The 557,563-nt window shown below is 47.1% G+C and overlaps 32 protein-coding genes and 1 gene segment (V, D, J or C); 20 read left to right on the forward strand and 13 right to left on the reverse strand.

Moving 5' to 3' along the window:
- Nucleotides 1-3,221: 3,221 nt before the first annotated feature.
- Nucleotides 3,222-8,846, forward strand: LOC104567401 (carbonic anhydrase 15-like). Its single transcript, XM_088532216.1, has 8 exons — nucleotides 3,222-3,409; nucleotides 4,956-4,991; nucleotides 6,248-6,418; nucleotides 6,625-6,785; nucleotides 7,127-7,219; nucleotides 7,798-7,864; nucleotides 7,966-8,132; nucleotides 8,631-8,846. The coding sequence occupies exons 1-8, from the start codon at nucleotides 3,343-3,345 to the stop codon at nucleotides 8,844-8,846; spliced, it is 978 nt and encodes a 325-aa protein (XP_088388342.1). The 5' UTR covers nucleotides 3,222-3,342.
- A 22,279-nt stretch (nucleotides 8,847-31,125) lies between these two features.
- On the reverse strand, nucleotides 31,126-37,486 carry LOC104577193 (immunoglobulin lambda-1 light chain-like). The gene is made up of 4 exons (XM_088532348.1): nucleotides 37,411-37,486; nucleotides 37,001-37,282; nucleotides 33,209-33,250; nucleotides 31,126-31,662 (listed from the first exon to the last, which is right to left on the reverse strand). The coding sequence occupies exons 1-4, from the start codon at nucleotides 37,454-37,456 to the stop codon at nucleotides 31,337-31,339; spliced, it is 696 nt and encodes a 231-aa protein (XP_088388474.1). The 5' UTR covers nucleotides 37,457-37,486; the 3' UTR covers nucleotides 31,126-31,336.
- Nucleotides 37,487-38,170: 684 nt separating this feature from the next.
- Nucleotides 38,171-40,289, reverse strand: LOC148593095 (uncharacterized). The gene is made up of 4 exons (XM_088532236.1): nucleotides 40,216-40,289; nucleotides 39,728-40,087; nucleotides 38,870-39,145; nucleotides 38,171-38,187 (listed from the first exon to the last, which is right to left on the reverse strand). Exons 1-4 carry the CDS (start codon nucleotides 40,259-40,261, stop codon nucleotides 38,171-38,173), a joined length of 699 nt encoding a protein of 232 aa, XP_088388362.1. The 5' UTR covers nucleotides 40,262-40,289.
- Nucleotides 40,290-59,906: 19,617 nt separating this feature from the next.
- On the reverse strand, nucleotides 59,907-60,987 carry LOC148593096 (Ig lambda chain V-1 region-like). The segment is given in 3 exon segments: nucleotides 59,907-59,920; nucleotides 60,223-60,787; nucleotides 60,916-60,987. Coding segments are annotated over 3 exon segments (625 nt in total).
- Nucleotides 60,988-67,866: 6,879 nt separating this feature from the next.
- LOC104570413 (vacuolar protein sorting-associated protein 29) lies at nucleotides 67,867-69,543 on the reverse strand (the record flags this gene model as incomplete). Its single annotated transcript, XM_010217415.2, has 3 exons — nucleotides 67,867-67,987; nucleotides 68,564-68,799; nucleotides 69,346-69,543. Coding segments are annotated over 3 exons (552 nt in total), but the record flags the coding sequence as incomplete, so codon positions are not given.
- Nucleotides 69,544-71,096: 1,553 nt separating this feature from the next.
- On the reverse strand, nucleotides 71,097-71,706 carry LOC104570385 (pre-B lymphocyte protein 3). The gene is made up of 2 exons (XM_010217389.2): nucleotides 71,658-71,706; nucleotides 71,097-71,425 (listed from the first exon to the last, which is right to left on the reverse strand). Exons 1-2 carry the CDS (start codon nucleotides 71,704-71,706, stop codon nucleotides 71,097-71,099), a joined length of 378 nt encoding a protein of 125 aa, XP_010215691.2.
- Nucleotides 71,707-73,723: 2,017 nt separating this feature from the next.
- Nucleotides 73,724-78,216, reverse strand: LOC148593097 (uncharacterized). The gene is made up of 6 exons (XM_088532265.1): nucleotides 78,156-78,216; nucleotides 76,796-77,143; nucleotides 75,500-75,853; nucleotides 74,611-74,685; nucleotides 73,919-74,127; nucleotides 73,724-73,759 (listed from the first exon to the last, which is right to left on the reverse strand). Exons 1-6 carry the CDS (start codon nucleotides 78,214-78,216, stop codon nucleotides 73,724-73,726), a joined length of 1,083 nt encoding a protein of 360 aa, XP_088388391.1.
- Nucleotides 78,217-80,572: 2,356 nt separating this feature from the next.
- CUNH22orf15 (chromosome unknown C22orf15 homolog) lies at nucleotides 80,573-83,242 on the forward strand. Its single transcript, XM_010217416.2, has 5 exons — nucleotides 80,573-80,597; nucleotides 81,710-81,796; nucleotides 82,045-82,170; nucleotides 82,524-82,598; nucleotides 83,088-83,242. The coding sequence occupies exons 1-5, from the start codon at nucleotides 80,573-80,575 to the stop codon at nucleotides 83,240-83,242; spliced, it is 468 nt and encodes a 155-aa protein (XP_010215718.2).
- Nucleotides 83,243-84,605: 1,363 nt separating this feature from the next.
- CHCHD10 (coiled-coil-helix-coiled-coil-helix domain containing 10) lies at nucleotides 84,606-85,689 on the reverse strand. The gene is made up of 4 exons (XM_088532217.1): nucleotides 85,631-85,689; nucleotides 85,370-85,553; nucleotides 85,112-85,259; nucleotides 84,606-84,864 (listed from the first exon to the last, which is right to left on the reverse strand). Exons 1-4 carry the CDS (start codon nucleotides 85,687-85,689, stop codon nucleotides 84,845-84,847), a joined length of 411 nt encoding a protein of 136 aa, XP_088388343.1. The 3' UTR covers nucleotides 84,606-84,844.
- A 21,527-nt stretch (nucleotides 85,690-107,216) lies between these two features.
- Nucleotides 107,217-117,325, forward strand: MMP11 (matrix metallopeptidase 11). The gene is made up of 8 exons (XM_010217418.2): nucleotides 107,217-107,262; nucleotides 107,608-107,902; nucleotides 109,490-109,633; nucleotides 110,617-110,750; nucleotides 113,023-113,270; nucleotides 113,934-114,147; nucleotides 116,182-116,439; nucleotides 116,925-117,325. The coding sequence occupies exons 1-8, from the start codon at nucleotides 107,217-107,219 to the stop codon at nucleotides 117,056-117,058; spliced, it is 1,473 nt and encodes a 490-aa protein (XP_010215720.1). The 3' UTR covers nucleotides 117,059-117,325.
- Nucleotides 117,326-118,312: 987 nt separating this feature from the next.
- Nucleotides 118,313-129,359, forward strand: SMARCB1 (SWI/SNF related BAF chromatin remodeling complex subunit B1). Its single transcript, XM_088532350.1, has 10 exons — nucleotides 118,313-118,420; nucleotides 119,443-119,554; nucleotides 120,191-120,220; nucleotides 121,231-121,360; nucleotides 122,049-122,186; nucleotides 122,837-122,964; nucleotides 123,542-123,708; nucleotides 124,124-124,314; nucleotides 127,950-128,081; nucleotides 128,998-129,359. The coding sequence occupies exons 1-10, from the start codon at nucleotides 118,328-118,330 to the stop codon at nucleotides 129,035-129,037; spliced, it is 1,161 nt and encodes a 386-aa protein (XP_088388476.1). The 5' UTR covers nucleotides 118,313-118,327; the 3' UTR covers nucleotides 129,038-129,359.
- Nucleotides 129,360-132,378: 3,019 nt separating this feature from the next.
- On the reverse strand, nucleotides 132,379-136,030 carry DERL3 (derlin 3). 3 transcript variants are annotated; one of them, XM_088532352.1, is made up of 7 exons: nucleotides 135,941-136,030; nucleotides 135,634-135,699; nucleotides 134,946-135,019; nucleotides 134,330-134,423; nucleotides 133,614-133,809; nucleotides 133,061-133,151; nucleotides 132,379-132,588 (listed from the first exon to the last, which is right to left on the reverse strand). In XM_088532352.1, exons 1-7 carry the CDS (start codon nucleotides 136,028-136,030, stop codon nucleotides 132,480-132,482), a joined length of 720 nt encoding a protein of 239 aa, XP_088388478.1. In that variant the 3' UTR covers nucleotides 132,379-132,479. The 3 variants fall into 3 exon arrangements, with proteins under 3 accessions (XP_088388478.1, XP_088388477.1, XP_088388479.1); XM_088532351.1 differs by having other exon boundaries at nucleotides 135,938-136,030; XM_088532353.1 differs by lacking the exon at nucleotides 132,379-132,588 and having other exon boundaries at nucleotides 133,057-133,151; nucleotides 135,938-136,030.
- A 165-nt stretch (nucleotides 136,031-136,195) lies between these two features.
- Nucleotides 136,196-151,655, forward strand: SLC2A11 (solute carrier family 2 member 11). The gene is made up of 12 exons (XM_088532266.1): nucleotides 136,196-136,276; nucleotides 144,750-144,848; nucleotides 145,418-145,578; nucleotides 146,047-146,171; nucleotides 146,864-146,993; nucleotides 147,174-147,322; nucleotides 148,250-148,437; nucleotides 148,873-148,983; nucleotides 149,439-149,540; nucleotides 149,664-149,739; nucleotides 150,565-150,692; nucleotides 151,321-151,655. The coding sequence occupies exons 1-12, from the start codon at nucleotides 136,196-136,198 to the stop codon at nucleotides 151,519-151,521; spliced, it is 1,551 nt and encodes a 516-aa protein (XP_088388392.1). The 3' UTR covers nucleotides 151,522-151,655.
- A 6,203-nt stretch (nucleotides 151,656-157,858) lies between these two features.
- On the forward strand, nucleotides 157,859-165,223 carry LOC104570388 (solute carrier family 2, facilitated glucose transporter member 11). Its single transcript, XM_010217391.2, has 10 exons — nucleotides 157,859-157,975; nucleotides 158,965-159,125; nucleotides 159,561-159,815; nucleotides 160,780-160,928; nucleotides 161,511-161,698; nucleotides 162,541-162,651; nucleotides 163,217-163,318; nucleotides 163,659-163,731; nucleotides 164,059-164,186; nucleotides 165,016-165,223. The coding sequence occupies exons 1-10, from the start codon at nucleotides 157,880-157,882 to the stop codon at nucleotides 165,220-165,222; spliced, it is 1,470 nt and encodes a 489-aa protein (XP_010215693.1). The 5' UTR covers nucleotides 157,859-157,879; the 3' UTR covers nucleotide 165,223.
- A 3,916-nt stretch (nucleotides 165,224-169,139) lies between these two features.
- Nucleotides 169,140-178,099, forward strand: LOC104570391 (solute carrier family 2, facilitated glucose transporter member 11). The gene is made up of 12 exons (XM_010217395.2): nucleotides 169,140-169,199; nucleotides 170,270-170,368; nucleotides 171,475-171,635; nucleotides 172,253-172,377; nucleotides 172,808-172,937; nucleotides 173,541-173,689; nucleotides 174,093-174,280; nucleotides 174,752-174,862; nucleotides 175,495-175,596; nucleotides 176,333-176,408; nucleotides 177,350-177,477; nucleotides 177,803-178,099. Exons 1-12 carry the CDS (start codon nucleotides 169,176-169,178, stop codon nucleotides 178,007-178,009), a joined length of 1,500 nt encoding a protein of 499 aa, XP_010215697.1. The 5' UTR covers nucleotides 169,140-169,175; the 3' UTR covers nucleotides 178,010-178,099.
- A 5,777-nt stretch (nucleotides 178,100-183,876) lies between these two features.
- On the forward strand, nucleotides 183,877-192,016 carry LOC104570390 (solute carrier family 2, facilitated glucose transporter member 11). The gene is made up of 12 exons (XM_010217393.2): nucleotides 183,877-183,906; nucleotides 184,222-184,320; nucleotides 185,214-185,374; nucleotides 185,940-186,064; nucleotides 187,077-187,206; nucleotides 187,351-187,499; nucleotides 187,864-188,051; nucleotides 189,175-189,285; nucleotides 189,383-189,484; nucleotides 190,183-190,258; nucleotides 191,144-191,271; nucleotides 191,563-192,016. Exons 1-12 carry the CDS (start codon nucleotides 183,877-183,879, stop codon nucleotides 191,767-191,769), a joined length of 1,506 nt encoding a protein of 501 aa, XP_010215695.2. The 3' UTR covers nucleotides 191,770-192,016.
- A 2,780-nt stretch (nucleotides 192,017-194,796) lies between these two features.
- On the forward strand, nucleotides 194,797-204,814 carry LOC104570392 (solute carrier family 2, facilitated glucose transporter member 11). Its single transcript, XM_010217396.2, has 12 exons — nucleotides 194,797-194,874; nucleotides 196,796-196,894; nucleotides 197,949-198,109; nucleotides 199,713-199,837; nucleotides 200,072-200,201; nucleotides 200,727-200,875; nucleotides 201,354-201,541; nucleotides 202,326-202,436; nucleotides 203,042-203,143; nucleotides 203,301-203,376; nucleotides 204,097-204,224; nucleotides 204,527-204,814. The coding sequence occupies exons 1-12, from the start codon at nucleotides 194,851-194,853 to the stop codon at nucleotides 204,731-204,733; spliced, it is 1,500 nt and encodes a 499-aa protein (XP_010215698.2). The 5' UTR covers nucleotides 194,797-194,850; the 3' UTR covers nucleotides 204,734-204,814.
- A 1,777-nt stretch (nucleotides 204,815-206,591) lies between these two features.
- On the forward strand, nucleotides 206,592-211,707 carry LOC104570393 (macrophage migration inhibitory factor-like). Its single transcript, XM_010217397.2, has 3 exons — nucleotides 206,592-206,702; nucleotides 210,624-210,796; nucleotides 211,534-211,707. Exons 1-3 carry the CDS (start codon nucleotides 206,595-206,597, stop codon nucleotides 211,598-211,600), a joined length of 348 nt encoding a protein of 115 aa, XP_010215699.2. The 5' UTR covers nucleotides 206,592-206,594; the 3' UTR covers nucleotides 211,601-211,707.
- A 2,636-nt stretch (nucleotides 211,708-214,343) lies between these two features.
- LOC104570418 (macrophage migration inhibitory factor) lies at nucleotides 214,344-216,251 on the forward strand. Its single transcript, XM_088532218.1, has 3 exons — nucleotides 214,344-214,510; nucleotides 214,966-215,138; nucleotides 215,991-216,251. Exons 1-3 carry the CDS (start codon nucleotides 214,403-214,405, stop codon nucleotides 216,055-216,057), a joined length of 348 nt encoding a protein of 115 aa, XP_088388344.1. The 5' UTR covers nucleotides 214,344-214,402; the 3' UTR covers nucleotides 216,058-216,251.
- A 708-nt stretch (nucleotides 216,252-216,959) lies between these two features.
- Nucleotides 216,960-225,887, forward strand: DDX51 (DEAD-box helicase 51). The gene is made up of 16 exons (XM_088532355.1): nucleotides 216,960-216,994; nucleotides 217,073-217,452; nucleotides 217,851-218,089; nucleotides 218,216-218,366; nucleotides 219,335-219,480; nucleotides 219,827-219,898; nucleotides 220,075-220,181; nucleotides 220,932-221,040; nucleotides 221,732-221,877; nucleotides 222,282-222,471; nucleotides 222,924-223,039; nucleotides 223,132-223,248; nucleotides 223,968-224,069; nucleotides 224,542-224,605; nucleotides 224,840-224,974; nucleotides 225,680-225,887. The coding sequence occupies exons 1-16, from the start codon at nucleotides 216,972-216,974 to the stop codon at nucleotides 225,704-225,706; spliced, it is 2,124 nt and encodes a 707-aa protein (XP_088388481.1). The 5' UTR covers nucleotides 216,960-216,971; the 3' UTR covers nucleotides 225,707-225,887.
- A 1,216-nt stretch (nucleotides 225,888-227,103) lies between these two features.
- On the forward strand, nucleotides 227,104-231,391 carry LOC104570421 (glutathione S-transferase theta-1). Its single transcript, XM_010217422.2, has 5 exons — nucleotides 227,104-227,231; nucleotides 229,086-229,173; nucleotides 229,540-229,690; nucleotides 229,903-230,079; nucleotides 230,895-231,391. The coding sequence occupies exons 1-5, from the start codon at nucleotides 227,120-227,122 to the stop codon at nucleotides 231,099-231,101; spliced, it is 735 nt and encodes a 244-aa protein (XP_010215724.2). The 5' UTR covers nucleotides 227,104-227,119; the 3' UTR covers nucleotides 231,102-231,391.
- Nucleotides 231,392-233,138: 1,747 nt separating this feature from the next.
- On the forward strand, nucleotides 233,139-241,017 carry LOC104570422 (glutathione S-transferase theta-1). Its single transcript, XM_088532219.1, has 6 exons — nucleotides 233,139-233,258; nucleotides 233,335-233,388; nucleotides 236,575-236,662; nucleotides 238,189-238,339; nucleotides 239,954-240,130; nucleotides 240,799-241,017. The coding sequence occupies exons 1-6, from the start codon at nucleotides 233,147-233,149 to the stop codon at nucleotides 240,997-240,999; spliced, it is 783 nt and encodes a 260-aa protein (XP_088388345.1). The 5' UTR covers nucleotides 233,139-233,146; the 3' UTR covers nucleotides 241,000-241,017.
- A 3,528-nt stretch (nucleotides 241,018-244,545) lies between these two features.
- Nucleotides 244,546-246,034, forward strand: LOC104570423 (D-dopachrome decarboxylase). The gene is made up of 3 exons (XM_088532220.1): nucleotides 244,546-244,671; nucleotides 244,743-244,918; nucleotides 245,762-246,034. The coding sequence occupies exons 1-3, from the start codon at nucleotides 244,564-244,566 to the stop codon at nucleotides 245,832-245,834; spliced, it is 357 nt and encodes a 118-aa protein (XP_088388346.1). The 5' UTR covers nucleotides 244,546-244,563; the 3' UTR covers nucleotides 245,835-246,034.
- A 5,505-nt stretch (nucleotides 246,035-251,539) lies between these two features.
- Nucleotides 251,540-348,114, forward strand: CABIN1 (calcineurin binding protein 1). Its single transcript, XM_088532373.1, has 36 exons — nucleotides 251,540-251,595; nucleotides 252,045-252,137; nucleotides 253,108-253,221; nucleotides 253,373-253,507; nucleotides 253,753-253,933; nucleotides 255,291-255,420; nucleotides 256,054-256,203; nucleotides 257,283-257,575; nucleotides 258,129-258,297; nucleotides 259,249-259,385; nucleotides 259,690-259,907; nucleotides 260,933-261,011; nucleotides 261,269-261,456; nucleotides 261,730-261,879; nucleotides 262,646-262,840; nucleotides 263,530-263,766; nucleotides 264,268-264,427; nucleotides 264,684-264,799; nucleotides 268,215-268,376; nucleotides 269,871-270,077; nucleotides 270,493-270,638; nucleotides 272,032-272,293; nucleotides 272,670-272,930; nucleotides 273,491-273,642; nucleotides 274,207-274,385; nucleotides 280,634-280,816; nucleotides 282,646-282,983; nucleotides 289,055-289,168; nucleotides 316,012-316,175; nucleotides 317,934-318,030; nucleotides 319,211-319,849; nucleotides 320,655-320,729; nucleotides 334,105-334,399; nucleotides 344,168-344,332; nucleotides 346,064-346,290; nucleotides 346,770-348,114. Exons 1-36 carry the CDS (start codon nucleotides 251,581-251,583, stop codon nucleotides 346,911-346,913), a joined length of 6,570 nt encoding a protein of 2,189 aa, XP_088388499.1. The 5' UTR covers nucleotides 251,540-251,580; the 3' UTR covers nucleotides 346,914-348,114.
- Nucleotides 348,115-366,432: 18,318 nt separating this feature from the next.
- LOC104570425 (T-box-containing protein TBX6L) lies at nucleotides 366,433-377,604 on the forward strand. The gene is made up of 10 exons (XM_088532221.1): nucleotides 366,433-366,502; nucleotides 368,342-368,668; nucleotides 371,973-372,117; nucleotides 373,074-373,176; nucleotides 373,748-373,912; nucleotides 374,183-374,329; nucleotides 374,793-374,863; nucleotides 375,934-376,025; nucleotides 376,495-376,687; nucleotides 377,177-377,604. Exons 2-10 carry the CDS (start codon nucleotides 368,653-368,655, stop codon nucleotides 377,598-377,600), a joined length of 1,356 nt encoding a protein of 451 aa, XP_088388347.1. The 5' UTR covers nucleotides 366,433-366,502; nucleotides 368,342-368,652; the 3' UTR covers nucleotides 377,601-377,604.
- An 8,554-nt stretch (nucleotides 377,605-386,158) lies between these two features.
- CRKL (CRK like proto-oncogene, adaptor protein) lies at nucleotides 386,159-399,438 on the reverse strand. Its single transcript, XM_010217399.2, has 3 exons — nucleotides 399,056-399,438; nucleotides 395,566-396,025; nucleotides 386,159-386,931 (listed from the first exon to the last, which is right to left on the reverse strand). The coding sequence occupies exons 1-3, from the start codon at nucleotides 399,367-399,369 to the stop codon at nucleotides 386,797-386,799; spliced, it is 909 nt and encodes a 302-aa protein (XP_010215701.2). The 5' UTR covers nucleotides 399,370-399,438; the 3' UTR covers nucleotides 386,159-386,796.
- A 5,403-nt stretch (nucleotides 399,439-404,841) lies between these two features.
- On the reverse strand, nucleotides 404,842-419,358 carry KLHL22 (kelch like family member 22). Of its 2 annotated transcripts, none has more exons than XM_088532369.1 (7): nucleotides 419,245-419,358; nucleotides 412,668-412,920; nucleotides 411,562-411,727; nucleotides 409,812-410,530; nucleotides 408,498-408,690; nucleotides 406,792-407,025; nucleotides 404,842-405,979 (listed from the first exon to the last, which is right to left on the reverse strand). In XM_088532369.1, the coding sequence occupies exons 2-7, from the start codon at nucleotides 412,892-412,894 to the stop codon at nucleotides 405,602-405,604; spliced, it is 1,917 nt and encodes a 638-aa protein (XP_088388495.1). In that variant the 5' UTR covers nucleotides 412,895-412,920; nucleotides 419,245-419,358; the 3' UTR covers nucleotides 404,842-405,601. The 2 variants fall into 2 exon arrangements, with proteins under 2 accessions (XP_088388495.1, XP_088388494.1); XM_088532368.1 differs by having other exon boundaries at nucleotides 412,668-412,937.
- GGT1 (gamma-glutamyltransferase 1) lies at nucleotides 409,377-522,202 on the reverse strand. Its single transcript, XM_010217402.2, has 13 exons — nucleotides 521,995-522,202; nucleotides 521,210-521,337; nucleotides 520,900-520,989; nucleotides 520,404-520,596; nucleotides 519,137-519,294; nucleotides 518,109-518,258; nucleotides 517,457-517,593; nucleotides 516,380-516,564; nucleotides 515,429-515,556; nucleotides 514,570-514,682; nucleotides 513,129-513,242; nucleotides 511,362-512,073; nucleotides 409,377-409,416 (listed from the first exon to the last, which is right to left on the reverse strand). Exons 1-12 carry the CDS (start codon nucleotides 522,156-522,158, stop codon nucleotides 511,930-511,932), a joined length of 1,704 nt encoding a protein of 567 aa, XP_010215704.1. The 5' UTR covers nucleotides 522,159-522,202; the 3' UTR covers nucleotides 409,377-409,416; nucleotides 511,362-511,929.
- On the forward strand, nucleotides 420,594-445,224 carry MED15 (mediator complex subunit 15). 4 transcript variants are annotated; one of them, XM_088532356.1, is made up of 18 exons: nucleotides 420,594-420,696; nucleotides 423,839-423,926; nucleotides 425,243-425,294; nucleotides 425,888-425,917; nucleotides 427,109-427,324; nucleotides 427,978-428,243; nucleotides 429,000-429,365; nucleotides 429,613-429,699; nucleotides 434,699-434,818; nucleotides 439,903-440,045; nucleotides 440,356-440,483; nucleotides 441,336-441,470; nucleotides 441,891-441,954; nucleotides 442,762-442,828; nucleotides 443,262-443,422; nucleotides 443,613-443,779; nucleotides 444,378-444,476; nucleotides 444,620-445,224. In XM_088532356.1, exons 1-18 carry the CDS (start codon nucleotides 420,629-420,631, stop codon nucleotides 444,754-444,756), a joined length of 2,394 nt encoding a protein of 797 aa, XP_088388482.1. In that variant the 5' UTR covers nucleotides 420,594-420,628; the 3' UTR covers nucleotides 444,757-445,224. The 4 variants fall into 4 exon arrangements, with proteins under 4 accessions (XP_088388482.1, XP_088388484.1, XP_088388483.1 ...); XM_088532358.1 differs by having other exon boundaries at nucleotides 444,623-445,224; XM_088532357.1 differs by having other exon boundaries at nucleotides 427,978-428,240.
- LOC148593098 (coiled-coil domain-containing protein 74B-like) lies at nucleotides 449,547-454,838 on the reverse strand. Its single transcript, XM_088532267.1, has 7 exons — nucleotides 454,715-454,838; nucleotides 454,590-454,625; nucleotides 452,891-453,122; nucleotides 452,228-452,438; nucleotides 452,022-452,104; nucleotides 451,029-451,085; nucleotides 449,547-449,796 (listed from the first exon to the last, which is right to left on the reverse strand). Exons 1-7 carry the CDS (start codon nucleotides 454,812-454,814, stop codon nucleotides 449,658-449,660), a joined length of 858 nt encoding a protein of 285 aa, XP_088388393.1. The 5' UTR covers nucleotides 454,815-454,838; the 3' UTR covers nucleotides 449,547-449,657.
- On the reverse strand, nucleotides 455,464-472,253 carry SMPD4 (sphingomyelin phosphodiesterase 4). Of its 2 annotated transcripts, XM_088532365.1 has the most exons (19): nucleotides 472,215-472,253; nucleotides 471,972-472,058; nucleotides 471,363-471,505; nucleotides 471,143-471,218; nucleotides 470,189-470,297; nucleotides 469,503-469,555; nucleotides 468,539-468,690; nucleotides 468,157-468,289; nucleotides 467,627-467,698; nucleotides 464,127-464,216; nucleotides 461,556-461,701; nucleotides 461,037-461,127; nucleotides 460,108-460,208; nucleotides 459,659-459,822; nucleotides 459,294-459,499; nucleotides 458,482-458,715; nucleotides 457,447-457,578; nucleotides 457,162-457,290; nucleotides 455,464-456,006 (listed from the first exon to the last, which is right to left on the reverse strand). In XM_088532365.1, the coding sequence occupies exons 1-19, from the start codon at nucleotides 472,251-472,253 to the stop codon at nucleotides 455,683-455,685; spliced, it is 2,481 nt and encodes an 826-aa protein (XP_088388491.1). In that variant the 3' UTR covers nucleotides 455,464-455,682. The 2 variants fall into 2 exon arrangements, with proteins under 2 accessions (XP_088388491.1, XP_088388492.1); XM_088532366.1 differs by lacking the exon at nucleotides 464,127-464,216.
- Nucleotides 493,556-507,741, forward strand: GGT5 (gamma-glutamyltransferase 5). Its single transcript, XM_088532360.1, has 12 exons — nucleotides 493,556-493,735; nucleotides 499,365-499,495; nucleotides 500,851-500,940; nucleotides 502,083-502,272; nucleotides 502,868-503,025; nucleotides 503,897-504,046; nucleotides 504,434-504,567; nucleotides 505,010-505,212; nucleotides 505,649-505,740; nucleotides 506,381-506,490; nucleotides 506,738-506,845; nucleotides 507,061-507,741. The coding sequence occupies exons 1-12, from the start codon at nucleotides 493,575-493,577 to the stop codon at nucleotides 507,205-507,207; spliced, it is 1,674 nt and encodes a 557-aa protein (XP_088388486.1). The 5' UTR covers nucleotides 493,556-493,574; the 3' UTR covers nucleotides 507,208-507,741.
- Nucleotides 522,203-540,275: 18,073 nt separating the features above from the next.
- LRRC75B (leucine rich repeat containing 75B) lies at nucleotides 540,276-553,487 on the forward strand. Its single transcript, XM_088532361.1, has 4 exons — nucleotides 540,276-540,551; nucleotides 543,816-543,944; nucleotides 545,933-546,045; nucleotides 552,431-553,487. Exons 1-4 carry the CDS (start codon nucleotides 540,309-540,311, stop codon nucleotides 552,951-552,953), a joined length of 1,008 nt encoding a protein of 335 aa, XP_088388487.1. The 5' UTR covers nucleotides 540,276-540,308; the 3' UTR covers nucleotides 552,954-553,487.
- Nucleotides 553,488-557,563: the final 4,076 nt, after the last annotated feature.

The following is a 557,563-nucleotide window of genomic DNA, read 5'->3' on the forward strand; positions in this document are numbered from 1 at the left end:
TGCCGGTCTCGCTGGGAGACAAGTGACCCCCTGCAGCAGCCGCGCGGAGAGAGCTGGGCTGCCCGGACACTCGGTCTGGCTGCGTCGGCCCCGCACAGCTCTGCTAGATGTGGCACAGACGTCAGCAATCCTTCCCTTCCTGTGGCCCCTTGGGGATGGGAGGTGATGCCGTGGTCCTCAAGAGGGTCTGGGCAGGTTGGGCTGGTCTGGGCATTCCTAGCGGAGCTGCAGCTGCCACTGTGGTCCCAGTGCAGCTCCCGTGGGATACGCGGGTGCTTGCAGCCATCAACACTGCGCTCAAACGAAGCAGCGATCAGCGCTTGTGCAGATACCGCACAGGAGCTTTGCCCAGCAGCCCTCTGTTTCGGATGGTTACCTGTTTAAAACACATCTTTCTAGGGGGGGAATCAGCAATTGTGCTCAGCATGGCCTGGGTGCCACGGCGGCCCTGGTGCGCACATGGGGTGTGCGTAAGGGCTGCGGTGACGCGGCCGGCACCGCGGGACCAGCTGCACCGCGAGCGGGCGACGTCGCTGACGGCCGGCGGCGCAGGGAGCCCGGCCGGGGCCACACTGCGGCCTTTGTGCGTGCGGCCGGGGGGGCCACGCGCCGCCCGCGGGGGCGTCTTCTGGATGCGCTGGTGACGGGCTTGGATGGGCACTCGGCGCAGGAGGGGCTGAGAAATGGGCAGATTTAGAGCTTTTTGGTGCTGCTGCCAATGGAGTCGCGGCAGAACTAACTGCTAATGCTGCTCCAAAGAGCTTGCTGTTATTTTTCTTATTACGGAGAGCAAAGACCAAGGAGAATTTGGAATGGCCAGAGCAGTTATTCTGCTTGAACTTCTCTCCATGCTGCCCGTGGGTCTCTGGACACCCGCAACCCTCTGTGCGCACTAGCCCAGGCTGTCCATGCTGCTCTGCTCCTCTCTGGCTGGCCAAGTCCTCGGGTGGCCCCAGTACTCAGATCCCCGGGGCTGCACCATGCACAGGTGATGCAGAACTTGCCTCCTGGAGCTGCTCTCGGTGCCTCCGACATGCGCTGCACCCACCAGCGCTTGCTGGCGGAACTTGTGGCGGGGCTTCCCGGCAGGGTGGCACCGTGCCTGCCCTGGGTCGATGGACCCAACTTAGGCAGCTATTTTTAATTTTCAGGGAGGTTGTCCTTTTTTTTTCCTTCTCTTTATTTTTTTTTAGCTTTAATGGCCCTTGCCCTTCCTGCCAGCGAACACTTTCACCGATGTGAACCTCGTCCTCCCTGGCTCCCTCGGGAGCCTCCCCTGTGGCCTCCCTCTGCAAGGATGACGCGGAGCCGCAGGACTCGCCGCGAGCTCTTCACCACGGTCATGGCAGCAGCAGCCTGGGAAGGACCCAGCAGCTCTTTAAAGGTTTGATCCAGACCTTCCAGAGACCTGAGGCCGGGTCACTCCTGCCACATGCCAGTGCGTTGGGTGCTCCTGGGTGGAGGGCAGAGCCAGGCACGGCGGGAGAGCCCTGGTCCAGGCAGGGTCCTGGGCCCCTCTTTTGTCCATGTGGGATCTCTTAGGTAGCATCTCTTGTCTTTGCCTCTTTGTCAAGAGTCTTTGCGTGCACATACAGAGCAGGTCAGAGAGCTTTTAGGGCTTGAAGGAAGCAGGTGCAGGTGCTATCTGTTCACGAGTGGGTGAGGGTGGCAAGTGGCACGTCTGTGCTGTTGGAGACCATAAACCTCCCTTTTGCTCTCCAGGTTGCTCTGGAGTGATGATTACAGTCCTCTGCAAACTGCATCATCCGCAGACCAGGTGCCAAACCGGACTGACGGCCCCGATCCAGAGCAGCTCCCGGGGGCTCTGCACCGTTGTCCTCCTCTCTGCCTGCCGCTGCTGCCGGACACGTCCCCTTGCTTCTGCCCGGCACCCGCTGGAGCCGCCCCATGCTGGGGAGCCCGAGGAGCCCCCGCCGGGGTGAGCTGGAGCCCCCGGGACGAAGCGTCCGCCAAGCCAGGGAGCTTCCCGGCCAAGCTGCCGGCAGGAGGCTCCTTCCTGTGGCCTTCTGCCAGCTCCGGGTTTATTCATCCTGGCAAGGTCTCCGCCACGCTCCGAGCCAGGAACTGAGCACCGACAGGAGCAGCAGAGGAGCGGGTCCTGTGGCCTCTTTTCTTATCCTTGCCTGCAAAAAGCAGGGATATTTTCGGATAACGCGACAACAGCACAATCCAGTGTTTTCGTGCCCCCTTTTTCCAGCCTACCTGCGGCAGGAGGAGAGCTGCTGCTCCGAGGTGAGGGCTCCCACGAGGTCTGCCCGGTTAGGGGATGTGAAGCAGCACTGCTTGGAGTGAAGGTCCATGGCGAGCAAGGAGCCCAGCAAGCACGTCCAAGGGCAGGAGATGCCCTGGGCTGAGCTCTTGCAGAGGCAGCGGTGCGAGCAGGGGGCATGGACGGGTGCTGACGTCCCCTTTGGATGGCTCATGCTTCCACAGGCCCTTCCCAGAGGCGCTCGGAGCCGATTTCAGCCCAGGGTGTGCATGGTGGCAAGGGCCCCTCTGTGGTTCCTGCTGCCCTCAGCATTCGGGCTGGCTCTTTCAATGCCATTCTTGAATCCCCACGTCACTTGTGCCACTTCACCCCACCGATCTGTGCCTTTCCGGGGGCACAGCTGCGGGATGCCGAGTGACCGGAGCGGGGCCGGCATTCTTCCTCTGTTCCTTCCTCACCGGTGCCTTCCTCTGTTTGGCTGGGAACTGCCTGGGCCCCAGCTGGGGACATCCCATGATGGCCATGGGGGATGCAGCCTGCCCGTGGGGCCAGCGGGGCGCTGATTGCGGGGACGGAGGGCAGAGTCACGGCGCTCCCTGTGGCTTTAGCTTTGGAGTTACACCCCGGCTGGGAGCTGTCAGGATCACGGGCTGGCCAGAGTCTGCTCCCCACGGCTGGGCTTGGCCATTATGGTGGGTGATGGTCACGACGAGCCGGGGTCACCGAGTCCCCCACTCAGCACTGCCTTCTGCTTCTGCCCCCGTCAGGCCTTGGAGCCCCCAGATTGATGAGTCTGGGGCACCGCGAGGGCCTGGCCCTGCTCACCAGGAGGGACCTGCTGTGACTCCTGGCCAGGATGGGCAGGAGCATCCTGGGACCTGCGTGCCCAGAGAGGGCGGCCGCGGTGCCAGCTCCAGGCAGGTGTCCCGGCGCGGGGAGGGGCTGGCTCCGGCGCTCCCCGCTAGCAGGCGAGGAGTTAAAAACTCAGCCTGTGTGATGAATATTTAACAGCAGCGCCCAGGCTGGAGCTGAGGATTTCTCCGGCTGGCGGCTGGCAGCGCGGCGCCCTCCCGGGCACGCTGCGCCGCGGGGCCGGCATCACGCCCGGCACCATGGGGGCACCGGGACTGGCAATAACTTTCCTGACGCTGCTGCTCGTGGTCCGTGCGGCCGCCGGAGGTGAGCGGGTGGGTTGGGGGGCGGCCAGGGGTCTGGCGGGTGCTGCGATGGAGGGGCCCCGGGGGCTGCGGCACGGGGATGGCGGCACCATCCCGGTTTGTTCCTTTGCTCTTCGGACGTGCTGTGCGCTGGCTGGGGTCTGTGGTCCAGCATGGACCCACAGGGCATTGCTGTCCTGCTGCACCACTGGGGTCCTCTGTGACCCTGCTCCACTCTCGGAGCTGAAGGGGCACGTCCGTGTCTGGGAGCTGAGTCTGGGCAGGAGATGCCTGGTCTGAGCTGGTGGGGATGCAGGTGCGCGGGGCTGTGGCCTGTCCTCACTGCCAGAGTCAGGGGCTGGAGAAGTTTGGGTGCTCCGGGCCAGGCTGTCAGCGCTGCCGTGGTTGGTGCTTCCCAGTACCTGGCTATGCCCAGGGATGCTCTTGTGCTGGGGGAGCAGTGCAAGAGGGCGATGGGCTTTCCCAGAGCTCTGCTTCCCCTGGCACAGTCAGAAAGCTGCCTCCAAGCCGGGTCTCCTCCAGCCGGGAGTGCGGCTGCTCCCCAGCTTGGGGCTGCGCTCCCTCCTAGGCGGCAGTGGGTGCGCGGAGGTGGCAGCAGCCGGACTCGGTGTCCCCGTGGGTGTTGGTGGGCTCTTGGGGACCACGACAGAGATGAGAGTTTGGGCCTTGCAGGGGGTCTGGGAGGGAGCCGCGTGCTGCAGCGCAGAGGGGGCGAGCGAAGGAGTGCAGTGAGGCCGTGAGTGTGGAGGAGAGGGCAGGACACGGGCTCCGGCCGCCTCAGCTTGCTGCCTGCGAGCCGGCGCTGGGCAAGCGCTGCTGGCGATGGAGCCGCTCCACAGCTCCCTGCCGGCGCGAGCGGCGACAGCAGCGTGGTGGGAGTGAGCCCCCGGCACCGGCCGGCCCCCAGCGTGGGCACCGCGCTGCCCACGGCCCCGCTCGCCGCCGCGCCGGCTGCGGCAGCCCCTGCCGGCCACGCAGCTGCCACGAGGGGAGAAGCCCCGCGGGAGGTTTGGCAGCCCTCGCACCCAGCGCGGGAGCTGGCGCAGGGGCCGGGAGCAAGGCCAGGGCTGTTTGCACTGAGCACGGTTTGATGAGTGCTGAGGAACGGCGCGGGGCAGTCGGGGAGGCAGAGCAGCAGCTGCTTGCGGAGTCCCGGCAGGTTTCCTTGGGGAGAGGCGGCCGAGGGTGGTGGGCAGGGTGCGAACGTGCTGAGCGGCAGCGCTGGGAGCAGCCGGGGCAGGAGCCAGCAGCAGGTCTGAGGTACCAGGGGCGTTTGGCACTAAGAGCAGGAACGGGCACCGTGGGACACAGTGCGGCCCTCACTGCGCGGTCCCAGCATGTGGCTTGGGCAGTTGTGAGCCCCTTGCTCAGGGTGTTTGCGCTGCTGGAGTGAGCGTGGGGCCATGGGGCCATTTGCAATGTCCCCCGTGGTGCTAGGTGCAAACGGGGCCCCCTTCCTCCTCCCACCCTGTGCAGGCAGGAGCAGGAGGCACTCGGGATCCTCCAGCGCAGACTGTCCTCTCACTGGAGCTCTCCTCTCCCCACAGGGCAGTGGTGCTATGATTCGCAGGACCCCAAGTGCGGTGAGTGCTGCGTTGCGGAGGCCCCATCCCTCAGGACCCCATGGACACAGCCTGCTCTGCCTCTGCGTCTCATGTGTGAATCCCTGAGCACTCCGCTTTTCCTGCAGGGAAGTGGCCCTGCAGAGGGGTGATGTGAGGCACAGGGAGCTGGAAGGGGCCAGGCCACGAGGGAAGCAGTCGGGCGGGTTGGTGGCAAAGGCACTGCAGGGACAAGGGCTTGGGGAGGGACAAGTTGGACTGTGTGGTGCAAAGGTGGCGATGGCCACAGCGCTGTGCAGCTGAAACCTCCGGCTCACGCACACACAAACTAAACCAAATCCCCAGAGCCCCTTGGAGGGGCTCAGGCTCAGCTCCCACCTCCAGCAAGGATCAGCTCCAGGATGCTACCGAGGGGGCAGGATTGGCCTCTCCGGATTTCACTGAAGCAGATGAAAATCTGCATTTAGCACTTGCCCTCAGCAACACCCACAATGTTGATGGGTAGGAGGGAGGCAGCGAGACCTCCCTGCGGCGTGAGGAAGGACGGTGCCATGTTGGGAGCCGGAAGGAGTTTTCTTGTTGCTGCTCAGAAAATAACCATCCGCCCCGCGATACGGCGGCTGGGTGCCGCTTGGTCTTGAAGTATGCAAATAGCTTGTAAAAGGTTAATTAAGGCTCAATGTGCAGGTAATTATCTGTGATGGTCCAACTGTTTTATAGCTCTTTGGTGCATGTACACCATGTCCAGTGCCCGGGGTGCATAACCTGTGTCTGGAGAGCATTAGCAGTTGGGCACGACTTACTGCTCCTTGATGAACAGCCGGACGGGGCTGGCAATTTAACCGAGGTCGGCTCACCAGCAAGGGCATGTTTGTGCCAGCACAGGGCTGGAAGAGGCAGAGCAGCCCTTAACGAAAGCAGCAGCTGGTTTGCAGGGCTGGGAGCGCTCTGTGCAGGATGGTCCTTGTGCCCTCCCTTTGCCCCACTGCGTCTTCTGGCCGTCCTCTCGTCACGGACGCTCAGTTCGGTCCAATTTGCTCCCCTTAGAGAAGCAGCCTCTCCACAGCGGCCGTTGTGGGGCCGGTGCAGCCCCTCCATCAGCCCGAGGTCGTGGAGCTGGCCGTGATGACCATTTAAGAAGGAGGCTTAAGGAAGTCTCTGTGTGTGGATGCTGCCGCTTGGCTGGGCGGGAAGTGGCTCCTCTGGGATGCCAGGAGTTCGGGAGAGGTGTCAGGGGAGCTCCAGACCCGCCAGTGCCGACCCCACGGCCTCCACAGGCCCCAGCCACTGGAAGGAGCTGAAGGCCACCTGCGGGGGCAGCCAGCAGTCACCCATTAACATCGACCGGCGCCGGCTCCGGAGGGACAGCCGCCTCGGCGACATCCTCTTCGAGGGCTACGACCAGGCCCCGCCGGGCAAGTGGAGGCTCACGAACGACGGGCACACAGGTGGGTCCCTGCCGAGGCTTCAACCCAGGGGCTGGCAGCTCCCGGGTGCTCCTTCCCGTAGCCTGCATGAATGGGATTTGCATGATCATGGGCATTAACCCGGGGAAAGGGGGAAACAGCCCTGGGGCTTGCCCGGCCATGGGGAGCTGCGGGGCGCAGCTCTCGGCGCGGCGTCCCCACGCTCCTCACCCGCGGCGCTCTCGCAGTGCTGCTGAGCCTGCAGGGCGACCCGGCGGCCGAGCACATCAACATCAGCGGCGGGGGCCTGCCCGGCACCTACCGGGCACTGCAGCTCCACTTCCACTGGGGCAGCCTGGTGGGCAACGGCTCCGAGCACACCCTCGACGGCCGCCAGTTCCCCATGGAGGTAGGTGGGAGCCTTGCAGCCGCGGGGCTACAAACGCACCCCGAACTGAGAGCAGTTTTTGGTAGCTCGTGGCATTTGTGCTTGCTGCAGCCACTCATCCGATGCTGCTTCCCAGCCCCACTCCCCTTCAAGGCAGCTCCCTTGCTTTGAAGAGCTTTGATCTTCCTAAACCTCCCACGGGAGCGGCAAATCCGCCCAGACTCATGGTTGGGATTTCCCAGGCGAGACTGGCTCCGTGCTGCCCGTCCCCGGGCTGCCTGGGGCAATGCGGGTGCCCCGACGTTGCCACCTCGCTGCGGGGCGGTGGGTGCCTGCGCTCAGCCCCCCTGTGCTCTCCCCAGCTCCACATCGTCCACATCAACATCAACTACCAGACCCTTGGGGAAGCCAAGGGGCACCCGAATGGGCTGGCCGTGCTCGGCTTCTTCTTCACGGTAGGTGCTGGGCGGGCTGGGAGCTCCAGGGCAGCCCCTCTCTGCCCACTGCACCCTGGAGCCAGCCGGGTCTGGGGTGGTGGGGCCACACGTGGTCAGCTCGGTGCAGGTCTGAATCTTCCTGCCCCGAGTGGAAACCTCCTGCTGGTCTAAACCAGCATGGGAAATGACCAGAGGATTTGGAGCAGAGCTGCCTGAGCTGCACTTGTCTTCCTGGGAAATGCTGGTTTCTGGGAGCTTCCCATGGGAACATGCTTGGTGCCAGTGCTGGGGAGGGGCTTCTTACAGCTGCTGGGAGAGAGTGAGAAAGTGTCGCGGCCAAGGGGGCCTCCTGCCCCTCAATGTCCACAAAGCTCTTGGGTTTGCCTCAGAAGAGGCTCTAATTTCTTGGGCTTTGCACAGTTGCACAGCGAGGAGGGCTGCTTAGGGCAGGAGATGGTGGTGGCCTTGGAGGGGAGCAGTGCTGGAAGTCCCTTGTATCCCTTGCATGTCCTGTCTGCTGGGACCCGGGGCTCAGGGACCTGCATGGTGTCAGCTGCTCCGTGTAAGCACTGACCGCTGGCTGCTCTCCCCCGCAGGTCTCAGAAACAGACAACTCCAACTACAACACCATCGTGGCTGGTCTGAGGAATGTGTCTCACCACGGTGAGGTGTCCTCACCTGGTCTGTGCTAGGACAGGGGAGAAATCCTGATCTGGGGGTGACGATGGTGGGACTCATGGTGCCGACTCCTGCTGTCTCTGCAGGGGACTCTGTGGATCTGGCCTCTACCTTCCGCCTCAGCAACCTGCTCCCGCGTGCTGGGCAGCTCTCCAAGTACTATCGCTACCTGGGCTCCCTGACCACCCCCGACTGCAGTGAAGTCGTCGTCTGGACCGTGTTTGAGGAGCCTGTGGCCATCAGCCAGGCGCAGGTAACGGTGCAGGGCACTCTGGCTCTGCTTCCCCTGGGGAAAAGCCCCGGCATTGGAAGCTTCTAGCTGCTGGGTTGGTGCTGTGGATGGGGCTGTGGATGGCCTCATCTGCCAAAGCGCTGCTCACCAGGCTGCTGGCGCATGGTCCGGTACCTCACACAGCCCCTTTCATGCCATTCTCCTCATATCTGAGCTGTAGTACATGGAAAACAGTCTCTGCCCTAAAGCTCTTGTCGCGCAGGCTGTTTCTGCAAGGGTTAGTGGTGGAAGCGCAAGCACCCACTGGCACCGTTGAGCTCCGCGCGGGTCCCCGGGTGATGTGCACGTGCCCCGGCACCCCACAGAAAGCACAGGGTCAAACCTGGGTGATGGCAGCACCCCGTAATGCTCCGAAATGCCTCTGTGCGCATGAGTGGGGGTTGGCAGCCATGATGCGGACTCGGGGCAGCTCCCTCAGCGTGGGGTGACTGTCCGCTCCTTCCTCTGCCTCCTCCACAGCTCAGGGCGTTCGTGAACACCGTGCACTTCCCGGCCGTCAGCTCTGCACCCCTCAAAATGACCAACAACTTCCGCCCGCCGCAGCCCCTGGGCCGCCGCCAGGTCCTGGCCTCCCGCCTCGCCACGGCCAGCAGCGCCGCCCCGCGCGCCCACCCGCTCCTCTGGGCCCTGCTGCTGCTGCCCCTGCTGGGCCCTGCTGCCGCGTGGCCCTCGTAGCGCGCCGGCTCCAGGCCCCGGGCAGCCATGCTGAGATGAAGATGGGCATCGGTGCAGGCCTCGAGCCGGGCAGGACATGGCTGGTGCAAGGCTTGAGCGTGGCCAGCACGAAGCGCTGGTGTGGGGCTGGAATAAACCCAAGGCCTTTGCGCTGTGCCTGGGTGTCACGGGCGTTTTGTTGACTTTCCCTTGGGCCTTGCGGGATTTGGCAGCAGTGGGGCAGAGGGAGGGGGGCAGTGGGTGCTGCAAGATGCTGCCAGGCTGAGGGAGGGGTCACTGTGTTCCTGCATTGGTGGCCTTTTCCCTAGAGCTCATTTTAGGCCTGGGTTGACTGAAACGTACTGATGTTGACAGAAATAATTAAGAGCAGAGTTTAACCTCCAGACATGAATATGGGGAAAGGTCAGAGGTGGCACCTGTGTGTCTTGGGGGCATGGCTGGCTCTGAGTGCCGACACGGGCACGAGTGGCCACCCAACCCCTTCGCTGTTGTGGGGGCGGCCTCCCATCCAGGCTGTACTCACAGCCTCCAGCCGGCGCTTGCTAGCAGCAGCGACCTTGCTGGGGGCCCTTGGGTGTGCGACCTTCCCGTAAGGGCTTCATTAGCACAAGTAATGGCCTCTGCCACCTCCCTGCTCCCAGCACGGCTCATTACTGCAAGGGCTCGTTACAGTGAGGGCTCATTACAGCAGGGGCAAGGCAGGAGCAAGACACAGCTGCGCTCCTCAAGGAGGCTGAGCCCATGTGCGCCAGCGGGAGGTGCTGGAGCCCCAGCCTGCGGGGACTGCAGTGCCCTAGGCCAGACATCGGCTCCGTTACGGGACCTGCACGGTGTTGGCTCTGCCACATGATGGCTGTGTCTGGTTTGTGGCACAATTTTTTCACCTGGGCTTTGCTTTTTGACTGCTCCACCATATCCATCGCTTCCTCCCTGCTTTGCACTGTGCTTTTGCCTGGAGTTTCCTCAGGGGCTCTGTCCCGGGCAACCCTGTATCCACAGTCCAACTGAAACCATGGTGTGGGATCGCTTCCCGTTCTGGGCCCGCAGGTGCCATGGGCACCAGCTGGGCAAAACCCACTGGCCTCCAAGCCCCTTGTCCATGACAGGGAAAGCATGGCCGTCACTGGCAGGCCCCAGCACAGGGCCTGGCTGGGCCTCGTGCGGGGCCTCTGTGGCCCTTAAGGTCCTTGGGCCCATCACCAGGGCAAGTCACTGGTGGGGGGGCACCCCAGGGCCTTGAGCATGGAGACCTCCAGGCTGGGCTGGGAAGGGCCATCACCTCAACCATCATGTTCCTCTGTCCCCACCATCCTACCTGGCTTCATTGCAGCACAGCTCGAGGTGGAGGCCATGTCCCTTCTAGTGCAGCCCGACGTAGGCATCAGCTTTGGGGCCCACGACACGGGGTCGGTAGCCCCTGTCGTCCCCTCTTAGCGCCAGCACACCTGGGAGTGCTGCGAGCACCGTTCGTGATGAGTGTGGGTGACCAGGAGGTGTCTCTGCAGCCTAAGAGTTGTTCTGGCCGAGCCTGGGGAGATGTTGGCCCGAGGTGCCACCACGTGGTGGCATCCCTGTCTCGGTTTGCTGTCTCCTCTCTCCTCTATAGAATCATAAAATAATTATGGTTAGAAAAGACCTTCAAGATCATCGATTCCAACCATTGGCCCTTCAACACCCTGTCTGCTAAACTATGTCTGTAAGTGCTTCATCTACACATTTCTTGAACACTGCCAGGGACGGTGACTCCACCGCCTCCCTGGGTAGCCTGTTCCAACGCTTCACCACTCTTTCCATGTAGAAATTTTTCCTAATATTCACCTCAACTTCCCTTGGCACAACTTGAGGCCATTTCCTTTTGTCCTATGGGTAGTTATTTTGGAGAAGAGATTGACCTCCGCCTCACTAAAAACTCCTTTCAGGTAGTTGTAGAGAGCGCTAAGCTCTCCCCTGAGCCTCCTCTTCTCCACACTAAATAATCCCAGCTCCCTCTGCCCCTCCTCATAAGGTCTGTGCTCCAGTCCCTGCACCAGTTTTGTCATCCTTCTCTGGACATGTTCCAGCACCTCAGTGGCTTTTTTGTGGTGGCAGGCCCAAAACTTCATGCCCATGTCCTATCTCCATGTCCATTTCTTCTCTCCACTTTCTCCTGGACTGGACCAGGGGGCACTCCCATCCTCAGAAATGATGCACTTCTAGGAGGAGCTGCCCAAGGCTCAGTTGCCACTGTAGCCCGACCTCATGCTTGCTGATGCCCCCGGGGCTGCACACCTTAGCCTAGGGCACTAGCAGGGTTGTGGAGATCGGGCCCCGCTCAGGATGGTGGGAGCCACAGGGGCCACAAGGGCTGCTGTCTGCGAGCACTTGGCAGCTGTTGCCAGCATCAGCATGAGCCGCAGGAAACCTCCTCCCGTGTTGCTGTCAACACCGGGTGTGTTTCCAGGCTGGGTGCCGGAGGGGAGCGAGGCCCTGGGCAGTGAAGCAGCCGCGCTCCCAAACCTCAAGCCTTGGTCGAGCACAGCAGGTCCTGGGCAGGATTTGGGAGTCGCGGGTGACCCTTCCTCCAGCTCCAGGGGACACTTGAGCCCCTCCAGCTCATGGCAGACAGGGCGGGCAGGCAGAGCATGTCATGGTGGCACCTCCGCTCCCCTGCACACACCTGGGTTGTGTTTCCTCAGCAGGGGGATGTGGAGGTGTCCTTGAGCCCCCTTCTGCTCCCGGCTCCACAGCACATACTGTGAGCATGGGGATGCCCTGCACTCCCTGGGTGTCCCACAGAAACAGGAAAACCCTCCCCTCTTTCCTGACCCACACTGCAAGGGCAGCACATGGCATGAGGTGTGCTGGCCCCAGCCCCTTAGCCTCAGCCCTGAGTGTTGCTGCCTCGAGCGCTCCCTGTGAGCTCAGCTGCTTTCCTTCTAGCTGGGGGAGGTGCTGGAGACCCTTGCTGTGCTACTGCCCCTCCATGAGCCTCTTCCAGGGCCGTTCTGGCCCTGGCTCCCGTGGCTGTCATGCAGCTGTGTGGCACCACCACCGGTCCAAGGGAAAAGAGACTCTGCAAAGTTGCCCAAAACAGGGCTGAAAAGCAGCCTTTGCTCCTTCCCTATGTGTGCCTGCAAGCGGGGCTGCTGACGGGGGGATGCTGTCTTTGTCACGTGCTGGAAATTTTTTGTTGGCGCGAAATGGGCTCTAGGGAAAGATGCCCATGGGCTATTTCGAGGCCCCAGCTGGTGTTTGTCCAAGCCGGCTGCCTGTTTGCCCTGGGATGTAATTTTAGCCAAGGTGCGCAGTTGTTTTGTCCTCCTCACGCTGCGGTTGGTGCATCTGGCCGGAGCCGGGCGCGAGGGCGGCAGCGCGGGAGCGGGATGGACAGCAATGACAGAGGTGCTGCTGCTCCGGGGCCACTGCTGGGCAAGCGGAGCCTGCAAAATCTGGGGAAATCCCTTTCTGCCGGTGCCATTGCTGCCCTGCTCTGGGTGCAAAAAACTCCCTCCATCGGTTAATACAGAGGTGCCCGGTCCAGCTGAGGAGCCCAGTGCAGCCCAAAGTACTTTGTGCCCTGCTCGCTGCTTCTGCCTTCAGTCTCCCTCACCTGCGCCCTCCCTGCCCAGCAGTTCCGCACCGTTTCCTCTTTAGATATTGCTTAATGCTGAAATTTAAAGCTTGTGAGTCCTGAGCAGTCATGAAACTTCAGCGTATTTTCAAGAAAATTAGTTCGAATACTGGTGTAAAACATGTCTCTTAGTGCAGTGCGTGTCATGCAAGCTGCTTTTTACACCAGATGTGAGTAGAAAGCAAGGGTTTTCTGCATTTCCTGGGCAAGCGTGAAGGTCTAGTGAGAGCTCTCTGTTTTCAATATTCTAAATTCAAGATAAAAAATATTTTTTGAGAGGTTCAAAGCTGCTTATTTTTTATTTGGTGCAGCTTGTTTACAGCTTGTTTATGACCCTGAGCTTTTATATTTGGCACTGTTTACCTCCACGCTGGCCCTGCGTGTGTTTTTATGCACGCATAAATAAAATATCATCACAAACAGTTTGTCCTGCAGCTCCGCTCATCCAGCAAGTTTCCGCCGTCCAGCTGTGAAATGTGGCAGTTGCTGTTTTGACACAGCTATGCAAATGCCTTTCGCTGTGCCAGCGTCCTGTATCAGTCGGGTAATGTTTTCAAGCAAAGCAGCATGAAACATTTATTTATTTCATTTAATTACCTCTCATGTACAGCATGATTAAAAAAAAACCCTGCCAGGCACTTTTTGCAGGTGCTGCTGAGCTTCCCGATGGTGCTTCCACCCCAAGCCATTCATGGGGATATTGAGAGCGGGAATGGGCACAACCTATATTTTTCCCCCCAAGATTCAGAGGTTTGGGTTCTCAGGCTTGCCCCGTCCAATACATTGCTTAGTTTTGGGCCCCTCACTACAAGAAAGACATGGAGGTGCTGGAGGAGCCTGAACAGGAGATTGTAGTGAGGCGAGCATTGGCCTCTTCTCCAGAATAACTACCTGTAGGGCAAGAGGAAATGGCCTCAAGCTGTGTCAGGGGAGGTTGAGGTTAGATAATAGAAAAAAAAATCTCTACCCAGAAGGAATAGTTAAGCATTGGAACAGGCTGCCGAAGGAAGTGCTGTAGTGACTGTCCCTGACAGTGTTCAAGAAACGTGTAGGTGAGGCACTTAGGGACATGGTTTAGCAGGAAGTGATGGTGGCGATGGGTTTATGGCTGGACTCGATGATCTTAAAAGTCTTTTCCAACCATAATGATTCTAGGATTCTATAACTGCACGTTGAGCAGTGCTGCATGACCCCACTGCGCTGGGACTTGCTCACCAGCTCCAGTGCCTCGAGGCTGTCACTGTTTTGCTGTGGTAAGGGGTGACAGTGGGTTGCCCACAGTGGGAGACTTCGGGTCCCGAGGTGATGGGCCAGTGGAGGCTTCAGGGAGCTTGGGGAGCCGATGGCCTAGGCCCCGCTGTGCGCCCGCTCCGGGCCACGTCAGCGCCTGCGGGAGAGGGTTTCACTTCCCTTTCTCAGGGCGCTTGGGGCCACGCGTGTTCAGCTCCGATTGGGCCAGCGCAGGGTAAATTTAGCCTGGGGACGCCCCAGCACAGAGGCCCAGCTGCGCAGGGCCCAGCTGGGAAGGGCTGGGCTTCGTTTTTCACCGTTTCAATGTGGTTCTCAATCAGGGAAACACTGCCCAGTGTGTTCCTGGAAGTCACGGGCCCAGAAATGGCCTTTGCTCCCTCCTACCCCTGCTGCAGCCTTAGCGCAGCCGTCGAGGCGCCCTACATGGCGGCAGACCCAGCTCCCCTTGCTGGCACTGCGGGGGCGATGCAGAGGGTGAGGCCAGGGCGGCAGCCCCACGCTGGGCTGAGGCCGGGAGCAAGGCCGGTGCCGGCAGCAGTGCAGACCTGCTCCTGCCAGGCTGTGCAGGAAGCCAGGGACACAGAGCCGCAGCCGCTCTGGACAGTGCAGGGCCAACACCTTCCCACTGCACCCCCAAAGCAAATGTGGGGCCTTGTCCCTGCAGGGACAAGGTGAGACAGTGCCAGGTCTCTGCGCTGCCAGACCTGGCTTCTCCACGTGCCCAGTCTCAGGGTCTGAGGACTCCAGTACCAACCTCCCTGTGGCCCTAATCTCTCCACTGCACAAATATCCTCACAGCACCAAGCTTCCCATTATACCAAGCTCCTCATGACACGGGTTCCCTGTGGCACCCAGCTCCCCACATGACCAGGCTTGCCATTGCACTGGGATCCCCCCAGTGCTGATGAGCTCCCTATGGCACTGAGCTCCCCACTGCACTGAGCTCTCCGCAGCACTGGGATCCCCACTCTGCCTAGTGCCTGACAGCAGCGGGCTGCCCATGGCCCAGGTCTCCCATTGCACTTGCCTCCTGTGGCCCTGGGATCCTCTCTGCACCAAGGTGCTGGGGAAGGCAGGGGGCTGCACGCTGTGGACTTGTGCTGCAGAGGGTCTGCAATGGCAGTGGAGCCAGGCCCCACTCCTGCCCTCCAGGGCTGGCAAGTGCTGATCGCATTTGGCTGTGACCTGGTGGCCACCATATTTCTGCAGTCCCTGCTGTGAGTACAGGAGTCTTGCTGGGGCAGGGCAGCATGGAGGCTGAACCTGGACACTTTGGGGTGAAAGTGCGGCTTTTGCATGACCTTTCCCAAAGCCTGTGGAGGAGGCAGCTCTCTGGACACGGGTATACAGGGACTGGATCATGCCTGGAGTTGGGCTGCATCCTACTGAGCCTCTGGCATTGCTCTAGCTCCCTGCCTGAGCCCAGGGGCCACAAGCAGCCTCCCGGAGCAGCCCCCCGGAGCAGCCCAGCCGCCAGCCCTGCTCTGGAGCGGGGCATCCCCTGTCCGGCTCCCTGCGTTCCCGCAGCCCTGGCTCCCGCCCGCTCGTCTGTGGGGCTATTCTTAGCACCCAGCTCTTGCTTTCGAGTTTCAGCCCCGCTGCGTGCAGGAAGCGCAGCTATTTGTGCGCCTCGCAGCTGCGCCCGCAGGCTGCCGGAAACCCCCTGCTCTGGCTGTGCCACGTCGCCTTGTGCTCTTCTGCTTGCACCGAGAAGCAAAACTTGAAAGGTTTCACCAGCCTCTGCAGAGCCTGCCCCGCTTTGGCTGGGCATACGTGGCTGCCGCTGCGAGTGTCCCTGTCACCACTGTGGGACCTGGCCCGTGGGGGTCACCTCTAAGGCAGAGACTGCCTGGATGAGCCTTGCACAGGCATGAGTGACTGCTCTGCAACGAGGGCTGGGATGGGCTTTGGTGTCACCACTGCAAAGGTGCCCATGTCCCCAAGCCTCAGTGTCCCACACTTGCTCCCTTCTTCCCCACGGCTCCAGGACATCATCTGCAGCCAGTTCCAGCCCTGAAGGGTGCTCCCTGCTCCAGAGATGCCCTGAAATTAATCTGAAATTAATGGCAAAATGGGGAAAAAAAATGGCTGTTTAATATTGCACCAGAGGACACTGCAGAGAGAGCGAGAGCTGCAGCTGGGAGAACACTCTTGAGGTTTTGCTGTTACTCAGAAGATTCAGTAATTGGAACATGCCTCTAAGACTGATGACAAGGACAGTGGTTTTACTCGCTCACAGGGGCACAGTGGCAGCATTCGGGGTGGTGAGGGCAGCGCGGTCCCTGCGGTGCCGAGGCTCAGTGCAGGAGCCTGGTGCTGTGAGTGCGGGAGCTCGTCTCACGGTGGGGAATTGCCTGGCCCGGCAACATGCAGCTACAAAGCACCGCTCACAGCATGACTTCCAGAGGCAGCTTTCAAGTTTTGCTTAAAAGACTCATTATAGGTAAAAATGAATGTGGCTGCAAGGCCTGAATCTCCCCCTCATTGTTGGAGGCCAGGGAATACATATCCTGGAGGAAATGGGGCCACTGATGTATAATTCAGCAGCTGCTCCTTGCCGGATTGCCGCTTATGGAGCTAGTTTAGCAGAATCTTTTAATCAATAATTAGTGAAGCTTCCTCCTCCTCAAGGAAGCCGGGATCCTGGGCACCGCTCGCCTAAACTGTGTCAAGGCTGTGAAGCTGCAGCGACTCACGCCGCTGCAAAGGCGCAGGCTGAGAGAGCGGGGCACCCCCAAACGGGTCACGGGGCGTCCCAGGGAGCGCTGACAGCATGAGCCCGGCTTGCACAGCGCTTTCCAGCTCGTGTGAGGGATGTCCAGGCCTTGTACCGGGCTGGCCTGGGCAGCCATCCTCATCCCCACTCCAAGACACGGCTCTGATGGGGGACGAAGAAGTGGTGCTGCCCGACACGGAGTTTTCCGTATTGTACATTGATTTATTTCAGTCCAAATTGCTACCTAAGGAGGCGTGTTGCCAAATGCTGTCATCAATAATTACGGAGGCTTCAGCACACTGAGCCAGCGGGGAACAAGAACAACCTCCACTTTTAAACGTGATCCGAGTGGTGCAGTTACTCTTCTCCGTGGCAGAGGAGCTCTGCTCCAGCAAAATCACATCAGCAGAGCTGGGAGCTTATTCAGGCTCTGTATTTCCTCCCATTTCTGTCCAGGTCTAAGGCTTAGGGACTGGGCCCTGAGCAAGGAATAATTTCCTTATGAAGAAGCAAAGAGCCTCTCTGAGGAACCTAAGCCCAAGTCTCTGAAAGAGGTCGGGAGTGTCAGGACTGGGGTCCATGTCCTGGCAAAGTAAAGTAAAAGTAAAGACCCAATAACCAAGAAAATACCCTGAAATGGTCCTGGGCACACGCCAGAGTCCTCCAAGTCCTCCGAGGACAACATAATACATACATATATGAGTTACTTTTATATAATATATTCCACATTATATACTGTTGTTCATAATACGTACAATATACAGCTTGTAATTTCTATAAGTCAAGATTTATTTGGTTGTTTTTTATGTCTACATATATAAATATATGCCTGCAACCAAACACACCATGTGGTCTAATTATTCCAGTATGGGCTGTCTGATTCTATAACACGACCCCTGTTCTTTCTTCCTTTCTTCTTCCTGTTCTGTTTTCTCTTGTCTCCAGACTTCAACCCTAGCCAGGCCTGTTTCCTGAGCTGTTCTGCTTTTAGGTACCAGCAGATCTAGCTCTTCAAATGCACAGCTAAAAGTATCAGGAGCAAAACTCATAAAGGACAAAGGCAAAGACATTGAAGAAGAAAGATCATTTTCATCACCTTTTCCTCAGATATAGCAAAATTTTCAACCTCCCTGAACACAGAATAAGAAAACTCAAAACATTCTCTCTGCCCCCACTGAAGAGCTCTGTCCAAGAGCACCGGGACAGGTCCTTCTGCTCTCCAAGGAGGTGAGCCTTTCACCCTATGGCCAAGAGCACTCTCTGTCCTTCAGCTGACCTCTGGCAACTGCTGTGACCCTTCCTGAGGAGCTTGGCTTGGAGTTGGAGGGAGAAAATATCTGGTCCTCGTTAAGGACGATAGACCTGCTCTTCATGTCTAAGGCTTAGGGATTTGGACCTGCACAGAGAATCATTTCCTTATGAAGAATCAGAGAGCCTGACTGAGGAACCTAAACCCAAGTCTTTAAAAGAGGCTGCTACAGCCAGGAGTGGGTTCTGCGCCCTGGGCAAAAGTAAAGACCCGATGATTGAGAAGATACCCTGAGGTGGTCCTGGGCATACGCCAGAGTCCTCCAAGTCCTCCGAGATGGGACAAAGTCCTCAATTCTGCTCTTAGTGCCTCTTCTGACACCGACAGCAGAGCCCAGCCCATCATCCAACCCACAAAGAAGTTCCCAAATTACCGAAAATTGATCTCAGAAATGCAGCTATTTCGCGGTAGGGAAGGAAAGATTGTGAGGAGTTGAGCGACTTACCCAGGAGGGTCAGCCGGGTCCCTCCGCCGAAAACAGGAGTACCAGTACTACCACCAGCACTAGCACCACCACCAGCAGCATTATCAGCATAATGGGTATCTTCAAAAACTCACAGCCTAGTTGCTGCAGTAGTGCCCAAGCTCTGGACCTCCAGAGATGTGGTGGGATGGACATAACGGGACATATCTGTGATGGACATGTCATGGGGGGGGATGCCTTGAGAGATGCTGTGGAATGAAAGGTTCCCTGGTCATCACCTTTTCCTCAGATATAGCAATATATTCAAACACCCTTAATGTCAAAAAAAAAAAAAAAGATACCCAAAACACTCTCTAAGCTCCCACTGATGAGCTCTGTCCAAGAGCACCAGGACAGGTTCTTCTGCTCTCCAAGGAGGTGAGCCTTTCAACCCATGCTCTAGAGCATTCTCTGTCCTTTGGCTGACCCCTGGCAACTGCTGCAGCCCTTTCTGAGGAGCTTGGCTTGGAGTTGGAGGGAGAAAAATGTCTGGTCCTCGTTAAGGACGACAGGCCTGCTCTTCATGTCTAAGACTTAGGGACTTGGACCTGCACAAGGACTAAATTCCTCAGGAAGAATCAAAGAGCCTGATTGAGGAACCTAAGTCCAAGTCTCCGAAAGAGGTCACAAGTGTCAGGACTGAGACTGATGTCCTGGACAAAAGTAAAAACTCAATAACTGAGAAGATGCCCTGAAGTGGTCCTGGGCACACGCCAGAGTCCTCCAGGTCACCCAAGATGGGACAAGGTCCTGAATGCTGCGCTTAGTGCCTGTCCCCACACCAACAGCAGCACCCAGCCCACCACTGAGCCCACAAAGAAGTCACCAAATTACCGAAAATCGATCTCAGAAATGCCCTATTTCACAGTGGGGAAGGAAAGATTGTGAGGAGTTGAGCGACTTACCCAGGACGTTCAGCTGGGTCCCCGCGCCAAATCCATCAGCAGCAGTACTACTACCAGCACTAGCAGCAGCACCAGCAGTATTATCAGTGCAATGAGTTTCTTCAAAAACCTCCAACCCTCTTTCTGCAGGAGCCCTCACACTATGGGCCTCCTAAGATGTGGTGGGATGGACATAGTGGGACTTAGGTGCCCTGCTATACATGTCACATGGAAGATGCCTTGGGAGATACTGTGGAATGGAAGGTTCGTTGGTCGATGTGGCAGGATGAAGGTGCCCCAAAGCATGAACCATGCTGGCAGTGCCCAATTGATGGAGCTAAATGGCTGCATTGAAATGCAGATGCCCTGATGGATGTGGTGGGGTGGAGGTGCCCAAGGCACATAGTGAGGTGGATCTATCAGGATAAGCGCAACTTGCAACTTCCACAGGGCCAGGGCATAAGTTACCCAACAGATAAATGATGTGCTTTGCTCTTTTCCATGATTTCACTGGAGAATGGCAGGGAGAGTCTTACACTGGGAGAGACCTTGACATGTCCCATGGGAGAGCATGATAGCAGGGTTAAAGAGGGAGACAGAATTAGAGAGAGGCATGAGGGCCTTTCAAATGGGCTCATGATAGTGACCTGGTGCATCTTTGCTGCTGCAGCAGCAGCGAGTGTGGGCAAAAAAAACCCTGTTAGCCCCTAATGCCGACGCAGGCGTCAGAGTGGCCTGTGGCACCACAGAGGCCTGACAGGGCCAGGCATCATCACCACGGTCGAGGCCACCCCGACAGGCACCCCCCTGGCCACTATCACCAGGAAACTCCTGCTTCTCCCGGGATTAACAGCTTATGATTTACAATTGCCACACACTGGCAAATAACATATATAATATATATGCAACATAATACATACATATATGAGTTATTTTTTATGTAATATATTCTACATTATATAATGTTATCCATAATATGCAAAATAGATAGCTTGTGTTTTCTATAAGTCTTATTTTCCTGGTTATATTTTTATGTCTACATATATACATGTATGTCTGCAACCAAGCACACAATTTGGTCTAATTATTCCAGGATTGGCTCTCTAATTCTCTGACATGAACCCTGTTCTTTCCACATTTATTCTTCCTCATCTATTTTCTCTTACCGCGAGAATTCAAGCCCAACCAGCCCTGTTTCCCAACCAGTTCTGCTCTTAGGCACCAGCAGATCTAGCTCATAAAATGCACAAACAAACTGCCAGGAGCAAGACTGATAAAGGACTTTTGTCCTTTCTCGCACACCTTGCCTGCCTCTGCAATGCCTAACCCTATACACCAGAAAACTGAGTGAACCTCCTCCCAAAAAGAAAGAGCTTTATGCTAAAGAAATTGGTCATCTACATAACCTCCTTCTTATTGCCCCTAGCCCCAATCCTTTGGTTCAGACTTCTTTGTGCCTCTCTCTTTTAAAGAGCATGGACATCAAAGCACAAAGATTAGTTTCATCACCTTTGCACAGCTAACATTTGCTAACTCATAGCTAAAACAGCTGAGAGCAAGACTTGTAAAGGACAAAGACAAAGATGTCAAAGGAGAAGGTTCATTTTCCTCACCTTTTCCTCAGATATAGCAACGTTTTCAACCACCCTTAATGTAGAAAGGAAACCCAAAACTACTCTCTGTGCCCCCATTGAAGAGCTCTGTCCAAGAGCACCAGGACAGGTCCTTCTGCTCTCCAAGGAGGTGAGGCTTTCACCCCATGGCCAAGAGCACTCTCTGTCCTTCAGCTGGCCTCTGGCAAGCGCTGTGGCCCTTCCTGAGGAGCTTGGCTTGGAGCTGGAGGGAGAAAATGTCTGTTCCTCGTTAAGGAAAACAGACCTGTTCCTCAGGTCTAAGGCTTAGGACCCGCACACAAATAAATTCCCTCATGAAGATTGAAAGAGCCTCTCTGAGGAACCTAAGCCCAAGTATCTGAAAGAGGTCGTGAGTGTTGAGACTAGTGTCCATGTCCTGGGCAAAAGTAAAAAACCTGATAATTGAGAAGATACCCTGAAGTGCTCTTGGGCACACGCTGGAGACCACCAAGTCCCCCGTGATTGGACAAGGCCCTGAATACTGCACCTTAGTGCCTGTCCCCACACTGACAGCAGAGCCCAGCCCACCACTGAGCGCACAAAGAAGTCCCCAAATTACCGAAAATCGATCTCAGAAATGCCCGAATTTCATGGTGGGGAAGGAAAGATTGTGAGGAGTTGAGCGACTTACCCAGGACGTTCAGCTGGGTCCCCGCGCCGAAAGCACCATAAGCAGCACTACTACCAGTATCAGCACCATCAGCATCTACATAACCTCCTCCTTTTTCCCCCTAGCCCAAATCCTTTGGTTCAGTCTTCTTTGTGCCTCTCTCTCTTTTAAAGAGCATGGACATCAAAGGACAAAGATTATTTTCATTACCTTGTCCACAGATCGAGCAACATTTTCAAATACCCTTAATTAAAAAAAAAAAAAAGAAGAACTGCTCTCTTGTCCCTCCTGAAAAACTCTGTCTAAGAGCACCGGGACAGGTCCTTCTGCTATCCAAGGAGGTGAGCCTTTCATCCCATGGCCAAGAGCACTCTCTGTCCTTCAGCTGGCCTCTGGCAACTGCTGTGACCCTCCCTGAGGAGCTTGGCTTGGAGTTGGAGGGAGAAATGGTCTGGTCCTCGTTAAGGATGACAAACCGGCTCCCCATGTCTAAGGCTTAGGGATTTGGACCTGCACAAGGACTCATTTCCTTATGAAGAATCAAATAACCTGACTGAGGAACCTAAACCCAAGTCTCTAAAATAGGCCACTAGTGCCAGTACTGGGGTCCGCGCCCTGGGAAAACGTAAAGACCCAGTGATTAAGAAGATACCGTGAAGTGGTCCTGGGCACAAGTCAGAGTCCTCCGAGATGGGACAAACTCCTCAATGCTGCGCTTAATGCCTGTCCCCACACCGACAGCAGCTGCCAGACCACCACTGAGTCCGCAAAGAAGTCCCCAAATTACCGAAAATCGATCGCAGAAATGCCCCAATTTCGTGGTGGGAAAGGAAAGATTGTGAGGAGTTGAGCGACTTACCCAGGACGTTCAACTGGGTCCCCGTGCCGAAAGCAGTAGCACCAGTAGTACCACCAGCACTAGCACCACCAGCAGCAGCATTATCAGCATAATGGGTATCTTCAAACACCTGCAGCCTAGTTGCTGCAGTAGTGCCCAAGCTCTGGACCTTCAGAGATGTGGTGGGATGGACAAGGTGGGATGGACACAATGGGACATAGATACTGTGATGGACATGTCACGGGGGGAGATGCCTTGAGAGATGCTGTGGAATGAAAGGTTCCCTGGTCATCACCTTTTCCTCAGATATAGCAATATATTCAAACACCCTTAATGTAAAAAAAAAAAAGATACCCAAAACACTCTCTAGGCTCCCACTGATGAGCTCTGTCCAAGAGCACCAGGACAGGTCCTTCTATTCTCCCTATGGCCTAGAGCATTCTTTGTCCTTCAGCTGATCTCTGGCAACTGCCACGGCCCTTTCTGAGGAGCTTGGCTTGGAGTTGGAGGGAGAAAATGTCTGGTCCTTGTTAAGGACGACAGCCCTCCTCATCAGGTCTAAGACTTAGGGTTTTGGACCTGCACAAGGACTCATTTCCTCAGGAAGAATCAGAGAGCCTGACTGAGGAACCTAAGCCCAAGTCTCTGAAAGAGGTCACAAGTGTCAGGACTGAGGTTGATGTCCTGGACAAAAGTAAAAACTCAATAACTGAGAAGATACCCTGAAGTGGTCCTGGGCACACGCCAGAGTCCTCCAAGTCCTCCGAGATGGGACAAGGTCCTGAATGCTGCGCTTAGTGCCTGTCCCCACACCAACAGCAGCACCCAGCCCACCACTGAGCCCACAAAGAAGTCACCAAATTACTGACAATCAATCACAGAAATACCCTAATTTCGTGGTGGGGAAGGAAAGATTGTGAGGAGCTGAGCGACTTAGGACGTTCAATTGGGTCCCTTCACCGAATACATCAGCAGCAGTACTACTACCAGCACTAGCAGCAGCACCAGCAGTATTATCAGTGCAATGAGTTTCTTCAAAAACCTTCAGCCCTCTTTCTGCAGGAGCCCTCACACTATGGGCCTCCAAAGATGTGGTGGGATGGACATAGTGGGACTTAGGTGCCCTGCTGTACATGTCACGTGGAAGATGCATTGGGAGATACTGTGGAGTGGAAGGTCCCCTGGTCAATGTGGCAGGATGAAGGTGCCCCAAAGCATCAACTGCGCTGGCAGTGCCCAATTGATGGAGCGAAATGGCTGCATTGAAATGCAGATGCCCTGATGGATGTGGTGGGGTGGAGGTGCCCAAGGCACATAGTGAGGTGGATCTATCAGGATAAGCGCAACTTGCAACTTCCACAGGGCCAGGGCATAAGTTACCCAACAGATAAATGATGTGCTTTGCTCTTTTCCATGATTTCACTGGAGAATGGCAGGGAGAGTCTTACACTGGGAGAGACCTTGACATGTCCCATGGGAGAGCATGATAGCAGGGTTAAAGAGGGAGACAGAATTAGAGAGAGGCATGAGGGCCTTTCAAATGGGCTCATGATAGTGACCTGGTGCATCTTTGCTGCTGCAGCAGCAGCGAGTGTGGGCAAAAAAAACCCTGTTAGCCCCTAATGCCGACGCAGGCATCAGAGTGGCCTGTGGCACCACAGAGGCCTGACAGGGCCAGGCATCATCACCACGGTCGAGGCCACCCCGACAGGCACCCCCCTGGCCACTATCACCAGGAAACTCCTGCTTCTCCCGGGATTAACAGCTTATGATTTACAATTGCCACACACTGGCAAATAACATATATAATATATATGCAACATAATACATACATATATGAGTTATTTTTTATGTAATATATTCTACATTATATAATGTTATCCATAATATGCAAAATAGATAGCTTGTGTTTTCTATAAGTCTTATTTTCCTGGTTATATTTTTATGTCTACATATATACATGTATGTCTGCAACCAAGCACACAATTTGGTCTAATTATTCCAGGATTGGCTCTCTAATTCTCTGACATGAACCCTGTTCTTTCCACATTTATTCTTCCTCATCTATTTTCTCTTACCGCGAGAATTCAAGCCCAACCAGCCCTGTTTCCCAACCAGTTCTGCTCTTAGGCACCAGCAGATCTAGCTCATAAAATGCACAAACAAACTGCCAGGAGCAAGACTGATAAAGGACTTTTGTCCTTTCTCGCACACCTTGCCTGCCTCTGCAATGCCTAACCCTATACACCAGAAAACTGAGTGAACCTCCTCCCAAAAAGAAAGAGCTTTATGCTAAAGAAATTGGTCATCTACATAACCTCCTTCTTATTGCCCCTAGCCCCAATCCTTTGGTTCAGACTTCTTTGTGCCTCTCTCTTTTAAAGAGCATGGACATCAAAGCACAAAGATTAGTTTCATCACCTTTGCACAGCTAACATTTGCTAACTCATAGCTAAAACAGCTGAGAGCAAGACTTGTAAAGGACAAAGACAAAGATGTCAAAGGAGAAGGTTCATTTTCCTCACCTTTTCCTCAGATATAGCAACGTTTTCAACCACCCTTAATGTAGAAAGGAAACCCAAAACTACTCTCTGTGCCCCCATTGAAGAGCTCTGTCCAAGAGCACCAGGACAGGTCCTTCTGCTCTCCAAGGAGGTGAGGCTTTCACCCCATGGCCAAGAGCACTCTCTGTCCTTCAGCTGGCCTCTGGCAAGCGCTGTGGCCCTTCCTGAGGAGCTTGGCTTGGAGCTGGAGGGAGAAAATGTCTGTTCCTCGTTAAGGAAAACAGACCTGTTCCTCAGGTCTAAGGCTTAGGACCCGCACACAAATAAATTCCCTCATGAAGATTGAAAGAGCCTCTCTGAGGAACCTAAGCCCAAGTATCTGAAAGAGGTCGTGAGTGTTGAGACTAGTGTCCATGTCCTGGGCAAAAGTAAAAAACCTGATAATTGAGAAGATACCCTGAAGTGCTCTTGGGCACACGCTGGAGACCACCAAGTCCCCCGTGATTGGACAAGGCCCTGAATACTGCACCTTAGTGCCTGTCCCCACACTGACAGCAGAGCCCAGCCCACCACTGAGCGCACAAAGAAGTCCCCAAATTACCGAAAATCGATCTCAGAAATGCCCGAATTTCATGGTGGGGAAGGAAAGATTGTGAGGAGTTGAGCGACTTACCCAGGACGTTCAGCTGGGTCCCCGCGCCGAATTCACCATAAGCAGCACTACTACCAGTATCAGCACCAGCAGTATTATCAGTGCAATGAGTATCTTCAAAAACCTGCAGCCCAGTTGCTGCAGTAGTACCCGCACTATTAGCCGTCTGAGATGTGGTTGGATAGACAAGGTGAGATGGACGTAGTGGGACTTAAGTGCCCTGATTGGCATGTCGGGGATGGTATGTCTTGAGAGATGCTGTGGAATGGAAGTTTCCTTGGTCAATGTGGGACGATGGAGGTACCCAAAGCATGGATTGGGCTGGCAGTGCCCAATGGAAGGAGCGAGAAGGCTGCATTGAGATGCAGATGCCCAGATGGATGTAGCTGCCCAATACACATAGTGAGATGGATGCACCAGGGTAAATACAATCTGCACCTCCCACAGAGTCAGGGTAAAAGTCGCCTATTAGACAGAAAATGTGAGCTTTGCTCTTATCCATGAATTCACTGGGGGATGGTAGGAAGGACCTTACACTGGGGGTAGACCTCGAGTTGTCCTGTGGGAGAGCATGGTAGCAGGGTTAAAGAGGGAGATGGAACCAGAGCGAGGCATGAAGGCCTTTCAAATGTGCTCACGACAATGACCTGGTGCATCATTGCTGCTGCACCTATGTGTGTGTTGGCAAAAATGCTGTTAGCCCCTAATGCCGACGCAGGCGTCAGAGTGGCCTGTGGCACCACAGAGGCCTGACTGGGCCGGGCATCATTGCCAAGGTCAGGGCCACCCCAGCAGGTACTCCCTGGCCAGTGTCATCAGGAAATTCCTGCTTCTCCCGGGATTAACAGCTTATGATTTACAATTGCCATACACTTGCAAATAACATATATAATACATATGCAACATAATACATACATATATGAGTTATTTTTTATGTAATATATTCTACATCATATAATGTTATCCATAATATGCAAAATAGATAGCTTGTATTTTTTATAAGTCTAATTTTCCTGGTTATATTTTTATATCTACATATATACATGTATGTCTGCAACCAAGCACACAATTTGGTCTAATTATTCCAGGGTCGGCTCTCTCATTCTCTAACATGAAGCCTGTTCTTTCCACATTTATTCTTCCTCATCTGTGTTCTCTTACCTTCAGAACACAAGCCCAACCAGCCCTGTTTCCCAACCAGTTCTGCTCTTAGGCACCAGCAGATCTAGCTCATAAAATGCACAAACAAACTGCCAGGAGCAAGACTGATAAAGGACGTTTGTTCTTTCTCACACACCTTGGCTGCCTCTGCAATGCCTAACCCTACACACCAGAAAACTGAGTGAACCTCCTCCCAAAAAGAAAGAGCTTTATGCTAAAGAAATCGGTCATCTACATAACCTCCTTCTTATTCCCTATAGCCCCAGTCCTTTGGTTCAGACTTCTTTGTGCCTCTCTCTCTTTTAAAGAGCATGGACATCAAAGGACAAAGATTATTTTCATTACCTTGTCCACAGACCGAGCAACATTTTCAAACACTCCTGATTTAGGAAAAAAAAAAAAAAAAAAAAAGAACTGCTCTCTCTGTCACTGCTGAAAAGCTCTGTCTAAGAGCACCAGGACAGGTCCTTCTGGTATCCAAGGAGGTGAGCCTTTCACCCCATGGCCAAGAGCACACTCTGTCCTTCAGCTGGCCTCTGTCAACTGCTGTGACCCTCCCTGAGGAGCTTGGCTTGGAGTTGGAGGGAGAAATGGTCTGGTCCTCGTTAAGGATGACAAACCGGCTCCCCATGTCTAAGGCTTAGGGATTTGGACCTGCACAAGGACTCATTTCCTTATGAAGAATCAAAGAGCCTGACTGAGGAACCTAAAGCCAAGTCTCTGAAAGAGGTCGCAAGTGCCAGTACTGGGGTCCACGCCCTGGGAAAAAGTAAAGACCCAGTGATTAAGAAGATGCCCTGAAGTGGTCCTGGGCACAAGTCAGAGTCCTCCGAGATGGGACAAACTCCTCAATGCTGCGCTTAATGCCTGTCCCCACACCGACAGCACCGAGTCCGCAAAGAAGTCCCCAAATTACCAAAAATTGATGGCAGAAATGCCCCAATTTCGTGGTGGGAAAGGAAAGATTGTGAGGAGTTGAGCGACTTACCCAGGACGTTCAACTGGGTCCCCGCGCCGAAAGCAGCAGCACCAGTAGTACCACCAGCACTAGCACCACCAGCAGCAGCATTATCAGCATAATGGGTATCTTCAAACACCTGCAGCCTAGTTGCTGCAGTAGTGCCCAAGCTCTGGACCTTCAGAGATGTGGTGGGATGGACAAGGTGGGATGGACACAATGGGACATAGATACTGTGATGGACATGTCACGGGGGGAGATGCCTTGAGAGATGCTGTGGAATGAAAGGTTCCCTGGTCATCACCTTTTCCTCAGATATAGCAATATATTCAAACACCCTTAATGTAAAATAAAAAAGATACCCAAAACACTCTCTAGGCTCCCACTGATGAGCTCTGTCCAAGAGCACCAGGACAGGTTCTTCTGCTCTCCAAGGAGGTGAGCCTTTCACCTCATGCCCTAGAGCATTCTCTGTCCTTCGGCTGACCCCTGGCAACTGCCGTGGCCCTTTCTGAGGAGCTTGGCTTGGAGTTGGAGGGAGAAACTGTCTGGTCCTCGTTAAGGACGACAGGCCTGCTTCTCATGTCTAAGACTTAGGGACTTGGACCTTCACAAGGACTAAATTCCTCAGGAAGAATCAAAGAGCCTGATTGAGGAACCTAAGTCCAAGTCTCCGAAAGAGGTCACAAGTGTCAGGACTGAGACTGATGTCCTGGACAAAAGTAAAAACTCAATAACTGAGAAGATGCCCTGAAGTGGTCCTGGGCACACGCCAGAGTCCTCCAGGTCACCCAAGATGGGACAAGGTCCTGAATGCTGCGCTTAGTGCCTGTCCCCGCACCAACAGCAGCACCCAGCCCACCACTGAGCCCACAGAGAAGTCCGCAAATTACCGAAAATCGATCTCAGAAATGCCCTATTTCGCAGTGGGGAAAGAAAGATTGTGAGGAGTTGAGCGACTTACCCAGGACGTTCAGCTGGGTCCCCGCGCCAAAACCAGCACTAGCACTAGTAGCACTACCAGCAGCAGCACCAACAGCATTATCAGTACATTGAGTATCTTCAAAAACCTGCAGCCCAGTTGCTTCAGTAGCACCCACACTCTGGGCCTCCAGAGATGTGATGAGATGGACACGGAGGGATGCATGTAATGGGACTTAAGTGCCCTGATTGACATGTCGGGGGGAGATGCCTTGAGAGATGCTGTGGATTAAAAGGTTCCCTGGTCATCACCGTTTCATCCATTATAGCAACATTTACAAACACCCTTAAGATAGAAAAAGAAAACCTTGGAAGACTATGTCTCTGCTGAAGAGCTCTGTCCAAGAGCACCAGGACAGGTCCTTCTGCTCTCCAAGGAGGTGAGCCTTTCACCTCGTGACCAAGAGCACTCTCTGTCCTTCAGCTGATCTCTGGCAAATGCCATGAGCCTTCCTGAGGAGCTTGGCTTGGAGTTGGAGGGAGAAAATATCTGGTCCTTGTTAAGGACGGCAGGCCTGCTCCTTATGTCTAAGGCTTAGGGACTTGGACCTGTGCAAGGACTCATTTTCTCCTGAAGAATCAAAGAGCCTCTCTAAGGAACCTAAGCCCACGTCTCTAAAAGAGGCCGCTAATGCCAGGCCTGGGGTCCACGCCCTGGGCAAAAGTAAAGACCCGTTAATTGAGAAGATACCCTGAAGTTGTCCTGGGCACAGGCGAGAGTCTTCCAAGTCCTCCGAGATGGGACAAAGTGCCTCTTCCAACACTGACAGCAGAGCCCAGTCCGTCACCCAGCCCACAAAGAAGTCCCCAAATTACCGAAAATCAATCTCAGAAATGCCCCAGTTTCGTGGTGGGGAAGGAAAGATTGTGAGGAGTTGAGCGACTTAGGACGTTCAACTGGGTCCCCGCGCCGAATACATTAGTAGCTGAGTAAGGATCTCCAAAACCATCTGCCCAGTTGTTGGCACAGTGCTTACATGCTGTGTTCCAAAAAATATGGTGGGACATGGCTGGATAGATGCACAGGAATGGAGGGGCCCCAATAGACCTGGCTGGATTGAGGTGCCTCCATGGTTAGACGTGGTAGGACAGGCATGCTCTGATTTATGTGGTGAGCTGAAAGTACCCATGGAAGCAGCAAAATGGATGCATCAGCAAGGAGATGCCCTGATGACTGCAATGGACTGGAGATAACCCAATCTATGTAGTGGAGTGGTTGCATTGAGATTTAGGTGATGTAATTGATGTTTTAAGAGGCATGCAGTGGGATGAAGATGCCATAATGGGCATGGTGGAGTGGATGCATGGAGATGGAGAAGTCCAGGTGGCCGCAATGGCATCAAGGTGGCCAGATGGAAGTGGTAGGATGGCTGCAGCAGGAGAGCTGCAACAAGTTTGATATGTCCTCACAAACTCAGCATGGCAGAATGGTGCATGAGAGAGGGCTACACGTCCTTGCTGGAGAAGCCAGGGTAAAATTTAGGGCCTTGCCCTGACTATCCTGTGGGGAGAGCGTTAGTGTAGCACTACAGAGCTGCAACTGCATCACCTACCCTGTCACCACTGCCTTCTACTTGATAGGTGCCAACTTCCCTGCCTGCTGCAGAAGTAATGTTAACCCCAAGAAAAAAAGGGGTCTGGGGGAAAGCAGCTGACACAGGCGCAGAGGTGGCCTGCGTGGACTAGGCTTTGGCACAGTGCAGGGGTGCCATGATGCACTGGGACATGCTGTGCTCAGGGTCACATGGGAGGGGACAGCCAAGATGCCAGGCTCTGCTGGGCCCTGTTCAGAGAGGGCCCCTAGCCCTCTAATCACTGCTTGGTCAGCCCCGTGGGCCACTGGCAGTGACATGAGCCCATATGTGGTGGGGCCCATGGGCACCAGTGGCAGCTTCAGTGCAGCAGGAGGGGGTTTGGCTCCTGCCTGATGCCCAGGATGGAGAACGCAGGAGCCTCCAGCAAAGATCCTGCCTTCGGGCACATGGGCGCTGAGCTGTGCCGTGCACAGTCACTCACTTGCAGCAGGCCCAGGGCACCGAGGCGTTCTGCTGAGGGCAGATGAGCTTCCCCAACCAGCACCTGGTGTTTCAGCACCAGGGGAGGCCGAGCTCTGTGCTGGGGCCAGGGTGAGCACAGGGCCCCATCAGTCTCGGCTTTGTGGAGTGGCAACTGGTGGCCACATTCGCAAGAGGGTTTGGTTCCTGCTCTGGCAGAAGCTGTCACAGCCCAGCCTGCTGTGGAGGAGCCCCAAGGGGCTGCCAGCAGCAGTGCCGGCAGCCTGAAGGCCACGTGGGACAGCACCAGCCCTGCGGTCCCACCAGGAAGCCATGACAGGTTGGGAGCTGCTGGCACACTGGAGACCGGGGCACAAGTGGTGGCTGCTGCTACAGCCGTGCTGAGGTTGGCCCGACAGTGGGACACGGCACCTCAGGAGCAGCAAGCGCATTTGGCAACACCCTCCCTCTCTGCAGCAGCTCCCCTGGGGCCTCTCACACTTGGGTTGCCCATTGGGCGCTGCATGGCAGGAGGAGGAGAGGAACGGGATGGCCGGGCAGCCCCTGGCGGGGCCACAAGCCAAGCGACCATGTGAGCAGAGCCCTGGGGGGTCGCGCACAGGTGGCACTTGGCCCCTGGGCCACGCTGGCAGCAGGATCCGCACCCCGTGTTCAACCAGTGAGGCAGGACAGAGACACAGATACAGAGCCAGCGCTAGTTCAGTGTCTGTGTTTATTAGGATGACATCAGAGTAGGGGGACAAGTGAGGGGCGCAGGGAGAGGGCAGAGAGACTGAGCACAGGGGGACAGCAGGGACCTGTGCCGAGGGAGAGCTGCTTCCACCAGCAGCTGTGGGGATGGGCAGGCATGGAGGCATGAATGTGGAAGGGGACGAGGAGAGGGGATGGTGGAGCTCCTGAGGTGTTAGACGGAGCACTCAGATCTCTTGATGACCTTCTCGAATTTCTGGCCACTGTGCGTGACCTCACAGGTGTACGTCTCATGTCCCTTCCATTCGTCAGCAGTCAACGACAGGTAGCTGCTGCCCATGTACTTGGTGTTGCTCTGCCTCTGGGGCGTGGTGGTCTCCACGTTAGCGGTTCTGGTGATGCCATCAACCTTCCAGACAACAGGTGCAGTACCAGGGTAGAAGTCGGCTATCAGACACACCAAAGTGGCCTTTTGCTTTGAGCTGATCTCGTCCGCGGACGGAGGGAAGAGATACACACTGGGGGAGACCGTGGGCTGGCCTGTGGGAGAGAGAGGGAGTGACACCAGGGTTAAGAAGAGAGACAATATGGCGACAGAATGATCTACCGTGGTACATCACCACTGCCACAGCATCAAGCATCAGAAGACCCACTTGTCCCCAAATGCCAACAGGGGTGTCAGCTTGCTCCTCAATGCCCTGGTGACCTGGATGGGCTGGGCAGCAATGTCCCCAAGCACCCTAGGCCACCGTCACCAGGAAACTCTGCCTTCCCCGTGATTGACATCTTATACTTTATAATTGCCATACACTTGAAAATAACATATATAATATATATGCAACATAATACATACATATAAGCGCTACTTATAAACAATACATTCTACATTATGTAATGTTATCCATAATATGCACAATGTAGAATTCATATTTTCCATATGCCTAGCTTTCCATGATTGTATTTTCTGTCTACAGATGGACTGTTTGCTAAACATAAAATTTAGTCTAATGTTTCCATTTTTGGCTCTCTGATTCTCTGACACAAACCTTGTTCTTTCTTTCTTTTATGACTATCTTCTCTTACCTCCAGAACTCAACCCCAGCCAGCCTGTTTCCCAACCAGTTCTGCTTTTAGGCACCAGCAGATCTAGCTCATAAAATGCACAAACAAACTGCCAGGAGCAAGACTGATAAAGGACGTTTGTTCTTTCTCACACACCTTGGCTGTCTCCGCAATACCTAACCCTATACACCAGAAAACTGAGTGAATCTCCTCCCACAAAGAGCTTTATGCTAAAGAAATTGGACATCTACATGATTCCCCCTAGCCCCAGTCCTTTCGTTCAGACTTTTTGGTGCCTTTTTCTTTTAAAGAGCACGGACATCAAAGGACAAAGATTATTTTCATTACTTTCATGTCTACAGACCGAGCAACATTTTCAAACACCCTTGATTTAGAAAAACAAAAACAAACAAAAAAAAAGAACTGCTCTCTCTGTCACTGCTGAAAAGCTCTGTCTAAGAGCACCAGGACTGGTCCTTCTGCTATCCAAGGAGGTGAGCTTTTCAGCCCACGGCCAAGAGCACACTCTGTCCTTCAGCTGGCCTCTGGCAACTGCTGTGACCCTCCCTGAGGAGCTTGGCTTGGAGTTGGAGGGAGAAATGGTCTGGTCCTCGTTAAGGACAACAGACCTGCTCCTCAAGTCTAAGACTTAGAGAAGTGGACCTGCACAAGGACTCATTTCCTTACGAAGAAGCAGAAGGGAGCCTCTCTGAGGAACCTAAGCTCAAGTCTCTGAAAGAGGTCGCAAGTGCCAGGACTGAGGTCCATGCCCTGGGCAAAAGTAAAGATCCAATAATTGAGAAAATATCCTGAAGTGGTCCTGGGCACACGCCAGAGTCCTCCAAGTCTCCCAAGACGGGACAAGGTCCTGAATGCTGCACTTACAGCCTCTCCCCGCACCGACAGCAGCTGCCAGACCACCACTGAGTCCGCAAAGAAGTCCCCAAATTACCGAAAATCGATCGCAGAAATGCCCCAATTTCGTGGTGGGGAAGGAAAGATTGTGAGGAGGTGAGCGACTTACCCAGGACGTTCAGCTGGGTCCCCGCGCCGAAAACACCACACAGTGATTTGAGGCTGTACAAAAACTTCCAGTCCAGCTGCATGAGTAGTTCTTGTCCCCCTTGTCCCCAGGGATGGAGATGGTAGGATGGGGGTTTCTCGATGGGTACAACAGGATGGACGCATCAGCACGGAGGTACCTCAGTGCATGCAGTGGTATGGAGCTGCCCCAATATATGCATCTGAATGGATGCAATTTCCAGAGTTGCTGGGGGCAACATGAGCGCAGTTATCTCCTGCCGCTGATCAGCAGGCGATGGATAACCAAGGAGTCTCCACCACACTCATGCCTGAAGGCAAGAAAGCTCTGAGCTCTGTTAGTGCTCACTCACTCACGGCGGGGCCAGAGCGCTGGAGCATCCTCCTGAGGACACACAAGCACTTCCCTTACTGGCTCCAGCATTTTGGCACTGTCAGAGGTCTGTGCTGGGGTGAGCAGAAGGGCTCTGTCAGCCACTGGGGACACCTGCTGAGGGCGAGGGGACATCCCTCCAGAGCAGGTAGCAGCTGGAGGCCAGAGCCACAGGACATTTTTACTTCTCCTGCGGCAGGAAACACCAGCAGACACAACTATTAAGGTGTCCTGCCCCTTGGAGATGGAGCTCCTGCTCCTGGCTCTCTGCCTTGGCACAGTGTGTGCCTCACAAGCAGCCAGAGACTCCTGTGCATACCAGGCACTTTCCACCGCCATCATGCTCACCTGGGCTTCCCTGTGCCACAATCATGAGGGGGATCTTCCTGCCAAGGGGCACAAGTGCAGACGGGAAGCCAGTGGGATGGACATAGTAGGAAGGAGGCGCTTAGCTCTTGAGGTGTTAAATTTAAATAGCTCCCATTTAAAACGAAGTCAAAAATATTTAGGCAGTGTGGTTTCTGCAAGTGGTTACAGAAAGATGCAGATCAGTTGGGTCTTGGAAAGTAACTAGAAATGGGCCTGTCCTTTGTGGGCTGTGCATGCATCAGGAAAGGCTCGTTACACCAAAAGCGTTTGCAGGAAATGGAGAGCATCAGTGAATCTTGCAAGTCATTAAAGGCAAATGATGCATAGAAAATGTTGTGGTTTGAGGAACTTTCAGTTTCAGAAGTTCGTTTTGCCCTGGGAAGGCTTAGGCACTGCTGCAAAAACTCATTGAAACCATTTATGCAAAAAACAAACAAACCAAAAAAAAAAAAACCCACAAACATGACTGTTACTGGCTAAAACCAGCACTGGCTGCTGAGGGGACCAGTGCTGCTCTCAGTTTGCCCACCCCAGGAGCTCTGGCTGCCTGCTCACCAACAAAGCTTTGCCACCAGCAGTGCAGGACAGCACGGGAAGGGCTGTGGTGGGAACTTGTGTGACCATCATGAAGGAGGCAGCAGTCACTGCTTGATGGTCCCTGAAATGGCAACAACAGGTTTGTGCCACACTTTCCCATTGCTTGGCATAAAGGCAGGAGCATCACTGCGGCCATCAGAGGTTACACAGTAAAAACGAGCCTCATTCTTAGCTTGGGTCTTAGGGATGAATAATGGGGCTGTGGAGCTGCTATGTGATGGTAACAGGCACAGCCCCAGGGAACTAGAGCAGGGCACAGCCTTGGGCACAGCGGGGCAGCATGGTGAGGGCTGCGGTCAGGACATGCACAACCATCGCAGGAGGAAGACAAGCACTGTTCAACAGCAATGGAGGGAGGTTTGTGTCACACTTCCCCTTTGCTTGGTGTCACCGTGGCAGCAGCACTGTTACCACAGTAATAGACGGCCTCGTCCTCGGCTTGCACCCCAGTGATGGTTAAGGTGTTTGTGGAGCCAGACTTGGAAGCAGAGAATCGCTCAGGGATGCCCGAGGGTCTCTGGTTGTTGTTATATATCACAGGGACCAGGGAACCACCAGGCTTCTGCTGCCACCAGCCATACCAGCTGCCACCAGCAGAGCAGGAGATCTTGGCGGTGCCTCCCGGGGACACGTCCACGGAGGCCGGCTGAGTCACTGCTGCCTGGACCAGGGAACCTGCAGAGGGAGAGGAGAGAGGGCAGAAAGCGGCGGGTCAGTCAGTGCCGCAGCAGCAAAGCCCCCCGCGCAGCGCGACGCCCCGGGGCCCCTGTGCCGGCCGCGCACAGCCAGGCTGCCCAGGGCACCTGAGCCGTGGGCGAGCACCGCGAGGAGGAGAGCGGCCCAGGCCATGGCGCGATGCCACCCGCTGTGTGTCCCCACGCCGACGGGCTCTGCCGCGGACCCCCTGCTCCCTCTTAAAGCCCCGCGCGCCCGCGGCTCGGCCCCTCCATGCAAATGTGCCCCGCGCTCAGCGCCAGAGCTGCGCGCGCCTCCTCCCCTCCGCCCGCCCCGCGCCCAGTCCAACACGGCCACGTTATCCACAGCGTGGCCTTTCCGTGGCTGGAGAGCAGAGACACATCCCACATACTTGCCAAAATCGAGGTACAAGTGGGACCCCCTAACCCCAGACCAACATGAGCAGAGCAGGGCCTAGGAGCATCATGCCAGAGTTCAGCTGCTGCGACACAGAGTTCCTGCATCCCGGCTGGGCTCTTGCTGGTTCCATGGCTCTGTGCTTGGGTTGCTGGGCAGAGCAGAGCTCCCGCTGCCTCCCAAGGAGGCCCCAGGGCTCCTGCCTTACAGCTGCCTGGAAAAACAACGCCAGGATGCGGGAGTTCACATACCTCAGGCATCACTCAACAACAGCACCTTGCAGCACCCAGTGCTCCCTGGGTGCACCACCACTCCTTGGGGCACTGCCAGGTTTCCGCTGGTACCAACCTTAATCTGGCTGCCCCTGGAGCTGGTTATCTGGGCAGTCTGCTCTGGCGACACGGACACCCAGGGCAGCTCAGTGAAATGAGTCAGCAAGCAGGGGGAGGAGGCAGGAGCTCCCACTGCCCACGTGCAGAGAGCAGAGCTCAGCGAGGGCTGCTAAACCTACAGGCTCTATCCACGTGCACCCACGTCAGCTCTGATGCTACAGCGCCAGCCCCAGAGGGGAGCTCAGCCTGGAGGAACAGGCACATGGCACGGTTTTCCCAAGAAAGTCTGCAGCTCCACACACTGCCCCACTGCAGCCTCTGCCCCTCGGATGGGCCTCAGAGGGTGTCGGGCTGTGCACGTGCCCCATCACTGCTGCACAGACTGCCTCACCCTGAGCATCTCCGACACACGAGGCCCTTTTCTCCTCTTGCCCAACCAGCACTGAGCTCCCTCCCTGCAGCTCAGCCCCACACAGGGCCCTTGGGCTTTGCAGCCAGGCTGGGCTCTCCTGCCTGTGCTCACACAGGAACGCAGCAGTTGGAGGCCTTGAAGCTGGGCCAGAGGCAGCCAGAGACCTCAGCACCTCGGCGGCAGCTCAGCACGAAGGTGCGAGGCTGACGGGCAGCAGATCCCTCGCCCCAGCGTGCTCCTGGCAGAGCTGCGTGGGCAGGAGGGCAGGGAGGGCACCCACAGGGCCCTGCGCACCAGCCTGGCCATGCAGAACAGCTCATCCGAGCAGCACAGGCAGGAGACAGGGCCCGGATGGGCCCCGCCAGCCTGGGGTCTCTTCCCTCCTCATGTGCAGCTGAAAGATGGTGTTGGTGTTGGCCACAGACAGGGCAACTAGAGTAGGACACAGATCTTTGCAGAGTGGGGGAGTGCGCGGAGGGCTGTGGTTGGGAGCCGGGCAACCATCAAATGGGGAAAAGAGACACTGTTCAATGGTCCATGCAATGACAGGAGGTTTATGTCACACTTCTCCTTTGCTCAGTGCCACTGTGTCACCAGTATAACTACCAGTATAACCACCACAGTAATAGACAGCCTCGTCCTCGGCTTGCACCCCAGTGATGGTTAAGGTGCCTGTGGAACCAGACTTGGAACCGGAGAATCGTTCAGGGATGCCCGAGGGTCTCTTGTCGTTGTAATAAATCACAGGGACCAGGGAACCACCAGGTTTCTGCTGGTACCAGCCATAGCTGCCGCTGCTACCAGAGCAGGATATCTTGGCGGTGCCTCCCGGGGACACGTCCACCGAGGCCGGTTGAGTCAGCGCTGCCTGGACCAGGGAACCTGCAGAGGGAGAGGAGAGAGGGCAGAAAGCGGCGGGTCAGCGAGTGCCGCAGCAGCAAAGCCCCCCGCGCAGCACGACGCCCCGGGACCCCTGTGCCGGCCGCGCACAGCCAGGCTGCCCAGGGCACCTGAGCCGTGGGCGAGCACCGCGAGGAGGAGAGCGGCCCAGGCCATGGCGCGATGCCACCCGCTGCGCGTCCCCACGCCGACGGGCTCTGCCGCGGACCCCCTGCTCCCTCTTAAAGCCCCGCGCGCCCGCGGCTCGGCCCCCTCCATGCAAATGTGCCCCGCGCTCAGCGCCAGAGCTGCGCGCGCCTCCTCCCCTCCGCCCGCCCCGCGCCCAGTCCAACACGGCCACGTTATCCACAGCATGGCCTTTCCCGGGTTGGAGAGCAGAGACATATCACACACTTGTCAAAACCCAGGCACAAGTGGGACCCCCATCCCCAGATGAACATGAGCAGAGCAGGGTCTAGGAGCCTGGGAGAGCTCCAACAACTCCAGTGTGGAGCCGGACAATGCTCAACAACAGGGCCATCTCCACATTCCACATCCCTCCTCTTGTTTCATGTGTTCCTGGCCCCACACAGGCCTTGGCCATTCCTGCCTCTGTGAAACACATTGTGCCCTGCATGGATGCAACTGTCCCCCACCCTTTCCCACCAAGGTAGGTGCCAAGTCTGTCACCCAGGCAAGAATGATACCCGAGTCCCTGCTGAGGTCACTTTGGAGCCCTACATCCACCTCTGGGCTCCCCAGCATAAGACAGGAGGGGTTCAACAAAGGGCAATAGGGTGCTGGGAGGCTTGGAGCCTCTCTCATCCTGGAGAGAGGCTGTGGAACCTGGGGCTGTTTAGCCTGCACAAGGGAAGATCAGGGAGAAGCTCATCAATGCTGGTAAATACCTGATGGGGGGCAAAAGACACAGATAGGCTCTTCCCAGAGGTGTCCCAAGACAGGACGAGAAGATGTGAGAGTAAACTGAAATTCAGGATGCTCCTTTTATAGGAAAGAAACAGATTCTTCTGCCCTGAAGGAACTCAAACTCTGGCCAAGATGGTCCAGAGTGGCTGTGCAGTGGTCTGCCCTGGAGACAGGCAAACCCCAAGGGGACACAACCTCCACCATGTTCACTGCTCAATCCTGCTATGGCCAGGGCAGTTGGAGGAGACGCCTGCCACTGAATAGCAAGTTGGATCCAATCTCAGTGACTCCAGGGCTTCCTTTGCCCAGCACCTGCATTGCCCTCTTGCTTTTTTGGTTCCTTCCCCTTCCTTCTTCCAGCCCTGGGCCAGATTTTCAAGGCCTTTTCTAATCTCCAGGCTACACCTACACAGTGGCTACCTGGCAACAGCCTCCAGGAACACCTCCAACACCCTCCCTGACACTGATCACAAGCCCAGCGGGACAGGGCAGGCCTGGATGTGGCAGGTACCTCTGTGGGCATCACAGACAGGCCCCGCTGCAGCAGCTCACACATCCCAAGGCAGCTCTGCCTCATAAGCACATTTGCTGCTCCACCATTAGGCTCCCCACTAGGAGTGAGGAACTGAGGGGCCCTGGCACTGCAGCATGTTGTCATCTTACTTCCCCTTTGCACGATGTCACGGTCACCAGTACTATCACTCCAGCCACCGCAGTAATACACGGCCTCGTCCTCAGCTTGCACCCCAGTGATGGTTAAGGTGGCCGTGGAGCCAGACAAGGAACCGGAGAATCGCTCAGGGATGCCCGAGGGTCTCTGGTCGTTAGCATATACCACAGGGACTGGGGGACCACCAGGTTTCTGCTGGTACCAGCCATAATCATAGCTGCTGCTACCCCCAGAGCAGGTGGTCTGAGCAGCTTGTCCTGAGGCACAGACTGAGTGCCTCAGACATGCTGAGTAAGAACTGCCTGGCTCAGGGAAGTAGGAAGAGGAAGACAAAGGAGGGAGAGAACAGGCTGTCAGCAGGTCCCGGAATAGCAAAGTCCCTCCACACACTAGGCCAAATGGGGCTCTGGTGCCTGTAGGGCTGGAGAATGGGACACCCAATATGCCCTGACCCATGGCACGCTCTTACAGGGTGGCTCTGTCAGTCCCTGGCCCCTGCCTGCTGCTGCCTCAGGGTCAGGCAGCTCCCCCTGGTTGAGGCCAGGTAGCCCCAAGGCTTTGCTGGCCTTGGACACCCAGAACTTGGCCCTCTGGGATCTGGGCCACATTGAAACAAAGGGGAAGCCAGTGGCTGATGAAGAGTACGGGGGACAATTTGTCACAGCCGCACAGCTAGGAGACAGGAGTCAGCATGGTCCCCAACAGCCTGGGGTCTATTCCCTCCTCACGAGCAGCTGAGAGATGAGGGTGGTCACAGACCAGTGTTCCTAATGGAGGGGGGAGCAGTGGTGAGACATGTGCAGAGAAGCATGGCAAGGGCTGTGGTTGAGGCTTGTGCCAAGACACCAGACACTGTTCAATGGTCCATGCGATGGCGGGAGATTTATGTCTCACTTCCCCATGGCTCGGTGTTTGTGTGGAAGCACTAATGCTGCTGTCCCAGCTACCACAGTAATACACGGCCTCATCCTCGGCTTGGGCCCCAGTGATGGTTAAGGTGCCCGTGGAGCCAGATTTGGAACCGGAGAATCGCGAAGGGATGCCCGAGGGTCTGCTGCTACTGCCATATATCACAGGGACCGGGGCACTGCCAGGCTTCTGCTGCCACCAGCCATAACTATAGCTGCTCCCAGAGCAGGAGATCTCGGCAGTGCCTCCCAGGGACACGTCCACTGAGGCCGGCTGAGTCAGCGCTGCCTGGACCAGGGAACCTGCAGAGGGAGAGGAGAGAGGGCAGAAAGCGGCGGGTCAGCGAGTGCCGCAGCAGCAAAGCCCCCCGCGCAGCGCGACGCCCCAGGGCCCCTGTGCCGGCCACGCACAGCCAGGCTGCCCAGGGCACCTGAGCCGTGGGCGAGCACCGCGAGGAGGAGAGCGGCCCAGGCCATGGCGCGATGCCACCCGCTGTGCGTCCCCACGCCGACGGGCTCTGCCGCGGACCCCCTGCTCCCTCTTAAAGCCCCGCGTGCCCGCGGCTCGGCCCCTCCATGTAAATGTGCCCTGTGGTCAGCGCCAAAGCCTTCCCAGTGCCACATTCACTGCAGAGGGCCGGGTCAGTGCCAGCTGCAGCCCAGCCTGGAGACTCAGCCTGGGGAGGTACCACGTCCTTTTGCTCCAGCCTGCCAAAACCCCCACTACCTCCCTCATCCTTTTCCAGTCCTCTCATGGCTGCACAGAAGGCTATGCCCATCCTAGGAATGATGGACAAGGTCCTGCCCAGGCACTTCTTTGGCCCTGTCACAACCTCCTTGGGACTCCCTACTGTGGCAATAGGGTCATGTGTCAAGGTGTGCTGCATCCAAGGGCTGTTGATGGCTCGGGACCACTGAGCTGCCTGTGGGGCCTGTGCAGACCAGGGGACTACAAAAAGGCAAGAGACAGGCCTTCCCCCTTCCGTATCTGAAAATGTTCTGGGTTGGAGGAGGTCAAAGACTTGAATGTGAGGATGAAGATGGTGATGGGTGCATGCTGTGGGGCTGGGGTCAGGTTGATAGAGGAGCGCAGACTCCATCACATCCCTCGTCACTAGAAGAGGCACAGGGTAACTATCCTGCACCACCGTCCCATACACAGCCCTTCATCAGCACACCAAGGCCCTGGGGAGAACACAGGGTCAAGGCCAGAGAAACCCCAGATCCCGGCAGGGCAACTCCTCACGTGAAGCACTTCAAGGCCAGAGCCCCACCAGCCCAGCACCTCCAACCACACCTGACCTTCCTGCATCCCACAGAGCCCATGTTCCTCTGCCCTGTCCCCCTGCCCAACTCGTGGCGACCTGGCAAATGCTACTACTGGAAACCATTCCCCAGAGCCCATGGGAGCCATCACCCTCAGCCCCAGCAGCACCCTGGGACAGGCAGGGGAGCTGGGCAGCCCCTGCCATCAGGGGGACATGGCTGGGCACAGGCATGTGCCTCCCAGCTGGCGCATGTGCCACAGGGTTCCTGTGCAAGTATCAGAGCCCTTGGATGCAGAGAGACTCTCCTGTGAGAGCCACAGGGGCCTGGCTCTGCCCAGGGCACCCAGCACCCAACCCCGCTCCAGCGAGGAGCGTTGGGCTCACTGCTCAAAGCTGCCTGCCCAAGGGGCTCCAATTCCTGGGGTCCCACCCCCCTGAGACTCCTGGCAAACAGTGAGTGGGGCACAGGTGAGAAGAGGAGAGCAGGAACTGTCCCTGAGGGCAGAGAGGGGTGGCTGAAAGGGTCCTCACACTCTCCAGCATTTCTGTGTCACTCCCCCATTGCTCAGGGCCGATGGGAACCTTGTAAGCAGCACCGTCCTAGGCAGCACGGTAATAGATGGCCTTGTCCTCGGCTTGTGCCCCAGTGATGGTTAAGGTTCCCGTGGAGCCAGACTGGGAACCAGACAATCGCGTAGGGATGCCCGAGGGTCTCTTGTCACTAGCATAGATCAGAGCGACTGGGGCATGGCCATGTTTCTGCTGCAACCAGCCATAAGCCCAGCTGCTGCTAGCCCCAGAGCACGTGATCCGAGTGTTTTTCCCTGGGGACACAGACCGAGAGGGAAGCTGAGTCAACCCACCTGATGGACCAGGCACTCTGGAGAGAGAAAGCAGAAAGAGCAACAAAAGGGGTATCACCAAGTGACAAAGCAGCAAAGATCCCCCAGGCAGTAGGACAGGAATAGGGTCACCGTGTCCCACAGGACCCTGTGGGACAGACGGACCAACAGCCATACATAGAGCACAAAGATAGATCTCCCCAGGCCCAGGAAGCAGAGGGAGCTGCAGGTATGGGGATCGCTGCTCCAGCAGCGGAAGGGACCTGAGGCAGGGACACAGCAGTGAGCAGAGCCCAGTCCAGCACGTCCCAGCATAGGAGGCAGCCCCAGGGGGAGCAGGAGGCACCAGCAACAACTGGGGTTGAGCCCTGGTAACAAGGTCACACGCTACCCTGTGTGAGGACAGAGACAAGATGGGACTCCAGGGCAGCAGAACAGAAAAGGTAGGATATTCACAGATATGGATTTACAGAAGGGACAGGAACCAGCACACACCCCACATCCATGGCATTGCCTCTTTCACTCTCGGCTGTGTCTCTCCCTTCCCTATTTCTTGGCATCACCATGGCTCTGGATGACAGTGTTCTCCCAGTCAGCATTGCAACAGCCAGGCTTCTCCTCACCTTGAGCTCCAGGGATCATGAAGGCATTTATGGAGCCAGAAGTGGAACCACAGAATCACACTGGCATGCTCAATCCTCTCCTGCCATTGTGGCAAACTGCAGTGACAGGAGCAGTGCAGAGTTCAGCTAGGACCGTGCAGAGCGGTAGCTGCAGTCATAGGAGATGTGTCTGGTTGGTCCAGGGACACAGACACTGAGAGCAGCCAGTAAAAGCAGTAGGAAAGCAAGGCACTGCTCGCCTCTGCCTGCCCGCCTGCAGACCTGCTGGGGGCCCAGCGAGGGCTAGCAAAGCTGCACACACGACCCAACGTCAACTTGGATGCTGCAACACTCAGCCTGAGGGAGCAGAAAAGGGACAAACCTCTCCCTAGGACACACAGGAGCTTGGAGATCCACACATGGTCCTGGCTGCTCCCTCTGCCCTCACATGGCCCTGGCCGGCAAGGGCAAGCCCAGGCAGGGCCTTTGCAGCACCAGGGCCCTGGTGCTTAGGACAGTGTGGCAGCCTGCAGGCACAAGGAACCACTCTGGCCATGAAAACAGGAGGCTCCGTAGCTGTGGACATTGCCTGGCATGGTTCAGAAGAAGGGGGACACAGTGCTTGCCTCTCTGACGCTCCCGAGTTTGAGTCTAACTTCCTCATTGCGCTGGGGCACGGTGGGAACAGTACCACTACCAGCATAGTTACTGCAGTAATAGACAGCCTCGTCCTCGGCTTGCACCCCAGTGATGGTTAAGGTGTTTGTGGAGCCAGAGGTGGAAGCGGAGAATCGCTCAGGGATGCCCGAGGGTCTCTTGTCGTTGCTATATATCACAGGGACTGGGGCACCACCAGGCTTCTGCTGCAACCAGCCAAAGTAGCTGCCGCTACCACCAGAGCAGGAGATCTTGGCGGTGCCTCCCGGGGACACGTCCAGTGAGGCCGGTTCCTGAGTCAGCGCTGCCTGGACCAGGGAACCTGCAGAGGGAGAGGAGAGAGGGCAGAAAGCGGCGGGTCAGCGAGTGCCACAGCAGCAAAGCCCCCCATGCAGCGCGACGCCCCAGGGCCCTCGTGCCGGCCGCGCACAGCCAGGCTGCCCAGGGCACCTGAGCCGTGGGCGAGCACCGCGAGGAGGAGAGCGGCCCAGGCCATGGCGCGATGCCACCCGCTGTGCGTCCCCACGCCGACGGGCTCTGCCGTGGACCCCCTGCTCCCTCTTAAAGCCCCGCGCGCCCGCGGCTCGGCCCCTCCATGCAAATGTGCCCCGCGCTCAGCGCCAGAGCTGCGCGCGCCTCCTCCCCTCTGCCCGCCCCGCGCCCAGCCTGGCTCCCTCACAGCTCCACCTGGACAAGAACACCTGGCTGCCCCCAGCTCAGAGCCACCAGCTGACCCTGCCCCAGCCCTGCCCAAACCCACGCGTCTCTTCAGCTCCCCACTGCTCACGAGTGCCCAGCAGGGCCTACGACTCGCGCCACCACACTAACGCTCAGGCCCATGCACAGCGCAGCCCTCAGTGATGGTTAAAGGCGCCCCTGGAGCCATACCTTGAACAGGAGATGCTGGCAGAGAGGCCTGGGGGCCTTCTGCTCCTACTGTATCTCACACACACAGGGCTGCAGCCAGGTTTTGGCCAGAACCAGGCCTAGCAGCTGCTGCTGATGACAGGGACAAGTGATGTGGGCAGCCTGTCCTGAGGACACTCTCACAGAGGGTGACTAAGTCACTGCCGCCTGCACCAGGGCAGAGAGTGGGTAAAATGGGGGTGTCCATGAGTGTGGCCTGCCCGGTCGCTCTTTACAATCGCATCCCACAGCCTCGGGCATCTCCCAGCCCGGGGCTGCCATGGCCCAACTGATGTCTGCAGCCAAGCCAGGAGCACAGCCATCCCCAGGACAACCTCCTGCCTTTCTTTCTGCCGTGATGCAGCAGCTGGGCCCTGGGCTCCCCAGGCCATCAGAGAGGAGATATCAGCCACCCTGTCTGGCAGCTCCACTCCCTGTTCCGAGAGGCATTTACCCATCATGAGGCGCCTGAGGGGGCCATGCGCTCCCCAAGCACCACTCAGCCCCAGCAGCAGCAGGGCTCACAGATATTAAGCCAACACATCCCCTGCCTCTTCCAGCCCATCCCTGCTCCAGTGATGGAGGAGCTCTGGAAAGCCACTAGCCGGATCTACTACATGTCCCCATTCAGAGAGGGGGTGGATCCCCTTCTCCCTCTTAAAAAGCCACGGGCCCAGGCCTCGACACCTCCAGACAAATCTCTCCTCAGGAGCTGCAGAATCACCTGGATGGTCCCATGCAGGGGCCCTAAAGAGGGACAAGCCAGGCCAACAGGGACGACAAGAAGCACAAGATAATGCTGGGAAGGCCTTGCTGGGTACATGAGAGTGTCGTATGAGAAAACCAGACACACTTCAATGGTCCGTGACATGGCGGGAGGTTTGTGTCACACTTCCCCATGGCTCGGTGTCACCATGTCACCATCATAACTACCAGCATTGCTACCACAGTAATAGACGGCCTCGTCCTCGGCTTGCACCCCAGTGATGGTTAAGGTGCCCGTGGAGCCAGATGCGGAACCAGAGAATCGCTCAGGGATGCCCGAGGGTCTCTGGTTGTTGTTATATATCACAAGGACCAGGGAACCACCAGGTTTCTGCTGCCACCAGCCATAGTTGCTGACGCCATAGTCAGCACTGCCACCACCAGAGCAGGAGATCTTGGCGGTGCCTCCCAGGGACACGTCCACCGAGGCCGGCTGAGTCACTGCTGCCTGGACCAGGGAACCTGCAGAGGGAGAGGAGAGAGGGCAGAAAGTGGCAGGTCAGAAAGTGCCGCAGCAGCAAAGCCCCCCATACAGGACAACGCGACGTCTGCCACTTCAGCTGCTGGTATCTCAGGAAAAAGGGCTGCTTGGGAGCGTTTCACTGTGGGGACAGCACCAGGAGCCAGACACGTGTCAAGAAGCTCCTGCAGCTCAGCCCTCTAAACACTCAGAAAGCAGAAGCTCACACACCAGGGCTGGGTCCTATCCAACACGTGGGCTAAAGAAACTCTTTCCAGCTGCCTTGCTCTGGCATCCCATGACTATCCAGCCACTGGGGTGCTGAGGACAGGCCCAAGGCCTTGCTGAACCATGGGGAGGACTCAAGGAAGGTCCCCCATGGAGCCACAGACAGGTCACATTAACAGAGCTGCCAGAGAAGCCCCAGGCCTGGAGCACCTCTCATTCACACAGACCGCAAGGCTCATCCCGTGCCTTGGTAAGCGGCCAGGAGCTTCTTCCTGCACCTCCACACTGCGCCCAGCCCCACTGCTCTTTCCAAGAAACACCACACAAGGGATCCAGGTGCATGAGCAGAGGGCTTTATTCCAGGTCACTTTTATACAACCCCTCCAATCCCAGCTGACCACCACTTGGGACAGTGGAGCCTCCAGTGACACCGCACGTCTCAGAAGCAGCTGCCTTTCCCACAAGTTTATTCTGCTCCTCAGCAGCTTCTCCTGCTTGAGCAGGACCAAAGCTGTCGGCCAGCTCACAAGCAGCCGCTGCGCCAATTCCAGTCCAAGGCGCTGCTGCAGCACCCTCTCGTGGCCTCCATCCCGCCAGGCCGCAGTGGAAGGAGGCACCCAGGAGGGCTGACAAGCTGAGAAGCTACAAGCAGATGCAAATACCCTTCACGGCTTTGTGAGCCCAAGACAGTCAGCCCTCCACTGGCTCAGAGAGCGGCACTTCACGTATCAGTGCTGCCCCACGGCGCCCAACACTCGGCCACAGCTCCCCGGCTCACGCGGTTCAACGCGGACCGTGTAAAGGCACCTCGGGCTGGAGGCCTCGGCAGGGCCCAGAGGGAAAAATTCTCAGGGAAAAAGGGCACAAGGAAAGGACACGTCTCTACGGCCCCCCAGGGAGGCCTTCCCTGGGCAATGCCAGGCACTAGGGACAGAGAGCAGCCAGGACAGGCAGTTATGGCCTCAGCTTCCCGCATGCCCCTACCAGCACGCAGGGCACCACGAGCCCACAGAGCACCTCAACGGGCAGCCTCATCATGCCCTGCGTGGGGAACGATCAGGAAGACCACACACCCCCAGGGCACTCCGAGAACTGTCTTGGGCCCCTAGAGAGCCACTCACTAGCAATGGGGCACACACTGCAGAGCAAAGGGCCACGTTCCCCTGCAGCCAGTCCACTCACTTGGCAGAGATGACCGGCCAGGCCTTGACTACAGGGCAGAGCAATGTGGACCCTGGAAGTCACCGAGGCCTCCGGGACCAGCAGAGCTGCAGCAGCCCCTGTAAGCTGCAGGACATGTGCGTTACTTGCCACTGAACAACAGCACTCAGCAGCACCAATGTCCCTCGGGTCCTGCAAGCAGAGAGGGAGCTGCAGGGATGGGGATCGACGCTCCAGCAGGAGAAGGGAACTGGCGCAGGGGCACAGCAGCGAGCAGAGCCCAGCTCAGCATGTCCCAGCACAGGGGCAGCTCCAGAGGGAACAGGAGGCACCAGCAGCAACAGGGATCAGGGCTGGGGACAAGGCCACACAGGGCCTTGTGTGAGCACAGAGACAAGATGGGCCAAGCCACAGAGTCACTTCCTGGGGCAGGTCAGGAAAGGCAGGACACACTCAGGCAGGGCCTTGAATGACTAGAGGGAAGGAGGTGGAAACACCTTCTTCAGCTTGTGGGTTTGCATCTCACTTCCCCAGGGCTCTGTGTTTCTGTGAGATCACCACTGCTGCTGTCAGAGCTACCACAGTAATAGGTGGCCTCATCCTTGGCTTGCACCCCAGTGACGGTTAAAATGTTCAAGGAGCCGGAGTCAGAAGCAGAGAATCACGCAGGGATGTCCGATGGTCTCTTATTGCTCTCATATATCAGAGCGGCCAGTAAACCACCAGGTTTCTGCTGATACCAACCATAGTAGCCGCTGCTATCACCAGAGCAGGAGATCTTGGCGGTGCCTCCCAGGGACACGTCCACCGAGGCCGGTTCCTGAGTCACTGCTGCCTGGACCAGGGAACCTGCAGAGGGAGAGGAGAGAGGGCAGAAAGCGGCGGGTCAGAAAGTGCCGCAGCAGCAAAGCCCCCCGTACAGGACAACATGACGTCTGCCACTTCAGCTGCTGGTATCTCAGGAAAAAGGGCTGCTTGGGAGCGTTTCACTGTGGGGACAGCACCAGGAGGCAGACACCAGTCAAGAAGCTCCTGCAGCTCAGCCCTCTAAATACCCAGAAAGCAGAAGCTCACACACCAGGGCTGGGTCCTATCCAACACTTGGGCTAGAGAAAGTCTTTCCAGTGCAAGCAGTCTCACTTGTTCATCTGTGAAGAAACAGAGCTGGTCTCCTACAAAACACACAGCAGTGGTGGCTGGACACTAGGGCGGGAGGTTTGTGTCACACTTCCCCATTGCTCAGTGCCACCGTGTCATCAGCAAAACTACCAGGATAACCACCACAGTAATAGACGGCCTCGTCCTCGGCTTGCACCCCAGTGATGGTTAAGGTGGCCGTGGAGCCAGACTTGGAACCGGAGAATCGCTCAGGGATGCCCGAGGGTCTCTCGTTGACGTTATAAATCACAGGGACTGGGGGACCACCAGGTTTCTGCTGGTACCAGGCATAGGAGCTGCCGCTGCTACTCCCAGAGCAGGAGATCTCGGCGGTGCCTCCCAGGGACACGTCCACTGAGGCTGGTTCCTGAGTCATTGCTGCCTGGACCAGGGAACCTGCAGAGGGAGAGGAGAGAGGGCAGAAAGCAGCAGGTCAGCGAGTGCTGCAGCAGCAAAGCCCCCCGCGCAGCGCGACGCCCCGGGGCCCCTGTGCCTGCAGGCCCTACCATGCAGGAACTCTACAAACCAGCGTCTGGACAACACAAGCCTGCAAGAACTGGGTTTCTCTCAAGTGTCACGGGATAACAGTCATCTGGAGCAAGATGCCTGGGGAAAGGAACCTCGATGCTTCTTTCCTGAAAAACAAAACTCAGTCAAAACACATTCCTAAAATTTCTCACACAGGCTCCGAGGTCCCATCCTCACAAGGAATCCACAGAAGCTGCCTTGCTCTGGCATCCCATGACCATCCAGCCATGGGACTGTGCTGAAGACATGCACATTTAAGGTAACGCGGACAGGTGCTCCCTGCACTGGCAATTCCAAGTCCCCTCAACGCGTTTCACTCACATCTCCAAGGCATTGGAGGCTCCTGGTGCTGACTCCAAGTTGAGGCGAAAATTGCTTTCACAGTGAGAGGCTTCAGATTTATGTGCATGGCCCAAGATGAGAATGTTCACAGCCAGCGGCTGATGTAGGAGAGCCAGGCTGGTCAGGACACTCACAGGGGGCCACAAGACTGCCCACCACCGCCAAATCCCATCAGTGCACAGTGTCTCCCACAACACAATCAAAGCTGTCACTACAGTAATACACGATCTCCTCCATGCCTGGCACCCCGGTGATGGTTAAGGTGCCCGTGGAGCCAGATTTGGAACCAGAGAATCGTGAAGGGATGCCTGAGGGTCTCTTGTCATTCAAATATATCACAGCAACCGGGGCACCACCAAGTTTCTGCTGGTACCAGCCATAGTAGCCATCACCACCAGAGCAGTCGATGCTAGCAGTGCCTCCCAGGGACACGTCCACCGAGGCCGGCTGAGTCAGCGCTGCCTGGACCAGGGAACCTGCAGAGGGAGAGGAGAGAGGGCAGAAAGCAGCGGGTCAGCGAGTGCCGCAGCAGCAAAGCCCCCCATGCAGCGCGACGCCCCGGGGCCCCTGTGCCGGCCGCGCACAGTCAGGCTGCCCAGGGCACCTGAGCCGTGGGCGAGCACCGCGAGGAGGAGAGCGGCCCAGGCCATGGCGCGATGCCACCCGCTGTGCGTCCCCACGCCGACGGGCTCTGCCGCGGACCCCCTGCTCCCTCTTAAAGCCCCGCGCGCCCGCGGCTCGGCCCCTCCATGCAAATGTGCCCCGCGCTCAGCGCCAGAGCTGCGCGCGCCTCCTCCCCTCCGCCCGCCCCGCGCCCAGCCTGGCTCCCTCACAGCTCCACCTGGACAAGGACACCTGGCTGCCCCCAGCTCAGAGCCACCAGCTGACCCTGCCCCAGCCCTGCCCAAACCCACGCGTCTCTTCAGCTCCCCACTGCTCACGAGTGCCCAGCAGGGTCTACCACCCACGCCACCACACTAACGCTCAGGCCCATGCACAGCGCAGCCCTCAGTGATGGTTAAAGGTGCCCCTGGAGCCATACCTTGAACAGGAGATGCCGGCAGAGAGGCCTGGGGGCCTTCTGCTCCTACTGTATCTCACACACACAGGGCTGCAGCCAGGTTTTGGCCAGAACCAGGCCTAGCAGCTGCTGATGATGACAGGGACAAGTGATGTGGGCAGCCTGTCCTGAGGACACTCTCACAGAGGGTGACTAAGTCACTGCCGCCTGCACCAGGGCAGAGGGTGGGTAAAATGGGGGTGTCCATGAGTGTGGCCTGCCCGGCCGCTCTTTACAATCGCATCCCACAGTCTCGGGCAGCTCCCAGCCCGGGGCTGCCATGGCCCAACTGATGTCTGCAGCCAAGCCAGGAGCACAGCCATCCCCAGGACAACCTCCTGCCTTTCTTTCTGCCATGATGCAGCAGCTGGGCCCTGGGCTCCCCAGGCCATCAGAGAGGTGATATCAGCCACCCTGTCTGGCAGCTCTACTCCCCGTTCCGAGAGGCATTTACCCATCACGAGACGCCTCAGGGGGCCATGCGCTCCCCAAGCACCACTCAGCCCCAGCAGCAGCAGGGCTCACAGACATGAAACCAACACATCCCCTGCCTCTTCCAGCCCATCCCTGCTCCAATGATGGAGGAGCTCTGGAAAGCCACTAGCCGGATCTACTACATGTCCCCATGAGGACAGGACTCTGATGTGGATTCCCTCCTCCCTCTTAAACACCCACGTGCCCAGGCCTCGACACCTCCAGACAAATCTCTTCTCTTCTCAGGACCTGCAGAATCACCTGGATGGTCCCACGCAGGAGCCCTAACAAAGGGACAAGCCAGGCCAACAAGGACGACAAGAAGCACAAGATAATGCTGGGAAGGCCTTGCTGGGGACATGAGGGTGTCGTATGGGGAAACCAGACACACTTCAATGGTCCATGCGATGGCGGGAGGTTTGTGTCACACTTCTTCTTTGCTCAGTGCCACCAGCATAACTACCAGCATAACCACCACAGTAATAGACGGCCTCGTCCTCGGCTTGCACCCCAGTGATGGTTAAGGTGGCCGTGGAGCCAGATGCAGAACCGGAGAATCGCTCAGGGATGCCCGAGGGTCTCTGATTGTTGCTATAAATCACAGGGACCAGGGAACCACCAGGTTTCTGCTGGTACCAGCCATAGTAATTGTTGCTACTCCCAGAGCAGGAGATCGTGGCGGTGCCTCCCAGGGACACGTCCACCGAGGCCGGTTCCTGAGTCAGCGCTGCCTGGACCAGGGAACCTGCAGAGGGAGAGGAGAGAGGGCAGAAAGCAGCAGGTCAGCGAGTGCCGCAGCAGCAAAGCCCCCCGCGCAGCGCGACGCCCTGGGATGCCTGTGCCCGCAGGTCCCACCACGCAGGAACTATGCAAACCAGCGTCTGGACAACACAAGCCTGCAAGAACTGGGTTTCTCTCAAGTGTCACGGGATAACAGTCATCTGGAGCAAGATGCCTGGGGAAAGGAACCTCGATGCTTCTTTCCTGAAAAAGAAAACTCAGCCAAAACAGATTCCTAAAACTTCTCACACAGGCTCCAAGGTCCCGTCCTCACAAGGCATCCAGAGAAGCTGCCTTGCTCTGGCATCCCATGACCATCCAGCCATGGGGCTGTGCTGAAGACGTGCACATGTTTAAGGTAACGCGGACAGGTGCTCCCTGCACTGGGCAATTCCAAGTCCCCTCAACGCATTTCACTCACATCTCCAAGGCATTGGAGGTTCCTGGTGCTGACTCCAAGTTGAGGCGGAAATTGCTTTCACGGTGAGAGGCTATAGATTTATGTGCACGGCCCAAGATGGGAATGGCCACATGCAGCAGCCTATGTAGGAGAGCCAGGCTGGCCAGGACACTCTCAGGGGGCTGTGGCACTGCCCAGCACCCCCAACACCACCAGTGCTCCCACAACACCACCAGAGCTGTTGCGACAATAGTACAGGGTGGCAGGCAGGAGACAAACCCCAGTATGGTCCCAAACAGCCTGGGGTCTATTCCCTCCCCGTGAGCAGCTTGAAGATGGGGACGGTCAGAGCCCTATGTTTCTGATGGAGGAGTTAGTAGGGCGATCGGGCACAGACATAGGCAACGCAGATCAGCGTGGCAAGGGCTATGGCTGGGGCTTGTGCGACCATCACACCAAGACACCAGACGCTGTTCAATGGTCCATGGAATGGCAGGAGGTTTGTGTCACACTTCCCCATTGCTCAGTGTCACCGTGTAAGCACTAATGCTGCTGTCTCAGTCACCACAGTAATACACGGCCTCATCCTCGGCTTGCACCCCAGTGATGGTTAAGGTGTTTGTGGAGCCAGAGGTGGAAGCGGAGAATCGCTCAGGGATGCCCGAGGGTCTCTCGTCGTTGTAATAAATCACAGGGACCAGGGAACCACCAGGTTTCTGCTAGTACCAGCCATAGTAGCTGCTACCAGAGCAGGAGATCGTGGCAGTGCCTCCCGGGGACACGTCCAGCGAGGCCGGTTCCTGAGTCACTGCTGCCTGGACCAGGGAACCTGCAGAGGGAGAGGAGAGAGGGCAGAAAGCGGCGGGTCAGCGAGTGCCGCAGCAGCAAAGCCCCCCGCGCAGTGCGACGCCCCGGGGTCCCTGTGCCGGCCGCGCACAGCCAGGCTGCCCAGGGCACTTCTCTAACGTCTTTTTCACCTGCATCCTCCTGGGCATGGCCCCTTCATGCAAATCTGCTCCACGGTCACTATCCAAGGCTGCCATGGCTGCACTCACTGCAGAGGCGCCAGGGCAGCACCAGCTGCAGCCAGCCCTGGCCATGCGGCACGGGACACCACCAAGGCCTTCCTGCCCCTGTGCTCCGCACACAGCGGGCAACCCTACCCGCCTGCTCCATCCCAGCTCCAGTCCTGCCACAGAGCAGGGCAAGAGGAGCCTCTGCCCAGTGCTGCAGCCTTGAGCTCCCCTGCCCTGCGCCCTCGCACAGGGGTGCAGCCCACGCCAGACACTCTCCAGGAGATATCGCTGTGCCCGTGGGGCAGCAAGAGCAGGAAGAGGGTCAGGGCTCCAAGTCTGCAGGCTATAGCCCCTCAGCAGTGCCAGCTGCCTGCATCTGCCTCCCAGCACGTCCTTCCTCTGCAAACTGGTGGATTTACAAGAGCCACTGAAGAGGCAGGGGTAGATCACGCTCCTTGGTGGAGGGCAGTTGCCCACCGTTTTGCACCGGGAATTGGATATCCAGCTAGTTGGTGTCCATCTGCAGGGATAGCCAACAGGAGGGGACAAATGGGGGCCGGGGCAGGGCCCGGAGCCAAAAAGATGGGGTGAGCCAGGAGGCCAGGCACAGCTGCAGAGGACAGCAGTGGGACCTGCATGACCATCACCCAGGGACACAGGACCAAAAGTTCCTGCAAGCAGGAGAGATTTGTGTCTCACTTCCCTGTTGCTGGTGTCACCGTAGCACCAGGATCACTGCTGTCAGCATTAACAGTAACACACGGCCGTGTCCTCAGCTTGCACCCCAGTGATGGTTAAGGCGCACGTGAAGCCAGAGTAGGAACCGGAGAATCGCTCAGGGATGCCCGAGGGTCTCTTGTCGTTCTGATATATCACAGGGACCAGGGCACCACCAGGTTTCTGCTGGTACCAGGCATAATCCCAGCCGCTGCCACTCCCAGAGCAAGTGACATGGGCACTTCCTCCTGGGGAAATGGATGCAGGGACCCACTGCAGCAGAGCGGCCCACTCCAGGAAACCTGCAGAGGGAGAAGAGAGAGAACAGAAAGCATCTGGTCAGCGATGACCAGAACAAGAGAGATGGGAAATACAGGAAGCTCCATATTCACATACAAAAAAGATTCCTGTGCCCTGAAAGAACTCAGGCCCTGGCCAAGGTGGCCCAAAGTGCCTGTGGAGTGCCCTTCCCTGGGGACAGGCAAGCCCCAAGGGGACATGACCTCCAGCACGTTCACTGCCCGACCCTGCTATGGCCAGGGCACTTGGAGGAGACACCTGTCACAGGTGCATCCAACCTCGGGGGCTCCAGGGCTTCCCTCACCCAGCACCTGCATCGCCCTCTTGCTCCACTGCCTTTTGCTCCTGGTTCCTTCTGCTTCCTTCCCTGTCTGTGGCTGCAGCTTTACAAGGACTTCACTTGTTCTCAGGCTGCAGCTACACAGAACCATAAGAGAGCAGAGGCAGCTCAGGGAGGGCTGTGGTGAGTCCTCTGCAACTAGAGCATGTGGACAGCAGACACTGCCCTATGGCTTCTACAGTCATAGGACATGTGTCACATTTCCCTATTCTTTGTTTCGATCAGGTCACCAGTAGCACTACCAGCATAACCACCACAGTAACAGACGGCCTCGTCCTCGGCTTGCACCCCAGTGATGGTTAAGGTGGCCGTGGAGCCAGACTTGGAACCGGAGAATCGCTCAGGGATGCCCGAGGGTCTCTTGTTGTTCTCATATATCAGAGCGACCAGGGAACCACCAGGTTTCTGCTGCAACCAGCCAAAGTAGCTGCTGCTAGCACCAGAGCAGGAGATCTCAGCGGTGCCTCCCAGGGACACGTCCACCGAGGCCGGCTGAGTCAGCGCTGCCTGGACCAGGGAACCTGCAGAGGGAGAGGAGAGAGGGCAGAAAGCGGCGGGTCAGCGAGTGCCGCAGCAGCAAAGCCCCCCGCGCAGCGCGACGCCCCGGGGTCCCTGTGCCGGCTGCGCACAACCAGGCTGCCCAGGGCACCTGAGCCGTGGGCGAGCACCGCGAGGAGGAGAGCGGTCCAGGCCATGGCGCGATGCCACCCGCTGCACATCCCCACACGCCTCTGCCTCGTGATCACTGCCAACGTCTGACAGAGTTCCCATCCCACCTGCCCTCCCGTCTCCGTCTTCCCTCCACCTTATGAAGGGCATCCTGCTCCCCTCAGCTCAGAGCAACCACCTGACAACGTCCCCACACTGCCCAAGGCGCAGGTTTCTTCACCTTCCCATTGCCCATGGGTGATGAGGGAGGTCCAAGACTTGCACCACATTCCAGCTGCAACAACAGAACCAAGGGACTTTGGGATCCAGAATGGGGAGCTGCCGCTGGTGACGGCTCTGTGCTCAGAGTGGTGGTGCCATTGGCTGTCATCACTGTGCATGCTCCGGGTTCTCCATCACCTGTAAGAGGACCCCTGGAAAAAGCAGTTCCTGCACATGAGTTATTGCTCAACAGGAGCATCCTGCACCACCCAATCGTCCTGGGACGCCCAGCACCACCCTACTGGGCATCCTGACAGTGCTCAGCTCAGCCATCACAGCCACCACAGCGATGCTCAGTGTTCCCACAACAGCATCCCTGCTGCAGTCAGAGCCACCACAGAAGTAAGCAGCACCTCCTTGGTTTGGACAACAGTGGTTGTTAATGTCTGTGAAACCAGAAGAGCATCTGCAGAATCAGGTAGAGATGACCAAGGGCTGCCTGCACATATCAGCAAACAGAGCACTGCCAGGTTTCTTCTGAATTCTGCCTCAGACAGCGTATCCTGGAGCAGGTGATCTAGGCAATTGCTGTTTGAGACACAGACACCAAGTCCAAGTCAGTGAGCCAGACCAAGGAACCCAGAGGAGAGGGTAGAAGATGTAGAATCAGCAAATGCCAGAAGAGCAGAGATCCCTGAGGCAGCAGAACAGGAACTTGGTCCGTGTGGCCACAGGACATTATGGGACACGTTGGCCAACAGCCACACAGACAGAGGACAAAGACAGAGCTCTCCAGGCACTGCAAGCAGAGAGGGAGCTGCAGGGATGGGGATCGACGCTCCAGCAGAAGGGACCTGGCCAGGGGCACAGTGGCGAGCAGAGCCCAGCCCAGCATGTCCCAGCACAGGGGCAGCTCCAGGAGGCACCAGCAGCAACAGGGATCCGGGCTGGGGACAAGGCCACACGGGGCCTTGTGTGAGCACAGAGACAAGATGGGCCAAGCCACAGAGTCACTTCCTGGGACAGGTCAGGAAAGGCAGGACACACTCAGGCAGGACCTTGAATGACTAGAGGGAAGGAGGTGGAAACACCTTTTTCAGCTTGTGGGTTTGCATCTCACTTCCCCAGGGCTCTGTGTTTCTGTGAGATCACCACTGCTGTCAGGGTTACCACAGTAATACACGGCCTCGTCCTTGGCTTGCAACCCACTGCTGGTTAAGGTGCCCGTGGAGGTGGAGTCGAAACCGGAGAATCGCACAGGGGTGCCCGAGGGTCTCTCGTCATCCCAATATATCACAGCGAACTAGGGCTCCACCACGTTTCTGCTGGTAGCAGCCATAGTAGTTGCCACTTGCTGAGCAAGTGATGCTGGCAGTTTCTCCTGGGGACAGAGACAGCCCCAGCACCTGCATTGCCCTCTTGCTCTGCTGCTTTCCACTCTTAGGTCCTTTCTCTTCCTTCTTTTACCCAAGGCGCAGCTTCAAGGCCTCTGCCCACCTCCAGGCTACACCAACACAGCAGCTACAGAGCATGGCGGATGCCTGACACCAGCATCCAGGAACCCCAAAGTCCCTGCACAAGCTCAGCACAAGCCAAGGGGTCGAGGGCTGCACAAAGGCAGCCAGTGCTGGAACCGCCCGTGCACTTCCTTGCTGCCTGCCCTGGGAGACTGGGTCAGTGAGGAGCCTTCCGCAGCCCCACGGCACTGGCTTCCCCAGACACTCCCAGAGGCCTTTGCACAGAAGCCGGGAGCTGGAAGGCTTGGGAGGAAAACTCCCTCTGAAACACTTCCCTTTCCCAGGCATCGGTCTCCCTGTGCTGAGGGCAGAATGAGCCTCCAACAGGGCTTACACTAGCAGGAAGGAGGCAGAAAAGTCTTCTTGAGCTTGCGGGTTTGCATCTCACTACCCCAGGGCTCGGTGTTCCCATGAGAACACCACTGCTACTGTCCCAGGTATCATAGTAATACATGGCCTCATCCTCGACTTGCACTCCAGTGATTGTTAAGGGGCCCGTGGAGCCCAAGGTGGAACCAGAGAATCAGGCAGGGATGCCCGAGGGTTTCTTATTGTTCTCATATATCACAGGGACCAGGGCACCACCAGGTTTCTGCTGGTACCAGGCATAATCCCAGCCGCCGCCACCCCCAGAGCAAGTGACATGGGCACTTCCTCCTGGGGAGATGGATGCAGGCACCCACTGCAGCAGAGCCACCAACACCAGGGAACCTGCAGAGGGAGAAGAGAGAGAACAGAAAGCATCTGGTCAGCGATGACCAGAACAAGAGAGATGGGAAACACAGGAAGTTCCATATTCACATACAAAAAAGATTCCTCTGCCCTGAAGGAACTCAGGCCCTGGCCAAGGTGGCCCAAAGTGCCTGTGGAGCGCCCTTCCCTGGGGACAGGCAAGCCCCAAGGGGACATGACCTCCAGCACGTTCACTGCCCGACCCTGCTATGGCCAGGGCACTTGGAGGAGACACCTGTCACAGGTGCATCCAACCTCGGGGGCTCCAGGGCTTCCCTCACCCAGCACCTGCATCGCCCTCTTGCTCCACTGCCTTTTGCTCCTGGTTCCTTCTGCTTCCTTCCCTGTCTGTGGCTGCAGCTTTACAAGGACTTCACTTGTTCTCAGGCAGCAGCTACACAGAACCATAAGAGAGCAGAGGCAGCTCAGGGAGGGCTGTGGTGAGTCCTCTGCAACTAGAGCATGTGGACAGCAGACACTGCCCTATGGCTTCTACAGTCATAGGACATGTGTCACATTTCCCTATTCTTTGTTTCGATCAGGTCACCAGCACCACTACCAGCATAAGCACCACAGTAATAGACGGCCTCGTCCTCGGCTTGCACCCCAGTGATGGTTAAGGTGCCCGTGGAGCCAGAGGTGGAACCGGAGAATCGCTCAGGGATGCCCGAGGGTCTCTTGTTGTCCTCGTATATCACAACGACCAGGGAACCACCAGGTTTCTGCTGGAACCAGCCAAAGTAGCCATAGCTGCTAGCACCAGAGCAGGAGATCTGTGCGGTGCCTCCCAGGGACACGTCCACTGAGGCCGGCTGAGTCAGCGCTGCCTGGACCAGGGAACCTGCAGAGGGAGAGGAGAGAGGGCAGAAAGCGGCAGGTCAGCGAGTGCCGCAGCAGCAAAGCCGCCCGTACAGGACAACGCGACGTCTGCCACTTCAGCTGCTGGTATCTCAGGAAGAAGGGCTGCTTGGGAGCGTTTCACTGTGGGGACAGCACCAGGAGCCAGACACAAGTCAAGAAGCTCCTGCAGCTCAGCCCTCCAAACACTCAGAAATGAGAAGGTCACACACCAGGGCTGGGTCCTATCCAATACTTTGGCTAAAGAAAGTCTCTCCAGTGCAAGAAGCCTCATTTGTTCATCTGTGAAGAGACAGGGCTAGTCTCTCACAAAACACACAGGAGTTCATGAGAGCTCTGAAGTGCAGTGGTGGGTGGGCACTAGGGGATGAACAGGAACATTTAAGGTAACAACTACAGGTGCTTGCTGTATTGGGCAGCTGCAAGTTCCCTCAACCCGTTTCACCCCCATCTCCAAGACAGTGTAGGCTCCTGGTGCTGATTCTGAGAGGAGGCAGAATTTGCTTTCTTGGTCAAATATTTCAGAATTTGGGCTATAGCCTGATATGAGAATGTCCACATTGAGTGGCCTATGTAGGAGTGCCAGGCTGGTCAGTACACTCACAGGGTTCACAAGACTGCCCACCACCCCCTAGTCCCACCAGTGCTCAGTGTCTCCCACAACACCATCATGGCTGTCACTACAGTAATACACAGCCACGACCTTACCTTGCGCGCCAGTGACGGTTAAGGTGCCCATGGAGCCAGACAAGGAACCGGAGAATCATTCAGGGATGCCCGAGGGTCTCTTGTCATTCCAATATATCACAGCAACCGGGGCACTTCCAGGTTTCTGTTGCCAACAGCCATGCCAGCTGCTATCACCAGAGCAGTCAAAGCTGGCGGTGCTTCCCAGGGACACGTCCACCGAGGTCGGTTCCTGAGTCAGCGCTGCCTGGACCAGGGAACCTGCAGAGGGAGAGGAGAGAGGGCAGAAAGCGGCGGGTCAGCGAGTGCCGCAGCAGCAGAGCCCCCCCGCGCAGCGCGACGCCCCGGGGTCCCTGTGCCGGCCGCGCACAGCCAGGCTGCCCAGGGCACTTCTCTAACGTCTTTTTCACCCGCATCCTCCTGGGTGTGGCCCCTTCATGCAAATCTGCCCCACGGTCACTACCCAAGGCTGCCATGGCTGCACTCACTGCAGAGGCGCCAGGGCAGCACCAGCTGCAGCCAGCCCTGGCCATGCGGCACGGGACACCACCAAGGCCTCCCTTCCTCTGTGCTCCGCACACAGCGGGCAACCCTACCCGCCTGCTCCATCCCAGCTCCAGTCCTGCCACAGAGCAGGGCAAGAGGAGCCTCTGCCCAGTGCTGCAGCCTTGAGCTCCCCTGCCCTGCGCCCTCGCACAGGGGTGCAGCCCACGCCAGACACTCTCCAGGAGATATCGCTGTGCCCGTGGGGCAGCATGAGCAGGAAGGGGGTCAGGGCTCCAAGTCTGCAGGCTATAGCCCCTCAGCAGTGCCAGCTGCCTGCATCTGCCTCCCAGCACGTCCTTCCTCTGCAAACTGGTGGATTTACAAGAGCCACTGAAGAGGCAGGGGTAGATCACGCTCCTTGGTGGAGGGCAGTTGCCCACCGTTTTGCACCAGGAATTGGATATCCAGCTAGTTGGTGTCCATCTGCAGGGATAGCCAACAGGAGGGGACACAGGGGGGCCCGGGCAGGGCCTGGAGCCAAAAAGATGGGGTGAGCCAGGAGGCCAGGCACAGCTGCAGAGGACAGCAGTGGGACCTGCATGACCATCACCCAGGGACACCGGACCAAAAGTTCCTGCAAACAAGGGAGATTTGTGTCTCACTTCCCTGTTGCTGGTGTCACCGTAGCACCAGGATCACTGCTGTCAGCATTAACGGTAACACACAGCCGTGTCCTCAGCTTGCACCCCAGTGATGGTTAAGGTGCACGTGAAGCCAGAGTAGGAACCGGAGAATCGCTCAGGGATGCCCGAGGGTCTCTTGTCATCCTCATATATCACAGGGACCAGGGCACCACCAGGTTTCTGCTGGTACCAGGCATAATCCCAGCCGCTGCCACCCCCAGAGCAAGTGACATGGGCACTTCCTCCTGGGGGGATGGATGCAGGGACCCACTGCAGCAGAGCTGCCTACTCCAGGAAACCTGCAGAGGGAGAAGATAGAGAACAGAAAGCATCTGGTATGCGATGACCAGAACAGGAGAGATGGGAAATATGGGAAGCTCCACATTCACATACAAAAAAGATTCCTCTCCCCTGAAGGAACCCAGGCCCTGGCCAAGGTGGCCCAAAGCGCCTGTGGAGTGCCCTTCCCTGGGGACAGGCAAGCCCCAAGGGGACATGACCTCCAGCACGTTCACTGCCCGACCCTGCTATGGCCAGGGCACTTGGAGGAGACACCTGTCACAGGTGCATCCAACCTCGGGGGCTCCAGGGCTTCCCTCACCCAGCACCTGCATCGCCCTCTTGCTCCACTGCCTTTTGCTCCTGGTTCCTGCTGCTTCCTTCCCTGTCTGTGGCTGCAGCTTTACAAGGACTTCACTTGTTCTCAGGCAGCAGCTACACAGAACCATAAGAGAGCAGAGGCAGCTCAGGGAGGGCTGTGGTGAGTCCTCTGCAACTAGAGCATGGGGTCAGCAGACACTGCCCTATTGCCCCTACAGTCATAGGACATTTGTGTCACATTTCCCTATTCTTTATTTCGATCAGGTCACCAGTATCACTACCAGTATAAGCACCACAGTAATACACGGCCTCGTCCTCGGCTTGCACCCCAGTGATGGTTAAGGTGTTGGTGGAGCCAGAGGTGGAAGCGGAGAATCGCTCAGGGATGCCCGAGGGTCTCTTGTTGTTCTCATATATCAGAGCGACCAGGGAACCACCAGGTTTCTGCTGCAACCAGCCAAAGTAGCCATAGCTGCTGCTAGCACCAGAGCAGGAGATCTGTGCGGTGCCTCCCAGGGACACGTCCACTGAGGCCGGCTGAGTCAGCGCTGCCTGGACCAGGGAACCTGCAGAGGGAGAGGAGAGAGGGCAGAAAGCAGCGGGTCAGTGAGTGCCGCAGCAGCAAAGCCCCCCGCGCAGCGCGACGCCCCGGGGCCCCTGTGCCGGTCGCGCACAGCCAGGCTGCCCAGGGCACCTGAGCCGTGGGCGAGCACCGCGAGGAGGAGAGCGGCCCAGGCCATGGCGCGATGCCACTCGCTGCACGTCCCCACGCGCCTCTGCCTCGTGATCACTGCCAACGTCTCACAGAGTTCCCATCCCACCTGCCCTCCCGTCTTCGTCTTCCCTCCACCTTATGAAGGGCATCCTGCTCCCCTCAGCTCAGAGCCACCACGTGACAACGTCCCCACACTGCCCAAGGCGCAGGTTTCTTCACCTTCCCATTGCCCATGGGTGACGAGGGAGGTCCAAGACTTGCACCACATTCCAGCTGCAACAACAGAACCAAGGGACTGTGGGATCCAGAATGGGGAGCTGCCGCTGGTGACGGCTCTGCTCAGAGTGGTGGTGCCATTGGCTGTCATCACTGTGCATGCTCCGGGTTCTCCATCACCTGTAAGAGGACCCCTGGAAAAAGCAGTTCCTGCACATGAGTTATTGCTCAACAGGAGCATCCTGTACCACCCAATCGTCCTGGGACGCCCAGCACCACCCTAACTGGGCATCCTGACAGTGCTCAGCTCAGCCATCACAGCCACCACAGCGATGCTCAGTGTTCCCACAACAGCATCCCTGCTGCAGTCAGAGCCACCACAGAAGTAAGCAGCACCTCCTTGGTTTGGACAACAGTGGTTGTTAATGTCTAAGAAACCAGAAGAGCATCTGCAGAATCAGGTAGAGATGACCAAGGGCTGCCTGCACATATCAGCAAACAGAGTGCTGCCAGGTTTCTTCTGGATTCTGCCTCAGACAGCGTATCCTGGAGCAGGTGATCTAGGCAATTGCTGTTTGAGACACAGACACCAAGTCCAAGTCAGTGAGCCAGACCAAGGAACCCAGAAGAGAGGGTAGAAGATGTAGAGTCAGCAAATGCCAGAAGAGCAGAGATCCCTGAGGCCACAGAACAGGAACTTGGTCCGTGTGGCCACAGGACATTATGGGACACGTTGGCCAACAGCCACACAGACAGAGGACAAAGACAGAGCTCTCCAGGCACTGCAAGGAGAGAGGGAGCTGCAGGGATGGGGATCGACGCCCCAGCAGAAGCGACCTGGCCAGGGGCACAATGGCGAGCAGAGCCCAGCCCAGCGTGTCCCAGCACAGGGGCAGCTCCAGGAGGCACCAGCAGCAACAGGGATCAGGGCTGAGGACAAGGCCACACAGGGCCTTGTGTGAGCACAGAGACAAGATGGGCCAAGCCACAGAGTCACTTCCTGGGGCAGGTCAGGAAAGGCAGGACACACTCAGGCAGGACCTTGAATGACTAGAGGGAAGGAGGTGGAAACACCTTCTTCAGCTTATGGATTTGCATCTCACTTCCCCAGGGCTCTGTGTTTCTGTGAGAGCACCACTGCTGCTGTCAGAGCTACCACAGTAACAGATGGCCTTGTCCTTGGCTTGCACCCCACTGCTGGTTAAGGTGCCCGTGGAGGAGGAGTCGAAACCGGAGAATCGCACAGGGGTGCCCGAGGGTCTCTCATCATCCCAATATATCACAGCGAACTAGGGCTCCACCACGTTTCTGCTGGTAGCAGCCATAGTAGTTGCCACTTGCTGAGCAAGTGATGCTGGCAGTTTCTCCTGGGGACAGAGACAGCCCCAGCACCTGCATTGCCCTCTTGCTCTGCTGCTTTCCACTCTTAGGTCCTTTCTCTTCCTTCTTTTACCCAAGGCGCAGCTTCAAGGCCTCTGCCCACCTCCAGGCCACACCAACACAGCAGCTACAGAGCATGGCGGATGCCTGACACCAGCCTCCAGGACCACCCCAAAGTCCCTGCACAAGCTCAGCACAAGCCAAGGGGTCGAGGGCTGCACAAAGGCAGCCAGTGCTGGAACCGCCCGTGCACTTCCTTGCTGCCTGCCCTGGGAGACTGGCTCAGTGAGGAGCCTTCTGCAGCCCCACGGCACTGGCCTCCCCAGACACTCCCAGAGGCCTTTGCACAGAAGCCGGGAGCTGGAAGGCTTGGGAGGAAAACTCCCTCTGAAACACTTCCCTTTCCCAGGCATCGGTCTCCCTGGGCTGAGGGCAGAATGAGCCTCCAACAGGGCTTACACTAGCAGGAAGGAGGCAGAAAAGTCTTCTTGAGCTTGTGGGTTTGCATCTCACTTCCCCAGGGCCCGGTGTTCCCATGAGAACACCACTGCTACTGTCCCAGGTATCATAGTAATACATGGCCTCATCCTCGACTTGCACCCCAGTGATTGTTAAGGGGCCCATGGAGCCCAAGGTGGAACCAGAGAATCAGGCAGGGATGCCCGAGGGTCTCTTGTTGTTCTCATATATCACGGGGACCAGGGCATCACCAGGTTTCTGCTGGTACCAGGCATAACCCCAGCCGCCGCCACCCCCAGAGCAAGTGACATGGGCACTTCCTCCTGGGGAGATGGATGCAGGGACCAGCTGCAGCAGAGCCACCAACACCAGGGAACCTGCAGAGGGAGAAGAGAGAGAACAGAAAGCATCTGGTCAGCGATGACCATCGCAAGAGAGATGTGAAATACAGGAAGCTCCATATTCACACACAAAAAAGATTCCTCTGCCCTGAAGGAACTCAGGCCCTGGCCAAGGTGGCCCAAAGTGCCTGTGGAGCGCCCTTCCCTGGGGACAGGCAAGCCCCAAGGGGACATGACATCCAGCACGTTCACTGCCCGACCCTGCTATGGCCAGGGCACTTGGAGGAGACACCTGTCACAGGTGCATCCAACCTCGGGGGCTCCAGGGCTTCCCTCACCCAGCACCTGCATCGCCCTCTTGCTCCACTGCCTTTTGCTCCTGGTTCCTTCTGCTTCCTTCCCTGTCTGTGGCTGCAGCTTTACAAGGACTTCACTTGTTCTCAGGCAGCAGCTACACAGAACCATAAGAGAGCAGAGGCAGCTCAGGGAGGGCTGTGGTGAGTCCTCTGCAACTAGAGCATGGGGACAGCAGACACTGCCCTATGGCTCCTACAGTCATAGGACATTTGTGCCACAGTTTCCTATTCTTTTTTTCCCCATCGAGTCACCAGCACCACTACCAGCATTACCACCACAGTAATAGACGGCCTCATCCTCGGCTTGCACCCCAGTGATGGTTAAGGTGGCCGTGGAGCCAGACTTGGAACCGGAGAATCGCTCAGGGATGCCCGAGGGTCTCTGGTTGTTGTTATAGATCACAAGGACCAGTGAACCACCAGGTTTCTGCTGCCACCAGCCATAGTTGCTAACGCCATAGCCATCACTGCTAGCACCAGAGCAGGAGATCTCGGCAGTGCCTCCCAGGGACACGTCCACCGAGGCCGGCTGAGTCACTGCTGCCTGGACCAGGGAACCTGCAGAGGGAGAGGAGAGAGGGCAGAAAGCAGCAGGTCAGCGAGTGCCGCAGCAGCAAAGCCCCCTGTGCAGCACAACACCCCTGTGCCATGAGCGAGCGCTGCAAGGAGGAGACGGCCCTAGTTCACAGTACAATCCCACCAGCTCCACAACCCCACCTCAACAGTACTGTGCCGCAGCCCCTTGACTCTCTTCAACCCCATCTGCTCTGGATACAGACCCTCCATGTAAATCTGGCCCACAGTTACTGCTAGCTCTAGACTACAGATGCTTGATCATGTACTGCACGTCAAATGTTTTGGGACACAGAGAGGTTTCTGCTGGATCCAGTCTGGATAGTTGCTGAGGGTGACCACAATATGGTCGGGTTGTAGGACCAGGCAATGGTTTCAAGAGGGGTCACCAACAGCAAAGGGCTCTGCAGAACCTGGGAAAACGCCTCACAAAGCCTTTCCCACACATTTATCGTCACTCAGTGACAGCACCCCAGGCACCATCCACCCCAGCCATGACTCCAGGCTGTGCTTGTGCCATGGCCAGCAGTGCCTCCCTGATACCACGGAAATGCTCAGCATCCTTTATGAATTAGGATCCCTTCAACCGTTGGGAGCCTTCACATGGTGGTGGAGCAAGAGGCAGTACTGGAGAAGGACACTTGAATGTCTGTTGCTGCAGGAAGGCACAGGGGCAATTTCTGGTTTCTTCTGGAACCAATTATAATTATTCATCCTGGAGCAGAGATTATGTGCATCCCACTTCCCCGTCTCTCTAGCACTATAACTGCTGCTGTCACAAACACCACAGTAATAGACGGCCTCGTCCTCGGCTTGCACCCCAGTGATGGTTAAGGTGGCCGTGGAGCCAGACTTGGAACCGGAGAATCGTGAAGGGATGCCCGAGGGTCTCTTGTTGTTCTGATAGATCACAGGGACCAGGGAACCACCAGGTTTCTGCTGGTACCAGCCATAGCTGCTGCTGCTACCAGAGCAGGAGATCTCGGCGGTGCCTCCCAGGGACACGTCCAGTGAGGCTGGCTGAGTCAGCGCTGCCTGGACCAAGGAACCTGCAGAGGGAGAGGAGAGAGGGCAGAAAGCGGCGGGTCAGCGAGTGCCGCAGCAGCAAAGCCCCCCGCGCAGCGCGACGCCCCGGGGCCCCTGTGCCGGCCGCGCACAGCCAGGCTGCCCAGGGCACCTGAGCCGTGGGCGAGCACCGCGAGGAGGAAAGCGGCCCAGGCCATGGCGCGATGCCACCCGCTGTGCGTCCCCACGCCGACGGGCTCTGCCGCGGACCCCCTGCTCCCTCTTAAAGCCCCGCGCGCCCGCGGCTCGGCCCCTCCATGCAAATGTGCCCCGCGCTCAGCGCCAGAGCTGCGCGCGCCTCCTCCCCTCCGCCCGCCCCGCGCCCAGCCTGGCTCCCTCACAGCTCCACCTGGACAAGGACACCCGGCTGCCCCCAGCTCAGAGCCCACATGTCACTTCACTTCCCACAAGTGCTGGGGCAGGGGCCTCGGCTCGTGCCAGTTCAGCTCTGCAATGGAGGGCCCAGTTTGCCCTGGCTCTAGCTTGGGTAGTTGCAGGTGACAATGTCTCTGTCCTCAGGCAATTGGTTGTCACCAACATTGACATCATCTGACTCACCCCCGCCTACCACACAGTTCCTGTGTCAGCCCAGTTGTTGCCACATGGTTGATAACTTTTAACAACAGCACCCACATTCACCCAGCCTTCCCAACAGCTACCACCAACCTTCCAACTATCTTGCCCATGGTCAACACTGCAGCCCCTGCTACCACAGTAAATGCACGGCCTTATCCTTGGCTCACAGCCCAGTAATAGCACCTAGCTCTGTAGAGGCAGAGGTAGAAGCAGAGAATGGTGCAGGGATGCCCAAGCATCTCTTGTTGTTCCAATACATCACAGTGACAGGAGCACTGCAAGCTACTCCTGGAGCAGAAGATTCCTGGCCAGAGCACCTCAGCCCTGGGCAAGCAGCTTGAGGAGCAGAGGGGCCCGGCCATGGTAGTTCCACCACCTCCCTCTCCCCACCCCAATGGGCTGGGCTGTTAGACCCCCAACTCCCTCCAACACCTCCTTGCCCCATGCACAGCCCATCTGTGCAAAACAGCTCAAATGTTTTCAGACAGGGCCAAGTTTCTACTGGATGCAATCTGAATAGATGCTGGTGGTGACCATACCATTCCCATGCGGGAGGCAAAGCAGGGACCCTGACTAGGATCACCAAGGAAAACTAGGGAGTGTAAGGAGAGAATGGGTCAGCCAGTGCAAAGGCAGCAGAGCTCCCCCAGGTAGCAAGGAGGAGACAGGCCCAGCTGGGGACAAAGCAGGGCCAGGGCACATGAGTGTTCCGTGGACACAGGGACCAGGCCCTACAGTCACCTCACAGAGCCCCAGGACAGGAATGGCAGGACACTCACAGACACATCAAGGCAGAGGGGCAGGAGGCAGCCCACACCCGCTGTCATTACCCTGCTTGTCCAGTACCTCAACAACAGCGTCTCTGGTGCCATCACAGCCTGCACAGTAGTGAAGAGCCTCCTCCTGAGCTTGGACACCAGTGATGGTCAATGTGCTCAGGGAGCCAGGAGCAGAGAGTCACACAGGGATGCCAAGGGCTGCTGTTGTTGCAAGGAAGAGGGAAGCTGCCAGGTTTCCACCAGTACCAGCAGCTTCCCAAGGTGGGCAATTTGAAGGAACAGAGAGAGGCCCAGGTCAGGGCTTCAGGCCCACATACACACCCCAAGCACCACTCAGCACCAGCAGGACTCACCCCATTGAAGCCAACACATCCTCTGCCTCTCCTAGCCCAGCTTTGGTGATAGAGCAGCCCTGGAAACCAACACCTGGACAACACAAGGATGCAAGAACTGGGTTTCTCCCAAGTGTCACAGGGCAACAGTCATCTGGAACACGATGCCTGGGGAAAGGCACCTCGATGCTTCTTTTCTCAAGAAGAAAACCCAGCCAAAACAGATTCCAAAAACTTCACACAGGCTCTGAGGTCCCATCCTCACAAGGCATCCAGAGAAGCTGCCTTTCTTTGGCATCCCATGACTATCCAGCCACTAGGGTGCTGAGGACAGGCCCAAGGCCCTGCTGAACCATGTGGAGGTCTCAGGATAGGTCCCCCATGGAGCCACAGACCGGTCACACTAACAGAGCTGCCATAGAAGCCCCAGTCCCAGGACACCTTTTGCTCACACAGGTCACAAGGTGCAGTCCACGCCTCGGGAAGCGGTCAGGAGCTTCCTCCCACACCTCCACACTGCACCCAGCCCCATTGCTCCTCCCAAGAAACATCACACAAGGGATCCAGGTGCACGAGCAGAGGGCTTTATTCCAGGTCACTTTTATACAACCCCACCAATCCCAATTGGCCACCACCTGGGACAGTGGAGCCCCCAATAACACCGCACATCTCAGGAATGGCTGCATTTCCCACAAGTTTGTGCTGCTCCTCGGCAGCTCCTCCTGCTCCAAGGGGTGCTCCTAGAGCCGCTCTAAGGCGCTGCTGCAGCACCCTCTTGTGGCCTCCATCCCACGAGGCCGCAGTGGAAGGAGGCTCCCAGGAGGGCTGACAAGCTGTGAGCGGATGCACATACACCTCAAGGTTTCGTGAACTCAATTCTCTCTACTTTCACATCTTCTTCAATTAGTTGATACACATAAACCACAACTGTAGATGCCTGGATATCCATCAGTACAAAGGAAGGGATGGTGTTTCTGGAAAGAGAGAGGTTTTCTTGAACTTTTGTAGCTTATGCTTCTTAAGAACACATTTTCAGACTAATACATTTGACTTGCAAGCACTGCAGCAAAAGAGAAAACACAGGACTTGGGAGACATGGACAACAGCATCTCAGATTTGAAGCTATTCTAAGTGATCCCTGAAGGCTAGCACCCTAAACCACATTAGAACCACACACTTTGGGTACTAGTACCTCAGAAAGTCTAACTTCTGGAAGTGCTAGCACATAGTGCAGGCTGGGCACCAGGTGGCAGACTTGAATAAAGCAGCTCCTGCAACTCAGCCCTCTAAAGGCTCAGAAATGAGAACCTAACAAGCCAGGGCTGTATCCTACCCAGCACTTAGGCTAAATAAAGTCTTTTCAGTGCAAGCTGCTGCATTTCTTGATCAGTGAAGAGACAGAGCTTGTCTCCTACAAGGCACACAGTTCATGAGAGCTCTAAAATGTAGCGCTGGGTGGACACTACAGAATGAATGTGCACATTTAAGTGATGCCTACAGGCGCTCCCTGCACTGCGCAGTTGCAGTTTCCCTTGACCCATTTCACTCACATCTCCAAAGCATTGTAAGCTCCTGTTGCTGATCCTGGATTGATGTAGAATTTGTTTTCATGTTCAAATGCTTCAAATTTGTGTGTATGTCCAGAGATGAGAATGTCCACATCTAGCTGCCTCTGTAGCAGAGCCAGGCTGGCCACATCACCCCAGGGAATAACTTGATGACCATGAATCAAACCAATTCTGAACTGCCCAACAGTTACAACCTTCTCTTCAGGATAATACAGGCTCTGAAAAAGAGATGCACAGGTTATACACATAGAGAAAAGATCCCTCACCTGTGAGGCTCAGATTTATACATCCACCCCTACATGAAGCCACTTAGCACGGTTACTCCTTCAACATGTACAAGGAGGCAGATGCACACACCATACCCCTGCAAGAGTAGCTACACTGCAGAGAACTGGGATTTTGCACTACACTGAAGCTTCAGAGTCCAGTAGCTTCAAGGATACCCTATGAGTTAGGGAACACTCAGCCAAGTCCCAATCCCTGCCACCATGAAGCAGCCTGGGAACCTCAACAGCCTTGCTTCAGTCCCAAGGAGACTTAGTCCACATGAATAAAGGGGCATGTGGCTTCACCCCTCAGCCTGTATCACCACCACAGCAAGAAGCATCTTGTCATTTGGATTGATTGGTGTCACTCACGTTACTCCCTACATCCAAAGCCTATGGTTCAGGAACCAAAGGACAACCGCAGCATACAACATGGGGAGCACAGGAATTTAAAGCAGTTAAACCCACTCAACCCACACACAACACATTATGCCTTACCTCAGAGTCCCCCCTGACAACATGAATATCTGAAGCCAGTGTCCGGAGATAGTCATAGCTCTCCTTAGTGCAGAGGTTCCCCGTGCACAGGATGTGCTGAATCTTTCCTGGAACTAGCAGCTTCTTGAACTTGGCGGGCAGACCGCTGCACCGGTGCGGGATGTGCAGGTCCCCCAGCACTAACACCAACTGCGCACGGGGCACCAAGGGAGAAGGACCGGCGAGTCAGAGCCGCTCAACACGGAGCAGCCGCCGGGCTGGGCCGGGCTTTGCCAGGCCGCCCGCCCGCCCGGAGCGCCCCGACAAGGAGGGCGGCCCCCGCCCGCCCGGCCCCGCTCTCACCATCCCGGCGCCCCCGCCCGCCCGCCCGCCCGGCCCGGCCCCGCTCTCACCATCCCGGCGGCTCCGCTCACGCTCGCGCCCGCTGCTCCCCGACGCCGCCGGCGGTAACCAGGAAGTGACGCCGCGCTTGTTTTCAAGGCGGACCGAGCCAATGGCAGCGCCATTAACGCCCCACGTGACCGCGCGGCCGCCGCTAGGCCCTGAGAGCGGCCGCGGCGGCCCGGAGCATGCGCAGTGCGGGGCGGCGGCCCTTGCTCCTCGCGCGCTTGGCGCCTTTTTTTTCGTTTTTTTTTCATTCTTCTTTTCTTCCTTTTTTCTTTTTCTTTCTTCTTTTTTCCTTTTTTATTTTTTCTTTCCCCTTTTTTTGTTTTTGTTATTACTCCATTTTCCTTTTTTCTTTCTTTCCTCCTTTTTATCTTTCACCTTTTTATTTTTTTTCTTTCTTTCCATTTTTCCTCCTTTTTTATCTTCCCGCTTTTTCAGTTTTTTTCCCTCCTTTCTCACCCAGCTTTTGCAGTAAAACCCGCTCAGCGTTGGGGAGGGTTCCCACACAAGGAGGCCGTGCTGCAAGCCCTTGACTCCCTCCTACACTGCCACAGTCAGCCCCACACGGAGCCCTGCTCTGGGAGTCACGATGACCTCGGTATCACCCGCTCCTTTCCAGACCCTGCACCCCTCCGCTCCCATCCACCCATCGCTGCGGTTGTGGGTCCCCTAGGGTCCGTCAGCCCCATGGACAGCCCCATGCAGTGATGCCCCAGCGCAGCGCCTGGCGCCGCAGCCCCAGCGCCGTGGGCAGCTCCACCAGCCCAGCTCTCCCATGGGGACACATGGAGGAGCGGGGGGCTCCTGGCGGGACGTTTCCTCAGGGCGCTTCCCTTGCACATGGCCTCACCGCAGGCCCTTCCCCACGCGGTCACTCCAGCACGGCCCCTCAGGGCTGCGACAGGCAGTGGAGCTGGGGAGCCCCCGGGGCTGGAAGACCCCACCAAATTCCCCAGCGGGGCTCCGTGGCTCCGCACACACGACACCAGCTGCACGGATAAGCTGTAGCCTTTATTATCAGCGGGACTGAAGGAGGAGAAGCCCTGGCCAGGATGCAGGCCGCTCTGTGCCGCGCGCTGCAGGAGCCTGCGGTCAAGCTCTGCAGCTGCCCCAGCACAGGGGACATCTCTGCTCCTGCACGTCCTGCGCCGAGCACCGGCGGGTCTCTCGCCCCGCACCAGCACTGCCCCTCGCGGCACTGGGGTGGAGAGGGTGTTGCTGCACGTTGCAGCCGATGAGCACAACGGTGTGCAGGGCTCACTCAAGCACGCAGGAGGCTTTTTCCACTCCTTCTAGGGCTCTGCCTGCGAAGGGTTCGGCCCGGGGGCCACAAGCGAGAGGCGGGAGGCTCTGGCTCCGTGTTTCTACAAAGACCTGATGAAGCGAGACAGCGCGCAGTAATAGTTGCCGTTGTCTTCATCCTGGACGTCCATAATAATAAGGATACAGGTGTTGCTGGCGAGGTCTTTAGTGGCAGAGAAGCGATTGGGAACCTCAGGGGACTTGTGTTTGTCCCACTCCGAGTTGTAATAGAGCAGGTACCTCAGGGAGTGCCCCGGGCGCTGCTGGTACCAGGAGATGCCGATCTGGCTGATGTTGTACTGTGGGTGCAGGGTGCAGGAGAGCCGGGCTGTCTGCCCTGGCCGCACTAACACAGCAGCCGGCTGGGTCAGCACAGGCCGCGTCCTGGAGGCTGCACAGGCCAAGGACACAGTTACTGACAGGCTGAGCCACCTCCCCCGGCCCCAAAACACCCCATTTTCCCCCGAGTCACCAACCTCCTCCCCGTGAAGCCACCCTCCATCCTGCTCATTGTGCAGCCCTGAGCAAGCGGCTCTGCTCAGCCAGCTCGCCCCATTCGGCCCCGTCCTGCCCACAGCCCCACAGCGCCTCTCCCGAACGCGGGGCGGCCGCACCGACCTTACCCGTCACCACGGTTGCTGCCAGGAGCAGGACAGCAAGGCCCAGGGCCATGGCAGGGACCAGGGAGGGAGGCAGAGGTGCTGCTCTGCAGGAGGACGGCTGTCCCGCGCAGACCCGGACGGCTGTGCCGCCACGCGTGGCCAGGGCTATGTAAATGACACCGGGGACTCGGGCGCCCCGTGTCACTTGGTTTGCTGCAGCCGGGCTCAGGGAGGGGGCTTGATGCAGGGGGGTGTGCACCGAACACCGCGGCCCAGCACTAGGCTTCACCAGGAGCCGGGCCGTTTCTGGGGGTGCCCCACTGCACCCAGAGCCTGCCCCTCTGGCCCGGGTCCCCAGGGTACTGCGTGGGGTCACTACTGCTCTCTGATGAGGTGAGAAGAGAGGTTTTCCTGTAGTCTTCAACGCAGTGGTTTCACCTCAGTCCACAGGAAGCCACAAAATATGTAGTAAAAGAGACCAGGAGCCTTAGCTGCCCCGCAGCAGCCGCCTGGCTGAGCCCAGGAGCTCCAGTGGCTCTGGGAGCGCTGCCTCTTTGCCGTGGCCTCCTCAAAAGCAGGACCTACGGGCGAACACCTGGCAGTCCCTGCCGGATCTGCCTGCGCGAGCAAGGGCAGGGAGACGTGGCCGCAGCGCAGCAGGTGCCCGTGCAGAGACAGCAGATCCTTAACGTAAAAGGCTGTCAGCTTCACAGACCATAAAGACCCTCCTGCAGGTAACGTGCTGTCACTGTCCCCCAGAGCAGCCCAGAGATGCTGCACGATGCAGCAGTCCAAGGTCGAGCACTGTGCATCCTCTTCGTGCATCCCTGCATCCCCAGCCACGAAGCTCCTGATAGGAAGCACTGGCCTTGCCAGAGATGCAGCAAGTGGGTCGCTCTGCTGCGATACGCTGCAGTGCTCTGAACAAGGGCTCATGTGCCCAATGGCTCATCGATTTTTTCCATCTTTACCAGTTGGTCTAACAAAAGCATGCCTCCCCATGCAACCTTGCCCAATTTACTGTGTCATAGCCTCCCCTGGGAGCACAGAGACCAAAAGGCAGCAGCAGAAGCTAATCAGAGCAGCTGTAATGCAAATGCTGCTGAGCAGGACACGTGCATGCAAACTAGGAGGCTGAGAGGTGCTAGTAAGACCTGATGCTATTGTATAGCACCTTGTCCCGCTGTGTTTGGGGAGCTGCTGAAGAATGTGAGCATGGCAAGGGTTGTCATACGTCTGCCAGGGAGACGTGGAGCAATTGTGTGTTACACACAGTCCCTGCACCCACGGTAAATCACTGCTTCCCATTTCCACCTGTGCAATGAGCAGCCCTTCAGGCACCTTCCAAAGCACCACACGAGGCATGACACCCTCAGCAAGCCGCACCAGTGGTCATTGCAGGACTCTGCTGTGTCCAGCACGAGACTAGTGGTCACCAGAGAGAGAAGCTCTGGATGGGAAAGGAAATTGAGGGTCCTTCCCACAAACCTACACAAACTTAGCAAAAACGACACCTTACGTAAAACCAGTGCAACCATCTTAGGGGTGACCACAGAGAGGTCTGATCAAGGCAACTGTGGCCACAACAGTACAAGCTGGTTTGGGGAGGCCTTCACTTCGCCTGTGTGGCCACATCGTCTGGGCCAGCAGGAGCCAAGTGCTGCACCAGCAGCCACCCAGGAGACCTCAGCTCTGGCAAGGCCAGTGAAAACCAGCGCTTTGCTCTCTGCTTTGCAATTCTTCACTTTCCCAAGGGGGAAGCACTAGGGACAGAGTCACAGCACCTCTGCTCACATCCCTGGTTCTGGAGGGGAAAGCTGTCCACACAGGCCTTGCTCCACCTGGTGAGGCTGAAGGACTTTTCCTTCACAGGAGGAAGATGTGGCTGTACCAGAGCAGCCATCATGGCTTATACTCACACGGTCCCTTCTCAGGTGTTTTAATTGATACAGCTGCTAATCACTTGAAATAAGAGCCGAAGGGGACAGAGGTTTGCTAGGGATCTTGAAAGGGAGAACATAGCACCTCAAGCACAGGACACAGCACTTCTCCCTGCCCCTCCTGGGATGTCCCATGTGTTCCTGGCTTCAGGTGTTGGGGTTCCGCCTGGACAAGGTGAGGAGCTGCCAACAGAGAGTGACCAGGTTACACCACAGCAGAGCGAGGGCTCCCACCGCTCACCCCGCTCATAGGGCTAGAGGGCGGCCACGGCCTCCTGCTTCCCGCTGCCCCGGGCACCAGCGCCAGAGAGCGGCTCCCCGCGGGGCTCGGCCCGCGCTTACACTGTACTCGCTGCTGAGGCTGGCGTAGGTGGCCTTGCTGCCCGCGTGCTCCTCAGTGGCCTCGGAGGGTGTTTCTGGTGGGGGTCCTGGCGTTTCAGTGGACTCCGAGGGGGGACCTGGCGTTTCTGGCGGGGTGTCCGGGCGCTGCGCACAGGCAGGCTGGTTGTTGGACACGCAGCAGAGGGGACGCACTGCTCTGTAGGAGCAACCTGTGGCAGCAGAGCGTGGCCCGTTGGAACGAGCCCCTGGCCTGCGAGTAGAGACGCTGCGCTCCTACAAGGAGACAAGCTGCCTTTTTCCTGGCAGCTTTTCCCCTCTGCAACAACTTGCCCCACGCCTCCTTGAGACCCAAGGGTGTTCCCTGTGGCTGAACCTCGTGTCACACTGTCTACTGAGGAGCGTCTTGCCAGGGTGTGGAGGAACCCCTGCTTGCTGTGCTCCCCACTCCTTCAGGGGATGACATGGGACAGCAGCAGCCTGACTGCAGCGCCGCTCACTTTAGACATGGCCACATGCGGCCCCACAGCTGTCCCCAGGGCCCACACCTGAGCAGGGGCACAGCGTGCGGGGAGGGGGCAGCACGAGGCAGGCACCGTGTCCTGGCCATGTCGCCGAAGGACAAACGTCCTCACGGACATGCAGAAGACACGCAGAGACATGGCTGCGATGAGGGGACATCCAGTATTACTTACACTGAAAGTACAGGCAGGAGGCGGCCAGAACAAACCCAGCGCTCCCCAAAGCCACCAGCAGCACAGTCAGGGAGCCTGGGAAGGACAGCAAAGGCCCAAGCGCTAAGAATTTCCTCTGAAATATGAATCTCGCAACAAATCAACCAGAACATGGCAAGTCCTATGCTTTAGAGCAGTGTCACATTTTACCATCAGATTATACAAGCCCCAGATGAGTCAGACCAAGCCCAAATTACTGCATAATTTCAATTAATCACACTCTGGATTAATTAACGAGGCTTTGTATGGTCACACAACAAGTGCAGTCAGGATTTCCACGGAGCAAGTCTGCTGGGTTTTGTTATGGGTCATGTTGGATAAAAGATGTCTTTGCATATGAAATTAAATGCATAAGGAATCATCATTGGACACAGACGAAAGTATGTTTCTTAAGGGACCAAATCACCAGCAAGCAACAGCTCTTACAGATTACCATCTGCAGCAGCCTGTGGCTTATCGCAGGTGACATTCTGTGTTTTTGTAACTGCTTTAAATTTATCTGTGTGACTTTTCTTGACCATGTTTGGTCCTGCAAAGCCCCATCATTGCAGCCCCACCACAGCTCGCTCCATACAGCCAGCACGAGCCTCTGCTGGAACAAGCTGCGGTCACAACTACAGCTGCCACGTACCAGCACATCCCAAACACTGCAAAGTGGCGGCACAACGAGTGTGAGTCACCCCTCATGTTTTAAAGATATATCCTAGATGAGAAGTGTCACACATTCACTGGTATACCAAGCCTGAGCAGGTCTAGGCCATGAATTAAGACAAAGAGACGGCAAAACATAAAGTCTCAGCAGGGCAAAAGGACTGAAACACAAAGCCAGGCTCCCTCTGAACGTGCTCACCCTTCACAGTGAGTTTGGTTCCCCTTCCTCTCTGCCAGCCCGAAAGCTCCCGCAGCCTCTCGCACTGGTACCAGCCACTGTCGCTCTTCTGCAGCCCAGAAATGGTGAGACGGCTCCGGTGATTTTCCAGATCTATCGCGCTGTGAAAGCGACGCCCAGTGCTGATCCCGCCTGGGCAGCTCGGCTCGTGGTGCCACGCAATGAGTCGCACTGGGCCCTCCTCTGGTTCGTGCAGCCAGAAGAGCTCAGTGAAGTTGTCGGTCACATTGGTGCTGAAATCGCAGTCCAGGATGACTTCACTGCCTTCAGGCGCAGCACGGAGGAGGCCCTTGGGGGCTGCCCTGGGTTGTTGTCCTGCAAAGAAGGGCACTTCGTGGAGGTGGCCGTGATGGACACCTGCTTTGACGCTGGCAGGCCGCCAGCCACAGGCAAAGATCCCTGCAAAACGCCAGGACAACGTGCTGAAGAGCAGGCCCTGGCATCAGGGCTGTGAAGAGCCTGGCAAGCAACTCTGCTGTGAGTGCTGCAGTGAGGGCTTCAACCTGCACTTTGCCCCCTTTTCTGCTGCTTAAAAACAAAACAGGGAACCTAGGCGCTTATCAGAAGGAAAGAGATTCCCTTTGTGGGAAATCTCTCCCCAGGACACAGTTGTGTGAGGGTGTGGACGGATATATAGATATAGCAATATGGCTTCGTGCTTGACATAAGCTGACTTGGCCAAATTTAGGCTTAGGGCCTGGTGCTCGGAAGATCTTGCGATGTTACGGAAAGCAAAGGGTCAGCAGAGATTAAGGAGAGTCAGCTGTCTTACTCTGAAGAATCAGCACATAGCCATACAAGGTAATATTGTTGCTAATTGGTGGCAGAGCAAGCTTCCGCATTTGAAAGGAGTATAACTGTAGTGAGCAGCAAACAATAAATCGCACTTCAACCATATTGGTGTTACGTGGTTTGTCCCTTAGCGGGGTAGGATGGCCCCGGAGAGCCCGACCTCCGGGTGAACATGTTACATTGCCGCGAGCTGAGACCAGAGACCGAGCGGCCGGAGACAGCGAACGGCAACATGAGGGATCTCCAGCCCCCTCCAGCTCTGGCAGCATTTCCAGGCAAGCAGAGCGAGGCAGCTACGTGCAGGAGAGCAGCACCTGGCTGTGCTGGGAAGGATTTTTAGGTCAGGCACAACCGGGTTCAAAACCCGGAACTTTTCCTTCTGTGACAAGAGGGGACTAAGGTGTCCCACAGAGGTGCACTGTTGAAGGGAGAGAAACACGAAAACAGAGGGAGAGACAAACTCACCTCCAACGAGTAGGTGAGTCACCTCTGTCGATGAATTGCTGTGCCCTACCTTCACGTAGCAGAGATAACGGCCAGTGTCATTCAAAAGCACTTCGGAGATGTTGAGAAAACTCACACACCTTCCAAAATCCAGCTCACCCCCGAAGTGACCTTTCTTGCGTAACACGGCGGAGGTGTCCTTGGGAGGTGCCTCCCTGAACTGCAGGATCCTTCTCGAATCCTTCTGGTAGCTCCAGATGATCTCATGGAAAGCATCTTTGCCGCAGTGCTCGTGGAAAGGACACACAATCGAGACGGGCTCCCCCTCGGTCACGAGAAGCACTTTGTTCTCATGACATCTGAGAGCCGCTGAACCCAAAACAAAAAGTGAGAACCAGAGGCAAACTGCTTTCTCAGACCTAAGCTCCGCTCCCAGGCAAGGAAGGGCCATGATTGCGTAAGTCCACACCACTGCTGACTCCAAACATTGAGTATGGAGTAAGTGTCACCCTGGTGAGAGGCAGACCAAGCCATTTGACTGAATTCATTTTCTGGGGGCTCCCAGGGCACACAGAAGCCTTCACTGGATTCCCCAGCAAGTGCCTAAGCCCTAAATCTCCTCTAGCCCCAGAGATCCCCTAAGGAAGTCTTGGGGCTCAGCTACGTGCCTGCCTCTCCTTAACCCGCTATGGGATTTCCTGATTATGGCAGTCTTTGCATCCCCAGCCAGAATCACAGCACGCAGCACCTTGTACCCGATCCCGGGTATGCTGTCTGGATGACAAGCAGCCCCACACGTTTTCGTTATACAAAAGCTGCCATGGGAGCATGGCGGGGTAAGTTTCATACCAGCAAGTGCTAAATGTTCTTGGGACTTTCTTATCTTTCTTTTACTCGTGGCTATCAGCACACTCCATCTTGATAAACAAACATATGCACTCAGCTCCTTACACTGCTCAGACAACATCTAGCACTGCTTAGCTGATATTTCTATCACCAGGTCGCATCCAGTTACTTTTGCAAAAATATGTCAGGAACTGTTTTTTGCTTTGTTCTGGCAACCTTCAAAGAGGCAGGGCACAAGTCAGGCGAGCAAACAGTGCGGGCTCAGCCCTGGAGATTAAAAAAAAAGCCCAGATATCAAGGAGGAACCCAGACCTGGTGGCAATCGGCCCTCAGCCCCGACTCCTCCAGCTCCTACAGCCGCAGGGCTGGCTTGGCCATCGCGCAGGGGACACCCGTGGCCGGGACAGGACCAAGGCGATGCTGAGCTCTGCTTGCACCACAGAGCCCGTGTCCCCCTTCCCACAGCCGTGCCGGCCCCCTGAGGCGGGTGCCCACTGCTCACACCCTCCCGAAGGGCCGCGGCACACGGACTTACCTTGCGGAAAAGCCAGCGGCAGCAGGAGCACGAGTGCGGCGCAGGAGGGGAGGAGACCCATGCTCGGCCCCGACGCACCGTGTCCGTGGGGCTCCCACAGCTGAAGCCACGTGGCTGCACGAGGGGGCAGGCCGAGGTCACCCCTCGAAATCCGGCATCTACCTCCCAAACCCGCCTCTAGAGACTTGAACTCTGCAGCACCAGGTTATCACACTCTGTTCTTCTACTAGCTCAAATGGGAACTGCTCTTGGCCACATCCTCTGTGCGCGCACAGCCAGTGCTGCTCGCTGCAGGCACGGGCAGGCACCAGCGCTGCCTTCGTGTGCCCAGCGCTCCTGCTGGCTGCAGAAGAAAAGCTTTCAGGCCCAGCAGCCAGCTCTCTGGTTAGAGCAAACAGAAATATGTTGGTAAGAATGGCTCTGGGTTTAAGTGGCTGGCTTTTCATGAGGCCATCTGTGAGAGCCTGCGCAGAGAGGGATCTTGGTGACAGGCGCCAGGGGGTGATTTCCCAGACAGGGAATTTTCTCCTTCTGCAACACGCTCTGGTTGAGTGCAGAGAGGGAAGAGGAGCTTCATGTGCCTTAAATCCACTATCTCTGTTGGCACCATGACTGGAGGAAAGAGAGTTCAGCCCAGGTTCCCACTAGACAAATCTGCCTCCTTCCTCATCCCTCTTTTCCATCTTTTTTCCAGGCGCTCATTCCTAGAACTGAATTTGCTGCAGCCTGGGGCAAAGCAAAGCACAAACGTTGCCTCCTTCACCTGGCAACCACCTGCCTGGGGTGGCCTCAAGCACCAGCGCTGCAACAGCTGCCAGAAACTCGGCCTTTGGGTGCTGGAAAAGCTTCGGAGATAACGCAGGTTGTGCATCACGGGTTGCCCCGCACACAACGCTGAACCTCCCAGACGGCAGCAGAGGAGGGACATGAAGGCTGGTGCTGAGTGACCAATTTTCTTCTTTTCATAAGAAGCCTTTTTACCACAGGAACGTGCTCCCCACAACCTGCTGAGCTCACCAGACTCATGCCATTCCCCGGGCTCTGTGTCAGCTTCTGGAGACCAGAAACATCAAATCCTGGCTTATAGCCCACCCTGGAGCCTGGGAACCTGGCCTGGAGTATCCAAAGAATCTGCCTGTCGGCACACATGCAGGGTCCAGAGACGTGTGGAACAACCGGATATGACTGGAAAGAGGAAAACACTCTCCCCTGTAAAGCAAACACAAACTTGTATTGCACTTTTTTAATCACGCCTGTGGGGTGCGAACCCACAGCCCCCACATTCAGACAGGAAACTGAGGTTGTCAAAGCACAAGCTGGTTTCAGGATCCCCACGGCGTGGAGAGCAGTGAGGGCTGCAGTCCGGCTGGTGCTGGAGGGACGGGTGAGAAGCAGCTTCCGGCTGAGGTTTCACACTTGCTGGAGGCGGGAGAGCAGGGCGGGCCTTGGCGCGGCGCTGCCTGCGCATCCGGGAGCGTGGGAGCTCCCACGGGCCCTGCTGCCCCCGCGCTGCGCAGAGCCCTTTCGCTGCGCGAGGAGGAGGGTGGCGAGACACGTGATGACGGGGAAGGTGTCCGTGGAGCCGCGGGCGACGGACGCGCAGCACCGCTCACAGCGCCCTGCAGGCCTCTCCTTGGGCTGCTCTGCACCTGCCGAGCGGCCTGGAACGGGGACTAGATCTGCACGTCTCAGCCTCGCGGGAGGAAAGGACACTGCTGCTGGACATCTATGCTTGGACACTAAGTGGGGGCTGCACAAGCTACACAAACCGCTTTGTGGGTGGGCAGGAAAGTGACTGGCTGTAGGAAATGCGAGAGCGGGTGTGAGCACAGCTTGTTGCTCACACTCTCCCCCCAGCATCACTCCGGCCTGCCTCAAGTACTAGATGTGCTCAGGAAACTCACCCCAATAAGGCAGGTTTTGTCCCAGTCCATAGCTATCCCCCCAAACCAGGCAAAGCCGCCCCGAGAGGTTACCATTTATATCTGCCCATCTCAGGAGACTGCAGCTGCTCCCGCTGCCCATCTGGCCGCGCTGGACTCAGCAGGGGACAGGATGGGCAGCTGGGCACCACCAGAGCCCAGGGAGGCTGGAGAACAAACACGAGTCCCAGGAAAGAGCAGAATCCAGACCGTGTGGGACAACCTCCCTTCTGCAGCCCTCCCCAAGGCCGTGTTTTGCTTGCGCAGCCTCTGCTACCGCCTCCCTCTCCCGTCCGCGGGAGCCTCAGGACTTGGCCGGAGCCGCTCTGCGTTGCTGGGAGATCTGGGTATGGAAGCCCAAACTGAGAGGTGCTGGTTGGAAACGCGGCTCCTCCCCTACGCGCTGCCGGGGCGGCCGCCTCGGCTGGAGTCGGTGTCGCAGCAACGGCCCCGAGGGGACGAGAGCGGCCCTGGGGAAGGGTGCGGAGAAGGGCAATGTTTGCTGTGGTGAGATACGGAGGTAGGTGGGTAAAGCTCTGGCTTTGACTCAGCCCTTGGGGTGGACCAGCCTCCTGCACCGCTCCCAGTGTCTCAGCACTGGGTTGTGGTGGCCCTATAGCAGCAGGGGAGGCAGCAACCAACAGGGCCTCAGGGCTTGGGTGCAGCTTCCCCTGCCTCATCCCTTTAGGAGATGCTTAACCCTTGCACAGCAGCCCAGAAAACCGGCCCCCGCAGGGCCGCTGGCAGCAGACAGGGAAGCCAGGGGCAGGCATGGGCAGGTTATGGGGCTGTGCTGCAGTACAGAACTGCCCACCCTGCTGCACGTCTCCAGCCTCAGCTCTGAACAGCCGCTTGGCAAGAAACGCGTGAGGTTTTGTGGTCTAGACACAGCCGAGGGGCACACAGGGCAGAATGGGCAGCACTTGGAGCTCCCGCATCCATGCTGTGCCCATGGTATGGGAAGGGCTCCCCTTGCTCAAATCCTGGTTCAGAGAGCAAAGCCTGCAGGGAGAGCGAGCAGACCCAAGCTGCTGGGAAGGTGCTGTCCGGGCCTTGCCCTCAGCTGGCCAAAATTCTGTGCCTGACCCCAGGGACTTGCTGCAGGAGCTGCCAGACACACGTAGTCCAAAGCCCTTGATCCCTCTGCTGTTTGAGTTGGAGCTGATGTTCATCGGCCCAGGGGACTTCTCACTTGTGCCAAATTTGGTGAGAGTTCACGGCCCAAATATTCCCCAGTGAGTCAGCCCAGAGCTCTGCTTCTTCCACATGTGACCCGGACAAGTTGATATCGGGGGAACACCAGGAGCTGGGGCTAAAGGATTTTCCTGCTTCTCCTATTTGAAGAAACTGTGTTAAAGGACAGTGATAGTTCATGAAGGAAAGTAAATTAACACCCAACCCAAATGCCCAGCCCCTGATGTAGAACATTGCCAGCACCAAGCCCCAGGGTACACGGCCTGCAGCACAGATCTTGAGATGACTGAGAAGCAGGTGTGGATCCCACCCCACTGGCCTGGCCAGAGGGGGTTCGCAGCTCCCAGCTGTGCTGAGCTGAACTGCAACAGTTGTAGCCCCCAGGACCTGGGGTGGCCCCACTCTTCTCCTAGCTGACACCTCTTTTCCTCTGTACAGCCAACTGCCAAGAGCTGGTGAACCTGCAGTGCGGGGTCCTCATCCTCATGGGGCACCTGAAGAGGAAGTGTCAGTGCAGACCAGAAGGTAACTGTGCTCCTGAGCCGCCTTCACCTCGGGGAAGGATGTTCTTCCTTAAGGAGATGCACAGCAGAGCGTGACAAAGGGCTTATGGGGAACTGCAGACCCCCAAAGTAAAGGGGACACAAACCTCACCTCTAGACCTCAGCATAACTCTTCATAGCATAACTCCAAGGAAAAGTCCTCTAAGCCCCAGGGTTGGCAAGGGCCATGCAGAGGTGCATAGGAACATCATCCCTCCTATCTCCTTTTAGATAACATTGATCTTCTGGATGAATCAGGGGCTCTGATGAACCTGAGCAAAGTAGAAAATTCTGCATCTGTATTTGCCAGTCAATACCTGCGGGAAAGACAGCGCTATATCCTCATCAAAGTCATCCGTAAGTTCCTCGGCAATTGGAAGGGTTTGCTTTGCGCATGAAACTTCACACAGCATTTCAAGAAACTGCCCCCCACCCCAGGGAAACCCTGTCACCACCTAGAAACAGAGCTGCAGCCTGGGGAGGGCTCTGTTCAGCGGCCACTCAGAGGTGGTGCAGGAGCTCTGAAAAAGGCAGGAATCAGCTCACAAGAAAAACTAGACCTCCACATTACAGTGTGGCATCCTGCAGTCTGAGGTGGCACCTGGGGGGAAGGGGAGCCTTTAGTGAGCAGAGCCACCCACCCCATTAAAAGTCTTTACTTCAGTTTCCTGACAGGAGAAATTAACCTAATTCTCCCATTCTGCTGGTAGGAGAAGAAAGCACTGAAGCCACCTGCTATGAATCCTTGCTGGAGAACCTGGGGAAACACTATCCTGACCTCGCAGGTAAGAGCCACGACCAGCTTCACCGCCGCAGAGGGGCTGGAGGTGCAGGCCCAAGTCCCCTCTGTGCCACAGCCCTCGTACAGAGGACAAGGGAAAGTCTAAGGATCAGGCTGCTTAAAGAAGCTTCCCCAGGGCTTCCCCGGACAGGAATGGTCACTGCTGGGGGCAATGGGAGAGTTCAGGAAGGCAGAGAAGGGGCAGCCAGAGGTGCTCTCCAGAACAGCTCCCTGGAGCACACGCTGGCACAGGCCACCATGCACTGCACTGTAGCAGGGCACAACGCTAGCCCCATGGCACAAAGGAGTCAGAAGAGGAGACGTTTTCCTGGCACAAACATGGAGAGAAGAACAGGCAAGATCAGGAAACTCAGAACTCCATCTCCTAGGCTGCAGCTGGGAGGTTGACACAGCCTCACTCCACATGCCAAGCAGCAAGTAAGTTGCTGAAGGAAGTTTGCTCTAACTGAGGTTCTCTGGCCTTGCTCCACAGATCTGCTGCAGAAGCTGTCAGCAAACCCCCAGCTGAGAGACCCGTGGAAGAGGGGCCCCATGCAGAGGAGGGCTCAGTCCCACTGCACCCCAGCCAGGCCCAGGCCCACCCCACAGAGCAAGAGGAGCTCAGAGCTGAGGGGCACCCCAAGGTGAGGGAGCAGCCTGACAGAGCAAGGCCTGTGGCTGCTGAGTGCACCGGTTCATCACAGCTCCAGGTTTCATGAGTGCTGCGCAGCACCCTCTGCTATTTGTTCTTCCCAGTCTCTTCCTTGCACCCCCACACTTCCTCATCCAGAGCTGCCCCCAACACAAGCACATACAAGCTGCACCCCAGCCAGGCACACGCAGCAGCGCCGTCTGCCTCGCGTTCCAAGGGGCCTTTTGTTTCAATGACATGGCCCGGAGTCCTGCGGGACACGAACCTGAGGGAAAAACACGGATCAAGCGACATCAGTTCAGCCAACGCCACCACGATGACAGTGCCCTGCTACAGACTCTTGTGTTCATCAGGTAAAGCTGGTCACGCCACATCCAGCATCTCCCCCCACCCAAGAGGAGCTCTGCTTAAACTTCACCAACATGGGGCAGAAGACACAAAGTCAGCTGCTACACATAACTCTGCATAGAATTAACAGCTATTTTGCACCTGGACCCGCTCACACATCAGCTCAACTATTATTTCTTGAAGGGAGTAAGTTGGAAGTAGTGCATTACCAGATCCAGTGCTCCAGTACCTGTTTTTTTTCCTCCCCTCAAGGTTATCAAGAACATGCAGGGCTCTTAGGACACCCAGACAAGGTTAGGCACCACTCAGGACATTACCAGCCACAGGGAATTCAAATCCTGACATTTACGAGGAGCAGGAATTTCATCAGCAGCCTCCAGTATCTGCTGCCAACTTTAAGCTTCTAAATCTGGACTTCCTCAAACTAAGGCAAGGGGCAGGGAACAAGTCCAATATTCAGCAGCTAAAAGTTGTTAGTTTTAAAGTTGCATATGTGCCAGGGAAATTCAGCTGTTAAAAGGGCCGAAATTCACTGCTGTGCTACTAAAACTCAAACTCAGGCCTGAGTAATTCCATTTCAACTAATACTTTGCTATGAACGTCCAAGTCTCCTGCTAGAAGAGTCTGCAGGCCAGTTCGGGATGAGACTGTTCTGCTGTAGTGAGTAATCAGCTAAGAACCTGCCTGACCCTGTTAACCTTGAGAATATTGCATAACTTAACAGGCTTTACATAAGATCAAAGCGTGTCCCAAGTCACAGACAGGTCATTTTCTCAGCTCCTGGCTCAGAGAACAGCTCTTCAGGAAGAGGATACTGCTGGAAAAAGAATCCAAGTTACTGAAAATACAGCAGGACACCTTAGCTGACCTCTGTTCAGCCCCCACCACAGGCACAATCCTCGCCGGGCTGCACTCTCTGCTTGCAGGAGAAATGCAGTTGTCTGTCCCATTGCACTTAATATTTCAGTGGCTCTTTGTAGCTTGAGGATAAATAAAGGAAACGCACAAGTCACAGGTTCAAACAGTCTCCTTTATTTCACTGTAGCAGATACTGGGCTATCCAAATTCCAGAATTTCATAGGTCCAACTATTCTTCCTTACTAGTCTAGAAGTGAGTTACCACTAGAAGACTCGTATTTGGTCACTCTGCACCCCCCCACATCATAACCTGTCCATCTGTCCTTCCTTCTACTCCCTGCTGCCAGCAGGGCTCTGTACCAGGCTCATTCTCCTTACAGGAGGGGCAGTCTTCACAGGAGAGAAGAAACACCTACAGGGGAAGAAAAAAAAAAAAGAAAAAGAAAAAAAGCACAAAATGAGCACTAAGTACCAGTACCAGAAGCTAGAGTTCAGTAACAGCTCTCTCTCGCCTGACTTCTTAGATCAAGCCATTTTGCCTGCTCTTCCCATTCCCTTCAGCATTCCAGGACACACCTGAGGTGATGACAGCTCCCTATTTCTTGCCCCAGAGGCCTGTCCTGACCCCTCGGGGGCTGCGCGCGCACTCGGGCACTCACCGTGGCTGAACTTGCACTGCTTGAGGGCCTCGTTGAAGCCCTCGCACAGCGTGAGGTCGCTCTGGTTGGTGGCGCATTCCAGGAACTGCTTCATCTCGTAGTGGCAGGGGCCGAAGGGCGACTGGGGCTGCACGGGCGGCCGCGGCTCCTGCGCGGGGACGCGCCAAGGTCAGGGGGGCCCGAGCAGGGTCCCGGCCGCCCCCGGCCCCTCCGTCCCGCCCGGCGGCCCCGCTCAGGGCCCCCCGCCCCGGCTCTCACCTGGGCGGCGCTGGGCGCGCGGGCGGGCTCGGAGCCGCCGCTGAAGGCGCCGGTGAGGGCGCTGCCCACGACGTGTCCCACGGCGGAGCCCACGGCCACCCCCGCCGCCGTGCTCGCCATCTGCGCCATGAGCCCGGGCTGCGCCGGCTGCGATACCGCGGGGGCCGGGGCCGGCGGGGCCGCGCTGCGGAGAGAGACACGTCAGGGAGCTGCTGCGGCGCCGCCGGGAGCCCCGGGGGCGGCGCCGGGAGCCGCCGGTACCTGGCGGGCGCCGGGGGTGCCGCGCGGGGCCGCGCCGCGCTCCTGCCGCCGCGCGCCATGTTCCGCAGTGCCCTTGAGCGCCCCGCGCGCCGCCTTAAGAGCCGCGCGCCGCGGGAGGCCGCGCGCATGCGCCGAGCGGCGGGGGGGCCCGCCCCGCGCATGCGCTGCCGCGGCGGGAGGATGGCGGCGGGGCCGGGCCGCGCTCGGCAGGGGGCGCCCGCGGGCCTCGGCGGGCGCGGGGAGGCCGCGCGGGGAGGCCGCGCGCGCGCAGGGCCCGGGGCGGCTCCGCCGGCAGCGCCTGCCCCGCCGCTCGCTCCGCTTTGTCCTTCCTGCCTGCGGCTTCGTGCCGTCCCTATCCGAAACGTGCTCCAAAAACAGGAGCGTTGCCCCCGTTCTGCTCTGTGAGGAAAGGGGTGACGTACCCAAACGCCTGCTGTCACCCCGGCCGCAGGGATGTCTCCCAAGGTCCTTAACAAGTGAAATACATTCCCGAGCTGCTGTTTCCCCTCAACTGTGTGACATTCCCAGCCCTCTGCAAGGGGAGAGAGCTGCTCTGGAAAAGGAGTCACCCATGGAAGCAGATTCCTTGCCCTGGCGGGAGGTGTTGGGAGAAGAGGTGTTTGAATCCAAGAGGAACCTGTGGGAAACCTCTCCACCTTCACCACGAAATTCCAGAGAGCTTGTTCACAGAGGCAGAGCCTCGGCGAGGCTGCGAGCGCAGCCGCAGGTTCCCAGCAGCATGTGCCGACAGACCCAGTGCAGACAGTCTGACTGCTCAGAAATCAGAGTTTCAGCCCATAACAGAGGGGTGAGAGACACCACATCTGCTGGAGGCTGCTTTCCTGCCCCTTCTCCCTGTTACTGTCTGGAAACCACCACGGCTTCCATCAGCCCATGTGTTATCACCAGAGGATCTTGCTGCTTCTTGCCCGCAAGCTGCCACTGTCTGGAGTGGGGTGGCTGAAGGAGCAGTTGGCTAGTAGGAACATCAGGCACCCGGAGGGCTAGTCAGGCTGGGTAACACTGTGGGATTTTCCAGGAAAGCCCCATGTTAGTGTCAGGTAATTCACTGGACTATGGTGCTCAGAGCCAAGATTTCAAGATGGGACACGGTGACTGGCAAAATCTGTGGGAGTTCTCAGTGTAGAAAGTTTGTTTGTCTGGAACACCATCCCCACGGGGTAGGATTCAGTTTGTCCCACTGTACTGCAGCCACATAGCAAAACATTCTTTGAAGGGCAGAAACGATACCTCGCTGTGCCTCAGATTCAGCACTTGGAGAAGAAGCATTATTTCACCTCTGGAGTCATTGGCCCAGACTTGGTTTGACCTGTTTTGGAGGAGCTAAAATGGCTGCAAGCATGTTCTGTCGAGTGCTGGAGAACCTCCAGGGAGTCCACACACAAGGGACAAGGTTCTCTGCAGTCCCAGCACGAGTCAACAAGAAAGCGCTGGGCACAGGCAGAGTGGAGAGCACAAAGGAGCCACGAGGCACTGCCAGCAGGGAAAGAGCAGCCACGCTGAAGGTTTCTGCAGATGTCATGGCAAAGAAGAGCTTACTGGGGTGATGAGATGGCTCTACAAATGCATAGAGGCGTAAGGAGTGAGTGGGGCAGGAGAGAGCATGAAGGAGCTTGTTGGGAATGGGTGATGGAGTCTGCCTTTGTTGCATGAGAGATGATGGGTGGAGGAGAGGTGGATAATGAAGGGCTTGGAAAGGGGAGATGAGCAGTCTACAATTGGGGCAGAGAAAAGAGGGAGCCAGGGAGGAGTGTGGGGAGGAATGATGTGGTCTACGCCATGGGCAAGCACAACAATTTTTGCAGCAGCCTTCTGGATACAAACCAGCAGATGAAGAAAAACTTTGCAAGGCGTGGACATTGTTGGGTGGTAGGAGCATACAGAGAGATGCAAGCGGAGTCCTCACATCACTAGAACAAGCTGCAAGATGCCAGTTTTATCTTCAAACCAGTGTCCTGAAAGGCATCTCTCCCCTGGCATCCCAGCTGGACTCCTGGGCCTTTGCAGGGCGATGTGCCTGCTCGGTGTCTCCCAGGGACAGGCCTTGTTGCTCACTCCATCTTCAGAGGCTCCTTCTGCCCAGTGAAATGAAGAGATTTCTAAAATTGACAAGGATCCGGAAGCTCCTCAGGGAAAACAAAAAAAAAAAAAAAAGGGAGAGAAGAGAAATCTGCTGTGTGATGGCTCCGGGGCTGTGTTCATATGTTCAGTAACTTATGAAAACCAGCTCTTTGGGCTGGTTCATTGACTGGCAGGAATTAGAGAGCTAAGCCACTGCAGGGCTGGTAATTAGCTGCTGTCTAAGTGTTTTTGTGGAATCAGGTTTCCAGTGCGAGGGGAAGAGGGAAGCATTTGTAAAGCGAGCTCCCCGGCAGCCGGGGAGCAGGCAGGGCTCGTGGGGCAGCGCTGCGGCCCGGCCGCCTCCGAGGACACGCGCTGTGCCTCCGACAGCGCAGCTTTGGCCTCTGTGCTGTGTCACAGGACACAACATCCCCAGTCCTTGCTGGCTCGGCCCCTGCACCTGCCCTGGGAGCTCTGCTCGGTGCTTGTGGCCATGGGGAGGAGCTGGGAATGCTCCGGGTGGGGGGAGATGAAGGAATCGCAGGGGACGCAGGGACCGCGAGACATCCAGCCGTAAGAAATGAAAGTTCATTAGTTCCACTGCTCCCAGACCGACTCGCTGAAAGAGGCTTCAAGCTGAGCACGTCCCTTTAAGCTGGGTCTGTGGGACCCTTTGATTTGGTTAATTAGAGGCAAAGTTTTGCAGTGCCGTGGGAGGAAGGGTATGCGCTGCAGAGCGCAGCTACCGCCGCTTTGCTAATGAGATGATTTATGGGGCTGCCTGAGACGCTCTGTGTACACAAGGGCACACGCACGCCCGCCACTTCCAGCCCTCTGCACCCACGTTCTGCTCCCGGCTGGGGAACTGCCAGCACCAGCCGTGGAAACGGTTTTCTAGGACACCCTGTTCAGTCCTCTGCCAAGGACTGATTTTCCCCTTTAGAGTAATTCATATACTGAGACCAGTTTACATCTAAGTATCCCTACAAGTTTCCACTACTCCCTGGCCAGATTTCCTAATTGCTCCTATTTTGCAGCCTAAATTTGATCTTTAATTCAATCAAGAAACTTCGTCCCTGCCTCTCTCTCTTCTGCTCCAGAAGATCCCTCCTTCTGTAACTCAAGTATTAGGGCTTGCCTGCACTTGAAAGTTCATTCTGGATTAGGGTAGGGAATAAATCTGAAATGCACTAACCGGTTTCTGAACAATTCTGGATAAGACTTATTTAGAAGTGGCCATTTCTGAATAACTTAATGCACAGGCAGGCCTATATGTTCCCTTCTGTTAGCAACAAGATCAGATAAAACATGATTTGTGCAAAGTGGGTCTATATTTTTTGCAACTACCCTCTCTCACTTAGTCTAAAAGCAGATAATAATCTTGCCCTTCAGTTTGCCTCACTTATATCCTCACACTGTCACAGCTAAAAGGTTACTACAAAGAGATCTAGGAATTCCCCAAATATTTGGATTTCAAGGGGTTATTTCATAGATAAGGAATGTCATATTCTCCCTTCACGCGTCTCTTGCATGTCTCTCCTCCATCCGGACAACAGAAGGAGTCTTTCTCCGCAGGCTGTAGTTCCCCCCGGCAGTTGCGGAGCGGTTCCACATGGCAGTGGCACAAGACCTTGTCCAGGTGGCAGCGCCACAGTCCCTGTGACATGTCACGGGGAGCAGGTCGCCCTTTGCGGGTGCTTGCAGAGCTCCCTGATCCCGAGCTACAGGTCTGCGCTTGGAGTGCCCTAATTGCTACATGCATGGGCAGATCTGGGCAGTGCTATGGGTGTACCTGAATTTCAGTTATTTAGGTTAGCAGCAAATTGCATGAGTTGGTTGCCCGGGGATCTGGGCAAACTACTCAAAGCAAAAGAAAGCCTCTGATGAATTAGCCAATATTTTTGTTTGTGGATGATGCCCCTGAAAAAGAAACAAAACCTCCCATTCTTAGCAGCATGTTTGTTACTCAGGATTACTCCATGAATCATTTGTGACTGAATTTATTGCAGCCAGTGGGTTTTTCCTGTCCTGCTTTTATTTTAATCTTTGGGCTCTGGCTATCCTAATTTTGTTTGTGCTGGGGGGGTGATTTCAGTCTCCCAAGTCCACATGGAGCTTTCAAGTTCGATGTAAATATGCAAGCACTACTTTTTTTTTTTTTTTACCCTTTAGAGGTGTTTGCAAGCAAAAGTTTGCAAATTGACACACGAAAAAAAAAAGTCAGGTAAACTGCTAGTACTAAAAGGAATTCACAGATTTCTGATGAACAAATGGGCACTTTTTGCAGTATTCCCTCAGCTCTCGTTTCTCCAAGGCATAACAAAGTGGTTATGTCTAATACAGACAGTATTAGATGGCATGGTCTTTGCTGTGTAACACATAGCTGTATCTCATACTAAACGCCATGGGCTTTGAACACACTCTCCCCACACAGACATTTCCCACCCTTTTTAGCCAAAATACAATGCTGCAAAATGAAATAATTGTAGTGCAAGGTTGATTCTACTGCAAGAGTCGGAGATGAGAAAAAGGCGAAAGAGGGAAAGAAAAACATCGTCTAACTGGAAGAGCTGCAGATGGTTAGATGTGATTGCGAGGGAACTGAAGGCAGCACTACAGAGCAGTCTCAGCTTTCAAGTATTGTGCTCCCAAGATCTACATGCCATTTCTTGGATGTGGTTTGCCCTGAGGGCAATCCTAACAGCTGTGAAGTTTCAGCAGATGAACAGTGTAGTTTTCAATAAATTTCATGAAGCAAATGAAAGGATTTTAACTCGTTCATGATAGGCTGCTGTCGGTCTGAAGGCTCTTCCTGACTTGAATCCATTCATGTCAGGAGCGTTTTCCATTTGAACCCCAGGGCCTGATTTTTGGAGCACATCTGAGCTACCAGCTAGCTCTGCTCTGGGTTTTGGAGAGTCCTTCCCCAGCAGAGGAGGTTTCTTTCTGTCGTGCTCGTGGATTCAGAGAGGTGGAAGTGCACTTGGCTACATAATTCCTCCACGTTGCTGTTCCACTGGTAGCTGGTTTCTGAAGAAAGGTACCAAGTGTGGGAGCTGGATTATTTTCTCCTGGAATCTGGAATCTTTTGCTTCCCAGGTGCTATACAGGCACCTGCTAGCCCAGGCTGTGGGGATAGTTCTTGACTCAAGAAAAGGAGACGCTTCTCAGTTTATTAGTTAACTGTTTATTCATGAGCACCAACCTTTGGAGGAGGGATTTGCCCTCATCCTCCAGTGAGGAAACAGGGGCAGCGGGATGAGCAGTTCCTCGAATGTCTTCTTCCCTAGTGACAGCTGCAGCTGAGAATAACAACTGTTTAGTCACACATCCAGAGCGGCGCTTGCATACTTGGTGGCATGTTCTGCTGCCAGCTGAGGGCTGCTGCCATTAGCTCTTGCTTAAAAAAAGGGCTTGCATGTCCTGAAGCTTCTCACATGACCCGATTCAAGCATTTTTTTTCTTCAAAAACATCTCCATTATCAACTCATGTGGACTGCAGTGCAAATAGTGTGAGCTCTGTGAATTCACCTACTAAATGCAAGACAAAATAGCAAAAACAGAGCCCAGAGTTTTTGTTTTCTTCATGGCAGCAGATTCCTTCTGTGAGTAGTGATGATTAAAAACCCAGTGCAGGTTGGCGTGGTGTGTACCTGAGTGACCTGAGCAACAAGGCGCTGCGTTTCCTGCCTCTTCTCTCCCAGATGGGATCTCCAGACCGTTTCATGGAGGCCCCGGAGGGCTCTCACACCTTGAGAGGGCTCCCTGGTTTATCTCTGCTGTCCCACTTGATCGGCTTGGGGCTGGCCTTTCCTTCTGACCCAGATGTCTACCCAGAGGCCATTTCCCTCCATTCTTCTGCAGCTGCTCCCTGGCTGGACTCACTTCCCTGCTCTCCATTGCAAACACACAGCAAACATCTCCAGAGCGCCGCTCTCGGCTGTTTTCCCAAGCAGAGCTCTGCGCCACGGCTTACAGCTCAGAGGAGTCTCCAGTAAAATGACACAGGAGCAAATAAGGAAGTGAGGAGGGAGTTTTGTGCAGGGCAGAGGCATCTCTGACCTTTCATGAGGCTCCTAGCACCAACTCGCATGAACAGCTACTGCTTTGAACTACAATAATACAGCCCATAACAGGCTACCTTCCCACAACCTCCCCTTCCCTAGCAGTGTTCAAGAAACGTGTAGGTGAGGCACTTAGGCACATGGTTTAGCAGGAGGTGATGGTGGTGATGGATTCACTGTTGGACTCCATGATCTTGAAGGTCTTTTCCAACCATAATGATTCTAGGAATCTAAGATACAGCTTGTATGGCAGCTCAAAAGATGTTGTGAGATAGTCCAGCCTCTATACAAACAGTTCGGAGCTTCCTATGATTTGGGTCCTTTGCTTCATAGCTCTCGTGTCTCATGAGTGTTAATGACCACATTGCTCTCTTCTGTCCTACGGACTACCCCTCAGCCCCTGCCCTCCTGTCGCTCTTCCTTCCCAGCTCACGTTCTCACCGCTTTCCCAGGGCTCGCTCAGCCAGAGCTCTCAGCACTGCCCCGGTGCAGGACGGGCGCCTATTGCTGCTCCTCTGGCATCGCAGCCCAAGTGCTCTGTGGTCCTGCAGGTGTGGGGAGGGCGCTGGGGCGTCCCACACATCCTGGGGCCGACTAGTCAAAGGCCAAATCCGGGGAAGCCGCCTGTGCAGCGCAGAGGGAGAGGAGGCTCTCGGCAGCGGCGAGGCACGGGGGGAGCCGTGCCTGGGTCGGGGAGGAGAGCAGCGGTGTTTGCAGAGGAGGGGGAGCGGAAGGGGGGTGAGGAGTTTGGTTGCTCTGAGCTGAAACGTGCGCAAGGAAAGCCTCAACCCACACCCTGAATTCCACAGCTCAGCTCCGGGGACAGGGGGAGGGAGAGAGGACAGGACGGGACATTTCCAGCAGACCCACGACTTGTTCATAAAAGCCTCATCTCACCAGCCCTGCCTGCCTCCCTCCCCCATTGCCTTCACATCTCGCAATGGATTTTATGAACCCAGTCCCCCTTAGGCTAGAGGGAATAATATCCCAGGAGACATTCCAATCTCAGCTTCACTTTGGAGGGGATCAGAGACAGGCAAGGGTGGGGGGCGTTCCACCGGGACGCTCCGTTTGCGGAAACCTGGCAGGTTGCGAGCCCTGCAAGACAGCACTAGCAGCCTCCTTATCAGAGCATGAGCCGCAGGCTGCCTCCCGGCTCCGCTCTCCTCTCGCACTCGCGCTCCGTATCTCCCGAGCTCGGGTATTTCTGCTGTGTCCAAACCGCTGTCTGAAATTCTGGGCTTGCTCGCCAGGCTCTGCCAGGGGTGGCAGGGCACAGGAGGCCGCAGGAGAGGTTTGCCCTTTTGCTGAGGGCAGGAACGTGGTTGCCTGCAGTGCGCAGCCAGGTCCACACTGCCACTGGCCTCAGCACATCCCCCTGCCACCCGCTCCATTCCTCCTGCCAGGAAGGGAGCTGCCTCCCGGGCGTCTGCTCCCGACGTGAGTCGTGTTGTGCCCCGTGCCCACGCCGGGGAACGCCAGCAGATGAAGCCCCATCTCGGGCCAAGAGCCATGAAGATGGATGTGTTTTCCCTGCCTGCCTTATCTCGCGGGCGGTGGGTCCTTCTCCGCGGAGCCCGGCGCTGTTTGTGTGCGCTCCGCTCCTGGCACGAGGTGGGGAGCTGGTTAGACAACAAACACTGCGGAGCCGGAGCTGGAGCCGGAGCCGGAGCCGGCCGTGCCCTGCGGAGACCCACGGCGGAGCAGGGAGCTCTTGGCTGCGGGATGCAGCTGCGCAGGGGCTGTGGGGAAGAGCTGCATAGTCCCGCAAAGGCCTCAGATCCAGATTTCCACTAATTCCAAGTTCTCTCCTCACCCCCTCGCCAAGCTCTGGGCTACCAGCTGAGGGGGGAACTAGGTAATCCAGGTCTGTTCAAGTGGGAAGCACCCCAGAGGTGGTGATGAGTTCCCATTTGTCACCCATTGAGTAGTGATGCTGGAGCAATCAATTCATGAGGCTGTCACCTACAGAGAGAAGAGCAAAGACATCAGAGAGCAGAAATCAAAAGGGATTTTTCTGTCCTGGGGCTTTGGCTTCTGGTCCTTCCAGCTGCTCAGAGAAATGCCCGGGAGGGGGCAAGGCTCCATGCTAACTTTGCAGGATGAAGAAAAAAAGGGAGCCCTGAGCGACAGTGAATAAAGCTGTGAAAATCACACCAGGGAAGTGGCAGGAAACAAAGGATTTTCGACAGACAGCCTTAATCCATTTAAATTCAGTTGGTTATCTCTCACCTCCCCCTCTCCCTCTTCATTCTCCCCAGCGACCTCATCTCCTGCCCCCTCTCTGTCCAACCTGCCACAGTGGTGTCTAGCGCAGCTTCCTGCTGGAATGGCTCCACTCACTGAAACAGTTACCCACCTCTCCGCTGTTCACAGCAGAGAAGAATCAGACCTGGCGTTTCCTACCTTCCCCGGCACAGGCGCCATCTACCCAGCACCTCTTTGGAAGAGGGGCTGGCAAGAGGAGTCTGTCCTGGCTGCTGGTTCCTACCAAAACTCGCAGCACGGTGCTGAAAAGGGAACACAGCTGGGTTGGTATTGAGTGAACGGAATGCTCTGGGATAACATCCAAAGGCTAGAAACTGGCAAACGATGTCTCAAACTTGGCTAAATGGGGATTATCCAGGAGCACTGGGGAAGGTGAGCGAGGTGGGTTGGCGGGTGGGTTGTGACTGGAAGGGCAGGGAATTCCCCAGCCATCCATGCAGTTTCTCCAAGACCACAGCCCTCACAGTACATGCAACACAACAGGTTTGAAGAGAGGTTTTTTTTATGTTTTTTTCCCCACTCACCTTGGTTTCTTCCTTAAGAGAGCAGGTAAGCCTCAGCAACCTCCTCAAAAAACGGGAGTTACAGAAACTAACTGCAAAACCATGCTGAGACATGAGTCATTTTGGTGTGGGATAGGAGTTAAAAATTCACCCTTCTATTTCAGTCCTTCCTCTCATCATCTACTTTCTTCTGTTTTGGATGAAGACAAGGAGATCAGAACATGCGCAGGACACCAGGGCAGGTATGTGTCCCTCCAGCCTGCTCCAGGTGTTGCTGGATGCCTCTCCCTGACCTCACAAAGGTCCCACCATCCTACTCCTTGTCGGGGAACAGCATCCGATCTCAGCAACAAAGACCATCCACAACTGATGATACTAAGGAACTAAACTTAGAATCCATCTGAACATGCTGCCCTGCACATGAGTCCACATTAATCATGCGCATATTGTGTTTCAATCTTTTCTGTTTCAAAAAACTTTCATAAAAAACAGTGCTATTCCTACTGTTTTGTACCCTAACGAAACCTTACTTACTCATGTTGTAGAAAACAGCCGTTAAAGGACCCCAGGGGACCCAAAATGATGACTTGGGACAGCAAAGTGATTGCTGAGCAAGGAGATCCATGCAGGTGGATGCTCCATCAGTAACATCAGCGACTGCCAGGACCAATCGCGAGGGCAAAGTTTCAAACTAATCTGCAATTGTCGTGAGATCCCTGAAGCCCCTCTTGGACGCAGAGGTGCCCAAGCACAGAGCCCCTGCACAGAGGAGTGCCGGGTTGTCAGCCAGGGCTGTGGGAAGCCCCTGGGCTCACTGCAAGCAGCCTCTGTAAATTCAGTGAGCTACAGGTGGAGGCGGCCGTGAGGGATGCACGGACAGCCCGTCTGGAGAGCTCCCAGGAGAGCATCATTAGCAAGAAGGGCTGCTGGCTGCACGCCGGGTCTCTGCAGACAGTGAGCATCCAGCCCACCAAAAGACCTTTGCTGCTGTTAAACGTGTGCTCGCTCTGCTGGGAAATGGCCCATCCGCTTTCTTTTGGGTTATGTGCCTTGGCAGGAGTCAGCAGTTCTTGGCACCGTCCCACCTCAGTGACATCCTTGTTTCCCACACGCCTCCCCTCAAAGCTCCCCGTTTCCTGAGAAGAGCCAACGCGCCCCGCGCGGCCCCCAGCCTGCTCGCATGTGTCTCCCCTCTTCCCCTGGCCTGAAAGGCGCCGAGCTCACCCAGACACCAGCTCCTCAACGGGAAGATGCTGAAGAGCGACAAAAAGGCAGGAAAACCCTCCTGGCTGGGAGCCAGCTGTGTGGCTCTGGGCAAGGCAAGGAAGGAGCAACTGCTCCGTATTCACGGGGCATGGCCAGAAGAGCAGCAGCACTGTAAATTCACAGTGTAAAGTCTGAGTCCTGTGAAAATTGACTCCTGGCTTCTTCCTTACTTCTTTCCTCACTCCTTACCTCTTTCTTTTACAAGAAAAGCCTCAGGGATACCCTGAAGACACCGCTCTGCAGGGGGGACCATCCCTGCCAGTCCTAGTGCCCATGGCTGCCCGGCATTTGGAGGGGCAAATGTGGAGAGATGCCTGGGACCAGGGGGCTTAGATCTGTAGCGAAAGCAGTGCCCACATTCAATATACCTATGGTGCTATCACCTGGGCCAGGTCAGGACACCCCTGCTGATTCCTCCGGCACCCACTGCTGTGCGACTGCTGGGCAGTCTTCCACTTTTCTGCCTCGGCTTCCCCCATTTAATGCACATTCCCACTCACTAAGCACTTGCAGCACCATCCAAGCATGACCATAGCCAGGCTCATTCCTCTTGCATCTGTTACACATACTCAGAATTTACATCCCAAATATGGTTCCCATAAAACAAAACACAAACAATCGATCACAGACAAATAAATTAGTAATACAACCCAGGATGTCAGGAAGCCTTGCCCACTCCCTGCATACCAGCCCAGGCAGCTGGAGATCAAAGTTTTCGTGTTTGCATACATTTCTTGAAACAATTTGCAGTTAAACTCAGGCCACTGGGGGGATGCTGACACAGTCCAGGATTTCTCCCACAGAAATATGCACTGAGAAAAGGGAGCTGTGCATTGCCTGCATCCACCTCCAAGCTGGGCGAATGGAGACTTTGGCATCTCCAGCATGAGAGGTGCTGCTCTCCTTCCCCTGTGAACACCCTGCACACGGAGGGTGAGAGCACTCGGGTGGCTCAGAAGAGCCTCTCACAGGCACAGCGGCCACGGAAATGCTTCTCCTGCGTTAAACCAGAGATCAGGTATCCCCCATGGGGACTCAGAGGGTCTAGGCAGGCAGCAGGGATCTAAGAGGATTTTATGTCTCCAATAGTCCTAGGTAGGAGAGCTAGACAACACCTTTTTTGTCCTTCTGTCCATTCTCCATGCCTGCAGGGCCAGTCCTTTTCTGAACTCCCACAAACAACAGCAAAGGGGGAACGTGAGTGATGGCACCTGGAACAATAGAGATGTCTGAACCATCCGTCCTAAACTGCTCCCAGGCAGCTCCAGAGCTTTCATGGTCCCACAAAACTGGAGATGAAGTGCATTGAATGTTTGGGGATTTCAGTATCACCTTTGAAAAAGTCTCTCCCAAACCCGCTCCCAAAAGCAGTACTAACTGCCTCCTTTAAAGCCATTCCAACACAGAGAAAACCCAGCTACCGGACTGCAAGCGTTTACACCATGTGCAGGCGATTCCAGTAAGTTGGGCACAGCAGAGAGGACAGAGGGAGAAAATACTACAGGCAGGTTCACTGTGGAGAACAGGGTTAGCCCCAAGGGTGAAAACACTCTTGGATGGGATTCAGAGCAGATGGGGCTAGACAGTAGCAGGAAGAAAAGGACCCGTGGGAGGTCAGCTGTGGAGACATCAAGTGACACCTAAACTTGCATCAGGACAAACAAAAGGGCCACATAACCCCGAAAGAGCAAGTGGATCCATGAAGCCAAGGAAATGGTTCTGGAAGTGCCTGGCGGGGACTGTTCCGCAGCAGCGCGAGGCACGAGCAGCCCGGCCAGCGCCCGAGGCCTCGAGCCGATGCCGCGCTGCCCACCGAGACTTGGTGCCAAAGCCGGGGCTGCCGCTGGGGCCTCGCGCCAAGGCCGGGAGGGCAGCGCAGCTCCTGCCGAGGCCAGGGGAGCCGCCGGGGCCGGCACCGCGGGGCGACGCGCCTGGGCGCGCGGCGGGGCAGCCCGCGGGCTCCGCAGGGCTCCGCAGGGCTCCGCAGGGCGCGGAGCGGCCGCCGCCGCCCGGGGCTCGGCCGGCCCGGCCGCGCGCGGCTCCCCAGCGCCGCCCGGCGACGCAGGGCCCCGGCGGGGCGGGGAGCCCGCGGGGCCGGGGCGCCCCCCCAACCCGGCCCAGCCCGGCGCGGCTCCGCCCGCGCTGCCGCCGGGCCGTGTCCCCCCAGCCCGCAAAGCTGTAACTCGACGAGGGGAGAACAAAAGGCAGGAGCGGGAGCGGGGGGGAGGCGCGCGGGGAGGGAGGGCAGGCGGCCGCGGGGGGATAAAAGGCGCGGCGGGACCCCCCCCGCGCCGTGCCCGAGCCCGGCGCGCTGCGGCATGGCCCGCCCGCCGCTGCCCGCCGCCGCGCTGCTCGCCGCCGCGCTGCTGCACTGCGCGCCCGCCGCGCCGGCCGCGCCCGCCCGCCGCCACAAGCCGGTGAGTCGCGGCGCCCCGCGCCCCGCTCCGCTGCTGCCGCCCCGCGCGCTGCCGCGTCCCGGGCTGCCCGCCGCCCCGGACCGGCTTCGTGCTCCGGGGGCATCTCGGTGCTCGGGGTAAGCGCCTTGTGCGGAGCAAGAGAGAGAACGGGAAAACAAACGAGCAGCGGGAGCAGCGGGACAAGGAGGGTTTACAAGAGGACAAGGGATCACCCCTTCCTTTAAAGGTAGCAGAGCACTCGCTGCCTGCTAATAACGCGTCCCACATGCTGTGCTGGCGATGCCACAGGAAAGCGAGAAGCGCTGCGCGCAGGGGAGACTAAATAGATGGATAAAACGCGCAGGCAGGAGGGGAGCAACCGGGCTTTCTCCCTGGACGTGCCTGCCAGACTCCAGCACCTGGATGGGGCTGCGAGCAGCAGGCGCTACCGCTGCCAGGGGAGAGCAGCTGTGCGCAAGACTGGGGCAACGGGAAAGACAGAGAGCTCCTTGTGCCGGACTGTGTGCGTGCGTAATTGGATTGTTATATCCATGCGCTTTGCTGGTGCGCCATAAAATAATGACAGAGCAAATGCCCAGTAGCAGCCCAAGGGGATTAGTTCAGGTTCAGTCGATGGTTTTATTATCGCCTCTGTCATCTGAGTACTTTATAACTTGGCTGCTAAATATGCCGTGGGCTGGGACTTGGCGTGGAGCAGCCTTGGCCCCCAGAGTGCTTGTGTTCTTCACAACGAAATGTGACGGCGCTCAGCTCTGCTGCCTTGGCAAGGGGAGGCCACGCGCTCCCGCGCGGCGCTCCGCACCCCGGCTGGGATGCCCAGAGGACAGCGCTGTGGCTGCAGGGCTGGAGCGTGCTCAGCCCCTGGTCCTCGTCGTGCTGCCAGCACAGACCTGTGTGACATCCTGAGGGAAGGGGGACCCCTGCCCTGGGCTTTCACACCCCCTGTGAACTTTGCTCTGGTCCAACCGAGATTTGCAATGTTCACATCCATGTGCCTGTGTCTGCAGCTGCCAACTGAACGCAGAGGTTGCTGAGGCTTATCTCTCTTGGCCATTGCTCCTTGGACAGAGAGGAACATTCCAAAATGTGGGAAGAGTGCAATTAATGCAGCAACTGAGCTCTGCTCAGACTCCTGCTCCATCTAATCCAAGACCACACTCCTGAAGGCCTTCCAGGTGGCAGCCTGCTGCCCAGGGATGGTTTTCCTTCATTGACCTCTGAGTGCTAATACTTTTCTCCTAGTTAAAGTGACTCTAGGTGATGTCCTTGCCACTGTTTTATTCAGAGACCTCTTCAGTGCTGGTGCCTTTGACCAGCCAGGTGCTCCTGTTTAAAAACGAAGTATTTCACTGACTCTCCAGAAAGAGCGGCTGCCTCGTGTTAGGGTTTGAAGGGGACCAATGTTTTTCCATCCCTTTGGAGATGTTTCTCTCCATCTCAAATAGATGCCTTTTGGGGTACCTGTTTCTGATCCCGTGTTTGTGGAGGCTGCTGAAGGTCAGCTGGCTGCCTCTGAGGTGACGCAGGCAGGCAGCGTCACAGCAGCTGCTCTCACGCCCAAGTGTGGCAGCCGACAGCACTGAGCCCCTCTCCTCTCCCCAGCCAGGGTGAGCAGCTCAGTGCAGTGGCCAAAATGGGATGGCCGAGCTGGCTGTGGCCCCTGGATTGTGGCTGCCCACGTAACCGGGTGCTGCTTCCCTCTCCCACAAGCTTCCTACCCTCTTAGTGAGAGACCTCTGCTGTGCCATCACTCGGACACTTCTGGTTATTTTTAGCCTCTCTGCACAAAGACATATTTCCGTATGTCTAACTCTGGCTGTTTTCGTTTCTGTGCACCTTGTGCGGCTAGGTGGTAAGGGAGAAAGGAGAAAGGCACTGAGCTGGGAAGAGAGACCCCCAGCTTACAGGCTTGAGGACAGGGACTTCCTCAAGCTCCGTGCGGGTAGATGGGGTGGGCATGGACTGCCCTAGACAGCGCGGAGCAGAGGGGTGTTGGACCATGCCGGGGCTATTAGGTGCTCCCGTAACAAATCACAAGAGCATTAGCTTGGGGGTGGGGAAGAGAATCGAGGGCTAAGATTTATTTTAAAGCCAGGCTACACAGAGGAAGCTACAGGACAAGCTGGAGCTCTTTGGAGTGAAACTCTTAGATCTCCATCACTTTTACATTAACACCTAAAGGAAAAAAAAAAAAGAGAGAGAGAGAAAACTGAGTGCAGAACACAATCTGTCTCTGGTGTCCACTATAAAACCTGAGAACAAAAGAGCTGCAGTCCTTGGGACAGTGCTCGCGCACACGCTGAATTCCTGCATTACTTTTGTCTCCCCTGGGAAATCAAAGTCAGTCTGTTTTGCTGGGAAACTCTCTCTCCATAGAGAGATGGCGTGCGCCTTCCCAGGTGCCAGCATAGTCCACGAGGAGCCCCATCCCGCAGCTCTCTGCAAACCCAGCAGGCTCCCACGTGGAAGGGGCTGCACTGCCCTTCCCCGCTGCCTCGCTCAGGCAGCTCTCGCAGGAAAGGTTTAATTTGTGCTGTTTGGTTTGGCTATTTCAATATTGCAATGATTGTCAAGGTACTTTTGGGCATGTTTATCCTTTGCTCTGGGAGAGACTCAACACAACACAAATAAGCACTTATTCTCTGGTGGGTTTTTTGTGTTTGTGTTTTCATATGCACACACTGCAGGGTGGCACTCGGAGGGTACAGCCAACAGAGAAGACTGGAAAGGGAGAAAAGAGGAGGGAGAAGTGAAGAGAAGTGTGTGCATCTCCCACAGCACTTCGCATGCTCCCCCCTGTGTATCCTGTCCTCGCATCATAACTCATGGGGCTCAGCAGAGGCAGGGTGCACTGTCTAGGTCTGTTGTTTGAAAAGCATCTTGTAGAAATTGTCCTGCAGAGATTTTTCACAGCAGAGACACTCAGCAGCTCGTCTGTATGAATCTCTAAGTACATCAGACAAGTGAGAAAGGGGCTCTGGGATGTTCTTACACTGAGGGCAGGCTCAACCTGTGATATGAATTGAAGCTGAGTCAGCCTGTGGCTGTCAGGCAAAATCCTCCACTGCAGGGACTCACTGAGGGGCCAGACACAATTTAGAGGTTCATGGAGACCCCGATGCAGATAGGACCCCCAAGGCAGACAGGAATAACCCTGGAGATCAAACTTCCTCCTGTTGGTGTGATTTGGGCAGAAGAGAGAAATTAGCATCTCACAGTAAGGCTTTTGCCCAGAGAAGAACAGTTCAGAAGGGTTATTTCTGTTCCAACAGCCCAAGAAGAGGATAGAAAGTGTAAAAAGTAGAAATGTTCCTCTTAGAGGTAGGTCCTGCCTGATTCTGGAGGTGTGCAGAAATATGAAGAATAAGCACGAGCTGTCAGAGCATTTGCAAGCTTTGGACGAGTTTCAGCTTGGGTTGGGTTCAAGTTTCAAGATGTTTGAAGTGGAAGCATTCCTAATGTGCTGTGAGCGCCGCAGCCACCCTGAAGGGAGGAACAGATGGGACAGGAGGCATCCAGAGGAGATTCCCTGGGAACCCAGGGGAGAGCTGCACTTTACCCAGGACAGATTGGAGATCAGGCTCAGACTGAGCAGCAGTTTCCACACTGATGCTCTACATATGGGCTGCTGGGCTTGTCAGTTAGGTTTTCTGCTCATGCTGATCCTGCCAGAGCAGTGTGTGCAGACAGGATCACTGATAGTTAGCTCAGAGATATGACATATTCTTGCTCTCCATGGTGCCCTGCACCTGAAAAGGCTACACAGGGGTGTAACCAATGTGTCTTTCAGGCCAAAGCTGTTAAAACTATTCCATATTGATAGCAAGGCTGAGCCACTGCAGTACAGTGCCTTGTTTTTCCCTCCTAACTTTCCAGCAGCCTGAGAGTCCTCACTGACTCTTCCCAGGGCATCTGCTACAGAACCTGCTTTGAAAACAAGGCAAACGCCACAGCCCAGGACCCTGGCCCAAGCAGACCTCTCCAGGTGACTGGGCAGGGGGAAGAGCTTGTCCTGTAGGTGTAGAGATTGCAGCATCGGAGAGGGTATAGTCCCTGGAGGTGGGACACCCTCTGGCAGCTTTGGAGAGGGCTGCGCTGTCCAGATAGCTGTACCCACCTGTTGTCCTGGCTGTTATCCCTCAGCTCGGTGCTCATAGCTTGTTCCTTGCTACACGTGGATGTAAACACACCATAAACCAAAGAATTCAACCCCTTTCCTCTTCTGGCTGGAGTGTGCTGAATCCCAGGGTGTTTTCTTGGTTTCAAGGGGATTTCTAGGTCATATAGATTAAGGGTTCTTGAACTTTTTGCTTTCTCAGGGACATATCCGGAGGTTTGTTTGCTTTCTAAGTACTCCTGTTTCTGGCAAACTGTTGCTTGGGTGACACCAGCAGCTTGGTTGTGGTGCCATTGATGGACTAGACTCACAAACTGTCACATAATTAAATTGTCTGATAATAAAAATAGTCCAGCAGTGTTTATTCATTTGCTTTCCCTTGTTGCAGCACAGCCTAGGCCTTTTCATTCTGTCTGCAGCCATAAACATTTGCAGTTCACAACGTTTCATGTTCCACGTTGCTTAGGAAAAATAAACATTTTCCTTTTTTTGTTGCCAATAACAACTACCACCAAATAATCTGGAAACAAAACGTCAAGCACCAGGAGGTAGTGCCTGATGGTGCACGGAATATAGGAAGTGCGTGGAAAGGAACGTCCAACTGTGCAACAGTTGCATACAACACCAGGCCCTGCAGCACCTCCCAGCTGGCCTCGCTTGGCCAAAGGTTGGTCTTGGCCTTCACCCCCTCTGGCTCTGAGTACAGTGGGACCAGACTCTAGCCCAGCAGAAAGGAGCCAGTCCTGTTGCAACAGCAGTTTGTGCAAGCAAAGTGTTCACAGAGGGATTGGGAAACTCTGCCCTGTTGAGGGTAGGGGTGGCAAGTAGGATCAATAAATCTGGTGACTTTCTCTATGCTGTTTTTTTTCCACTGAGTTTCCTGCTTCCAGTAATACTGCCTATTGATTAGGAGAATGCTCAGCCCAGTCCAATCAGACCAAAAACGTATCATCTCTGCCCTGACATGTCAGCTGGAGCATTAGCACCTTCCAAGTTCATGCAGCGCTGCGCTTCTGAGATGTGACCTGTCTCCACTCTCCCACAGTGGAGTGGAGCTGGTTCCAGGGTTATCGCTAACTAGAGGCTGTAGCCACATTGTAAATCCAAACCTGCAAATCTCTCCTGGGCTGAGGAGCAGAATCACCAATCAGGCACAGCACTTTGTGCATCAGGAAAACAGCTCTGATCTCAGGCAAGAACATTGCAATTTGCTAAGGGAGAAGGGGGTGCAGAGTTCCCAAGGGCAGAGCCACAAGGCAATGGCCAGGGATGGGGCGATGAAACTATCTTGAGAATTGCCAGGGAAGCATCTGTGCTCTCCTCCCCATTCACTGAGCTAAGAGAAATGAGGTGCCTGCAAACAGCTGGAAGCAAAAAAATGCTTCAGTAGTTTGTGGGTTCTTCTAACTAGGCAAACAGGCAGCAATTACCAGGGCCTCACCAAACACGTTAGGTAACAGAAGAAAAGAGCAGGGAGAAACGGAAAAGCAGCAGAAAAAAGGACAAGGAGGTGGGAAAGAAAACACATTAGTTCATCCCCTAGAAGGAGAAAAAGCAGTCCTGAATGAAAGGGGAGGTATTCGAGACTGATGGGATTCAGGTTACAGTAGGAAATTGTTTGGTTGCTCCCATCTGCCAGGGAATGGGATTTCCCTTCATGTCCATGCTGCAGGAGCAGGCTGAAGACCAGACGTGCGACACTGGAGACATATTTATGTGCAGAGCAGGCAACAGAGGATGGAGCCAGGCAGAGGAGCACAGGGACTGCCAGGCAGCAGCTTCGCTCCCTTCTGGCTGTGCTACTGCTTCTCCTGGGATGCTCTGGGGACTGAATGAGGCTGGAGATGCTCCTGGCTCCTCAGGATGGCTGCGACGCTTCCTGCGGAGCTTGGCCAGTGTTCATGTGGCCTCAGCAGACCCACAAGTGATGTCTGTTGTGTCACAGCACTTGAGGGCTGGTAAAGCTGGAGGAAACTGAGTGGGCAGCCGGCATCTCTGCTGTGGCTTCTGCTCTCCCACAGGATTTTTCTTTTCTCTCTGTTTTGCCATCAGCTTTTCGGTCACAAGACTGCTAGGAAGCATTGCTCTCTTTGCGAGGGGCTGTGGCCAGTCTGAAGTGCAGCGATACTTCTGCAGAGAGGCTGGCAGATTTCTGCAGTCCCTCCTTTCCCCCAGGCTGGCCACAGGGGGTTGCTGCAGGATGGAACAGGCTCTCTTGTTTTGTTTGTCCAATTCCCCTTCTCTCTTATAGGTGCTTTCCCTACGCACTAACCTAGCTCTGAGCTCAGCTGGTCTGAACTTCCCTTGGGTTTCAGGGATCTCTCTTTGATTTTTGTCTTTGCTAATCTTTTCCCCTCTAGTGTTGAGATTAAAGGAGTGGAGACACCCAGCAGCCACTGCCTTCCCAGTGCTGCTGCTGGAGTAGAGCAGGCGAGGGGCTGCTGCGGACTGCCACCTGCTACACAGGCAGTCAGGGTTCAGACCCCAGCTTGGCTCCAGAGGACAGAGCCAGATCTCCCCTACATATCCCCCCACAGCCCACAGAGTGGGTAGGAGGCAACCTAAGCGAGAGGATGGGTTATCTAAGCCTTGGGAAGGCACTGCAGCAAGGTGTGTCCTTTCAAGAAGGCTCAAATCTCCAGCCTGACAGGTCTCCAGAGCTTTGTTTGGCAAGTGGTTTCTGCCTGTCACATTTCCCTTTGTCGGCTGCGCCCATATTGGCCTTTTCCAGCCCTTTCCTGCTATCGAGCTAATGCCAGTTCAGTGACGACAGGGAGAGACTTGCTGCCCTACCAACTGTTTGTCCAGGGGCACAGCAAGCGCATGGAGCAGGCAGGCAGAGCTAATCTGCCTTCACCCGGAGCCATTCATAGGGCCACCCTGTGTCCTTCACAGGGCCACGGTCATGGCAGAGCACAGGAGCAGGGAGGGTCCTGCCCAACACAAAATGGGGTTTGGACAGATGAAAGTTGGGGTTCATGCCAGTGGCCTCCAGCTCACTAAGAAGAGAAACAAAACTTACCCCACTTCTGCTGCTGAACAATGGGCTCTCTCCAGGTAGAAAGGAAACAGGCCACTTTTCTCCTCTCTGCCCCAGCTCAGAGGAAGATGATGGTCCCAAACTTGTACCAGTATCCCCAGACATGAAGCCAATAATAGGCCTTTCTGGGAGACTGTCTGGACCTTCCAGCAGCCCAGGAATGTCCTTGACATGGCTGAGACAAAAAGCCAGCCAGCTGGCTCAGCTCCAGCCCCCTGCCTACCTAAGTGATTCCTTGAGGACTTCACAGCACTCCCAGCTCCACAACAAGGGCTTTCCCCATGATCCATCTCCGCTCCTGCTGCTTGTGTGACTTGGCGTGGCTGGCCAGCATCTCCTGCTCCTGGGAATCCAGACACATTCATTACCTGATGTGCCCAGAGTGGCAAGTCCTTCAGAGTGGCTTCAGGTGGTGGCAAGTGCTCTCAGAATTCATGGCAGTGAATGTGTAGTGAATACTAGAAAGTGCCTTCAGACCGGACTCCAGGGAAAAGCACCAGCAAGATCAGCTGCCATCATGCACTCAGCAGAAACTCACCAGGGCTGAGAACAAGATGCTGGCCAAGACATGGATCTTATCAGCTTCACGTGCCTCTTGCAGCCATGAGCTGCCGGCCCAGGCAGGGTGCCAGACAGCTCTCAAATTGCTCCTGATAGAAACACAGGTATCTCCAACTTGGCAGGGTTCCAGTATTCACCAGGAGCAGTGTGGCACTCACCTTGGACAGGCCACCCCTCACACCCTCCTTTGATTAAAGCATTAAATAGACTCAGTGCCATAGCTGGTGGGCTGGGTAAGTGTTGTTATACAACACTTAAAATGCCTTTTGCTCTTTGGAGGGCAGATGGTGCAATTCCTGTGGTGCATCAAAGTGCGCCACAGACACCCAGATTGGGCTGATGCAGGGCCTGGTTTCTGAGGCAAAGGATAGCAAGAGGTGAGAGCAGCCAAGTTATAGGGACTGGCTGGGAAGGACAAGCCAGCATGCTGGAGTGGTGACAGAAATAAGCCAGACACCTAAAATGCACCTTGCGTGACCTGCCCAGTTCTTGTGTCCATCCATGCATTGCTCAAAGGCACAGGGCCACTACAGAGATGGGAGTCCGACAGTGGAATTAATGCCATGTGCTTCACACTTCATTCCTGCCCGCATGAATGGGCTCATTGTAGGGGAACAGTGCGACGGCAACATGCGGATTACACGGCATCATGGCAGTGCTGGCATCACGCCAGCCTGACCTTCACATCCCTGGCAAAGCAGGAAGGAAAACTGCCCTGGAAGATAAAGCCCTTTCCAATGATAGGAAGGGGATCATCTCTCTGGAGCCCTGCTGGATGGCAGCCCATCTCTTGGGATAGAGATGCGTCACTGATTCCTCCTCATGCTCAAACATCTTTCAACTTAGCTGCACAGAATTAGGTGACAAATTCTGCACTTGGATGTTTGCATTGTGCAGCCTCGTACTTGTGGACTTACACACTCTCTCACCCTACATGCCTCACAGCAGACTGTAAATTTAGTTTGGGTCATGCGCTGTGGAGGCACTGTGCCCCATAACCCTGCTGTCAAGTGGGACCTGAGACAGTGCTCCATCACTGTCTTTGTGCCCCTCATCACTGTGTTTTCACAGGGGGAAGTCACCACTGCCCTGTGCCCCAGCTCCAAGCCAATCCTCAGTCCTGTGTGTCCTGCTCTCCGGCTTACACTGTGTCCTACCATGCTGAGGGACTGTTCAGCATGCCAGGACAACAAGGGGATATCATGGGAGGGAAAAGAGGGGGTGCAACTGTGTGCTGGGGGGCTAATGGCTTCCTCTCATTAGCAACTATGCCTACCCAGGGCCAGTGTGGAATAGAGGTTAAAAGCATGTGGGGTAAAGGGGGAGAGTTTACTCCCTAGTGAATTCTTTCTTTTTTGGAGGGTCTGGTTCTCATCCACAATTTGCAAAAGCATTTCCTGCCGGCCATCTGCCAAGGAAGAGTGAACCAAAATAGAGCAGTGCTCAGGGAATGCCATGGCCTTGCATACTGCCTCCCAGGTGAACACTGGCCTGGGTGCAGCAGAGCCCAGGGTCACCACGAGAGACAGGGAACAGCAGCTCTTTTTGGGGAGCAGATGTGCCCACAGCAGGGTGTGGTGGCCCTAGAGAGACATGGAACTCACCACTGCAGGACTGCCACCAGGATTCCCTGTCCAGGCACTTGCCACTTTGCACCAGGAGTCCCTGTCCAGGCACTGAAGTTCTTTCATTTTCTCTTTCAGGATGTGTCTCGAAAACACCACACCTGGAAGGAGCAGAGTCCCTGGCTTTCTTCCCTGGTCAGTGCTGTGGGGACTGGTGTGCCCACCAAGGGCTTCCCCACAGGTGCCGAGGAGCTGGCGGCCAGCTGGAACCCACCTCGCTGCGGCGTGCCCGACCTCCCCACGCCGCCTGACAGCCAGAACGGGCGCAATCGGCAGAAGCGGTTCGTCCTCTCAGGCGGGCGCTGGGACAAGACTGACCTCACCTACAAGTAAGAGAGGCCAGGACAGGGCATTAGGCTGGTGTGGTTACCCCTCTGCAAAGCTCTCAGTGCGAGGTCACTTGGAACACAGCAGGCTGTGCTTCCCTGTGACATGCCCATATACCTGGAGGGCAGCCGCAGCCTGGGAACGGGCGAGTCGCACATGGGCAAGTCAGGGGGATTGCACCAGTGCCACCGCACCCCCTCACCCACATCCCCTTAGCACTGCTGCTGCCCACCCTGTCCAGACACAGCCTGCCCAGCTCTTGCGTCGCCCCCAGGGAGCCCCACATCAGTGCCACCCATCACTCCTGCATGTTTACTTCCCTACACTGAACCCCTGGCACATGCAGGGCCTCCCCAGCCACTCCTGCTGCGTCTTGGCCCCACTGCCGCCAGTCTGGCAGCTCTCAGCTTGTTTTAAATAGCCCCTTTTATTCTGCTGTTCCTGACATTCCCATAAACACAACCTCAGGGTAAAGTTTTGCCCAAATCACCCCACACATTTTCACACACGAATGTGCAGGACACACTTAAGGAATGATGGGCCTCTGTCTCCCTAATTGCCCACAGAAACAGGAGTGGAGAAGTGAGCATCTTCATATGTTCTTTGACAGCACTTCAATCATGCTGTATTTAATCAAGTGCAGGAGAGTCTTTCCTCATAGCCTTGAGAGGCTGTAGGTAACAGAAAGGCTTTTTCCTCTGGTCAACAGTCTCAAAGAAAGAAACACAGCTGAGATGAACACATGCCGACATTGTTATCTGAAGGGAATAGAAACTCCCTCTGCAGCAGCCCTTACAGTCTGTTTATGTGACAGGAGCACATAAGAGCCATCAGCTGCTCGAAGCAAGCTCAGCTTTCCAGGGGCAAAAACAACGCCCTTAGAGCAGAATTTCAGAAGGAAAAAATCACACCACATCATTCCCATGTACCGCTGTGTTCATGGACTCATGAGGCACAGACCTGGGAAATGCTGCAGCATTTCAGAGAAACAGAGATCTTCCACAAAGTTATTCGGAAGTAACCATCACAAGGTTTCTAGTTGCACAAGAAGGTGGCAGCCCTGTCATGGTGGGAGCACTGTGGTCTCTCACAGTCACTATCTAGTTGGGTAATAACAGAGACAGCAGCTCTGTCTGTAAGAGACCACCAGATGGAATTATGAGTTGATATCAGAGCCACCAAAAGGGCAGGGTGACGATTTTGTCACAGACTCCCTGCTCCACTGCCCTCCACAGTGATGAGGATTTAGTTCCCAGAAAGGGGCCACCTTTCTGATCAGCACCTTTATGGGTCCTCTCAGCAGTGACAATAACTGCAGCGCTGCTGGGCACATCAGGCCAGGCCAGTGGCAGCTGTTCAGAGAATTGGTCTGGAGAAGTCCCCTCTGGGCCCACCAGCAAGAAGGGTCCAGCACTGATGAGATTTATCTGCTGCATACATTCCTTGGAAGAGGCTGCTGGAGCAGTGCACCTGTGCACTGGGGATATTTTGGCACTAACAGAGACTGGCTACCCTAATGTTACTGATCCTATGCCTAGTGTCCTCATGACAGCAGTGCCTGTCCTCATCCAGTGCCTGTTGCCTTTCAGAATTGTCAGGTTCCCATGGCAACTCGTAAAAGCTAAAGTGAGACGGACCATTGAGGAAGCTTTGAAAGTGTGGAGCGATGTGACCCCGCTGACCTTCAGCGAGGTGCAGGAGGGCCGGGCAGACATTGTCATTGACTTCACCAGGTGAGCATGGCAGGCAGCGATCCTTGCCCAGTGCAGCAGCAGCCCTGCCAGCAAGATCTCTAGGCTTTTACTAGAGCAAAATGAACTGTCAGCACACGATTGAGGTTCTTAAATGGAGGCTCATGTTGCCACTTTCAGACTTTGGGACTTTTTTGTCAGTTGAGGGCTGCTTGGTGAAAGTGCAGCAGCTCCATGAGAGCTGTGCACAGCACCACTACTAATTGCTCATTAGTTTTACTAGTATGTTTATGTTTCTCTGCCCTATGGTTGTTTTCCTAAGTCTTGTCCTGACTTAACATCTTCAGGTCCTTCATCCTGTCCCTTGACTGAACGAGCTAAATGTCTGGCCCAGGACAAATATAGTTTCTTAGTTAAATGAATTTTGGCTCCCAGCCTAAAATTCTGTTTTGGCAAAACAGCCATGGGGGCTATTTTCCCTCCGCTGCTGTTTGTACAAAGCTAATAAAAGCAGTGCAGATTGCCTGAGCAGTGGTGGGAATTGCATTCTCTATAGCTGTTTGTGCCCCCTCAGATCTCTGAAGTGGTCGCAGCTGCCATGGGTTTCCTTCACCATCAGCGGCAGGCTTGGCTTGTGTGTGGACCTGAGGATTTGGCCATGTTCTCAGCTGGCTGCGCCTCTACATCCCACTGCCGTTCAGCTATGCTGACTTAATCTTGGCTCGAGCAGTCACTTCCTTAATTATTTAGGCTCTGTGGTCAGCCTGAAAACTGAACGGGGGAGGAAAGAAACCTCCATGAGAAAAGCATAAATACTCCCCAGGGCTTCATGTGCCTGAGTTTTGCCTTCTCGGTCCCCCAGCACCGAACATGATGAGCAAAAATCAGTGCTGACTGTTGGGATTATCTTTTAACAGGAGCGAGATCTCCTGTCCCCTGATGGTGGTTTCAGACCTTGGGCCATAGGATGCTGTTCATCTGAGGTACAACACCGTTTGTCTGAGGTGCAATGTGTTTCCCTGCAGGTACTGGCATGGAGATAACCTGCCTTTTGATGGGCCTGGAGGGATCCTGGCACACGCATTCTTTCCCAAGACCCACCGCGAGGGAGACGTCCATTTTGACTATGATGAGACCTGGACTATTGGGAACAACCTGGGTACGGTACTGTTTCAGAGGGAGCTGAGGACTCTCCAGGATGGATATCAGTGCACTTAGAAATGATTTAACTGTGATGTGAGCAGGGCCCCTGTAAAACTCAAAGGCAACAGTCATATTTATGTGGTATGTGTCCCTCCCACTGCTTTCAAGTCCACCTGCAATTAGTCTTTCCTCATCACCTTTCAGCCACAGCAAAGCTTGTGTCCAGTATAAGGAGCCTGATTTCCCAGGGGGTCTATGCAGGGGAGAGGAGACTGCTCCTCTGCTCAGCACATGTCCCACCATTCAGGAATTGCACCCAGCACCAGTGGGAAACATCAGAAATAGAAGAGGGAAGAAGACTGAGGCTCAGGTGCCAGGTGATGCACCCATCTTCCAAAGGACAACAGAGCAGTGAGATCTCGGTCCTGTCCCTGCACACACTGCACATGCCTGCCTGCAAAGTCTTTTCTCCGTGAACAAGTCCATAAAGGGAAACTACCCAGGCTTCGGGTCTCTCACTGTAGCCTGGGAATGCTCTGACCATAAACAACGCCACATTGAATCAAAAATTACTTTTTATTTTTTCCCCCTGCTAATTATAGATCCTGGCTGGTGGCTTTCTGCTTTGGCACTGGGGGCCTGGCGTCACGCTATCTCATGAGATATTGCAGTACTGCCCGGAAACACCTGGATCAGTGCCCAAAGTACCCACTTCTGCAAAGACCCACCCAAATTCACTCAGGTCAAGCCCTCCTCCTCCTTCTCAGTTAATCTACAGGGAACGAGAAACAACCACAAAGCCTAAGATGAACCCTGTCCCTCTGGGGTTTCCCAAATATTTTGTCCATGCCAACATTCAAGGCTCAGATAGACCCACTGCTGCATCTCCATTTCCGTGCCAGCTCTATGCCCTCCAAGTCCTTTGCATGGAGGGACAGAAATGTCATATCTCCAACTCCCCTTACAGTGACTCAAAACAAGAATCATATGAAGCACCTGATCTTTCTGACCGTCTCCCACTTAGGGAGTTTTTCACCCTGTTGGGGCTGCCTCTGCTGTTGAAGAATTTATCCCACAAGGATAGTGTTGGTGGAAAACTGGGAACTGCCAAAACACACGCCAGCTCCCATCAAAATCTAGCCCTATTCTGCAGCCTTTACCCCTGCCTCTAAGTTTTCCACAAAGACATGTAGTAAAAGCTCTTTAAATGGCACCTAATTGCCATTTAATATGCTGAAAAGAGCTTTATAACATAAACACAGGTTAATCCTTGTCTCAGCACTCAGTAAGACAGAGAAATCCTTAGCCCCATTTCGCAGAGGGAAGACCAGAACTAGGAGTGCAGCGTGAGCCCTGGGGCCACCCCAGAGGCAGGCACGAAGCAGGACCCTGAGGGGGCCCTCCCAGTACCCTGTGCTTGCAGCCCTGCCGTTGTTCAGCTCCCTCCCACAAACCTGACAACAGCACCGCAGATCTGCCAACACTGGAAAGCATCAAGTGAGGAGCCTGCCAAGCTAAACAAGTGTCTTGAAAGTTTGTAATAAATCACTGATGTAGAAATCCCATATTCTCAGATAACCTAGATGTGGTCAATTTAATTGTGCCAGTGCCATGGAAATTTATCACTTTGATGTAACATTAATCAGCAGAGGAAGCCAGAAGCTCACCTTCCTCTTGGTCCTTTCCAGGCATTGTTCCCAACAGCTTCCCCACCATCCCTGTGCTGGGAAGTGACCTGCTTCCCAGGAGCCAGCAGAAATAGCCTGCTTGGAACAACAAGATGAGCTGACTTACATTCCAGCCTTTCTCATCACTTGGGCTGCAGCTTGGAGGATTTCTGGTTGAAGCCAAGTGAACGAATACGCTGAGACTTGTCAACAAACAACCTCTGGCCTCTGTTCACAAGCTTTGCTTCTTATTATGCCTCCTTTCCAGAATATAACAGTATCAAAAATGATCCACTGGAAGCTAAATAACATCTGCCAAACTACATATTTGCATAGTGAAATCTCCTTCTTCCCCCTTGCCTTTTGTAGATGCTTTCAGGTCATGTACTTCTAAAATATGAACTCCCATACATCTGCTTGAGAGGTGAAGAAAGGCCAGGCCTTGACTTTGGAGGAATTTTTATGGAGTTTTAAATGCCACCTTCCTGCTATAGTTCCTCACACAAGCCATAAATGAGCTCCCTCTGCTGTCTGTGTAGCAAGCGCTGACCTCTGTGTTCCCTCACCGATGCCCATCTCAGACAGGTAGGTAAAAACATCTCCCATCTTTTCCCTTTTTAGGCACTGACCTCCTCCAAGTGGCTGCTCACGAGTTTGGCCATGTGCTCGGCCTGCAGCACACAGCTGTCTCCAAGTCGCTGATGTCTCCTTTCTACATTTTCCGCTACCCACTCAGCCTGAGTGAGGATGATAAACAAGGTATCCAGTACCTCTACGGGAAACCCAAACTTGATCCCAATCCAACCCCGACCCAGCCAGCAGAGCCACCTCAGCCAGACCTTGAAACAAATGAGATCACCAACGTGGAGGTGAGTGAACAGCTTGTCCTCTCCTAGCACTATGAGCATGTTGGTTTGTTCCCAGCTCCTGCAACTGTGCTTACCTGAGACTACCAGCAGGCTCAAGTCTGTTAGGCCTGTATCTTCCACCCATGTTTTTGCCATGCTGTGTTCAGGTAGAGCAGAGCCCGGGTACTCCCCACATTCTGCCAGGCAGCCTGACCATGCCCAGGCCAGGCCCTATTGCCAACTATAGCTGGGATGTGCTGGGCAGGGGTCTTGAGAAACACTTGTCCAGCCAAAACCTGGTTGAAACCAGGACACCTGCCCTAGGGACCCATGGAGTATTGCAGCCATGGAGCTGCTTGACCACTCCTGTAGCGAGTGCTGTAAGTCACAGCGAATGGGGATCCTGCTGTTTAAACCTCCTTCTGCCAAGTCACACCTGAGATGTCTTCCTCCAAGCAGGGTCACTAAGAAACAGTTTAAGAAAAGCCACTGCTGCAAGGAGCAGAGAGTGTCAGCAGCTTTTGCTGATGAGATGCTGGCAGGATGCAGAGTCCTTCAGAGCTGGAGTGGTCAGAGAGGTGGGGAGGAGAGGCCTGGACACAGGGATGTGTGGTCAGTTGAACACAGCCGGGTGAGGGCAGGCTCCTGCGAGTTCAGATGCCTGACCAGGCTGTGCTTTGGCAGTCTGTACAGCCCGACGCCTGCAACACAGATTTCGATGCCGTGTCCACCATCCGGGGTGAGCTGTTCTTCTTCAAGTCCCGCTTTGTGTGGCGGCTGCGAGCTGGCAAACTGCAGGCTGGCTACCCGGCTCTGGCCTCTCGTCACTGGCAGGGGATCCCCAGCTCCGTTGATGCCACCTTTGAGGACCCTCAGGGCAATATCTGGTTTTTCCAAGGTAAGACTTGGATGGGGATCAGAGGGCTTGGAAAAGCATCTTCTTTATTGAGGGCTATTCAGGATCCAACAAGCTGCCATGAGAAGCTACCTCTGGACACCAACGATCCTTTGTAGTTTTTTCCTTCTCTGTTTTAGCATTTAGCAGATATTGAGGGAGAATAGAGGAGGAGGAAGCACTTTTATTTTAGACATAGCCAGGATATTTTCCTCCTTTGGAAAAAGGACAGTTGTTTTATTTGATCCTCTACCTCAGCAATGCTGCTGGCAGCAGAAGACAAAGGAAATGCTTGCTGTCCCTGGGGATGGAAGCATGAGGAAGAAAAAGGCAGGTTCATTGCCATCCTCAGTCACCAAGAATTAGTGATCAGCTCAGGTATCACAGAAGAGTGCTGCACCTCTCTTCATCCCAGGGCTCACCCAGGGCACGCAGTTCAAAATGCACTCTGATGTTTTACAGAATGCCTTTTCATTATGTTGTTGGTTCAGCTATGGGAATAGAAAGGTTTTTCTGCAACTGAGTCCTGTGCAAGAAACAGATGAGCATTGGCCACTGTACCTCCAGCAGCCCCAGCCTAAGGGAAGATGGGAACCAACATTACTATTAAACTTCTAAAGGCTCCACCAACTGCTCCCAGCTGCCCTGGAAAGCATTGTGCAAGAAAGAGGCTCAAGACATAATTTCACAGGTTGCCATATCTCCTGAGCCTGTGCCACACCATCTTTCCTGCTCAAGGGTCTGGACACATTGCTCTAAGGCTGAATTAGCCTACAAAGAGGCTGTGCACAGAGCCAGGCAATCCCCAGCCACTGCAGAGGTTGAAAAACAATCACTTACAGAGGAGTCAAACCTCCTCCTAGGCATTTCTGGAGCCCCAGAGCAGTAATAGCGCCTGTTCCAGCTTCACTGTTTTCTTTAATGCTACTTTTGTGGAAATTTAATAGAGAGGATGCAGGATTAAGTCGCTAGCAGCTGCCCTGTGCAGGCATGCTCCTCTGTACACCATGAGATCAAGTACCAGAAAATGCACCGAGCAGCTTGCAGGCATTGTTATTGCATAAGCAGATTACTTTGCACCTGACCTGCAGACAAGGTTTTACAGTGCTAAATTTGGCAGGCTCTTACCATGAGTTAAAACAAGATAAGGGAAAAGTATTACATGCTGTAGGGTAATTACAGAGATTCCCATTTTAATCTAAACTGGAAATAAGTTTCCAGTCTCTCTTTTAGTTTAGCAACCTCTTGTTGGTTGTAGATCGCTCCTTTAGATTCACGTGTCCTCATTATGCCTGTGCATGCCCACGGATGTTCTCCTCTAAGAGCAGGGCTTGTTAAGTGCAGGTCCGTCCCATCCTATCCCATGCACAGATATGGCATACAAGGGATGTGCCCGCTCTCCAGTCATAGCATGATCCATTTTTCCCTCTTCCTCCCACCTGGCAGTCCAACGCTTCACAGCATAGGTGTCACAGGAATCAACCTTCACCCTGTCAATCTCCACAGCTTTGTAAATCATTTTATCCAGCAACAGGTTCTGATCCTCCCTCCACATAACTAGAGCAAACTTAAAGCTCAGGGCTTTGATCCATTGCCCAAATGCCTACTTGAAAACTAAGACCAGACCCAGATGACTGGAGCATCTCGAGAGAAACACGTCCTTCCGCACGCGTGCGGGGCTCTCCACTGCGATAAACCAATGAGAAAACAGTCTGGGCAGCTGGACAGCTCAAATGCAAAGCCAAATTATTTTATAACAACTTCTACTAATAGAGAAAAGACACCTGGTAAAGCACTCTGCCTCATCCTACCCACTGACACCCTCTGGGTTGGACAGAGGTGGGAATTCAGCTTGTGCTCCTAGGGCTTCAAATGCCTGTTGGTGATAGGATCTGTGATAGTGGTGAATTTTCTCCCCTTTCCATGGGAGCTCTGCCAAGGCATCACAGGCATCACCTCCAGTTCCACAGATCAGTGTCAAGTTATCAGACACTAAAGATTTTCTGAGCTTTCCTCCCTTTTCTGTCTCCTCAACAGACTCGCAATACTGGATTTATGAAGGCGAAAGGCGGGTTTCTGGCCCCACCCCTATTGTGGAGCTGGGCCTTCCTGCTTCTCCTGTCCAGGCAGCTTTGGTGTGGGGGGCTGAGAAGAACAAGATCTACATCTTCAGTGGAGGCAACTACTGGCGCTTCAACCCTCATACCCGTCAGGTGGACAACATCTACCCTCGGACCATGGCTGACTGGCGTGGCGTCCCTCAGGAAATTGATGCTGCTTTTCAGGATGAGTTTGGTCAGTGCCAGCAGGGACAAGGCCTGCTCTGGGGTGGGTTTTCAGGCTGGCCCAGGTGGAAGAACTGAGCAGATTTAGATGCTCAATAACAAGGGACACTCTCCAGCCATTACTGGATATGGTGGAATAGCTCATCCGTGCTTCCAGCATTGACTTAAGCCCCAGAGAAATATCCCTGCGGTAACAGGTGCTCTTCAGTGGGTCCTCACAAGCTCCCTGCCATTGGTCCTGCTCAGGTTCTAAGTTCCCTCTGCCCTTCCAGGGCCAGGATACTGCACTGGAACACCATATTTAAAACCACGCAATATGCAAAATAAAATCCACCATTTGCTCTTCTACCAAAACTAAAGCAGGAGAGAACAGTGCAAGTCACAAATCCAGAAAAGACTGAAGATGCTGTGGAGCATCAGCAAAACAAAATGCTAGGAAAGAACTCTGAGCTGTATAGGTCTTGTCTTTCCTAACCCTTTCTCTCTCATCCACAGGTTTTGCCTACTTTCTGAGAGGCCAAAACTACTGGAAATTTGACCCGGTGCAAGTCAAAGTGCTGGACGGCTACCCACGTCAGATCAGCCAGGACTTCTTCAGCTGCACACCCGTCTCCAACTCCTTCAGATGAAAAAGGATGCCCATGTCCTCCACATTTCCCTCTTGTCTCCCTTATATCCAGCAGCCGCCCAGACACAGGGCTCCCACTGCCACTTCTGGCTCCCTTTAAGGCTCAGCATCTGACACAACTGGTGTTTGTCACAAGGGACAAAGGCTGCTCCTCTCCAGGTTCAGCAGCCCCAGCTTCAGTTGCTATCAAAGCAAAGTGGCCGGCATGTTCTCTACAGACAGAGCAGCCACTAAATCCCTAACGTGGCCAGGCTCTTCTAGCAATAGCATCCCCAGAGACCTTGAGTAATGCTGAAATGGGGTCAGGTTTTCCTAATTAACCCAGACCCTATCACATTAAACTGATCTGGTGGTATTTCCGATGTTTACATTGCTCACAGCAGCATCCCATCTGCTGTTCCAGCCCTCAGCGTTGGAGGGAGGATTCCACCAAGATGCCTTCCTCACCCTTAGCCAGGAAGTTCTCAGGTCACTGACTGCCCATGGAGAAACCCAGACGTGTGGCTATGTCGCGAGGGTAGCTTCACTGCGGTTGCAATGGTACCCTGGCACAGCCCTACTCCTGGTTTTATTTGTACCACTAGTATGCGTTATAATTTTATACGGTTTTGTAAATAGCCAATGTACCTCCTTCCTTGCAAGGTGCTAGGTTGCAGTGCTGGCCACTGCCCTTGTGCTCTGTACATTCTCCCTACCTTTGGCTCCTGATACTAGGCGACTGCACTGACTGCACTGTGCCACTCCCTACTTGCAGCAGACAGGTCCAGCCGGACACCACTCTGGCCGTGCACAAGCTCGGCTCCTTGCACATGCTACACCACGGCGTGCAAAAAAAAGAGAGAGAGAGACGAAGGGCTTGCAACTGGGACCTGCCTTGAAACTCGCCCTGCAGCCACACCGCTGACCCTCCCTGGGGCGAACTGAGGCCAGGCCCGAGCTCCTCCCTCCCGCGTTATACCTCTCTATATATACTATGTATATATTTATGTACTGTGCTCTACCAATAAACCGGCCTGTCGCCCGAGCCTGCCCTATCTCTCCGCCGTACCTCAGCGCGCGACCCTTGGCGGCCGTTAACGGCCGTTACGGGTGGCCCCGCCCCTCCTCAGGGGCCGCCCCCGGGGGGGCAGCGCGGGGTGGCGGGGGCGGGGCGCGCCGGCGCATGCGCGGGGCGGCGCCCGGACTAGGCCGCGGCGCTGCCTGTCGTTGCCGCCCTCGTTGCCCCTCGTTCTCGGTCTCGCCCCGCGCTGCGGGCGCCGCCGCCGTCACCATGATGATGATGGCGCTGAGCAAAACCTTCGGGCAGAAGCCCGTCAAGTTCCAGCTGGAGGAGGACGGCGAGTTCTACATGATCGGCTCCGAGGTGCGGCGCGGCCGCGCGCACAATGGGCCCGGGCGGAGCCGGGGGGGCTGCGGGCGGACCCGGCGGGCCTGGGGGTGCTCGGGGGAGCTGAGCTGGGGTGCGGGGGGACCGGGGGGGAGGGCAGGCTGCAGGGAGCAACAGGGGTCATGGTGCGGGGGGATGTGCTGGCTCGGGAGCTGTGGGGACCACAGGGGGCCCGTTGGGGCCTGTGGGAGGGGGCAGGTTCGGGGGGCTGCGCTTGGGGGGCGCAGGGAGCTGGGGGGGGGGGGGCAGCGTTCGGAGCCAGGCTCGGTGGGAACCCCCAGGCGGGAGCGGGGACGTCCCCCGTGGGTGCGGGGGACCCATGAGGGCGCCCCCTCCCCCCCTTTCCTCAGGGCGCCCCCGCTGCCCCAGCCCGGTCCCGGCTCCGCCAGCCTTCCCGCTCATCCCTTTTATAGTCGGGAAATTCTGTGCAGCAAGTCCTGGTGCAGCGTGCAGCATGGGCGAGCGTCCTCAAAGCGCGGAACTGCTTCGAGGGTTTTAGTTTGAGAGAGGATTGTTGGCAGTGCCCGTGTTCTGCGTGCTCAGGGAATTTCAAGTAAAAGCCCAGGCGGGTCTCCGGGCTACCCGAGCAATGTCTGGATGGCACAGAGGTGAAACACGATATAGGTGCAGAGCTGGGTGTCTGCTTTGATGTAATCCTGTGGAGCACTGTCCACTGAAACAGCAGCTGGAGTAGAGGAAACATGAGATTGTTCAAAAATGCATGAAAGTGAAGGGGTTTTCCTATTAAATGGATTGCTGTCAATGGATGGGAGTTTTTGCTTACCAGACTAGTGAAATAAATGCTGGTAAGAGCATTGCTCTCTATTGCTATAAAAATATGGTGTTATAAGAGTCTTTCAACAAAAGCAAAACAAACAAAAATCGTCTTTAGATATCCTATATGTCAATGCAGAGTCCTGAATCTGCTGCAGCTTCTCCTGAAGGTCTTTCCAGATGGAACATTTCTCCAGGCCACATCTCTCCATTTCTGCCTGCAGGTGGGAAATTATCTGCGTATGTTCCGGGGTTCCCTGTACAAGAGATACCCCTCACTGTGGAGGCGACTAGCCACAGTGGAAGAGAGGAAGAAGATAGTGGCATCTTCCCATGGTAAGGACATGAGTAAATACCCCAGCACTGAAGTCGGGAGAATTGCTTTGGAAAATGTGGTCTGGAGCTTCGGAAGCTCATATGTCCTTAGGGCTGCACAGATCCTCCTGGTGGCTTCAGTGATGGGGACTCTGCAGCAATGGCACTAGCAGCTTCTGGCCCTGTCTAGCAGGGAACCTGATGTGATCAAACATGTTCTAAAATCAAATGCACGTTGTGGCTTTTCTGGGGTCAACCATGTTTATCACAAAGCAAAGCCATCCCAGAAGAAAGTGTTATGCTGTGCTGTTGACAAAGGCAGGGATGTTTTTGTCCCTTTTGTCACACTGTCAGGGATGTTACCAAGATGTTCTGTTGAAAGTGTGAGTCTCTACTTAACCTTTCTTCTTGCAGAGAGTGAATATTTATGACTGCCAGAGTTTGGTGGTGCTGCTACTGATGTAGTTGTTGCAGTGAGAATTCTGCTGTGTCAGGGTTATTCTTTATCAGCAACTAATAACAAAAAGTTAAAATTCTTAGCAGAATAACCTGTTGTAAACTCTTCTGAGCATAATAAAAATGATTCATTATGGGCTTAATGTCTCCTTCCTGCAAGTATCCTGCTGACTTGTTGCTTTTTTCTTTTCTCTCCAACAGAGAATCAGCGATCTCACAGTCCCAGGAGATGTAAGTCTTATCTGTGTGTTATTCTTGGTTTTGCTACAGAAAGCAACCTTTGGTGCTTTTAAAATATGTACTAATGGCTAATCTTCATCTGATCTCTTTGTGGTTGCCCCAATTGTGCATCCTGATCATACACTTAACTTTTCTTTCCCAGAACACTATGGCCTTTCCAAGTACACACAGTCTCTGCAGTTCAGCCAGACCTGCCTCAAGATTTTTGCTCTTCCCCGAGTCTTCTCAGTTTCAGCTTCCTTTGCTGAAGAAGACTTAGCTTTCACTAATATCTGATGGGTCTGTTCAGCCACTCAGTTTTGTTTATTGTTGCCTCTCTATTTCAAACCCTTGGGCAAACTGAGGATCTTTTATTTCTTGGGCCTTTTCATCCTGAAAGGCCATGGAAGAGATTTAACCTCAGGTCCTAGGAGTGTAGAGCTAAATCATATGATTTCCCTCAGATAAAACCATATTAGATTTAATGTTTATCTAATACTTTATAAGGATCCAAGGACTTTTATTTCTGTAGTTTTTGTTTTTTTGCTAGCATTGCTTTCTAACTTAGGTAAATTACCCACACACAAAAAAAAGCCCCCTTTCCCGCCAAAGGAAGTCACACTTGTTTTTTCTGTTATGTCAATGTCAAAACGAGATTTTATTTGATAAGTGCCACAAACCACATCTGGCCTTTTAGTTACTGCAGTGCAATTAATCTCCAAGTAGCAGAGTATCCTGGAGTGAGGACTTCGGGCAATTCAGAAATGGCAGTAGAAAGTGATTTCCATTTATTCCACATGTTCAAAATGTCTTCTTAAAATCTCCCTCTAAAATTCAGCATCTACAAGAGGATGATTGAAATCCAGAGTACTTTTAAAAGGGGGATATATTCACTCCAGCTAAATTTATTTTAGTCCCATCTGCATGGCAGGGAGAGCCTATTACTATAAATCCGATTAATATTCTGTTGCTATATGATACTATTTTCCATGTTTAACTCTTGGCATCTTTCCTGGTGGTAGATCACGGCTATACCACTTTAGCTACTAGTGTGACACTGTTAAAAGCCTCTGAAGTGGAAGAGATCTTGGATGGCAATGATGAGAAGTATAAAGCAGTGTCTATCAGCACAGAACCTCCCACCTACCTCAGGTAACGAGCGGCAGTGAGGACTGAAACTGAACCAGAGTTGCTTGGAAGGTGTTGGGTTGGACAAGAAACGCTGTCCTGTCCTTGACAGGACATGTCACTGCATGAACCCATGGTGCAGAGTTTAGTATGTGCTTGCTGCTCTGTACTAAAAAAAAAGATTTGCAGTGTTGGATAAATGAAAATCTCCAGCTTGGGAAGACAAAGTTATTGCCTACATAAAACAAGAAGGAAAACATCAACATTTGATGGTACTGCTTTTTTTGAAATTACTCTTTTCAAGTCTAATGGCTGTTTTGCAGAATACTTTCTGCACTGGCCGTTTTTTTGTTGTTGTTTTGGGGTGTTTTTTGTTGTTTTTTGAGTAATCACAGTTCTTAGCAGTCACCTTATATAGACAGAAAAATTATATGTATATTGATATTTATAAAGATATACCTAGTTTTGCATGTAATGAGTGTGAACTGGAGGGTGGGCTTTCTGGGGGTGAGTATGGAACATGAGTTCTCTGTGGAACAATATTGGTTTAGGTTCCAGGATAAAATGTCAGAATTTCATAACAGGATTTAAATGGATTGCTGGATAAATGGATTTAATTTCATAAGGATTTAAAGATGAAAGCTATATTATTCCTTAAATAGTAGCAGTGATGTTCATGGTGTACATCTTAACACATAGTCCCCTTCATTAGGGAACAGAAGGCCAAGAGGAACAACCAGTGGGTGCCGACCTTACCCAACAGCTCTCATCACCTGGATGCGGTGCCGTGTTCAACAACGATCAACAGGAATCGCATGGGCAGGGATAAGAAGAGGACATTTCCGCTCTGGTAAGACAGCTGCTCGCTTCTGAAAACCAAAACCCATTACAGACACGAGGCACTGCCAGAAGAGTGCTGATGTGTTAGCATAATGCTCTGATTTGTCTCTAACAAGAGACTTACATGTATCTAATTTAGAGGTTTTCCGTTGAACTGTATGTCTGGAGGCTCTTCCATAAGCAGCCAGCCATGGTTCAGGCATCTCAAAACATAAGCTTTCATTTTTGTCAGTAAAACTGTCCATTCTTTTCCTGATGGGTTCCTTAGATTTTTTTCCATGATTTGCTGAACAGTTGGCATTTCACATACAGGATTTGCATGTATTTCAAGGACTGAGATTGCCTCTCACTGACACATTCCAGTGGCTTTGTATCTGATTTCCTTCATTGGAAGATGCTGCTGTAACTCATAACTACTGTTTTCTGGTGAACAGTTGAGGAGACTAAGATAAAAGCTAACCTTGGAAAGGCTCTTTTATTTGCAGAAATAGATTATGATGCATGTGATTAAAAAAAAAATCAGTGTTGGTTGCTACAGGCCTGTAAGTTTGCATTGAGGAGCCTACATAAGGACTAATGGGGATCTGGAGCTCCAAGTGCCAGATGTTTTTGTTTTGTTTTGTTTTTTGAGCTTCACACTGTTACTGCTTTTTGTATTAGCTTTGATGACCATGACCCAGCGGTGATCCATGAGAATGCGTCGCAGCCGGAGGTTCTGGTTCCAATCAGGCTCGATATGGAAATTGATGGGCAGAAACTCAGAGACGCGTTTACGTGGAACATGAACGGTAGGTAGGAAGGAGAGTTTCCTGAGGGTGGAGAGAGAGAGTGCGGTGTCCCCCACGGAATATGCAAAGAGAGGCAGCATGGTGATGCATGTCCTTATTCTCTATACAGAGAGTTAAAGCCCTCACAGTTGAGTGGGCTCTGTTCAGCTCTCGTGTCTCTTAGTGGATGCTGTGCCACCTTTATGGGTTGTAGTCACCCCTAGAGATGTATTAATTGAAGTGTTTTAACTGGCCCGTTCTTCTGACCCAGCTCAGCAGCCTAATGAGACCATTCTGTTAGATAAGGTACCTTAAACATTTAATGTGTATGGCTGCTTTATGCTTATTTGGATTATTAGGCTATAACTGTGTTGTCTCCAAGAGGAAATAAGGAAGGTGCTTAGTTCAGTTCCATGTGTCAGTGTGCATGTGTTCTTGCAAACCTGAAACTAAACATCCCTTTAACAGCAAAAGATGATGCACTTGGGATTCCCCTCTTTACGCTATCGCTATAGGCTTAACTTTGTGTATTCTGTACATGGAAGACATTGATTACCAAGAAAATTAATGATGTCTGTTCATTCTTGTTCTCTGTCAGAAAAGCTAATGACCCCAGAAATGTTTTCTGAGATTCTTTGTGATGACCTGGATTTGAATCCTCTGACCTTCGTCCCTGCTATTGCCTCCGCCATCCGACAACAGATAGAGTCATACCCAACAGACAGTATTCTAGAAGACCAGTCAGATCAACGAGTTATTATTAAGGTAATACATGAAAGCAAAGGTAGAAAAGGAGCCAAATCACTTGTCTGGTTATGGTATAGGGTAAGAAAAGTACAGAGTCTTCCTTCAGAACCAAGGAGCTCTTAATTCTAGTCCTTTGTCCAGGTTACTTTTGCTGATTGTGTGGAGGACAGCACCAAAGTGGCAGATTACTAAATGTCCATGAAATGGTGGAGGAGTTCAGTTAAAGCATGTGCTGTCCTTTTGGAAGAGCTGAACCTTGATTTACATTGCTGAGCTGTCTTCATCCTACTGGAATTAAAGAATTTGGTTCAGGAGCTCTGCAGATGCAATGAACTAGAGTTTGCCTCTGCTTCCCTTGTCCATGTTAAATTACCTTTGACCAACTGTTGGGACAGATGGAAACAACTGACTTGTGTTTCTTTCTTCTCTCTAGCTAAACATCCACGTAGGGAACATCTCCCTTGTAGACCAGTTTGAATGGGACATGTCAGAGAAGGAGAATTCACCAGAAAAGTTTGCCTTGAAGCTGTGCTCCGAGCTTGGCCTGGGTGGGGAGTTTGTCACCACTATAGCCTACAGTATCCGGGGACAGCTGAGCTGGCATCAGAAGACATACGCCTTCAGGTACAGAGCTCTCATGTTACTGGTGTGGGTGTGGATGCCTGTTCTTGCTTCATAGATTTTAGCATCAATGAATCTTTAAATGACATAGTGTTTCATTTGGATTCGGTCCTGATGATGGTTGCTTGCACCAGTTCTGTCTTCTTTAAAGAGGTCTTCTGTGGTAAAAGTCTCTCAGTTTTATGTGCTCACTAGCACCTAAAACCACCACCTTTGCAAGAGAGCTTATCAAGTAAGTAGGGGCAATTAAAGACCCTTTCTTACTTGGACATCCTTTCTTATCCTTCCTGGTGATTTTAAAAGGTAATTCCCATAGAGCTAGTATCATTTAAAGACAACTGTTTGGGCAACCCTAGCAGCTTTCAGAGCTTCCTTCTTTTCTCACTGTTCTTTGTTGCTGATTGCCCTGAAGTAGCAGGATGCTTAGATTAGATACACAAGACATGGTAGGGAGACAGAGCATGTGATTTGTATGAAATGGAGGGACTCTTATGGATTACAGGAGGTCTGGGGCTGGAACTAACCAAAGCATCCAGAATGCTGGTGACGCCTGTGCAGCTTAGGTTGCATCTCCCTGAGACACAGATCTGCTGTTGCTGGCTGCCTGACTAATGAACAAAAAAAGCAGTGTGATCTACTACTTAGTCTTTTGTTTTAAAGGAGAGCCTGGTATGAATCAGTCTGCTTGTGCTTGAGGATCTTTTTGTATGAGGTGTGTAATACATCACAGGGCTGGAATATTGATGATGAAATCTCAGCTTTGGCCACAGAATGAAAGACCAACATAATAAACAGTGACTTTGCCTTGTGCCTCCCTCTAATCTGTGATCAGCTCCAGACACATTTCTGTTTCCTCCGTTTTGCTCTGCTCAGGCCATGCCCTTGCTTAAGCTTTGGTGCTTTGAGCCCGGCCTGATTGGAGCCGTAGCTCGCTAGCCTGGCCGAGTTAAAGCTGGCTTGATCCTAGGCCCTCCTTGTAGCTGGAATGCAGCCATGTCAGGCTTGATGAGTCAGCTTGGTGACCTGTCTCGGTGGTAATCGCTTCCAGTTGTGCTGAGCAGTGCTCTGTGGCGGGTTGCTGTGCTGATGTTACCCTCTGTACGTTGCCGAGTGCACAGGCTCTCGGTGCCTGCTAACGTGCGAGTGTCTGTGCTGGCAGGCTGTCCGAGCGCCGAAGCCTGGGGGTTCAGCAAACGCTGTATTTGCACAGGAGGGGGAAGGTGGTCCTGTTGATGCCTGTTTTCTAGAAGTGCCAGGGTCCGTTCAGGAAAACGGGATGACCTGCCCAGACAGCAAGGGGGATTGTGTGCATGTACCCCCCAGGGAGAGACGGGGAGCAGCTGGAGTGGAGATGAGTGAGGAGGAGCTGTGGGGCAGCTGGCTGCCCTCCTCCCTCTGGGGCTTTCTTGTGTGGTCAGCCTGCTTGGAAAAGGGGTGCTTGTTTGCTCTGGGCCAGCTGCTCTGTTACCAGTCCTGCTCTGCTTCCTCCAGAGGTTATTTCCATTTAGAAAAAAGTAACTCCTTGATTCTGAAATGATGCCCGAAGTGGCTCATACTAGAGGATGGAAAGAGACTAGCTATCACGTAGACATTAAACCCTTCTAGTGAAGGTATTAAATGGTCCAGTCTGTATTCCTTATCTGTTTTGAGGGGCCTCTTGCTTCAGCTGATTGCTTCCTCATGAGGTTTTTCTAGCTTAGCAAGCAACATTTTATTCAAAACTGCCCAGGCTGTGAGCTATTTCAGATTAATAGCAGTCTTTTGGTAGTATTTATAAAGATGTATATCTGTCCCTGATTACTAAAGAGATCTTTCACTTAAGGCTAGTTAAATTAGGTGGATTTCGGACTTTCTTTAGACTGCTGCAATATTGCAATGGGGAGTCACAGAAGAGGAAGGGAACCTCAACAGAACTAACTGTGGACATGAGCTATTCATGGGTGGGGGGAAACAAGCTAATTAAAACCTAGTTCTGTGTCATGGCACAAACATGACCTCCTCTTCCCATTTTTCTTGTAGCAAAGGAGTACTTTGAAACATTCCCGTGATTAATGATATTTGGGTTCTGTGGTTGGTTAGTTCCTGAATTCCCAAACCACAGGAGTGGTTGTTGCTCCAGAGACATTCCACTGATGTAGAGAATGGTCTGCTTTAGCTGTATCAAAAGAACCTTAGTATCTCCAGGGACTGGGAGTTTGAGAAGTCATGTGGCTCTTAATCATCTGCGGGAGAGGTAAAGTTGTCTAACAGTTGAGGAAATCCAGGGCACTTCTTCCAGTTGGGCCACTCTGTGCAAAACAAAGGGAGCCTGAAAGCCCGGGAGAGGTGGCAGGACTGGAAGCAGGTGGCTGATGGGATTTTAAGGGGGATAGTGCTACAGTATCTCCCATGGTGATACTGTTCCTAGGGAGCCACATGCAGTGCTCTCTGGCGAGGTGGCATGTGCGCAGGGCTGAACATGGTAACTAAGAAATAAACCATACCAAAAAATGAGGGAGAGAAATCGAGCAGTTTGTCTGGACTTTGTAGCAAGTTGGACTTAGGATGAAATGCCTGGGTTTGAATGTTGCTTAGCAGTCATTGGAGATACTCGAAGTAGACTTGACTAACGTTTCCTCCCAACATCAGATACAGAAGGTTTTGGATGAATTTTTCATTGTAGGGTTATTGAGAAGCCTTGTTATTCTGTATTAATAGCTGTGATGCAGCTCTGGTCTGTTCCCAGGGCGCTGGGCAGTCGCGTTCCTCCCTGCGGGGGTGGCTGCGCAGCGCGGGGCCGCGCGGGCCGTCGCGGACGCGGGCGCGCACCTGCAGCGCCTTCCTCCCGCGCGGTTCCGGCTGAGCCACCTTCCAGAGCTCAAAGCAAACATTTACATTCTGACGGTCATCTGTATTTATGCTGGGCTTCCAGCTCTGCTGTCAATATTTGGGAAGCGACTCACGGTCGGTTCCTGTTGACCTTTGCTGTAAAGTGGCTAGTGAAGCAGTAAATATTTTTGTGCGTGTGATAATACAGCTGTTCAGGCCAGAGATCTCCAAGGAGCAGATCTTATGATCTGGGCCAGAGCCTGGCATTCCATTGCTGGTGCTGGGCCTAGCACCAGGGTAGTTTATCTCAGGGCCAGAGCCTTTAATTGAAACAGAAAGGGCAGTCTTTTAGGACCTACTATGAGTATTAGGAGAAACAAACGTGTTCTGCTGTCAAGCTCCCCTTTTCACAAAGCTAGACTTCTGCCAGGGAAAAGCTGCTAGAGATGTGCTAGGCAAATTATGTCTGGGAAGTCTGAGTTGCAGAATGACAAAGCTAGGTCAAGAGCCTGGTTAACATTCCCTGCTCAAAAACACTTTGGGAGAAGCTCCCAGCGTTAATAAACTGGTATAAGCTCTACCTATACTTACTCAGTTTGAGCACTGTCAGCCAGTAATGGGCCACTGCCAGAAGGGAACTGCTTCAGCTGCATTTGCTTTGTCAAATCCCCTCACAGTGCTGAAAGGATGTAGCAGTTAGTTAGCAGGACCAAAGACATTAAATGACATTCTGTTCTCCTTGTGTCCTGCCCCTGGGACAGTGGCCCAAGGGAGTGAACACTCAGAGCACTGATGACTGTTGCATTGTTGCCTCCTGCCCTGCCATGCAGCGAGAACCCTTTGCCGACAGTGGAAATTGCCATCCGCAACACAGGGGATGCTGACCAGTGGTGCCCTCTTCTGGAAACCCTCACAGATGCTGAGATGGAGAAGAAGATCAGAGACCAGGACAGAAATACAAGGTGCTGCCTCTTGTTCAGACAGTTCTGTTTCTGGCTTGTTTCTAAGACAGAAGTTAAAAGCTTTGATGTTTTGTCTTTTTCTGCTGAGAGCCAGCTGGCAGGATTTCAAACTCATACACCACAACAGAAAATCATATCCTTTTTGCCTCAGGATATTAAACTGCTATCACCTCACTCCCCAAACATTTAAATCTTCATTTTTAACTATCTCCTACTTGAAACAAAGGTTGTTTTGTTTTTGTTTTTCCTTTCTCTTGAGTTCCCTGTTTATGCACGGGGATCTGTTTCTATAGGAAGGCATTCATCAAAAACACCAGTGCTTTGTGCACTGTCATGCTAGCTAGAATACTGCCACAAGGGCTTTCTTTTATGTCGAGTAAAGTGCTGCTTGATGTAGGATGGGCAAGCTCCCAGCTGCAGCCTGACTGAGGGCTGCACTCTTGTGATTCCAAGAGCAGCTCTGCTGGCTCTGGAGAGCCACTGAGCACTATCCCCACAAGCTGCCATGAGCACTTGTGCTTGCTGGGTGAGATTGCTCCTGCCAGGCAGGAATGAACTGCTGAAGTCTTTCTGCCAGCAGTGTGGGAATAGTAAATATGCTGACTCAGCTCTTTCCTGAGAATTCTGTTACCGTAGATTAACAGATTCAGAATAATTTTGTTTCTCAGCGAATGCTGTTTGAATGGCTCACAGGAGGATTGATTCAGTCCAAGTTAATGACCACAATTCCCACAAAAGTAGTTGCAGAAATTCACTGTATCACAGCATTATCAACAGGGGACTCAAGTGACCCTGGACCCCTCTCTAGGCAATAAATAATAACTCTTAGAAGTGCAGTCTCCTCCCCAAAAGTGTCAATTTCTGCAAGACTTTACTAGACTGTTAACACAACACTAACTACACCTTTCTCTCCTAGGCGCATGAGACGTTTGGCCAATACTGCTCCAGCCTGGTAATCCTCCTCTTGTGACACTGGTGCTCTTCCTACAGACTCTGTCCCTATTCCTCTCCCTGATGGATCTAGGATTGGCAGGGGTCTCTGTCCCCAAGACGGGAGGACACATTCCACTTGCCAGGCAGTTCCCAGTACTGCTGCCTTCTGCCCCATCCCCTCCATCTAAATGCCACGTACCAGGAATGCTGTGTTAGCTCATGATCTGAGATTGTGGCAGCTGTTGGAGCCCTAACATGCCTGTGTGTGGACAGTGTAAAGATTCTTTTGTATAGGTGCAACATGCACTGTTAGGACAACTTTTTAAATAAAAGGAATGTATACTACTTTGGTTGAGTTCAGTAAGTTAAAAGGAGTATCAAATCTTACCCTGGTTCTTGCTCTTCTGGAAATTAAACAAGTCCCAGGGCCTAATGCTAATGGTTTTGGGTATCTGCCTGCATTCAGTTGTTCTAAGGCATGGTAGAAACTGAGCCCTAGCCTGGAGGGAGTAGAATGGGCAGCAAGCATTTTGTTGCAGGGGGCAAGTGGGAACAGTGAGACATAAGAGTAGAAAGGAACAAACTGTTCTCTGCAAACTATGGGTCTAGATTGTTGCCACAGTGCGTGCTGTAATTTAATGCAGTGAGGTGCTCAGCTGGATAACCTGAATGAGGTTAACAGCTCATGACTGGTTAAACTTGGTATTTACACATATCGAATGTGAACCTTCCACATGTCATGTTTGCAGGCTTTCTCTGAAAAAATGTGGCTAGGGAACAAAGTCTCCAAATTGGTACAAAAATTACTGCCTGCAATAACTTACTGAGACTGTTCTTCTGCAATAGCCTTGCTGGGGTCCTGGTCAGACCACAGGGTGTTAGAGAGCAGTCAGTTACAGGGCTCAGAACTAACCCTACCTGACCACAGCCTGTGGGCTTAAAGACCCCGAGTACAGCAATGTCAGCCTTTTGTGACTCTAGAAACAACCTGTCTTTCTCTGCTGAGTTTACAAACAGAAAAGTCACTGAAGGGCAATTAAAAAGTTTAAGCTTGCTTAAAAAAAATAATTAGAATGTACCCTGCTGCAGAGGTGCAATGGCTCTTTGATAGAGTTCCTACCTTTCCTGCCAGGAACTGGAGAGCGGTGCAAGCACGGCAGATTTTGCTGGCAGCCCAACAGTTGTGTTCAGGCCCTTATGATAAAGGCAATAGGTTTTACAGTCCTTGCTCAGCCACCCACACTGCTAGCACAGTCCAAAAAAAAAAAAAATCTGGTCTTAATTTATCATGTTTAGGCTTGAGTAATAGCAGAGCCCATCTGATTCCTGAGTGGGAGGGAACTTTCTTCCAGATGTTATTCTGCAGAAATCTAAAACTTTGCAATTTAGCAATAATATTACTGCAGTCTTTTCCTTAGGCTCCTGTGCTAGAGTGGTTCTCTAGTGGTTCTCTAACAAAGATTGAAAGATCATTTCAATACCTGAGCAACAAAAACCTAGGCTTCCTGCTGCATCTTAAGTCTCTGTTGCAGGACATGTTTTGTCTTGCGGCTATAAAGACTCCAGCTCTTCCCAAGAACACTTCAGGCTGTTTTTGTTATTGAGCAGGTGTTTTGCATGCAGCTTCTACAGGAAACATTATGAAAACATTAATGAAACTGCTTTTGACTTCCATCCATGCTGCTTTTCTTGAACTGCTGTGGAGGGTGCAGTTACTTAAAGTTCACAACAGGCATGATAAAGACACAGGAGGACTGCGCAGGCTTAGGATTATCTCCCTCAACTCTTGGGCCTCAGAGAAACTGTAGGAGTGGCCCCCTCCATGAAGCCAGAAGCAAAACAGGGACATCAAAGACTCCAAACTCCAGAAATATGAAGACTTCAGCTGGTTTCTCCAACTGCCAGAACTTACTTAATAGGAAATGGCTGGGGGTAGCTGTGCTGCCCCATATCCCCGCTTTTCAGCATGGGCTACCACCCTCCCACAAGGCATTCACAAGAGAATTAGGCACAGCTTTTGCATTTTCAAGCCATGCACTTCTCAAACAACTGAGAACAGATTCTGTGCAGACACAAAAGACAAACTCCTTTCAGGGCTTGAAACACCAGCTCTGCATTAGTAGGGCAGGAGCAAAGCACAGAGCAAGCACTTGAGTCTGAGGCTGCTTAGCCTCCAGTAGCACTGTATCTTCCAGAGTAAGATTAGCACCTATATTGTCCTTTCATCCTCGCCCTAGAGGGAAACATTAAGGGCAATAAAATAGCTTGTTCAGATGAACTCTGGTTTTTAATAAACAGTGCTTTCGTGGAAAGGCCCCAGGGGCTTTAGAAAGGGACAGCTGTGGTTTAATCTTCCTTTGACACAAGGTTCCACCAGCACTTTCTTATGGTGGTTCTGGTAGTGACATTTTGCAAATGACAGAACAACAATATATGAGTTACCCCCAAAGTACAGTGTTACTTCCCTAGCTTTGAAGCCTGGTGTAGACAGACACGCACCCCTCTAGCAAGAATGGTCAACTCCATTAAGTAGTGCTGTTCATGCTGGGGACAAGCTTGGTAAGCTTCCCTCGAAATTCAGAGGTTTAATTTTTTTTTTTTTTTTTTTTTTCTCAAAAAAAGGGAAATTCAAGAGTGGAACTACACTGCTTGTTTAGAGAGCTTTTATTACCAGCTCTAAGTGCTATTTCTGGTCATGGACTAGAACAAGCTTTCAGCTTTGCTCCAGTCTGAACAATGACCTTTCTCCAATCACCCTTTTGCTCACAGGAGCAGGGAGGACATCGTCTGGCTACTCTGCCTTTTTCTTTTGTCCCCTTCAAAGCCTGGCACTTTTGAGGAAAGCCCTGATCAGTACTGGTGACTTGGCCTACACAGAAAGTGGTAACTGCCCTTGGCAGAAATGGACACATAACTGAAAAATAAAGATTTTAATATAAAGACTCTTTGGAAACAAAAAGGAGAGGAAGTGGGGTTTAGAGGAAAGGGAGAGGCTGAACTTCATTCTACTACGGTAGGTTTTGTTGGGGAAATCCAGTTGTGCCTGTACCACGCCAGGACATACTACCTGATTGAAAGCCCACTGATGCCCCCCAGCACTGCAAAGGGAGCATTAGTCTGTGCACAAACAGCAGAATTGACGTGATATAGTGAGAGTCGGTAACAGCATGGAAAGGAGGAAGCAGTTTAAGGCCCCACTCGATACTTACTCCCTGCTGGGTAAGTGAGGAACATCACATAGCTTCCAGCCCTGTCTCTAGAACACCTCGCTAAACACTCATCAGTTTTCATGTGCAAAGCTCTGTGGAGCCACCTGGTACAAGAGGAAGATGGGTTACCCATACAGACAGTGAAACATCACACATTAGAATGGCAACTGGTGTTATTCCAGTAGGACCTCTGGGGCACCACGTAAGTCCAGTGGGAAGAGAAGAATCTGGTCACTTGGAAAAGTCCTTTGCATTATTATGGCCGCCGCTGGTTCTGGTCTTGGGCTCCAGGTTGGTTTTCTGGCTGATCCTCAGGGAGAGGGTTATAATTGGGATCCTCTTCAGGTGTGTCAAATACCATCTTCCTGGCGAGGGACATGCCCATTCCACCGGGCAGGAATGTTAACATAAGCCAAGGACACTGAAAGCCTCCCCAGCCCACCCAGGAGCATCCTAGCCCTTCACAGTGCTTGTGTGCACATTGTTGAACTGCTTGTTCTGCTTTCTTAAGCCACACAAGTGCATTGGAGAGAGAGAATAAATTCTATCTGCATCTAACATTTTCTTAAAAACTCCACATAGCAGACCTTAAAGTACTAGCAGCTACTTTCCGGGACTTACATACATATGTATATCACGTACCAAATGCCAACATTTTCCACCATAGAGGCACAAACAGCTGCTACGTGCACACAGCTGGGTCTTGGGGCTTAAGGGAGAAGGGAGTAGCAACAGCACAAGTAGCAGCCCAAGCAAGGTGACACAGCACAGTTTGCTGCAAGAGGGATCTGGTCTTGAAAGCAAGACAGCAAACCCCAGGGCAGTTGTTTTACTTACAGGAAGCCTGGGGTCAACAGCAACTTCTTTCCTCCCGGCTGGTTGGGGAAGACATCCTCCAGGAAGTAGTAGATGTGACCCACCGCAATCCCTGGGGAAGAGATGTCACCAAGGTCATACTTGACTCTGCCTCCTTTGCCTGATGAAGCCAAGTAGTTGGGAGCTTAAAGCACAGGGAAGCTCCAAGAATCCCTGAGCTATACCCATGTCCCAGCTCCCACCAGATCCACCAGTGCTGCAGAGCATTTGTAACCATGTTTTGCTCAGGTGCAGGAGCAGATACTGAGAATCTTTGGCCTCAAGGCAGGAGCAGGGGACAGCTATCAGGCAGGGCTCCCCATTCCCAACTTCTGCCCCCAGCAGAAAAAAAGCAGCAAAATGCAGTTCACAAGCAGAAGCTCAGCCAGGAGGCTGGTGACACAGCAGAGACTCTGCCAACTCACTTTAAAAACTTACTACCTTAAATAAAACGAAATCCAGCCACGGTGCTAATGGTCCTGTACAGCTGTGGCTGTGAAGCAGACATTCCCAAAACCCACTGGCTTCAACTTACCCAGTAAGTCGATTATGATGGAATTACCCAGGAGCAGGGAGAAGCCCATCAGGACCCAAGGCAAGAAAGGGGCCTGGAAGTTCAGGAGCCCAAAAAAGTTCATGCGGATATAGGGATTCCTACGGCTCCACACATACACCAGCATGATGGTGAAAGCCTGGCCCAAGAAAAACAGGCTGGCAAAGAGGCCGAAGAGCTGGGAGCTACCGAGTCAAGGGGAACAGCATGCACCACCTCACAAGCTCCAGGCTGCGCGCGAGGTATCGCAACTGGGAACCCGCAGCGACAAGGGCCTGGTGACACCCACGTGTGCTTGAGCCAAGATGCACTGACCTCCTCCAACACCCACTTCCCTCCCTGCCACCCCAGAACAAGGCACCCCTGAGCACCATGTGCGTGCAGGTTGCTCATTCAGGAGTTGCCTTATGCAGCATGACAAGACAAGGAGCATGAGCTGTTCCATGCAGCCCAGAGTCACCCACCCAGCCCCCCAGGTCAGCGCAGTGCTCACAGGCACACAGGGCACGAGCCTGGCAGGCTTAGGGGAGCTGCAAGGTTATCCCTAGCCCGGGGTTTGGCAGCCAGCTGCTCTGTTCACTGGCCAGGTGCTTGTTATAGACAAGGCAAGCTGCATAGAAAGACAAGAGACAAACCCCACACTATTCACAACATGTCAGAGAGGAGCCTAAAGGACGCCCAGCAGCTCCAAAGGATACTGTCATGAGAAATCCTCCAAAGAGGAACATGAAGACAAAGTCAGCTGTCCTTCCTCGGAAGGAGCCTTCTTCTAGCATGCGGCAGTACCTGTACCTGACAGCAGGAGAGAAGGAAGGGGTTGCAGTATAGGAAACTAACGGGCAGCTGCCCTGCGTCCCCAGCGTGGCTAGAGGGGCAATGAGCCATCTGCAAGCAATGCCACCACAGGAAGCTGCCAGGCAGGAGCCCCAGCCCCAGAGGAGACCAGTGTGAGTTTCACCTCGTACCACAAGCCCCAGAGAAAGAAGGAACCACCTGCTATGCTTCAGCTGGCCAGGGCTTAGCCCAAGGAACATGCTCTGCCCTCCAGCATGAGCCACGGTGGCACTGCCAGCTTCTTCCCCTTTTCATCAGGGGCTGCCCTGCTGCTAGCAGAGGCACAGGAGGTGGCTATAGGCATGGCCAGAGTCACCTGCAGACTGGCTTCAGTTCAGAACAAGAGACCCCAGGGGAAAAGCATGGACTGCTGCCAAGAGAAGCCAACTAGAGAGAGGAAGATGGCAGTGAGGAGTCATGCCTAAGTTGAAATAAAATTAAAAAAAAAAGAGCAGAGAGCTTTGCTGAGACAAAGGATACAGAAATATCATGTTGAAAAAGAAACTGAATCCCAGGGGCCCAAAAAAAAGGAAGTTGGTGATCAGCCTCCATATCTGAAAGAGAAGAAAGAGGAGAGAAGAGGAGGTGGACAGCCAGGTACCTTCCCATCGCATTTACAGCAGCCCATCACCTATTCACTAGGGACACTAACTCACTAACCCCTTCACTCACAGACACCCCAGATACCAGACAGCTGCATCACTTCACATGGCACCTCTCTGAGGAGGTACTCCCCACACCAGCATCACTTCTTGCGCTTGCAGGCGGGGAAGAAGTTTCCCTGCTTCTCTAGAAGGGGCTGACAGCCATGATTTGGCACCCAGAGTCCAGGTACACAACCTTTCACCGCTCTCCACAGCGGAGCCTTTCCCATGGCCAACACTTCACCCAGGGGCGCAAAGGAGGAAGGCACAGGTTGAGTGAAAGAGAAGAAGAAAGGTCTAGGTGGCCTATGGCCAGGCGAGGCTGGAGGAAGCCACCGCCACCCAGACTTCTGCAAAAGGGTCACGCTACGTCAGCACCTCAGCTCCATGGGAGATGAGGATGGAGCAGGCAGAAAGAGGGAACTCCTGGGTGCCAGATAGGACCACAGGAAGCAGCACACCCAGCCTGGCTCCTCACTGGGAAGGGGCAGAAGATGACAGCCCTGACCCAGGCAATGCCTCACCTGGAACTTCCTGAAGATGAGGTCAGGGTTGAAGTACAGCTGGAAGGGGGTGATGAACTCCAGTTGCTGCAAGAGACAGGCAGGACACTTGCCACCCACTGCAGCACACAGAGTGTCCCCTTGCCAAGGGGCCCCTGTGCTCAAAACCGACACAACCTGCCAAGGTCCCTAGCGACTCCCTCCCTCCCCTGCCTCTAAGAGGACCCCCAGGGCCTCCCCCTCCCGCCACACACCTGCCCCCCCAGAGGGGAGTCCCGGGACCTCCCATCCCCTCAGAGGGAGCCTCCGCCGCGCGGGCGCTCACCACGGCGGCGGTGGTGAGCACGCAGGCCGTGGTGTAGGCGCGCGTCACGGCGGGCATGCCCAGGTACTCCTGCGCCAGGCCCTGGTAGGCCATGGCGGCACCACAGCCGCCGCACGCCCCGCTGCCCCTTTAACGCCGCCCCGCCCTCCCCACCGCCCCCGCGGGCCGCGACTGGCCAATGGCGGCGCGCCAGGCGGCTGGCGCGGGCCAATGGGCGCGTGCCTCATGCCCTCGGCTTCCCTGCTCCGCCAATCCGCAATGGACCCGCTGCAGGGGGCAAGGGCACCAGGAAGGAGGAGCGCCGTCGAGGGGCGGGGCCAGGCGAGCGCGTGGCCAATGGTAGCGCGCGGCGTCTGCGGCAGGTAGGTGAGCGAGGGCGGGGTGCAGAAACAAAAGGAGTCACGTGGCGCCCGGCAGGTGGCCAATCCGCGGCGGAGCCGGCGCGGGACAATGGGTTCGGGTCCGGCCTGGCGGCGGCGCGTGCGCAGCACTGCCCGCGCTCCCGTGCGTCCTCTGGGCTGCCAGAGGTGCCCCCTGCAGCCGCCCAAGCCACGTCCCCTTCAGCACCACCCAGCGGGGCTTGGGCTTCTCGGTAACTCCCGCTAACCCCGCTGCTTCTCTTGTCCGGGACGAGGAGCGGCTCCCCTGAGGTGTGCGGCGCCGAAGCCGGCCGGGAGCTCCCCAAAACGAGCCCAGACCCGGCGGGTCGGGGAGGGCAGCAAGACTCGCCCAGGGCTCCCTAGGAGCCAGCAGAGCAGCTCTGCGCCCCACAGAACTGGCGCAAGAGCATCACAAAACACTCTGTGAAAGGATGGTCTGATAAAGCTCTAGATAAACCTCGTGGCTCTTGTGCTGATGAAGTTCTGCAGAGCCGCCGGCCTGCGCAGCTGTCAGGGCTGGCGGTGCCCTCAGCCCAACCCTGGTGTTGGGTTTCCACAGGAGAAGGTTGAACTGTCACCAGGCTCTTAATGAGCACTGCAATTTCTCCTTAAGCTTCAGTTAATGGGAACAGATGTCACTGCTGGGGGAAGGAGTCTGTCTGTCTGTCTCCTGCCACCTCCACCCTGTGACTGCTGCTGGACAAGGAACAAAACCCAGCTGGGGAAACACGGGATGGTTGAAGAGACGTAGCAGGGGGAAGAGTGAAGAGCAGCGGCCGCAGCCAGTGGGCACAGGGGAGGCTGAGACCAGGCTGACAGAGAGCTCGAGGAGAAGGAGAGTCCCAGGGCTGGGCCAGAGCTGCGCGAGGGGGCTGGGAGCGGAGCTAGGGGAGCTTGGCCCTCTGGACAGCCGTGGGAATCACCCTGGGTCTGTTGCCTTCAGCAGGAGGTGGGGCGGGCGCAAGAGCTCCAGCAAGTGACACCAACCAAGGTCACGGGCACAGAAGGGTTTTACCAGGGCTGGAGCTCTGTGAAGAGCTGCCCATGTTCACGTGGCTGTCCAGGCCCAAGGTCCCGTGGCTCTGCGCTGCCCTTGGTGAGGCACGGAGCTCTCCACCACCAGGAGAGGGACCAGCGGCCACCTGGAAGGACACGCGTGAGAGGTGTCCTGCTCCTCTGCGCAGGGATTCCTTCCTGTGTTCCCTGCACGGAGGCAAGGGCAGAGTCTGAGCTGGGCACAGGCACGATGACACGTGTCCCCTACCCGGCTTGAACCAAGGCTGCAGATGAACATTTGGACACTCTCGGAAGGAAGGAAGGAAGCAAGCAAGCAAGCAAGGAAGGAAGGAAGTCATCATGTCTCAGTTTCACTCACTCCACAGTAACGAGAATCCAAAGGGTTCAATCCCACTCGCTTCCTGTGGAGAAATATGTCCAGATCAGAGTGCGTGAAATGTAAAGACATGTCATCAGTTTGTCATTTTTTCTTCTTTTCCCTTGTTTGCCAGACAAAAATAGAGATGTACCAGCCCAGGCTTGTGCTTAAGGCTTTCATTTCTAGGATTCAGGGAGTGGGGAAGTGATGAAATGCATGGAGTAGCTCCCCATCCAGCCCTGGAAGAGACCAGGCAAATCTCAGTGACACCTCCAGTTCCCAGGCTGCTTCCCAGCCATGATCTCACAGCACTTGGAGCTCAGCCAAGGTGACTCAAGCCCAGGGGCAGCTTTTGCCTTTATTACAATCCTCATCACATTTTATGGGCTTTGGGAATTATGTTTTTCCACCACTTCACATAAGCCTAATTGCAGAGCGAGCTCTCATTGCACATTTTTATAGTGATACGGACATGATTTCATTTATAAAATCATGGAATACAATTAAAAACTCAAAAAAGCAAACCCGGACCCACTGCCTCAGCTGCAGGAAGATCCAGAGCAGCAACCCTGGCCAGGAGCTTCTTTGTGGGTCTCCTCCTGCCCTGTCCGATTGTCCCGTCCCTCCCCAGGGACCTACAGCAGATGGAGTAGGGTTCCTGGCAATGACTGACCCTTGTCTGCTAGCTGTTGGTTCTCTTAAGGAGTGGAGTTCACATCATTGTACAGCACCAGTTTCAAACCCCAAGACATCAGCAACTCTCAATTTCTATTAAAAATGCCCAGATTCAACTTGGGCCATCCATGACCGCTGTTGTAAAGGTTTTGAGGAAGGTTTCAGTTTGGGGACCCTTGGAACTGCCCAAGGAATTAAGTATCCCATCTGTTATCCCTCCTTCTCAGGAAGCGCTGAAACACTACGGCACTGGGACAGCTCTTTTCCATGCAGTTCCACATACCAGTTCTACATCTGCAGCTTAGCTGTAGCAACCTGATGCACCCTTCTCTTTCAAGAAACTAATATTTTTTTAAAATCAAAGCTAAATGAATTCACAGAGGCAAATATGCAATATGCACAGCTCCTCATTTGCAGGGCTTTCTGAGCTGAACTGGTTTGTGGATGGCAGTTTCCTGAAAGAGAAGGGTTTTGTGGATACCCTTTTGGGGATAAAATGTTAGACCATTGCTGGGCCCTCCTGTTTGCTCTGTTTTTGTTTCTTCATTTCTGGGGTGATTTTACGGAACATGTAAGTATCATGACCGAAACTCAACAGCTTCCTGTCTCAGTTTCTGCAAACTAAAATAGCAAAGAGCTACAAAACAAAGAAAAAAGCCATTAGCTCTCCCCAGGAGTTAAACAACATACGAACCTCAAGGAGGCACATGAACAAAGATAAATGGGCTGTTTCAGAGTTCACCTCTTTTGTTTGTAGTAAATTATTGTGTGTAATTCATGTTTCCTGTCCACAAACGCCAGAGGAACTCGACGGCATGGAATCCATTCTCATTTAGGCAAGACAAAAACAACCCCTCTCGAGCCTGTCTGGAACTTGTTTCTATCGTAACTGTTCTGGGCTCTGTAACGAGTTCAAGATCTGCTCTCACTAATTGCTTCAAGCATAAACAGATGCTTTGCTTAAAGGCAGCGGCTCCCACTTTGCCCAGCACGGCCTGCCCGGGTGGAAGGAGCTGCGAGCCAGGTCAGCGCGGCCAGCCCTGCGCCTGGGGAGCACCCGGCACCCTCCACCAGAGCCAGCGCTGCTCCCAGCTCCCGCGCCTGGGAAACGGGCCGGGGACGCGCTGGGAAGGTGTCCATCTGGTGACACGTGGCCATTTGTAACACGTGTCCTGCTGTGTCAAGTCACACCCGGCTTGAAGGCGCGCAGGCACCTACCTCCAGCAAGGGTATAAGGTACACGAGGGGACAAGGGACAGCCCTCGGCCACCCGACCACAAGCCTCTTGCCTAGACTGATGCTCCAGCCCAAAAGCAGAGCCCCGAAGTTTTTATTTTGTTTGCTTCTTACAAAGTAGCTAAAAACTACTTAGAGCTCAGCCCTCAGAGACCACCCAGTCTGTGCAGTGCCTGTTGTAAACTGAAGCTTACATAGTTTTATATTTCTTACATCTCATAGTTCAGAATATAGTGTACACAACCTTACTTCTGACATGGGAAAGGTTTCACCTAAATGTCCTTGACCAGAGCCCAGTGACCTACTGAAAGGAAGTGCCTCTTCCAAAACACCTTCTGGTCATCTGTCTCTTTGCATGGCTGCTTTTCTCGCAGTCAGGATGGGTCAGACACTCTGACACCCAGCAGTTATTTTTTTCTCCTCTGTCAGAAACATTCAGGAATATTTACTGCCATTTGGCAGAGTGTAAACACTCTTTGCATGCACTTACGAGCAGAAATTTTGTCTAGTGAAGCAGTTTTTATCTCTGGCCTCCAGTTTAAACTAAGACTTTGCATCAGTTTACGGTGGAAGAGATGAAGAAATAGCTCAGCCATTGCATGACCTATAGTTCACAGTGGTCTAGGAAAGCAGGTTTCAATCGTTTTTAGTATTTTAGACTTCCTGGGTTTTCCCAGAGAACCTCTATTGCTTATCAGGAGGATGGAAGCGTACGGTGCCGATTCAACAGAGGATAGAGCCATCCCTCTGACAGCCCAAAATCCTAGCTGGCAAGTGAAAGCAGCTACATTCCCTTGGCAGTATCAAGGCTGATGTGCTCAGAGGACTCAGCTCCCCAGCAATATTTCATGTGTCTCTTTACCATGGTCTGGACACCAACCCAGCGACTTTGGGTTGAGGCAGGAGCTCTGTCAGCACTGGGTCCCTGCCCCGAGGACCTCTGCAATGGAGCCCACTTCCCGAAGCTCTCACACAGTGTCTTGAATTCACATGAACTATAGGTTTGGGGTTTTGTTTGTTTTGTTTGTTTAGTTGTTTGTTTCCCTGATTAACATCCCTGAGCTGCTGGAAGTCAGAATAACAGTATCACAGCAGCTCATCCCGCAGTCCCAAGCCTCAGGGATAGACATGGAGCCCCTTTTCTCCTCTTGCAGCGTTCCTGCAGCTCGTCCAGGGGGTCCTGGGATGAAAACGCTCTAAAATGTAGGAACCTTTCAGTGCGTGGCAGATCAAGGAGCCTGTGTTCTCCTTCCTAATGGTGGGATTACCACTTATTCCTGCAGTCAGATAATTACAGGCGCAGAGACTGCTGTCACATTTTCCAGATAACTCCTTTCCCATCTAATGGCATCATATTTCACCTTCAGGATGACAAGGTTGTGTTCAGTGAAAAAGTGTCCGAGGGAAGAGGCTGGTAGGTCCCTGCAGTAGTGCTGCTGGATCTCTGCCCGTTTAATGTGAGGGCTTCCAAGCCTGGCAGACACAGGGTCAGCATGAGGTGCAAAGACTTCCCTTCACTTACAGGAACTGCAACCCTGGAAATGCGAAGACTTGTCAAAGGCAAAGCGATGGTCCAAACTGCGGGGCAGGACTTGCACGTGGTGGTGCCGTTGGTGCCAGCAGGCAGCGGTCTCTGCTTATGCAGTGCTAGCAGAATGGGAAGGTTCTTGCCCGACACAAAATAAATGTTTGGCTTCCTGAAAAAAGATCTACTCAAAATCCATCCCATTCAGAATAGGCAGTAGGAAGATGCTTTTAAAATGTCTTACAGTTCTTGACAAATGCTGCCTAAAACATGTATCAGCATGTGTTTTAACTTTTACCACTCTATACTTTATTTTCCCAGTGAACAAGTGGATGGCGGTTGGATTTGCGTCTCTAAATTATAGTTTGGGAACTTGCTAGAAGTCATCCCCTGCCCCTACCACACACCACGGGGAAGCAAACCCTGGCATGCTGGGTTCAGAGCTAATACAGATTCTTTGTGCTTCTCCTGCCACGCAGCGGCTGAAGCGGATGCGGCACTCTGTGAGCACCACCCTCCTGCGCATCCGCACACGCAGTCCTGGGATGCTGAACAGGGCTGTGTTTCTGCTCACGTGCAGTAAAACTTACTGCCTGCAATGATATTCCTCTCCCGCTGCTGGGTCCCCTCTCTGGAATTCGGGATATGCACCATGTCTCACTGCCAGGGATGTCTCTCAGAAAGGAAGAAGCAGCCAACCCCGCTCGGCTGCTCCTGCTGCCCTGCCACCTTCCGCAGCCCTTCGGCTGCCCCAGCAGCCAAACACGCTGCTCCAGGCCTGCAGCTACCGCATCCTGAGCACACGATGACAGTTAGGAAGTGTAAAACTCACACCCTGGTGAAAGATCAGCCAAAAGACGAAGATGAAAGGTCGCTGAAGAAGCCGCTATTGCTGTGGAATTAAACCTCTCCTACTCATTACAATTTAGCTGGAGCCTCTCGGCAGTTTCTACAGTATAAAGCTGCTTATTTTTTAACTAGAATTTTGAAACAGAACTGAGTTTTAAGGAAATTGGTTGTGAACTGCCACAGGGTGACATAAGTCTACCACATGAAGGCTCTTCCACCATGCCCCTAGGGACAAATATGACGGAGCTCAGTCAATACCTTGGTCAGCACTTTCCAGAGCACAGAGACATTTCCAGCCCTTGTAGCATCAGTCCCAGCTGCCTTCAGAAAGGAGCCACTTCTGGCGCTGCAGAGAGGACGATGCTTAGAGACAGCTGCGGTGTAGGACAACGCTGTGTGGGGGGTTGTTTGGGTTGGATATTCCTTCCTCCCGCAGCAGCCACCCTCCCACACACACCTCTGCACTAGACTTCCCTGCAACTGTACACTTCAAATGCTGATTTAGAAACAAAAAAGCCTCTCTGCCCAGGTAAAAGCAAAGTGCTGGCTGTGAAACTAAAGCCAGGGATGATCATTCAGGGACAAGACAGGGGCCTGTAAGTGGTGCTGGCTGCTCCGGGCCAGGCAAGGAGAGGGGACAGGACTGCAGCCCTCTGGGTGCCAGCGTCCTCTCCCTTGGCTGTATCACCTGCAGGCCGAATCACCAGCAGGATGTAGGCAGGGAAACAGTGAAGAGGGTTGGTGTCATGGGCATTTGGGCCCATTCCCGTTGCTGACAGGACAGAGGGAAATAACCTCTTCTGCCTTTCAGACCCTAGGCTGAGTTACAGGACAAACAGAGTCAGAAAAAGCTTTGGTGTCCTGCTTCAGTCACATTCAGTCAGACAAACACTACTGGGGATAGATGCTTCAAGAAGGAATTTATTGCTGTAAGCTTCACAGACCTTCAGCATTCAGGCAACTCTGGATATCATTTCCCTAAACTGTCGTATATTTACAACAAAGCTGAACTACCTCTTGCCTCTTGCTAATGATCATGCAGCCCAGTTTTGAGAATGTAAATCAGCTGGCAGGACGCCTGCCAAGTCAAGTGTCTTATCGTAACGTAATGGGTGACTAAATACACATTCCAGTGCTGGAGATTTAAATAATCCTTCAGAGCACTGCTGAAAGTACCAGAGAGCCTGGTAAACAGAGGAAAACCTACTGAAGAAGATGAACAAGCTACAGAGACTGGTAAAAAACCCACCTATTTTGCTATTATTATTGATGGATCAAATTCTTATTTTAATTTTTAGCAGGTTGTGTGAATACTAGCAGGTACTTACAGAGCTGATTGTCCAGATCATCACAGTCCGGGGATAAAGTTGATGGACTAATGGCCACAGTGGCTGGGACAATCCTGCAGATGTCAGGTATTGGGGAAGTTTCGGGGGGTAAAGCTGTAAATGCAGCATAGCTCTAAGCACAGACCTGCTTGTCGGCTCCTGAAGAGAGAAGCAAAGCGGCTTCCCTGAGCCCAGAGCCACGAAGGAGCTGTGTGAGGCAGGAGCTGGAGGGCGACGTCCTCTCTAAGGAAAGCAGGCAGGTGAGCAGGAGGCTGTCACGTCCACAGCCACGGCCATCAGACTGTTATAGAAACCTCGCCTAGCTGCACGCTTGGTGCAGAGGTCTCAGGAGCACAAGCCTTAGCTCAGTTCTGATCAACGAGACAGTGCAGGGCGCAGCCAGGGAAGTGGGAGCGAGTGACACCAGCTGCTTGTAAGGGGCACAGCCGGGGCTCGCTCCCTGCTGCAGAGCCCCCATGGCTGCGTCCTGCAGGGAGCCAGCGACTGGCTTGGAGCAGGGCCAGAGCCCTGCCAAGTGTCCCGGCACAGGGCAGGAGTGACCTGATGTTCGCCAAGCTGTCAGAGGAGGGAAGGTCGGCAAAATGTAGCTCTCTTGGTCCCCCAGAAAGCTGGCAAGGACGTCACTTTTATAACCCGCCCTGCTCCCAGGCCCCTTCCCTTGTGCACGCTTCTGAGGGCAAAATGCCAGGGTTTAACTGGCAATAAGAACAGTCGGCAGGACAGATGAGGAAGTAACATCGGGGAGTCCCAGACCGTGGCACAGGACCCACGGCTGGCCACCTATTTTGCTCATATCATAATACTGAAAAAGCAGACAATATTCTGGCTGGACAACAAATTACAGACTGATAAACCCAGGAACTTGTTCCACATACGTGGAATTTCAGGGAAGAGGTAGAAGAAATATCATACAATAAATCAGAATCACACAGGATATATATAGCCAGGAGAAAAGCCTCAATACAGTAAGGAAGCTTTGTTCAACAGAACTCAGACAGAAAAGGGCCAGAAGACATAAAACTTTGGCAATGCTCCTTGAACAACTCATCATGTCCATCCACACTTTTAAATAGTCTGTATTAATTGAAGCAATAACACAAGTCTCTACCAATATTTATTGTTGTCACACACTTTCTAAGTATGCAAATATTAAACAAAAGACACGTGCAGGCCCCTGTCCCAAAAGCTGTCCCAAATTCTTTGGCAATGAATTAAATGTATGATTTTGAAGTAATGGGATCCACAAAGTTTAAAAATCTGTGGGTTTTTTTCCATCTTTGATGCCTCCCTTCTTATAAAGATGTTTGTAGCCTCTTCTAATCTTCACTTCACATGACTCAGTGTGAATGGGCCTGTGGGAATTCCCGCTGGGCTATTTTATTCTACGCAAGAAAGCCATCCATTTTCTGTCCATCTTCTTCAGCTTCAGAACAAGATCCTGATCCTGATGGTTTGTGCTGCTGGGATTGGAGGCACTTTCCAGTATGGCTACAACATCTCCATCATCAACGCTCCCACTTCAGTAAGTGCTGCTAGTCCGAGAGCTTCCCCCGAGGCAGGAGCCAAGTTTCCTGCCAGCGGGTCCCTAATGCTGGGCCATGAAAAATGGCCTGTCACCAAATGTGCAGTCTGCTAAAACCAGGGATGAAAAAGAATGGATCTGTTGTTCCCTCTGGACAACTGTTCGCTGATGTTCAGCATCACGGTGTCACCAGACACCTCGAGCAGCATCAAATGTCACAGGATGTCACTCAGAAGCCTTGTTTCAATTGCTTTAGCAAATCTAATGCTGAAATTTTCTATCCTGCATCTCTTGAAATTGCGTTTGTCCCTTTGGACCCACGAAATACATTTTTAAAATATCCAGGATAGTCAATATACAAACTAATTCCAGTTTTTCAGCAGGTGCAATTTTACACCCTTAGCACCTGTTAAAAAGACATCTGAGAACTGGAGCTCATTTTCAACCAAAGGTTTGGAGTCACGGGCACGGAATAAATGGATGTATTAAGAAAAAAACCCCAAACTTTTACATTTCCAGGGTCCTTGCCCTCGGTGCCGCAGCTGAGCAGCACTGCCCTTCCCTTGCAGCACATCCAGAGGTTTATGAATGAAACGTGGCTGGAGCGCACGGGCGCTCCCCTTGACGGCAACGTGATCCTGCTCCTCTGGTCCTTCACGGTCTCCGCGTACCCTCTGGGAGGACTCACTGGGGCTATTGCGGCTGGTCCCATGGCAATCGTGTTGGGAAGGTAAGATTGCACTGAATTTTGCTTTAAGCCTTGCAGCTTCCTTTAATCCAAGAGGAATTAGGAGCTCTACAGTAAAATACCCACTGTAGCTAAAGAACATGAAAAGACCTTTCCATTGCAGATCAGTCTGTCACGAACCTGCACTGGCAGGGAGATGCTACCTTGTATGCCTTGTACGGCAGGATTTTGTGGCTCAACCCCCAACCTGGCACAGCTCTTGCCCCCTTCATATCTTCTGAAAATATTCTGGCCCAGCTGAACTATTAAAAGAAAGATTTCAGCTCAACTATTTCCAACCATAGCTACCAACAGAGTCACCATCAGTTTTCTGTCATTCATTCAACCAAGAAATTGCAACAGAACAGACCCAAGGACTTTGCAGGAATAGCAGCCTGAAAAGCAGAGCATCTTCTGTGATAACTAAACCTTGCCCATATCCAAGCTCACAGCTGTCTCTTCTCCCTGCAGGAAGACGTCCCTGCTCTTCAACAACATGTTTGTGATCATCGCTGCAGTCCTGTCAGGATTCAGTCGCATGGCAAAATCCTTTGAAATGATTATTGTCAGCAGATTCTTCACAGGCCTGAATGCAGGTATGGAAATGGTGAGAAACACAACAGGACAAGTGGGAGAGACGTATCAGTCAGAAATAGAAGAGATTAAAGTAGGAATCATCCAAGCCAGTCAAACAGTTTGTCCTCTAATCTGATCATATGTACATGAATGAAGAAGCTGCATATACACAGTTTACTTTTTGCTTCTATGGAATTCTTTAAGCAAACATACGAAGTTGCATCTGTGCAATACTCCTGTGACTCTGTGTGTGCAACGGGCCTGCTAGGAGGGGATCCCTGGAGAAACTGAGCTGACAGCCAATTCCTATTAGCTTGTAGGAATGTTATCAGCCACTCACCAACATTTAACTTTTCATAGAAGTTAATTCCAGGGAATAATGATTGGCGCCCCCAAAATGTGGGACTAGAGTGAAGAATTATCCATAGCCTTGTGTTTAGTGTTGAAAAGGCCTTGGTACTCAGGCACGGTCAGGTTTTACTTTTATTATCTATTACTACTTTTGAATATGGAAATGTATGTTTAGCATCTTATACAATGAACAAGAGGAAAATTAAATGTTTGGATAAATCATAAGCACTGCAACATCAGTCATTGTGTGGCAACAGACAAAAGAGTCCAGCTGGGGACCTCAAGAGGTGGTTGGTTGGCTGCACTTGTCCCCATCTCCTCCGTCTCCAAGCTGAGGCCAGCGTTTGTCTGCCTTGCCCAGGTATCAGCATGAACATTCAGCCCATGTACCTGGCAGAAAGTGCCCCGAAGAAGCTCCGAGGAGCTGTGGCCTTGACCTCTGCATCGTTCACTGCCCTGGGGTTGGTGCTGGGGCAGGTTGTTGGACTCAGGTAATGTACTGTTACAAGCCCAGTTCATACTCGCTCAGATTCTTCTCAGATTTTTGCTTTGCCACCCCTCTCTTCTCTTTCTCTTCCAGTGCCCACATGTTGCCGAGGATGCTGGGCTCTTGCCTTGACGTAAAATGTATTGTGCAAGGCAGGGTTGTTGTTGTTATTCTTTTTCTCCAGGGAGCTACTAGGAGCAGAAAATAGCTGGCCTCTTCTCTTAGCCAGCAATGTGGTGCCTGCCCTGATCCAGCTCGTGGCTCTGCCTTGGTTCCCCGAAAGTCCCAGATATCTCTTGATTGACCGAGGAGACAAAGACTCCTGTGTCTGTGGTGAGTCCGGGTGCCTCCCAGCCCCGCACTGAGCGCGAGATCCGCTCGCCGGGCAGCTCCAAGGTGCACTGCACAGCCTCAATACACAGCCCTGCGTGCTCAGCATTTGAAACCATGGCGTCTTTCCAGCACAGATGCTCTGGTAACTGTATCTGTATGAACAACCTCAGTAATTCCAAATGCTGATGAATGTGCCCATTTTTTTTGCACCTTACTTTCTTTTATTTTATCCTATTTTTCATCTTATATCTCTTGAGAAAGATTTTACACACACATTTTTTGTGTGTGTGATGGGTCACATCAAGCTCCAAACATGATTGCTTCCTCCTTCCAAACTAAGCAACATGTTAGAATCTTAAGGATTTTTGATGTATTGAGAAAACTGAAAGGCATCTTTTTGCAAAAGACTTTTTCCTACAAAGGTAGAGTCAAAAGGTGGAATTTATGTCCACAATGGGGTATAGGTCTCGTAACTATGAAGTGAAGCAACTGCTGGTTGAAGAGCTCATGACCAAATCTGAGCCAATTCATATTAAGGGATTTGCTTAGATTTGTAGCATGCAAATCCCCATATACAGAGAGGCTGGAATTAGTTTCCAAAGAACATGTGCTATGTACCAAGAATATTTAATTCCCTCAATTTCCCAGGAAAGTTACTTGAGAAGCAAGTCAGAAACATGGCTGCTGAAATGACACTGGTTGGAAATATTTCCTTGTGAGACAACAGTGAAGGATTCGCAGACCCTTTTCCCCCAGATTCCTCCAGCGGCTGCAGCACAACTTGCCCTCGTGGTGCACGAACACAGACCGCTCCACAGCTTCCTGCAGCCATCGCTTGCTGCTCGACCCCTCACCCTGCAGAGGGAAGCAAACGGAAGAGAAAGTCCTTTGGGTTCGGGGAAAAAGAGGTTTCTCCTGTCCTTGCAGCACTGCAGAAGCTCAGAGGCCACTGTGACCTGAGTGCGGAGCTGGAAGAGATGCTGGCCGAGCAGGCTGCCACCGAAGGTCAGAGGGCCAAAAAGCCTTGGGAGCTCTTCCAGGACCGCGCCGTGCGCTGGCAGCTGCTGAGCATCGTGGTGCTGAGCAGCGCCATGCAGCTCTGCGGCAACGACTCGGTAAGCGGCGGCGCGGCCGGTCCGACGTCCCTGCCCGGCGGGGACCAAGCGCTGCCTGCGGAGCTCTGCCTGCCCAAGGACACATGCACCGAGCAATGAAGTAGCTGCTCTTCCCAATGGGAGGAGTTAAACTGGAATATGTAAAGTGGTGGCATAATGAGCACAAATGCTAGAGCTGAGCTATGCTGCCTGTTTAGTATAAAGGATAAATCCCTTTGGCATCTAGCTCTGGATGAGGTGAGGAAAGTTAGATAAAAAAGTCAATAAATCATGGAAAACAAGCTCAAATCTATGCACGCAAACAGTCTTCTGAGAGATCAGGAAACGAGAGTCTCATTACTGCCCATTACTGCCCATTCCCTGTGTGGTCCTTCAGGAAAAGCAGGGTTTCGTGTTTCAGGTATCTTCCCTTACAGTTCTCTCTTTTCTCCTCAGATGTATTTTTATGCAGCTTATGTGTTCCAAGAGGCTGGAATCCCACAGGAAAAAATCCCCTATGTTGTAATCGGCACAGGAAGCTGCGAACTGATCACATCTGTTACTTGCGTGAGGCTCTTATTCACTCTGCTGCGCTGCAGGCTCTGCTGCCAGGCAGGAGGCTGTTCATAACAAATCCCAGGTTTACTTTGCCCTTCATCCCAAGGCAGCACTTCACACCCAGCAGTCAGGCAGCCTCTCAGCGTTCACGTCCGGGTTGATGTTGAAGCCCTGACTGTATCTCTGTAACGATCTGAAAGCCGCTGTCTGAAAGGGTTTCAAGGCCTTCTGCCCGTGCACATCACCCTTTGCCTGTATCCCCAACCCCTAAGGTTGTAACTCTACAATTAGAACTTAAAACAGACATTTCAGAAATAACCAGAGTGATTATTTATCGTAACAGTTGTGGGCACAACTCAGAGGCTGGCGAAGACATGAGTAGCAGAGGGTCTCGCGCCCAGGACCCCCAGGTGAGGCCTGGCCAGTAAATATTCGGTGTTGCTTTGCTGTGTTGCTTTGTGCAGAACATGATCATAGACTACGCCGGCCGGCGGCCGCTGCTGCTGGGGGGCTACAGCTTCATGGCAGGATGGGCCATTGTCTTCATGGTCGCTCTAAGCCAGCAGGTAACCAACTTCACTCGGGTTCGGAGGGGAAGAGGAGCCTGGGCTTTGCCTCTTGCGTGGCTGGGGGGTGCCAAAGAGCTGCAAGTGCCCTGGCTCATCTTGCCTTGCTCTCTGGGGCTGCAGGCTCGGGTTAGCTGGATGCCCTATCTCAGCATGGTCTGCATCTTCGCCTACATCCTGAGCTTTGGAATTGGGCCAGGTCAGTTCCCTGCGTGTCCCCACTGAGCTTTCGGGTACTGCTGGGGTTGGAGATGTGCGGAGACTGGCAAGCTCCATGTAGCCTCAGCACACCCAGAGGAACCCAGTAACTTTTGCCAGTGATTTCGGCAGTTTCCTGGGGTAGAGCTGTCAGGGACAGTCCATGCTGTTTCCATCATTACTCCTTACAGCCATGCTGAGATGGCATTTTGCAGATTATGTCTGAAAGGCAGCTTTAAATTAAATCATCAGTGCTGGATGCAATTCTCATCTTAAAGGGACAGTAAGGTGTTACACTCAGGTCACTAGGGCTGTGTGCCAGTTCTTCCTGTGCTTCATTTTAGTCCTGCAGTTGATGTCTCTCTCATTAGACTTTTTTTTTTTTTTTTTGCATACAATAGGAAGCACAATTTCCATGTTTATTTACTAGCCTATTAACATACAAGGGTCACATCCCACAGGAATTGGAAGTAATTTCTAGACCCAGTCTCTGCAGTATCGTAGGGCTGAATCAACTGTAATCCATTCTCCCAGTCTGACCCTGGTGAGAACCATGCGCATTACAAAACTTTTCCCAGAAGTTCATTCTGATAAGAGAGAGTTTGCACAAATAGCCATCTCCTAATATTAACTCAAAACTTCCCCATTGCAGTTAAGCTCTGTTACCACTTGTTCTGGCCTTGTTGTGTAGTGAGACTAACTCATTACAATCTGCTCCCTGTTCTCATATGCTTCGCATATGAGGTCTTGCTTGTCAGTTCCTATTCTCTTGTCTTTAACATAATATTGACAATATAATTGATTTCCTTGCCATTTCTGTTTCCAGCTGGTGTAACAGGAGTTCTGCCCACAGAAGTTTTTGATCAAATGTCCCGGCCAGCTGCTTACATGATCTGTGGCTCTCTGCTCTGGTTCAATCTGTTCCTGGTCGGCACAGCCTTTCCCTTCATCGTGGTGGGTTCTCAAGGCAACACAGTCACCTGAAGTCTTTAGTATTTTATATGATAAGAGACTATGGCACAACCAAGGAAAAGAGACAGGGCCTGGGAAGCTGCAGATGCAAAGCAAGGCAGCACTGCCCTGAAAATTACCTTTATGAGGAAAGTGGGCAGGATCTCCTCTAAACCAAACTTCCCCTGCATGCCCTATAGTGATTTCTGAGGTGAGGCTGGACTAGATTAATGTGGGGCTCTAATGGCCAATATTCCTGCTCTGTCCTCAGCTGAGGATGGCTGGGAGCAGAGCCAAGGCATAATCCCCCCAGCCAGACTCGCACTATTCCCTGAGGCATCTCCTGTAGTGAAAGGAAGCAGAACTCCACAATGCGCGCCTGCCTCATCTCCCATAGCGAGTCCCCTTTCTGTACAGCTACGTAGACAGAAAAAGACATTTTGAGATACTTTTCTTGCTATGTCAAAAGACAAGTTATGCTGGGGACCTGCTTCATCCAGGCACTCAGGGCCCTCACCAGTAAGCACAGAAATATTCCCCGGGTAAATTCATTCCATGCTGAAAAGAGGCTTAATGGCCTGTCTGTCATATTACAGAATGTCTCCAACACTCTGTTTTTCTTTCCCCTCAGAAAAGTCTAGCACATTTCTGCTACGTCCCATTCTTTCTGGTCTGCATCTGCACTGCACTCTACGTTGGGTTCTTCCTTCCTGAGACAAAGGGAAAATCCTTCCTGGAAATTTCAGAGGAGTTCAAGAAACGGAATTTCAAAACTCACACTCGTGCGTTTCCTTATAAAGGCCCCGAGGAGATCAAATCCACTGTGTTGTAGCAGGAGGTAGAAAGGACAAAGAAAGGAGGTGGCATCTGCAGGAAGTTTAGCAGTGGTTATAATCTCTTGTGTGGGCACAAAGAGGTGAGTAGGGTTAATGAGACCGTATTAATCCAGTTATATATATTACTACATATATAGAATAATATATAGGTATGTAGTAATATACAGAATACACATATTTTATGTATGTGTGTCTATAATATGTATTACTATATAGTAATATATAGAATATATCACTCTGGCTACACATTACATGTTTACTTCATTTGTTAAACTCCTCCTAAGCCACCTGTTCGTCCTGCCTGCCCGAAATGCTCACACAGGCTTGGCCGTCACCTGCCAGCTCTTGAGGACATTCTCAGTGACTTGCTTCCTGACAAATGGTTTGGAAGTTTTTTTTTTAAATCATGGCACATGTGACAAGATGGTCCCATTAAAATAATTTCAAACAGCCCAGTCAGGCTGCCAGAGGAGCCCCTGTTGGGGATGAAGATCACTCCCAACCATGACATTGGCAGGAAATATTATAAACGCTTGTGAGCCACCTTTTTGTCTGCTGAATTCTGTTACACTTCTTAAACCACCCATGTTCTTGGTACACAGCCACTGCTCAAAAGCTGGATTCAGTGCATTGAAATGTGAAGTGTCTGCCTCCCGCCAATACTGAGCGTCCAGGGGGCCGAGTAGCTGAATTCTGGTTTATGATCCTGGATTTAGGCACCAACATTTGAAATTCACTCCCAGACACTTAGATTTTTAAGGGCTTAAAAATAATAATAAAAAAAAGTATGAAAATTCCCTCTTCTGACTCTCAAACTAGAAAGTAGTTATGGATAAATGTGTGCACCCACTATAGGATCCAGAGTTAGCAGCCTAAATTTACTAACCTGTCAGAAAGTCACAGCCCACCAAGATTTTTGCAGGTACAGGAGCTGTGCTGTCACAGACGTACCAATGACTATAGACAAGAGACTTGTGATATATGTCAACTGATAAATCCCAACAAAAGTTTAACAACTTGTAATATTTGTAAAAAGTAACATATATCTATATTAGAATCCTTATTTAAAGAGTGACAGACTGATGCCTCATCTTAACTTTAAAACAACACCATGCACTCCTTTAGTAAATTTCTTCCACATTACTCCTCCACCCAAACAGTAATTCTCACTTCAGAAATCTTTCTTTCCTTGCCCTAAGTCTGGGCTCTCAAACACTGAAATTAATATGATTATGTTGTGTTTTCAGACACCACATGAAATTCTCAGTCTTAGTCTCAGTGCTCCTGTTGTTTCTGTTAACAAGTGATTTCAAATAAACTCCTACTTGTTGAGCAATATTGAGCAGTTAATTATTTTCAGCTATAAAAAACATGTGACAGAAGGATTAGGAAGAAAAGCTTTTGGTACTTGTTAAGTGGCTTATTATACAACTGACTTTTGGGCATTGTTTAGGGGACTATTCATTCTGAACTGGTTTTCTTCATGGCTTTTTAGTTGTGATCAGGGTCTGTGTGGTAAAGCACATGCTCTAGCCCTGCTGGTACTGCTCTCATGCACCCTGCTGCTGCATCTCGTAGGGACTAGCACCTCCTGTGCCCCTGTGCTCTGCTAAGGCTGGAGCAGGGAGAGGAGGGCATCGAGGGCCAGCGTGGCTTCTGGTCCTCCCCCACCTGTCCCCGTGCAAGTGGGGCTGGACGAGCAGCTTCCTCTTTCCTCATGGGCAGCAGGACCCTCAAGGGCAATCAGAAGCTGCTTTCCATCCCCGGGACTTCCAGCTGCCCCTTGCTCCCTTCTCCACCCCAGCCATCCCAGCCCACGGGAGCAGAGCACGGTGGCAGCAGGGCAGTGCTCACTGCTGTTGCTTTACAAATTGTCCCAGTTTGCGGGTCATTTTCCAGTACCAATCTTTGGCTTTAGATAAGCTGCACAAATTGGACTTGCTGGACCAGAAGGCTGCTCTCGCAGACTGTGGAGCTAACACTGAAATGATCCTAAATCAGATTATTTGGCCCACACCATTGATGTGCTCTTTGGGTCTTTTGACAGGTTTTAAGGCAATCTTTCCTTTGAAGTCTGCAGTGATGCTGTCTGTTCATCTTCTTTCTGTCCTGTCTAATGTACTCATCACTTTTCAGTGGTGCCAATTTTCACCATTTCATTGCTCTGGGCTGTTTCAGGAGAGCAGGGGCCCACAGGAGCACATTGCCTCCATTTCAAACCAATGTTTTGTTTGCTGAGTGCTGCATGGTTTTCAGTGTGGCTCCTCATTACTGCAACTCTGCCTGTTGTCCAGCTTTGAATCATTAGCTTGTGAGCACCAAGGTACCAAACACACTGGAATTCCAGATCTGCAGTTCTGGACACACACAGGTTCCTTCTTTACCTACCAGCACTGTCTCCTATCTGTAAGTGTGGAATAGGGGACAAAGAGACAAAGCATTTTCTGGTGATTTGTCTTCCTGAAGTGCTTTAAAAGGCCTTTCACAATAGTCCCTGGGCATCAAATTCCAGGTGCTGTGGCCAGAGTATTCCAAGTAAACCTGTTTTCCTTATAATGCATAAAATGTAAGCAGTAATGAAACAATCCCAGAGGCATGTCTTGCTGCCCATGTGCCAAAACTGTGCATGTCCTTATGCCAGCAGCTTATTTTAGATGTGCAGATTCAGATTCCAGTAGAATGCTCCTCTCTGCAACATGTTCCCAGTCGTCTTCATAAAACATATTGCAAAATGATACTGATCCTTTTTAGCCCATGTGGTAGAGAAGAGGGCAGAGCTCCTCATCTAATATTGCCTTTCACAGGTATTTTGAGACTACACAACCAAGAGCAAGGCTCCATGGAACTGGGAAGTGTAGAAATACTTGGAGAGGGCAGTGAGGGGCAGATACAAAGAGTAAAACACATGGGCAAAGAGAAAAGTGCTGGTATGATCACTATAATTCCTTCACTGAGGATCAGAGAGAGGATGGGAGACAGAAGTGAACTGATGAAGACAAGGCAATACAGAAGGTTCAGGATAAGAAGCTGGGCTGAAGGTTGAAGTCCTCCAGTGTCCAGAGGTCCTTATCCCGGCCACCTCTGTGGCAGCTCCTGGGAGACATCAGTTTTGTACCTTCCCCAGGACCCAGATGGAGGGAGACCCACTGCAGCTGGCAATATGAATATGAATACAAATATCCACGTTCCCGTCATGTTCTGGGCGTCAGACCCTGTCCTGCAGTGCACATGTCCAAAAACATTAATTCCAACTCCCATGACAATGGCCTGAAATCAGGTGCCTTTCAACTGATGAAACAAAGACAAACAGTGGTTACATTTTAATTGGCCTAACTGGTTACATTTTAATTTAAACTTTTAACAAGTTGGTTAATTGTTACAAAATTTTAAAAACTTCCAAACATCTTCAAAAACTGAAAAAAGTCACTTGTTTAGGTCATTTCTCTTAATCTGTGTTAGGCACCAATAGCTCTTAAAAAGAAAGGCGATTCTCTGACATTCATGCCTCATATTACTGCTTCCTAGTCCCTTACACTAACTGCACAGCTTGCACGGGCCCCTCTCCCTTCCAGCACAGCTCACACAACAGCTCGCTCCCAACGTCTCCGCTTAGGATGCCTTTGGACACTGAGGATGCAAGAAAGAGCCTGCTGAACTACCAACCAGTACCTGCCCCTAAACAACTTCCATAACTTGTAAACTCCTCTTAACAGCAATACCCTGGTGACTGCTGCATAGAGAGACCACTCTGAGAATTATAGATGGATGTAAAGATACAATTTAGTTATTTTACAATCAGCATCTACATTCTATTACAAGGATACAGACTTGAGCTTCATCGTCTGACCCCAAAATTCAAGAGCTGAATGGACAGGCTCAGCTTAGTCAAGTTTCTAAGAGAGTTCCTGAACATCCCAGCTTCTGTAATGTACAAGCTGTAAAATGTTTTAATGTGTCATTTGTGGTCTCACATCCACAGAACTTAACAGAGGTCTGCTCGCCTTTGAAGAACAATTTCATTTACTGCTCTATTCTACAACCTTTCAAGAATAATCAGTATATACATTAAATACATTTTGATTTATATGCAAGGGGAATACCTGATTTTTCTCTCAGCTGCCAGTTTTTCCTGCGTACCCCACAGCCCTCTCCCTTTCTGCTATTTCCTTCAAGAATACCAGGAGGACATTTCTTGAACAGTTCTCCAAACGCAGAAGGAAGCCCGTAATAACAATATATTTTCAATTGAAGAACATATCACTATCTCTTGCCTCTGTTATGCTCAGCAATGTGTAGTTTAAGCCTGGGCGCGTTTATGTATCCAGGCTTAAAGTGGGAGTCCAGCTCTTTTTCCTTACACGTGCTGATCACCAACTCGTGTCTTGGGGAGCCTGAGCCAGTCCACACCAGTATGAGCTAGGCCTTGGACTTCAGCTTCCATGAGTGCCCTTTTTCTTGTCCTTTACTCATTTCCCGCAGCTCTCGCTCTCCCTTGGCTGTTTCTAATAGCTTCTCATCCCTAGTGACCTGGCATGAATGTACAACCAACCAAAATTATCCACCGTTTCATCAGTAACCAACATCATAATGACAAACCAAACAGCGAGAGCTTCGTGACAAACCAATGAGAGCACGAACGCCGAGGGAGAAGGAAATGATGTGTTGAAATATTATCTCAGGCCCCTCTATATATAGCGCGACTTTTTCCAGAGTATCCCAAGGAAGCGTCATGAAAGACCTAACCTGCAAGCTGAGATGCCTGCCTTTCCATGCACGCCGGTATACATTTCTCTTTTTTCCTCTCCCAAATAGAAATTTTTGCAGTACATATTTTTCTCTTTTCTGATATTCTAAAAGACCTGCTGCATAAATTTTGTAGACAGAGAAAATCAAGCTGCATGAGATGTCATTAATAATGAGGCCAATCATACGTGGTCAAATAGTAAGAGGTGCAAGACAGATATCAAATATTTCAGAGAATTATTTTTAAAAAGCAGTGAAAATGGATGTAAGAGCACTTTTATATTTACTTTCTGATACATTGCAGAGGAAGACAAACCATGGGAGGTCAGAGCAGAGCCAAAAAAAAAAAAATAGGCCGCACAATTTGTGAAATGCTGAAAAAAAAATTAAAACTAAAAACTTGAGAGGAGTTCTGAATAAGTTAGTAGTTGAAAGCTGTAAACACCAAGAGACAGAAAACAAGGTTTCAGTCTAGGGAAGTATATGGAAAGACACACAGAAAGAACAAAACAATGATTTTTTAAAAGAAATTTTAGAAAGAATATTAAGCAAAAAAAAAAAATCTTCCTGAATTTAAAATCTATTAGACTGGAAAATTCACCCAAAAGTTGCAATGGAAAAATCAACGATGGCATCAAAGGACAGAGTAGGACAAGATAGTGCAGACATTCTAGTGCAGGGTAAGGAATTTTGCTGCAGGTGCAAACCACAGTTTGTGCTCAGAGGGAGGCTTGCTCACTCGCTTGCTGGAGGCGGGTGTCCTGCTGAGCTGTGCCATCTTTTGTAGCGTGAAGGATAGTAGGGGGTAGCTAACAGGATGGGCTGCAAATCTCATTTTTCCTTAGTGCTGTGACAAAAAGGAGTTCATCATCATTTACTATAAGAACATAGCAAACACCCAGTTCATTCACAGCTGACTCCTGTGGGGTCAGCAATGTTACAACACAGGTGAATTTGCCAGTCACTGCTCGGCGCTGGCTTGGACAAGACCTGTTGTTGCAGAGAGAAAAGCGCAGCCGGCGTCGCGGCACCGTCGCAGGATGCAGGATCACTAGGACACTCAGCAACAAGCGGGCTGAGGGGCAGGGATGCACTATACATGTCTGCGGAAAGTACATTTGGGGTAAAGTCTCCTGAGAGATACAATTCTAAGAAAGGGTGAATGACCTAGGAAACCAGGAATGCCCTTCAAACCCCAAATGTTTACCCAATCTCAGCCAAGCCACAGTGCAAAATACTCAGTTAAGCTAGACAGCAAGTGGGCGAGGAGGAGAAAGGATAAACAGATGGAGAGCTGCACATGATGCTTGCACATTGCACCATGCTCCCAGGCTAGTGACCTGGGATAGCCCAGGTTCCGATGCCCAAAGCCAAAGAGAGAAGCACTCAAATGTGTCACTGAGACAGTTTTGTCTCTCCTTCCCACAAATTTCTCTCTGTCCTGGGCTTTAGCAGCTGCACTTTGTACACTGCCTTCTCAGTCCTGGAGGAAGCAGGTGTGTGGTGGTGTTCAAGCTGCAGGAGCTCCCACAGGAAAACCAGGCGGACAGTTTGGGACGTGCCTGAATACCCGCCCTAGCTCCTTTGGTTGTTGTTTATTTCTGCCAGAAAATGAGCTGCAACCTCTTCCTCCTGGCTCTGGTCCTGGGCATTGGTGGAACTTTCCATTACGGATTACAGGTGTCCATTATCAATTCTCCGGCTGAGGTAAGCACGGACAACTCCTTAAAAGAGCTCCCAGCATGGATTTCAATGTCTTCCCAGTGTCTTCCTGCCTCTCTATGCACTCAGAAAGTTTCCTGCTTCTTCTCTCAGTACTAACTCTTTGTGCTTTCTTCATTCTCAGATTAACTCTTGTCACTCTGTGTTTCATTGGTTTTTAACTTCTATCTACCTATTGTCACAAAATTGGGAAAGGGGAGAATCTGCCAAGTCAGTCCCTTCCCCACCGCTGTGCTGTGTTGTTGGCAGGACATTCTCTTCTTTCCCATGCTGAGGATTCCCTTCATACCAAGTCCTTGGCTACACTCTCTCGGTCTGAGTGACTATCTAGAAGGCAAAAAAGGGCAGGGGTGGCTGTTGCCCCAGAGCTGAGGGCACTAACAACCACAGCAGGACAACCTTGGAGGTGCCTGTCATTACAGTGGTGACCTGGTGCCAAGGGTCCTGGTGAGCTCATTTTGGCATCTGAGACATCGTCGAGAAGGAGCAGCCCATGATGCTATGAACAGTAGGTCAGACAGACCCCAGAATGGTCCACACTGAGGAGCAAACCCCAACCCCGCAGAGGTCAACTGGAGTTCTGCCCTGTGGCTCAAGAGAGGCCTGCACTTCACCCAAGGCACCAGACAGGATACAGACGGTGGAGGAGAGAGATGGACGCATGGGAATGGAGGGGAAGATCAGGGTTCAGCAGATAAACGGAAGATCAAGTTGCCACTCATTTGCTGATACTGATACTCATAACTGATATTTAGTACTGATATTTGCTGTGGTCTACGGCACTTTGTTGTTAAAACATTGACTCCAGGAATGCAAGTGCCAAAATTTCTTTTGATTTCACTGGGGCTAAGATTTCAGTAAAGGTGTTGATAGAAATGTATCAAACAAGACGAGTAGGGAAGAAAAGTGAAAAAGATTGCAATTCTGAGAAAAGATGTTGACTAAGTCCACTGGTTTCTGTTTTTCTTTCAAAGTACATCAAAAGTTTCATCCACAAGACTTGGCTGAAAAGATATGGGTCTTCTCCCAGTGAAGAGATAATTACCTTGATGTGGTCCTTCATTGTGTCCATCTACAGCATTGGTGGGCTCCTGGGATCCATGTTTGCTGGATATTTCTTAGTCAGATTCGGAAGGTAGGAATAACCATCATATTGTTCTTTCTGCACCCGCAAAAGCAGTGTAAAGTGCTAGTGCCGGCAGCCCAGAGCTGTTTCAGGTCAAAGACGAAGAAATAGAGTAGTGAAGACTGCCAAAAATCAGAACAAAAATCAGGCCCTGACCCTTGTAAATTCCAAAGGGAAGACAGTCCAAAGAAATCATTGTCAGTTCACGTGCATTTTTAAGCGAATTTCAGACAACGGTTCACAAAGCTGGCTCTCCAGTGTAGTTAGCAGCTCCAGGGGAGTACACACAAGGGTACCGAAGACATAGAAAGCTCCAAGGAGCTTTTCAGTCCACAGCAGATTTCCCCACTCCCATTCCCCCTCTGCTTCACTGTGGCTGAACCTGAAATCTGGCGCAAAGTCCTCAAGCACCGTACGATCCGTGCCCTTCTGTTATGCTCACAGGAAGAAGGCGATGCTGCTCACCAACATCCCCGCTCTGCTGAGCTCCGTGCTGATGGGACTCAGCAGGGTGTGTGGATCCTTTGAGATGCTCATCATTGGAAGAATGGTTTCTGGAGTGACTGCAGGCTTAGCTCTGAACATCCACGTCCCGTACGTTGGGGAATGTTCCCCTCAGAGGCTGCGCGGGGCCATTGCCATAACAGCTTCCACTGCCATCGCCATTGGGAAGTTTGTAGGATTTGCTCTGGGTCTCAGGTAAGGCTAAACACAGGCATATCTCAATGTACATGCAACTCTGCAACCTTTTTTAGACATGTTTAAAGTGTTTGCAGAGTCTCCTAGGCACCCAAGCTGAATCAGCCAAGTCTAAATTCTTGGCTTAGCTATGTGGGAGACAGAAATTACATCAAACCTTTAATCCCAAAGACCTATATTGCTTCCCATCAAAGGCAGAACAAAATAGAGATGAAAACCTTTTCATAAGATTTGGTGGGTTTGAAACAAAACCAGCTTTTGAGAACTCAGCTTTACTTTTTACTTTTTGAAGAAATGGAGAATGCTGGATTCATCCTTTTTTTAATACACACAAATCAGCACACGCATCCATTAGACACACAGGCAAATACAAAACCGCATGGTGGATTCCTTCCCCTCAGCACATGCTCCTGCCTGCCCTTCACCACAGCCCCCCACCCCACAGTCCCTTCTTTTCCCAGGGACATTTCATTCCTGTCACAGCAAACGTAAAGTTGCAACACACGCAGCAGCTGCTATTCAGGTCAGTGGATAGCAAGCCGCTAACCCCTGGATCCCGTCCTCGCTGTAACTGGAGAAGTTCTGGATCAGAAGCAGGGAGATCAGCCGCTTCAGGTTCTTTCTTTAGCACGTGTGTCATGACTCTTGCTGTTCTCTGCTGGGCCCTCGGCTGTTACTGGAGGATGCAATTAGGCTGCTCCATTAGAGTGCTCTGCACTCCTCACTGAGCAACAGGGGAACATGGTGGAATCCCTGTGTAACTGCTGTGTTGCCAGCAGCAGCACTCGACTCGCTTTATCCTCCCTTCGGGATTTTTGATTTCTTGGGCTGAGAAATGCTGGACACTCGTAGGTGGCAGCTGCCAGACCACGCGGCAGGGCTGAGGGACCCCTCTGTTTGCACGTTCTGGCGCGCCCAGAGCTCACAGTTTCTCAGCTTCTCCTGCCTGCTGCTCTCGTTCCAGAGAAGCCCTCGGAGTAGACGCTCTCTGGCCTGTTCTCATGGCAGCCAATGCGCTCCCTGCCCTCATCCAGCTTCTCACGCTCCCGTTCTTCCCAGACTCCCCCCGCTACCTGCTCATTGACAAGAAGGACAAAGAGGGATGTATCAAAGGTAAGGAATGGGCCACATGGCACTTATTTCAGCAGACGTTTGCCAGAAACTGGAAAATAGCGTAATTAAGCCCTGTATAAGCCCTGCACAAGCAAGAGATGTGCAGTTGGGGAATCCTGGTCTTTCAGCTTGAAAGCACCTTCAGCTTTCCCAGGAGAAGGTCTCTCCTGCTTCAGTACTCATGTTCCCTCGGCACTAGTATTTCTCTTGTCTTCTGCCAGAATCGTCTAGCACACATGACCACACAGAGCTCGTATCTTCCTCAGTGCAGGCTGGATACAGTATATTCTGGCTGTAAGAAAGAGATGCTCTTTGTGGTCATGCCATATCACCACAAATTGCTACTGGCCATTGGTAATGCTACAATTAAGATTTATGGATAAAAATTGATAGGAATGAACTGGTCTACACTGAACAGGGCCTACACTGAAGCCTATGTTGACCCTCTGGGGAGGTTCACACGAGGAAGGAGTCTGAAGCTGCAAAGAGAAACACTCTTCCAGGCAGGACATCATCCTCCGAACTGGTGTCTGGCTGCCGTGCTGGGACTACAGATCATCTCTTTTTCTATCTCTCCTGCAGCTGTGAAGCAGCTCTGGGGAGATGGTGACCACACAGCAGAGATAGATGACATGATGGCAGAGCAAAAAGCCATCAACGGGGAGAAGGCTAAGAGCGTCTGTGATCTCTTCCGGGACAGAGCTGTCCGCTGGCAGCTCATCACCCTCTTCCTCGTCTCCTCATGCATGCAGCTAATTGGAGTCAACGTGGTAGGTGCACAGCTTCTCTCTGCTTTCTAAACTCTTGCAGCTTCTTGGCAGAAAGCAAGTTTTGCTGTCTCTGTAAAGAGGAGTGTAGCCTCCTTGAAGATGCCAAGAGATGGAAATTAGTTGGTATTTCAGCACAAACTGAGTCTGGTTTGCTGTGTGCAGTGACAGATTGTTTCTATACTCTCTTCCTGTTTTTGGTTTCTTAAAATATTCTCTAGCTTTGCATTTTTTCTCAGCTTACAATGCTTGGTCTGGAGAGAATTAAAACATCCCAGGAATGCTTTTCACAGTTACTCTCTAATATACCTTTTTTTCTGGGGAAAAAAAATCCATATATGTCTATATTGGAACAGTTATTGTATAAAATGGGCTTATACAAAAAGCATTATAATTTCAAATTCCAAATATATTTTGCCAATTCAGAAAGATTTGAAGATTTATAAAACTCCTTTTAATCCCTACTAGTGCAGCAGTATTATGTCAAGAAGGACCGGCAGAAATTTAGCATATTGACACCTTATGCTTTAGGTACTTATACCTGGAAAAATTAAGACCATCAAAACACTGGAGGATTTTGAAGATTTTAAGATTATTGCTTAGTGAGTGCTGTCTTATCTTTGCATGCTTCTTATCCTGAGCAAGGACAAGAGACATTAGTAAAAGCTCTTCTGCATATGAGCTTCATGAAGACACTGTGGATAGTTACTGGGACCAGGAGAAGCCTTTCTCATTTGTTAAGGTCTGAGTAGCTATTTCCTAGCAACAAAAGGCAAAGCTATTGTGAAAGCTCGTGCAAACATGACCACAGGGGTGCAACCTTCACACAATTCTGTTCTTTCCAGGTTTACTTTTATGCATACAATGTCTTCGTAAAGGCTGGAATCCCCCCTGCGCAAACCCGCTATGTCTCCCTGGGAGTTGGGATCACAGAGATCTTCACCACTGTTCTCTGTGTAAGTGACTTTTCAGCAGAGCTTCTTTCAGCTGTAATGCACGTTCCATTTCAATCTTTACAATCAAGCTTCAGGAATCAAACTTGCACAACAAAATAACAGCAGTACTTTGCACTTTTCACACAAAAATGTCTCCATGCACTTTGCAAACATGAGCATCTGTATCCAGTTGAAAGAACAGGAGGGCTTTTCCCTTAAAGTCAAGCAGCAAATTGACAGCCTGAGACCCCCTTGGGGGCCCCCTCCCTTGCTGTGCAGTCTGCTTGGCTGCAGGGTTCATGGCAATGGGGAGCGCAGGCCCTTCCACCTCGCTGGCCGCTCTCGCCCCGGGCTCCTCCTCATCCCTTGCCCATCTCAGACCCTTCTACCCGGGCAGTGCACCCGCTGCCCTGAGCCTCCCAGGCTCCCTGCAGCTCCTGGCCCTGCTCAGCCCTCTGGATACTCCACTATCCCCTCCAGCACTACCCCTGCCCCCAGCTCCTTGAGACCCCTCTGATGACGGGAGCAGCTCGGGAGCATCTTTCCAGCCTGTCCCGGGGCTGCCAACATGCACTCTTGGTTTCAGGGTTTCCTAATTGAACGTGCGGGGAGGAAGGCGCTGCTATGGAAAAGCTACACAGTTATGTCCTTGGCGTTAGGACTCCTCACTGTCACGCTTTCACTGCAGGTAAGACCCCACTTGTGCACGTGAACAGAGTGCCATATCTTCGTGTTTTATTCTGTGACTGATACCACTTCTAATCCCCCCTCCCCAAATCACCTTTTAGCTGGACCAGAAGTTTTATTTTTCTAACCATCATACTAAGAGGGGCGCTCCCAGCCACACACACCCAGACTAAAGCCAGAAGACATCAAATCTCCTTGTGAAGTTTTTGGAGATGGGTGATACAGATGCATATTTAGCATTTAAATGTTTAGCAATGCTGAAGACTGATCCTGTTTCTAATCAAACTGTATGAAAAAGGTTTTAATTTCTGATTTTATTTGCTTGTGATTTCCCACCATAGGACTCCTTCTCCTGGGTACCCTACTGCTCTGTTGCACTCATCTTTACCTTCATCATGAGCTTTGGCATTGTAGGTAGGTATTTCCTACATCCCTTTCTCCCTCACAGCAGCTTTTAGGAAAGATCCCAAGCACAGTTGTTCCACAGTCAGTGCAAATCCACACTCCTGTGTCAGTGCGGGGCAAATGTTCCTATTCGGAGACTACCCCAGACCGTGATAGGAGGTAAAACTCCATTTCGCACACATTCCTACCTGCCTTCATCCCTCAAAACCAAGCATCACCTCAAACATTTCTGGGGCAGCTAAAACCATCAGCTTCCATAGAAATATAAAACACTCAGATATAGAAGTTTCTTTCAAAATTTCTAAATTTTCCTTTTTTCTCTCCATTTTTTTTCAGCTGGGGTGATATGCCCTTTGCCCACAGAACTATTTATTCAGTCATACAGACCAGCTGCTTATGTTTTAAGTGGTGCCACAAACTGGATCCAACTCTTCTTTCTTGGACTTGTGTTCCCTTTTATTGTGGTAAGCAAAGCAGGCTGTTTTGTTTCAGTATGGGGAGGAACAAAGCCCCATCTTGAACCTTGAACCTGCCTCTTTCCCTGTTTCAGCATTTCATGTGAAGGACTGAGCCCAAATTAATTGCATTCAGTTCTGATGCCTTTCTTTTTCTTTCTATCTATCTAGATATCTAGCCAGAGTCTAGCAAAAAAAAATAAAATAATAAAATAAAATAAAATAAAATAAAATAAAATAAAATAAAATGCCACTAACTCTGCACAGTTAGAGAGTGACTGGGAAACTCGGAAGGGGTGACTCAGGCACCAACACTCCAGAAGTCATTTGAGCCTCATAAGGGGTTCCCTTCTTTTTCCTCCCTGGATCACCTTTGGGATTAATGTGGAAAATGGACAAGTTAGTACTTTTCCAGACACCTCGTCCATTGCTAGGAAGCAGAAGGGAAGCTGAAGTCCTTACAGTTGTGAGACTGTGCAAGGAGGGGCAGGGTTAACACTCTACACCCCTTCCCCATTGCAGCCCTGACTGAGGAGGACGGAGCAGAGAGGGAGAGCAACAGAAATGCAACTCGGAATGTCCCTGAACAGCTAAGCACTCACATGCAGTGTCTGCTGAGCACACAGCTTTCCTGCAGCTACTACAGGAAAGGAGAATTAGTCCAGCTTAACACTGAGTGCCATTCCCCAGGTGGTAGCAAGCAGGATTTACATCAGTTGAGTCTCTGGCCAGATTTTTCAGTAAATACAAAACCAGGAACTCCATAGCACAGAAAGAGAAAGAAGCACTATACAATTTATATGAAACATTTTTTTTCTTTCTGTTTCTTCTCCTGTAGGAAGGTCTTGGTAGTTTCTGCTTCATCATTTTCTTTGCATACTGCCTGTCCATGGCTGTCTTTGTCTACTTGGTGATGCCAGAGACCAAAGGCAAGACCATGCTGCAGATCATGGAGGACTTCAACCGCCTGAACTACCGCGGGAAGAGGAGCCCGTCAGCCCTATGGCAAAACGACAGCTCGGTGACAGTCGCCACAAGACTTTAATAAGGAACTCTCTGCTCTTGGACTCCTACACCTCTCTTTCCTTAAGACAGGGCCTAGAAGCCTCATTATGCAAAAAAGATTCTGTTGGCCCACACACGGCAAAGATATGTATTACAAAATATTGACTGTTGTGCAGGGCACAGAATGAGCTTGGGATCACTCTTCAACTTCTGAAATTTGAGCCACGTGAAATTCCTTGCAGAAATAAAAAGATACACAGTGTACAAAGAAACAAGATGTTTACCGGGCCCTGCAACTTAGCAGCTGTTTAGATAGAAAACACAGGACCTGCTGTTGTTATCAAGAAGACGACGACAAGTACTGTGCCTGTCAGCAGACGTGACCACTATGCAGTATTTCCCCCTCTCCCAACTAAACCTGTGGGCAAGCACGTGGTATTGGGGCAAACAGGAATTTCTTGGGCTGCTTGTGATCAGATTTCTACAAGTTGCAGCGTGGTCTTATCAAGTTGGTGCCATTCATCTCATGGAAGTCATTGCTACATCTGAAGAAAATGGGGTAAAGGAGGTATAAAGACCTATTAGAAAGGAGACGCACAAAGGAGACACTGTGACAGAGAAGCGTCCAAGCACAACCTGCTACTTCTAGCCAGGCCTCTTGCTTGGTAACCAGGTGCCTTGTCCAGATTTTTGAGATTCTTCCATTCAGTTCAGCAGGGCCCTGCCAGCCCTGAAAGCAGGCGCAGCCACGGGATTGCTGAGCAAGAGAGAGCTGCAGGAAAGCATGGCTGGGCTAATCCACAGTGGGTAGTTTTTCCTTCATCATTAACATGACTATTTAACATATCTCCCGCTATTTCCTATTTAATGTGGGAGACAAGGAACACTGAGCTCCTGTGGGGGTTGGTTCTCAGGACCTGCTGGTACTGATGAGACCAAAACACCTTGTGCCTTTCCTGGGGAACCCAGTCTGAACGGCTGAGTGTTGGCTGTCCCTCTGGTTCTTCAAATGCTCCATATATTTGGAGCCTCACTTTTTTGTCTACATTGCTTTACAGTGTGACACACTCTTTTTTGTCACACTTTGCAATTTGTTGAAAAGAAATAAAAAAGCAGTGACTAGAAAGACACACCTCAGTGAATCATGCCTGGATTGAAGAGTGAGGGACGGAGAGAAACCCAGTTTCTGGGAGTGCATTGTCCAGGCCAAGGAATCCTGCATCTGTCTTGTTCTGGAAATGAGACCTCAGCAACAAACCACTGTAGATGCTGCACATCGCAATAAAATTTGAAAAAAAGATGTGAATGTTGAGTGGCAGTTTCTTTGGCAGCCCCTGGGCTCCTTTTGTTTTGTCTTTACATCATCCTCTAACGATACTCATAGCAGTGCCAAGAGAGGCAATTCAAGGCTGGAGACCATGGCTTGCACAGCACACAGCAAGAACTAACATATATTCTTTTCCCTGTTAAAAAAAAAAAAAAAAAAAAAAAACAGGACAGGAGAGGGGTGGGGAAAGGGAGGGAAGAGAAGAACTGTGAAAGGTATTTTGAAAAGAAAGGATTAACTAAGGCTTTCTTTATTAAAACAGCCTTTGCTAGGAACCTCACTGGCTCCTAGTGATGAATTTTTGAAAGTCCTAAAATACACTCAAAAGCTGAGAAGGTTTCCTACGAGAGATCATTGCCTGTCTCTCTGATCCAGTGTCATTCCTTGTTGGCTCCCATGAAATGATGCATCAGTTTTTACGCTGACTCACATCCTTATCCCTGTGTTTCTACAGTGTGGTCTTGTTGAGCTTGCTTGACTTCTTGCCTGCTTCCCCCCTACCAGTAAATATTGCCTGGAAGTGGGAAAACACTATAAATCATTAACATTGCCACAAACTAGAATGGATTTGGAATACAAGTTAGACAAGGACTTGTGAATCTGCAATGTATCCATTTGCTGTCCCGGATTATACAAGTGCAATCCATGGCAGCTTTGAAAATTTAACCCTTCAATGCTGAGGACATCAGGGGAGCTATGTATTGGGTCTGGAATAAGCACATTTTTTGGCAGTGTTCATCTCCTCGGTGGGAAGACCCATTCTTTCCTTTTCCTTAGGAAAATCAATGAGAATTCTACTAAGCACTTCAGCTCTTGAGTGCCAGGACTGGGCATCACTGGAGCCTGGGGACACACAGAAGTGAAAGAACCACTGCACACTCATCCTGTTGTTATGTTTTTGCTTGCAACAGCGATTTGGCCCTGCTAGATCTGGGATACTCTGGTGGACAGAGCTCTGGCCTGATGCTGCCCAGCTGTGCCTGGCAGATGGGATCTGCATCCGCAAGAGGGGACTGAGGACAGCAGCACAGTCTGCCTGAGCTCGTCCCATTACAGCAAAATCTGTATCTGAGGGGAAGGCCCATGTTGAAGCAATTAGAGACTCGGAGGCAGATTTTGTAAGAAGCAAGAGAAAACCTAAATAAGGACAGGGTTTTTGCAGTAGTATTTGCCTAGAAAGGTGGATTTGGAGCTGTTTTAGAAGAAGATAGAATATTTGAGGAGACGTGCTGAGAGGGGAAGGAATGAAATATGTCACTACAAACAACATGGAGCTGATGAGAATTTTAGGGAGGATAAAAATACAACAGGTGGAAAGAAGAAAAAAACAGCTTTAGTTATTTTACTGTCCTGGCATGCAATGAGATAGCGAGGCAGGGAATTTGGAGAGTGAATATTACTGGGACAGGAGAAAGGTCAAGGTGTGACTCATCACGCTGCCGCCAGGCTAGCAGGGACACAGCTCAAGGGACAACATCTTGCTGGCCTCACAGCACCCGTCATGTGAGGTAGGAAGGGGCCAGCACCGTGTTCCTGAATCCTGCCAGGGAGCTCGGGAGCCAAGCTCCTGCCGACCTCAGGGCTGTAACCCCTCCTTCCCACTTCCCCCGCTGGAACTAAGCCTCAACAGCTAAATACTGGCAATATAGAGTGAAGTGCCTTGTATCTAATGCACTACAGAACGTTGTATGGTAAAAACATTTCTAAGAAAGTAAATATGTAAAATAAAGGAACTGAAAGGAAGCAAGAGTTAATGTACATCCTCTGCACCTCATCAGGCCTTGGTTGATTCAAAATCAATTTTTAAGGATGAAAAATTCAAAATGAAACCTCACACCAGAAGGGAATGACTTCGGCCCTGGCACACACTAGACCACGGCCAGGGATAAATGGTAACAGTGAGGCTCCTCGGTAGTGCAGTAAACAGTGTGACTCTCTGCAGGAACTGAGTGTTGTCAGGTCTAAGGCTCTTCCACAAGCTACCTGCTCATGTTCTGCATTTGGGAAAATGATAAATCATTCCAAGCAATGGGCAAATCGTAAAGCATGAAAATAAATAAGCAATAAAGCTCAACTACTAGATTAACTTTTGTGGTGGGCTGGACAGGAAGCAAACATCTGCTGCCCAAGAGGTGTGTCAGGTGAAAAAGGAGCCTGCTGCCCCTAAAGAAAGATGATAGTATCATCTGACTCTCCACTCCTGCTCTCCAGGGCGGGAAGGGACAGTACAGGGTTCTCCATGGACCTCTTCTAAAAAAAGATTGCCAGGTCTGTTGTAAGCTTGAACACCCAAGGCTCTCTGTCAATCAGGCAAAGCAACCCTGGAGCAATATCACATTGCTTATCTGAGCATCCAAATATGTCCCTGTAACAAGAAAACTCATTCACTTAGGCAGTGCAAATAAGTGGGAGCACTCCAGAGGCACAAAGGATAAACATTTACCTGCGGTGTAATAGCTTGGCAGATCTGGGCCTTAAAATAATTAAACCGCCAAGAAAAATCCCTGGCCAGTGCAGGGCAAAACCATAATTCACTAAAAGCCAAGTAGTTAAAATTTAACCTTTGTGCTATGATCCCAGCTTCTTATAATCAAAGCTTAGAAAACTGATCACCCACCTGACAGACTTGACAAGAGCTCCCAGAGCAGGCAGGTTTTCAAGAGGAAATGGCTGGTTTCCTCTCAGACCTGGTGAGTATCCAGCTTGTTGTTTTCTAGCCCTAGTCACTAAGAGCAGCACAGGGCACTTGGCCCTCTTTAAAGGCTACAGCAAGGGAAGCAATCTTTGCTTTTATCATAAATGGACAGGAAAGCACCTGCTGGGGACAACACTCATCCAGCAGTAAGAGGGAAGTGATGGATGAAAAGGGAGCCTAGCCCAGTGAGGGGACCGGCACACAGGGAGGGAGAACAGGGGAGCTGGGCATGGTGAGATGCCTCTCCATCAGCCTGGAAGGACAGACTGACTGCACAGTCTGTCTGCACAGACACTGCACAGTGTCTCCAGGAAATAGTCAGAAGTACAAAAGAGTGGACGCAGTTTAAGAGTGGACCTGGGGAACCAAGGAAGAAAAGGGATTTTGATCAGGACAGAGAATAACAGCATGAGAAAGTCAAAATATCCCATCCTACCACACTGCACCCGCAAGGATATTTGAGGATCCTCTTCTCTTCAGAGTGCGACTTGACGAAATGCCTGAAAATTTATGTGCTTGTGAAGAGTGCTCTGAACTTCAGTGTATGTTATGGGAGTACAGATGGTTTCCCTTCTAAATAGGGGTCATTCAAGCACCAGATCTGAATATACCATTTCTCATGGGGATAATAAAAGTGAAACCAAAAGATTTATATTTTTAAGAGGACAGACTTGATTTCTCTGTGAAAACAGGTAAACAGTCTCTGAAGAGGCAAGGCTGAAAGTAAAAAGGGAATCAGGAAAGTAACAGGTTCTTACTAGCGCAAAAGCAAACACAAATTATCTAAAAAGAGATTTTATGTTTTATAACTTCTGTGAGAAAACTAACAGAATTAGACCCTGGATCCTTCTGGTCTTTCAATAACTGGAAGAACACAAAATAAATATATAGCTGTACATCTCTGCCGTTTCCCAGCAATTTTATTTATTGAAGAATTCAAGAGGGGTTTTTGTATTATAAAGGTTTCTTAACCACAAAAGTGTAAAGACACAAACTCTCATGAACTTAACTTGTTTCTGATGAACTACTATGAACTGAAAGGATGTGTTTCATCATCTTTGGCAGGTTCAATACCGCAAGCTACTACCGATGATTTTGGTGCTAGGAATTGGGGGAACCCACCTAACAGGCTATCAAATGTCTGTGATGAATTATGCTTCTCCGGTAAGCGAAGTCTTCATAAAATCATATTTATAACTGCTTTTCATGGGGCCAGGCCTAACACTTTGAAGATGCTCTAGGAAACTTGGCAGGTGTTGCTCTGTGAGTTTATTCCCAGATCTTTCCAATCCCATATCATCCAGTGTCAAAGGGAGTCTGCGTGAGCATTAGGAGCTGTATTCCAAAGGCAACATTCCCTCAGATTATCAGAAAGGCTGAGAAAACCAGCAAATCACCCATATCCCTGCTGCGACCTATAACTGAATGAAGGAGTTTGTTCTTTAAGCTCTTTTTTTTAATTTATTTTCTAAAACATCTCTAACATGTTTTGTTAGAGAAGCATGTATTTTTAAGCATGTGTGGCAATGTACGAAAACAATATACTGAAGCACACGCCTTAAAGATTATGCCATGGAAAAAAAGGTTAGAGCTAGCTAACTGAAACTCAACCCTCAGTTCAGCCTTTCCTCTCTTTATCTCTCCAACATGCACTCAAAAACTTCACAAGAAGTGGTAAAAGTTCCTACCATTTTGGTGTGAGAAAGCCAGGATTCAAAGATTAAACAGCCCAATTATTTTTTTTTCAATAAGCTTATTTTGCTGTTTAAACTGTATGGGATGAAGTTTGGTGGCCTAATCTTAACTTTGCCTGTCCCCACTTAATAGAAAATCTCTACTTGGAAATAATGTATTCATTCCACTAAATTAATACTACATCTTGTCCAGACTGAAGTACAAAGGCAGGTACAATGCTGTGATACCTGTTTCCACAAGCAGTACATTTAATTGCACGTGGTACTAACGAGTGGCCATTGCTTCCAGCATTATCACTTCAGTGGGGTATACATAACAGCCTCCCCTCCTGGGCAGACTCCATTGCTCACCATGCTAGAGACCAGGAGTTGCTCAAAACTGACCTGTTGACACATTAACTGGTAATAAACCACATTTTGTGGAATCTGTGGCTAACACCAATCCTAATTTGCTAACAAGAGTCCCACAGTTGTGCTTTCAGTAATGACTATTGTTCTCCATTTTTTTTGTAAACGTAACAAAGAACTGCTGTGAGTGTGCCTTGGAGTAATTGAAAACCTCCTTTTCTGTCCTAGTATGTTCAGAAGTTTATCAATGAAACCTGGCTGGAGAGATACGGCTCCGCGCTGCACCAGGAGACACTCACGTTGCTATGGTCCTTCATTGTGTCTATGTACTGCGTGGGTGGCATGATAGGGTGTCTGTGTAGTGGGTACCTGACTGTAAAATATGGCAAGTAAGTACATTTCCCCACAGCTCATTAACCAAGGATGAAAAAAGGAAGGCAATTAAATAGGTATCATTCATCTAAAACAATGGATGTGGGAATTCTCATTGCCAACTATCTGTGCAGAACTAAGTCTACTCAGTGTCTTTAACTACACCCAGGTCTGTGAGAGAGATGAGAATTTGCACGTTTCTGATTCCCTCTTCACAATTTTAATGCCACCCTGCTTCTATGTTTTTGCTGCACTTGTAGTAAAGAACTGATCTCTGATCAGCCATAGTGCAGCACTGCAGCAGAGCAGAAGAATTCTGCAAGTTCAGTCCTCCATGAGGACAGTCAAAGTGTCAGCAAAGTTGAGCACCATGGTGTGTTCACATGGGCTTGGCAGAGAAAAGAGGAGTCGAGCTCTCACCTTTCCACTCTCCTGGAAAGATATCCCGCCTTTTCATAATCAGAAAAGGTTGTCCTATAAGCAGTGAATTTAAACAGGGCCATTAGAGGCTTGGCCTCTAATTCCAGAGGAACACACACAGATATTAGTTAGAGAAGAAAAAGCATCTCTAAAGATGAAAATTAGCTAGAGATGAAAAACCTGAAACATACCCATATGCTGTTTTCTCTTGCAGGAAAAAATGTCTGCTGTTCAATGATCTGATCCTCATAGTAGCCACACTGCACACTGGTTTCAGTAGGAGAGCCAAATCTTTTGAGATGATCCTGATCGGGCGCTTCCTCGAGGGCATCTGTGCTGGTAGGACTCCCCGCTACTCCATGGTAATGTGACTTCTTTGGGGTGGATACAGAAATCTTCCTGCTGGGAGGATGCACAGTAACCCCATGAAGCAAGGAACAGATTAGGAAAAGGTAAGATCATGCCTCACTTGGAGACAGCTGGCCACAGAAATCCATGACCTCGTTTGTCCTCCGGGCAGGAACAGCATAATAATGAGCCACCCTTTGCCTTCACTAGGTCTTGCTGAGAGGGGTATTTGGTGGACTAGCTAAACGTACTGTTTGCAGTAACAGATCATCTTTCAGTCTACTTCTTTTGGAGGATACACAGCACACAGTTCAGAGGAAACAGGAAAAAAACTATTTTTGGCTGAATGTGAAATGAGAAGCAGATCCCATCCCTTGCTTTCTACAGCTTAATGCTCTCTTGTGTCTTCTTCTCTTTCAAGGAATACATATGAATGCCCATGTGCAGTACGCAGGAGAGATCTCACCTAAGAAGTTGCGTGGATTTGTAAACGTGACCTCCTCTGTGTTTCTTGCACTAGGAAAAACTGTAGCAAGAATTCTTGGACTGCGGTACTTATACTGCTCCTTCTCACCCTATTTTCTATAGAGTTGTGTTCCTTACACTTCTGTGAGGAAAGTGCTGTCCTCCCCATCCTAGGGTGGAGCAAGGAGACAGACACACGCTAAGGGTAGGATTTTACTTTGCTTTTCCACACCTGTCAAAAAGGAAAGCCATGTTTCTGTTGCCACAGAGTTTCTGTTGTTAGTCACAGAAGGGATGAATCCATCTTTGGAGGTGCCTGTCTCTCTTTTGAAGTTAATAATTCTATATAAACATTCTTAGTAAGCATTTGGGATCTGCTATTGATAATAATTTCTTGATAGTCTCTTGATGCAGAATTGCCTTGTTGATTCGCAGAGCTCCTGTGAGACTATTCAAACTCCACTGATTTTTAGAAAACTTTCAAATTATGAGAAAAAAAATCTCAATTATGCAGTAGAACTAGGGTATTGGCATATTTTCTCTCCCTAGTTACAGAACTTTCTATTTCAGTTTATCCTTTCCAGGTCTCTCTTTCTATTTAGCTAGTCTGGAATCCAAAAAATTCCTCCAACTAGTTATAGAATATAATTGTATTGGACTATAAATAAACACTTATGAACTTTCTGTAGAGATCTATTAGGAACTGAAGACTTGTGGCATGTGCTCTTGTCCTTCTCCGGGCTGGTGGCATTGATTCAGCTGCTCATTTTGCCGTTCTTTCCTGAGTCCCCTCCCTATCTTCTGTTGCAAAAAGGAGACAAGAAGGGTTGCTTGAAAGGTAAAATAAAACTTCAGATGCTTGATTTGCTATACTCAACTCTTCAGACTTTGAACTTAATGGAAGAAATTATGGTTTGTGGTCAATTAAAGTTTTCTTGATAATTACATTATTAAAGATCTTGTAAAAATTGTAACACAGAATAATGTTACCCCAGATGAAGAAGACTTATCAGAAATATTCGATGCTATAGCCAGTAGGTGATAAAGCAAGTTGCAAGCTGTTTTCCAGGGCAGTCTCTGCATGTCCCAGCAAGTGACATTCTAACTCTTTCCTCAGTGACTGATGCATCAAAGCACAGACTAAATCGCAAATGATTAATAAGTCATTAAAAGCTGCAAAACACATAACTATGGGTGAATCAGATGCTACAGCAGCATGTTTCATTGCATCTCTTCCACAGCCATGAAGCAGCTCTGGGGAGAAGGGAATTATCACAGCGAGTTTGATGACATGTTGAAGGAAAGAGCTGCAACAAAAGGCACCAAAATCATGAATGTCCTAGAGGTGCTGAAAGACCCATCCGTGCGTCAGCAGCTGAGCATCTTGCTCCTCCTTCTACTGAGTATCCAGCTGTGTGGCTTGAGTGCAGTTGAGTACACCTCATTTCCATGCTTAGATTTACTTAGATCTAGTAACCAAAGGGCCATAATTCAGCACTGTGCTCTGTTATGACATGGAAATGGTGCCCACTTCATCATAGGCTTTTGGAATGAGAAGCTTTTGCTTGCTTTATGTGAAAAGGCTACAGAATTAGCTGTTGGGATAAGTGTGCACATTAGTAGCAGCTACTGATGAGGTATCATTTTCTTCACTCCTGTCTTGTCCTTTTCTCTTTCTCTTTGTCATAACTAGATCTTTCTGTCAGATCCTATTGGAATATGCTCCTTTAAACTCCTCGATGTTCAAAACCCTTTTGTCATCCCCATTAGCCTTTCAGCTCTTTGCATCTTGAGCCATTATATCAACTCCTCAAGTTCTAAGTGATGCTGGATGAGCACAAATCACATCTATTCACCAGTTTTTTTTAAAAATGTCTCTAAAATGTCTCATATTTCTCAGATCACCTTTTACACCTCTGAAATTTTCCGGACAGCCAACCTTCAGGAAAGCATAATCCCGTATGTATCTCTAGGTGTTGGGATCTCCGAGCTCTTCTCCATCACCTTCTGTGTAAGTCAGACCGCGCTGGGGCTTTAAGGGTTAAAGTAAACATGATTTCAGTTGTTCTTTCTTAAAATAAATGAATATTCTCTCTATGAACCAAAGAGTATTTTCTGTGGCACTGCACAAGTCTGTAAAGTGTTTTTTTACTGTTTTGATTTACTATTCCAAAATATTTCCTCTCTTCTACAGCTTCATTCTCCACCATTTCTTACAAGAACTTCTCTCATTTATGCAGCTATAAAATCAATGCCATTCAAACACATATACACAAACATATGTAAATATATCTGTGTACTTGTTCGTAAACATATACATATATACACACAAATATATGTATGCATACCTATATGTATTTGTGCATGTTTGTATATATCTCTATATATGTATATATGAATGGACTTATAACATACTTCTGTTGATTACAATGTTTATGAACAAGTAGCTGCAATGCTTGGGGAATAATGTACTTAACATTAGAAGTTGACTGCAAGGAGCTCCACAGAGTAACTGATTTGAGACCAATGCTTTAATTGTGTTCTCTAAATAAAAAGATCTGCAGAAGAGCCTGGTCAGTTGGAAAGCTGATGGCTGGACTTCACCGTGCTTCCAGTAATATGCCAGTATTTTCTACTTCTCAGAGCTCCATTATCGATCGTTTTGGACGTCGGATTCTCCTTTGCGGTGGTTATCTGCTGATGGCACTGATATTGGTGTTCTTGGAAATAAGTCTTCTACTGAGTGTAAGCAAATACTTCTCTTGGGGTGCCCTGTATCATGGGTCCTTGTTCAGTTCAGTGGAATGCCAGTCTCAGCTTTGACCTCCCACAACTGCAGGACTGAACGTCCAGTGAATACAAACTCACAGCCCCTTCTGCAAGGCCTTTTTCCTTTCTTTGCCCATCCTGCACTTCATCTTTCTTAGTTAGGCTTTTAAACAGTCAGTGAAAAACATTTTGTAAAGCCATTGACCTGGCACAGTCTTCCTCCAGCTCCCTGACTTCTTCAAACCACACTCGCATTTTGCTTCCCTGTCCTTAAAATCTCTAGATGGACATCCCTGCCACCCTATTTCCCGTTGGCTATCCCACGCCTCCTCCAGCAGGAACTGTGTGCATTGCACTTCCCACAGACACTGATTTCCTCCCTGTCCCAGACCTTGACACGATGTTGCATCCCCACAGCCCACCTCACAGTTTCCATAGAGCCACTGACTCACCTTGCACTGCAATTCTTTTCTCAGGCCATAAACTTCTAACTTCTCTCTGTTCCACAGATGTTTTCTGATTAATGAGGGTTTAAAACTTTTCTCTGAAGTTGTATAACTGAATAACATAACTAGGTTAAATCAGGAACAATTTTCAACATGCCATAATTAGCCTGGAGTTTGTTATTTGTTTACCAGACCCAGCTATGGTATCATCATGTATCAGCAACAAATTAATTATCATTCTCCTCCCTCCTTTTGCCTTTGTCTAGGATCAGTTCTTTTGGATGCGTTACTGCAGTGTTATTCTCATCTTTTTATTCATCATTGCCTATGGAATAGGACCAGGCAAGTAAAACAATATAAGAAGCAAAAGGAAACCTTTGGATCATTCAGGATAAGCACAGGCTGTGGATGTATGGAAACATAATTAAACTATGTGAATATACTGTGATAAATCAGCAGCATGGCTTTGACTGAGAAAAGCTCAAATTATCATGAATTAATGACCTGAGAAACATTTCCTTTAAGAAATGACTTCAAACAATTCAGATCCTGATATCCAAGCTCTGTTTTGGAAGGCATGAGTGCTGTTCTGTACATAGACTCATCTGCCTTAACTCTGTCTGTGCCCAAGGGCAGAGGTAGCCTCTTTGAAAACATTTGAGCTTTCTCAATTCATCTGAGAATTTTGGTTCCACTGAAGAGCAGTATCTGCCTGCATGCAGAGCTCTGTCTCTTAGTGTTGCTTCATCCCTTCTCTTCCTCTCTTAATGTCACTGAGTTACATGTGGTGAAATGCCAGAACCAAACTTACAGCTCACGATTATGGTTTTACTCAAAACCAATATTTACTCTGTTTTAAGTTATTAAACTAACATTAGATGGTGTCTGTAATTATTGTAAGGGTTTTTATACAAGGACCATGAATGTCTTCAAAACCTAACAATTTCCACAGCAGCAGGACAGAGTTACCTCTTACGGACAATAGAGAGAAACAGACCCTTAAAGCAAGATTCATCTCTGTATTTTAACTATATATCTTAGGTAACTGCACTTCAGGGATGTCTGTCTTTCTCTGCAGACCATAAAGGACACCTGGTAGGCTAGTTCACACGGGGATGGCTGTGCTGTTTACAGGTCTCCCCTATCCTGACTTACTGGGGCTGGGTTTGACCAATGACATCTGCTCAATCTTGCACTTGGAGGAAAAAGGTTAACTCAAACTCCCCAGGAGAACACAAACTGCACAACAATGTTTTTTCTCACTTGTTATGTTTTTTCCTCAGCTGGAGCCTTCGCATCTGTCATGAATGAAATCTTCACCCTCTCAGCAAGGTCTTCTGCTTTTGTAATTGGTGGAATCGTCATATGGCTAGGACTCACTTTCACTGGAATGATTTTCCCCTTTGCTGTCGTATGTAATTTAATTTAGATCTTCTCTTATATTGCCCTGTTTTAAAGTGGTTTTCTAAGCTGGCCCAGACAGGAAAATGCAATATTTTGTGGACGATCAATTCTGTAAATCCCTTATTGCTGGTGACACATGGAGGACGTACCTAGAACACTTCCTTAGTCCTCAGACATCCTCTGCCGCCAGTAGATTGAAAAGATAAACAAATGTTCCTTCTCTAAAATCACCTTGTTCCTCATTTCATAGAAGCAAGTCAACAACAATCAAGAATCTACAGGTGCAAGTGTCATTAGGGAAATCACTCATTATATTCTATTTTTCTCTCCAGATGGCTCTTGGTCCTTTCTGCTTCCTCATCTTTATTGCTGTCCTGATCATTTCATCGACTCTTCTGTATCTGTTCCTCCCAGAAACAAAAGGAAAGTCAAGCACAGAAATTGCAGAGGAATTCAAAGCACGCAAATTTAAGAAGAAACATCCTCAGACTGTGGAGAAGAATGCTACTGAGGAAAATACATTTTGCACCAAGCTCTGACGGATCACCACAGGCAACTTCCACTGACAAAAAGCTCTGTTTCAAGATCAGACTGAAGACTAAACCTTAATATGGACTCTTCTCAATAAAATAGAATTTAAAAAGCTATCAGCAGGGAGCTTGTCATTAATCCAAATAGTCCTCTGTTACACTTGTCTTCAATTTTATGATGAGGGATAATGGTTCTAGAACAGCTCTGCAGCAGAAGGACATTAGTCATTACAGACACTTCTCAGAACTAGCATGTAGAAACATTTTCAGGGATAACACATCAGTTTTACACCAAGTCATTTTCCTTTGCAATCATTTTAAATGAACAGGATTTGACTCAGTGTTATTTGTGACGAAATTCTGCTGAGGTTTAAAAGCAGGATGAACGGGATGAAATGCATACATAACTCTTGCAAACAATGTTATTGTCATCTCTTTACGCAACTGTACTGTAAAAGATCTAGAATTGATGATTAACATTGCAAATGAACAAATGTCAGGTAGAACAACACGGAAAACTCCATCTTGCTCCGTTTTCTTGAGTTGACATCAGGGCACCACATGTCCTCATTGCCTCAGCAGTGATGTGATGGGTCAGCCTCACAGATGCAAGTGACACCAGCTTGCAATGCAATCTGAATCACAATTCAGATGTCTGCAAAGGAAGCCATATGTCTCAAAAAGGCCCTGTAAAATTACCTATTAAGTAGGCCACTTTCTAATGGCAGATTGTGGGTTCCAGCGTTCTGCTCTCCCGCCAGCTTCAGCGTGAAGTTGAGGTCAGGATATAAGTCCTGAGTTTGAAAACCCTGCAGAGGACAGGAGGAACCCCAGAGAAGGATGGCACCCTATCACAGCCAAGTGAAGCATCTTAGACAAGGGAGAACAGAGCACTCTTTGCTCTCATGTACCCATGTTTTGATAATGGCATTGCGTTAAGCATCAAATACTAACAACTATGAGATAGGGCCTGATTTTCTGCAAGACTATGAAAACAGCTTTCATGCAAATAGACATGCGCCACTGCTATTCTCTGTGGGAAAGCTCCTATACAGCTTGCAGCTTTTTAAATAGTGCTTTTAAAGGAGAATTTCTAATGCTTGTTTTGCTGGTTTACAAATAAAAACTGCATTAGTGCTATGGAAACACATATATAACACTTATTTTCTCCCAAGCTGTTCTTCTCCCCAGCTTGCACAGACTTCACCATGTGATGCAACTGCAAGTGCTATCACTCCTGAACTGGCAGTGCTCAAAGCTGGCAGTGCCCTGTCACACAGTACTATGCCAGGCACAAGCCTTGGATCCCTCTGTCCCTCTTTTATTAAACTCAGGCAAGCTCACTCTGACTTAGCCCCAGAAGCTATTTCACCGTGGGGAGCCTTGCTAGGCACCTTCTCTAATTCACTGCTTCAGGAAACCTTCCATCTCAAGCATTTCTGCTCCCAGGTTGCAGCAGCCCTATGGGCTAAACCTGAGGAGGTCTTTCCCTTGCCTTTTCTTCCAAATACTTGCTATTGCTGCGTCTCCTGCAGTTACTGATAAACCAGATCGTATGCAATTAACTCAGCAATATTAATGTTTGCTTGTTGATTTAACCCCATGCTTTAACCCTATTCCTCCTACTTGTGTAAGCAACTCCTTAAACTATTTTTAACTATTCACCCCATCTATCCTTTTTTTTTAAAAAAAAAATGATGAAAGCAGCCTTTCTTCTTTCAACATTCTCCTCTGTGTCACCGCTTCTGATTTATTGCAGTGACTGTTCTGATCTACTTCAGTGACTGTTCTTGGACTGTCTCCAAGAAGCTGCCCATTTCAGTTTTTTATTTATTTCAGTATTGGCCCATATATCAGAGTCAATATCTCTATCAAGAGCTGGTAGTTGGCATCTAACAAAACAGAGTACAGAGTTCTAGCAGGGCTGGAATAGCTGTAGCAACAGTGAAAAGAGACAAAAAGGCTTCAGATGAATTCCTCATATTCCCCTCGAAAATCCATCCATCATTAAGATTTTCGCTTTTGTAGGTCCAGCTTCAGGTGTCCTTACGTTAAATGTGATGCCACACAGGCAATCTGCTATTTTCAGTGGGAGTTTCTGCCCCTGTTGTATTTTCCAGGTCTGCTTTTATACTTTGGAGATGCTTGCACAGCTGGGTTTGGGAAGGCCTTATTCCATACCTAGCACTAGGGCCTGGCTTCTGTGAATTCTTCCCCACTCTGCTCTGCGCAAGCTGCTCTGCTGCTGAGTTTGTACTCGGAGCTGTAGCTCGAGTGAAGTCGGTGCTTTTCCTGCTCTCCCAGACCATTTCTGCTGTGTGGTTTGGCAGGCAGGCGCTGCTGTGGAAGCGTCCCAATGGTCCTGGTGCCGCCCATCCTCACAGTTACTCTCTCCCTCCAGGGAAGGACGTGTTTTAACTCTTGTTCCTACCACTGTTTCACACCTAAAGCCTTGCGGGATTCATGTCACAGGGACAAAACAAACTGGGTTTAGACTGCCAGTAACTTGAATCTTGCCATCACTCGTGGCAAACTGTCAAGTCCTGCACCTTGGTCCCAGCAGCCTCATGTGCCCATGCAGATTATTGCTCAAGACCCTCTCCCTGTTCTCTGCCCGAGCCATCACTTCCACTTCCTTAGAACTTCCCCTATGGAAGCTGAGCTGTCCTAATGTCCTAGTCACACACCGTAGCCTTCTCCCAAATGCTCAGCCTTACACAGGCCTTTGCTTTACGTAAGATGCTCTGGTACTCTTGAAGTATTCTGAGTGGAGAAAAAGAAATCCAGGTCTGATTGAGTTAAGGGAAATAGACATGAGGAGTGAACTGTCTCCTTTTCCCCAGTCAGTCAGCTTTGCAGTTTGGGTAGAACAGAGCTGTTTTCCTTGCGTCACAAGGTATACAATTATTACTTTACTTCCTCAGTTACTTATTTGGTATTCTTAACTTTTAACCTCTTTGCTATCATTGTAAACTTTCCCAGGAACTGGAGGAAAGCCCAGGGCAACATAAGCACCACACTAAAGAGACCATTCCGAGGGAGCAGGAGGAGGAAAATGGCAGAATGTCGTTTCTCAGTTCTTTAAGGCCTTTTGATTTCTAATTACTAATAATTCCTTTACAAGAACCGCAACATAGTAAAGCTCTAGGGAAGTATGAATAGAAAGGACTACAGCAGAGTCCAAAGCAGGTGCTATGTGGTGGTTGGCTGTTGAATCAGTGCACAGGGCCCAACAAAAGGCTGTGAACCATTTTTCACTGCACTTGAAAGTTTCTCCATGTGCATAATTTCTCCTAAAATCGCTGATAAGTTGAAACAGTACCACACTATACAGTCAACTGCAGCTCTGAATCACAAGGGAGACCTCAAAATCTAACAGCAACTACACTGCAAGATGAGGAATTTGTGCTATTCGAAACCCTCAGTAATTATTTTGCAAGATGTACAGCAATTATTATCACATAAAAATCCCTGACACTCATACAATCTCATAAAAATCATTATGCAATGAAAAAGAAGCATTAAAATCTTAAGCCAATAGAGGAATGAGTTGATAGCTATGCAACCTGAACTTCTGTATGTCCAAAACGTTACTATTGTTTGAATTTAAGAGAAAACACAAAATGCTGAATCATTCCAAATGCCATTGCAAGCCAGAACAAACAGCATCTGCTCTGCAGCTATATAGACAATAGTTGGTATTACACAAGTAACCAAGGTTTTGTCATTAACATTTTTCTCCTCATTTCTTCAGACTCAAACAGGCACTAAACTCCTCTGTAAATAATTGTATTTAGTGCTTCCATGACCGAAAGTGTAAGTCCTAAGGATGAGCTTGGACATGAGGTTCATCCTCATCATCTGCCCTGACCCCAAGCCTTGGAGGGGGGCACGAGTAGGAGTAAAAGCTGGAATTCTGAAAGGTGGAATAGCTCTGGGCACCAGCCAACACACAAGAAGCCCCAGGCAAACCTCCTTCTTCCAGGCACTCTCTCTAAAACAGACTGCAGGGAACAGGAGCCTCCCTGACCAGATATTTTGCTCCAAAAGTCGCTGCCAGGGCACAGTCTCCCTTATCTTGTCGCACCTCCTGGCCTATGAACATCCCCTTCATGCCCAAACACTAAATACCCTTCCCTAATATCTACCTGATACACAAACTCAGAGCAGGCAAATCAAGCTTTGAAATTTTCTAAATGTACTTCAAGACCAACAGAGCCATGTGCCTGTTTTCCCAGCAATTAAATGATATTTGTTGTACTTGCCAAACTAAAACACAATAATACATTTTATTTCTTAATAAGCACAAGTATCTAAATCAGATACCAGGTACTTTTTGCTTTGTATAGATTACAGCATGAGATACCGCTCAGTTTGTATCACAGAAGTATTTTACTGTAGCTGGAAAACTGATTTCTTGCCTGAGCGATTCTCCTTTCCCTTTCCAAACCCTGCCTACCCTGTAGATGCAAAACTTCCTCTGCTTTGAAACCTCTCCACTTGCCGACTGGACTAGATGCAATTCTGTCCTGAAATATTTAATCCTGCAGTGTTAACTTTGTCCAGTTGCAGTAAATATAAGTCGGTTAGGATAAAATAGTAAAAATTTAACCCTCATCGCGGGAGCGGGCTGCCCACCGCCACGCGAGCGGCAGAGACAGAGCTCCCTGTGATGACAACGGCACCTCACGGGCTGCGACGGCCCCTGAGCCAGCGACGGCCGGCTGCCTCGCAGACATGGTGAGTGCCTGGGGGGATTTACTCCTGGGGTATTTTGGCACACCAGCAATGAAACAAAATCGTATCTTAGTGACTGTAACAAGGCTCCCGTTCTTTAAAAGCCTCACAGAAGCAGTCCTGCCTCACTGTTTTGAGGTATTACGGATGCCTGCACTGCACGTGTTCTGTCATCCCTCTTGGACATATTTTAACTTAAATGTTTTCCTCTACAGAAAAATACAGGTTTGCTAGGCCTACTTGCTGTAAAAATAGGCTTGAAAAATACGTTACTCATTATTTAGTGCCAGAAAAGGCAGGGAACAGGCAGCCCCTGGAAGCTGCGGCGTCTCGAGAGGGATGGCTGTGGGCACCTGCGGCAGCGAGGTCCCCGCGGCGGCTGCGCTCGACTGAGCCTCGGCTCAGCGCGGAGCTGCTGCCTCACACACGAGCAAGGTGCCTCCTGCTTGGACAGCACCTCTTGGAGGAAAAGCATCGTCCTGCTTCTACTGGGCACACCTACCTCTAATTTAGGGAAGAGTTATATGGCAAGGCACCTTTGAAAAGCTGCTAATTCTTCATTCACTCACATTATACACAGTGGGTTGTGTTGCAAAGGCTGTGGTAGTGTAGTAAGTCTTAAGAACAGTTTCAGCTGTGTGTTTTTGGCATCTGAAATAAACCAGGAAAAAAACAATGTGTGATGCTTGCTCTCAAAGTTCCCAAGAGATTAAGATGTCTTGTTGCTTGGGACAGACAGGAGGGGCAAGAGTTCAGAACTGACCACATAATAAGGGGTAGATCTGTTTGAAAAATACACTTTTCTGCTACAGCAGAGATGGTGCAAACTTGGTGCATAATGGAGCTTCTCTCCCAGAACTGTTCTGCTTACTCCTCTCCATCTAGGTAAAAATATGGATTGTCTCATTGGAGAAGCATGCTTCAGGTTTCAGATTTCTTTTTGATTTTTCAGCTGTTCTGAGCAACTTCCAGAGGCTCTGACACAAAACTTTGGTTGAGGGATCAGTGCCTACTACTCAAGACAATGATGGGTATCCAGCACGGCACCTGCCTCTCCGGTTAGATAGGAAAAGTTTTCCAGGTACAGATGGCCTGGTCACTATTGTTGCCACAGGTCTGAGTTGCAGATAACAGATAACATGGCCACAATCCAGGTCACAGAGAGGAAGGTAAGACCTCTCTTTCCAAAACATTCTCACACGTGTTGATCCTGGAGTGCGGAATGACCTTCAATTTACTGCTCTGTTGACCAGTGGTCAAGAAGGGGAGGGAAATGTAACCGTTTCCAAACAAGCCTGCGCTTCTTTGAGCTGCATGTAGGGAACTCACAGGGGGATGTACTCCTCACACCACAGCAAGCAGAGGGAACACACCTGTCTGAAAATTATTTCAACAAATGACACGTCTCTGGAGAATGAGAGACACACTTAAGGAAAAGCCTGATGTGGCTACAGCCTTCAGGAGATTTTGTTCTACCTCTGCAGGTACAGTACCATGGACTCTTCCAAATGATCCCTATCCTGGGGATTGGTGGAACATTCCAAATTGGTCTTCAAATTTCTACAATCACCTACATGTCTAAGGTAGGCAAAGACTCATGTGGCACATTGGTTACGGGGGCACTGAGCCTACATCCCTGCTTGAGGGTGCTCCTCTCTGTCAATCAGCAAAAGTTTAATTATGGTATTATCCTCTTATGATTCTTTCCCCTTATGATATTACTTCGTAAGGCAGAGCACAACAAAGTGTAGGAAAAAGAAGGGAAGTGAGAAACCTGCAGTCTGTTGTTTATAGATCTGTTCCTCAGAAGGGTACTGACTGCAGTGGAATCTGCCTCCCCTACATTAAGATCACAGCACATGTGTCTGCTTCAGTGTTACTGTTTGGTAGTCTTGCAGTTCTACCTATCTTCTCGTAAGGTAGACGAGCGCTCTAGGAAAATGTGTATTACCCTCCCGCCCTCGACCATCACAGGTAAAAATCCTAATATATTTCCACTAAGGACACTGGGGTTTTGTGAGAAGGCACTCTGATTAGGTAGAAATCCCCTTAGGGAAAAAGTGATACTTTCAGCCTCCAGCAATAAGTTCTGAGCAAGGAAGTATCCAGGGACTGGCACTGAAGAGGCACTGTGTAAGCTGGCATTACTGGTATGTTTCTGAGAGCAAAAATTCAGAGAGGGAAAAGGCAAAATGCATTTGGAGAGCTCCAAAGGGACATTCATGCTATTCTTCACTACAAATCCATGCCCTAATTTCTCATATTTAAAGAACAATAACACAAGAGATGAACTGCTTTTAATGGCAAAGTGAAAATGCCACATTCTGTTTCACTATGTCTATGAACAAATGGTCACTGCTAGTGTCGACCTGAAGTAGTACCTTTGCCTAAAGCAGTGAAACTATATTCTAAATATATATTAAAAATGCACTGGAGTCACAGTTATTCTTAATAAAAATTCTTTCTTCTTTCTCAGCATGTTAAGGCTTTCATTAATGAAACTTGGTTGGAGAGATACGGTTACCCCATCCACCAGGACAACCTCTTGTTTCTGTGGTCTTTAATCGTGTCCATCACTGGTATAGGAGGTCTCCTGGGTTCTTCAGGAAGCAGATACTTGACTGTCAAGTTTGGCAAGTATGTATGTTTAAAGACAATTTGTCAATCAAACCTTGACATAAGGAAATGACTCTTGGGATTTTTGAATGTGAGGCAGACTTTTAGGATTCCAAAATGTAAACTGTGTATTCCTGTGAAAGTATAGATCAGTCTTCAACTAGATATGGCAAAGTAAGAAATGAGAAAATAGTCACCTTTATAATAAAGAAATATGGTAGCACTTCCCTCAGACCATCTGTCTTCTCTTCTAGGACAGGTTACACTACACAGGGCAGGACCCAAACAACAGTGCATAAGTCCACAGCCCCATCAATAGCTGCAATATAGCCAGGTTGGCAGTGGTGCTCACAGATTCTGCTGCTTCTTCCCCCTGTCCTGTGGCACTGGATCATCAGCTGCACTGCCAGCCTGTCACACCGGATGCGGTACTGAGGCTGGGCTACTAGAAGAAGTAGAGGAGGGGGGTTCATAATTTGACAAAACTAGCGAGATTGTTTAACCCGGAATATCCCACATGCCAGGAGTTTAAGAACAACTTCCCTCCTGATTTACAAAAATTCCTCTTACTTTCTTGCACTTACAGAAGGAAATGTCTCCTGTGCAACAATCTGCTGATGATAACAGCAGCACTTATCATGGGCTGCAGTAAAATAGCCCGATCCTTTGAGATGATTCTAATCGGACGCTTCGTGTATGGCATAAGTACAGGTGAGTGATTCCTCCCACAAGACAGCAGGAATTTCCCATAATGTTATGTCTTTATTCAAAGTAAATAACTCTTCATCTTAAAATTGGTGATCCATTCTCAGATGATCTTTTATAATACATAACAATACATTTTATTCTGACTCTGTATGTATCTCACAAGAAGGGTATTGAACCTGCTTCAAGCACTACTTGTTGGGGATAATCCAAAGAGCAAGGCAGAATCGAGCAGATCCCTCCTGGCAGGTCGTACAGAGCTCACTGACACTCACACACGGGCCCTGTAATGTCCTCCCTCACACAAAGATCTATTTTTTGTTAATGAGATTGCTTACCTCCATCACTTTGTGTTCACACAAAGCTACAGGAAGAACATGTTGCTTTCAGATCAGACAAGAGGGGCCGTGACCACCATTGGAAAGAAAAGCTCTTGTTCCTGGACTAGTTTACAGGGAGTCTGGGTTTCTAAGTATTTCATTAATAGCTGCAAATATTGACTCTGCATAAAATAACCAAAATTGTTGATGGATGGCAGAAAGGACATACTCATGTCCCCCTCAAATCATGTAGAATCCAACTTCAAATCCCTAGAAATAGACACACTGCACTTTATATTTCAATCTACTATGAATGTTTCATAGCAGCTCTTCTGTAAAATCATGTCAGAAAAGACTGAGGTCATGCTTGTAACTGCAAAAAAAAAATAAATTTACCCCCTCCCTGCTGCTCTGTTTCTTTTAAAATACACTCAGGCTCACAAGATACGTGACGAGGAGGCTATATCCCAAACTCCACATTTCTTAAGAAAGGAAACTGTAGTGTGGAAAGAAGCCAGGAACTGAACAGTTTTGTAGAAAATCTGGTACTGAAAAACTTCCTACCTGGGTTTACATATGAGAAACCATTCAGTGCTTGAGACAGCTACACTCTGTATTGCTTAACTAATTGTATGCAATTTTATTTCAAATGGTTATAAATATTTTCTTCTCTCCTATAATTCCCTCCTCACCTCAAGGTCTATGTGTTCCTCTGCATCATCAATATCTTGGGGAAATTTCCCCTAAGAAGCTACGTGGATTTGCAAACTCTACTGCCTCTTTCTTTTGGTCACTGGGAAAAGCCGTAGGGCAAATTGTAGGACAAAGGTATAATAAATTTGATTTCCCACCCAATTCATTTCTGGGTCCCCTCTACCTTTTGCTTCATCCTCTCTGCTTTTCTATCTATTCCTTTTTGTCCTCAAACAACCCAAACTTTAATTCTACACACATATATTTTCTCTGCTCCAGGGAGCTGCTGGGCAGCCAGTCTCTGTGGCCCATCCTGATGGCCTTCTGTGCAGTTCCAGCACTGCTCCAGCTGGTCACTCTGCCCTTCTTCCCCGAGACCCCACCATACCTCCTCGTGCAAAAAGGAGATCAGGAAGGCTGCAAGAAAGGTAACAGAGGGCTCCAGATTCCTGTTCCTCACTTGATTTTCGATTGGTTTGTAACCTTTGGTCTCCTCATGGGAGAAAAAATGAGATAGTTTTCTCCCTGCTCACTTCTAAAATGACTCTGTGAGCACCTACTACATATTGCTATAGTCTCCTGTAGAACATAAACCACTAGGCCCCTCTGAACAGGCTGTGCAAGAGGGGACAGGCCCTGGGACACCCCATAGGACACTGCTGCCTCACACCACAGACACAGCCCATGCATGTCTGTGCTGACAGACTCATGCATGAACTGCTCAGTAAACTCCTTAGTCAACAAACAACAGAGATGAATTAACATGGCAGATCTCACTCTCCTTCTCCACAGCCATAAGGCAGCTTTGGGGTGAAGGATGTCACCAAGCAGAGATTGAAGACATCATGAAAGAGAAGGCAACAATGAAAAACACCAAGATCTTGAGTGTCCTGGAGCTAATAAAGGAACCATCTCTCCGCTGGCAGCTCTACATGTTAACTACTGTGACTGCCACAGTTCAGCTATGTGGCATCAGTGCAGTTGAGTGTTATCTCCCCCTTCAAGCCTCAAAACACTTTTTGATAATCTTAAATGAGATGTCATGGCTCCCAGGAGCCCTCTCTTCTTCCTCAGAGTTCTTCCAAGCACTGCCTTGTGTCAGGCAGCTCTCCTTTATAGCTGCAGCAGCAGCCTGCAGGCCTTGGCGGGGCTCCCGTGCGAGCCACCTTTGCCCTGCTCTGGGTCCTTGCTGGAACTGCCTTCCTCAGTAGTCAGGCTTGTGTAACAGCCATTTCTGGCAACTGCAGTAATGTAAAAGGAGCAGAACCCCCCGATACAGATGAGCCCTGCCTTCACCGGCAAAATCTACAGTACAGTTTGTTACTCATCCCAGCAGCTACTGCCTTTTGGCCTGTGTCTTTCAGCATCCTAAGGCACATGGTGCATCTGCTGGGATGCTCAGTCTACCCTTAAAGCCAAAGAAGGAGCAGCTTACTGTTCTGGCAGCTTCTGCACTTCTCTCCATCTTCCTCACCTCAGCACTTCCTTAGGATCTTTTTGGAGCCACAGCTTTATGACTGTCTGAAATATTCTTCCCTCTCTAACATCATGGTGAAGCAACATCTGTAAAAAAACACAGAGCTGAGTGTAACACAGTTTGGACTGGAATCTTTATCATTTCAGCACATCTCCAAAGAGTAGCAAGGACACTTGAAAAAGAAAGGATACCCATTTTACTCCCACATGACTCCATCAGCCATGCTCTTCTGTCTCGGGAAAGAGGAGTATACCTTACAGTCTTTTTTTTTTTTTTTTTTTTGGATGTGCTCCAAAAGTGATAATATACTTTGCTGTTTCTGAAAACACCTAAATCAATTCTCTATATACCTAATTTTTAGACAGCTGGAGTAATTTTAACATTATAGTAGCTGGAGATCCTTTTAGCATAGCATTTTATTTTTTAGTAAGGTAATTGAATAATATTGTTTTCTCAGTGTTTTTGTCTGCCAATAAAGTGAATGCTACAAAAAGGGTGCAGAAGTCTTGCTCACTCCAAAGCTGAGCATCATGCTCCTTGGTTAGGAGCTCCTATCCAGGGCAGTGTCACACAGGAATGGGCAAGGGATCATTTGCTGTCTCTCTTACTATTTTTTCTTTCCTCAGATCTATTTCTATACTATCGAAGTCCTCCAGGCAGCTGGATTTGATGAAAGAATGATCTCTTATATGTCCCTCTCTGTTGGACTCTCTGAACTCCTAGCTACTGTAGTTTGTGTAAGTAAGTCACTTTCTGTGGGAATGAATCAGATTTTGTTCTTCTGTCTCCATCTACGAACCTGACACGAGTATTTGTGTGACTTCTGTCCCTCAGAGCTCCCTCATTGAGCGACTGGGCAGGAAAACGCTCCTATCAGGAGGTTACCGGATCATGGCTTTACTGATGGCTGGTATCACAGTGACTCTCTCCCTACAGGCAAGGAAGCTCTTGTCATGGCAGATCCCTTTATCACTTCTATTTCCAGTCCTCTGCTCCCAGCTAGAACCATGCTACTAAGGAAAGAACGTAAGGCTTAGAAGTTCCAAAATTACTTTGGTGTTAATAGCTTATCCTCTGGGGCAGATAGAGGAGAATATTATGAAGGGCAAGTTTGTCTGTACATAGGCCTAGATCTCTCTCACCAAGTACCCTCTGCACTTCTGCCTCCCCTTTGACACGACCCAGGGAGCTCAGCAAGGAGGACAGAAAGCTCTGGCACCTGAGCATTGATTCCCGATTTCATCAGGCAGTGAGCACAAATGCAGTTCAGCACAGGTCAAAAGACAGTTGAAGGAAAACTTGTTCATTTGTGTAGTTCTTAGCATGATAGGTAACACAATAAAGAGAGCAGAATCCTTGAATCGATTAATTTGAAGTTTAATTTTGGTGCAGAAGACACTGGGAATGCACATGCTTGTCCAGAGACTAGAGACAGGCTACCAGTTCCTTTCTACAGTGTCATTTCTGTAGCCCACGTTTCCTTGCCAGTTCCTACACACTAGGTTTTTTCATGAGGTGACAAGGCTAAAAATACAAGAACAATTTCTCATCTACAGTCACTGTATAGCACCCAGCAGTTTGTTTGCATTGGTGTTTTTTGTTTGTTTATTTTTTGGTTTTCTTTTCTCCCCTAGGACTGGTATTTCTGGATGCCATACTGCAGCCTCTGCCTGATTATCTTGTTTGTAGTCGTCTTTGGCATTGGCCCGGGTGAGTACTTAGTTCAAAAGAATTAAAGGAATCAAGTCAAGTGATCTTATTAACATGGTGGGAAAATACTGCAAAATATTGAATAAACATATAGCATAAATAAATTAATGCAATCTAATCTTGTAGTCATTTAAACATTGTGGGATCCAGTCATCAGTGAGAAATGTCAATGTCATCAGATACTCACTGAAAATAATAAAGAAAAGAAGTAGAGCAAATGCAGATAGGAAAAAGATTTTTTAGAAATATCGAGGAAAAAAAAGAGAGATTTAAAAAAAAAGTGAGACTGTTTTAAATTCAGCACTGTATACCTTTACATCTTATCCCACATGGACAGTAGTGGAGAAGGCCTGCTTTGAAGTGGTTCTTTTCCTAATACAGCCTACCTGCTTCTCTTTAGCTTAAAAAGGCTATTTGTTTTAAAATGCTTCCTTCCCATATGGCAAGGTTGAAATTGATACCCTAACAAAGCTGTCATAAAAGTCCTGGGACTTCAAAACACACCTGAAATGCCCAGGAAGTGAATCCAGGAGAATCATTCACTGCTGACCTAACAGTACCACATAGGAAATTCTTATTAGTAATAAGATTTGTTATTCCATCCTTACGCAGCATTTATCATGACAAGATGTTAGACATTTACAAGTGCAAACTACTTAATTCTTGAACTACCACAGTAAATTTATTTGAATAAATTATTGTTTCTTATTGCTTAAAAGATGCTACTGGTATTTTCTCTTTTAAAATACAGCAACACATTCAAGCCTTTGAATGACAGCACATGATAGATGTATCTACTGTTGGCTGTGTAAAGGTAAAATGCAGTCCACACGGCCAATCAAGCACATCAACAAGTTAATATTTCTTACTCCTATTTCCTTTCAGCTGGTGCCACGGTGTCCATTAGGACTGAAATTTTTAAGCTGTCATGCAGACCAGCTGCCTTTGTGATTGGTGCAGCCATCAACTGGCTGGGGGTCTTTGTGATCGGCACAACCTTCCCGTTCATTGTGGTGAGTGACTTTTCCTGGGATGCTCCCGCTGCGCTAGCTCCGGAGGTGGCTGCAGGGGGGGAAGAAGAGCATGAGACAGCCACGCCACAGCAGCCTAGCGTGCCCCCGAGCCCACTCCTCAGGGCCCAAATTTGCAGTCAGATTCAGATATTTGTCGAAGTTCAAAATGCAACAAACTCTTTTCAAGTTCTAGCTACTTAGGGATGCAAAATACAATCCCCCTTCCCCCTAAAAGAAGTGGCAAGCCAAAGCTGTGCTCATCTCCTCCTCCTGTTTTGCTCTTCCTTGCAGGAGAGCCTGGGGCAGTTCTGCTTCCTCATCTTTATGGGGATACTTCTCACTTCAGGGATAATAATCCACCTGTTCCTCCCAGAAACAAAAGGAAAGTCAATCATGGAAATCACAGAAGATTTCAACAGGTTAAACTTTAAGAAGAAGTGTGTTCCAGCAGCTCCAAATCATGTCATGGAGGATCACACCTTCTGCACCAGGCTTTGATTGGCCATTAGGGGGAGTCCAACTTTCTTAAAAGGAAGAAAAAAAAAAAAAAGACATCCATAATTTAAAATGCAGACTGTCAGTTTTCGTATCTGTCACTTAAAAGGTTTCATTTCGCCAAAACAGCACATTTTTCTCAAGCACTCCACTCTGGATGATACAGAAGAAGGATCATGTCTGATATCAGAAGGAGAGATTTTCAACTCGTAAGCATTTGGGCTTACATTGCTAGGTGTAAATCTCTTTTCTAACACACTGCCATATTTAGATTTATTAACACTGTACTGGTTAGAGAGGAAGGGCAGACCCATGATCCTCTTTCGCTGTAATTTCCATGTGTTTGTACAAGACAGAGGTGGGAAGAGTGGAGTTCTTGCCTGCTCTCTATGTCTAGGATGATCCATTTTTCTTCAGTACATGATAAGTTCAAGAAAAAATTCAGTTCGTTCTGAAATTTAGTTGCTAATTCTTTCCACGCTTCTCAGTTAAAGGTGAAAATCGTTTGTGAGCCTTGCAAGATAGCATGATATGATAAAGTATCACAGGGATTTGTTGCACCAGATACTTTTTTTTGCTATACACAATCTCACAGGACATCACTGTTTTTCTTTAGAAAGCGTTTGATTTTCGGCATATTTCTCTCTGTTAATGGGAGGTTCATATTATCTGATAGCAAAGTCGGTGCTTTTATTACCAAGAACATGGCAAATACTAGGGCTCACTGCGCAGCTCAACATACAACATAAGAACTAAGCTCTAGACTTTCACAGTAAAATAAAATTTTTATCTCTGATATTTTTGTGACTGGCACTCTTACTTCAACTCACATGCGGCTATTCAAAGAATTAATCCAATTGTTTATCTTAACTTTTTTTTTTTTTTACTGGAAATATTAAACAGAATTAAAACGGCAGATTAACTTATCACAAAACTTCTGGCTTTCTCAAATGTTTGTTTCCCAGCATCAAAACCTTCCTCAGGGACACCTGCCTAGGAAAAATCACTCCCTCTTTGGTGCTCACGCCCTTCCGTTATTGGGGGTTTTCATTATTCCTACCTTCAGGACCGAGGGACACTTAAGACCTGCTAGTAAAAAATAACTGTAAAGTTAAAATAGTTTTTTTTTTTTTTTTTCTGAAGTGTTTCATATAACAATATGGTTAAAATTACTGGAGATTCATAGACAACTGCCAATATAGAAAGGAAATCTTATCATACAAAAAGGAAGTCTCAACTTCCACAAAACAGAATTGGCTTTTACTGATCAGTCACTCTGAAAATATCCTTATTGCCATTACACTAATACCCCGAGACTTTGGAAATAGGAAGAGAACGGCATCATGTAGCACTGCTTGAGTGACTCATGTCTCTCATCCCGGTTATTCATTAGATGTTACCAGGAAAGCCTTCCCGGTACGATGCTCACCAGCAAGCGGGCAGCTGCCCTGTGGAACATTAATGGGGCCACGAAGCAGAACAGCAGCTCTGCACACAGGGCAACCTTTGCCTGGGCCCAGTGGAGCAAGGCTTCATCTGGCAATTGTCTGTTCAGAGCATGGCTGCAGATCCAGGTCTCCCTTCCTATTTCTGGCTCATAAGGGATGGAAGTTGCCAAAAGCCACCTAAAAGTATCCCAGTCTTTTGAAAGGGACCAACAGTGACCACGGCCTATGAGTGGTACTTCAAAGCACTGTTTATGGCCAGGCCCTAGGGCCACAGACCTACAAACAATCCAGGAGGTGACAGCCACAAAGAGGGGGCCCTTGTTCAGAGGCTGTGGGAACTGCCCATGTTCACTTGTTTTCAGAGACACCAACTGATACGTAAGATATGCCTCAAATGCGAACTCCAGCTGAGACATAAACCCTTAAAACTGGGTCAGAGGCTGCTCCCAGCTGGGCACAAGAGCACAGCTCTGGGCTAGCTGGCCTGTACTAAGGAGAGCAGAGCACAGCCCTGCATATTTGCTCACATGTGACTTACGATACAAGAAAAATGACCAAATACCCAATGTCATAAGATTAACTGTCCCAATCACAATTATGACTAAAGAATATCTGCAAGAAACTAGTTACCTCTAATTAGGAATCTACAGAACTAATAAGAGGATGCTCACCACGGTGTAGGCAGTAAAAGCAAGGAAGCACTACAGCAATTAGTCAACATAACTGTAAAAACAGAATTACATGAGGAAGAGTATTAACCTTCCAGAGAGGAATTTTACAATTAAAGTACATAAGCAAAGAGGAAAAGTAACAATATGTGTAATGTGTAACAAGCAGCAGGGGTGAACAGAATGAAAGCAAACTTGTGTAGCAGGCAGAGGCTGAGGAGGAATGGCCAAGGAGACAGCAGTCCAGGAGCAGACAGCACTATGGAGGTTACAGCACTGTTCTGAAGCATCACTGTTTTTCTCACAGCCAAGAAAAGAAATAGATAGACTACTGTCAAATGTTAGAGAAAAAAATGTTCAATCTTACTTACTCAGGAAAGGAAAAGCATTGTTAAATATTTATCTGGTCAAGCCTGGTGTGCTGCTCTACAATGGTTAAGTTTATACCCCATTTCAAAATGATGGAGCATTTCAATTTCTTTCAGTAATGATTAAGTTCTGATGTGCTCCAGTTGCCATCCCATGAAAAGACAGTAACTCTCTCTCATTGTATTCAAAGTCCTATAGTTCACTGTCCAAACCCATGTAAGATTCCCATCAGACAACAGTGCCTCTCCATTTCTCAGCTCATGTTTAAACAAACTAAGGTTAATGGAATCCTGTCCAAAATAGCTATCTCAGGTCCTGATCCCCCTAGGACCACATAGAGTTCACAAAGTTCCCCCCAAAAGGAGACCACCTTGTTTACTTGGGCTGCACATAACTGTTGGTTGAAATATTTAATCCAACAATTCTAAACTTTGTACAACAGCTGAAATAGGTGTAATTAACTCAAAAACCTTTGAAGTAAAATTTAACTTGAGTAACATGGGACTAGCTCACTAACACTGCTATTGCATGATGTGAGCATTCGCTTCCTTTGGCAGGGACTAGCCAGTAAGCGACAGGAATCGACTCTTTCGTAGGAGATGGCAACCTTCTTCTCTGACCTGGTGAGTACCTGGTCACTTTTCCTTGTGGCCCTAGCTTATAGAAGACCCACCTAGCATAACAACAAAGAGTCAGGCTCCTTAAAGATTGTAAGCTAGTCTGGGAAGAGAAGAGCTTCTCTTCTGCATTTAAACATCACTAAGAAAGCGGGACCTGGGTCCAAGGAAAGGTCCTTTCAGGGCAACACAAGATTAAGCAAAAACTAATAGAAGTCCTGACAGTTCCATCATGGCCAAAGTTGTTGTCCTCTTGTGTTCTGAAATAATATACTGAAATATCATCAATTCGTAGGCATTCTGATTACTGTCTATGATTGTTTCCAAAGTAATGAATAAATTAACTACACTGCAAAAACCTAAGAAATATATGCCACAAACTTTATAAGAAATAAGCCTCCTTATTGCATCCAAAGACGGGTAAGAGCATCCATCAAGAGTTCCCATAGTCTTAAACAGGGAAGAAGTGATATGAATTTCTCACTCAATTTCTCAACTACTGGCAAGAAGCTAATTTGTTTTCCTTTGTTGATCTGCTGATTTTGAAAATTGTTGACTTGTGAGTTTATTGCAGAAATAAGAACAGCTGACCAGGTGAGTTATTAATTTGTGTTTCAATGCTTTTGCCAATTTACAAATGCACTGAATTTCAGTCAGGATTTTTAAGGGAATGCTGAGTCTTAAGATCCAGCAGCTTCTTGCTTCTTGTCTTGGGTAATTTGGAAAATCCAGCTGTGACCTAATTCACTAACAAGTCCTTGTCAGATGGGCCAAAGTAGCAGAGAAAACAAGAGGGGGAAGCTCTTCTAAGTACCTCCCAGTGCAGCACTATGAGCCCCTGCACTCCGTCGTTCCTGTCTGACTGCACTTTCCACCAGCTCCGCTGCAGCCAGGCACTGATCTCAAAAAGCCCCCAGGGAGCTGTGAGATGGTGAGTTCCCACGGGACACAGAAGAGATGCGAGCACAGTGTCCTCCATGCAGAGTCGCTGTTACCATCCTGCTGTGTAACACATCGCATAGAAAGCCTAAGCTATTTCAGGACGACTCCAGGCAGCCTTGCAGGCACTTGGAAGCGGGACAGATGGCCGGTGGTATCACATACCTCCAAATGGTGTGTGATAAGTAGTTTTTATTTATAGATAAAATTATTTAATGAATCAAAGCAGGTAGCCCTCTCTGTCCCTAGCCCTTGGCCAAGGCAATTTTAGACAGATAGCCTGGAAGATGCCAAGCCCTTCAGTACGCTAGCACCTGCTTTTATAAGGAGAAAAAATAAAATATTGAGCAAGGAGAAGTGAAATCACAAAGCAAATTTAGGAAAAACTTTGTATGAATGCAATTACAGGAGATATTCCAAATTACTAAATTGCAGAATATGACTTTCTGGAAAGAAAAAAAAAAAAGAGAGTAAAGAGATCTTTTCATTATTATGTCTAAAGCCAGGACACAGGCAGAAAACAGAGCAGAGAGTACAATAAAAAAATGTTGATTTTTAATGTATTGCTTTTGTGGCATAACACTGCCATTTGACGTAGGCACATTTTTGCAGGCTGCAGACAAGAAAACTTCTGCCCTCTTCCCCATCCTGGCTGACATGTTTATCCAGCCGACCTGTCAGATACCGCAGTTACCGGGAAAGCTGCACTACCAGGAACATTTTGTAAATCTTGTTCTCCTAATTTTAAGGAAAATGATAAACTATCATTCTTCTATTAGCAGTTAGTCTTGCTATGGCACTGGGGCCAACGATTGCATTTTAGCAGCATGTCAGAGGGCTTTTGGGAAAATGTTTACATGCAAGAGGATTTAAAGTGAACAATGAGGATTTCCAGAGGGGAAGGGCAAGTGTGGCTAAAAAGACTCACAGCCCTGTGTGAATGTAGATTTATGAGAAGCTGATGAGCAGTTGTGTCTGCTCTTTGCAGGTTCAGTTCCGAGGACTATTTCAAATGATCTTAGTGCTGGGAATCGGTGGTAGTTTCCCATATGGCTTCCATATTTCTGTGATCAACTATCCTTCTGTGGTAAGTAGCACCCTTCTGCTATCTCCCTGGAGCTAAAAACACAGAACAGAGAGCTTGAGCTAAAGATCCACCTCACACTTAGTGAGATGAAATCTCTATGCCTTCAAATAGCATTACATCAAATGCGTAGAGCACTGTCTCTCATTTGAACAACGGGGGATTGTAAAAGCATGGAAAATAAGGTCTGGGAGCCTGCTCCTTAATTCAGTGCCAAAATCACCTATCCCCTCGCCACCTTTGGAGAGTTATACAGAGTCCAGCTTCTAAAGCAAGCTAGGACTGTATGTCTACATCATGTCATACAGGTATTCAGGACTTGATATAAGAATCATATGTGGTCTTTTTCCTAAAATAGCCTCCTCTGAAAAGTCCTCATTTTACTGAAGTTTGAATTTCAGTTACAGAGGTTCTCACTCTCATACTCACAGAAAATTGAAAATTCAAATCCTTAATGTGGATTATAGCAGGAAGAAGATTACCCCAAACTGTAGAAGTATTTTCATTAAGATAACATGATTCAATAACAATCTTAAGATTCATGGGTCTTGATTCCTGATTTATTATAGGCAAAACAGGGCCACAGACATCAAAATCACAGATCAGCTTCACTATCAACACTATTTCCCAGATATAAAGAAAAGATTCTTCACACTCTTAGAGCCCATTCTGAGAGATAAAGTCTCTCTCTAAACACTTCCTGAATTGGATTGGTGATCTTCTCCTTTCTCACTGGTCTTTTTTGTTCCTTCTTATTTAATTATGAAAAAAATAGGCATTCTGCTAATGTGTGATCCAAGTTTTCTTGCAATTCCCAAATTTCAGCAGATATAAATTTCTAAAAGATCCTAAAAACACACCTTCTGTCTTTAGAATCCACCGACTGACACAAATGGGATGATTTTTCAATGTGATTTTAGCTAAGCTGTCTGACCAAGGGAAGCTAGTCTTTAAGGAAGACTAATGTTAGAATCACAGGTTAAACTGAACTACAACAACCAAACAATATGAAGGGAGCTGATACCATTACCCAGCCAATTCTCATTTTATTTTTCAGCACATTAGGAAGTTTATCAATGAGACATGGATAGAGCGAAAGGGCTCCCCCCTGCCTCCCAAGACCATCATGCTGCTCTGGTCCCTCATCGTGTCTGTCTACGGGATAGGAGGACTCCTGGGCAGCCTCTGCTGTGGCTACCTGACTACCAGATACAGGAAGTAAGTGCTCCTGGTAATAACTCAATAACCAGACTATATAGGAATAATTCAATAACCAGAGAACAGAAAGAACACGGAAATAACCAGGTGAATCAATAAACCTTTTCTTGTTGTTTGAAGCATTCTGGTCAAAGACTAAGATGGTTTTGTTTGCCAGCACATTCACTTTTTTCAAGTTGCAAGTAGTTTTTCATCTTGTTCATCTGAGCCCTTCCCTAGTGAACTGTATTTCTGGTAAGGCTGGATTCACCACCATAGGATCTGTGCCTCTGGGAGCACCAGGACAGTGTAACTATCTCTCATTCTGTTCAAGATCTCACGTGACTCCCATAAAGATCTTCCAAGCTCTGCAAACCCCCAAAAAGGAGTTGTGTGTCTTGAGTTGTAACATGTGCATGCAGCTCCTCTAACAATTTGGAATAGAATGTGTATAAGACTTCCTTAAGAGTCAAGAAAGAGTCAGATTTCCACTTAAATACACTCATTCTGGGGTGATGATCTTAAATATTCCCACCTAATCTAATAAAAATGTGAACAGAATAGACAAAATAATTTACCTATAACTGCTCTGTAAAGATACAATCTGCAAAAACACAAATTCTCAAAGAGACAACTCTCTTGTTGGCCATCTGTTTTACTGAACGTCAGTCCCAAAATTCCTTTCCCTGTGGACGGAGAAAGGATTCCCCATCAGTGTGGTCTTTCTCAGTGCCTTGTGTGTAACACCACTAATTTCATTTGCAGAGAAATTGGCAAACAGATCTGCTTGGTGTGACCCACTTAAAGATCTGCTCCGCCACCCACTGATCCAGAGACCCCCATATGGGTCTCAACAAACATCTTAGCCTGCCTGTTCTTTCCTATCAGGTAAGTGCCCCCAAGAAGTTTCTTGTGGGACACTGCCTCATCCCACACTCGGAGGGTCTCCTGAGACTGACTGGACAGCATCATATTCTTCTCCTGTGGGTTATTTAACACACGATAACCTTGTTGCTGAGTCACAGATTTCCAAACAGAGGATCTCTGTGAGTTCTTACCTTGTGCAAGACAACTCACAAGCACCATAGCAAAACAACTAGGTGCAAAAGACTTTGATATGAACGTGAGACATCAGGGTCATGAACACAACCAGCCCACAATTCACACAAAGGCTTTTTGAAACACGCTTGTGGAAAAAGCTTTTTGTCATCTCCCAACACCTCCAACTGTATCCATTTGGCAACAGTGCCATCAACATGAGCCGTTCTGAGAGTCATGGAGTCACATTATTCCTGGGGAGCAGCCTCATGTTTTATGAGGAGTTGCAGCCATTTAAATATTATGGTGATACCACGGGTCAGCACTCACTTTCCCCTCCTGGACTGTGTAGAAATGTGGATAAAGTGTTTCAAATGTTTACATTCTAAACCAAGACACATTAAGGAATTCCAACCTGTAATATCCTGAAATTTTAAAGAACTACTTTGACTCTCCAAAGTCAAAATTCTTCCAGACACTGCATAGCACAGTGGGAATGGCTGTACCCTGCTTCCTGCTCAGCAGGATGAGTCAAAGGGGTACAAGACACGCTCATTTCATAGTGTTTTGTCATATGTATTTGCAGAAAGAAGTGCCAAATATGCACCAACCTGATCATGCTAGTAGCTGCACTTCTCATGGCCTTCAGTAAAACTGCCAAATCCTTCGAGATGATTCTGGCTGGGCGCTTCCTCTACGGCGTGGGTTCAGGTAGGCACTCACCCTGCAGCTGCGCTGCCCGCCTTTGTCTCTGCACTCACCAGCACCCTTGAAGAAGGACCTCTAAAGCACTCAGTGGATGTATTAGACACTTAGGAAACTTGGAAGACATTATCCCTGTTGCAAGACTTCCAAATAGCAGGCAGTGAATGCAAACAGTGTAAGAGAGCACAGAGTGAGAAAGTTAAGAAGTCTAACAGTCATTTATCCTCTTCTCTGTTTAAGGGTTTTCTCTAAATATACATCCTCAGTATGCAGGGGAGATTTCACCCAAGAAACTGCGTGGATTTACCAACTCCACAGTTGCTGTTTTTCTGACACTAGGAAAACTCGCAGGACAGGTTATTGGACTACGGTAAATTCTGCAATCTCTCTAACAACTTATACTACAAAGTAGCAGATATCTCTTCACAAACCTACACTCTCACCAGATCAGTAACAAATCCCTTCATCTTCCTCAAAATAGGCATTAGCTTATGCCGGAAGAAAAACATTGACCGTATTTGAGGAAAATAAATGGTTTAAAATGCAGTACAAAGAAAAATGAATTGCTTATAAGTGGATTTCATTTTATTCCCACACACTTTCTGCTTACCTTTTTTTCCCTAGAAATTTACTACAGCAATCAAATTACTCTCATCAGCTCTCTGAACTTTATTATGGAGCCTACTGATCATTAGAAAGATTTTCAAGATACCAAAGAATTTCATAAAAATAATCACCAATAAAAACAACCAAATTTGCAAAATTTACCAACCAATTGAGGCTTTTGCTCCACTGCACCCAAGAGAAGAAATGAGCAAATCCTCAGCAATCATAAAGATTTTTGAACACGCTTTCCATTATTTTAGCATAATTTTATTTTGCCTATGCTTTACAGGGAGATTTTAGGAGGCGAAGCTTTGTGGCCATGGCTGTTAGCATCCAGTGGACTTTCAGCATTGGTTCAACTGGTTATTCTCCCATTTCTCCCTGATTCTCCATCCTACCTCCTGATACAGAAAAGCAACGAGGAAGCCTTCAGGAAGGGTACAGTGCCCACTTTCCTCACCTATTTCACTGCATTTGATAAGTTACAGTGGAAGCCTCTGTAGCAGACATGAAAACTGGGCAGATGGGCACAGCACATTGAATGCCATGCAGTAATAGCAGAGGTAGTTCTAAATAAAACATCTGAATTACCCAAAGCAATGTATCTGTATTAAGTTGGGAATTCACTCAGGCCGTTAGGCAGTTCATCTATTATCAAATAAAATGCACCTAAATTTTTTTTTTGTTTATAACTAATTCAAATCAACACTGGGAAAACATGCCATAGTGACAGTTGTAGAGACAAAGCTCTTCCAATTGCCCATTAAACCAAGGACCAACCGAGGAACAGAAGCAAACAACACACACCTGCCAGTGCATATGCAGACTAAAGGATTTAATTTAACCACTCAGGAAGGAGCAACAATACTGCTACAATATTGCTAAAATAATGTACCTCCCTCTTTCTCCTGAACAGCCATTAGGAAGCTCTGGGGGGAAGGAGACCACCAAGCAGAAATTGATGACATGATGAAGGAGAAGGCTGCGATGGCAAGCACCAAAAGCTTGCGGGTCCTCGAAATAATCAAAGAACGATCTTTGCGCTGGCAACTTTACATTTTGATGACTGTCATCACCACCTTGCAGCTCTGTGGAATCAATGCAGTTGAGTGCCGCCTTTATGTCCTCAACAAGAGACTTGAAACAGCATCACAAAAGCCAAATTACTGTTTGTTGCACCACTCAGAATTGGACTTACAGAATTATTTACATTGGAAGGGACCTTTGGCCATCTGGTTTATCTCTGCTGCTCAAAGCAGTGCTACCTTAAAAATTTGATCAAGTTGCTCAGGATTTTTTTGTCTGAGTTTTGACTATATCTAGGTATGGAGATTCCACAAACTTTCTAAGTGCCTTCTCCAGGGCTTTACTATTCTGGCTGTGAAGAATTTTTCTCCTTCTACACAGTCAGAATCTCCTTTGCTGCAACTTGTCTCCACTTGTCTCATCCTTTCACTGTACAGAGAAGAGGCTGGCTCTATCTTCTCTTTAATCACCTGCAGCTGGAGCCCATCTTTGCCTTTTCCAGGATAAACAAATCAGCTCCCTCAGCGTCTCCTCCATTGTTCCCAGCAAGGGGAACCACCTCTTATCTTGGTGGTTCTCTAACTCAATCCAGTTTTTCAGTGTCATTCCTGTACTGCAGGGCCCAAAACAGACCCAGACTCCTGAGTGGGATTTCACCAGTGTCACATGGAGGAAAATAACAGTTTCCCTCAAGCTCTTGGCTATGCTCTTACTAACATAGCTTGGCATGCAATTATCCTTCACTGCTGAAAGGGCACACTGCACTTTTGTGTCAGCTTCACCAAGAGCAATGGACAGGGATATGCATCAGGGCTGCCACGTGGATTTTTTCACAGGTGCATTTTCTCTCTGCATTTTCCAGATATACTTCTATTCATTTGAAGTATTCCACACAGCCAAGTTTGAAGAATCCCTCATCCCATACGTGTCCCTAGGAATTGGGTTGTGTGAATGCCTATCTTCTATGCTATGCGTAAGTCTCTTCTGACTAGAGTTTGGAGGAAAAAAATAATGTAGTTATCCATTGTACTTTTTCTTTTTTTGTAACTCTGATCAAAGAAGACTGATTTTTTGCATACCCAAAACCATCTCTTCTTGCTTCTGCAAAAGCATATGCAGGATGAAAGGCAACTGACTGGACATCTTTAGACTCATTTTTATTCCACAGAATTATCTTCTCACTCTGTTACCAACAATTCCTAGATCAACTGCTCTGTGAGAAGGCATCAGGAGACCAAGAAAATCAGGGACATAGCTCCAAAGGGACATGAGTCTTGGCTACGTGCAACAACTGATGCTGCTGGTTAGATGTGCGGGTCTGGGTGTATGTGTTTGCAATTCAATGCAGACAAGCATGCAAGAAAGGGAACTGTCTAAGAATAGAAAGGGAATGATTAGTAAATACAGCCTTGAAAAAACTAATAAAATCCATCAGGAGTTTAGAGGCACTCAAATGACATTGATTTTTGACTGTATTATTCAGATAAAGCGTCTGATAAGCACACAGAGGGAAGGATTTGTTTTGTACAAGAATAAGGATTTATGACATGTGAAGCATCTGTATTTTCTGCTTTTCAGAGCACCCTTATAGAGCGTTTTGGGAGGAAGGTGCTGCTGTTGGGAGGATACACACTGATGTGCTTCGTACTAGCGCTCCTGACCATGACCCTTTCGCTGCAGGTAAATAGAGCAACCTGCTGGCTATGCGCTCCACATCAGCCAGCCCTCCTGATCCTTTAGGATAAGCACAAAACTTTAGTCCACAGGAGAAAATTCCGCGCACTGCTACTCTGTCATGTATCTAACTGTTTTATATTACTTCATTTTTTCACATTAGCACCAGTTCTTTTGGATGCACTACTTCAGTGTTGTCTTGATCTTCCTCTTCGTTATCTTCTATGGAATTGGACCATGTGAGTTCATCAGCGGTCATGTTGGCAGGAAGTTTTTTAGCATATCAGTTGGTTACACAACCAACAGAAGAAGAAGGGGCTAGTCCCATGGTAAATAGGTTCTAGGAAGCAAGACAAAAGAGGTCGCAGCCCTGTGAATTCACTAACATCAGCAGACATGTACAAGAGGGAGAAAGGTAAAGGATACAGACACCTGTAACTTTATAGTTGATCACAGGACCTAAATACTTTGGTATCAAGTATCACCTTCTCCAGAGGGTTTGAAGAAAAATTTCAGAAGAATTTTTTAAATACTCAGAGCTTTCTTTTAAAAAAAAAAAAAAGGTGTGTGGGGGGCGGGATTCCAACCATTGCTAGGTCCATCATATTAATTCTGCCCTTCATTAACTTAGTGAATAAAACTCCACATCTAGCAACAAGCTCCAGGCAGAACTGACCACAGCGCCAGTAGGGCAGCTGGTTTTACAAACTACTGCATCAATAGTGCCTCCCAGTGCAGTAGGGAAGTGCACAGATGCACTGACACCAAGAAGAGGACTCTGGCATGTGCATCTGAAACATGAAGTCCTAAATTAACAGCTGTAGGAATCATGGTCTCTTAGTCTCATGACAAAGGCCACCTGCCAGCAGGCCAACCATTCTGCCTTTGGCAGGAGCAGGGGGCCCTGAAGAACCAAGGAAACAAGTACCTTGTGCCTGTGTTTTGCTTTTCTTTTTCAGCTGGAGCTACTATATCGATCATGGTTGAAATCTTCAGCCAGTCATTCAGACCATCTGCCTTTCTGATCGTCGGCTGCCTCAATTGGATGGGGCTGTTTGTACTTGGGATGATTTTTCCAGTGATTGTTGTAAGTGTCTCCAACTACACCGCTCCTTCCAGGCTCATCCGTTTCTGACGGAGCGAAACAACTGGACAGGGAACAAAACAAGAGTGATGTCCCCCAGCCCTGCTCAGGACCCTCTCTGCCACAAGCAGAGTCAGGCTATACTACACATAACCAGTGGAAACTACTGTTTTGGTACCTTTTCTGATTTGTTTCGTGAGCACATCTTTGAATTTTAATTATGAAGATACAGACTTGCACCCAAGGGCAGGAAAACAAAATGAGACTCTCATTTTCCTCACAGCATCTCTCATTTCTGTTTGCAGGATAGCCTTGGACCCTTCTGCTTCCTTATCTTTTTGGGAATCCTTGCTTCATCAGCAATTTTCATCTACATGTACCTCCCTGAGACCAAGGGGAAGTCGACCATGGAAATAAAAGCAGAGTTCAACAGGTTAAATTTTGGAAAAAAAGAAACCTCAGTCACAGAAAATAATTTTCCTAAGGAACAGCTGTTCTGCACCAGGCTCTGAATGTTCAGAGGAGAAATTTGCATCTCTTAGAAAAGACAGGAAACAGTGTTGCAAAAGAACTAAAAAAAGAAAAAATAAAAACAGACTGCAAGCTACACTGTGTCTTATTCCTATTGTTTTTAAAAACACACAGATATGAAATTCCTCTTGCTCAATTTTTATTTCTTCCTGACACTTAAACATTTTTCCAGGAAATTCCATCACTCACTTTTAAAATATACAGGATATAAATAAAATTCTAAGTATATATATATATCTTTTATGCTAATGTATTTTATGAAGCTTTAAAACATTTTGCACACAGTCCACAGACCTAATCCCCCTTGAAGAACTTTTGCACTGGCTGCCCTCAGCCTCCCGGCTGTGGATCACTACTGCAGGCCTCAGCTCATGGCCCTTCATTCCAGGACTGCTGCTCTGTGTCACCTTTACCCACAGGAGACCACACCACGACTAAGCACCTCAGTGTCAGGAAATGGTTGACAAACAGTTCACAGAAGAATATCTGAAATATGAGGGGATAAATGGGATAATATAAGGAGGCAGACTAAGGGAAGGGAGGATTTAACCAACTAAATAACCACCAGTCACAAAGAAGGTAAAAAATAGAAGTGGAAAATATCTGACTAGCAGGCTGATAGAGTAAAGGCTATATAAATGGTTTAGGGTGACCAAAGGAGATGCAGATAGAAAAGCCGGCAAAGAAAATCAGAGAAAAGGATTTCAGGGAAACAATGCAGGGATAAAAGGGAAAAAAAAAAAAAAAGAGAGAGAGAGAGAGAAAGAGAGAGAAAGAGAGAAAAAGAGAGAGAGAATATTGTTGACATCCTGCACAACAGTCTGGAAATGTAATGGAAAACTCAGTGCTGAACAAACAACTAACTCTCAGCAGCAAGAAGAACCTATCGAACTGCATCATTATTATATTCATTATAGTCAAAATGACTCCTACAAGATTAACCACTCCCAAGAGCCTCTGTGGTGTCTAAGGATCTGCTTTCCCAGCTGCTACATCAGCTTCCGGGAATTGCATCAGTTGTTTTGAGAAACGAGAAAGTTTTGGATTTTTTTTTATATAAATAAGTTGCAAATAACTAGGGACTACTGCACACTGTTACAATAACAGCTACCACACACACAGCAGAAAAGAAGTTGTGAAGTTGGTTAGAAATACGGTTTTGCTTTTCTGAAGTGGCAACTAATAACTACGGTATGATTTGTGACTAAATGCTTTGGATCATGTCACCTGCTTTCAGAAACTTACTGAAGGAGAAACTCACCAATACTGCAAACAGCAGTTCCTATCATTATCATTCTGGATGAAGCTTCATCACAGTCAAGCATTCACTTGCATCCACTGCATGTGCTACTGATGTTTTTTAGTATGCACTATCCCCCAGAAAGGGGGGGATCTCACAGTTGAAGAGTCCATCCACATTTTTTACATGTATGTTGAAAAAAGAAGCCTCCCATTCTCAAACATTTGAGAATGAAATACTTGTCTTGTTCTCTGAATACTTGTCTCTGAAACACTTGTTCGTTCACTGGTTTCCATGATTAGACTGTATCCAAAAACAAAGTACCAGTTTTATCAGTGTTGCATGTTTTGATTTCTGGAGTAACATTTCCCCCGGTGACAGCCCTAGGGTGACCGCACCGCAGCCAGCACCCTGCAGGTGGCACTTGCAGCCCCTTTCCTCACTCCTCCAGGTGCACCTGGGCAAGGTCAGACAACAGGGATATTTAAGGCTCCTGAGATGCTTTCCTTCATGTTGGGTGAGTAGCCTACAAGGGGAGATAGGAGCAGAGCTGTGAATGAGTTGAGTGGCAAGACTAAGGAGACTCCTCTCACAATCTGAAGATGCCTAAATTCATAGTTAACACAAATATAAGCAAGGATAAAGTTCCAGACCCTTTCCTAGGAGAGCTCACTCAGCAGCTATCAAAAGCACTGGGCAAGCCAGCACAGGTAAGTGTTAATGCTTGGATATTCTCTCCATTAATAGGCAACTGGCTCTGTGCTGTGACTTATTCTCAGTGATATCCTAGCTAAACTAAGGTGCCTACTGACTCACTAGCCCTAAGATTCTCCTCCCTGTATAAACATGTTGGGTGCTTGGGTTTTTTGTTCCTGAGTTAGGCTGGGATCTTAAATCATGCAGTCTTTGCAATAGCTTGGTATATGACTCTATCTCATGCAGGCTTGTGTCAAGTAACTGGTTATGTAAGTGCCTGGTACCTCTCAGCAATCCAGCTGTCTGAAAAAAATGCTCCTGGCTCTGCAGCTTGATTGGGTGCTGAATACACTGTGTTATCTCCCACTGTGCTATCTGCAGCCTTGTAATTACAGCTGAAGAAGAGCTCACTTCAGATCTAGCAAAAATAACTTTTTGCAAAGTCCTATTACTCATGGTCAAAATGCTAAAGTAGAAAACACCTCCTGGTTGCATTATCAGCCTGTGGGATTTTTTTTTAACCTGTTAAAACCTATGACTTTATACTTCTAAGATAAAGGGCTGAAATGCCACTTGAAAATGACTTTCCTTCCCAAGGCTCTTGTAAGGATTTTATTAATTATTCCAGAAAGGCTAGTAGGAGTTGTATCAGTTGTTTACTGAAAGCTGTTGATGAGTAGTTTTTACCCTGTTTTTTTATGCTTTACAGAGCTACAAGCTATTCCTCAGTTACTATGGCAGCAGTAACTTACGTGAACAGGAGGCCTCAGCAGAAGCATTCCTGCCATCCTCAGGCCCTTTGCTTTATGGAAGAGGTAGGCAGACTAAAAATGCACCCAAGGAGAAAAACACTAGAGAAATTAATGTAACGTGAGGCACAAATCTCTTCTCTAGTCTAGAAAAGAGAAGACTGAGATGAAATTCTGAGGAAGGATTTTATTCCCTTTGTCACTGGAGTGAGAAGCAGTCAGCCTATTTTAAAGCAATATTTGGGACCCTGGATGGAAGCTTGAAGAAGTTCAGTCACCAGCTGGGTTCCACATAACAGACTTAACAGTCACCAGTCTGTAAAGCTACAAAATATACCATAACAGACATTAAGCTCAGCAATGTGCTGTGTTATTCCTTGGGGCTAAGCAGAGCACCGCTAGCTCCTCATCTGACATAGTTAGCACTTCACTAACTGCCAAGGAAAGTTTTTTTTTTTTTTTTTTTTTTTTTTCCCAAAAACAAAATGACATACAGGAAAACAATATTAGATTGAAAGTACTGAGAGTTTGAAGTATCAATAAAGAGCATAAAAAAGTCATGGCCAGAGGTAGGATGGTTAATAGTACTGGCACTTTTCTGGCCAATAAAAACTGCTTAGCATTCTGATTACAAAATCTTTGTCGTGCAGCTGAGAGTCAAAAAGATCTTCCCATGGCTGGATATTCTCACCAAGCCAACTTGTTCAGAGCTGTTGGCTTTTTGGTTGTGCATCAACAGACCACAGGAGACCTGGTTTTACTATGTCTCTTCAAGGCAGATTCTCGGTCTAATGAAGAGATCTTTCTCTGGGGACAGTAGTAGAACTCTGTGATAATCCCCTAACATTGTATGTGTAGGAAACCAGTATCTCTACAAGCTTGTTTGGAGTTAGCTGACCTTGAGTATTCAGAAATGCTTTAGGTTGCATAAACCCTGTCCCTACAGAAATTGGGCTAAACTGTAGATAAAAGGTTTTAAAAGTGTTTTTTTCTTCTGTGCATGGAGAAATATAACAATTATTATGTGAAACAGTGAAATTTCTCTTCCTCCTTCTAAAAGCAAAGGTTTTTCCAATCTAGCCAATGAGTACTTTCTGGTTTTTTTTTTTTTTTTTTTGGGGGGGGGCGGGGGGGGAGGGGAAGGCTTGTCAGCTGGTGATTCTTGCCTAACAGCCCCTGAATAGGAATTAGAGGCCAGGCTGGGCTGCAGCTGGAACACGTTTGTGCAGCAGCGTGGAAGGGGTACTGAATGGGGCTTGGAGTTCTCCAGGGAACAACAAAGGGATTTTTTGGAGAGGACATGCAAGCCCTTCAGGACAAAGGAGGCAATGGGAGAGTCTTAGTTGTAACACAAAGAGGGAAAGGATTAGAGGGGGCTGGAATGCAGAGCTTTCACAGGAAAAGGTACCATTTGGAAAAATCCTGCTCTTTTGTTTTCATCAAACAGCTTTTTGTACTTGGAAAACTTTTTCAAAAAGCTTTCAAACTGCTCTCAGGAGAACAGTGCTGATTAACACTTCAGCTTGGTAAGTTTTTTATAATAACCTGCTTCTGAAGTAGGTGTTTAAAGACCTACATTTGTGCCTAAAATTTGTATACTTACATTTGGCCTAAACCTAGCTGAGAGAACGAGGTGTTCAGACAGAGAACAGGGCTGAGCAAGGGGTAATTTAGCCGGATCTTTACACACTCTGTATTGCTTTGTCAGATGCACCCTGCACCCAAACAAGCTGTAAACGATGGGCAAGGTTAATTACCCAGACAACTCCTGCTATCTCGGGCTAGCTTGTCCCAGCAGGAGGGTTAACTGCTGCTGAGTTCTAATGATGCGCTGCTAATAAACGTGGGTAAGAACAGAAGCCAGACAAACGCCAACAGAACTGATCCCCGTACTCCCCTGTGTGTGGATCTGACACTACGTATTAGTAGCAGGGAAAACTGCAGGCTGTTGATGAATATTAACATAGATACATTCTCCTACTTGTCCTGCCATCAAGGACAAAAGCGGGATTACGTTGTATTTTGTTTAATGAGAGGGATGTTGATCTAGACCTCAGCGGTGTCAGTTTGCATTTGCCCTTGTGGAGACGACTATGGCTGGAGGCAGCGAGGCACGAAATCTCCGCGGGAAGCGGGGGGAGCTGCGCGACCGCCAGCGGCTGCTGCTGCTCGCTCTGCCCCCGGGGCCAGGGAGCCCCGGGCTTGGGGAAGCTTCTCGAGGTGCTGCAGGTCAACAAGCCCTGGGAGCACCTGAGCTCTCTACCCAAAGCTTGTATTCAGTAAAGGATACTGCAGGGATCTCCTTCCAGCTGTGTGCCTGGGCAGGCCCCCAACTTTTATTTTATTTATTATTAATTGCAACCCACTAGTTTATGAACTGATCTACAGTGCTTACTCTCTGCTAGTAGACTGGTGATATTTGGCAAGCAATGAGCATTTGTCTCCCTTGGAGCAGATCTCTCTGCCTCCTGCCCTATTTTGGAGTTATTTCAGAAGGGTCTGCTTGGAGAGCTCAAGACTGCATCAGATTTATCTTAGGCTTAATGTGTGTTTGGGGTACAAGAGGAGGGCTGCCCTAGAGGGCAGCCCAGCACACAACATGTGGTAGTTTTCCCCACAACTGTCCTCTCTTGGCCTGAACTGTTAGCTACTTGGCCTCCCCAGCCTAAATAGCAGGATGTCTTTGAACCAGCCTTTAACAGCCAGGAATTTCACACAGTGCACTGCAAATCTAGACAGTTTCATGTCAACACATGAAAGCCTTGGACATTGTGAGGCATGGAGGAAAAAATTCAAGGAGATGGCAGAAGGCAGAGCAGGATCTGCTGCAGGGCTGCTGAGTGAGAACAAGCGTGAAACAAACCATTCACTTGCATTTTAGTTGTAAAAAGCAGCCCTAAGCGAATGGGACTTCAGGAGAACAGCCATTCCACAACAGATGGAGCTCTGGCACCAATGCCCATCTCCAAACAGAATACTGTGGAAATGGCTGTGGTGGTGTGTGACACCTCATCTTGGTGACTTGCAGGAAAACATTCAGGAGATCTGGAATTGCAGACACATACAGCAGAGAATTTTAAAAGCATAAATGATCAGTATATACGTATTCTTACTGCAGTTCTGTGATTTTCAAAAACTTGTTTTTTTGTATAATAACCAAAGATAAATTTCTTTCTTTTCCAACAGTATTTAGCAATACAGATCAACCCTAATCAGGTGATGTCATTTGGAGGATCTACAGAGCCCTGTGCTATGTGCTTTCTCTATAGCATTGGCAAGATAGGAGATGAAGAGAACAAGGCCTATTCCAAGTTGCTATGTGACCTGATGAACAAGCAGCTGAAAATACCAGCTGACAGGTAAACTCAGGCAACAGTTTCTGACGTGGCTTGCAAAAGATGCTGAGGCTACTAATGCTAAGCCTGTCCTCTGATGTTCTATTACCGATCTGCTGGAAGATGTTAAATGCCAAATTAATAAAGTAACCCTCAAAGAAGAAAGGAATGACTGCATTAGCTTCAGTGCTGAAAAGCTGTAAACTATTTTTCTTGATTTAAAATTATGAAGGATTCAGGCATTCTGTGTACCCACAGGTCTTGTACATAAACAGATAGTGTGCAAGCTTGGGTACAGCTGCAATAACTTGACTTCATTTAACTAGTGAATTACATGTGTCAACATTTTTACATTGTCTCTTGGTTGAAGGTTTACTATGAAACTTTCATTTAAATAGAAGTGTTTCTATTGCACATTCCTGAATGTATGCCAGTCTGTGCTGAAGTGACTTTGTCACTTTGGTTAAAATCCGGGATCCTAAGACCTTAAAACAAGAGGCAGCAGAACAATGCTAAGGACTCCAGAACACAATCACACACAGTATGAAAGGTGGGGAGGAGAATAAAACACTGACATTCAGTTGCCAGAATATATATATATATATATATATATGTAAAAAGAAACCTGTGACTTGCTGAGATGGTGCAGTATAGGGAAGCATAAAGATCTGGGCAAGAACCTAGAGCAAAAGTGCAGCAGGAATGTGGTGAGGCTGCAGCTCTCTGGTCTTGGTGCTAATGGTGTCTGTCTTCCTTTTCAGAATCTATGTCAGCTTCTTTGAGATCAGTGCTGGCAACGTAGGCTGGAACAGCACCACCTTTGCTTGAGGTGCCCTCAGGTGGTAACAGATTATTTCTGAACCTTCACCATGGTTTCTGAACACTGACGTTTTCGTGCTATTATCTGTGTTTGATACAAATGTAAGAGCTACTGGTGCCTCATTGGCTGCTACTCACTATTGCTTTAATGCCAAGTCTGCTACCAAAATAAAAGCAAAAATCCAGCAAGAGACTCATGATTTGGAGCCTCTGTGTGTTTTGTTTGTTTTTTTTAAAGGTTGTGGTTGCGATGGGAAAGTGCTTTCTCAAAATATTAAGGGTTTTTTTATGGTTTATTTTTTGTGGAGATTAATGCTTGATTTTTAGCTATACTTTTTGGTCAAATTTCAGAGCGCATTTTACGTCTAACTCAGTGGATATGATTGCCAGATATGGTATATGGGGCCTTCTTTGAAAAGAGGAAAGATGGGATTGTCCTTTAAAAGAAAGATTGCAGGGCAGACTCTCCCTACATCTGCCACCAGAGTATTCCCGGACATGCAGCTGTTTAGCAGAAAAACTGAGTCCTGGCAGACTCTTTCAGCAGGAATAGAGAATAGTGACAGAGTAAGTGGAAAAATCCACTGTTGTTTGGCCCTCCCCTTTTTCATCCACTGAACAACTTGCAGTTCCAATGAATATTGGAGCACAGCTCAGAAGAAGGGATGGGTCCAGTTAGCCCTTCTCAGAGGTTAAAGGGATGAGTTACCTATGAAAGGGAGATTTCCATATCAACATATATCACTAGAGCCGTGAGTCATATAAGACCATCTGTCTCTGAAGTTTTCTTTTTTTTTTTTTTTTCTTCTTTTAGAGAGAGAGGAGAAAAAAAACTTCAGATATTTCCTGCTCTGAAAATCAGGCATATCCTAAACCAATCTTGTTCCTACCCTGAGCTTTATTGTAAATATTCATATTCTGTTGCAATTGCATCTTTGGTTTGCAGCCACTTTAAATACCAAGACTGCATTTCAACCTGCAAAAGCACTTGTTGGGATAACAGCTGAAAGCTGTTTTAGTGATTCCAAGCAGTGCAAAGTAATGCTAAATAGATTATAAATAAAGTGATTATTTTTTAAATAACATTTAATCTTACTAAATGTTGTTTGTGCTCATGGGAAGACTTGCAGGGTTGTGTCCATTGAGGAAGATATCACACAAGGTAGGTAGATATTCCTTTGTCAGAATTACTCATGAAGAATGGTTACACAGCCCCTAAATGCAACAGGATCTCACCAGAGGAAGGTGTTTCCCTGGTACAGAAAGCAGCCTGCTTTCTTAACAGAGCCATCGTTCCAAGACTCTTACCTGTGTTTCCTCTTGGATCCACATTACTGGAATTTTGTTGAGATTCTCCTGGCTCTTCTTTCCCTATCCAGTTGCTCTCTGCTCTGTTTTTGACTGCAATATGCTCAGGCAGGAAAAGTTGCAGCCACTTAATGCCACAGCCCTGCCACTTGCACTCAGTTTCTGGAAAGTCTTCAACCTGCCCTGGACTTCTGCAGCCTTCCTGTGATAGATACCTTCAGAATTATTCTCAGAGCATCCAAACCTTGAAATGTGTGTATTCTTAAAGTACCCTAGGGCACAAGTGCAATGAGGACTTCCTATAAATCCTAGCAGTCCTGCCTTACGCTTCCTAATAGGATATGTAAAAGTTCCATCTGCCTTGGGCTCCCACCGATCATTAGAGTGCAGGTCATGAGGTATTTCTGTAAAACATCCAACCTTTTAACTACTTAGATATCTTCCCTTCTTCCTCTTTTTTTTTTAAGTAGCAATCAGTGATGTTCTAAACATCATCTGCTGTCCAGCCAGAAAACATTATCAATGTGGCATGTGAGTGTGCAACACACCAGTGACCCCACTGCAGTGCAGCATTTTTTCCCTGTGCTACGTGAATTCCCAACCACCTCTGTGAAACAAGTAGGAGGCAGAAAGGCAAAAAGCGGCTGAGGGCATCAGAAGGAAACATTTTCAGTTAGCAACAGTGCTAATCACAAACAAGTGTCCCACTCCTGTCAGTTCTTCCTGTCCTAGCAGTCCACTCTGAACCATGGCCATATGTTGCCATGCTCCCCTTTTGTGGGGAGCATGTGGTTGCAAGCTTTCCAGCAGCAGCACAATATTGAGTCTGCTAAAAATTACCATGTGCTTGATTCATGTGCCTAAAAATGTCTCTGGGCCTAGTTGTCTTTTGCCTTCCTGTGAGTCATTTCAAGCAGTGCAGGGAGCTGCCGCTGCACCCACAGCAGTGCTGTACCCTCTGCAGCCTACGTGCAGCCGCTCACACAGCCCTGCGGAAGGCTCAGCTCTCCAGCCGCCCTGCACCTCTGCATAGACTCACACCCTTTCATTTCTAAGCAAAAGAAAAGATCATGTCGTCTTTTCCTAGTTTTTTTTTAAAGTGTGATATGAAAACCAGGGTGCTGAGGAGGAATAGGTCATTTTCAACTTCATTGAAAAGCACTAGGGAATGATTAAAAAGGCAGCCAGTGGGGCACACTTCCACTTATGTGGCAAAGCCATGCACGCCGTTAAAACCAAACACACAAATGCGCCCTTGTTCTGCAAAAGGAAAACTGAAGGAAAAAAAAAGAAAAAAAAAAAAAAAAGAAAGCTTCCCGAGGCCAGGCCTGTGCCCCTCCTGGCCCCGCGCCTGCGCCTGCCCCCGCCCGCGCTGTCCGGGCCGGGGCGCGGCCCCTTTAAGGCCGGCCCCGCGCGCTGAAAGGCGCCGCCGCCGCCCCGCTCCATTGCGCCGCTCCCGCCGCCGCCACCGCAGCTCCTGCCGCCGCTCCCGCCGCCGCCACCATGCCCATGTTCGCCATCTACACCAACGTGTGCAGGGACGCCGTGCCCGAGAGCCTGCTGGGCGAGCTCACGCAGCAGCTGGCCAAGGCCACGGGCAAGCCTGCCCAGGTGAGCCGGGGCCCTTATCGCGGGCGCCCGCCCGCCGGATTTGCTGCCGCGGGGAATCACGGCGGAGCTGGCGCGGTTCCACGCAGGCCTGAGCGGGCCCGGCGGCGAGGGTCGCGGCGGGGAAAGGCGGTTTTCAGGCCGCGTTCTCCGGCTGCGCGGCGGGAAGCGCCCGCGTGGCCGTTGCTTCCTGCACGCACACGCCCGGTGCCCGCACCGCAGCGGGATGCGCCGCGTGGGCTCCGCGCCGCGCGGCTCCCGTGGCTCCGCGGGGACGCGCTAGGAGCAGCTGCGCTGCTTCCGAGCGCCGGGAACGGCATGGGGGGCCCTGCCGGCTGCCTGGCCTCAGCCCCGGGTACTACACGGTGTCCCGGTGTGTAGCAGCGTTACGGCACCAAAAGCAAACGCACATCCTGAGGGAGGCGAGCGGTGCCCTAACCCCGTGTCCCTTGTCACAGTACATAGCCGTGCACATCATACCTGACCAGATGATGTCCTTTGGCGGCTCCACGGACCCCTGCGCTCTCTGCAGTCTGCACAGCATTGGCAAAATAGGAGGGCAGCAGAACAAGAGCTACACCAAGCTCCTCTGTGACCTGATCTCCAAGCACTTGCATGTATCTGCAGACAGGTAAGGCTGGGAGAGGATGCTAACTTTGTCTCTCTCTCTCTCTCTGAAACTCCCTTGAAAAGTCCATTTAGAAAGAATAAAAAGCCATGATGTGTGTATGTTTCAAAAGATGTGCAGTGATCATGCATTTTTGTTCATGTCCAGTTAAGAATCTGCCTACACTTTCCCTTGAGAGTTCTCTATTGAATGGCTTCGTGATACTGGAGTAGGGAGAAATACCACACAAGCGACAGAGCAGGGTTTGGCCTTGGAGGCTTGATGTCTTGTCCTCTCATGATGGGAGACCAGAAGCAGAAGGGAAGAGTAACAGGCTGGAGTTGAAAGATGGAGAAACCAGAAAGGAGCCAGCGGGTTGTGGATGGCCCCTTGGCGGCCTGGCAGAGCTCAGGATGGGGCCTGCGAGCTGTGGGGAAGGACAGGAATAATCTGCTGTCGCTCACATCTGGAATGGGATGGAAGAACCGCAGAGCCGGCCCCAGGGCCTGCTTGAAATTCATGAGAAACTGCCCGACTGCTTGACACTTGTGAATCACTGCAGCACTCCGCAACCAGAGGTTGTGGTCTCCTGAAATTTGTGACTGCTCCTAACAACAGCTCTTCAGTGTCTGAATAGTTCATGACCAAAGAGGAGAGTTTATATTTCAGCAAACAAAGTGCAGTTTCAGGCACTCCAAAGAATCTTGGCTGTTGGAAACTCTGTCCAAAAAGTTAGCTAGATTTCACCAAAAACACTATCAAAAATGCATGTCTGAAGTTGCTTCTCCTGGGTATCAGGAAGCATTGTCCCTCACCCCAAACATCCCAAAGACTATTTAAAATAAACGGTTTAATAATTTCATTGTCTTTCTGCAGGGTGTACATCAACTACTATGACATGAATGCCGCCAATGTGGGCTGGAATGGTTCCACCTTTGCGTAGAGCTCTCACGTCTGACCAAAGAGGAAATTCCTGGACCTGCCCTTCTCCTGCCAGTTAGCAGAGACCTCTGCACAAACGGCCCCGTGTTTTGTGCACCCTCACTGATCGATGGCTCCTCGTTAGTGTGTCCACCACTTGCTGCTTCAACATTCCTGTTTTCTCTATGTAGAAAACAAATAAAGAATTAGAAGGAAGCTGTCTGGTGTGAGTTTTACCGGACAGGTAGGGGATGCAGTTGGGTTATCTTGGGTATCTGTTTCATTCTGGTTGGTTTCCTCCTTTCTCAGACATGCAATTTCACTCTAGAGGGCAGGTCCTTCATAGCACTCTGTGGACATGTCCCTGGTGCTGGGATCCAGAGGCTACAGTTGCCTTCAGGCCTCCACATTGCTCTGGCTGCCATTGTGCATCTTTTATGTCCTTCGTTTGTCTCTTCCTTCCCTGTGTTGGAAACAGCCCTGGGACCAGTCCTGTTCTTGCTGCTTCGGGGAGCCCTTCCATGAGCTGCCTGCCTGGGCAGGACCAGGACAGGAGGGATCCGCTGTCAGTCTGGGCGCAGAGCTGCTGCCCTGCGCCTGGCTCCCTCCAGGCGGGCGGTGTGTGGGGAGCGGCCACTGGCAGCTCCCGGGGTAGCTCTCTGAGGCAGCCATGCGGCAGCGAGGCCGGCAGTGGCCGAGGGGACAGGGGGACCCGCTGGGGCCCTTTGGGGCTCCCCCTTTGGGGCTCCCTCGGCTCCTCCCCGCGTGTCCCCCCGTCGCCATCTCGGCCGCTTCCCGCCCGTGCGCGTGCGCATGCGCCGCGCCCCTCCCCCACAGGCGGCGCGCGCCCGCTCGGCGCCTTCTCGATCCTTCCGCCGCGCGGCTGACGCCATCTTAGCGCGCCGCGCGGTGCGGTGACGCCATCTTAGCGCGGCCATGGCGCTCTTCTGCATCCACCGGTAACAGCGGGGCCGCCGCGCGGTGGGGGGGGGGGCTAGTCCGGCCCTGCCTGAGGGGCCTGTCCTTGCTCTCTGCAGGTACGGCGGAGAGGAGGAGGGCGAGAGGGAGGATCGCTCCCGCGCGCTGCTGCAGCGGCTGCAAGAGCAGGCGAAGGCCCGCGAGCTGCGGAAGCGGCAGCAGGAGGCGCCTCTGCTGGAGCCGGAGCGGGGAGAAAGCGAGCTCGGGGGACGCGCCGGGGACTCGACGTCTAAATCTGCGGACGAATCCCGGGGAGCGAGAAGAAAGAGGAAGGCGGAGCGCGAGGAGGATGCGGGCGCAGAAGGCTGCGGCTCCCCGGGGGGACGGGCACGCACAGAGGCGGCGGCGGTGGCGGGTGGCTGCCCCCCCTCAAAGAAGCGAAAGAAGCAAAATAGGAGAAAAGCAAGCGCGGCCCAAGAGAGGACTGAAGCAGGTAGTGGTAAGCTGGGTCTGTAGCACCTTGGTGCTTTGTGATGGGCACTTCTCCACAGAGAAGTGGACAAAAGTTGCCTTTTGATTAATTTGCTAAATTTAGCTGATAATAAATTGTATCTTCATCTGTTTAATGTGTTCCCAGAGCAGATCTTGTAGCAGTAGAAAGCCCCTTACTGTGAACTTTTGAAACCAGTTTAAATTAAGGGAAGGAGGGAATTATGTCACTTCTGTCTTCAGTTGTCTTAATGCGACCAAAGCAACATTGAGCTCTTGTGCTTGGATTTAGGAAGCAAGACACGCTCATGGATTGTTAATTACGTTTTGCATTGTGGTCTGTTCCATGTGCTTCTTGTTTAATGTATTCTCATCTCCAGCTTTATTTATTCATTACCCAAACTCCAGATTACCAAGAAGCTGCTGAGCAACAGGAGAACAGGAGTAACCTAGGAAATAAATATGGAAAAAGGAAGAAGGATGAGGAAACTGAAGGAGCTGAAAAACACAAAGATAACAGTGAAAACACTGAAGAAAATCAAAGTAGAAAGGAAGAGCTGTCCATAGCTGCCTTGGAGGAAGAGGCAAAACCACCACCTTCTAGTCTCGTGGTTCTTGGTGACTATGACAGAAAGCCAGTGCAGAAGGTAAATATCTTTACTGAATTCTGATGAAGTCAAAGAATGGAAGAGGCCATTTATCAGCTTATTTTAGGTACTGTATTGCCTGCCTCATACCAGAAGCACTTCTTACTTCTTGTCTTCCCACCTCAGGTTCATCCCTTCTTACCACAGTGGCTTGCTCAGCCTAAACTAGTGCAAAAACGTATCAAAGAAAATCTAGTTCCAATCAGAGATGTTCCAGGAATTCATCCTAAACTGTTGAAGAAGCTGCAAATGAATGGAATAGAGTCCTTTTTTCCAGGTACCTTAATCGTACCCTTGTCTTTTTCTAAATTGACTTAGTTTAATCTGTTTGCTTGTGTATCTCTTCCAATGAGATATGTATTTTGCTTAGTTAGCTGTGTGAAAAATAGACCAAAAGCAAATTTGATGTTTTTGCCTGATCACAGCAGTTCTAATCCTTCACTTTCAAAGACTTGCCTGGGCTAAGAAGTTGAGAGCATTTAACTAATCTTAAATGCAGCTGGAAAAGATAAGTGACCTAAAGTCATATCTTTCAGCTGCCAAAAGAGGGAGCTCTTACTCATGTTCTTTTTTTTCCCCCCTTTGCTCCCAGACATGTTTTATTTCCTTACTGTGCACAATCTCTGCTGCTAATTGGACCATAATGAGAACCTACTTAACTCATTGAAATAGCAGAAACGTATCCAAGCAAACAAACAAATAAATAGCTGTTTTTCTGTTATGTTACCTATTTTACAGATAGGTACTACTGTACTGGTGCTAGTGCCAGCACCTAAATATGTAGATGAAGCTTGTGTTTCCACAACTGGAAGCAGGGGTGACAAGAAGCAGCAGTGGGATAGGAGGGAGGGGAATTGGGAACTCCTGCCTTCAGCTGTAGTAAATTACTAGCTCAGATTGACAGCACCGAGCCTGCAGTCTTAGACTATCAGATTTACCCAGACTACTTGAGTGCATGAGGACAGCAGAACAGGTATGGTTATAAAAATATTTAACATGGTAACATGCAAGTTAAGAATTAGAAATGGTTAGATTCTAGGAGAGGAAAATGTCTTGTATTCAGTGCTAGGTTCACATAAGTGAAAAAGAAACAGATAAACCCAGATAGTCTTCTCTTTAGTTTTATGTTCCGAAGCACAACTACTGACATGGAAACAAGTTCATTGCTATTTTTTTGGGGATAGACTGAGTTTTATCTTAGTTCATTTACTTCTGTAGTTAATACTTACTTCTTTTTAATTCCAGTTCAGGCAGAGGTGATCCCTGCTATTCTCCAGAGTGCATCCAATGGGTATTTGATGGGGCAGGGAGGATACCGCCCCAAAGACATTTGTGTCTCAGCACCTACTGGCAGTGGTAAAACCCTGTCTTTTGTCATACCTGTAGTCCAGGTGAGTACCCACAGCAAATGTCTGTAGGGAAAAAAGTTAAAGCTGCGTTTCTTTCACAGCAAAATTTGGGAAGCTTTTAGAGGTAGTTCAAAAAGTCAAAGAATTTGTGGACATAAACCACCAGATTTTAACTCAGAGCTGTCTAAGAAAGCAGTACAAGCCCTTTCGTCTCTGCATCCCGTTCCCTTTCACAGATGAAAGGCACAGTGCAAAGGGTTGGGAGGATAGAGAGGAATAAAATGGAAACAGTTCTGGGGGATGCATTGCGCCCATCTCCTCAATGCCTCGGGTATGAGAATCCTCTTTCCACTGCTTTCAGGGGCTTATTTGGCCTTTGTTTTGGCAGGCTCTGCTAGATCGAGTGGTTTGCCAAGTACGAGCTCTGGCGGTTCTGCCCACAAAAGAACTGGCACAACAGGTATGTGGCTCTTCTCCCTCTCTCTGAGCAGAACTGGGATGAGGGAAAGGCTTCTGCTATGAACATTTCATCTGACTGCTCTGTGGCGACAAGCCTTTTAATGGGTTTGATGTTAGTAGTGTAATAGCCTTAACTGATTTCATTGTGACTAAAAAAAACCCACCTCTTCTTTACAGGTGAGTAAAGTATTCAACATTTACACTGATGGTACAGGTCTGAAGGTCGTTTCTCTTGCTGGCCAGAAATCTTTTGCAAAGGAGCAGGAGATGCTTGTCCAGAAAAAGTAGGTTAAATGGCCTTTAGATAAAGTTTATAGAGTTTGTCTATTAACTATTTAATCTCAATAAACAGAGATCAACGTAAAAACTATTGCATAACATCACCACATGATAGTGATTTTAGTGCATTTGTGCTAAACACATTGTTTAATCTTTGTCAGGATGCCTACTACTACCTCTTTGTGGTTTTTCTGGGGAGGTTGCCAAAGTATAAGTAATGCTTGTAAAAAGGAGAAATACCTGTTAGAAGTGTCTGCCATGTTCACTAGTCAAATAAAACAGGTCATAAGCAGAATGGCCCTTGTCATGAAATGCCCAGCACTGAGTTCTTTTTGTTGTCTTGGTTTTGTAAGGTGGTAACAGACTTTCAACCTTTATCCCAATGTACTGTTCCATCAGAGAACAGCGCTGAAACTTAAATATTATTGGAAAAAACTTACCCATAAAAAATTCCCCACTGCAAGGGGAGTCCTATTACCATGTGCTTGGTAACATTTGGTAAAATTAGGTTTTGCTTCAGTTAAACTTTCTTCTGTAAAACGAGGAATATTCCTTTCTGTTTCAAATGTAGTAGTGTAACAGAATAGAGTTTAGTCTGCAGCACTGCCTTGCATGCTCTTCAAGGTAAATAGAGGTAATAGTGTATTTGAATTTTATTATTTCTCTGTTAAGAGAAGGCTTAAGTTCTGCTCACCAAGGATCTCTGCTACATGGCTGCAGGGAGGAAGTTACTGACAGGCTGTTTGCTTTTTCAGAGTGACAGGCTACTGCAGCCTGGCTGATATTATTGTGGCTACACCTGGGCGCCTCGCAGATCACATCAGCCAGACCCCAGGGTTCAGCCTGACACAGCTTCGCTTCCTGGTGAGTCAGCTCCGGGGTCTCCCACCTCAGTGCAAGGTCTGTTACATCAGTAATTCCCTCTTTCTACTTGTGCAGCTTATAAACGTATTTGTGTTGGAAGTGCTGTGTGGTCTTCGTGCACATTCTGGATTGCTAAGGTTTTTTTCCCCAAGTCCTGACTCCCAAGTGGCCTCCTGCTTCCCCTTTTCTCTTTCCTCTTGCAAATGCATAGTAAAACCTTGGCAAATATTAATCAAAACTCAGGGTTTCAGGGTAAATTATCAGACTGTGGTAGTTTACAAAAGTATGGGAATCTGTACAGACACACAGTTGCTGTTCAGGATGTGGAGATTTTTCTCTTGCTTAAATGTATAGATTGAGTTTAAGTGCAAAAGAATTTGTGTGTAATTTGAGTGCCAGGTTGACTACTGAGCAATCAGAAAAAAAAAGTAAAAATTTTGTTTAGGAATAGAAAATGAGACACTTGTCCTTATTTGAGGAAGGAGGGGCAAAGAGCATAATTGTGTTGAGTGAAAGTTTCCACGCAGTCTGAAGACTGCAGTTGTCTTATACAAAATTATTTCTGTAGCCTATATTTTAGGCAACAGTATCTTACATTATGGAACAGCTCTTAAAGAAATAGAAGGAAAATAAAAGCTCTGTAGCACCAGACAGTATTTAACAGTTGTGTATTTTGTCCCTGTAAACTCAGATCATAGACGAAGCTGACCGTATGATTGATGACATGCACCAGAACTGGCTGAACCAAGTTGTCAAAGCTGCATTCCAAGCAGATGACAACTCTGGCTCCAACAGACTTTTTCATAGGACCCTACCAGGGCCTCTCACAGCAGCCAGGTGAGTTGCACTATGCACTTTGAGCTGGTAGAACAAACGACAGCACCGAGATGCCGTCATACTCTGCTACAGGCTCTGCCAAAGCCTGCTGGCTCAGTGAAGTGTCTGCCAAACTAAGGCAGCTACTTTTCCATAGCTTGAAAGGGGCTAAGGTGGGGGCAGGGGTGGCTAGGAGGCAAAGATGGGGGTTTGGACAGTGAATGCAGTTGTGTGGTAGGTTTCACAGTGTTGATCGGATTTGTCTGAACTGTCTGTCTCTAGAAAAGAAACAACAGGAAAGGCGCAGGCCTGGGAAAAGAGCTTCAAAAAGATATAATTGCTTCCCTCACATCATCATCTGAAAACCCTTCTAGAGGAATTCCTTTGCTGTGTCCTCAAAGCTCAGTTCCTGTGCTTTATTTCAGCTCCAGTCATCCTCAGATACCCTTACAGAAGCTGCTGTTTTCAGCCACACTAACCCAGGACCCAGAGAAGCTGCAGCAGCTGGGCTTATTCCAGCCACGCCTCTTCACATCTGTCTATTCTGAGAAAAAACTTGGAGCAGAGGCTGAACAGGATGCTGATGAGAAATACACCCTGCCTGAGGGGCTGTCGGTATGACATGGGCTTCATTTCATAGCTGCTTTAAAAAAAACACCTCTCCATGCAGAATTAGATTCACGAGCAATAGGAATGGAGATTGGAAGTAAGAATAATGTATGACACCTCAGAGGTCCTTCTCAAAGCCTGTGTACAACGTTGCTTCCCAAAGCCTGGGAACACAGGTCGCATTTGCTTCTCAACACAAGAACACAAGCATGTTCTTCCTTGCCATAGGCAACAGTGAGAACACTAGACCACAGGTCTGCAGCTCTACCTTGTATCTTCCCAGTACCTAACTGTGGCTTGTTCTAAAGGGGGTGACAGTGTGGGGTCTGGTTTTGTTGGTTTTGGTCACTAGCAAAATCTCCAAGCCTATGGAGGTCTTGGAAAAGCAGTAGGCTTTGGAGCAGGTAGCTTGGTAAGAAGTAGTCACTGTATTTGATTTTCTTCCCTGTCTGCTGCAGCAATGTTATGTGCCTTGTGACCTGAATTCCAAGCCTTTGATCCTCTTGCACTTCATGCTGAAAATGAAATTTAGCCGGGTGTTATGTTTTACCAACTCCAAGGAGGCTTCCCACAGGTGACTATATTAGTAAAATGACTGCAGTAGCTCTGCATTGGATAAGGTTAGTAAGTTGAGTAAGTGACAGTTTCTATTGCACCTACCTACAGGTTGTTCCTGCTGATTCGAGCCTTTGGTGGAGTCACTGTGGCTGAATTTTCTTCCCGGTTGCCTCCAAATGAGAGACATAGAACCATGAAGGAATTTGAACAAGGAAAAATACAATTGTGAGTATCCTAAATGAGTTTCTTTCGACACAGGCTGTTGCCAGTGTGAAAAGCACATTGGAACCAAAAACACATTTACACAGGCTGCCCTGTGAAGTTGAACATACAGCAACCAAATTGTGAAATAGATGGAAGACTTGAGCTTGCAATTTCTGAAGTATGTTAATACCTACATATAATCTGGTCTGTTTTAATCTAGCTGTAGTCTGTGTTTATATGTGTTATTTTATAACAAGCAATAAATGTAACTGCCTGTTGGTATTGCTGCCTGAAACACATGGAGTTCCAGAAATGTTAGATGTGATCAGGTGTTCAGTGGAATGAAAATGAATGTTACTGCCAGAACCATGTATAGCATTTATGCTTGCTGCCATAAATGCTACATATATTTCTGGCAGTAACATCAATTTTTATGCTTTCTACCATAAATGCTAGAAATGGGAGCTGCCAGGATCAGCATTCCGTGCTCGGAAAACCTGGAAGCAGCCAGTAGCTTTCAGTGTACAACAGTAGCTGAGTAGCCTGGAGTGATCCTTGAAGATCTGCAGGTGGCTAATGCTGTCAGTGACACTAGGGAGTGACTTACAGTGTTAGTCCTGTGCTCAGCAGACAGATTTTTAAAAAGAGGTGAGCAAACTTAGTGCTGTATTCACTTGTATCTATACTCTGTAGTGCAGAAGGCATTACTTGAAAATAACTATGTATACTTTTAAAAACAGGTTAATCAGCACAGATGCCACTGCTCGAGGAATCGACATTAAGGGAGTGAATTGTGTAATAAACTATGATACTCCTCAGTTCATCAGGACATATATTCACCGGTAAGATAATCAGCAACAGAAGGAATCAGTGTCAACTTAGTTTACTATTTTGAAATATTTGGTAATATTAACCCCCATTTAAAGGGGTTTTAGTACTGGCTTTTTTAATTTTTTTTTTCCTTTGATATGCAAATAGCTTTCCAAACAAAATTCAACATATCATTACCAGAATAAGATAGTTCTAGAATAGAGGATCAGCACCCTACTATATAAAATATATTTTTCAGAAGCTAGAAATATTTTTCTGGACAGTGTCAAGAATTGGCTTTCCAGACGCTCAGAAAACTCCAAAGGCTTTGCAGCTGTGAATGACTCCTAAAAAGTTCATCTTTTGTAACATATAGTAAGACCTGCTGCTGTGACCTCCAACTCAGAGTTCTCCACATCTAGAGAATTTGAGGTTCTCTTGGAGTTGATAATGGGAGTGACTGCAGGGCTAAACTCATTTACATGCTCCCTTTTCTGATTTCAGGGTTGGAAGAACGGCTCGTGCAGGAAAAACGGGCTTAGCTTTCAGCATGGTCCTTAGAATTCAGGTATGTCATCGATGAGGGATCTGTTCTGAAGAGAAGCAGGGAGGAGCAGGAGGAACACAGGGTTCCTATCTCCTGTCTTCTCCAGTCGGCTGAGCTTTGCATTTTGTTGTAACTTTCTATTCAGTTATTTCTCCACTGGGTAACACTGTTAGAAACGTGCTCATTTTCCAGCTCACAGGAGACTAGGCCTGGTCCTTGTCTCACCTCTTCCTCTGTGTCTGTTGTGTTGCGCAGGAGCGCAGGTTTCTGCGGATGCTGAAGGATGCCGGCATCACAGACATAAAGCAGCACTTGGTGAAGGGCAAGTTGTTAAAGCCGTTGGTGCAGCAATATGAAGAAGCTCTGTCTAAGCTTGAGAAAACGGTCAAGGTAATTGCAACAGGGAAGAAAGCAGAAAATGAAATTGCAACTTTAAACAGTTCATTGCAACCCTTGACCAACATAGGTTGGTTAGTGTCCAGAATCCTTTTATTTAACTGAAATACACTTCAGAGCCAATGCAGTATATCGGGGTGTATCATTATAAAATAATTGTAAAAGGGAAGAGAGAAGGAGGTTCTCCAATTAAACAAAAAGTAGGCAATATTTATATTCCACTTTCTATTCTGCCTCTCTCTCTACCTCTGGCATTAAGATTTTGGCATCTGAAGGAATGCAGACAAATACAGAGATTAAGCATTTTGCCATTACAGAGTTTTAACACTAATTTACAATCATGCTAACTAGAAGTTGTGTTTTCCCAAATGGGAAAGTATTTTCTGCTGATTCTCCCTTAAAGCTGAGAGGGCAGGTTTTGAGCTTTCTGGCAGAATTTGCCTGGTGAATAGACTAGGGATCCATGATAGACCTTATGTGCTCTGCGAGTTCGTGCAGAGTTCTGCTCTCTATTTACTCTTCTGAAATAAAAGCAAAGCTTTTAATGTCTGTCCCCGAAAAATATGATTTTGAGTTGCAGGTTAAGGGTGTTAGAGAACTTAGACAGGACAGAATTGTTACTAAATTGTTGCATGAGCTCTTTCTGTGTGACCCTGAGACAGTATCTTCAGTCACATTCTTGATTTTCATTTTGAACAGGGTGAACGAGCACAGAGACGAGCCTGAGTGAATGCAGGCAGAGGGGATCATGTGCTGTGGCACTGAAGCCAAGCTGGGTAGGTGACAGACTGCACTGCAGAGCACTGTGGCAATGAGAGGGTTCCCAAGCTGAAGGGTTGGCTCCTCCTTCGTCACGTGCCAAGTCTGCTGTTGTGAACTTTGCTCCCATTTCAAGCGTGGGGGAAGAGAGTTTGCTTTGGTGTACAAAAAAAAAGAAAGAAACTGCCTTCTGGAGAACTTGGCATCGTATCCTACCTCTCCTTCTGGTGTCTTCAACCAGTGAACAGAAGAGCCTTCTACAGCCCTGCAAGAGGGGCCTGATGGAACAGTCACTCGCCAAAGGCAACCACTGTCCCATTCCTGCCTCCAAACCTGGAGAAATAATGCTTGTCTTGCTGCACGAGCAATTGTATCTGCACATGCAGAAAGCTTATACAGTGCCTATAACAGACTGCTGTTTGAACAGCTTTTGTAGGGTGAACTGCAACTTTTAAATACTATATACATCTTTTAAAAATAAAAATTCACTATCTATTAAAGATTCCTATGTACAGAGGAAGAGAAGGGGGTGAGGAGAGTTTTGTGTTTCTGTTCTTTCCTCTTCTACCATAGGTATTTTAAAGTGTTAGGTTAGCGTTAATGCACACTAAACTAGTCCTGCACTCTGTGTCAGTGCAAGCCCTAACTATCTGTGTGGCACATGCCATGGGTATTTATAGCTGCTTCTGGCACAAGCCTTGCAGCTGTTAGGAGTCTTGCCTACAGCTTCCAACTGTGTCGAGGGGATACAGGGCAGTTATGCAAAGTCAGGCATACTTGCACAAAAGGCAAAAAAAAATGTATTTTTTCATTAGCACTACGTACCTGGAGCAGGATGAAGTAAGTAGGGAGAGGGGAAGGAAGTCTGGAAGGAAGCTGCGGGAAGAGATGGATGTGTGGAAGGGGAGGATAGAGAAACACCTGAAGTTACTCCTAACTGTGAAGCAAGTGTGTCTTGGTGTCTGCAATCACAGAACCAGAACTGGAAAGATGTCAGGCCATGTAACCTCCCCGGAGCAGGCAAAGCCTCAGGCTCTTGTGCACCCCTGTTCGTTGAGCACCCAGGGAACCATCCCCCTCCCTTTGCTTTTCCTTATCACCAAGCAATCAAGGGCCCCAGTGAGGGGCTCGGCCTGGCTGGAGTTTGCCCGGAGCCGAGCCGGGCGGCCGGGCCCGGGGCCGAGGCGAGCCGGGCGGACGGCTGCGGGGCTGGGGCCGAGGCCGAGCCGGGCGGCCGGGGCCGGGGCCGGGCAGCAGCGCGGGCCGCCCCGGTCCCGCCCCGCGCGCGGCACCGCCCCCGTCGCGGCGCGGGGGAGCTCGGGCAGCAGCACTAGCAGTACCAGCAGCACTAGCAGTACCAGCAGCACCGGCGGTCGCACCATGTCGCTGAAGCTCTACCTGGACCTGCTCTCGCAGCCCTGCCGGGCGCTCTACCTCTTCGCCAAGAGCAACAACATCCCCTTCGAGTTCAAGCGCGTGGAGCTCATGAAGGGTGAGTGGGGCCGGGCCCGCGGCCTCCGCCCGCGGCCCGCTGGGCTCCCGAGCCGGGCCAAACAGGGCTCTGCAAAGGCACGTGGCACCTTCGCCATGGGCTCAGTCTCAGCGGAAAAGGGGTCTGGGAAAGAATAACCACTTTTCCAAGAGGAAACTCTCCTCCAGTCTCTGCTGGAGCCAAGTCCGTGACTGTTTGAGAGATAAATAGGAGCTGGGAAGCTTGTGCACACGAGGGGACACCCAAGATGTGCGGGATCCCCAGCAACCTGCGTCCCCGTGAGCAGCTGCTGCTGGGACGGGCCTCTCTCCTCTCCCTAATCTACTGTTAACACCCCCGTGACAGCTCCTGGGCTGAGCTCGCTGCCCATCGTCTCCCGAGGCCGGGCTCTCAGCTCCCCTTGTACCAACTACAGTTAGCCAAAAACTACCCCTTGCCAATTAATTTAGACATTAAGATAATTTAGGGGACTTAAAAGCACCTGAGCAACTAAAACTTAAAATAGTAAAAGCTGAGAAGGCTTCTGGGGCTCAAATTGACAAACGAACAAGCGAGGTTGCCGTTTGCTACTTCAGAACTTCAAGCGCATTATGGTTTAAGCTCTAGGTTTCCCTTCATGCCTGAGCTGTTCCCTGGCTGCACGTTACAGTTTCTTTGCTCTTACTGATCTGTGTCTCAGTGTTTGCAGGACAGCTAGCTGGGATTAGCCCCCGCCTGCCCCCTTCCAGTAGATGGTTGTGATGACAGTGGTAACAACACGCAGGAGTGACTGGTAGTCAAACAAGGAGCATCACAGAGAACAGAAGAACTGGAATGAGTAGCAGGGATCAGACTGGAAGTGAGTTCAATCCCCGTTTCCTGATGCTTCATACCCACCAGCAGCAGTGTTTGCTCTGACCAGCACCCTAGGATTTGGTCAGTGGGTTTAAGAAAGGTAATTTGGCTTACAGGAATGCTAAAGGTGCATCTGATTCCTGCACCGTGTGTAACACTGTGTGGAGCTCCTCTCCCAGGATCTAGGTGCTGGACAGACGAGTATGAGCACACAGACCCCCAGATCAGCGCTTACCAAGACCTTGGGTATAAGAAAGCCCAGCTGGCCTTGCTGCAGTAGTGTGTGTCACTGTGCCAAGTAAGGGGACATGGACTGTAATTTATACTGCAGCTTTGTGAGGTTGGGCTCAAATACTCAGGAGCAGGTTGAGACTTAAAATGACAAAAAATGCCCTCCTATCAGCTTCATTCTCTGCCTCCCATGTTTTGGGCACCTAAAAGCTATCTTGAAAGCAAAATCATATCCATATTTACTCTACTATACAATCTGCATATGCCAAAACTTGCACGTGGAGCTAGATTCCTGGGTTTGTACTTATGCACCCACCACTTTGTATGGAATCATTTAACCTTGCCTTTACCTAAGGGCCAAAGGGAGAATCAAACATAGATTACCACCTTTTCCAGAAAAAAAAAAAAAAAAAAACACATTTCTCATTGTCTGTGTGGTTAAGCCACTTCATTTTGGATATTAATATCCCCCCCCAAGGAGCTCAGCATTCACTCTAGGAGTGTGTATTGCCTCATACAAGTGCCCTGGGGGGTACCTGCGAGCACAAGCTCAGGCTGTCACAGCCCAGGGCAGATCTGAATGGTGCCCTAACCAGTGTGACCTTCACAAGAGGCTCTCCTGGCATGCAGGCACCAAGGAGGCAGCTGACATCATTGGGCAAAGCCACGGCTTGCCCTGTGGCACCTTCTGATTGCTCGTGAATTTAAACAGGACGGTGTTTGTGCAAACGGGGCTGGGGCCTCGAGGCCCGCGGGGTTTGCTGAGCAGCTCTGCCTCCTCCCCTGCAGGGCAGCACAAGAGCAAGGAGTTCCGCAAGGTGAACCCCATGATGAAAGTGCCGGCCTTAGAGGATGGTTCCTTCCTCTTATCGGAAAGGTGAGGCTCAAATATTGCTTATCCCGACTGCTTGGCCTCTGCCAGCGTACGGCTGGATATCCTTACGGGTACCACATGCCTCCTTCCCATCTCTTGGTTCCGTTTTATGAGAGACACTTAGAAGTGACTCAAGCAGCACTGGCCACGAAAGCTCTGCGAGCTGCAGCTCGGGGCTCTCCCGCGGGCAGCGCTTCAGGCCCGCAAAACCCCGGTGTGTGCTGCACCTCGGGACCATTGTGCATCCTGCCCTGGCACCTGAGCTGGGCCAGTTTGTTCTGCTGCTGCTCCAGCAGCGCAGGATTCGGGATCGGGGAAGGACAAAGCATCTAATCTCATAATCTCACTGGCCTCTTGCTCTCCGTGTAGCATTGCCATCCTCCTCTACCTGGCCCGCAAATTCAAGACGCCCGATCACTGGTACCCATCTGACCTGCAGAAACGGGCCAGGGTGGATGAGTACCTGTCGTGGCAGCACGCCAACATCCGCGCCAAGGGCAGCGACGTGTTCGTATCTAAGGTAAGGCTCTTACCTAAGGTAAGGCTTTTACACTAAAAACTAAGTGCTAACAGCTGCGGCTTCGATGGTCCGAGAAGATATCCCTTGTGTGCAGGGATATCTCTAGGGCTTCTCTAAGGATCCTGGTGAGGGATCCTTAGAAGTCAGTGGCAGGGCTGAGTTAAGTTTGGATTGAAACATATAAAAAACAGCATTTCTTTTCTCCCTGGTAGTTCATGTTGCCTGTCCTTGTCGGCCAGCCTCTGCCTCCGAAGAAACTTGAAGAAATCGTTGAGGAGCTGAACACTGTCCTGAAGCAGTTTGAGGTGCAGTTTTTGCAGGACAAGCCCTTCATCGCAGGCAGCGAGGTGTCCCTGGCAGACCTGGTGGCACTGGTGGAGCTCATGCAGGTGAGGCTGGGGCAGGCCCTGGTGCAGCTGCAGCACTGGCACTTCTTATATGGCAGGTCTTCCCTCTGCAGCTTGTTGGAGTTTAAACTTGTTCCTTTTTGACTTTGACCACAACTGAGATTGTTTGTAAGGGAGCTTCTACTTTGATGAGAACTTGTTTTTATAGATTTATGGTCAAAAATTCTAGGTTTGACATTTTTTTCTATATAAAAAGAGAGGAATGACAAACTAGGCAGAGAGAGAGGAGGGGGAGGCTGAGGGAACAGCTCTTTTCTTTATAGCAGGACCTCGTGAGGGAAACTAACTCCATGTGTGTCTGAGGGTGCTTTTATATGGTCTTCATTTAGCCTTTTTTAATGGCACAGCAGGGGCTTCCCGTCGCCAAACTGAAGCACTGATGCGGTGCCATGGTTGTCTAGAGATGCAGAGAGCCCTCTTGTATTTTAGGTGGGAACAATCTATTTGATTACCTTAAACTCTACCATGAGCAATTTCATAAAGTGAACTACTGAAAGTACAGATATTTGGAAGAGACAGATTGGTCCACACGGACCTCTGTGTTCCTCCTGAGGACACTTTTTGGCTCAGCCAAGGGAAGGGTCTTTTGCTGTGAGTCCCACGGGACTGCAGCTGCTGAGCATGACAGCACAGGATTCCTCTTCCTACCTGCTAAGAACCAGAGATAAACCCAGGTGGGGACTATATCCTGGCTTGAACCAGAATCATCCATACTCTGGTCTGCTCCATCCTGCAAAGGGTTTGTCTGAGGCTTGCTGGAAACCCCGCTCTGAGGCTCTGTCGCTCTCTCTCTGCAGCCTGTAGGTGCTGGCCACAACCTCTTTGAGGAGAAGCCAAAATTAGCTGAGTGGCGCAGCCGGGTGGAAGCAGCGGTGGGGCCGAAGCTCTTCGAGGAAGCCCATCAGACAATCTTGAAAGCCAAGTACATGACTCCTGATAAAATTCCGCCTGTGGTGCTGGAGGTTATCAAGAGCCAGGCCCTAAAGCAGATTGGCCAGGCTTAGGGGGTTGCACTCTAAGTAAAGGGGGTTATTTTGTGTGGGCTTATTGTCATATTTCAGCATTTCTTCTACAATCATACTAAAATGCCACTCTGCCAAATGCCCTTCCATCACAGCCTTTCTGCAACTTAGAAGAAAAGGAAACCACATGTTAGACTACAGCGAGCTGCTTCCCCTCCTGTCCGCTGCAGCTCCACAGGCTTCTCTCCCTTGCTGCAGAGCCAGTGGAGCTGCTTGAGGACTGGGGCAACTCCGTCCAAGGGACCTGGAGCTGGTCAGAAGTGCCTTTTTTTTTGCCCCATTCCGAGTTTTTGCAGCAAAGCAACAAAGAAGAGGCAAAGATTTCCTGCAAGTATGACAGGCCAGGTCTCTCTGAACCTAGGTGAAAAAGGGGTGTAGAAGGTGGCCTCCCCATTGCAACAAGCCCCCTAGGAAGTTTTTTGCTCTTTCAATAAAGAGAGAGAAGCCAAAACCAGCCCCTGGATGGGGACCCTGCCCAGGATCATACTAGGTCTGGCTGCAGAGGTTCCTGCCTTAGCTGTTGGCACAAAAGGGGCTGTAGCCCATCAAGTGGGGTCACTCAGCACCCACAAGGATGCGAGTAGCAACAAAGCTCCTCGGGCCATAATCTGCAGAGCAGCCTGCAGAGCAGGGAAGAGCTGCTTTTTTAACTGCAGCCTCTGCTGACCGCGCTGCCTGTCCTCAAGCCGTGCTGGAGCTTCGCTCCCCATTGGAGCTGCTTTGGGAGCTTGGGATATGGCTCATTCAAGGTGCTGGTGTTGCTGGGGTGGGGGCAGCTGCGCTGCAGGTGAATCTAGTGCCTTAAATAAAGCTAATGTCCTGCTCCTTTGTTGTTGCCTTGGATTCTCCAGTAGGAAGGAAGCAGCTGCTGAGTGATGCTCTCCGCCAGTGCAGCACCTCTTGTATCCTTCTCTGTCTGTGTTTCTTTGTTCCCTTCTTGCCCATCCCGTCCTGTCCCTGCAAAGTCCCAGCACCAGGTAAGGGAGAGGAGGGGCTCTGGTGTGTGTGACCGTTTTCCTCCGTGAGCGGTTGCACCTGGAAGCCTGGCTGTCTCCGTGCCAGGGTCCACAGCCAGTTCTGCTGGCCGTGGAGACGGCCACGTGGCGCCGTGGGTGGCAGACCACGGTCATCCTAACCCAAGCCAAGGCAGGTCTTTGAAGTGCAGACAGGGCTCATTGATCATAGATCAACTGAGCCATAAATGAAGGAGCAACATGAACCTGCGCTGCTAATTGCACTGCCCACCAAGGTCACAAGCGCTCACAGTGATATCTCCAGCGTGGGGACCCGTGATTGTTCTGAAGTACAAAGGCTTTTCTGACTGCGCCACCTGCGTGGGGCAACTTCCCACTCCTCCTCCCTGCTCCCACAGGGGTTAAGGTTTCCTCACAGCCCTGGCGAGCAGCCAGGAGCTTCACGGCCGGCTGGGACCACGTCGCTGCAGAAGCGGTGTCCAAAATGAGAAGTGCCCCCATCATCTGTGGTGGGAGAGGCGCCCAGCTCGGCGGCTGGGCTCCTGCCCACTGCAGTGCAGCAGATCCAGGGCCAGGCTGAGCGCAGCGCGGGCGCCGTGCGGGGGGTGGCTGCTGTGCCAGTGCCCCCGGAGCCGCTGCAGCGTCAGCCGGGGCTGCGACAGCGCCCGGTCCAGTGCCAGCCTCTCTCCCGAGTCGGTCTCATCCGTACCCTGCTCTTCCTAAAGCGGGGCTGCTGCGGACCCCAGCACAGCCAGGACTGCCTGGTTTCGTGCAAGCAGCATAACCACCCTCCCGTGCCGGGAGGGAGGGCTCTCCCGAGGGCTCTCCGGCCTTCCCCCCGCTGGCTCCAGCGCCGCTTCGTCCCGGCAGAGCCCGCGACACCGCGAGCCGGTGCCGCCCCTCGCTCCTCCCGCGGCCGAGACCCAGCGGGGCGGCCCGGCCCGGCCCGGCCCGGCCCGGCCGGCGAGTGCGAGCGCTCCGGGGCGGCGCTGCCGCCGCCCCCTCCCCGCCCGGCGGCCCCGCAGAGCCGCGCAGGCTCCCGCCGGCGGCACCATGGGGCTGGAGCTCTACCTGGACCTGCTCTCGCAGCCCTGCCGCTCCATCTACATCTTCGCCCGCAGCAACAACATCCCCTTCGAGTTCAAGCACGTGGAGCTCTTCAAAGGTGGGGCCGGGCCGGGAGCGGGGCAGAGCCGCCGCGCGGGCCCCGCGCTCAGGGCGCCTCTCTTGGCTCTTGGCAGACTCGGTGCTGGGGAGGAGGCCGGCGGCGGGCGGCGCGGAGCAGCCCCGCACAGGTGAGGAGCGGGTGGCGGGACAGCGACCGCCGCGGGGACAGCGACCGCCCTGCTCGGGGCGGCGGGGGGGAGCCCGGCCCCGGCCCCGGCCCGGGGGAACCTGCCGCCCCTCTGGCAGGAGAGACCCGGTGCTCTGCCCGCTCCTGCCTCCTCCTGACTCTTCTGCCTCGGGTTGCTGTTTGCCTGGAAGGCGCTAAATCGGCGGGTGGTTTTCCAGCTCACTGTCGCCCTGTGTAGGTCAGTGGAATCGCAAAGCCACTCTCGCAGCTTAGAAGGGGCGAGTGCAGGTTTAGGGAGATTTGATCTCAGCAGGAAAAGAAAGCGCTTACCTGGAGGCTAACGCAATGCCGGAGCTGGTGTTCCCGAGCCTCCATGTTCCCGAGCCTTGAACATGGTACTTTTCCAGACAGGGGCTCATCCCTCTTGGGCACATATGAAAAAGGCCAGTTCGGCTGGAGCTGAGCTGGGGCTGCTGGCAGGAGAGGCACCCGCTCCTCAGGCAGCCCAAACAGTTTTAAATACCCGTCCCAGGAAGGGGCCGAGGTGCAGCGGTTTGACCATCGAGCTCTTATTCCCAGCGCTGTCCCACGGCTGTGCTGCAGCTATTTTTGTGGATCCCCAAGGAATGTTCCTCCAGCCATTTCTAGCAAGTCAGTCACAGTGACAAGCGAGGAGCGCTCTGGGAACTGTATGCTTGGCAGAAACATTCAGTTGTTCGGACTTGTCCATTTATGTGTTGTGTTTTCATGGTAAACTGTTACTTTTTTTGCCTAAGGCAGAAATCTAGAAATCCTTGGCTGAGGGGATGATAAGACAGAGATGTGACAGGCAAAGGGATTCATTTTTTTTTCTTCGACTTCTTTCTCCAAAACTTGCCCCTTTATTATTGCTCACCAGTAGATCTCCTTCCTTACACTGTAACTTGCCCATAAGAATCCTTCTGCTGGCAGCCTCCCTGCCCTGGGCCGAGGGAAGGGGCTCCTCGAAGCCCAGCACGGTACAGTGTGTGAGCACATCCCCGGGGGATGCAAAGAACTGGTTACAGCAGGTGCAGCCGGCGCTCAGCAGCTCTGCGAGTCACCGCAGCATCGCGGGTGGGATAGACCGGGCACCGAGGAGCAGCTCTGCCGCAGGCGCTGGCTCTGCCTGCTGGAAGAGAGGCAGAGCTGCCAGCTCTGCGAAACTCTGAACACGGCCGTCAATCTCCCGTTCGATGCAATAAACACGCACTCCCACCAGAGCCACCTGAAGCGAGTGTTGGTAGCGAGGCTTTTACCAGCTCGCAGATCAGCGGCAGTGCCTCCGCACGGCCCCTGTGTCTCCATGCAAAGCACAGCCGAGCCACAGCGAGCAGGGTGGCACCTCCTGGCCGCGGCGCCGGCAGCCCTTGTGCCAGCCCTGACCTGCTCTCCAGCCTGCTGGTCCTGTCGGGCAGGGTCTGAGCTTGGTGCCGCGCTTGGCTCCCCGTGTCCTCCTTGGGGACCGGCTGTGCTTCCCGGGCCATCTGAGGCTGGTTGTCCTGCCAGGCAGGTGGCCCAGAGGGCTCACGGCCCCCTGCCGTGGCGAGGGTCTTGGCAAGACCCATTGGTGTGGAGCGGCTTAGTGGATGCGGGCACCGCAGCCACAAACCAGGACTGGGCAGCGACATCTGCTCTGCGGGTTCGTTTTTGCCGCAGGGAATCGAATACATTATTGGGAGAGCGGTCAGAGGCTTTGCTGGTTTCTCTAACGTATAATGCAGCAAGCTGCCTTTCTCCTTCCACAGCCAACTGTAAACAAACTTGATGGTCCAAAGACTGTTTTTATTTCTCTGAGGCTGATTCCCACTGTGCTTTTGTCCAGTATCTCCTGCTTGGTGACAGAAGGTCTCAGGGTCTAGGCTGTGGTTTCTTAGCTAATGGCTCTTAATCTTTGTACAAAAGAGATTTTGGTGTAAGGCTCCCTGCTGGTCACGTTGCCCAGATCAGCCTTTGTGCCCTGGAAGGTAACGTCTCTGTACAGAGAGCTCTGCAAACAAGCAAAGCAAACAAACTCGGACCTTGTCTTTGTGCACGTTCCTGGACTCCCCCACGGGTCCGTGGCACAGAGTTGCTGACTTGCAAGTTCAGCACCTTCAGTGGAACCCGAAAGCGTGGTTAGATACCCTGCTGTCCTGCTTCCAAGTGGCCATGGCTGTGGAGTTTGAACTCCTTCATCGGCCACCATCTGCCTCTTGCGTTTCCCCATGGGGACACGCTGACCCAGAGCCGGGTTAGAGGTGCATGGGCGTCCCAGCCCCTCGCTGATTTTCTACTCTGGAAGCAATGAATGCTGTGCCCGATGCTGTATGGTGGTGTTCGTCGTTTTTTCCCATCCCAGCAAGAACTCTGGAAGCGTCTAAGTGTCTGCAAAGGTGCCAGCTCTGCTGACAGCATTTGCTTTCTTTGTGATTACTCAAATCCCTCTGCTCTTCAAGACAAGCAAAGAAGAGAAAGATTTTGCTCCATATGCCTATAAGCCAGCCAGGGTCCCTTTGGTAACTGACCCACTGCAATGATCTCAGTGGGCCCAAGGCTTCCAAGTGGAACCTAGCAGCAGGGCTCCATCCTAGCTGGTCAGCCAAGTTCGTGAAGCTGGAGGAAAGAAAATTCCTTTGTTTTGCTGTTGCCTGTGAGAACATGAGTGGGAACAGCAGTCGTCTGTCTTGTGAGGAGGCTCCACATGCTACTCAGCCCTTCCAGACCCTGTCTTTTTCACAAGTATCGGATATTTTGAGTTGCTCAGTTATCTTTATCCTAACTTCCCTCTTTTTCTCCCATCCCTATGGCTATTGGGCGCAGCCTTCCCTAGCCAGGCTAGCTCCTTCTGCTTGTCTGCAATACCATTTGCAACGCCTGCATGTTCAGTGCAGTACCTGAACTCCTCTTTGGGAGTGATTCTTCAGCAGGTTTTATACATGTTGCAGGTACTGGAGCAGCTGAATTTCCTATACAGTCTTGTGGTCTGATCCATGCAGTGATGGGCCTGAGCAGACTGCAGTGTCTGTAGATGGCTTTATTCAGACTTCTCAGTTTTCTTACCTTTTAATTATGGAATATGACTGTATGGGGAAAAACGTAACCCAGTTCTCTGACTGTGCAGCTATTTAATCGACCATTCCCTGGCAGATACTCTTGTAAGCTCTCGCTTCTCTGTTCTTGTCGCCAGGGCCATCAAACAGTGAAGGGGCTGCCAAGGTCAACCTCCTGAAGAGGGTCCCGGCGCTGAAGGATGGAGACTTCACCCTAGCAGAATGGTAAGAACCAAGTTTGCAAACAGCCCTGGCTCCCAGTAGTCCCATTCAGGAGACATCGTTCCCTCTGAACAACTAAAAATCGCAGGATTTGCCATGAGTTTTTAGGAAGTGGATGGTTTAATGATCTGCGTTGGCATTTCAGTTTCTGTGTTCCTGAAGAGAAAGGAGGTGAACAAGTCCATTGATCCGCATGGCACAGGGGAAGCTGTGGATGGTTCTCACAGGGAGGTGGTTTTAAGATGCTCCTTTGGCAGGAACTTCTTGCCATTATGTCCTTGAGTCTGGTTATGGAGAAGCAGGTCTTTTCTGCCTAAAACGATATTACAAGTGCTTATTTTCTCCATCGAATACCTTATCCCTCGGTTTGAAGAGGGTAATACATTATGAACTCATACCTAGGTCTTGACATAAACACATACTATTGCATATAATTCTTTTATTTTAGATCTCTTTACCTTACACGTAACACTGAAAAGTGAAAAAATCTGCATCATATGTCATACCTTGTAACATTATTTGTACATCAGTACAACATCAGTATTTGTAATAGTATAACCTCATTCATAATCTCATTTACTCTATTTCCATTTTCTTTGCTTGAATTATCTTTCACAGCCTAAATCAATTAGCTGGTTTAACTTCTTGATCCTCCCCCGGATGCAATTTCCTCAAAAACTGGATTATAAACACACCAGGGAAATGTTTAAAGCTTATCAAATCCCTTTGAGAAAGGTGGAACCACTTCTGTTTATATGAATCAGTCATAAAGGCCAAATGAAGCCCTGCAGAGACCAAAATTATGTTTTACATTCTAAATTTACTATGGAGATCTATGACCTAACTCGTTAATAGTATCTTAACACTGAAACAAGTGAATTACTGTTGCAGGAGGCCTTCATTTTCTTTCTTTTTGCCCACACAGGGTTTTCTGTGGCATGGCTTTATATTAACAGCCTACATGTTGCTGCAAATAACTAAGACATTTTTTTTGCCTGCTTTCTCCTGCCAGTTAGTGATGATACCAATGGATGGACCTAGCAAGCAGGAAAAAAAAAAAAAAAAAAAAAAAAAGTCTGTGGGCTCTCCTTGCTGGGATTTCCACTGGCTTCAGTGGAAGCTGCAGGCTGGAAGGACCTAGATGTGCTCCGAGGGCAGCATGACTCACTGGACAGTTTTGTTCTGTGCACAGGCACATAAACATCAGCAGGTCTCAGCAAGACGGCTCAGAGCAGCTGAGGACCAAACGGGCTTAACGATGCTGATAGATGATTGCAGAGATTTACTGTTTGTTTACGCAGTGTCTAGGCGCTGCCCAGCAGCAAAGCGGTGGTTTCCAGCAGGTTAGGGGAAGTGAGTGCCAGCAGGAGCTGGGTGCCTCTGCGTGTCCCTGGGCTCCAACGCAGACGCTGAGCTGAGCGCTGGCTCGTGGCAGCCGTGGGTGCAGACGGGGCAGGGAGGTGCCGGGGGAAGCTCTCGACATCGCAGCACCTGTCCTGACCCGTCCTGTCTCGTTACTGTGTGAGCAGCACCGCTATCCTCCTGTACCTGAGCCGAAAGTACAACACTCCTGACCACTGGTACCCGTCGGACATACAGAAGCGGGCCCAGGTAGATGAGTACCTCTCCTGGCATCACGCTAACATCCGGGCTAATGCTCCTAAGACCATGTGGATCAAGGTAAGGAGACCGAATACTGAAATGTGAGCAAAATGATGCTTTCCTGGCAGAATATTGAGCGCTTGAACAGGCCTGATGCACAGAATTGGTCACACTGAATTTGTCGCATTGCTATCGCTAGCTGAGAGGAACTTTCCTCACTGCTCAACATGGGGATCTGGCAAGAGCAGCTTTGGTCATTTTTGTTCTTGTATTTAAAGTCAGTGTGATAAAGAAAGTCTCAAAGCCCAACATGTTTTCATTGCCTGGGGTGGACAAATGTGTAACAGATTGGAGCGCTGCCGATGCTGGCCTCCCCCTCGTTACACAGGTGTGCACAGAGTTTTGCTGCCTCGGCGAGTGCGCACGTGGCTGCTGGAAGCTGAAAGCCCATGTTCCTCAAACACCAAATCCCTGCAGTCCCAGCAGGGTGGGAACCTGGAAGAACCTACGCACTCCTTTGGAAGTGGCTCCGGGACAAGCAGAATGGGGGGACCAAGAGAATGGCAGAATCTCTTGATTGAGTCCAGTCAGATCAATTTATGGCGAGGCAAAATTAACAAGAGGGCAGAAAGCCACTTATTGTCAGATGATTCTGCTGGCCACCAATCTCCAGCCAGCTCCTCTGAAAGTTAACATAAATGTCCTCAGAGAAACCCAAGGGCAGATATAACTCTACAAGTAGAGTGTGATATAGAATATCAGACAAAATAAGGCTTGTCAGTGAATGGGTAAGAACTTTGCCATTCCTATGTTGTTTGCCCCTGTCTGTGCTTAACAAAACATCAGGGTTCATTCAGTTTTTGATGTATTGACATTTGAATTTTTGACCAGAGAGCACAGAGAAGCAATACAAATTTGAGTCAGATTCATACAAAAGGCAGTTTTTTCTAGTCTCTGCAGGCTGACATTACAGTGCTTCGAGGCAAACAAATCCGGGTCATTCCTGCTGCTGCTAAGATACCCCAGCTACAGAAAAGATCCTCAGAATCACTGGAAATAGAAAACTGTATAAAGCCACCATGTAACATTAGCTAGACATGGGAGAAGACAAACAGACCCAAGAGCAAGGAGAGGAAGAGGATGTCGTTTCAGACCCAGAGGTCCCATCACGCGTAACTGGAACCGCTTTGGAAGAGAGCTGGCCATGAATTTTCCGATGAAATAGATTCCGTGTGTATTCGGCAAACATCCTGGCTGGGATTAAGCAATCACAACGTGACTTGCTGAATATACTAGCAGTGAGGACAAATTTACTCCACTCTCACCAGTGGAAATTTATATCTCTAATTCTGCTTATTAACTATACTTCTTTTGAAGCCATGGTTGGCAGAGGCACTGTAGCTGTGAGAGCTCCAGCAGTGGCACACGTCTTCATGAATCACTGCTGGAGCAGTAAACCTCTCAAACCATAAGTTTTTAATTTGAGATTTGCAGTGACTTCTTTCGTGGATACAATGCACACCAGAGACCCTGGCCTGAAGATGGAAGGGCCGACAAGGCCCACGCTCCCACGAGCGCTTTGGACACGTGTGCGCTCAGCAATCCCAAGCAGCTCATGGGCCGTAACTTAAAAGACTCAACTAGGTACAGGAGGAGGTGGCTGATGGCACTCCAGGTCCGTTCTCTCCTCAGGTGCTGATTCCCCTCTTCACTGGGCAGCCCCTGCCCACAGAGAAGCTCCAGGAGGTTATGGAGGGGCTGTCCACTTCGCTGAAGCAGTTTGAGGAGAGGTTCCTTCAGGACAAGGCTTTCATCATCGGCAGCGAGATCTCTCTTGCGGATCTCGTGGCCATTGTGGAGCTGATGCAGGTGAGTGCAGGAGCGCGGTGAGCAGGGCCCAGCACGGGGAATGCAGCGGGGCAGCGCGCGGGAAGGGGCTGTGAGGGCATCTCAGCAGGCAGCAGCCCTGGGATCAGCAGGAGAATAGGAGAGTAGCTTCAGAAAACTGGTTCAAAAAGGAAGGAAAAAAAATAGCTTCATCAGTTCTCTAATAATATTTCTCTAATAATACTTCTCTAATAATATTTCTCTTTCACTTCATCCCTTATCATTACTATTTTTAGTGTCTGGAGAAAGAGGCAGTATAAGAATATTTTTGTCACACAAGAATATTCTTCTTCAGATGGTACTTTCCCATGCCATGCCTGGAAGAGCAAAAGTGAATCTCAGCTAGATGCTATCAGATTAAGGTTGTCACAAACCAGGTGTGTTCTCCTAGGCCATCGGGGCTTGAATCTTGCAGTTCAGAGGTGCTTCCCGCTCATAACTGTGCCCTAGAGACTGAGAAATTGCAGTTCTGCTTCTCTACAGCATCATGTTTTGGAGAAAGGTACAGGCAGAGAGCAAAAGGGGAGTAGATCAATTAAGACATCAGTTCAGTCAAACATTAGCTTTTGCCTGCAATATTCTTGGGGTTGGCTGTCCTGGTTGCCAGCTGGCTGCCCCGTGTCTCACTGCTGCTCTCCCCATTTCTGCAGCCCGTCGGAGTCGGCTGCGACGTCTTTGAGGACAGGCCGAGGCTGATGCGGTGGCGCCAGCGGGTCGAGGAAGCTGTGGGGAAAGAGCTTTTCTTCCAAGCCCATGAGATGATCCTGAATATCAAAGAACTGAGCAACATTCAGATTGATCCACGGCTGAAGGAGCACCTGGCACCTGTGTTGATGAAGATGCTGAAATGAATTAACCTATGTTACCATTTTCCCTGCTCTTTTTTTTTTTTAAGCTTCTTCCTTGATCTCCAGATTTCTGTGTGACTGGAAAGAGCTGTGTAATTCTTACACAGAAATTGCAGGACCTCCCAACCTTTTCTTGCATCTTTGGGGGTAGAAGATGGGAAATTTTTGCGAGATGAAACATTAAATTTATACAAAAGGCTGAGGCCCTATGGGTCATTTAATATGTGCCTCTGGGTTTTATTTTAGAGTGTCAGTATTCTCAGAGTTGGCGGAGACATGAATGCTGTTTCCTGACAAAATCTGAGCCAGCCCATGAACTGGGAGCACCTGAGACCTGTAGAGGATGAGGATCATCCTGTCCTGTGTAACGTTTGCTGCTCAAAATTCTTTGCAGGCAGCAAGCACTGCACCGCGTGCCTCATCCTCACCTTCCCAGCAGCTCTCTGGGCTCAGATGACCCCAGAGCAAAACTACAGGCAATCACAAAAGTGGAAAAAAAAAAAAAAAAGAAGGATGTATTTTTTTTTTCCTTTAGAAACTTCCTTGCTGCTGGGGCATCTTGCTTGGCCGTCCACGTCCATTCCACACTTTGTTTGCCTCTAGGCTCCCGTGAAGTTTCCCCGTATCCATCTTCACTGTGAATCTTTCCTGTGTGATGATGCAGTTTAACCATGACTCTCCTCTGGTGAAAGCCTGGCGTTCGTGGGCGCTTGTCGACCAGCAGACACCTGACAGGGGCAACGCAGAGGGCAAAGACCAAAGCAAATACAAAAGCTGAGTGGCCACAGCCCGCCAGCAACTGCCTACTTAAAATATTCTTGTTGATATAGTTTAGGGAATACATGGAAAGAATACATTCACAAGGATTTCTTGAAAGAGAGTGTGACAGCTATCAAAATATACATATATGCTATTATTATCACAGGAAAAATATAACCCTCCTAGAAAATGAAGGAGAGAAAGCAAGCTAGACACCCTCCCCTGAGACTGTTTTGGATGGAAGTTCACCAAACCAGTCACCCTGTGCAGCTGAAGCAACACAGGGTCTTGTGGCATTGAGTAACGTGTGCCTCACAATAAAAGGGCTGAGGGCTGTCTTAGAGCTTTCTAGCTTTCTTTTTCTCCCTTGGCTATGCTTAGTTTTGTATTAGTTGTACCTCAGATACAAAACCCTTTTATACTGCAGCACAATTAATAAGGGAGACTGAAGGATTCCAGCCACTTCTAGTTTCTTCAGTTGAAAACTGCAAATGATAAAGGATACAAAAACTAGTGGAATGTGGCTTTTCTTTTGCACGCTTCCATTCATAATTAATTGTTGTTCTTGAATCTTTGCCCCAAAACTCTTCCTCTGAGAAATGAAGATAAAATGAGTAATAATTCAGGAATTCCTGCTCCCAGTAATTAAATAACATCTTTTCTTTCCAGTACTAACATATCTTGGCAGATTAAGTTACTGTTGTTAAATTCTAGACAGGCCGATTGTGTTTTTCACTGAGGTTTAGGTTCGTGAAACTCTTCAATTTAGTTCAGAAGAGAGATTTAGTTCCAGAGATTTTAAATTCGCTGTCTAGAAAGAGAATTCCAATAGAGACTTCATTAGCAGAAAAAAAAAAAAAAAGATTTGGTGATTGTATTCTCTAAGGACTGAAGGCTTTGTCATGAACTAAAATATTAGGAATAGGCCTATTTATTCCTATCCTTCCTCTTCTTCCCTTTCAAGTATTAGCTGAAAATCATGTTGTTATTGACATTTTTATTCACAAAAATGCTGTGCACAATTATGAGTTAAATTTTAAATGGAAAATGGTTGGTTTTATGAGAATTTTAAGAGTGAGTTGCTCAATGGCTAATGACATGTACAGATGTCTACAAACAAGAAAAAGCTACCAGGATTTTCCAAAGGCTGAGAGAGATGGAGACTAATTTAACTGCTGCAGCTCTGCCGTCTTCTATCTTGGTTGTTTGTGCATCCCCTAAAAGGATTTTCTATCCTTGTGCACGGAGGCTCTGGGGGCTGCACGAAGGCCCGTAGGGCCTTTGCATCCCCAAGATGGAAACAGAAACAATAAAACAAAGGTCATTGGTTTAACAGAAGCCCTTTGGGACACTGAGTTGTACCTGGAGGCCGCAGACAATCTGCCGTTCTCGGGTGGACTGTCCAGAGTGAAGCGCAAAGCACCTCATTGCACATGTTTGTGACTTAGCCCCACGTTCTGTGGTGATTGCCAGCATCTCATACTTCTATCTCTTTTGCCTCTTTTCCCTTTAGAGGCCTTCTGATGTGCTGGATGCCTGTCACTTGGCATTCTTTTGGCCTTGGTGTTTAAATGGAATGAGATTTCAAATATTTGAAAGAATGAGAAGCAGAAGAACAGATCCTAAATGGCATCTTACCTGGAGGAGAGAACAAAGTGGAAGACAGAGCAATCTTGGCAAATGAGCTAGACCTCGGCCCCTGTCTAAATTCACATCAATTTCTGCAAAGGTAAATGAGATGCCATGTTGAAAGTGCATTGATAGAGAAGATAAAGGGCTTCTGGAGTGGAGAGGGGTTGCAAGAGGCTGCCTGTGCCATTGCCCTGGGCGGGGATCGCGTGTCCCAGGACGGGGGCGGCCAGTCTCGGGCAGCTTGGGCTCCTCGCTCCGGGAACGCTGGCACTGCCGCTGGCCGGGGGCTGAGCCCCCTTGCTGACACCCTCCGCTCTGGCTGCAACTGCTCTGTGCCCTGGTCTGCCGGCCCTGGGAGGGCTCTGCTCGAGCCACCATCCCTGCCAAGCCCCATCCTCCACCCAGCTGGGGCTTCTCCCTTTGGAAACTCTCTCCTAGAAATCTGTTTTCAGCCTTGGTGTTGGCTGCTCTCTACAGCCGCTCCCCGCGCCAGCATTGTCAGCATTGTCCTCATAACCCGTGGTGGTGGCTCTCGGATCAACAGTCCCCAGCAAAAAAAGTGCAACCCCGCCAGCACTGGCACTGTGGGTGTGGAAGGGGTCCCCTTCACCCACAGCTTCTCCGTTACGGCCTCGGTATGAGTGTGCTGGCTGGAAGCTGGGAAGCGCCACGCTTCCCTCGCAAACTTGGCATACTTGGTTCAGAGCCAGGCGCAGATGCAGACGACCGAAAAGCCACGTTCCACAGGGACACTTTCCGCAGCAGCGCTGCGCCTTGAGCAAGCCGACTTTTCCTCTAGCGTGCTCATAACCTCGCAGGGCAAAGGGCAAGAATCCCCTCGCCGCGCGGCAGGCGAGAGACGCCACGAGCTGTGGCGCGGCCACGGCCACCTTGACAGCACAACCCGCCAAGCTCACAAGTTTGCCCCGCAGTATCCGAGTGCCCTAAGGCAGCTGGCCGTCCCGCTTGCTTTTTAGGGTCTTTGGGGCCTGTCCCGGGGCCTGCCCAGCGCCGCCTCCGCGGCCGCGGGCAGGGCCGGCGCGAGGCCGCGGCCCGGGCTCCGCGGGCGGGCGGGCGGAGGAGGCGCCTGGCGGCCGCGGGGGCCGGGCCGGGCGCGCCCCGTCGCTGCGCGGGGCCGGGGCCGCTGGCGGTGGCGGAGCGGGCCGAGGCGCGGCCATGCCGTTCCTGGAGCTCGACACGAGCCTGGCGGCGGAGCGGCTGCCGCCGGGGCTGGCCGCGAAGCTCTGCGGCGCCGCCGCCGCCATCCTGGACAAGCCCGAGGAGGTGAGTGGCTGCGGCGGGCGGCGCGGCCCGCGGGTGGCGCGGCCCGCGTCACCGAGCTCGTTCCCCCGCAGCGGGTGTCGGTGACGGTGCGGCCCGGGCTGCCCATGGTGCTGGCGGGCTCGGCGGAGCCCTGCGCGCAGCTGCTCGTCTCCTCCATCGGCGTGGTGGGCTCGGCGGAGCAGAACCGCGCGCACAGCGCCCGCTTCTTCGACTTCCTCACGGCCGAGCTGGGCCTCGGCCCCGAGCGGTGAGTGCGGCCCGGCCCGGCCCGGCCAACCCCCGCGCCCCTTGGGAAGGGAGGAGCGGGGGAGCAGTTAAATTTGGTCAGTGAAAAACCCCGCAGAAGGTGAGAGGAAGGTGTGGGGCTGGCCCTGGCCACGCAGCTGCTTTGGGCTCCAGTTCGTTGCAGCGTCAGGATCTGCGAGTGTGTGGGCTGCACCAGAAAGAAACATCAGGAGAAGTTCCAAGTGTTGATCATGTGAGTGGTCGTGTTCTCCATGGGACTAAGCCCTAACGCACACCCCGGACTAGATGGCGAACATTAAGTGCTCTTGGATGGCGAGTCCCCCATAGGCAGGTTAGGAGCCGGTGCAGGTAAAGACGTGGAGGGGCCTGCGCACTCTGAGCAGTCTGGAGCTCCTGTTCTCTCAATGTTTGCATGCCTGGGACAAAAAGCCAGCACAAACTGGTGTTCTGTAGAGCTCCGTGATGGGCTAGCCAGGCCAACGGCTGAAATGGGGTTGTTCCTGAAGGTAAGCCATGCCTCCCTCTGCCCTCTTCCCTCCCAAGGGAATTCTGTTGTGGTAAATGCATGAGCAGATTGTAAGATGTTGGGTGCTTCTAAATCAGGCAGATATCACCTACAGTTTTCAAACTCAGTCTGCTTTTCTGTTTACGAGGGCGGCATTGGCCACCCATTTGAACGCTGCCTGTGCACAGCCTGTATTTGCTTCTGTTAAATGAATGTCTTGAGGTGGGAGCTGTTGAGAGCTTAGTGCAGAATTTCTAGCTTACTGCAGACTGCATAGGAATAGTTAATTGTAAAATAATAACTTTTACTTTCTGTATTTTTCTTATTATATTCAAAAAGGATTATCATCCGCTTTTACCCAGTGGAGCCCTGGCAGATTGGCAAGAACAGAACTGTCGTGACTTTCCTATAATTCTGCGGGACGCCCGTTGGAACAAAGCTCTGGCGAAGACATAACCCGGAGATGACCAGTGCCATCCTCTTCTTTCTTCTTATGATCTTATCTGTGTAATTCTAAATCTTCTCCTCTGTGATTCTCTTCTGCCCTCGCTTCCTGTGCATACATAGCCTAAGAGTGGGGCAATTGGCCATACAGATGGTACTAAAACGGTTCAAGGTCTTTGTCTCGAGCTGGGCTGCCAAGACTAGCTTTCCAGCATGCCTGGTCATGGGGCTGAGCAGTCTGGTGATTGCCACACTTACATGAGCCTTGACAAAGTTCTCTTATCATCACATGTATCAGTGAGAACTTTGTTTAATTCCAGAGCACATTTGGCTTTATTGAGGACCACAGATGTACTCAGGTTTGTCCAGATTTCCCCACACTTTGCAAGGGAGATGACCCTTCTTTCTGGCCCTCTGTACCAGCAGAAGGGTCCCAGGCTGGCTAAGACGACCAACAATTATTCCTTCAAATTATCCTATTTTCAGGTTCCCCATTTCTTGAAAGACGTGGTTATACCAAGGAATATCTGTGCATTTATACAAAGGCTTGCTTAAGGATCCATCAGATCTTGTGCTGTGTGTTTTACCATTGCCAGCCTGTGTGACTTGCACAAAGTTTTATTTTCCACAACGTTTTCATGGTTGGATGTTTGTGTGCTGGTGGCAGTGTGTAGCAGAAGGAGTTTGTGCAGCAGTTCACAGTACTTTTCCTCACCCCACTGTTACAGGGAGTGTGGACAAAGTACAGCTGGCTGTGCTCTGTGGCTGACGTTTTTGGAGTGCTGCCCTGTGTCCAGGAGGTGAGGTGGGTGGTTGTGCACAACTGACAAAAGTACCTCCACTGTTCTGCCTATTGAACCCACCACTTCTGTCGTAGCATACCTCACCCTGGAGAGAAGTGTTTTGGTTTTTAGGACCCTTTGTTTTGTCACCTTGTAACTGGAATATATGTGAGATTTTATTAAAACAAAAACGTGGTACTTTACATGTGTAGTGTTATCTCTGCCTTCCACTGCCTTAAAACAATTAAAACGTATTTATCAGTTTCATTTCCAGTTAGTGACTTTCATCAGGTCCTAGACACAGGGGCTTGGAGAAACTAAGGGCATGCTCTTGGGACATGGAAATCCATGGAAACACAGGTCTAAAGAGTTTGTAATTCCATTTATGACCTGAGGTCTCGAAATAGTTGAAACTACCTCTTCTGGTTACTGTCTGAAATTGATTATTCCCTCTGCAGAAGAAACATCTGCTAGTCTGCAAAATCTCGCTATCAGAAATCTAATAGCAAACACAAATCTATGTATCAGGCTAATAAGATTAGACATTATTGGGTCAATAAAATGTGTCAAAGTCTTTCTTTTATAAGTGTAATTTTATTGACTTACAACATTGCTTTTGTTTTCTCAGTCCTCAGTGTTGGGAGAGAGATATCATGGCTGGCGAGGTCCGTTTTCCCAGAAGGTCTCTTCAACTAATATTTTTTGAAATTAGAGTAATAAACAGATGACCTGAGTATGAGTTATACTTGTAACTCAAAAGTACTGCTTTGCTGCAGGGAAGAGGGTGGAAAGCCCCTATTTCGCCAGTGGGATGCGAAAGGACTTGGTCATATTGAGCTGAATATAAAACATACAGAAAATTATGTAGCTTTAATTTTGGTATATGAACTTCCCTCTTTTTTTGGCCATACTTCAGTGAAGTAACAAGCAGGAATTATTGCCAAAGTCTTTGTTTCCTTTAGACCAATCCCATTGTGGCCTGTGCCCCTACTCTCCTTACTGGTCACTGCTAGGCATTCCTGCAGGCTCTGTTCCTCCCTTGCACCCTCAGCTGCTCCCTGTGTTTGCTCTTGCCTGGCACTGTCTTTCTCAGCATTGTAGAGCTGAGCAGGCAGAGATAAGGAAGGGGAGGGAAAGCTTGTAAAGAGCACGTCATACAAAAATGCCAGAATTAAATGATTTCTGGGCTTCTTCCAACAGCTGAGCCATGGTGTGTTCACCCTAGGCAAATGGGACCTTGGTAAGGGAGAGGTAACATTTTTCTGTAGGATTGTGTGAGGTTAACTGTGACTTCCTCACACGTTTCCATGTTTTATCTGCATTTTGGCATCAGTCTGACAAAACATCCCAGCACACTGCAAAATCACAGTGAAAGGTTCAGGGAACGTCTCGAGAATTTCATGGTTCATGGAGCTGGAGTTTTTCAATAAGTGAACAGTTAAAATGTTAAGCAGCAGCACACAGAGAAAGAAGAAGGAACCTTTTTCTGATGGCTTCTTTGCTTGCATTCGCTACTTGGGGAAAATAAGATATCCCACCTTTAGCTGGAGCTCAGGAATAATACTATAAAAAACTATAGGTTGGTCTTCTTTCATGGTATAGAGCCAGCCCAACAGATAGATTTAGTATGTCCCAACTACAGTAGGTGTTTTAAACCATTGTACTGAAATCTGTAACTTCCTAGGCTTAACCTTTTAAGATTGACCAACAATTCTGTTCCCAGAAGTGGCCTCTGCTGGTTTGTGAACTCTGTATAGGCATGTTTGCGAATTCAAAGGCAATGACCTGATTTTGGAGACTGTGTAACCATTTCTTAGCTCTAAAGCCTCTGAAGCAAGGACAACCTCTCTGCATATTTACAGAGGACAGAGAACAAATGAGGCCTGAGCAAGCTGAAAGGCATTACTGGCAGAAAGGTATTGACATAATCACGATAGCTTTTGAAGTTAGTTTCCAATGACAGCAGTGTGGGGCTACAGTTTAGATGGATGGCAACCCTATCCTGAGCATATCATGATGGAAAGCTGGGACACCCTCAAACCTAATGCTGCAGTTCCTACATTCAGGACCTGGATTAGGGTGAGAGATCTGTTTGGGATACAAACTGGACAGCTTCAGGCTGCTTAAATTCCTTTGCTTTTAATCAATATTTTAGAAATCAACATAACTTAGGTATAAAAAGCTTCTTCTGGTTTGATTCCTACAAGAAATGACCTTTTTGTACTTCTAATACTCTCTTGCTTGCTATTCTCCTGATCCTCCCCAGACTACACATCTGCATTCTCTAATCATCCTTCACTAGGAGCTTTTACAACAAAAGTTACTTTAAATAATTATATTGGATGTATTTTGATAACCAGATTTCAAAAAATGCTATTTAGGCACGATTTACACTAAACCAAAAGAGCTTGAAATGGGATCCAGGGGAGCTTTCCAGGGACGCCCTCCCACATACCCTCTAGTAGCCACATGGGTAACGCAACATTATTCCATGTAAAGGTGATTGCACTCAACTAGACCAAAATGATATTTTAAATCAGTTTTTTATTTATTTATGAGTTTGGTAATAGTGTAGATAATGGTGTAGATAAACACTATCTGTTTCTGTATGCTGAAGTAGCGTGTGAACATGTACCAAGGCCTTTGCGAGGCAGCCGTGCTCGAGGCTGCCGAGGACGCTCCGTGCCTGTGAGGCTCATGCCAGTGCCACCAGCCCGCTTGCCAGCCACATTGTTTCCACAAGTAACTTTCTTTTAATCATTTGGCTTCATGTCACCCTGCCCCTTGATGTCACCATATAAAAACCTTCTCAACCTCCTAGTCACGTAAAAACATGCTTCCACCCCCAGCCATCACCATGGTAGACTTTAGGCAAGGCCACTAACTTTGAGATGATTTTCAAACTCATTAGAAAAACAATCTGGGATCTGTTTAAGGTCTTGGGAGTTTTTTTCATCTTTCTGTCAAGTGGAATAAAGCCATACCCAAGGCCGCTTGCAAAATATTGTTCCCACTGCCTTTCTTCCAGTCCAACCAACTCTCCTCTGATTTGAGGATTGGTACTTTGAGGGTTGAGGTAGGATCATGCACGGCTCAAAGGAAGGGGCGAGCAGGAGGCACAGGCCAGACTGCGCCCCAGGCTCATGATGCCTGAGGGACACGGGGACCTGCCTGCAGGGTGACCCGCAGCGCAGTGGGCTCGAAAATCATCCCAGAGTTAACGGCGTCTCCTGAGGGCTGCCTTCCCCGCCGGCCGTGCCACTGGGGCCGTTGGGACCGTTGGGACCGTTGGGACCGTTGGGACTCCTGAGGAGTCTCCCTGGTAACGCGGGCGCCCGCCCTCACACCTGCCGCCCCGCCCCACCCCGCCTGGCCCCGCCCCTGTGCGTGCAGCGCCGCGATTGGCTGCTTTCGGAGCCGCCGTTCGGCCAGTGATCTGTCGCTTTGTTGGCGAGCCGCGCTCTGGGCGGAGGTTGCCGTGGAGACGCCGGGTGAGGCGCGTCCCGGGGCCGTTGCCGGTCGCGGCCGCCTCTCGCTCCGGAGCGGTCAGGGGAGCCCCGCGCCCTGCGGGTCCGGCCAGGCGGTACCGCGGCCCTGTGGTGCCGAGAAGCTGCTCCCCGCCCCGGGCGGGCGGGCGAGCGAGGAGCGGCGCTGTGAGGTGAGTGTCCCGGCGGCGGCGGCCTGGGCCCTGCTTGCCGCGGCCCTGCCGGCCTAGCCTCGCCTGCGCCCGCTGGCTCGGGGCAGCTGCTGCCAGGGAAGGCCGCGGGCTGCCCCGTGCGCCCCCGGGCTGTAGCTGCCCTCTGGGTCCCCGCTGTAAGAACGGCTTCCACTGCCGTGGAGGTGGCTTTTCGAGGGTGAAAGTGTGAAAACAAGCCCCTTTAAAGCAAGTGTGTGTCTGTAGGGTACAGGTCCCAAGCACAGCAACAACAAAAGTGATGGAAGCCCAAGTTTCTCCCCATTTCTGACCCTGAAGTTGGGAACAGTTCATAAACTGTGAATAGCAAGGGAACACAAACCTGCATCCTCAATTTCTGCTTATGTTTTAAACTTATAAAGGGAAAAGAGGAGATGTATTTTAAAGTGAAAGGCTTTAATAAGCCCTGTTGCCTTTTGATGATGTGCATGCCTGTAAAGGCCTTAGATTAATAGTTAAGACTCTTGTAACTGAAATCTTACAGACCAGCTTGTAATACTTTAGTAGACGTTCTTTATTTTTGACCACTTAAATGATACAGCTGTGTTGTTATAAAAAGGTTTAATGTGGCATCAAAGTTTATTCTCGTGTGCTATTACACTAATGTTACTCTCCTCAAAGTTGTGAGTGCAGCCACACACAGTGCTTTGCTTTTAAAAAGTAAAAACAGACCTAAACAACTCTTCACCTGTCTGAAATATGAAAAAAAATAAAGTCATATGGAGGCTATGTCTGTATTCTGTTGTTCAGCAGATTTAGGCTGTTCTCTTTGGCTTTGTTCTTGCAACTCATGACTCTCTTTAGCATGACTGCTAAATATTTGTTGCAAACTTCCTGCTTAAGCAAAAAGGAGAATTAAAATCCTTATTGTTTCCTTAAAGTTTAATTGGCAATTAGCAATAGCAATTTAGCAATATAAGTGAACTGTGATTTCCACTCTTTAACTCCACCAGTTTTAGAGTTTTGAAAGCTGTACTGAAGTCATGAATATACTTGGTATTTTCACTGGCTCAAAATCAATTTTAATATTGTTGTCTTCTTAAGTGATAGGACACTTTGTCTTGCAGGGCTGTGAAGAGTATGACAGAACAGTTACATTGTTCGTTGATAAAGTTGCTCAGCCTGTCTAGTATTTTTGAATGCTTTCTTTATGAACAGAATAAATTTCTAATTCCATTTGTTTTTTAGATCTATTCATATTTAGCACTTCCTCCCGTTCCTGGAGAGCAACCGTGTAAATGGCTCTGAATATGGTAAGGGGATATTCCCACTCAAGGTTTTTATTAGATGCTTTGGTAAAAAGGAAAACAGAAGCTTTCTCCTACTCCAGAACTAAGATTAAACTGACATAGTTTAATAGTTATGTAGTTACATAATTACATACTAGTTACATAGTTACTGTAAGTATTGATAAATCGAGGAATTTGCAGAATCTTCTTGTAGTCCCTTCCATTCTAAGGAAGCTATTGCTTGAAACGTGCTTGAAATTTTAAGCGTGGTTTATCAGCCGATTTTTAGTTGTGACATGAACATTTGCAATTAGTGAGGCCTAAATTAATTGCTATTCTTGTAACAGCATGCGTGGTGTTAGAGATTTCGCAGTATTGAAAAGCGAAGTAAAAAATAAGAAAATCCATGTTTTCAAGAGAACTGGGACACATATACATGTAACGTTCCTTGCCATGTCTGATTATTGTTCTAGATGCGAATTGCAGCACTGAATGCAAGCTCCACAATTGAGGATGACTATGAAGATAACTTTAAAAGTCATAAGACACAGACAAAGGAAGCTCAAGTACGTAAACTGACAATTTTCTTATTGGACATATCTAATGGGAATTTTGTGCTTCTTTAATCTGTAGTTGCAGGCATTTATTGGTATTTTCTATTTGAGAAAAATCTGTTAATATCTCTTGACGTTTGACCTTAGTATGCTAAAATTTCACTGAATGGGCAGTATTGAGTCATTAAGGTTATTTCTCTGCTATACTAATAAAAACTTATCACACGACAGTGCTTCCCGTATAGATAAAAGGGAGCTGGTGTGTAGGACTTGAATCTTCAGTCTGGTGTGAGGTACCAGTTACCCTGATGTTAAGGGTGTGCTACAGACCTGTAGCGGTACCAATGTACTGCAGAATGTTTCTGCTGCTGGACAGGCTGTGCAGTGAGGTAGATCTTCCCTATGTTCTTTTCTTAACACGTGGTTCTTCATTTTTGGTGCAGGCAGTCAGCAGGCTGAATAGATGCAGGTGGGGTTTAGATTTTATTTTTCATTTTTTTAAATTTTTCTTATGTTTCTAAGAACTGGATCTTAGAAGTTATTTTTGCATTTAAGATGCTCTATGGTTAGTTCTGCGCTATGACCGTCATATTTAACCAGCGGGCTGCTGCCAGCTTGACTGCCAGGTTGATCACAAAGGGAGATAAAAACTTAACTTCCATTTTGGTGAGCGAAGTGGGGTTTGTCTCCTTGATTGCCTGCCAGCTTCATTAAACTCACAGAAACATGATATTGTTGAGAACTCTATGCCTTTGTCAAATTAAACTTAATGCAGACTTCCAAAACTCTTTGAAGGGGGACTGATATATAACAGCACTACTGTTTTTCCTGGAGCCCATCTGAAAACCCATGAAATAAATGCAAAACTGATCCAATCTTGTTCAAAACTGCAAAAACACTATTATTAATTTAAAAAGGGAGGTATATTGTTATGTTAAATAAAATCACCCTACAGAAGAGGTTCTGATGTTTTAAACCACAGGAAGCAGAAGCTTTTGCTTTGTACCACAAAGCTTTGGACCTCCAGAAACATGACCGTTTTGAAGAATCCGCTAAAGCTTATCATGAGCTTCTTGAGATTCGTCTTCTGCGAGAGGTTGGTAAAATTTAGGGAATGAATACATTTTACTAACTGGAAATGTCAGTGTTATTGATAGGTTATTTGCTGCCCTTTTTTTTTTTTTTTTTTTCCTCCTCCAAACTAGTCTAATTCCTAATTCCCAGGTTGTGTTTTTTATCATTTCTAGGCAGTTCTTCCTGGTGATGAGAAAGAAGGGCTGAAACATCCAGGCTTGATGTTAAAATATTCCACTTACAAAAACCTAGCACAGTTGGCAGCCCAACGGGATGACTTGGAGACAGCTATGGAGTTTTATTTGGAGGTACAGCTGAAATAAAATAGTGGTGCCTTGGTGTTTACAAAAACTTGCCCAAATACAGAGGTACTTCATTCAGCATGCTTCATGTTTGTGTGAAGTCTTAGTGCTTCTAAACACTCTGTGTCATAACTTGCCCACCATTCAGTCCCCGTGCCAATACTGGTTCCGATGAAGAACAAAGCAGCGCTAATCCCCATGGACAAGCATGTCTGAAACGCAAATAACGTTATACTTATTTTGCCTTCTAGGCTGTAATGCTGGACTCTACTGATGTCAACCTGTGGTATAAAATTGGCCGCGTAGCAATAAAACTGGTCCGCCTACCTTTGGCTCGTCATGCTTTTGAAGAAGGGCTCAGATGTAATCCTGACCACTGGCCTTGTCTAGATAACCTTGTCACAGTCTTGTACACCCTTAGTGACTATACAAGTAAGTAGAGTATGATGTTTTTCGTTTGTTTTTACTCAAGATGTATCATGTATCAACAAGAAAATGTAAAACAATGCAGTTTTACAAGTTTACAAGAAAAAATATGCTTTGAGTAAAGAGAAGGCTGAGAGGGGATCTAATTAGTGTATATAAATACCTCAAGGGAGGGAGTGCAGAGGACGGTGATGGTCTCTTTTCAGTGGTGGCCACTGATAGGACTAGAGGAAATGGCCGGAAACTGAAACATCAAAAATTCCATAGGAACTTAAGGAAAAATTTCTTAACAGTGAGGGTGCCAGAGCACTGGAACAGGCTGCCCAGAGAGGTTGTGGAGTCTCCTTCTCTGGAGATCTTCAAAACCCGCTTGGATGCAGTCCTGTGCCACGTGCTCTAGGTGTCCGTGCGTATGCAGGGGGGTTGGACTAGATGATCTCTAGAGGTCCCTTCCAACCCTAAGCATTCTATGATTCTATGATTCTATGATATAGTACATTAGGATATGGTGGAGATTTTTGCTTTATCATAAGTATGATGGTTTGCAATCAATTCTGGTTATGCTAAGCAAAATATACCGTATTTGTTCTTAAACGTATAAGTGTGGCTATGAGCGCAACTGTGTTTTGATGCTGGATCTCTCTGCTTTTGATTTTAAAATGTCTTTTTCATTTAAAAAAAACCTAATTTGCATATCTGTAAGTTCATCAGAGCAAATCACAAATGGTTAGCTAAGGAAGGAGAAAAGGAAAGAAAACTGTTAGACTTCCGTGTTCAGCCAGGAGTCAAGTGGGTGAATTTCACCAAAGGATACACTGTTGTTGGAAAATGCTTGAAATGCACTACAAATCATATTGTCATAGATCAAATAAAAATTCAAATAACTTCAAATTTTATTCTGTGGTCTGTCAGCTGTTAGCTCTTCCATAAATTATTTCATATAATAGGACCTGACCCAGAACTCTCCAAAATCACTAGAAGGTTGTATTTCACCTTAGAGCTTTTGGATCTGGTCTTATATATCCAGAACTGATTAACAGATAAGAGTGCTTTAGTTCATCAGAGAAATAAACTGTTTACAGAGTAACATTGAAATGTAACTTAGCTTTTATTACAGAAGTGATGCAAAATTTCTGGAGTTGTATGTCCCTCTGGAAGCTGCAAGAAAAATCAGGAGCTGGGAGCTCTTGAATTCATTATTCAACAGAATAGTGACAACTTCTCTTCCTTTTCTGTTTTTGCTACTGGTCTGCGGAAATACTATGTTTAACTGGAGTTTAGTAGTTTATATTAAACCCCAAATGGGAGCTTTTGAATAAGCCAAAGTGGCAGATTGACGATTACATTTTTATTTCTCTGTCAGCGTGCCTGTACTTTATCTGCAAAGCTCTGGAAAAGGATTGTCTGTACAGCAAAGGCCTAGTTCTGAAGGAGAGGATCTTTGAGGAGCAGCCATGCCTCCGGAAAGATTCCCTGAGGATGTTTCTCAAATGGTGAATCCTATAGTCTATATAGTATTTGGGATATGGATTTGTTCTGAGGAGCTGGTGATATAGAGCTATTTAAGCTAAAAGAATATGCTACTGGCAGAATGTTCTGCAATAATTCCTAGGGGGTAGGGAGGGTCCATGTAAAAGAAAGAAAAAAATCTTTGCTGCTACTAACTAGGTCTTTTTAAATGCCTCTTTTTCATTTTATTTATGCATTTGTAGCTGATATCTGCAGCATTCACATCCTCATCTGTTTTGTTTGAGGTATTTCTTTTCCTAAATCCCCCTGCAAAAAAACAAAAACTTTGTGTTGAAGTGAAATTGCTTGGAGTTATACGTTGGAATGAACGGAACTTTCAAATGTGTTTTTTGATGAACCCAAACTTTGTGCTATGAATGTTGAAAAAAGGAAAACAAAACATCTTGGAGAGTCTCCATTTCTCTTTTAATTTTTTCAGGGAAGATAGATTTCTCATGAGGATCCCTTCTATATTCTTGCTGTAAAACTGAAAAAATATTGTTCTTGGAATGCTTGTTCCAACACTGTTTACTTTTGCTACATTGTAGGAAAATCACAAATGATTATCTCCTGTTTTGCAAACACTTAACTTGTCTTCATTTCTTGTTATTTCTTAGTGACATGTCTATTCATAATGTAAATGTGAGTGCAGCTGAAACGGGAAGAATCCTAGAAGAAGCGCTGGAGCTACGTAGGAAGAGACAGGCTTTGCTCGTGCGAGAGAAAGAACCAGACCTCAAACTTGTCCAGCCAATTCCCTTCTTGACGTAGGTCTTCCTATTTTCTTTTTACCAGTGTTTTTTCTGAAGCCACTTAGGCTGACCACTATGGTGTACCTCCAATTTCTTTAGAATTTCTTTTTCCTGTTCAAAAAAAAAAAAAAAAAAAAAGCTTTCATATTTTGTTGGTCTGTGGGCTGATTTCTTCTATTTGTGCTTTTAATGTAAATCCCCCATCTATCAATTTAACATTTTGAATTAAAACTGCAGTGGAAGTAAGAAAAAGTTAAGGATGATTTGGCAACTGCTCCAGTCATAGTATTGGAATTTTCCTATGTTGCAAATTTGTATGTGCAATTCAAAGTAAATTTTGCTTTTTTTAAAATATTCTTATCAGATAGATAATGGAAACTCCAAAACAAATTACAGTTCTTCATTTGCAGTAAGATATATTAGAATTCTTTAATACCTCTCTATTAATTAAGAAAGTCCTTGATTTTTATTGCACATATTTGCCTTGCAGAATGTATTAATACTCAATCTGATTCTGTTGAAGAGAAGTTGCTTCTAATTGTAGATAAGATTGAGGTGGTTTGTTGATTAAATACAGAACCTGAAAATGGTTCTTTTGTCACTACTGTTTTTTTGGCATGCAATAATTACTGAGGAAATTACACTATAAGTTTTGGTTGTCTTTGGATGTTTTTTTGAGGTAAAGCACATCCCCTGTCTCTCACTTTCTAGTGCAACTGGTTTTCCTGTTGTGTTTGAAAACTTTGTTGCCTCTTCTTATTTCTGGTTGTTAAGTGGTGTATCCTAGAAAGGAAGCCAGAAAGAATCTCTGTTCCAGGTCTGACATTTTCAGTGATCTATATGACTGACCATGATTACTAACCATGACCATGATTTCAGCTTACTGAAAGATATCCTCCAGCTTACAAAGTTGTGGAACAGATTTTGATTCTCAGATTTTGACTGCTGATTTGTATTCCTGTCACATCAATAATCTATTTTTTCCCGATACCTTACAGTTAAAGTCTAACATTGAATGCTTTCAGATTTATAAATATAATATATAAAATATGGCAGAAAACAATAAAATAATGTCGTTATGCTTTCATATGCAGGTGGAAGTGTTTAGGAGAAACTTTACTTGCCATGTATCACCACCTCACAACATGTGACCCTCCTCGACCTAGTCTCGGGAAGAGAATTGATCTCTCAGAATACCGAGATCCAGTTCAACAACTGATTCTTTCTCCTACCTCTACTCCTGTCAGTGTTATTCAGCCAACTCCTGTCAACACTAATCCAGTGGCGACAATGCCAGATCCTGTATTAACTTATACTTCAGTGGCCTCCAATTTTCCAAGTCAGAATCAGAATTTATTGGAATCAGTAGTTACTGTTGGTGAACAAGGTACTTCAGTCTGAGATTTTTACATCTGGTTATAAAAAGCACTACAGGATGTGTTAGGAAATGCTGTCTTTAAATTACGTATTGGTAGATTTAGAATCTTTTCAATGTTTAATACATAGTAGAAAAAGGACAGCTGAGCCCTATAAAGCTAAGCTGTCTGTCTAACCACTCACATTAGGAAAGTGAAAGTCACCTGCGCTGCCTGAAAAAAATCACTGGTTAGTAACTCAGCTGTAGGACCAATGTTCATTACTTTTCTGTCTAATGGAATTGGAAGTTGGGGGTTATTTATTTGTGGGTGTGTGTCAGGGGTAGGGGATTGTTTGTTTTTCAACTGTGCATGAATCCTTAATAGTTTCTGGCTTTGTGCTATTGACTCATGCTTGAGTTTTACCATCTTTAAGATTGAATCTCATTTCCAGCAGTGATTTATTTCAATTTTGTTGAGTTTACCTTCACTCTAAGAAGGAAACTATGTTATAAGAAGTAAAGGTTATCCACTATCTTGTTTGACATTTTGACCTATGAATACCTTATTTTATTCTTTTATTAGGTGATGCGTCTTCTGTTGATAAGTCTAAGAAAGGGGTGAAGCGAAAGAGAATTACGGAAGAAAGTGGTGAAACTGCAAAAAGGAGATCGGCTAGAGTCCGCAATACCAAATGTAAAAAAGAGGAGAAAGTTGACTTTCAAGAACTGTTGGTCAAATTCCTTCCTTCCAGGTGCACTGCTTGATTATATCATAAACTGAATGTCATGTTCTGTTTTTCAGCAGCTTCTACTCAGTAAAGTTTGTGGACACATTGGATTAAGTCAGGCTACTTTATCTGGTTGATCTCGCATGAAGTTATTAAGAAAATATTCTTGTTAATGCTTTGTAAAATGCAGATTATTTTTATCCTATACAGATAGCAAGTCAGCCTGGAGAAGTGAAGGCTGAGAGGAAACCTGAGCAGTGTCTATAAGTACCTCAAGGGAGGCAGTGAGGAGGATGGTGCTGGCCTCTCTTTAGTGATGATCACTGATAGAACGAAGGGAAATGGCCGGAAACTGAAGCATCAAAAGTTCCACAGGAACTTAAGGAAAAATTTCTTAGTAGTGAGGGTGACAGAGCACTGGAACAGGTTGCCAAGAGAGGTTGTGGAGTCTCCTTCTCTGGAGATCTTCAAAACCTGCTTGGATGCAGTCCTGTGCCACGTGCTCTAGGTGACCCTGTGTGCGCAGGGGGGTTGAACTAGATGACCTCTAAAGGTCCCTTCCAACCTCAAGCATTCTATGATTCTATGATTTCATGCAAAGTCGTGGAATATATATAAAAAACTATATATATTAAAAAAAAAACGTTGCTATCTGAAGTAATAGTCCTGTTTCTTTACTTCAAACTTAATTATTCAAGGCATTAAAAGCAGGCATGTCATTTTCTAAGGTTTATTTATAGAGTCTTAAGGTTCTGTAACATTGTTTTCTGTGTTTATTTGCTTTGCGATATCATGGTTTTGAATTTTTATTGCCTTGATAAGATTTGGGAACAAGATTTAAATCTCTGAATGTGCTTCGGTTGCTGTATTTTCATTGTTAAAATCTGCATGGCATGCCACATTTAGGTTTCACTCTCTATTGAAGGTAACAATGAGGATTTTATCAGTGTTATTTTTTGCTCCCCTTTCACCCAGATTGAGGAAACTAGATCCGGAGGAGGAGGAGGATCCTTTCAATAACTATGAGGTGCAGTCAGAGATCAAAGAAGAGAATTTCCAGCATGTCGGACCACATAGAATGTCATTTGATTCTACAACATTTATGGAATCTGGTAGGGATTTCATTGTAAATTTCCTTTTTTGTTTTTTTGTTGATTCATTCCTTTCCTATGCTTTATTTTCTGCATCTTCTTGTCTAATGGCCAGAAGATACAGAAGAATTATTATTCTAATAGGTGTTCCCATTTGAACATAGTAGAATGTAGTAACTTCATTCAGCAGATACACAGCACAGAAAAATCACCATGGCCTTTCTGCAAGATTGGTGTATATCACTTGCTGTTGAAACTAACTTGATTCAAGTCATTTCTGTCTTGCTCTTAAACACATATGGTTTTGTATCAATCTGCTTTCCAGAGAAACAAGATGTTCACGAATTCCTGCTGGATAACCTGAACAATGGTGGGATATTGGAGCTGATGATGAGATATCTAAAAGTAATCAGCCAAAAGTTCCTGGTAAAATGGCCTCCGGGCTTAGCTGAGGTGGTTCGTAGTATCTATAACAGCTGGAGAAAGCACAGTAATAGTCTTCCCAATCCTTTACTGAGAGACTCAAGTAATCAACATATAAAGGTAACAAAGTACTCCATATTATTTCCACTTAGTGATGATCATGCTAGGCATGGGCACCTGCAATGCTTGTTTATTGAAAAATATTTCTTTGCATGCATAAGGTGTCCAAGATTAAAAGAATGAGGATGTCACTTTTTTTTTTTTTTTTTTCTCCAAGATCGGGCATTTCTTTGCTGACTAGCAAAGAATGGTATTTTAAGATCTCATTAAAACCATAAATACCATAAAAGAATGTACTCAGCAAAGAAATGTCTGATCTTGGGGGAAAAAAAAAAAAAGTGACATCCTCATTCTTTTAATCTTGGACACCTTATGGGCTCCCCAGGAGGGATGTGGAGCTGCTGGAGAGAGTCCAGTGCAGGGCTACAAGGATGATCAGGGGCCTGGAACATCTGCCCTATGAGGAGAGGCTGAGGGAGCTGGGCCTGTTCAGCCTGGAGAAGAGAAGGCTGAGAGGGGACCTGAGCAGTGTCTGTAAGTACCTCAAGGGAGGCAGTGAGGAGGATGGTGCTGGCCTCTTTTCACTGGTGGCCACCGACAGAACTAGAGGAAATGACCAGAAACTGAAGCATCAAAAGTTCCACAGGAACTTAAGGAACTTAACAGTGAGGGTGACAGAGCACTGGAACAGGCTGCCCAGAGAGGTTGTGGAGTCTCCTTCTCTGGAGATCTTCAAACCCGCTTGGACACAGTCCTGTGCCACGTGCTCTAGGTGACCCTGCGTGTGCAGGGGTTGGACTAGGTGACCTCGAGAGGTCCCTTCCAACCTTAAGCATTCTAAGATTCTATGATTGTTTTGTTGCTCCTTTTAAGTGTTGTGTGGTGTTACACTTACTGCTTTTAAAAGCAGTTAAAGATTAGCAGTTAAGCTACAGCTTAGAACAGAAATCACATGATGTCAGTTTGAAATGTCTGCTTTTAAATAAATTGCAAATTCAGTTTATTTGTTTTTCTTTATTTCTGTAGACTCTTTCTTGATATATTCATGTATTCTTTATCTTTTTTTATTTTTTTTCTTCTTTCAGGATATGATGGTGATGAGTCTTTCTTGCATGGAATTGCAGCTAGATCAGTGGCTACTGACCAAAGGGAAGAGCTCTACAGGTGGGAATCATGTATTTCTTGCGTTAGTTTCTAAAAATAATCTAGGTAAATGAAGAGCTTTGTTTTTTTTTTTTTTTTCCTTGAATTCATTAGATTTCAGAACTTTATTTTCTTAAAATACAGATCTGAAAAGATAACTCATCTTTTTATTTATGAATGTTTGCATTAAAAGTAGATCAGTGCTTTTGAGATACTGGTATGTGGAAGGCTCTTCATGCTAGTAATTTTATCATAAAGTATAATTTATTGATTTGCAGTTTCTCCACGAAATTGCCCTACTGCCTCTATGAATGGAAAGTTTGGTCCTGACTTCCCAGGAACTCATTTTTTGGGAGACCTATTGCAATTGTCATTTGCATCTTCGCAGCGAGATCTATTTGAGGAAGGATGGATGGAATTTGTGACTCGAGTGTATTGGCTGAAAGCTCGCTTCCTAGCACTGCAGGTTGGTTATACTTTTGAATTTAACTCATATCAACTTTCCCAGTAGTCAAGACCAATGCTGCTCAGGGACATCTCCTTTAAAAGTAGGAGTAAAATCAATTTGGAACATACTTTTTTAATCTTACTACTTGGTATAACCATTTTTCCCTAAGAGCAGAGATGGGAGAGCAGAGGTGGGAGTGAAGCAGGAATTCTCATATACTAAGCTTCTGTTCAGATACGTGCTTACAGAAATATATTTAGACCAAAGTGTTTTTCTGTACCGTTTCTGTAGGGTGACATGGAACAGGCACTTGAAAATTACGATATTTGTACTGAAATGCTACAGAATGCCACTGCAATGCAAACCCAAGCTGGTGATATGTGCAGCATCGTAATCCGGTTACCTAATCTACATGTTGATTCTCTTGTTTCTTTAGAAGAGGTAAGACTGAATTTGTAGGTGTATTCTTCCTCTTCCACCCTAAGTCAGTTTCAAAAGTCATCAATGCAGTATCTCTTTTGTGAAGGGAGCTTATTTTACTTAATTTTTCTAAGAGTGAAAAGCCAAGTTCATAGTTAAATGAGGACACTATTTCCTTTTCAGAAATATGCTTTTTGGATCTGTTGGTTCTGTACAACTTAAGGTTGTTTTTATGTAAAATGAAAAACATTTTTATTAAATCTGCTGCATATAGAACAGTAGATTATTACATTAACATTTTATTTTCAAACTATTCTGAAACTTATATTTCACTATTGTTTATATGAGCTCTACTTCAGTAGTCAATGTTTTCTACATAAAAAATGCATATACTTTCAAAGAAAGGAATTTCAATCTTCCATTCTTTTCCTGCAGTTATTGGGGATGAACACCAACCCAGGTGATGCTATCTTCATTTTGAAATCCTTCTAATGAGTTTTCTTGCACTGAAAAAATGTGTGATTTGGGTTTTGGGTTGGAGGGAGGGTAATTGAGGTTAAAGTTGTTATGACACCAGTTGTATATAAAAACTAAAATGTAATAATCAAAAATCTGTGAGATGCATTGTTACATAGTTGGTGGGTTTTTTCTTTCCTAGTCCATATTTCTATTTGTAGCTATAGAGCTCAAATATCTTTACAGCTAAACTGTCAGGGGAAATGTCAGTGGTCCAAATGCCTGTGAAAGTAAAATGAGTGTTTGAGTGTGCCATCTGTGATATTTACAGATTGATAAGAACCTGAAGTCTCTGGAGAGATGCCAGTCTCTGGAAGAGATCCAGCGACTGTATGAGTCAGGAGATTACAACGCAGTGGTGCATCTGCTTCGTCCAACGTTATGCTTTAATGGTTATGGCAGGGCTAAACATCTGGAATTTGTAACATCCATACCAGAGAGACCAGCACAGCTGCTTCTCCTGCAGGTTTGTTTTGCTTCTTAAAAACAGCCTTTCAGTGAGGGATTAAGATTTACAGCTGTTTTATTCCTAAAAACAGGATGAAAAGATTTGGAGAGTGGGTGTTAATGGCTAATAAGTCTTATTTGCAAAACAAACCATGGAATCAAAGCTGTAAATGACCAAAGAGCAGAGCTTTATTGGTGTCAATGTAGCGATTGTCTACAGTATATATGTGTGTGTGTGTGCGTATGTATATATAAAATAATGGCATCATACACACACACACACACACACACACACACACACACACACACACACACATATATAATGGCATCAATATAACTTATTGATATAGTCAATATAACTATTTTACTGAGAATGTTGATAAGGTATAAGGTACCTGAGGCCTATATGAAATCACCAGAAGGATCATCATTTCTAATAAATTTGAATCATTTGTAGAAGCGTCTTATGATTTCGTACTTAATCCATCAGAAAAATACAGTGATGATATTCTGGAATGTACATCCTACTCACGTGTTCATCATACAATATCCATGCTCCTCCTCCTTTTTTATGTGATATTTAGAGGTGTTCAGTTATTATCCCATTAAAGCAGCCATATTAATGCTATATAGTGCATTTCTTTGCATTTGTGGTTTGAAGCGAATCCTTCTTCCTTATAGTAGACTTTTCCTATGTACATTCCCTAGGAGTCCCTGCTCAAACTGAAGGATTACAAACAGTGCTTTGAATGCTCCGAAGTTGCTTTGAATGAAGCAATTCAGCAGATGATTAACATGGCAGCAGCCTCTGCTAAAGAAGAGTGGGTTGCTACGGTAACACAGCTGCTCACAGGAATAGATAGTTCCTTGTCCTCAGACAGCAGCATCCTGGAGGAGTCTTCCTTAACGCCAAGCCTAGTTCGATTGACAAACAACCTCATTCAGGTAGCCTGGTCACCCGCACTTAAATTGCCATGGCTGTCACTTGTAGTGACTGTTTGTATGAGATTTTGGTGGGGAGGGGAGTGGGTGTTACCTTCATCATCTTACCTTTCATTTCAATATGTTAGACACATACTTGATCACCTGCTCTAGGGTCAGTAACAGTAGCTAACTTTAAACACTGATCTTGCAGAGAATAGTAATAAACCAAAGAGCAAGGCTGTTTCTTATGCTGTGTTTGTAATGGTGATGATGCCAGGATTGGTTTAGTTGGCTAGGGCTGATTTTTGGCACCAATCTGAGGCTATGTGTGTCTTGGACTAGAAAAAAAAGCCCTCGGTCTTAGGCATGTGACACACTTCTAAGTTCTCTTCCAGCTAAGTGTGGCTCAAATCAAAATTTGAGAGGGCAGGGAAAGAAAAAGGTGTCTAGTTAAAAAGTCAAAAATAAGCAATAGCCATTTCCTTGCCATGTAATAGATGAATGTATCTGTTTCCTTACTAGATCATAGACTGCAGCATGGCAGTCCCGGAAGAACCCAAGGAACCATACGTCTCCTCGGTGCTTCCATGGATTATCCTGCACAGGATCATCCAGCACGAGGAAGATGCATTTCGATCCCTTTGCTGCCAGCAGCAGCAACAGCAGCACCAAGAAGAAGGAGGTAACTTAATTATTTGCGTTTACATGTTAAGTTTTGTTCTTCATCATCTACTTCTAGAATATGAATGGGAAGTTTCTTCTGGCTATCTCTTTATCTTTTTGGGTGAAGGGAGTAGAGAGTTATATAAACATCATATTCTAACTGTGGAGGGAACTCACTGTAAGACCAGTCTCTTCTTTTTGTGCTAAATAAAGTAGCGGATACTTGTTTTTAACTTGGTTTCCGTATTATTTAAGTATTTACCATCATCTTTCAGTGAGTCCTGACACCCCTATGCTACCTTCTTCTCTCATGCTACTGAACACTGCTCATGAGTATTTGGGAAGAAGATCCTGGTGTTGCAACTCAGATGGAGCTCTTCTCAAGTTTTATGTAAGTATGAGTATCATGGAATAATTTAGGTTGGAAAGAACCTCAGAAGGTGATCTGTCCAACCTGCATCTCAAAATATGACGAACTTAAAAGTTGCTTATTACATTGCTAATGCCTGCATGTTAAAAAATATATATATTATACATACATATATATTTAATTCTACTTTCTTTTTCCAACCAAGCACACAAATATTTTGGTCAATTTAATTTGGGGCTTGTTATTCCATACTCATTTTATTTTATTCTATTTTGTATATTCAGATAATGGTTTGCTCAGTAGCAGGTCTAATTCTCAGCTGTCCTCTAAGATCTTGCTTTTGATTTGAGGAAGGTAAATGCATACCCTGATCCTACTAGCTAGACAGAGGGAAGCATGAATGATGTCAGGAAAAATAAGAAGCAGTACCAAAGATCCATTTTCTCTGCCTGCTTCTAAAATGTCTTGGTGGAGGGTGAGCTGCATGTGTGCATGGAACATGCTTCCCACTCCAGTCTTCGGCAGTGACCATGGCTGCTATCCCCTGAGCAGGAAACAACGCAGGCAGGAAGGATAAATACCTGCTATACCTTCCCCAGAGTTCAAATGTTCGATAAAGGTTTGGCAGTTAAAAGAATAAACAATCAATTGCATTAGAAACTAAATTCTACACAGTGTGGCACAGGTGAGACAGACATGACACAATGGTGCAAACTCATGCTTCTTCCTGCCTCCTGTTAATCAATTCAGATTTACTTTTGTTTTTTCACTAGTCCAATGATAGAAAGATAAACGGGATTTGAAGTAACAGATTAAGGAGAAAAGGGAATAGAAATACTCAATGCAATATACTTGTTTCTGTGGAATTGCCTTGCTGAGAAGAGTAATTTTCCTCTTCAGCTCTTGATATATTTAGCTTATTTGATTATATCCAGGCTGATTCTAATCTGCAGACTGAAAAAAAAAAGTAACATTATTGTTCTCATGTTATTAACTGAATATAATTTTGAACATACAACTAGAGCTGCTCTATTGAATAAAATTGAGAACCAGTGATTCTGTAATCATTGGCTGATCAGGAGCACACAGCTTTGTTTGCATGTCCATCCTCCTTTGCTTTGTGCTTGAAGCCTGTTCTTTGCCCCCTTGTTCAGGTGAGTCTGTTAGAGGTCTAATATGCTTGGGAAATGGTGCCCAGGCAGTTAGGCCACAGCATTACTAGATGCAGAGGTGTTAGCAGCTCATTGTCAGCTTTTTTATGATTATTCCTTGAAGCTTAATTACTGCACCAGTGAAGAATCTTCCCCTGGTTGAAGCAGAATATTTGTAAGTGTGTTGCTGTTTCCTCCTGCTTTCCTTGGCTTGGAAAATTGAATTACTGTCAGCTTTTCACTCCAGAGCAGTGGGAGCCTGGGATGCCCTGAGTGCTGGTGAAACCCAGATAGTCCCGTACTGTGGCATTCATGGAGCGCTGCGCTACGGGGATATTTCAGTGGCACTTCGCAGATTCAGCTTGACTTCATTGAGGTTTATTACCATCAGCTAAGAGGAAATCATGATTAGTTCTGCATAGAGCTACTCAGGAATCTCTTCATTTTGTTTCTCAGCACTCCCTGGAGCTTGTTAAGCACAGCTCAGTGCCAGAGCCCATCCACCTCTGCATTTGAGCAACAATGTGTCCAGGCCAGTAATTTAAGCAGCCAGGAAGGATAGTGTGGAGAGCCTGAGGGCTTCTGTGAGAGTCATCTCTCTGTGGCAGGGCTAGAACTAATGAACAGAGTTGGAGCTGAAGCTGCTGCAGTGTGAACTATTAGATTACTTCTGCATCCAGCTCTCCTCATTCTTCTGAGTACTGGGAGCACAATTCTGGTACACCTGAGGTGCCTTTGCATGGAGCTGCCTTGGGTCCAGAGGGCTTATTACAGCTCAGGTGCTGCACTTCATGAAAATAAATAAGCTATATCCAGGCTCAGATGTTTCTAGGACATGCTCACCCTCGATGCAGTGCAGAAGCATATTATGAGCAGTGCTGCTCAGTGCTGAATTTAAATTGTCTGTGCATGGTGTGCCTGCACCCGAGCCTGGTGAATCTGATCATACCCTGTGAACCTGGAGAACCTGCAACTAACTAAGAGCTGAATATATTTGCAGTTAGGTCTTTGGAAATGTTGTCATGCACTTTGAAAGAAATCTTTGATTTTTTTCAATTGTAGAATTGACCACTTCCTAAACAGAAATATAATTGGGTATTATCACAAGCAACTAGTTTTCAAAGACAAAAGGATTCTGAAAGAGTGAGGAAAGGCAAAAATGGGATGAAGTATTTAAAGAGAAAGAGGGCTTCAAGTATGCTGCACACTGCTGTTTCATGGATTATCCTTGCAGTAAGAGATGTTCATCTTCTATCAGTGAACTGTCTGCTTGAATATGTTGGTTGTGGCTGAAGAAGATGGTGTTAATGAAAGATGTTAGTGTATAGTTAACTCCTTTAGCAATAGTCAGGGTCTGAATTATTGAAAACAATTCTAACTTGTAGCTAAGAATTCAAAGGCTGAGTGGGAGCATAGAAGGTTGTTAGAAATGCTGTTCAGATAATAATTCTGTCCTAGTGCTAGAGTGATTTTTTTGTTTGCAGCTGTACAATGCTTTTGTTGTCGTTTTTGGTAATGTTTGCATCTTCCTTTCAACATATCTATGCTACACATTTCTCAAATTTCAAACCTGTTCAGAGATTCAGAAAAAGCTATGGTGCTTGCTGTGACTCCTTTGTGATTGCTATGACTCAAAATTTTATTGCAGTGCTTTCTAAGAATTGTCTTTTTCTGCACTTATTTTTCTGTTTTTTTTTTTTTTTTTTTTTTTTTTTTTTTGGCTCTTAAAAATGGTGTCTTAGCACAAATCTTTTCAAACTTAGAATTATTTCCTAGCACTTATGGGTAAGTTTCTTGTATTCAGAATGACAGACTTCCGCCTTGTGATGATCCTGTTATACTGCCAGGAAAGCCAGGCGTGAGGAGCCTATTGTAGTGTGTACTGCCTGTTCAAATGGCTGAGGTTGTAATCCTAGCGTGTGTTGGAAAAAAGGTAAGTGATGATAGGCAACTGAAGTACTTGAAATATGATGACAGTCCCTTATAACAATCACAAATGGATGAAAATGGAAAAGGAAATGTGAGAAATTTTGAAATGACCTGAAGCTTGAAACATTAAGAGTCCATGAATTAACGGGGAAAAAGGGCATTTTGTTGCAGCTGCTCTACCATTGAAATGATTTGTGTTAGATGATTAATTTACCAAAATATGGTGAATAATTGGTTTACTAAGAAAAAATATGTACAGATCCTATGCTGTTATCCTCTATCTCTAGACAACTAGGTAAGTTAATGCAAGTTTCAGATCTCAGTTGATTTGTTCAATAACGTTTGTGATGTTCTAGGTTCAAGTATTAGAAAAAGAACTTGCAGCATCTACTTCTGAAGATACTCATCCATACAAAGAGGAGCTGGAAACAGCCTTGGAACAGTGTTTTTATTGCTTGTATGGTTTCCCTAGCAAAAAAAGCAAAGCAAGGTACCTGGAAGAACATTCTGTGCAGCAGGTAAGATGTATTGTTTAATGTCAGGGAGGTATCCTAAAATGGTGAGCCTTGTTTGGTTTTAATCTATTTAAAGATGATTTATGAGAAAGCTAAGATTTCATTTTCTCAAAAATGATTGGAAAATGTTGTGGAAAGTAAAAACACTCTTGGGGACTTTCTTAAAAACATGAAAGACTTTATTGATATAGAGGGGTGAGATGCCTTAAAAGAAATGTTAGTACAGTCTTATTCACAACAGTGCCATTTTGAAACTATTGACAAAATGATTTTAATGAGCCATGACTTTCCTGTTTTCAACAGAGAACTTTGCGCTCGAGAACAATAGAGAGGAAAATGTCAGCTTGAGAGAAGAACTTTAGCAGCCAGCCTTGCAGTTTATGAATATGAAAAAAATGTCACTTTTTAAAATGATGCAAGTAAATGATACTATAGCTTATTTTGCAATCTCTATGAATATTTGGTAGCTGATTTGTCACATATGCATGGAATTCAGTTCAGTTTGAGGGAACAACTACAAAATGCCCTGGAAAGGGGATTTCAGTTTTAAGAGAGAAAAGAGCAGGTCAACAATCCTCTGTCTGAAGCACAATTGACTTGTTAAAAACCTCAGATGATTCTGCATTTATCAAATGTAAGTGGTTACAGAATTATAAATGAATAAGTATTTTATTCAGTCAAAACAATTGTCTGACGGCTTTGACAGGCCTTTTAAAATTCATTTAGTACTTGTGATTTTTTTTTCTCAAACTTATCTTCAAAAAATAAATAAAAAGATAGAAATAGCTAAGGAAAAGAGAATTAGTGGATGAATACCCTTGGCCAGAAACAGTCTTGTCCCACTGGGCACCTCTGGATTAAAAAGTCCATACTGAGATAGTTGACAGTATGATTTTTTTTTTTTTTTTTTAGTACACCTGCGTTTTTCATGTTTTCCGTAGAGAAGCAGAATTTCCTGGGAATGAAATGAAGGAGGGGGAAAAAAACCCAACAAACCTCAGCCCAGGAGAGGAAAACTGTGAAAAACATACTTTATCAAGAAGAAAAATGAAGGCGGAAAATGAGGAATGAACTGAAGTGAAAGTACATTTCTTCAGAGTCTTAAAACTCTGAGTCTCAGACTTTTGTCTGGCAGCCATTTAATTTATTTGCCTTGAGTTTAAAATTTGAGTTGTAGAGCCAGTGTAGCTTTTCCCTTCTTTTATTTCTTTCCAGAATCTCAGGGTCACTTAGGATGCTTGCAGTTGATTCTTGCCCGTTTTCAGTAGGATTGACTAAGCTACAGCCCAATGCCTTAGTCTTTAATCGGAGAGCAGTTAATGGGAGCAGCATATAATGACAGTAGTTTTAATTCTCTTTTTGTGAGGTTTAATTTGTTTCCTCCTAGAGTAATATGTATTTTGTGCTAACCAAAATAGTCAAAAAAACTAACCATTAGTTGACCTTTGAATTTTGGAGTTTGAGATAATCTTTCCCTCTTGTTTTCTCCCTCTTCAGGTGGATTTAACATGGGAAGATGCCTTGTTTATGTTTGAATATTTTAAGCCTAAGACGCTTCCAGAGTTTGATAGTTACAAAACCAGCACTGTGTCTGCTGATCTGGCCAACCTTTTGAAGAAGACTGCAACAATTGTTCCCCGAACAGATAAACCTATGCTGAGTTTAGATACTGTCTCTGCCTATATTGAAGGAACATGTAGCAAGGTATAACTAACTGTTAGTTATAGAAATTAGAAAACTATTAGACTATTCATTTAACTACTAGAAAAATAGTTAAAGAAGTCTAAGGAGGAAAAAGATATTTATTTTCATGTTGACTTTGAGTTTGTTTGGGGAGTGAGTACCTTTTGATGTTGGATTTCCTCCATGAACTGCATTTAAGTGAGATGAAAATAATGCTGCCAGAGCTGAAATGCTGATTAACATGGAGTTAGTATGAGATATTCATTAGTGTTAATGTGCTCTAAAGCTATGGAATGTTTTTGCTCTCTTGATACTCAATAGCTTTATGTTTTTTTGACAAACAAAGCTATTTTCACTTCCAGAAAGAAGCAAGTGTGCAGCTCTTGTAATATGTATGCTTTATTAACCTCTAATTATGAATTTGCTTATTTTTCAGGCCCCATCTCTCCCAGATGGTGCAGACTATTCTCCACCAGTAGTGACTGAGTTGTACTATCTTCTGGCAGACTATCATTTCAAGAATAAAGAACAATCTAAGGCCATTAAGTTTTACATGCATGACATTTGTATTTGTCCAAACAGGTCGGTATTGTTGAATTGCTGCATGTAATTCATTCTTCTCATTTGTTTAGTATTAAAAAGCTCAAATTTATTTCCATGTTAAGAGTAAAGCACCTAAGAGATTAACTATTTAGATTTACTCTTTTCTAAGATTATTTTATTTTGCTGCTAGAGAACCACTCAGAATCAAGCCCAGCAGCTGAGTGATGCTTAAAATTAACACTTTTTTCTTGCTAGTTTACAGTTGATTGAAATACCACTGAGATTTTTTTTCTCTTAACAATAAAGTGTGCTTTGGGAAACACTCTTTAGACTGAACTGCAGAAATCTTAAAACCCTAGCTTGAATGGTTTGAGAAAGCAAGCTATTTCTGAGTTCAGGGCCACTGCAGAGACAAAAGGGAACATGAAGGCCCAGAGCAATTTTATAGATGTAGTTTAATGTTATTGAATCTGCTTGCTTGAGAACTGCAATTAGATCACTAAAGCTTTTTTTAAAGCCTGACAAACTTAAAAAATCCTATCAATCCATAGATTTTTTTTAAACACTAAGCTTATAAATAAATGATTGTGCAATGCAGATTGACTTTAATCTATGAAATTTTGTTGCTCAGAGGAAGCTTAGTGTGGAAGTTGCTTCTTCAGTTGTGTGTATTGCAGGTCGCTTTCCATTCTGCCCAGGAATTTCTCTATTAAGGTCACTTAACAAAGGATTAGACTTGTAGTTGTAATAAGCAAGCAAAAATGTGAAAACATTATGAATGCCACTGTTCCTTTTGTGTCAGAATCATGGTATAATTGAAAAATTCCAGAGTCATTGACCCCAAATGTTAATTTGAGATTACATAAAGTGGAAACTACACTTCACACTGTATTGTCAGGATTTAATAAACAAGGCTGAATAATTATCTTTCTCCTTAGAAAGCCATCTTTCTAGTTCATCAAAATTTGCCTTTAGGGATATATTTTGGTTTGTGTGATTTCTGTTTTGGAAATTGATGCTGATAATAAAAATCATTCACCTTTCAGTCCAGCACTATAAATTGTCATAAAGGGCTGCAGAAATAACAGGACGTTTGGACAGGACAACATGGCTACTTAGAAAAGGAATCAACAGGCATGTTGCTCTTGGAAATATGGATATACTTCTTTTGTATGGCAAATAACTGAAATTAGATTTGCATATGTAATCAATATTGAAGGTAGTGCTTTTTTCAGAAACCATTTTTAATAAAATCAGTACAATTTAGGTTTGTACAGAGTCTTTATTGCTGTGAGAAGGAAGAGAAGATACAGAATCTGTTTTGAAAGAGCACATGAAGAAGAAAATTGGAATATAGTAAACTGAAAGTTGTTTTTGTCATTCAAGGTGATGCGTAGGGAGTGGTTCATGTCTGACATTTTTGCTTGCATAGGTTTGATTCATGGGCTGGCATGGCTCTGGCTCGAGCAAGTCGTATTCAAGACAAGCTGAACTCTAACGAACTGAAAAGTGATGGCCCCATCTGGAAGCACTCTACTCCTGTCTTGAACTGCTTCAAGCGAGCCTTAGAGATTGACAGCTCTAATCTCTCACTGTGGATTGAATACGGCACCATTTCCTATGCCCTGCACTCGTTTGCATCCCGACAGCTTAAGCAGTGGAAATCGGAACTTCCCCCTGAAGTCGTGCAGCAGGTGGCTGCTCATTTAGAGCAAACTTTTAAAGTTATATAATCTTTTAAACCAACAGCTTCCTAATTAAATACGTTCTCTATGCTACATCTTAGACTGTATGTATACTAATTAATAGCAGAAACTCTCATATTTATTTGTATAAATTGGTGTCAAACATTACTTGAAGTTTTATTGTGACTTATTTTCTAGAAAAAAAATCAGTTTAGTCTTGATGTTTGAATTATCTTTTATAGGTTCTACAAAATTATGTAAACCTTTTGGATATGTACTTAGGCATTTTTAGGTGCAGGAGTGTTTTTGTTTTGTTTTGTTTTGTTGCAGTATTTGTCTCAGGCAGAGCAAATACATGTATTTTCAATGGTGTGTTCTGTCATAGATGGAAGAGCGCCGAGACAGCATGTTGGAGACAGCCAAACTGTGTTTTACATCAGCATCTCGCTGCGAGGGAGATGGTGATGAAGAGGAGTGGCTTATTCATTACATGCTGGGAAAGATTGCAGAGAAGCAGAAACAGCCTCCTGTTGTCTATCTACTTCATTACAAACAGGCAGGCCACTACCTGCATGAGGAAGCTGCGCGATATCCAAAGAAGATTCACTACCATAATCCACCAGAACTTGCCATGGAGGCACTGGAGGTAAAAGTGGAAGTAAAATACCTAGACTTGCAAACATTGTTCCTTACAGATAACAGAATTCCAGTTGCTGTTTGCTCTTGTCAGGTGTTCATGTTGCTTTGCATCTGGGAACATTTGTGAGATTAATGCAGAATAGAATCAAATGTGTTATCCAGACTGCTGGAGTTTGCTGTGCTCAGTTCACTAGTCAGTTTTCAGATCTATGTGTGGGTAGATTTCACCATTATCTCATCTCTCTGACAGCATAAGGTCAAGCATCTATTTGAGTAATACTTAGAACAACTTTGCTTCCACTCTGCAGGCTGGTAAAAATAATGTGTTTGAAACCTATCCAGTGGTAACCATCCACATCTGCTTTCACTGCTGTGTTTCATCATTTGCAAGGGAGTTGTTGTTCTACTTTACAAGCAACTTAAAAAGGCACGAAAAATCCTGTTTAAGTAAGTTTAGGTAGCAGACAATTGTCTTTGCAAACTCTTGCAGTTCCTACAGAGAAGGACCACAACTGTAACTATAGTTACAAATTTTCTACTGGCTGATTAGACTTTGGTGTTTTCTAGGTGTACTTTCGACTTCATGCTTCTATTTTGAAACTTGTGGGGAAACCAGACTCTGGGGTAGATGCAGAGATACTGGTTGGTTTCATGAAAGAGGCTTCTGAAGGACCATTTGCCAGGGGTGAGGAGAAGAACACCCCAAAAGTTGCAGAAAAGTGAGTGCTAATTTCCAGGAATATTCTCTGAAAGCAAACGTGTTCAAAATAAGAGCAGGTTATTTGTGTGAAATATCTCTCCATACAGCTGTGTGAATGCTAAACTACAATATAAGAATTTTTTAAATGAAGGTAGAAGAGATATCAACTGAACAAAGTGATTAGAATTAACTTCAATATAGATTCCAGGTATCATATACAATTAGATTGTATGCGAATCTGCAGTCTTTTCAGTAATTGACGCAGCGTAGGCAGCAAGGAAACAAATTGGAGTGACTATTATCTTGTGATCTGTTTTGAAGCCACTGTCTTTATTAATAAAATTATTTTTAACTATAGGCAGACCTAAAAGCAAAATTCTGGGGATAGCTTAAGTAAGAGACTTTAGAATTTCAGTCCTTGAATTTGTCTTGCTAACAATTGGAAGATAAAGAATGTTTCCTTATTGATCAGTAATAGGGAAAAAATTAAGCTCTGGCTTAAAAAGTAATTTAGAATTTTCTAGTAAGATTTGATTACTGTATTGGAAATATTGCACTCTCTAATTTTTCTCCCTCATTCCAGGGAAAAGACTTGCATGATTGATGAAGACTCTCATTCTTCAGCTGGAACAGTGCCGGGCCCTGGAACTTCCCTCCCCTCCTCCTCTGGTCCAGGTCTGACATCCCCACCTTACACAGCCACTCCAGTTGACCACGATTACGTCAAATGTAAAAAACCCCGTCAGCAGGCAACGCCGGACGGTACAGTCCCTGTTCTCAATACTGGCAGCACAGGGAGGTGCTCTAATCATGGGGGGTTTGACCAGGAATGATCAAACTGCTCATTGAAGGAGGGTGATGGGTCTGTGGTAACACGGGCAATATTGAAGCTCATTATTTTTAAAAATTCACAATGCTTTAAATAGAATCAATGCACAGTCAGAGCTTTAAATACAAATTTCAGAGTTGTCACCTGCCACTATTGACACCTGTCATTTACTCTGAATGGGAGTATTGAGAGGAATTTGCAGCTGACTGCATTTTTGGTATTTCTCCCATCTCTAGAGCTAAATGGCTGCCTCAAGTTTATTAGAAAAGATGTGGATTTGGTCTTTAGAAAACTGGAGCAAATTTAAATGCCTGTGTGAACCAATTGGGTGAAAATTTGAACTGTGGCTGAGAAGTCGAAGAAAAAAAAATGCAAAAGAAGGCAGGATTATCCTTTTTGAAGAAGGCAGGTGGCAACTACATTGAATGTATCATGTTATCAACACAGTGATTTGCATGGTAGTCCTGTAGATTTCATCTTTTAATTTTTTCTTTATCATTTACAGTGACTGGTTAGCAATTCATCTTATAAAGTGTTAACATAAATAATTGGGTTATAAAACCAGAAGGTAGGGCATTATCACAGTGTTACTGCAAAGCTTTTGTAATATAATACGCTTATATATTAGAAATTATGTTACTATTTAACCTGACACTATTTTTTTGGCTAGAAGTTTTATTCTGAGTCTACTCTTCTGGCAATTTGTTTTCTCATCTGGATCTGCTATACAGCACTCAGGAATAAGCAAATTAATTTGCAATTTATAGCTTAGTGTTGAGAGAATATGACAGGCCTCATAGAAGTTCTCAGCTTGAAACCAGTTTATTTCTGGAGGGAGGGCTGCTTGCAGGCTTGTGGTCATTTTTTTGGAAGAACAATAGTCATAAAAATATTTTTACTGATGCAGTTTTGAAACCAACATGCACATGCCTGGAAACTCTGCAAGGTGAATTTTTTCCTTTTTCCCTAATGGATAATTCTTGGAGGAACTGGCAAAAGTTCCTTCTGCCCTTTCACTACATTGTGTATAGAGATGTTCATTTTCTCCATGCTTACATTTCAATCTGAAGTAATTCATTACACTGTTTTGGTATCATATGTAATTTATTAATGTGAATAAGTTACTCAGTGGTCAGACTCTTCTATTATTTAGCCTTATGATACCTTCTTGACAAGGCAAACAGCAAGAGAGCAAATATTTAAATATATTCTAAATAGTGCGTCCTAGGAGGAGCAGTTCTGCCTAAGACTACATCTGTTTTGGTCCTGCAGACTGATGGGACGTTCCCAGGAGACAGATAAGTTAGATGCATATTCAGGGATTTGCCATTAGTGCATTCTCTCAAAGTAAGGTATTCTGGGCTGTGGCATCCTAATTGCCTGATGGAGCAAAGCTGGCTCCTTAGCAGAGCCTGAAGGTGCAGGCTGAGGAACATCTCCACCTGTCAGGCCTGAAGGAGCTGTTCTTGGGTCTGCTGGCTTAGCTAGTTGGCGTGTAGCAGCACTGCTGTCACAGCAATTGGAAATGGCAGCTGCCCAAAGAAGCCAAGTTGGGGTGATCTTTGAGCTGGCTGTGTGTAACTATGACAAGCAGAATTGCAAAGCACTCTGTCATTCATCATGTCTTGCAAGTTGCTGGCAAAACCGAACTCTGGATATGGCACACTGAGGAGCCCCAGGAAATTGAAATATTTGCCTTGGGCTACTGCAGATGGAAGGAGAGCTAACAGGCTGAGCAGCGCCCAGAAGTCTTCCACTTTTATATTACTACGTATACTGTCCTCCTTTGCATGCATTTGCATTTTACTTGTATTTAAAATATATACTTTTGAAGTAAAATGCTCTTGACATCTTGCATGTAATCACATCACTGAAGAAGACTGGTGCCTGCTTTTCCATTTTATTATTCCTAAAAATAGCAAGAAAAAAATCCATCATTCAAATACTCTCTAGATTTTTTTCCTTACTATTCTGACAGAAATTGAAAGTATCTCTTTGTCTGTTCACAGACAAGACAATTTGGCCCAAATTCAGCCTGGATATTTATTCTTACTGTGACCTGGTAATACTGTTGTTTGCTCTTACTCTAGTATCAGTGTTGTTGATCATATACAGTATAAACAGAACAACAGAACTGCATAGACTCTCCCTCCAAAACGAAAGTAGTTCAGCAGTGACTGGGATCCCGCTCAGCCAGGCTGCTGAGGTGCCTCCTGTTTCTTTTCAAGTGCTACAGTTGAAGAAAATATGACCTGCAAGGACAGAGAGAGAAGACTGGGTTATTCTAGGAATGAAAGGTTAGTCTAGGGAAGAAAGTGGAGGCATGATAGCAGCGTTCCCTAACCAGTGTCCAAGGCTGTATGAAGAGTTACAAGTGAGGGAAAAATATCTCTGGCTTTCCCTGCCCATGAGGGACAGAACAGGAGGTAATAGGCTTAAATTGCATTAAGAAAAATTCAGTCTGGGGATTAGGAAAATAGTATTAGCGTAATTTTAGGAAACATTTAGCAAATACAAATGAAACGCTAAAATATATTCTCAGGAGAGGGTATAATACTGGAACACCTCAACACTGGAAGCACTTAGTGATACAACCATCCGCCAGGAGTGAGGGAGGTGTATTTGGTCCTGTTGGAAAATGCAATGATATAGATAAGCTTTATTTTTCTTTCTTTAAACAAAATCTCTGCCAGTGTGCCTTCCAGTGCAGCAAATTATTTCAGTACAAGCAAGGCAGAATTTACTGTACAGCCAGGAAGGAACCAGTAAATACAGCTTGTAAAGTAACTAAACTTCTTTCTCCTCATGGCAGCTGTTAGCCCAAATCTCCTCCAAGGAGAGAGGAGTTTTGCTGAGTGGCAGCTGTTAGGTGCAGCTGACTAGCTGCTGTCATGTGTGTAAAATAGGCAGCAGCTTTTTTCTTTTCTTGTCTCTCCATTCAGCAGCATCTTTTCTTCCCTTCTGTTACCCTGTCGTTCCTGGTGTCACCCCATCTGTTGCTGTTTTATAACCCACCCACAGTCCTCCCTGCCCCCCTCAATGTGCATTTAATAGTGGACACCTGAGATTTAGACTAACACTAGCCACGAAAAGAAAACTAGGAAACATGAGGAAAAGGGAACCACACAGCTACCCAGTCTATCTTTAGGTGGGTTATTCCCACATTTACCTTGCACAGCTAGATGGCCAGTGTTAAATATAAAAACAGGCTTTCTCGTTGTCTTCCTTTACACATCCAGCCTGTTTACAGTCATCAAAGAAGGAGCAGAGTACAGATTTCAAGCTGTTTAAGTTTAGCTAAATTTTGCACTAAGAACTGAAGCTAGTGCAGAAAGCAATGAAAGTATTAAAAGGAATCTGAAGAAATATGGCTTCTAAAAAGTGAGCTGGAGGATTGTTGCAAGGATTTTGTTTTGTTTTCTCTGCATATGCCTTTTGTATTGATATTTGGTTGCAAATTGTGATGATGGTATGCAGTTGACATATGCAGTTCACATTACTACTGCAGTATTGAAACGTCTTATGGTTTAAGTTTTCACCCATGTCTGTAGTATGTTATGTGTAGTTAGATGTAGTCATCCTATTTTTGTGTTTGTCGTTGCCTGATTTCTTTTGCAACCAATATTGCCCGTGCTGCCTCTAACCTTTACACAAATCTCTGTTCCCCAGGCATTCTCTTCCTGCTTTTACCTGTCACGGCTTGCTTTTAATAATTGGCAAAACCTGCATGATACCTCACTGGGAAAGGCCACTTGCTTCATGCTATGGGAGATGCCCCACTTCATAGTTTGTTGTCCTGTAATTCTGCAAATGTTACAATGCTGCACTTTTTTTGTGTGTGTCTCTGTAAATGGGTGTTCTCAACTTTCTGATGAGTCAAAAATGTTCTTTAAGACTCTTTTTGCACCAAGCTGTCACTCATGCCAAACTAAGTAAGCTTCAAGGATGGAGCGGATATATCTATGCATAAAAAGAATTGATTTTGTAAAATGAAAGTTAACCTTCAAAGTTCAGTCACCTGTAGTTTAGAATTAAATCTTCATGTCCACTGAACATGTGCCGTTCTAGTCTATGGCACTGGATGCTCATTCTGTTTCAGTATGCTCCATTTTTGCTTTTCCCAGTTTTGGATGCTTTGGATAACTTTTGGATATTACCCGCTATCATGCGTTCTATGGGCACATGTAAATTCATACGTGTGTATACATGGGCTTTTCTGGAAACTTGCTATGTCTTTATTTGCTCATTATTCTGTATTTGTGCATTTGAGTATTCTTACCTAAATGCACTAAGTTCTGCTTGCCCGTGTTGTGTCCTATTTCTGAAGATCACATCTCCAGCTCATTGAGATCACTTTCAGTACTAATCTCTGCCAAATTCTCTGACAGGTATTATATCTTATGTTCTCCAGTCCCTGAAAACTTTCTCTGTAATGGTTGAGAAGTAACTGCTGAAGTGGGAGTTCAGTGGTATCCATCTGTACCACAGAATGTTATTAAAAATTTATAAATGAGTCATTGAAAGTTTGGAAGTTTGGTTGACCTCTCTTCAGAATCCTTCTCTTCTCATTCTCTGTAATTCTATACTTTCTATAGAAAATTTGGCATCATTAACCAACCATAAAACTTTCAATTAAGAAAGTTTACTGTTCCCCCACTCTTTTTTTGAGATACTTTTGTTCATTGGATGGGGATATTTTCTGTGTGTGTCAATGAAAAGCCAAAGAATTTCATAAAACTTTGTTCCAATTTTTTGGAATCTTGATAAGCAAGACCTGATCTGCAAGTTGAAAGTCTGCAGAGGGATTTATATTGATAAACGAAATTCATCGGAGGCCCTTATTTCTCTCATGATCATGTGCAATTTGGATGGAAGGAAGAGATTTAATTAAATTAGCAGCTCATCTCAAGCAAGAGTCTTTTCTGTTTTTATTTTGCTTCTTGATCATATCAAGAAAATTAATTAATAAGATAGCAGTGGGACTACCTAGGCAGTGACTATACCATGCCTCTTGGTTAAGCAATTCATATATCTTAATAAAGGTGTACCTTAATTTACCATGGTAAATTAATCTTGGTCTACAGATTTAGAGACACTGACCTTTACAGGAAATCTGCTTTGGAAGCTGAGCTCTGCTGGCGCAATATTGCAGAAAAATGTCAGTTTTCTATCCCAGTAGGAAAAATATGTATGCATCTTTGTGTCTTTCTCTTGGAGGTATTAGATTTCTTTTTTTTTTTTTTTTTCTCCAGTCATGTAGTTTTGCCCTGACAGTCCCTGGTGGATATGGACTTGCTTGTATCAGGTGGCTTTCAGACATGGGTGAAACATGTTGTCTTTCTAAGCTACATTCTAAGCTACAACTGTTGTCCCTCTTCGTCACAATCCTGTACAACTGTCTGTCTTGCACTGGAACAGCTATTGGTGGATCAACACCTTTGCCCATAATACTCACCCAAGGATATGTGTCAAGGCTGTGCCACTTTTCTTTTTGTACTGTCTAGTGTCTTGATGTCCAAGAGTTCTCTGTCCTAGACCCAATTTTCTGGGTTGTTTATTTGCCGTATGAAATTATCTTTCAGGACACTTAATGATCAGCATCTAAGAGAAGCAGGATAGATGACATCAGTGATTAATCCTGTCTTGTCCTTTCTAATAATAGTTTTTTCTCTCCTTCCCAAGTATTTTTTACCAATATTGATGTCTTTAATTTCCCTTATCAAATGGGTTTTGTGTGTGAGACACACAAAAAAAATATAGAGGATGCTTTTCAAAGAAAATGGCAGAGTAAAATTTGATAGGATGATGCAACATCAGAAATAGTGTCCTCAACTGCTTGTCACATTTAAATGTCGCTTTGTTGAACAAGGTTCCAGGGTTATATTCTTGGAAGAAATCTACTGGGGAGGGGAGCACCCTCGTAAAGTAATGTTCAGTAATACCTTATGAAGGAAGACCCAGGGTTTTCATTTTTTTAGTGCAAAATTGTGAGTTATAATGAGTATCTTGAAGCCAACAAATTTAAATACCTTTTTGACAACAGAATGGGTGGTGGTTATGGATCTAGTGTTGCATTTGGAAGGGATTTGCAGAGTGGGTGCAGTTCTATGTTACTGTTACCGAGATGCAAGCAGCAGCTTGATGGGGATGAAACTACATTTCTTCTTTCTCTGTTTTGCAGAGAGGAGTCAGGACAGCACTGCAGCAGTGCTCTCTGACTCCAGTTCCACGCAGGATATGTTTAATGAGCCTGCCAGTTCTCAAGACAGCCTGAGGAAGTCTTACACGGAGAAGAGGATTTCTGCTCCCTGTGCTGATGCACTGATACCCCACAAAGAGACCCCGGGATCTACAGAGGAAAAGAGTATGACCAATTTAATAGATAGGATCAGCTAGTATATTTTAATTGTAATGTTTTTTTCCAGCATGCATAAGTGTTGAAAAAAGCTGCACTGTGAGCATTTTAATTAGACATTATTGCTGCGTGTGTGTGTGTAGCTTGAAATTAGAGCTATTTATTATTCATATAGCCATCATCCCAAGTTGCTTTATTTAAAATCCTTATGTACTGAAGATTATCTGTTAAGTTGCTGTCTTTGTTGACCATTTGGCTCTTTCCTTCTTTCCTTTGATATTTATGCCCTTTTTGTTCTGGCCCAGTAACAGACTGACATTCGTTACCTAAAAGAGCATAAGTAGCAGAATTAGATATTTTATTCCACTGGATACTTTATCTCCATAGAGAAGTGGAATTGCTGTCTGCCACAGTTTCTCATAAAAAATATATTAGTGTTCCGTATTCCTCCAGAAAAAAAATGTTTCCAAAAAAAAAAGAAAATTAGACCTTCCAGTATCCATTAGCTGGAATTTCCCTCACTCTTTGTACAGTTGGATGCGACAGCTGGGCAACTGGGCTTCATTAGAGTAAGAGGTATGGAAAACAAAACTGTTGTATTAATTTTCCCCATGCTTCTGGCTTGTGTGCCCTTTGAAACGTGGGCTGGTAAGCCTTTTCTGCAGCAAAGACTACATTTTAGTCTCTTCTGCCTTCACATATATGTGAAATAAGGTGTGTGAATAGCCTTGATTCATTTCACTGATCTCACTGGGAAAAAAGTGCCTGCTAATTATTTTTTTTTATCAATGTTGCATGTATATAAAAACTTTTGTAGTTTATTTTTAATAATATTTTACTTCAGTTTTGCCGGAGTTAAGGAAATCTGTGGTGATATGTCTGTGCATGTATAGTAGTAGGTTTCAGTCTCTAAATTTATAAAATTGTGCTTACATTTCTATTAATTCCAGTAACCTTTTGGAAGTTGAATTCAATTCTTCAGATTTATAGTAAGTTGTGCTGTTGCCACCAGCTGTATATCTGGAAAATTGTCCAATGCAGTTTTGCATTAGTGATTTTTATTAGAACAAATGTTATATCTGAAAAATACTTTCCTGACTTAAATATTATTAAATATCAGAGTTACGTATTAAAAAACTTAAATGATACCTGTATATTTTTAGGTGCACTGTATATGTATTAAATGGGAAATAGCTGAACATGCTGTCATTACCTGTGCTACATGAGCTGCTAAACAAATTCCACTTGTTTGAATTGTCTAAGGCATAATTAAATTACAACAAGATCCAAAAGTAAGGCAACACCTTTGTAGACTAAAGGCTTATAGAGTTGCCATATATAAGGTACTTGACAAAAAATGTTTTTAGGAAATGCTTGAAGATTCATACCATAATGCTATCTGTGAAGTGATGGTGAACAGATTTTTTTTTTTCTAAGCATTTTTGAATATTTTCTGGCCTGGAAAACATTATCGTCTTCAAGTTCAGCTTTATCAGGGAATAGGCTTTAGCAAAGTAATCCTTGTTTAGTGGCCCATTGGGAGACAGAGTCTACTGCAAGAGGTTCATTATCCAAGCAAAGACAGTAAAAGTCTGTGACGGGTTTTTCTTCTGCTCCTGTTCTCTTCCAACGCTGCATACATTGTGTGCTGGATAAGCTGACTCGGGGAAAAGTCCCGAGGAAAGAAGGCAGAGAGCTCAGTACGTGGCTCTGTTAATGAGCTGAAGATGAGTTCTTTATTAAACACCAAGAGTAGTAATACGTTTTCAAGTTCGAAGCTGTGCAGCAGTGGGATAATTCTGTGTATCCAGTCATACAGTCTGCTGTTAATGTTCTAGTTACAGGAAAGTCAGAAGAGCTGCTGGAGAACTCAGAATCTCACCATTCTGCTGAGCCCGCCGGCCAAAAAGTTCTGCTGGATGCTCAGTCTGCTTCTGGCAACCCCACCAAAGCTGCGATCCCCCCACCCTCCCAGGGGGACTGCAGAAGGAAACCTGAACCTTGTGGAGATGCATCCGAATTTCCTCAATCCCTTCCAGCAGACCTCGAGGAGCAGCGGAAGCTCCTGACCGAGCAGTGCATCACCTCCTTCTGCCTCTGCCTCAGCCGCTTTCCCCAGCACTACAAGAGCCTCTACAGACTGGCTTATCTCTACACATACAGCAAAACACACAAGGTAAGACAGCCACTGATGCAACAGCTGGTTGGTTTCTTGCCTGAGTAAGTAAATCATCTTGCCATTTGTGTTGGTTCAGGAGTCGCAAGATTAAAATGCAGTTTGTTTACTCCAGTTTGGGTTGAAGCTCTGCTTTGGAAAGTTTGCTGCTCCTGCATTGTTTATGATTCATGGGCAAGACCAGATGAGTAGGAAATTCTTTTTTTTTTTAATTGAACTAATTTTTTTGTCATTCAGCAAAGAAATAGCCTTCAGATATATCACGTGTGATGTTCTTGTAAAAATGGCAGTAGCTATTTATTAAAAAAGTGGACTGAAAAGTGACTTGAAGGCAGAAATTCATCTGTATTCATGTAAAAGCACATCATGTGACACAGACATGCTTTCTGGGCATCTTGGATAATTTTCTATAGAATGAAAGTTTCCCTAGTGCCAGATCAAAGAAATAATTGCCTTAACTCACATAAGGTGTTAGTCTGGTCTTTAACGTGTAAGATTTGATGGTTTTGTGAGTTTGTAGCAAATAAAAGCACTAGATTTCTTGCTGCATTTGTGGCGTCTCATGTTACTATATAGTTTAGGGTAGTGCATCTTAGTCATAAGGAAATAGAGTGGTTTCTCTGAAATGATACTTTTTAGTCAATCAGCAGTATTTTCATAGGACTCTAAATGGATTCCAGTTTGTTTTGAAAGGACTATTATGGTGCAATCCAGAAAAAGAAGCTAATATAAAGCTACCATTGAAATATAATTATTATACATCTACCTCCCATCATACAGTTGGGGAAGGCCCAAGATCTTAACACCTACATGCATTCTATTCATCTCTTAGGAACATGTGCTTTACCTAATACTGTGCAGAGGGTTAGTACAGCTACCTGATGACTGTTTAGGTATAAAATCCTAACCATTTCTGAACAGTCGTTGTACTAAGAAATGGGGCTTGACAGAAATATGGCTCAAAATACTCAAAAGTGGAATACTGCCTTTTTTTTTTTCTTCTGCTCCTTTGCTTTGTATTTTTGCCTTGAATATGACGATTATTTGCTGTTTAGAAATCATAGAATGAAAGTCAATCAGAAATCCTGCTGTGCACAGACCTGTGATAGTGGTTTAAACAAGGCATAACCAAGGCAGTGACCAAGTCTTGGTCACTGTAATAAATGGTAGCTGGATATCACTGCAGGAGTCTGGTAAAACCTGCTGCATGTTGATGCTATAGAACTTGCTCTGCAGGAAGTGTGATTTTTCTTTTTTTGTATTTCTGCTATGTTAATCCTTTGTCTTTCTGAAATACTAGTTAGTCAAATGTATACAAATTGTAAATCCAGATTTATCAGTTCCTTGACTAATAGTGAATCAAGTTTTTTTAAAAAAAACTTGACAACAAATTTCGTACTTGAAAATGTTGTGTCACCTTGCATCCTGCAATGCATTTCTCCCTGAATTCTCTTCCCAGCCTGTATCAAAGCTTTTATGAATTGAATTTTCCCCCCTGTATTGCAGGACTGGAAACAAATCAAACCACTTAGTACCTATGATAGAAAACATATCAATAGCACTGCTTCAAACTGAGCAGCAACATGTATCAGCGATCAAGCGGAGGGTGTTGAACATTTCATTTTGCTGTACAGTGATTATCCAGAAAAATATGACCATTTTTTTAGGAAAACTTGTTTTGAAACATTTTGATGCTGTTTGTATGTGACAGTTGTTAATTTCTTCATGGAGCTAATCATTAAGAGGAGCTGCGGATTCTTGCAATCTGTCATTACGGTTGCTGACAAATGATTGTGTATCAACATTCAAAAAGAAAAGCTGCTGTTTTCAATTAATTGATTCAAATAGCATGTCCTTGCCTGAGGAACTACTTGCAAAATATTTTCTTCGGTTTCTTTTCTCTTGATGTCTTTCCTTTGCTCTTCATCTCTTTCTCTGCATGGAAACATAAACTTAGTGATTTGTGATGTTTTTCAGCATGAAACACAGTGTTGTCTAAATCTCTCTCCCTTTGGAACTCAATAAACTTGAATCTTGCCTGTTTGAGGCCAGTAGTTATCAGATTAAACTAGGACTGTTGGGTTTTACTGTCCTTTTAAAATTAGTTTTACTGCATGATAAACAACCACTCAGCAGCATTAAAAAAATATATCTTCCTGCTAATATAGATATGTACACTGCAGACTGGCACGAAGTCATAATTTTCTTTCTTAAACTACTGATTCAAGTTTTTTCTTAGAGCTATGTCAAATATCTGTGATACCTTTGACATTATGATACCCTGATATATCTTTGGTGGGATTTTTATTGCTAAACAAAATTAAAACTCAAAAGGCAGCTACTGCAGCAATGACGAGTGTGAGAAGAATACTTGGATATCCTGCTAACAGCCCACCCCATGCCACCCCATCAGAAAAAAAAAAAACCTAGATAGATCAGATTGAGTTGCTGTTGAGGCAGACTAGATTGCTGGTAAATTTTAGGAAGCTGAGATTAATTTTCAAATACATATAGCCGTGTTGGAAAATTCAGCATTTATGTGCCAGTGCCAGGAATTTCTATGAAGAATTTAGACTGCTGGCCAAAATTCGTGGTTGGCCAGGAAAGCAGAAGATTGGCAGGTCTCCACAGGGCACAGAACAACAAGCTTTCCATATGCAAGCTGTTTTCTCTCATGTTACACTATTACCGATTTTGCTGATCGGCGATTAGTAAAAATAGCAATTGGGCTTTTTTTTATTCTTTTAAACATCCTTTTGAAAATATTTCAACATTTTGGCTACGCATTCTGTTTTCTTCCCTCCCATCCCCAAAATTCTGCTTACTCTTTAGAGGCCATTTCTCTTTGTATTATTCTGTTATCACAGCAAATTTGTACATAGCTGCATTTTTCTCATATCGACTAAATGTGCAAGAAAGCAAGGGTGAATTTTCGGAAGTTATTTCATTGCCAGTTTAGGCAGTGCTTTTAGTTTCACATTCACCTTGTCTGTCTGGCTTGAAGAGCATTCTTTGTCCTTTGTGATCTTAGATTTTTATTTCCAAAATGGCAAGATGTTGTTCATCACTATGATTAACAAGTTCTGGGAAAACTGAATATTTGCCTTCTTGTCATGGCTTGGTACATAGAGTGGGTCTGATATTATTCAACCAGCAGATTGTCAGGAAATAAAAATACTTATAAAACTTTTTTTTGTGGAACAAAAAATACTTTTCAAATCCTTGAAGATGCTTCTCGCATATATTGTTTGTATGACTTAGTTTCTCTTAATTTGGATCTGCTATTATGCCTGCTATTAACAGAGCCCCTAATGATTTTTAACAGTTATTTGCTAGCATCATGGTGTAATATCAGTAGTAGAAAACTGGAATACTTGACAAACTGGTACTGTTCATTAGCTGATCCCAGTGTACTCTCTGAAGGGTGGCAACTGACCTGTTTTGTCAAGTAATTAAAAAAAAATAGAAAAAAATCCAGTATCATGCTGTGCATTATATAGCTCTTAATACTATTTCGGGTGAAATGTCCTCTTCTACATTTACAAGATGAGGTTATGAATTTTGGTTCAGCAAGACATTATGAATTCACTGCCATGTTGTTCTATCTGTAGCTTTTATAATATTAATCATTCATTGACAGGACTGAGATAGTATCATAAGCCTTAAACTGCATGAATCAGTCTAAGTCCAGAGGCCGGTAACCATGATGCGCTTTACAAGAGAGACACCCAGGCCTGCCTCACTGTACTGGGAATGTGTTTTTTGCATCATCATTTTTAGGAAGACAATGGTAGTTGTGTTGATAATTACTTTAATGTGGAAGTCTTTCTAATTGACACTACATGGATTATGTCAGGTATAATATAAAGTCAATATTGTGCAACTATTCAGTCAAACTAGACATAATGCACACAAAAATTACCAATTACATATACACTTAATCTATAGGCACACTTACAGACAGACATAATATGTTAGCTGAATATATCTAAGTGTTTTGATTAGAAACAGTAGGATTGTAATGATTCACCTAAAATGAACCTTCAAGCTCAGTAGTTTATTCTACTTTTGCTTGATACTGTTGCACTAGTTCTTAATGAGACCAAGCCTATATGTTTTGTAGACCTCTCAGCAACACTTCTGAATTCCTGGGTTAGGTAGAGGTGGCTTTTGACACCATGGAGTTAAGGGATATCCATCGCTGTGGTGATTCAGATTTCCACTTTTGTGACCATGAGAGATTTTCCTTTTTCATTCTGACAATGCAGGTAAACTTTTCTGCAAGTTGCTGTCAGTCATCCTGCCTTTGACTCTTGGGGTGATGAGGATGTGGGAGGCAATTGCTGAACTGGAAAGAGTACTCTGTAATTGCCCTGAGTCAGCCAGCTAAATCCAGCACTTCAGATTGGCAAGCAGTGTGCCAAGAAGAATAAATCCCTTTTGCTATGTCCTGGCTCCCTTCACCCACTCCTAATAACTCCATCGGCTAAAAACTGAGTGGAGCAGACTGTGAAATGTAATGAGCTGAGACCTGCTCAGGCGTATTTACAGGGAATAACTGATCATGCTGATTTAAGAAGGGCAGTGGAAAATCTGTAACTACATCTTTTATTCCCATTAGTTTTGATTGTGTGAAGTTACCGTGTAATTGCTCCATTTGTCTGAAGGATCTTTTTTGCTCCTAGCTAGGTTACGGTCATGATCTTGTTCAATAAGAGCCAACGAATTATATGTAGCAAATACATGCATATGGACACTCAGTATAATGTACATAGCATGTCCCAAGAACACGACACTACACTTAACGATATCTTTCAGTATAAAACTTAGATTCATAAATAATAACCATATCTTAACCAAAACAAGAAAATAACATGTAGACTGGGATTTATATATAGTCTGTGGCGGTGGTATCTCAAAGTTTTCCGTTTTGTTTTGTTTTTTTTTTTAAGATAGTTTTAGCTGTAAGATTCATATGAGCACATATGAACACTACAGTTCATTAAGCTGTGAAGCACAAACATCAAGCGTTTTTTTTGTTTTTGTTGCAGTTCTGTTTTCAGGGTTAGTAGAATCTCCTTATGCTTCCAATCACTTCTGATTAATAAAAATTTCTGGTTTGCAGATGTGATCTCCAGCTAATGCAAATTGGAATTCGACACTGTCATTTGCCTCTATTGAACAAAGTATCTTCCCGTTTCTTTTATCTTTTCTATATTAAAACTATCATCTTCTAAAAAAAAAAAAAAAAAAAAAAAAGCCAGTCTAATGCTCAGCTATGGAGTCATGAAGCCACTGAAGTGAAGTGAAGCCTCTGTCAGTGAAACCTGACCATTAAGAATTGGCCCAGGTGTTAGCGCTCCTGAGCAGCGTGTTTTGCCCAGGGCCAACAGCTGTTCCTAGGTTCCACCCTGCACAAGAGATGCTCATGTCACACGCTGAGCTCCTCGAGGGTAACATCATCTGCAGTTGAAGCTGAAAGGTTGCCTCATCTGTTTGGCCTGCCAGCTGGCTGGGATGTGTCTTTTGAGCTGCAAACAGTGTGGTGGTGTTGGCCATGGGAGGAGAGCTTGGGCACCCCAGAGGGGCTGCTGTAGGCAGGGGCAAGAGGGCAAGTCCAAGGGTGCCAGAGTGGTCTGTGAGGGGCCTTGGTGTATGCAGGAAAGCTCTAGAACACACTGACAATTCCTTCCAATGTTTGAGGAGAAACATGTAGCTTTGTGCAGAAAATTTTATCCTTATAGCTATAATTTAACTTTTAACATTAAAGAGAAGAATAAGATGCATTAGATGCATCTACAGGTCAGATTTCTCTAAGTGCCTGGAGATGGATGGTGGATCTCAAGGGAATGACAAAAAGTCCAAGTCAGTTTGAAGAAAGGTTCCGCAGAGGGATATCACCAAATCCAAACAGCATCTGAACCAAAGCTTTAACTATCACACAGCAGCTCCTGGGAAAATGAGAAAGGAGGTTGTTGGTTAATGAATAAAAGCCAGGGGACGTGCAGTACTTGTAGCTATGGTGCAGATGCAGAGCCTGAGTGACTCACATGCCCTGCTCTTCCCCACAGAACCTGCAGTGGGCCCGTGACGTGCTGCTGGGCAGCGGCAGCCCCTGGCAGCAGCTGAAGCACATGCCAGCACAGGGCCTTTTCTGCGAGAGAAACAAGACCAATTTCTTCAACGTAAGTTTACACCGTTGATAACCGTGGCAGCACTTTCTCAGCTGGGGCTGCTTCTTCGCGTCGTTCGCCAAGGGATGCAACGTGGGATTCAACACGGGGCACTGAGCGAGCCGCCCAGAGGGTTGTGTTGGGAGGAGGTTGCTGAGGTTCTCCCTGCTGAAGGAGAATGCGGAGAGGGTTTATTCCGGAGGGGCTTAAAAAACAGAGAGGAAAGCACTAGGGGTTCCCAGTTGTATGATGTTTACCATATATTTGCTAACGATACGTGTGGTGGTTGAGACCTCTATAAAAATTCGGAGTCTGTTTCTCTTAATTATTCTCTGCTGTGTTTGCTTGGTCTCAGTGAGACTTGCGCAGCTTGGAACAAGCTGAAACTAGTTCCAAGAAATCCCAGGTGTTGGAAGGAACCGTCCTGCGTTTAGCTCTGGCAGTGGCTCCGCAGCAAGAGGCTCCCGGCACGCAGGGTGACGGCTCGGCCGTGCTCGTTGCCCCTGCGCCGCGGGGTCTACGCCGCCAGCAGCATCTCTGCCTTGCTCAGGGTGGCTGCCCGTTGTGTGCTCATCTGAGCTCTTTCATCTAGCAAGCTCCCTGCTGTCCTGGAGACTTAAGATCTCAATGTTGTCTTTAGTATCTCCTGCTTTGCTGGGATGTGTTCTGGTTTTTATGGCTTCTGCTTGTTTGTGATAGGATTTGCTGGATGTTTTGTGGCTTGTGGTGTGTGGAAAGGGCCTGGAGATGCTCTGCCTTGTATCTCTGAGCTACGTGTCTCTGATTGCCTGTGACTGCAATGATAGAATTTAAGTCTCTGCTTATCTATCCAGTGTTATGTTCCTAGCTCTGTTTTAATATTTTTAATTCCTGTGGCATTTATTTCCATTTTGCACCTGCTAACATCCATCTTCATTGCTCTGTATGGTGTTAATTAGCACTTCTCTACAAAACTCTATTAAATGTGCTATCCTTTGAATGTAACCCTCAGCGAGGTTTAAGAGCTAAGAAATACAGTGATTCCAAACTGTATCCTGGATCAGTTTGGAAAAAAACCCTTCTATTTCATTCCGTCTTCTTTCCAAAAAGCTTGGATTAATAAATACTGTCAGCCTGACAAGGTTTAGACCCAACAGTTGTGATCTGGCTACTGACAGCATGACTTTGTACCCGTTTTTCCCTGCAGTATCTGCAAGGGTCCCACAGAGTCAGTCATTAACTCCTCAGGCTGGTGTCTTGGCTCTGATCCAACTAATACAAGTATTCACAAAGAAGTTAATGAAATTATTAAGTATTCTTAAAGTTAAGTGTTAGCTTTGCTTGATGAAGGGTAACTTGTTCATTACTGCAGGGTAAAGTGTCAAGAGCATTCTAGATTTTCACATGTGAGGGAAGCAAGCGCTGAAGAACGAAGCAATGTGTGTAAAGGAGTGTTTCTACTTGAAAATGTGAATTACCACATTAGGAGAGACCAGTGGTTGACGTATTTCACATCTAATTTTTGTGCATCAAGGTTAGAGAATTTAATTTAAAGATAGATGCCATCATCTCCATACTTGGATGTTTCCTGTATTTTAAAAAAGTGCTGTTCCTGACTCTAGATAGCAATCTCTTTTTACACTGACGGATGAAAATGCTAGTGCAGATACTAGACACCTGTGCAATATATATATTTTTTAATTTTACAAGTATTTCCCTTAATTTTATATTAATTTTCTTTAATAAGAAATAAAACATTTTGATGTAAAAGATAATCTTCAACAGAAGGTACACACCAGTGCAGCATACAGGTAGTACTGTGAGAAAATGGTGAAAATGGTGCGCTTGGCTTTAGGTCTGCCAGTAGATGAAGACAGTGCTAGTCAGGAGTCCTTTGTGCAGAAAGCTGCCTCCAGCCTGGAGGCACTTCAGCCTGGGGACGCTCGGTCTCGGGAGCGTCTCAGCTCTGGTGACAAGTGTAACTAGCACATGGAGTGCCTCGCACTGCCTAAAGGTTGGTGCGGGCTTTGTGAGTCAGCGCTAACGTCTTGACTTCTCCTGACGACGTGTCATGTAGTCTTGCTGTTGAACAGGCACAATATGCGTTGTGAGCTTAGTATGATAGAATATTTTGGTGTCGTTTTCTACCAGGTGCATTTTCAAAGCCCTCTTGAAATAATGCTCCGTGTAGAATACATGGCAGTAATCCAGTGCAGATGACACAGACAGAGCATAGGGAGAAAACCCAGATCCAAGAGAGACATGTCTACAAATGCCCATGAAAAAAAAGCTGTTAGTGTCATCTGACATTCCAGAAATGTACAAACCCAAATCTGTGAACAACTTGGGAAAAAAATTGCTCACATTGCATTGATTTTGCCTGGGTTAAACCTCAGATAGTTTGTTCTCATCCAAAGCTCTTAGCCAGGCAGTGGGAAAGCAAATGTGCGGCACCATCTGGGTCAGAGCTGAGAATACAGACTCGTGTGTCATCCGTTGCATACAGATGGTATTGCAGCCCACTGTCCCCACTAGCGTCTTCACATACAGAATCAGGTGATAAAATAGAACTTTACAGAGCTCTACACAAATACACAAGCACATCTAATCTGAAAAAGCAAGTGCCCAACTTTTAGAGAGATTTCCTAAGCTTCAGGGTGGTTTTTAATAGAAACACTTTGCTTCTGGATAAACATGAAATAAATAATAAAGTAATAATAAAAAAAGTGTCTGTTAAACACTTAAAGTGTTTGTCTCCATGCAACACATTTGGTTTAATTTTTTGGGAACTCTTTGCATTTCATGACATGAAAAAGTTAAATAAATGCCTAAATGGCTTTCTATAGATACTTTACTATTGAACGCCTTTTCTTTTTGAAGTAGTAGATTTAGTGCTTTTAACCTCTCATATAGAAGATTTGGGGTTGTTGAAATTACAGCTGACTCAAACAACAGCATGTGAGAGGGAAAGCTAGTGGGTCAAAGACTAGTAGGGACTGAACCAGCCTTCTCTTTCCAGACATTCTGTAAATCATGCATACTCCTAGTAGAATTATTTATGAAATGTTTATGAGAGCGCTGTATGAAAAGAAATAACCTGGGGTAAAGCTGTCTCCTCTTAAGTTTTACTGCAGGACTGCAGGTCTGAGTCTGTGTGTCCCATTCTGTTGCCTAATTTTTTAGCTGTCACTGAGCTATGGCTAAAATTTCTTTGAAATTATCTGTTGCTGGCTTCAGGATGAGAGGAAAAAAGGCATGTTTGCTTAGTCCGGATACCTTCTTGTCTGATATGCTAGAAGAATGTCAGAATGCACAGAACTTCTCTTTTGCATTCCAAGAAAAAGATGCCCTCTGGGTTACTGAACCTACTTGCTTCTCAAACAGAAGAAAACAGCCCTGATGGCAGCTAGGACCAGAGGTATCTGCATGTCCGCTGCCCTGCCCGTGATGGGGAGGAATCATTGTGTGGATGATTGTTGCACTTAGACCCGCAGGAGTTTCAGCTGTGTTTCTGTCAATAAGTCCCCAAGTCTCTCTTGGGACAGCTACACATTTCTTCATAACCTGCATGTACAAGGACTCTCCAGCATTCTTCCTATCCGTGTGTGTGTGCACATGTGTGTGTGTAAATAGAGGCTTTTATTTTCTTGAGATCTCCAGAATGGTTTCTATAGTAACTAAATTAGAAATCAATTTACCAGGAAAAAAATATATTGCTTTATATAGTAGGGTGCTTTTTTGGTTCAGATATCCTGTGACTATTAATAAAACAAAGTTAAACTCTGTGCACAGATGATGGTATTCATGAGTCTGTGGGTGGGTGGTGATTGTGGAAAAAGTGTTTTGATGGCTGAGCTCAGTGTATCAGTAACTTCTCCATATGGTTTATTATACAGTATTTGTATATTCCTGGCACATTCTCAGGGGAGGAGGTAATAATAATCTGTTGTAATACAGATCTTGATGTCCATCTTTGGTAATTGTTCCCTGCATATTTTCATGTCTGCTGTGCATGCACACAATATACTGTAATTCAGACATTCATGTGCAAGGCTGTAAACTGTTAGGGATAATTGATCTCTGCCATGGAGTGGGAATAGCTCTGGGTTACTCTCCTCCTACTCATAAATGGTGTCTGTCTTCGCAACTGGCAAGTGCACTCCCAGCTCCTGGACATCTGCGACAGGGAACTTTTGTTTTCTGGGAGAAATAGCACCGCTTGAATCAGATTACAGAGAACTTGAAGGTACTTTTATCTATCCATGTGTGCTGAGATTCTGTCTCGGTCTACTGAGGCTCCGGGTTTAGCCATGTATGGGGATGTCAAGAGAATTAATGGTTATTTGAGCATGTTCATGATCGGTTGCAATTTTCTGAACAAATACTGATCTTTTTAGCACTTTTAACAATCCATGTGAAAATGAGCATAAGAGGATGCCAAGCCAAGAGAAAAACAGAAGGATAAAATCACAAGGGTGTGAAGTTATTTGAGTTTGCCCTTGTTTTTAAGTTTCTATTTAAAACAAAATAGTAACAATAGTGTAATGGTTGAATGTATTTATGCATCTTAATATGGTAGGAAGATAGAAACATCTGTTTAGGGGATGGTTAAGTTCTTCCTACTTTAAAAAATAGAACTGTCTTCAATCTTTTCAGTAGATGGCTTGTTGTTTATAACATAGCCATAAAATACTTGTGTTCTTCACTGCATATAGGATTTCAGCTCTGAACAAGATAGTCTTCCACTTAGTGCCATTCAGTGACTGCAGCTTCTTCCTGCTTGCTTTTACTGACCATGCAGTGTTCAGAGGTTGAGTAAAAGCCATCTTGCTGATGCGTGTTTTCGTCACCTGCCAGGAAGAGCCAGCTGCTCAATGAAATGGTCTGGCAACGCAGAGAGTAGCGCGGGGCCAGCAGTGTCCTGGTGAGCTGTTAGGAGGCACTGTGCTGCCAGGGACCTGCCGGGAGGGCTGTGTAGGTCACCCAACTCCTCTGCTTATCGAGAGATAACCCGTGACCTTGCTGTACCCTGTTGGCAATATGTTGCCTTCACAGCCTACCTGCTTAGCTTGCTTTCTCTGTGATCTTAGTAAGTATTCCATTGCTTTTCCTCCACTCCTGCCTAATATCGTTATGAAACTTTTGCTCAGCTGTGTGAGGAAACCAGTTCTGTTTTGGGTAAAGAGATAGGAGTACAGAAAGCTTCTAAAGAATGAACTGAAAACTCCTCAGAAGTCCCTTCTAAACGAAACTCTTCTATAATTCTATGACTTGATTTGTAAATAAAATCAGCTCTGTGAATTGCAGCTAATTTTGTGATTATAGGCTAGGCTAAAGGACATGTATGTTATCTTAATCACTGTCTCTTCATCTTTTGCAATATGCTGTCAAATTAAAGGTTTGGGAGAATGGAACCACATCAGCTCTTCCCATTCTTTGTTCCTTGTCTTTCGTCCTTTCTGCTCTTCTTTACTTTGCTCCATTTTTCTTTGGCTCTCCCTGCTCTGTGCAGCAATTGCGTATTGCTCAGGTGCAGAGTTCCCAGCACCACAGAGCACAGGGGAGCTCATACCAACTAATGCGTGTCGCCTGCCTGCAGATTAAGGAAGGTATGTTTGCCTTGGGTAAGCAGAATTTGTATTCAGGAGGGTATTGTTGCGTCAAATCTAGTAACTTTTTTTTTTTTTTTAATTAAAGCTTAGATCTGGGGTAATTTGGTTCCTTAAAATACATAATGAGGGGACAGCCTTAGCCCTTCTTGGAAAACATGAATGAAGGATCATTTTTTCCATAGTAAACGTTTGGAAGAGAATTAGTGTGTTTTTCTGCACTTCTGTATTAAATTTATTTATATTAATGTTCATATTTAAAGCAGGCAGATATTTTGGGTAGAACAAGCTAGCTTTTGGAGAATCTTTATGTTTTAGTTAAGTCTATTAATTTGACTGTTTTTTGTTGTCTAGCATGGCAGATATGTTCCGTTTCGGGGCAGGGAAGGAAGTGGGAAAGAAGAAATAAACTGTGATTCTACTTACTCTTATAACGACAGTCTCAAATTTTCTTTTCTGACTCTATCCTTGGCAGTTATTCTTTGGCCAGGGGCAAACCATTTTCCTTCTTTAACCTATTTCTTTCATTCGTAAATTTAATGTAATTCTACTCTTCTATCCCCTGCCCAGGCTTTTTAAAGTTTAACTGAAAGAATGTGTTTGGTGCACGTGGATTGGTTCTGTCTCACGCAAATCTTGATGCCAACTCTCACAAAAAAGGGAAGCAAGGAGTTAACTGTGCAAGTGAAACTTTTGTAGTGATTGGACTAAGACCAGAAACTCAGTAAGCAATCAAGTCTTAAAGTTGGCTATAAAAAGCTAGATAACTTTTTCAACCTCTGCCCAGCATGTTATTTACAGTGCTTCGCTTCATTCTCTTGGAAAAACAGAACTCATCAGTGAAAAATGTCCGTCGTTCACAGAGTTTTCTGTCTCAATATATACACGCTGTTCTTTCTGGCTAACTTTGCAAGCTTCCAAGACCCAGCTAGTAAAGATGCCAATAAATCTAAATCCCTGGAGATACAAGCATGGGGCTTAAAACTATGGCTTGTGCCAGTGGATATTAAACAGCAATTTTTTTCTATTCTCTTTCCCTAAGAAAAGTTTCTTCTTTTGTTGAGTAGATGAAATTCTAGACAAAGGTAAGGGAACAAATAATGTTGAAATAATTGGAAGATCTGTTCTTATAGAAGAGAGACTGTCATAAAGGTTCTAGTGTAGTGTATTGCAGGATAAAAAGCAGTTAGTTTTAAAGCTGGATCTTAGAAGTGGAGCAGCAGCTGTTTTATTCACTCTAAACAGCATTTGAAAGGTTTGCTGGAATACTATGGGGAGAATGTCCTTTTACAAAAGTGCAATGAATAAATCCATAATTTGATGTTGCCACCTGCTAACTGTCAGATATGGATCAGAGCGGTACCTTGAGGCACTTTATGGGGTTAGTTTAAACTTAGGTTCTTTCCTTTAAAAAAAAGTTTAGATATGATTAAAAAAAAACTAACGTTACACCAAAATTAGTAGGAGAGCAAAGTTTTAAAGATAATGATCCATGAAAGGCCTTTAGTTTGTATGGTTTTATGTTGTATGTCTACTATCTGATTATCAGCTTAGTTCTTACAGCTTCTTACTATGAGTTATTAATCCTAGCTCTATCGTAGAAATAAATGGTAAGAACTGTGTTACATCAGTGTAGACTGATGCATGATCAAAACAAAGCAAACAAAAAAGGTAAATTCAGGCTTCTAGAAGCAAACCTAAGTAAAACCTTAAATTTTTAATTATCTGGCATCAGCATTTTCCTTTTTACTAAAATTTCTGCTAGCCTTTGACTGAAAGCTTTGTCGTAAGTCCTTTTAAAATTTAGTTTCAGTGTAAAGAGCACAATAATGACAGATGAGTGAACAGGCATGTAGTGTTTGTGTGTCTGAAGTTGAACTTCATCATCTCTATATACCCTCTCCCTTTGTTCTGAAACTTGAGAGCAGTACTCTGAGGAATAGAAATTTAATGACTCTATAGCCAGACTCAAGAACTTTTTCTTCAATAGTTTTCCTAGGAAGCTATATGTGACATATCTAAGATGAAGTGTTTTTCTTTCCTCCAATGTATATTTTTCATGAGATGTTTCTACTAGGTATTTTTAAGACATTTCCATGACATTAATCAGTGCAGTTCCCTCTGTTTCTATACATTTCATTTAGGAGATGCTTCCAGGATGCTTTTGAGGCAGCTGTCAGTCTGCATCAGCTCTAGCTCAATATGAGACTTGTTTGCTCCATGTTCCTGGTATGACAGTGAGGGTTTTTTCATTCTTATACTTTGTCTCTGTAAAAAGACTAACCTTACTCTGAAGGCTAAAGGAGCCAAATGGCAGTCAGTGAATACAAAATCATCTACCATTAGATGCACAGATCATACCACCTTTCTGAAACCCTGGTTTCATTCTGCAGCTGAGGTGGTTTCAATTTACCTGGCATTACTGTCATTTACTATAACTTTCATCTTTATGAAAAGAAGAAAATTAATAGTGAAAGTAATTTTATTTATTAAAGCAGCATGTGTCATGAGAAATATTTCTAGGATTACAGTTCTCAGCAGAAGAATCCAAGTATTTTTCATGGCTACAGATTGCCTCAGTATGACAATGAAAATAGGCGAATGTGGGATGAGAGCAGAGTGATATGAGTCCATATATACACATGTGCAAGTGGAAAGCATTTAGAGATAAAAATTTTTAATTTAATGGATATAGCAGTCTATAACTGGCCAAATTCAAAAGGGTAAGATGGGAGTGAAGAGATAAGATAGCAGGTGATGACAGGTAGGGAGATACGTTGTTGTTACGCTGTAGCTAGTGTGTGATGAACCCAGCGGCTGACTACAGTATCACTCACTGTGTTGAGTTTACATGAAGATACTGAAGCGGGAGTTTGACTAATAGTGCTCTGCATTTGGCAAAAGTCCTAAAGTTGGAGGAGTAAAAAGGCTGAATGTTGTGCAGTGTGTGTTATTGTGCCAGACTCGGTGGCTCCTGAGGAGGAGGAAGGATTTCCTGGAATAGCGGGAACACCTTTCGGAGCTTCCGTGCTAGCAGCTGTGGAGCGACGGGGGTGCCCGCCTTGCACCCTGCTAAGCCTCAGGGAAGCTGGGAGCGAGTGGCTGACGGGGATGAAGCGCAGGGCAGTGAGTGTCTCGGCTCGTTCCTCCGGACACGGAAAGCAGCGCGGTGCCAGGAGCGCAGCAGGAAGTTCCCCGAGCTTGGGTGAAAAGCGGCTGATTTCCTGCAGCCTTGTGACCTTTGCTCACCGCCGCGGCCTCGCGGGCAGCGCGGTTGCTCACCGCCTCTCGATAAACAGTGGCACAGGTTCGGCTTCTAGGAAGTTAATTTTTATATAGGTTAGAAGAACCAAGATCAGAAAAAAAACACAGAGCTGTGCTCAAAGCCTTCCTAACAGTTATTCAGAAGGAATTAGGAATTTTGTCAGCTATTTGGTTTCCTGACACAAAATAAAAATCAGAAATGGAAAGCTCCTTCCTTTTTTTAAAAAATCTCTATCTGTTCAGAGCTACTCCCTGTATACTGTTGGTAGACTGCATCCAGTAAGTCATTAATTTAATGGCTCAGGTGTTTGATGTAATTTAATGAGCTTGGTGTAACAACCAAAATGATTCCTGTTTACAGGGAACTGCTTCGTTCCCCTTGACAGACTGCACAGAGGGTTTAAGAGTTTGTATTGTGCTTTGTTGTTGTTTGTTTGTTTTGAATCCCTCGTATAACAGATTCATTGATCTCCCCTTATGGGAGCTGTACCCATTCCTTAGTGGCCCTTGTATTTCCATCGGGAAGAATGAGGGCAAAGCTGAAGACAGGCTGCTGCTCTGTCGTCTGCCTCTGCAGCTCATCTGCTCAGAAGAGCGGCCATCCCAAGCGCTAGGACACCTTAACAGTCTTCTGGCATGACTGCACTGCTTAATACATACAGAGGATATATATATATATTTATGGTTACAGTCTGTGCATGTACCATACCTAGCAGCGGGTTCAATGTTAAAAGCCTTTAATAAACAAGATTTTAAAGAAAAAGTACAAATTGCAGGCCTTATTTAGTAGTATAATTTAGTAGATGGGATTTTCAACATGAATATTGTGCAATATTTAGAAAAAAAAAGAATGCTTCCCCTTATTGTATAGGGAAGGGAAAATACTGGTAATAGGGACTTAAGTATTTTAAGAAAATGCATATGCTAGCTACTTGCTCCCTGTGGGTCTTGTGGCTGTTGCTGTATGCACATTTATCTTCTTCTTAACCTTGCAACAGTAGCCTCCAAAACAGTAGCGCAGAAGGAATCTAGAAATGTTTCAGTTTCCTAAGAGGTTTATCTTTAGTACTTTTGAAGTAATTAATATCTGGATGAGGAATTCTGGAAAGCCCAGTTTCAGCTGAAATTCAGAGATATCAACTACCATGTCATGGAAGTTTGGATTTCAGCTTGGCACCGCAGACAGTGGCGTTTATTTTGGGAACATCAAACTGTTCAGGAAGCAGAAAAGGTTGTTTTAGGAAAGAAAGGAGGAGGAGATGGGCAGACAGGACTTAACTGCCATATACATTCCATGTTGTGAGAGTTTATGGCTTAGGATTTAGACCATCAGTTCAAATGACCTTGCTGACAGAGTGTGGGAGAACTAGGAAAAATATTAGGTAATAATAAGCAGCAAGATTTTTTTTTTTAGTGTTTATTTATTTTGTGGAAATTAGTAATCAGAGAGCATTACCCTCTCTGAGAAATCTTCCCTAGGAGTCTCAGGCAGTATATTCCGGGCACAGCTGTGACAGTGTAGGTAGATACACCATTCAGGTGTGGGCCTGTTTTTTTGTGTTATTTTGTCACTGTCTTTTCAATATGTCACTCTTCTTCCTTCAAAATCTGACAAGTCCCTGCTTGCTTTTTGTGAATAAATGAGCTAGAATAAAAGTCCCTGCATCTGTCTGTGTTCTCAATTCGATAAGGTAAAACAAAGCAAAGTGTCTTTCTTCCTGAAAACTTCTGTCTGAGCTGTCTCCACTGGCTGCCTGAAGCTGACAAAATGAAAGGCCCACCAGGAGTTGAGTCTGAATCTGAGATCTTTTAAGTATTGTGGGCTGTAAGGTTGAAGACAGCAAGATGTATACTGTAGATTTCTCTTCCAAATCTCTTTTCAATTCCTCTTATTCCTGTTGCTACCTTTTGACATGCTCTTCTCCTGCTATTCAATTTGCATTTACTGTTTCTTCTTCCTTTTGTCCTTTAACAACAGTCATTTAGATCTAGCCTGTGGATGAATAATTAGGTACCTGCATGTTATTCTATTGTCTTAGTTTTGTCTTTAGAAAAGACAGCAAATGGTCTGTGTGAAATTCCCAAAATAATAGCTTCATCCATAGAAATTACTGCTTTTAAGAATTTCTAATGGTTTTGTAATTTTGTCCAGTGGGATATAAAATGTTATTGAGCAGATTAATGTATCCTTCTATAATCAGAGCTGTAGTTTTCAAGTTTGAGTAGTAATTGTTCTAGAGAACTAAATGACTTTCTGAATATCGAAGAGAGACAGGTGTTAAGACAAGTCTGTTAAAGGTCCAGATTTGGCACTTGCTGTTCTGTTTCCCTTTGAGATTCAACGGGAAGTAACATGGACACAGTTTTTAGCTGTTGACATCTTAGTAAACCAAAAATACAAACCTGCGGATGAATAGGAAATCATCTTCAGAGAACAAAATTGGTGGGTATTCAAGGATTATGAACTCTATTTTTTCCCTTCATCATCTTCCCTCTTCTTAACCTCTCTTCTTCTGTTACCACGGACCGCTGTGGGGTTTTAGCTTTAGCACAGGTATGGCTATTAATTAATATTATTGTGGCGTAGGTTATAGCAGCCTGTTCTGCTGCCCTGCACTTGCAGGCTCCTCAGGGCAGTGTCAGCCTGGATGGAAAAGAGAAACTGACCTGGAAAACACTTGTATAAAAACATAAAATTTCCTATTCTGGATTAGATTGGGTTTTCTAGGCAAGATTTCTGATCTGGGAGCTGCTGTCATCTCACAGATTGCAAGAAGAGTAGAAAAATCTGATTTAAAGATGCTGCTGAAAGAAGAATGATTCTTAGTTCCTGCAGGACTTCCATTGCCTCAGCATCTTGAGATTACCCTTCTCTCTACAGAAAAAAAATGCTATCCCTAAATGAAAACAGCATCCTACATCCTAAAAACAAAAGATGAAATCTACTCTTGCTGAGTTAAAATAGAGTTCATGCTAGGATTTAGAATGTATACCCTCTGAGCTGAAGAAAGTGGAACAGAATTTCAAATATATAAATATATTAACCTTAAACTAATAGGCTCTGTTAGTATGTAAAGCTAGAATCCCTATCTCCACAGTGCGGAGTGGTGGGGAATCTTTATGAATGTTTATTATTCACTCCAGAACACTTCATCAGGAAATCCCAGCGTGCAAGAGTTAAAAATGTATAAAATTGTATGCGTACACTTCTCCGTGGCCCTGTGGCACCAGAGAGTATGTGCTAGAGTTCACATCCCAGCAGGTGCTTTTGGCTGAGACATTCCTTAAGTTTTTCTACAGTGTTATTGGTCTGGAGACACAGAAGATCACAAATAAAAAACCCTAAAAAACCAAAAGAAAAAAAAACCCAAAACAAAAAACCAAAACCCTGCAGCTTATGAAATTAGATGCTTAAACAAGGAAACACTGACTGAGATATAAAATTTTTTTTGACTGGTCTGCAATAGCTCTGTTCCCCTCATTTCCCCTTACAAAGAACTAAAAAGTGGTAATAGGACATGATCTTTGTGAATTAACGGTTGCACCTCGAATCATTGTTCCTTTTTCAGAGATGTATTTATTGAACCGAAAGTATTCATTTTAAGTAATTATTTTTAAAAGGGTAAATGTTAGGTCATCCTGTTGACTCTGGGCATGTGCACAGTTCCCTGTAATTGCTCAGTCTTTCCCATCCGTCCTTCCCTGCCTAAATGCACAGGGCTCACACTGGTTTTGTTATATCACCGAATTCAAGCTTGAAAAGCAGTAGATGTAAACTGTTTACAGAGCCCTCATTTACACAGTGTCTTCCAAGTAATTAAATAATTAAGGAAATATATAATCTTTCACCCCAATCAACCAGAAGGTTTGACAGATGTCCCTAGTACTTCCCTAGGTTTAAGGGGAAAAAAACCCCAAAGCTCAGATATTATGTAGGATTATGTCTGAACCAGGAGTACGAGTTTGGCGGTGGCAGCTCTCTGAAACAGCCGTTTTGCGGGGGAGGCTGGAGCGGGAGCAGCAGCATCCAAGCGAGCGCAGGGAGGCTTCGGGCTTGGTCATGGGGATGCGTTAAGTAAGTGGAGATTATTTCTGACTCCAGCACTGGAGGCTTCCCCCCTTTCACGAACCCCGAGCAAATAACTTTATCGACCTTTTGCGGCACCGCTAATGGATTTAGGGCATCTTTATAATAATCTGATAGATCGAGAAGGTGGAAGGACTGTGGTATATTGCTGGTTCCCACAAAAGTACTGGGCATGGCACTAACTTCACTGTGCATTATTGTGCATTTTTGTGCGTTAGCTAATGGAGTGTGAATGTTCTCGCTCAGTGGCAGTGGAATGCATGAGCACGTGCATATGCAAGGGGGGCAAAATTCAGTTCGCTGGAGATGGTACAGACAATTGAATGAAAGGAACCTTTTGGAGCTGGGCAGGACCAAGGATTATCTGGGGTGAAATCTGTCTGCTTTTAAACTTTAAAGAGACAAAAATGTGTCTTCAATATAAGTTGGTGACGGACCTTTACTAAATAGTGTTTCTGTACAAAAGCAATAATGAATCAATCATGTAGTGAATATACTAACGGGTGATATTAAAAATGAATTTTGTTTATTTGTTACAAAAAGGTCCCTGAATATATTTCTGTATTTGTCAGGTGGAAATAGTAATATTTTACTTCTTTTTAAAGCAGTTTGAAATCTAGGAACTAGGTATTACTATAATTGATGTTGAGCTTTTGCCACCATTTAAAGTCATCTATTCTTGCTGCTTTTTATGGAACCATGATTGCTCATTGCAACATCTAAATTATATTAATTAGAAAACAAGATCCTTACATTGCTGTGCTTGTGGCTCAAAGGCATTTAGCTCTGCAGAATTTTTCTATGACATAGTTTCCAATCTATGGAACACCCTGCCTTTAGGCCGTTATTTTTAAAAATTAAGTCGTATTTAATTTCAGGTACAACAGCTACTTAATTTGCATAAGTAAATGACAATATATAGGAAAAAACTCCAGCGCACAGAGTAAATGGAAGCTCTGCTGTTAGCAGTGAATAAATGAATAGATCAAAAATGGCAGGTCAAAAATAAGCCTATTTGCATTAATGCTTAGAAAGTAAGTATTCATTTCAGTTCTGTATTTAAAACGTAAATCCATGTTATGCGGTCTAATGATTAAAGGTTAATGGATTTTTTAAGTGGTGGTGCCAAAACTGCATTGTCATAAGTAGAGAATGGGCTATTGCCTTCAGGAGCAAGATGTAAGCAGCAGTGAAGCCGTGCAGTATTATTTAAGTGATATCTTAGCTTCAGAACCAGACTCTTACTGTTTAAATGGAGAGATAAACACAGGGTATTGCTGACTGCTGCGATTTTATAAAAGATAAAGTGGATAACTAAATTATTCTTTTTTAAAAGATGCTGTTAAGTGTTAAATGTGTAAATAAATATATAAATAGGTATGTGAAAAGAAAGGGCAAGTTATAGTTCATGGGGCTTTCGATTTGAGACACTTAAAACTGGTCAGTGGAAGAATGGGAATGGAAAGAAGGGTAAAAAGGGTTAAAATGACAGGGAAGAAAGACAAGTGAGTTTTGTTAGTAAACAGTGTATTTTGAGCATTTCAGGATAATCCTAGCAATTAGGAAGGGAAAAAAAGCAATCCTTGAGAAAGACAAGAAAGAGGCCAAAGCTACTGGGTAGCTTGTAGGTGAGGGCTGAGGAAGAGGCAAAGATAATGTTTAACTTTTGTGATGGAGATAAGCGGAGCAGAGCCTGGATGCGGGCTGGGAAGGGAGATAAGTTTGTAACTGTGCTAAGCTCCGATGGAGCCGGGGGGGCCATGGTGGAAGGTGCAGGATTAGCCGGGCTGGTGGCAGCGGCCCGGGCTGCACCGGGTCCCCTCGTGACAGCAGCAGAGACATAGGAACTCTGAGAGGGCAGTGTGGGAAGCAGGCGTGGGGGCTACGGCGAGGACAGAGCCTCGTTCTGCCCCTGAGCTAAGGGGAGAGAGGAGGAAAGGTCCCGTGAAGAGGTGGTGAAGGACTGCGCGCAGGGAAGGGCCCCGTCACCCTGCAGAAACGAGGAGCTAAAGCCTGGGCCTGAGCAAGGACACCCAGGGGGTGCCCTGCAGGCGGCTGAAGGGTTTCAGAGGTGTGAGGGGGCATGTTTGGCTTCCACCTGTGTTTCCAGGAGCTTTGCAGGCCCAAGCGGCCACAGGAGCTGCACTGGGGAGGAAAAGAGGGCTGCAAAGGGGCCTTCAGCGCCCCTGTACAGGGGTGAGAGCCGAGGCCAGGGCCAGTGCAGCTCACGGCGTAGTTTGGGAAGGTTTTGCGGGCAGGTGGGGGCCCATAACCGCCTGTTGGGAGCCCCGCGAGGCCCCCGGAGCAGCTGTTTACGCGCTCGCCCCAAGTGCCGTGGCTCGGGGCCAGGCTCGGCAGCCGCCGCGCCGACATCCTCCGCGCGGCGCCGAGGCCGCTCCGGGCCCGCCGCGCCGCCCCCGCCCGCGCAAACACCGACGGCAGCGGCGGGGGGGCGCGGGGGCGCGCAGGCAGGTGGGGCGCGCGCGCGGGGGCGGCGCGGGGACGCGCGGCGAGCTCCCCCCCCCCCCCCGCGGCGCTGGGAGCGCGGGGGCGGCGCGGCGGCCGTGGGAACCGGGCGGGGAGGCCCGCGGTTGGCGGAAGGAGGGGGGGGGCTCCCCCTGCCCCCCCGAGCGGCGGGGCGGGGAGCGCGAGCGCGGCGCGCGCGGCGGAGCGGCCGCGCCGGGGATGCCGCCCGCGGCGAGGCGGGCGCCGTAGCTGCCCCCGAGGCGCCTCTCGCGCTTCGGCAAGGGGGGAGACGCCAGTAAGTTTTTTTTTTTAATATTATTTTTATATTATTTTGTTTTTCTTTTTCTTCCCCCCTCCCGCGCCGCGGTAGCTGCCGGCCGCGCTGCCCCGAGGGGCGGCTCCGCGCCGCGCTTCCCTCGCGGGGCCGGGGCCGTCCCGGCTCCGCTCCCCTCCGCGGCCGCGGAAGCCGCGCAGCTCAGCCCGCCGGCCCGGAGCGGCGCCCCGAGAGGAGGATCCCGGCGCGATGGCAACCGGAGCAGCCGCGAGAAGTTCGCGAGGGGGCACGAAAGGGTGAGGGGCTGCGCCGCGTCGCTGCCGCGCGCCCTTCCTGCCTCTCTCCCGCCGCGGGCGATGAATTATTTACCACCTTTGTTCGCAGTTCAGCCCTAAAGCTTAAAAGGGGCGATTTTCATGTCTGGAAGGACAAGAAAAAAAGGAAGCCGGTAGGTCAGTAAAAGCGCTGCGTGGCCCGGAGCAGCCCCGCTGCGCTCCCTCGTGTGCTCCGCTGCTGTGACTACGCAGCCAGGCTCGCCCGGAGATTCCCCTGCTTAGCAGTGACCTAACAGGGGAGCCTGTTGTTCAGGGTCTGTTTTGCATGAGCCGTAGCAGCCGCTGCCTCATTCGGCCGAAGGGAGAGCGGATAAGAGGATTCCAATTTAATTAGCAGTTTGTTAAAACCAGTCAGCTTTGTCTGGTCACATGTTTATAATTTTAGAACGTATGTCTTAATTGCAGCAGATTCTGGTGTGCGTGAAGCAAGTGCCACGTTATTTGTGGCACAGGCTGTGGCAGCTTAATGTTTCTGGGTTTTTAGAATTTGCTGCAGCATGTGTTTATATGCACAAAGGCAGGTTTTTGCATGTGCTGGGGCTATTTTGCATGAAGCAGATCTGGCAGAGCTAGGAATTAAAGCATATGCTGTGGAGTTTCTGTTACCCTGCAAGCTGCAGGATGTGTCTTTTGTGTTGGAGCATATTCAGGTTGACATCTTGAATACTCTCATATTCTAGCTGGTCTCCATAGTTTGACTTTTGGGTGCTTTGGCATTCTTGTCAGAGTCTGAAATACTCTAGATGTTGAGGTCTCCTTTTTCACTTCCCCCTCCAGTAGTTGCTCGTGGTGTTCTCAAACAAATAATTCCTTTCTCATAATACTCCTGGAATCAAACACCAGCAGCCCGTGCCTTCCCTTCTGCCTGGGTATCTGAGTCACTGCTGTGCCCTGTGCCAGATGAAGCTGCTGTCACATCGCTGCTGGCTGAATAACGGAGCTCTCCTGTGCGTACTGTGATTTGCATTATTGTAAATAGGGTAATTTAGCTACGGCTTCTCTGGTGTTGTCAAAGATTAGTGAACTTTGGGTGCTGGGCAGGCCAGGGCCTAGAGGCTTGAATTGAAAAATTTCCCTAACTCTTTGTAACTGGAGAAATAATGTTCTTTTTCACCTAGCATTGCTGAGAGAGCCCTGGAAGTTGCTGAAAGCAAGACGTTAGGTGTTAAGCCCCCAAAAAAGAAAAGTAAAATAATTGAAAAGTAGGATTAGTGAAATTCCCCTTTGTTACGAGGATTTTTCTATCAGATTTGGAGAAGAAAAGATATTCTGAGGTTAGCGATGGGGTGCATAACAGTAAGAGAATTTTTTGCCTTTTATAGCAGTCAGTACTGTCGTTCGGAGCCTCCACTTGCTGGGCAGAGAGGGGAACTGTTCCGTAGCTGCTCTGTAGTGCGGGGAGAAGCGATAATGAAATAAGTTAAGTGTCAAGTCCTAATAGCTTCACCTGAAGAGCTTATTTGGTGCAGCTGGAACATGCGAACTTGTGTAGACTGTTAATTGTTTGCGGGGATTTTGTCTTCTGGTTCCTAGTCATTATTATGGGGGTATTTGTTTCTTATGGCTTATTTAAATCAGACTTCACAGGATTCTGATTTGAGAATTAAAAGGCTTTTCCACCAACTCCTGCAGTCATTTTACATTCGTCAAAATACTGATGGAATTTACACTTGTTTGCTGCAGCTGCCCTTTGCTTTTGTTCTTGTCAGTGTTGATGAAAGGTGCAAATATTGCTTTACGTTTCCAATTTTTTTGCAAATATATGCAGATAACAACCAGTGATGGAATATGCGATTCTGGGCACTTTCACAAAAGCCTTTTAGAGTTTGATATCTGTAAAAATGAACTGCTGAGTACTTTTTTTAGTATAATTCTTGATATTTCTGCCATTTTACATTTCTTCCCAGTTGGTGGTGTGCATTTATAGTAAAGGTATTAAATATTGATGCTTCCTCATCAAATCCTCATCCAAATCAAATAACAGGCAGTTGTCCTGTTTTTTTTTTGTAAATGACAGTGTATTCAGTGAAACCTAATAGCTTTCTCCAAGATCTTGACTTATTGCTAAATAAGCTATAAAAATTTTATCTATGTATAGGGTCTTGCGAGCAACTAAACGTGAAATCTTCTGTCACAAGAGCTCTAATGAGAATTTTGTGTAATGTTGCCAACACATAAACAGAGGAAATCATTACAGCTCTACTTCGGCATGGCACCTCCTTATTACATGACTGTTTTCTGTGCAAGTTGCAGTACGTACCATAGACCAGATCTGTTTGTTTTCATGCTGTATTTACCTCAGAGCACCTCAAGCAGTGGAAAGAGCCAACTTTTCCATACTTATGAGGTCAGTTGAAACTGGGCCTGACAGTTTACTGGAGCAAAATGTGCTCTTTTGGAAAGTCCTTCTGCAGTTCCCCGAAGTTAGATGACATCTTATCTGTGTGATCCTCCTTGGTGCTTTGAGGTTAGAGAAACCCATGTCTCATGGGGTGTCTTAGCCAAAAGTCATAATGCCATAAAGAAAATGTTTCTAGGTAATTTTATATTAGTCAAGATGAAATTAAGCTGAAGTGTCTTCTGTAGTAGGCAAGTCTTTATCATTTGATTATATTTTATAAGATGGCATGCAGTATTAATTTGGAGGGTTATCTCTTTTCAAAAACTGCCATGAAAACAATTTCTGAGTGTTCGCTGGAGCTTTTGATTACTGCTCTTTCATTCTCAAAGACACCCTTCAGAAGGATATCTAATGCAGTGTGTCCTATTGGACAAGAAGGAGCATCGGATACTTGATTAGTATCATTTCCGAAAATGCTTGGAAGCGTCCAGACACTGATGCTCTTATTTTTGGTATTTTCTGGGATTTTGAGTCTAACCTGGTGGGTGATGCATTTGTGAATAATACAGATGGGCAGTGCTACTTTTTGAGCATCCTGTGAGTATGTGAAATAGTTTTCAAACACGCAGATTTTGTAGCTTTTCATGTTGATATTTTAGCATGTTTGTCATTAGGCAGAAGAGTAAAAAACTCAGAGACGTGAGGAATACTGTCAGCAGAGAGAGGCAGTTAAACAGTTTGTTTGCTCTGTGTATTGGATGCTCTTTTATCTAGAAGGTGGTATCCGGTACCAGAATGAGAACTTCAGTGTTTTAGTGTGAAGAACCTCTGAACAACTTATGATTTTATGCATATTAAAAATATGTGTTGAGTCTCCTTACAATACCTCTTAATATTATGAAGTTCATGTCCTCTTTCGGTTTGTAGTATTGCAGTATCTGCAATACAGATGATGGCAGTGAATCACTGCAAACTGTTTGGAGATAGGCATCTTCAGGTACCCCTACAGTACATGGGTAAGATGCATCATTTTTTCTTTGCTGCCCTCATCCACCCAGCATGAAAGTTAGCTGCATTCTCATGAAAAATCTATATCTTCTTTTCGCTGTAGCTGCTGCCTCTCCCTTGGCCCGGTTGGACATTCCATAGATTGTATCATTCTCCACATCCTTTTGAACATTTGTCCTGTGTTTTTCTTTCTTTTCCATTTATGCATTGTCCTGGTGTTATTCCCAGGGGGCTAGGGTGGAAAAGCTACCTTTTGAAGAATGAGACATTTGAGACTTATCTCCAAACTTTAACCCTTCTGGCCCTGGATTCGGTAGCTAAATTGAATTTCTGTGTTTCTGATCTGTATTGTTATTCTTTGTACCTAGACTTTGTTATGCAGTACTCATTTTAGGCAGGAATGTTGTCAGAATAGGATTAGAGTCATAATGCACCAGGCTTATGGTTTTTAAGTGTTACCACAGCACGGGAAAGTTGGTAATCTTATATTCTCAAGTGATTTTTGAGATGCAATCCTTCCTCTCAAAGCATGGAATCTAACACATGTGGACCTCTGGGGAGATGGGGAAGTGAGTTTGACAGTGTCTAGAGGGCAGCTCTGCAGGAACCTGCTCGCTTCCAAGGAAGTGGACAGGCAATACCAAGCTTGTTCCTTTAGCTTTGAGTATTCCCATTTGCGGCTGATGCCAAGCACTCTGCTTACAGCAGATATTCAGGAAAGGTTAGGCAGAAAAATCCTCTTAAAACAATGAAGGCTGGCTGCTCAGCAAACCCAGAAACTCCTGCCCCTTTCTAGATGTCATCTGCTGTGCTTGCTTTCGTGGTGGTGACAACTTCCTGCTTCTGGCCCCGGAAAATGCCTAAGGAAATGCAAAACCACAGTGAAGAGTTTTCTTTTAAAGGGTTTCATTTTCTTCCACTAGGTTTCTGCTTACGCTGTTTGCTCATTAGATCTCGAACTATTCTGTGATCTTTCGATTTCTGTGCTCTAGGTGGAAAAAAAACCCCCAAATCTTAGAAAAACCTCCAGACTTTCATGCAGGGACTGGATATAATCCAAGATGTACCCCAGAGGGGATACTGATGTAGTGAAGGCAGAGTTTGAAATTCCAACACAGGCGACTGCTCACCCTTCCCAGTGTTTTCTTTTGAATTCAATAAGTACCTGGCTAAATCTTGGGTAAGTTCAGCTTTCAGCACTTCACTTGGCAAGACTTGGCAAGCCTTTTTCTCTCCTTTGGAACCCGCTGATTGGCTGCAGGACCCAGTGTATGGTAGTTACTGCTGCTAATTTCAGTGCTTTCCTAATTTAGCCCTCTTTCTTTCCTAAATTACAGCTGGTAAAGGGAGGCAACTTCTGGAGCAAAGCTGAAGAAAAGGCAGTAAATGTACACAAGTATTTTGCCTGAAAGTCTGTTATCAATAAATAACCTTCCAGTTTGAGGAGATATCCAGATGTCCAAAAGGGAACCTTTTTTAATGTAGGAGACAAACAATCAGTGTTTCATAGCTATTTTGTCAAATCCATTTTTCCTTTAGCATCCCTGATTTGCACAGCAGAGAATGGGAGCGCTGAGCAAGCAGGAATCCAAGGGCTTTTCCTTGGAGCCCTCGAGGACGAGCTCCTCCACATGCGCTGGCAGGACGAAGCTCGTGAGTAGCGCGGGAAGGCGTCTGCGCTGGCTGCCTGCCGGTGCCTCGCACGGTGCAGATGAGGTATTTGAGTAAAACCCCTGCAGCCTCCTGACTGAGCAACCCACAGCCTCTAGATTCAGCCTGGCAAATGGCCAAACTCAGTGTTACTGTCTGTAGACTTCAGTTTCTGTTTCACTAATTCCGCCTGAACCTGAACTCATCATCATCTTAACAAGGCATTTCTGGTTTTAGATAATTGCTTATTCAGCGAGGAAATGAGTCCCTTTCCCTGCCTCCTATGTGTATGGCCCTGACTCATGCTCAAACATAATAGTCTCTCCGAGTAGATGTGTCTTCGGTATTTGTTTTGTGGGATTAAAACCAATTTAATGTCACATCAACTGTAAAATGGCTGTTCCAGAAACTCAAAAAACTTTAAGATTCCGAAAATAAGCCGTATTTTGATGTGAACAATTAGAGGTGAAAATTGTCCATTTTGTTTTTCTATCAGCAGATGATACTTGGAGCATGTAAAGTGTTTTCATTTGTCACTGCTTTTCGTGACACACTCTTGCAAAAATAGTGCTACAGTATTAAGCAATTATTGCAGAAAGCACACGTTCTGCTTATTCACTTCCAAGAGTATGCATTAAAAAAAAAAAAGACAGTATTTAACATGTAGGCTAGGAACTGTAATCTTGTTCCTCATAAGAGGAAGTTGCTGCAGCTTTGCCTCATTTTTCTTTCCTTCCCAGGCTGATAAAGTGCCTTTTTTTCAGTGTCATGTATTTTTGATATTCTGCCATTGTCCAGTGTTAAAATGACTAAATGCAAACAAGCAAGAATGCTGCCTAATGCTCTGAGAGAGTTTGTGAGATTTTCCTGAATTCGGCTCTTGAATTTACCCAGAGAAAAGAACTACTGTTTTTTTTTTTTTTTTCCTTTATGGTGGTGCCATCTAGTCATTTTAACATTCTGAATGTATCTGCTTTCATTTTTCTTAGTAGTATACAACTACTGTGTATATAGAAAGGAAAAAGAAATGATGATCAAAAAAAGAGCCAGAATTGGGCTACAAAATGAAACAGGAAGAGGAGATGCAGGAAATTGAGCCTAGACCAGTTCTTACTCTTCAGGTCCCCAGTCCAGTATCTTGTGTTCACCTACAGAACCAGGAAGAGATGATAGGACAAAAGCTAATTCAGTAAGTTGGGCAAACTGTGTTAAAACAGACTTAAAAATGAGTAAATTATATAGCTGTGCTTAGTTCAACTCTGTTTTTGAAGTGTTGTGTAATGTATAAGATGCTGTTGTATTGTTAACTAGTTAACAATATATTGGTTTTGTCATATGTTATAATGAACCTCAAATAATTTTAAAATTAGATGACTTTCTACTGAAGACTCTTCTTATGAGGATGTTACTCAGACTGACAAATTTTGGCTGGAGGGTTTGTGTTTTGCTTTGGTTGCTTAAGGCAGCAGTGTAACTGTGTTTATGGTACTTGGTGCAATTTGCAATTTTGACTTCTGTTTTTTTTTTTAAAAAAAAAAAAATACCTGGAAGTATTTGGAGGTCTTCGCTCTGTTTATAGTCACAGTTGTTTTACACAATTTATTTTTCACATGTGAATCAGATAATCTGAGGTGTACCTAGTATTGCTCCATGTTAGAACAGAAATCATGTAACACTGAGGAAGCAAAGTTTGATCCCTGCGTAGGAATCAGCTCGCTCTCAAACTCTGCAGTGTCAACAGGGAGATCTCCCTGGGGAGGCTGGGATTTTGCTGAGAACTGTCAGCTTCTCTTCTTCTGGGAGGCTTTCCTAAACCCCAGGGAATCCCCTCCCTTACAGTACTAAAGTAAGCAGCATGGAGGATTAATAAGCACTTCCTTCCTTTCTATTTTGAGTGACTGAACTAGAAAGTCCCCACCACTGTTGCTCTTGCCCGTGCTTACAAAATGCTCTGTGCGAAGTGCGTCATGGTCCCCTTCTCCTGGCCCTCTCCCTGCACATCTTGAAGTCTTCTGCAGGTAGAAATCATGCAACAGGTTCAGGCTGAAAAACTAAAGTAGGTATCACCAGCAAGGTAGTATACTAGGTTCATTATTCAGTTTTATATTTCATTTAAAAATCAGCATTAAATTCCTCCAGATTTGCACTTCGTCCCAGATTTATTTTTGTCTTCCAGTGCATGTCAGGCTTGCTTTCCTCCTCTTCCCCCAACAATTTTTACATAATGTTTGTTTAGCCAGGAAGGCATGGAGAGCAGCTTGGTGTTTTGGAGCTGGAGAGGCGTTTTGGAGCTTTTGGCCGCGTCTCACTCCTTCCTCTGTGGCTTCATGTAAACAGCTTTGCTGGCTGTCGCCAGAGGGAGGAGAAGCCTTCAGCCAGGAGAAGAGTGGCCAGCGAGCAGGGGCCGCTGTGTGCCCGGCCGCTCCGCTCGGTGTCGGCACTGCAGGCGTCCGGCCAAGCGGCCCGAGTGGGGACCACGGGTAAAAAGAAGCCTCCAAAGCAGCTGCGCTCCCCTGGCTGTTGCAGCCTGCACGCCTGCACGAGGGTGATTTCCAGCGAGCTACCTTGCTAACAAGTCTGAGTTTTCAAATGATGATTTGAGAAATCTGACATGATCCAGAGTGAGTAACTTCTTTTTTCCACTGTGCTTCCTAGCTAATTCACTGCCATCTTAGCATTTGCATCCATTCATTAGGATTTGTTTTAAAAGCAGGATGGCTGGCTAGTCTAAAACCACACAGCTGTGTGGTCCGCATCCAGAGGCGTTCCTCTGCAGGTCATTGACAGTCGGTAAGGAAAAAGCCATATTCCATGATTAAAACCTCCCTTTGGAAAAGGCCTGGTTTAAATTGTCTCTTCAGCCTCTGATTCAGATGGTAATTTTAAAAAGAATTGAAGAATTCACTTGTGGAATAGATTCCAATAAGCTCATTTTAACATCTATTGTTTTGCATCTTGCTTCATAAAATTGCAGGGGGTGGAATGAAGATTGTATTGATTCCTAGCTGTAGGCTTGTTTTCTGCTCTTGGCTTGGGGCTGCATGTGAAATGGCAGGTATGTAACACAGGGCCATAATCTGATTTATTGCTGTTTTGCCTTTGAAAAATGGCAAGTCAACACATGGAAAGCTGATGGCTTTACTTTTAAAATCAGACCTTTTTTAATTGCAAGGTTAAAGTAAATTTAGAGTCTTCTAATGTGCCTCTCTGTGTGGAAAAAAAACCCAAATTATCCTATGTACCTCGACACTCACCTGCCTTCCTCATCTCAGTTAGCAAAGTGTGTCATAACCCACAGTATAAATGCACTTACTGCCTGTCCTGGCATGATGCAGGTGGGAGATATCCCACTGCTTGGGAAGTCCAAGAGAATCCCTGTTGTTGGTATTGCCAAATTGCATAATAAACGTGTACAAAATATGTTAGTGAATCGCTGTGAGGGTATTTTGATTGCTATAGTCATGGCTCTTGGTTTTTGGCACGAACGGAATAATGTGAATCATGCTAAGTTAATGTGCAGAGTCTGAGACATTTAACGTTTCTGCATGCGGGATTAGGTCTTTCTGAAGGGTGTCTTTGGGCTAAATCTGTTACAGTTAGTAGAATTTTCTGTTTCCTCAGTCACATGAAAAAAAAGAAAGGAGGGGAGCCTTGGAATCCTGTAAATCACTCAGGGATGAATCCCACTTGTATTTGGTGTGTGCCGAGCTTCCTCACGTGCATCCAGGGGTCATGTGAGCTGCAAAGCGGCTTTGAGCTGCCTCCAGCTGCAGTGTCCCCAGGCTGGGCCGAGTGCCTTTCCTGGCTCGCAGGGAGGCTGAGAAAGCCCAGGAGCCGTCACACTGGCCGCCGTCCAGCCCTGCAGCGAGCGGCAAGGTGGGCATGAGGTGTTTTGTGTGGTGAGGTGGCCTGGAAGGCCACTTGAGACGCCATGAGACGTTTTGTGTGGTGAGGCGGCCTGGAACAGGCCACTTGAGACGCCATGAGGTGTTTTGTGTGGTAAGGCGGCCTGGAAGGCCGCTGAGATGCCATGAGGCGTTTTGTGTGGTGAGGCGGCCTGGGACAGGCCGTGGTGCCGCTGCAGTGTATTCAGCTCTTTCAGGATTTAGTGGAAATCTGTGTGCCGAGAGGCAAAACCTGCACATGTCACCTGCAAGCACGGCTGCATTTTCGTGTGGAGGGAGAAAAAGCCTCCCCGTGTAGGGAGCTGCTTTAGCCGTCCCAAGCCCACAAGGGCTGCGGGCGCTTGGCAGCTCAGGAGCTGCTTGAGCGGATAAAGCTGCTCCCCCAGCTGGGGCAGGGCCTGGCGCACGTTGGCAGCTGGGGACAGAAGGAAGCAACGGTTGTGCCCTAAGGGGCCGTCGTGTTACAGTTTTAGGTACTTCCTGGGAAAAGGAAAATACAAAAAAAGGGAATTTATTTCAGGGCGCAGGAAAGATGGAAATTTGTATTAACGCTGGGGGGAATAAGAGTAGAGCGCACGAGGAGAAGCTCGAGTAGGAAAGGTCTGCGGAGCAGCATGGGCGCTCTAGTTAAACCTGGTGCTTCCATTTCGAAAGTGTAGATGTTTGTGCAGGGCTTTTTGTTGTTGTTCTCCCAAGTTCAGTACAGCCCATGGAACAGAAGTGCAGATCCTCCAAACACTGGGAGGATCTGCTGTGGACAGGCTATTTGTGTGTCTGCTTTCTTTCCATGGTCACATCATCCATGACTGCAGTCATTTTCTTTGCCTCCTCCTTCTAGTAAGTTATAGAGTTTTGCTTATGCTGAAAGTAAAGTTAAAATATCACAGGAAGACCTTGAAATAAGGATGAAAATAAATAAATAAATACATATCTTGCTCTCTGAACAAGTTTGGAAAACAGAATTCATTTTCTGTCCACAACTCATATTGATAAGACCTTTTCACCTCTCCCCAGCCCTGCATCCACACTAAATAGTTTAGCTGACCTGAGGATTTTCATCTTAAAGTGCTGCTACAGGGAAAAAAATCCAGAGTGAAATAAAGTGAGGAATAGAAGGGGAGGTGCATTGACATAACAGCAATTTTTGAATGGTCACGATGCAAGCTATATACCAATGTATATCAAGTATGGTATTATTTGAATTGCAATTTTCAAGTATGGTTGACTTGTGTGTTGGCAGCATCCATATTAAACACCTGAAAACAATCTCCATAGTCTTATTAGTCATTGCAGAATCTGAGCTGACTAACAAAAATTAAATTATTTTATATCAGACTCCAGCCTTGCTCCCCAAAGAGTCCCTCTGTCCCAGAAATTTAATTAGGAGGCTCAGGATGTATGCACAAGTGTTGGGATCTGCCTGGGGAAGTGGATGCTGCTGAGGAATCTGATTCTTAGCATCAGGCTGGTTAGTCCCAGGGTGAAGGCTCTGATGATAGCAAGGCAGTAACCAAGCTCCTAATAAGTGTAGTAACAGTCTGTTTGAAGATAAAATCTTGCTGTGGCTAGGCAGTAGATGCATATTTTAGGTGGGGAAATTTCAAACTGTGTTAGCTCGCATTTTGTTTGGTAGTTGTGCTTTGGCTTAGGGAGTCTTCTTTACTGTGCATTTCAGAAAACTGCACTAAGCAATTTAGGCTTTGCTTGCTTTTTTTTCCTGGGAGTCACATGAGAAACATTCGGAAGGGGTGCCGTGGACTCCGCAAGACTCTGCTTTTTTGCTACTGGCAAGAATTAATCAGTTGACTTTAAATCCAGATCTCCAAGCTTGAAGGGCCGCAGCATCAAATTTGCTGAAAAATCAGCTCTCCCTTGTCGTCCCTTGTCCCTTCCAGCTGGCTGCGGCTTCAGGGCTTCCTCCTTTCCTCTCTTTGCAGGGCATCTGGCGCATCCCTGTGGATGAGATCGACCGCCCGGGCAGTTTCGCCTCTCATATGAACCGCTCCATCCTGCTGCTGCTGAACGTCCTGTCGCAGCTGAAGGATTATAACACCTTGCTGAAGGTCTCGTCTATGCTTCAGAGGACCCCTGATCAGGGAAAGTACGTGATCTTCTATTTAATCCTTTGCTTTGTAAAACTGGGAATATTTTGTTCATCGCATGACTGTTTTTCCAAAATAAGAGCATCTTTAAATTAAAAAAAAAAAAAAGTCTTTAGACAGACTTCCTCTGAGATACAGTGTAATGATAGCAAAAGTGACCCAGAATTAATGATTCCAGAATTTCTCTGCGTTTCTCTTGTAACGTGGGGCCGCTTTCCCAGCCTTGCAGAGGTTTTTCCCTCATCTGTAGAGATTCAGTGGGGGAACAGACCATGGCAACTTGTCACCCTGTGGCCACCTCCTTGCGTAAGAGCTGTGTCCAGGGGAGCAGGTCGTGGCCGCAGCACCTCATGGCCCTGTAATCCCTGGCTGGCCGAACAGTGGCTGTGTGTCTCCTGGCAGCTGCTGCTATTTAAAAAACTTATCCTATTTGGGGGTGACCTAATTGTAATTACGTTAACCCTATTTAAGAAGAAGCCATTTAATGTGGGCTATATAGAGATTCTTAGCATCAGGAGGACCAAAATAAACCTCTAAGGAAAACACTGAAGCAACTGAGCTAAAATCCAGTTTGCTGTGTGGGAAATGTTGAAATCAGTCTCTGACAAGTGCTTAAGAAATTGAACTGAGTGACTGATGGCAATAAGTGGAAGGCATTGGAGGTTTCTTCATGCGTTTTTTGAGTGTGAGTGCATGTGCACTTGCATAGGTCGTAGTATGTCTGGGAATATGTCAGTACATGTTCAGGAAACTTGAAGCCAAAAATATTTTGACTTTTAGCATATCAGAAGTACTGGACCATAGATGGCTTAAATTTTGTCCTAGACGGGCCCACAGCTGTGCTAAAAATATTATGTTATTTATAAGTCTAGACTGAATTTAACAAACAAGTAATTTGACATATTGGATCAACCAGTGCCAACCATGGTGAACTGCGGTCATCACAGGAACTTAGAAATGCAAATAATCTGGGTGTGCCTGGTATAAGCCCCTAGCAGCTCTAATTTTGAAAGTAGGGGGTTTTATTCCAGTGGAACTACTAGCTGTTACTAAACTAGTGATATGTCAAATATTGGTATCTTTTGTCTCAACGGCGAAACAGAAAATTACTAAATGAGTGTAAGATATCCAAAAGAAAATGCTTATATTAAAATTGGTGACTTTCTGGCTAGATGATACCCTTCAAAATTATTTACTTCATTTTTTAGCTATTTCTCATTAGAAATAGACAGTTCTGAAATAGAAAATTAGATTTCCATCAAACTCGATTAGATGAGGGTGAAGGCTGGAAATAGTTTCTTTGAAAGTGGAATAAATGATCATGTCATGATGCAGTGGGATTGCAGTGCTTTAGTAGAGTAGATGAGGCTGTAGTGTGAATAAATTTTATAGTAATTATATTACTAAATGGAAAAAGAAAAGAATGTTAGCTCACCAGTGTTTTAGCTCTAAAAAGCTGAATTCACAAGCGACTGGTACAACCTATGAAAAAGGATTTTTCTGGTGTCATTAGTCTTATTTGCAATAACAAAATTGTGACTCTGGTTGTCTGTTTTGCTCTGGAGTTTTTAACACTTCCTTCCATTGCCGAATAATGCTACCCATTTATTTTGTGAATGTCATCATCCTTGATGTTAGATAAAGTTGTAGAAAAAGATATATTTATTTACATGTGTGCATGTATCCTGGTTCTTGCTTTTAAAGCCTGATAAGCTTTTGGCACTTAGCTGCATCTCTGGTCTCTTCCCGCGGCGCAGGAAGTACTTGCGTGATGCAGATCGCCAGGTTCTGGCGCAAAGAGCCTTTGTGCTCACAGTGAAGGTGCTGGAGGACACGCTCAACGACCTGACGCAGGTGAGGCAGCAGGGCCTCTGGTGGGCATTGATTTAGTGCTTAGGTGCCCCCTTCCCTGGCTCTCCTGAGGCTGAAAGGCTACATCCTATTTGCTTATTTCTACTGCTGTTTGTTTATTAACAGCTACACAGAAAACTTTCTTAGAACATTGCTCTGTTGCAGAGTTACAAAACCCAGAAACATTTGTAGTGGTTAAGAACGGGTAATAGTCAGTTTGATGTGACTTTCCCTTAAATTTCAAGCAAGGAAAATGATGTGGACTGTGAGAATGCCTGCATTTGCAGGAGGTATTTGATGAAACATTTCTTTTTAAATGAACTAAAGTTCTTGTGGAACCAAAACACACAACTAGATTCAGCCTTCCTGGTTGTTTTTAAGTGCTAGTCCTTGAAATCAGCATACTTGTTATTACATATAAAGACTTAATTTTAAAATGTTATTTAAAGACTAATTAGTTTCCAGGTTAGGATAACTCAAACTTGGAAGCTACAGACAATAAATACATTCAAGGAGGGAGTTGTCCCCTAGAGTTTTATGAGTCCACAGAAGATAGGCTTAACAAACTAAATGAAAATAAACTTAAGAACAACTGGAACTCTGTAGAAATTGCAGTTCTTCCATAAATCTCAATAGCAGAATTATATCATTAGCAATTTTTGAAGTACTGAGGTTTTCTGCTTTAGATTGTCACCAAAGTAAAGGCACAAAATTCAGATATTATAGCAGAGTTTAACATACTTCTCAATCGAATCGTAAGAAAAAAGTTATGAAAGGGTAACCAAAGGGAAGATTATGAAATTTAATTTGAGGTTGATCTGCAGCTGCCAAAAGAAGCAGGCTCAGTTTATGTTTCAGTACATTAGAAGAAATTAAAACCTTGGATTTCACATAGTTAGATACCACAGTAGATTGAAAAAGGAGAAAAAAATAATTGCAGCTTTGGTTCAGTCCGTGCTGTTGATTTCCCTGCAGCATTTTTGCTGATTAAAATATGTTAGTCATAAGACTTGTGGCTTGTATTAATTAATTTCTACAAACAAACAGTAATGAGCATGGAATAAATGCATTTTCTTCAGCAGAGACAGTAATGTAGAGGTATTTATGGTTAATATTCACGGTATTCATAGTTGTCTCAGATATTTTCTGTAATAATGGCAAAGAATGATTTTTTTTTTTTAAGGTTTCAGAAGATCAAGTTTCCAAGTCTTCTAACTTTGCTTCAGGAAGGATGACAACAGACGTCTCTAATAAAACTAGTGCTGAAGAGGGGAAAGATGTCCTTCCCAAAAAGCCAGTTTTGTCAGATGGAGTCGTTCATAGTACTGAAAATGGAGTAAAAGAAGGGACCCAGGGACAAATCCCCAATGCTATGGACATATTGGAGCCAGAGAACAAGAATGACAAAGAAATTAAAGAGCTCCCTAGGCCCAGTTCAGTGGAGCCTATGGATCTTGATGGATATTCCAATGACCCAGAAAAACTTGATTCTTCATGTAAACGTGGTGAGCCAGAGCGTCCTCAGTCTGGCAGGAACCCGAAGGAGAGAGCCCCAGAGAGCCGGACTGCAGAGCTCTCTTTGGAGGAGCTAAGTATCAGCTCAAAACAGCAGCAGGCAGCTAAAGGAATAGTCCAGGCAGTACCTGTAGAGGAACCTGTGCAGAGAGCAAGCAGGAAGAGGAAGTTACTTGAGGATGTAGAGTCTGGGAAAACACTTCTACTTGATGCTTATCGAGTATGGCAACAAGGTCAGAAAGTTATGGCCTATGACCTGGGTAAAATTGAGAAGATCATGTCGGAAACATACATGCTGATTAAACAGGTAAAGTATTTCATTAGTCATGCATTCTCTTTGTGGCCTCAGAGAGGGCTCTCTGGGATCAAATTTTGAGTTAAGTGGCAGAAAATATTCGTATTTCTTGGCTATGTATCCTTCATATTTCCTTTTGACTTTCTTGGAGCTGCAGTGTATATTCTGTGTGAAGTTCCTTAACATTCTTAATTTTTAAAAGTAATGTTTTGTGGATTTGGCAAAGAGGATGCAAAGGAGGCTTTATTTCTGACTTTTTTTCAAGTTGGGTTCAGTGGTAGCTGACACATTGAACCTTTAGACCCTTTTTTTCTGCACTTTGTCAGAGAGTAAGGCCTACAGTCGGATTGATCAGGTAGATCTGTGGCAAGTTTAAAAAAAAAGATTTCTCTGTCAGTGGAACATGATTAAATCCAAGATTCACAGTAAACACCAAACCAAGCAAGATAAAAATGATCTTATATACAGGGAATAATTGGGAGGATAAATATTGCCTAAAGAGCCACTCTCTTGACAAGAGTGCTTCTAGAAGGGAAAAAGTTGTCTTCTCCATGGTTTCAAAGTGAAGAGCCCAGTCCTAAGTTGCTGAAATCAATTAAGAGCTCTCCTACCAGTGGCACACATTTTTTTCGTACTAAATGGTAGTTAAAATTAAAAAAATCTGTGTATTTTTAGATGTATATTACTGAAAAACTTCAGCTCACTCCTGGCCCAGAAGTGCTGCCTTCCCCGCTTTGCCCCACATCAGCATTTCATCTGAAGGTTGTTGGATTTATAGGTAACCTAAGTAATTAAGACTTCATTATTTGTGATTCAGGTGGATGAAGAAGTAGCACTTGAGCAAGCAGTCAAGTTTTGCCAGGTGCATATGGGAGCCTCAGCACAGAAACAGGTAAGCACTGTAAACCCGTTGGCTCCTCTCAGTACGCTTTTGTTACTTAGTTTGTGCTACCAGGTCCATCGTTGAGTGCTTTTAGTGATTAGAAAGATCTACTTTTCTCGTGCTGTTGTCATCTAAGAATAAGTGGGGCCACGTTTGTGGAGGGGAGGGAGCTCATCCTAAGTCTTTGAAGGCAACAAGCACATCAGTCATTCCCTTACTGACATTGCGCTGTGCTCTTTGGGTACCAAATACCTTTTCTGCCCACTTGCATTGCTGAAAACTGATTTTAACTCAGCTGTAGTGCTCACTTTGAGTTTAGCCTGTGGTTTCACAGCTGCTGATGAAAACAACTATAGGACTTGAAAGACATGGCTATTTACCTGTCCCTAGTGGGAGATAAAGCCAAGAAGGAATTCTCAAGTGGATCAGTGACATGTTTAGTGGTGATTCATTTTGCCAGCAAATCATGGGTTGAAAGTCCCAAAGCATTTGTTGGCTTTTAGCAGCAAAAACCATAATTTCCATAATTTCTGTCACCAGCACATAGGGAAGCGTCCAACTGGAAAATAAAACATTTTGAAAGAAAAATCCATACTGCCAATTAATGTCCCTTTTAATACTTCTCACAGCTTGGTGTATGGTTTATGCTCTGAAATTTAGGCTGTGCTACGGATTGCCATCTCTCAAAAATAATTAAAATAGCATTTTTCTAAAATATTTTTAAAATCTTTCAGAGTCCAGATTAGAACCTCCTTGTCAGCTTTTGGTGTTTCACGTGTGGTCGTAGGTAGCATTCTCTAATGTAGTGTTCTCTAGGAAGCATCTCTAAGATTTTCTCCCCAAGAAACAGCACTGTGCAGATACATTGAATCATTTTCACTACTCATTTATAGTATAGCCCTTTCAGAAATATCTTGAAAAGGTTTTATGGGCTGCAGAAACAATTTATTCTGGTTTTCTGCTGGTGTCTGTCCTCTGTCCCTCAAGATTCCCTTTTTCTATAACTTCATATTCCTATTACATGTCTTGCCCAGTAGACTTCTCATCCCATGTCTTGCCAGATGAGTAGCCTGCACATATCCAGACAGACAGTATTCTGGTTGGGGGAACATGGAGAATTTCCTGCTTTTCCATCATTTCAGTCTTTGTCCTTGCCTAGGCACTTATTTTTGTAGAATGGAGACCCCCTTCAAATTTGGTTGAGGTTTTTCTTCTGCAAGATGCATCCCTCTCTGCTGTGCCAAAGCACAACCTTTTGAGGAGGTATACCCTTCAGGTTAGCAAGTTAAATACTGCTTTAACATAAGCTGAGTTTGAAGAACTAATTCACCTGATTTTCTGCAAAACAAATACATTTCTAAACTTTCAGATAATTATATCAAATAATTTCTGGGGCAAATACAGTATCTGTCACAAAAATACTACTTCAGGTCTTTTTAATTCTCTTTAGCCTGATCTCCAGTGGTGTATATTGACTGGTCCTTCTTTTGCTGTGATAGCGCACATGACGGTTCTCAGAATTGAAACACGCTTCTGTCCCTGCAGCTGGAGATGCTGATGGGTAGCAAGAAGGACAGCAAGATGAACCCTGTATCTTACATGCAGTTGACAGGTCCTTCTTTTATTTTTTTGCTGTCTGGTGGAGCTGAAGAAGGTTGAGGCTATAGGCCAACTTGTGTAACAAGGTCTAGCACTGTCTACCCTGCACCTTTAGGAAAACCAGACGTTTCTGCCTCTTCTGTGGAAGGTTCAGAATGGTTTGGTGAGATGTATTTTGTTTCCATTTGAGAAAAATACCTTCACTAGAGCTTGGACTTTTTCTTTTCATGAGCCATTCCCTTGAATCTACGGGTCCTTGTTCTCCTCTCCTTTTTACGGGGACTGTTTCAGTGCTGTCTTGCCCAGCAGGGTAGATGAGGTTCAAGCCCTGAGGGCGGACTTTGTTATTTGTGGTTCAGTGGTTACTTTCACACTAAATGTCTTACTGAAATGCTGTAGTTTTATTGTTGTTAAGTTTTACTTGTTAAAAGACCTGCTGCCTCATGTTTTTTCCCCAAAGGCAAATATGCGTCTGTGCATTTGCTTATACATTTGTGAACTGAGGCAGATTTTACCTTTCATTTCTTTGAATGTAGAGCTGAAAGACATCAGGGGTTGGTGATTTCAATGCAGAGAGGGTACAAATAGGTAAGAAGTTCTCATGTAACTGTTACGAAATTGTAGGAAACCTATTCGTAACACTTTCTTCAAGCAGTCTTTTTTTTTTTTTTTTTTTTTCTGGAAGGTATCTCTTAAGAGCAGCAGATTCTTGCCCGTTCCCCCTTGCCCTTTCCTTTTCTGCATGTGGTCTGGGTATAAAGTCTGGGGCTTTATTTCATTAGTACAGAATTAAACACTGCCTAACAGTGCATCCAGTCAAAATGTACATTTAGACAGCATGTCCTAGCATAGCAACAGGACAGGATGGAGGAGTAAAGGGAACTGTGGTTCATTAGCACTTCACAGAAGTTACTTCTCTGATTTGCGCCTCTCAGAAAGACAGTAGTGTTCTCATTGAATGATATAAATGACTAGAAATCATTATAAATAAATAAAAAACAAAAGTCAGAAGAGGTATTCAGGTAGAAATCTTCCTTTGTGTTAGTCTCCTCTTTAAGGGATGATTCATTTTAGAAATAAATCTTGCCTTAGAATGTTAAGAATTTTTTAGTTTATCTTGGGGAATAATAAATCATCAGACTGTTTTATGACTTGATAATGAAAAGAATTTGGCTAATACACTTCTTTTTAAAAGTAATAATGCTATTTGATTTTGTATATATACCCCTTTTTGAAAGCTATTTGACTCGTAGGTATTAGCTGAGTTCCTTTCTGGGCCTCCTTGTAGTTTCTGGGTGTGTTATTGCTGTGCCAGCCCTCTGTTATGTCCCTCAGTAATTGCTGACTTTGCTCAAAGTGCTAGAATGGTGAAAACCCTGCACACAAATGAATCTCAAGAGTAGTTAGAATAGGTGAGCTAGTATTTAACAGGAAATGTCACTGTTCCCAGTTAGGCCACTTGCAATAAAATACACATCTTAATGTGATGCATTTCTTTAAAACTTGTAAGTATTCCCTTTTAGGCAGCAAGCCCCACTACAGAGTTTCTCATACACTGCAGCCTGACTTTCATCTTCTTCAAGCAGTGTAGCTCCTGTAAGTAGTATGAAGCTGACTTACTGTTGCTAGTGCAACACCGTGAGTTAGTTTGAGTTAGTATAGAGCCACAGAAATAGCCACTCCTGTAGACATCTGTCTGTTTTCAACAGACAGAATCCTGTTTTATTTAAAATTGGCAAGTGTTTGCTTCTGTAATCAAATGATGTCATATATAAAGCTGCTACAGCCCAGAGGAGAAGTGCTTTGTTATTAGATAGTTTGAATAGGCTTACTGTGCCTGCAGTTCTTCAGTTACTTATCCTGAGGAATTGACAGATTAAAAAAAAACAACCACAGAAGCCGTCCTGACATATGTTTTTTCTGTGCCGGCTGTTGTATTTTACAGTTCCAGTAGCCAGGCAGTATATGGTTTCTTTATGAAGGTTTTCACTTGTTACTAAATTTAGGGATGTTATTTGAATTACCATTTTTCAACTTTCTTCCAGACCAGTTAAAAACGTTTCTAACCTAAATTTAACAACTCTGTTCAAATCATTTTATATGCCTCTTCAGGCACAAGCAGGAAACAATACAAAGTGGTCTGTTGTACTTTTGCGGTGAGATCTAATCTTTTTAGTAGTTTGGCAGTATTATGTCACCTCCATTTTATTTTCAGAAGGTCTCTCTGAGCGTCATGACCAATGCTGGGTCAAGATGCATTAGGCCTCTGCTGTGTTGGTTAAATACACTGGGAAGTACCTTAGAGAGGCTGGCTCCACTCTTTGAACAAGGCAGGAAGAGATGGCGGTGTAAAATCTTGCCATGCTGAGTGTCTGTGCTCCTGAAGAACTGTTGAAATGGAAGTGTTCTCTACTGAAACATGAAACCACATCAGAAAAAAAAAGGAAAATAAGGTAGAGGTACTGTTAGGAAATCTTGCTCAGGGTGGTGACGTCCCCCATTCATGAGAGAGGATGGAAAATTCCATTTCAAAAAAGGGGTCTTTTGTAAAGGTAGTTGCCATTTATAGTTCAGGTTTTGCTTAGGTCTTTACAAGATGTTTAGTGGTGTCTCCTGTGTCTAGTTCTGGGCTCCCTAGGACAAGAGGGATGTGGAGCTTCTGGAGAGAGTCCAGCGCAGGGCTACAAGGATGATCAGGGGCCAGGAACATCTGCCCTATGAGGAGAGGCTGAGGGAGCTGGGCCTGTTCAGCCTGGAGAAGAGAAGGCTGGAAGGGGACCTGAGCAGTGTCTAGAAGTACCTCAAGGGAGGCAGTGAGGAGGATGGAGGAAAGTGTCTCTTTTCAATTATGGACAGCAATGGGACAAGAGGAAACAGCTGCAAACTGAAGCACTAAAAGTTCCACAGGAACTTAAGGAAAAATTTCTTGACAGTGAGGGTGACAGAGCACTGGAACGGGCTGCCCAGAGAGGTTGTGGAGTCTCCTTCTGTGGAGATCTTCAAACCCGCTTGGACGCAGTCCTGTGCCACGTGCTCTAGGTGACCCTGCGTGTGCAGGGGTTGGACTAGGTGACCTCGAGAGGTCCCTTCCAACCTTAACGATTCTGTGATTCTGTGAATTGTACCTTTAACAAAAAGGTCCACCTGTGTGTGCTTCCTACAGACTTGCATGAAATGCTGCAGCATTGGAGTACCGTGAAGACCCTTTTCAGTTAAACAACATAGACTATCCGTCAAGTCAACTTATTTAGGTCCAGCTCTTCTTTCTGCCAGGAGTAACTGAGGATACTTTTCTGTAGCAAATGCCTTTTGCTTTACTAAACCCTGGGGTTTTGATACTGAATGCAGAAGTAAGATGGAGACCTGAAAAGTTTATTCAGACAAGTTTGCAAAAGCAGTTAGGAGTAGACTGCAATATAAATTAGTCCATTTATGCTACCATGTAGTTGGAGTGATTTTTAAATTTTAAGAATGTTTTTTGCTGTATTCATATTAGGTCAGTATAGTAACTATTAGTATAGTATTTACTGTAAAACTGTATCAACAGTTTTAGAAGTGTAAGAAAAATCTGAGCTTGAAGTACTTGATTAAACTTGTACTAAAATGTAAGGAAAGAATAAGTATGGTGATTTATCTGCCTTTTTTAATAAAAAAACAAATGGCCTTTGGGAACAGAGTAGCATTAAAAGGATAGAATCACAGTAATGGGTACAAAATTGTCTTCACTGTCAACTGCTGGGACATTTCTTTCAGTATTCTGCAATAACAATTACTTTTGAAAAAGTATCTCATTACAAAATAAGATTTTCTTCATCAACTTCACTACTCCTTGCCTTAGGCCCTAAAGAATGGCCATGATTTTCTTAAGATGGGATGACGTGGTGATTTGCAATTGCATCCTTGAATAGGATGTTGCAAGTTGTATTCCACATTTTTGTTTTACCTTACATATTGTAGAGACTTTCAACAACTGCTGAAATAGCTGCATCTTGCAGTTGCAAAAGTTTTGTAGATTGCTAATGTGTGGCCAGAATTTCATGTTTTTAATCTAGACAGTGTGGTTTTGTCCACTTGCTAGAATATGTTTCTTTTTGTCTCAGCTGTTGGGATGGTAAGTAAGAGTTGTAATAAGTTCTGGTTGTACTTGTGAGTGGTGGTGGTGACAGTAACTATATATCATCAGTTTAGCACTGCTAGTTCTTACAAAATATTTCTAGTTGCTGTTTGCAGTTCTGTTACCCTCTGGTCATTTAGTGATCATCTTTTCTCAGTATTTATTTTACTCTTTGCTCTGATCAGTTTGAGTTCAGCATTACAAAGCATGCATGTACAAAAACACAAATTTTTCTAAGAGAGTAAGAATAAAATTTGTCATTTCTAAATTAACTATAAATGTGGAGAAAAAAACTAAAAATGTAAGCTTCTTCAAAAAACTCTAGGTTTTTTGCGGTTTCTCTCTATGGCTCCTGATTTCCCTCAGAATGCAAGGAATTCTTCAAAAACTAAATTCTGAGAATAACTCTTTCCACTGCTTGACCCAGATATTTTTAAAGGAAAAAAAAAAAAAAAAGGAAAAATTGGAGCAAGGTGGAGAAATATCTCTGCATCTGTTTTTAAAATATTTCACATCTTTCAGCTTTTCTTCTATCTGGAAATAATAAGTAAGCCCTGATTCCTGATTGTTGTTAAAATCATAGATGAAGAGGATTTTTTGAAATACTGACTGATCTTACGTAGTCAGCAGAAAGTTGTAGTACGCCGTGTGGTGCTGACAGGATTCAGTGCCTCAACTGGTTGTCCATAAATCTGCTTCCAGTAGAACTGGTAGTGGAACCGGTCACACACAGAGATTTGCAGAGATCCTATTTTTGCAGTATGCTATTTCTCTGGGTTAAAATACGTATTTTTAGTCTTGCCAACTACTACTTTAAGGCAGAGTTAATGATGCCTGGAAACTGAATAGCAGAGAGGCCTTGTTGAAGGAGAATGAGAAATTAGGAAGCAGACTAGTTTGATCCTGACAAAGTATTGAGCTTACCAGCGTAGGGGATCTGCTAGTAGAAAAGTAGTTGTAAGTCTTCTAGATAATTAGGGAATTTCGAAACAAGCCTTTCCATTTACTGCCTAAAGCTGGTCATGTTGAATTCTTCATTTGTAGTGCGTTTAAGGATGTACCTACATGGGAATGCTAATGCAAGGCAAGCTGGGATGAAGCTTCGCCGTGCACAGATCACTCCACTAGTGGGAGTGAAGATACTTAGGTTTAAGAATATGTCTGTCATCTTGGTTTCTTTATTTGAAAGTAGAATAAGCATTTTTATTGTTGTGAAATTAATAGCGTATGCCTTAATGCTAAAATTACAGTTTTCCTCAGTGTTGCAGCTGTTGTGACATGTAGTCTAAAGAGGACAGGTGAAATCTCCATGATCATATGTTAGGGTATGCTGCGCATCAGCAGTTCTGAGAAGTGCATTTCCGTAAATGAGATAGCTCAAAACTTTGTGGTCATCCACATTGCGCATAAGGCTAGATTTAACATCTCTAAAAATACAAGAGCGTTCAGAGGCAAAGTTCCCAAAGACCGTTAAGTCTCTGTAGTCTCGTGTTGTGACCCTGAGACCGTGGAACTGTATGGAGAAAGTTGTAGCCAGGGGTAGTGTTGGAGCAGCTGACTATTTTATTGGCTGCCCACAATATAGTATATCATCTAAATGTCATGAGAAGGACTGTTTCAACAGTGCTGGGTTATTTAAGACACAGTGCCGCCTCAGCCAAAAAATCCTTGCTCTGGGACCAGCTCCATCCCTGAAGAGCGAGCGAGAGAAAAGACCATTTCAGCCACCCTTCCCCACGGCATCTGCCAGGCCACCAGCCCTGCCTGCACGAGCCAGGCTCACGGTGGGAGTTTCTCTCACCTCTTCCAAGGTAACAAATCCACGACCCCCTTCTCCTGCGCCGGACGCTCTTGCTGCTTTCCCTTTTTAAACCTGCAGTCAAAACTTTTCAGTAACGTTCAATGCCGGATCCAATTAAGCGTGATGCGTGGTGGAGAAGCTGCCACTCGAATCAAAACAAGTAAATCCAGTGCTGCCAGCCGGCGCCCTGTGCTGCAAGGATTCTGCCACAGATAAAAGCAGTATCTGCTGAAGAGAGGCCGTGTTTCGTGGCCGCTCTCGCAACCCTTCCCTGTGGTCCAGCTTCGTTCCAGAATAGATAACCGAGCTTGGCTTGTTCTTTCGCCAGTGTTCAACTTTTCCAAATGCTGGACGTAGGTAATCTTAGAGTGAAGAGTTTGAGGCAAATGCAGGTGGTAGGATTGCTATATAAAAGCCCAGCCTAGACCTGCACGGCAGCCCACGAGCAGTGTGCTCAGACTGACGAGCATCAGTGTGCTGGTGCCGCAGCCTCCGAGTGAGGCTTTGCCGAGAGTGACATTTTATTTGGAGCAGGAAAAAAACTGTCTTGCGTGCGGCTCGAGGGCGCTTCCCTCCCGCCCGGCTGCGCAAGGCAGGCAGCACTGCTGTTGCAGAGGGTGAGTGACTTGTGGCAGCTGCCTTGAATGTTACAGAGGATTTTCTTCTCAAAAATCTCACTTTACAATAAAAATTGCTGTTCTGCTCAAGAAAGCGGTAGAAGCTTTCCATAAAAGCGCATTGCTGTAGGTAGGAGGAGATAAGTAAAATATTAAATAATTAGAAAATAATAATCTCTACTGCTACCTCATCTGCTTTTCCCCCCCCCTTTGTTCCACCCACATGCTGCTAATTTTCAGCTTTTCTTCCTGCACATCAAGGCGTCAGAGAACACGCGCAGAGAAAGTTGTTTTTCATGAGTCGCCTGTGCACTCTCTTAATGCAGCAAAGATGACAAGGCAGAGGGCGAAGGAGCAGTTGGGGACAGAGGGGACGGAAGGACGAGCTCCTTTATGGCCTCGCTCCTGGCAAGGGGTGCCTGGTTTGTGCTGCGCCGCGCTTGCCCGTTGCCATGGCACCCCGCTCGCGCGCTCCCGGAGGTGTAGTCTTGATATAATTAACAGCCCCACTCCTCCTGTCTGCTGCAGAAAGCAGTCATTAAATGAACATGAGGGAAAGAAAAGTCGCTTTTTATCTCGTAGTTGTTCTGTTGGTGTTTTTCACCCGCCTGTCTTATCTCCCTCGCCGTGGTACTGCTACCCTCTGCGCACGAGAGCGTCGCGGGAAGACGGGGCGGCTGCCTGCGCCACGCGGGACGTGGGGGCTTCCGATGCACTGGTTTAAACAGAGGATTTTGTTAGGCTGGAGTGCAGCTCAGCTAGAGGTTCATAAAGGTTAGGTATTTTCTAGATATAAAATCGTGGTCTTCAGGAAAGAGCAGGTTCGTGAGGATGTGGTTTATGGATTTTGCTGCTGGTTCTAGTGGACCTTGAAGAGGGCTTCCTGTAGAGACTTATTTCAAATATTGCTACAGAGACTGAGAAAGAAAATAGGAATGGTTTAATTAAAAAAAAATGGTTAATTGAATGCGTGGCTTAATTAAAACCCACAATATTGAAGAGAACTTGGAGTGGTAATAGAGTAGAATATGGCTGGCCATCATTGAGGCAGGATGTGACAGGATGTGCTCTGCCTGCAGCCCGTGTGCAAGGACGTCCTTTTCTGTTAAGGAAGATTCTGACTTGCCTCCCATCAGGGTACCAAATTCAGATGTAAGATTAATTAAAAAAAAAAATGCAACAGTTACATTGCCAGGCTCTTTCATTAGGAAACTTGCCTTGGGAAGACTCTCGCTTTCCATTTTATGGAACATCTGATGGTTACTTTTTCCTGCACCACCGCCTGCAGTGAGCCCTCTCATAAGGCGTATCAGTCAGGCTCCTCTAGGGTTTCTTTGTTTTTCAAAATGTTTCAAAAACATTTGAAAACAATAAAAAAGACAGAAGGAAAGTCTCGGTTTAGTTATCTGGCTTATGACTTTGCCGATAGCGTCTATAGAGTAAAAAATTCTTATCTTTTGTCTTAACGCTCAATTTCTTTTTGCTGTTGTTGTCTCTTTACTGAAGAGAGATTTTTCTCAATAATCTCTCTAAGAAATTTCTTGCATTTTCATTACTTCTCTATGAAGGCTATCGTGGTTCCTACTTTCTAGCATTTTCTTTTTTGCATTAGTTTTTAATATGAGAAGGGTTTGTCTATAGTACCTGTGAAGCCGAGTGGTCTCTCTGTGAGGAGGAGTATGCTGAAATAGGGAATAGTATGCTGAAGGTTCAAGCATGTAAGGAAAGTGCTTTGGACCCCTATATATGTATTAATCAGAAATGCCACAACCTACACATTATGCATGCTAATTCATTTAAATTTTGGCCTTATGCAAACTCCATAGCCCACTTTTTCTAGGTAACTTAAAGAATAAAAATTGAGATATTGGGCATTTATGAAAGTAATGGGCTGTTTTTCTCAGCTTCTGTTTTGCATGTCATTTGGCTATCAGTTTCTCTTGAATGTTTATTCCCTACGCTCTGGAAGTATAGTAGCTTGGAGAAAAATTAGTACTGTCTAAGCCCCTCTTCAGTAGCTCATGTTGCTTTTAGAAGTCTGGAAGAAAGTCCATCTTTACCGAATGAAGATGTCATTTCAACCAAAAAATATGAGAATGACATATAAATGATTTTTCATCCTGTTTTAGTTGTACACACTTGTTCTGTGAGTGACATCGCTATCAAATATGGAAGAGAGTCCTTTATTCTCAGTGGCTCAAGCCATTTTGCAGTAAAGCTACTGTATTTCAAAGGCAGTGGTGATAATTGAGAAGTTTTACACAGTGAGGTGGTTTGGATGAGGGGGAAGGCGGATTTTCGGAGTTTTGACTCATTGCCACAACAAAGTAAAAATTTAAAAAAATCTCCTCATGGGAAACCACATAAAACACTGGTGAAGGATTGTCACTGCTTCTCAGTTTCTGGGGAAAATAATCAAGCAGTTATAGTGCCTTACTGCTGATACAGCAGTAGAAACGGATGATCATAAAGTGGTTCTGCCCAATCCATGACTTTCTCTAATGAGTTTTTCTGAGTTTATTTCTCAAATGGGGTGTTAAGAGAGTTTGGGGTTTTCCTGGAAGCAGTACCTGAATGATGCTAAAAATGTGGCCCTTTTATGGCTTGAGGAGCATTACAGTAATGAAATTGCTCTAACCTGGGCTTAGAGAGTAGCATCGCTGCCGATCCAGAGGTGCTGGAATCGTTGCTTTTGCATTAAGAACCAAATTGCTCTGCAGAAGGAATGTGTGTTTCACACTGACGGTCATATTAGACTAATGCCAGAATTGCAGCATCATCCTCTCTGACACGCTGGGTGCTGGGATGGGGTGATCCTATAGCAAGTTCATGTGTGACACCGAGTTGGAGGGCATGGTCAATATGTTGGAGAGCAGGGCTATCGCTTGAAGGAACAAGAATAAGCTGGAGGATTGGATTGACAGGAACCACCTGACATGAAGCAAATGGAAATTTGAAGTCCTACACCAGGGAGAGAATGACCTCTGTGCAACAGGACTAGGAGAGCAGTTCTGCCAAAAAGAAGCTAGGGGTCGTGGTGGGCAAACATTTGAATGTGGGTCAATACTGTGCCCATATGGCCCTGACGTCTGATAGAGCTTCATCCTGGAGAAGAGAGAGGAGAGAACAGCTCCACGGGAGGGCAGGGGGCCTGGATTGCTGTCCTCAGAAGAGAAGAGGGGACTGGACTGTCTCTGAGCTGCAGGGAAAAGCGGAGAGGCACTGGTTACAAGTTGCAGAAAGAGAAATTTGGGCAGGATAAAAGGAAAGAAAGTTCCCTGTGGAGACGGTAAAGCACGGGAATGGGGCCCAGAGAGACTGTGGAATCTCCATCCGTGGAGCTGCTTGGAAAGGGGCTGGACGTGTGCCCTGAGTAACCTGATCTAGCTCTGAAGCTCTGCTTGGAGCATGGAAGCTGGACTAGAGACCTCCAGAGATCCTTTCCAGCAGGAATTGCTCCGTGATGCTCTGGTTCCCTCCGTGTGTCCTCCCACTAATCACTAATTTTTCTGTTCTGAATCACATACCCTCCTTCCCAGCCTTGCCGATTTGCTTTCCAGCCATCCTCCTTCTGTCTCTGGTGCACTTTTATGGATGTGCAGTTTGATGATTTATTTTAACAAAGAGTAACTAACTAATAGTACCTGATGTATTTCTGCTGGGGAAAAAAAAAAAAAACATGGTTACAAGCACAGAAATTTCAAGTTCTGCGTAATGTATTATGTGAGTTAATGAAGTGCATGGGTGTGAAAAGTTTTCCCTCTAAATCGCAGCTGAAAACATTTCCTCTGGTGATCTCATTTCTGCCTTAAAGCTTTCTTCTGCAGCTAATTTCCCTCAGGCTTGGGATCTCGTTTGGAAGTTTTGAGACCTCTAGTTTTGGAACTGATACTTTAAACGTCAGAAATTTGCTGTTTTCAGATGCAGAAGAGACATTATTTGATCCAATGTGGCATTTATTATCCATATGGCTGCTTTGTTTTATTTTTTGCATGCACACAAGACCTTGCAGATTTTAATCATATACTTTTTGTATTTGAGATTGATTAATGAAATACAGGAACTTCAAAATTCCATTGCACTAATTATAATGAGAAAAATGTCCTTGTATGCTTTCCACCTCTGAATTTTAAATGTGGAATTTCTCCAGCTGCAATTTATTCCATTCTCTCAGTGAAGTTCAGCTGATTCTTCTGAGATTGTAATAAATTTTTAGTCATCTAGGACATTAGGGCTCATTTGGATTTTGGGTTTGACAGCAGAACTTGTTTCTGTTGCAAACACTCGCACTGTATCACCGTGGTTGAAATGACTTTGTGTTAGAGGGAGGAGATACAATTAAGCCATTAAGATTCCATCCAACCAGCTATTTTACAATACAATACAAAACTCTTCCTTAATGAAGACTGTAGGGAGTATGAGTGAATGCATCCTATGGCCTTACAAGTAAAAATACTCTTATCTGATTGCTGATCAAAATTAGAGAGAAGATACTTGTTTTAAGTACGCTTTTGTACCCTCCTTCAGTGCATTTATATCCCTCTTCCACCTTCTGGCTATACAACTAATAGCACTGCATTAAATTCTTAGTTCTGGCTTTGGAGAATAGTGTGGCTTTTGGAACTACTGCTCCTTCACCAGAGGCAACAAATCCACCAGAACGTTGCTCCAAGTGGGACATCAGTGTTACTCCAGTCTGTGGTTTTTGGGAGCTAATGACTTGGGGATTAGGATGGTCTTTTATTTTGCAAGGAAATATTTTTGTCTTTTTTTTGCCATTTTTTCTCTTCTCACATCATCCTGTTAAATTATTAAAAAATATATTTTTTTCAATTTCTACTAAAGATACAGTTGAGTTTTCAGTTAGGCTGAGAGTTTGCCAGTGAATTTTTAAATTAAAGAAATTTATTTAGGTTCATAGGAGTTTGCCATTCATGTGTAATAACAAAGTTCAGGAATAAATTATTTTATGAGGGATTTGCTAAATAAAGCAGTAGAAATGTGAGTATGAAGAAGTACATAACTGCTAGATTGCTGAATATACTTGTAAGGAACAGGAAAAGAATTTTAATCTATAAGGGAGTGAGAGTTTTTATATATAAATAATAATGATTAATTTTATATTCACCTTGGAGAAATTGTTTTCCCTCTATAGAAAGTTGTACTGCCTGCCGTTCTTGTTGAAGCAAGTAATACATGCAGAATCACTGATGTATATTTTCTCACTGTGTCCTTTTGTCCTCGTTTATATAGTCCACAGGAGAAACCCCCACAACCCCAAAGCATACAAAGGAAAATAGAGAGAACTTCTTTCCAGTAACACCAGCCACACTGCATCCTACGCCAGTGAATCCAGACACTGTGACTCCTGAAAATCTCCTGAGACTGAATGACCTGCATTCCAAACCCAAACCAGCCTCTTCCTCTTCATCCTCCTCCTCTTCAGCATCTTCTTCAGTGCCTCCATCCCAAGAGTCGCACAGGGACACTGAGCATCTCCGGAGTCAAAATGCAGAGGCTGCTCCCAGCATGTGTGATGTGGCACGGGGTAAGTCGTGGAGACGCTTGGCCCGCTTGCCAGGGCCGCGCGGTGAGTCAGTGCCCGAGTTCCAGTTCTGTCCCATTTTGTGATCATTAGAACACATTCAAAATGCGGCACTAAGGCAGGTTGGGTCTGGCTCTGAGACGGCCACATATGTATAATTAATGCGTATTTTAATTAATAGGATAGATAATGAAATTCTAGTGAACAGTGTTTATGTAACTTAATGTAAAATCATGGGATAGCAATACAAAGTTAAAGTGATTTTAAATAGTGGTTCCAATTTCAAACTTAACTTGGGCACTCAGAAGAGATGGTTGTGCTTGTTTGTGGGACACGGCACATATTAAGATGCCATAGCTCCTGCTGGAGCCTGTGCTTTTTTGCAACCTTAGCAGGAACAATGTCTGACAAAGCTCCTGCTACTGCCTGTCCTCACCCCATCTGCTCAAAAACTCGAGGAGATTTCAAGGCTTATTCTATCCCTACTACATGGTTGTTGGAAATATATAGTTGACGCAGTCTCAGTTAGCTCCAGCCACCGTCTGAAATAAGGTCATGCTGCCCTCCTGTTAATTACTCTAAGAAATTTTGGTAATATTTTAAATTAGTCCTCTCCCATTCAGATAATTAAGATTCTAGTTTTACAGTACTGATATTTCATATAATTTACAATTTACCTTGTAAGTAAAATGATCAGTGTCTCAATCATAAGAAAGCATAATCCTTTTTCAAATATGACTTAGTGCTTTCTTTATAAAGAAAGGGATCGTAAAACTGCTTATAAAATGCACAGACAATTCATAGGAGCCCAGATAAGCTGAGTGGACCACATATGTACAGGTATTGTGAAAAATGACCGTTGAAGGTACAGTGGAAATAGTGTCCAGTTCCAGACTGGAAGACTTATTAATAATGAATGATATTAATAATGAACAGACAGTGATCTAGATCACATAGTTTGTTCAATATCAGTATTTTTTGTTAGTATTCTCATATTGTGACTTTCTAAAGTTTTACCAATATGCTGTGGTACACAATTTCCTTAAGTCATCAGTCTAGGCATCTAAATGCACTGGATTTCCTGAATGCATCATCAACATAGAGCAAAATAGGGAGAAGTCATCATCAACATAGAGCAAAATAGGGAGAAGTCAGTTTTCCCAATGGATTAACCTCTGAGTGCAGGATGAAATTGAAATTTAAGATGTGGAATTAGCAGTTGCATAACTGCCTCATTTTCCCAGCTCAAATCCTTGGAGGAATTGTCTTGAGAGGAAAGGAAAGGAGAGAGCAGAGTGATGATAAAGAAGGAAAGGCTGGGTCAACGTGTAAACCACCTTGGTAGTTGTCCTTATGGAGCTGAAGAACAGAGTCGCCCTGTGTCGTAAGATGTCTTAGCAGGCTTGTTCAATGCGAGTAATCTGGTCTTTGCAACACAAGGGAAAAGATGAATCCTGTAGTTTATAAAGTTACTCTGCACTTAGTAAGCAGAAAGATAGGACTGTCAATGCAGGTAAGAGCTTCTGCAACTTCCCAGGCCACCTTACTGTGGTTGCATCACTTATATCAATCTTTTGACTTTAGGCAGGTTGTGAAGTTTCATATTTTCATTCTTCTTGCTTGCTTTCTGCATAACATCTCAGTTGAGGGAGGCAGGAGGGTTTCCTGCCAATTTTATTCCTCTGAAACTGTCTGAAGATCAAGAGGCTGTGTGCAGAGCTCTCATTCCAGTGCTCAGGGCATGTGTTGTATCTGACTTTCTGGCTCTTGGACCTACCTGACAGGTCTTTTCTGAGAGACACCGATATTCCTGTTTTTTTTTTCTTTTTTTTTTTTTTTTCCTTTCTAAAATTCTCCTGTCTTTGCACCTCCTTTTAGAAGAGCTCCTTTTAATTCTGTTTTACCCCTTTTTCATCTGCCTTCAATTAGCGCTGTGTTTCTGCTAAAACTCCTCCCATCGTATTTTCTGAGTAATGTTTTCATCTTTTCTCTCTTTTTAATTGTCATTTTCTAACCTCCTCCTGTAGCTACTTGCTCACATGAGAGCATTCCATGTCAGAGAGGACCAGCTGCTGCTATTTCCTGTGGCTTCACTCAGCAAAAGGAATGGTTTTCCAAGCAGTGCTGGTGCTGTCCCTCTCACTTCTTACATAAATGTTGTAGTGAGATTGGGGATATAGCGTACGACGACTGAAATGGAATGCAGCATGATGAAGTCCATCAACAAAGTGATTATAGTGATAATTTCAGCATAAGAGCCTTCTACATTTAGGCATAAATCCTGGAACTGTTAGCAGTCTTTAGCTCGGGCTAGAATTTGCTCTGGGGAAACTAAAATAGGACAATTAAAGTAAGCCCTCTACAGTGTGTCCCACTGTTCCAAGATTGTACTGTTCTAAAATACTGGAAAAGTCTTGAGAGATTTTCTTTTTCGCTGTCCTTATCCTCGGGATAATTCTTATAAGGACTAAATGGGAAAGCATTCATTCATTAATGAGTTTTTAACAGCAAGAGAGGGTTTTTATATTTGAAATTATTTTAAATATTAAGTTTTGCTTAAAACTAGTATTTTGCCAGAGTGGAATATAAAAGCATAACACTTTTTTTCCCCTCTTTCCCCACTACTTACCAGTAAAAAACCCAGACTCTTATCGAGGGATGAAGTAGTGAAATAAGTGTCCTAACTTAGAAATTATTACCACTTATTCCTTACTTCTGTCTAAGGAAGACAGTAGTTTCCTTCCATAGTGTGCAGGGATGCTGCAACATGTAATCTGTGAAATGTCCGCCTGTAATTTCAAATGTTTGTTACCTAGATGCAACAGGACAAGTCGAGGTGTGAATGTATTTCAGTAGGTGACCTGTTAAACTTTTACACTCTCAGAAGTGCAAGAAATAAATGTTAGGGAGGAAGTTTGCGTGCAAAGGTAAGTGGTAGAATCATAATTGTGAGCAATGGAATTAACTTGTCCAAGTGCGTGGGCAGCAATAGTTTCCCTAAAAGACAGATGTTCAAAACAGAGAAGGTTTTGAAATAGGTGTTGAGGATTCGTTAGTGATGTATTAACACAGCATTTAGCTGGGCTTCAGATTCGTACCAGTATTTTTACGTTTTCCTGAGGTGTGAGGGGCAGCTTCTCCCCGAAGGCTGCAGCGTAGCTTATTGCACCGAGCGCTGCCCGGTCTGAGGCTGCAGCCGAGGCCCTGCGGGCTGAGCCGCGGAGGAAGCGCTGCGAAGCGGTGGCCAGCTCCACGTTTACTCTCTCCTCCTGCAGCATTGGCCTCCTGTGATGGCATCAGTGTTTTCACTTGTCTGATCCTTGCTTTTCTTGAAGCCTTTTACTTTTCGCAGTGGCTGCGTTCTGAAAACAGCTTCATGGCTGGATTTCAGCAAGGGGTTTCCTCCTTGTGAGGGACTTCTCAAATCCCTCTTGCCTTGTGCTCAGACAGTACCAGCCAGTCACATCTTTTCCTGCTCCCCTGGGAGTATGCCTGATTCAGTTTGCTAGAGCAAGACACGCACCGCCCCAGAATTTTCAGTACACTTAATGGCCATTTCTGACCTTCCCCATTCAGGTTGTTTGTGTTTTATGTGTTCGGTGCAATACTGCACAAAATCCTTTGACATTGAAGCATTCGTTGGTTTTGTGCATCCATGATAAATCAATAAGAGTAAGTAGGACAGTGACACAGCTCTGAAACTGCAGCCAGTGATGTGATAAGTGTGTTGGCCAGGCAGGGTTGTGGTCCATAAGCCTTGCAAGCCTGGCCCACCCTTAGGTTCCCCTGGAAATCCCAGGGCATCCCTGGTCTTCGGCATATCCTGCACACAGGGAACACCTCTTCTGGGGACCACAAGACTTTATAAAAGAGAGTGGTAGTGACTATATTGTTACAACATATTTTGGTTGTACTAGTCTTAGATTAATGACAGCAGAATAAAATACATGAAGGAAGGCTAGACAGAGATCTAACTGAAAGCCTTCAGGTATTACATTATTTACAAAGTTTTCAGAGAAATCTCTTAAAAGAAATCTCTTAAAAGAAAACAACAAAACCCATGCTGTTCCAACAGCTGCTTTTTGTTAATTTGTCTTGTGCTTAATTGGCGCTCAGGTCAAAGGAGAACGAAACCCTGTCTGAGAAGGAAGGGTCCTGCAGTTTTCACCAGGTAACTAGTGCATAACATTTGCAAGCAGTAGACCACAAACAATTATTAATATTAAACACAAATATCAGTTATCTGTATCTTTAAAATGCCATTTGAAAGTTTGTGTAGTTGAATACCAGACTTGATTTTTTGGTCTAAGCCCAGAGATTTATTTTTTCTTTTTAATGAGAATTTAACAAAAAAAGGAGAGAGAGAGAAAAAATTGGTATGGAAGTATGGCAGCTTTAGGACTTTTTGTTAGCTACATGTGTGTCAATGTGTAAGGACCCTTGTGCTGTCTGCGTCTGTTCTGGGAACCGTGATGGTGCAGGAAAGGTTGACAGGTGCTGCTCAAATGACCCCGGGTGGCTGCTACAGGGAGCTAGCTGGGGAAAGAGCAGGGGCCAGGCTCTGTTTCAAGGAAACCCTTCTAATGCAGCCACCTGTTTTTAATTTTAATAGCGTTGATGTGTCGTTCAGCTGACCCCGCCGTCAGGAGGTGGTTTGGGGTATGTCTGGTACAACTGTGCGCACGCTCTACAGGGCTCTAGGGAGAAATGCCCTGTCATTGCAGTGCAAACTTCTGTTCACCAGACTTGTTTGAATTTCTCTTGTTGTAGCAGGCCCTGGAACTTGTGTTCTGCAGCCTTCGGCCTCCAAAATTCTTCCGATGCTGAATTTTTCGCATGGGACTTTGTGTGTCAGCATTGAACTAGTATCTTGAATGTGGCATTCCTAGTCAAATACTTGTTCATACTGCTGTAGCTTCTTGGCAAGAGAGTTAGAATGACTCCAGAGAAAGAAAACGTGTAAGGAAAGGGTGCCGTGTATCCCTGCTGCATTCCATAATGAACCGAACAGCCTTGCTGCCTCCTGCAGCACAGTGTTCCTCATGCCAGGGGCCAGCTGAGGACTGATGCTCTCACTGCTTCGGTAGACTGGCATCCTTAACTGACCCCCATTCAGCCTGTGCTCCAGGACAGTCTTTCCACTGACCAGGCAGCAGAGTGGAGGAGGAAACTCTGAGCTCCTTCAAGCTCAAGCTTTCCATACTTAGACTTTCCAGCAGCTCTATGGGAGAAATGCTGTATTAATTCACAGCACGCTGGAGACCAAGGCAAGTAGAATACAGAACATTTTAATCACTAGCTTTTCATTAGCTATGTGGTAAGATACTTATTCCATTTCGGTGGAGAGCAAAGGGTCAGACCCATTTCCATCACCATTAGAAAAAAAGGAAATAATGACACCTATCTCGTATGGTGAATTAGTACTGGTCAGTTTGGCGCTCAATTGCGGGTGCTCTGAGTAGCCATTAAAATACAAAGTAAACCAGTTGTTATAGGGACTGGTAAAATAAATGTTTCCTAGTGTCTGCAGGTGTGAAGAATTTGATCTTTGCTCTGTTTTGAAGTGTTTTGAAGGCAAAGTGGAACCGTTTTTTTAATCTGCTGTAATACATTTTCAGGCATTTTCTTTGCTGGGGAAGGTATTTTGCAGAGGGATGAAGGCAAGAGAGACAAGTGCTTTACTGAAGCACTTGAAGCTGTTGTCTGTTCACTTCTGCAAGCCTGCACCTCTGAAGTCACAGCAGCATCATGTTCTGGATGCCAGAGCTCCTTCCTTTTGCCTATAATGAAACCATATTTGGTGCAATGAACTCTAAGTTGTCTATATACTTTAATCTATTTGTGCTTTAATACTTCAAACTGCCTCAGGAATTGGAAAACCCTTTTTTCCAGATGCCAGACACGTTCTCTAGACTTGTCTTTCCGTTGTCATGTAATAGCTTTAGTGCAGGACAAAAGAATTTTTCAAAATTCCAGCTAAAATGTTTTATAACAGTGTGACGTTAATGCTTCCTCCTCCCTGGCAGTGCAAGGAAAACAAGTGACAAAGTGCACAGTGCGCAGGGAGCCAAGCAGCTCGTCACCACGTCTGTCCTGCTGCTTTTCAACTTTTTTTTTGACATTTGCAAGTACATATTTTTAAGGGCGTTATTTTTTTACTGCATCCACATTGGGCAGACGAAGTAAATCGCCCCGAACCAGGGCTGCGGTTGCATAATGTGCGTGTTTACAGGGTGCACCTAGCATGGCTATAGTGCATGCGGTGCCTAACGGGAGCGAGGGAGAGGGAATATTAACTGTGATGAAGTCACGAACCCCGGCGCCCGCTATAGGCATCTGCAAACACTGGTTGCCCTGGCAACAAGTGGAAAGAGGTTGGAGAGGGAAGCTGGAGTAGGTTGTTGCGTTGAATTGTTTTCAGCCTGTTTCTTCCTCGCTAAAGCTGGGGGATGTTGAAAGGTATGACGCGCCTCTCTGTGTGTCCTGTGTGCTGTGTGCGGAGCGAGTTGCTGGGAAGGGGAAGGCTGGGCGAAAATTTCATAGAATTCAGCTCGATGGCACCTGAACTTTTCAAATATGAGCAAATTTGTGCTTTTACTGCATGCTTAGTTCTTGTTGCGTTGTGCTCTGAGAGTGCTGGATGGCTCTGCAGAGCGCAGAGCCTGTCCCATCTGCAGCCTGGAGACATCTGCCTATAGCATCTTTCGTCTTCAGAAGCTGATTTAATTTTAAGCTGGATTCGTAGAGCTAATGTTTGAAAAGCTGCCAGAGCAGTGCAAGTACCGTGTATTAGCAATCGGTTTGTTAACTGAGATTAAATTGGAGCTTCTGAAGCCCGTCGGAAGGTGCTGTGCTTGTTTGCTTGTGCTCTGGCACTTGGGCAGAATATTGTGGCTCCTGAGTTAGTGGAGTCTTTACCTCCCTGGGGAAAGTTTTTATTAGAAAATCTGGGACATTGTGTTCGAGGCTATAACAGCATCTTCCACAGGACAAATATCAAAATACTCTTTTCAGAAATCTGCTTCAGAAAGTGAGAAATTCAGACCTGTGTTTCCTCTTGATTATCCTTCTGTCTTTTGCCCTTTCTGACTAAAAGGGAAAAAGATGGGATACTAGTGCACAACATTAACCATTAGTACAAATTATGAGATATATACACCTGAAACAATTTGTATTATTTTCAAGAATTAAAAAAACAAACAAAAAAATCACTGACTTAATTTTTAACTTGCAAGTGACTATTACAAAAAGCCCAAATTGCACAGTCATAGAAGAACGAATTGGGTGACCCACTCGTTCAGTCACTGTGTGTTTAACACTTCTGACAGCCAGGCACGGACTAGCAGGCAGAGGTACTTGATTGTCATGTACTGAAAGATCCAGCCTAATATAATATTAACAAGTGTTGTTCCCAAAAGTGTAGGAATAGAAATGCACACTTAGCATGCCAAATCTATGCCCCTTCATTCCGTTCGCTTTCACATGGAAACCAGCTGACACACAATTTTATTGAAATTCAGTCTAATTTTATTACACTATGAAACTAGATCTGCAGAGCTAATAACAACAAACAGAGCGGGGACAGAGGCTGGGCCACGTGCGAGCGCCCGGCCTGCTGCTGGGAGGGTGTTGATGGCTCTCAGCCTTGTTTTGGCCAGGAACCGACAGCTTCTGTCCGTGTGGGTCTGTGTGGCTGAATTGACAAATAAACCCAGCAAATCAGCTTAAGCAATGATATGTCTTATAATTAAGTAAAGGTAATAATCAGCATAAGAGGTAGAGCTTTGCCCTTGGACACTAATACAAATCTGAGCTCTTATTCTGAATGGTGAACTGGTAAGTCCCTAATACAATTTAGCAGTTACATACAATCTGTTCTCAGCTAACAGTGTAGTTAAGCCTGTAGGATTTACAGTTCATTTATAGCTGCTATCATATCTATGGAAATTAATTTGGGTCTTGTATTTTCAGTTAATAAGTGAATAATTTAGTGCTTACCAAGATGTTTAAGCCTGGGAGTCTGAAGTGTTAAAGCATGTTAGATGAGTGTTGACTTCCCAGCTGTCTGCCAGGATGATCTTCTGAAATCATCGTTTTCGTGTTGCTTTTTTCAGATGCTGGTGTGATGTTTTTTTCTGTCTTCTGATCCAAAGCACGGCCTGTGGCCATGCGGTTGTGGAGGTGCTCTGGGTTGAGCCTGCAGCTTGTTGTTGCTGCAGCACACATGTGAACCCGGCGTCCTGCATGTGGCTCGTGCAAAGGGCAGGCAGCAACAAATTATGATTTTCCTAGTGCAGGTTCCTGTAGTTTTAAGTTTTTCCTCTGTGTTGTTTTCAAGTTGACTTGATCTATTTCTACAACATGTATACAAATTCAGCCCTTAGTGTCATACTTCCAGTGCTGAGTTGTGAAGTCCATGGAGAAATGTGCAGGCAAGGGCTGAGATGGGAATTATGGTTGTCTCTGTTGGACCTTCCCTTTTTGTGCTTGATACTTGCATCCAGGCAGACCAGAGGCTTCTGTGATTTGTGTGTGACATTTCCTTTTCTGCAGCTAGCTGGAGAATCCTTTCCAAGCAAATGCATGTACTGCCTATCAGCCACCAGTTTAGATACTGGCAATTTTTCTTTGCCTATGAAAATCAGTGGCTGAAAGAACTTACAAGAACTTTCCTTGGCCAGGACATCATTATCATTGTAAGTTCTCAGTGGTGGAGATTCAGAAATGTTTTTCAGCTCTTCAGAAGGGGAAAAAAAGAGTATTTTTCCACTGAAAAAAATAGAAAAATAATTCCCTTTTAACAAGTTATGCTCTCAAAATCCTAAACTAATTTACAACAGGGACATATGAGGAATTGTAATTTAAATTGTGGATTTGCAATGCATTAGCTCATCTGTGATAGTTGCCTGTGCACACCTTACCCTGTATAAATACAAGGCATTTCAAATCAGCATAGACAGTCTTTTGATTTTGAAGAATATCTTCATTTAATCAGAAAATAGGAGCTTGTCCATGGCCTTGAAAGGCTATTTCTGTGTGCCCTTCCCAGAAGGGGTTGTCATTGGTAGCTCACAGTAGTTCAGTGAAAATTACTTCTTCTATGTACAATATGCAACCCAGTGTGAAGAAAACTGGTTTAATATTACATTCATTTAAAAGCAAATACAGATGAGATACATTTAAGAGATTGGGTACAGATTGGGTTCTGAGTTAGGAATATTCCAGATCTTGGCACGGTAGAAGATTTTTGGATATATAATACATTTGTAGAAGTGCAGGGGGCATAAGAGTGAAAAATGGTAATTCAGTATAACTTTTCATTAGTTATGTCAAGGCAGATCTGCCCCTGTTACTGGATGTTCACGGTAATTAATCTTACCTACCAGTAAGCTGCTTTTCAGAAGAGTATGTGCCTGTGGTTGCAGATCGGTGAGATGTCTGGATCACAGCTGGCTCCTTATTAACGGTGAGGGCTTTTGCTTCGCCTGGATGATGGGTGTTTCAATCCCCAGGTCTCCACAGGGTAATGGTCAGTTGGACGTATTTGTTTCTTGTAGTCGTACGAGGATAATAAAATGTCCTGCACCTGAATTCTTTGTTCTGCTTTTAAAATACCACTTTTTTTTTCTCCAAGAGTTCGAATTAATGACACCAAAATGGTGCTTTTAAATGAAAAAAAAATCTTCTGCTTGGTTAGACAACAAAAGGACTGAGGCTTAGGAAGGGGATCAGGATGCCTCTTAATCTGTGAATTTTGTTTTGTTAATAAAGAGGAAGAAGAGCTTGAAGTGCCTTTGGAGGGCCTTGGATTTCAGCAGCAAGAGTCACGACTTTGCCAGCAAATGAAAATGGCTACGGTTGCCCCCTGCCCAGAACCCGTGTGCTGGCAAGTGGAATCAGTGACCAGCACAAGCTCAGGATATGTTTCTACTCAAGGTAGGGCTGTTTTTATACTGTTTACAATTCTGGAAATTAGCGATTAAATGAGTATCAATATGTAGAGACTTTGATAGTTGTGATGCATATTCCTCAGCTTCTCTGCCTGCCTTTCAGTCAAGTATTTCAGAGTTCACAGGCATTCCTGGCAGCATCCCATCTTCCTGGAGAAGTGCCTTGTCCCTTAATGGTTGTTCTTTTTGATGTGTGAGTCATACTAAATACCACATCATTCAAACCAAATACAAGACTAGCCAATACCTGACACTCATGCTGTGCTTCTTTTAATCAATATTGGAATAGTTAGCAGAAGGAAACAATTTTTTGCAATACTCATACTAAGTCAGGGTAACATAAATACCCAGCTTTACAGCAGTTAATGTTTTCTGTCCCTCCTCCGCCTCCTAGCCTAAAAAAGTAGAGATGATATTTTAAAGGGGGAGGAGGGTGGTTGGCCAAAAAAAAAGTATATGTAGTATTTATGGAGGACATTCTTTAGATACTTGTTTTTGTATCTTTTTTTTTTTCTCCTTTTTTCTGTGAGCAGCAGATTGACCTGTATCTGATTACTGCAACATTTCTGGCACTCTGCTCTGAAATAATTGGTTGTGTTTGGCGATGGGTCACAGAGCTTGATGGAAATCCATGCCACAGTTGGAGTGGCAGTTTTTACATTCTTATATCCTGCTGAAAATGTACTATTCAGTATTACATCCTTCAATAGCTGGTGCTGCCACTTTGTTTTTTGTTTTTTTTTCAGGATAGAATCAGGAAGCTGGCAAAAAAAAAGATAGCTCTGACTGTACATGAAGCAGAATTATTAATCAGTCCCATTGTGCTTATCATTAAGTGTATGTATTATTTTGGAATATGAGAGTGTCTTAGGAAGGGCCAGGTACCTCTCTGTTGTTTGCTGAAGAACCGAAGGAGACGAGCCCTGTCTGAGTGAGTTTGCATTGTAAAGGCTGCAAGCTGAGGTCCCTGAGGAATATGCAGAAATGATGTGACAGTGCTAAACAGTGTGGCAGAGAGGGGCATGAGCACAACAGGGATCATCTTTTTTGGACATCACACCAAAGGAGGTTTTTTATGGCAATATTTGAAGAGAATAATGAAGTAGTTTTTGGGGGTGTTGCCATATATATTTCTTAACCTGGGAGGACAACTGTTTCCTTTAGCAGAAAGCACAAAGGTCTTCCTTGAAAAATGCACCAAGTGGATGGTGGAGCTTGACAATGTGAATGTGTAGTATATAGGAGCTGACATCTCAACAACAGTAGGAAAAGGAGATGATACTGTAGAGGAGGAAGTTTAAAATAGCCTCCTAAGGAAAAAAATAAGCATCTCTATTTGTTGCATTACAATGTGGCAAACACTAGAGAATGCAAAAACAAGATGACGAGATCTAAAACAGCAAGCGAATGTTTGTAGTAGCCTCCTAACTAGATGTAAATGGATCAAGGCTACACTGTCGTCTGTCCTGCTTGGCGCACACAGGCTAAGTTTCTGTTACACAGTAAGATTTTTAAAAATTGCTACTGCTTTCCAGTTGTCACTGTGGAATCTTGAGGCACTTTCTTCTTCTATTTCTGAGCCTTAATTAAAGTAAGGCTTGAAAAAAAGCCAGCCAACCATATGCCTAACAATCTACTTTTTCCTCTCCTTTGACATTTGAAATCATAGATAGCCTCCTAAAGTTTTTTTTTTTTTTTCTTACTATTTTCTCTTTAGCCTCCAGTTCCAAGCCTGAGCTCAGCTCCAGCTCACAGACCTTGGGAAGTCAGCAGAGCAAGACAGATGGCACCCGTGTAAAAACTCGCGTTCTGCCCAACATGCCAAAGCTTTTCATACCTTCATCTATCACCAAATTTCCACCTGAGATCACTGTCACTCCACCCACTCCCACCCTCCTTTCTCCAAAGGGCAGCATTTCAGAAGAGACCAAGCAAAAATTAAAGGTAATAAAAGGGAAGCACTAACTTTTAGATGCTTGTTTTTATCTTAATTCTCCCTAAATAAAAACCCTTTGTGCAGGAGCAATAGTTCCTGTCCCCAGTTCTGGGGCTTGCTTAAGTAACGGAATGAGATGCTAGCTGTTGTAAGGAGGAGCCAGTTTTTAAGGACTAGTGAAATACTGGCCATTGGTGAAATCACAGCTATCCTAGCCCCTTGTCTGTGGGAATTAAGAGTTACAAAAATGGGTGAGGGAAGTATTGCAGACACTGCAGTTCTATGTTAGTGGAAGCTAGTAGAATTTTAATGTGGGGTAGCCTACAGGTAAATGCTATATTGTTTCACATTAGGATGCCATATGTTTATAGAAATAAGAGGGCTTATGAATGTGAAGCAATAGCAGCCAGTTGGCTTTTGTCCCTGTGATCATGGGTTTGTCCTGACCATTTAGCAATATATTCTCTCTCTCTCTTTTTGGGATCAGTCTGCTATTTTGTCTGCTCAGTCTGCAGCGAATGTAAAGAAGGAGAGCCTTTGTCAGCCAGCTTTGGAAATCTTAGAGACTTCAAGCCAGGAGTCCTCACTGGAAAGTGATACTGATGAAGATGATGACTACATGGACATATGAATGAATTATGGCCATCACCAACACCAACCATATAACCATCCTTCTTGTTGCCAACATCTCTGACAGGCATCTTCGTTGGCATCATTCTCCATTTAATCTACATCATTGTGTTCCTCACGTCCATTACCTTTGTTACCACCACTACTGCTTGTATTGCCTTCACAATCTTCGCCATTCTCCCCATCGTGGTGCTTGACAGAAGGAATGATTGTTTACCGGGCAGTTAATTCACTTGGACTGTGTCACCCTTAACTTCAGCAAACACAAGAATGTTTTGAGCTGCAACTCGCATCTCTACTGTTCCTGCTTCAAAACAGAGCCTTGGGAGCCTGTCCAGTGGCTCTTTTCTACAGCATTTTTCTACCTTTTAGTTGTCTTTCATTTCCCCACTGGCTTAAGTTTTCCTCTCACAGCCTAGTCTCTGTCTAGCCATGCCATGATTAGGCCAGCAGCTTCATTTAGGGTGAATGGTGCAGCAGTTTGCTGAAGTGGTAGATTTTTCAGCCGCATCAGGGAAGTCAGTGGCTTTAGTTAGTTCAGGGCAAGAAGGATGAGCTGAAAGCCTGTCAGCTCTGCGGCACAGCTGGACGCAGGCAGAGAGGGTGGCCTCCCATTTGTGCTCATTTCACTCCTGTGTATGAGGTCCAGCAAACATTATCTACCTGAATGTTGGCTTAAAGAACTGAACTTTCCAGAATTGTCTTACAGTCCTTTCTCTTATAATGCCTTGGACAAGCATTTTGATTTGGGGACTAGATGATATTTTTATGGTGGTATTGAAAAAAACCTTAAGATTTCAATACCATTTCAGTAATGTCTGTTTTTTACAGAATGACACGAAAAGATTTTTTTTTAAACTATCTGCAGAGGGACTGCTCAAAGTTATTTATATGAGAAAATAATAGTAACAAATCATTTTTTTCTACTGAACGTTAACTTTGTAAAATAATGCAAACCATGCAAAAAAAATCCATGTCACGCTATATATATATATATAAACAAATATGCGTGCACACACACATGCATACGCACACACACATGTGTATATATATGTGTATATATATATGATAAAATGCATACAGCTTGCCATGTTGGATTTCTTTGTGTTTGCGGGGATGGTGGGGAGGGATGGTTTTCTGTGAAATGCAGAGCTTTGTATAAACCTTTGGGGGTTTTTTTCTAATAAAGTTGAAATGTACTTCCTGTTGTCTCTGGTGGTTTGAGAGGTCAAGATGCTATGGTTCTGGAAAGGGTACTGCTGCTCTTCCCTACATTTTTGGACAAGGGCAGAAAATATCAGCCTTTCCTCAGGGCTGCCAGGACTCTTGGGATGGCTTCGGTCTTCGGTGACCCAGAGCCTGGCACACACGGTCCTGGTTCAATATCCCCAGTGAGCTACAAACAGGCTCTGAATAAAAAGCAGCAGCATCGGACTTTGTCTTGCAAGTTTATTCTTGTCCTCCATGTTGTTCATTTTGAACAAACCATAATTTGCCAGTGAGTGAACGCATCTGTGGTGGGTGTATTAGGAGCTGTTCGTGTATCTTGTTTGCTTACTCCGGGCTATGGGTGAGCAGCAGGCAAATGGCACCTGGAGAAGATTGGGTAAGCAAGCAGTGAAGGTAAATGTTTCTTTTTAATAGTAAAATGTTTTCAATGTTTGTTTGCTCGTTTGACTTAAGTTATAATCACAATGTGTAACATACTCCTTAGGCATTGGCTGGTAATAGGCTCAGATAGTTCTGAAAATAAAAGGAATAATCTTTGTTTTTAGAAGATAGTACAGGAAGGACAAAAAGGAAATCAGCTTCTAATGAGAAATAGAATGCAATGAAAAAGTGAACTTCAGCCAAACATTCTTGGAGAACATCGTTTTAATTAGTGCTCTTAAGTAGCATAGATTATATAGGCTCTTTGGCTAATAAAGATTCTTAATTATATGGCTAACTTAAGATCACCTATGTACTCTTAGGTCCACAGTCTTGCACAGTTATAATGTGTGCAGACATTTGACTTGATTTGACTAAAATGGGGACTGTCCTTAGTGTAGTCTAGGCAAGAACACTGAAAATCTTCATTAAAGTTAATTTGAGCCTCTTATTTAAAAACAGACTGTTTCTTAATTGAATTCAATCATTGAAAATGGTTGTTTTCCTTTATTCTTCTTGAGGTTTCCTTGAAACTAGGTATTTTGTAATTATCTTTTTTCTCCAATGCTTGCTAAAAAGCCTGATCTTGAACTTTCTTTGATTCCCTGCCTTTTTTTTTGTTGTTTTTTTTTGTAATTTTTTTTAACTGCTGAAGGCAAATGACCACAGTGAGAAAACTGTTCCTATGAGAAAAAATGAGCTGAACATAGTTAGTCTGCTCTAAGCTTGTTTAAATCATCACACTGCAAAACTGCAACTTATTTTTGTCAGTTTTCCAAAAGTCTTATCTGTGATATTTCATTCCTATTATACTCTCAGATAGCTCAAGGAGTTTTGTTTTCAGGCTCAGGATGTTACTGAGATAGGTGGGATTACCTGGGCTGCCGCCTTCAAGTCCTGCTAGTGGCCAAATACTGCCCTGTTCAGCTGTGGACCACCGTCCACGGACAGCCTCACTGCTGATCTCTGCCAAAGGACCATTCGTCTTCTCTGCCTGTGAAATCCTCTCTCGGTAAGTGCAGTTTACGTAGCCCTTGTTCAGTTCAGGGATCCGTGTTTGGGGGAGAAGTCAGCGGCTGGCTGCATTTTCCGATGCTCTTTCTCCGAAGCACCGTCCCTACAGGTTCTTGAAACAGGAACTTCAAATCCTGTGCAAGCAAAACTGTGCACTTTGTGTGGCCATCTCTGAAACGTCACAATATAATTTTATGAAATTAAAAAAAAAGGTAAAACTGAATTAGCTGTGATTTTAGTTGAAGCAGTTTCTTTGTTTTTTGTTTGTTGCTTTCTTTAAATCCTCAACGTAGATATAATAGCTTGAAATGTACAAACAAGGTCAAATGATCAGCTGCCCTGTTTGAGTTGCATATCAAATGTAAATAAGGTTTCTGATCTTTAGGATTTACTGGGTCATCGTTGCTTCTGAGATCCCTGTGTTCCCAGATCTCATGGTAATATTGTGCCAGACAAATAGCAGTTACTGAAGTATACTGCAAGCAATTTTTGAGTACTGAAACCCAAAACTGTTGAAGACTTCCTGCCAAATAACAAGAAAGGTTTAATTTTGTTTTGTTTTTCCAAAGCAAATGGAAAAAGGGAATGATTTTGAACCAGATGATAAAAAGAATTTGTGCTTTCTGCACTGTTTTTGGGCATTGCTTTTGCACATAGCAAGTTATCTTTCACTGATCACCATTCTTAAGGTAGATAGTACTGGGATTTGTTTGTATTTAACGCAGTTTCTTTTCCTGGCACAAGAATTATATAATCTATGCGTAACTGAGGCCATCAAGAATTTGAATCTCTGAAGCAAGAGCCTCTAGTGCTTTTACTAAGAATTTTTGTTAGGCACATGTTATTAGTGACTTCTTCCCACTGACTCGCAAATATTGCTTCTCAAAAACCAATAATTTTATTTAATAACATTAATTATCTTCCTGAATTTTATCAAGTACTAGGGTTTGTTAGCAGATTTTTTTTTTTTTAAACTAGAACAAGATCGCCTCATGAATAATGAAATTAATGTCTCTTGCAGCCAAAACAAACACCATATGGTCAGGGAGAAGGGGACCAGAAGAAGAGGAGGAAGGCATAGCAGCAGAGGCTGATGAGAAGACAAAATGGATTAAATGGAAACAGAGGGGTCAGGTGAGAATAGAATAAGTTTTGTAGATCACTAAGCAGTAACTCACTAAGGTGAGATCACACAGTTGTTAAATTCAACGTTCTGGTTCTGACAGTGGTGATGACATTTCTAGGAAGCCAAAAAATTCATGGTGCACGGCGCTTTGTGTGTGCAGTGTTACAGGGCATAACTCTTCTGTTCCTGCAGGACTTGCAGTGTTTTTCAAGGAATAATGTGGCAGAGTAAATGAGTTAGGATGCTCAGAAGAAAAAGCAGCAAGCATAAATTTTGCAAGCTGTTGCTCAGAGCTGGGATGTGGGGACTTTGCTCTTGCAGCTGAAGTTGATGGCAAGAATGTCAGGATAGATGCTCAGGACTAGTTGCTGCCTTCCCCTTTCTTTTGACTGATGACTAGGAATCCACCACTAGAACTAAATTTCAAGGCACGCAGCAGTATTTGGGGAGTAATTTTGGGCTATGTTTTCTAGAAAAGTTAAATGATTTTCAGCTCCTGCTTGCTGTCCTCTCGCCCTGTCTGCTTTTGCTTACTCATTTCTGTGACACTTCCACCAGCCTATTTGCTGCACTTGAGGTTCCCCCTATGCCTTCAGCCAGCCTCTTCATCCATATACTTAGATATGGATTATGCTGTCCCAACCCAGGTGGTGTTCCAGTGTAGGTAAGGAGATTTTAAGAGCCTAATGAACACATTCTTAGGAAACCTAATAGGCTTCATTTTTCTCAAGTCTTAAAAAAAAAATGCATATAGATAACTGTTAAGTCTGTTAGGTCAAAAAACGAACAAAGGAAAAAAGGAGTTTTAAGCCTGGTGATGTTAAGGATGTTGGTAGCAAATGGATCTTGGTGGTCATCTGAGTGTGGTTTTATTCACTTGAAGATGTCTTGCACTGTAACAATATATGCACAGGTCTCCAGCACACAGTAAGATCATGTTCATTGCTAAGCCCCTGTGCATGAGCACCAGGAGAGCAACCCAGTGCACTGTCTTCTGTCCAGAACTTGCATGCAGACCTGAGGTTGCTATAAAGACATTTAACTCATTTCAGTTTTTCCTTGTACAAATTCATACACACCTTTATCACCTTAGTCTTTTCTTCTGCTGCCCATAGAAACGTTGTGACCAGCGTTGTGACCACATCAGATCTGGTCAGCTGTGTTTTCTGAAATCATTGCTATTTGCAGTAGAAATAGCATCCAAAGGGAAGGGAAGTTCCTTAAAGGGAAGCAGCAGTGTGGCCGGAGGAGCATGGCCAGCCCCACACAAAGCTGAGACAGGAAGGTGCTTGGGCATGATTTCCATAGCAGTACCTCTGTATTGCTGTTTCTGAGCACCTTGCTTTGCTTTGGCATAATTCTTTGTTCTGATCTCCCTATCTCGTGTTAGGCTATCTTGGTTTAGTTAGTAGCATCATCATCTTAGTTTGGTTTCTTCTGCGACAACCCATCAGAAGCAGAACTGTGTCTGTGCTCAGTGCGCCCGAGTGTTTCACCTAGGGCTGTTCAGTGGGTGACCACAGAATCCATCCCAGCCTGTTTTGGTGCTAACCAGGCATCCTGGAGAGTTGGTAAAGCAAAAATTGAATAGTGAGGATCTGCCTTTCAGCTAATCATCAGCAACTCTATCTATGCTTACGCAAAGGACGGTCAGGTTCAGAAACAGAGATTAAGACTTTATTTACCACCAGCTTCCCGATTCATGTATGTGGTGTTAAGTGCTCAAGATGAAGAAGCAGCAAGCACAGTCCTACAGGCAGGTGCAATGTCTGTGCAGCCCCGGCCCACACACACGTCAGCCCAGTGTCACGTCCTGGCTGCAGCGCTGTGGGCAGCGCAGAAAGGAAACTTGTGCCACGCTGCAGCATGCGAACATCGCAGCGCAACAACGGTGCCGCCGCATGCTGAAGAAATATGTCTTAGCTCTGCTCAGACTCCAGCTGGGCATTCAGGAGGGGGTGCACAGGCTGTACCAGCTCAAGGCACGTGTTTGGGAGAACTCTGTGAGCCTCTTAAGAGCTGCTGCTGGGCACACTAACGCACACTGTGTTAGACAGCAGCAGGCGAGCACCCGAGGTTGGTTGAGTCACCCTTCTGGAGGGTAACTTGCTCATCTCCACAGGATTGGCTCTTTCAAATCAGTACTAATGTGTTGGACTGCAGGGAAATCCCACCAGAGATTTAAAGACAAGTCTCTTCTTGGATAGATGTTTCTGTATCTGCTGCTGGTTATCTATTGCATGCAGGAGGATGGCATCCCAGCCCGAAGCGCCCGGGAGCCAGCTCCAGAACGGGATTGCGCAGTCCCCGGGGCCGGCCCGGAGCGCGGCCCGTCGCCACTCGCCCCTGCACAGCTTTGCTCCAGGTACACGGCGTGGGCATCTTGCTGCTTATGGATTTCTTGCGACCATAGCAGAACCTTAAAAGAGGGACCCTTAGCTGTGTGTGGAACATGTGCTTTTGTTTAAATTTTTTCCACCTTATCTCCAGCTTCATGGCAAGCATTGCGCTGTTTGCCCTGTCTGAAGGAGCTTAAATACTGCAGAGACTCAGGTGCAAGCTCAAAGCACAGCAGCTGTGAATGCCAAGGGGCATTCCTATATATTAGCTCCCAAATATTTTTTATGGATGGAATTACCCCAAAAGACCGTCCTGTATGACTAGAAGGCGCGTGGCAGACCTGGCCACGGTGCCACGCGTGGGGACGGCCGTGCCCAGGGCTGCCTGGGCTCCCTGTGCAGGCCCCGTGTCTGCTCTGGGGACGCTAGAGGGGGCCTGTCACTAATAAAAGGGGAAAGTCCGGGGACGGGGGATCCTCATTTGGACTTTTCAAAGAGCAAATTAACTTGCCATCTTGGAGCCCACCTATTTCTAAGGCCCTTAAACAGCCTCATGTGCTTTGAACACATTTATTATCTAATTCAAAGCGAAGAGAGTGAGTAGAGTCCCCAGAAATCTTCTTATTCCCTTTATAGGAGTCTGTCCAGGGCTCCTGTGTAAAAAATCAAAACAAAGAGCAAACCCTCATGCCATTACCATTAACAGTGCAACCTAGCAGGAAAGTAGAATTGCTCTATACCTGCTTTTCACGTGTAACACATTTTGGCTTTTGCATCGTAGCTGTGTTTTCCCTTAATGCTGATTGTCTGTTTTTTCCTATTAAAAAAAAAGCCTCCTGGGTATTTTTCCTTTTCTCATTACGTAGCATATGATAATGGAGGAGGGAGGGAGAGCACCTTTTGCTTGGTAGTCTGTTAAAGAGCTAAAATAGCTTCATCAGGCTAAATCCTGATTAATTCCATGTGTTTCACTGCAGTGGCTTGGGATTTGTAGCAACTGATCCCAGTCCAAGAGTGAGTGATAAATGTTTCACTCATCTGTAAAACATTTTGAAAGAGTTTGATTAAAGGGTATTTTAATTAGGAACAAAAAAAAATGTGTTTGAGAGTAATGAGAGAGAAATATGTAGCTTTCAAGCTTGAAGAAAATCTTGTATAACAATCTGTTATATAAAGTAGTAACTGAGTAGGCAGCCAGGAGCTAAGATCAAGTACTGCAGTCATCTTGCAGAAACGCACATGAAATGGGATCGTGAGCTTGGCTGAGGCCGTGAACTGACTGCACAATCAGAACAACAAAGTGTCTTCTACCAAAGGGAGAAGTAAAATCACACTTCCGCCTCCGGTTAGGATTTATCTGTGCAATTAAATGATGCTGCATGCAGCTGAGTGCAAAAGCATCCAGTGATACGGTCCCAGTGGGAGCAACACTTCACAATGTCTCCCTAAGTAACACTGTCTTATTAGAGGAAATTGCTTATCTAAACATATACAGGTAAATGTATTTTTTGCTGTCAGATTAGACACTAAAATTCGCCTCTCAATTCTTATTTCTCAGCTTTTTTTATTTCTCTTTCCCTCCCACCCCGCTCAGAACCTTGCAAACAGTGAATTCCAGTATAAATGGAATATAAGCAAAGTTCATATATGGTATAAGCTTGTGATAACCACATTGGAATGGTATTCATTTGTTTTTAGATAGGGTGTTGTTATTCTGAATATCGTAGACAGGAAAAAAATACAGGCTGTGACTTTCACGTGTACCAGGGTTTTAGAGATACTGCTTCATATATAAATGATTAATTGTTATTATTTGTGTGTAACCACAGTTAGCTTAAGAACCTGCCTGTGTACTCGCATTCTTTTCTTCTTACTTCTTTGAGGTTTTGGCCCGAAATCAAGGGCTGTGCACAAGAAGTAATTTGCAACTGAGTTTTATTTGCAAAGGTGCCTTTGTATGAACTAGTAGCTAATGTAACACTGAACACACATTGTTCTGGAATAATTAGTAGGGAATATTATATAAGCAGAAGAGCTTTATACTTCACATGTGTTTTTGATTCTTTGTAATGTTTTTTTCACACTTGAGATTTAAATTTCTTAAGTTACGTATCTAAATATATTAGCAGAAGCAGATTTTCTCTCCTAAATGTGTCGCTATGTAAAAAATGTGTAAATGTATAAAATGTGTCTCATTTAGCAAGACTGCAATGATCATTTTGTTTTGCCCTTATGAGACAATGCTTGACAAATTCCCAAAGAACTGCTTAACTTGTTAATTGAGCTAACATGTAAAAAAACACTGGGATATGCAAATATTGAGACACAATATTTTAAATATGGAAATTTATCACTTAGGAATGTCTAGACTGTTTGTTAGATATCTGTTAGGTTAGAGTGGGTTGAAGAAAAAAAAACAAGGGTTAGAAATTCGTGGTGGAAGTTCCCGAGCTTGCAACATCCATTTGCAATGCAATGCCCTCAAGGAACCAATGCAAGTTCAAACAAACAACAGAGCCGCCCTGACTTTCCCAATAGACAGCACTGCTGGAAATGCTTCCTAGACTTAATAAGCAAATGGGCTTTCCCGGGAGCATAACAAAGACCCTAACACATCGTCTCGCAGGGATGAGAAACGGTACAAGATGATTTTTCACTTTGGCTTTCATAAACAAAAATGACTGCTCAGAATTGCACCTCCTTGAGTCTTGCTGCATAAAGAGGAGCTTCTTGGTAGCTCGGGTGCTGTCAGTTCCCTTTCGTTTTTACCAGTGCTCTTGTAAACTAACGTTAGCATCTGAACAAGCGCTTCTCCGCACCCGACCCTCGCCGAAGCAGAGCGCCGCGGTGCCGGGGAGGCTCTGCACAGCCAGGATCCCGTTCGGCTGGGCGGGCAGGTGCTGATCCCGTCGGAGCGCCGCTGCGCTGCCCGGCGGGACGCGGCCCCGGCCCGACATGTGGATTGGCAGCTGTTAAGAGGCAGACACAAGATCCTTTAGCAACTGCACATAATTCAGATGGCTGCGCCGGAGATGCTGCTGTCTAAATTAATGTGTTCACTTCCAGGCAATTGCTAATTGAACGAAAACGTGCGAGAGAGCAAACAGCCTGTGACTGCCCGCGCTCTTCCTGCATGGTCCTTCCCAGGGAGAGGAACTTCCCGCAAATTCAGGGCAGCTTGGGCAGATTTCCTTGAGCGTTATAACGTGGGGTTTGCAAGTGTGGCCGCACTTCAGCAGTGACAGCTTGGACACGGTGAGAGTGCAGGGTAGCAACTGTCACGTTAGCTGCTCCTCCGAAGACAAGCAGGAAAGTAGCTGTATAGGATAAGTGTTATTTCCAAATGCAGATATTCTGCTCACGGTGAGGGTCAAAGAAGGTCAATAATTCTTCCAAAATATGCACTTGATTCCACGTATGTAACACATGATATTCAACATAAACAGGATTGCCGTTGATTTCAATGGAGATGGAAGAGAGTGTCATCAGCTTGTATGTGAGCATAGGCCTGCATTGGAGGCAATCTGTTTTGTGCCTTAAAGCACAATAAACGTATTTCTACAGCCAAAACCTGATTCCATTGGAAGCAGATGCTTTAGAGTAGACCTCCTAGAGTAGACCTCCTAGTAGACCTCTGAAGAAAAAAAACAAATGGAATTTGTGGGAAAACTTAACTGCAAAGAATATACATAGGTCTGGCAGGATGTGTTAAAAATTCATGATGTAATGTGAGATTTTGAGAAACGCTTAAAGTAAACTATCAGAGCAAAAAAACTTTCAGAGTAAACAGGATATACTTTCAGAATTATTGTAAATTTTTGGGAGGCCAATGCTTAAGAAAGGCAAAAGTTCCTAATTAATTCTGGAATTATGATGGATATGATGTAGGGATGAATTGTGGGGAGCAGCTGGATTCATCTGCATGACCTCCAGGAAGGGAAGTCATGAAGCAAAGGACACCTGTCTTGTGTCATCATCCCTGAGGCAAGGAGTGTATTAGGAATATAGTTTTATTTATCAGTTTTTCTCCCAGTCCTCAATGGTTGGTGTTGTTGCAGCAAGGAAATTCTGGTGACTTTCAGAACAGCAGCAGCAGGTCGGAGTCACTCATGGAAGATGATGGACAAGAAGCTGTTTGATGCTTGCTGTGTTCTGTAAGTGGCTTTCTGTAACAGTTTCTTAGTATTCACTTTTATTCAAAATTGCATTGTTTTACGGAATAAGTTATAAGGGTCAGAAGCTTTTGGACTTTCCTACTACCTGCCAAGTTTTTCAATAAACTGTCTATAATCCCTTTTCCACCTCTGTAAAATAGAAGCCACTTGTTCAAAAAAAAAAAAAAAAAAACCCAAATTGTCATTGAATTTGAAACTAGAATATTTCTATGTATCTGGTCAAGTTTAGGTAAAGCTATGGCTTTTCTCTCATTCTGATGGAACGAATGTTAATATCTGCTGGGAGCTATTCCAACAATGGAAGTTACCAAGAGGAATGCAGAAAAGCCCCTCCAATTTACTGGCCATGCTAACCCAGAACTTTCATTGAGTAAAATTTTGGGGAAGTTCAACAAGCGTCCGCTGTTGTAAGTGTGGGACAAGCTCAGTCCTTTGCAAAGCCCCTAGCTTTGACTGCTCAGATTTTGGAATAATTCAGTGCAGAAATAACAAGTCTCTTTTATAATTGAGACCGAATTAGATTTTTCTTTTTTTCCTTCTCCCCACTTGAAATTCCCTGGGTTTTTTAACCAGTTAACAATATGTTACTAACTATCCATTTTGTCCTGCTTTATTCTCTCCTAGATGAAAGAGCCATGTAAGAAACCCCCATGCCTGAATTTGAGAGATAATGTCAATGGAATTAACACTTTGTCATCGTTGAATGGTCTCCTGTGGCTATATAAACATCAAGGTAACGCATTTCCAAAGCAGACAACATTATTCTGGTGGTACTGTTCTAATATGAGAGCATTTCCTTGCTGCCTAAATATAGATGTCAGTTTAATATTTTGTGTGGTGGAGGCTGATGTAAACAGAGAATGCTGATTTTGCAGCTTTTGTTTACTTTTTGATAAGCGTTGATAAATTTGCTGGAGCAAATCTATTACTTTGCTTGGCTAGACATGGAATGGGTTTAGCCATGAAAACACAAGTATGTTGAGGTTTCTCTTAGCTGCCCGCCCTCCTAAGGGACTAATTCCATTTCAGAAGTAGCTTTTAGAAAAAGCTGGAGCTGAGCCGCCTTCAAGAAAACTGGGATTCTTTAGCCTGGGGAACATTTGGTGTGAATAATTATCTGCTGCAGTAGTTGCATCTGTTAGCAAAACTTTCATCTCCATGAACAGAAAGAGACTGAGGCTTAAATACCTTTGATATTTTGGTAAGTAAAATCTTCACAAGATGCAAGTTTTGGTTTCTGCCTTGAGGATGGCAAAAAAAACGGCAAGGCCACTCTAGACAGATAACTTTTTAAGTGTGATAGTTTTGCTGCAGACTCATAGTCTCACCTAATGCAAGACAGAAATAAGTAATATGTGAGTGCTGCACAGAAACAGGTTTTAGTTGCTTGTGTCATAATTTTATGGTCAGTGTCTGCACTGCAAAAGCCATAGTTGGTCAGTTAGAAAATACGCATAAAAGTAATGATTTCCTTTATTATTACCCATTTCTTGATCAATGTTTGACTGGAAAAAGAAATAGTATTTCTGCAAGCATATTTTCATTTGTCTTCAGGTAAGAAAGAAAAAAAAAAAAAAACAGGCAACCCAACCCTGGCTGTATTCCTCAAAGGAGAAGACTTTTGGCCCAGGGAATGTTCTGTTTCTGAACTGCAGTAGCTCTTGGCTGACAAGGGATGGAAGCAGGGAGGAGCTGTTCCTGACAGGAACTTGTCAAGACATGAAAAATGACTTAATGAATCTTGAATGCTGTGCGTGAGCTAAATATGCCAAGTGGATACGATTTGTGTAAACTGAAGTCCTTTTTCTCCCTCAAGGGCTGTTTGAAGCACTTTAAAAGCAGAGAGGAGAACAACTAATAAACCGTGAGCTTGAAAATTGCAATGAAAAAAAGCTTCAGTGATCCCTGGATCAATCTTTTGTCAGCCATAGGGGAATGGCTGTTGACTTTAGTGTCCCCACTGTCACTAAAAGGCACTTCTTGGGGTCTGAAATCCAGCAGCTCAATAACATGTCACCTTCCCCATTACTCTGGCCTAGTCCTAGGAGTGGGGAACAGGAGTGGTCTGCCAAGCTCAGCAACATTTAGACTGCAGTCACACCTCCCATGCGAGTAAGTGCTTGGTCTTCTGTGAATTATGATGTGTGGAAGCACCGGACTTTCTTTTTGCAAGTCCTCAGCTGGGTACAAAAGCTGATGACAAGACCCTTGGGCCCAGCAAGAGGACACCGATGGGAGAAGCATGTGCTGCCTTTGACATTATTTTTCCCATCTGTTTCTTGCCATTCATTTCTTCCCTTGTTTCTTTCTACCTTCCTTTTCCCGCACGTTTCCCTCCCACTTACCCACTTCTCTTTTATTTCACAAACTTGCAGAATCTCATGAACAAGTAAGAGACCTTTTGGAGAAGAGGAGTTGTCGAGCCCTTCTGCATCTCCTCTTTAGGGCCCTTCAGGATGTATCAAGCTTCAGAACCCGTGCGCCGATGGTTTATAGCAGCAGTGTCAATGCAGGCACCAGCCTTGTGACAGCTGCAGCTTTGGCCAGTGGCTAAAATCACCAGTGTTAGTGCCAGGTAAGAGAAAGTGGCCCATCATCTAGTATGCTTGTGATTTTTTTCACCTCAGATCACAGTAAAGTAGTTTTTTTGTTTAGTATGAGACCTAAACAACCAGGAGGCAAAACCTGTGGGGAAAATTAGTCATGTTTGGCGTAGTTTGTCTTGTTAATTGGCACAAGAAGATCACTGTAGTCAGGACTCTGGACAGAAGGCAGGCCAACCACTGCTCGGTGTACTGAGGTTCAAATCTGGGTGCGTAAAACGCTGGTTTTGCATTTCACTTTATTTACATTGTCAATCCACTGCTAGATGACCAGTATTTCTTCTTCGGAGCCCTCTTGTAACTCTTGAGCAGCTTTCAAATGTATCAGAGGTGGCTGTGAGCAAACGATCTCAGTGGGTAGGACAGAACTGTTGTCCCAAGGGACAAGTGAGGGAGCAGGTCAAGAGGACAACTGTGTGTGTGGTGGTAGCTGCCTGGCATGTTCTCCTGGCAATTGTATTGTTTTGTCTCTACAGCACACAGTTCTTAAAGGCCATTTTTAAGACTTTTGCTTTTTTCCTTTCCCATGCAAGAGCGTAACCCTCTTCCCACATAAAACAGGTGCCAAGGTTGCTCTTTTTCAGGTGATACCTTTTAGACCGTGCAGCTGTCTTCTATCCACAGTGAAGTCCTCCTTCCAACTACTTCCATCTCTCTCTGGAGAGTAAGGGGAAGAATTTGGTGCACTTGGTGCTGAACTGATCATCACCAAAGCAGCAGGTAAGAGCACACATGTGCCAGAACTGCTGCATGGCTTTCTGCACACTGTCTCTATGTTCACCTCACTTTGGTTGCACCCCTCTGGGCTCTGTCCACTGTGTCATTCTCCTGTTGTGGTCTGTCTAGCTGTGTTAACTGAACATGGTAATCTTAAATACTCTCCTATGTCTGCCAGATGATTTGGGGGCAGTAGGACCAGGTAGTTGGGCCTACCCTGTTCGGAGTGCAGTTTTCATAGCTAAAATGTTCGTCTGGAAGTCTGATGACTTGAGGCAACAGTTCTGCCAGATAAGCTACAAAAAATACTGAAACCCTTTTATGTCCATCCAGATTCTGCAGCTTCTGGGAGCCATGGGAAGAAAGAAGCCATCTGCTTCCAGAGCATAAAGATCACCAGTAAAGCTCTGTGCAGTGTGATAGGAGAAGCTCCAAAGTGCTGAGCTGGGGAGGCAAGGTGATAGCAAGGAGGTTGCTGTGAGCTCCCTGGAGGTGAGTGCAGACCTGCACTGAGGGATACCCAACTCTCACTGAATTAGACTCCAGCAGTAGCTTTGCTATAGAAGCTTAAACCAGAAACCCCAATATTACAGGGTACTAGAACCAGTGACCCCTAATCTGTACTCAGAGGGAATGCTTGCGTTCAGATGTAGTTTCTGTTCTCTTGTGTGCTCCCCAACACTCACCAAAATTTAAAATATTTCGGTTGAGTTGACATTATATTGTTCCTTGCATCTCCATTCATTTAGCAGGCATAAGTTAGGTTTTGAAGTGCTAGGAATTTAAATACAGTTTTCCCATTGCAAAAGCAAAGGTGGTTTTTAAAGAATAATATTTAAGGTGTGTGTTAGTGGTTGTGCGGGTTAGAGAGGAAAAGAAATCTAAGTCATTTGTGCCTACGCAGATGAAATTGAGTATTTCCAGGATAATGCAGTCATGACACACACCTCTCATCCTCAGTCCAAGCAGAAATTTGTATACCTGCCTGCTAGCTCAAAGCCATGGGTTGCACTTTGCTTTCTCAAGGAGTTGCAGCTGACATATTAAATCATTCAAGTGCCTGATGTTCTTAACAACTGAAAAGCATTTGTCCACTCTAGGAGGGCTAATTTTTAATTTATTTTTTTAGACACATCTATCCAAAATGATGCTGGGCTTTTATATTCACAGCAGGGAGCACTGTGAGCTTTAAATATCCCTTTAATCACCAAGGATGTAATAAAAACAAGGAAAGTTCTTTGAGCTGTAGAGTGTTACCCAGGGAAAAATCTACTCTGGAGCTTACAAATGTGAGTTGAAGAGACAAACTGGGCAATAAAATCCACAAGTACGGACCAAACCGGCTCGAAGTTGGTCTGTAGCTGCCCATCAGGAGCTGCGACTCGGAGGGGGAAAAAGCCATTCAGCACCTCGAGAGCCATAAGAGCCGGGTCGTAAACATCTCACAATCTGCTGGAGGGGGAGGGAGCCGGGGCCTGTGATCTCGCCTGGGGTTTGTGCCCGAGCCTGAGGAATTTGCTAGCAGGAGGACAGAGAAAAAAATCTAGAGATTGCTGGAAAAAGGCTGTGCAGCCGCAGCGTTTGATTTTGTAAATTCATGTGCATTTATGAGTGCCTCACCCCATGCAGGAGGAAAGGAAATCGGAGAAGTGCTTTTCTTTTTCTATTATTGGTTATATGCAAGAATTCTCATCAGCAATTTGTTACTGTGGACACCAGTATCATTTGGTAGCAAATGTGTGAGAAAAAGTGTAGCTCAGAGTTTATCCAAGGCCTTCCTGCTTAAAATGAATGCTTATTTCCATCTCTCTGTTACTGGGGTCAAACTTGGCTGCAGAGTGTGTGTATCCCATCATGGTGCTCCATATCAGCTCGCAGAAGCTGTCTTGGAGGATGTGCTGTGTGGATCCTTTTGGTGTTCAGGAGAGCTCCTAGAAATAGCAGAGCTCTGCAGGTCATTTAGGCAGCCTGTGGGTTCAGCGCCCTGCTCCCATATGCTTGTGTGCATCCCTGGCCATAGAGAAATGAAAACTAGTAATGTAAAAGGAAAAAAAGAAAACATGTTTGCAGGAATAAATTATCCTATTAAACTGAAACACAGTCTATTATAAAATGTTCTGGATCAAATTTGCTAGCTGTGCAAAATCTGCTACCTGCTACCTCTTCTCTCCTTTCATGCTTTCTGGTTGTGTTCGTTATTTTTCTCAAATCATTCTTTAGAGTCAATAAGGATTTGGAAGAGCTTACAACAGCTTACAACAGCTTTATTTTTATATTCTAAAACCTTAAACCTTTCAGTCATAACTATGTTCATTAGCTCTATGAAAATATTTCCTTCGATCTGGCGTTTACTTCATTAATTTCATGTTGTGATTAAAGCCTTACTACAGTACAGTAACCAGTATATGGAAAACTTCTTGTGAAACTGATAGAAAAAAAAATCTATGTTGGCAAAATAAAATAGCTCACAAATTGACTTAAATGATTGAAGTGTGGTTTGTTATCTGTAAAATTTGTGAGTTTGTTACAGAGTTGCATATCCACCAAAAGAAGCCAGTGCAGAAGCCAAAGCCGCATTACATTGTGTCTGCAAAATCAGAGGGCCAAAAAGTTAGATATGTGCTGCTGGGTTTGGTCTGCTGCTTTTTCCAGCAAAGATCATCTTTTTATCAGAGATTGCTGAGGCTTTGTCAGCTGGGCTTTCGTTCAGCAAAATCCATTCTCCCTGGGATTTTTATTCTAATCTCAATTTGGGGTTGAGCTGAACCTCCAACAATGTTGTTTTTAAGCTCTGCGTGCTTTTCTGTGCGTGGATGTCTGTCCGTCTGTCTGTGGATACACAAACACATGTACAGCTCCTAACCCAGAGCTCTTGTGTCCGTCTCCCAGCTCGGACCCTTCGCGGCTCCGCGGGGCCCTGGCAGGTCCGGCAGTGCCGAACCCTCCACGGCAGAAGGCAGCTGCCCTGGCTGCCTTGCAAAGCTGCTTCTGCTACCTCTGAGCTGTGAAGTCCTTTCAGAATGTTGTTTTTCTTTTCTTTTTTCTTGTTTTTATGTTTGTGGATTTGAACAGGCCGGAGTGCTGAGCAGCGTCTGGGGAACACAATGCGCTGGCAGGAAAGCAGCACCCAACATCAGGAGTCTGCGAAAACTTTAAAGGGTCCTAGACACCGATACTTTGCATTTGACTCTGGACTGCAGCCTTTGAGGCCAAACTCTGCCTGCAGTGCTAAGTGGCCGTTAAGTATTTCCCTTTGGGTCTCGATGCTAACTAGCTGCTGGATGTGGGGGCGCATATTCCGGGAGGGCCGTGGAGAGCGGATATGATAAAGGGAGAGACAGGAGCGCATCTCCTTTCCTCTAAGGCAGGAGCACAGCTCTGTGGCCAGAGACCTCAATCCACAAGCCTGGGAGGGGAAGAGCCAATGTGCAACTTATAATGTCCTAATTCTGATTTGCATGAGCCACTTTCACACGTTTTCTTCCAAAAAGAGTCCCCTGTCACTGCTGAAACGCAGCGTCGCGGGGGGCCCGGGCGTGCGGCCAAGCTCTGCTGCGCACTGCGCCTCGGTCCGAGGACCCCGTCGTGAATTAGCATCGAGCTGTTACCAACAGGCCCTCTCCAACCAACTGTTTTGTTTTACCAAATGTGATTTTGCTTTCGCAGAGCCCCGGGAGGATCTGGGGCTCAGCATGGGGCTCGTGGGCCCAGCGAGGTCTGCTGTGTGCAGGGTCTCTCACATGGGCAACCCCACTGAACACGCCTGGACACACCAGACATCTTTTCCCAGGAAAATGCAATCAAAACTTGGCCATAAAAAAGGAAAAAATGCCATTTCCCACCATCAGAAGAAACGCTGTGCTGCAGGAACTACACTAAAGGATGGGAAATAAATCCTTATGCTGCCACATGATAGGAAAATATATGTAGGACTATATCAGAGGGTCTCAAAATGCTCAGCGAGCCTTTAGTAATCCAGGAACCTCCTTGGGGATCTCTTCCTCTTGCTCTCTTGTGGCAATAGACCCAGAGTTTGCCTGTGCCGCTCTCCCAAATCCAAGTGGTGCCTGTGCTGTGGGGGCTCAACCCCTCCATCTGCAAACCTAGTGCAGCTCAGTCAGCTTAGGGGCTGTCTAAGGAGCTGCTTCCTATTCCCTTTCCTTCTCCATTAGATACTGGATCCTGAGAGGGCGGCAGAGGCGCGTGCCTCTGGGCTGGCAAGGCTTTGGGAGTGATAGTTTCGCTGGGTTTTATCTGCAAATACACAGCTCTTCCCGAGGGACCTGCCATGCACAGCCTGACCCCATTGCTCTGCAGCAAGCTGGGTGCTATTTAAGGGGCTGGTCCATAGATTTGGAAGCATCCTGGAGGGTCCGAGCTGTTTCGTGTTTTTAAAAAATGAGAAAATATGTAGCTCTGTCTAGGACAGCCTCTGTTTTATTCTGAGCCCCAAATGACATGCTGTCTTCCCACATTTTCAGGATTCAGCCAGTGCAGATGGCCACGCAGCCTTACTGAGGAGTTGCCAGGACGTGAATGGAATGGCGAGGCTGGAGGTTTTCACACTGGGGAGCACAGAGAACACTCGGAGGCTGTGGTCTATGGGCAGCAGGTGGGAATGTGCCAAGTAAGTCACAGCTCGGCGGCTGTGAGGCGCTCTGCAGGTTCCAGGGAGAAATTCCTCTTAAAAGTGCAGTTTGCATTTCTCCAGCTTATGTTTTCTGGCTTTGTGCAAACTCGGGCAGACAGGAGTGCCTTAGTTAAGACCAGTTTTAGTAGCCCAGTTTTATTTAAGCTGCTACAATAAGGTTTCTCCCGGCCCCGTGCCCCGGGGGAAGCCCATGGTGCCTCTGCTGCTGCTGCCACCGTGGCAGAGCGGGGATACAGATTAGCAGCTGATCCAAGACTGGTTCTTTCGCAAAGGTCACCATTATTAATCTGCATTTCTGTTGTGTTTCAGAATCTCTGTAGCTGGAGTCCTGCAAGGGGGATGCCTGGGCAAGTGTGTCCTGTTTGGCTGTTTGTAGACTCGGATCCTGAAGGTGAAATGTTAAGGGTTAAAGTTTCACCTGCAGTGAAGGGTGCCAGAAAACATTTGCTTTAGGACAAACCCAAAGGGGAATGTTTTTTTCCTAATCAACTCCCCAAAGAGATGCAAAGCAAAGGGACCCCGCCTCTGCTTTTGTCGGTGCAGCCCCCTCGGTGCTGTCCTACCCAGGGCCCACGGGCAGAGCGGCTCTTAGAGCTGGGCACGGTGACACTTCTCCCTCTGCCATAACTGAGCTCGCAACAGCACCGTGTCCTGACTCCCCCTCATCATATTCACCCGCCGTCCCATCTCTTTTCTCCCCTGGTCTCCAATTTGCCAGTGAATTGTTAGACACCGGCTCCTTCAGGCCCAGCTTCCCGGCCCAGTGCCTGGGGCAGGCCAGAGGGCCGTGCGAGACCCCCCTTTGCAGTGGTTATTTCATGGGCATTGCTCGCGTTCGCTACGCTTCCCAGACAGTCACAAATGTGCTTTGCGCTTTGAAAACCTCCTCAGTGCAAGTGGGAAGGCTGGGGGAAAGCTGGTTGTTAAGTAGCTGTGGGTAATTAATGACTCCACCTTCCCCATCAATCAGCTGGGAGAAGCCAAAAGGATTTGAGTGCTCATGGCAAATGTGTGTTCTCTAGACATGCTGATACCCAGTGTGCAAATGAAGTGGCAGCAGGAGACCATCTGATACCCTTTCTTGGAAGAAGCAATAAGTCATGATACATGTCCCACACTCTGTCAGATGAAGTCTGAAATTCCCAGGGCTGCTGCTGTTGTTGTGCAGTTTCCGACTATGTGGGATGTTAATCCATCTCACTGCTAGCTTGAGTCTGACCCAATTTTTGTTCTATTTTCCCTTTTCAGACTCTGATTACAGACATCTTTTCAGCTTTCTACAATTAAAATACTCTCATTAGAAAAGCAGAGCTTGGTGAGCAGATTTGGTGCTGGCTTTCCTTTCATAGCAGAGCAGAACAACAAAAAAAGAAAAAAAAAAAAAAAGTCTACATTTTATTCCCTTTGCATCTGGTAGTGGCTGTGCAAGTACAAGCATAAGAGGTTTGATCTTGGTACTTTTTACAATGCAATCTTTTGCATTCCAGTTCATCTTTTCACATATGTAATAAAAAATATCCCCAGCTGAGCTATAACTTGCTGTTGCTCCACCATGATAGCTGCTTCCTCGAAGGTACCGAGGTCCCCAATTCTGGATGTGGCCCGAGTTATCTGACAGAGAACAGCCTGTGATCTTCTCTTTAAAAGCGTTTAAATGTGTTCTCTTTAAAGTGGTGAAATGGTCAGGCAGATCGAATGTGGTCTTTCAAGGGTCCAGCAGCAAGTGGATGAGCTCCTGCTATAAAAATCATCCTCAAGACTTTCCCAAATTCTCCAGTTCCCCGTTTCCAAATGTTCTCCTTGCCACACCAAGCACTGTCTTTTCTCACTCCCACCCCCTGGGATGCAACGTCCCTCTCTTCTGATTAAATCCCTTCATCTTGTTTGCATATCCTTGGGCTGCTGCTCCAGAAGGCAATAACAGCAGAATTAAATGGATGACATTCAACTGTAGAACTGACTGTCAGTAGATTCAGAATATTTTTTTGCACATTAAACTAAAATTCAGGTGTCCCATTAATGTCAGTGACAAAAGTTGTTTACTTTACTGAGAGCAAGACCAGGCAATGAATCAGCTAGAGCCTTGCCGCGATGCTCTTTGAAATGAAGTGGGGAGAAGAGCCCCTATATTTGCTGTGCAGGATCCAGCAGTGGCCCTTTGGGGCTGATATCCTGCTTGTGACCTTGAGCACTCTCAGAAACCCCATCTTTCACCTGCAAAGGATGGTGATTCCTGTACAGCAGCACGCAGGACTCCCTGCCTCAGCAAGGCAGGGGCTGGTTTGTGCCCTGCAGCATGAGGCTTGATTGCTCTCTCTTAGCACTTGCAAGCACTGGTAAGCACAAAAGCTAATGGTCACACTTGCAGAATAAACTAATTAAGGGCAAAACGCTGAAGTCCTTCAGTTTCTACTCAGACTTTCATTCAGTGAGAGTTGTGCCTTGAACAAGGACTAAGTAAAACCCATGCCCGGTCCATGCATTAGACTCTTAGGTCACTTGCACGGGACAGTGCCAAGAGAGCTGCATGCGGGCACGGCTGTGTCACCAAAGCAATTGCCACCTTCCCTCGCCAGCGGTCACAAGGGACATCATTGCATGTAGAGCAGGCTGCAGATAAGGAGCTCCTGGGCCTCGGGTGCAGCAATAGGGATAATGCCGTGGAAAAACAGTGCGATAGAAAAAAGAACTGCGCAGTGTGGGGCTGCGGATGGAGAGATTGGGTAGGTAAGTTGCATTACATCTTTAAACGAGGTTGTTTTGGAGGAGAAGACGTGTTGGTGAATGAATGTATTGCCAGAGCAAAGGTATCCACAGACTGATGTTTGGGATATTTGCTCGCTTTGAGAGGAGCAAGCTTGAGTTCTGCTTCTGATACACACAATCACAACAGAATGCCTCCATGTTCTAGAGATGAAAATTATCTCAAATCCTTGGACTAGTCAGAGGGATACTTTTCCTGCTTGTTGTTTAAGTTTTTTTTCTTTTTTTCCTTTTTTTTTTTTTTTTTTTTGTAGGTAAGTCTTCAGCTGATGCTTTTGGTCTTGTTTCTATTTGTTTAAAAGTGCGTTAGCAGTAAATCAAGGTGCATTTCCCCTGTAGGGTTTCCTGTATGTCAAAGCCATGTTAATTCTCTTTGATTTTCTTCCCTTAGCCCCAGCCATTGCTGCAGATCCTTCCTCTCTTTGTCCCTGTGGACATCAAAGGATTGCAAGGGGACAGCCCTGGAGAGAGGCTCCTCCCTGCTCATTAGCCTCCATAAAACAGGACCTCACCTTGGCTAGCTGTGCTTGGAGTCCCATCCTCATCCCAGGCACTCTTGACACTGGATCCCTGGAGGAAAGGCTTTTGCTCACGTCGGCAACTCGGACCTGCTTTGGAATTGGACTATTTTGGCTCCCCTCGTAAGGATTCTGGTGGCTCTCGTGGCTGTGCAGCTTCCTGGACTTCACAGTACATGGAAAAATGCAAGCGTTGCCAGGTGGGTGACCCTGCTCTCCTCAGTGCGCGGGAAGGTCCAGGGTTATGCCCAGCACGGGCATCACTTTTAGATCGTAAGTGCTCCCTGCGGGATACCAGCATCTGTAGCGGTGTGCGTGTGACGGGAGGGGATTTCCAAATGTTTTTGTGAGAACAGGTGACAAATTGTGGTTTTGGATGTTCTTCGGGAACCTTAGGTCTTCTGCAGGAGTAGCAGAGGTTTGCTAGCAGTTCTGCCCCAAATTCCCTTCTCCGCATCACCGTGCATGCCGCAATCCCTCGCTGAGGGATACAGATGCTGTTTGTATATTGGCTGCGCAGCACCAGAAGTTCCTTTGGGCCGAAGGCTGCAGAAGGTCTGTTATTATTTGTATAATGCTCAGAGTAACTCTGCTACAAACCCTGCAGTTTTGTCTGACTGCGGATGTCAGGGGAACCCAATCCCAGATTTAGGCCTGGGTTTTTCTCTGCACCCAAAGGAAACAGCCATTTACCTCCTTTAGGTATGTGGTTCATTTACATGTTAGAAATGCCTGGGTACTCGTAGCTGCCTTTCTTCACCCCTGCAATGTATTATTTGGTTCCTAAGAAGTAAAATAGCTGTACAGCACTCCAATAATTTCCACCTTCACCATTGCTTTTGTTGCTTTAAAGCATCCACCCTATGCTGAGCTTGATTCATGACAATTTCTGCCCCACTGAGAGAATTTTAACTCTAAAAACAGACGAACCATGAAAGTTGCAGACTAAATGATGCTATTTTACCTGATCAAAGATTTCAGCTATTTAAGAACTGATCAAACTTTCTCATTGCGTTTTCTCACTTGGTTGTGACCGTACAGAGCAGAAATATTGGGCGCGCCTGGGAGGCGAAGCCCCCGCGCTTGTGGAAAAGCCTTGTGCTATTTCCCAAAGCCCCGGAGCTGGGAGACCCGGGGCATCTCCGCAGGGTCCTTTGTAAGGTTGGAGAACACTGAGAATTTCGTTTATTCGCAAGATTAATTTCTTGGATAGCTTTATATATCAGCATGGATTTCTTGTGCACACTGGAGAGCCGTTAGTGTTAGATTCCCTCGCTGAGACAAATGTAGAAGTCGCAGATGCTGGTAAAGGCGAGGGACCTGTTGTGTTTGTGGCGCTTTCCCAGTGTTGCAAACCGCATCCTACACTTTGCAGGACGTTATGACTCTGTCCCGGCATCTGACAATTAAACCAGGGATTGCTGTCAAATAAGTAGATTATTTTTTAGCATCTCCTATCTGAATCCTTTTTATTTTCTTCTTGTTTTTATATTATCACTGAATGACTCCTGTTTCTTTTTCTGTCCTTTCCTTTTCTGTTGTTTGTACTGAGACTTTTAAATCAAGTGTGGGATAGACATAGAGCTCTTGATTTTGCATGCTGCCTTTCTCACCACAGCTTCTTTCTCTTCGACCTCCTCTTGACATAAAGAGTATATTTTAAAATAGGCCTCATGCAGTATTACAAACACAGTGATGCTGATAATGAATTTTGAAATACGTTAGAGCTAAAAATTCTTGAGAAATCCTTAATTCTCTGGAAAACAGTACTGCAGATGAGATGTAAGGTAGCGTGGGAGGGGAGGCAGTGGAAGCGCGGGGTTAACGGATGGGTTCGGTGCTTGGGTGTCCCCCTCTCCACGGCGCGGTCCGACCGCCAGCGTCTTCACGGGGACCCGCGCGCCTGGTCCTGGCCGATCCCGCGGGACGTCCTGCCGGCGGATGCTCCCGCGCGGCCGTGGGCGCCCGTGCCCTCGCCCTGGCCATCAGCCCTTGATTTTTAATGATCCACAGAACTCCCTGCCCTTTAATTCCTTTGACTTCACTGGCACTTTCCCTCCATAAGGAGTCCCACGCTCAGCTTTGTTGCCATCTCATTTAGCGGCCCTGGAATTGGCTTGCAAAAATGTTAATTGTGAAGCAGATTTGAGGGAAGGAGGGAGCATCTGCCCGGCTAATGGGGCTCCGTTGGTGCGCGTTGCAGCTGGATGGCTCTGGTGGGAAATCAGCCTGATTTTATTGTAACTCCTCCTGATACATGTGCCGCACGGAGCTACCGAATGTGTCGTCTCGTGGCAGCTTTCATGTCTCTGCGAGAGGATATGAGGGAAGCTTTAGTAGGAAGATGTTAACAGGCTAATCTTGGCGAGCAGACTAGGTGTCACTTCTTAGCCAGTTCATTAATGTTGGATCAAAGCAGAAAAAAGGGCAGAGTGTCTTTTTTCCCAAAATGCCTAAAGGCCTTTAAAAAACAGCCGAATTATGTTTAATTATTTTTTTTAAGTTTCTGTTACTGTGGAAATAACCCCTTTAGGCTCACACTGGGTTGGTTTTGTGGGAAGATGCAGCTTTCTGAAAGGAAACTGCTGTTTTTGGAAATAGCTACTTACGTTTCTTGTAGGTTTATTGAAAAATACTCAGGGAAGCTGCAGCAAGAGGATGAGTCCCCTCATTTCTCATCTGCCCTGAATAAGATCTAAGAGGTAGAAAAAATCTTGTCTTTTAAGCAAGCAGCTGCTAAGACATCACCTGGCAAAAGCAGCTTCCTCCACTAAGCCGAGGACAGCGCTGCTGCTCAAGGGAATAGTCCATGGGAGGCTCCGCTGCCTCCCTTCCTGGTCTCCACTTATGTTTGGGTCTTCTCTCTGTCCCTTTGTGGTCCTATGGAGTGTTTTTTCATCTCCGCTACCATCTAGTTTCTGTTTTCTCCCCCACTGCTTAAATTCAGCCCAGGCCTTTTCGCTTTCCTTTCATGCTTGTGGTAAAGGGGTTTGGATAACCCTAGTCCCATCGGAACAAGAATACAAGGGGATGGTGGCTACCAGCCCGAGCTGGTTGTGCGGGGTTTGTACAGCAGGTAAATCTTTGCGAAAGAACTTACCAGCTAAAAACAAATCTGTTGGAAAAGCCTTTCTGCCTACTGAGCCTCCTAAGAAAACCTTTGCAGGCAAATGATCCGTTTGCTTTGAGAGGCTTCTCGTGGCATCGTCTCCCCAGTGCCCGGCAGCACCTGGAACCTTCATTAATAAAATCACAGCGTTCAGGTACCTGAGTTAAACCGCTCCTGAGGGCTCTGCAGTGACTTGGGGCTGCGAATCCCCGCGAGCAGCCGGGAGGAGGAGCGGGCGGGCAGCTCTCCGAAGCCGCTCTCTGACAACAGCCTGTGAAATGAGGTAGCTCCTGCCTGCCGGCGCCGGCCCGGCGGGCGCTCCGGCCTGCGCGGCCGCCCCGGCCCGGCTCCCCGCGTGTCCCTCCTAAGCTGCCCTTTCCTCTCTCTCCTGGCAGACCTGAAAGCGCCGTGTGACGCTCTCCCTTCCCCCAGCCTGGAGCCCTACACACAGAGCTCCATCGTGGTCACCCTGGAGGACATGGGGCTCTGGATGAAGTTTCACCAGATAGGAACGGAGATGATCATCACCAAATCCGGGAGGTGAGGGGAGCCTAATAGCCCTTTGCACTGACCCCTTCAAGCTGCTCTCACTCTCCCCAAGTGCTTGTTTTTGAATGCTGGCTCTTAAGCTGTTTTTTTTTTTTTTTTAGGCAATTATTAAGAATTGCTCTTTCAGGATGTCTTAGAAGTCCAAATTGTGAAGTGTGAAAGGTCACTGAGGGGCTAATATGTTGGAAGAGCTTCTCTACTCTGATCTCAGTGCTTACACTGTTGTTTTTCCTATTGCTTTGGGGTTGTTCTAGAAAGTATCCCAGACTTCCTTTGCCTCAGACAGTCACTGGCAGAAGCAGATGAGCACTAAATGTCTGACTTTGATTCTGTGCTTGCAGACAAAAACGTGACCTAGAAGAGTAAGGATCTGTGCACACGGGCTACTCTGAAAGTTAAATCTTAGTCACATATTATGGAGCTTGTAATGAAAGAGTATGAAATTTTAATATATTATGTCAAGACAGCTGTGAGATGAAATAATTCCCTCTAAATAGGGAGGTAGGTGTCAAAGGCTGTTTGCAATGTCAGAAGATAAAGGAGATAGTAGGAAGTATGGGAACAGAAAGCTGGATGTGCCTTCAGACGAGTGCTGTCCACACTGGCAAACGCTCTCGTCTGCACTTCAGATCCCTGATAGCTGCAGAAAGCTAGGAACCGTGTCCAAATTTTCAGTGTTTTATTTGGGTTACCCAAAGCTGCATTACAGAAATCAGAAGAACAAAAGCAGTGACAGTATCAGGTCATCAGTGACTGCTGCTCAATTAACACCTTAAGCATTTAATAAGATGGTAAAAATGTCCAGTAGCTGATCTGCTGAAATACTGCCACCAGCACTTTGCACAATAATGAGTAGACATAACCTGATGCTTAATTAGATCATTAAACAAAACAAAAAAAGGCTTTTTGCAAAATTTCTTACACTGTGTATCTAATTTCTCCTTCAGGCGAATGTTTCCACAATGCAAAATCAAAGTCTCCGGCTTAATCCCCTATGCCAAGTATCTCATGCTGGTAGATTTTGTACCGATGGACAACTTCAGGTACAAGGTGTGTACTTTAAATAACAAAATTTGTGCTGTCCTTCCATCCTACTACATGAAAAAAAAAAGAGACAGATCAAACCCCTCTTGCAGGCTTATGGGGGACTCTTGTGCATCCCCTTTATTTATAATAAATTAATCTTCAATGCTTCACTGGCCAGGATGATAAGCAAATTATCTTCAGACCAAGTTCAGAAATGTTTTTCTGCCTCTCTGGACAAAATTCAGAAGTAATTGGTGTATTTTCTGCCTATCTGGTGTTATCTAGAATGTGCCATTTTTGTACAGGTAGCAGCTGGAAAGATGCTTTACAATTTTCCTTGTAAACAGTATGGTTTTGATCATGATTAATGTCAGACTTACTAATGTCTGACAGCCATTCAGACAGAGAGAGGGAAAATGAGACCTAGACTCAGAGATGTTTCAATAACATGATCATGACTCATAAGAGGGAATCTACTACCTGTCAGGATTGTCTGCCTCAGGGAAGTCCATGAAATCAGAAACAAAGCTGCTGGGGATTCCCTGTGGTGAGGGTAGGGCTTTCAAGCTCTAGATTTCCCTTTTTTCCTCCACAGTGGAATAAAGATCAATGGGAAGTGGCTGGAAAAGCAGAGCCTCAGCTCCCTTGTCGCACCTACGTCCACCCGGATTCCCCAGCTCCTGGCAGCCACTGGATGAAAGAACCTGTCTCCTTCCAGAAGCTGAAGCTCACCAACAACACGCTGGACCAGCATGGGCATGTAGGTTGTAGCTGGCCTTAGTGCCCCGCTCCTTGGGTTGTGCTAGCTGGAAGTCTGTGCCACAGAAACAAGTTAGTGAGAAGTTAGATGATGTGGAAATGAAAAGGTATCCAAGTGCCACATCTTTCTTCCTTAGCCCAGCCCTGTGACCTTTTAATGCCTTGGGGTTCCTGATTTGGAACGGGTGTCCTGGGAGCCTCCACAGCAGATGGCAGAGCATGTTGGCTGTGGTTGCACATGGAAACCTTCTCTCTTGTCTGTCTGCACCAGATCATCCTGCACTCCATGCACCGTTATAAGCCTCGCTTCCACATCGTGCAGGCAGATGACCTCTTCAGTGTCCGCTGGAGCATCTTCCAAGTCTTCAGCTTCCCAGAGACTGTCTTCACATCTGTCACTGCTTACCAGAACGAGAAGGTACGGCGTGCAAGCACCACCCTTGGATTTCCTGAGAAATCCTGTAAGGGAAGGTGTCTCCTGAGCTATTCAGTGTGGGCACCTGTGTCAGGGGAACTTACTTACGGAAGCCCGTTGAGATGACATCCACTCTGAGTTGAGATAAGTCATGCCCATTTACTTACTGAGTGCACTGCAGTGGCTAAAAGGACCCCAGATACAATAAAAAGTCCAGATGTGGGTACTGACCTTGGTTATTTCTCTAAACAGATGAATCCTACACTGGGGAAGTCCCTGGGAAAGTCTCTCCTCTCTGTATCTGTTCCTAATCAATAGACAGAAGTGTTGTAAGAGCTCAGATACAGTGACAAGGCACTTCCAAACTGCCAGTCAAACCGTTGTGATAAATACTGAGGTAAAGGTCTTGAAGTGGTAAAGAACCCAACCACTCCCTGTAACACTGAATCATGTTCCTTATTTTAAGATCACAAAACTCAAGATTGACAACAATCCATTTGCTAAAGGCTTCCGGGAGCATGGAAAGAACACCCGAAGGTAAGCTGGTTCTTATCTCAATTTATTTCCAACTTGCTTTCACTCATGATTTTACCCAAATCCACTGAGCAGTGTGAGCTCTGTAGAGCCAGCCAAGTCCTGCAGGTTGCATCATTCTGGGAATGATGATGATGGTAATGTCCCATTGTGCACCTGTCTCCCAATAGGAGGAGATGCAGGCATTCCTGCAGAAATGTGGGTATAGGACAAACATGAGACCTGCATTTCCTCGCAGTTTGGATCTAGACTGCTGTCTGACATCTGAATAGCTGCAGTAAAGGGAGTCCACAGCAGATCACTGTGTGGCTTTGAGATAAACTTGATTCTGATGCTCAGAGGTTCCCTCCTCTCAATTCCTCTTAGTGGAAAAGCATCTCTTCCAATAGGAAATTTTATCTGCAAAAGGGAAGTTGGATGCCACTACCAGTGTGGTCTTTGGTCTGGTCGGAGGGCAGCCCATGGGTGAGATAAAAGCAATCTTAAATGCAACCACCAGTTTGCAATGGAGATGAGAAAAAAGTGTGAGTGTTTTTTTTCCTAGCAGAATATGTTATAAAAAGATATTGAGAAAACATTTTGCTTTGCATTGCTTGAGAAAAATGTTATTTCCTGATTGAAAAGGGCCTGTTTGTTTTATTTTTGTTTTTAGTTTAAACAAACCCTGAAAATGTCAGGGATTTTCCTTCTCCTCCTAATAGGGCTATTTGGACTATTTCTGATTAAACTAGATTCATTTTCTGAAAATGCTTTCAAGCAACAGGCCCTCCATCTCCCACACATGCTGGGAGCCTGTGCTCATGGCAGGTAGCATGGCAAGCTCTGGAATTCATACATATATATATATATATATATATATATACACACACACATATATATGCTTGTCATAGTTGAATACACACACACACACACATATATACATATACATATATGTGTGTATATCCCTGTGGGCCACTCAATGCCGGGAAGGCTTGCTCTGTCCTTCCTTGATCCAGGGCTGTTGCCCAGCCGCCCTTGCTTGTTTATCTCAGTGGAAAACCTTCCTATCCACTTCCTCCATTTACTGTTTCCAGGGAAGGACGAGCCAAGTGCCAGAAATCCAGTCCAGCCAAAAGCCAGAAGAGAAAGCTACCCGAGGAAAAGGAGCCCGGTGCTGAGGAACGTGGTAATATTGGTAACCACAAACACGATAGGGGCGATTCCTAGATGTGGCTGGGCCATGGGGATGAGAAGGGGGCATTGGCAGAGCTCTGCTGTGTGTCCTGCCAAACAAGAGCTGCCCTTTCTGCCCTTGTTTCTAGCATCAGGAGATGTGCTCCCTTCCCCTGCCTGGGGAGAGTTGGTACCATTTAAAAATGAACTTAACAGCTTCTGAAAGGTTATTTTTTAAGCCTGATCGTTCCTTGCTGCAGTTTGCAGTGCTGTTTGCACAAACACAGCAGCAGCAGGACCGAATGGCACAGCGTGAGCGCGAAGGAGCCAGCCAAGGACTAGTCCCTTATGGCTGCAGAAGCCATGTTAGTGCAACCCCCTGCCAACCCTGCCGGGGTTTCACCAGGCCGTCACAGGCTCTGGGCTCTCGCTTCCCCCCCTCTCATTCTCTTCCATTCCCTCTTTTCCCTGCCGTGAGCCAGACTTCGGGAAAGATGAGGACGTGGACGTGAAGGAGGAGAGCAACCCCGTGGTGGTGAGCGGCGGCTTCCCCTTCTGGGTGGCGGAGCAGAGCGGCAGCCAGGCCTTTCCTGCGGCATCGCCGGCCCCGGCCGACCCGCGCGACGCGCCGGCCAGGGAGCAGCAGGTGCCCACGCCGTCCTACCAGGCCTACCGGTGAGTCCCGCCTCGCTTCCCCATCTCCTGCTCCCTATTTCTGAAGGAAAAAAGCCAGTGCAATGGCTTTTCTCTCTTTTTTTAACTTTAAATCCAGTTTCTGAGCATTCTTATGCCTTGGTAGTGGTCTGTATTTCCCTGTCGAATGCTCCCGCAGCCAGCTCTGCGTGCTGCAGGCCTCGCGTGCCCACAGAGGGGCGGTGGGGCTGAACAGGGAATTTTTCCCTCTTTCTTCCCCTTGCTAATTCCTGCATGTCGTAGAGCGGGCCGAGGCAGAGCCCGGGTGGCCTGGGTTAGCTCCTGGGGTACCTGGTGTGTCTGTGTGGGTGACGGAGGCTGTGCGGAGGCAGCCTGTCCCCGTCACGCTCGCATTGAGCGGGCGGTGGGTGCAGCAGCGCGGGCAGAGGGTGCTCTGAGGCCTTGCCCGGGGCCTGGCTGGGGCTCTCGTGTCTCGGGCCTCACTCGCTCCTCTCTGCCCTCGGGCCGCAGCTTCCACGAGGCCGGGGAGGCCCCGCAGCTGCCGCCCGCCCGCGACGTGGCGGCGCTCGGGGACCTGCGGCCGCGGTGCCACCCGCTGGAGCTGGTGCCCGAGCACGAGGCCAAGCAGCTCGCCGAGGGCTTCGCCAACCTGCCCCCGCTGCCGCCGCCCCTGCCACCCCCGCAGGACTACGCCGGCGTGGTGAACATGGCCATGGACTCCGTGGGCAAGGCCGGCGCCCGAGCGCCCGTGTACGGCCCCTACGGCGCCGAGCAGGGCCTGGGCCAGTGGATGGTGCCGTCGCACGGCCAGTACCGGGCCGTGAGCTACTCCGCCTTCTCCACGGATTACAACACGCAAGGGGCTTCGGGACATGCCCACGGGGCCATGGCGGAGTGGAGCCAGTACCCGCTGTTCCCGTACGCCTGCTGGTGATCCCGCGCCGCCCTTCCCCGTGGAAAGACTGACGGAAGGTTGTAAATGAGACCAGGCCTGCTCTGGAGCGCGACCTCGTCTGCGCTGGGCGAAGAGGCGGCGCAGCACAGGGTGGCGTGCGGCACCCCCTTCCTCGTCTCCTTGCTCCGTGCCTGCTCCGTGGTTTCACAAGGGCCGCACCGAGGCTCTGCTCCGCTTTCTTTCCAGCGGGAGCAGGAAACCACAAGAACTGTGAGAGCAGCCTTTGAAGAGATGCCGAACTCTCCATCCCAGGCTGTTTCCATCTTGCATTTGGGAGTTTCCAAACCCCTTTCCTCCCGGGACATGTTTGCAAGGAGATAGGGGCAGAGGAGCTTCAACGAGCCTTCCAGGTGGCCATTCCAGCAGCTTGGTCATGAAGCTGTAGAGAAATCACTGCAAGGACAAGCAGAGCAAGCAGTCCTGGTGTCCCCTGCGCAGCCTCCTCCCTTAGTGTAGTCAGAGCACAGCCAGGGTCTTGCCTTCCTCCCCGCAGCCCGTGCCAGCGGGGGAGCAGCCGTGCGGGTGTTCCTGGAGCGCCGCCGCGGCTCACGCGAGCAGGAGAAGCGGCAGCAAACGGCTCTGTGCTGCGTCCTGTGCCCACCCCTCGTCCCCCAGCGCTAGGTTTGAGGTTAGTGAAGCTCCTGCTGCCCGTGAGGGGTTGTTCCCAGGACGTTGGGGCTGCTCTGGGGGTCCCCAGAGGCCTGGGGTTGTCAGCGAGGGAGCCGTGAGCAGCAGTGTCGCTCTGGCCTCTTCCTTGCCGGGAGGAAGTCTGTCCCTGTGAACTTCCCTCTCCCATCCCCGCCCAGCGCCCCCGAGAACATAATTTATAGCTGTTGTTAATGCGCTGCCCCGCAAACGCGCGGTCGCAGCACAGTTCTGAGCAGCCTGGCCCTGCTCAGCGCCCGTTGGCGCTGAACTGCCCCGTATCCTGCTGGCGCTGACCCGTGTGCGGTGCCACACGGGCGGCCGGGCTCCGCGCCCGCCCGGGCACCCCCTCTGCCGCCCTCCCGCAATCCGTAGGGATCCCTGGGTGCTGAGAGGCGCCAGGGCAGCTCCACCTCCGCTGCGGCCGCACATCGCATCCCGTCGTGTTGCGCCCAGGACGCTTTAATGCCCCCGTAGCAAGGGGGAGGCATCTCCCCTTGCTCCCAGCTGCAGCCATGGAGGACACACGGTCCTAAAGCAGGACAGACGTTTTCCTAGGTGTTACTTAGGGTGTGTCTTCTTGTAACACTCCAAATAAACCTGTGTTGTGGTGTGTAGCCATCAGGAGGCGGCGAGACGTGTCGTGTAGCGTTTGTGCTGGCGGCGGGTGCAGGAAGACGCCGAGCGGGGGCTGCGAGTGCAGCGCGGGCACCGTCCCCAAGTTCTTCCCCTGGGGCTGGTGAAGCCGGCGGCCGCGTTGCCATCGCCCTGTGCCCGGGCTCGGCCGCTCTCTGCAGTTTCTGCTCTCACGTTAGAGCCTGGGGCAGCCGGGCCGGAACGCGGCCGCGTGCACGGGAGCTGGTGCAAAGCCCCTCTGCTGCCTCAGCAAAGGCAGCGGGACGGACGGATGGCGGCCATTAAGAGCACTAAAATAAGCACCTCCTTGTGCTTTTTTGCCTCTCTCTGGAGCTCCCCTGTGGCTCTGCGCTCGCCTCAGGGCCCAGGCCGGGCTCTGCGTGCGCCGCCGAGCGCCGCGTTGGCACCGGCCCTGCCGGGTTATCTGCTCGCGCTGCCGGATGCGGCGCGGGCCCCCGTGCTGGTTCCTTGCAGCGTGTTTGTGTTTTGCAAGTTTTCTATTCCACTCCTGCAGGAGAGTTACATAAGGATAAGGGCAAATGGGCTATAAATGGGATCTAGGTACATTTCCCATAGGAAAGAAAGATCCTGATTCATTTTGGTTTCACCTACTGCTTTTTGCAGCCCTGAGCTCTGTCCGCCCAGGCTTTAGTGCAGAGGGAGCAGCAGCAGGAGTCCTCTCCACATGGGGTCACCGATGGCCCTTGGTGAGTGCCCCCCACGGCTCCTCGGGGTCCTTCCAAGGGCCAGGACACCTGGAGCCGAGCGGGTCGGGCCGTGTCCCCCCCCTCGCAGGAGCAGCCGCTGCCTTCCCAGCAAATGGTGTTTTATTGCACGGCCCAACAGCTGGGAGCCCCAGCGGGCGGGGAGCCTCGTGGGGCGGGCGGCGTTTGGCCTCCGGGTGGGAAGGGGCCCCCGCGGCCTCGCTCGGAGCCGGTGCCTGCGGTGCCTCGAGTCCCGCAAGGTCGCACGGCGCGAGGCGGCCTCGGCCGGCCCTTGCTTTGGGATGCGCTGACTTTTCCGCCTTGCTCTCCTGCTTCTCTACGTCCCTCTGGGGGATATTCTGTGCTGTGCAGAAGGGGCCGGAGCAGGACAGACATGGCACCAGCAGGCAGCGAGGCCTCCAACACCACTTGGTTTTGGGGTCTGCAGCCATCCCTGACCCTTTACCTTATTCCTGCCCTCCCAGTGGTGCTGCCTCCCCCACAAAGGCGCTGGGTGCTCGCCGGGAGCCCAGGGCCCCTTTGAAGTGTAAAAGCACCCGGCCCGTCTGGCTTTTCAGAGCCCCCCCGGCTCCGTTGGCACCTCCTGCGGCCGCGGGAAGCCCTGGCTCCGGCTGCAGGAGCAGCCCCGCATGGCCCCCGGGGCCGTCCCTGTCCCTGCTGCCTCGGGAGGGTCTAATCTCAGCTCCTGGCTGCTGGGAGAGGACGGTTGGGCCGAGCTTGGCCCGGGACGGGCTCCCGGTTGCTGCCAGGTTTCCTATTTCACGTGGGGCCTTGGCTGGGTGGCACCTTGGTGCCAGAGGCCCTAAACGGGCTCCGGCTGCCTGGGATGAGGCCCAGGCGCTCAGTGCTCGCTCGTCGCAGGTTTTGCACTGCAGCACTAAAACCCCACGGCCGTCTGGGCGGTGCTGATGCCAACAGGATCCTTCTCCCTTCTGGCTTTTTATGCAAACCGGGAGAGCTCCAGCTCCCCGCTGCCTTCTGCCCCAGCAGGGCTGGGCCGTGGCCCCCGTGCGTCGCTTCGCCCCTCGCAGGAGCCTTGACCCGGCCCTGGGAAGGGCTCTGAGGGCGCCTGCGTTTTGGGGCAGTGTCTCCCTGGTGCGGGTTTCCTGCCGGGGCAGGAGCGGAGGTCGGCGCGGGGGGCCCTGCGTGCAGGGACACAGTGTCCCCCGGCGCCTGCGGGGGCGCGAGGGGACGCGGGGCTCCAGGCGGCCCTCCCGGCCCTGGCCACCCCGCGTGCGCCGGCCGCGCTGCCGCCTCCGGCTCCCGCGTGTGGCCCGTGGAGGCAGCCGGAGCCGCCGGCCCCACGTGGCACCTCCCCTGCCGCCCGGCCCTTGTGCCTCTCTGCGAGGCGAGCGCCGGCGCTTCCTGCCCCTGGGCCAGAGAGGGTTGGAGCCGCTCGGATGCAGGACCTGGGAGGCGCTGGGAAGCCCGAGCGATCAGCGTGTCTGCGCAGAGGCTCCGTGCTGAGTTTCTGGAGCAAAAGCCTGAGCCCGCACAGAGGCTTCTCAGAGCTGACTTTGAGCTGCCCTTGCTGGGCCGGGCAGGATGCGCAAAGCGGAGCCGGGTCCCCGTGGAGGCCCCAGATATAGCTCTAATCCCGACAGCCTGGTGCGCCGGGGCGGGCTGGGCTGGCGCTCGTGCCCGGAGGCTCTGGTTACGAGACGAGCAGGTGCTGCCGGGGTTACGTGAGGTGACCCGGCCCTGCTGGTGACCGCCAGGGAGCTGCTGTGGCTGCTGCTACCACCCCCAGCCTGGGCTGGCGACGCCGCCCTGCGCCCGAGCGACCCGAGAGCGGCGACGCCGCCCGGCCCAGCCCGGCGCAGGGCAGCAGGGGAGGCTGCGCGCGGGTCCATGCAGGGGCAGCAGGAAGCGCCTCCCGGGCTGAGACACATCCCAGTCCTCGTTGCTGCGGCCTGCTGGAGCCTTTCCAGCAGGATATGGGGAAATGTAGGAGTTTTTGAGGCACCACACACTCCTAGGGGCGCAGGTTACCAACAGCTGATGCGTTTTGAGGCAGCAACAAGGGGCAACGCTGCTGCACAGAGCACAGCTATGATGGACTTCCCCAAACTCTCTGCTTATGAAAGTGCTTCTTCTCCCGTTGCCTAATGCAAATGTACGCGGAGGCCTCGCTGCGTCTCGGAGGAAGTCTGGAAGCGGCCGAAAGCGAGGCCAGGCCGCTGCGTTCCGGTGGCGACGGCTGCTGTTGTCATTTCACTAGGGAGGTTGCGCGGTGCCTCCGGTCACTGGTGTGGGATGCAACAGGAGCGACGCTGCGGATGCACCCGCAGCTGTAATTTGGGGTGCAGGAAACACTCTTAGCAGGGGAGGCCGCTTGCTGCGGGATGTTGGGAGAAGCTGCTGGGCTGATGCTCCCGTCTTCTGCAAGTTCAAGGCGCATGAAATAACCTGACACAAGGGTTCTACCAGGTGCACTTGAGCTGTACTTGCTTGTGGACCTGAAATGTCATGGTTTTTGCTGAGGAAATGTAACACATCAAATATGAATACTTGTCCATAAGACACTATGTACGGTTGGCTATAAAGTTTTATTAAAAATATTATAGAAATGTATGCATCAGAGAAGACAAACACTGGAGTGCATTGCACCCCCAAAGAGAGGCTGGGAAAACAATGCAAGTCTTTTATGCTTCTCACTTGCAGCGATTAACGTGTCTGGTGTCATCTTAAGTCTTCTTCCTACATAAGATCTTCTCAAGTTCCAATGTACTGTTAACAGCTTTACCTGAATGATACCAAAAAACACCACCAAAAATACCCACAACTAAAGTAAACTCAAAGTTCTAGCTACTGCTATTCTTGATCTAAACTGACTGCCCAGAAGGAAAAAGCAGCCCGTGTTTTCCAGCTCCTGCAGCTGATCCTTGTAACAGCCTCAGCAGTGGCTAAAACGCCACCTCCTCTGTGTGCGGGAGAGGCCTTATTGACTCCAACAAAACTGCAGCTCACGGCTCAGACCCGCGGGTCTCGCGCAGGGTCGGGTGAACGTGTCGCAGCGACAGGGCAGGATTCCCGCGGGCGCCACGCGGAGCAGAGCCGAGGGCAGCACCAGGACGAGCCGCCGGGGCGGCGGGAGGGCGGGATGGACGTCCCGGTGCGCGGGCCGGGGCCTTCCCCGCGCCCCCCGGCGCCGCGCCGGCCGCAACGGGCCGGGGCCGCTCTGCAAACGCTGGTTTCTCCTGCCCGACTCTCGCAGGGATTCTGGAAAACCCCAGGTAGCCGCTTCCTCTACCAGCAGAGCAGGCCACTAAGAACATGAACACTCTGCTAATGTTAGCAAGGTTTTAAGAGCAAAGACAACAAGTAATACTGTAAGTTGATGCAAGTTTTATTTAGACTGTACAAACAGGGCACTGGAAAAAAAAAAAAAAAAAAACGAAACAGTGGCTTGATGTTGGGACCAGTTCTATGAAATAAGTGGAGTAAGAAATTAAAAGGCACTAATCTTAAGAAAAGACACTCCATATATTCTAAGAATATAATTCATTTAATACTGTTAATTTTATAGCACAAAAAATAAAACAAGCTATGATCCCCAAAATAAACTTTAAAAGCTTACACTTAATATTATTGCCTGAAGTTCATGGTCTTTAAATTACATATTGTGTTTTGAAGTTTACACAGTGAAGACTGTCTCAAATACAAGGCCACCTTTCCCACTGCAATAATCGTTTCCTTGTCCCCAAACACATTTTCATTTAACACTAGTAAACAGAAAATGACAACTAGAAGAGAATGCTTCCACTGGTCCCAAAAGGCAGTCTTTTAGGCAAGTCTCACTTTCAGATGCAGGTATTGAGGAAAATGCTTGAAAACTTGATTAGAAAACAAAGGCAGCCCACTCATTCCCAGGATGTTAATACAATATAAAAAATTACATTACAGGCACATGAAATGGCACAAAGAATGCTGTTTTTCCCTTTACAAAAATAATGCTCAGGCTCTTCAGAGCCCCAACCCAAACAGGATATTCCCTTTTGTTTATTCTTTCCCAATTTGTAAACAATCATGAATTAAATTAGCGCTTATCCAGTGCTGGACACTGATTAAAACAGTTTTCATTTAAACCTTCAGACTGGTCAGAGGCTTCAATGTCTATTTACACATGTACACACGAGGAGGCAGTCGCAGGGCAGGCCGTTCAGGGCACAAACTCCCGTGGCAGCGGGGAACCAAACCGGCCGCCGGCGCCAACGCACCAGCAACGTGAGCGGTGCCCGGACTGAGGCCGTCCTGACGGCTCTGCCTTGTGCTCCCAAGGAGCTCTTAGCGCGGGGTTAGCGCTCAGATGCAGAGGGCTTCATAAAGTAACAGACAGCACAGATGTAAGCAAACAACACGTGACTGAGAAACCAGGGAGTCCTTCAAGGAGAAACGCAGACTGATCAGATGCAGCCGTTATACGAAAATACTTGTCTTATAGTAAAATATCCAGGACATTTTTGATGCACGTTTGCAGTCAGCGTAGCCTGTTCAGAATGCTACATTTAGACCACACGTAACACGGGCGAACCAAATCTCTGCTACCCAGAGAAAACTCCTCATCAGTGGCCCAAAACCAGGTTCACAGAAATTAAAGAATTCTTATCTTTGCATCAGCTGCCGCTACACACAAATTTTGCATAGTTTTGAAGGAAAACGTTTCGCTTTTCTGCAGCATCAGAGCATTAATTAAGTGAGAAGCAATGCTTATGTTCAAAATGTACACCCTGTGCAAGGAGGGGAAGCATCAAGATGTTCATTCTAGTCAAAAATATTCCAAGTTAAAAAGCTGTGTTCAAAAGATGTCAAATCTCACAGTATTTACGGACTTTTACTATGCAAAGGAAGAATTCCACAGCCAGGCTCCTGAAGACAGATACCTATAATTATGTCAGGTCTGAAATAAGATTTCTCTGCAGTAGACTCAGCTTAGTGCAGGTTCTGTATTCACAAGATGACTTTCAGTAGTACAATCTATGTAGTAAACTCATAGCTGGAGTTGGGGCATGGAATAAGAATGATTTTCTTCAGTTAAGATGATGGCTGCATAGCTTTTCATTGCAAGACACACTGTCAATGCCTATTGTCAAGAATTATTCCTACAGCACCAAACTTCATTGACTTCAGTCAATGCTACTCTACTTCACAGTTAATTTGGCAGTGAAATGCTCTACAGTAACTCCTAGACTGTCAGATCAACACTAACGAGCTAACAGGTGAAATCAGGAACTTTTATTTAAAACAGATTTTTATAACGCCTCTTGTAAATGCCATTTTTGCATTCCTTCAGTGCCTCCCATTTAAGAACCTCACGGCACTTCAATATGAAGCTAAGAACAACTTGCTTTTATTAGGATCAAGAGACCTAAATCAACAAGAATACATGCAGCAACATAAAATGATACATTTTATATAATTTGATATAACAAATAGTAAAATTCTGCAGGTATCTGTACTTTCTAATTTTGCTATAATTGGCTGCCTTCAAAAGTTGACAAATGAATGCATCAGGGCAGCTGCTTTACTGCCAGCTTCTACAACACGTTTTTCTTTAACCAGGATGTCTGAAAAGGGAGGTTTTGTAACTACAGTCTTTGCTTATACATGTATTCTGTTAATTCAGTGTTCAATTACTTTTTTAAAAGAGCATTCCAGTTCACCTAGAAAACACATTTAAAGAAGAAGGCAAAAAAACGCCCCTGTATCTAAGCTTTCCTGTCCCATTTGCAGGTTAAGGAGTGAAGCCACATGGTTCTAACTGGACTCAGGCAACTGTGGTCATATAAATCCCTACTGTAAATGAAATTACAGCAGCACACATTAGCTACAGAAAAAGGGGGGGAAAACCCCTATATTGGTCATAGAGACCTTTGTGGCCTCCTCCCTTCTGAGCCTAAATTTGCCACCTGGGGAACCCCAGCAGCTGATTCCAATTAACCACTTTGTGGGGGATGCTGGGAGTGGGAGGGAACTGGAGCTGATAGAAGTCAGAACCAAAGCACTTAGGAGGGGGAAAACAACTGGGGACATATGAGGAGTTTGTGGTGCAAGCAAAGAAGAGAAGCAAGTAGATCTGGAGAGGGAGTGAGGAGATATGGAGACACCCTGGGAAAAAAAAGGTACTGTGTTTGAAAATCAGCTTTTAGCAAGCTAGGGTTGGCATCCCTAGGAAAATTTAGAGAGAAGTGGGAGTCTGTGAAGGAACGGGTATAAGAAGCTATTTGTTTAAATAGAAGGGTTTTATCAGCACTTAAAATACTTCTGTAGCACTCCTTTCCCACTCTTCCAAACTATGGCAATCTGATCAATCTGCCTACTGAGCAACAGCTTAGTGATGAGCAGTTCTAGTTTAGTAAAACTATGCTTCAGCATTGCAGAAGAGCTGTGAGTAGACTAAGCCTAAGTGTTTCCCTTTAAAGCTCATTTTATACAGTTAGTGCTTGCAAAGTCAACAGAAATGCTTTAAGTATATCCAAAACAGGTTACGCGTATCGGCCCCTCCTAAGCTTCTTTATAAATAATTGCCTCAGCTTCAATGCAGCTCAATCAATGGTTATTTGCATTTAACACACACTGTTTCAGGAAGGTCAACAACAAGCTTGAGAGTTATCACAAAGGAGCAGCTTCTAATACAACTGCTTAGCATACATAAGCTTTGATTATTGTCCTTTAAAGAAACCATTATCTTGAATATACTATCTTAGGACAGTTTCTCTTAAAACTAAGTCGTCTTCAGTCCTTAAATTGCATTTTTGTTGTTGCTTTTTGTTGGACAGTAATGCACAAGTTCTATGTTTGATCTAGGATTAGGGCTCTTCTTACCAAGTAGGCCAAAACAAGTCCATGGAAGTCTCAACAGGAAAGGGTTTCTTTTTTCCCCCCCATACTTGTCTCCTATATATATGTAGGGTTCAGTCTTCTCCAGCTTAAGGCCTGATATAGTTCTAAAAGTGAAATTATCATCTGGATGATGCAACTATGGTATGAGGGTCAGGCAGTGACTTCAGTTGTAACGTATTTCAAATGTATATTAAAAGAACTGTCAAACTGCAGCAAGCTGGAAAATGGGCAATGCTAGCAATGTGCCATTAAGTCATCATCCCACCTCAAACAACGCTAACGATAGCCAGGAAAATGAAGCAGCAGCGTGAACCAGGCAAAGGGAATCATTCATTCTCATCCGGGTTTTGAGGGTCGATTATTTTGACGTGTGTGAACGGGAACAGCCCTTTTCGACCGTTGACTTCTCCTTCCCACTGACCATTTATGTTCATCCTTGTAACCTTCACAATATCTCCGACCTGCGTAAGTTTAAAAAAAAAGAAAAAATTATATGTGGAAATATTATCTGACCCTTGATATACAAATCAAGCAGAACAACAAACATGACTCTATTAAAGGACAGAGAAAAAGGGGAGGGGAAAAAAAAAACCCTTTGGTACAAGTTTCAAAGGGATAAGTTATTTTCACAAAATTCTGTTGTTCTACCTGCATTTGTTCTTCAAAAAGAAATTCTTGAACACATTTATATTCACACAAATTATGGATCTATACCTTTTCCAATAGCATAGGGTGCAAATTTGTGCAGATGTCTAGGTTAGTATAAACTGACACCACTAAAGGTACTGTCAATAACAAGATGCAATATCCACTCAAAGAAAACAGTACTCACTTGTTTTAGCATTAGTGACCCAATTTAAGAGATTTTTTTTTTTTCAGAGAAATTTTTATGGCACTTCTTAGTACTGTTTAAGAAGCTTCTGTAGCTATCTAAAATGATACACTTCCTAAGCCAGCATGAACTATTTTGAACAATTTTTATTAAAAAATAGCTATTAAGATTTTAGTTTTATTTGTGGTTTTCACCTCTGCTTTCTGTAGGAGAATTTGGATCAATTATGGGACAGGCCCTTCCTACCATAGCTAGATATTTTCCTATTTGTGCTGAAAGGTGAGAAATTCTTAATTATGACAAAGCAAAAATGTTTGTCCATATGGTAAGAAGTTATATTTTTCCATTATTCAATGCCTGCTTTTGTTTATCTTTTTATTCAGACTAGAGCAACTCATGAAGCAGAATATCCAATGTAATGAGTAGTGTTTAAAGTTAGCTAAATAGTCCACTTCTCTCTTAGATATTCCTACTACTTGAATGCTTCAGAATAGCTGAACATGTGGTCTGTTGCAGCAGCTCTCAAACTCTCCACCTCCCTTCCTGTTTACTTAATTGCTTCTATGTGGTAACTACAGTAAATACTAGAAAAGCAACATTGGCAACTAATGACCCATTTCTTCACAAAAGGAAGCACCGACCTGTGACCAGCAGTCAAAAGTTCATGGGTTTCTGCCCAAGCTAGGTCCAAATTCAAGTTTCCAAGTATTTTGTAGAATCAGGTTTTGACAGCATGCCTACAAAAAGGCCTTCACTTTGGTCAGGGTCCTAGACTGTACTTGTCTTTTTAGATGAGGCCTGGGTATTTTGTGTTAAAGAATAAAACCAAACTGAGGCCAAACTATTTTGCAGAAGGCATGTCGCTAGATGGTTTGAAGCCTATTTAAATTAGTCACCATTATTTAAATAGATATGTTTTTGAAAATCACTCAGGGAAAAAAAATCTTAAGTGAAATTGAAGATGCTGGAATAAATGAACTCCTAGGCAGTCACTCATCATGCTGACTTTTCCTAGATAAATCTAACACATTAAACTCCTTTCAGAAATTTAAGCTTTATGCTCTATATCATAATGGAATTAAACACCTAAACAAAATGTGTTCCCCCCCCGCCCCCCTGCTAATGTTTTGTTCCTCTTACAGAAATACAAAATTGTCACATTTAGAACACTTATAATGCTTTAGTGTGTATTTGTTAAAAAGCACAACCTATTAGACTATGAACAAAATGGAAAGGTTAAGCAAAGCTTTAGTAACAAGGCTCAAACAGGCACACAGGAACTTAACAAATGTCACTCTAGGAAAAGGCTAACATCTATAAATACTCACTGCTAGATTTAAATAAACCTTGAAGACTGATCCAAGTTGAGGGAGCAGTTTATGCTACATGGGATCAAAAACAGTTTCGTACTCTGAGAGCTTGATAATTCTGCTCATGTTGTAGAGATCAATCTGCTATTATTTTTTTTTCCTAAGTTCCAGAAAGTTATCCTTCACTTTGATTCTAAATGACTTCCACAACTTGAATAGTTTTGGAAGTCTTTTTTCTCTGGAAGAAAAATATTTACAATGGAAGTCTAGCATCCTGCAATAAACTCTCATGCAGGTGAGCAATGCAAAATGTTCTCTACAGTGTGAGGCAGGCGAAGCTGATAAGTCAGTAAGTCAGTACTTGCCATTAAGGAGTGCTAGGTGAGACAAGATGTTCAAAAAACTTTCATATGATGGACAGCATTGGAAGAGTAAATTGACTTGAAATAACTCAGCATACTGTTTGTGTGTGAGGTTTTTTTTTTTTTTTTTTTTTTTTTTTTTTTTTGATCTTGTCTGGTTGGTTTTAAGTGAAAGGTTTTGAGCATCCTCTGTGCTAGGCTTCCCCCCCCCGCCCCTCCTTTTCTTTAAAGAAAAAAGAAGAAAAAAAAAAAAAAAAAAGGGCAGTTGCCTTGAGGGGACTCAGTGAAGCAGAATGTTGAAACAAGATTATGGGAAGGAACCTTGATGTCATGACAGAGTAAATCTTACATCTCATCTTAAAGATGTGTATTTTGTCAGTGTCTTAAAAGAATCCAAGTGCCTTCCCCCTGCTTTTATGCACTAGTGAAAAGCAGTACCTGATAAATCCTTCCTAAAGCCTCTACAATTTTGTCAGTCTGAGCTGTAATTTCCCCTTAAAAACTAGCACTTTTTTTTGAGAACACTTTAAGGCAGTCAGAAGGATTGTCTTATGATTAGGCACAGGACACAGTCAGAAGACCTGATTCTGCTCTCATCTCTGCCACAGGCTTCCTGTATGACTCTGGACAGCTCATGGTTCTTATCTCTAAATTAGCATGATATTTCCTTAGTCTCAGCATCTCTTGGATAAGTTAATTCACTTGTAAAGCATGCCATGCTAGCATCACTGGATAGAAGTATGAAGTGTTGAAATGAGTAATCCTTCTGAAATGCAGCTATTTGGCTCCACCCAAATGATAACATCAAAATGTATATTTAGATAGCACCCTCTCATAATGTCCCTGTTGCAGCATGAATTCAAAAACCCTGGGGAAATACAAGCTGTGGAACATGCCAATAGAAAAGGTTACTTCATTCACTCTAGACTCTTCCATACCTTTCTTTTAGCTGAAGCTGATTTGTACATTGTGAAGAGAGTGTGCTGTCAGCCACAGCAAATCAAGCCTACTTGAATTTTATGGATATTCCAACAACAATTGCATGTTATGCTGTAATGTTGATTAAGTTCTCAAGCAAGTTCAAGGAGATAAAAATGCATAGGACTCTAAATCATTCCTCTAGCCCACCAGGCCAAGAGCTATGGAAATCATATTGCTGTATAGAATTTGTTAAGAGTTGAACCTCAGTCCTTCCTTCTGGCTAGTGTCACAATTAACTTTCTTTGGCAGTAGTACTAAAAAATAAACAAGTTATCTGTTCAAATCAGCTGCCTGTTCTTGTGGAGAATAAAGTACAGCTGGGTTCAACAGTAAAACTACTGGAAATTAAATGGTCCCAAACAGATAAAAGGTCGAGTCAAACAAAAGAATGTAGGAGAGCTCAGTTGTACAGAAAACATGACAAAATGACATTTTGAAGTAGCAGGTGTTCAGCTGTTGGCAAATTCAAAAATATGAAAAGACTGATAAAACAGTTTTGCTCAGCTTTATTATCCCTCCATTTTGATGCTGTGAGCCAGAATAATGGCTTGATTCCCAAACCTCAGGATCAAGCCCTTCAGACCAAGGGGAAAAAACTTTCAACCATTCTTTAACACTAAGGCAGGTAGAAGAACAGCACAAGAGCACTAAAGACCCAATTAATCCAGCTCATTCAAAAATGGCTAAAAACAATCTAGGTTTGCAGTTCAAGTACAGCTAGGACAACTGCCAAAATTGGGGTTGCAGCACCACGGAAACAGTACTGCTTTTTGTTAGATTATGGTAGCCTGTCTCCTCCTGCTAACCATGCTGTGAGGATTGCAGGGAATTCACAACACTGACAAATTAACACAGACAATTGTTCTTGAGCTCCACTAAATCTTTGCAGCATGGGATCTTGTCAAGGTTATCCATACTGTGTATAAAGAAAGAATGACTAATTTGAGGTGACAAATACTTGGAACTTGATGTCTGGACTAAGTTGCTTGTTATGACATGGATTTCTTGCAACTTTAGTAAGCCCTAGTGCTTCAATTTCTTAGGAAAGCAAACTGTGCAAACGGAATTGAGGGTGAATATGTACTAAATTGTGAGGAACTAAGTGTCATCATGATGGGAACTATAAATAACTTAAGCTGACCAGGAAAGGAAATGGCAAGAAGATTAAGATCACACAGAAGTCTCCAGAGGAACTGTCTGTGTTTAATAAGGGAGCATACTGAGAAACTGGTGCACATTAGAGCAAGGATACAGGAATCCTGCTGTCAGCTTTGCTTTCAATTCAGTAATTACCAGATCTAGAACTCCATTACCAACACTGCCAGCTATACAAGCACAGGGTCTAGATTTTAGGTAAAACATTCATCATATAGTTCTACTACAGTTTAATGTTTAACACAGCAATGCTACATTTCCTTGGTTTAAGAAAAGTGCAATGTTATTTGTCTAGTGAAAAAGTAGCCTAATTTCTTAACAGATTTCTGCCCCAGCACACTTTGTCCTACTTGTCTTGACTTTCTTTTGAAAAGAAAGTTAATTGCAACCTAATTGCAACATGCTCAAGAGAAATAGTCAGTTATATAATTATGGTGAATGGATATTTATTTTGCCAAAACTTTTCAGTGACACAATGATGCCAAAACTTTTCAGTGACACAATGAATCCATACTAGCAAACAAATACAAGTTAATATTTAATACAATATGCATAAATAAACTAGTACTATAATGCTGGTAGTCTTGAAAGAGCCATTATCATCTTGCTATAAAAATGATGCTCTCAATAAAAAGTCTTAAGATTGTTTAAATGGAATTTTAGTTTTCCTAATAGAAATTCTGTCATGTTAAGTCTGGAGAAGGATTCCAGCACTACTACTGCATTTAAAATGGCCTGTTCTGCTGCTGTTACAGTACTTGCAGTATATGTAAGAACCATTATTTAAACACGTAGCAGGTAAAAACCTAGGCTGCTGCTGCACCGTTCTCCTGTCTTCTGGTTCCTTAAACTAACTTACTTTATTTTGAATTTGTTGTTCCATGTCCTGAATCTAAACTTTAAAAAATGAGTTTATTCACTCATCAGAATTAGAGAATTATTAAACAGAAAATTCCAAGTAGATTTCACTTTGTAGCATAGCAACAGTGACAAGGAATCTTGGCTCTTAAAATTCATCACTTTCTTAGGTATCCTCTATAACCTTTGAATGTAGGATTGCTAGCTCTCCCAAAGAGAAGGATCAAAACTGCAGAACACAACCCTAACACAACCCTGCAATGTAGAGTCCCAATAAATACAGGACATTGTATTCCTGTCTTTTATATTCCTTCTTCTACTGGACCAAAAAGGAAGGAAGGGAGCTTTTAGCCTTTTAGCTAGAAGCAAATGACTGAAGCAGAAGGGAGGGGAAGAAAAAAAAAAAAAGAATTTTTTTTGTCCAGTATCTTTGAAAGTACTGCATGTTAGTAATAATGTTTAGCTAAGTTGCAATGTAAAACTCCAAAATTTAATCCAATTAATAAAAATTGAACTGGCAAGGTAACTTTGTCAGTTGACAAGAAGAGTATGCAAATCTTAATACAATTAACTTATCACAGGCTTTATTTAATTATTCACTAGTGCAGGGAGATCCTATATGGCAGTTGTTATACATGTAAATATGGGTAAATCACTAAAATTATGTACTTCGATATGGTAGCTATTTAAAATCTAGATTTTTATCCTATGAACAGGTTGCTTTATAAATTCCCTAATTTGGAGAATAAACATACAGCATCTAACGCAGTAGCACCCAATGAACGTCTAGACTTTAATTACTTCAGTAAAATAACTATGAATGCTGAACAATTTTAGTCCAATAAAGTCCGAAGTGTAATAGATGTCAGATCATCCGACAATTCTTGTATCCTTACAGGAAAACTACACTCACATATTTTGTCCTTAAACTGTCACTTTTTAAATGCTATTTCAAAAGTAAACATTCAGTAATCATTCAACCACACAAATCTTAACAGTTTTCCTACTCCCTTTTGACAAAGCTATGTGTTTTCACATAAAAAGCTTCTTTTATGATAACTGAATTACACTTTCCAGCCTCCTCCGTAAGATGTTATGAATCTTTATTTTTCTTAAATAATTGTGTGATAGAAAAAAAAGGACTTGCAAGCAAATAGTATGTCCCATTCTCAAGCTGAACCCTGGAGAATAACATTTTTCCACTTAAAAGGATGTCTAGCAGATTACTGTGCAATAGACTTATTTATTCCAGATGATATTCTAAGTACTGTTTGTGTGCTGACCTCATAAAGATAAAGCCAGTGAACAAATATTTTGCTTTCATAGTTTTATCAGTTTAAGTGAGGTTACAGTCAATAAATGTGTAATTAGATTATACCACTAGTTTTCCATCAGTAGTGGCTAAACTGTGATTTAGAGTACACCTGTACTAATGAAGAGTACTGTGAAATTTGATTATTTTGAAAACACCATTAGCTTTCTTCCCCAAACATTCCCACAGCTTGTTGTCTTCTTGCCAATACCTGCTTTCAGTGCTCTTACAAAAAATAGACTAGAAAGTTAAGTCAACTGTGCTATTTTCAAGAATGCTGATCTGTGACCTGAAATGGCTCAGGCTTAGTGACATGCAGAGCTGTGACACAGTTGGGATTAATAGATCACCAGGGCCCAAGAAGCGTTAGGCAAGCAAATTAAGATCATGAAAAGAGGATGAGGTTCTTCAAGAGTAGCAGAGATGACAAAGGCAAAAAAATGTTACTATAATGAGATTGCTAAAGTTCTCTATGCATGGATGAATATGGAGAAGCTGTAACCAACCATCTATTAAAAAGTAGCTCTGTTCCCTGAAGCTTCTGAAGCCTTTTAAGAAGCTGCAGCATGACCCAGGTAAATCTGTGAAGAAAACGGACTACATGGAGTGGTGGGAGATGAAAAGTCATGGGGCAAAAAGCAATGAAAAATTCCGTGGAGGGGAAGAAAACAATTTCTTAGACAATTTCAGCAATTTAAACTTGCCAACAATTCAAGTCTACGTGATGTTGGTCACAGTTAATCCAAAAAGCATAGGAGAGTACCTAAAATGACAGTTAACTACATAACTAATTAGTAAGCCAGAAAAATTCAGCTTGTGAAGAGTCACCCCTCCAAGTGGCCTGCTACTGTGCAGCAAAGCAAATTTCTTAAAGTATTCCATGATATGTTAATACCACAACAAAATCAAACACTTACGTTTTCAGAGGTATGAATAGTTTTGGCAGGAATCTTCTCTACAGTGCATTTGGCACTGAATTTACCCTATGATGACTCTTCACACCCTGTTCACAAGTAACAGACTGCAAGCTTTCCTAAGACCTAAGAATAATCTTGTGATGTGTTTTTTAACTTTTAACATCATAAGAGTAATCGGCTATAGAGGTTTTATAAATAGGGGAGTGAGGGTAATTCTTATAAATAACTGCATGTTCATATGGCTGTTCAAGCTCTAGACAAAAATATTACCTATAGATAAGAGTTTTAACTTGCAAACTAGCTGAGCAAAAGCAGCAGGAAAAGTTCAAGAGTGTTTTTTTTTTTTTTTTTTTTAAACTGTTACTTTAAAAGCACTTTCACTTTACTTATTAAAATACCATCTAGCATCTTTGTTTCCTTGTGTTTGCTGCTTGAAGTTTTCTATCACATTTGGATTTCATCTGTGAGAATGATAGCCAATAGGACTGTATCAGGTGAGATGCTTTCTGAAATATGGCTTAATCAGCCTTGGGTATAATCAAAGAATTGAAATAGTCTCAATGTTCTAGATGTTGCTGAAAACAGTTTTTAATATCAGTTTAACTAGAATTATTATAAATTCTTAACTACTTAAAAATAAGCTTTAATGCATCCCTAAAAAAGAAAAAGGTGTTTCCAAGTACAGGAAGTTATTAAAGCCTCAACACAAAGGCTACACTGCAGCCATTCATCTTAACAATAACAACAAAAAAAGCTAATTTAGTTCTTAATGTTTCTCAAATTCCACTTTTGAAAGCCAAAGTAAATGGGAGTACTCCAGTAACATTTTTTAATCCCCACTTGTTTATATTTGACATGTCCAGATTTCAGCTCTTGTCACCAGACACTTAGGTTGTACTTCATACTCCACCTGAGGATCAAGAAAAAGACAGTACATCTTCCAGCGATCCTTACCTTTTTCTGAAGGATGCTGCTGCCAGTTTTCAACCTGGAATACTGCAACTATTAACATCCTTTCTTTCCCCAAGATTAGGGACAGAAGCAGAGTCATCCTTTCACTAGCACTTACTTCTCCCCCAGCTCCTTAAGGTGTGTGTGTGTATATATAAATTCTACTCACTATCCCTACAGCATATTTACATCGTTCAACAGGCAAGAAAATAGGATGAATTAAGTACAGATTCTGAAGTAGCTTAGACCCCTTTCTAAAGGGAGGTGTTATAGATGAAGCATTTTTTGGTTGATCTTTACTCAGAAGGTAATAGAATAACTTAGTCCCTTAGCATAAATACAGACTCCATATGTAGTCATCTGTGCCAAGCCAGTAACAATTACTTTAATTTCTCAGACTTAGAAGACAGAACTTACCTCTAGAGCAAGCGCAGTCTTGTCATAAGCACAGGGTACTCTTTTTTGGATAGCTTTGGCATAGACTGGTCCATTCTGTGTTGATGGCAGAGGATTGATCACTGCTCCAGGTGTACTGGATACTGTGGGAAGGGGACTTGCGGTCTGAGGCTGAGCATAAGCATGGGCAGGTTCTGGAATACCATAACTGTTGGAATTCCTGTTTCCATGCTTCCCAAGAGAAGATCTGACTAGCTTTTCTACATAAGGAACAGGAATCATTCCAATCCGACCATCCTTGTTTCTGGCACTCCACCACTGTTCTTCAGGCTTCTCCACGATTACCAGTATCTCACCCTTTTTAAATGGAAGATCCTCAGCATCATTCCCAAGAAAGTCATACAGAGTCCGAACATACTCCACATTTTCTTCTGCAGCAGATAGAGTAGAAGCAGTAGATCCTATAGATGGACTTGGATACCTGAGTTTAAAAGAAAATTTGGTATTATCAATAGCTACTGTTTTATATTTCCACTAACTACCCATTTGTAGCAGAATACCCAGTGATCCCAGGGCCATAAAATGAGGATTGCTGATAATCACTTATACAGGAAATAAGTGAAAGAGACTTGAGTGACCTTTAGAGGAGAGAGACACTTAGAGAGCTAAATAGCTCTTTTATGTGTGTGTGGTGTTTAAAAAAAAAAAAAAAAAAAAAACTCAGTATCCACTTCTCCTATGAATTCATTAACTAAGTGACAGACTTGAAGGAATATAGTGGAAAAAGGAGTAAAAGCTAGAGGAGAGTATGATAAAGTATTAGTTAATGTTTTCCAAAACTTAGATGTCTGGTGTTGCCTCTGATACTGTAAGTAGTTCCCTACCTTTGGGGGTGGGGAACACCACAGTTTACATGCAGGATTTTGTGGCCAACTTGCTTTCTGAAGGGGTTGTTATATTTGAACAGAAAGAGACTCCTCTAAATTTATGTATGTAAATACGCAGTAACCTAAAAGTAACATCTTCCTAGCAAATGCAACACACAATATTGCACCCACTGCTAGGAAGAGAGTAAAAAGTTAAAAATCCAGAAAATCCTTTGCTTTATTCAGCTCAACACAGCCTTTACTTTATTAACATTGCTTATCACTTTGCCCTTGATTTGCCTAGTACTGTCACTTCACTATGAGAATACAAGATTGCTACATGAATAGCAGTAGCTTCAATACATGAAACTATTTTGACCTTTTCACTATAATTTTTATAGTTATCTTCAAAATATTTCTGCTTTGTCCCATATAAGCTTATCTTATTTACAACAGCAAGCATTGCAAGGCTGCAGTTGGCCTAATTCAAATTTCTTCTGCTAGCTTCCAGTATATTTTGCAGATAAATGTCCATCACTTAAATATATTCCAGAAACCTTAACCAGGAGTATAATTTGCTGCTTCAAGGTATCCTGCAGAAGTCAAAGAAGGGTGAGGGAGGGAAGGGAACTTGAGAGCAGTCACTCAGCACAAGCAAGAGCTGAGGCACATCTGCAATGATGGTCAAAACTCACTATTGCTGCTGAACAGAAACCCTGTGTTGTTCACAACTGTTTTGTAAGCATAAAATACCTCCTGCAGCTAAAATTGCTATAAACTTGTTAAATCCATCATGAGAATTACCCCTTCATACTGTTTTTCATGGTATCAAAAAACAGCCTTCAAAAAGGCAAGTACCTGAAAAAAAAACTCTTTTTAAAAAGCAAATACTTATACAAAAAAAAAAAAGGCAATAACAGTTCTGAAGCACATACCTGCACCTCTTAGGCTTACTTCGTTACCTTAAAAAACATGCAACAAAATCAGGAAATGCTACCCCTAGTTCTTCTGTAAGCCGGAAGTGCCTTTTAAGCAGAATGTTAAACCATGTCAATGGTTCTTCTGATAGCATTATTTTTTTCTTTATACTCTTTGAACAAAAGTGTCAAATCAATCCCCCTGTTTAAAAAGGTTGTCAGTCCAGAGTAGACAAATTTCCAAATCTGTCTGTGTATGCTGGGAAAACCATCAATTCCTGCACGCAATCAGAAGCTTGAAATGATGTAGTTCTGAAATGTTCGTAATAGGATTGACACAAGTGTTTAAATGGGAAGTGACCCAGTTGGGTTTAGATAAGTGACATCAAGCTTAAGTGGGTTGTGAAAGCAAAAAAAATTATTGGCATACATGACTATGAACAGGTTCTTATTTTCAGAAAAGCAAAGCCATAGTCAGACAAGAGTTGAGATAAGCACAAGGATTGCTTCAATGTAGGTTTTTTACGTAGGTTTCTTCCTTCCAACCATCCACAAGTTTAAACATGCATGTAATACTAGGCAGCTCCATTATGTATCCTTGTAACTGTGAAAGATAGTGAATTCTTCCCTTATCCATTTTGCTAGCTGAAGTGCAATGCTGCAGACTTTGTAACAGCTCTAAGACTTCTAGAAACAAATATCTTGTCAAATCCCTTGCATCACTTGACAGTTTTGCCAAAAAAAGAGAATTTTGACCATTTGAGTTCTGGAATTTGACAAATCTTGTCAAATTGCCAACTTCCCACATTCATGACTGTTCATTAAGTTACGTTTAAAAAAATCTTAAATTATGATTAAAAAGCTGAGCCATTTTTTATTTTTCCCTGCTTAAGAGATTGGTTAATCTGCAAATGATAGGAACATCTTAAAGTGCAGAATTTTTAGCAGGTAACTAATTTTGTTTTGTATGCAGGTATTTATCTAGCTTTTATTTTCAATGCATTATGTATAGGAAGTTGAAAAGCTTTAAAATAAGATGCTGAGAAAGGTTTTATAAAAACCAGAAGTAAAAAAAAAAAAAAAAGGGGGGGGGCTTATCAATAAATCTAAAATAGTTTAGTGATGGAAGCAGCAGGTATGTCCCGTGCTGGGAACAAAGAATCAGCTCATAGCTATGTCATATTTTCCCATTCTCCTAGAATAGCATTTCTTGGTGTAGCATATGCAGATACAGACCCGCTACTGTAGTGAGATAATTATTAACATTTTCCATTCTTTGTGGGGGGAGCGAAGTTGAAGTCTGGGAAACGCTGTCCTAGTATGCATGAGAACTAACTGAACAGGGTGGCGTGGTCTAGGAGCGCAAAGGCCTGCTCTGTTCTGACCCGTGTGGTCACAGCCAGCCCCAAGGCCGTACCCCAGCGCTGTGTGCAAGAGCTTTCAGCAGGGTCCTGGACCTGCCTAGGAAGAGAAGGACAACGGCAAGAGGAGGCTGATACAAAGCCAGGCCACACCCACGGCAAGAGAAACTGTGTGTGGTAGCAGTGGGTAGCGATGTTCACAGTGCCTTAGCGCCTGCAGGCTCATGCCTTAGGGGTGTGTGTTTGTGTAGGTGGTCTACACCTGGAAGAGCATCGTGTGTTCATGCAGATGTAGACACCTGGAAGTGCAACTCGCACAGGTCAGGGAAAGGCAGAGGGCCAAGGGCCAGGCGGGCGCGGGACTCACCTGGGTGCCGGCTCGATGAGGGTGGTGGTGTCCAGGTAGTGGATCTTGTAGAACTCGAGCAGCGCTGGCAGGTGCTCGAACTCTTGGTCACCGATCTTGAAGCGGCGGTTGGGCAGGGAGTTGATGATGTAGTGGGAGACGCGCGAGTTCTCGGACACGGAGAGCACGTAGTCGCCCGGGCAGGTGGATGAGTCCCGCACTAGAAACATGCCGTGACGCTGCCCCTGCAGTCGCGTCTGCGCCTCTGCCCGCGACACCGGCCCCACGTACCAGCTCGAGCGGTCCGAGGAGTCGAAGCGGGCGGCGGAGGACATGGCTCCGGGGGGCGTAGCGGGGAGAGCCCCAAGGCCTCCAGGCGCGGGAAGGTGGCGGGAAGGCCCAGCCGGGGAGGCGCTGCGGGCGAGGAGGAGGCGGCCGCTGCTCACGGGAGGCAGCGGGGAGCCCGGCGCGGGCAGGCCAGGCCAGGCGCGGCGGCGGCGGCCCCGCGTCTCCCTCAGCGGCGGGGCGTGCGGGGCATCCTTCCCGCACGGCTCGCAGGCCTGCGGCGGGGCCGGCTGGGCGGGCGGCGGCGGGAGGGCGCCGGCAGGGAAGGAGGCAGGGAGGGAAGGAAGGAACGGGGGCGGCGGCGGCGGCTCCTGCTTTCTCCTGCCGGTTCCCTCCCCTCGCGGAGCGCAGCACCAAAATGGCGGCGGCGCCGGGCGGCAGCGGCTTCTCCGGCGACACCGCCCCGCGCACGCGCGCGGCGCCCGCCGCGGGGGGGACGGGGCGGCCGCGGGGGCTGAGGCGGCTCCTCGCTCCGCTTCTCTGCTCCCCTCCGCTCCCTTCCCGCGGCCCTGACTCCGGCCGCCCCGTGACGGGGTCGGGGTCGTGCGGAGCCGTTGGGCGCGTGGCCCGTTGGGCGGGGGACGGGGCAGCCCCTGGCGGCCTCGGCCCCGCGCCATGTCCGAGGGGGAGCCGCCATGAGCCTCCTTGTCTGGCCCTGGCCCCCCTCAGCGCCTGCCCTTGTGTGCGGCTTGGCTCTGTCCCCACTGCCATCCCCTCAGCGCCGGGCGTCTTGTCCCGTGCTTGCTGTGGGTGGCCTCGCCAAGGGGCCGTTGTTCTAGTGATGGATTTTGGGGAGGACAAAGGGGACGCTCATGATAATCTGGTCCAGGTGGCCCTGTGGGGAGTGCGGGGATGGCTTCACCCCCTGCACCCCTATGGGACCCGGGCAACAGCGACGAAAGCCCTTGGGTGACAGCGCAGGAGGGGAAGGCAGCCTTGCAGCAGCCAAGAGGAAGGAAGCTCCGGAAGGGCCTCGGCGAGGGCTGCGCGAGCAGTTGGCGTTGAGAGGCCGCCGGGCGCGCTGGGAGGGCGAGCAGGAGCCTTGGCAGCGGCGCCTACGTGATCTGGCGTGAATTCACGAGGGCTGGTGGCAGTGACCAGCGTATCCCGCTGCGCAGGGCGAGGGCACGAGGAAAGGAAAGGCACTGAAGAGGCCTAGTTCCCCAGACGTGCCACAGACCTTTACAAACATTATGATTTTAGCGCAATCCCATGACTTTGTGTCCTCAATTTTGCTTAGGGGTCTGGCAGTGTGAAATCAAGCAGCATTTCAGAAAGTAAATAACATTTCAAATGAAGAAATGGCTTTAGGGTGACTATTCTGAAGTTCCCACCTGGACCTGATGTGCCATCTTTGTCCAGTTTTATTGGGTTTTCCTTCATTTTCTGTCCTTCCTGGAAGCTCACTTCCAGGACAGTCTTTTTTTCTCCCTGCATTGGCCGCTAGTGCCAGCTGAAGTGTGTGGATCAAGAAGCACAGCATGTATCTCTGTGGGCATTTATCACATCTCAACCTAAAATAGAAGACTCACCTACTCAGGCTATAGTTTAAAGAAAATAATTCAGGAAAATCTTATCACTAATGTGAAAGGATTTTAAAGTATTTTCAGGTATCACCCTACCAGCTGCTCAAATACAGCTATCTTCCAGGTGGGAAGTAAAAGCTGTTTAACCATGTACCAGCAGTGCTGGCAAAACTGAGCAGACCCAAGGTGAAGGCACATCTGAAGCTCTACATCGGTACAAATATATTCTTCTTCTCCAGGGAGACTTACAGTTTACTTCCTATCAGTCAGAGCCCATCTTAAACACATATAGACAGGCTACAAAAAATAATGAAGGTGGTTACGTGTTATTCTATCATGCAAATAGGATTGGATCATTTTCTTTATGGCCACAGCTAAAATGTAGAGATCGGAAGATAGTACTTCAATTTGCAAAAACATGCCAAGAAATGTTTAAAAATAATTATAAAAAGCCACAAGTTAGCAGCAGAATCAGTGGAAAAAATACTTCTCATCCAAAGAAGATTCTAAAATACAGCAAAATTTTCAATTTGGTAGTAACCATCACAATTACCTGTTATGACCTCCTGCAGCCCTGTAAGGTTGTGTCCACCCTTCAAGTAATTTCTGCTTCAGTTTCAGCCACTGTAATTGAAGCAGACCAAGTAAAGGATCCCATCATTAGGATAAAGTGACTTGTTCAAGATCATTAATATCACTGGATAAGAGTGGCGTCAGCTTCCTAGACCACAAGCAATGATCGTAGATGTGTTACATCCCTGCAACTAGTGTTTGTCTAGGAAGAGTGGAGAAATGTGTGGATTTTTAGGGCTGTTTAATGGAACCCATTTACCTTCTTATTACATATGGATAGGTTTTGGTCTTTGTCTCTACACTGGCATCTTCCACCCTCTTAGAGCATGGCTGAATAGTTGCTGCAGCACAACTGAGATCTTTTAAAGTGCATCAGCTGCTGACAAAAAAACTCAGTTGGCAGAATATTCCCTTGAGAAGGTTCCTGTCCCTCTTTCCCCAAGCCCAGCTGCTGCTTCCTCCTTTCGCCAGAAGCTTCTGCCCCCATCAGTTGAAATGAATGCCAAATAAATTGAACATGTGGCTGGGGTCTAAGGAAGGAGGAGAAAACCTCTCTCAAGGGTATATAGAATAAGACTCCTTATTTGTTTCAGATCCAGTACAGGTTGGGCTTCCACTGCAAGATTAACAACCCTGATCTAAAACAAGAGGAAATGGGAAAGGATATGGTGGATTTGGAAGTAGGTGGCTGGAAAAGAAATACAGTAGTGAAAGCAATTATGAAACAAAAACTGAAGCAATGACAATTACTTCTGCAAATAGAGAAGCTTGAAATAGTTCAGGATACAAGTCCACTAATTACAAGTCTAGCTAATAAGCCCACAGAGCTTTACATTTGTGCTGGCAGGAAATAGGAAGATAAATCATCAAGAAACTTAGTTATTATTCTTCTGGACTTTCTAATGTATCAGCAGTTTGAGTGTTTGCATTTTTGATCACTTAGTTCTGAAAGAATTGTGTGGCTGTTCTCTTGCAGACCACAAATAATTTAAAGCTTTCTTAATTCATTCTCCATCTGTCTTCAATGTCTTATGCTCTACTACTGCGTTAGAGGACTCAGTGTTCAAAAAAAAAAGGGGGGGGGAAAAAGGAATGCTTCTTACTGTAAGAGACAAGACTGGCATATTTAGGTGACAGAGGTTTTTTTTTTTTTTAAAAAAAAAAGAAGAATCAGCCTAAAATCCATGTGAGTGCAGCTTAAAATAACACATTTCACTAGGCTTGTGAAGGCAAGGCTCCTGAAGCATCATCCTTGGTCTATAAAAACATCAATAGTAATCGTGGCTTGGCATAGCAACATGTAGGCTCTCCTGTAGTTTCTTTCTCTGTGTAACTGCAATAAATAAGAACAAGGAAGTTCTTTACAGCTGTCAATTTGAATAAAAGTGCCAATTCTAGAACAAAACAATTTTATTATGGTTTAGCCTATGCATTAGCCTAAAAAATGAAGTACTGCTAAATGATTAGATTGGTGTGAGCTAAACTTTGTTAGCGTCTTTTGTTTTCTACCTAAACAAAATGTGTGCAGGTAAAGTAGTAGGTACTATAACTTTGGACAGGCACATTATACCCCAAATAAAATCAAATTCTTGGGGCAAAGTTTTATTTTTGCCAAATCAAAATGCATAATATCTGCTCTTACGTTCAGTTGATGAAATTTAGCTGTATTTTATCAGTAAATGAAAAAAGAATAGAAAAAAAAAGTTTAACACTTCTGTCGAAGAAATAATGCTTTAAGAAAAAGGGAATTTCCTTGTATTGATTTGCTTTGCACAGTATCAAGCTACAACATTTAATAAAAAACGCAGTCACAAAATTGCATATACTGACTACTGAATAGGAAAACTGAAGATCAAATATCTGCAATTAGTATTCAAATACTGAAGGAGTGATAGGAAAAGGCTGGAAAAAATGAAAACATGAGTTATCACAAGATATTTCCTCAGCTTAGTAATTACTCACAAATATCTTCTCCCATTTCATCCAAAAATTAACCTATCATCTTGGTTATTTGTAATAGTTTATAATACCCTCTAGTGGTTTATATAGGAAAAGGAAACAGAAGCCAGACAAAGAATCATTACATTTTTGTTACTGTGAAGGAGTCTAGAAAGCATTTTCGTTTGTAGGGCATCCCTGCTCTTTCTAAAACTACTAGTTAAAATGTAAAATGCACTGCAAGAGATAGAGTTAGACTTCAGCTAGATTTCTGGTTTGGTTAGAATAGTTGGTGTAGAATATAACCTGCGCCACTGAAAGTCTCCCGCTTTGCAGCCAAAGCAAATTGCACACGAAGCCTGCAAACAGTGAGTCTAGCGATGGTCACGTCAGAGAGATTTCCACTGACATTTGAGCTATGTTTAATTCCTTCATATTAAGAACACAGTCTATGTGCAGTTCAGTTTGTCATCAGAAAGGACCTCCTTGAAGAAGCTTACATACCGGGTTTCTGCATTTACCGGGTATTTGCTTTATTTGCCAATTGGCAGTGATTCAGAGATGGAGGTGAAAACTAACAGTGCTGGAGGAAAAAAAATCAAAGAACTCCCTCTTATCAAGGAAAAGCTGTTGAGTTTATTAAAAGAATTGCAGAAATCCTCCTGAATCTTTTCCAGAAGGACAGTCCACTCATTTAGAGCCAGCTGGGTCTACCTTGAAATCATCTTTGTTTCCATAAGCAACATTTCCCAAAGTGGTTTTATATCTAGGAACTTCTTCTATTTCTCTATAGTGGCAGGTCAATGTGCGCAGCCTCTTTGCCGCAGTGTGATGATAATTAACTATAGTGCATCATTCTGATTATCACTTTGTTTTCACCCTTTTACTGAAGCCTCATTATTGCTGTAAGATTTAATGAGAGCTATAGCTATTCTGTCATGATTTTCTGATGGCACTGATTACTTTCTGCCTATCCAAGAGGAAGGATCCCCTACTGTTCAGATGTCACATTGGTTCAGATTGAAATCAGCTTCTAAACTAACGCCAAGCAAGATGGGAGTCAGCAGCCAATTATTTTAATGAAGAAAGGCTTTACTGTGCAGTGTCATTCTGAGCTGTAGTGGCACAGTGTTATTTTCCTGTTTTCCTGTACAGTGTTTTAGCTAGCACAGGGTCTTGGTTCACTGTAATCTTTGCCATCGCTAGTTATCTCCTCGTTCCTTTTTTTTTTTTTTTCCTTTTTTTATGCTGTGGTAAACCAATTTGTGCTCTCTTTATGCCTTTCTAAAGTACAAACTATTAAAAAAAATCGGGTCATTTCACAAGCTGGTATAACTTCACTGATATTAATGTAGTAATATGGGACCTAATTAAGCTCAGCAACATTTAGATACCACATCATGGTTAATAAAACTGAGACAATAGTTAAAAAGTAAAAGAGTTCTGACAAGGATTTATTAATTTATGCTTGCGAACAAAAGTGTCTGACAGTTGAATGATGAGATGGCCATACTCTGTACAGAGAAATCTCCTTTCCACCGTGTTGACAGAAGCTGCAGTATAGAAGTTCAGGAGTGGGTGTCAGATCACAGACTCTAGCCCAGTTAGGAGGATGGCTGCATGCCCAGATAAGATGAAGGTTCAGACTTTCTTTCTACTGTACCTGCTTCTGCATGTTCAATTTTGCTGAATAACCAATCAAGCTGTCTGACACCTGGCACAGGAGGGAGACGCTAGGTCTTGTATTAGGCTGGCTAGAAGATTTTATTACCAAAAAGAAAAAACACTTTGAAAAGCTATTTCAAGCTAAAAGCTGGAAGGAAAGAAGCCAGTCAAACTGAGCATTCTGTGTCTTTATTTCTGTCCATGCTGAAGGCTGAGAAAGTCTCCTTCAAAGGAAGAGATTTTCTCTTATTTAACAGGAAAAAAAGGCAGTTCTATGGTTATTGTAAAAATGCTGCTTTCTGTTGGATAGGCAGATATTGACTGTAAGTGGCATTTTATGCATAACACTTGCAGATGGGCAGATATTGATTGTGAATAGCATTTTATGCAGAACACTCATTTTTCAAACTCTTAAATAGTGATTTATGTTTATAATAAGAAAGACATATAAAATCTCTAAATATTTTCTCCAAGCCTTAATATCCTCATCTGCTGGCAAAAAAATAAATATTAAAATTTTCTAATCTTCACTTGAACTGTCAAATTCCTCCCAGTCTGACACACTCATAACTTCTGAAGGAAAGTCTAGGTGATTCTGCAGGTGGTCTGCATGCCATTCTGAGTACCATTTTTCCGTGTCCATTAAAATAGCCCTGGGCAAAGTCAGGACGCAGGCAGCCATCCCGGAAATATCATCCTCCAGCTGAGGACCTTCCTCCCAACAGTCTCTCTCTGCATCGTAAATGTGGACGTAGTCCATGCGGATCCCTCTGTTGTGAGATCTGCCTCCCAAGACGTAGATCCTGTTGTCTAGGACAGCGATACCTGGTTCTCCGTGTCCTGCAGGAAGTGGACATACGTTTGTCCACTGATCAGTGCTTGGCTTATAGCAGGCAACCTGTAAAAAGAAAAGAAAAGAAAGCTGATTCGCAGCTTCTGGTTGTGCTGCTGTGGTAACAGCTGTATGTCATTCAAAAATGTATGCAGAAGTGTAAGAGCTGGGTACAGGTGCTAAAAGGAGCTCAGACACTGAGCATCTGTTTGCATTAGTTAAAATGTGCTGGAACATATGGAGAAGGCTGTGCTACACCTGATCTGGTAGGCTGACTCTGTATCATATGGGAAGCTTTAGATTCTATTGGATACCTACTAGGCTAATTCCATTTATTTGTAAGCACCTTTCTGATCATTCAGATACTTTCAGCTGGATTTAATTCTGCTATCTTCATTGGCTTTATTAAAGAAGTTACTTTTCATGTCTTCTTTCTGCTAGCAGTTTTTCCAGCAGTTCTGGAAGCTGGAATAAGTCACAAGAAGCTTCTCTCCAGCCATCACTTACTACCAGGCACTGTGTATTCTACTGCTTTATACAATTACTGTCCAATCCCTTCTTGCTATTCAAGAATATTATTCTTCAAAGAAGTTTTAAAATTGTTAGGAACCCAAAAATGTTATTCTTCAAAGAAGTTTTAAAATTGTTAGGAACCCAAAGTTTAATGCTGTTTCGGTTAGACATTGAGTGTGAGGCAGGCAGCAGCAGATAAATCACTGCAAGTTTCTCAGTTAAATGGAGGACAGCCAATGCAGTAGCTGTTGCTGGGCAGGCAGTTTTGTATGTGCACCAAGTGGGAGGAAGGCTTTACATCAGAGTGCAACATCCACATGAAATAGACTCTCAGAAGGGAAAAAACAGTTATTAGATGCTTTTACCTGGTGAACATCCCTTCTGTAGCCGGAGTCGTTGTTGCTTCCTCCAATTACATAGAGCTTTCCTAGCAGCGCAGCCATCCCATGCCAAGCACGTCGGACCGGACCGTCTGCTAAAACATCCCAGCGGTCGGTCTTCGGGTCATAACATTGTAGTTCCTTCAAATAGTCTTCTCCTCTCCTCCCGCAGGTAATATACATCTTCCCGTCCAGCGCTGCTCCAGCATGTGCATACACCTGCACCATCACATGGGAAGGCAAGAGATTATGAACTGGATTTATGTATTTCTCCCAGTTTTAAGGAATGGCATAGTCATGAAGGCAGCAGCATTTTTTTCCTGAATTACTGAGATACCATTATCTAGCAGGATCTTCTTACAGTTCCCTTCTAGGTGATGATGCTGTAAATGTGAGGCTTAAGTTCTGAATGAAATACACACAAATTTTCAAAACTTTGAGAGCTGCAGTGGGTTCCAATTCATTATTGTCCCTTAATCAGAATATTGTTCATACTATTTATTTCCCCCCGCCTTTTTTCTGCTTGGAAGCCTTTCTGTTGGAGTTGAAAGTATTATACAAACATTGTCAATGTTATCAGGTAGGCAAGATAACCTACTTAGCACTCAGCTGGATCTTAAAACTGTTTTTATTCCCAGCATCGACACACATTTATGATCTCTGAGCTCACACAAGCTGTTTATCCTCTTCTGTCTCTTCATCCATTATGTACAATGGCAATAATGTTTTTAAGCATATAATAAGCAATAACATTTAATGATTTTAACTTATGTTTTTAGTACTTGGAGATTCTCAATGAGAAGCATTATGGAATCACAGATATTCTTTTGTGCTTCGTATTGCGACCATTAGAAGGTGTAGAAGTCATCGTAGTTTTTTGAAAAATTAATTAGGATCTTAGTTTTCTTCCCTAACCAAGGTTCACCAAGCAGTTGTTTCTTCATACCTTTCTCCTTTTGTTCTGCTTTTAATACAAGAATAGAAAATCTTGCCTTTTTTAGCAATTTTCTTGCAACAAACTTTTCCACTTTCCCCAATTCCCTTGTCACTACACCATTTCCTGGCTCCGGGGGTCATGACTGCTAGTCTGGCAATTGCTGTGTTAGAAGGACAAATGGTACTGATGTCACAGGATAGCTGCTCGGTGATATATTTCAGATGAGTAATGGTCTCACTTTAGTTGACTGAGATGGGATGCTGCATTGTATAAGCTGTTGCCATCTGAACTTATTAGACACTGTTCTGTGTCCAAGAATTAGGCAGTCTATAAAAACTGAGGTACCTTCTCACTAAGGGGTGATCTGTTCGAATCGGGACTGAGGTTTGTTGTCAGGATTTTAAGCCAGAAAATTGTCCTATTTGCTAATATTTCAAGCATATTTTGCCTGCCATGGAGGGAAAGGGAACTTGCTGGTGACTGTGTGATTGATTATAAATGGTTTTAAAAGTGAATACAACAAAGGTTTGAAGGGAAAAAGAACAAGAAAACAAGAAAAATAAGCATTTAACCTCAAAATGGAAATTATATACATCCTTCTCCTCTCTTGATACTGGTTTATCCCACATAAAAAGGCTAGTCTTTCATATTTGAATATCAGCAAATGGAAAGCTACACATGAGAAAAGCATCTAAAGAGACGTCACCAGGTATTGGGGCAGTGTATTGGTGTGTGTGGCTAATGCACTCCTTACCTCCTTCTTCAGAGGAGTCACATATTCCCAAGTGTTGCTTTTAGGGTCATACCTCTCCACTTCCCTCAGGTCTTCGTGGTAATCTCGCCCGGCGACAGCGTATATATAGTCGCCCACAACACAAACACTGAGGTCAGCGTGTTCTTGCTGTAGGGACCGGATCTGGAACCATCTGTTGTGTCTTGGGTCGTACCTGGCAAGGGAAAAGGCTCACGGTTATTCACTTACCCACAGAATCACTGCTGGAACGCAAGACACGACTACAGATGTGGGTTACTACACTCAGTCTTCAGCTCAGCTGTAATTGGAGTGAAATTTGTCCTTGTCAGCATTTTATTATTAGCAAAGGTATTTTATTCTATTTTTAGAAGATTATTTTAGCAGATATTATCATGCTGTAAAAGCCTAGTTTTTTCCATGATCTTATGCACTGCTGTCAGGTTATATATCAAAAGCTCTGCTTATACAAAGCCAGTCTACAAGCTACAACAGTCTGAAAATGCCACAAGGACTGCATCTGGATCTCATAGGGGTCAAGATGGGCATAAACATTTTGTGGCTCTTTCATTCTTTCTCCCAAATATCTGCTCCAACAGATCCTCATTATTAATTTGCCATTCAAAATATCTAATTTTAGTTACAGAGAAAATTGCTTGCAACTTCTGAAAGTGTAGTCAGACTATTCATGCTATAAAATAAGAGTAGCTCAGCCAAAACTGGTAAAAATGACCCCATTACAAAAATAAAAGGATTTATATATGTTTGCAGTATAAAGGGCATTAAGATCTAAAATTGATCCTTTGCTGTGCTCTTCTCTCTGGCACAGCAGAACCTAAGAAACTCTGGAATGCTGCTGTCATGCACACAAATTCATAGTAGTCAACTAATAATAGTGTTTTATTTAAAATTAACCAGATCTCTTCCCATTGGGACCAGAAATACACACAGAGAACTTCCAGAGAATCCTAATTATTGCTACAACTCACACTTTTAGTACTTCCCCCTCCAACAAGATAGAGAAGGTAGTGTATGTAATACAAATGTAATGTAATGACTGAATGTAATAATATAATGAATGAATGTAATATGAATAACTGTTTCTACTCCATTGGGGTTGGCTTTGTCGCATAAACACAGCTGGAAGCTTCTTGTTACTATGAGGTTTATCTCTATATTTCTTGTGGTTTTCAGTGAGGCCTCTGTTCATTTCTTAGTCTCTTAGCCAGCAAGTGTGCAGATTGCTCATGGCTTACTGCCTCAGAGAAGGGCAACAGGCTGGTAGTAAAAATGGTAGCAGAATTATCTTTGTCTTACCTCCAACACCTCGACTCTGCTCGAAAACCACGTACATTGTTGTCTCCTCCAATTAAATACACAAAATTATTGAGAACAGCAATCCCCTGGTTGGACATTCGGGGGGCTAGTGGAGCCGTAAAGTGCCTCCACTCTCCCAGCAAGGGGTTCAGATACTTGGCTTGGTCACTGAGGACTATGGATGGAGTGGAATGCATCCCGCCAAATCCCACTACACACTGGAACTCTGATCTCAGCTGCGTCTGGGAGCTCTGGAGCATTGGCTGAAGACATTCATTCTTGTGGTACATTAGTGCATCTGCTACTTTATCTTTTAAAGGACATGGACTTAATTTGTCATGAAGCCTTTGCAGGATCTGGGGTTCCATCAGAGGAAAACGAACTGTCTCAAGTAGTTTAGGGGGCTCCATAAGGGAAATCTGATCTGTCTCCAGTTGCTCTGGAGAATAATGATAAAGAAGTGCTCCTTCATAAACCTCATTCTCATAATTAACCTCCAACCGGTTGCTGCTGAGAAGGGAGTAGACCTTCTGGAAGGGTAGCTGACGGTACATTTGTGTCTTCGAGAAAGCTACAAAATTTTTCAAAATATAAGAGTCCAGCTGATCACTCAAGTGTCTCAAGTCATAATGATCAGCTAATCTATAGACATCCAGGATGTTCTCTTCATCTACCCAGGACATGAGAAAATCACAACAGAACTTAATGACTTCTGGAATCTGCAAGAGAGAAGATTCGTTATTTCAGACACTATTTGCCTTACACTTGAGAGACAGGTCACAGGAGCGTGGGCTACAAGCCTGGGAAAACTGTAAGAAAATTGTTCGCAAGAACACTGCTCTGCTCAGAGAATCTGACCACTATGGTCACTTGTGTCCACTTTACCTTTTGCAAGAGAAAAATACTAACCCAGTCTGGGTTTGTAGATGAATATAATATAGATCCTCTAGCCATACTGTTTTCTATACTGCAAACCTAGGAGTTTGGCTTCAGGTGCAGCAGTAATGTGTCTTCCAGGGAACGTGGAGCACTGGATAGCCAGGCTGCTTGTCTTGTTATCATGCCACCAAGGTGTAGTATGTGTGGGACACAGACATGTAGAGGGACAGCATGAAGGATATAGAGAAATTCAGGTTTACAGCAGCTCCATGAGGTGTTCTCTCAGAGCACTACAGATGCAGTGTCAAAGATTATATATAACAGAATAGCATGCTAGACTGCACCACTCCAGTGTGTAGGAAGCCATTTGAAAGGAAAATTCGTATTAAGTGTTGTTTTCCGAGGACAGTTTGAAGTTGTACCTGGCAAGAGGGACTACTAGCAAATAGACAAACAACTTTTCCACTGCTCCCTCTGCTAACAAACTGTTGCTGAATGTGTAAAGATCAACCAAACAAATTACGCAGAGTGTCTATGAGGTATTCCACCATAGAGGAGCTTTCAAAAGCAGGTCAGAAAAAGTGAGTCCTATAAAATACTTCTCTAGATGAAATAGCAAAGATTTGTAAGTAATAGAAACACTAGCATGAATGAGATGTACAGCCACTCATTCATTTTTCCTGCCCTTCCATAGCTCATTCCAGTGGATACAGCATCCAAAAGAAATTCTCATCAGAGCTACTGGAAAAGCAAAGCCTCTTTTAATAGTTTCATTCACCCTCTAAGTCTCCACCCACCAGATAACCATGTTTTTTTCTTTCATTTTTGCTGTTGTTTCTTGCTTCTTTTTTCACATCTCCCAGTGTCTCACCTGAAGCTGACATGCTGCAGCTAAGGTTTCTTGCACACTGTTCACACTGAGTTCCAGTTCAGAAGTGTAAATGAAGTTCAGGATTTTACACATTGCATTGTAGGAGATGCCATGGATACGAATTTCATCCTGTTCCATCTCTCTCAGTCCTCCTGCAAACATTCCTCTGAAAAAAGACAATAGTACGTGCTATGGAAGGTTCAAATTAAAGCTATATTTAGTTGCTTTTTTTTATGTTGTCCAGGGAAACATCCAAAATATTCAGAAAGAGAAAAGGTTTTATAGGATTAGCACTTCTTTTAACTAATGATACAAGAATATAGGCTTTTAGGGTCTCAGAAAGTAACAGTCTTGATTCTGCAAGAAATAGTAGGAACCATCTAAAAGATGTAATTCCTAGCAGAAGGACTTAAATGCAAACCCAGTTCACAGGGATAATCAACGAGTAGAAGCAAACAGCTAGGAGGTGGAGGAGGGAAAAGCAGAGGAACCTGGGAACTTCAGGAATGTTTTTCTAAGCTTCCTCCTGTTAGGAGGAACAATTCTTCTTCCAGTTAGAAGTTGGAGGCTGTTAACAGTTTGCCTGGGCTGCCTTTGGATTTGTTCAATGCAACATGATGATTTTTCTCCATGAAAGTAGTTCAAGAAACTACTAGTCAGTGACCAAAGGAGTGCCTGGATCAGCAGAGAGAAAGCCCTGCTAGAGGCACGCAATAGAGGAGTGACCTAGTCAGCTCCAATGACTTTTCTGTAGTATGGAATGACCGCTGGAATCAGTGCTACAATACTAAGGATATGTTAAAAGCCACCCAGAGTACGTTTATGCAGAAGATGCTTTAAGACAGCCTCTCTTCTTTATATACCTCCAAGCACCGCAGGCTCTGCATTTACTGAGGTAGGCTCAGTGTAACAAGAGCTTTATTTTTACAGAGACATTAAAGAAGGATGAATAAGACTCTATTTAAAATTTTGAAATGCATCCAACTCTATCTTCTGGATCTAATTTCACATTCAGAGGCATGATGGCACTAAGACAGAAGATATGGATGTTGTGGTTTGGGTTACATTCAGACACATGCTTGTTAGTGCTTGTTACTGGGGCATACCTGAAATAGTCACAGGATGCAGCTAGAAGTATGCGATGAGCTTCAATAGGTTTCTCTTCCACCACCAGAACTACATCGAAGAGGATGCTGCTGTCTCGGAGAGACACCAAGCCGCTGAGCAAGGCCTGCGAGTGCTCCGCACTGCGGTATGTGTTGCTGGAGCGCTGCTGAAGGGAGGGCTCGAGCTGGGCTTTGCGTGGCTGAGTCAGCTCCTGATCCTCCGCCATCCCAGGCAGGAATGCTCAGCCACCAGCTGCAGCAGAATGAAATCTGTGAGACAACAGAATCAGCAAAGGTTTGTGCCTTTGGCTTCACGAATGGTCCTCTGACCCGCCTGTCACATCAAATAAATCAAACCCACTCTTTAGTACAAAGGAGAGGCATGAAATGCAGTTCCACCGCAGAGAAATATCTCTGAATGACAATCTTGGAAATAGACAGGCTTATATCAAGATACCAAATGGACAGAACTTGGTATTTCAAACAAGTGTTCCGACTCTAGGTTTTAAGCCCATGTAGCATCGGGGGATAGTTTTATCTGGACAAGCGTTTCACTTCCCAGACCACAGCAAGAACTGCTTGTTTCCACTGCATTTTTTGTATCATTTATAGCAAAAGACAAAGCTGGAATATTTTTTTTGCTGAATTTCTATGCTTGGGTAACTTCGATGCAATATAAGCCGTGCTTTCAATTTTTCTCTTAATAACTAACCACAGTATCTCAAAGCTCTCATCTCTCCTTATCTTTGCTTTTTCATTTTTCCCTAATTGAACACACTTCCATCTGTCATTCTGTAAGATACCGTATGAAAATTTAAACTTTGAAATCTTTATTGTGACTACTTCAAGCTAGCACACACAACTACTTTCTATTTCACTGTGATTCCCTGCGTGGGCAGTAGCTCCTCCTGTGTTGGCGTTGAGGCTGGTTATCCCTTTTCTCCTGCTGCCCTTGACATGATACAAGGTCCCTATGGCCTATGGGGAAATACCTGTCGAGAGATAGCTAGAAGTCACTGTGTTTCATGTCAATGGTTAAGATCTCAAAATCTCATGATTCTTCTCATCCTGTAGCTTACCCTTTCCCATTGCATTTGAAGAATATGAGAAGTTGTGGCAGTTAGATCTGATAGAACCTATTCAGTTATCTGAGCACATAAAAAGCAAACAAACAGAAAAAAAAACATGAACAAAAGGAAATAACTTTGCAGATATGGTTGCTTAAGATACAGTTAAAATAGCCTCTCCTCCTGTGCCCCTGGAAATAGCTTAGTGATACAGGCAATAGTCACAAGGGGTTATCAACAGTCAGAGAAGCAATAGCAGAGCAAATCCAGCAAATCCGAACAAACAATGAAGAAATGAAGGCATTGTTTAATTGTGCCAGCCATGGATAGCAAATGCAGCACTGGAAAGCTCTCAAAGTACTGCAAGGTATTCAGTTATGGCCAGCGAGGAAGAAGCTGTCTAGACAACACCAAGAAATATGAAAACATGTTTATTGTGCTGCCGGCAGGAAGCTACCCTATACTGTCCAAAGCAAAACAAAGTCAGGTGGCCTCGCATGGTTTATGGGGTAAAGAAAGAAAAAAAAAAAAAGAAAGAAAAAAAGAAAACATTAACAGTTGTCTGCTCTTTTCCATGCAAAACCAAGACAATGAGATTGGAAGAGAACTCTGCTGAGACAGCCTTCTAGGGAGCATGTTCAGGTCGATTATTCAGTGAAGCTATCCATCACCAGCTGAAGAGATGAGTAATGGATTGTTCTGTGTGAAAGGTTGATGCTTTTCCTAGAAATAAGATGACTGTAGAAACAGGCGACTACTGTGTCATTTGTTTTGCTCATAGGTAATACTGACAGCATTAAAGGCGGACACTCAGGTAGTAAGTCCTCTTCTTTGATCGAAAAGCCAAGAAAAAAAGCTCAACTGCTATTATGGGAAGCTTTAGGAGCAAGTAGAAAAGACCTTAGGACAAGAAAGTGTGGGGAAACCACTACAAACTTGTGGGGGTTGCCAGCAAGATCCACTCAGCTGATTGCTGAGTGCCCTCAGCTGCGTAACAGCTGTACAAGGAGCTGCTGCAACAGGTGTTAGGAAGAACAGTTGTTGAAATGAGGCTGTTGGGTGTTGTGTTATGGGAAGAGTTAGGTGTCTTTAGTGTCCAGGCTTTGTGGATTAAGTGCAGTGTGCCTGGTGAGCTGACAGTTTCATGGGTTTCACTGAACTTGTGATGACTGTGACTTCGCTGGCGAGTAAAGGAAATCAGTGTCAGCACAGCCTCTTGTTTCTCAGGGCTGTGGGTCTAACTCTGGTCTTCCTTTGGAGTGTGTTTTGCCTTTATTGCTGTCTGAAAGGCTGCTAGCTGAAGCAGTGGAAGGGTGTACTGGTACCAGCTGGGCAGGAGGCAATGCCATAGACTGAGTTATTCTGTGCCTGGCTTCCGTTTAGGAACCAGGACAACGTGTTTTCTCCGTATCTAAAATTTCCTCCTATTTCCTGTGGCTATGTTTGAAGTTCAGTTTCACTTTTGGCGTTTTGTAGTAAACCTTGGGCACTTCAGATGTAAAGTGTCTTACTGGCTTGCTGAGATCTCCATGCGACTATCCTGCATTCAACTTCTAGCCACGAATGCTTTTTCACAATGCTAGTATGAAAGAAGTACAAATCTTGGTGAGACTTTATGATTATTCTGTTGAAACAACTGCTTATCTTTATATGAAATTTGCTTGCCTGCTTGCTTTAACTAAAACCTCCTTTCTGCTCCATGACAGGGCACTTTGGAGCATTCTGACATGGTTGGTGAAGATGCATGGGTTGTTGAGAGTGATACTGGGGTAGGATGAGGTGAGGGGAGATGATTGTGCCTTAATTGTACAAAAACAAAAAGATGAGAGGCTGGTAGGCTCCCTTGCTCTTGGCTTGCTTAAAATGCTCATCCTGCATTGGTGCAAAATGGTGAGTCCTTAAACACACCTCAGCTTTAATGGAGAAAGGTTGAAGATCTAGTAAAACAGGTGGAGAATGTAGTATCTGCCCTATGTGACTTTCTGAGCGCACAGTAATTGTAACACCAAGAGGTTTGTGTGCCGCTCTAGTAAAAAAATATTCTGGGGAATGGGAGTTCAGATAATCTACAGCACGTCCTTAGTGCATGCCTGCTTCCCCAAAGAAGCTCTTGTGCCTGGGAACACCTTCCAACAGCCAGGGCTGAGCGTGTGTTCTGGATCCTGAAGCTGCTGCTGTGGGGGTATATTCAGCCTTAGTTCTTCACACCCTGTGAGCTGTGATGTGCTCTGATCCTGTGCTTTAAATGTACTGTAGACAACCTGGAGCACTGACTGGTATTGCATGATCTATAGTGTGCGATACACACCTAACCAAGCACCTGCTCGCTCTCCCACTAGCACCCACGTCAAACAGTGATGCTTTAGTCTTTGTCTAAGGTTGTGCAGCCTTGTTGGGAGCAGTGGGAAAAAATCAAGTTAGTTTCTATGGAAACTCAACCATTTTTCTAACGAAGAGCTCCTGGCTGTCAGTTGTGTCGTTGTACGAAGAGGTGTGAACACTGTGACGTTGTCTCAGCTATGGCCAGGATGCAGCCTTGAACTTGCTGGTGTCTAGTATCCAAATCCTGCTTAGCTCCTTGCCAAATGGACAGCTGGTTGGAGCTTGGTGGCGGTCCCCCGCTTTCTGATAATAATGGAATATTTTTGGCTGAAAGGAACCTTTGGAAGCCTCTAGTCCAATCTCCTGCTCAAAAGTAGGGCAAACTTCAAAATTACGTCAGATTTACATAGTCAAGAATGGAATCCTCATCCTTGGAGACACTCAGAAAACTCAGTACTGTGTGAATTCTTCTTCATCCTGTCTGTATTTCCTTTGCTACAATTTATAGCTATTATCTCTTGAACTTATGCTGTGCACCTCCAGGAAGTGTCTCTTTCCTACAACAACCCCTTAGATTTAAGCACAGCTGCTTGCTCCCTGCTCAGTCCTCTCCTTTCTCGGTGGAGCAAACCCAGCTCCCTCACCTTGCACATATCTGGATGTGATCCTGCCCCATATGGTGAAACTCCACTGAACTGGCAAAAGTTTTTTCTCTTACTATGGATATCAAACCTGGGCAGAGTACTCCAGATATGGACTCAGCAGTACTAAATGGAGGGGATATAATCACTTCCCTCGACCTACTGGCTATGATCTTCATAACATATCCGAATAGGGAAGCTAGTCCCCACTGCAGGGAATTCGCACTGCTGAGTCCCAATCATCTGGTCCACTAAGACTGCCTAGGCTTTTCTAATGTAAAGCTTATTTCTAGCTAGACTTCTCCACAGTCTGTACACACCATCAGTTTGTTTCTGCTGCTCTTAAAATTTATGTGGTTCCTGTTGATGCATTCTTCAAGCTTGCTGAGGCCCCTCGACAGCTCTTTCCTTTTTCTTGTTAAGTCATCTTTCTAGTTCTGTTTCTACTACAGACCAACCAGACTTGCATGCTGAGTGTGATCCTAATAGATCAGATCCTTAGAAGCATGAGTGTTTTGAAGGAAATGAAGGATGTTCACCTCGCCACAGTCTGTAAAGAGAATTCAGACCAAAGTCAGGCCTCAGCTGAGAGCCTGACAGACAGCGAGACACAAGACGGGCGCAGAACACGGCTCGTGCTGACTCGCGGGGCCTGCAAACACAAACAGGCAGAACCTGGCCAAGCACCAGAACTTCAGCAGGGTAAAGGGCACACAAACAAACAGATCTGCTAGTCTGGGATTGCGCGGAGTACGAAGGCAGCTGGATGGCTGCCAGAACAGTTTAAAAACAGATGTGAGGCCCAAAAAAATGTGAACTGGAAAGTGAAACTTCACTTTAACTGGTATGCAAGTACCAGAATAATTAACCAACCATATAATAATTTGTAATAAGGCACTTGTAACTTTGGTTACAGCAGAACACAACTGAGTAAAAAACCCATTTATGTAGACAAGGCTTAAGTCAGTTCTGTTCCTTTTGAAGAAAATGAGAAAGTAGGATGGGTGAAAGAAAAGCAGAAGTTTTGCTTAGCAGTGCTTGTTTCAGAATTACCTCTCCGTGCATTTACAAATGTGCAAGAAAATGCTTCCTGAAACACAATTTCACTCAAGAAACCTGCCATTAATGTGGGAATTGGCCCAAATGATTCTTTTTGACTCTACTCCCACAGTAAGAAAGGAACTGGGACATTTGGGACTGTTTAGAAAACTGTGATCTGAGATACGGTTTTCCTAGGTCAACATGTACCATCCTTTCTGTGAGTTAAGAATGGAAATATGGAAGTGCATTTCTCTGAGGTGAACTTTCTAAGCCATTTTTGATTTTTAGGATCAGTATTTTGCCTGATGTAGGGGAGGAAACTTGAAAGCAACTTTGGAAACAGTTTTTGCAAATCAATCTGTGCCATGCACTCTCTTTTTCCAGAAGTAAACAGATGTCTTTTTCCAAACCTATTGCAGGTTGCTTTCAATGTATATTGTGAGTAAAACATCTCATATGGCAGAAGTTTATTATTATTATGGCCAAACTACTGTTTATATTTAGATACATAAAGATTAAAAAAAAAAACACTTAGTACTCTAACTAAAGAACGTGAGCGTATAACTTCAATATTCTGCCTTATCCAGGAGTTACTACTTTCCTTTTTGTGATACACCCGAATCTGTAGAACTGCAAAGTTTCTAGTAGGTGGCCCAAGGGCAAATGTTGCTAAAGAGAAGTTGTAATAAGAAAAACAAATGTTCAATATGATGCCAAAATGCTTTTTCATGGGGCTTCATCATCTCCTTAAGAATTTGATTATCTAGTAATACTTTTGCTGTTCCTAATCTGGAAATGAGATTTGCTGGGTATTCATCTGATTTATTCAGTGGCCAAGCTCTGGTCCACAGGAAGCTGAAGCTGCTGCTAGTGACAAGGAGAGAGTTACCCCATGGTGCTCGGGCCGATCTACCTGCCCACCCTCAGCACGGGCAGCCCTGCCGGGACGTTCCTGCTGGCGCAGAGACAGTGGGGCAAGCGTGGTCCTCACCGTGTGCTTCTAACCTGCGGGGAACATGTTCTTTTGACAAAATTAATGAATTATCCAAGAACTCCCAGCAAAGCTTCCCCCAAACCTGCAAGACCTGTTTTTCTGCAGGCCCTGCCATAGCATGAAAAACAAAACAAAACACTTTTGTCCCTCTTTTTGGAAAGGCCCCCAAGGAGGAGGCTCGATAGCGACCGCAGCTCCCGCTGAGCCCCCGGGCCATGAAGCCCCGCAGGGCCCCCGGGGCAGCGGGAGCCTCCGCGCGCGCAAGGGCCGAGTCCAGCGCTGCCGCCGGCACCTGCCGGCCTGGCCCGGTCCCGCCAAGACCGGGCGGCTCCGGTACCGCCGAGTCACCGGGGGGTGGGGGTGACTCCGGGGCCACCTGTGCGCGGGGCCGGGCCGCGCTGGGGCAGCCCCGGTGCCGCCCCCGGTGCCGCCCCCTCCCCGCCCGGGGGAAGCAGCCGCCCCCGCCAGCAGCGGCCCCGGCGCCCGCGCTCCCGCCCCCGCCGGCCACCTACCCGAGCGGCGGCCCCTCCGTCACCTGCTAACCGCAAACCATGGCGGCCCGGGCGGCTCGCCGCGCCCTGCCCACATGACTCGCCGCCCGGGCAAGGGAGGGCCGCGGCGGGCGAGCCCCGGCCGGCGGCGCGGGGAGCCCGCGGCTGCTCCTGCCACCCCCTCCCCCCCCGCCCTCCCGGGCCCCGGTGTCCCCGCCTGTCGTCGCGCCACGCGGCCCGGCGCCCCCCGCATCCCCCCATGCCGGGGCACCGGCGGCGGGCGGACCCGCCCGGCCTGCAGGGGGCGCCGCCCGGACTACGCCTCCCGACGTGCCCCGCCGCGGCGCGCGGACTACAACTCCCAGCAGGCCGAGCAGCGCCCGGTGCGGGCTGCGTACGGCGGCCCCGCGGGGCCGAGAGGCTGAGAAGCGCGTTAGCATCGCCCTTGCCGGGCAGGTGCTGTCACGGCAGGCCGGGGGGCGGTGGAGCGCGGGTGACATGCGACCCGTCACGCTGCCCTCGCGGGCAGAAATACGGAAACCTCGACCAAAGCACGTGCAAGACGCGCTTGCATTAGGCGATAACGAGCCCTGGGTTCCTCCTGTGCCCGTGAGGAAAGGGCCGAGCCGTCCCGGTGTTACCTGAGCATTCGCCATCCGAGGGGTCTCCAGTTACCACCAGTTTCTTCCGCGGCGGGAGCGGCTGCGTTTCCCTGGCTTTTTCCCTGGGAGCAGCCGGGTCTGGAAGGTGGCAGCGTCACTCATGAACCTTCAGCACTGGGTGGTCGTGCTCATCCACGATGTGCTGCAGGTTGTGTAAAAAAGACGAGGGGGATGAGCTGCCACTAACGCCTGAGGCCCTTCTGCCTGGGGCTCTTTGCAGACAGTGCTACGCACTTGTACATGTCCCTTGTTGGCTTTCAGGATTGCGGATCTGCCACCTGCAGGCTCCGGGTACCGCCGAGCTCTCTGGAGAGACTCGGGGAGACGTGAGGAGCGGCAGGGGCTGTGGAGGCCTCTCCTGGGGCACAACGCAGGCAGGAGCGGCCCGTTCGCGGGGCGTCGGGTGCGCAGGCTGCGGCTGCCGGTGCTGCCAACCCCTACGGCCGCCGCCTGGGCCGCGCGGGCCGGGCCCGCTGCGCGCGGGGCCTCCGCGGAGCCGATGCGGCGGCGGCTCCGCTCGCCCCGCTCCCCGTACAGGGGCACCGGGACTCCATTTCCCGGCATGCCCTGGGCCTCCCGCTCTCGCGAGAACCGTCCGCTATTGCCGGTTCGTTCCCCTTCCATCACGCAGCGCGCCGGAAGTGTCGTGCGTCACTTCCCCGCAGTGGCGTGTGGCGGAGCGACTGCGGCGGCGGCAGCGGCGCGGGGGGGAAGCGCGAGGGCGGCCTGGGCTGGTGGCGGGGATGGACGTGACGGGGCCCGAGAGCGACTGGCGCAGCACCAACTTCCGGCAGAAGCTCGTCAGCCAGATGTGAGTGCGGCCCAGCCGGGCCGCGCGCTCCCTCCCCTGCTGCCCTCGCCGCTTCCGGGCGCTGAAATCTGTATTTACACTTGTTTATTTAGGTTTTTGATAAGTTTGGTATTGCTCTGCTGCTCACGAGAATCGCTGTTTAAAAACAAGCTGCTTCTCATTCTGGTGTGCAGGCAGTGCACAGCTTGACTGCATGATGGTTTTGCTGCCATCATTGGCTTAGCTTTTTCCCAGGTTCTTGCGTTGCTTACTGTGATGTTTCAGAATTAAACCATTACAGCATTCTTGAAAGAAGCACCATAGCATATGTCTGGCAAAGCTTTGCAAGTATATTTGGTGTTCAGAAATGATATTTTGCTTTCTGAAGTGTTTGTAAAGTCATTCGTGAGATGAACCCCTGCTTTTAATTCTTCCCTCAAAACAGTCAAGCAAAAATGCCCTCCAACACTGTATAACTTAATGTTAGAGCCTTGTGTGGGCACAGGCCCACTCTGTTGCTAGACCAGGAATCCAGGGAGCTTCTCAGGTTCCTCTCAGGTTGGCCCGGGCGATGGACATGATGCAGGAGTGTGGTTGGGTTTGCAAGGTGCCCCTTTATACTGCTCCTTATGGGGAGCAGCCACATCCTAGTGCCTTGGCACCCAGACCCTTGGGGTTCTTCTGTCCTAACGGCCTTCCCATAATGGACTTTTAAATGTTGGTGTTGCCTGAAGAATGAGCCTGAGATGGATTTTATGATGGTAAAATTGGTACATAGACATTTACATTTTCTGCCTCTGACTACTTGCAACCTGTATTAGAAAGGAAGCATGCTGAGTGCAGAAAGAGAATATAACTTACGTAATGATTCTTAGATGTCAAGGTGAGGTTTTTGCTCAAAGTTTTAATGTGTATGTTCTTAACATACAGATGGAGAAGGATTTAGCCCGTGATAAATGTAAATAAGGTTAGGAAGTATGTGAAGAAAGTTGAGGTGAAGACTGAGAAGGGGCAAGTAGGAGATAACTGAATCAACTCGAGTGCCTTGAGTGGAAAAAAGTGGAAGATAATTTGCATTACTGCTCCCAATGAAAAAAAAATCACAAAAGTTGTTCATAAAGCATCTTCAAGTCTATATTCCAGCCTAGATTCTCTGAGACCTGAGGAAAAACCAAGCTGAGAAAACAGGTATTTCTGCTTCCCTGGATCTATAGAAAGTTAGGAGATTAATATTATAAATGCTTATTTTGACACAGTTATTTGCTAAAGGAGCATCTGCCTTTGCAGTACCTCTTGAGTGCAACTGTTTGGGTTACCATGCAGTGAACTGAAGTTGCTGTTTTTTTTTCAGAGTTAAAAATAACTTGGGAAAAGTGCTTGTTTTTAGCCAGCACTGCCTTTCAGTACTGCTGGCCGCACAGCCACAAATGGTTGTACTGACATAACTTGCAAGGAGAAGCTTCTTAGTTCTACTGGAGAAAATGCTTGTGCAGCTGTGTGTGTGTGTGGGAGGGGGTGCTGTTTCTCCTTGTACTGTGAAAAGATGTTTATTTCATTGTTTTGCACGATTGGAAAGAGGTTTTTAATCCTTTTATGTAGTTGTGGCTCAGTTCACCTGAACACTTTGAACACTTTTGTTATGGCAGAAAAACTTGTTGAACTGAGTGATCAGGCATCCTGTTTCATTTTCATAAGGCAGTGTTTGGTGATGAAGCTTGGGTTTGGCTTAATGTATTGATGGTCATGCAACTCCCTGCCCTTTGGTTTTACTAGAACAACCAACTTAATGCAGTCATGGTGTGAATTGGTTGGGGAAGTGGTCTAACTTTGAAGAAGAACATATTTTGCGAGTTTTTCAACTGGGTCAATCGTTCTCAGTGAGAAGTGGCACCTGATTGGGTTAGAAAGAAGCTTTTTAGGAATGGAGGAGAATTTCTGAAGGTGATATTGCATGAAGTACATATTGTGAAACTGCAACCTTGAGTGTTCTGCATCAACTGCAAAGGTTGATGTGATCTGAAATAAAAGATCGGGGTAGCTATTTTTCGTGTTCTGTAACATCAAAAGGAAATAGAAGATATGTGTCGTGTATATATATAAAAAAGAATAAATAATTTCTCTTTATGTGATATTTTTCCCCCAAATATCTGATTTATCACTCACTGTCTCTGTATCATGTCCCTTTAATACTATGTCCATGTTACTTCCTTTATTTGCCTGTGCGTAATCTTTTCTTTATCTCCATGTGCTCAGTTCTCGCTGACTTCAGGATGAGAGGCATTATCATTGCAGTGTGCAGCTAGTCCTGCTCCAAGGGATGGATGTGGTAGGAATGCAGGGGAGAAAAGGGTGGCCGTGTTTCAGATGTACTGGAACTTTCAGGGATATGTTTAGTGTGGGCTAGTTGCTTATGCCACAATGGTTACTGAGATATAAGTTGAAGAGATGTTAATTACAAGGCAAAAGTTATTTCTGGTAGCCTGTTTATGGAGTTGAAGCTGTAGCTACTAGATTGCATTAAAAAGTAATCAGTTTTGCAGCAAAATGAGATTCTTCAGAGAGTGAGATTGCCCCGGGGATTTGAATAGGGATATTCTCCTGACTGAAATCTTGCTTCAGGCAGAACGTATTGAACTTTGCATATTTCATTGTGGAATTCTCTCTTACTTTTTCATGTATTGAAAATGGCACTTCTCTCCCTTCATGAACTTAGCAGTATGGTTTTGGGCAGTGTTCTTTTGTTCTCACATATTTCTCATCCAGAAGACAGAACTTGGTCCAGTTTACAAGAGATGTGTTGGATAAAGGGCAGTAGGCCCCTATTCTAGCTGGTAAATGGGAAAGAAGAGTAAGGGATTTGAAAGCTGACGTTTGGTTGAAGTAATACTTTAGATAGCAAAGTAATGTCTTGCCAGTAATTCTTGAACATTTGCAGAGAATTTTTGTGTTGCCTTTTATAAATGAATTGGGTTCTTATCAATTTGAAGAAAATTTTAAAGGGCAACAGTTGTAAGTAATGTATGAGGATTTTGTTTGCTTGTTTGTCTTTATAGGGGTCTATCCAAAAGAAAGGCATAAATAGCTGTTACACAGACCTTTTCAACTACAGAAGCTGTTTTCTGATGTCCTCAATCTCATCCTTATTTTTTCTGTTGCTTTTCAGTGATGAAGCTATGAGGAAGGCTGGTGTTGCCCACAATAAATCCAGCAAAGATATGGAGAGTCATGTTTTTATGAAGGCCAAAACAAGGGTAAAGCATCTCTCTATTTCCACAAGTTACTGGGATGGCAAAGAAGTTGGGGACAGCCCACAGCAACAGCAAACCAATGCACATAGTTTACTATCAGTCTTTGCTTAGAGTACCTTCTTATGCAAGATTTAGGATTTAGTGTGATCCTTTTTGCCTTAGAGTTTTTCCTGCCATATGGGCAGTATCGAGTTATATCGAGTTAGGGAGCTAGACTTCAGGTTAAGACTAACATTGGCTAACACTGTAGCATTTAAGGTGTATATGGGACTGTGCTTAATTAAGCCTTATCTAAAGACTAGCATGTAATGAACTATACAGAATCTACAGTGTAGCTCTATTCTGTGTACAGTGTGGTGATTGGGAGAGACTAAGTTATCAATAAAAACGTTGTCTTAGGAGTAAGACCAGGGGAAGTGCTGAGATCTCTGTGGAAGAGATGTGGTTATGGTTTTGTACAATTCTAGATCCTACCCAGATGTAAACTTCTTCCTGGAGATTTCTTATAAGGAAATTGCAAAAACATTAGGAACAATACCACAAAAATCTATAACACAACTCACACAAGAAGCTTGAAATTGGGTACTATTGCTGTCTCCAAACATCTCTTTGAGATAAAACTTACCTTGGTGAGAGTTTTACTATGTTTTGTCAGAAATTTATGCCTACTGATGGTATCCTTGTTGGCTGAGTTAGAAGTTTCATGTGTGGGTATAACCTCTCAGTCTTCTGGCATTTTCTGTTATGCACTATGAGGCATGCTAATAAAATGATACAAAGAATACTTGTCATTTCTTTTCTGGCATTTCTGCAAGGATAATTGGACAACTATATTCTTTAGAGATGGTGACTTTGTAATTTCTGTAATGCTAACTTGGCTTAAAAAAGGGGTTTGCCATATGAATGTGACTTAATTCGATGCCAGATTAAAATAAGCCAATGTACTAAATAAGAAGGCTCAGTCCTTGAGCAAAAAGAACTAGAAGGGCTAAAAAATGAAAAGTGGATGCCTTCTTCTGTAATTGGATACACATATTGTGGCACTATTAGTATGGCTGTCACAGAGGTTGCCTGTTCTTTGCTATGAATTTGTGAACTCCTGCCATTCCTGTGCTATCAAACACAACGACTTTCTGGTGAAAATATTCCCTCTCAGTACATGGACAGTCTGTTCTTTGCGAGTGAGCTCCTTTGAAAAGCTTGCTGGCCCTGTAAAGGAAAATCTGTTACATTGAAGGGGTGGAAGAAGAGGGAAGGAATGAAAGTCGTGGTGGTTTTGTTTCCCATGTTAAAATACTCACCTTTACCTTTACCTTTAGGAGGAGTATCTTTCCCTTGTGGCCAGACTGATTATCCATTTTCGAGACATTCGTAAGTAACTGCTTTTCTTTTTTCTTCCCCCTCCCCACCACTAGCAGGATTGCTCATAAGGAGAGAGGGGGAAAAAATAGGCTTTGTAGCTGTTGTTCTGAGTGTGACTGCTTGTGAGTTGCTTTAACAATTTCCTCTGTAATGTACATGCTCAATTCCTAAATATTATTTCCTTTGCAATGTATGTCTGTAAGTTAAGTTTTTCAGAAATTTGAATTTACTACTCTTTTGCTTGATCAGTTTTTCTTTTTCCTGAATATTTCTTTTATTTTCATTGTTTACATAGCATTTTGGTTACCAGACCAGTTTAGCTTAATGCATCTTGTTCTGCTTGCTCAGTCCTCAAACTATATCTGATAAGAAAGATGAAAATACCTCTCTACCATTATGCTCATTATAGCTGTGATACAGCGGTCTAGGACAATGGGTCTGGTAAACTGTATAGAGATGAGTAGAACTACAGAAGATAGTGATTATTTATACTGTGAATATATTTCTTGTGGAGAGTGTTTCTAAAGTGCCAAATTTGCTTGTGACAAGATGAACAAAGTCCTTTTCTTTCTTTCTTTCTTTCTTTTTTTTCTCCTTTGCAGACAATAAGAAATCTCAGGCTTCGGTCAGTGGTAAGAGTTTTTTTTTTTTTTTCCTTCTTCTTCTTCCCCTCTTTCTTCTTTCCTCCCATTCCTCTCCTCTTCCTTCCACCTTCTCTCCCTTACCTCCCGTTGGAGAAAAGGAAAGGTAACACAATGGTCTAACGGATTGTTCAGTGGTGAGGGTGACAAGCCTGACCGGTGTTTTCAGTGTAACAGTGTTTTCAGGATAACTGCTTTGTTTCTTTTTATTTTATTTATTTTTTTACCACAGCAAAGAGCAACAGGGGCTGAAAACAATCTATTGCTTGGTAGTCCCTATTTCTCCTGGCCATCTTTGGATTCCTCAATCTTTTGCAATAGAAATGAACTTTGTTTTTTGGTTTTGTTTTGTGAGGTATGTGCACTGTCATTTGGCTGAGGTTAGATTTGCATTATGTCCTCTGCCGCTGTTATAACTCTTACAGCGTTATATATTAGGGACATAATATAATCCACCACTTTTATCCCTCTGTAGATTGCATGAAGTGTCTAGGATTCATTAGCATCCAACCTAGGCAATTAGGAATTATTTGATGAGTATCCTGAAGGGAGATTTGTGCTCTAGGCATGATGAATAAAACAAATACTGCTTTTACACACCACACTGTGTTTTGCCCTTCTGAATTTCTGTTTCCTATTTGACTTCACTTTTGTGTGCTCAGGTTGTGACAGTTCTCCTGATTGAAAGACACTGAATTTATCTGTTCCATGAAAATGTGATGTTATGGCTAGGGGAGCTATATTACAAGGTCAAGGTGCCTCCTCTGGTCTGAGCATTGCTTCTCCGTGTTGTCCTTGGGAGGCGGAGGCCAAAATGGATCTGCAGCAGGACTCTATTGATTTTTGAAATTACAAGCTGTAATTCCTTACTGAGTTTTGTTGGCCCCATGTGTTGTATATCCAGAGATCCCTAATTAATTCCTTTGCTATATTTAGAATTTCTAATAAGAAATTTTATAAAACTGAAGCACTTTAAATAATCTCTAGTCTTTTTATAGAGAGGCAAAGATCTCCCAGCAGTTTCTTGTGGTCTCACTGGCAGAGCAGTGAGTTTTAGGTGCTCAGGGGTTGGATCTAGTTATGGTCTGAGTCTTGTGTTCATGGATACCAGAGAATGGAAAATTTGAGGGAGGAAATTTCACATCTGTCTACATATTAGTAACTCTGCTGCTTTCCCTGTAGATCCTATGAATGCCCTGCAGAATCTAACAGGGGGTCCCCCAGCAGGGGCACCTGGGATGGGCATGGCTTCACGAGCTCAGGGGGCACCCATGAGTGGGATGGGTGCCCTCGGCCCAATGGGACAGCAGATGAGTCTCCCTGGGCAACAGCAGCCTCCTGGGACCTCTGGGATGCCCCCTCATGGGATGCCTGGTGTCTCTACAGCTACTCAGCAGAGTAAGTATTCATTTAACTTCAGTCACTGAAATTGTTAGACTGGCCTTTTGGTGAGTTTCTCTATTTAATAGTTCTGGACTAATCATCTGGAAGAAGTACACGGAGGAGAACCAGTTTAAAATATTATACTTTGTGGGATAAATGTTTCCCCTTGTATAGGAAGGAACAAACTTTATTTGAGCTGTTGCATGAGCAAATGTCTCCTCCATCCTCCCAGATGTCAATTTTAGGACCTTACTGCTTCTGTGGAGTGCACCTATGTTTACTGTGGCTGTTGTGTTTTCTGCTGGTTGCTTCTGTGAATGTTGTCTCTAAGATTCTCTTTCTCAGAGACTTCTGTGTGGAAAGATGTGTTTTCATGGTTGGCCCTTCAAATGGCCACTGAGTCACACGTTTTTTTTTCCTGCACTTTTGTACACTCTGTACTTAGGTTGCTGCTTCAGTGTAGTTGGTGAGATGTATAGGTATTTGATTGGATGTGCCATTAATTCTGCTGTTAGTATTTTTCTTCCACCTGAGGATGCAAAAGTATATGGTGCTAACCAAGAGCATTCATGTACTTGAAAGTTTATCTTATTGTGAAGTCATACTGGGTAGTATCTCTTACCATGTTTTGGGTTTCACTTTCTAAGTACATTCAACCTTCTTTTTAGCCCAACTTCAGCTTCAGCAGATTGCTCAGCAGCAACAGCAGCAGCAGCAACAGTTCCAGCAGCAGCAGGTGGCTTTGCAGCAGCAGCAGTTCCAGGCCCAGCAATCAGCCATGCAGCAGCAGTTTCAGGTGCAGCAGCAGCAGGCAGCAGCGGCTGCAGCAGCCCAGCAACAGCAGCAGCAACAGCAGCAGTTGCAAGCTGTCCAGCAGCAGCAACAGCACATGCTGAAACTACAGATGCAGCAGCAGCAAAACCAGCAGCAGGTAGTGGCAAACAAAACAATTGCAGTGGCAGTTAAGGTGATCTGTGATTAGCTACTTTTGCAGTGATGCTCTTCTGTCTGGAGCTTAGGCTTGCATGGCGGTCCTGAGTATTAGCTCTGCCTGGTCCCAACACATTTCTGTTTTGGGGTAGGGGTTCAGTTTAGACTGGCTGTTTAGTTGGCAACAGTGAATTGCATAGTAGAGCAAGGGCCTAATACTCTATAATTATTTGATCACATATTATAGTAACAGAGAATTAAAGTCTTCTTTTTTTAAACAGGAGAGAGTTCCGTTGCAATACTTCAGTTCTTCTAGAAATCCGTGGCTGTTTTGTCACTGAGCAAATTGCTACTTTAAAAAATGTGTGCCAGGAACATTATATGTTCATCATCCTTGATGAACAGGCACAAAGGCAGTGTAAGAATCTTCAGTTCTTATGTTCTTGCACAGTTCTGGTAAATGGTTGGTTATATCTGAAGAAGTGTTTCTGAGCCCATTTGTAAGGGAGAAGCTGGTGGACTTCATCTTTGCCTTTTAAAATCGTTTTAGTAGTAAGAATAGTTTCTCACAATGAGAGTAAAATTACAGGATATATACTAGGTAGAAGTGATATATGAAGAGTGAGTGTTTAAAATGGTTGAGTTTTCAGTTGGGCTTGAATGTTCCTCGTGATGCATTAGCCTTCTATTCGCTCTGTAAAAATAAGGCTGCTGTAACACTCCTGGAATCTTTAGCATCCTTGTTCTTCCTGCTTTTCAGATGCAGCAGCAGCAACAGCAGCAGCAGCAACTCCAGCGAATTGCTCAAATGCAGCAGCTGCAGGCAGCACAGGCTATGCAGGCACAGCAGCAGCAGCAGCAGCAACAGCAGCAGCAGCAGCAACAAATACCACAGCAACAGATACAGCAACAGCCACAAGTAATGCAGCAGCAAATGCAACAGATGCAACAGCAACAGCAGCAGCAGCAACAACAACAGGTTGCTCAGGCACAACAGTCTCAGCTTCCACCACAATCCCAGCCTCAACCCCAGCCCATGGTGTCCCAAGCACAGGCAATCTCAGGACAAATTCCTGGTCAGGTTATGCCTGTCACTCTCACACCACAACAGTTAAAAGCAATGCAGGTAAGCGCTAGTGACCAGCTGACTGTTGGTTCATTGTGATTCTTTAGAGAAATCTTCTTGACCTCTGCTAATAATGGAACAGGAAATACTAGCTTATTAAAAGATCTGTTAGCCTGTTAGGAGTATGGTGACATTAAATGTTCATTTTTGGGCCTGGTTTCAGTTCTTTTTTTTAAGAATGTGGTTAATTTAATGAAACAAGAGGATCTTACTGTATTTGCTTACACATGTTACTTTTACACTCAAGGTAAGAGCTCAGCTGGTCCAGCAGCAGCAGGCAGCAGCAGTGCAAGCAGCTCAGGCCCAAGCTGCTCAGATGGGAGCTGCAGGACAGGTAAGGGCCCTGGAGCCAGTATCACTAGCACAGACCTATAGTAAGTGCATGCTAAGGAGAGCATGGAGCTGGGGTTCGAGTGGCTTTCTGATGAGGGGTCTGACACTGGTCATCCCTTTATCAAGGGGATGTGGGTTTTATGCTGTTTCTCCTTTGCCTGGAGTCAGAGGCAGGATTTCATTGACAACCTCTCTCTGCATGTTCTCTATCCTGAGTAGGTAAGATTGCTGCCCACAGTGGCACAGGAGTGCAATCAGTAAGATGGCCTACTATGGTCATGCCACAAGTTTGACTGATGGTTCCTGGAGTATATTACCTTTACTCTTGTTACTCTTTTAGACGACGCTTTTGTTGTGTGAACTGATTCTGTGCTGTGAATCTTTACCTGCTGGTCTTAATTCACATATGGTATACCTTCCCTCTCCACTTACCAAGCACAAAATGTTGTATAGATAATGAAATCCCTCTGTACTTCCCTTTCATTCCTTTCATCTTTCATTCCTTTTCTTTCTCTGAGTGAACTGGGTCATAGATGTAGTTTGCCCTTGTTGTGAATGTGAATTGCCAAGGAAAAAAATGACATGTGTTGCAAGTTACATTAAAAAAAAAAAAAGTTCTGGATGAAAGCTTGCTGCCAAACAGTTTTCTTTATCTACAATACACTTGTATCCCCAGTGATTGTTCTTTGATGCATGTCTGTTATGAAGGAGATCTGGGGAAAAGTTAGTGTTTGTTTGACCTGAATCCCTCATCCTGTTTTCCACAAGAATATGGAAGTCTTTGCTTTACCTCTATAGTGTTTCATGTTGAGGTATTTTACAGACATGGGTAAGTACAATTGTTGCCACTTTGTAGATGAAGAGACTCAGGAAGAGAGATGTAATGAGGTTGACTAGGATCGATACAAAGTTGTGTCTGTATCCCCAGGCACTTCACATACTGCACCATTTTGTCCTTCAGTAGAGAAGTAATGGTCTAGATTCAATAAGACCCTTTGACAGCAGAGAGTCTTATTGAACGAGGGTAAATGATAACAACTAGTTCCAGACTTATGTCAGGAAAAGTGTCTTGTACCCTCTCAACTTTATATGGCCCACATTTTTGCTGGAGAGTGAGTTCTTTTTCTGTATTGATTCTTTTACTTGTGTTGACATAGCACAGAATGCTAAAGCTGAGCAGTGGTAAGTACAGTTCATACAGTACTGGCAACAATACAGAAATCACTTCCTACAGTTGAAATGTAAATTAAACCTTTATTTCATGGCTAATTTTCACTTGAGACCTGTAGGGGCTTAGTGTGTCTAAAAGGAGACTGATTTTTTTTTCCATTTTTTCTGTTTTACTAACTTAATACTGCTTTTTTCAACTCCTAAGCAGATGGATGGTACTTATATGTACAGGCAACTTAATTCTTGTCCTGCTTAGTGAATTCATATGCCAGTGGCTTAATACCACAGCGCATTTGAAAAATTTCTGGTGAAACAATGGTTGGTTGTCACCTGGTTTTGCATTGCAGCTTTAAGTCATGCCTACTAAACTCAGGGATTGCTCATTGTCTATCACAGATGTAATTTTCTAAACTGCCTAGATAAGCTTGTTCCATTTTTTTTGTAATGCTGTTAAAGTACAAGTCTACTAAAATTCACTTAATCCTGCTCAAGTCCGATAATTAAACTGGTTTCTTATACTTTGTATAACAATTTTCTGTTTAGTTTTAAGAACACAGCTCTAGAATATGATAATGCAGCTTTAGTCTTGAGAGGATGGTTGGATTGGTTTTGATTTTTATAAGTTTCTTTTGATACTAGATTCTGCTCCTGTCTTTAGTCTATTTTCCACTGTCGCTAGAATTAATAAATCTATCTTGATTTCTTTTTGATTCTGGGAAACTTTTATTTTAAGCAAACTCTGTCCCTGTATTTGCTTGTTACAGTTGAGCTTGGTTTCTGTGGGCTTTCAAGGTGGGAATTTGCATTGATATGCCTGCCTTTTCCCTTTTTCATCAAGCTTCTGTTCAGCATTTCTAGGTAAAAACAAAATTAATCCCAAGCTCAAACATGGATCCATGTGAATTTGAAGTTCTTCTCTGAAGTTGTCCTAATGACACTGTCCAGGTGAATGTTATGCTGCTTGGGTATCTAGTCCTTAAGAGCATTAACTCACAAGTAAAGCAGATAAATAAGGAAAGCAGTGTCCTAGTGACCACAGAGTGCTACAAAAGTGCTTGGAGCATCAAGAGAAAACCTGTGATCAAATGGATTGAAGTATGAACAAAGCTTAAATCATGATTCTGGTGCAATTTGTTCAGGTGCACCGAATATAGGCTAGCTATTGCTCTTTGAAAATTGGACCTGACCTGCCTTTAATGGAGCAGCATATTTAAGGAATTCTGAATCCTTGGATTTTAGATGGATCAAAATTACAGGTTCACAGTTCTGGTTGCTATATTCCTTTTTTTTTTCCCCTTAATCAAATAATGAGGTTCATATCTTACGGTGAAGGAAGACTTTCCCTTCCTCTGCTTCCTCTCTGTTCTTTGAGTATTCTTGTTTCTTTAAATTGGATTATCTCTATTTCAGTTATGAAGGGTTTACCTTCAGTTATTTTACTTATTTTTGAGAAGTCCATGAACATTTGTGGTTGATTCCTAGTTCCTAGACTATCTGTCAAGAACAACTCTTTCATAGACACATTCTTCCCCGTAAAGCAGGTGCAATCCTTGGAACCCTCTTTCCTCACTCCTTCATTAAAAGGTCACAGGTTTTGTAATATGAGTGCCAACTTTTGAAGAGCTGGAAGAATGGGGGAAAATTAGATTCCTTTTGCTATAAGCTGGTTTCACTTTGAATATACACTTCATTTCCAAAGCACATTTATTTCAAAATACAAAAACAAAATCCAAATTGTGCATGCACACGTGACCAACAACCTGCAGTACAAGAAACAGCTGAAAGCCCTTGAATCGAAGTTTGTCCTTCTGGTGCTCCATGGTTTGCCAGACACTTACAGTGTGAATAACTTCCTTGACCTCAGAGGAAATAACCTAAATCTGCACGTTTTGGTGGTGTGGCACGAGAAACAAGACCAAGATGGGACACGTGTGTCACCATAACATCCCTGGGTTTTTCATGCACTCCAAAGATCCATGTGCATTCACGAGGGTCTCTGATGGGGTGATTGTGCCTGGAAGGATGGTTTTGCCAACATTTTTTTTTATTATTATTATTATTTTCGTTAGGGTTGTGTTGCTTCACCAGCTCTCATGTTGATACTGTAGCTCTTCACTTCACTTTGTAGCTGACACCTGTGCTTTGTGGCAGTGCTGGGTTGTTGCGTTTGCCTGTGGTGGCTGTTGCATGCTGTGTGTGCACATGTGCATGTGTGTGTGATCTCTGAAGCTCTCATTTGTTTCCTTTTTGAAATCCTGTCTCTGAACATCCCTCCCTGCCTCGATGGAAAGGGACTGCATCGCTCTGATGTTGTGAACTAACAGCTGTGCTGAATTTGACACTATTTTCTTTATCAGTTATTGCTTTCCTTTTCAGTCTTGCTATGTTGTATTTAATTTTATTTATTTTTAACAATCGTAAGCACATGCATTCTCTTGACTCTCTAGAGACATGTTGCTGGCTGCTTCAGTCCATTTACACAGAACACAAAGCAAGAGTGCCCCAAATCCTTCCCTGAAAAGAGATTTCTTTTAACTCCTAAGTTAACTCTTAGGTTAGTCAGAGCCTGCTGAGTTCCTTAGTAATATATAAACTGGGGGAAAAAAAATGGCCTGGAAGATTTTATTGCAAAATTATGAAATACCGAGTAGGTTTTACTGATAGGATAATTGTCAAAATTAAACGAATCCTACGTCAAAACATGCCAAACTTCCTGTAAATTTATATTACATTTTGATTCATAATATATCTGGTGTAATACTGAATTTTAAGTAACATGAGTCTATGCAGGTATATCTATTTAATTCTATAAGAAGATGCAGGCTAAAGGTTGTGAAAGGCACTTCTAGATACTGCAGAGTAGCTTAGTAGCTGCAGAGTAGCTTAGGCCTGGTACTATTAAAACATGAACCCATTCTAACACTAATCTTCAGCATCTGTCCAAATGATGATTGTACTTCTGGAACTCCTCAGTCATTACAGCTGTAGAATCAAACAGTGCATGAATAAATTTGAGGCAGATTACTTTAGAAAGTCAGAACAGAAACTTTTTATACAGCTTAGTAAAAGAAGAATAAATATATGACAAAGGTGACAGATATTACAGGGATATATTTGACCCATTCATAGGTTGCAAAAGGAAGGAAATAGGTTTTTTTGTTGTTTTTTTTGTTTGTTTGTTTTGTTTTGTTTTTTTCCAAACTCAGAAGTCCTTTCTGTTGTAGTGATGGAATCTTCCTCTGTGGCATCTTCCTCTGTTACGCTGTCAGAGGTCAGTTTGTTCTAAACTTCTGCTCACTGTTGTAGGACTCATTGGAGCATTTGTGGTGACAGTGCTGTTGAACTGTCTGCCAAATTATTTTAAATGGCATATGCAAATATTGCCAAATCCTTTGAGTACACAGTGGGGGAAAGCGTAAAAGAAGAAGAAACATAGGACGTTAAGGAGGAGGCTCCTTATATGGAGCATTCGTGACAGCAGTCTTAGAGCACTCCAAGAATTCTAGAAATAAGGCAAAATGTCAGGCAAAATTTTAGGAATAATTCAAGAAAATGACAGCACTGTTTGCCCTTGACCCACAAGCCTGTATCTAAATCTCACCTCTCAAGATATCTCGAATTCATTAGATGCTCTCTACAGATGAATAGAAAGTGAATAAGAGACTGATTTGTAAACTAGCATGTTAACGTTTAGAGAAGAACTCACTAACCTTCCCTCTGTGCTCCCCCTCGCCCTAATTCCTGGAGGTTGCATGTGCTTTTCATCCTGCCAGTGCACTGCATTTCTTGTTTTGCGATTACTTTTGTCTGTTGTCCCTCTGTCCTCAAAGATGATCACCGCACCTATGGCCCGAGGTGGGATGCAAATAAGACCACGGTTCCCGCCTACCACCGCTGTGTCTGCCACGCCGCCAAGCTCCATTCCTATGGGCGGACAGCAAATGCCACAGGTATTTACTGAGTCAAAGTGCACGTTGGGGCAGGAATTGCACAGAGCAGTCAATACGTGGTTGTGTAGCACTTGCTTTCAAGCAAGGGGAAGTTCACTTCGTCACACATCTGGCTTGCTGCAGTTGCTCAGGTTATTGCGCTATCTATTTTTTTCCATGGACTTGTCTCTTCTTTTTCTTAAAGAGGAGATTTTCTGAGTGCTTGGGATATCAAGTAAGACGTTTCTAAAGTGGCACAGATCTTTGTACTTTAACACATCACTTCCATGTTCATACTTGATTCAGGTCTCAAATGAGTACAATTTTCTAGTCTCCAATTAATCTCTGTCCATACTCCGCAACCAGTGCACATCTAGGAGAGTCTCCAGAAGTGTTGCAAGTCAGGACTGCAACGTCCTGCCTGAGGTGTGTCTGGGGCCTTGTATATCATGTGGTTATACTCTGTGTAGGTGTTTCTTTTGTGAATAATAAACTTGGCTCATTTGAGTTTGTGTAGCTTTTGGGCACGTAATCAGGAATCAATAAATACAGAGCTCTTCCCGCTTGTGAAGGAGGAGCTGCCACACGGACTCAGTTTGCACCCGCGTCAGTGAAGAAACACGGGCCGGGCTGGCAGCGCTGGGCCCAACGCTGCTGAAGATGCGTTAGGTCCCGGTACCACCTCTGCGTTCGCAGCTCAGGACCTGCCCTGCTGCTGCTGCCCACAGCTGGGCTTCCACCTGCAAAATTCATCGTTCTGGGGGAGCAGGGATGGAGAGATCTAGAATGAAGCAGAATTGAATTCTCACCCGTCAGCCACAAAACTAGGCGCTGCTCTGCCCTTCCGTAGTTCATAGGACACATAGGACTCTACTCAGTCCAATGTAATTGCTGCTGATTTAAATATGGTTCAGGTTAGGGTGGCCAAGTGGAATTTATCTGCATTGTTCTGTCTAGTATTTACAGACCTCATATCTTATTCTTCTAAACAACAGCTTTTAAATTTGATACCAGATGTGGTTTTTATTCTTTGTATTGATGTTCGTGGATTTCAGGAAGATTTCTTCATTCTTCACTCTTTTGCTTCTATTGCCAGCTTACCAGGGGCTGCAGAATGTCAGAAACACTGTTTCTTAGTGTTGCTCTTGCATCGAGTTTATTAGGCTCAGCGTTTTCCTGACAGGGGTTTATTAATGCAGATACAGTGACCAGAAAGATTCTGCAGGTCTAGGCAAACTCATCCATGGTTGTTCCTAAGACACATAGTTGTTTAAATGTTAACTGGAATAAAACCCAGCCATAGCTGCTTATTCAGTCAAAGGAGAATTTACTTTGAGCTTTACATGCTGTAGCAGTTTATATGCCCTGAGACAGTCCTCCTCTGATAGCAATTTAAGTATTAGATTAATTTATATGTAAATACTGGAGACATATCAGGAGGCCTCTAGTTTAATCTGTCAGTGCTGTATGCTGATCTTTTAGTGCCATCATGTTAGTGGCCTTTGAGGAGCTTTGACTCCTGACACCGAATGAATTGGTAAATAAGAAGTGCCAAAGACTGACCTGGAATATTGAACAAGTAGAGAAAGCAGAAGAATAAAGATAATTTATTTATAAAAAATGACTATCATGAAAGTAGTGGTAGGATGAGAGATTCATGGCGTAGTGGTGGCGAGAAGCATGATTCTCAAGTCAACTGAGCCAGTCTAAGATTTTATGTAACTGATAGCTTAGGATCAGGCTGAATCTTTAATGTTAGTTTCTAAAATATTTTACTCAGGTTGCAAATGGCTGTGTACTTCACTTCTTGTCCTAGGAAGGTTGTAAGTTATGTTGTTTCTGATTTTGTAAAATGCTTAAATGATACTGTCTGTTGGATATGTTGTCTTTGCCTTGCGGCAGAGCTCTTGCAGCAGGTCCTAGATGAATAAAGGGCTGTAGGCTAAATCTGATTAATATTGACTAAAGAGGTTATCTCCTTGAATACAGTATCAGAAAGAGTCATTTACAGCTAGTGATAGGTAGTCCTGAATGTTTTCATTTCAGGAAAGAATCTTGGAGTTGTGCTTAATTTTTTTCAGTGCAAGAGCTCAAGGTTTTTTCCCATATGACCCAAATGCCATGTCTGTCCCTCTTATCACAGGCTCAGGTACTCTGCAGTGTGGGAGAGTTGTTTGTTTGTTTGTTTGTTTTCCTTTTTTCTCTCTCTCTCTCTCTTTTTAAGATCTTTTCTCAGCACTGTGACTGAATAGCTATCACGCATGAACTGAAAATTTTGAATCTTAGCTGCATTTCTTGAATAGCTAGGAAAAATTGCAATCACCATGTTAGGATTGACTCAACACACCCCCCACTCAGGAATTTTGAATCGTTATCATTTTACTAAAGCAAAAAAACAATGCACAAATCCTCATCTTTCTCCTGAATTCCTAATATGAAACTTCCTGAATACTCTGTATACATCCACAGTCTGCAATAGCAAGGACTTTCAGTTTGCAGTTATGCATTGTTCATGCAGAAATCTCCAGCAAATAAAATACAGAAAAAAAGTAAACTGAACGAAATACTAAAATAAAGCAAGGGGCAGTGGCCTGACGGGGAATATGGAACCCTTTGTCCGAATTCGTTTGAAATTCTATAGAGTTTTCACTGTCTTGCAAGGCAGCTTGATGGTGAACTTTAAACCCAGTTTGCAACAGATTGCAACAGGCCAGGGCTGCCCTTGCTGGCTTATCTTTAAAACTGTGCATACAGTGTAAATGGAGTTTTCTTATAGATTAAAAGTATTTCTACTCTTCGCCATTATAATCCATCACTTCCGTGTTGCAGTCTCCTTTTCCTTGCTGATAGTTTCTGCTTATTTTGCCTGGAAAAACAATCCCTAGCCCTGAATGCTGTTCTTTGCCTGGGACTTGGCAAAGTGGAGGTAGGTCTCATAGCTAAGTTCACCTTGAGGCGTGGTGTGCTCTAAACACTAAGGGTAGCTTTGGTTTAGTGGATGTTATTGAGTGCAAGCTTTGCTATGCAAGCCTACGTATTTTTTGGGTAAGAATTTGTGAAGTTAGGGCATGGTGTCATGATGGGTCACAGCAGAATTGCAGAGTAACTTCATGTCAGATGGGCTGCAGTAACTGCCTCTGAACATGATTTTAGATGCAGAAAACCTCATCCTGCAGTGAAAATGTTTGAAGTTGTGTTACTTTGTATATTCAAGATAAATTACGTACAAATGATTGGTAACCATGTGTCCCAAAATACAAGAATCTATGTTCTCAGAAGTCGTTTTGTATAACCAAGCTGAAACACATAAAGGAGGTTGATTTTTTTTTTCTTTTTTCTAAAAAGTGCTGAACCACTCAAAAGTGGCCTTAGTTTGACTTGAGGAAAAATGGGTTCAGCACCTCATTGGGAAAGTTCTATATCACTGGCCTTTTGACAGAATGTTAAATAGAATTGGAAAGAATGAGGGATTGCTTTTGGAGGATTTTTTGTAGCTTCCTCACAAACAGCACTGAGATACATGGTTCTATGGGAGGCACTGTGCTTTTCAGTCTCAGAAATGCCTTTTCAACTGTTTCAACTAACAAGGTAGCAAATTGGTTCTTTTACAACCTATGGGAAACAGCAAGCACAGTCTCCATATATGCTGGTTGCGCAGAAAAAAAGAAGATAAAATAGCTGGTTTAAAATATAATTTCGGGCTCCCTGTTCTACATAATATCTTTGCAGAGGAGAGGTTATGAAGGCAATGCAGTTACTGGAGTTCAAAATGAAATCGTGGTATGTAAGGCTGCATTTGATTTCTAAACTGCTTTAGTAGGTGCTAAAGTAACCTGAGTAGTCTTCCATTTGCAGCAAATTGGGGATTATTTGCACCTATTTTTTCTTTTTTTTTTTTTTTTTTTTTTTGAAGGGAGAGGATGCTAAGTGTGTGACTTTCTGCATAGCTATAATGTGATATTCCAAGCAACGCATATCCTGTCCTTCTCAGGGTGCACATGGAATAATAGAACATACAATACTGCCTTTTCAGGATGCTAAATATCATGTCCTCTGGAAACAGTTGGCTGTATGGGTGAAGGCAACACGAATGGCAGTACCTATGAAATGTTTGGGGCTTGTGAATTTGCTTAAAAATGGCTTGGAGCAATGGAAATATTGTTAATCCAAAGAAATGCTAACAGATTGCTTATCTAATGAACACTTGGGTTAATGAGTCCCTATGAGTGGTCTTTGTAGGCTAGCTCAACTCAGCTTAACTTTGTACATAGGTATTTGTGGTCTTTTGTTACAAGGACTCTGCATGTGCCTTAGAAATGAACACGCTCAAGCAGTATCTGCACTACTATGCACACTTCTGGCTGTAATACTGTCTTCTTTTTGACTGGTTCATTTTTAATCAGCAAAGGGGGAAAATGTTCGTTTGAGCAGATGTGAGAGGTTGCTCTCACCTGAACATCTGGCTCTAGCACAGACAGCATGCAGAACAAACTTCGTTGTCCCCAGAGTTTGCTGCTCTTCCAGACATTCCCAGATGCATCTTTTTCTCCTTCAGGCATATCTCATTATCCTTCAAAGGTCATTGTCCCACCCTTTCAACACTGAGTACTTAAACAGCTTTTTGGAGGTCAGGTTTATTCCCCCCTCACCATCCCTCCCACAGAACCATTTTGAAAGTTAGTCTGACAGACCTCTGAAGACAGTAATCAAAATGTCAAAATAAGGAAGCATTTTGTTTGTTTGTTTTGTTATTCTGAAGCTGGAGCTGTCTCTTGTACTCTGCATAAAGTACAGGCTTTTCAGATGTTACTCGTGATATTTTAATTGCAGCATGTTCGGAAAGGAAAAGCACTTGTAGAGTTGTACAAGTTATGTGCAGTCTTTTTATTTCTAGTAAAGTTGTCCTGAAAGGTAGCCCTGAGCGCTTCAAAAGAGATGCAGGTGGGATTGTTCCATTATGGAGGAGAACATAAAACTAACACTTCTGTTTCCTGTAGGCCTGATGATATCCTTCTCTCCATAGGTAAAGTCCTTTAGTTAGGTTCCCGCTGTATGCTCCCCTTCTGTTGTTGTTGTTGATCTTGGTGTGTTTTTCCACATTTCAGGTCAGCCAGAACAACATTACCATGATGTCATCCCCATCCCCTGTCCAGCAAGCTCAAACACCCCAGTCGATGCCTCCTCCACCGCAGCCGCAGCCATCGCCCCAGCCAGGCCAGCCAACCTCCCAGCCAAACTCAAATGTCAGGTGAGCCAGACTCTGACTTTGGAGGAGCTTTGTCAATACTATTAGAGCGAGAAACATTCAGCATAACTTAATCTATTTTCATGGAAGTGCGTGGGTTTTACTGCAGACTCTATTCAGAAAGCAATTGGGGTTGTGCTGAATACTCTTTGACAATTCCCATTTAAATAACGATACTGTGAGAGAAATCCTCACAAAGTTATTTTGGCAGAGTTAGTGTCACAGTAATGCTTAATAAAGCATATCTGCTCACAGGCTGATCATGCTTCCTTGTTGGACTCTGGCAAGTCTGATTTTATTTTTATTTTTTCAGCTCTGGCCCTGCTCCATCACCTAGCAGTTTTCTCCCCAGTCCATCTCCACAACCATCCCAGAGTCCAGCAGCTGCACGAACACCTCAGAACTTTAGCGTCCCATCCCCGGGTCCATTAAACACTCCAGGTAAATCATCTGAGAACTGTACTGCAGACCATGAATTGGTGCATGTTTTGCTACCTGTAATAGTTCCCAGGAAAGCTGTCATTGCTTGGTGTTCAAACAGTAGATCTGCTGCATTGGCCATGTGCACAACGGCATGAATCTAAATGAACTTAAAGCCAATTTCTCATTGCTGAATTATGTTTTTTTTTGTTGTTTTTGTTTTTACTTCTTCATTGCTTTGAAAAAAAGGATGGTGCTTATTTTAATCGAGCAAGGTAAGAGAGACTTAGTGATTCTTTAATTCCATGCAGAAAGGAATCCTGAGCAACAGCCTGCAATTGTAGAGGATCTAATGACTTAATGACAGACAGACTGCCTGCCACCACAGGCAGAGTTTAGCCCTACTTCCAGAGCACCTTCTTGGATGCACATGAGCTGCAAGGAGCGGGTTCGAATACTGTGAACAGAAGTCTCACCATACTGGCTCCTTCTGCTACCCTCAGCGGTGTATGTTCTGTAGTTTGGAAAGCAGTGCTAAAGGAAAACTGCACCAATTCAGTGTGTTGATATAGTGTATAATGCGTCAGAATGAAAGCAAAATGAGGGTCTAAGATATATAAACCTTTGAACCTTTTCAGGCAAAACTGGTATTAAATGGGAATTGGGATTATGCCCACAAAACACATTACTTCTACGCAACTGTCGGAAGGTTGAACAAGTACCTGTAAAGGGCATCTGCTGGTGGATCTGGGTATTTGACCTGAGTTGCACTTTGAGAATCAACATGTTTCAGACCTAGATTCTGAAATATGACAATAATATTCTGCCATATATCTGTCATCCATGTTTTGTGCAATCTTGACTTCTTGCCAGGAAATCCAAATTCTGTCATGAGTCCAGCCAGCTCTAGTCAGTCAGAGGAGCAACAGTATCTGGAGAAACTCAAGCAGCTATCAAAATACATTGAGCCACTCCGGAGGATGATCAATAAGATAGACAAAAATGAAGGTGAGGTCCCCTCTACCTAGTCATGTGTGTCTCTTTTGAGCTTGATGGAAGAAGCTGTGAACTGTCTTTTTCTGATGGTTTCTCTTCCAGGAATTAAAAATTAAAGTATATTTAATTGCTGTTATTTTTCCTTCCCTGAGGACTGTAAAGATTTTCTTACTATGAAAAGTCGATAAAATCTTCATTCCTTAAATTTCTGTCAGTTTCCCTTTTAATCTTTTTGAGATACCTTTTCATAGGCCTTACAACCCTGGATGTACTTACAGTAAAATGAAAAGAAACTTTGATCCTCACTATTTCCTTCGTGTTGGCTCATATTTTTGCCTTACCAGTATCCAGTATTTCTGTGAGAATGTCTGCAAGGCTGGAAGCTGTTCTTGTAGACAGTGTATCTTATTTGTCTCTATGATACTATTGCAGATAGGAAGAAGGACCTGAGTAAAATGAAGAGTCTTTTAGATATCCTGACTGATCCTTCAAAACGGTAAATCTTTTTCCTTTTGGCTGGACATGAGTCTCTCCAGCTCTTCTAGAAATTACCCTCGGAAATGTAGCACTGAAGCTTAGCCTTGCTGCAGGGCCTAAGGCACGCCGTGGTGAGCAGGGATGTAGTGTGCAATCTTGCAGCACCCTGAGGGATCCAGGCAATGCATTTCATACATGATGGGAACCTGGCTCTTAAAATCTTACTGTCCCTTGGTGTCTGTTTCCTCTGGAACTTCACATTATTTTATAACGTGATTTCTTTTTGTATTCAAAAGTTATAGCCAGGAAAAGTTGTTAAAAGGACCTTTTTTGTTGTTATCTGAAGTCCTACAAAAATACTTTCTTGTGCAAGTCCTTAGAGTCTCAGCATTAGAACTTCTGTACCTGTCATAGCTTTGTACGCTCTTTGCATGTTAATCTAATTTTTATGTCAAGCATCTGGGGGTGGTTGTGTTTCCCACCTTACTGATAAATTGGAAAAGGTTTTTAGGAGTTGGAGGGAAACTAGTCCATATTTTGCTGCCTGTTCCAAATTCTCTAACGTGTGGACAACACAGTTCTTAATACTGGCATTCAAATTCTCCTTTAAAATAACAACTGGTAAAGTTTTTCAGGGACTAAATATTTCAGAAGCATTTTGAAATTTGACCTTTAACATGCTGCAATGTAATCCATTCTAAGATGCTAGATTTCTGAAGCAATGTTTAGCATCCCAGCTCTGCTGGAATTGAAGCTGCGTGGCTCAGCAGAAATTTTGGAGTTGAGGGGTCCTTTTTGTGGTGATGAAATTTTACCTCTTCTGCAGGTGCCCGCTGAAGACACTACAGAAATGTGAAATTGCTTTAGAGAAGCTCAAGAATGATATGGCTGTGGTAAGTAATGGTTTGCATTAGTAATAAATAAGTACTTAATTCCAAAAAGTCCTGTGACTTGGCAAAATAATTGTTTACATTCCTTTTTGCTCATGCTGTTTTGGCTTGAAGTAGGAGAGACAGAGTAAGGGAGCAGTAAAAATGCACAGGCATTTACTTCATTATGAATACTTCTCCTTGTCTATATCTTTTAACTGAGTTTTCAAATTCTTGTCCTTTGTAGAAGCACTCTTGAGTAATTGTACGAATTTTTGCATCTGGTTTGGGGATAGCTTCCTAAAACTTTTTTTCTTATGTTATTGTATGCGCAGTTTTGACATTCCTTTGCATATTATACATGGGAAGTTTACTCTTAAAAAAAAAAAAATGTGCAGAATCAGTAGTAGAGTTCTTTGTGCTGATTAAAACAAGAGGGGCTTCTCTTGTGTTTTAGCCTACTCCACCGCCTCCCCCCGTGCCCCCCACCAAACAGCAGTACTTGTGTCAGCCGCTGTTGGACGCCGTCTTGGCCAACATCCGTTCACCCGTCTTCAACCATTCCCTTTACCGCACCTTCATGCCAGCTATGACTGCGATCCACGGCCCGCCCATCACGTATGTTTGTGCCCTGTGTTAAGGATTCATTATTTAAGGAAAAATTGCTCATTTATTCCAACTGTTGAAAGAAGGGATGGGCTTATTGAGGTGGGAGTTGACCTTTCTGTTTCGCATACCAAATGTTTGAAAATTGTTGCCTTGGCTTAAAGTTTTTGCTTAGTCCATTTGTGGACTGTATTTTGCTTAGGGCCCCTGTTGTTTCACCTCGAAAGCGGAAATATGAAGAGGATGAAAGACAGACCATACCAAATGTCTTACAAGGGGAAGTTGCAAGATTAAATCCCAAGTTCCTGGTGAACCTGGACCCCTCCCATTGCAGTAACAATGGCACAGTTCATCTCATATGCAAGCTAGGTAAGCAAGAGAAACTAATATTGAATTTGATTCTAAGCGATGTTTGTGAGTAGTCTTGAGGCTTGCCAGTAACAACCAGGACAAAGTTAGAGAAATGGCTCATTAATTTTAGGAGAGGTTATTTCAGTTTGTAATAATGATCATTGATGACAGTGAATGTTGGAAAAAGGGATTTAATTTTCTTCTTTCTTGTCTCAGCTGAGTAAGCAGAAAGTGTTACAGACTGAGCATGTTTTGCACTTCGATTCAAACAGGGCGGGGGGGAGAAATACATGTATATATGTGCATGTGAGAAATGCGAACTGTTCTCATCCTGAATATTAATACAAAAGGAACTTAATTTTCACAAATGAGATATTTACCTTACTGAAGTTCAGTTGATGAAATGAGGAGATTAAGAGGGTGCAGAAATGTGAGAGATGGAGCTGTGTTTGCCAGGATAAACTTTTTCCAATGAAGTAAGGAGTGTTTTAAAGGGAGCAATGAGATTGAATTCCAGTAAGAATGGAGGCTTGCAGACTTATTAAAAAAAAAAAACAAACCCCCCTCTGTACTTGAAGATTTGTTTCATCTGATGAGAAGTGTTTCTGTATTCTAGATGACAAGAATCTTCCAAATGTCCCACCGCTACAGCTCAGCGTTCCAGCAGACTACCCAGATCAGAGCCCTCTGTGGATAAAAAACCCCCGACAATATGGTATGAGGATGCTAGTGTGATAGTTTTGGGGTATGTGTTATGTGCTGGTGGGCAATGTGATGGAAAGATGTTACTCATCTTTTTTAAAAAACGAATATATATGTGTATATATATAAAACAACTGTTTATCTGTTATTTTCCAGCAGCCAATCCCTTTTTGCAGTCAGTGTATCGGTACATGACTTCAAAACTATTGCAACTTCCAGACAAGCATTCAGTCACTGCACTCTTAAACACCTGGGCACAGAGTATTCGTCAAGCCTGCCTCTCTGCTGCATAACATCTCGCTTCCTAAACCATGAAGAAAGAAATATGGTCTCGACAGCTGGCCTCTCTTCCACACGTGACTGGCAAATCACAGGCATTTTGAGGAGGGTACTTCAGAAGAAAGAAGCCTTATATTATTTTGTTTCTAGATGTCAGGTTCAGAACAGAACCTGGTGTTAGATTTAGCTTTCATGTTTTTTATCTTCCGCCTCTGTGGACTTTTGCCAGCATTTTCAAATATACAAATATGTATATATGGTTCTTGAGACTGTATTAGGAGGAGCTTTTATTGTCTTCTTAGAGAAGAAATTATTTGTGGACTTCCGTCAGGGAGTCTGACTGGTATAAGAGGAAGCAGGGTGAGAACGTCCTAATTTGCTTCAAAATTTGCCCAGTGCCAGTACTCCTTTCACACTGTGTATTTTGTGACCTGATATTGCCCACAAATAAATTAGCTGCAGCTAGAACGTGCACACAAACTTCCCAGTGGTTGCAGGGATCTTTGCTTCTAAGCTTTGTCCAGAAATGGGGTAAAAAAGGGCCTTTAAAGGGCATTCTTCAAATATGTGAAATTAATCTGAATAATTGCATTTTGGGGGAGGTGGGAGGAACCAAATATAGGGAACAAAAACCATATTTTACGCTTTATTTTAAACACTACTTTATATAATGGTTTTGGCTAGCATGGACCATGTGTTTCTTACTCCAGAATTGTGAGCTGATTAGGAAGAGGGGATGCTAACATGGATACTGACTTCCCCTGGAAGCGCAGCGTATGTGTGGGTACGGGAGGGATTCTGCCCCCTCCACTCCCAGCTGTTCAAAGCCCCAGAGCTGTGAATCAATCCAGCAGCCTTGTAGCTCCATACCTTTGTACCTGTGTTTATGAGGGGAAAGAGTTGGTTTCTGAAGCGTTTGACTTCCTAGGGGAGTTAATGCAGGTCGCTGCTTCCATTCTACATTTGCTTGTTTAAAAATCCCCTATAGTCAGCTCAGGAGTAAAACTGACGACTGTTACTTTGTTCCTGGAGCACCCAGGCGTACCCAAGTTGGTCATCAGCTGCCTTATTGTTGGGCACTTCCAATGAAAATATTTGCCACGAGTAACTCTCATTTCATGCACAGTGTGATTATTTTCCCCATGCTTGTAGGTTGTTTTCTGCTGCAGGTGAATTTCAGTTTCAGGTATTCTCATGGTATCCTGCTCCATCTCCCTGTATTGTGCAGCAAAACTTAAAGAGTAGCTGGACTCTCTTACAGTAGTGTCAAGAAATTGCTATAGCCTTTGTAAATCTGTGTGGTGTCATCAGTTTTAGGACGTTTTTAAACGTGGGTACTTAGTAAGCACTGACTGAGGCAGCAAAATGCTATCAGTATTTTGTATATGAACTAATGCATTACCTGTTTTTATTGTAATAAATTTATTATTATTCCTGTGCTGGATGCTAATGGTATACTGGTTTTCCCACATTGATTCTTAGATACCAGTTCTGTTGTTCCATTGGATGATGGTTACTTTGTTCTATGGTAAGTAGAAATTCATATGGTTTGAAGCTTAGGGGAAGAAATCATAAATGACTTTGTTGCACAAAACACTCTTTATTATCCTTGTAATGAACTGGAAGACCCAGACAAGCACTAGCAGTAATACCTACAAATGAAAGATGGAATTTTAAACCGGTACTATTACATGATTGTCTCCGTATGGCGAATGAAGCAGTGGCATCAATATAGTTCTAGTGGAGAAATGTCGCATGAGTTTTGTGTCTGGTTACTGTAGTGCAAAATCAGGTCATAAGCCTAGATACAAAGATGGAGATTATTAAGGGTTGTAGACCAGTGGGAGGTCAGGCCCCAACCCACAGGGAGGTGGTTCTTCCTGTTCTGGAGTGTGCAGGGTGGGTAGGCCCTCACTTTTAGAGTGGGCCAAAAAATTGGAGGTGTTAATTTTGGAGAATTTCTGGATGAAAGTCATCTCTTTTCCTGTTAAGATAAGGCATAAAATGGGTGTGTGCTTTGGAAAGGGTTCTTGTATTTGGTGGTGTGGGAGGGCTTAATGTCCATGCTTAGTCCAGGTGTCCAGGCAAGCTCAGCTCAACACTGAATGCCCAGCATGTATTGCAGCGTTGCCGGCAGGCTGGAGTTAACGCTCTGCTTCCTGGCTGGGAGAGGCTTGTTCCAAAGCAGGGTGTCTGAGCAGGGTGAGCAGAGCAGGGGGTCTGAGCGGTGCCCGCTTGTGGTTCTGGAGCTGCCCCTGCTGCTTCTTGGTGGGGATGTGCTCTTGCTTTTTGTCATTGAGTTGGGGGTTATAAACTCCATGTTTTCAGTGGAACAGGTGGGTTGGTGCCAGAGAAGTGAGGATGTCTCTGCAGATGGGTGTATTTTAAGCATCACGACCTCTGGCTTTTTAGAATTTGTCTATGTGCTTTCATTTAGTGCTCCTCCTTTTTGCAAGAGCCTCTGATTTGACCATCAAGTTCGCTGACAATAAGGTCTCCACGTTTGTATACTCCTCAGCGTGTTCACGTGGAGCATTTAAGGGGACCAAAGGCTGAACGAAATGATTCCCTTTTCTTATTTATCATTGCTTGCGTTGAAAAATTTGGTCTATAGCTTTTGTATGTTTTGGTATTATCTTCTGATTATAGATAAAAAGGAAGCCAAGTGGTGCTGCTGACGGTGTATTTTGAAATCCCAGCAAGAGCCTCCAGGGAGCTGAGCAGCAGGCGCAGGAGACGGTGTCCAGGCTGCGGCGAGCAGGACTGCGGCTTGCACAGGCTGGGAGTGCAGAGGAGGTGCCGGCGCTCAGAGCTGCTGAGGAGGCTCCAAGAGCCCGTTGGGGGCTCTGTGCTGCAGCAAGACCTTTTGTCTGGAGCTGCCGCATGCCGGCTGGCTAGAGCTGCAGAGAGTGTCCTCGCTCTGAGCTGAGAAACTTGCTTCTAGGGTTTCTGTCCTATCAGTTTTGTTTTGCAGGGGAAGAATCACTGATATTTGGGCCAAAAGGGCTGTTACAGTCTGGCTTTGGAAATAGAACAACCATTTCCAATAGCCAGAGCCATGTTAATATCTAGGAGATGAAGGTTGACCCCCATGGATTCTCCCCTTGGTGCTGACCAGCTGTATGAAAAAGGTCAGCAAAAGAAGCATAAAGGAAAAGTCTTTTTGCCTGTAAGTCATATGGTTGTAACACTCACCAGGTGGTGCCTTCCACTCGTTCCTCTGGTCTATTCTGAATGCCTTCCTGAAACCTTAGTTCTGCCCTGGAGTTCTGCCCTGTGTTGGTTCCCTGGCCTTTTTAGCACCTCTCTCGTCTCCTCATACTGTGTGCAGTAGTACTGTGTCCAGTTCTGGGCTCCACAGTACAAGAGGGATGTGGAGCTGCTGGAGAGAGTCCAGTGCAGGGCCACAAGAATGATCAGGGGCCTGGAACATCTGCCCTATGAGGAGAGGCTGAGGGAGCTGGGCCTGTTCAGCTGGAAAAGAGAAGGCTGAGAGGGGACCTGAGCAGTGTCTGTAAGTACCTCAAGGGAGGCAGTGAGGAGGATGGTGCTGGCCTCTTTTCACTGGTGGCCACCAACAGAACTAGAGGTAATGGCCAAAAACTGAAGCATCAAAAGTTCCACAGGAACTTAAGGAAAAATTTCTTAGCAGTGAGGGTGACAGAGCACTGGAACAGGCTGCCCAGAGAGGTTGTGGAGTCTCCTTCTCTGGAGATCTTCAAACCCGCTTGGACGCAGTCCTGTGCCACGTGCTCTAGGTGACCCTACGTGGGCAGGGGGGTTGGACTAGGTGACCTCGAGAGGTCCCTTCCGAGCTTAAGCATTCTACGAGTCTATGAATGGTCCAAATCATTTCCATGATTTAAATGATTTAAATCTAAATGATTTAAATCTAAATCAATGGGCTAAATATGCAGGTTAAGTATTAGATATCAGTCTATGAAGAATTCGTTATTTTTCAGATTTTCATCAAACTGCTGGGTACTGAGGATTTCAGTGCTCAGTTCCTATAAAAGTAGCCTGTTCGTCTATAGCAAAGATCTTTCGGGTTAGGGGATAGGGTTAGGTTTAGGGTTATTTAGGGTTAGGGGTTAGCATTAGGGTTTAGGGTTAGGATTTAGGGTTAGTTTTAGGGGTTAGGGTTAAGAGTTAGGGTTAGGGTTAGGTTTAGGGTTAGGGTTAGGCCAGGCTGCCACACTTAGACACTTAAAGAGTATTCATTTCTTCACAGCTTGTCTAAAACACATGTGCAGACAGATGCAAACCATACTGTAAACATCTTTCAGGCTTTTACGAGGTATTCTGTAATGGCATTTTGAGAGTTGTCTTTGCACTACATTTCAATTTTCTTCAAACAGAATGCAATGAGATGCCGCATGATGCGGATGTGTGGAAAGGAGACATCATAGCGCACACATCAGTATCTCATTTGGGACACAAATCATGAGAACTGTTAAGTGTGACAGGTAACCCTTAGAATGTAAAATGAGTGACTGATTGACAACATAATTGTTTCTTTTCTGATGTTTACAGATTGTGCAAAAGATTAAAAAACAAACATAACAAGCCTATTCCTAAATCCTTGGAAAGATGCCCCAGAATGGGTATAATAGGTATTAATGTTTGGGTGCCTTATCATCTGTCAGGGCATTAAGGGTGAATTCAGAAAATGCACCTAATATGAAATATCTACATATTAATATCTTTCAGAAAAAGACAGAAGTATGTGCTTTCACAAATAAATTCTGAAACCAAAAATACATAAGTTTGATCCTTTACTTTCTTGAATAAATGTCAGGCAAAATGAATTCATAATCAACTTTTACTTGAAATGATGTGGTAACAGCTGAATATCATGCAAGTGTGGTTTGAACTCTCAAAGCAGTCATAAGGAATCAAGATGAAGAAGGGTGAATTAAAATGCAGTTCGATGAAGACGGCTTCTTTGAATAGCCTGGGTTCTCTTCTGTCTCTCAACAAAACCGTTCCCCAGTGTTTGTTTCAGTGGTGGCAAAATTGCTTTTTTTGTAATAGGCACTGGAGCGGCAATCAAACTGCAGAGAGGAATGCAGCAAGTCAATGCACTGTGATTACCCAAATCTATTCTCTTTTTACTTAGGAAAGGCACAGGGATAAGCCACTCTCCTACTGCTGAGCTTGGTGATTTTGTGTGCAAAACTGTCCTAAAGAGCAGGGTGTTTTATGTAGCTGATTAGATTTAACTTCAGAGATAACTTCTCACAAAGCCTTGGTGTTTTGAATGAAGTTTTGTCTTGTTCCTCTGCTTTTCCAAACTTGGTGCCTGAGGCACCTTGTCTCTGTTTAAAATCTAGAATAACAGAAGAGACCTAAGTAGAGGATCTGATCTTCGGTGGAGCTCTGTGTTTTTTGTTTTTGTTTTGTTTTGTTTTCCATTAAATGCAATAGCTGTCCTCTTCTCCAAAAGTGGTAATACTTACTTTCTGAAATACGTTCATGGAAACTGCTAGTTAACAGTATTGACTACTCTCCTCTTTGGCGTAGTTATCATGAAATATATGGTGATGCTTAAATTTGGGAAAGTACATCTCTCTCCACATCCAGAACTATTGACTCCCATGAGAAGACAATGTTTAAACCTCTGACTTGGTTCAGCTCATCATAAAAGATATGAAATGCACTAAAGAGCCAGTGTAACTAGTTCTGTCATAACCATTACCTAAGTACATATTAGTAGTCTAAATGAACCCACTGTCATTTCATTCTGGTAAGAGTTCTACCTCCTAAAAAGATTTTTTTTTTCTTTTTCCCCCCTCCATTTTTTTTTCACTTTTTATGAAATTTAGGATTTTTTTTTGAGAATAATGTCACATATGGGTGGCATCTTAGAGCATCCAATAGCTGAGATGGGCTATAGGAAGCAGTATTGCTCCTGTACTTGTCTTGCATATTAGTCCCTGAGAAAGAGGGACTGTTAATGAATATACAGAGGCAACTTCTGAATTCATTAGTTGATTTCTCTGTGGGTATTCCTCTGAAGTGGTGACTAGGAGTTAAAAAGGAATTCATTTATCTGAAATGGCATTCCCTGAATTTTCTAACCTTTTGAGGTTATCTAGGCTCATCCTTATGCAATCCTGCTGTAAAGGAAGAGCCAGGGGCCTGGGCGGAGTTGAAATTGTGCAAGAAGAATCAATTTTTGGCTTCTTTTTAAGTTTGATAGCATTTTTCAGAGTAAAGATGGAACTGATTGCTTATTAATTACTAAAGTTCAATCATATAGCTGTAACATTTTTTAAGTACTTACCTTTTCCTAGATGTATCCTTGTGTGATACTTTGGGCAAGCGTGTGACTTCTGGATTCCTGAATAAAAATGTTGGCAGATACTTTGGTTACTTTACTCAAGAAAAAGCAGTGGTTGTGCTGACCTGCTAACAACTTTGGGAACAACTTTGGAGGCACTTGAATGTCTGTGCAGGTTATACTGAGGGATAGGACTCCGTCAGATGCCACTTCTCAGCATCTGAGAAGGTGAGTTACAGACCTGGGTAACTTGCTAAATGGAGCCTATTCAAGTTCTGCGGTCAGTGCAGCTGAACAGATACTCTCCTTAAGAACATGAGAGTTTAGGCCATGCCTCTAAATAGGAATTGAATTATAGATAGCTCTGGTTTTAAAGGATCTGAGGTTCTTAATGGAAAAGAAATTGGAGCCTGGATAGTGCTGAGTCTTCCTGTAAACACACTATACTGCAAAGCTTTTGAGCTGTTTTGTTTTATTTTGAAGTTTGGCACAGAAGGATGTAACAGAACCTAATGCCAGGTTCTACGTGGCCAATGTTTTCATGGAATGTGGGTGTTCTCAGTTAGTTTAAGGCTTACTCAGAAATGCGGGAACAATATTATAAAAGAGAAGACTGTGTGTAAAACTTGCTCCCTGTGGCTATGTATAGCCACAAAAATACATATATAAAAATGCTTAAAAGCTGAAGTAGCAATAATACTGTCACTTGCTGGGATGTATAAGTGACAGGCATATCCAGAAATTAATATTCATTTTTTTTTATTTAGTTGTTTTTTTTTTTCCTTACAGAAGTTTGCTAAAATCAGAATATGTGAATGGCTTTTATCCATACAACTAGCACCTCTGTTTTCACTTAACATCCTGTAAATTTCTTGGCAAGAAAAATAATAATAATGAAAAAATCTTTATAAAATAGAGGGGGAAGGGTAAAGCAGTATCTGAGCAAATGCCTCTAGAATCTGTCTAATATTCTTGAAGTGACTTGGAATAGCTTACCCAATTTGAGTGGTGATTAAGTAGTCTTCAGGAATCCTTTCGGTCTTGTGAATGTTTTCCAAACATGATTCTAGATACTCTATCTGAGGAACAGAGTGGAGGAAAGCTCCCAGTCCGCATTTTTGAAGGAATTTACTATTCATCACCAATAATGTGGCTTTTGATAGCTAATAGTAGAGTAGGGGCAGAACCTGCTATAGACTCACCTGTTGGGCCTGCATCTGATTGATGCTCCAGAGCTGGCGAATGATTCCCTGACACTCTGCCAGCGTTGGTGGCTTCCAGTCCCAGGAAGGAAGTGCATTTACTAGGAAGGAACTTGAAGAGGCAGCTGGTAATTGAGTTGCTGTACATGCAATTGGACTTGTCAGTGAAGTTATTGGGGATGTAGCTTTATCAGAAACTTCTCGGTGTTCTCTAGGAAAGTGTTCACAGTTAAGAATCAGATCAGTTTACTTCGTAACAATACGTAGCTATGCAACTTAGCGTAAAGTTAAGACATTAAGACATTGGTCAGTTCTGAGGTATGAATAAATATATATATATTGGGGAGCAGAAGCACTTTCCCACACTTTCTTCAGTAAAGCTGGCTTGTAAAAAGATGCAATGTTTAAGTTGTCTTCTGATCAGTCTTTTTCATTCTGAGTCTACACCATTCACATCACTTAAAAGCAACTAAACTGTGCTATACTGTGAGTTAAAAAGCTTGGTCCCTGCTAGATTTAGATGCACAGTAACTTTCTTTCTCAAATCTATTACATTCTTCTATTTGACATTCATCACATTAAATGGGTCTACATGGAAGGAGACCTGAACATTACTCGTATGGTTGACTTGTGAATTGTTGCATGCTTGGAAGCTGATCATACCTGGGAGGAGCTTCCTCGTTTAGCTTCTCCTGTAGACTGGGTAGCTCCAGTTCTCCAGGCACTACCTGAACTACACGTTCTTCTGCACTTTGTTCGCACTTTCTGGATTGTTTTTTTTGTAGTCTCTGTTTTGGCAAATGCTGAGAAGCTGTAGAGTCACCTGTTCGAAAGTATAATTTGATTTTTTTCCATAAAAAAGGAGCAGCAACAGGATTGCGACAGGCTTGAAGACCTTAGCATCCTCCAGTCAAAAGTATTTAGCAGCCTCAGAGGAAGCCTGCAGCAGCTTGAAGGTACTAAATCTGCACAGGGTTAGATTGTAGAGCGCAGATCACCTTCCAGGTATCTTATTTTGTGCATGTTAAAGTAGGTTTTCTTTGTAGAACTTGTAGACTCCATAAATTAGTGCTAGTCCAAATATAGCTTTGTGTTTCTAAATAGTTCATTTACAATTAGTGATGTGTGTTGATAAAACCAATATAAATGGTAGTAAGGCCTCAGAGGTAAAAAGGTCACATGACTAGACAGTAAAAAACATCTTATTTAATTACCCATTTCTGGTATTTCCATTACCCTACAGGTAAATCTTGCATTTTTATCAGTCTTACATGCTGAACAGTGCCTTGAACTGGTCTTTGCAGAAGGTGAGGTGGAAGCTGTACTATCTGCAGAAAACAAACAAACAAAATCACAGAAATGATGACCTGAGCCACACGACTGCAGAGCTGATTACAGCAGCAGTTTGGGCTCAGGGCTTAAATGAGTTTGCAAAATTAAGGCCTTCAAGTATTAGAATTGTTCAAGCCAAATTTGCAGCGAGACAGTATCTATGGCATCACAGGAAGACACTGACTACTAAGTAGAAAAGACCTTTATTTTTGTGTACTCATTTGGAGCACGGTGAGTGTGTGGCCCCAATACAGCTCTAAAGCTCAAGCAAATTAGTAAATCTTTTTGTTGTTGTTGTTGAAACACATCTTGTTGGAAAATATGGTTATTCCAGGCTTGCTTTTATGATACTGAATGCTTTGATTCCGGTGTCATAGAGGTGGGTCAAACTATTCTGTTTACCTACATTTAACTTAGCTGTTTTTCCACTGAAACTGATTTGCTCCTGACTTTTGTTTCAGTACTTCTCACCGCACTTACTGCTGCATGTTTTTACTGAGTGCAAAATAGTTGTCCTCTTTCCTGGCCCATTTGCCCTTGGCCACTGCTGTGATTGGGATTCCTCCTTGTAACCTCCCTTGTGTCCCCAAGTACCTTTGCTGTCAAGACAACCAGAAACTTGGAGAACGGGAACGGCAGTAAGGGGTGAACCTGAGGAAGGGAGGACAAATCCCCCCTTACCCAGTGTTTGCATGCTCAGAGGGCAGAATCACCTGGTGGGGAGATGGATCCCTTTAGCTGCAGGGGAAATGAGTTTTTCAAGTTAAACAGCGTATCTATGTTTTATTGCTTAGTGCTCTAAACTGTACCTAAACAAGACACTTGATTTAGATCCTTATCCTAAATGAGAAATTGACTTTTTTTTTTTCTCCCAGTTTCTAAATGTGTTCCCTCCAGGAATCTGATATCCCTGCTGTCTCATCTCAGGGTAAGGGGTTTATTTTTATTATTATTTATCATACATCGGGGCTCTAACCATTAAGGCGTCCCTTAAGGCTCGACTAGACGCGCGGCTGCGGGCGGGGCCTACCTGGGGGCCGGGTCATTATGAGCTGATACTGCAGGTCTGCAAGAAAGGGGGGGACGTTCTTTACCTGCGGCCTCCCGGCCCGCGGCCGCCTCGGCCCGCGCCGCCCCCGAGCCCGCGGGCGCTACCTCTGTTCCGCCGCCGGAGCTGCTCCACCTCCTCGTGCAGCTTCGCCAGCGTCTCGGCGTGCAGCCGCCGCACGAAGGCCAGGCCGCGCTCGGCCGCCATGGCCGCCCCGCGCCCGCGGCAACGCTCCCCCGCCGCGGTGGTGGCGCCCGCCTTTGTCCCCGGGCCCCCCTCCCGCGCCCCGCCGTGGTGGCGCCCGCGGCGGCCCCGTGAGGCGGCGCTGGGGGCGGTTTAACGGCCGCCGCCGGAACGGGCGCCGAGGGGCGCTGCCCGGGGCTGCCGTTAGCGGGGCAGGGGGGCAGCGCGGAGGGCCCTCACGGAGCCTTTTCGCACCCTCTGGGCGCCTTTTTAAACTTCTGTGTGGGGTTTTGTTTGTTTGTTTTCAAATGGTGCTGGCTGTGAGCATAGCGATGCAGAGATGAGGCATTTAGGGCCGTGGTTTAACGGACAGGGTGTTGAAGGGCTTGTGGTTGGACTCCATGATCTTGAAGGTCTGTTCCAACCGTAATGATTCTATGAAATCGTGCAGCGGTCACCTCCCAGGGCTAATTCCTGTCTCAGATCCATGGAAAGAGGCTTCAGGAGAGTGGTGTTGCTAAAGTGACAGGTAGCGTACGCTGCAGGCGGTGGGATACGCTCTGCAGGCAGTGGGATACGCGCTGCCATTCCTTCACATGTGTGGTTCGTGGCAGCATTACAAATGGGCAGCTCACACCCCCCACCACCCTCCAAAGAAATCACGTTCACTACGTTCTGTAAGCAAACTTTTATAAAAAATAGAATTTACACTGATCACTTCTGCTGCCCAAAACCAATATCATTCTGTTCATAAAACTTGCTCAACTTTAATATTAAAAAAATACTTTAAGAAAGTCTGATGCAATAACGCAAATGATTTACTTGATGAACCCCAGACTGGTTATCCTGAGAATATTTGTTACAAGTATGAGCTGTGAGAAGGAGAAAGAAACTAGTGTTGATGAGGTTTCCACCCTTCAAAGAATGTCATTAGTATGGCATAAAGGAAATATCCAAACAGGACAATGAATGTGCAACCTACAGGCCCGATGCAGAACCAGGATGCAATGAAGTAGATCATTAACAAGGAACCCAGAGTTCTGTAGCTAGCCAGAAACCTCAGACTGATTCGTGGTCCGTAATTATGGCTCGTCCTGTCCTTCAGCATCGGAGTATACCTCGTTTTCTGGGCGAGGGTTGGGTTGATAAGATGGTAGCGGCAAATTCTGCCAATGAAATCCTCCCTGGAGCACAGTACCTCCATCTGATCAGCAAACTGAGGTAAGAAAAGTTTAAGCATCAGTATTATACTGCAACTGTTATGAAATATCCATATCTTTTTTTTGTGTGTGTGTGTAATTTATGGAATGAAGATAGAGGAGGATTACAGAAGCTACAATACCAAAATACATTTTTAAACAGTAGAACTGCTTCAGTGCATGCTTTCATCATATATATATACAATTCATCAAGCATAAAGAATGCATTTAAAATGTTCTTGATCAATATTTTTACTTTTGTTTTACTTTACTTGCTGACTCATGGTTAACCTGTTGTCAACCAGGACTCCCAAATCCCTCTCCGCGGAGCTGCCTTCCAGCAGGTCAACCCCTAATCTGTCCTGGGGCCTGCATTTTTTCCTCTCCAGGTGCAGGACCCTGCACTTTTCCTTGTTGAACCTCATGAGGTTCCTCTCTGCCCAACTCTCCATCCTGTCTAGGTCTCTCTGAATGGCAGCACAGCCCTCTGGAGTGTTGGCCACTCCACCCAGTTTTGGATGATCTGCAAACTTCCCCAGGGTGCCCTCTGTGCCCTCATCCAGGTGATTGATGAACAAGTTGAACAGCAGCAGGCCCAGTATTGACCCCTGCGGGACACCACTGGCCACAGGCCTCCAACTAGACTCAGCCCCATTTATCAGCACCCTCTGGGCTCTGCCATCCAGCCAGTCCTCAATCCGCTTCACTGTCCACTCGTCCAGTCCACACTTCCCGAGCTTCCCTATGAGGATTTTATGGGAGAGAGTGTTGAAAGCCTTGCTAAAGTCAAGGTAGATAATGTCCATGGCTCTCCCATTGCCCATCCAGCCAGTCACCTCATCATAGAAATCTATGGGGTTTGTCAAACACGACTTTCCCTTGGTGAATCCATGCTGACGACTACTGATCACCTTTCCTTGACATACACAGAGATGTTCTCTAGGATGAGCTGCTCCATCACCTTTCCAGGGATGGAGGTGAGGCTAACCGGCCTGTAGGTTCCCAGGTTCTCCCTCTTGTCCTTTTTGAAGACTGGAGTGACACTGGCTTTCTTCCAGTCCTCGGGCACTTCTCCCACCCTCCATGACCTCTCAAGTGTCATATATATACAGATGCAGTGAAGAACTCTTAATACACAACTAAGTACAAAATGGGACAATGTTTTCACTCACCCTTTGGTTAAGGGCAGAGGATAACCGGAATAGGAGGCGAACAAGAGTAGCGTTTTCGTAACTTCGGATGGGCTGAAGCTCAGTATCTCCTTGATACTGTACCTCAAATCTACGTAAGCCATTTATGATCTAGAAACAGAAAAAAAAAAATCCCTATCTTGTAGCTCCTATCTGATACTGGCATTTCTTAGTCCCAGAAATAGTGCATTTCTCTTCATGTAGAAAGAAAACTTGTTTTCTCAAGAACATTTTAAGGTAGCAACAGGGGAAGCCTTCTTCTCTCACCTGGTATCTGCCAAGAGGTGTAAGAATGAGCCCATCCTCACTCTCAATGCAGTCTGGAAGCTGTTTCTTTCCATTCTCATCCTGAGCTGTCCCACATTTCATCATCATCTGGGTCAGTTGGGCTTCATTCAGCTGCTCAAGAACAACACAGTACTAAACCATGTGTTTGATCTGCCCCCTTCTTCTATTCCATCTGTTCTGCTTTCACAAGCTCCTCAGCAGTGGAAGCCTCCGACCGCCCCAGTATGGGTGCTGAGAACTGCTCAAATAGCAGTTTGATTAGAAATCAGGAGATGAAAATTACCAGGTTTGCCTACGCTCATGAAAGCCCAGGGAATCATAGAATCATAGAATCATAGAATGCTTAAGGTTGGAAGGGACCTCTAGAGATCATCTAGTCCAACCCCCCTGCACACGCAGGGTCACCTAGAGCACGTGGCACAGGACTGCATCCAAGCGGGTTTTGAAGATCTCCAGAGAAGGAGACTCTACAACCTCTCTGGGCAGCCTGTTCCAGTGCTTCCAGTGCCAGGGAAGTGTCGCTCTCTATCCCTTAACTGCTGGAGAGGTGTGAAACAGCTTCTCCTAGGCCAGTTCTGGGAGCCTGTCTGGAATTCTGCTATTTTAACTAAAGAAACAGCTAACTTGCAGTTCCTCTATTCATCCATATCTGCAGTTGTATATTATATTTTCTTAGCTTTTTAAATTTTGAAAGTTTTAGATTGCTTTTAAATGTAAGCCATGCATTGCGTATTTGCGAGCTTGAGAACACGTGCAAGTTGAGGCCCAGGTTGTTACAAACTATACAGTCCAAAAGAGCAGTCAGTTAAGAAAGCCTGGGCTTGATATTTAGAAATTCAGACCACCTACTTCTATTTATACAAAAAGGAGTTTTCAAGTGCTTGGGAAAAGTAGCAATTAAAAATTTTTTAAGCCCAACTTTGCTAGCAGGGTCACTGGATAACCTCTGCCACATAGTACTACACATACTTGTTCATACTGTCTCATAAGAGAATTACAAAAGGCGTTACATACCTTGAAGATTTGACACAAATATTCCAGGGCCTTCTCTAAATATTCATCTGTTTTTCTGATGCTGTCTTGCCCAATTTCATCAAGGTCATTGCCTGTGTAGGATCCATTCATATCGGATGGTGTAAATCGAAACCATGAAAAGAAGGACTGGCTAGACAGTGTCTCTGCAGAGTGGTCTGATATGGATTTTGCTGTCTGCTGGGCCTGGCAAATCAGCTGAGCCAGTTTTAACACCTTAGAGAGGAAAAAAAATGTAATTAAGTCTAGAATATAAAGGTAAAGAACCACTAAACATCAATACAATGATGAAATTCTGCCCCCTGATACTTATCAGTCAGAACAAGCCCAGCAAACTCGCTCTCTTAGTAAACACAGACTTCCACTGGAACAGTAAATTAGTTGCACTTCCAGTAGGACAGAGGCAGTTCTCTGCTGCTGAAACACTTAAAGAAACCCAAGTGCTACTCAGCTTTCTCAGCTACTTTTTCTCCTGCCTTTTTTTCTTACCTGCCTGGCTGCTAGGGAGAGATCAGAAATGTAAGTCTGAGAGGAAATGTTCATCACAGACTGCTCAAAGGGAGCAAGCCCTCCCATTCACAATTCATAATAAGCCCCCCTTATTTTGAAAAAAGCAAGGAGGTTTTTTTGGCTGTACTGGATTGATATTCCTTAGATTAAAAGAAAGCTTTTAAACATACAGTAGTGCAGGAGGTGAAGTTTTCCACTCCTTTTTTGCCAATAGTATAGATGCTGAGGATGGAGAAATGCCTATCAGAATAGAGAGTCTTGCCATGAAACCTGTTGTTTCTTACCAAATTTCTGACTTCTGGGCCAAACATTTGTTTATACTGGAAGTCCTGTCCTTCCAGGCTGTAAACATGACTCTTCACCTTAAATGAGGCATCTGTAATAGTTGGAGGCCATGATGAGAAGAAGCTTCCACTAAGTGTGGGGGTCATAAAAAGTCTATGCTGACGATGGGGAATAACAAGTTCTGGCTCCAGGAATAACTGTTCTCCTAGAATTTGAGAAAAGTAGAAAAGATGATTACATAATATTTTTGTATTGGTTGGGAGACTGGTTACAAAACATCTTACAGCTGCTTTTCTGAAATAGATGTTGTCATTAAGAAGAAAGTACAAGACTAGATAGTGTAAATGTGAGAATTTCCATTTACCTTTAAGGATCATTTCAGCTAGGTTGGGCTGAGCGAAGACTTTGGCTACTCGGAACACCATGAGAGCATTTTTTGGACTGACTAGATCTGTTCGAAGAGCTCGGTTCAGAAATCCTACAAACAGCTTGGTATACATAAGCAGGTTTTCTTGAATGAAGGCAGCCCTATCAAAATGAGTACAGGATTTGTGAGTACAGCTATTTATTGATATTTTTTCTGCCAAATTCATAAAAGGAATGTTTTACACTGTCTCCTGGAAAGGTGACCTCTTTATGCTGAGACAAATAATGTTCCTCTTAAAACAAACCCTTTATGTCATAAGAAATCACCTCTGATCTTGTACAGGAAGGTTGTTGGATGCCTCCTGAAATTATGCTGTTTTATTCAGGATCTGCATAAACTTGAGGCCTGGTTTTGGAAAATTGGAGTGTTTTGTTTTGTTTCCTTACCATTTCTCTGACACAGTGCGAGGCAAGGGCTCTGAACTTTGAGGTGGCTTTTCAGGAGCATACCTCCAAGGCTGTAAGTAACTTAACCACATCTCCAATACCTAAAGCAAAAACACACATTAAAAAACACAGTAGAGTTTGAAAAAGGAGAAAAGTTAGGAGTTTTGTGTGTTTTTGTTTTTTTTGCTTTGAACAGAGTGAATGTCATCTTAGTGACAACTAAAACCTTTAGCAGTAAAGGTCTATGTAATGATCCAAGTATCTTTGAATAAGATTTGAAAGAACTAACACTGTATTCATTAGAACCAGGCTGGACTTTCTATAGCACCCCGAGGCAGAGCTCAAATGGCTACTATAAAAAGGACACTTAGTTAATGACTGCATTTAAGGTGCATTTAAGGTCTAACAGTTCTGATATGCTAAAGTAAAAATAAATGAGATGTTACACTGACAGCATTTCACCTGTCCTCTTGTGTCCCTGAGTACCCACCACACTTAGAAGATGGAGTGGAGTCTTGACTGCATGGAAGCCAAGGAAAACTTTTCATGGCATCTACAAAGATTTCTTGTGAAGTTTTGCCCTATGTTTGTACTTCACAGAAGTATTCACTACTGTGATATAGGCAACTAGCAGTCAGCAACATCTAGCCCTGCTGCACTGCACTTTTGAATTCTTATTGCAAGGGTCGTGGCCTCCTACTGCTTGCAGGACATAGTATTTACAGTATCTTAGTACCATAAATCAGTGTTATATTACTCTTGTTTACAACATACTCTATTAGATACTAAGAAATTAGAATCTCTAAGAACATACCTGTTTTAAAAGCAAAACCTTCTTGGATCTAACAAGCACTCTTTTTTTAAAAGACCAAGAAGTAACAGTTTACACAGCAGTAACTCTATGATTGAGTACAGCCTCAGATACTTACTGCTCTGAAAGAAGCATCCAGAGGCCAGTGGCCAAAACAGTGTTGCAGAAAGATGTAAAGTTTCTGCTGGACAAACCGAGGAATCACCACCCTGCAACAGAGTCAAACACAGCTATGTGTATAAAGCAGGATCAAAAAAAAAATGTTTTTAATCCACAAATGCAAACACAGACCCAACCTTGTACTTTTTCGAATCTACTTCTGGCCATTGAATCACAACTCAAATTCATCTGTAAAATTGATCATTAACCATGGCCAGCATCCTCTCAGTGGTGATTTTTTATTTTTCTTTTTGACTTTTACCAACATACTAACTAACACAATAGCAAGACAGCCCTCTCCTGAAACTGATCTCCCATCTAATAGTCATGAGGGACATAAAATCTACTGAATTATATGCTTTCAAAACATACAGCTATAGTTATCTGTCAAAGAAACCTGACTTCAACCTCTCACTGACAGCAGTTTTCCCAAGGAGAACACCTATATGTTACAGAGACAGGTCATTCGTGTACCTACCTTTTAAACTCTTCTAGGGGGCTAGCTGTGTGGGAGTGGGCTGAAGGGGAGAGAGGCTCTGGTTTCAGGCTGTTGCTAAAAGCATGCAGGTGTTTCACAAGCAGTCTTACCACTAGCACATGCTCTTCAGTGGGTTTGAATGACTCCTACATTCAAAGCAAAAGACAGAAAGGTAATGAGTATTATATGCTAAGCCACCTCAGAAAATGACATAACTCAGAAATGTATAACTTTCAAATGTATAAATTTCAAACTAGCATTTTCTACAGGTGAGCACAGCAGAACAGATAATCTGTGTAGGCTTTTAACTAACCCCTTTCTGAAAAAAGAGTATCTATCTTTCATTACTGTTGTAAGCTGACTGCTGCAGACAGCACAACGGCCAGGGCTCCTGGCTGGCTCTCTACTGAGCTTTCCTTTCTCTGCTGACATGCCTCTGCCTTGTAAGAAAAAAAAAAAAAGAATTCTAGAAAGAGTTATGGTAAGAAGTGACAGTGAGCCACTGTGATGTTGCTAAGAAATGAGCTTGTGTATGGAGGAGCAGGGATATGCAAGAGGTTAAAAAGAAAAAAAGAACAAAAGAAAACACCCTACACCAGAACTGCTCTGCTGCAGTGTCTGTGGACAAAACACCAACCCCTTTGCTGCTGTAATCTTCTTAGGCGTACTGAGGTCATCTCAGTCTACTACTGAAGACAAATTTGAAGAGGGAGGTTGTGGAGTCTTCTTCTTTGGAGATCTTCAAAACCTGCCTGGATGCCACCCTGTGCCACGTGCTCTAGGTGCCCCCTAGAGCACAGGGGTTGGGCTAGACGATCTCTAGAGGTCCCTTCCAACCTCAACCATTCTGTGATTTCATTTATATTCTAAGTCTTGCAGTGCTCACGTGTCTAGAAAGTCAAGAAGACGCCAGCAGCAAGTATAATGGAAGATGCTGAAAGAGTGTATCAGACAGAAGCTGTGAGATGTGTCCGGGATGCCATAATGAAGCCATGCTGAGGTAAGGTTTTGACTATGATTCATAGGAACCCACAAGCATCTTTCTATATAAAGTTTCTGCTTCTTAAATATAGTCAAGAGTGTTTCCAGTGCTATAGCTATACCTTGAATGCTATCCCTTGTTTGCAATGCTCAAGTTAAAACCGATGTGTTTTTATATTCTTAAGCAGGCCAAAAATTTTTCATAAAATTTTATTTCTATGCTCTGGAGTTCACTCCTGGAAAAGATTCAAGGCTTGATGATAGATCTCTTCAGCTGGAAATGCAAGACTCCTCTAAGGGAGAAGATAGTCTGTTATCAGTTCTACTGAAGCTGTTTGAATTCTTGACGTGTCCTGGTAAGTCAGCATGTTTATCTAGAGTGTTGAGAAGGGCATATATAAGATGGGCTTTGAGAAGTTATTTAGTCATAGGATTTTAGATCTCCAAAAGCAATTAGAGAGGTTGAGTATCCTGCTGCAGGTCTTGAATAGGTGTCATTTTCAAATCTCAAGGCGTGTGAAAATTGGTGACCCTTCAAGGTTCCTTTAGAACTTAAAAAATCACCAGTAGGACTTTTCAGTACATCATTTAACATCACACTAATATTTTTTCAATTAGTAATTCTTATAATTCCTTCTCAGCCTGGATTACCGGTATGATAATATAGTTGTTTAAAAGGTATTTTCCTTCCAGCTGTATTCATTGACAAACCTTAGCTTACAGGATGCACTCATACCATTCTTTTTTCTAACTTGGCAAATAGATAAACCTAATAGTAAAAAAGATCTTAAAGCAAGTAGTAGCTATTGTTTTCCCTTGTTTTCCTTTTCCAGAAGTACCTTGAGCTTCTTCATACGAAAGTAAAGTATTAAACAGCAGGAAAATTCCACCTTATGCTAAGTAAGAGTTTTATAGAGCACATGCTCTGCCATCCCCTTTCCCAAAGTGAAGACCCAATGAATCAAGGGCTGAAGTAGGAAAAGAGGACCCAATAATCTGTTCCAACAGGAAAGTTTTTTGCATGCACATTTCCTAAACAATCTGCAAGTGTACCTCTTTGGTCGTTTTGCAAAGCTGGGCATTCAGGTTCAGGCTGTCAGGACAAATTTAGCACGAATTACACTGGACTTTCTGGTAGAAACTAGATGTTACCTACCTTCATTTTAGGTGACAGTCATGCAAGTTCTGATCTTCTCTTCTGTGCATGGTTTGTTTAAACAAGTAGTGTAAGAGAGCAAAAATCTACCACCACTGAAGCCACTTTTCGTGTCAAGAACATTAGCATAGCTGATGCACAAACCTCTTTTATGATGCATTACAGAGATACATCTCTGAAAATGGAGCTCCCAGATAGTCCTCCTGATAATCTAGTATTTTAATTGTTTTCTCTGTAGGCTTCACTAGGGTGTCTCAGTAGCTGCTCTCACTGAAAATTTTGGAAATCTCAATGCAGTGTTCTCAATCAAATTGTAAAACTGCACCTTATCTGGACAGCAGCTTTTTCTGCTAGCGCCAATTAATACACTTTGCAGATTATATGATGGAACAAGATTTTTTTAAAAAGGAAACAAAATGAAAAGATGGTAATACTTGGTATGCGTGGAGGGCCTGGTAGCTGGATTGGGCAGGACTACCGTGGTGTTTACTGGAGATACTGAGTCGGTAGTGGAGAACCTCCAGCTGAGACAACAGAAACAAAAAAGGAAGGGGGGTAGGGGAAAAAAGAGAGAAGAGAGCAAGAGAAAAAAAAAGTGAGAATGAGCCCAAGGAAGAAGGGTGGGGGGAAAAAATGAACGTCACAAATACAGTCAGGGACAACATATCACAATAACAACTGCAGCCACAGTATCCTCTTCTTATGTTCAGTAGCTGGATTCCACAGTATTTCATATTCTTGATTATCTTGGAAATGTAACTGACATGATGTTGGGATGGGATCCCAGTGAACCTGGGAGCAGGTGTCAAAATAACAGAGCTGGGAGAGGGCTCCTTTCTTTGCCACTCCCAGAGCAAACAGGAGGGTTTTTGTTTGTTTATTTGTTTTTGTTTTGTTTGGTTTGTTTTTTTTTTGAGAGACAAGGTTTGTATGCTGGGAAAAAACTCCAATACTTTTGTCTTCCCAAGGAATAGGAAAAGAAAATGGTGGGGTTTTTTTCCTCTTTTTCAGAATCCCTGTGAACCTCTCCAGTAGCTTTCCAGTCTGGCAAAGCCCAGGCTTCTCTTTCTACTTAGAGGTCTTTGGGGAGGGTGACAGGTCTTGCAAAGAGCCTCAAAAGAGGAAATTGCTTCTACTTCTAAGAAAGTATCACATGTATGAAAAGGCATAGACCTAACATACAGTGGTATATGCTGATACAAAAGGCAGCGAGCCTTAACACTGAAATCCTGGAATCCACAGCCTGATTTCTCCTTGAAGGAGCAAGGTAAGGAGTACTTTTATGACTCTGTGGTGAACAGGATACTGTAGCGACAGTAACATAGATGTATGAAATTAATGAAAAAACAAAACAAAAGGATGTACACTGTTAAACAGAGACCCCAGTGAGTACTGTCAGGCATCTAAACCAACTTTCCACATCACACCTCTTCTGTCTTTGAACAGCCTCTACCTAATGGCTTCCAGAGTCAGTTTGGTGTCTTTTGGTTCTACGCTCTTACAAGAGCGGTAGCATTTTCACTGCAAGCTCCCCAACAGCACAAACACATCTTCTGCTTCTTAAACAGCTCTCCTGCCACAGCCACGGGCAAGAGGCAGAGTCTTGGGTGGTCCACATGCAGTGCGGGGTCTGTGTCACCTGGCACTGGAAGGGCAGCAAGCGTTACATAAAATTGTATCAAATATCTTTTGAAGGATTCATTGTGATTACAGCAGAAAGAAATAGGAAAAGAGATGTTGCACGCTTGGGCTCTGGAACATCCAAGAAAGGGACAGCAACGTAACAGAACGGGAAAAATAGGAATTCATGGGGAGAAAAACTCAAACCCAGCATAGTAAATAGTGTCAACCTCGGGTTTACACCAGATCCAGGATGAATTCAAAGCAGTAAAATAGAAAGTATATCTTTGCAAAAGAAATTCTTTACTGTTCATTCCCTTTCCTCTCTTCTACTTCTAAAGAGAAGTCTGTGATGAAATTAATTATTTTTAGAGATATATCATTTCTCAAGACACTTCACACAAGGAAGTTAGATGTCTGGGATCTGGCTTAGCCCATCAAGGCAAATAAGGCTGGTTGCTGGAAAAAGAACAAGTTTTGTGGAGCCTCGTCCCATCTTCCAATAGAGGTATGTGGCTGGTTTTACTCACTAATGGTCAAACATCCAAACATGAGATCCCTTGTCACTAATTACTCCTCCTTCCATGTGCATAGAAAGCTAAATGCAATCAGGTGAATCTGCATACTTAAAATAATTTTAAGAATAAGGTTTAGGGTGATCTTGGATTTCCAGTCAAGCACCTTATGTTAAAACAAAACAAGTATATTTCTACACATTTTGCTCCCTCATTTGAGCACCTGAGAAGCAGACTCTGCTCCTTCAGCCCACCCTGCAACCTGTCTACAAAGCTTAGTTTAAGCACCACTGAGTTAAGCACCACTGAGTTACGAAACAGTCCTGTCCCACACTCCAAGGGAACATTTCCTCAGTCCTCCTCCCAAAAGATCCTATGTCCCTTTCTGCACGTCACGGGGAGTTCCAGTTCCCTACACATGCTTCCTGGCCCCAAGAAATGAAGACATTTTTCTACATGCCCATTATTATTTTTCATCAGGGATTAATAGAAAGTATCACCAGGAGACTGTGGCCTCAGTCTGCTTCTCATGTCTAGGAGAGGATCCTGAAGTTGATTATTTTACAGAACTTTAAGATCTACTTAAAGAATTCCACTGTAACATTCAGAATTACTGTCTAAACTGCTGCTCCCCTACTGTAGGAAGAGAACATCTGAGATACAGAGGGTGAACAGAGGAGAGAAGTTTAAAGCATTTCATTATTTCTGAACTAAGCACAGCGCTTCATGCACAGAGAGTGGACAGACAGACAGAGCAGTTACTTCAAGCAAAGCCTTTCCATCACTGGTGCACAGCCATGCTACTGGGAGTCCCAAATGGAGACTTTGCAGTATTAGTGAGAGTTTGCAGTTTGACCTCAACTTTAATCTTAAGACAAAACCCACCATATTTCAGCTCTCCAATGTTCTTCCCCAACAAAACACATGTAAATTTGCTATTTTATAGCCTAATGAAGAACAAGAATTTCTTGCTCCATCAATTCTCATATTACTGTTTTGCCTAGGAATAAATCCTGGGTTGCTTTTATATTTCTCTCTCTTTCTATAAGAGTCCCACTAGGAACCAGAGGGAATTCTGAAGACCAACACTTTCTTCTTTAATTCTCTATATCTTTACAGTGTCTTTAATCTTAGCCTCCCTAAATCATCCAAGTTTTTGGTTTTTGCATCCATTGAACAGGCCACCAAAAACTGCTTAAAACAGTGTACTTGTAAGATGTTCCAAACCTACATAGCTAAAGAACTGCTTCAGACTGCTTTCTGGTAAAAAGCAGTATACTTTTAATAATTAGTATTTTGGAATATGAAATAACAAAAATGGTTCATTTGCTAAAAAACAAAGGACAATTTAGTAACTACTTAAATTTGGATTTATGCTATAAAATGATTACAGATCTTTTTTAACCATTGCTATCATTGCTAGAAATCAATCTTAGGTTTTTTTTTAGCAGATGTCTTATACTTGTGGGATTTAATACTATGTTTTACAGTATGATCTTCCTAGTTATTAATGCTTTGATTGTTAGCATTCAGATTGTTGTGATCATCCCACAAACTCATTTAAAAACAAAACTAACACCACAACTCTTGCAAAAAAAGCAATCTGGATGACGCAAACACTTATTCACAACATATTTTGTAACTGGCATTAGCAGTTTTGGCATATTCATGGAGATACTCTCATAAATTATTTTCTTCTATTGGACTAATCTACTATAAAGTTCTCCATAAATATGGGAATTTGCCCCAACGTAAGTCAACAATCAGCTGACATTCATTAATAAAGTTCAAGCTATTACCTTGACATGGGGGGACTGCATTTTCTGATACATTTCCAGTGAATAATGGTGAAGCCACATTTCAACAAAGATCTGCAAAACAAATATTTTTCTCAACTAGGGGAGAAAAAAACAGAAAGATCCAGGACTTGTTAGTCATAAATCAGATAAAAGGAAGGTTGTGATATTTAAAACCTGATCTATACTTGCAAAGAGGCACCTATTCAGCGATGTTTCAGGGTGTCATCAGATGAATGCAAGTGACTGAGTCAGCAAACTGTTAGAATTTAAGATTAATAATTCACTTCAGTAACATAGCCATTCTGCTAAAAGAAGTTCCTGAGTCCAGAAACTCCTTTCCTATTCCCCAGGGCTGAATGGAAGCAACTTCTCTGAAGTCAACCCTTGCTTACAGCATAGAATTCATGTAAAATTAAAAAGGAATCAAGCTTTAGATAGAAACACATCTCTGAAAAAATATTCCTCAGCTAGTAGCAAAATTCCTTAGTTAGTAGTTCATTTTTTCCAGCCCAGCCCTAGCTCCAACTCACCTGGAGCAGTGTTTCTGATCTCCAGATCTCCTGGGAAGCTGGGTCAGCGTTCACAGAAGGCTGATGGGCGATGTGCCTCTTGAGCAAGCTGGTGTGGTGTATGCCATAGGAAGTGAAAGGCACTGCTGGAGACCTGCAGAGAAGGGAGGTCATTAAGCCTCAGCGAAGGGAAGGTATCATGACTTTAGAAACTGGAAAACAATCTTTAAAAAGTAAAGCTGCATAGTTGTTTAAGTGAATATAATTCTATGTATTTTCTAATTGTATATTGCATATACATCATAAACAGTAGATTTGTTTTCTTCTTGTTAGAAATTCAGCTCCAGCAATCCAGACTTTGTAAGCAGTGCCCCCCCTTCTGCCTTGGTACTGCAGTCATTACCTGGGGGTAGGTGAAGGGATGGCTCCCCCAGGATTGGAAGAAGGTGGAGGAAGGACACTTCCTTCTGTAGGTAGGAAACACTTCAGGTAAGTGTCCACCAAGATGAAATAAGCACTGTTGGAAGGGCTGACATGATGGGTGATGGACGAGTTCTGAAATAGATATGCACACGATATACTCTGGGTCGTATACCTCTTACTTTAAGTCATCACTAGGAATTGTCTGCTACATGTCATTGCAGAAGTTGTAAAATGAAATTCCATACTGGATATTTTCAGGCTTGAAGATTTATGAGTTATTGTCAAGGTTTAATGGAAGCACTGTTCATATCATGAAGTGCTCTACATCTGGCAACATGTAATGGTGTTTTGTTCACTCATCCTTAAATTTACAAATTGGAAAACTGCCAAGGGTAAGAAAAATTAATTACAGTTGTTTAAAGACTCTCTGTTAGCATTAACACAATGTGGTCCTGTTTAATATAAATAAGCAGAAGTCCAAGGTTTACCATGGATGATTCTACAACAGAGACACTGGTGAGCAAAGGTATATACAGTACCAAATGTGGCAATTAACTGCAGGAGAAACATAGTTGTAGTAGTGAATATAAGAAACTATGATGTTACGTGGCACTGGCAGCAAAAGAGGAACCAAATAACCAGATGCCACAGTATACAACTGTGTCTATAAATGGTGTTACGGGAGGAAGGGAAAGGGAATTCTGTTGGAGGCTATTCCCAGCTTCATGTTGGTATGTTGTTGGACAGACTGCTAACTGATGTGTTTAAGATAGGCATGTTGTCCATCTGTAGTATTACATTGTTTCCTTAGAGAGCTGAAGCAGAGCAGTAACAATCTTCTGAAGGTATGGATAAAACACTGTGTTCAGTCTAGTGGATGGCACCTCACAAGACTTAAGAAATCACTGCAGTATATTAAAGGAAAGATGGCAAAAGGTTCTTACCTTCTGTGTAATCAAACTAATTGCAAAGTAAAACATGTAATATTCAAATGGATCTGGAGAGCAGAGTCAAGGATCACATATAAAAGCAGATAAAGTTGTTAGACATCCGAGGGTGCTGAAACATCCGAGGGTGCTGACTGGACACTAAATGTTGATGCTAAGTTAACTTGCTATAACTTAACAGCAAATCTAACTTTTGACTTTCTTACTTTCCAGCTGACAACCATATTTTGGTAAAATTTAGGTTTTTAATCTGTGTGGCATAGTACATTTATATTATTTTTCCTAGCACATTAAATTATCTCAAACTGCAACCAATACAGCTGCAGCAAGTCTGCTTCCAACAATGATGCAAGCTGCGGTGTTAACATGCCCTTGGCTTCTTCTGTCTTATTACATAAAGAGTAGTTACTAAGCCTGCAGCATGACATCTAGGCCCTACTGAAGTCATTGGCAATTTTGCTGTTGACTTCAATAAAGCCGGAAGTTCTCCCACCACGGTTTTTATAAAGATGACAAACACTTTTTTCACTGGAATCTAAATTTTCCTACCAGTGATTAGTCCAAACTGTGCAGCACCACAGTGAATCACTACAGATGTGTAACAAATATACAACAGAAATGCTTCTTGATCTCTTAATTTTAGATATTTAAAAGGTGTTAAATTTCAACTGCTAAAAGGATACTGAGAGCCAAATTCAAACCTAAACCACCAGATGAGGGAAACTGGACTTTGTTGTGGTATAACGAACATTCTGGTAGGACCTGCTCTTGTATTGAAGCCTTCACAGGACCCTGAAAGACAGTAATGAAATATCAAGCTGGCTTCTCACAATACTTGCAAAGTTCTGCTGCATTCCAGCTTTTTGGGACCATATCAACATTTAGATCAGTGGGAGTTCACTGCATTGTAGTAGTTACTTATGCAGATGAGTATTCCTTTGATAACTGCTGATTTTGTCATAGAAAATGAGTATTTCAATTTAAGATAAAAAGAAACCTCCAGCAAGACTTTCAGTTGGGTGGGATCAGCAGAAGGCTGGTGTCCATCCGAGAATTTTTTTCAGGTAACTGAGCTGTGGAATAATGACTACCTTAAGTGACAGTTCCTTGGTTTAGACTGTAAAACTACCTGGATCAGTTTCTAGTTAGAAGGTATCTGGTAGCAACAGAAGAAATGGACTGAGACGATTCTTCAGGTAACATTTTTGCATGGCTGTGAAATGTTGCACTTGATGTTAGGATATAATTTGTCTTCAGACACAAAGCATTGCCAGGGAAGGCACTGCTCCCTGATGAGCTTGGAAAACTATTTTTAATCCTACAACTACTAGTAACCAAGCTAAGCACACTGTCTTCTCTGGGGTCTGAGTAAGAAATACAGCAGGTGTTTTCTGACTGAACAGTACAGAGATCTGGCCCACATTTTCACATGCAAACAGCCACCAACTCTTACAGAATTTATGACAGACTTCTCCTCTAACATCCTTTTAAATAAAAGAGCATGCTATAATCTTAAAGCAGGCAGACTTAATGCACAATATAGGCTGTGGTATAAAGTGCATACAACTTTCCAGCAGATGCAGCAACTTAATTATCCCTCCATATAGGTTTTTTTTTTTCTCTCTCCAGTTACTCACTGGAAGATAGGAGACTGGGAAGTCATATCTGTACTCTTCTGCTTGGAGTTTGTAAACCAGCTTCATCATTGGGCCACTGCAAACAAGCATCAGAAAAGAAATCCATGGTGATCAGCCTCTATTTTCTCACTTCTGTGAAGGTATATTTGCACAAAGGGAAAAAGATCAAACACTATTTATTCACTGTGTTTTCTTTCTGTGCTGAAATTAACGGTTTTACCTGGGATCTAGAAAATCCAAAGCCACAGAATATTCAGTAGGGTTTGTTCTCCCCTGCAAACAACGAAGATTCCAGCCTACAATAATGCCATCCAGGCTGCCAAAAATGTTCTCCACCAGCCACGGGAAGATCCCATGCAGTTCCTGTAGGGAAAACAGAAATAGCTTCCTTTTTTTTTTTTTTAATGTATATACTTCTTCACTCGAACCACCTCTGTTGCAGGCACTAGAAGGTACAGGAAGCTCTTTGCCACCTATTAACTAAACAGGATTAGTTATTGCTGTTTCCAGAACACTATGCAGAGCTTCCATTAGAAGCAACTACGGCAATTACAGGATATCTATCCTGATCCCTGGGGCTGTGATGTTATTGAAGGGCACTGTGCTTAGCTTTGAGCCTTATTTGAAGCAGCAATTTTCCTTATAGGCTGAAACTGAAACATATGAACTGAAGCTATTTTTTGTTAAGTAGTGGGAAACTTTTTTAAATTCTGGGAAATACAGGGTTCATACTGTTATGCTTAAGGTCCTCAGAGCTTGTGAAAAATGACATGGGGGCAAAACGAAACAACAGTGATATGAAAGGCTGGGCGGCGCGGCGGCCGCTCACCTTGGCCGGGAACTCCTCGATGAGCGTCTCCAGCTCGTGGCACCTCTGCACGAAGGGCTTGTTCACGCAGTCCGCCTTCAGCGTGGCCTGGCGGGGCAAGGAGAGCGCTCAGAGGCCGGGCCAGGCCGGGCCGGGCCGCGGAAGGGCTGCGCGGCCCGGCCCGCTGCGAGGCCCCGGGCGGCCGCCTCGGGGGGCCGCGGCTGCCGCAGGGCCCCGGGGGCGGCCCCGCGCGGCGCCACTCACCAGCAGGAAGCTGGGCTGCTGCAGCGGCGGCGCGGCCATGGCGGCGGGGAGGGCGCCGGCTGCCGCGGCCTCCTCGGGACGGGACGGGACGGGACGGGACGGAGCCTCCCCCGCTGCCCCCCGTTCCCAACGGCCGCCTGGCACCGGCGCCGCCGCTGACGTCAGCGGCGCGCGCGAGTGACGCTGCTGGGCAGGCGGCGCCGCTGCCAGGGCGGGAGCGCGCGGCGAGGGAGGGAAACCCGGGGTGTCGTGAGGGAAAAGGGAGCGTTTTTTAACGGGAGCGCCCAGAACACCACCTCAGAGACGGGGCCCCGCGGCGCGGCGCCCTTAGGCCGCAGGAGCGCGCGGCTTTCTGCGCGTTACTGCTTGGGAGGCGGCAAAATGGTGCCTTTTGTTAGAGAAATCGGTGTGTGAGAAATGGGCAGAAAAGCTGCCTGCCGCTCATCTCTGATAAATCTGGGGATTTCAGGGAAGTTCTGGAAAACCAGGGGAATGCTCGTGTTGCGCCAGCAATCAGAGAAGTAATTCCAGTCAAAGGTTTTGAAAAGAATAATTTTGTAAAATGCCAAGGATGCAATAAGCTAACATCAGTCCAAACGATTTCTAGAAAATATTAGAATTTGGATAGATTTTTTTTTTCTTAAGGTACACAAGTTTTGTTGGAAAAGGTCAATGTGATTAAAATACAGATTTTTGTGATGCTTTTCATGGTGTTTTATGCTAAATGCAGAAATAGTTGGGTGAAATTACCTGTTTTATGTTATGTAGGATATCAAACCAAGATATTATGGCCCTATTCCATTCTTAAGTATTGAAACAAAACATGAAATGTCTTAGAAATAAGAATAAAAGAATTCCTTTTCAAACATAAGCTCTGATCCTGCAAAGTAACTTATTATTTGAGTTTGATATGATTATTTGCAGTGTAAGATGAATCAATATTGCATAATGTTTACAGATAAGAATTAAAAATGACACATTTTTTCCTGATGTTGATGCCTGCTTCCGTTGACTATAGAGAAGACCATCTGACAGCCTTAGACAGCCACACATGATATAATGCCAGGGCATTTATCTGCCTTTTTTTTTATTATTATCCTTGCCTTTTTTTTTTTTTTTTTTTTATAACACGTATGATTTTTAACAAACTTCTCCTATTTTGAGTATATCAAGCAGCTACTAGATGATAGAGACTTCTTTAATGTCTACGAGTGCATGTTTAAATGTGAGCTTTTGAGCTATATTTGCTGTGATACGTCTACTTACATATATAGTGTGAGTGTGTGTGTGTATGTGTGTATGTACATATATATATATATGTAGGTAGGTATATGGGCAGCTATATACATATATATAGTACGCCCATATACATACCTATGGCCTAGATGGGATGCTGGCCATGATACAAATGTGCATGTGCGAAAGGAGACTGTTGCTTACTGTGAATAAACGTTTTATTGAAGGCTCCCTCCTCCAGGTGGGGATAAAGAGCTATTTTAGTTCCTGAAAAAATCTGTTGCGGCTTGGTGATGGCAGAGCTCTGCATTGCGTTTATTTAGCTCTACAAGTTATGGGTAAGATTGCCAGGAGTTATGGAAACAATAAGCCTACTGTATTTTTGGTGCATAATTAATTTGGAGAAAGAAAATGGCTAGAAATAAATGACTGTGTTCAGTGGATGAATAAATAGAAACAGAACAGTGGAGGTGCTTAGCAAGAATGTCTCAGTAAACACTTGTGCAGTTAGTAAGAAAACTGGCAAAATTTTGTCAAATATTTTTTCCTAACTTTGGAAACTGCTAAAGAGAACCATAGAATGATGCTCTTTACATTCAAAGTTCTATTTTTGAGACCACTAAAATCAATGGCATAGACCATGACCAGTCTTACACAGAGCATTTTCCAATGTATATAACAAGATTGGATATGTATTTTCTCGCATTTTGCAGAAAGCAAAGTTGAGATGCAGGAATGTTGTGTTCCTGGTTTGCGTCCTAGGTTTTCTTATTGCCTTTCTTCCAGATTATAGGCTCATTTTAAGCTATGTCAACAAGAAGGGCTGTTTGTTTTTGCTGATATGTTTTTCCCGAGAGAAATATTCCTGGTATAAGCAGACACTGAGCTGTTTTCTGAACATGTGGATTCCATTCAATAATCTGCTCTGGTGCTTTCATCACTAACTGCTAGAGTTTGATATTAGGCAAAGAAGTGCACAGCTGAAGTGAATAACTTCAGCCATACTAATATTTCCTTTGGCATCGTCAGAGGTAGCATTTTATCACCTCAATGCAGTCTTTACAGCCTTCCCATTTCAGTCAAACAAAAGTTCCTATAGCTGCCCTAAAAATGAATGACTCAGTGGAGTACAAACAGTTGATAACTAGTAGGGTGAGCTAATGCGATCTTCAGTAGCAGAACATCTTATCGAAAAAGAGACTTGCTAAATCGCTTGCTGGAGATTTGCACCTTTTCTCCTGCTCAGGCCATGTGGGAAACCAGACCTGTGTGATTTTGATGATCACAAGACTCTCTAGAGCTCATACTGCCTTTTAGATAAAGAAGATTAAAGATTTAAAAAAAAAAGAATTGTGGAATTAAATCATTTTACAGTTTACAGTAGGAAGTTTGGGAACACATGGAATAGTACATCAACACTTTAGAAAGTGTCTTGCCCACTTTAAAATGAAACAGCACCTCTAGAGATGCCATCTTTTATATAGCCTGGAAATATCAGTGGGAAAACAGGTTGAGCTTTTTGGCATTCCTGGCCTCTCTTGAAGTCTGAGTTGAATGCAGCAAGTGTGAAGTCAAGTTCAAGTTGGGATCAAGTTGCTCTATGTTTAACCTGATTACATTAATGAATAACAAAGAAGCAGGTAAATTAGAAATATTCTCATTAAAAAAAAAAGAAGGCTTCTGGTAAATTAGATAACATTTCTCTGTTTATGCAGGACTAAAGTAATTTCATCTGTTCCTGTAACTGCAGGTGAGACTATCATGAACAGCAAAGAACTCTGCCAAATATGTTCTTTTGGCTGGGGAGTTGTTTGGGTGTTGGTATGTGAGGGGCAGATGAAATGATTGAGAAAATACACGATCTGTTCAGCTGTGATGGGAACAAAACCAAGCTACTGGTTAATGAGAATGCAGCTGGCACAGAGCCTGGAGTTGTATAGGTGAGGAAAAGAGGAAAGGGGAATTTTCTGAACAGTGATCGCGTGTCTGGTTTAACTGGAGCAACTTCTTCTCCCAAAGCTGCTCAGCTTGTGCAGATATCAATGTTATACTGTCCCTGACATGCACAAACCTGCTAAAGCTGTAAGACAAATTTTGAGGTGAAGAAGGAAAAGAAACTCAAGTTTGAGGCTTCTATTGTATTTTGAGAGAAATTTTAACCCACAGAGGGTACCTAATCACTTCTTTTATGAATGAAATATCATTAGGCTCCAAGGATGTGTTTAACTATTGCACAGGAATGTATTCACATGTCTGGCTGCTCTTAGTGTTTTTTGAGTACTCCACTGTACCTCTAATTTATTTAGCCAGGACCAAAAATTTAAATATTAAATGTCTGTCTGTCTCTGATTAAGAAGATATATAACTGTAAGAGGATCTTATAGAAAGCTATAGATTCTCAAAGGATTAGGCCTTCTGTGGGGGATTTCTGTTATCCTAAAAGTCTACTCTTGTGAAGTATGAGGCTGTTTTGCACTTGTGCACTTCTGATCACCGGACACTTTCAGGCAAGAATGGAAGATTTTATTAGAATTGTTGCTTTACCTTATCTGTAATGTTGCAGTTCTTTTCTTAGATCAGAAGGGTTTTTCTTCCTGCTTTGATAATAAAGTGAGAATTACAGGAACTCTTTGCCTTTGCAAAAAAAAAAAAATAAAAGACCCAGAACAAAGGATAGTGGTGCATGAGAATGGTATGTGCTGAAATGTGTATTCTCCAAGGTCTTGTGGAAAGCAGGGCAGAATCACTCTGCAGGAAAAAAGTGTTCTTTCCACAACTGCTCTCTTTGAAGTAATCTACACTATAAAAAAGGAGAGGAAAAAGGCCCAGTTTTTAATATATTTTAATTTCTGTTGTTATATATGTGTTCATTTCTCCTTATGTAATGAATTTTTGAAAATTGATTACATCTGTCTAGTTTCAGAAAATTGAGACTGCCCCAAGTGCTTCATGACAGCGTTGTAGCAGTAGTTCTACCTCCAGCTGACCTCTCACAATCTTGACTCCGCCTTAAGAATAGTCTCATTTAATATTTTGTTCCTTTTAATATATATTCTAGGATTTTCACCTTCAGGAGTCCAACTTTTAAGATTTTTTTTTTCAATGTGAAGTGCTAGAAACTTGGTTTTACTTAAAACCAGATTTCTTGCATAATCACTTAAATCTAGAGGTTTGAGGCATGACATAACGTTTTAACACTTGGCATATAAGAAGTGGTGGTAGAGCATGTAAGTATAATGCATTTCACAGGGAAGTAAAGCAACTTTTGGAATCCACCCTTTGAGGAACCAGGAATATGGGTTCAGTAAAGAGTATTGATTCTGAAACTGTTTTCTGAATTTTGCTTTGTTAAGGAGGGATTGGGTTGAGGTTTGGGTTTGTTTGTGCTTTGAGAAATAAAGCAATGCTTTCTATGCTATTTTCCATTCTAGTTGACAGGAGATCTGTATTCTGTTTTTTAATTTAACAAGTTTAGCCTTGAGAGGAAAATAATTTTTTACATTTATGTGAAGCTTTTCCTGATGATTCTGAAGGGAATGGCACTTCAGACTGAAAATTCTAGTTTCATTTTATTTCTAGAGATTGCCACATGCTTCCAAAATGAGACCTTAATGCAGTAAGAGAAGCATGAATTGGCTAATACCCGAAGCATGCAGTTAAGAGCGCTGCTTACTCTTTATAATTTGCCAAAGTGACATTCTTGTTTCTCACTTGACCAGGTTTCTGCAAAGTGCCAGGCAGCACAATGTCACCTTTCCTGATCCAAGCTGCAGATGTCTCTACAGAGGGCTGGTTGTGACACTGTGAAGAAGAGGGGCAGCCTTTGGCCACACTTCCGTCGCTTGCTGGGTATGGAGCTGTGTCCCATAGTGCTGCTGGGAGCGGTGGGCTCCTAGTAATTGCCCCTCTGGGGACTTCGTTACAGAGGAACCCATGGGCCCTACACTTGGTGCACGTCCCGCTGTATCCTGGGTGCTCTGGAGGGAATCCAACACATAGCAGATAACCACAGTAATCACTTAGACCAAACATGTCTTTGTGTTTCTGTGTTTCCTAGTTTGTTCTGTGGCTGGTGATACGTGACAAGATGGGAGAGAGGCATCTTTCCATGAGCAGAAGAGACAGTGACATTCCTTGCTAGGCCATTCTAGGTACCTACAAGCTTGACTACTCTTTCTGGGTGTCTGAAAAGCAGCTTCTCAATCTACAGATTTGCTGCAGGTGAGTTCCCAGAAGGACCCTATATAACCATCCCAAGGATGAAACATCCTTGGGCTAGTTTAGCATTCAGGTGCTTTTGTAAGTCCAGTACTCCAAAACCCTTAAGCAAGTAGACACAACCCTAAGGTACTTAAAATAAAATCAAAGCTAGTATAAATTATTGCCTTAGGAAACGAAGGAGATTAGAGCCATGATATGGCAAGTGTAGGTGGCAGCTAGTTGGTTTTGGAACTGAGATGATACTTCATGTTATTTTTGAATATTCATATTAATAGATATATTCTGATATTCTTAAAGAGCAGTGAATCTGTTTAATGATACCCCTAATAATACCTCCTCTTTCCCTTTGAAAACAGTAGTTGGGAAGCAGAATGTCTTTTCTCCCACTCGTGGCTGTCTGCCAACTGGCTTTCGTCTTTATTATTAATAATTCTTCAGTCATTTATTCGTGTGAAGGATTTGCTCTTAGAAGAGGCAATTTTTAGCTCCTGGTTGTCAAGATGAGAGAAATCAACATAAATTGCTGGGGTGAACGACTGGGAAAAAGCCTTGGATATTTGGTGCTTCAGCCTGACAAGCAAGATGAAGTATGCGTGAATGGGAAACTGCATAGAGCTCATCAGTTACAGGACCCCAGAGCAGAAATAAAAAGCAGTAATTAAGGAAGACTCCATGGGTTGTAAAGAATAGTTTCTTAACACTCATGTAAGAAGCTTCTGTAAATGCTAAAGAGAACTCTGAGTCTGCAGGAAATGAGTGGAAAAACTATGATTTACTTCAGTACCAGGGGATAAGTGTTTCCAAAACTATTTGCCTTTTCAAAACTATTTGAACTAAAGACCAAAGATGCTAAGTATTCTCTGACAGAAGGTTTCTTAAGAAAAAACATCTGGTATTCAGCTGTTTTAGAAGAGGAAGCCTTGCAATGGCTGCTGGAATTGTTTTCTCTTTGTTTACATTAATCTATATCACTGTGATATCTGAAGGAGAAACTTTTTTTTTTTTTTTTTTTTTAGCCCTGATTTGGTATTAATCTGAAGTTCAACAGATCCAAGTTTTCGGTGAGAGGAAAAAATTAATTAGGTCTTTTTAAGAGAGTGTTGATTCTTCCTATATTCTTGAATGTGAATACTGTCTTTGAGCTGCACGCAACAGTGCACTTGAGAACCTCTTCGTATGGTGATTTACCTCTGAAAGCTCTACAGGGGCTTATTCTCCACTCTGTTCTTTTTCTGTTTTTAAGTGATGATGCTCTCTAGATGGGAAGTCGCTAATTTGCATGGAGATGTTTCCAAAGATGGCCTTGAGATTTGTGTAGGGTCAAATACATTTTAAAAGATTTTTTTTTCATTATTTTGATTGATATGGTCTTTAATTTCCTCTCAGAAGCTGACACTCTCTTGTTCCCTGAGGTAAAATGGAAAATGGATCAAGAGCATCACTTCAATGTTTTCTTTGTGGTATCAGAGAAATGGGCATTTTGAAGCTCCATTCTTAATGGTGATCATGCAGCACGCTTTTGAATGCATCAGATATCCCATTATCTGATGAATCTGATGAATTATTTGCTCCTCAATTTTTAGGTTTTTTTTTTCCCATTTCAAATGCTGAAGTCTATAAGGAAAAGTGCTGCAGCACAGTTTCACAGCCGCGTGAGACTGGTACTTACATAATGTTAAAATGAAATTCAGAGTTTCTCCTTTGCAGATAGAGCCAAGCCTTCAAGAGATTTGAGAAGCTGAAGTGAAAGAAGCTGTCTTGGAACAGATTGTTCTTCTCCAGAACCGAATTTCTGGATGCGTTTCCATAAATACTGAACATAAGTAACGGGGCCCAGCGGAACAGTTTGGGACCCCACAGGACGTTGCCTGTTCTGCCTTTTCCTTTGCTGCTTCAGTGTCAGGACCAACCTAAAGTAAAGAAGTCTTGAGGGGCACTGGGCACATGCCTGCCATGTGTGAAAGCAATGACCAGGCCTAGCTGGAGCAGATAAATTACCAGCTAACAGTTCGTCTTTGCTTGTGGAGTTCTCAGTTGCCAGGTTTCTGAGGCTGGAGTTTCCTTTCCACTGTGAGATCAGAACAAAGCAGCTCTAATGGCCTTGAGGAACTTGCAGTCAGATTTGTACTCATGGAGCTAAAGTTAATTAATTAATGCTTATATTTTTCCTGTTGGAGAACACCCTGAGAATCACATTGGAAAAAAAAAAAAAAAGGTGGAACTTTTCTGGAGAGGTAGTGGCAAATGTGCCTGGAATTAATTTTACATTTTAAAATGCCTTCAGTTCTTCACATTTTAGGACAGAAGTAAATGGTGGATTCCCTGTCATTCATAGCTCTTTTAGCTCTTTAGTCAGGACTAAGAATATTTCTAAATTGAATGCTATCCCAGACAAAATCTAATGTGGAAATTAGTGGTTAAGGGTTGGTTTTATTATTATTTTTTTTACCTTGTCAGGGGTGGGAGTGGAGATTACTCAGACTAGTCTATGTACCAAATGGGTCTTTTCTGTCCTTAAAATCTGTGGGGCTCTGATTTACAAGCTCTGTCGATTCATTGGAGGGTGGGGAGCTTTAGAGACGGTTACTGCCTCTCTGTTAGTGCTTTGGTTCCCTGTGTCGGGACAACTGGTGTTTCTGCTCCTGAACTGCACTGCTTGGCAGCCTAGGGCAGGATGCTCATCTGCAGAGCAGCTGGCTCTCAATCCCCTCAGGTTTAGCCCTGGCAGCTGAGGAAACTGTCTTTAGGACAGATTCATTGTCCAAGAACTTACACTCCCCACTGGAGGAAGACACAGAAAGAAAATGACCGTAAGCAGTGGGAAGAGGGAGAAAGAATGACATTCCTGGGCTAAGATCTGAGGGTTGCATAGACTGACTATATACACAGCCTGGCTGCTCTGCATTGTGGCTGTTGGTTCCTTAACATGAACAAATTCTATTTGTTTTCTTTCCTAGAGGCCATTTGGCTTCACTGCTATAAATGCCTGACTTGTTCTTGGCATCATAACAGCACTGAGTGCTGGGGGGGGCCTTGGGAGGTAAAAGAAATAAATCTTAAAAAGTTGTCTGCTATCATGTGATACTATTTCTTCATAGACAGACAGATTTTCCAGCTTGGATAGCTTGTTGTAGTTAGTGAAATTGGGCAAATTTATCCCAGAAGAAAATTGGTCAATGGAGGTTGCTGTTATGTTTACTCATGTCTGATTCATGGCTTACATCCTGCTGCTTTTCCAACCACTTGAGAGCTACATTTTGCTGAGAGCTTCATTCCAGCAAAGGAAGGACTCCTTCCTGAATATCCCAGCTCCTGTGCTCTTTCATGTGGGCAGAACTCCGTCCTGGCTGGGAATGGATGCCCAGTCCTGAAAGGGCACTGAGCATCTGCAAAAAGCCCATTCTCAGCTCCAAGGACCTGAGCAGTCACTGCTTATTCCCTCAGGTCTCTGTGCATGAATATCCAGGATAGGCGACTGACAGGGTCAGTCACTGAACCTCCTGGATGCTTCCCGACAACTTGGCTTTTGCAGTCTCAGCATGCTGAGAGCAGTGCTTCCCGCAGAGATGTATGCACAGCTCTAGTCCACTGGCATTACTGCATAACACCTTGGTCACCATAGCATACATTTATGGACAGCTAGGGTTACATAGAGCTGCCTGTCTTATCAGTAAGTAAATGATATTATTATTATATTTATATAATAAATATAATATTATATTTAATTCTGGTTTCCTTCTGTCTTGTGCCCTTTTCTAAGGCTTGAAATAAACCTGGCAGTTCTGCATTGGCTGATGACCTGTGTTAAATGTAGGGAGGGTCAGTGAAATCTTACATGGTGCGGGGTGGTACCTGGGAACTTAAAGACATATTGTAAAAGTGGAACATCACACGGTTCTGTTTTCCAAAATATGAACACTTTGTAATCTTGCATTTGAATGCAAAATACTGCACTGAAAATCACAAAAGGTGGCCTTAGAGTAATTACAGTTCAGAAAAAAAGTAGAATGTTTGCCTAAGGGTAATGGCATTTTCAAAATAGCCAAGATCTCAACTCTTGCCAGGAACTCTTGGTACCTGCAGGTGTGCCTGCTCTATTCAGAGACCTTCATATCAGAAGGGGTCCTGTGCGCACTCCTGCCCCTTCTCCATTGCTCCTGGGCTGCTGGGTCTTTCCCAGATTGGTTTTGACAGTTCCTGCCCTGGACTAGCTGTGAGCAGAGGGAGCAGATTTCTAAACTCAGCAACTCTTCCAAACCTCCACCTTTCCACCTTTACTACACATTGGTGTGCAACTTTCTACTGTTTCAGGGTCATTTGCTGTTTGTAGTAGTTTGTTTTTTTAAAGGTAAAACTATCCAAGTTTCCATATGCTAAATTGGATGAGGTGAAAGGCAAGCTCTAGTAACATCTTGTCACCTTTGTGATGTGACATTTGGCAAAGCTTTGGCTTTGAGTTTTTGGAATGAGGTATGCAATTGCATACAAAGACATACGGAATTAAGGTTCGTGACTATGCAGTCTTTTGGAGAATCGAGAGAGAGCCAAAGAGAATTATCTGCATCCCCATTACAATTATCATTGAGATTTACTGAATTGATTATTGGAATGGATTATTTGTAGTCGCTTGATAAGAATATTGCTGTAAAACCTTTCCCATCTGCTGGGTTGAGCTCTTCTGCCTGACATCTGTGTATGTAATTAGGAGAAGTAGGTACCTCTGAACAGATGCATCTTTACCTCTGAATGACTCATTTTATTGCTGCAAGCTGTGTCAATAGTACAAATAAAGAACTTCTTTCTTTAAAACTGCCACCTTTGGTGAGATATTAATGTGATTGCTAGAGTTACTGTTGATGAAATATAGCTTATTGTATAAAGGTGAAGAAATTCAGATAAGCACTATATGCAGTGCTGTTTCTGCAGTGCGGGATGAGCAGGCAGCTGTTAGGTGTCAAGAGCTCCTGTTCTGTGAAGGTGAGATGCAGAGTGAGAACAAGACTTAATCTGCACTGGAGAAGGGCAAGTCAGTGCTCTGTGAATTGGGATTAAAGCATGTGCTTAAACACGTATGGAATCTCGCAGAAGGCAAATGAGCATGTGTTTTAACTGCTTTGCTGGGTTGCCAGCAGACATTTGGCCTCAATTTCCCTCTTCTGTAATGGGGTTTTAGAACTTCCTACTTCACAGGAGTGTATTGAGAAACTTTAAATGCTGGAAGATTGCTCTGCTGCTCAGCTGACTGTTGTAAACATACTCACCTGGGTTACTGTTTTCTAAACAGCTAATTTCCAGTAACTTTTTTTTTTTACATAAATTCTGTAGCTAATGTTACAGCAAGCCATAGAATTTTCCTCAAAGGATAGCAAATAAGTTTAATGAATGATCTAATGATGATAGTGGCACTTGAGAAATTGCTCATTTACTTAGGAAAAAAAAAGACATACTTGATGCATGACCTCTTTCTTTTTCATTTTTTGTTTTATTTTCAGTTTTGAAAATAATCATAAAAGGGAGGGCAAAAAAATCACAGAAGTAGAAAAAAATGTATATCTGAAAACATTTTTTGATTGTTTGATTTAAAAACTATGTTTGAACTTTGTTCCCTGCCTGCCTGGCTGTAAAACAGTGGTGTATCTCTCCAAGATGTGGGATCAAGTGCCTCTGTAATGTGCGCACTGCAGTTTAAGCTTTGGGCTCTTAGTTGTGCTAGCGTTTTGACTGTGGAAAGAGAGCTGAAGAACAGTTGATATCTTATAGATGGAGCAAGGAAGATTTCCTCCTTGGTTTTATTCTTAATTCTGTCACTGACTTGGTCTATGGCCATGGGTAAGTTCCCCACATCTTTCTGTCAGCTTCTGTTTTGCTGAGAAGGATGGAAAGGCATTGGTCTGAGTGTTAGTCAAATGCAGGGCTTAAACAGCCAGCACTATCAAGTTCCAAAATACCTATGGTTGGACCTAGGGCAGTATAAACCATCCTCCCTTACCTATGGTCTGATCCCTGCAGCGCAGAGACAGGATGAAGTCATGCCAACAGTACTATGGAAGCTGCTCATGAGCAACAGTCTGGAGAAGATCCCTCTGCTCTTTTCTTGTAGGTGTCCTCACCTAACAGTCCATTAACTAAATTGAATATTAATTTCTAAAAATTTCTTAACAGTGAGGGTGACAGAACACTGGAACAGGCTGCCCAGAGAGGTTGTGGAGTCTCCTCTGGAGATCTTCAAACCCGCTTGGACACAGTCCTGTGCCACGTGCTCTAGGTGACCCTGCGTGTGCAGGGGGTTGGACGAGATGACCTCTAGAGGTCCCTTCCAACCTTAATGATTCTATGAGTCTATGAAATGCACTGAGCCGCTGATGGATCATGTGTAATTCTTCATAATTCACCCCACTTGAAAAGGCCGAGTATTAACTGCATCAAACTTTGCCAAGTTGCCCAATGTATTCCATGTGTATGACTTAGTGGAGGCACAGGATTAGGGGTCTAAGTAAGAGAAATCTGAGACCTACAGTAAGAGGGGGCTCAGAAGGGGCTGCCAAAATAGTTGGCTGGCTGCTGATGGAATTCCCTCAGCACTATGCAAGCTGGGGATGTGGCTGAGCTCAGCCTTGGCTTAGGTCAAGATTAGAGTTCTGGGAATAGAGAATATTTAAAGCATATACTAAGAACAGGGCTCAGAAGGTGATGTCTGGGTAAAGCAAGGGATGCTCCTTGGGCTCTCCAGTGAGCAATCCTTCACTTGGGGGACTGAAGCGTCCCACTGATCATGCCAGCCTACAGGTGTGGGGAGGTTAGACAGGGTGGCTCATAGTGAGGTGTCTGGGGTCTGTCTCTACGAGATATTTGTAACCCTCTGCTCTTTCTCAGTAGCTTTTCTGTCTGTGCTGTGGACAATGCATGTGGCAGCACCAAAGCAGGCACCACAGCACAGGGGAAGCATAACCAGCACAGAGATGTAGAGACATGCACTATAGTCCTTGGGGAGCTGAGAGGCGACCCACACCAGCTAAAAAGAATAAGAATTGTCAGTGATAGATACGAAAAAAAACACACCATGATTGTTTTTCTCCGTACAACCAGGGTTAAGCCAGTACAACCACAACACCCACTCATTATTCTTGGGACAGAGCTGCTATCCTATCTAAACAGAGATGAAGTTCATTGCAGCCTCTTAAAAAAGTCCTGCTAGCATATTGCATTAGAGTTGCGCAGAGGTCTCGGAGAGAGGGCATGGTTCACAGCTACACTAATGAACTTTGCTTTCAAGCCTGTTGGCTTGAAATTCTTCTCTAGTTCCCAGAAACATGTTCTGCTTTTTAGCCTCTATAACTCGTTTCTCATGTACGCAGCAGGCTAAGCATTCCAGCTCGTGGTTCTTTACTTCCTGCCCGATAGTTGAGCTTCTCTGCATTCACATTCCTTCACCAGCACCAGTGGCTGCAGTTCTGCTTAGGTAAATGCTGGACTTTTTAAGTTTTTTGTCTTCTGTTTTCTGACTCTTTGTATTTGACATCCCTCCTATTTCTAATGAAAGGAAGTGACTAAGCACCAAAGAACAGATCACGTGGGATCGGGTGGCATGAGTGTTGCTGTGTGTTGATGGTGAGTGCAGAGCAGATGATGTGCTAGTTCTTAGGTTTATGTACAGCTCAGGCCTTGGGAATTTCTCCTCTTCATGAAGTTCCTAGAAGTGTCTTGAAAAGCCAGTCCTTTGACAAGAATCTCATTGCTTTGACTACGTTCTGGCTCCAGAGTTAGGTCAGTCCTGAAGACTGAAGAAAATCACAAGTTCACTCATTTCAATACTTTCATTTCATTTACATTGTTACTGGCACTTTCAGTTTAGGCTAATCAGAGATGCCAAATTAAACCCCAGGACAAAATTGCCTCTGTTCCCTTACAAGAACTATATTTTCAGGATGACAGTTCATATCATGCTCCTCCACATGAAGAGTCATCAGCTTGGAGTAAGGAGGAGACAGGTCTTTTTTTTGGCTCTCAGGAGCCAGACTTTGGGCTTATTACTGTGGCTAATACTGTGGCAGTAGTTTTGAAAATGTGGACAGGTGTCCTCTGGGAGCTCAGCTGCAGCAATTAGTCATCATTAAAGCCTCACTTTGCTGAGTCACCGAAGAGTGAAACTGCTTAGACATTGTAAGGAAGCGTGTTCTTTATTGCCATGTGGCAACTGGCTATAAAGGGGGATAATCTGGCCTAAATATTGTTCTCTGGCAGGTACTCTGTTGCAAACGGTTTGCAGCCCATCATGTGCTTTCACTGAGACAGTTAAATTGCCACTGCTTCTGTTGTGATTGCCAGTGCAGCAGTTAACACCTTTAATCTCAGTTGATTTAAGTGTCAATACAAATATAACTGAGATGAGAGTTTTCTTTGGGGTTTCTGATGGGTCATGAGAAATTAAGTTTATTGCAGATTTATAAACTGTGATTTGAGCTGATTCTGTGTTTATGCTGAACTCTTCTGTCACTCCATGTTCACAAAAATCATGAGCTTCCATTTAGTTGGCAAAGATTTCCATGAAGCATGAGACACGAGCCAAACATAGGCTACAGGTGCAGGCTCATGGTTGACCTGGTAGAGGCTGTATTTGTGGATAAAACTGAGCAATTACCTAAATTTCCTTTTTTCTTTTTTGTAATAAATCCCTTCCTTAGTTCATATTCCAGGACTCCCTCTGGGCTGTGACTGTATTTTGACCTGTTTTTCAGAGAAGCCCGTAAAAGGAAAGTTCTGTTGGCTAATGGGCCCATCACAGGACAGGCTGTCAGGCTTAGATGGTTTCCTTCTTTCTGGTTCTTTTGGAGTGCCAGTCCTGTAGCTTTTCATCAGGGTCCTTGCTCGGGATGAGCAGTGGTCGCAGTTGAAGCTCTAGCGCTGCCCGTTCTCGGAGCTGCTCTTTCCCCGGTAGTTGGGTGGCACTGGAGTCGCGCGAGGTGCAGCACGAAGTGACAGGCCTCGCAGCCTCTCTCTAGGCAATGCTGAAAGAGTAGAAAAGCTCTTCAAGGTTAAAAGCACTTCTGCTTTAAGAAAGTTTGTATTTTCAAAATTACTGTTCAATTGACCTTAAGCAACCAAGCCTCAAAAACCACGAGTTGTGTTGGGCAATCTTGGCCATTGATATGTGTGAGCTGTGTGTTTATATCTGTGTCCAGGCCTGTTTAGTCTGAATGAATTTGGGCACAAGGTGAGCAAGCGGCGAGGAGCAAGGTCCACGCAGCGCCGGGGCCTGGGGCTCCTGCCTCTCACCCCGCAGCAAGTGCCAGGCCTTGAGGAAGAGGCCGCAGAGGGGAAGCCCAATGTGGCTCTGAGACCGATGTGTCACCTTTTTAGCACTTGTTATATAAAAGGAGACCGAGGCCCAGGAATTCAGTACCCTTCCCTCTTCTCCAAGTCACTCTACATTGTGAGGAGTGGAGATAGACAAAGAAAAGGAAATAAAAGGGCCCAGTTTAGCTCCCAGTGTCTGACTTTGCTTTGTTTTAGCTCAAGTGGAATGGAGATGCCACCTTCCTTAGGAGGCCATGGAGGATGTCGTAAGGAATGGGCTTGCCGAGTCCGGAAGAAGGGACTTGGGTGAACCCTTGGCTCAGCACTCTCCTGATGGGAGCTGTGTCTGCAAATCTCCTGGCAATGCAGTGACAGGGAGGTTGGTCACAACCGCTGTGCACCTGGGGCTGGACTTCGACCACCTCTGGAGAGGATGATCTGTGGGGCTGAAGCATCAAGCCCATTCCCCCTTGAGTTGAGCACTATTCTACTTCCTAGCACGAAGCCCTGGAAATGTCTATACTGAGATCATTATTCTGTGCTTCAAGTCCCTTCATTCCCAGGGGACAAGAAGCGTGTGTCATCGTGTGTAGTATTTACATCACATCCCTCCTACACTGACACTGGTGCACTATGCAAAAACTGCTCTGTTCCTTTCCTTTTTGTTAAATGCTCCTACTTTCACTTGTCTTTTGATACTGAGGCCAGTAGTTTTGCTTTTCATGAAAAAAAGAAGATCATCTTAATGTTTTCTTCAGTGCACATTTTTCATCATGCCACTACCTTTCTTTTGAATTCAGTGGAATTCCGTGTGGTGCTAGTTTGGGGTTTGAATCCAGTTAAGGTACATGGGTCATAAAGCAGAAGTAAATTAAAGCAAAGAGATTAAATGAGCTGTGCTGGTGCAGTTACGGCCACATGGCTTGGAAAGGGACTCCAGTGTGGTTGAGTTGCCCAGCAGAAGCCCTGCTCAGCGCTGTTGTTTTCTCTCTCCCACTTCCCAAGAGCTCTCAGATAGGATCTGCAGGAGATGGCAGTCCCTGAACCGTATTGTTTAAGTGTTACAAACATTTCCGTTTTCCATGCCCCTGCTTTTTCCTTTTGTACCACCTCTAATTAATGGGTATTTGGGCTTGTGGTGTCTTCAAAGGTGTGCTCAACAAATACTGGTCAGCCCAAATATTTATGAGCATGTTCTAATGCTCTCTTGACAATCCTGTAGTACCACACATAGCATGTATTAGAGTATTCACCAGTCTAAATGCTGCTCTAAGCAGCCAATTCATATTTCAGACTAAAAAAAAAAAAAGAAGATAAAAAGATACATGAACATTGTTACTGTCCACTAATTTTTGCTGACAGTAACTTACCTGCATTTTCTAACCTAATAAGCTAAAAACTACTTACTTCAACATGGAAAAAAAAAAAACTGAGCCACTATGCTACAAGAAAAGGTCTTCAAATTAAATACACAACGTTGAAAAGAAGGGAAAGATGTGTGAAGAAATTTTGTAAAGAATTTATTTTTCATTGAAATAACAGTACGCAGCACTCCTTCAGCTCAACTCAGAAATTCTTACACTCTTAATTTAACATCTACAAGGATAACTATTCCAATCCTGAATTTGGGGGAAATGTTCTTTTTTCTTCCTGTTCCCATTGCTCATTTTCATGAATGACCAACACGAATTTTCACAATTTCTGCCCCATGCTCCAGTGGAGTAAATTCTGGGATTGTGATAGCAGCTCATTCCCAGAGGAAACAGTGTGAAATTCTGAAGGAAGAAAGGAGCCATCGACAGGCGCAGTGTGTGGGAAAGTGGCTAAGGACAAATAACTCAGCAGCTCCAAAGGGAATTGTGCAAGAGCCTGGAAACACAATATCTTGAAAGGATTTGAACACTGGGGAATTTCCGAAGTAAAACACCAATGAAAGATGAGCAGAAAGGAGCAAGGAAAAAGAACAGAAAACAAACCCCAGAAGACCAAATTTCTCCCTTCCTGAGTAATGCGCCTCCAATTTCTGGGGAAGAAAACAAACAAAAATGAAATGAGGAGGCTCATTTCACATGGGCTGTTCAGAAGGAAGGGAAATCATTATGGAGCAACGCTATTATCCTTGGGATAATAGGCGAGCAGCCTACATCTGTGGAAAAGAAGTTGTCTGTTTTCCACGCTAGGATGTGGCAAGGGCTCTTTGCAGAGCTGCTCTGCCTCCTTTCTGCCTCTACTTGCTCTGATTGTGAGGGACATGAGGCTCAAGACAGCAGTCCAGACCCTGTTCCCCCACAGCCCGTGCAGACAGACCTGGGGTGCTGTATGGGACTGCCCCTGTGCTGTAAATCAGTTGATGTAATTTCTGTCTTCTCTGATCCCTGTTTTCTTGCAGCACTTGAGTTACTTTAGGAGGGATTCAAACAACGTCTGCATCCTGCTCACAGGGGTAATACGGGACCCCCAGGGGAGAGCGGGGGGTCCTCAGCCTGCCACGAGGATGATGCTGCAGCGAGGGGATCCAGGCAGAAAAGTCACTCCACGTGCGAACGTGGCCCCAGACGCTGCTGCGCCTGGCTGGAGCCGTGGATAACGCTGCGTTTTCCTGAGAGGCATGAAGCAGCGCTGGACGACTTCCAGCAGCCACGCTGAGCACGTGCTTTTGTTTCTCAGAAGGAGCAGCGGGGATAGGAAAAGGAAGGGCCGCCTGGCTCCGGGGCAGAATGAGCTGCTGGCCTGCTTGCTCTCGCCTGCTCCTTAAGCTTCATTGCTCACTTTGGGGAGGAGATGAAATCCGGATGCTCGTCCTGCTCTCATTCCTGGTTCACACATTTCAGTGGGGTGAAACACTTTGGGAAGGCTCCCAGCGCTCATCAGAACAGCGCTGCCTTTTACCTGGGGCTTCCAGGAAATCCTGCTTGTGTTTTCCTTGCACTCCTCATTGAGGGGATTTTCAGGAAAATATTTCTCCTCCTTACTCTTTCTGAGAGGCTGAGCTTGCTCTCAGCTAGTCTCCAAAGTGAAAGCCCCTATTGCTTCTATATTCCCTTAAGCATCCAGTGCTCGGAAGGCCCTAGCCCAGCAGCAGAGCCAGATGTGGCACCACAGTGGAGCGGGAACCCGGCGTGAGGAGGGAGGGCTGGATGAAAGGGGCTGGGGGTGCACACGGAGCACTTGGGAAGATGAGCAGGCAAACTTGTGTTTTTTGCCATTTAAATATGGTCAAAGAGCCTTTTTGTCTTCTTGCATCTCTTTCTAATTTCCTCACTATATTTCAACCAGCTCCCCCTTTTGTTTCTGCACAACCTTCTAGCACATTTAGGCATTAAAAAGTTTGCGCTTTGGGTGAGTTGCTTTCTTCCCTCTGCAAAGATCCCTGGAAAAGGATGCACGTGCATTCCAGTTCCTCCCAGTCCAGCAGTGTCAGCGCCGGGCAGAGGAACAGGGTGAACTTCTGCTTCCCGAGGCAGTGAGGAGAGGTGAGCGTGTCCTGGGTGAAGGGCTGGGGCAGACCCTGCGAGCCTTGTTCATCCCCTGTGCTAATGAGATTAATGAAAGCCTTGTCAAGTCAGGTCCCTTAAAGAGGAGGAAATCTGTGTCCAGATGCTGTAAAAGAGAAAGGTGGGGAAAGTGACAGGGAAGGAGAGGGAAAGGAGTTTTCCTCTGCTCTATAATACAGACTTGCAGGGACTGTTGTTTCAAAATGAAAATCAGAAAGTGTCCGTGCTTTCTCTGATATCATTTTCTCGTGTTTTCCTTTCTTACTGTCAGCAAGGAAGACATCGGACACTCTGTGCAAAGGAGGGAAGCTCTGCTTTTACACTGGAAGATCCTCTACACTGCAGGCCTTGGCAAAGCAGGGTGATATCACTGAAACCCTCCCTACTCCAAGCCCAAATGGGGATATTAGCCTTGCACGAGCATGAATGTACGGTATAGCACCAAAAACTCCCCTGAAAACGTATATTCTCTTAAAGAGCTTTTCTATGGAGCATGCGTTTTTGAGATGACTTCTCATGCTTATTGACTTCTTTATAATTTCACCATAATTTCTTTAATTTCCAGAGAGTCTTACTGGATTTAAATAATAGACTTGGAATAATTCCCCTTAATGATGGCTTACTTAGTTCATGTGCAGTGTGATGGGAGCTGTAGAGGTTGTTATATAGAGATATCTGTGCACTTAACTATAAAGCATGCCATACTGAGTACTTTCATGATGTGAGTTAAACCCCAGTCCTTTGGGGTTGTTGATCCACTCCTTTGGCCTGAGTCACTGCAGAGTTCAGAGCCTCTAGGTATCTCAGGGCACACACAGGCCCTTTTGTTTTCTGTATCACTACTTTCAGCTGCTCTCCTACTTGTGCTAACCAGGGTTAGTCTTTAAGAACACATTTCATGCTGGATTCACTCCAGAAGAGCACTAAGGAGTTAAAGACTGAATGAGGTTTCCCTGTTAATCTAATCTCGAGCATGGCTGCATTCCTGCAGGAAGAGTGAAGTGCTGGTGCTGGGTCGTAAACTGTGCTGGGTGTCCTCAACAAATAAAATTGATGAACGAGCGTTTCCCTTGGGCAGTGGGCCTGGCTTTGCATCCCATTAAGTAGGGCTGGGCAGATAGCTGGTTTTCCGCAGTTTGATAGATCAAACTGCAGAATGAGGGATTTGGTTTAATAGAGCCCAATAACCAGCAAGGCAGGAGGGAAGCAGAGGCTCTGCCCTTAACTCAGGAAAATTCAACCACGATATTGGAGTCCAAGGCTCCCAAGTCCAAGGTTTTCCGCCTCCCAGTTGTCATCTCTGCCCTGCTGCCTGTCCTGCCCTTGTGTCACATGTTGTGGTCACCCTGCAGCCGTGTCCAGAGGCTTTGCAGGAGCGACCAGCTTAGCCGGGAGAGCGGCCACAGAAGCGTCCTCAAGGTCCAAGGTGAGACACGGCCAAGCTCCCCAGCTACAGCCAGTTAATCTCAGTGGAACATAAGCACATGGGTAATTTTAGAGCATGTTTCCTTTTTATGTTTCAATAGTAAAAGAAGCAGAGCCTGTTTTCTTGAATAGAAGTGCTTTCCTGGATCCGAGGAGGTTTCCTGAGAGATTGTGGACATCATTTTCATTATGACTTTTGAAACCAAGGGACCAAAGTTTCCGGTTTCTGAGTAGCTTTTTATGCCCAAAGGTCTAAAACAATTGAAATTAGCTTATTTTTCTTTGATTCTTGTTGGAGCCAATCCATGGACCGTAGTAAAGAAAGCTCAGCTGTGTGCATAGGCAAACGAAGTGCAAAGGCGAAGGACTTGCAGCTGCTGAAAAATTGCACTGAGGCAAATGCACTGTGAGAGCACCAAAGTCGTTGGAGCCCATGGCCATGTCCTTGTTTAGGTCTCTTAGGAAATCCGAACAATAAATTCCCAGCATGTACCCTGTATTTCCTAATTTCATTATAATACAGAGACAACTGATGCTCCTGGGTTAGAAATAAACATGCTGGAGGAGGAGACAACCAGTGTCTGAAGCGCCTCCAGCATGGCTTTTGGCCGCAGGCCCTTGGAAACTTCCCTGGACTCTTGTCCAACAATTTAAATTTAGTTTAGACCTGAGAAATGCAAAATGCTCTTATTTATTACAGCAGGAGCACAGCGGCTGGAGACGAGAGTGCTGTGCAAGCAAATGCCGGCAGAAAGAGATGTCGTCTTATGTTTATTGCAAAGTAATTTGGGCGATGCAAAGATAAAGGCAAAAGAGGACATTAGGCATTAGCTTAAGAACCTCTCTTGAGCTTGATGTGCGTTTAGGGTTTTTTAGCTATTTAAAAAAAACAAAGATTTAGATGAATATTTGAAGGCCAGCATCCTTGTTGTTCTTTAGTCCCTCTGGACTGCAACGAGTCCTCAGTCATCAATGAGATTTTCATGCATCTTCCCCTTTCCTGGAAGGTACAGCCACAAAGCAGGGATATCTGTGTATCAGATACATTTCCTGAGATACAAGACACTCAAAAGTAGGACCTGGCTATGAGATGCAGATAAGACGGGTGCAAGTTCAACGTCTATAGAGAAGTAAAGGTGTAAATCTGCCAGGGCTAATCCCTGTTCTCCCAAATCTATCTGGAAATTGTGAAGCAAAGTAAGAGCAAGTGTGACGGTTCCAGCTCCATGTGACACATGTGCTTAGCTTTTACTTCTTTGTGTAGTTTTAGGGAAATAAAATACCCCTGGTGTGCAAGGTCATGTTTGTGCTTTTCCTGGTGGTTTACTCTGTGAGCTGCCTTTCCTTGTGGCTTGTCCCATTTGGCAAAAAGGTGAGACCAGGAAAGCTGTGTGATCCCAAGAAGAAGTACAGCAGTTTTAGCTGTTCTGGCAGTGAATGTGTTAAAAGTTTCCTTAAAAAAAAAAAAAGGCATACAGAGTATTTGCCAGGAAAAAAAAAAAGTTTAGTTTATAAAAGAGAGTGAAAAGCCTCTTGCATGCAGCAGAGCAGGAAGGAGGGAGCACGGAGTTTCATTTTCACCAGCTTTTAACCTCCAAAAGCCGGTGACACGGGGGCAGAGCCGGGCAGCACGACCTCCCCGGCATCCCCGGCTGCGCGTGGGCAGCGGCGGCGCGGGCCGCGCGTGGCCATGGCCGCGGGGAGGCTCTGGTGCCTGGCGCTGCTGGCGCTGGCCGCGCTGGCCGCCGTGGTCGCGCTCGTGCTCGTCCTGACGCGGCCCACGTGCGGTGCCCGGCGGTACCGGCACGGCGCCGTGGCGGCCGACACCGAGCGCTGCTCCGACATCGGCCGGTACGTGCGCGGGGCTCGCGGGGCGGCCGGTGGCACCGGACGGCAGCGAGAAGCGGCGCGCACGGCGGCACGAGCTGCGTTGCGGCTCCCAGGGAGCCCTGCCTGTGGCTGATGCTGCAAATCCCGGCGCTTTGGGAAGGCTCGATGTCCCTAGGGTGTCAATGCAAGGGTGTTTAGCGGTGGCACGTCTGGCAGCTCGGAGCTTTAGAAATCCAGGCAGAAGCACAAGGGGCTGCCTGGGCTCGAGCACCTCAGGGAAGGAGGGCTGAGGGGCAAGGGGCTGGCATAGATCAGCAGCAGGGCAAACACCTTCCCAATGCCTTTCTGGTAGCATTCCTGCTACCAGGAACAGTGCACTCGGAGCAAAGTGCACCCTTAACCTCAATGCAGCCAGTGTGAGCACAAGAGACTTATTGGCATCACTTGGAAGGAAAGGTGTAGGTCTAAGGAACTCCCCGCAAATGTAACAGTTCCATTTGTATAATTTTCTCTCGTGCATTCCAGCTTTTACACTATTATTTTTACTATTACCATCACTTCAGTTCTTAAACACCTGTTTACATGCATGTAAAAGGATGGAACTGAAACCTGCACAGGTAGGACACGTACGGGATGGAGCTGTGGGCTCTGCTTGGTTTCTGATTAACATATCTGGTTAAAGTTATATTTTTTTTTAAAAAGTGTGACTATTTATAGAGGACTTTAAAATGCAAAGTAATACATTTAAGCATCCTGGTTGAAGCTCAGTTGCGCAGACCTAACGTGGTTCCCCCCGTGCTGCAGTTCTGCCCTGCGGTAGAGGCTGCCCTATCAACCCTGCCTGCACTTCCCCTGGACCCCAGCCTCATCCTGTGCATGCTGAATGCCTTCCTCGACGCCTGGGGTTTCCTTTCATCCCCATCACTCATGGACTCCTTTCTGTACATCCTCTGCTCCATGCGCTTTTGTTCATTTTCTCCTGGGTACTTTGTCACAGCAGGAGGGGCAGCATTCAGTTTTTCTGAGTAGTTGTAGCCATAAGGCCCTGCTCTCCTCACCTGTACCCTGCACTTCAGCAGCAAAGAGAGCAAGGACTGGGCAGAGACAGGCACCCCTTAGTGCCTCACTCCTTCACAGATGCCGTTTGGGTAGTAAATTGAGTTTTTTTAGAGGATACCACCAGGTAGCGTCCAGTCTCAAAGTCCTGAGGCTTAAGAGGGAGGAAACAAGAAACAATCGTGGTTTCCTTTTTTTCTTACTACATACTGTTTCTAGCTCTTTATTTTTTTCTGCAACTATGCAAACATTCATATATTTTTGCAGCTGCTTTCCTCCAGCTTTGCAGCCTCCCTTCCTGCGCATACCCATCTCTCAGTCATTCTGGTCCAGTGCCTACGATTGCAAAAGATACTCATTAAGTCTTGAAAAAATTCTGTTCCTTAATCAAAAAAAAAAAAAAAAAAAAAAAAGAACCACCTTTCTTCCCTTCTTAAAAAAATAGAAACTCAAACCTAAGCCCATGCCTTGTTCTCTGGGTTAATCTCTGTTGTTTGAGACGGTCCTGGTGAGCTTCTCTTGGAGCTTGTAACTGAGTTGCTTGGGAATAACCGGACTGAACCTCTTGCCTTCAGAGCAATGCCATCTTTTAGTAGGTGGGATGTTGGGGCAGGGAAAACACATCAAGTGCCTCTTCGCTGCTCCCCTTCATGTGCTCAGCCGTTGTCCTCGGGCTCATTTCTTTCCACCTCTAGGAATGCTGTTTCTGCGCTCTGGGGATGTGTAAGGTTGACCTTTCTGCAGTATTTTTACAACTCTTTGGATCCCTTACAGAAGACCAGCAATCTCGGCAAGGCTCTGCTGTGTCATCATCCATATCATTGGCAAGTCCTGAGCTCAACTTACCCTTAGCCACTAGGACTGCTTCCCAGAGCTAAGTGAGGTCAGGTCTTTGGATGGATTTTTTTTACTCTGGCAACCAGCAACTGAAGGAATATTGTGAAACTGAGAGTCCGTCCTCCAGTCCAGCCCTGCTGGAAGGTTGGCCCTGAGTGAACTGAAACATTTTGAGGAAGAAGAGGGGCAGGAGGCTGAAGGCAGAAACTTCATTTTACACCCAAAACTGTGGATTTGGTAGCCAAAGCCCATTCAGTAGCTTGTCCTTGTGTCATGAAGCCATGAGGAGACCAGAGATGACTGCCTTGGTGTCCAGACCAACCATCATCTCCATCTCTGAGCTCCTTGCCCCACATGATCGCCTCCCGCTCCACGCTTGTTATTATTAATCCCTTTTGAACACTGGAAGAGTTTTTTTCTGTTGCTGTTGTTCTAGAAACCATGCAAAAATATTTCATACTGGCTGCCAATGTGCTCCTTGGGCTCTGCCCTCCACCACCTCCGCATCCATGTGTTCCCAAGGACAGGAGCGAGAGGCAGCATGAGGGGAAGGAGAGGCCTGGGAGAAGAGCTTATCCCAGCAGGGGTTTGGTGCAGTGGGATGTGGGGACGTGACTGGCCCAGCAGCTTTTCCGACCCCACTTCTCTGCAAGTGTGAGCTCTGGGAATTGGCGTCTCCTGGAGCAAATGCCCACCTGGGGCAAAGGGCAGCACAGAGGTTGAGGATCAAAGTACAAATATGTTCATGGGAATCTCAGTTCTAGGCAGAGGATCTGCTGAGAAAATCCTTTCCAGTGACAGCCCAGCAGCTGAAGCATCTTTATGTCCCATAGGATTTGCCTTCCCTTCTTCTTTTGATATTTTTAAATTTGGCAATTGATCCTTCTGCAGAAGCAGTTGTTGCTCTTGGTAAATCATAGTCAGAAGCTCTCATGGAGCGGGCAGTCTCCTCCCTGCTGGTGGAAGAAAGGCTTTTCTCAGTATCATTTAATACTGCCGCATTTCCAGAGCATTCAGAGGGCGTCAGGGCTCCCTGTCCTCACCCGGAGCGGAGCAGTGGGCTCAGCCGAGCCCAGCGCTGCCCATTGCTGATGGGAAGGTGGCAGCGGGGCACGGGGAGGGAGCCGTGTTGATTAACTGCTCATTAACATCCTCTCTGTTCCCGGCATTAAGGAAACACCGTTAATGGCTGTACCCTAAAGCTGAGCTATGGGGCAGGAAGGATATTGGACAAAATGTCTCGTTATCAAATTTCTTCAGCCGTGCTGCTGCCAGGTCTCAAGAGAGAGGGGTACTAGAGCACTTCTCTTGAGGGGTTGTAGGCAGGACCAGGTCTGGCATTATGGTCAGTCCATCTGTACCAGGGACCAGAGAAAAGGACAACACGACAGGCCGGGCAGTGCTCAGCCCAGGGTGCCACTCCCAGCCAGGATTTGCTTGGACCTCGATGGGACCAGTTGCTTTCTTGCTTGAGCTCCAAGCCTGGCTGCAAGATTTCTGCTTTTCCTTTTAGCTACAGCTGGGCCTGTCTGCTGTAACGGGACCCCCAGGGATAACGGGGTGCGAGTGGCAAATGGTGCGTCCTCCAATGTGAGGAAACAGCATCAGGGCACTGAGTGAGAGGCAACTTTGAGCATGTGGACAGTTAGAGGTGGTGCTGATCTCCAGAGGTGTCTCAGTAAGCAGGCATATAAAACACTTGGAGATCATCTAGAAGTTATGCATTTCTTCTCATCTCATCTCTTCGTGGGCCCCGCTGCATTGCTGCCCACCAGCCTCCTTGCCGGTTCCTTGGTGCTCTTAGCAATTTTGTGCGCGCCTCAGACTTTTGTGGGTGGGAGCTACGGTCTAGGTATCAGCTGGGACCAGCAGCCAGATCTCTTGTACAGGGTCGGAGCCCACACTTCTCCTCCTGACTTCAGCAGGAGCCAAAGGCACCGCTCTGCCCTGGGGTTACCTGGTTTGTGCTGTCCTGGCTCTGCTTCCAGCTGGGAGTGTGGGAGGAGGGAGCGTGGATAAGGTCACACGAAGAAGCTCTCAGGTTTATATGCTTTGTACATACAGCACTGCATCTGCAGTACTTAAAGAGGGCTTAGTCCTCGAAGAAGCTCTCAGGTTTATATGCTTTGTACATACAGCACTGCATCTGCGGTACTTAAAGAGGGCTTAGTCCTCAACACTGCTGCTATAAACAAGCATCTGAGGACAGTGGGAAGTCTTAGCATCATCCAGAAGCTGGACACAGCTGTACAAATATTACATTAATAAGCTGGGGCTGTCCTTAGGAGCATGCTAAGCCTCTCCAGTGAAGAGCACATTGGCTTGGCATAGTGTCTGCGACCTGGGAAAAAGAAACCACTCATGCTTTGGAGCAGTTAAGTGACCATTCCCAGGTGATACAGGAAGGAAAGGGAGCCTCAGCAAGGTGTGTTCCTCCACAAGAGGATGCCCGAATGTCCCTGTGGTCGTGCTGAGGAATGTGTGGCACTGGCTGTAGAAGGACAGTGGCAGCAAGTCCCCTAGAAAAGAGGGAGAGCAGGAGGTGCAGCCACTGCACTGGTGTGTAAGTGTACCTGGAAACTTGGGGCAAGGATCTGGTGCTTCTGGGGCTTTGGGAACTTGTCCGAAATGTATGTGATTTTTCTATGTTAAAGTCTGATTGCATTGCATTTAAATGAACAGCATCATGTTTCATCTGAAGCGTTTTTCACTGCAAGTTTTCTTGAGGAATGTTAGAACTTGTTTCCATCCTCCTTATGCCCTGGCACATTGAAAGCTTTGACAAGCACGGAGCTTCCTTGCTTTTATTATCAGTTAAAAAGCTGCAGCTTTTCAGCAATAGGAATCTCCCCCTGCAGTGAGGGGACGAGCAGGAGCAGCGCAAAGATTCCAGCCTCTGGGTGCAGGGCAGCAGGCAGGGAGCAGATCCTGCAGAAAGCTGGAAGTCACGCGGGGCTTGGGGCAGAAACCCGGCGCTTCTGCAGGCCCTTCTCATCCTGTTTGTCCTCGTGCCGTTTTCCTGCGCTCGCCCTTGTGCAGCCCAGCCGGTCAGAAACCCTTCTGCACTCCCCAGCGCTGGGACTGGCAGGGAGGAACCTCCACCTGATGCATTTCCACTGCAAGGGGAAGGTTTTCATAACTATGCTGGAAGGAAGCATTTGTTGAGACAAGTCTCTCTAGCAGAACATCCTTGTTGAGAGCAGCGTGAGCTGCCTCCGTGCCGGGGCGGGCTTTGTGCGGCCGTGCCCATGCACAAGCAGTGTTTGTTCTCCATGTGCAGCGTTTTCCTGCGCTTAGGTGTACAGGGAGGGGTTGGCACAAGGTGAGCCCGGGAGGATACACTGAGGCTGGACGTGGCTCTGATTGAAATGTTCGGTCCCAGGAGTCTCATCCTTCTCTGTTCCTCCCGTGTCCGTGCCCCCGTTCTGCTGTCCAGCTTGTGCCGGGAAAGGCCGGTGTGGAGCCAGGAACAAAGCCATCTCCTGGCATGTGCTCCAGGAACCTGTGCAGGTCTGGCCCTTGGCAGCTCTTTCCTCCTCTTCTTCACATTAACATTCCCTCTCCCTGTCCTGCTGCTCCCAAAGGAAGGAGCCTTTCCGCATTCTCAAGCACTGCTCTGCCGCCAGTAGCTCTCTTCAATTGCAGATTTCCCTCGTGGTGGCAGGCATGCCTTGTGCTTGCCCTAAGGAGACAGTCTTGTCCTCCGTTCTTTTATTCTTGGGTTTTAATATCATCTTTTCTTCTCCTCCTTGTGCAGGGACATCCTGGAAAGCGGCGGCACGGCAGTGGATGCTGCTATTGCTGCCCTGATCTGCACCTCGGCGATGAACCCGCAGAGCTCCGGCCTGGGTGGCGGTGTCGTCTTCACCATCTATAACGCGAGCACAGGTAGGGCAGCCTGGCCTCCTGTGGCACCGTCTCCTGTTAGATACCCAGAGCCAGGGACAACCAGCAGCTCTCACACCCTGTTCAGTTTTTAATAGAAAAACTGCTGGTCTGATCGAACCCATGCTCTGCCCTCAGCGAGCCCATTGCAGGAGCTATCCTGATCAGTTCTGCGGAGTGAGACTGGAGAGTGCAGTTGTTTGCAGCAAGATCACATGCAGGGAAGGAGCCTTAGCTTTAAAGTGAATGGATTTTGCCTCCCCTTCCTCCCCACAAGCAACCTTGAGTGATATCTCTGAGTCACGTACGTGTCCCAGCGTGCGGCACAGGCTGCGCCGCTGCTGCAGGAGCTCCGTCCTGCACATCACGCTGCATCCATGTGGGAACGGCTCCAACTTCCCAAAGTGGCGGTGGGACTTCCTGTCCCCCTCGGGGATGTGTCTCCAGCACAGAGATAAACCCAGCACTTGCCAGGGCCTGCCAGGAAGCCCCTCTGTGTTTGGCTTAGCTTTAGTGTTGTTGTGTTCCTGCTTTTGCCTTTCTAATGCCCTTTTAACAGCCTTGCTTGTGATCCCCCTCACTCCTCCTCCCCCCAGAACATAGAGATCAAGATAGATAGTAAAATCAACAGTGAAAATAACAACAATGTCATGATTAAAAAAAAAAAAAAACTCCTTTCCAAGTAGACCCACAGAGACACAAGCCTGAAATTACTTGGCTCTCTATCTTATGAAATAGTTGTTTTGGCAAAGCACCTATATTTTTTTTTCCCTTTTGGCAATGCTGTGTAACTTCCCATCCATTCCCAGACCTTCTCTTCTGATGCTGCCTAAATCAGCCGATTGTGCAGCGCAGCCCGGCACCGTGCTGGGCTCGGGGCTTGGTGCAGCTGCACCGTGGGCTCCCGCTGCGTGTCCAGCTCTGTGGTCTGTGATGGAGAAAGAGAGGGCACAAGGCAGAGCAGGAGGAGGGATAAATAGGGCGGACATGAAATAAGAAGCCTTTTTTCCCCCTCAATCTTTCCTCAATCTGATATATGGGGGGGGGGGTGGGTTCAGGATTGCCATCCTACTTATAAGCATGATGGATATGGAAATATGTACGGAAAACAGTCCTCTAGAAATTCTGAGGAAGAGCATGGCATGCACACACCATCATCTCATCTAGAATGAGAGATCACATTTCAGTACACGACCCACTTGGGCTGGAATAGCCTTAAAAAATATACAAATTTTGGGCATAAACTCACAGCAACAAGGCTGCCAGCTCCTGCCTTGCAGCCGGCTTCAAGACCGACCTGGCAGGAGGCCCTGGCACAGCCCAACGAGGGTCATTCCTTCCCCCCTTCTCGTTCCTAGGAAGAGTGGAGGTGATCAATGCCCGCGAGACGGTGCCGCGCGTGTTCCAGCACGATCTGCTGAGGGGCTGCGCTGGTGGCTTCCCCGTTGGTAAGGACGGAGAGGGGACGCGGCCCCTCGTGCCGAGCGGGCACAGAGCTTGGGGTGGGGGCAGCGCCGTGGGCAGGGGCCATCTGCTGCTCTCTGCAGACCCTTTGCTTGCTTGGGCTCTTTCTGCAGGGATTTTCATGGAAGGAAAAAAGGGGGAAAAAAAAAAGGAGTCAGGCCTATATAAAAATTATTTTTAGCAGTAAAACTGGCACTCTGACCAGACAGGAGGGTGGAGAGAAGAGCACAAGGAGAAACCAATGCATAAGTATTTGCTGAAGGAAAACTGCATTTCCAGAGCTCATTTCCCAGCAGTTCTTACAAAGAAAATTATAGCCAATGACTGTTCAGATTTCCTAGAAATGAAAGAAGTAAATCTGGGATGCTTGTCTGTGTCCCATGACCAGGAAAGGGCCTGGAAGAACCAGGAATTGAGTGTTATGCTCCAGCACAGCTCTCTGCCACTTTGTTACCATCTATAGAGGCTCTGATCCATTTGCTGTTGCCAGTTTGGCAGTGGCACTCCTGAATTAGCAGCACATCTTGGATCTCCTCACATTCCCTGCTGCATCCGTTCTCCTTGCCTCACACATTTTATTCTGGGGAATGTCTTAGTGCCTAAAGCAGATTTTTTTTTGTGTGTGTTCTTGAAAGAGGAGCCTGAAGAGGACCCAAGAATGAGTCTTCGGGTTGGAAGGGAATGCTGGAGATCCCTACTCCAACTCCTGCTCAAACCAGGTTGCCTCCAAAGTCAGAACAGGTTGCTCAGGGTCATGTCCTGTCACGTCTTATACTTCCACAAAGACAGAGCATCCAGTGCCTCACTTGGTCCCCGTTCTAGTATTTAACCACTCTTCTTATGAGTGCTTCCCTCCCCCTTAAGATGTAAAGGATTGCTTGGGATCGCCCTTGCTGCAACCTGTGCCGTGACGCCTTGTTCTCACCATGCACCTCTTAGAAGAGCCTGGCTCCACTTTTGCTAAACTCCTGCCAGATAGTTAAAGAAAGAAATAAGTAGAAAAAGCAAATACAAAATCAAGTTTGCTTGTAGCAGCCTTGGCTCTGCCTCTGTAACTGTGCACGTTCACCCGAGCCCTTTCATGGGCCAGTGGTGCTGGGTACAACACTGTCCTTCTGCCCCTCAGGGCCCCAGTGGATTGCCGTACCAGGAGAAATCCGTGGGTATGAAGAAGCCCACAAGAGACATGGCCGCTTACCATGGAAATCACTGTTTGAGCCAACCATCAAGCTACTTTCAGAGCCACTTATCATTTCCCCTGTTATGGACAAAATCATCAGTAACCCAAACTTCACCCAGCTAGGACGGAAAATCTGGTAAGAGCCATGAATTAAGTTGAACGGTTGGTACTACTGTTGCCCTCAGCTCAAACCTCTCCTCTGATGCTCCCTGGAGCATGGGCTCCTTCTGCTGGGTAAATATTTGCTGTGGAGAGGGAGGAAAGGGCAGGAGAAGGGGATGTAGCAGAAATATTTTTTGAAAATCTTTCTCTGTCAGCAACTTTTAAATTTTTTTTAATGTTTAGAGTCATTTGGCTCAGCAAAGCAGTCTACTATGCACATCTGCTTAGGAATAGCAGCCAGGAGACTGGCCAAAGATGGACTGTCTCCATCTGCTGAAAGAGCTCAACAGTGTGGAAATGGTCCCCTGGCAATAGCCCGCACAGCAGACGCTTGGTTTGGAGAAGTCCCACTGCCTTGAGCCACGTCCAAGCCAGAGGACCATGGGGAGGAAAACTTGTTAGGGAACAAGCACTTCTTGCTGTGGGTAGTGACTGGAAAAGAAGAGCTTTTCTCCTTGTAGACGGAAGCGTAACACCTGCATAGCCAAATCAGCTTTGGATAGGGGAGAGAAAATGGTTGTGGGGAGAGAATAACAGTGTGCTTCAAAGTGATCCTTGTTCTTCAACAGCCCCTTGATCTGTGAAGGTCAAAGGTTTCTGAAGCACGGAGAGACCTTCAGGTGGCCGGCGCTGCAGCGGACGCTGAGAGCTGTGGCAGAAAGCGGCGCTTCGGCGTTTTATGGAGGGCTGATTGGAAAGGCCCTGGTGGAGGACTTGAGGAGGGCTGGTAGGTGACAGCTGTGTTCCACACTAGGAGACAAGCTCTTTGCTGGGACTTCTGAAGGGTCTTTCATCTTCATTGCGTTTCTAGGAGGGCAAGGTGCAGGACGCACTTGGCACAGTGCAGGACGCTGGCCATAGCTAAAGAGGTTCCAAAGTATTTTGTGGGATTTTAGTTTGTGTGTATCCCACAGCACTCTCAAGAAACCTGATATATATTACGCAGGTCTTCATCTCTGTGTGAAAGTCCCTTCCCATAGCCACGGCCTTACAGCGTCTGCAGATGGGCCCAAAATCTCGAGACACCCAACATCAAAATACATATTTATTTCAAAAAATAACCATCAAGCTAAGAAAAAGAGAGAGATCTATGAAAATACTGGGCTAGATATTTTCAGGTCAAATTCACTGGAGTCTTTGGACATATCTAAATTTGTTTCAGATTCAGCAAAATTTGACAGAACAGCCTTTTTCAGGCAGGAAAATAAGTTCCTTCTCAGCCAGGGCGCAGCTTTGCCTGTCCTGCATTTATTTTCCAAGGAAGGCCAACATGTGTGTGCTTTGTGCCAGCAGAGCCGAGACTCACCCATTGCAGCATTTTATGGCATGGGAAAGAGCGACCTCCCCCGGTCCTTGTAACTCAGCGAGCCAGCCCTTGTGGCTCTGCAGCACACGATTTCATGCTGGCCCGGGGTTTGGTAGGAGACAAGAATTCATGAAGACTTTTTGCTGTGCTTGGTGCAGGAGGGAATGTAAAGGATTGTAAAGGCATGTAAAGGGATGACCATTTACAAGCTCTACCAAGGTTTGATGCCAGTGCCTAATAGAGATTTATATTAATGCGCTGATCGGAGCTGCCCTCCAATTTTCTCCTGAAGGGTCCAGTATCTCCCTGGAGGACCTTAAGGAATACAAAGCAGAGGTGACCTCAGCTCTGAACATTACCCTGAACAACTTCACCACGGTGTTCGCGCCCAGGCCGCCCCTGGGAGGTGCTGTGCTCCTGTTCATCCTCAAGATACTTGAAGGTAAATTCATGGGGGAAAGGGTTTGCACAGAACATCTAGAGCATGCAGAGCAGCAGGTAGGAATGCAATGGCAGGAGAGGTCCCAGAGCAGCAGGGTGGCTACGCTTTGCAGCGTAGTGGCTCTAGAGATGACCTGGCTCACTCTTGCAGTGGGTCAATATCACCACAGCTACTGCAAAAGCCAGAGGAAGCCTGGTTTTCCCAAGGCTTCAAAGGTCACGCTGAAAAACAGTACTTGATTGTTCCTGTTCCCACTCTCTGCTCAAGAGTTCGGGGGACCAGGTAAGAACTGAGATGGGAAAAGCAGGTTCATTTCAATGTTTTCTACAAGTCTTGAAGTAATATTGCCTTGAGTCCTTAAACCAACATATTCATCTTGCTCTCTAGCGTATAAGCTCCATGAAGAGTCATTGGCAACACCCGAGAAGAAGGTAGAAAGCTACCACCTCATTGCAGAAGCTCTGAAGTTTGGCAACATGCAAAGACCCCACATGAGCGACCCGGCCTTCTCTGACGCCCAGGTGAGTTGCGGGGCACATTGGGGCAGTGCCAGACACCCACAGCACCCGCAGCCTCCTCTGCGCTGCCACTTGACCAAGGGGAAGCCGGGGAGTCCTCTGCTTCCATTCCTTGTTGGTGGTTTTGTTTTTATTTTTTTTGAACTATCTAGTCATTAACTCATTTTAGCGCCTGAGTGCTAAGCCCTCCAGCAGGCTACCTACCTACTAGCCTGCCTATCACCGGCACAACACAACAGGACCAAGGGATGCTCTGACACTCACCTTCTTTGCAGCCAGACAAGGAGAGAAAATGCTCAAACTGCTGCTAGGAGCAGCCCTGCTGAGGCTGAGTGCTGGGCAGCAGGTCCTTAAGCCTTGACACTTTGCACTGACCCTGTGCCCACCGAAAGCCCTGTCTGTGCTTTACTGATGCCAACTTGCTGTGTCCTTGTTGTCCTTGCAGGCGACCGCGGAGGCCCTGCTGTCGGACGACCTTGCTCAGGTCGTCAGAAGCCGGATCGACGGCCGCGGTGACCACCCGCCCAGCCACTACCTGCTGTCAGCGTCCACCCCTAGCCACAGATACCAGAGCAAAGGCACCACACACGTCTCTGTGCTCGCTGCAGACGGCAGCGCCGTGTCCGCCACCAGCACCATCAACTACCCGTGAGCAGCCAAGGGGCATTTTGATTGCTCAGGCCATGTATCAGGCTCACGGGGTGCAGCTGTGCACCACAAGGACAAGAAAAACCCTTGGGCTTCAGTGCTTTATACAGTGGGAATGTCTCATATCCATGAATACCAAGACAACTTGACACATCAGCCAAGGGAACATAACACTTGAGCTCCATAAACTTGTTGAGCTCTGCTGAGAGTTTCTGCAGTTTCTGTGGGCTGGGCAAATCCCCATGTCTACCAGTAAAAGGGAGCTTATGTTTAGCTCCAGCACAAGAACCTCTTGGACTCTGTAGCTGGTGCAATTCCAGGCTGGGATGAGGAGGCATTAGGCAGGGGAAGCCCTGCAGGGTGTTGTGTTCTGCTAACGTCATCCACAGAGCAAAGTGCTGGTCACTGAAAAGCTACTTTTCTTTCCTCCCTGCAGGTTTGGCTCCTTTGTGTATTCTAATCAAACCGGCATCATTTTAAATAATGAACTTGCTGATTTCTGCATAGCAAACAGAAGCATTAAGCCAGGTGAGCACTCTCACCCCCAAGATAAGAGTCAAGACCAGGAGACGCAGGCAACGGGCAAGGAGTATCTGCACATGAGACTCTTTCCTTTTGTAGGTCTGGGTGAGAGGGAGCTTGTTCCAAACTAAGGGAGGATTAAGCCCCTGGGCAAGTGTTTTCCTGAGTTTATGCACACATGCACTCACATAAAAGAATACTGGTTCTTTTATGTAAAGGAAAAAGAACCGAAAGAACACTTGGTTTTGGCTTCTGACTAGAGAAATTAGACTTTTTTAAAAAAATGCTGTAGCTGATTGTGGATAGGTTGAGACGAGAGGGAATAAGGGAAGAAACTACTTGTAAGGCAAGTGTGCCTATTTTCTAGGATCACCCATGAAAAAGTATATGGTTGTATGCACAGTCCGGGAGCTCTAGGTTTGCACTGAGTCCTGCAACACAGCATTGCCAATACAGAGGCAATCTGAACTAAGCCTTCCCTCATGCAAGGCCCTGTGTCCTCACGCTTCTCAAACAGCAGCAGCTGCTTGATTTGCTATGGGTACAAGACCCATACATACAATATGAGAAGGGTAAAAAAGATAAATCTGTGTATCCCTCCAGACAGCTGCATAGGAGGAATAATGTTCTCTGCCTCCTGCTACAGGGGAGAGGCCTCCCTCAGCCATGGTGCCTTCCATTCTCGTGTCCAAGACGGGAGACATGCTGGTGATCGGAGGATCCGGAGGATCCTTGATTATCAGTGCTACAGCTATGGTGAGTACCAGGGAGAGAAACCCCCGCTGAGCGAGGGGAGGACAAATCCAATAAACTCAAAGGAACCTCTTTGCTGCTGTTCTCTCTGCTGTGCTGGAGGCAACACTGAGGTTCTGCTGCCCGCTCAGCCTCTCCTCCCCTTCTTGCCTCTAGCTTTATATAGACAGGGCACAGGTATCTTCAGCGTGTCTGTAGCCCAGGTCCTTATCCACCACCTCCAGTCAGTGCAGGATTTTTTCCCTTGCAGGCTATCATAAACAAGCTGTGGCTTGGCTATGACCTGGAACATGCCATTGCAGCTCCCATCATGCATGCTGAAGGTGACAAAATCCAGTTTGAGAAAGGCTTCAGTGAGGTGAGTGGCCTCATTTTGATCTTCTCCTTTCGACAGGAAGGATTGCATCTGTAACTCACCTGAATAACGTGTTGTGCTCCTGGCAAACCTTGTTTGTGCTCGAACCTCACTCTCTCAACCTGAGCCCACACACACGTCCTTCATTTTCACTGAGATGTGGTGCAGCCCAAGACCCTGCCCCATTCAGTCCATGTCCTCTTCTCTCCCCACTGCAGGAGGTTAGGAGCGGCCTGCTGAGAAGAGAACACAAAGAAAAGAAATTCATGTTTGCAATGAATGTTGTGCAGGGGATTTCCAAGGAAGGAAAATGCATCTCTGCATACTCTGATATAAGGAAGCTGGGGAAATCAGCTGGATATTAGCATCAGATGCCATGACAACGCCCCTATTCTAACCAAAAACCCCAGAAGAGAACTAAATTGAGAACATGCTTTGGCTTGGGGATGCCGACATCAGCTGTTCCCATGAGGATGTCTCCTAGAGGATGGACAAAGCTGATGATTACGCCTGACTCCAGTAGACTGCGAATACCCTCAGGCAAAACAAGGATACATCAGCCAGCCTTGATTAGAGCTACATCGTCCATTATATCTTCCATAACATCTTCAATATTTGGAAAAACATATTTCTTGTGCAGATCAGCTACTCGAAATAGGAATATACACAGTGGGAAAGGAAAATCAGACCAAAACCCACTGGGAACACTGTGAAATGACCTAGCTGTATCTTCTGTTTGTGCTGGAGAGCCTTAGTTAAGAGTATAATTAGTTTCTTTAAGGCTATTGCTATGACAAGGTTGTTACTGGGACCAGCTGTGCTGAAGCTTCCTTCAACTTGACACACTGGTAACCTTGTGAGTGAGGCTCCCATGGAGCAATGTGAATTCCCAGCTCCCTCTCTCCATCCTGCCCTTTGCTTGCAGAAGGCCAGCAGTTTGGGAAGGCAGGTGAGGACAGCTCTGGAAGAGATGTTTTTCTTGAAAGCTTTGTGATTTTTTGTAGATTGCAAAGGACACACAATTGGATGCCTTGATTTGTTCCCACATGCTCAGTCTAGTCAGGCAACTACTACCAGGACACTTGAGAAGAACTACAGTGCATCATTTGCAGAATATTTTTTTTATTCCCTAGCACCTAACTGCCTGTTTACCAAAGCCAGTATCTAACAATCACTTAAGAGCATGAGGAGAAAATTGTAGGACTATTTAAGAACCATCACTACCAGAAGAAACTCCTGGAGGAGACACCTAAACCCATTCACCTTGATGCAGTTCCTCACTAACCTTGCCCTGCTTACAAGGACTAAGGGAATTAGATGTGTAGAAAGACATACTTAACAAATATGTAACAAGGCACTTCTCCATGACTCAGTGGCAAGTTGCAGCAGTGCCCAACAACTCCCTTCAACCTGCCTGGCCCCTGTAAACCGCACTTCCCTGCGGGCACAGGCAGCAGTGCACGAACATTTTTGTAGGTACAGCAAAGTCAGAGCAAGGCACTAGCCAATCCCTCCTCTTCCCCAAGTCTGTTGTATCTCACCTCCCATTCAGCCCTCAGTATTCCCACCTCACTGTTAGAGAAGTTCCTAGGAAAGGAACTTGGAAAGGAACTGCCTCTGTAAACACTGTGACAAGTGTCTGAACACACACTGTTAAAGCAAATCTAAGCCAGGTCTATCCACATATGCCACTGTGAACAAAGCCAGGTGGGTCGTAAGTCTGTTCATAACCATAAAACCTGTCCAATTAAGCCATCAACTTGTTGATATCTCAGCTCTCAATGTCATCTTAAAGATATTCAGAGTAAAGTTGACAAGAGCCAGACACGTGGTTTCCTTTGGAAACTGCAGACTAAGGGTGACAGTTCAGGGCACAAGCAGAGCTGTGTCTCCAAGTTGCCACATCATGCCCACGAGCACTTCCTCGTGAAGCGGGAAGCTCACCTGCATTTACAGCCAGCTGCATGTATATCCCCACATCTTCTTCGAGTGGAGTTGAATTCCCTATTCCAGGAAAGACTTAAAGCTTCTTAAATATCTGAGCTTCTTGAAGACTTCAGAGCCACAGAAATGGCAGAACACACTGTTACAGAGCATTAGAGCCTTGATCAAATTCACATTGTTTGAATTCATATTTCCGGACTAACTAGACTAGTTGTTGCCCATAGCAAACTCTGTACTTTTAACTAGCCCAACTGTGCTTAGACCTTATGGAAAGCAACCAAAAAGCACCTAAAAGTGGGGAGAATAGTTATTCCTTTCCTATTAAGCTTCAGGACAGCCTTCAGCTGTGCCCTGTCTCACCATGACACCAAGTAATGTTATGTACAGTCCACGTTATCTGCAGTCCAGCGCTGTACCGCGGTTATCTGCTTTGCTACTGACATTGAAACAGAGCCCACTGAGCAGCTTTAAAACCTGCTATGGGCTTTATTTGCAAAGCAGAGAGCAATGAGCTCCCACCTCTGCACCGCAGCCCTGCGCTGGCCTCCTCCGCTGCTGCCCAAACCCGCTTGGGTCGAGAGAGCCCCAGGCTGCTCCCTTCCCACTCTGTCTGCCACCACCAGGAAACCATTATTTTTTGTACCTAATCACCTAAAGGACTTTTAAAGTACCATTGTACAGAGGCCTCTCTATTTTCTGATGAAGTCTTTAAATTATATTTTTAATAAAGTGTTTTTAAACCTTTCTTGGAATTTTTCCTGTGAAGATGTTGCCTAGGCTAGCACACAAGCAGTTGTTGGAGAGGACTTGCACAGTGGTGCTTCTGCCACTGTTCATTCTGTTTATTCACTAGCTCAGGGTGCAAGCGCAAGCTTTAACTCTTTCACATTCACCTAAAATCAATTATTTGGACTAGTTAAAAAAAAAAAAACCCTTCTGCAGAGTGTCAAGAAACCAAATGCATTTATAGGTATCATTTTCAACAGAAAGTGGTTTTAGCAATAGCAAAAGCTGAGCTTTTCAGCGGAGAAGTTTTGTAATGTAGGGGAGTTTTCTGACTGGTTGTAAGAGATTTGGGAACACAAGTACGACTTCTGCACCACAGGCCTTTAGAAGCATCCAGCAGCTGTTACCAAACTCATTTCAGAGAGCGTGTTTGTCCAACTATCATTTCCCAGAAACTAGCTATGCTCCGGTTTCAGAGCACATGCTTTCTCTTGTACTTTAGACTATAGCGAGTGACAGGTTTGGTTAAGTTTATTCTGCTATGCTACGCGGTAGTTTTATTTGTTTATTTCCCAGACCTCATTCAGCCAAGAAGAAGTTCAGCCAACGCCAATCATTTGATGAACAGTCTAAAGTCCAAAGGGTGAGATACTAATAACAGCTGATGCAATTCATTGCATGACCTTATACGTAAGCATCATAAATTGCCTTGCAAACTGGGTTTGAACCCCAACCTGCCACTGATCAACATCTATCCTGCAATTACGAGAAGAGGAAACCACAGAGCAGATAAGAGGCTCCAGGCTTGGCACCAAATCCATCGCATTCACTCACGAAGACAGTGCTGCTACGTTCTCACAATCGCTGCCGTAGCTGCACCTAACACAGCAGTAACGGATCAGGAAAGAAGGAGCACTGAGCATTTACCAGAACACTTCTGGTGAAAGCGATTCATCTAGCAGGAGTAATTAAGCTAATATATAATCACAAAGTCAGCACCCTTTGATTAACACACAATCTCACTATAACTTTATGCCTTGAAAGCAGACTCTTCCCATTTCCAGCAAGTACTGGGAAAGAGAAGGTGCCCACAGCCTGGAATTTCAGCCTTTCACTTTCCCTTCAATGCATTCTGAATTTTCAGGACTCATAAACTGACAGGAAATTTCAGTGGGCCAAACAGATAAGATCACTTTCTAAGACCTTCATGTTTCAAGGGCTTCATAAACATATGAGCTCAACATAGAGCTCAACAACATCCCGGAACACTCTGTTTTGATCTCCGTGTCAAAAGCTGAACTTGGCTACGTTTATGCACCATGAGATGCTAGTCCGTAACAGGAGGCAAATACCAACCCCCTCAACATGTCACTACAGGACACTTAGTTGGCCCGTATCAGATATGGATTTCTACAAGGTCACGGAGTGCCTGATTAATGGTGGCTTACCTTCAAACTGGAGAAGCTGCAGCGCAACCCTCTGTTAGAGGTTTCCTTTCCTCAGCCTCTTAGGTACTTCAGGCCTGCAATCTGGTGTGGCAAGAGGTAAACTAGAGGCAACCAGGCTTGTTCTGGATATTTAGCTATTTTATTTTTATTCACAGCTTCATGAAAGGAGTGAACAAATGAGAAAAATCTCAGGAGAGTCTTTTATACAAACTCTCATGGTCATTTTTAGAAGTATCAACTGTGTAGGCAATAAAAATGTGTGATGACATAGGCATTTATTTTAGTTGTGCTCAGAGTTTTACAGGTAGCATTTGTCTTCCCTTTAGACCTTCTCAACAGAAATATAGATATGTTTTTTAAAAAAAAAAAAAAAAAAAAGCTTGAAGCCACTTTTCAGATACACACTCATCACCAATAATCAACTTTTGAAGTAAAAAGCAAAAACATCCTTTGTTAAAAAGTGACGAGTTTGTGAAGGTTTATCCCTGTCTAGCATTGGAGTTCCTGATACAGCACAGACGTATTAGTTTGTAACTTAGAAGACCCACTCCCCAGAGCTCTCTAACTCTCATCTATTCAACTCTTCTTTAGCAACAATGAGGATATTCTTGGCAGCTGAAGCGGTGTGAAGGAAAGACTTCCTTCAAATTGGGTGAGCTGGACCTTCTTCAGAAACACTGGGTACCAAGTTTGATTACATGGGATAGATATGAGGCAGGAAACGAAGGCAGAACAGACTTTTCAAGTAGGTACTGCACATCCTTGGAGACAGGCCTGTCTTAGCACACTGCTCTGCCACAAGGCACTTCGGTAATGGCTGTTGAGAACATCAGTCTCAGCTCCAGCAATAGAATCACAGGTAAATTTGTTCTCCTTCCTGTGAGAAGTCCCTGAGTTCCAGACCTTAAGGATCTTCCCCCCAACACACGTCGGTGTCACCAGATCATGGAAGAAAGGAGCTGAACTAGGTCAGTAGCCTGCAGGGAAACCACCTTTCCGGGAATCGGAGGCTGCAGCCCATCCATCGGCTGTTCTGAGAACAGCCTGCACAACTGCACTGCTGGTTGTCCACGTGGTGTTGTGTCCCCTCTTCTTTAGTTCTTCTTCTATACCCTGCAATAAAAAGGTGCACAAATGCAACAGGACAGAGAGAAACAGTTTATGTGCAGATGGCTATCTGCAACCTGCATCCTCCTTGGCCACCCAAGCGGTTGGTGCCTGTATTAGGTAGGTCCCCTAAAGCTACATGCTGTCCCTCATCTTCCTTCTGCTTTCTGTGGTGTTTTGCTTTGAAGAGGTGGAGTTGAGATGTGGCATTTGTGGTGTTCAGCATGGGCTACCAGTACAATTTGGGAATGCCAGAGCATTCTGCCTCATAGTCAGATACTGACAGCCAGGACACACTGAGCCTATGTGGTGGTAGGACACAGGCCCTTTGGAGGGCTCAGTGCAGGCACATGTCTCAGTTTATCACCTCAACAGGAAGTTTAATTTATCTGGAGTTTGAAGAGGATCTTTAGGATTGATCAAAAACACTGGCTTATCTAGGAGTGTTTTTTTTAATGATAGACACAGGATAAGATGGGTACAAAGACCACATCTGCCTCAGACCTCTGAAATGTTCAATACCTCAGGGTGAAGTGATGCTGCCAGCTCAGGAGAGGGGAACGCAGAGCATGGCAGGTCCTGCCATCAGGTCACAGATGGACAGACAGCTCTGCACAGAGACCGAGAGAAGGTTTTCAGGGTAATTCTTAGTTCTCTGTGTGCTTTGCTTGCCCTTCCTTGCTAGCACTGTGCAAGACCTGCGGGATTCATCCGAGGCCACACAACAGGACCAGAGCTTCCTAAAGGTCAATGTATTTGGACTGCTCGGGTGCCTCAGGTCCTGGTGTGGTTCAGTGCTAAGTCCTTTGAGTTGAGCAACATCTGGAAGCCAAGTGTTGTCAGTTCTAGATGTAGCTTGCGCAGACACACTGGGCCTTAAAGCAGATGTGCACTTGTGCACTTGTATGGTGAGCCAGTGCTAGGCCTGTGCCAGCTTTAATACCTTTAACCTAGGGACACTCAGCAAGGTGCCACGCTCTGCTGCAAGCATCAGGCTCCACAGCACAGCAACCCAGCAGCAGAGAAGAGCGAGTGCTCAGCCGAGCTCTGAACACACAAACCTCCTGGATTTCCTGCTCCAGCTCAGTGATACTGGGAAACAGCTGATCGTGAAACCTGGGCTCTTCCACTGATTTCTTAACATCATAACCAAACCAGAGGGAATTGATGATTGCCTAGGAAAGACAAAACACCATAGTGTTAGGTAAATAACTACCTGAATAATGCCTCTGAAGAGATCTGACCCCACTGCAGCAGCACTGGCAGACATTTCTGAAGGATTTTTACCAGAATGCGCAAAGATGCTTATTTCTTGTTCATGCTCCATCCAGTTTACCCTCTCTTGGCTGAGGAAAACAACGGTGCATTGCAGCAACTTGGTTTGTATACACTCTTGTATACATTCCTGTACACACTCTGGAGGATTCCCACACAAACAGGACCTCAGGGGTTGCAATTAGCTTAGGAAGAGGATCTGATCCTCAAGTTGTTGTGTCAGGATTTATCCTAACTCTGCTTAAGCCAGTGCCAGCTTATTTAGACCCACAGGAGTCACCTTGGTGCAAACACATGGTTACTAATTCCTGCCATCGCACAGCCTTTTCCCTTAAACCTTCCCACTTACTTAAACTGGAGCTGCTGGCAAATGAGAAGAGCCTCAGGATAAGGGCTCTGAACCTGCTTGTTGCAGCTTTTGCAGAGCTGCTCTCCTGCCTCAGCCATGGAGCAGGACCCAGCCTGGGGCGCCCAAGTGCGGAGGGGCCAACGCTGGCACGCCAATTCCCTCCGTGTTAGAGAAGGGACCATTTCTGGAGCAAGTCACATTTTAGCAACACTTTTGCAAACTGGAAAGGTTTGAAAGAGCAACAACGATTTTTTTTTTTTTAATAAATAAGAATAAGCAACCTTGGCAACCACATCTAGAACAGCAGCACCTACTACAGGCACCCAGCACTGAAAGCCTCAAGGGGATCTCACCCCATGCCCATGTCAGCTCCTTTTCAAAGTCCTCTTATACACAGGGCAGAAGTGGGCATCAGCCTCCCTTTTCAGAATAAAATTGGTTTAATTGCACACATGTTCCGCTCACAAACGCTGTATCAGGCAAGGCAGTGGGCCAGTTAGGAAAGAGCCTGTTTAGCTATTCCAGAAAGTTTATAATTTGGGATGGGAATGGCTCCAAAGAGATTATTTTGCAGAGATCCAGAGGATAGAGGTCAAAGCAAAATTGAAGCCACAAATCTTTTCTTTCAAATAGAACTTAACCAAAGGAAACACCTGGATGCATTAAAGGAAATAATTTAGTAGGAGGCCTATGAGGGCCTTGGGGTTGGGTGGTCTGGCCCTTGGAAGGCCGAACCAAATGCTGCCTCCCAGTCTGCAGTGGATGCTGAGGCTCAGAGGAAGCAGTGGCCATGGTCACATCATGCAGATGGAGACTTGAGCCCCTTATCCCAAATCCTGCCTCTCCCTTGTCCCCAGGTTGCCCATATCATCACATACCAGTGCCGTGGCCGTGGTTATTTTTGTTCCTCCAGAAGCACCAACCACCATCCTGACCTGATTTGTTTTGTCCACCAAGATGGAGGGGCACATGGAGGACAACGGCTGTTTACCTGTTGAGGACACAGACGTGACAGAGGCTCAGCCTCTCGCTGGCACTTTGCAGCCTGCTGCCTCCCACTCCATGTCCAAACCCAGAGCCCCAGCAGTCCCCTGCCTGACTCGGCTCACATAAGTCTTGCTCAAAATGCCCCAAAGCATTTTACTCGCCATGCCCCAAGCTCCCCAGGAAAGGATAGAATCATAGAATCATAGAATGCTTAGGGTTGGAAGGGACCTCTAGAGATCATCTAGTCCAACCCCCCTGCATACGCAGGGACACCTAAAGCACGTGGCACAGGACTGCATCCAAGCGGGTTTTGAAGATCTCCAGAGAAGGAGACTCCACAACCTCTCTGGGCAGCCTGTTCCAGTGCTCTGTCACCCTCACTGTTAAGAAATTTTTCCTTAAGTTCCTATGGAATTTTTGATGTTTCAGTTTCCGGCCATTCCGGCCGGATATCAGAAGCATGTCAAGGGGTTCTTCTTTAGCTGGCCTCCCCGCCATCCAGAGCAGCTGGTCATGCCCTCTCAGCAGGGATGAGAAAGCGTCACTTTGACCTCAACCCTCCACAGGAAACCCCAGATCTACACCTCACACAAATGAAGAAACCTGGTTAACTGGCTGCTAATAAAACTGCCAAACAGGATCATCTTTAAGTCCATCACTCGAGACACAAGGACTGCACTTGCAGACACCCCAGCTGTAGTAAGCAAGACACAGCCAAGAGACTGAGGTGGGAATGCGGTTTATAGCTACCTGGTGCTATGAAGTTTGCTGGAGAAGGAGGCACCCCGAAACCATTGATTATGTCAGGTGAGCTGAAGTCATCCATCTCATCATTAAATATGATGCCACTCACGTTGGATCGTACCTCAGAGCCAAAACTAAACAAAACAATTGGCACAGACATGTCAAAGGCAGAAAAAAATCTAGGCAGAACTCCAGGTGAATTACTGCAATGTGAAACCTGGGATTTGATGGGAGTAACTTTTCATTTCCCCACCATAAAGGGCATTCTGTTATCATATGGGGAGAGGAAGCAGTTTATACCCTGAGCACCAGCTACACCAAGAGGGAAGGCAACCCAGAGTTCTGTTGTATAGCTCCCTGCAAGGGCCCCAAGGAGAAAAACCAGCACATCAGCTAAATACAGTTCATTGCCCTTGTCACTGGCCAGCGCTGCAGTCCATTTAGAGGCAGCACAATCCAAAGGCTGGGACATTTGGGGAATGCTGGGGAGGGTTTTGCTTAGATGTGTCAACCAGAATGAGTTTACTAGGAACAGAAGGGAGAGCCTTTACCCCCGCAGCTTCAGAGCAAACACACTGAACAAAACTCTCCCTGAGAGTGCGCGGAGGCAAACAGGCCACTTCCAGGGCAGCTGCATCAGCTCAAATTTCCTCCAAATGCCTGGGAAGCCAGAGCCGGCAGCGATAGCATGCCTATGAGAAGATCCAGATGCTGCGGATATCTCCTCGGTGGGTGAACCCGACATGAGAGGACCCTAGTTCACATATCTCAGCCTGACCCAACCACACAGGGCTTGGCATTGAGAACTGACCTGCAAGCTCAGCAGAGGTGCCCATCAGCAGAGCTACCCATCACTGCCCCACTATGGAGATGCCAGTTCAGTGATGTTTTATACCAACCACAGAACCACTAGGAAGACAGCAGAGGCCTACGTGGAAGTAACGTCTGAGCTCATACTATTGGTTGATGGTGCTGGTGGCGGACACAGCGCTGCCATCATCAGCCACGATGGAGAGGTGGGATGTACCAGCATCAGCTGCAGTGTAGTACACTGGCTCGTAGTAGTCGATTGGATGGGAGATGTCTGTGATTTTCCTCCGGAGACTGTCTGCATAGAGCTCTGATGTCATGTTTCGGATCACCTGCCAGAGAAATCCAGGGCAGTTACTTGGCAGATTAGGTTTCAGAGACATGTAGTTACAAGGCTGACATCCAGCACTTCAGACCACAGAAGATTGGCAAGTCCCAGCAATGAGACTCACTCATTATGAAATATTCACAATCGTACTCCCAGCAGGAGTCTTCCATCTTCTTGGAAGGTAGATGTGTTACCAAAGAGCACTTTAAGCAGTCGCAGAAGCAGCTATTACAGTGCAGCCCTTTGTGGAAGCCCTTGTGGGAAGTTAATCAACATCCATTACTGTAGCTCTATGGAAAGCTATCCTCAGCACTGTGGTAAGCCACATGCAAGCAGTATTACACTTGCTTTAGAGATGAGAGAAGAAAAAGGCTGAGAGGGCTAGAGCTGATAAATACTCTGTAAATTGCAAGTTTGTGTCCATCAAATACGGCTGCGCTCAGATCCTGCTGCTTTTGGAAAGTTGCAGAAATAAGAGCACAAAGTGCAGAGTCAGGAGAAGTAGAATCCCTGCCTCAGCCCTTCACATCTGCTGGTCCATTTACTACAGGCAGGACTGTGTTCAGAGAGCCACATGGGTGCCGGGAGTATTATCTAGTGCATAAGACTTCAAACGCGATTAAAACAGGGAAGGTTAGACCTAGGTATACCCAAAAGCTCCTGAGAAATTGAGGATTTTGCTTTGCCTAAAGCAGGAAGGTTTCCTCCATTTATATTCCTCACAGCTCAGTCATAAGTCACTGCCATAGGACCTGGTGCTTTAATTCAGAGACATTTCAATGCCTGCAGACAGCAGGAGGATGGAACATCCCTGACAGTGCTTCATCACTCGCAAACTTGGAGCCAGGTTCCAGGGAACACTGGTACTGCAGAAGGAAAAAGCTTTTGCCAGTTACCTCTTCCATGTTAGTAAAGTTTGGATCTCCAAGCAAAGTTCTCTTGGCGTAGGCAAAGCGAAAGGCCTCCACAATGCGGTGGTAAGTCAGGCCTTTCTCCTCCAGGGTTTTGATGCTGTCAACAGAGAAATTATATCCTGGCAACAGAAGACAAACTATTGTGAACACAAATGAAGAAACATGGTGAATGGGCTGCTAATAAAACTGTGAACAGGATCATCTTGAAGCCCATCACCTGTACAGAGACGCGGACTGCACTGTCCTAACCTCCATTTGAAAAACACAGCTCTGGTAGCTTTGGGCTCAGTAGGAATCAGGATTTTCACTTGGGAAGCTGTCTTCCAATGATGCCTCAAGTACAAGTTACTTTCTGCCCATTCAGGTACTGGAGAATGCCCCAGTGAGGAGAATTTTTTCCCCCTTCGCACCTATGTTTCATGTACCAAGGACACATCCCCAAGGTTACAGCAGAAGAGGAACGTTCCTACTTCTCTGGTCCTTTCTGGGGCTTCAGACACCCCTGAGGAAAAGTACTGCTGTTCTCCACCCTCCAGCACGCTACACAGGCCAGCTCCAAAAGCAGATGATTAGTTGTCCTTGGAGCTCTCTGAGCTCCTGCTGCCCACAAGTCACCACTCAATGGTTCTCTCACCTTTCAGTATGTTGAAAATGAGTGCTAGCACTGGGCCACTCAGCGGGGAACTAGGTGTGTAGAGAGTAAACTCCCCAAGGTTGATCTTTATAGGGTTTTCAATCACTGTTGCATTATAATCCTGCAGGTCCTCCATTGTGAGGATGCCCCCTAGAAGCGAGAAGACAACTATTGGTGTGGGTTTATGTGATCTCCACCGGGAAGAGTTGACAATATTTCACAATCTGGCATCACAGTAAGGATGGGATGGGACACAGGCAAATCCAAAATGTTGCAAAGTAAAGAGAACAAAGATGGGTGGCACAGAAAGTATTTTTTCCCTGAGAGATCCTGCTCAGAAAGCCCGAGCTTGAAGTTGGCAGATCTAAAGCAGCAAAAAAAAATCTGGTGATTTATCTATTTCTACAGAGGACACCAGGAGTATTAGGGAACAAAATGATCCAAAGAATTCTGTTTACAGAAGAAAGATGCAGTTTTTGGATGCAGATGCTTTGCGCTATCCAGCAAGCAGAGCAATTTGTACTTTCCATTGCCCTTCTTATCAAAAGGAGGAAGACAGTATTTAATGACACAAGGAAAACCAGTAAATGACTTGTTCACATGCAGTTCATGGAAGGTAGCCAATGCCAGCTCGCAAGGACAGGATACTGCCACCATCTAGCGGCATCCAGAGGTTAAACAAACTTATTAGAGGAGCATGTGTTGTTTTAAGTGGTCAGATTCAGGCTCTGTAGACAGCACATATCGACTGTACTATAGCAAGTCTATGTATTTCTGAATAGACTATAATGTGCAGAAATGCACAGTATATACCATGATTTTCTGCCCTAATTCAAAATACATCTATTACACCTCTAAGCGCTAACAGCATCTCTTGAGCATCCTGTTGCCACATATCTCAGAGGCAGCATTTCAGCAGCAGGGTTGACCTGCTTCCGAGGGCTCTGCAGGTTGCAGGTTCATCTCTGGGTGCTGAGCTGCAGCAGCCACATCACTCAGGCCATTTTGGACAGCATCCCATTTCTCACCTACACTCTGGATGTCAGCGATGATCTGTTTTGCCAAGTTTCCCGTGTAAAAGGCATCTGCTCCCTCATTGGCTATAGTCTCGTATGTGTCGGCGAGTTTAGGCATCTTGACGATATCGCCCTCATGTAGAATTTTTCCTTCTTTGCAGAACACTTCACTAACAGAGAAAGGAGATTGAAAGGATTAGATCTGAGAGGCAAGTTCCAAACTACATGTAGCTGTATCAGCTGCCACGGCATTTGACTGTTCGTGCTGGAGGCTGCCTGCAAGGAGGAGGACCTGCCTGAGCCATGCCACACAGGTGACCACATGCACTAGGACATACGAGCAAACAGGGGCCTCTGAAATGGGGTTCCACACTGCTCAGAACCTGCTCAGCACATCCTGAAGGAGAGAGCATCAACCCTTGTCTTGGCAGCTGCCCTCCCCATCTGCCCAGGGCTTTTAAAACAGCCTCAAGAGGCCTGTGAGAGGTCTTGAACTCCTTGAACTCAAGCAATTCAATTGAATTCTATGAAGCTATGATAGTCAAAGCTTCCAATGAGTCCAGGAAAAAGCATTTTGATCTCTATTTGTCAGAGTATTTTGAAGTAGGCATAGTTCCACCTCTAACTCTCTCATCATGGACATGATGCTTTGGCCCTCCAGACAGAAGCACGGGCAATAGGCCCAGGCTGACCTTACCAAATGGGTTGTAAAATATCCTATAGCTAGCAGAGATTTTAAGGAACAAGAGAGGCTTGTCCGCTAGAGCTGGACATAGACACTATGGATCTGAATGTAAGAGGAAATGAAGGAGCATTTAAAACTCTCTATGTTCAGTCATTGCCAGAAGGGGAGGGTCAGAGGTATTGCACCAGGAAGGTTGACTCCAAAATAACAGATAACCCGGTTTCCTACAGTCTAAGAGCAGATGTTTAAGGAGGAATACACTCTGCAATTGTCCAAAATGCAAGACAGATTAGCTTAGCGCAGTCACAGCATGAGAAAAGCATGAGAATTCGGACAAACACATTGCCATGTGACAAAGCTAGTCCAGCACATACTCAAGTTCCACCTCTGCTCTGACAAATGGACCTTAAGAGCAGACTTCATCTCACTTTAGAAGTCAGGACTCAACTTTCCTGAAATTGGCCACATAATTCAGCAACATCAGAGGGGAGGGAGAGTCCTCAGGGACACCACATTACACAAACACAGACACTCTTCATCTAGAATGCAGTAACCCCAAAATTTCCTGTCTAGGACAGTTACTGCTCTACCTACCACAGTGAGGGATTGCTTTCAATTGATTTCTCTCTTGATTTGATGGCTGCTCCAAGGCCTTTCCCGATTGGAAATCCTTCTCTTGCCAACTTGATGCTGGGCAGAAACAGGTCTTTCCATGCTAATTTGCCATGACGTTTGTGAGCCAATTCATAGCCACGAATTTCTCCTGGAACTGCGATGGACAGACCTCCTGGAGCCAACAAGGGATGTGTTAGCACATAGCAAAGAGAAAACACACACACACACACACAAATAAAAGCAATTTATAGAGTAGGAGGTAATGTAGGACTTCTCTGTTGGCTTTGTTTTTAGGCAGGGATCACACATACTATTACGAGCTCAGCCTACACATACAACACAACAAAATTATTCTGACCAATACTCATGTCTACACATTATGGACTGCTGAAGCACCTCTACCCTTTTGCTGGTTACTCAGGTGGAAATGAAAGTTGGCAGATGCAAGTCTCCCAAAGCAGTGTAAAGGCCATACCTTTCTGAGAGATCTCCGTGTTGTTCCCAAACATGTCTGGCGTTGCTTTTTTTGGAGCCACCTCTCTTGCATTAATGATTTCCACTTTCCCTTTAAAGACAGGGCAAGGAAGATGGTGTTTTAGCTCTGGATTCAGCACACAGATCCTGTTTCTACTGAAGGAGTTTGACCATTGGGAGCTGGTGTCTTGGCAGCAGTTTTGAGGAGAGTCTGTTCTTTTAGTCCTCACTCAGGTAGGATAAACCATCTCTCCTTGCTCTCAACAGTTCCGGAATTCTTCCAGCCACATCTAAGCCACCCTGTCCCTTACCTGTGCTGCTGTAGATAGTAAAGAAGAGGCCCCCTCCAATGCCCATGCTGTGAGCATTCATGAGTCCTACACAGAGCAGAGCTGCAATTGCTGCATCCACTGCTGATCCTCCTTGCTGAAGGATGTCCCTGCGCAGCAAAAAAGAAGGCATCTTACAGGGACGTGCTGCCGTGTTTCAGTGCAGGTATAACAGCTTGTCATAGCAGATATGACAGCTCTTTCATGCACAATTATCCACACCTTGTCTATAGGACCCTCCCAAGTAGGAAGTTTTGAGTTTCTGTCACTTAGAGAACAGATCCTGCTGGTCCAGGTGCAGACCAGATCAGCCCTCATTAAAAAGGCATCTAGACTAGCCTGAAAACACAAAGATGTGTCAAAATACTTGTGGAGACCAACACCCAAGACACATTCACTACATGTGCAAAATGACAGGTCTCCAAGGAGGCCGAAATCTGGAGCTCTTGCATCTAGAAGTGGAGGACAGTTTGACAAACAGATTTCTAAAAGGAGCTTGAAAAGCATCGTTCCCGTTGTTTCTGTGCCTGCAGAATCTGTGACCACTCTCGCCTTTGAGTAACTGCAGTAGTGTTGGCGAGGCATGTTAAGAACCCAGGTTTTACTCTGGCTTCGTCATTTCAGAGGGAGATCAGATGGTATTGGTGCTGTGCAATTACTGGAGCTGCACTTGGACACCAGAGGAAACGGAACAGTTTTGTTTCATGCAAGAGCTTTCAGAGCTAACAAGTCACAAAAGAATTGTCACCATTACCAATTGTTATTACCTTCCAATTATTGAGCACTGCCCCGCATCAGTAGCCACAGCTGCTCTCTTGTAGACATGTGTGTCCCGTGAGCCATGGCGCAGCCCGAAGAAGAGTCCCAGGAACAAGATGAGTCCCAGCAGGATCACAGTTAAGACTCCGACTACCAAAAAGTGTCTCTTCATCTTCCTGGAAGAAGAGACAGGATGATGGACCTTGGTGTTTCTGGGCCACATAGAACTAGCGAGTAGGTGGTCAGGCACATGAGCTCCCTTTCCATGCATCTTCTTTTGGATCCTGTTTTCCCCCAATAACCAACTGCTCTGCCCATGAAAGAGGGGTTTGGGAAGAACCCATCAGGGCAGCATCAGTATTGAAATGAAGCAGAACATCAAGAGGGCAGATGTTCCTAATGGAAGCAAGGACCCTCCTGCCATGACCTTTCAATGGTGATAGGACAGTTATTCTTTGTGACTTTACTCTCTGATTGTATATGTTCAACAAACATTTCAGTAGCAGATAAGACCACTGGTCACCACCTTGCTCCAGTGCTCGGGAGGAGAGGCCTATGCCAGGCTTAATTTGATTTAGTTCCCAAATCACATCAGCAAGTTCTGTCGGGAGCTTTCCCAAAATTCGCCTTCCGGCACATGCTGGCAAGCCCTTTGCCTCACACGTTGTGTGATGGACTCAAGGGTCACATCCACTCCATGGGGCTTTTTCCAAACACGCAGCCACCTACACTGAGCTCTTCCTTCTTTCTTCATACCCATCATACAACTTCTTCCTGCCTTTTCAGCCCTTGCTGTCCAGCAGATCCCCAAGTAGTTCCAAGCTGCTGGCAGGGAACAGGCACCTCCTCCCCTCAGATCTCTCACCAAGTGCCTCTTCCAAGTATTTCCTCACTCAGATACGTATCCAGATCGCTTGTATGGGCACTGCCTAGCTGTGCCTGCGCCTCCACTGGACAGGACGGCCATTCTACCCACCCTAAAGCTTTTACCAGCTTCCCCTTCACCTGTTGCTGCCACCCTGCTTCCAAAGCGACCCGCTCCAGCAAGCGCCCCAGGGACTCCCAGACGCCTGACGTAACCGCTCTGCAGTGCCACGGGAAGGGCAATGAGAAGGCTCCAAACCAGCAGCTCCCACTTCAGTGAGAACCTGTCCTGTAGCACGTAAGTAACCCTGTACACCAAGAAAGCTGCAATTTCACAGGCAAGAAGGGAAACCCAGGCAGCAGAAAATAATTGCTATTAACAATGACTCAGGTCATACTCAGTTGAGAAATTCAGAGCTTCAGCTTCATGTAACCTTTTTAATACCACTACTTGTGAAGGAGCCCCTGTCCGGGAGGTTGACACTGACCAACACAACACACACCTTCAGTCCCTGCCACCTTGGACAATCTATTTGTGCCAGGACCTCCCGCTCCTGTACAGGGGCCCTTGCCCAGAACACCTTTCCAAAAAGCTTGCCACCTTTAGCAGGTGATGTCTGCTGCTTCCCAGTGCTCAACCCAGCTGCCCTGAGCCTCACAGGGTTACTGTCCACCTGGGCATCAGCATAGCACGCCAAGAAGCTCTGCTCCAGGCTTATCCTGGACATACACCAGCATCAGTCAAGAGCTGTTGGAGGGATGGAGAGACATCACCACTTAGTTGAGACTGATTTTGCATGGAATACAGATTGAGCATCTGTTCTTTGACCCTGTTGCTTTCCCATCACATGGCTGTTTCAGCAGAAAGACCCAAAGTCATCATACCACCTGCAGGGACAGACTTCCCCCTGCATAGTGCAGTTTATTCCTCCAGCTTATTCCACGGATATTCACCGTGATGACTGCACTGGTGCAATAACCAAGATGCCCTTTACCTCGCCGAGGTGCCTGCTGTCCGCAGAGACAGGCCAATCCATGGCATGGCGGATGAAAAGCAGAGCAAACGCTCTCCGTGGATATTCCACACCCAACGCGGAGCAAACTGCAGCAATCAGAGCAGCATTTGGTGCCTTGCAGCAGCAGCACACGCAGGACCAGGGCGCAGCGAGCACGCCAGCTCCGAGCGAGCTAAAAGGCAGCCAGACTTCTCTGAGGGAGGAGATTAGCAAGCACAGCCCCCTCCACCTCTCCCCCATCCTGTTATTTCCAACGGGGAGATCCGCTTGCTCTCCAACCCCTGCATCTGTGAGCAGCAGCACTGAGGATGCCTCTCTCTCAGCAATTCTGCTCACAACAGGATGTAAATCCGCTGCACGCCCTGCTATGTATACAATTTTAATCAGGGGCAGTGGAAGGTAGATAGATAAAACCTCTTTCCAGGTTCAGGACTTGATTTACTTCTAAAAGAGCGCAGTGGCATGTCTGCCGGGCAGCTCCGGGCAGGGGAACAGAGAAGCCTTTATGTCCCCAACAATAGCTCGCACACAGCCTCGGGCCTTAAAGACACTCGTGTTTGCTGGCAGAGGAAGCCCGGCTTCAGCCCTGGCAGCCTCCTCCAGGCGCTGCAAGAAATGCCAGGGCATCTTTTATCTGCCCAGCTAGGCAGAAGGTACCTTTGTTTCATCTGAAGGCCTCTCTCTGCTGGGCTGTGCTGCAAAGCCCAGGGTGGCCCATGCCTGGCAGTCGGCATGTTAAGCTACAGGCTCCTGGCCAGGGGCTCGAGTCGTCCTCTGCAACCGAATCTGTGGGTGCACGACCACAACACGGAGCCAGGCAGCAGGAAGAGAGAAGGGGAAACCCCAGAGAGCAGCTCCATGCTACAGAACCACAGTATCTTCCTCTGGCTGGGCCATGCAAGGAGTCAGAGCCGTGCGCCAGGAGAAGGGAATGCTCCTAACAAAAGTGCATCTGTGTCAGGCTGATCCTGCTAGAGAAGAAGCAGCTCTGACAGCTAAAGATCAGCAGCTTTCTCGTTCACAACAGCACAAAGCCAGCTCGGATGAGAATAATCCTCTTTACCTTGGTCTCCAGTTGAAATTCCATAGGCTCCTTGACCTCTTCTGGGGCTGGGCCTGCATGAGGCATCCCTTGTACAGACCTCACTCCCTTCCTAGCTGCGACCCAGCAGAGCCAAACACTCGGCAATGGGGAGGCAGACCCGGAGCCTGCAGCTCTTGGTGCCGCAGCCCGTGTTTCGGTGCTTGCCCGTGCCCTGGCCAGGTGCGTTTCAGGAACGCCCTCTGCTCAGAGCACGAGTCTCTGCTGTGATTTATTTCTGGGAGCACTGAGAACAGTTGGTGTGTGCAGACAAGCAGCCCGAGGGACAGGGTGCTCCAAGTATTGTCTCCTGAAGTTGGCTTTGACCTTCAGATCTTTGCCAAATCCAGCCCTTTGGAAACGCAGTGAGCGTTTCAGGTGCTGCTTGGCAGCGGGCCTTTGAGAGAGGCCATAACAGGTCTCTGCCTCTTCTGTACCTGGCTGTTACACCTTCTAGGGCATATTGCATTGCTGCTCGTACCCCAAAGCTCAGGTCAGCTGCTCTGCATGAACTACCTCTCCGTTGCACAATCCATGAGACTTTCCCTCTGGCAGGCCAATATGTGCCATGCTCATCCAAAGGCCAGGGCATGGACACATTACACAACAAGAATTTGGCAAAGATCACAGAGTTGTAACATCAGACCTGCCTCCTCATTGAGAGCTCTCCAGTTGCAATGGGCCCTGCACATCACACCACAAACGGGTCCCAAGCAGAGGTGGGTGAGGAGCACAGGCTGCACATCCCTTTATTCTTGAACAGAGCTGAAATGGCTTCGTTGCAACATTTCTACCAACCGACAGGAAGCACCTGAGCAAGTGTGCGGTCCTCTTAAGCAGGAAAGCAGCCCCATCTCCCAGTGCTTGTCCTTGCATCCCTCTCACCAAACGAGCAGCACCAGCGCAGTTCACAAAGAGACAGGATCCAAAGCGCGTCCTGGACGCAGCCACCCCGGCACATGGAGCTGTGACTGCCTTTGGCAGGAGTAACCTGCGTGGCAGCAGGACCAGCCCAACAGCTCCCACGGCTCCTCCTTGGCAATCGCAGTCACTGTAACCACCATCCACCCGGCCCAGCACCCATTCCAGAAGAAGAGATGCTGCCGGTTCTGCCACTCTCTTCCTCTCGCAGGGAGGATGGCAGAGCTGGCAGCTAGGGATGAGGAAACCAAATCTCACCAAAGCTTTGAAGCAAGAATCCTGTGTGTTGAATTATAGCAAGTCTAGAAGTGCAGTTGCAGCTTAGAGTGCATCTCACATTGAGCAACGCTGCATAAACCCTCGTAACAACCCTGCTTCAAGGTGATGAGCTGCAAAAACTACATTTGACCGCTCAGAACTCACTTGCTGAAGCTTATGATGATTCTGCTGTATGCGGCTTGCTGGAAACATCAGAGCTACCTTTGAACTCCTTTACTTGGAGGGCTGCGTGCCCCTCAAACACAACGCAGGCAGATCGCAGCTTGCCTGAGACGTGGGCACCGCCAGGATTCCAGCCCTCCCCTGCCAGCTCCATGTGCATCCTGCAGCCTGTCCTGCCAGCGCAGCACGAAGCCGAACGCCAGGGTGCCCAGAGCCACTGCCAGGTGCCGTCCTTGGACTTACCAGGCAGGATCAGTCAAGCAAGGAAAGCCTCATTGCCAAAGCTGTCCAGCCCATCTGCTCCACTCCAACCTTTGATCCGCTGGGTTATATCAGAAAGGTGGTGACTTCACTACAATGAACCATTAACAAGCTCTCACTCGGCTCCAACAGCAAAAGCTTTGGGAATGTTAGCCGTGATTCCCTGTTATTACTGGTATTGAAACAGCAGCACAAGGGAGTTTGTTCAGCATTTACACCTAATAAAATCATTAATATAAAACATAAGCCTTCCATCCATGAGATGGCTGGGAGGGATTTAGTCTGTGACTGTCTTTCAAAGCAGACTTTCAAATCCCCCTCAAGACATTGCATCAGGAGCATAGCTTCCTTCAACTGTATCGCTGTTGTACAAGAGATCTTGAGCAAAACGGGAAGCTTCCAGGAAAGCAGGGTCTGGTGCAAGAAGCGGTCTGCAGGCTCGGAAGGTTTTCATGTATCTGCTGCTTCTGCTGGCCAGGCTCGAGAACAGCTCCAGTGTCCCAGGCCTCACTCAGGTGGTGACACAGGCTGCTCTCAGCGGGTCTGATTTTGGCTACGAGATTCACAGGGCTCCACAGGCAAGACTGTCACAGGACCGGTGCCAACACGAGCTATCTTCTGGGGAGGAAGGAAAAAAAGTCTGCCCTCTGCCCCAAAGTGAGCTGCACTTTCAGTCTTTTATACTTTGTTGTTAAACAAGGCATCATTTCAGGAAAACTGAAGAGACAGTTGGCAAACTGAACCCTTCTCATATGTTACTAACTATATAACTATATGGTGTGATGCTACCAGTTTTGATGCTTAATACCGATTTGGGAGTCATAAAATTACATGTCTGAAGTTTAGGGCAGAACACAGCCTCCTGCCACCACATTTGTCTCCAGGAGAGCACATGGTGGTTGGGAAAGGCTGTTACCTGGCAGACTGCCCTAGTTGAAGACATATTATCCAACTGTTGCTCTTTGCCCCAGTGGTAGAAAGGCAAGTTTTATAACAGTGAGCCATCAAAATTAAGCAAATTGCTCTGTCCTTGCTCAAGGACAGGACAGTCTCATCTGTGGTATATTCTTACCAGCACAGAGCTGGAACAAGTTGGACACTTCACAGTGAGTTACTCTTTCACTTATGCACAAGCAGAGTTAAGGATGGGGTCAGAGAAAGTTAAGAAACCTGAACTTGGTGCCTCTGATTCCAATAGGTGAAAGGCTGGCTAAGCACACGTCACATTATCTCATTTCAGGGGTATATAGCCATTGGGAACTGCCATATAGCTCTGTATATCTACTACCCTAGTAGATTGTCCTGTCATAACTCAACCTTGAATGTTTAAATGAGCAAAGCCAGACCGCTAGCAAAAAATAAAATAAACATACTTAGAAAATGCAGGTGCATCTTAGCCCATTAAAAAACAAACACATACACACAACACACTCCTTGCAGGAATTTCCATCTCCTTCTCCAGGTAGTGTTCACAATACAGTCAACCTGAATATTCCATAAAAGCTGGGATTCAGTAGCACACTGAAATGTGATCCCCTCCCCAGCAGTGCATCCCCTCCCTTTGTCCCATGGGCTGAAGGAGCATCTCAGTGCATCAAGCCACACGTTCGCTGCTCTTACGAGGAAACCTCAGCTCCTGAAATGCATCAGGCAACCTGAGGGCACTTTTGGGCGTTTCTCTTTTCCTTTTCTCCCTCGCCCTTTATTGATTTTCTATGGGAATTTCATGAAGCAGCACCAGCAATCGCTGACAAGAGAGATCAGGCAATCATATATCCTATTCACATTCCTCCTCTTTATGGCAGGAAATGCAATCCAAAGTCACTGCTTCCCGATAGTTAATGCATTATTGGAGCAGAGGTTGTTTGAATTACCCGTTTGTCTCGGGGTATTAACGCAGCCTAAAACAGTCATGTCTCCAAGGAGGAGGCCCTGTTTTCTCAGTAATCCTCAAAATTACCTGCTTCCATGGGCCATACAAGGCTGTCTCACACCCTCAGTAAGATTCAGAGCAAGTCAAAGAAATTACACCCCAGTATGTCTGACCAGCCCCTGATTTCTGATTGCTCCACCTAGTTAAATATAGCTGCACCGACAGCACTTTGCCTCGAGTGTCTCCCTTGGAAAGCAGAGCAATAAAGCTGTAAAAGGGACCACAATGTCCAGCCTAAGGAAGGAACCTGATCACTCAAACTAAGATGAGGTTTTATCCTTCAGCTTTTTGTTTCAGGAGCAATGGAATCCCACCATGGAAGCATGATCAAACACAAAGGAATTTAAGCTCTTAAAATATACAAATAAGCACGCAAAAACACCACTGAGAAGGAAAAAAAAATGTAGCTGTGCTGAAAGTCCTGGAAAACAGGTCACTAGAGGAGACCCCAAAGATAGAAAAGATACTTTAGAAAGTGGCAAAATTACCTGAGCTGTGGTGCATCAAGATAACCAAAAGAAGAGACACAACATCCTACTCTTAAGGTTGAAGATAAATAAACAGAAACTTGTTCGTAGTCCAAGTTTCTCCTTTGCTCCTAGGAGCAGCTCTCTCCTAGCCTACCTGCTTGAGGAAGAAGGAAGCACTCAGCTCCTGTGCTATCATTTTAAGATGCCTCATTTCCCCCAACCAGCCACAGGTGCATGCTCCTCCCTGGGGCACAGGCAAGCCAGCTGATGAAAGACACTTTGCTAAAGGCTGAGATTTATTAACCTTTTCTTTCCAGCCACAAGGTAGCTGTGGTGGCGCCCCCAGGACAGTGCCACCACTGACAGGGCTCCGAGGTGGCCAGAGGCTTGACTGATTGCCCCACATATTTGCCTTCAACGAAGATGATCACAATGTATTTTAAAGGGGAAAGTTTCTATAAAGCCTTTTGAGTTGTTCTTTGACACCAAGGATTCCTGCCACTGGTATATTGATAAGGTTATGATGATACCAGTAAGTTCTGATAATTTTTTTTTGTAAGGCTATAGTGATCCTAGTAATATTCCAGCTGTATAAGGAATATAAGTCTAAATGAACTGATAATTAGCCAGAGGTATAAGAAACCCAAAACCATTGTGGCAGGTGTACTGATATGTCAACTGGATGGCTTAAGTTGTAAGAAGGACCATCTCTAAAGCTATTTCTTTGGCTTCCCTTGTGAGAACACCCTCTACCTCTGTGTCCTCTTGTTCTGCCAGGCAGAGGAGGATGTGAGCAGGCAAGAAGTTACAGCTTTCAAGGGGAGTTTTGGTTTTAAGAACATTTCCTTGATTTTGAGTATGAAGGATGTTATCTTTATTTCCTATTTTCTGCTTGAGATTGTCTGGCACTTCCTATAGCAACTCAGTATGGCAAAGCTGAACAGAGCAGTAACAAAAGCCAACCCATTAAACCTCATCTCATCCTGAGTCCTATCTGATAATAAATGCAAACCTTCCAGGAAAGCCTGGCTCTCCTCTCTGCACAAGTGTTGTTCTTCTCTCAGCTTTCCTTGCTGTTGTATTTAGCATCTTTCTGGCACTGAAACACAATATAAATTTCATGCCAAGCTCCATTCTTTCCAAAACCAGCACTGATCTGCACCATTTATCTCTCAGCTTGATGAAGTTCCTTTGTCTATGCAATCCTCCTCCTGGGACACCAGAGGGACGGTGTTTTTGCAGCTAATGGTCCAGCCTTCCCCACAGCTCGCAGGCTCAGCAACGGAGTCCCACCAGGCTTCCCTCACCCCCACTATCCTGGAATAAATAAGCGGAGAGGGCTCTGTCAGGGGAAAAGGGGAAAAAGGAGAGAGAATAACATGAGAAAAAAAAGGACACCAAACTGTTGGATGGGAAAGACTAATGAAGAGTGAATGAAAGAGGCAGATAAGAGTAAAGAGTAGAAAAGGGGAGAAAGAGAGAGACAGGGAGACAGAGATACAGAGAGAAACGAGGTGCCTACTCACTCAACTAGAAGTTTTTTCTCAATTAGCCTGACCAGTGCTGCAGGCCTTTGCACACACCCTGGAGCTCTCAGACCGCAGACAAACTTTAGCTTTTCCTAGTCCTTGGAAGAGGATTTGTTTAATGAAATGTGCCACAGCAGCACGTTATTTATTTTATACATTGTAGAGCATCTGGACATGAAAGAAACAGATTCCAGACTAGTAAGAGATTCCTTTTGTTCCTTTAATAAGGACAGAGCCTGCTGGAGCCGTGCCGCGGCTCTGCGTGTCATGCTCTGCTTCCTGCGGAGCATCGACGCCTGCTCACACAAGAGCCGTTGCCCTTGATAGTTCCCTGCAATAAAGGTTTCTGCAAGGAGAGTCAGACATGTCCTGCCTGATTTATTTCAGGACGTATCTTTCTACTTCACGGACCAGCTTCCTCATGCACTGCTAGTGCCCTGACACGGGCTCTGCTGAGCACGCGACGCCAGCAGGGAACACTCTCCCAGTCTCTGCATTGGGAGCTCCATCGGGAGGTCGCTTTTCTCCTCTGACCCGAGCACAAGGCATCTCCATCACCACTGCCTCTCCACAGTGCCCTTGGAGGGGACCCCGGTACCTCTCAATGCCCCTGCGACCGTTCTGGCTCTGCACCCACCTTCCTCCTTGCGGCAGCTCATGAAACCTCTGTGAGCTCCATCCTCACAGGACCTGCACTTCCCAGCCAGCACTTAGGAGCACAGAACAGTGTGGAAAAAAAGAAGGGATGCAAGAGGCACTGATTTCAGCCCACTGCTTCAAGCCAGCTCTCTTCATAGGAGGCTGCTTGCCATGGGACATCATCTGGCGTCTGAGAACTTCTCTCCTTCAGGACCCTGTGTGATCTGCTCGTACAGCCCTGACCTCTCTGGTGGTTTCGACACTCTCCTGTATCAGACTGACTGCTAAACCGACCCTTCTCCCCCCAGTAGGCCACATCACCAGACACCAACTGCACAACTCACGATCCTAAATACCAACCTTTCCACAGACCTTTTCAATCCAATAAGGAGTGAAGACCCAACACCATGCTGGCCAGTATGTAGGGCACTTTCAAGAGTTAGACATTAAAACACCTTGCTCAAAGCTGTACATTAAGTTGTATTGGCAGAATTAATAGGGCTGCCAGATTAGACTCACAGCTCCTTTCTCTGACCTCGGTCTATCAGTAAACTCAGTTCCTCTTATCACCATCAGTTCACATGTAACTGGCCCCTATCGAGTCATAGTGCTCTTCAGTAAATCTCCTAAGGGGTGAGGAGTGGCTGCTCAGGTTTGGACAGACTGCCTATAACCTTGCTTCATCCGTATGGAAGTGACTTGAGAGAAATTGAAGACAACACAGTAGGTCAAGACCTGCTGTCCCCATAAAAAGACACGCTCTTGCTCTTCAAATTGAGCCTGCAGGCTCATGAAACAAAAACATCTTGAGCAAAAATGTGATTAAAGACCTGAAAGGATATGTGATAGAGAGAAGCGACGACTGCTGTATTTCATGCTGCAAACCAACCAAAATACAGAAATAAGAAAATAAAACTGAAAAGTTTACTTACCTCTCTGAAAACCCTCTGCCCTCTTTCCCCTTATGCCTCCAGGTTCCTAGGAGTGAAGGCTTAAAAGCCAAGCTTGGCCACCCAAGGCTGAGCGGCAGCCAGTCTTTATGTATGGGAGCAGTGAGAAAGGGCAGGCAGCACGTGATGGACTGAACTTGTATCTTTGATCACCAGAGGCACGTCACCCTTCCCCCTCGGCGTCCCTGAGGATCTGCTGGCTCACGGGGCGAGCCGAGGACGGAGGGCTCGCGGACTCCCCGTGCCGCGCGTTCCCACGCGCAGGGTGTGGAACGAGGAAGATCTGACTTGCACGGGGATGACACTTTGATGTTGGGGAGTCCCCAGAGCCCATCTGTACCGGAAAAGGCATTTCTTTTCTTCATGCAAGGAACAATACGCTGCAAGTCGCTGGCTTTGCCCAGGGCACAAGGGCTTGCGGAGGAGGATGCCCTCCACGCCAGGGCACCGCAGCCCTCCTGCCCACCCGCTGCGCTGAGTGAGCCCCGCTCCTGCTCCCTCACGGCTGGAGCATGACCAGCTCCACGGCTAGAGGAGAAGGAACGTGCATCTCATAGGAGCTGTTGTCCTGGACACTGATCTGGGAAGCTCCTCGGAGATACATCCTGCCCTTCTTCATCAGAGGAAATCTTGTAGTCTGTGGATGGAGAGGAAATCTCTCAAGGATGTACCGTTGCTCCTCAAAGGAAAAACAATTCATTTTCAGCTTCCTTTGTTAGAGTTTGGTGATTGTCAAAGGCTGTCCCCATCATGCATGGGGACAAATTTTGGCAGCCTCAGAGTTTATAAAACATTGGTTGAATGCCTGTAGTAGAGCTGGATAATGGGAGATGTCAAGTCTAATGGATGACATGAGCGTCTTCTCTGCTGAGGTGATTGGGAAAGGCAGCGGCTGTCCCGGGTTTTGATGAAGCGGAGTTGGCAGCTGGGGCAGGCAGTGAGCTGTCTTTTTCCCTTCCTAGTTTACTCTTCAGCCAGATCATCTCCCTGGCCTGCTCACATCACCCTGTGCCAGCACAAGGAAGGGAGCTGCTTAAAACACTAGCAGGAATGTTGCCATGTGCCAAACCACAGCCTCGTTTACTCCAAGGACTTGTGCCTACCCTGGCAGTGTCAGTGCAACCAAAAGCAGACCCAAGCAGGCACTGTCTGAGCTAGACCCCTTTAACTACTAGAGAGTCACTTCAAGAAAAAAAGGAAAAACAGATTTAGGACAAACTAGTTTATTCCTGCATAAGATGTGCTCCCTGCTGGCACTGCCCTGCAGGCTGCAGACGTGGTCTCGGCAACCATTCCCTCTCCTGCTGCTGCTGCTGCTGCAGAGAGGTCAGAGCCTTGGAGCTGCTGGGCTCAAGGAGGAACAACCGGTGCCACTGGAGAAACCAGTGACAAACCCACTCTGCCATCCTGGCAGCTGTACACACAGCCACGTCCACCCCGGGCACAGCTCCCCGCTCGCCCCATGTGGGCCTCCTATCGCAGGATACCTTGGAAACAGCCTAAACATTTGGTAGGCGAGTGGGAAGGGCGAGTTCCAAGGAAACGTGGAGCACAGGAGCGCGCAAAGCCCCTGCGGACCAACACATCCCCAGGCAGAGCCACAAGCTCCGCAGCCCAGCCAGGCTGCCCAATTCTTTTAATCGCTGCAACAAATTTTACTACTTATCAGCACTTTAAAGCTATTGCCAGAGACAGAGAGACTTAGAGCCCAACACAAGAAAAGCATTCCTGTCGTCCCTTAAGAGACAGGGGAACGGAGACAAAATCTTGCGTGAGACTTCAAAGCAAATCAGCGCTGGGGCTGGAATTAGGACTCTTTTCCCACCTCCCTTTTCTCTTGCCGCTAGACATTACCTCTTTTCCCTGCCATGTGTCTGATCTATACGTTAAATCCAGACACGGTTGGAAGCGACAACTGCAGAGGCTGACGCTGATCCGCCGGCACAAAGCCCGCAGCGACGTGGGCTGTTGTTTTCGCTGTTTCTCCTCGTTTTGATTTCTCCCCCATCGCAAACAGGGAATGAATAAAACATGAAGGTGGCTCCATCTCCTTGTGAAAACCGACAGCAGAGCCGAACACAGCCGAGGAGCTGGGGAGAGGTTCAAAGTGTTTTGCTACTTAATGGAAAACTTGCTGGTTATTACAGAAAGTTGCTGGGTGACTAATTGCTGTTAAAGTCTAATCAAGGCAAAAGGGCCCTAAAGCCGGAGGAACAAGGACTTTTCCCAGGTGGACTAAGGCCCTCCATGGAGATCTCCACAAATCCATCCGTTCTGCTTGGGAGCAGGTGGGATGTGAAGCTCCCACGGCAGCATTGGTCCGGCACGGCTGCAGCGGCGATGGGAAGCGGCTGCCTCCGTGCGGCACCGGCACACGGGACAGGGACACGCGCCAGGCAGGGAGCTCTGGCTGCACGCGCCTCATTCCGATGGCTCCGGCGCTTGCTCCAGCAGCCTCTGAGAAACAAAAGGATTTTCCCATCCAGCGTCACTGCCTGCAGCTCCACACACTCCCCTAGTGACACCACATGGTCCCGGTCCACCCCACAAAGCCTTAAGTGCTACACTCCCTTTCATTACAGTCCACAGAACAAACTCATTTCCCCACTGCAGCCATCCCATGTTAAAGCAAAGGCAACAAACCCGCAATACAGCCAAATCCCCGCTGTTTCCATGTGCTATTCTCTAGGATGCTCCTCCAGGAAGATGCCGCGGTGGAGACCCCACGCACGCAGCCCCGGTTCGCCCCGCGCTCATGCTTTTACCCACTGCAGGTTTTGCCTGAAGAGCGCGGGCTGCGGACACTGCTCTGCATTACTCACAGCTTGCTGGACCCACGCACTGAGTTGCACAACGGCGAGTTGCAGCGTGGCCACCGCGTCACCGTGACTAAAGCCGGGTCAGCGCATTCAGGCCACGCTGGCACCCGAAGATGAGGCACCCAAGACAAAATAGGTGAATGGGAAGAGGGGTGTTTCAGGGCTGTGTCTGGGTGCAGAGACCCACGAGGAGCAAATGGGAGGCAGGAAGAACCCAGCCCCTCAGCACAGTCATACTCATTTGGCCCTTTTTTTCACCTTTATAAGCAGCTGTTAAGCTGATCTGGAAAGCAAACATCAGATAATCCTTTTCTAATCCAATAACAAGTTGCAAGGAAGAACAAATTACCAAAACTTAGTGCAGAATCAAGCTCAGGGCAGGCGGCCCCAGGGACAGGCTGCTCTGCAGCTCTACCAGGGCCCACAAAGAAATGGCTGAGAGCAACATCCGAAGTGAGCAGAGCACCAGGAGCCTTCCCAGGAGCTTGTAGAGACTCTGCCAACACCTACGAAATGGGGCAAACAAGAGCAGATGAAATCTAACCATTTATATTGGTCAGTGCATGCCAACGGGTCTGAATTTGTAGCTCTTCTCACCACTGCTAAATCTCTCCTGCAGGTTTGTAAGGAGGGAAAAAAAAAAAAAAAGGCAGCAAAGCAGCAAAAAAGAAGCCAGATATTGTGAGCTCCTAATTCAGTCCCTCTTATTTAGTGCTTATAAATGAAACTGGGTCTGCAGCGCAGAAAAGCGCTGCTGTGAAAAGCAGAAAGAGGCCGGGGCAGGGTTGAGGTTGGCAAATCAACAGCTACAAAAGTTCACGGAAAAATAACAAGGAGCTCAGCTCTGAAATGGCACAACGTGACCATTATGCCCAAAAACTTATAGTTAATGCTGAAAAAAACAAGTGTTTCGCTGTCCGGGCTGCGCGTTTGCAGGAAGCCAAGGGGAGCAGGGCTGGGGACAGCATGGAAAGCCACCTGCACAGGGGGATCCGCTCCAGGGGCCCCACGGGGGCCGTGTCGGTGCCTCCCGCGGGTGGGAGCCGCCAGCTCTGCCCCCTCCCAGCCCCGTGCCCGTCCCGGACGCACCTGCAGCCGGGTCCGGGGCTCCCCGCGGGACAGGGGCTCCGTGCCCAGGGGGCCGCCCGGCTCCCGCTTCTCGGGCCGGGCGCTAGAGGGCACAGGCCGGGCGGGAGCGCCGGGGGACGGTGCCCTGGGCCTCAACGTCACCCCACGCGCCGGGGGCTCCTGCGCCCACGAGGGAGGCACCGGGGGCTCCTCTGACAACGGCTGCTCCGGCGGCGCTCGCTCGCTCTCCTCGGAGGTTTCCTCTTTCCTTCCTGCCACCGCGGCAGCAGGACGCGCGTCCAGGAGGCCACCCAGCCTCATCTTCCTCCATTCCTTCAAGGGGTGGGTGAAATTCCTTACGAGTGATTGGGGTGGACCGATGCTCGGAGGCAGGTGAGCCCAGGCTGCACAGAACTGCCGCGGTCAGCGCAGGGAGGGCCAGAGCCGTTTTGTGCATTGAGGAGGGACGGAAGCGCAGGCTGTGCGCTGGCCTCCGCTGCTGCCACATTAGAAACCCTTGGCAGGCAGGTCTCTCGCAGGTGCCACCTGGACCCAACACGAGCCCAGAAGGGCCCTGGTGCCCACCAGCCCCGTGGCACAGAGCCCTGCCCGCACAGAGGACCCTCCTCGCACTGCCCGGGGCAGTAGTGCCCCGCACAAGGTCAGTGGGCTCTTTACGAGCAAACGAGAGATGCAAAAGAGGAGGAAAAATGAATGCCGCAAGGTTGAGACCGCTTTTATGTACTTACAGGAAAGCAGCTGAAGACCCATCGTTCTTCCTTTCTGCGGCAAAGCACCATCAGTAACTCTCTGCACAAGTTCCCTCAAGCCCTGGAGAAGTCGGAGGCGATAAAGCTATTTTGCTCCAAATTGAGCAGCACATGGAACACCCTCTCTGGTGCTTCCTCTCCGCTCCAGTCTGTTGCACTGCACTCAGGAAAATCTTCTTTATGCTCTGCTCATTTTCTCTGGCTATCCACATTAGAACAACAGCCTTGAGGAAAACTCACATGCTCCACTTTGTGTCCGGGACCAGACACGGCCTTTGAAGCTGGAAGCTGCCTTTGATGCACACACACAGCCCAGGGGGTTTCTCCACGCCTGCTTAAATGGAGAGCGATCTCCAGGTGCTCCAAGACCGGCCAGGCACGCAGAGCAGCTGGGGACGTCCCTGCAGGCAGTGCAGGCTCCAAGGGACCTGCCTCTGATCGCCCGTCCCAGGTCACCAGTGCGATTCCAAGCTCCCGGCAACAGCCTGGCTGGGAAAGTTTCCCAGGAGGAGGAGGAGGAAACGCCGCAGAGGCGGCTGTGCGCTGCAAGCCCCACTCACCATACTGCCCTTTAAGGACTTGGTGTATTCTAGCTACAAGATCTTTTCGGCATCGGCGGTGGATGGAGAATAACGGGTGAAGTTGGAAGGGAATCAAGACCATTGGTCACCTTTCCTGGCTTCCACGCTCCGCAGGCAAGTTTCAAAAAGGAAAAGAACCCTTACATGGAGGGGAAGGCTCGCGAGTGCCTTCTGTGGTTGCAAGCGGCACCCGCCGAGACGCAGCCTCTGCTCCAGCAGCCTGGGGAGCTGCCGGCGCTGCCTCCCCTTGCACATGCACCCTGGTCCTGATGCAGGACAGTTGTCCCCAGGCCGGCTTCGGTGGCAGTGCCCGGAGCTGAGCCCTGTGCTCTGGCTACGGCCGCAGGCTCCAGCGCCTCGTCCGTGCCCTGCGCTCGCTCCCGAGGGCTTAGCCCGACTGCTAAGCTGCTCAGGGCCTGCCTAAGCCACACACTTAGCGGATGCAAACTCCGAAAGAAGCTTAGCAGCACCAGGCACTGCCTTCAGCCTTCCCTCCATAGGCTAAGAGCAATTAATTCTCCTGTGAAACTTTAACTGCAGCCCATAGCCTTAAATTCAGGAGGTCTTCTTAAAAGCTCTTTAGCAATGTTGTTATATTTCTATATGAGAGACATTAAAATGGGGATTCTAGGGGTATTTTAGGTCCTGCAGAGCTTTCCTCCCTCCTGCCTTAGCTCACTCCTAGAGGCAGCAGTTCCTGGGGAAGCCCAAAGACATTTCCCTACCCTCCAACCTCACTAAAGCTATGGCAGGCAAGGAGACACAACCTCCACACAAGCCTAGCTGCCCCAGGGCTGCTGCAGCTTAATTTAATAAGGTAAAACCCAGGTGAACCAGGTGCAGCCGCTCCCCAAAGGGAGGTAATCCTCCCCAGACCTCAGCCGGCTAATTAGTTCATCATTAAATAGTGAGAGCTCAGAAGCCTGTGGTGCCAGGAACTGGGCTAACACTGTGCTGCTGGTGAGGAGCAGTGGCCTTCCTGCACTCACAGCCCTGCTGGCCAGTGCACTGGGAGCACATGGTCATGGGCTGCCCCTGCTCTCCGTTAGAGCTAGTTACCTTGCTCATCATGAGCAGAGCAGGCTCTGTAACTACCCCGCAGAGCTCGGTCATGTCTAACCCCGTGGCTGCACCGATGGCCCTCAAACCTGGAGCACCGCAGGGCTCCCACGGATGCAAACGGAGCCGCAGCTGCAAGGGAGAAAGGCATTAGACCCGCAGGGAGCTGGGTGCCACACGTGGGTATCTCCCGGGCTGCGGCTCCCTTCCCGGCAGGCAGCCAGCTTGGAGGCATCTGCCAGCTCTGAGCCACCCCACGAGAAGTAGCAACTTGGGAGCCCAGACAAGCTGCTCTGCAGGCAAAACAAAAGCTGGGGCTGTGCGAGGCTCTGCAGGCAGTGTCTGCCACCACCTTGGTCCTCTCTGCCTCCTTTAACGTTGAATTAATTGAGTCCATTTGCAGCCCAGCATCAGCAGTCACACATAACCCTCCACATGCATGAGGCAAATGTCTCTTGAGTCCAGTTTGACCAGAGCAGAACAGCCCATGTGTTGGGATCCTCCCCTCCGGATCCAGGCAATGAACGGCCGGCGGTTAGGAGAGCATTTGGGGAAACACCAGCCTGTGCTCACCCTGTCCCCCTGCTGTGCTTCAAACGCAGCGAACCCCACCAGCCGTGTCAGGCACCGAAACGCACCCGCTCGCTGCCACGTGCCCTTCGGATATAGGGCAGGATTTGCTCGTAGGCCACACAGAGCTGGAGCCCGCAGCCCCCTCACAGAGCGCAGCGCGGGCGCATGCCCACGTGGTGGCTTTGCGAGCGCGCGGGCAGGAGGCCGCAGAGCCGCTCTGGCGGCTGCCTGTTTGCTTGCAGGATCCGATCCATGGCGGGATAGTTTCAAGTCACGTGCAGTGGGCGAAGGGTCCCTGGTAATGGCACCATCCCCAGGGCCACTGGCACCATGCAGGGCACAGGTCCTGGTCCCAGTACAGGGTAGAGGCTACGTGCCCTCCTCCTGGCTCTCTGAGATAACGGGCAACACCAACAGCCTCAGGACCCGGCCACGTTCGCTCCTCTCCCATGGGGGCTCAGCTGGAGCACGAAGGGGGAACAAAGGGGACACTGCCAAGGCTCAGGGTTCCTTAAAGACTGAATGGAACCACGAGCAGGACCCTCAGGACGTGACCTGCGATAGATGGAGACCCATGGGAAGCTGACACTCCTGCACCCGGCCCTGCTTTTCCTCCATCTGCCCAAGTTGAGCCAAGTTCTCTGGCAGAGCACAGGAAGGAAGCGACCGGGTGCAGCGTCCCCACGTCCCTCCCACACACGAGGCTCTGGGGACATCGAGCAGGAAAATTAGCTGCCAGGCAAGGGAGAGCCCACAGGGACACGAGAGCTCTGGGGAGTGGAAGCAGTTATGTTGCAAAAGCGCCTGGGCTGCCTGCAAAATCTCAGGAGCAAATTTGGGGTTTCACCGTCCCCCGGGCTGGCAGTGACTCTGCCTAGGGAAAAGCATGTGCTAAACTTGCTGAGCATCCGGGGGCAGGCAGGGAGGGAGGCGTGCGAGGAAAACATCGCAGCCCACGGCAGGGGGGATCGGCGCCAGAATCCGCCTCTTCAGCGCAGGCGACTTGTCTCCAGCAAAGCCGCCCTGTTCGGGGGAATTCACGAAAACGCGGTGCCTGCCGAGCCTCCCTGAGCCCCGCAGCCTCCTGCGGCGCTTGGGGCTGGCTCGGGCAGGACAGACCCCCCCGAGGAGCCGGGGGGAGGGACGGGGAGGGGGCTCGGAGCCTCCTTTGTTTTCCCGGCAGCCGCGAGCCCATCCCGGGGGCGCCGCCGCCGCCGCCAGGGATCCCCCCGCGGGAGGAGGCGCCTCGGCGGCTGCCGGGATCCCGGCGGCGGCAGCGGAGCCGGAGCGGGTGCCGAGCGCCGGGTAGCGGAGCGGATTCCGGTGCCCAGTACCGGTACCGGGGCCATGGGCTCGCGGCTCAGCCGGCAGAGCAGCCTGGAGGAGGACGGCGCCGCCGAGGAGCGCGGCGGCCGCGGCGACTTCCAGCTCTCGTCGCTGCTGCTGCACCCGCAGAAGCTGCCCGGGGTGCTGCGGAAGAGCCCGCCGGCCCCCTACGTGCGCAGGGTGGGCTGGCTGCGGGAGATCCAGGCCACGCTCCGCGAGCAGCAGCGGGAGCGCGCCGTGCACATCCTCCGCCTGCTGCGCAAGGTACGCGCCGCGCCGCCGCGGTGAGGGGCGCCGCGCCCCGGCCCCGCCGCTCCAGCCGGGATGGGGCTTCGGGAGCGCCCGCGCCGCGCGGGGAGAGCAGCGGGGTCGGGGCGCGGGTGGGAGCCGGGTGCCGCCCGCCGCCATGCGGGAGGGAAGAGCCCGGGCGGCGCCGAGGCCGGAGCCCCGCGCTGGAGCGGGGCCATCGCGTCCCTCGTCCCGTGCCCTTGTCCCCCGCCGGGCACACGCGGCTGCCCGGCCCTGCCACCAGCGGCAAATCCGTGCCCCCCTCGGGACAGAAACCCCGAGGGGCCTGGCTTGGCACATCGTGTGAGCAAGGGGCCGCTTCTCGCTACTTTTCCTGTCTGCTGCCATGGAGCAAGCCCCAGGAACACCATAGACACCCATCCTGGCACCTTGATGGGTGTGAAAATCCGCTGCAGATACCAGGATGCGCGGGGTAGTACCCAGGCTGGACAGGATTTCAGAGACGCTTTTAGAGAGACGCTAGTACCAGAAGCAAGGAGAGAAAGAGGCAGCCGCTCACTTTGCGCTCGCCGTGATGTGACAAGAACAGACTTTCCTAGGAGTTGCCAGAGGCCAGAACTACAAAATGTCATTTGCGATCGCGTGCAGCATCTCTTCTCGAGACCAAAGCCCTGGACTCCCTCACAGCCCTCGAGCTCTCCAGAAGGTCCATGCAGACGCTGCCGGGCTGCGATGCTGAGTCACGGGGCCATCTGGAGTGAGGGTCATTTCTCACCCCTCCTGTCTGTGCCAGCTCCCATTAGCATCAGCGGAGCAGCCGCCTTCCCCTGTGTGCACCAGGCACAGACTGAGCTCAACAGCCGATGGACCCGGCTGGGTCATGCAACCCGGCCCACGTTGTGACCCCCCCTTGCTGTCTGATAGGGTTCTGGTGGGTACCAGGAAGAGCCTGGGGCTTTGCAGGGTCCCTTGCCCCAACACACGGCACGGGCGGCCTTACCTGGGCAATGAGGCTCTCCGAAGTCACAGCCTTCCCTGGTGAGCGGGCTCTGCTGCTGCCTGCAGTGAGAGAGATGCCCCGTTGGCACGAGTGGGCAGCGAGGGCCCTTTCGCACCATCCCCTGTCACAGAGCCCCGGGCCAGGCGCAGCCATCGCAGAGGGAGCGGGGCCGGGCGGCTGCGGGCACCATGCGGGGCTTGTGGCTGCTGCAGACCCTGCAGGATGCCATTAAGCCAAGGCAGAACCAGATCTGCTCAACCAGGGGGCAAGATCCCAGTGTTTTAGGGCCCCGTGCGCAGGAAGAGCCCCAAGCGAGCAGGCCACACAGCGCGAGCTGCGCATGGAGACGGGTCTGGCCGGCCCCTGCTTTGTACAGCGGCACTGACGGCTCCCCAGCAAGCAGCAAAGCAGCCCGGGCAGTGCCTGCACCAGCCTCTCTGCCAGCATCACCCCCGTGCCAGCCACGGGCCCGGCACAACCGGCTTTCCCTCGGCTCATGCCCTGGCCCAGGCTCCCGCTCAAGACCAGAGCACGAAGCCAGCAGAGCTGCCAGAGCCCCCGTCCCCTGACCTCTGCCAGCCACACCGCCCGGCACAGCCCCGCAGCATCCAGGAGCGGGCGGACGAGAGCAGGAATCCGAAAGAGAGACATAGAAAGATGAACGAGAAAATGCCCCTGGGCTGAGGATTTATGGGCTACCAGCATGAAATTAGTATTTACAGCTACATTATTTATAAAAGCCTCGCAGGCAGGATTGGCGGTGGGAATGCGGATTCACAGCTATAGCTGCAGTTGGTGGCGCATCGTTGCCGCGGACCCTGCGCACGGCCTGCCCAGCCCTGCCGGCCTCCCGGCACTCGCTCCTTCCGCACTCAGCATGGGAGGCTCCGCTTCCCGAAACCTTTTGGCTGCAGCAGATGCCAACACGTGGCCTGGGAGCTCCTGGCCCACGGCCAGCCATGCCAGGGCTGCGCGTCCTTCGGGACCCATCCGCCACTGGGGCCTTGCCTTCTGCCACCTGCGTACACGCAGCAAGGGCGCCGTGCAGCAGCCAATTCACCTCCCCTTCTGCATCGGATCCACATGCGGGGGCTCTTCGCTATCATGCTCTGCTGGGTCTGAGCACATCCAGAGCACTGGCTTGGATTGCTGCTTTGGGCCCAGGTCCTGCCCCTCCGCCAGCTCCGGCTCCATTGCTGCTGCCGAGCGCGTGCACCAGCACCAGTTCCCATTTCTAATTTGTTGAAGGCCTCTCGGTGCCTTCTTCTCCGGGTGGGTCCTGAAGCAACAGCCAGTGAAGCAGCAAGAACAGACGAGGCCCCCTCAGCTCAGTTCCCAGACTTGTTTCCTCCCTCCATCAAGGGCAGCAGGCCCAGCTCCACTCCGTTAGGGAGCTCTTTTGTTCCAGATTTCTGCCCTCAGGGTATTTTCATGCAAGTGCCAGTGAATTCACTGCGAGGATCCCATTTTTTCCATGCAATTCACCCCTCGCCCCACCCACTGCTCGGCGGTACCTCCTTGTTGCAACAACTGCATCTCTTGCATCAGATTTCAGCTTTCCTCTTGGCACAAACAGCTTAGTTCTTGGCATCGTCACCATCCAGCCCCTGGGGATGTTTTTTTGGGGAGGATGGCTCTTCCAGCACCCCTGTACCTGGTCCGTGCAGTGAAGTTGCACTGACCACAGACCTCCCTCCAGCTCATGCTATGGAAGGAGATAGGAGGACAGGTCACCAAGACAGGCAGTTCCACTCAAGGGCTATGTAGCAATTTACCATTAAGACACAATATTGCCCTTGCTTAGAGATTCCTGAGAACTTCAAAGTCCAATTGCACTCACACAGATGGGCCAGGCCTTCAGTCAACTGGCCACCACCACGGAGGACAGCAGTGGGGTTTCCAAGTACCTGTAAAAAGGTTTGGTTCTTCCAGAAAAGCCAAGATTGGAGTAGGATTGAGAGCCTCTCCTCCCGCCTGACTCCTTCCTCAGATTTGCACATGGAGACTGGCAAAGCTGTGGGTTTGTTTGGAAAACTCATGTTATTGCTATCACCTTCCTGTGCTGAAGGGCAATGGGGCAGCTTAACACAGCTCCCCAGCTGTCCACATCCTCCACCACCATAATGCTGCATCGGACACAGCCGCTTCGCCTTGGGTGCTTTCCTGTGTTGAATAACCAGGTAGCACCACGTGGGATTTTTTACCTGGTCTGGTCTTGAAAGACCTGGTTGTGGCTCCAGAGAGGCCCGTGTATCTGATACCTGTGTCTTTTCTTATAGGACCTGGGCCTGGAAGGAACATTCCTCAATGAAGTGCTCTACAAAAATGCCACCTTCCTTAACTTGGTGGATCCCATCTCGCACGACTTGCTAATGAGCCTTGCTAGAGATCTGCAGTGTCCCAAGAAGGTAAAGCCTTCCCTTCTCTCCACGGACCTGCTAATGCAGAGCGAGCTCTGAGGGGGGTTGGCACTGAGGGGTGCCCTTGGGGTGGCAGCATACCTGTTTCGGGGCATATTTCTCAGGAAATCAGTTAAAACTACATCAGAAATCAGGAATTTACTTTTCATGCTAATAGCAAACCTGCCCACAAGGTGCATGCCAGCTAAAATACACATGGTAAGGGGAGGGGATCGGATGGTGGGGCCACATTCCCTGGTACACTCCAGAAGCACAAAGCAACTACTCCATCCATACCAAACCATTCCATGGGCTCACATCTCCCATGCCCTGCTACATCCCTGCACCCAACCTATATCCCACACACTAAATTCCCATAGCAATACTGGCCCTGTTTCTGGTCCCCTTTGCCTCCGCAAAGGACTGGATTTGCAGCGTGGCCGCGACATCCCTTTGCCTGGCAGCCTTGGCAAGGTTCACGTTTGCTGTAGAAGGAGGGCAAAAGAGTGGATTTCTTTGCACAAAGAGAGATGTTAAGCACATGCGCATCCCTCACGAGCAGCAGCTCCTTAGGGAATACGTTGAATGGCTGGTGCAAACGAGCGCGGTTTCCAGCTTTGATCAGCCATCTCCTGAGAGTCTCTCTGGTAACAAACAAGTAGCCTGCAGGTCTCAACAGCCAAGATGTGATAATCATCTTCAGGCTGCAGTACAGCCCAAAACATCCTTAATTTTTGCCCAGAGGTTGTAAGCATCTAGGAAGGGGGAGAGGGGTGGTCACGACAGAGCAGGTCACTACCTCCTAACTGCAGTTCGCTAGACCCCAGCTTTTAGCCTGGTCCTGGATGACTTTATCCAGGCCACCTCTAAGCTCCTGCTGCAAGATGCCTCCAGAGGACATGGCATGAGAGGACCTCACCCTAGGGCCAGTCGCCTAGCAGGAAACATCCCCTGATTTTGTACATCTGCAGACACCCCACCCTCGATTTTCATGTTTGCCCTGAACACACCCGTACCATTATGCAGACAGGTTTTTCCCGGTTTCTGAGGAAGGTTTTTCACACTTCCTCGGGCCCTCAGGAGCCCAGAAAAGCTGAGTTCATGGCCGAGAGGGACTCAGCACCTTGCAGCACCAGCGCCGCATGCGCCTGCACACCGTGTCCCCATGCATGGCAGGTAGCTACAGGACAGGCAAGATGTGCACAGCTCCCACTCGGGCCATGGACGGGAGACTGGCGAGGACATGGAAAGGAGCAGGATAGGTGCCAGTTGGGTGCCAACGGCTGCGTGCAGGGCAGCACACGTGTGCACCCACACGGAAAGGCTTCCTGCCCTTGCAGGCTGCTGCCTCCAGCTGTGCCAGCACTGAGGGCACCTCACCCCCGGATCTCCAAACCATGATGCAGGGCAGAAACCTCCACACAGGAGTTTCGACCAGGCAAACCCCCCAGGCTAACCATGCAAGGGGTTAATTTGTGCCTTGCCAGGGCAAAGGGCTCCATTTACAGCCCAGGCCAGTGTTTGCCTTCAACCCCCGTGGGCGTCCACCACCTCTTCACGTGTCACTCTGAAGTGTGAGACCGTCCTCCCTTGCAGGGCAGCTGAGCCACCAGCACCTGCACATTTATATTCCAGGTGCACACGCAGCAAGCAGCAGCGTCTGCAGCCTAAGGGCAGTTGCATGATGCAGAGGTCCCTGGTAGGGCTGCAGCCCACCCTGCTACTTGGATGCAGAATTTTCTCCCTGCCCAGTGATTTGCCAGCATTGGGAACAAGCAGCCGGGCACAGACACGAGCAGCCGGTCATGGGCGCTCCTGCTAGTCCGAGAGGGGAGGCTGCACCTCCAGGAGGCACCTCCGGCCTCCTCACTGCTCCAACTCCAGCCTCTTTTCCCACCATCTCCTCCCTTGCACGCGTTCCCCTGCTCCACCACCCCCTCTCTCCCTACCTGGCCCGTGCCCTGCGGCAGGGGGCTAAGCCAGCCCTTTGCTTTCAGGAATACGACCCCTGGAAGTCCTCGGACAGGATCTGCCGGCAGCTCATCTACCACCTCACGCCGCACTCCAAGCGGCACCGCCACGGGCTGCCCCGCAGGAAGAGCCAGGCTTGGTAAGCGGCCGGCGCGCGCGGGGACCTGTCCGCGAGACGCGGTGGCCCTTGGGGACGTGAGTGGGGCCCAAGCCGGTGGCCTCTGGATGCGCCGAGCTGCGGGGTGGCGCGTGGCGGAGGGAAACGTAGGGCAGATGCTGCAGCCCGACCCCGCTGCATGGCCTTATGTAGGACATGGCAATAATCGTGATTAAATATTAAACAGCAGCAAGAGGCACCTGCAGAGCTGGCAGCTGAGGCTGCTGCAAGACAGTGCTGGGGTCAGAGGGGCAAGAAACAGCAGCTTCAGCTGGAGATCTCAGAGCCTAATTTTGCCCAGTCAGAGTGGGTTTAAACCCAATCTGAAGTCTCCCCTTCCTGCCAGTGGGAGCATTTTGCTATAACCTCCAGACCTGCTCCCTGCTCCCAGCCGCTGAAGAGCCTGGGATGGGGCAGGATTTCTGCATTTCTACCTTCCTGCATAGGTTTGGGACAGTTGGAAGGGACTGGTGGGCACAAACCAGCCAGGAACCGAGTCCTCCTCTTGCTTTTTCTACCTCCTGCACTTTGGGTTCTGGATGGAGCCGAGGCAGGACCCCCTCATTCTCATCCAAAATCCCATTTCTGTCTCACATGGGTCCATGGGATGAATAGCAAGCCTGGCCATGGGGAGAGCGCGGAGTATCTGCCGGGTTTTAACTTCCATAACAGTCCAAACGTAGCAGGAGAAGGGAGGATAAGGGAGCTGCAGCATCACAGCCACTTCATGCGCGAGGAGTTTCTCCCAACACAGACCCCTGAGCGGCAAACCAGCAGTTCAGAAACAAACTCCAGTCACATCCCCATCCCTGTCCCATCAGGAAGGCCCTCAAGGGCCCAGCAAGCCCAGCCCTGAACCACCCAGGAACCACAAGGTAGTTTCTTACAGCCCTCCTGCCTAGAAACCCAGTGACAGGACAGTTGGAATTACATAGCTATCTTAAGGAGAAATCAGACTTTCCACCAAGCAGGAACAGTCAAATGTTCATCACACCATAGAGCCCAACCCAAATATTCAGTTAGGCCAAATTTAGCAAAGCCTCTAAGGCACACGAGAGTTCTCCCATACAGACAGCCAGATCCTCTTGTGCCTTTGCAACCCAAAGCTGCTCCCCGATAGAGCTCCCACCCACTTCCACCATCCCGAGCACTGACCTGGCCAGGGCTAGAGCTGCCGTGTGCCATTCTGGGGCAAGGCCACACGGTGCTGTCTGCCATCGAGTGCCTTCTCTGCAGAGCTGCTCCTCTAGAGACCTTCCTGCAAAGGGACCGTCCTCTGGCACGTGTCCCCGCACCTGGCAGAGGGACCGGGGCACTGCAACTGCATCAGACCGTGCGCTATAACCAACGGGGTGCCCAAGGCCAAAAGCAGAGAAACACGGACGGAGAAAGATTCCCGCAGCGCAGGGGACTCCGAGCAGCAGCAGCCAAGGCAGGCGTGAGATACCCAGCCCAGGTTGTCTGTTTTTTCTCCCCAGTTAAGCAGTCACAGACGACAGCGGGGGCAATCCCTTCCTCAGCAGGGTCTGGACACCAGTCAGCTGCCTTGGGTGACCAAGGGTTTGTGGTGTCCCTGCCGTGTGGCCACCAAAGCAGCACTGCCGTGTCTGCCTGCACCACCAGGAAAGGCCCAGGATTTGCCAGGGGTTTAAAAGGCAAAGCTCAAAAGCTGGCGGATAAGAACTTCCTCACCAGGGACAAGCACAGCTTTACTGCACAACTGCCAGACAGGCCAGCTCAGCTGCCCCTTGTGTCCTAAGGTGCTTTTTGCTGTAGTGTTTTACAGCATCTGCACATCACTCTCCCTAAATGAGCATAATTAATCCCTGTACACTGGGCAGCTCCAGCTTCTCCTTCCTGCTAAATTGATGCTTGTAGCATAAGGAGTAATGGGTTGGGAAATGCTTCTCCCTGCAAACATTGGCTTTTCAGGTTATTGATGCCACTTTTGCAGCATTCTGGCAGATGCAGAATTTGGGGATGTTAATAAGTGTTGTTTTCAGAGGTCTTGAGGCTTCCTCAGCTCAGCAGTGCCGAAGAACTGCGTGTTCTAGCACAAGTGCCACCATCTGCCTCCATAGCGGGCGCTTCGTTTTTCCAGGCACTGTGGCCCTCGGCTGCACTTGAGCAGGGTATGCAGGGGAAGGCAGCCTCTGCTCGGAGGGCTGGATTCCAGCCTCACAACACGATCGAGACGCTGCAGATGGCAACAGAACTGTCTTGGCAAAGCTCTGCTGGAGAACCCTCTGCATCCCCCATTTACACTGTCCTCAGAGCTGGCTGCTCCAGAGCCTCCTTTCTGGAGTGCCAAGGAGCAAATCTAGATCCATAGAACACGCAGGCAGCCAACAGTCAGAGTGATCTTTGCAAGCAGGGAGTTGCTGGTGCAGAAAAAAACCCCATCATTTTATCATTTTTCACACAGTAACAGGTTTGGGGGGAGAAAAGGCAGCTTTGTGTAGACAGTTAAGTAACTCCCCAACTCCCAGATCCGGGCTTTCCTTCTCGCACGTCTGGCTGGGGTTTTACTCTGTTCATGTGCCTAAATGACTCTCATTTTGAAACATCTCGGCTAATCCAAAGCTGGATGGAGAACAAGCATCCCTTCAGGTTCACTGCTCCATTTCTCAGTTATTGATGTGCACTGCCCAGACACTGCGGCACTTAGATGCACTTCAAAGACGCAGGGAAAGCTCATGTGTCTAGAGGACTGCAGGGAAACAGCTCCAAAGGGTGTCAGCTCTTTCCTTCCCCCAAAACATCACTCAGGGCCACGTTGACAGCTCTGGCAGATTGGATCCTAACCTTCACGTAGCACTGGGGTGTTAACTAGAGCTTCATGTCACCCTCCTGCAACACAGTAAAAAGAGTCACCATCGTTCCAGAAGGAAACCACGTCAGAGTAGCAGTCAGCTAAAGCCACATAGGGGCAGAGCAGATAAGCATAGGAACTGCCCCACACGATGCTTTTAAAGAAGCTGCTGCTCACAGAAACATCAACTGGTGAAAAAATTGTGGAAAAGAAACTGTCTCCCCATCTCCCAGGGCAGAGAGGCCCAAAGAGTATCCAGCATCAGGAGGAGGGTCCACCTGGAAAGGCAGCTGGAGAGGTGGAACAGGCAAAGATTTTGAAGTCAAATGAGAGGAGAAAGCTGGTAATTCTCCAGAAAGACGGACAGTGGGTAGGGGTAGTGGGCACCCCTTGTTGCTGAGGTCCCAGCTGGTAGGTGTCATGTCTTCCCAGCCTCTCTCCATGGTGCGGAGATGAGGCAAAGAGTCTGGATCTCCAGGAGCCCCAACGCCCTCCTGCTGAACAAGATCCTCTGAGCTCCACAAAGACAAGAGAGCAGCCAAGTGCCAGGTGGCAGCCAGGAGACCTTGAAGCCCTTCCCTGCAGTCAAGAGATTTAGCTGATAAGCAAGAAATGCAAAGGTCTGGGTGCTGATAGAAATGCACTTAGTCTTCAGCTTCATGGACTCAAAGACTCACTTAGAAGGGAGCCCAGCACGTGGAACAGTCCCCAGCTTCAAACAACAAGCAGTTCCTGTAAGCCAAGAGGCTCTTTTTGTGCTTTTCCATGCGTCCCATGCAGGTAGGGTGGTTTCTGGCCCCCTTTTCCCATTGGGACGGGGAGCCAGTCGTCTCTGAGCCCCGGCAGGTCCCTCAAGGCCCTACGCTGGTCCCGGGCAGATGTTACACAGCAGGTTCATGGTGCAGCCTGGAGAGCACGAGGCTGAGCCGGTACCTGGCAGCAAGGGGGGAGGCAGGTTCCATGTGTCAGTGGGAGAAGAGCTGGGAATGATGCAGGGAACAACTTCCAGGCGAGGGAAACAAGGAGGTGAATCCAGCGAAGCCCTCACTCCGCAGCAGGGCCAGGCTTCTTCCCACCCGAGAAGCAGAGAATACAAATTCTCTTGCTGCAGAGAATCCGAATGCCACCCACTTCCCCGCATCCAGGGTCCAGATCCTTGTTAGATGCAATTCCCCATCATTATAAATCCAGACACACCACCAGCTGTAGGAGCACGAGGCTAGTGCAGCCCCTGGTGCTTCGCAGTCCTCTGCCCACAAGTCCCATGGGCACCAAAAGCCACGGCACTAAGTGGCTGTTTTGTCACACGCGCGCGCACGCTTCTCCAGCTGGAGAGATCTTTAAGCCTATTTCACTTGCAGAAATTCAGGGATAATAGATGACCCATTTCCCTGCGAATAAACCTGGCATTTTCTCAGCTGCTGCGTGAGTGTCTGAGCTTGGGGTTTTTCCCTGGAGGGGAGCAGAACTCAGCAGAGCTCCAAAAATACCGAATGCCAGATAATTCAGAGGAAAGCATCTGCCCACATCTCCCTCTGTGCCTTATCTAACAGCAGACATATATAATATATACATTTATCACTAGAGGAGAGGAAGGGAAGGCGCAGCCAGGCACTCAGTGTGCCATTCCAGTGCAGGCACTGCCAGGGAGCAAAGAGAAGGGCTGCCAGGGTGTCCCAGCCCCAGCGTGTCCCACATTTTACCGCTTGCCAGCGAGCTGGGAGCCTGGCTACAGCACCAGGGGCTCCTTCCACCAGGGCAAGGCAGGAAAAAACAAGGCAGCAAAGCAAGGGAGGGCTCTGGCACAGCCCGGGAGGCAGAAAGGCTTAAGCACATTCAGCCAGCAGCAGCCCAGTCTGGAGAATCAATTAGGGGAGGATAATTTGCCTGCCTGATTAAGGCTTCCTTGGGGTATTGGCTTGTTGCTGGGGAGAGCAGCAGAAGGTACCTGCTCTGGTCAGAGCACAAGCTGTGACTTATTACTGCAGTCTCCGCAGAGCTGCCGGCGGTGGGGGAGGCCGAGCGGGCGGCGGGAGACGAGCACGTCCCGTCCCTCCCATCCTTCCGGCCGGTCCCGCTCGGCGCTGCCCACGCTCGGAGCCCAGGCACCCAAAAGGGGACCCTGGGGACCAGACTCACCCCCGTCAGCTTTGCAGACACAGCGGGAGGAAGGGCGCTGCTGTTTGCATCCCCTTTCTGCCTCCTCTGCGGGCTCGGCCGCACTGGGGAAGGGTATTTGTGACAGCCATGAGGGTTGTTTGCACCAAACAGAGCCTGAAATATTTACAGGCTTGTTTCTCTCCTTCCTTATCCCATATCCTCCACCCCAAAGTCTCAATCTAAACCAACACAAATCAGAGAAGACCCCGTCTCATTGCCTGTAGCAGCTTTCTTCTGCACAGCCTAAAGGAAACAGGGGAAAATGTCACCCATGCTGCTAGGTTTACACTGAATATTCGTTTCTTCCTGCTTGCTCTGCCTAATATGAAAATACATCTCCACCATGCATCTCCTGTTTGGCTCTCCTAGAGGAATACCAAACACCCAGATAAAACCCCCAGTGCAGCCAGAGGGATAACATCCTGCCAGGGGATGCTCAAGACTGCTGTAACTTCTAGATTTGGCCCTAGTAAGATTTTGCACAAGTCCTGTGGGGAATTTGCACACTTTCAGGCTGTTAATAACCCCCCAGCCTCTGCTGTCAGTCTAGACAGAAGCTCTGCCCCCTGTCCCCGCTGTGGTCTGGATCATGCAGTGCAAGCATTTGGTAAGCAATACATCAGGCTCTTATAAATCTTTAAATCCAAGCACGTAAGAGTTCACATAAGAAGCTGCTCCCCACTGTTCTTATTCTCAGCCATGACAGCTCATTAGCTCCAATCCACACTTGCAGATACAGCCTCCCACCTCCTTAAGGCTGTGTATGCCCAGGACAGCAGGACTAGTGTCACTTACACTCAGAAGTCATCTCCTCCCTCCGTTTGCCAGCAGAGCACTCCCAGCACAGGCAAGATTCACAGCTGAAACCATCGCTCTATGCCCCTTGTACCACCCTCATGCCCTCCTCACAGCTGCAGCACATCCCAGGGGATCCGCTGACATGGAGACCCAAATAAGCAGCTATAAGTGCTGCTCACTTGATAAGAAGCACTGGGGAAAGTCCTTAAGGGGACAGGCAGTAAATCCTGGAGTGCAGCTTATTGATATTTGCCAGTTCTTTTCCTGATAAAATATCTATTTCTCAGGCCCTGCACAGTGCAACTCAGCGCACTTGGAAAGTTTGCTTTGGTTATTCCTGCTGTTCATGCATGGGTGTCTGTGCATGCAGCCAGACCAACCCACTGAAGTGTGCTAGTGGAAGACACTTGAGGATCCCAGTTTAGCCAGTTCTTGCAAAGTTTATGTGCAAATACTGAGAACATACGGGAAAGCTCCAGGATCTGGTTTGCATAGCGCCAACCTTCCGCTTTCCCTAAACAAATTCCATCCAGCCTTTGCTTCCCCATGCGTGCTCCCCAAGTGTAACAATTCCTCTCTCCCCTTCTCCACCATTAGCCTGAAGACCAGTCTGCAGAAAAAGGTGAGCCAAGACTCCATGGATTTGTCGGGGATCCCGCTGACCATGCGGGATGTCCACCGCATGGCCTACTACCTGCAGAACAACGGCGACCACCTCACCTCCATGGACCTGAGCTTCACCGAGCTGAACGACGACATGGTGCGGCTGCTGCTGCCCTTCCTCTGGGCACTGCCCAAGCTCACTCACCTTTCCCTCAACGGCAACCGGCTGACCCGGGCCACCATGAAGGAGCTGACCGACGCCATGAAGGACATGAACAAGTTCCCTTGCCTGGCCTGGGTTGACCTCGGCAACAACGTGGATGTCTCTTCCATGCCGCAGCCCTTGCTCGTGGGCCTGCGCAAGCGCCTCAGCCAGCAGACCACGCTGCCCACCATCTATGAAGCGCTCGACTGCGACTCGGAGCCCTCCGCCGGGCACGAGGGCGGCCAGCCGGGGGATGAGGGCAGGGAGGGCGCCCCGCCACGCGCCTTCCCCCAGCAGGGCTGCGAGAGGTGACTGGGCAGCAGGCCAGCGCTGGCACGTCGAAGCCGCGCCGGGGAGACGTCTTGAGTACCACCACCAAGCAGAGGGCCAGCTTCACCGGCTTCCTTGGGCGCTTTTCTCTTGCCTTCCCTGACATCTCCCCCCAACCTGCTGTGAGACGAAAGCCTGCCGTCCTCCCACTGCTCCGCTCCCTCCCCTCAATGTCAAACCCATCGCCCATGTTCCGGAGAGGAACCAGTGACTTACAGTGAACCTGGTCCCCAGGCTGGGTCTCACTGGAAGATGGGAAAAGACCTGACGGAGTCAAGAACATCCTTCAACAGCCATTGGGTTGAGGGAAAGGGATGGGGGAGAAACCTAAGCAGAAACAGGCTTGTAGATTACTTCATTTCTTCCTTTTCCTATGAGCCTTGGAACCTTTGGGACCAGCAGTCTTGAGCGTGAAAGGAGGTACCCCAAGAACCTCACTGTTGTGGAGCTTAGTTAAAGGGCTCAGAGGCTGGAGCCTGAACCCGGCAGTGTGTCTCCCTCTTGTGTCTGCCTCCTTTTGTGTTAGTTTTTTTTTTTCCTATTGTGTGTTTTGTATTTATGTCTGAACAAAGGGACTTGGTCAGAGACCATTGGATTGCATAGGCTGGGGCGGACACATGGCTTGGAATTGCAGTATCAGGAAATTTGCTGTGTGACCGGGGTGGGAGGGAGGGGAAGGAGGTGTGTGTTGGTGGGAGCATGGGGGATGGGATGGGATGGGATGGGGTGGGAAGAGCGGGGAGGAGAGGGAAGGGAACTCGTGACTTAAGGAAACTGGTTTCAAAAACTGTGCTTTTATACTAAAAATGACAAGCTCCAAGTGAACCTGAGGACAAGCTGACAGGCAAGTCCACAGCTGTGGAACTAGAAGAGCAAGCAGTGAACGTGCCAGTGGTGGGCACTTCCCAAACTAAAGCGCAGAGCTTTGGATCAGCTCCTCATTGGCCTGTTGCGTACCTTGTAGTACAGACATGACGTGAGCTGTTGCATCACCATTTCCAGTGTTGTCCAGAAACCAAACCAGTGATGCAGTATTTCGAGTGTTTCCACATTGCCCATGCTGTATGTAAACACAATAAACAGTTCTCTTGGAGATGATGGTGAAGCACTTCAGAGTCTGAGTTTCTGGGTTGGTCACAAATAGAGCCAGCAGCCCCGTCACTGCAGAAACATAACCAGAGTCCTCCCACATGACCTGCGCGTGCAGGAGAGCACGGGCGATGCCATCCGCATTAGTGGGAACGGCTCATTGCTCTTGGGGAAATGAAAGCTCTGTATGTGTTTTTGGTAGGCTGGGGTCCTGAACCACACTAGGATCTCAAAACTGCAAAGTGCTGATGCACACACACTGATCAGACTTTCACTGATCAGTCAGATCCTCTTGATTATCTGGTCCTGCAAGAATGTTCTCTGAAAGAAGATAAAGAAATCCAATGCTCTAAAACAACACATAAACCTTCCTTCTCCTAAATTAAGGATGGTAATTTAGCCTTTCTCTGCTTATTCTCTTTGAAGGGAGTCTCAGCACATCTAAGAAAGCCTCAGATACCAAACCACACAAGTCCACAGGAAACAGATACATCTTTTGTACTTCTTGCCATTCCTGCAAGATACTACAAGAGGAAAATCAGTGATAGTTACCAAGTGCTTTATCCCCTCTGGACCAAAAGAGTGAGGGCACTGAAGGTATCAGGATCTTTGATCATCCTCCAAAACCCCAAATAGACCCAGTCTTCTCAGGAGGAAAGTTGCATTGAGAGACATTATGGTGTCTATTGCAATTGGTCATTGTGACTGCTGGACCGTGTCCTGGTCCCACTATGGTCACTGGATGCTTTGTCACTGGAGCAGAACCTCATCATCTTAATGTTGTTAATTTATGAACAAAAGTGTTGTAGAGAGTGTAAAACATGATGAAGCAAATACAGCAAGGGCCAGGTGCTGGCTGCCCACACCTCAGGGAAGGTGGAAGAGAAGAGGCCTCAAGACAGCCGGAGGGTGGGGAATTGAGGGTGAAGGTTGCCAGTCCCTGCTGAGAAAGAGGTGCATTTGTTTTCTTCTTTTCCTCCAAAAGCACCTTCCAGCATAAACCAAAATGCGTTTCAAATGTCAGCAGGTTATGCCTAAACTCTCAGTCTGAGCAGAGCCGCGCTGCTTGTGCCAAGAAGAAAACTGAGGCATGAAGCACTGGAAAGAAGGCCTGGAGCCGCCTGGTGAGTCTGCAGCCCATGTGGCAAGAGGCAGCCGGGGTGCTGAGCACGCAACCCTGCTGCTGAGCACTGTCCTGCTCCGGTTATGGGACAGAGCTGTAGCTACTGACGGCATGGGGGCATTTCCACAGCTTTTCTGCTACAGCAGCAGCGCTCAGGAGCACAGCCTGGCCCCAGTGCAGCCCCAGAGGAGGATGAGGCCAAGCTCGCACACCAGAGCAGATGACACAACCCAAACAAGCTTTTCCTGTCACAGAATGGGAATGCTGAGGGCTCTCAAGGGGGAACACGCAGGGGAAGCTGCTCACACAGGTCTCCTGGGTGGAACCAGCACTGTGTGGGCCTGGGGAGCCCTGCACCCCCGCGAGGCTTCGGGGCATCATCCCAGCCTCCCTCCACAGGGTCACTACTGGGATGGGTGACAGAGGGAGAGGCTCAAGCAGGCCCTGCTAAAGAAGTCTCCTGGACAGGGTTGGGACGCAGAGCTATGTCACCCGTCCTCTTCTCAGGCCTCATCAAACACTGCTAGAAACGTCCTCCTTCACGGGGCTGCCCATCCCCTGCCCTCACGCGCCAACACGGTGCCGCCGCACCAGGCTCCGAGCTCCCCCTGCGCCACCTGTGCCAGGAGAGCCGCTTCCTACCCGCACACGGCCCCTGTTTCCTACCGCACGCAGAGGAACGGCGCAGATGGGGACAACGGTGAGCGCCGCCAGCCGCCAGCTCCCGCTGACCCGGCCACAAAGCCCAGCCGTGGAGGTGCGTGAGCCCAGGGACACTGAGTAGTGTCCTTTTCCATTCCTCACACAGAAATCCACCTGCTCCTTCCCAGCCGGACCACCTCTTCCTCACGTCTCTTTCCCTTGTTTTGCCCTACCCTCTGGGGCAACGACCTCAGCTGGCTCCAGAAAAGGCCTTGGCAGAGCGGTCACCACAGCATCCCACATTCCTATGGTCTGGTGAAACACTTGATGTTTGTATTGTTGAGATAAGAAGGCAAAAAAAGCAGCGTGAGGCACAATTTCCCCCATCTACTTTTATTTCACGCACTTCAAAACCTGTCAAGACCCTTTCACTCCTGTCCTGCCAAGTCTCTGTATTCAACTTGTTCCTCATTGGGAGCGCTTGGGAGATAAAACAGAGTTTGACAAGTTTTGGGTCATGGAGGGTCAAAGACGCCAAAATTAAGATTGTTTTCATAAGTGGAAACAAAGAGAAGGTAAAATACTTGCTTTTAGAGATCACCCTGTCCCCTAGAAGATCATGTGTTTCACGACTCGGAAGAAGAAATGAGGTGTCTCAGTACAACCCCTTATCACTGCACTGTCTTGCCAGTGCAGTAAGGCAGAACAGCCTCCAAGGGCATGCAGAGCACTTGGAATCACAGTGGAATTTGTTTCGCAGTTTGCTGATATCAAACAAGTTCTCCCGAAACAGACACAGCAGTTGGGTTAAGGCTGCCAAGAGGTAGCTCACAACACAAAATACACCAGAACTCACTTTGCTGAGTCTTCATCGACTCATGGGACGCTACAAACTCAATCAAAAATCTCCTCTGCTCCCCTTGGACTTGATGGTATTCCAATCCAGTGACCTTGATCCAAAACCAGAGTAACCACAAAACAAAATAACCACAGAGTAACTCTTCCCAGGAAGAGGAGTTAAGAGAAAAATCGGCATTTCTTCCACAAGCAATTACTCCTTTTTCCAAACCCTGGCACTCCCCCTCCAAAGCAAACACGCTACAAAACCACTGACTTCTTTGCTTTCAAGCCCCAGGCCCATTCAGCCTGCAGGCATGCCACCAGAGTGGAGAACAGATACTTACATCTCACTGATCAGCTTTCCTCCAGCTCATTTTTTTGAGGCAATCTCACCCTGCTTTAGTGGACAGGTGGATAAAATGATGGGAAGCATTTGGGAAACTGGATGCACCTGCATGGGCCTTATTCAAGCTGCCTGTGTAGCTGCCCTGACGCATGTGCTTGAGGAGGCTGATGGAGTCTTAGCTTGGGCCCAGACTATCCCTTAGGTCCTACACGAACTTGGAGCCCTTTGCTGAGCACAGCTCTGTGCCTGTGCAGATGAAGGTTTCCCTGGGAGCTCTGTCAGCTTTTGTGTTGCTGTCTCTGTCCCTTAGCAGCATCATTAGGTCACTGAGTTCTCTCTAGACCTGCAGCACTTGCTGATTTCCAAACTTTGGCTTTCTTCAGAACACCACGCTAGAGACTCCCTCATGGTAACATGCAAAGCTCTCTAGAGCACTAGGAAGGGAAGTAACAAACAGCTCTCGTCTGCTGTCCTCACTAATCAGAAATTAAGTCAAGCCAGATAATCACAATATCTAACCACAAACCCCAGCTGTACCATAGGAGAGAGACA

The sequence above is a fragment of the Tinamus guttatus genome, unplaced genomic scaffold (genome assembly GCF_059628265.1).
Source record: "Tinamus guttatus ecotype Peru unplaced genomic scaffold, ASM5962826v1 Tinamus_guttatus_pri_ptg000459l, whole genome shotgun sequence".
Classification (NCBI taxonomy): Eukaryota; Metazoa; Chordata; class Aves; order Tinamiformes; family Tinamidae; genus Tinamus; species Tinamus guttatus.

Excerpts from the sequence above, each read along its gene's own strand:
- LOC104567401 (XM_088532216.1), top strand. The coding sequence starts at position 3,343 with ATGGGGGCACCGGGACTGGCAATAACTTTCCTGACGCTGCTGCTCGTG. Across the intron at positions 3,410-4,955 it reads GGTCCGTGCGGCCGCCGGAG|GGCAGTGGTGCTATGATTCG; the intron begins GTGAGCGGGTGG and ends CTCTCCCCACAG. Across the intron at positions 8,133-8,630 it reads TGGCCATCAGCCAGGCGCAG|CTCAGGGCGTTCGTGAACAC; the intron begins GTAACGGTGCAG and ends CCTCCTCCACAG.
- LOC104577193 (XM_088532348.1), bottom strand. The coding sequence starts at position 37,456 with ATGGCCTGGGCCGCTCTCCTCCTCGCGGTGCTCGCCCACGGCTCAG. Across the intron at positions 33,251-37,000 it reads TGGTGGTTATACTGGTAGTT|TGTGTGGTGTTTTCGGCGCG; the intron begins ATACTGGTGACA and ends GCCTCAAATCAC. Across the intron at positions 31,663-33,208 it reads GACCCAGCTGAACGTCCTGG|GCCAGCCCACGGTCTCCCCC; the intron begins GTAAGTCGCTCA and ends TCTCTCCCACAG.
- LOC148593095 (XM_088532236.1), bottom strand. The coding sequence starts at position 40,261 with ATGGCCTGGGCCGCTCTCCTCCTCGCGGTGCTCGCCCACGGCTCAG. Across the intron at positions 40,088-40,215 it reads GGTGCTCGCCCACGGCTCAG|GTTCCCTGGTCCAGGCAGCG; the intron begins GTGCCCTGGGCA and ends CTCCCTCTGCAG. Across the intron at positions 39,146-39,727 it reads CGCATGGACCATTGAACAGT|TCTGTGCCTCAGGACAAGCT; the intron begins GTCTGGTGTCTT and ends TGAGGCACTCAG.
- LOC104570385 (XM_010217389.2), bottom strand. The coding sequence starts at position 71,706 with ATGGCCCTGGGCCTTGCTGTCCTGCTCCTGGCAGCAACCGTGGTGACG. Across the intron at positions 71,426-71,657 it reads GGCAGCAACCGTGGTGACGG|CCTCCAGGACGCGGCCTGTG; the intron begins GTAAGGTCGGTG and ends TGGCCTGTGCAG.
- LOC148593097 (XM_088532265.1), bottom strand. The coding sequence starts at position 78,216 with ATGGGTCTCCTCCCCTCCTGCGCCGCACTCGTGCTCCTGCTGCCGCTG. Across the intron at positions 74,128-74,610 it reads CTCCTGCCTGTACTTTCAGT|GTTGCTCCTACAGAGCAGTG; the intron begins GTAAGTAATACT and ends CTGCTGCCACAG. Across the intron at positions 73,760-73,918 it reads GCCTCAGCAGCGAGTACAGT|CTCCTCACCTTGTCCAGGCG; the intron begins GTAAGCGCGGGC and ends CTCTGTTGGCAG.
- CUNH22orf15 (XM_010217416.2), top strand. The coding sequence starts at position 80,573 with ATGTTTGCTGTGGTGAGATACGGAG. Across the intron at positions 80,598-81,709 it reads TGCTGTGGTGAGATACGGAG|CCAACTGCCAAGAGCTGGTG; the intron begins GTAGGTGGGTAA and ends TCCTCTGTACAG. Across the intron at positions 82,171-82,523 it reads TATCCTCATCAAAGTCATCC|GAGAAGAAAGCACTGAAGCC; the intron begins GTAAGTTCCTCG and ends TTCTGCTGGTAG.
- CHCHD10 (XM_088532217.1), bottom strand. The coding sequence starts at position 85,689 with ATGGCGCGCGGCGGCAGGAGCGCGGCGCGGCCCCGCGCGGCACCCCCG. Across the intron at positions 85,260-85,369 it reads GCGCGCCCAGCGCCGCCCAG|GAGCCGCGGCCGCCCGTGCA; the intron begins GTGAGAGCCGGG and ends GTCCCCGCGCAG. Across the intron at positions 84,865-85,111 it reads GCAGTGCAAGTTCAGCCACG|GTGTTTCTTCTCTCCTGTGA; the intron begins GTGAGTGCCCGA and ends CTTCCCCTGTAG.
- MMP11 (XM_010217418.2), top strand. The coding sequence starts at position 107,217 with ATGCCTACCCAGGGCCAGTGTGGAATAGAGGTTAAAAGCATGTGGG. Across the intron at positions 107,263-107,607 it reads AGAGGTTAAAAGCATGTGGG|GAGTCCCTGTCCAGGCACTG; the intron begins GTAAAGGGGGAG and ends ACTTTGCACCAG. Across the intron at positions 110,751-113,022 it reads GACTATTGGGAACAACCTGG|GCACTGACCTCCTCCAAGTG; the intron begins GTACGGTACTGT and ends TTCCCTTTTTAG.
- SMARCB1 (XM_088532350.1), top strand. The coding sequence starts at position 118,328 with ATGATGATGATGGCGCTGAGCAAAACCTTCGGGCAGAAGCCCGTCAAG. Across the intron at positions 118,421-119,442 it reads TCTACATGATCGGCTCCGAG|GTGGGAAATTATCTGCGTAT; the intron begins GTGCGGCGCGGC and ends TTCTGCCTGCAG. Across the intron at positions 124,315-127,949 it reads CAGAAGACATACGCCTTCAG|CGAGAACCCTTTGCCGACAG; the intron begins GTACAGAGCTCT and ends CCTGCCATGCAG.
- DERL3 (XM_088532351.1), bottom strand. The coding sequence starts at position 136,030 with ATGGCCTACCAGGGCCTGGCGCAGGAGTACCTGGGCATGCCCGCCGTG. Across the intron at positions 134,424-134,945 it reads TTTTTCAACATGATATTTCT|GTACAGGTACTGCCGCATGC; the intron begins GTATCCTTTGTC and ends TCCTGCTGTCAG. Across the intron at positions 133,152-133,613 it reads CATCATAATCGACTTACTGG|GGATTGCGGTGGGTCACATC; the intron begins GTAAGTTGAAGC and ends TCTCTTCCCCAG.
- SLC2A11 (XM_088532266.1), top strand. The coding sequence starts at position 136,196 with ATGGACCCGCTGCAGGGGGCAAGGGCACCAGGAAGGAGGAGCGCCGTC. Across the intron at positions 147,323-148,249 it reads CAAAGACTCCTGTGTCTGTG|CACTGCAGAAGCTCAGAGGC; the intron begins GTGAGTCCGGGT and ends CTGTCCTTGCAG. Across the intron at positions 149,740-150,564 it reads GAGCTTTGGAATTGGGCCAG|CTGGTGTAACAGGAGTTCTG; the intron begins GTCAGTTCCCTG and ends TTCTGTTTCCAG.
- LOC104570388 (XM_010217391.2), top strand. The coding sequence starts at position 157,880 with ATGAGCTGCAACCTCTTCCTCCTGGCTCTGGTCCTGGGCATTGGTGGA. Across the intron at positions 163,319-163,658 it reads CTGTCACGCTTTCACTGCAG|GACTCCTTCTCCTGGGTACC; the intron begins GTAAGACCCCAC and ends TTCCCACCATAG. Across the intron at positions 163,732-164,058 it reads CATGAGCTTTGGCATTGTAG|CTGGGGTGATATGCCCTTTG; the intron begins GTAGGTATTTCC and ends ATTTTTTTTCAG.
- LOC104570391 (XM_010217395.2), top strand. The coding sequence starts at position 169,176 with ATGGCTGGTTTCCTCTCAGACCTG. Across the intron at positions 173,690-174,092 it reads CAAGAAGGGTTGCTTGAAAG|CCATGAAGCAGCTCTGGGGA; the intron begins GTAAAATAAAAC and ends TCTCTTCCACAG. Across the intron at positions 174,863-175,494 it reads TCTTCTCCATCACCTTCTGT|AGCTCCATTATCGATCGTTT; the intron begins GTAAGTCAGACC and ends TCTACTTCTCAG.
- LOC104570390 (XM_010217393.2), top strand. The coding sequence starts at position 183,877 with ATGGCCACAATCCAGGTCACAGAGAGGAAG. Across the intron at positions 187,207-187,350 it reads GGGCAAATTGTAGGACAAAG|GGAGCTGCTGGGCAGCCAGT; the intron begins GTATAATAAATT and ends TCTCTGCTCCAG. Across the intron at positions 189,286-189,382 it reads TCCTAGCTACTGTAGTTTGT|AGCTCCCTCATTGAGCGACT; the intron begins GTAAGTAAGTCA and ends TCTGTCCCTCAG.
- LOC104570392 (XM_010217396.2), top strand. The coding sequence starts at position 194,851 with ATGGCAACCTTCTTCTCTGACCTG. Across the intron at positions 198,110-199,712 it reads CTGACTACCAGATACAGGAA|AAAGAAGTGCCAAATATGCA; the intron begins GTAAGTGCTCCT and ends ATGTATTTGCAG. Across the intron at positions 199,838-200,071 it reads CCTCTACGGCGTGGGTTCAG|GGTTTTCTCTAAATATACAT; the intron begins GTAGGCACTCAC and ends TCTCTGTTTAAG.
- LOC104570393 (XM_010217397.2), top strand. The coding sequence starts at position 206,595 with ATGCCTAAATTCATAGTTAACACAAATATAAGCAAGGATAAAGTTCCA. Across the intron at positions 206,703-210,623 it reads CACTGGGCAAGCCAGCACAG|TATTTAGCAATACAGATCAA; the intron begins GTAAGTGTTAAT and ends CTTTTCCAACAG. Across the intron at positions 210,797-211,533 it reads CTGAAAATACCAGCTGACAG|AATCTATGTCAGCTTCTTTG; the intron begins GTAAACTCAGGC and ends CTTCCTTTTCAG.
- LOC104570418 (XM_088532218.1), top strand. The coding sequence starts at position 214,403 with ATGCCCATGTTCGCCATCTACACCAACGTGTGCAGGGACGCCGTGCCC. Across the intron at positions 214,511-214,965 it reads CCACGGGCAAGCCTGCCCAG|TACATAGCCGTGCACATCAT; the intron begins GTGAGCCGGGGC and ends CCCTTGTCACAG. Across the intron at positions 215,139-215,990 it reads TTGCATGTATCTGCAGACAG|GGTGTACATCAACTACTATG; the intron begins GTAAGGCTGGGA and ends GTCTTTCTGCAG.
- DDX51 (XM_088532355.1), top strand. The coding sequence starts at position 216,972 with ATGGCGCTCTTCTGCATCCACCG. Across the intron at positions 221,878-222,281 it reads GGGCCTCTCACAGCAGCCAG|CTCCAGTCATCCTCAGATAC; the intron begins GTGAGTTGCACT and ends GCTTTATTTCAG. Across the intron at positions 224,975-225,679 it reads AGCTTGAGAAAACGGTCAAG|GGTGAACGAGCACAGAGACG; the intron begins GTAATTGCAACA and ends CATTTTGAACAG.
- LOC104570421 (XM_010217422.2), top strand. The coding sequence starts at position 227,120 with ATGTCGCTGAAGCTCTACCTGGACCTGCTCTCGCAGCCCTGCCGGGCG. Across the intron at positions 229,174-229,539 it reads TCCTTCCTCTTATCGGAAAG|CATTGCCATCCTCCTCTACC; the intron begins GTGAGGCTCAAA and ends CTCTCCGTGTAG. Across the intron at positions 229,691-229,902 it reads GCGACGTGTTCGTATCTAAG|TTCATGTTGCCTGTCCTTGT; the intron begins GTAAGGCTCTTA and ends TCTCCCTGGTAG.
- LOC104570422 (XM_088532219.1), top strand. The coding sequence starts at position 233,147 with ATGGGGCTGGAGCTCTACCTGGACCTGCTCTCGCAGCCCTGCCGCTCC. Across the intron at positions 233,389-236,574 it reads CGCGGAGCAGCCCCGCACAG|GGCCATCAAACAGTGAAGGG; the intron begins GTGAGGAGCGGG and ends TCTTGTCGCCAG. Across the intron at positions 240,131-240,798 it reads CCATTGTGGAGCTGATGCAG|CCCGTCGGAGTCGGCTGCGA; the intron begins GTGAGTGCAGGA and ends CCATTTCTGCAG.
- LOC104570423 (XM_088532220.1), top strand. The coding sequence starts at position 244,564 with ATGCCGTTCCTGGAGCTCGACACGAGCCTGGCGGCGGAGCGGCTGCCG. Across the intron at positions 244,672-244,742 it reads TCCTGGACAAGCCCGAGGAG|CGGGTGTCGGTGACGGTGCG; the intron begins GTGAGTGGCTGC and ends GTTCCCCCGCAG. Across the intron at positions 244,919-245,761 it reads CTGGGCCTCGGCCCCGAGCG|GATTATCATCCGCTTTTACC; the intron begins GTGAGTGCGGCC and ends ATATTCAAAAAG.
- CABIN1 (XM_088532373.1), top strand. Across the intron at positions 261,457-261,729 it reads CTCGCTTCCTAGCACTGCAG|GGTGACATGGAACAGGCACT; the intron begins GTTGGTTATACT and ends CCGTTTCTGTAG. Across the intron at positions 272,294-272,669 it reads CCCCTGAAGTCGTGCAGCAG|ATGGAAGAGCGCCGAGACAG; the intron begins GTGGCTGCTCAT and ends GTTCTGTCATAG.
- LOC104570425 (XM_088532221.1), top strand. Across the intron at positions 373,913-374,182 it reads CGCTGGACCAGCATGGGCAT|ATCATCCTGCACTCCATGCA; the intron begins GTAGGTTGTAGC and ends TGTCTGCACCAG. Across the intron at positions 376,688-377,176 it reads CCGTCCTACCAGGCCTACCG|CTTCCACGAGGCCGGGGAGG; the intron begins GTGAGTCCCGCC and ends CTCGGGCCGCAG.
- CRKL (XM_010217399.2), bottom strand. The coding sequence starts at position 399,369 with ATGTCCTCCGCCGCCCGCTTCGACTCCTCGGACCGCTCGAGCTGGTAC. Across the intron at positions 396,026-399,055 it reads CTCATCGAGCCGGCACCCAG|GTATCCAAGTCCATCTATAG; the intron begins GTGAGTCCCGCG and ends TTTTAAACTCAG. Across the intron at positions 386,932-395,565 it reads AGACTGCGCTTGCTCTAGAG|GTCGGAGATATTGTGAAGGT; the intron begins GTAAGTTCTGTC and ends AAACTTACGCAG.
- KLHL22 (XM_088532369.1), bottom strand. The coding sequence starts at position 412,894 with ATGGCGGAGGATCAGGAGCTGACTCAGCCACGCAAAGCCCAGCTCGAG. Across the intron at positions 410,531-411,561 it reads CTGCAGCATGTCAGCTTCAG|ATTCCAGAAGTCATTAAGTT; the intron begins GTGAGACACTGG and ends TCTCTCTTGCAG. Across the intron at positions 407,026-408,497 it reads TGACTCCTCTGAAGAAGGAG|GTGTATGCACATGCTGGAGC; the intron begins GTAAGGAGTGCA and ends GTGATGGTGCAG.
- MED15 (XM_088532356.1), top strand. The coding sequence starts at position 420,629 with ATGGACGTGACGGGGCCCGAGAGCGACTGGCGCAGCACCAACTTCCGG. Across the intron at positions 425,295-425,887 it reads TATCCATTTTCGAGACATTC|ACAATAAGAAATCTCAGGCT; the intron begins GTAAGTAACTGC and ends TCTCCTTTGCAG. Across the intron at positions 428,244-428,999 it reads AGCAAAACCAGCAGCAGGTA|ATGCAGCAGCAGCAACAGCA; the intron begins GTGGCAAACAAA and ends CCTGCTTTTCAG.
- LOC148593098 (XM_088532267.1), bottom strand. The coding sequence starts at position 454,814 with ATGGCGGCCGAGCGCGGCCTGGCCTTCGTGCGGCGGCTGCACGCCGAG. Across the intron at positions 451,086-452,021 it reads TTAATCACCACTCAAATTGG|GAATCCAGAAGTCACACGCT; the intron begins GTAAGCTATTCC and ends ATTTTTATTCAG. Across the intron at positions 449,797-451,028 it reads AAGGATACATCTAGGAAAAG|TTTGATTGCCGCTCCAGTGC; the intron begins GTAAGTACTTAA and ends TCCTCTCTGCAG.
- SMPD4 (XM_088532365.1), bottom strand. The coding sequence starts at position 472,253 with ATGGCCGCGCCGCCGCTGCAGCAGCCCAGCTTCCTGCTG. Across the intron at positions 470,298-471,142 it reads TCCCAGTCTCCTATCTTCCA|GGTCCTGTGAAGGCTTCAAT; the intron begins GTGAGTAACTGG and ends ACTGTCTTTCAG. Across the intron at positions 467,699-468,156 it reads GATCAGAAACACTGCTCCAG|ATCTTTGTTGAAATGTGGCT; the intron begins GTGAGTTGGAGC and ends TTTGTTTTGCAG.
- GGT5 (XM_088532360.1), top strand. The coding sequence starts at position 493,575 with ATGGCCGCGGGGAGGCTCTGGTGCCTGGCGCTGCTGGCGCTGGCCGCG. Across the intron at positions 505,741-506,380 it reads AAACAGAAGCATTAAGCCAG|GGGAGAGGCCTCCCTCAGCC; the intron begins GTGAGCACTCTC and ends CTCCTGCTACAG. Across the intron at positions 506,491-506,737 it reads TTATCAGTGCTACAGCTATG|GCTATCATAAACAAGCTGTG; the intron begins GTGAGTACCAGG and ends TTTCCCTTGCAG.
- GGT1 (XM_010217402.2), bottom strand. The coding sequence starts at position 522,158 with ATGAAGAGACACTTTTTGGTAGTCGGAGTCTTAACTGTGATCCTGCTG. Across the intron at positions 518,259-519,136 it reads CGCTGACATCCAGAGTGTAG|GGGGCATCCTCACAATGGAG; the intron begins GTGAGAAATGGG and ends TCTCGCTTCTAG. Across the intron at positions 512,074-513,128 it reads TGGAGCAGGAAATCCAGGAG|GGTATAGAAGAAGAACTAAA; the intron begins GTTTGTGTGTTC and ends TTTTTATTGCAG.
- LRRC75B (XM_088532361.1), top strand. The coding sequence starts at position 540,309 with ATGGGCTCGCGGCTCAGCCGGCAGAGCAGCCTGGAGGAGGACGGCGCC. Across the intron at positions 540,552-543,815 it reads TCCTCCGCCTGCTGCGCAAG|GACCTGGGCCTGGAAGGAAC; the intron begins GTACGCGCCGCG and ends CTTTTCTTATAG. Across the intron at positions 543,945-545,932 it reads ATCTGCAGTGTCCCAAGAAG|GAATACGACCCCTGGAAGTC; the intron begins GTAAAGCCTTCC and ends CTTTGCTTTCAG.